Source organism: Triturus cristatus, chromosome 2_2 (genome assembly GCF_964204655.1).
Source record: "Triturus cristatus chromosome 2_2, aTriCri1.1, whole genome shotgun sequence".
NCBI lineage: Eukaryota > Metazoa > Chordata > Amphibia > Caudata > Salamandridae > Triturus > Triturus cristatus.
Window position 1 is genome coordinate 610,806,900 of NC_140582.1, and position 576,716 is coordinate 611,383,615.

Below are 576,716 nucleotides of genomic sequence, written 5' to 3' on the forward strand. Positions count from 1 at the left end.
ACCTCTCATGAGATTATCACAACAAAACGACAACTCTTCCCTCACAGTCCATCCTCGTCGCCAGTGAAATAATAGTCGAGATCCGCTTTTAAGATGAAATGAAGGTTTAATCAGTGACACAGCAGGATCCAAAAGACAGCACCAACCGCCTCTATCTTTCCTTCCAACCATGGAATCAGTGGTGCATCATACCATGCATCACACCATTCCATGACACAGGAAAGGTTCTACATTACATCACCAGCTCCAATAGAACTAATCACAACACACATCTACAAGGGACTGGCAGGGCACCCTCAGTATCCAATTAGGTTTGTACCTAGGGTACGCACATCGTTTAACAGAGGAAGCAGATAGGCTGGGGTCCTGGATAGCAGGATCCCAGCCAGACTAGTCAAAAACCACTCAAATACCAGGCAAAAAGTTGGGGGCAACCATTAGTCAGATTCCACTCTCCTACACATGCCATACAATCTAGTCAATTTATCAAATTCACATTCACATTCACACTCAATCAAACCAATCAAACTAGCAAACAACCCTGAAACACATACACATCCTGGTCAGAAGGGGACATAGATGTTGTGGGTCTCCAAGACCGTGTCGAGGGATGAGCACATACAACAAGGTCGACGCGCGTTTCCGTGGAAAAAGCCTGATGTAGACCACCTTTTGATAAGTTGACTAGAGTGTATGGCATGATTCTAGGTGTTCAGTGTAAGAGCATTAAATTGAACATGTACATACATTTATGAAAATGGTTGTTCATGTAGAATATGTATAAAAAAGAAAATATGTGAAAAAAAGATTTTTATGAATATGTATGTCTTTTTAGATTAAATTATTTTCCTCTCTTTTGATACTATTAAGGAAAATAATCACAAACATCAAGTTAAATGAATAAAAATAGCTTTTGAAAAATATGTTGGTGATGTATCCATGATGTCTCACAATATATATGTATAACCCATTATGGAAGATTTAGCTCACATGGTAAAGAAATAGAGGTCAAGTGGGAGGTGCATTATTTATTATGTTTATTTAGTTGTCCCCCTTTTCTCTCTGATCAAATTTACCCACAGTTTGAGTTCCCAAAGTCAGTGTTTCACCGGCACCTGCTGGGTAAAGTCTGGATAAATGGATACGTCCATGCCCTTGTACCTTAAGGTCTGCAATTCTCTGGCCTTCTGAAGTGCCGCATCCGTATCTCTATAGTTGAGTACTCTCGCGATGATGGGGTGCGGGGGAGCACCCGGTATTGGTCTGGGGTCCAGGAATCGGTGTGCCCTTTCTATGATGAAAATGTCTGAGACTGTATCTCTACCCAGCAGAGTGTCTAACAATTCCTTAATGAACAGTTCCATATTTTGGATAGTGGTGGATTCCGCAATGCCAACTATGCGCACATTATTCCTTCAAGAGCGCGCCTCCAAGTCCTCCACCTTAGCTTGCACATTGAGCAGAAGTTTATCCATTTTCGTGATTGTGAGCTGGTTGGAATTCAGAACATCTTCCGCGTCTGAGACCCTTTTCTCCGCAGTGTCCACTCTTTCCGTATGTTTGTCTAGGTGCTCGGACATCCGATCCATCTGAAATGTCAGTGGGTCTATCTTCCCATCTATCCTGGTTAGACTTCGCTGCATAGCTGAGAGTATTTGCTTTAGATCGGCATCAGCAGCTGAATCACCCACCTCAGAACCTGATTATGAAGCATTTTTCTCTGCATCTCTTTGTCTTGGGGTCTTTCATTGTTCAAATGGTAACTTTTATTGGGACTTTTCTGTTTTCCCCATATTGATGGTGATCAGTGGTACTAGATTCGCAGGGTGGGTGTGTCACTTCCACCTCAGCAAATCTTCATGTGGTATGGCACTGGGTTCCAAGCAGCAATGCCTCTGCACGCTAGTTCCCAGAGCTCCACCTAGCCATGCCCGCAGGGACCCCACATGCAGCACAAGGTGGAGGAATGCGTTGACCGGTCTATCCTCCCCCTCTTCAGTCAGCAGAGGGACAGCCAACTCTACTCGGTGCAGGTTACAAGCTGATCTCTCCACCTGGTATGCAGTCTCCCTCAGACAATCCACTGTTGCCCAGGAAGTAATAAAGGTTAATAGGCTATTTGGGCCCGGCAGTACTCCAGAGGGGCTCCCTTAGACCTTCTTACGTTAAAATGTGGGGGCCGTACGCTGTAGTTTAGGCTTCTGTTTTCTCCCCCAGCTGATATTTGTAGGTGAGAGCCCTCACTGCATCTGTCTGATATGGAGAAAGTCACGCAGTGCCATTTTAAATCTACAAATAGTTCCAACTCTGCCAGATTTTGCTTACATCAAGGGGGGGACTTCACTAGCAGTCGGGAGGGCAGTGGATGCCAGACTATGTGTCTTGTGGCTGGACAGGAGTCTTACCGCAATCACTCAATACGGCCCGATCCACCGGAAGGGACAGCCTCAGGTTTCGTTATCTGCACATCGAGTCCGCATCAGGGTGCGAGCGTGGCCCGTGCCTTTCCCAGGGAGTCTCAACCCTCCGGCCCAGTAATCCAGGGACCACTCGGCCAGGTTACCTCCGTTGTCTCACCGCAGCCTCCAGGAGCACCAGAAGCACTTTCTCCAAGGGCCTGCTCACATTCATGGCCTCCCGGGAGGGATGCACAGGAACAAGGCCATAAACCACTCCTGCAGGCCCGCTCCAGAGTGCGAGTGCGTCACGGGACTCTCTAAGCAAGCAGTATCCCACCAGGCCCCGAGTCAGGTTCACACTTTCTCCTCTCCCGGACGTTCTTTCGATCAAATTTTCTGCGGCGTTCGTCTCCTTCGGTGGTCTGCATGAATACGCGATTTTACAGCGCATGCGATACATCGCATGCCATTACAACACGGTTGTTACAAGGACCGTGTTGTTACATCTCATACCATTACAACGCAAGTCATTACAATGAGTCGCTGTAGGGGACCCTGGATGTTGGAATAGTATAATTTACTATTCCAACTCCAGTCTGTGCAACAGTAGGGAAGGTGTTGGATTTTAAATCCAACACCTTCTGCCCCCTACAGTAAGTTGTTGTAATGACGGCGTTGTAATGGCATGTGATGTATCGCATGTGATGTAAAGGATGTCTCCTGTCTGCACAGCCTGGCTGGGGGCAAACTTGAGGAATTAACGCTAGGGGAGGCAGGATTATTAAGGCTATAGTAGCGGGCTTACGTACCCTAGGGCATGGCAGTTTGGAGACCAGCAGCTCTTTTTGCACTTGCATGTGTGCACTGCTGAAGCCTGAGGTCAGTTTAAAAGCAGGACTGCTTTTAAAAGGTAAATTGTGCCTAAACTTGACTTTGGTGTTTGGGGCACTTAAAAATTGATAACCTACAATGTTTTGGCATATTAGCGACCTCCAGGGTCTCTCCTAGGTATCCCAGGGGTGGGGGGTCATATATTTATACAGTACACCCTTATAAAATGAGTTTTATATGCCTGGGTAAAGTGAAATTTCACATTTCACTCCCCACATTGTGGTAAAGTGCTGCTCAAATTCGACTTTGATGCTAGGAGCACTGTAGAGGGAGAATCTGCAATATTTGTACAGATTCATAACCCCTAAATTCTCCCCTAGTTGCTCATGCGTGGGGGATCCTGTAGATATAAGAGAAATACTTATAAAATATGTTTTTGTAAGTCCTGGTGCTGGAATAATTGCCCACGCCATTTTTCCCATTGCAAATCCCCTGTTACATAGGTTAACATGGTAGGAAGTTATTGATTAATAACTATGGATAGGAGAGGGATAGAAATGCCATTCAAAGACTTCCCAGAATGGTATTATTAAATCCACCAATATCATATTGTTGAATTTCTCCTAAAGTGTACATACAAGAAGTTATTAGACTTTCTTGTTTGTATGTCCAAATTCAGCCTTCCAGTGGTCTGCCCTGATTGGTCAGAGTTAAGTGGATTAGCCAGGCTGCCTTGAAGGGGTGATAAAGAGCCCCTGGGGTTAACCATGCTCTGCTGGCAGGGAAGTGTGCTGTTCCATAGGAATGCCAGGCAAGGGGGAGGAGTCGTAAACTATGCTCTTCAAAGGGGAGAGTAGAGACCATTGTCATTTACAGCTCTGAATTTACCACCTCAGGAAGATGGTAGGATTAAGGAACATATGAGCAGATGCAGGGAGGTGAGTTTAAGTATATTAGCCATCCTAGGGGTGTGTTTAGCCAGCTTTTACCTCCTTGCTGGAAAATCAGCCACTATGGATTTGGTAGATTTGATGCACTCTGGGACAACATAATGCCACACTCTATAGGATGTGGTCATAACTTTGAGGAATTACCCTGCTCCTATTGGTCAGAAGTGACCTCCTGCATGACCCAGAGAACTTGGAATAAGTATCTGAGAGGGGCCAAGCCCTCCAGATCTGCTGCTTGAAACTTACTGAAGCAAGAAGTGCCCTGCTGAGAAGTTTTGCTGTGCAAAGATTTCTAAGGCCTGACCTCTGAAAACTGCACCATCTGAAAACTACAGCCCTGTGGATTATTTTGCTGAAAAGGAACTAAAGAGTGGACTCCCTGAAAGCTACATGTTAAAAGAGCTCAACTGCAACATCACCAACTAAATCTACACCTTGGAGAACCATCAGTGGATCTGTAAGGGTTTTGTGTTACAGCAAACAAATGATGGACGGAATGCTGACAATGCAAACATTCTCCCCCAGTCAAAAGATCTGGGTTAAATCCATTGCTCTTTTGCCCAATACGCCACCCCAGTTTGGACCAAGCCATATGCAAATCAGTCTTGACCCTGTGCCTCATGGGAACAGTCCAGACCGAACTGCCAGGCCAGGCCCTTCCTGGACCGGAAACAAGCATCCTGGGAGCGGTTTCAGGGTATGTCACCCTTCTTCAGCCAGGCTAGCTTGAATCCAGTGGCACAGTGAGCATGGGACCCACGTCTGGGCATACCCATCCCACTTAGGGCAAAAAGTGTTACAGCAAACAAATGATGGGCATCATTCTTTAACTCACTCTGCCACCCCAGTTCAGACATGGCCATATGCAAATCAGTCTGACCCTGTGCCTCATGGGAACAGTCCACCCCGAACTACCGAAACCGGTCCTAGGATGCTTGGTTCCAGTCCAGGGAGGCCCTGGCTTGGCAGTTTGCGCTGGACTGTTCCCATGAGGCACAGGGTCAAGACTGATTTGCATATTTCTGGGTTCAAACTGGAACGGCATGGTGAACAAAAAAATGATGGATTAAGGCCCAGATCTCTGTACTGGGGTGAATGTATGACATTGTTCTGCATTCTGTCCATCAACTGGTGTTTTTGCATTTGTAAAGGTTTTGTACCAGTGGATTGTGGGAACTGACGTCCTCAACTTTCAAGGACCATCTTGGAGCTTCCAGACCCTTGGAGTAAGTTTAAGACACTTTGGGACCCCTTGAGTAACTTCAGGAAGAAGTTCAAGAAGTTTGGAGAACTTTAGAGCTACTTTGAAAAAAAAGCTCCATAGAGGGACCGACTCAACCTGGTTAGCCAGACCGCCTGCCTTCAACCGCGAGCCGGCCTAGCCATCCAGGTTCGTCCCGCTAAAAGCTCCATGGGTCCAATTTGCAGAGATTGACCGGGACTAGAAGAAAACTGAAGCTGGCAAACCCTCACCGGATCCGGCTACATGAGGAGCATCGAGAGACCCCGCAAGAGAAAGCTCCAGAAAAGTTTCTAAGTTCGCTCGTAGAAAAGGTGACCGGGAGCAACCGCGAGAGCCAAGCTGCCTGCCTTCCATCACGTGTCGGCCGGGATTCCTGGGTTGTCCCCCTGAAGCAATCTTGAAATATTTTCTATATCCGCTCCAGGGAAGTTGCGGGACCTCGTCACAAGTGAAGCCAGCAAACCCTCACCGGATCCGGACTGGCTGGGAGCTTTGAGGACCCTCGGGAAGAAAAGCTCCAGAAAAGTTTCTAAGTGTGAAGGTAGAAACTGAGACCGGGACCTGCCGAGAGCTGTAGCCGCTCAGGGCTCTATCGCGCCCGGCCTGAAACTTTGACTTTGGTCCGGTCTATCGCGAGCAGGTATCATAATATGGTGCTATAATCTTCTAAGTGCTATATTTTATTAAATCTTTGAAAAATCATATCTCCGGTTGCCTACAGCGGATTTTTGTCGTTGTGGTGGCATTTTAAAGATAAAAATATTTCCTATTATTATAAATCCGTGCTAGATTTTTATTATGTGTTGTGTCTCAATTATTTACTGAAATTGTGTTTTTAAATGCTTTACATACCTGTCTTTGAAGTTAAGCTTGTCTGCTCACAGCCACGTTACCAAGGGTTGAGTATAGGAATAATTTTCCAAGACCTATGCTGAGTCCTACCATGTGTTAGTGGCCTTATTGCCAGTGGCAGACCTGCATTTGCCCCTACCAATAATCCACTTTCAAACAGACAGGGTAAGAACCTGCCAACTAGAGACCCCCATTTCTAACAGACCATTGCACATTTGACCCGAAATGTATTGAACTGTTTTTTCAAGCTGGCTTTTGTGTGGGTCTAGCAGTTGCTACTCCGAAAGTACAACGGGCAATTAAAGCCATTTACTTTGAAGAGTTTCCTTTGAAAAAAGGTCACCTTTGAAGTCTTCAATTGCAGCGTGTTATTTACTTTTTTATTATAAAAGCTTTTCAATCTCCTCCTTTCAATCTGTTGGAGAAAGTAGATCTGAGATTTCTTTCACTCAAAACCTTTTTCTTAGTGGCTGTCAATTTGTCTAGAAGATTGTGTGAATTTGATGTTCTTTCAGCTAATGCTCCATATTTACTGATTTTATTGTTTGTTGGATCATCTTATGACTTGCTGCCAATTTGAAAAAAAATGTTAAATCTTCCTTTCAAATTGAGCAAGAGATTACTTTGCCTTCTTTTTTCCTAACCCTTCTTCTGAGTAACAGTTATTACACATATTTGCCAGGTGCTGTTTATTGATGTTTGATCCATAGAATGGCAGCTTCAGGTACTATATATTTTTTGTGTTGTTTCCTTTTTGAGGTTAAAGTTGTGATATAATGTGATGGTATATCCTGAATAATGTAAGGACTAGAAGAATGTGGTATTACGGTGGTGATGTCCTAATTACTTACCGGCAATATTCATCACTCCAAGTAACCTTCCTTGTCCCAACCATTACTTACATGCCCCCCCCCCCCCAATACTGTCAGAACTTTGATCCCTCGTGAAGATTATTGGTAAGTAACTAGAAATGTAAAGCCCATGGCTGTTACTTTTTGCATTCCAATAGTTTGGGATCTCAGATAGATTGATAGATTCCATAGTGAGATGCGTTATACTCAATCGCCTCTGAAGGTTAACTTTCTGTGGCCAGTTTGTGTGGTCCTCAATGTATCGTTTACACCCCCCCTCCCCGCCCCCCACCCCACCCTCTGATCTAACCCTCACTTCCTGATTATAAAAAAAATGCAAGGATCCTGTGTCTGTAATGTCTAAAGCTAATGCACGTCACTGATTTAGGACCCGACTATAAGTGTGGGCTCTTAATTCCGACCCCTGCATAAACCTCTTCTAGGTATTGGGTGCATTAAATAACGCAACCTTTAAGTCAAACCTCCCGAAATTTTTATAGCGGAAAACCATACGGTATTTACTGTATCATGCGGATTTTGGTGTGTTAACCACAAAAGATTTGCATGTTTTTCCACAACAACTCTCAATAAATAGGTGGTATTTATCCAACTCAATGTAGTATCATTATTCAAAGCTCTAAGGCAATATCAGATGCAAAGATTTAGAACCAGATTATTTAAGGTGGGTCTAGGAGTTTGCAAGAACTGCCTATGCTGGGGTTGCGATAGCCTTGACTCTGTGGGCTTCCATCCTACTTACGTGGCGCATATCTGTATGTGTAGCTGGAGACCGAGAAGAAAGGGGCGATAGACCCATGCAGATAGCAACAAAAACTGTAAAATGTTGTTGCAACTGGTGACACCCTGAGGGGATTGTGGCAAACAGGCCCGCCTCCTCTCCCGCCAGGCTGTACAATAGGAGGGCGGAAGGGGCTGGGAACGGACAGTCCCACCTTTACCTGGAGGCGCTGTGACTCGCACTGCAGCGGCAGACACACGCTCCCATCTGTGGAAAATGTTTTTTACGAGAGGCTTTAAGCTCCATTATTTATTTCAGCACATTTCACCTCAGGAGCCAGTGAAATTAAATGACGCCGTTATTCGAAGCTTCCAAATCCTCGCCTTTAAAGAAAACGTATTGTACTTCACGGGACATTTTTAGCAAGACTTTTCGGGAAGCAACGCACTCACGCCCCAGACCACCTCAGGGCATCCCTTTTCCCGTGGCTTCCCAACTGTTACTGCAGATCATTGGGGGACTAAAATGATGCCTCAGTCATTTGTCTGCCCTTCTAGGCCGATTTTGCTAAATTCCTCGGGTAAACCTGGAAAGTCAATGGCCTCCTTGTGCACCACGTACTTAAACAAACTCTGAAGGCGTGTGGAGCGCTCACACGCTGCTGACAGCGAGCAGCCGCAGCCGGCTCACAGACAGCCCGTTGAGCGAACGGCTTCGCGGCTTCAGAGGCAGCCGCGTGTGAGCGCCTTCTCAGTGTCACCTCGGGAGCCCTGGGCTCTGCCCCCGGGGAGGGTCCCGCTGCGTGTGCGCTCCGAACGCTATCAGGTGACCAGATCAGACAGGCCCGGCTCCTGACCCCGGCTGCATGCATAAGTAATCAGGGTGCTGACGCCTCCCGGGCGAGAGCTCCCATGTGAGTGTGTGTACTCGTGTGCGCTCCCCCGCTTTTTGTTTGTAAATTAGCAGCAGCGACTGGGCTCCTCTGCTGCTTCCTCCTGTGTCCTGATCTCCTGCTTATTTTTGGTTCCCGTGGAGGAGTTATTGATTTTTTTTGTCCCTTGCTGCTAAAGCTCTCTCTTCCCCGCGCTCCCTGTTTTGCACCGCAGATGCACTGGAGGATTTCACCAGGGCGCGTGGGGCTCACGCAGATGCCCACATAAACTGCATAGTATCCGCAAGCCTCTTCTTTTTTTCAAGTCACCATTCATAGGATTTCAGACTTTCCGTCAAGGCAGCTCTCGGGAAAAGGCTCTCCCTGGGGCAGGAAGGAAGGAAAACGCAGTGTGCATGAAGGAGCAGCGGCCCCGGCGGTGTCCTGGCAGCCCGGCCCGAGAGGAGGCGGCGGGGGAGGAGGAGGTCGGGCACGTTGGCCTCCTGCTCGCAGAGCACTAGCACCGGGAAGTTTTTACCCGGGCTGACACCCACCCATCATCCCTCGGGGCAGAGTCTGGATAATACCGAGGACTCGGTCAGCTTACAGGAAGTGCAGAAGACCCCGGGCAATCCAAGCCAAGACTTGACAGCCAAGAAGAAATAGCTGGCCAGGAGAGTACCTGCCCCGGGGGCAGTGGGAAACTCCTCGTCCAGCCTTAGACGAAGCTGCTGTCACGTCAGATCTTCCCGCACTAGACTCCGGCTCAGAGGGATACCGTCTCTCAACCCCCAGTACATCTCCACAGCACGACCGGCTAGGCATCAGAGGGTCTTCTGCTCCTAACCTCCCACGAGTCCCTGCCCCAGCCCCCTCATCAATCTAGACTCTGCCTCAGAGGGAGACCCGTCCTCGCCATACCTCACAGCACCACAGACTGAGAGAGGGAGACCCTGCCCCAGCCCTGCACATCTCCCAGTACGCCCCGCACGAATCACAGCTCCCCAGTTCAGCCTTAGAGGAAGCCACTGCCCCAGACCTGCCCACCTCACAGCAAGCATTCCCTGCCCTGCAGCGTTTACTCCACACACCTAATAGAACCCATCCTGCACCCCGCGCACACCACAGTATCCCTGCCTCAGCCCGGCCCTGTTCATAGTTCCCTCGCCTCATCTCCGGAGGTAGCCACTGCCTTGGACTCGCACTCACTCCTCAGTGTCCCGGCTCAGCCTCAGTCCCGCACGCCTCGCCGCAGCCCCTCTGCTAAGAATGCTTGCCTGGATCACCCTGTCCCTGGCAGGCTTGACTCTCTGTGGGAAGCTCTCCTCCTGCCATGGACTGGATTTCGACTACTCGTTCGATGCAGCCGACGAGGAGAAGGCAGAAACGATAGACTACAAAGACCCCTGCAAAGCCGGTAAGTGACTACGCACTCACGCACAGAGCCTGTGCGCGTGGCAGTACCGAACACCGACTCACCTGCCCCACGCACGTGCATAAAGTTGTTTAAGTATCTGGGATTGTGCCGAAGTCGATCTCTGTATGCCTGATAGAGTTTAATAATAAGGGAATAAATACACTTTTCGATTTATTTACATCAAAAGTGCAAAACATATTTTTCTCTTTCTTTGCATCATCATATGTCTTCTGCCTAACCCTCTCTAATCTCTAGCTGCCTTTGATTCTATCTCCAGTATCTCTGTTCTACCTCTCCCCTCTTGGTCCGTCTCTTTCTCTGTCTATCTCTGCCTGTCTTTCGCTCTCCGAGTGTCTCTCGCTTCATCCCTACCCCCACACGCACACACACCACCCCGTCTGTCTCGTTATCCGCGTGTCCTGCCTGTCTCCTTACCTCTGGCGCTATGGCTTGCTTTATGATTCTTTATCTGTCTCCCCCTGTCCTTGTCTCGATCTCATCTCCGGCTCCCCTCCCCTGGCTCAGCGTGCCTTTATTTCTGTATCTCATAGTCTCTGCGCATCTTCCAAGTATCTCTGTGTTGGTTTCCCTACCCCTCTGTCTTTCACTCAGTCTTTCGCGTGCATTAAGTATTTTAATCACTAAGAAGACCACACTGTGTGAATACACTCAGGTGCTCTTTACTAAAGCGCGGACAGTGGGGGTGGGTGAAGGTAAGCGTATGCAAAGCAGCTTAAATACTTACAGTTCCACATGCGGCGTGGCTTCTGATGCGCTACGTTACAATGAACGTCCAAAACAACCAACCGTGATGATGCGTCGACGCGAGGCTTCATCATACACGTATTTTCAAAGGCACATATTCAACTTAAAAAAAAATACATTTTGTATGGTTCTTTCCACAAGGCCAACGCTTCACATGGGCATAGAGGATTTTCCGTCGATGTCAATATGATGTAAACGGTGCTTGTAAATGTTAGTTAGAGATACACATTCAGTGCAATCTACCAAATGGACGGAGTTCTTGCTGTGGTTCTGCTCCAGGCATCCGGTGCAGCTGCACAGCAGCCCTCACGGCGCGGGTGCTGACGCGCCCGATCAGGGTCGCCCCTCTCGATTCATAATATGTTCTCAGGTGATGCAGATCTATCATTTCTTATCTACGCCTCAGCAAACGGCCTCCCACCGCTTCCTCAATAAAAACATCTACAGCAAAACTGCAGGCGAGCGGTAACGTAAGAGAAGGCGAGCGATGACGTAAGAGATTTCAACACTCATCAGATGCGCCCATTGCCCTGGATACCCTTTATCCCTAGAGCATAGAGGCGACGCCCGATTCCTAGATTTTGCAGTGACTTGCTCTTGTTGTACTTCTGGCTTACTGCTGCAGCCATGGAGTAAGCCAGGAGCACTCCCAGCTTACTCCTGGAATTCAGGAATACGGCAGCAGTAATTAGATCACATTTACAGCAGAATGTTTGTGAATGTGGCCAGTGATCTCCAAGGACCACTCTTACATCTTTACTTATTGCTCTTGCAGGCCTGTAGGCCTTTTAGATGCAACCTCCCCCACCCTTTCTGGTGAAAGGCTGCTCCATTCATCTACTACCCTGGCTGCCAATGGAGTTTTATTAACATTGCTTGTGGTTTTCACCCCTCCAGTATTAGGCACTTATTTAGAAGTGCCAACATTTCTCTCTTTTTTTCATTATTGGGCGCCTAATATGACACCCCGCTTGAACCATGCACCCCACTGACCACCCCTCTCTGAACTGTCTGCGATCTTTGCCCTCCGACATACCTTACCTCTGGAACTGGACCCGGTAATACGCCTCCTGAGGCCAGTAAGGGCGCACAGGAGTAGCGCAGCTTCCTTCCCTACAGGTGACCATCTCACCAGGTTAAACATTATAACCGCAACATCACTCTTAGTTTGGTGGCTTTGGAGACCTTACTTCAATTACTCCTCACTCCCTAATGTTTACTCCTCACGCACTCAGATTTCCAGTTCTCAAAGGTTTTGTAATCACTTACTCTTGGAGTACTTATGACTTACTCCTTACAAGAGTAGGACACACTTAATGCAAGTTTTTTTTAATCGGGCCCATACAGGGTAGGCAGCTTCCACCAGCCCATTTCTCCAGTTTTGCTCATTTTCTCTCCATACCTCAGTGCACACATTGTCGCTCCAGCGGGTGCAAGGGGCTGTCAAAATAATGTTCTCCCCTTCTTGAGACTCACAGTGAAATACACAGTTGAGAACATGCAAGCTAAACAGCATACAGAAAGTGTAAGCTGTCTATTTCTGGTAGTAGACACCAGGATGAGCAGTCTATGGACATTTCTAGGAGCAGCAGGGGCTCCACCCATGGGTGCGTTCTGTTCCTGATGCCACACTCACAGTGCGCCACTCTTCGTGCCCGCACCATGCACATTTGAGTGCTGAGATGAGAGTTTACTGTACCACGCTGGCCTCCATCCCCGCATCTGCAATAAGGCATTAAGTTGATTCTTGGCCCCCTCATATTCCTGAGCTGGACAGTCGGTGACCCCCTGCACACTGACGGATTAGTGCACACAGACTCTTTGAAAATCTGGCCCATGCTGTCCCTGGGACTTGGAGTCATCTGGTAATCCTACCGCCCGGATATCCATACTGTTCTGCTGGTGCCATTGACACATTCAGTTTTTCATCCAGTGCCAGCCCGTGTCTCGCCTCGCCAGGGGTAGGAAGCGCTGTATAAATACAATCACTTGTGTATCTGTTAAAGATCTCAAAGCCACAGCCTGGAACCAGCGGCATCCCAATGGAGGTTTTGACAGCAGGGTATCACCAAGTACTTAGGGTAGTGATTTGCTGGTTGCAAATCCTAAACTACTGGGCTTGCAGCAGCTAAATCACATTTTCTCATGGACTAACCTCATTTTGCAATTCGGAAAACTATTTCCAACTCGCAAAATTGATTTAGAAACACATACTAAATCGCAGTTGGGGGGGGGGGCATGTTAAGGGAGTACCTTTCAAATTGGCATTGTGGAGGGGACCCCTTTGGACCCTTTCCTCTTTGGGATTCAGTATAGCAGGTTTAGGGGAGTAGACAGTGGTCTAGGGGAACACCGTAGGACCACTGCTTGCTCTCACTGCATTTTTCCAAAATGGAAAACTGAACTTTTTTTTCTTTTTAAAGCAGCTTTGGGTTCCCTTAAGTCGCGTGGACAGTTTTAAAAATAAAATAAAAAAACATGTAACCGTTGTGGAAAACAATTACAGGGATAGTGAGTGGTCTGTTGTCACTTGCAGTCTATTATCCTAGTCATCTTGGCCAATCACAGGGTACACCAAATTGTGACATGCCTAGTTAATACAAGCTAGGCTGGCCAATCTGCAACCCATTGTGATTTGGTATTTTGTGATCTGACCTATTTGTACATTGGTTGGTTTGCAAAATCAGGATGCATTTGCAGAAAAGTCAGCGCAAAATTTATGATCAGTTTTCGCAAAATGGAATCTTTGTACATCAAGCACTTAGTCCTTTTCCTTTCAAGTGACTGTTATAGGACAGGAGGACAGAAATAGTCCTATTGCAAAAAAAACTAGTAGGAAGGGATCTGAAAGTCTACTGTTGTCTCCTAATCTCTGGAGATTGAGAAAAAAGCTCAAAATCTATGCAGCAGGTGCAGTGACAGCGTAGCCCGAGGTCTGAGAGGTCCACTGAACCCTGACTATTGCTGCATTTTATAAATGAAACAGAAGCCGGGTATTAGGGTGTGGGGGGTGGTATTTCCTTTGTGTCACTAGAGCCTGTGACACCCAGGCTACACCACGGCAGGAGCAGGGTGGGTATGTCATTAGTATGGTATCGTAGTATAACAATGCACTGAGGGTGCAATGTTACACGAACTTTGAGGGTGATGGGTAAATTGAAATTGGGCAGAAGGAGGATGCAGTGAGGTCCTATGTTATACTACATTAATAATTAAGCTTCGTTTTTGAAAATTTCATTTTATAATTGTACTGTACAAAATGAGTTATGATGATAAAAGGAAAAGTGCAAGAGAATATGTGAAAAGCGAAATCTGAATTCCTACTTCATGTAGAGATAAAAGAGTCTGTAAAACTCAGGTACATTATCCATGCGACGGAGTACGTTTGTGGCATATTTGTGGTGCATCTAGTGAGTGTCTGGCCGCTGTACCAACACAAAATGCCATACTTCAGCCATGGTGTGATGCACAATAAAGGGTAGAGCTTGGCATGATGTGACTGTGGAATGGCTAATGGAGTGCTGGAGATGTGACATTGACTGTGTGGGTGACCAGCAGAGAACGAATCAGTACCAGGTTGTAGGTCAGTATGAAAGCGACTTCTATGGGTTTGATTACTTGTCATGCCAACAGGAAAAAGACACCATGCAGACATTTAAACTCGTCATGGGTATAACCAATGCAATGGTCAAGCAGCTATCAGCAGAAGTAAGAATCTAGGACTTTGGCCCATGATTTGAGATCGAGGTGGAGTGATAGCTCAGTTTAAATAACTCACAGCCCTATTTTTTCTTCCGGCCAGTTTGAAAATGTGTATATTCGACTTGTACTGGTGTGTACATGGTTGGTTTGGTGATATTTGAAATAAAATGGAATACTGATATGCTCCAATCAGGTAGACAAAACCGCATACTAAATATCAGATTTCCATACTAAGCGCACAGTAGCAGATTTCCATACTAAGAGCACAGTAACGTTTATAGTTAAGACATCATGCTGTCACATTGTATTCTACAGCCATGGTTAGTTTATGTAATGCTGTGTGACGTGAAAGAACATATACAGCTCAATGGGTTCAATCACCCTTTTAGGTTGTGTAGTCTTCTTCCAATTCACAAAAAGTGCAACATTTCTAAAAAAGAAAGTGAAACTAGGCAGTGCTGACATCCTCATAGGAGACTTTCATGACCGTATCATGGTTGATACCAACAACTGGAGATGAAAGCGCTAAGTGTTTGCATTATCTACCAGGCAGAGATGAGCATCTCTGAAGGAGTCCAACATAGCTCTCTCTCTCTCTCTCTTGTTACACACACACACACACGCACGCACGCACACACACACACACACTTACTTCTTTGCGAAGCACACCACACATAAGCCTAGGAGAAGATTGCAATATAATTTGCCAATGTCTCATAAGTATCTTGCTTATTCAGTATTGGGAGTAGGTGCATTTAAGTGAAGTTCTCTATCTGTTTTATACTTGTTGAAAAATCTTACACTGTCATATATTTGGAACTTTTTTATTTGGGTGCCACATATATCTTTGTTAGGATATCACCCTCCTGAGAGAGTTAGGGAGGGGTATTGTTTTGCTGACCTAATCGGGTGCAGTCCTCAAGGTTCTGTTTCACTGTAAGCTGGCCCGTAACTAATGCTTCTGTAACTGGAAACAATCTTTATTTGTTCACACAAGATCAACCAGCTTCTTATTATGCCTTGTTCAAAAAAAGTGTGCCATTCAGATTTTAATAACCATACATAAAATGTGAGTTCTTTAAGTACCAAGTAGGAAGTAAGTGACATTCTGTGTCTCACCTATTTCGTACTACTTAAAGGGTCATCCAATGTAGAGGAAAGACACAGTTCTCTTTGTCCAGCCTTACCGCTCTAACAATCACCATCAACAAGCATTCTAGCTGGGTCTGGCGGCTTAGTGGCCTATTCGTCCACTATAGAAGCCTGTGTTTGACCTCATGGTCGCGGGTTCAAATCCTGGCGTGTGCTACCGGCCTTTCATCCTACTGTGGTCAATACAATTATTACCATTGAGTTGGGTAGCAGTAAAGATCTGTTATTTTAATTTTCATGGTCTTCCCAAGACATCTAACTGAAGACATCTTAGTAACATTCTTTCATTGGCTATTTCACCTGAAGATTCTCAGTTATGTGGCTCCAACCAATGCTTATATTGAAAAGAGTACATATTAGTAATACTTTGGGGTAATAGAGAAAGAAAATCATATTTTCATCAGAGATTCCTTCAAAATTTCAAGTGAGATCTTGGCTTTAAGGACGCGGACTATACAATACTTCAGAATTATCTTTACTTTTCTTCGACCAACTCATTTGAATAGATGTTAAATGTTATTGATATAATGCTGTATCCACACAACAGTATACAATATCTCACAAAGTTATTTAAATTACATTTTAACATTCTCTGAAAATCATGTTACATTTTTACAGACGATTTCAGTGTTAGTGTGCAGGATTTGCTGAAAATGCCACCCAATAAAAAGCAAAAATAGCAAGTCAGTAAGTTAGTTGCTTAGACTCAAATTAAAAAATCCATTTGTTGTATGTTATTTTAGTAATCACAACCAAGGCTGATGTAAATGCCAATTTTTCTTCAGTTATGGAGATATACTATAAATTAACCAAATATTTCAGCTAACAGACCAGGATAGGATGAGTTAGAGCGCGATCTTTTTAAAGATTAGAATTGCGATCCTCTGACCCTATCTGTACCATTCTGATGGAGTAGAGTGCGCGTTAATGGACAGAGGCGCAAGGGTTAGACTGATGAACATTGGAGAGAATGTGTATTTGATTGGTTCATTTGTGAGTCTTAAGATTTTCTGACAACACCACAATTGCATGCATAAATATTTTGGCACATAACTCTGAATATTTGGCCAACAACTTCAATAGACGTTTGGCCAGAACGTTCGATATTTGGAGGCATATGAGGGGAGCCGACCCTACTTCTGTGACCATCATAAATCTAAAAACCTGGCTGAAACATAAACCTATTTTGGGGTTAGGCAATCTAACCAAAAGAAAATGCGCCTTTCAAAATAGTTATTGATTACTTAACTTTCTTATCCCAGAATGAATTTGTAAAATATCAACTTAATAGCCAATTATTGTATCAGTTAGCCCTACAGACCAAATGCCATCTATGTATATGTTCTGCATAGGTGAGTGTAAAGCCATGCTCGTGGTAATTAATTATATCTATAGTTATGGTGCATTTATGGAATTATAAATAGACAAGTTAGGCCCTGATTATGAGTAAGTCAGAGAGGAGATAACCGTATAGAGCTCCACTCTGCTTGGATCTGAGTGGGCTGCTGTGCCCGCGCCCAGGTTTCCCTGGTCTTGGAACACCAGAGCGATCTCACTGGGTGGTAAGTCCGACAGCAAAACATTACTTGAAGCTTTGGCTGCAGCAGCGGCCAAGCCTCTTTCTCGGTTTTTTACCGTAGCTGGGGTAGACAACAATGTCCAAGACCCTGAAGTTAGCTTCCCCGTTCCCTCCCCATTCCACACTGAGTTATCTGCATTTATTATTGCCTGCTTAGAGCATGTACACATTTAGACATTAAACCCCACAAAATTGGGACTGCCGTGTGGTTTTAGGGCCATTAAATCAGGTCTAACACAGTGGCTTCTCTTTCCACAGTTTTTACCTCATAATTGTATTGTATTGTAATAGCATTTATATAGCGCTATAGTGGCACTATGCTGGAGCAGTGTTACCCATGGTAATGTAAACGTTGCATTCAGATTGACCTCCCCGCCAGCCAGCGCCAACTCATAATCAGTCCCTAAGAAGAATATCCACATAAAAGACTGTCAAAATTCGAAACCTATCACACACCTTGAACATTGCAAGGAGAATGCACCATATTCAAAGCTCTAAAACAAAGATTGCAGAATGTAGGTTTATTGCAAACATTGATAGGTAAATAAAGAAAGGACGCTTTCAGTAAAGGCATCACAAGTAGTGCTATCACAACCACATTTTCACTTATAAATATGAAGTACCTTCATTTCTATTGATCAGCGCTGAAAGGGTGATGCATTCTTTAAAGGCAAGCTAAACAGATGCCTGTTGAAACGTTTGGAGACAGCTGACTGACATTTTCGAGAAACACTTAATTGTAAAGGAAATAATTGTGGAGATCTCTAAGAAAAGAACGAGTTCCATGATCTTAACACCCCCCCCAAAAAACCGATGGAGTGCTTTCATACCACTACTTGCATTCAATAAACTATTACTTATGCGTAGTGCCACCATTTTCATATTACAGGTTCGTTGTGAATTCATAATCCTACTGTAATAAGAAAAATGATGGGAGATTATAAGGAAATCATTTCCTCCAGTCTATTATAGTAGAATCACGCAGCCATGGTAATGTCTTTGGACAGCAGCGGCTCACCAAGAGTTATTGACTATACACTTAACATATCAAACGTTATGCGGTAACATTTTCTCAATTCTCTATGGGAGCTTGTGTTACGGCCATAGCACAATCTCCCATAGAGAAATGGGAGATTGTGTTAATCCCTGCACCCCGTGGCAAGCACCTCAAGTGTTTGCCACAAGGGGCAGGGATTAACTGAGGGGCACCATAAGTGCCCCCTCGGCCCCTAACCAGAGACCGCAAGGGAAAAGGGACCCTGCTAGGGGCCCCCACACATACTTTCCGACAGGGTTTCCATGTCGGAAAGGCCTACATGGAAACCCTGCTGGAAACCGTGGATTGTAATCCGGACGGCGATAACTGGCGTCTATATGAATTACGGGGCGGAAGGAGCACATCGGAAGCCAGCCGGAATGACTGGCCGGTTTCAATTCCTACAGGCTGTATCGTGATCAGCCGGTCCGAATTGAAATCAACGATGTCGGTCGTAAAGCCTCCTACCTAAGGTTGGAGGTTTTATGACCGACCTACGGTCAGAGGCTTTATGACCAACATCATAATCGGCCCCTTAAATGTAAGAGGAGCTCAGTCAAAGAAAATACAAGCAGCTTTAGAAAAACAATAAAAATCCGAAAAGTCAATGTGTCGCACATTCATTCAGCTTTACTTGGTCACTGCTGCACATAAAGCAGATATCATTGTAACGAATGCATTCTAGATCCCTGGGCCTCAAACATGAGCACCCTTGGGGTTTGCTTGCTTTTGAAAGGGTCGGTATGTTCCCGCGTGACAAGTTCTGGGACCTTATGGGAAAAAGAATGAATAACGAAATAAGACCGGATCGAAATCCGATGGCCATGTTGTCTGGATGCACTTGAGAGTGCACTTTTTAATTTACAATGGCATGCTCACTATGAATTCTTATCACTGAAGGTTCAGTGTGACCCATTCTGTGATAACGTCTCTCTGTCAGCCCACATATGGACTTCATGACTAGGCCCCACTGCCTGCACAGCTGCCCCTTGCATCTATCCGTGGGGGTACTGGGCCGTCTAGAGTGGGCTTCGACTCCAGGCCACTGCAGATGGCCTTAGAGGCCCATATTGAAGCACGGTGATTAGCGCCTCTCTTGTAATGTGTGCCAGTCATGCTACACTGCACGAATGAGCACCAGCCCCGCTTATTAGGACACACAGATTTGTCTAACACATTCAGGCACCTGCCCACTCCAGTGGACCATACACTGACTTGTCTTACGTCTCGAGACACATGGCCCCTCTAGTTGGGCAGACACAGATTTTCCATACGCCTTGAGGCACCTTCTCTCTTTAGTTGGGCACACAGATTTGTTAAATGCGTTGATGCACCTGCCTTCTTCGGGGGGTGGGGGGGGGGGGGGGGGCACACAAGATTTGCTGTATGTTTTTAGGCACCTGCCGTTCCAGTGGGGCATGCATAAATGTCTTAGCCTTAAGGCACCTGCCGTCTCCAGGTGGAGACACAAAAGTTTTCCTTGCAGCTTAATCACTGCATATGGAAGCCTAAGACCATTGCACGACCACACCCCTGAAGCAGAGATGCTGTTGCTCAGTTGAAGCCGTTTAGCTACCTTCATACAGGCCCAAAGAACAGGCCTCATAAAGTGGCCACACATTCTGAGACAATATCCTTAATGAGCCGTCAATGGCAGAATGTGCGCCATATTAATATTTACAACATAACATAACCAAACCGGTGCTTACATGTAGATAGGGAGACCTTGGTTATTTACGAAGGATGTTCCACGCAAATCACTTGTATATCTCTACAGTCATTGGTTTTAACCATCTGTGGGTGATAGCAGCAGTGGGTGTGAATATCTTAAAACTAGTTGCAATTCTGCACATCTTTTGGTCGAATCCTGCAAAATTATTTAGCTAACTTCCGGTTGTGGAGAAAAGGTAATTGATGTGATTCGCCATTACATCAGGGCAATGGCATCCTCATGTCATCGTTGTGCGCCATAAGTCTGTATTCGCTCCAGTCCAGAGAGCGCATTTCTGACGCACACCAGACCGGCCATCAATGGTGCCTCTGTTAAAGGGGCCTTATTTGCTTGGGGATCGATACAATAAAGCAAAATCTTTTTTCATCTACCTCTTATTGAAAATCGAGTTTATAAACTGATGACGTAAGGAACCGGGAAACGCGTTAAAACCTATAGTCATCGGGAGTAGGATAGGTCTAATTGCTTAACCAGGTTACTAGCCCCAATAACCAATACATGAATAGACACTTGAATTTTATTGTTGCATGATGGTGCCACAAAATCACATTTTTGCATGTAATGCAAGACAGGATCTACTTAGATACTATTATCCTAGAGGTAGATGTGAGGGATTCCTCTGGGGTGAGCAAGAACATGACCTCTGCTCATCACTGTGAAGGCCGGGGCTGGATGGGATCTCCCCAGGGAGTGTGTGTCTAAACATGAAATATTGCGCCTGCTCTGTCGACAACAATTAAAGCAGTCTACTTACACTGCTCTGCAAGAAGCGTTCTTTGAAAGATGAATCCCGCACGAGAATCACTGTGTACAGATATATTTGGTCTGCTCTTGCACATGACCCTTTTTCAAAGAAAAGGATGTTTTTTTTAAATTCTACATTCTTAACTACATAATTATTGTTCTCCTTCTTTTTACTGCAGACAAGGAAGCAGTATAATTCAGTATTTCGCTATTTCCAATATATATGTAATATAAAACTGGTAATGTAATATGGATAATGGGTAACATATAACATTGTCCTAAATTGCCACCTAGGGGTATGGCGACAATCTGCCTTCAGCCCTGTGATCTATGAGGTCACCAGAACCCCTCAATGGTAATACTGGAAAAGATATATTACACGTTTGGGTGCTTTCATTGCATAACTTTTAGAGGTATGTAAACACACACTTCACAAGTCCCAGGTAAATATATGATTTTATAAGTAAGAACAGTTACTGTACATATTTCAATTTAATGGGCTGCTTTTAATGAGGGTCTCTGTTTTTTATGGTAAATCCCAGGAAGTCACTAGTGTACAGTGCTTACTATGAGCCCAGCTGTATTCATCTGTTAATCTAATCTCTGTGAGAGGACTACAAAATACAAATGGATACTCACAACCATAAACAGATGGCCTCTGTGCAGCAGCACAAACAAAGTACATTCACAATTGTTATTGTAATTGTAAATTGTATTTATATAATGCTAACTACCCCTGGCAAGGCATTAAAGCACTTTGCAGTGAGTACATAGCACTCTACTCCAGAGCCCAAGATTAGAATTTGATAGTAGATTAGTATTTTTTTTCGTTATGCATTTGTTGTGCTAAGGTTGTGCTCTTGATTTCTTGTGTGTTTAGTAGAGTGCAGAATACAGATAGAGGGATAGAAATGGATTTAAAAGCAGAAGGTGTAATTTGTTTTTGTAAGTAGAGGTTGAGTGTGCCTGTTAGTTGGGCGATATGGCTAAAAATGGAAGGCAAAGTTTGCAAAGGATGTTTGTGGGTTAATAGTAGTCAGAAAGGTTTGGGATGAGTCACAAAGAGGAGTGATGGGACAAAGATTTAAAGGAGGATTACATTTTTTATCGTAAATAAAACTGAAGTTATTGTATACATACATATATTCATGTGACACTTGGTAAGACTTTATTGGGTTGAAAAAAAAACCTCAGTATAAATATTCGTATGTGCATAGAAGCAGCAATATTTACGTGGTCTGATGTGCACATTTATCTTGTGAAATATGCAATTTTATTTCATGAAATTTCTTAACATTTTAGTAACAAGCATAAAGTCCTCTATATATGCACTTATATGTACATAGAAGCAGCATTAATGACATTGTCTGATATACGCATGTATCTTGTGGTGCAATAAACATTTTTTCCCTTATATAAATGTATTTGCTTTTAACATGAAGCATGGTTCAATATACATGTATAACAAAAACTTCATCTCTATACTGTGAGAAGTATAGTTTGTCATGTCAGAGTATATTGTTCTGGTACACTGTTGTGTTGTGAGTATATTTGTCACGTAGCATAGATCAAGCTCTTTACTAATCTTCTGAAGCTAAGATGGTTGTCAGTGGAGTTTATGTGTGTGGGCAGTGAGTTCCATAGTTTGGCTGCCGGAACAGAAAAAGAGATGTTCAACCCATGGTTTTTTCTTGAATGCAGGAATGTGGAGGCGGGGAGCATTCTTGAGCGTAATTTCCTTTGTTGTTTGAATTTAATGATTTTCTTCCTGATGAACAGTGGTGTTTGCTATGGATTGCTTTGTGTGTGATACAGAGCAGTTTGAAGGTGGCTCTTCTGGCAACTGGTAAAAAGTGTAGGGGATCTCAAGCCAGGGAGGATGTGTTCTTGTGGCTTTACATGTATGAGGAGTCTAGCAGCAGCTTTCTGAATTCTCTGTAATCTTCTCATAGTTGTTAAAGGTGAGCCGTGATTCAGACCATTTGCATGATGCAGTTCTGTTAGGACAAGAAAAATGGCAGCATGAACCTTGTGAGGGAATTCTAGGCGTGGAACATTGTGAGAAAGCTTGATTTGGCTACCTTAGCCACGTGTGCATTAATTGACAGCTTCACGTCCATGGTAATTCTGAGGTTTCTTGCCCCCCTTAGATATTTTAGGTGGTAGTCCTAGATTGTCAGCCCAGGTGCAGAGAAGGTAATTGGTTTTGCAGTCACCACAGGCAAGTATTTCTGTTTTTGGAGGCGTTCAATTTGAGGTGCTCCATGTCATCTGTTAGTCAATGGTCCAGAGGCAAATGAAGATTTTTGATGTTCCAATGTCCTTTGGTTTTTCCAATTTTAGAAGTATCTGTGTGTCATCTGCATCGGTATAGCAGGCGAGGGCAAAACCATTGCTCAAATCTGATAATGTTTTCATATAGATTTTGCAAAGCAATGATGAGGAGATTGAGCCTTGAGGGGCTCCTGTTTTATTGCTGTATGGTATAGAATAGAATGGAGAAGTATGCATAATAGTTTTCCTATTGTTTAGGTAGAATGTAATAGAAGTGAGAGCTGCACCCTCCATTCTGGCTTCCTCAAGTCTTTGGATTAGTGTGTCATGATCTCCTGTGTCAAAGGCTGCCGAAAGGTCAAGAGAAGATGGGCAGCAGGCCAGTTCTGGTCTACCATGTTTTTAAAGTCATTGTCCCAGATGGAGATTAGGGTCAGTTCAGTGCCTTTTCCTGGATGGACTCCTGTTTGGAAGTCGGAAAGGCTGGCATTGTCTTCAATGAATTGTGACATCTGGGCATGTGTAGTTGATGGGAATGAGAAGGAAAAGGTAGGCAACTGGCATCTTTTTACAAAATGTGTGATGGCACAGATAATCTATAAATGTCTATGTCTATGTATATTGCAGATGGGTGGCCATCTGCAATATGGTTCTGATAAAAACAACTTGACAATCCATGCTATACACTAATGTTGTTAGTTAGTTGTTAGTACATCACATTAACTGTGCCATTCTAACCACTACAATTTACCTCTCACTTCAAAAACTCAGGAAAGATTGTGGATTAAAAAGTAGGGAGGATGTGGCTGATTTTTGAACAAGGGCAAAAACCTCACATGATGAAGAGAGAGAGAGAAAGCTGGAGAGACACCCCTCTTATGGGTTTCATTTTCTCTTTGTCCTTTGTGGTTATTCATATCACCCTCATTTCTGGATCACTTTGTTTAACAGGCCATTTCCTTTTAAGAACTTTACTCTATCAAATTCTGGTATGGGAATTTCACATTACTTGTACTTTCCTGTCTCCTGGCGTTAAAGCAGTGGAAGGAGAATCACTCCTGAGTCATCAGCAGGCTTGGGAAATCATGAGTTTAAAATAGGATCAGAATCTAATTCATGTTGTCCAAATTGTGATTCACTGCATCCTCTGTGAGATTTATTTATCATTCCAAACATTTGAAAATTAACAATTTAACTGATCATGAAGACCTTTTGCTTGATTCTCCCCTCATCTGTTTAGATAAGATGTGAACTAATGTTTAAGAGTTTTTTCGCATGAGCCTCCTGAGTTCCTAGTATTCAGGATATACCATGGCCTTTTTAAGGAGACAGCGTCGGCGGACTTTTGGCTACGTTTTAGCTATAGAAATACTGTATACATAGAGATACACAGTCTTTTAGCCATTAATCGGTATTTAGCTCAGCTGATTTAGTTTACTTTTTTTTACTCATGCAAACATTTGTCCCTTTTTCTCGGGGATGCACTTGTTTGTTGTTTCTTCATTATTGCATAGTAGTCATTCTAAAATTTACAGTGGAGTGACTAATTTATTCCCAGGGATATATTGTAGTGGCTTATCCCTTTTGAAGGGATTCGTGCAGAAGAAATGCAACAACTCTTCAAACCTAGGGCCAGGGGTCAAAACAGGAAACTTTTTTTATAACTAACTAGTGTCCACTAAAAGGACAGGTGCCCTTTACAAAATGTTTCCTGTTTGGAGTCACTTTGAGGACAAAGAGCAGGCAGTGGTCTTTTGGACGACTACTTGCTTCTTATGCTATGTCTCCCTTAACCCGCTAACCTCTGAAGCTGCCGACATTATTCCCAAGATGAAGGTGCCCCATGGGACAGCCTCTTCTTTGCCATTCTGTTACAACCACACCTCGGCAATCGATAACTCTTCAATGGTTTGCGACTACGAGTGAAGTTGTTTATTTTTATATCAAAAGAGAAAAGTAATCAGTAAATGTGAATGGCGAATATGCCACCCCTTATCGTAAATGTATTTAAGTTCATTCATACAATGGGCTATATTGTCTCGGCATTAGTTTATGTTTTGGATAAAGGTTAATGTAAACTTAAACCTAAACTTTAGAATTTGCTATAGAATCTTAGCCTATGATTTTAATTTCTGAAAAAGGCAATATCAATGTGTGCTGGACTTATTTTAAATCTCTAATTTGGGTCACTAAATTTTTTCCTTTTGGTTTCACTGCTTCCATTTATTTCACGTTTTTCTTCGCACATGAGAACATTTTACAAAAGTTTAAATCTGGTTTAAACGTTTGTCTTATCTGGTACTTGAGTGGCCTTATAAAGAAGCATTTTCGCTGTGGCTATGTGTTCAGAATCTCTTGTGAGAAATCAAGTGCTGTGAAACTTTGATAATATTGTTCGAATCAGCATGCTCTCATGTATCCGTGGAAGAGCTGTGACTAATTGATTGGAATCATAATCCAAGAATTTAAGATCCCACCTCACCAGATACATACTGTGAATCTTGAGCCAATACTTCTTGTTTTCTTGAGTCTGAATCCCTCAACTTTAGTAGGAAATGTTTTGCACTGAAAATAAATGGCTCAACACAAATGCTTTAAACAAATGATATGTGTTCACTTATTAATTAATTTCTAACTATTGAAAGCCTTGCCTCACTCTAATTTTCTTCCAAATGGAATAAAAAAAAACAATCAGATCCCAAACAGTGTTTTTGTGATGCTGAACGAAATGGTCATTTTTAGGTTCCGACTGAACAGTGCATGCACCTCATTTGTGAAACCTCTTGTAAACAGAAAGAAGCATTTCCAATGTGATAGGTCTCGCATTGCTGATAGTTTGAGGTATTGACGTTGCAAATAATAATGCAGCACCAATACCTCATCGTTCAGTAATGCGAGACCCAGTGCATTGCAAATGCTTGCGTAGTGAGCCAGGAACCAGCATTGTATGTCTCAGGGCAGTACTGCAAGCTGCTCCTAGAGGTCCCTAGTGAGCAAGGCACCAACACTGCTTGTCTAGGTGCTGTACTGCAAGCTGCTCCTAGAGGGCCCTAAGCAAGGCACCAGCACTGCATTTCTAGGTGCATTACCGCAAGCTGCTCCTAGAGGTCCCTAGTGAGCAAAGCACCAGCAGTGCTTGTATTGGTGCAGTACTGTAAACTGCTCTTAGAAGTCCCTAGTGAGCATCATAAACTTTTCGTCACATATGATACTGCCCCTGCAGAAGATATGGTAAATCCACCCTACCCATAATGCATTGCATGCAAGACAGTACCACAAGTACATTCAAATAGCTATGTCAATATATACAATTAGAACATTGGAATGTTGGGAGCTCCATTGAAAACAATGGAGTGCTCCGGGCTTATAATGGGTGGTATAAGCCCGGAGCACCAACATTCCAATGTGTCTTTGTTCACAGCTCTGGCTGTGAACAAAGACTTCAGGGAGCCTGAGGGGATTTCAATCCCCTCGCGCTCCCTGAAGGCTTTGTTTTGTTAGAACATTCTGCCCTCTAGTGGCAGAATGTTCTAATAGCCTTATAGCCCTTCGTAGCAGGGCTATACCGGCTTTTAAAGTCCCTCTGCTTTGTTAAAGTCCCTCGCCTTCGGCTCGGGCCTTTAACGCTGCAGCGGGCCTTTAACAGCCGGGATAGCCCGCTACGGCGGGCTATAAGGCTATATTAGCAGCTTTGAAATGTGACAAAATAATTATTATATGAATTCCGGATTAGGTTGTACTCTATGTGGAGCTGATGAAGGGGAATTTATAGAAGGTCTCATATAAATGAGATGTGCTAGCGAGTAAAGTAACCACTGCCAACCTAGTTTAGGACAAAGTGAGTGTTCTTTCTGAAGGCCTTTAAGAAAATAGTGCCTTGAAGCTGGAAATAAAACCTAGGGGGTAACTACACATGTAGCAGGGGGTGTCCTCATGGGAGATTACAAGAAGAGACAAGGCGGTACTAAGGAGGGACTACTAAGCCTAATGATCAATAAAAAGTCACCAATTACAAAGGACAGAGACAGAAGCCAATTAAAAAGATGAGCGGAAAGTAGGCGGAGCTTCATACCCATATCCTGAATACAGCATTTCTCGAAGAGACAGCGCAAGCGCTCCCTAGGCGAGATCTATATATCTTAAAAGGGGCTTAGAGCCCGCCCGTCACTTACCATTACTTAACATTGATTGGCTTGCACGGCGCTCTCATTTCCTTACTTCTTATTGGTGATCAGCTTCCTGCTTCCTCCTAGGCTTCAAGTTTCCATCCCTGCTGTGGACCAACAACAGTTTCCTGACTGCTGTCAGTATTCTTCTACTGGCCTCAGGGCCCTGTAGGTCTTTTAAAAAAATTTTGGATATGCACTTTTGAAGGCTACATGTCTCTACAGTGTATGCCCGCTCTCCTGACACTACCTCTCGCTGAGCTATTTGGCTGCGTTAATGTTTTTTTAAAGATGCTGCACAGCAGTGTGGGCTGGTGTGCAAAATGTCTTAAAGTAAACAGAAAAAGCGCTATTATGCAGTCAGAGCTGGCTGTGTCAGAGCGCTTTGTTTTTATTTACTTTAAGCCATGTTGCACAGTAGCCCATATTGTTGTGCAACATGTCTATAAAACATTGACAACATCATAGGTCTTGCGTATGCTAAATTTATTGGCTTTGCCAATGCTTGGTCATTTTCCCATTGCTTTAGTATATGTGGACTAGGTGTCTCCATGAGAAGTTGAACATGCACAAATGCCTGGCCTCTTCCTCTGCAGCCGAAGAGATCTGTTCTCTTTGATCATCAGTTTCCTTTGAGTTTTCAAGTCACACCTTTTTGTAGATTCGTGCAATGTGCACTTAGCAACCCTGGATTATTTGAAGGCAAGGCATGCACCTCACCTTAGAGATGTGAGGGGGATGATTGAAGATTGATCCAAAGTCAACGCAACAAATATGTAAGAGCTGGTAAATCAGATCCGTACACCTCGCACCCAGCCCGCAGCCACCATCGCCGTCCTCACCGCACTCCACGCCATCACCTCCACTGACTATATCCTGCTCGGGGACCTGAACTTCCACCTCGAGAACAGCCAGAACCCCGATTCCACTGCTCTCCTCGAGAACCACGCCAACCTAGGACTGAAACAGCTCATCAGCACTCCCACCCACAGGGCAGGGCACATCCTCGACCCCATCTTCGCGGAAGGATCAAACATCCGTTTCAGCCACACCACCCAGCCCCCCTGGACAGACCACCACTGCGTCCATTTCACTTTCAACATCACCACCGCACCCAAGCCCGCCCCGTGCCCGCCTCAACGGAACTGGAGTAAGGTCACCGAGGAACACCTGAACTCCACCCTCCTCCAAGACCCCCCCAAGGCCACCACCGACACCAACTCCACAGCCAGAGAATTCCACCACTGGGTCTCCTGCTGCGCCGACAAGCTGGCACCTCTCCGACGCACCACCAAACAACGCCCGCCAAAGGCCGCCTGGTTCACCACCGAACTCCAAGAAGCCAGACGCACCTGCAGAAGTTTGGAGAAAACCTGGCATAACTAGAAGACCACGGAAACACGAAACAACCACAAGATCACCATGAAGGACTACCACCAGCGTATAAGGGACACCAAAAGAACCCTCATCAGTGACAAAGTTAGAGCTAGCGCATCAAACACGAAGTAACTGTTCAACGTCATTCATCAGTTCGCAAAACCCTCCTGCAAATCCACTGACATCGCACCCTCCCATGAACTCTGTGACAAACTCAGCTCCTACTTCCACCTGAAGATCAAGGCCCTCTACGACAATTTCAGCAAGCCTGCAGAAGACAGCACCACACCACCCACCACAGCCGAGAAGCGGACCATCACCTCCTGGGCCACCACGTCCGTCGAGCTCATCTCCTCAACCATAAAGAAGACACACTCAGGAACCCCAAAGGACCCCTTCCCCCCTCACATCTTCCACAGGGCCGCCACTGCCATTGTTCCCAAACTAGGACATACCATCAACTCCTCCCTCACATCCGGCATCTGCCCTGACGACTGGAAACGCGCAGAGGTGAAACCCCTCCTCAAGAAACTGACCCTACTGACCTGAAGAACTACCAGCCTATTTCTCTCCTCCCTTTCGCAGCCAAAGTCACCGAAAGACTCGTGAACGCCCAACTGACACCTTCATCGAAGAAAACTGCATTCTAGACAATTCCCAGTCCGGCTTACGCAGCAACCACAGCACCGAGACCGCCCTCCTCACTGCCACTGACGACATCCGCATGCTGCTCGACCAGGGACACACAGCAGCCCTCATCCTCCTAGACTCTCCGCAGCCTTCGACACCGTCTCACATCGCACACTAGCCGTCAGACTCCACAACGCAGGAATACAGGGATCCAACCTCAACTGGATCCGGTCCTTCCTCTCTGTTGCATCTGTGTTGCAATCAATTTATAAAGCATTGACACATATCAAGTGACTGTCTTTCTCCTGATGTTTCTTTAGTTTCAAGCCCAATGATGTGGCTGAATGTGCTATGTGCATGTGTAGAAATCTTGATATTGTCTTCTAGGTAGGGCAGTGCATTGGAGGAGACTGTCTTGAATATGGTGCTACAGGTCTTGAAGATGATTCATATTTGCAGTGGTAGCTAATGTAGAGTAATGCAAAGTCTTACAGATAAGCACAGAATGCTTTTTAGTGTCTTGAGGTGGATGTCTTGGATGTAAGTGAGCAGGGCATTAGTGCCATCTTTGCATGAGTGGAGACTATCGTTCGGACCCAAGCTCCCAAGTAAGTCACACACTTGGAGGCAGCTGCTAAGCTCGATGGGTTGGAATGCTTAATCAAGTGATTGCAGGTGGCTTGTCTTATTAAAAGCACCCTCCCTTCACCTTTTGTGTGCTTGATGTAGCGAACTAAGTTGCCAAGGGTATGCCAGATGTGGGTTCTTTGCACACTGTGCCACTGGAACCAAGCTACACCTGACTGAGGAGCTTCAATCAGGGCAAAACCTGTCTTGGTTGCTTGTGTTCTGGTTCCGAGAGGACCTGGCTTGGCAGTTTGGGCTAAACTGTTCCTAATGGAGCACGGACAAGACTGTTTTGCATATGGCTGAATCTAATCTGAGGTGGCATGGAGGGCAAAAGAACAATGGGTTGGAATACAACCCCGAATGATTGCCAATGGTTATACTTATTGCAAGCATCCTCCCATCACCTTTTGTATGTTTGATGTATGTTTGATGCTATGTTGTCTCAGCCTTTTAAGTTATGACATTATTAAAGCAGAGACTGCTGTTAATGCAAAATGTTAAAAAATTGATTTTCCTCCTAGTTTAAGGATGAAGCTAACAACGTTCATTGCAGTTAGCAATCCTCGCCTTTGAAGAACTTTTTTGTTTTGATAGATGATCAAGATGGCCTATGTTTTCAGTGGGTTCAACTTAAAGGTGTTCTTGGACATCCAGGACTGGGTGGTACATGCACAGGAATCTCTTTAGATGGTCAATGTCTCTGCCCCATGAGATCTTCAAGTATAGCTGCTTCTCATCTTTATAGTCCTGAACCTTACTGTTCATGAAAGCAAGGAGGACCAAATGTTTCAATTAGAGGTTGGTCATGACAGGCGATAGCCCCAAGAATTGGGAAATGCCACAGGCCATGAATATATTCTCTAACCTTGAGAATGTCTTTTCTTTTAGCTTGTATCTTTGGGGCTTGTAGGAAGACAACCATTTTAGGGCCTGACCTTTGAAGCCACTATGTGACCTTGAGGCAAGGCATCTGAAAGTTTTCAGAACGCACAGAAGACCCAAAGGGTGAAAAAACTAGGAACACTACTATTGATGGTGAAGGGAGTGTCATCTACCTCCTAGATGGTGTTGGTGCCACTGCTGTACTGTATGACTCCCGTTCAATGTTCCTGGAAGAAGACATTGGTCTTGATTTGCTAATGTAGCTTATTTGCGATTATCTTCTCGATGGCCTTCCAGTAAAGGGAAGTTGGTTAATTGGAAGGTAGTTGAAGTGTCATCTGGTTAAGGATGCCTTTCTGCATAGATGTTGGATCGTTTCAGCTTTGCATGTGTCTGGAAAAATGCTTTGCATTCGTAAGTTGATGATGATGCTTATCACTGATTTCAGTGTTGTATTTGATTAGTGAGGAATTGAATGGTTTAATCTTTGTTGAATTTGAACTTAATTGAGTTGAGCGTGGCATTCACATTGTCAAATTGTGCGGTTTGAAGTGTGTCCATTTGGGTGCATTGTAAGGGTGGATAATCAGGGAGATTGTTTTTTTTAACTCTTTTTTATTAAGTAGTTATCTAGCACCTGGCAGTCCATTGAACCCATGTAATACCACACTTCTACAATATTACCATCTCTACACCCCATCCCTTGTTGCGTACAGTATAAATCATATCATACCAAGCTGTCTTGGCACAATACATTTGAAACCAAATATTTCCACCTCATAGTAACATTGAAATCAGGGAAATTGTTGATCCTACAGTGTTCTAAATTACATTTAAATTTGATTTATTGTCCTCTTGAATAGTTTGATTGCGTTGCACTTGTCTGTAAAATGTTCTGTTGGGTTCTTCAGGTAGGATTGATGCAATGCTTGCTTGCCTTGAATTGCTCTCCACTAATATTGAAGATGTTAGTGCAATAGGTTGTTTTCGCTTCAGTCTTACATTTTCAGCATTCATGGGAGAGATGTTTAAGGCCTGTATATCTTCCTGGAATTGTGTTCTTCACTACATTTTTTCTGGCCATCAGGTAATGTGTTTGCTGTCTGTGATGTTTTGGTGTAAAGTGATGTTTATAGGATGTGCCAGGAACTAACTTAAGACAAAATCCTAAACTTACTACCATTTTCGTATTCACAGAAGGCACTTACTCATTTTGGTATTCACAAAAGTTAGGAGTCCTAACTTTAGGACTCCTAAATGCCTTCTGTGAATACCGAAAGTCTTAAAATTAGGATTTTTCTCAGTTTAGTAGTAGTAAAGTTAGGAGTCCTAACTTTAGGACTCCTAAATTGAGAAAAATCCTAATTTTAAGACTTTCGGTATTCACAGAAGGCATTTAGAAGTCCTAAAGTTAGGACTCCTAACTTCTGTGAATACCGAAGTGAGTAAGTGTCTTCTGTGAATACCAAAATGAGTAAGTGCCTTCTGTGAATACGAAAATGGTAGTAAGTTTAGGATTTTGTCTTAAGTTAGTTCTGTGAATCGGGCCCAAAGACTTTGTCGATTGCTTTTAATTATTTAAATAATTACGATCTTACTCCGGAGTCACTTCCTACGACCTGTCCTGCACTAGGTCCGAGTCCTCCTTTTCTGTTCACTGATTAACTTTTTATTGCACTAGAAGAAGCATGACCTACAAGAACTGGGGCCATAGGCACTTGTGATATCTATTTTTCATTTTATCTGCATGTTGCTCACTTTCTTTTATCCTTTGTAAAGTTTTTTATTAACCGTGTAATAAAATAAAATACAATACACTCCCCCCTCTATGATCTTCTCATCATCAATCACTTGACTGACCTCCCCCTGGTTCTGTGTTTTTATAATATCCGTATAGCAGTCTGCAATCCCCAACCCCTTCGAACTTAACTCAACGAAATTGAGGGAAAGTGGTGCAGACGGAAGACAAAAAGGTTTCGTAAAAAAAAAAAAGACGAGTTAATACCTGTGTTGATATCTACAATCTGTGAGCACTATTCCCAAGGAAAACAGTCGAGTCGCTTTTCCACGGAATTAAGCTCTCAATAAAACACGTTTGCACAAATGGAGGCAGGGTGGTGGGAATGAAGCCACGGTTGCAATCACAAGATAAAAAGACGTTTTTCGAAAACTGCTTTTCCTCACTGTGCTCTGAGTGGCGAGAACACACCATTCACCGGAATAGTCCAACAGTCTACCATTCATTAAAAAAAGCCTTTAATGAAAACTCAAATGTTTCTCGTTTGCCCAGAGCTTAAAGCTGAATAAAACTGTAACTACGAGCATGTACGAACAAAGTGCAACGTGTAGCTTCTGTATTTAGAATTAGCGTCCCCATCTGCGAGGAGCGTCCTACACCCTGATTAGAATGGAGTGGGCAAAGACTACAGCAGGATTTTAAGTGAAATGTGAAGCCACACAGCAAACAAAAATGTTGTGATGCAGCAAGAAATAGAAGGAGACAGAAATGTTGCTACCACAATGGACTAGACTGATATTTATTGAGCACAATCGTTTGCCCTAAATGCATCTTGACAGATCAATGAACACAACATCAGCTCGCTATTAGCAAAATAAAAACCTCCTCTTTAGCACCTTCCTAAAGGACATGTAAGAACTAACAGATTAACCCTCAGAGGAAGATTATTCGAAATGTTGGGTCCTAGTAAGGACAGGGCGCAACATCCAACCCTTATGTTGAAAAGAATAGCCCTTGTCTTCAGAATATGTGCATAGCACACACATTTCTTTTTTTTTTATGGATGCATGGAACTAATATGCCCAGAGTTAACATGGGCAAGAGTCCAGTTACTTCGTGTTACTCCCATTGTTGGGATATCAAGGTACCACTCCATGTAAAACCAAAAATAGTCAGTGATTTTCAGTAAGTCCTCGTTAGTTTATAAGTACACCACACAGGGCCCCATGACAAGTGGTCCGCTGTACAACTCAGTAACTCTACCCTCCAAATCATGATGTAAGTGGTACTGGTAACTCCTAGGGGCGCAGTTTGCATTCATTGCAAACGAAATCCTGAGGCTCCCATAAGAACCGAGTAACTACTGAGGGAATCAGTAATTTCGATTCGCCCAGTTAATCTTTATTTAATTCCCAGTCCTCCTGTTACTGGCCCCACTGAATTACAACAGCACACATAATGAAGGCCACTGATCACTCTATTATACGAAAAGCTCTGTTTTCTGTCACTGGTCAGCCAGGGATAGAGTGAATAAAGGACACACAGCGAAAATATATGGCCCAAAAGTCTTACATAGTCTTAAGTTACAAAATACAAAGATGATGTGAAGGTTGAAATATAAATGTTTGCAGTGTCTTTGGTGATCAAGGAAATCATCTGGTCATCTAATCCTTCCACAATAAAGTCATGATGCCAATATATTCCTGCAATAAATGTTAAGCAGAGTGTCCTATATCCCTCAATAACCTTTTTGTGATGACTGATCACTCCTTTCCTGAGGCCAAATTTGTGGACCTTGTGCTACTCCCATTATGAGCCTATTAAATAGGCCGGAGGCCCGGACCCATCAAGGGCGGTTCCCAAGCTGGGGAGCGGCGAAAAAGAGAGGCCGTCCTCTCAGCTCCCCAGCCTTCTTATACCCTAGTGTAGGGTAGAGCAATACCGGTCACGACCGGCATCACTGTAGTGCACGGCGCACCCTGCCTCCCACCAATGCGGGGGACCGGCGCAACCGCCATAATGGCAGCGTACCCGAGTCAGTGCCCTGCCTTCCAATTTGTGGGGCACTTTTGTAAAATAGATCACAGTGTGAGATTAACAATTCAATTTGAAAAAACTTTATTCGACAATTGAGTCATGAAAGTATCGTACATCAAGCAGAATCATATACATAATTTATAAAGAAAATATAACAAAATAAACTCAACACATGATTTCCCACATGAAACTCCCTAGACTGCGAGTTATTTCATGATTACAAATTGGTGATAATTCCTAGACATTCAATTTAAACAAAGTTGTTCATTTTTAAGCAGCTATATGACTATATTAGTTCATCCTCAGCAAAAATTGGTCAGAGCCACAAAAAGATTAAAACTAAAAAATTTTTGCATAAGAGGAAGAACAAGTAAAATTAACATAAAATAGTTAAAACATGACTACTTTAGGGTGCCTTATCGTTAGTCACATTCATATTAGAGTGTCTATATCGTATAATCCAGGCCCACTTGATATATTTAGCCATTGCTATTGCAATTGTCGGGTTTGGATCTGAGCGCAAGATTCTTAGCGCCTCCTCATACCTTCGTATGCCTATAAGACGACAGACGGGTAATACCCACTTTTTACGGGGATGCTCATAGAGGGGGCAGAAAAAGATAAAATGACTAAGAGACTCAATCGTGTCTCTGCATTTGGGACATTTGTCCTGGGACCCATTAGCCCACTTGGACGTAAATGTGCAAATAGGTAGGGTTCCTATCCTAAACTGAAAATACAGTTTGCGATCAATTGGTTCTTCGATCATGCCCCAAAATTGTTCCTGACCAGGATTGGCCTTAATCTCCAGGTACCTAGATGTTAACTGGGATGCACTCCCCCTGGAAGCAGACTCCATAGCTACGAATTCCCAATACTTAGTTTTAACAATATCTTTTGACGGGAAAACCGCATTAAGGGGATCATCCCATAGGTTGCTCCACCCCAGTCTGTAAAGTAATGTTTTGATGGACTTCAGCCATTCTATTTTATGAAAGTGGTCTTTCTCCATTATTTCTTTTAATCCCAAAGCATAATGCCTGAGCTCCTCAGTTGACCATACCCTACGCCAATAAAGCAATGGTCGCAAATTAGCAGTATCCTGTAGGGTTTTCAGGCCAAGGTCCCAAAATAGGGGTAACAGGGGAGTACTTTGTGGCACTCCAACAATTTTCCGTATGAACTCACTCTCCATTATATTCAAGCGTTTGGGATTGTTACCATAGCCCCATAGTTCTGAGCCATATAATGACGAGCTACGAATCTTCATTGAATACATTTCTAAGAGTGGGCTTATAGGTTGTGAGTGCGAAGCTTTGAATCTTTTCATAAGAAAGCCTGTCTGCTGTCGGAACTTCAGAATTGACATGTCTAGTTGGCTTTTCCAACACATATTTTTCTGTATCGTGACTCCCAAATATGTGAAAGCGTCAACTTGTTCCAGGGGCAAACCACCCATTACAATTTTGCCACCAAACGGTTTGTTAGATCTGCACGGGTTAGGGCCGTTAAGAACCATAAACTTGGTTTTGGAAACATTTATTTCCAAACCACGAAGCAAGCAGAACTCTTCAAAGCGGCGGAGGGTAAGCTGTAGGCCACTCGGAGTTTTGGAAATCAGCAATGTGTCGTCCGCGAACATGAGAACTGGGATACGGATGCCATTCATAGCCGGTGCATCCGTGGGGACCCGGGAGAGGAATTCGGCCACACCGTTCACGAAGAGCGAGAACAAGGTTGGTGCCATAACACAGCCCTGGCGAACTCCACGCTCCACGGGGAATGACTCAGTTACCTGTCCCGGCCGTCCCCATCGGACCCGTGCAAAGTTGTTCTCATGTAAACGGACCACCAAAGCCAACAACTCCGGCGCCATCCCCAACTCCTCCAGTACTTTCCACAGCTTGCCTCGTGGAACCAAGTCAAACGCCGCCCGCAGATCGACAAACACGGCGTATAAAACCCCTTTCCCTAGGACAACTGTCCGCCAGTATAGGACGACAAACCTGAAGACCTGGTCTATTGTACTTGTTTTTGGACGAAACCCAGCCTGCAAGGGACTTAGGATACTGTTATCTTCTATCCAGGTCTGAATTTTGCCCAAAACCAATCTGCCCAGGATTTTTTGCATGGCGTCTATTAGGCTTATGGGCCTATAGTTACAAGCCAGCGATTTGTCCCCTTTTTTATATATCGGGACAATTTCGGCACCCTTCCAAGAGTGGGGGATGCTCATTCCCTGGGCTATGGCATTAGCCATATGGGTAATGTATAGACACCATCTTTTTCTATTGTACAAAAATACATCGGCCGGGATACAATCCATACCTGGTGCACGTCCCTGGGTAACCATATCAAGCGCTAGGTCAACATCCTCCGAGGTAAACACAGGACTATTATAGAACGGCCACTCCCGTTGGGGTATTCTGGTATCCTCGATACCTTTAGAGTACTGTGACTTAAAAAAGTCTACCCAAGCATTCTGGGCAACATGATTATGAGGACTATCAGTGATTTCGCCCCTCTTCCACTTAAAAATGTCCCAGAATTTTTTCTGATTTTTGTCAGCACATGCTGCTTTTAAGTCTTGCCACTCGCCCTCGTCCCAGTCTTTTTTTGCTTTCCATAGGGTCTTTTTGTGTGCATTTCGAGCTATTTTGATCTCACTCATATTCTTAGTTTTAAGAGCGAGACTCAGTTTGCTGCACGCGTATTTACAGGAGGCGTTATACCAATCCTCCTGTTTGCGTTTAGGTGCTTGATTTGCTTTGGAAGGTCTACAAAAACATGGTTTCAAGTTGGCTACTAGTTTTTCATATATAATCTCTTGTTCGGTTAATGGTTGGCAGTTGTTATCTATTGCCATTACTGCTAACAACGCCTCTTCCAGATAGGACTCGATACTACCTAAAAGATCAGGGTGCTCAGCTACAATACGCCATTTGAGGTGGCGTTCGTCATTTGATAAAACAGCAGCTGGGCCATCCATTTTTTCCAAACCTTGTGCCTCTACGTCGGCCAATCCTAATTTGAAAGTTGCAACTAGCGGATTATGATCGCTTTCTATCCGTGCCTCGACCATCATATCCGCGAGGGTGTGCCACATCCTCAAATGGACCAAGAGATAATCTATGGTACTTGCCCTGATGCCATTATCATACGTTTTATTGCATGTCCTGTCTGATATGGTTCTGCCATTAGCTGCCCTCAGTTGGTTGCTCAGGCAAAACCCATTCAGGTAGAGGGCCGCCTCAGTCCATTTGCTCACTGCCTTTGTCTCAAGCAGAGGAACACCCCACTTCTGATCTTCTTCCTCTACTAAGAGCATATCTTGAGACCCTAGAGGCTCAAAATTTGTATTAAAGTCACCCGCAATAAGTGGAAGCACATCGATGGGATTGGATTCGACGAGACCACTTAGTGCAGGCATCACCTCAGAAATTTTCCCACCAGGTAAGCCCCTTACGTATACGTTGTATACGCCAATTTTGAGGTTTGGCATAAAGGTCAATCTGACTCCCAGTATGTCATTATTCTGTGTTGGGATGGGTTGAGTCTTACACCATAGACTTTGTTTAATCCAAATTACTAGGCCTCCTGATGGCCGTCCCTTAGACTTTTTAACTGCAGGGATGTAAAAATTCAGATAGCCCAGCATAAATACTGGTTCTGTTGACCAAGTCTCCTGAAAAAGACAGATGTCATGCTTGTTAATGAAATCTGCCCACATAGGAGAGAAAAGTTTAGAACCAATACCCGCAACATTCCAGGATAGAAACAGCACATGACCGACGGGGTTGATTCCGCCTTTGGCACACCCATTTTTTATTGTAAGTAAAGGTAAAGGGACTACGCCTTGTAAAAAGCTAGGGGTACCTTCAATGCTTAGATTTTCATTTGGGAATTCGCCTTGTGAATCTCCCTTACCGGCTCCCCCTGCGATAGTTTGGTCATGAAACCTACTATCGTTAGTTCCTTCGGCTAATCTAGGGAGATCCCAATGACATGTGCCCTCTACTTCCTCTGTGACTGCATTTAATTTTCCGTGACTGTCCAATGACGTCTGGGCCGCGTATGACAATTTATGTTTAGAATATACTCTTCCCATATGAAGTCAATCGCAGTCCGCTAGCCCGGAGAGCACATCGAATCTATTGGTGGATCTTATGTCCGCATATGCGTTACCCCTCCACAAAGAGCCCCCACTCATAATCCCACCTAAGGGCAAGGTCGTGGGTACATAGAAAAATGACAATGGCATTGTGCGTATTAGGGGTGAGGGGTCAGTTTGGGGCCAGGAACAAATATGTTGCACACACCGTCTGTCCCTAAAATTAATAACAACACAATCCCCCTTTAATGACTTAGGACTCCTGCCCACCCAGTTCACTCGCCTGGCATACAAAATTTCAGCTCGCATGTGGGTCGGCAATGGTCGCTTATCATTAAGCCAAAAAGTACATTTATTCTTTAAGTCCCCATATGATTCTCTTGCTCCATCGGTCAAAGGTGGGACCCCCGTTAAAATCACCACATAAGGGGCTGCTTCCGGTGGGAGATGTAAATCAATTAAGCCCGATGAAGCTTGCACAAGAGGTTGGGCAGGTGGGGGTGGCTTGTCCCTTTTGTCTCTACCTGTCCCGGGACTATTTGATACCACAGGTAGAAGAGGGTGATCAACTCTAGGTTGTTTACCAGCTGCTGGAATAGGTTGGGATCCATGAAGGTTAGTGGGGTTATTCTTTGCAACTATATTATTGTCAGTAAGATTGGCCCCAGTGCTATGACCTACTGCACTAGGACGTTCGTTTGTCAATCCCAAGCCGACCCTGCCACCTCGAGGTTGTGCCGATACGAGTGAAAGCTCCATGCATGTAAGTCTGCTTTCAATCGAACCAAGCCTTTCATAAATCGGGTCACACAAATTCTTTATGGTTCTTTCCAGTCTTTTCCAAAATAGCGTTGAGTCTAAGTTCACCCCGCACATGGACCCCTTAGATGGTGATGCAATTAACCGCGTTTTATTCGGTAGGGGTTTCGGGCATGGGGGTAAATCCCTCCTTGTGGCGGGGGGAGGAACATGATCAGTATTAGGCTTCTTCCCCGCAGCAGTTTTTTGATTTCCCTTTCGAGATTTTTTCAGCATAGGGGCTGGTTGTTGATGATCAGATACCGCTGTTTTATTACTAGTTGAGCGGGTCTTAATACTTGATAAAGATTTAGGGGTTGGACCCAAATTTTCATAGTTCGCAACATCGGCGTTATCCTCCACTATTTCGACCGGGGGGGTGGGACACAACAAGAGATCATCATTTTGCTCTTCCTCCAAAGGAGATATACAGGTCATAGAATCCGACCTAACGGGCTGTCGACAAGGTGGTGAACTTAAGTTAGCCATACTTCCTAGGGAGGACCTCTTGTCGCACAGGATATCTAAGGATAATCTTTTTTCAGTTAGTTCGATATCCTTAGCAAGAACTGGTTGCACCCGAACCAAAAAGTTGTCCAATGTTCCCATTAATGCTCCCCCAGCCGACTGTGTAGTAAAACCATCCCTTTTAGCAGACTTTTCCATCTTCCGATAATACTAACAGCCACTTGACAAAAAATCCCACAGCGTTACACACAGGGTGCTAGTGCTTACCCTTTCCGAATCTCCTTAGGCAATGCTTGTTAGAGGAAGGTCCCGTTCCGTTCTCGGTCGGTCTCGGACGGGCTCAGACGGGCCCGCCCTTGGCCCGGGCTTCGCCCGGCGTGCGCCCGCGCGCGTCCCGCGATGCGTGGGCCGTGAGAAGTTTTATGGCGTCAGGGCGGGAGGGCGGGAGTACGGGAAGAGGGCACAGCTGTGAAGAATTACGGGGCTGCTGGTCCTCGCAGTCCCGTATCAGTTGCTCTGCATCAGCAACCCGTCACCTTTGCCTGATCTTTGCAGCTCCCTCCTTGTGGCAGCACTCGCCAGGTCCTTAAAAGCAGTTCTGATAAAATTACACACAGAGACTCCAAACACGAACGGCCCCCGCGAAGCGGGGGCCGTGAGGAGTTTTATGGCGTCAGGGCGGGAGGGCGGGAGTACGGGAAGAGGGCACAGCTGTGAAGAATTACGGGGCTGCTGGTCCTCGCAGTCCCGTATCAGTTGCTCTGCATCAGCAACCCGTCACCTTTGCCTGATCTTTGCAGCTCCCTCCTTGTGGCAGCACTCGCCAGGTCCTTAAAAGCAGTTCTGATAAAATTACACACAGAGACTCCAAACACGAACGGCTCCCGCGAAGCGGGGGCCGTGAGGAGTTTTATGGCGTCAGGGCGGGAGGGCGGGAGTACGGGAAGAGGGCACAGCTGTGAAGAATTACGGGGCTGCTGGTCCTCGCAGTCCCGTATCAGTTGCTCTGCATCAGCAACCCGTCACCTTTGCCTGATCTTTGCAGCTCCCTCCTTGTGGCAGCACTCGCCAGGTCCTTAAAAGCAGTTCTGATAAAATTACACACAGAGACTCCAAACACGAACGGCATGTGTGAGATTAACATTATTCAAATGATTAACATCCAGCCAATCACTGGACATATAATCAAAACTGGTATTATAAGCTTTGTCAAATATACACAAATGAAACTTGTATAACTCTGCAGACTACTAAGAAAAGATATACGGTATGTGTTTGATTCACAAAGCTTTCTTCCTTGAGTATTTGCAACTTATTAAGTGGCGTCTTTTGGGGGACAGCACTGTTTTTGGGGTTGACGGAGGTGAGCAAGTTGACTCCCACCTTCCCCCAGTATGTGTGTCAGCTAACAGGGCCTGCATCTTTCTGTGTTGTACGGGATTGAGCTTTTAATGCTATTTATGTAGGTGTACTGAAAGGTGTTACAGTTACTTTACAAGTTCTGTGAGCAGTGAGACTCATCACAAATGTGGTGGCGCACGCCGACAGTTGTTTAATCTAGCTTTCCATAGTCTGTGTTTGGAAAAATGGCGGGAAAGAATTTAACCACAGAGTTATTATAGGCAGATGGAAACAGCCCTAAAGATTTAATAACTGATTAAATGAAGTACAACTCAAGGTCCCTGAAAGAGGAACCTTTTCAGGTACGTGTTTTGACAGTGCAGCTGTCAAACAAACCTATCGTCTACAGTATGGGTTTTGACAGCTCAGCGGTTAAACAGACATATTTCTTACAATATGTATCGAGAGGGCATTGGGTTCAGCCCTTTCACTCATTGTCTCTCTGTGACCAGCCTCTTTCAGCCAGTGGCTTGAGACTAAGGCAGTCATGTCTTCCTCGGCCCAGTACAGTATTCATCTCTCACCTTAAGCTATTGCATGTTTGGTCTTTCATTCCTCTGCCACTCGAGTGCTTGCACTATCTGCATGTGGGACTACTTTGCAACTATATTCCTTTCTGTCCTTTCCTGGTGGGCCCCTCCAGTGTCTCTTGTTCTGGTTTACTAATGGTGCTACTGGCATTCCCAATGCTTATTTGTCTTAAATATAGGAAATTGATGCATAATATCAAAGTCAGTAAAATTGAGTGCAACCTATCAACAACTGTTCAGATATCAATCTCCAACTGACACTGAATCTACCAACTCCATTTGGTAAAAAAATTATCCACAAATCAGTTTTAAACTTGAATTGAAATAATAGTCAAATATAGATTTTCTGTTTCCTAAAGTCTTTAATCTCAAACAATATTTAAATGCTAACACAGGCAACTAGGCCACTCATCTTTTTCGCATCAGTGTCCTGTGGGATTCATCTTGAGGTCTCAAACACTGAAATTGGTAAGAAGGGAATGCCCCTTACAGCACTCCACATGTTTCCTCCATTTTACAAATTAGCACATACCACTCTGATCAGAAGCACCCGGAGCAGTTTTTAACTATTTGGGTGCAGAAACAAACTATTCAGTTTTCTTATACTTATGGAACTTGCTGTTGAAATCCAGGTATAATCAGTAAGGAACAGGCGGAATCTCTGCAAGGCAGACACAGTCCTTCATTTTTCTTGGTGGGACAAACCACGTGGTAATATGTTAGGTGGTGATAACATCTGTTCTTCACATTGTTATAAAAGTGGCATCGCAAACACTGTGTGCAAAACACAAAAATAAAAGGTATTCACAGTCTAAAAAATTTCACAGTAATCCATAAGAGAGCAGGCACAAACCAAATGATAGCTGTCTACAGTTATCCTGAGCAAGACACATGTTCCATTGGTTAGTGCAGAAGAATTACCTCAAGAATCAAAAGCCAAGAGGAATATTATTGGCCTCAGTACCATAGAGTAGAGGTCATAGGTGGCAGCTAAGAAAGTAGATGTTCCTCCTTAGAGCCATCCGGAGGTTTTTCCCAGGAACAAGGATCTCTGTGCAAGTACAGTTTTGATAGTGCGAGACCAACGGATAAAGTGTCTGGGACCAGGTCATTAAAGGCTAATTGGTAACTATTGAGAATTAGTTACATTTAATTCACATAATGTGCAGCTTTTAATGAACCCATCTCAACATCTACACCCTTTAAAGTGTGCATTCTCCTTTATGTGTATACTGTTGTTCTTCTTTACATCTACTTGTCAATGTGTACTCAAAGCTTATCTGTAACCAGAGACACAGTTCCCTGATGGAAGATACATTTATGAATCTGGTACAATGGCTGCATTTACGGAATTGCATTCAGGAGCCCTGGGTTAAAATCCTGCCTTTGTCGCTTTCACAAAAAATGTAATCCCACTATCTTAATCAGTATCTTCTCGATATGTGTGATTTAAAAGCATGCTTTATAGTATGCTGTTTAATACATCTCGAAGTGCATGCTTTCATCTCTCCACATTAAATTATTGATCGTTTAATTTGTTCTTGCTTGTGTCCCAGGCTCCATATCTGTGCGAGATATGAGCAACAACCGAGATCTTCTATGTAGAGAACACTACCGATAATTGTGTGTATATCAAATACCTAAAAACAGTTCTCAACTACCAAGAAGTCCCTCAGAGCAGATGCTAGTTTAAAATCACTTTGCACATTTTTTTTAAGAGAAATACCTTTTCTATTAAAATGTAGATTGCTAATTCACTGACTCATTTCCAGCAGTTTTGATAGAGTACCGATGCTTCCTATACCTGCAAAGGTAGATAGCTGTTTTTTCCTATATCTACACTTCCTAGACGGGACCATTCTTTTTTTTTTTTATATATTTTGCATTCCTAATATTGTATATGCATTGGTAAACATATATCTCTCTAGAATGGTTGGGGCTTTGCTACGCCCCTACTTTGGAAGTAGTATACGAAAAACAGTGACATCTGTTAACACAATTATGTTTTATGGAAATAGCATTATCTCACGTTATCCCTTCGTCACTTAAAGGAGCCAAAAGGACCTGCTGCTTCCCTGATAACACCTTTGCCATTATCTCTTAAGCTCCTCTCCTGTTTTAAAAGCTTCACACAAAGTGCGGGCGCTTATTCTACTCCCGGGTAAACAGATGTCAGCCCTTCAAGAATGTGTCTGATTGAACACCTCCAGTCTTCATTTTATTGACTTTGCGCCAGGAACGGCCTTTTAGTAGAGGAGTGGTAACGTATTTACAACACGCTCGTTCCCTTGAAATCCACACCTCTACTGTAAATGTTTGTTTCCCTGAGACCGCGCTGCCCATTTGCAAAGGTTAAAACTCAGTTTACTTTCTTAGCTGCTAAGCCCTGTGTTAATGCTTCGGTCTCGCCCATCATGCTCCTAGGAAAGGTGCGTCATCCTGCACAAAGTACTGAGGTGTAATTTAACAAAAGAAAAGGTGAGCGCGCGGGACAGCACACGCCTTTGTTCCGCCGATGACGTCACAGAAAGTGCAATACGCAACCATTGACCTTTCAGCCAGGCAATGGAATTTTATTCTGAGAGCTGAAGAGTTCAACACGAACAATCCTTGATAACAAGAATACTCAAATCTATTCTATTTCAATGTGCTCGTAAAAAAAGCTAATGGGATAGAAAAATGGCACCTAGAGCCGAGTGCTGCCTAGATCAGAAAGGAGGAAGCAACACAACTACATTCATGTTCTCGGCCTAAATGTAGCCAAAGCTGTATGGATGCTTACTTCAAAAGAGGAGTAATCAGGCTGATTAAAATACAGGACTTGCAAAGAGTTATGGTAACACAATGGTTGCAGAAAACCACCTTGCAAGCTTTTGAACATTTGAGGGAAGAAGGGCAGGCTCGCGGCCCGGAGTCCCAAAGAAAGTCACAAGTGGCATTTTTCTTACCAACTCGTTGTCGGAATGTATCGATGAATGGATGATTTATACATCCTAATGACCCAGTATCTTTTTCTTTCCCCTATTTTTCCATATGAAGCATCTTTAGCATGAAATGTCTTCTTTTTATATACACACCTTATAAAATGTTGGTGTTATCTTACGATTTTTGTACAATGTGCACTATAGATCGATGGCCAAGTGGGTTTGAATATCCACAAAATGATGCTTTTGTGGCTGTTCAACACCTTAGTATTTCATTTCGCTGGGTTCTCCTGTGATGATCCCCTTGGAAAGACCACTTTTTAAATGTTAGGACTAACTGACAATCAATGATGGACCTGACGCTCACTTATTGTAACTTTCCCACACATACCCGACCCCATTACATGCATAAATGAGAGGTTTCCGAGTTAGGAAATCATGGTTAAAGTTACACTTAAAGGTATAACGTTTTCATTGATTGTTATTTCAGAAGGGAAAACACTTTGTAATTCGGGCCCCACAATCTCTCTAGTAGCAGTAAAGGGATTCCACTGTTGTCTGTTTTCTTGACTATCTGTTAGCTATGGAACACTCACAATTATTGTAGATTTTTGAATAATTGTATGTGTGCATCTGATGCAGTCATTGTCTTAGAGTATGATTCCCTACACAAGACAACACTTGAGGAGGAAGCATTTTTTTGATAACCTGATTTTAACCTTTACTGGCTTGTGTGTTTTTGTCTTCTGTGTAAATTTTTGTTAACAAGACGTCCGTGCTCCAATAATTAAACCCTATTCTGGGATCTGAAATTCATACGAAAGAATGACTGAATGAATGGCTGCATGAATGAATGAAGAGAGAACATTTCCCGCACAGTGAATTCGATCTAATGCTTCTAGCTTGAAGTGGTTGGCGGGTTCCAGCGTATAAAGGTGGTGTTTGATTCCTGTTGGAGTGAAAGCAGTTTGTTTCTCAGTGTATAGTCATAGAGAGGGCAGACAGTAAAGCATCTACTTCACTTCGAGTTGCAGCACCTTAAAAGGCATGCGCATTCTTTGGTTAAAAGACCGCATAGAGAATGCATGGGGAAAGCATTTTGTATTGGTGATGCATTTCTTTAGGCAGAGCAGGCCCAGCTCCAGGACTTTTTATTTGGGTGGGCCAAGGGTGCATTCGGGTGGGCCACTGCAGGCTCGATTTGTTGCTTATATATATAGCCAGGCCTGCTTCAGGGCCCTCCTTTATCTCTCCTTAGTCTTACAAGGCCCAGTAAAATGCAATCTTTTCCAAATCTCTTTCTAAATGTTATCACTCTCTATAAAGTGTTTTTTTCCATGTAATTGTGGGAAGAGGAGGTTTTTGAGGTGGGAGTATCAGGCAAGTTACACTACTCAGGCTACCTCTGTGCGATCCTTCAGGGAGAATCTCTAATTACTACCTCCACCTGACCCCAGATTTTACAGTGCACTCCCTTCCAGGCTTGATTATCCACTTCTCTACCACCCCTTTCCACTGCACCTTATCTCACAGCTGACCTTGGGCCCCAGCCCCATTTCAGCCACCAACCAGTTCCATTTTCATTATTCCCGGTAAAAAACATTAATAAAATCACCTTCAAACTTAATACATTGCATATAGCAGTAAATCTAATTAGCACGCACTTTAAAATATGTTTCACAGTTTCCCTAATGATCCGATTGCTAATTTAATAAAATAGAAAGGCCATGACAGGGCCGGCTTTAGCCCTGGTGTGAAAGTCTTTTTTCAGTGCCCCACCAATTACCTCTTTCTCCGTAGATACCTTTACTACCACCATCCAATAGTGCCCCTCATCTCTACATAACCTCTCCCCCTCATGACCTCCTCCTCAGACTCCCTCACTACCACCCTCCACAAGTGCCCCTCATCTCTCCGTAGCTTCCCCCATGACCTCCTCCTCGGATTTCCTCACTGCCACCCTCCACCAGGGGTACTCGTCTCTCCGTAGCGCCCTCTCATATGCATTTCATTTGTTGTATAGCGCTACTCATGTCAGTGTAGGGTGTTACAGTACTTTACATCACGCACACATTATACAGTGACAACGAATCAGTAAATCAGTCTCCAGGGAATGTCACATAAGCCAATGAGGATTACAAGGTGTAGGAATCGCATGTCATCCATGCTTGTGGGCAGTATATTTTAAGAGGGTTTGGTCTGGGGAAACACAAACTCGGGATTTAAAGAGTTCTCCATTGGTTGGGGGATAGCTTTACTGATAAAAATGTATATCTGCCCAAACAAACTCTTTTTATCAACATTAGAATAATGAAAGACTGGGGAAGTTCTAACTATAGCACAACAACACTCAAAAAGGCAAAGTTCTAACTATACCATTTAGGTTTGTATGCAGCTCTCTGATGACAGTTCATAGGTCACTGTCCTATGTTAGGATTGTAACTTCTGAACTGCAAGTAACACAAGGATCTCTGTGGCAAAGGCAGTAACCCACTGAGCTATCCACATAAAATACAGTGTATCTGCATTTCCAAACTACCAAAAGACAAATGATTGCTCTCCAACAAGATCATAAATCACCAGAGTTAATTGGACATTTTTATTGTTGTCTTGCATCCCTGGCAGAGTCCACCATGAGACAAACATTCTCTTACCTGCTCGCTTTCTCCTCACAGCCCGATCTGATAAGCAGCTGCTGGGGCTAGGAAAGGTGAATCAGGAGAAACAGGCGTCTTTTCTCCAGCACTGAGTAGAAAACGAAATATCCATGCAGCAGGACAGAAGGCAAAGGTTACCTGGTGCCAGACAAAGCCCACCTTCCTAAAAGGATAAGCGTGATTGGGGGTGCCTGTGAGAAAGAGCCCAGGCCCAATCACGCAACTCCTAAAACAGGAACAAAAACAACGTTCGGAGGAACGTTTCAAATTAAAGTGGCCATTTTCCATTGGCCTTCATGCAGTCACTACGAGGGCCAAAGCTCATGTTTGGGTGGGCCTATTTCACCCTCTAGAACCAGGCCTGATGCAGAGCAACAAAGGGCACTGCCTGTAACTGTAGTTTGTAACTCATTCCAACGTACAGTTTTCTTGCTTCCTGTCACGCAGAAAATCTTTTAGAAATGCACTCTCAATTTCCTGCAGAATATTGCGCTAACATACTGTAATACCTTAGAGAATGTGCATTCCATTGTGCAAAATGCAATATGATGGTTTTGGGTTTACTGATATACCCCATACACATTACACATATTCTCTACCTCCATCTGTGCTGTGATCCTTCCAGAACTGGATTACCAAGGGACTGGACGCCATTATACCAGCGAAGTGGACCAAAGGGCGTAGCACCCCTTCCAATCCCTGGTACAATGAGAACCTCAAAATAATGAGGAAAAGCTGTAAGAAAACGGAGCGACAATGGAGAAAGGAGTATAAGCAGGAAGATAAAGACGCATATTTGACTACTCTTAAAACATATCACAAGGCAATCCGGGTAGCCCGTGCTGCCTTCTACGCCACTGAGATAAAGGCCAGCCCTACCCCCACGAAAACGATCTTCCAAATCGTGCAAAAATTACAACTCGGAAACAAGCCGGCGTCCCACATCACCTCCACGCAACAATGTGAAGACCTAGCCACCTTCTTCACGGAGAAAGTGCAAAAAATTTACATCGCCTTCACCCAGGATAGCCCAGAAGACATCAACCTTCCCACTACCATCTATGGAGGCTCTAATCTCACATGCATACCCGCCATCTCCGGTGAAGAACTCTCTAAACTCTGTAGGAAGGTGAAATCGGGCGCTCCCACAGATCCGATGAGGCCTATTCATTTTCTGGAAGCCTTGGAACTCTTCCTCCCACCCTTGACCGCACTCCTTAATCTTTCTTTTGCCACGGCCACGGTCCCCACTTGTTGGAAACAGGCGTGGGTAACACCGATCATAAAAAAACCCTCCCTAGACCCAGCTAAACCGGAGAACTACCGGCCCGTTTCACTGCTCCCATGGGTCGCGAAACTGGCGGAAGCCCACGCTAACAAAATACTAAGTGAGCACATGGCAAAAAACAACATCCTGGACCCCTCCCAGCACGGGTTCAGGCCGGGCCACAGCACGGAATCCGCGCTCCTAACTTCCACTGAAAGTTTACGGGAAATTATGGATTCCGGCAAAAGTGCCGCGCTGATTCTACTTGATCTCAGCGCGGCCTTTGACACGGTCTCCCATGCCATCCTACTGAAACGCCTAGGAAACATAGGTATCACAGACGCGGCACTCCAATGGTTCAGATCATTCCTAACCAACAGATCGTTTAGGGTATCCGCCCCCCCGTTTATCTCCCAACCCCAAAACATAGGACAAGGAGTTCCACAGGGCTCTGCCCTCAGTCCCTCCCTGTTTAACCTATACATGCAACCCCTGGCGGAGGTTGCTAAGAAATGGGGCCTTACAATGGTGTCGTACGCCGACGACACACAGCTGGTCATCAGCATCAACCATGCCCCCTCCCCCGATGCCACTAGATTCAGAGATGGTCTGACCGCCGTTGCAAAATGGATGACGGCTAATTGTCTTCAACTCAACGGCGGCAAAACAGAGGTGCTGATAATGGGGAAAAATAGTAATAACTGGAATGACCTCTGGTGGCCCCAATCACTGGGCCCAGCACCCCCCCCTAAGACTCTAGCAAAAAACCTGGGAGTATGGCTAGACTCTGCGCTTAGCTTCCAGTCGCACACAAAAAAAATTGCCGCAACCTGCATTGGCCTACTGAGAAACCTCACCCCCATCTTAGGCTATTTTGACTCCAAAACTCGACAACTCATCGTTCAATCTACCATCCTGTCCAGACTGGACTACGCGAATGTCTTGTTGTTAGGAGCTAACAAAACTGAAGTTAAGAGACTCCAACGGATACAAAATTCGGCGGCAAGGGCCATTGTAGGTCTCCCTAAAAGATGCTCGGCGAGAGCAACCATTCACAGACTACATTGGTTACCCATGGAAGCCCGCATCCAGTTCAAAGCCCTCATATTCGCCTTTAAAATCATGAGGAACGAAGGCCCGGAGCTACTCCGCTCACTGCTGACCCCCTATTCTCCCAAACGGAACCTCAGGTCCATGGGGCAACACCTAGCGACGGTGCCCTACACGAAGTATTGCCGCATCGGAGGGCGCTCTTTCAAACTACTGGGGGCCAAATTATGGAACTCCCTTCCCCTCCATATTCGATGCATGGACAACATCCTAGCCTTCCGCAGAACTATTAAAACCTATCTCTTCCCCCCCTGTTAGGTCCCTCCCTTCCTCTTGTTTCAGTTGGTTGTGTTATGGTTCCAGCGCCGGGACGCCCCGTAGCGAGGGCAGCTGTTTGCGCTTTACAAACTGATAACATAACATAACATCATCGGCTGGTGACTGCATCCCTGAAGGTTTTTAGGTTTTGGTTCTAGACGGTGCGCATGCTCTGTCTCAGAACTAGATATACTGTATCTACATTGTGGGCTTACATCCCATCCATAGGCTTTCCATGTGCTGGCACCATCGTTGCTCCATTTCTCATCCTTCCCATCTATCAAGGGCATGTATATGTCATGCCTCTTCCGGAGTTTAGCCCTCCCCGAGCGCACAGCCCAACTACATTAAAACATATGCAGCGGAAATTGTTCCGGGGGTACTTTTTTTATTTTTGGGACAGTTATCTCACTACCAACCATGCCCTAAACAATGTAACATGCTACCCATGTACACAAGCACTTCAGCGACACACACATGGGTACTTAACACTATATAAATGTTGCTATGCAATAGACAACCCGGTCTGCAGGTTAGAGCTCTCTGGACCATTATGAAGACGCACAGCTTCATCTTTGTTCTCCATTCTCCAGTGTGGTGATGCACAGAGGCGTTGGAGCAAAATGACACTGCAGCATTACACTGTGCACCTCTTTTAACTAGCAGTTTGAGAACTTTAATGAGTCGTCACTGTTTTATTTTGGCATGTTTTTGGTCTAGGAAAAGAGCCTCCACCACTTATTACTTCAGTACAATAAATCACTTCACCATCTCCACTTTCTAGGGGATCCAGACCCCCATCCCCTGGTGATGACAAACTCCACCCCACTACTTTCGCGCACATGCCTCCCTTCCACGAATGATCCACACCAGGCGCCCTCATTACTCACAACCAGATAAACTCCACGATCCACTGTTCATACTCGTTCTCATCAGAGTCAGTGGCAGCCATCCCTGCTGCAGAATACCTGTCCAGTGATACATAGCCTAATGCTGGCCAAAATCTTCAACAATTAATATATATAAATTTGTTTTACCTATTTCATGGATAATGGTAATGCTTACGAGGAAATACAGTATGGGAAAAGTCTGGAACTGTGTAATGCACACAAAGGTACATATTCCATAGACTGGATTTCTGTGTCGATTTCTATTGAAAATGTTTTTGTATTTAATCCTATGCGACCTATACCATTGACAATGCCAATAGCTTGGAGCTCCTCCATTGCCGAGACCGATTGGCTTTGCCAATGCTTGTTTTATGCAGCTGTTGCACTTGGGTAGCTGGAGAACATGTGTAAACTATGCCTGTTGTGTTGGTGGGGCATTTCCATCTATTCTTCTCTCTGACTCTAGGGCCTTGTCGATTACTCCATGAGGTGACTAAATCTTTCCTCCTTTCTGGGATCTCTCTCATTTCGGCCCCACCATTTCGTGATGGTATTAATGGTACCTCCTTGCAAATTAGCCTGTACCTTCCCTCGGCCAGCACTGTAATCCTTCACTGGATCACTGAATACTAGAAGATGGTGTAGGAACATTTAAATATAACTATCCCCATGCAATTGTCTTTTGTGTAGGTTGGTATATGAATAACATGTCGGCCTCAACCAGGTATGAAGGGGAACAACCTGGTAAAAACACCTCCAGGTGCATAGCTAGAAGCCTATCCTGACTGACCTAGTTTCCTACTCCTAATCTTGGTATTAGCAATACCTCTGTGTGGGTCACCAGCAGTTCATTTTTAGGGCTTAGGTCTCTGTTTACAGTACCCACTTTGTATGTAGGTTCCCACTAAATGTAGGTTCGGTGACTGTGAGGGGTTTGTCCATAGTAGGGCATTAATTTTGTAACCGACGTTGAGTATCAAGAGGAATTTGGATTTCTCTGAACAGTTGGATACGTATTGAACACCGCGTGTAATGAGGGTTTCCCATATATCTGTGGTTGATTTTTTATGTGAGCTAGGCTACCCGTGCAGTGTATGGTATGGGGTCAATGTTGCACACAGCATATGGTTGCTACACCTAAGTGAGTTGTATCTGTGATGGCATTAATGATGCTTCATATTATTCTGAGCTATTTTGTCCTTACTTTCAGGCCTCTATCTAATACAATACTAGTTTAATGAGCAGGGTTCTCCAATGGTGGTCCTGGAGGGATGGATCCATGCCAGATTTTTAAGATAGTTACATTTATCTAAATGTGGATATGCTAAAACTCTGGCATGGATCCTGCCCTCCAGGATCGACATTGGAGAATCCTGTTAAAGAATAATGTGTAAAAAAGAAGCTTGGATGATGTCATCAGTGATGTCATTTGAGATGTCATCAGTGATGTCATAAATGATGTCATAGAACGTGTCATGAGTGATGTAGTGTGTGGGGTCTTAAGCAGTGCATGGTGCTGGCACAAGTTATAGTTAGTTCTGCTAACTATAAGTGGTGAATTCCTGTGGGTTTATTTTTTAAGTTCAAAAAGTTAATGTTGTCACTGGCATATTCACCTAACTACAAAATTACTTTTACCTTTTTTGAGTGAATTTCTAGTTTTAAAAAAACCAAAAACAGATATTTTTATCACACCTAACTATAACGCTACTTTAACCATTGCTAGGTTTCTTTTAATGTAAAGTAATATTATAATACTATACCCACCCAGGCAGCCAACCCTGCGCTGCACACGGCCTTCGACCGTGAGTTGACACCAGAGTCTGGCCTGTGGCCAACCAACACAGAGGCAGCCAATACCTCTGCAGGCAGTCAACCTCACACTGTGCACAGTCTTTCGTTTCATGGTGTGGGGTTGGCTGCAGGGGCTGGCTTGCAGCCAGGCCCTGCATCCAACACCCCACAGGAAGCCATCCAGAGGCAGCCAACTCCACGCCACACATGGTCTTTGCTTGTGCATGGCGTGAGGTTAGCCACAAGGGGCTGTGTTACAGTCAGGCCCTGCTTCCAACTCCCTGCAGGCAGCCAACCCCATGCTGCACACAGCCTTCAGCCGTTTGCACCGGGGGGGTTGATCACAGGGCTTAGCCTGCCCCCACTTCTTGAGCCCAAACTCCAGCAAGCTGCCAACCCCACACACTTGCAGGGTTGGCATTCGGCCCGGGTTGCCATTAACCGGTGCCAAAACATATATATTAAGGGGAGGGAGCATACCGCCCCTTCCCTGACCTTAAATTGGCCCGGGGACCCTATCTCTGGGTCCACATACAATTAAACAGGAGAGGAGTGTGTGCTGCCCATCCCTGGGCCTTAATAAACCCCGCTGACAACATCCCTAGGTTAAAATCCAATAAAAACCTTGAAGTGGAGGCCGTGTTGCCACCCTCCTCAAGCCTACTTGCCCCCGGGGACCCCATTGCCTGGGGCCAAAATCTATGGAGGGGTCATACAGCACCACTACCGAGTCTTATTAGCCCCAAGGACCCCATCCCCCTGGGCCAAAATCTAGGCATGCAGCCCCCATCCTCAAGCCTTATTAGGCCCCAGGAATACCATCCCCCAAAGCTAAACTAATAAGAAAAAGGAGCGGGGCTTGTGGTCCCCCTCCCTTAGCATTAGGCCCTTGGGACCCACCTCCCCTAGCCTTATGTATTTTAAAGGGGAGGGAGCCAGGTGGCCCCCTCCCTGAGCCTTAAAATGCCCTGAGGTCTTCATCTCCAAAGGACTGTTTTTAAAAGGGGAGGGAGCGGCATGGTCCCCTTCCCAGAACCCCGTTAGGCCCTGTGGACCCCATCCCCCAGGGCTCTATGCATTTGAAAGGGGAGGGGGTCACATGGCACTCCATCTCATGCCCTATTAGGCCCTGGGGACCCCATTCCCCAGGACTGTCTTTTTTTTTTAAAGAGAGGGGGCCACTTGGCCCCCCTCCATGAGCCTCATCAGGCCTGAGGACCCCATCCCCAGGGCTGTATCTCTTTTTAAAGTGGAGGAGTCCCCACAACCCCCCTTCTCAAGCTTATTATAGCCTTAGAAACCCCTTCCCCCAGGGCCTGCATTATTTCCAGGTGGGTGCCCTGATGCCCACCCTATGGCATTCACCATGCACAACGTTGGGGGCTGTGGAGAAGCCCCAGGGCCTCTGTGGCCCCAGCTACTCCCCGTATGCTGCGGGAGCCGGCATTGCTCCCAATCGGAGGGAGCAGCTTCTTACGCTGCTCCCTCCTGAGGGGAGCAATCCGTGGATGTGTTTCCTTACCAGCATCAGTGAGAGCAGGGAAACAGATCTCAAGTCTGCTCCCAATTGACAGGAGCATTTGTGAAGCTCATACCTGCTGGGAGCAGATTTTGTGTTTGCTCCCATTTGGTGGGAGCATCAAAATGCTACAACACGGTGGGAGCAAACACAAGTATCCCTGCCCATGCCAGTGCATGCAGGGAAACTACTGTGTGATGGGCTCCCAAGAACACAGCAAGTAAGCTGGTCCCTGGGGGGCGGCATACCCGGGGCCATACAAGGCTCAGGGAGGGAGAGCAATGCTGCCCATTCCCTTTTAATGTAAGTAGCGGCCCTGGTGGATGGGGTCCCCTTGACCTTTTAAATGCTTGGAGAAGCGGGCTGCACATCCAGCCTCCAATTTCATGGATGTTGCAGCCCTGGGAGTGGGCTCCCCGTGGCCTATATTGACTCGGATGGGGGCCTCCCTCCCCTTTAATTAAATACATCGGCACCAGAGGATAGTGTTTCCAGGGGCTTTGAAGGCTCAGGGAGGGGGCCAGGCCCTTTTGTTTACATTTCAGATGGGCTCCCAGGGGCCTATAATGGCTTATGGAGTGAGGCTACACGCCCTCTCCCCCTTATGGAATGCAGACCCGTTGGTGGGCTGCCCGGGGCCTACAATGCCTCGGGGATAGAGCTGCATACCCTCCTCCCCTTAATTAAACAGTGCAGCCCCGGACAGGAATGCGGCAACAATTTGAGGGTTTTTTTTCTCCAATTTTGGCCACAGCAGGGTCCCTCTGGGACCCCCACCCCCCATGGGTCCTAAGGGGGAGGGCAAGGTATCTCTACCCAGCCCCTATATATATATATATATATATATATATATATATATATATATATATATATATATATATACACACACACACACACACACACACGGGGGGTGCTCCCGCCAATATTATCGCTGCACGCCTCCTCTCACTCTCAGAAAAGACACAGCACTCGCGGGGGAGAGTCAATAGATTTATTCTGACTCACAACGCTTCAACCAGACGCGTTTCGGCAAACGCCTTCCTTTATGGTATAAGGGCGCGCCAGAAACTGCCATATTTTATATTTACATCTGACCACATTTCCTGTTTAGCAACATAAACAAAGGACCAATTCATTCATGTTACTCATCAGCGCCATATTGAAATGTCCTATACATCGTTTTGTCGATTACATATAAATGCCACAGGTAAATTCCCCGTAATGGCATAGTTTAACGACTGTTTGTACCTAAACAATTCATAATTACAAACATACGCTGCATCACGCCCTCGATGGGCCAATATACCCACATGTACATATATGGGATTATCTGAGCAATCTGTTATCGAACCAATCCTGCCCTGTATGGGCACAAGCGCTATAGTCACATGCAGTCCTCTTATAAACCCTATGATAGTCAACACCATCAATTAAATCATAATCTTTTTCTTGATGACAAAAATGAAACATCATAAACAATTAGAAAAACATTCTCCAGAAAAAACACATTATACAGAGAAATTATGCAAAGTAATCGACATCAGAGTCACATTTAGATATTCCTCATATTACTCAAATTTTCAGCAATTTCATATAGACCCAAATTCATTTATAAAGTATATCCATACTTATAAATATAGTAGAATAACATCCCAGATGTAACCGCTTCTATGGGGGAGAGCCCTCTACCCTAGATGCACTGTGAGTTCCTCATTACTATTGAGTGCACCAGGGGTCTTTGTACCAAGATCTATAATGTACCTTGACTCTAACCTTCTTAATTTTGCTACTCTATCCCCTCCTCTTATGTTTACAGGCACATGATCCAGCGCAAAGAAAGTTAATAGATCACTGTTACAGTTATGATGCGCTTGAAACTGTCTTGCAAAGGGATACGTTACATCCCGATTTTTTATTGCTCGTGTGTGTTCTAAGATGCGTATTTTTGTTTGATGGATAGTACTCCCAATGTATCTTAAACCACATGGACATACCAGACAGTAAACCGTGTATGGGGTACTGCAAGTTAAGAACTTTCTGATCCACCTTGGTTTTTCAGTTCCAGTTACTTCATATGACAGGACCTTCTTGCTGTTCCTACATGATTTGCATCTACCACATGGGTAGAAACCATGTGGTGCCTCACCAAATGGTCTAGGAACTGTTCGTACAAAATGACTTTTAGTTAAAGTGTCCCTCAATGCTCTTGCTCTTCTAAAAGTGAGCATGGGGCGCCTAGGTATATCCATCCCAATAATAGGATCCGTTCTCAACAAATTCCAATTTTTCTTTAATATTGTTCTCAATTCTTCTGCTCCACTTGAAAAGGTTGTTATCATTCTAAAATTATCTTTTTTCTCTGCAGTCTTTTTTTGTTTTAGAAGATCTTCTCTAGACTTGGACTGCACTCTTGAGAGGGATTCCAACAATGACTTTTCACCATATCCTCGTGCTTTAAACCTCCCTATGCTAGCTTCTGCACTGGAAATAAAGTCTGTCTCATTGGTACAGTTTCTCTTTATCCTGAGAAATTCCCCATAGGGAATACTCAGGACCAATCTAGGGGGATGACTGCTTGTCGAGTGCAAGGTAGAATTACCAGCAGTAGGCTTTCGAAACAATCGTGTATTGATCTTCCCCGCATCAATAAAAATCTCTAAATCAAGGAAATTCAAACTTACAGAGCTTATTTCAGCTGTAAAGCGCAAGTTATTCTCATTAGCATTCAAAATATCTGTAAACATCAGGGCTGATTCTTGTGACCCTCTCCAAACCAGAAAAAGATTGTCTATATATCTGTACCAGGCCACTATTTTCTGTGTCCATTCCCCATTGGTAGATGCCCAGGCCACCCGCTCCTCCCACCAGCCCATGAAAAGATTTGCGTAGCTAGGGGCCAAGCAGGTGCCCATGGCCGTACCCGTGAGTTGTTTGTAGAACTGGTCCTGGTACAGAAAAATATTGTTTTCAGGACAAAAGGTTAGAAATTCTAACAGCATAGAGCTATGTTCTGTGAATTTCACCGAGCGTGTGTCTAAAAAAAGATATGGCGCTGATGGGTAACATGAATGAATTGGTCCTTTGTTTATGTTGCTAAACAGGAAATGTGGTCAGATGTAAATATAAAATATGGCAGTTTCTGGCGCGCCATTATACCATCAAGGAAGGCGTTTGCCGAAACGCGTCTGGTTGAAGCGTTGTGAGTCAGAATAAATCTATTGACTCTCCCCCGCGAGTGCTGTGCCTTTTCTGAAGTGAGAGGAGGCGTGCACCAACACTAGCCTCCCACGGACCAAAGGACGAAAAGCAGGGTCTAATGCATGACAGGAAAATTTTTGGGCTGTTGCTGGCTGCCAGTTAGAGCACTTGCTCCCGCGGGAGTCTGACTACTGCGGGAGCGAATTGACCCAAGAGAAAGCAAGTTCCCTAGGCTAATCAGGACACTCTACTATAAATGGCGCTCGCACGAGAGTCTCGTGACACTCTTGTGGACTCAACCGTCCAGATATACAAATATATTTGAACCTTAATTTCAAGAAAACTATAGAACGGATTTACACCAAATCATAGAAAAAGCACAATCTGCAGACCAAGATCTAGCTTCCCGTCAAATCTGGTGCAATTCCATTCAGCATTTTTGCTGTAGCCCCTCTTAAAGAAGTCTATAGAAAATGCATTCTGTTTTGCCTCCCTCCTTTTTTCTTGATCCTTGTTTGACAGATCATCCAGAAACTTTCCATGCACAAACTAGGCAAAAAGAGAGCAGTATTTTGGGAACGTTGTGTAGTTATTTATCTAACGGTGCCAAAATTATCAGTAACACAAAAACCAAATTTCCTATGGAAAAGCTGACCTAACTATAACTACCTAGTGGCATTACATACACCAAGTGGGTCGGTGCTATCAGCAGGCGCAGGAACAACTATTAATCCAACAGAAACTGTGTCACGCAATCAATAACACAGAGGCTTGCACCCCGAGATGTGTCTGGCGGTCTTCGTCACAGCTGACAACAGTAATGAAAGTGCATAAACACCCTTAAAGACAAATCAATGCCATAGGCAAAGTAAACATACTATTCCGGTTTATTTTGTCCTACTACAATCACAATTATAATCATTGGGAAAAGGGAGGTTTTGTAAGAATGTGCAATATTAAATGTGTAACAACATAATTAATCATTAGTTCACAGAAAGCTCATAAACTTCAGTAGATGCATTATCCAATGGGTGTTATCTATGTAAATCAACATTGGGACAGGAAACATGTTCCTTCCTAGAGTCACAAAATAATATACCAAGTGAAATGTCAAAAGATCGGAAACTCATATCTTAGATAATCAGCCATAACACAAATTTCATCATAGTGGGTAAATGTGATTGACTTGTGCCAGTTGGTCGGTAACATGTACCTCCCCAAAGCAATATCATTGTTATATCTTTGCCAAGTGGCCCGTATACAAGTAGGACAAAAAAGAAAAAACTAAATAAATAATATCAATACATACAATGTTACCAGCAAGTGATATACAAGTGCTATCACTTTTCTGTAAAACACATCTCGGAGTACAATTCATTGCATGTTACAGTTTCTGTTGGATATATATGCATATATATATTTTTTTTATTGGGGTGAAACCCTAACTACCCTACTTTATTTTGTTAACTTTACAATCCTATCCACCTACAGACCAATAAACCTTAAATGCACCCTTACAGCCCAATACCCTACCACTCCTAAACCCAAAAGACACCCTTACCACCCTATACCCTTACTCCCCCATAACACTAACAACATCCTTCCCACCCAATGCCCTTACTCACCCCTAAACCCTAAAATCATTTGTAGATATGAGTAATGAAGATGTGTGTGCCTACAAAATGACACGACTCCAGCAGATACATCTTTGCATCTTTTTTTTTCTTTTTAGGGGGGGGCACGATGCACAGCATCTGGCAGATACTGTACAGCATCCCCAAAAGGAATTGACACATCCAATGTATTTCAAAGGCGAGACCTATCAGCTTTGCCAATGCTTGTTGCCACACAAGCCTTGTAGATGTATACTTTCTGTAATATCTCACCATTTGGCTGCATGTTTTGTGATGAGAACTGGGTGTGAGATTTACTCCCCAAATGGTTCTTTGGTGCACAGCACAGTCCAGCCAAAAGTCCTAACATTCAATAAACGTACGGAGATATACTTGGAATGAACACAGAATGTTTTTCCGATTACTACAATGGCTATAAATGAAACAGAGAGACTGATTGGGCCTCACAGGCTCGTCATCCATCACTTCGCTTTCTAGGTTTCTTTGATGAAATTGAAAAAATGTGGCCAAGTCCCCTTTGAAGAACAAAGCAACAACTTCAGCTATTCAGGCCGAGAGAATAGACACTTACATGATCCAGAAAACAAGACTGCGAGACTGATAATCATCTGTCTGAGAAAGAGCACTCCATAACCACGCATTATAATGCCAGACTAAAAGAAGGGGACACTCTCTTCGGAACTGCTTTCACTTCCAGTGTACCGTCATGGAAAAAACACCTGTACATTTTGTAAGGCGAGTCAATAGAAAACAATATTCTTACATTTCCAATTTCACATTATGTGAATAACTGAAATACGCAAATCTTCTCTACCAATGTATGAATTTGGCTTTCTTTGGAGTGTCTGCCAAGTGATGCCCCTGCTGGGCTAGCTTTTAGTACATAGTTGAATGAGTTAATTTGTCATTTGAGTTACGTCAAGCATTCTACGTCCTTGTCAGTTTTCGGTAGAATATGGGAGAAGGCTACAACTGATGCTGGTTGGCAGGAGAAAGGGGGGAGTCTACAGCTGTTGCATGCTTAAACTAGAAGAAGTAGATCTTTAATGTTGGGGGATCCTGTACCCCTGCCAACCGATCAAGAGTAGAATATTGAATTAAAGAGGTCATCCAGTGTAGCGAAGAATCAGTTCTCTTTCCCAGTCCTGCATCTCTAACAATCAACAAAAATAGACATTTTAGAATGTTTGTTTGTTCGTTTGATGATGTCAGCTAGGGTTTTTAGATCTAGTGTGACATCATTTTCAGGCTGGGCCATTTAAGCTTATGATAATATACGAAACAAGAGAGCTTCCCCTTGATTTCTATGTCGACAGGAAATCCACTAAGACAATACAATGTTATCCCCAAACAAACAACTCCTGCGCAGTGATATGGGTTGAAAAAATATACAATGCACAGTGTAGAAATTACTATACTTAATTTAAAATGTTGTTTGTAATGTATTATTAGAAGGTTTTTTTTATAATACCAAAAATAAATAATATGAAATCTTAGAATTGCCCCTCTGTATAACTAGGTAGACACGCTAGATGGTCATATGTCCATCCAAATACAGAATTATAGGCCCGCTTACACATTCATCAGTGTATGAACATCATATTCATGCAGGTGGAACTTTGGAACATGTAAAGAATAATCTTGAGAAAAGTTGTTGATGCAGTGGTTTGGTGGTGTTGATCTCTATCCGTAACCTTCCTCAGGAGAAGCAATTTAATAGATTATTCAGTTCAAAACTCTCAAGGAAAATTTACAGAAGCTGAAAGGGTTAACTGCACGCTGTTGGTATAATGTCTTGGTCCATCACCTCCTCAGAAAATATTTTACAGATGCCAGTATAAACCAGAGTATATTCTAAAACCATTGTAACGTACAGCAATTCCAGACATAGTGAAACTACCCAAATGCATAATTAATTCTTTATGCTGTATTTAAGTACTCCATATTCAAACACATTTGTCCAATTGGTTACCTCATATCCAGCCTTACAGTAACTTTGAATGAATCATGTGCTTAATCCCCACACAAATACAAGTCCAGATGTGGTGCATGTTGGTCCCTCAACGTTCCCCCTAGCAGTCTGTTGCATCCCCCAACCCTCCCTGTCCGTTTTTTATTAGCTTTTTTCATATGTTTTCCTCCCACCTCTCCTCTGCTTCGACTGGTGCCCCCCTGTCCTATTCTCCTAACTCACTGTTGCCTCCCTGCTTTGACTCCCCCCCCCCCCCCCCCCCATTAGATACTCTATTACTCTCTGGCCTCTTTATCATGGTCTTTACGTTCTGAAATAAAAATACATAATAATTAATTGGAGGGTGCAGCTACAAATTGTTGTCAGTCTGCTCCTTTTTCTAAATACAATTTCGCGAACATTGAAATTATTTTTTTCTATTTAGCGCTCTAGGGTTGATGGCTGCCATCTTATAACACTTAATAAAAAAATGGTGGCCATGTTGATCTGGCAACAGCAAAAAGTAGTGGCAAAGCCAACTGTTATGCATTGCCTGCCAAAAGGTGATACTTATTGGATTTGCCAATGCTTGCTAAATATTTTTTCCAAATGGCAGTATTTTAGTATATACCAGAAACATAATTTGTGTGATCTAGTTTGTAAACTTGGTACGCTGTACACTGGGCACCTGGATGAGTGCGTTACAAGGTGCACACAACATGCATATGTCGTTTAGTATTCTTCCTTTTTTTGTAAAATGTTTGAGATTAAGCTACCAAGTCTATATACAGATCTATTCGATCATTAAGGTCTCATGTACTAGTCTTTCACATATTCTTTATCTTTGTTGCAGAAAATGTATATTCAATAAAAATCATTTTTTTAAGATTGAAATGAAGGGATGGATGGATGGAATGCTGATAGATATGGTTGTAAATTTAGTTCAGTGGCTTAGCAGGTGGGTGTGTGAATTGATGGGTGAATGGGTAGATACATGAATTTTTCATTTTTTCGTGAACGGCAAATTACTTGAAGTCTAGCAGAAGAACAGTTTAGAGAATTTGAAGCTCTGGCTCTTAACCGTGCCATATTTTTTGGTCACTAAAGAGTATTGATCAGAAAATTTGAAGGCAGATGATCTTTGATCTTATCACTAATCTTTTTGAGTGCTGCATTAATGACTTTATAGAGTTATTTATCATTGTCCACCCACAGATGATAACCGTGACAAGAATAACGTTCTCACAGTGGCTCTGGTGGGTTTCAAATGTAACAACCATATCTGGTTGTTACATGTTTCAATTTCAACGGGTGCTGAATTCATTTTACTTAAATAAAAACATCATAGAATGATATAATTGTACAAATTAGAGTCTCCAATAGCATCCATTGCACAGGGATATGTGCAATTCCGGGCCAGGATGAGAACAAACTAATGCAATAGCACAATTGAAACAGGTGTCTGAGCACACCAAGCCTTTTTGTAGAATCCCTGGTTCTATACCTAATGGCATAGATTCATATTCTTTATGACACTGTATGGCATACCCTATCTCAAAATATATATATATCATTCAGCAACAAATGTTGCTAACCACACTTAGTTTTGATGTGCCATAAAGACCTATGTGAATCATCAGGTTTCATCATTACCAGTTCCAAATGTGGCGTCCTTACACAGTGAATAGGGTCAGTGAATTTGATGGATCTGGTTTCACAAAAGTCCAAGATCGGGGTGATGTTGTAGAGCTAGCCTAGCTTTTTCCCAATTTCAAATGATTTTATAAAAAGCAATAGTCACTGATGAGTTGAACTTCCACGTAAAGCTTTTTCCACCAAGGTACATAGAGCACGATTGTGAAAGCCAGCAATGGGAACGGATCTAGTAAGATTCCAGTCTTGAGAGGTGATGCAACGGATAATTCACTGGAAAATACACTTTTGTGAAAATGAACTAAAAGTCTTCAGTGTCCCAAGATCAGTCCGTTAAACTTGTATCTTGTCCCAGTATACTAACTTCTTCAAGTTAACACAACTAAACTTGTTGCTTGCTGTAATATTCCAGTCCCTTTTACTTTTGAGTGCAGGATTAGTAATCAACTGTTGAGCATGATCACGCAAACAACCAGGCAGAAAAGATGGAATAAAAGAAGTACTTTTTGGAACAGATCTCTGCTTGCTTTATTGACTTCACAACGAGTGCACCTTCCATCTTTCTTGAAAATCTTGGCTAATAGTGGCACCTTTGGACGGCGGGTGCGGGAAGTGATTGCACCACCTTTTTACTTTTAATGTACATATGGATTGAATGTGCTCCACCTTGGTCTGCCGTTTGTTCTTTTATTGCTAGAAACGAATTGCCATTTAGTCAAAAAAAATATATTCAGCACCGCTCCCCAAGCTCCATGATGTAGAAGTGAGCTGCACTAGGGAGAGCATTGCTTATATCCCCCTTCCTCTTTTCGCCATTGCACTTGGAAGGGGGGAGGGGAGAGGAGTGCCCCTGATTGGGGGATCCGAACCCTCACCTGGCTCCCCCATTGGTCCGGTGACCTTGCACCACTCATGCTCGTGTTTAGCCGCGCTGGAAGCGCTCCACCCTCTGCCTCAGGTGGCTTCACGGCGGTGCAAACCAGTTCCTTGTCGGGCTCTGGTGGCCAATAAGGCGCCGGTCCTCGAGGCACTCTTCGGGGGCGGCCTCTGCTAATTCAGGGCCATTTCAGGGAATTCAAAGGATCACGATTCAGAGATGTTCGCTTTTCTAAGTTAATTTCGAGTTTTGTTTTACATTTGGAATGAGTTTTCATACACAATAAAATGGTGGTTCTGTGTGGTAAACCGCATCTGAAATACTTCAGTTGAGATGCGATGTGGAAGCCCAGGGCTCAGGTGTGTGCATTTACCTGCCTGGCTGCTGAAACTCCTGTCTCTAATTAGAGGGGCGGGCAGGACTCGGGCCTTCTCTGAGCTTAGCATCTCTCAGCGCTCGCAAGTCACTTCCTTTATTAGCCGCTCCTAGTATTAGGTAGGTAGGCGCTTGTTTGCGACGCATTTCCACCGCTTTCATGTCAGCCTTTTACAATGTGCCTTCGCGTGGGAGGGGCAGGGGGGCCAGGGCAGTTTTTTTTACAGCACTGGGTAAGCAAACAGGGCATCTTTTATCTCCCTCGGGTGATGTTTAAACATGGCCTTATTATCCCCGAGGTACAAAATTACGTCCTAATGAAGTATGTGTTTATCTGTTGGAAGCCAGCAAATTTGAACTGCTTGTCTTTCAGGAAATTAGCGGAGTGGTACCCCATTGTTTCCAATAAAAGGATTAATGTAAAATGTAAGAGGATTTGGCCCTTCGACTCCTGTTTCTAATGCTTCCTTTGCGAGCTCTGGCCCGGATCCCTGCATACCTCGTATGTAAATGCATTTCCTGCAGCTCGAGGCAGTCGAGTGCAGAAGCTACAGCGTTTCTCACCTATGTGTTGGTGAACGTGTTTCTGCCACTTCCAGACAGACACTTGTTTCTCTCATTTATAGTTTATCTGCTCATTCCTGCGCCTCTGGAGCTAACTTTTAACAACTCTAATATAAAAGGTGTCAACGATAAAAAGAGAAGAAAGACGCTCAAGCTTATCGCTAAATCTTGACACCAGATAGCAGTGATTTGTCGCAGCACCGGGCAAATTAACAGTGCATGCATAAGCTGGGTAGATGCAATTTGCTGAAAGCCTATGCACGCAGCCGAGAACTAAAGGGGCTTGCCGAGAGATAGAATCTCGGCCATCTTTGCCTTCAGGCAGTGACACGTTTGAGAATCAACAAAAACCATCAACAATTAAGCGTCAGCCAATCACGTTGCTCTTGTGAGACATACTGTAATGCTGAATTTTCATGGACAGGCTTGCCAATATTTTATGAAAGAAAAAAAAGCTAACAGAACTGTAAATATTTAATTGAGGTTGGAACTTGGCTGCCTTCAGTTCACATCTCAGTTGAAAAATGCATAACGGCCGCACTGCGCCCATTCCAGGAACCGTACCATACTTGTGCATCTGCATTACTAAAAAACAGCCAACAATCGTTGTATGTGGTGGTAATTGTTGGCCGCAGTTTATTACTTATTACATAATCACACTTGTACAACTCCCCCCGACATCCCCTTGGAGGCCGGGGTCATAAATCGTTGTCAGACATTATTACAAATGTGATGTCACGCCTTGTCAGCTGGACATCATACATCATGGGCCATAAATCATTGTGCGTCATAAATCATTTTGCCACAATTGGCCCTTGCTTTGTTGCCATAAACCACTCTGCCTGATCGCCATAAATCAGCAGCCCTAAATCCTGAGTCATAAATCATTGGCACGTCATAAATCTTTCTGTCACGAGCCATCATAATTTCGTTGTCATGAATCATTTTTGCCTGAGCATCATAAATCATGGGTCATAAATCATGGGTCATCAATCATCGGTAGGCCATAAATCATTCTGTCACAATCTGCTGTCATAAATCATTCTGCATGAGCATGATAAATCATCAGCCATAAATCATCGGCTGGCCATAAATCACTGGTTTGTCTTTTTGCTCATTTGCAACTCCTAGGGTCGTAAATCACCCTGACAGCTCATAGATTGTTCTTTGTTGTTTACCACGCCCCTTTGCGTGTGGGGGGTAGCCTTTTCCCTGGAGTTAGGCCCCAACTCGCTACCTTGTTAGTCTCTTTTGTGCCCCACCCTCTGGCGGGGGCTGGGCTGCGAGCGCCGTCTCCGTTTGCTACCCCGATTTCGTCAGGCGCACTCACCCTGCCGTGCGGCATCCCAAAGTGAGTGGCCCTCCTTCTACACACCGCCCTGATGGTGTGCTCCCATACAATACCAATACACTTGTTGTTTCCGCCGTTTAGATTTGCAATCTCTGTGCGCTCTTGTTGCGCGGTGGCAGTTCCTACCCGGAGTTAGGCCTCAACTCGCTACCTTGTTCCGACTGTTTTGCGCCCCGCCGCCTGGCAGGGGCTGGGCTGCGAGCGCCGTCTCCGTTACCTGCCCCAGTTGTTGGCCAACTCACCCTGCCGTGCGGCATCCCAAAGTGAGTGGCCCTATTCACACACACCGTCCATCGGTGTGTCTCCATATCCAACCCTTGTACCCGTAGTTCCTTTGGTTTTCGTCAGCACTGCGACGCTGCTGCTCCCTAGGTGTGGGTGGGTGGGATTCGAAAGTTGTTGGCGCCGCTCCCCCAGCTCCCATGGTATGCAAGGCAAAGGGGGGAGCGTCGTCCTATATCTCTCCTTCCTATTGTTCTTGGTAGGGAGAGGGCGGGGGCCTCAGGGCATTCCGCCCTGCGGCGCTTCCCGCTGGTAAAAACCAGTTCCGTTCCTTGTCGGGCTCTGGCGGCCATTATGGCGCCGGCCCTCGAGCCCCCTGCGGGGGCGGCCTCTGCAATAACGGCCGCACTGCGCCCATTCCAGGAACCGTACCATACTTGTGCATCTGCATTACTAAAAAACAGCCAACAATCGTTGTATGTGGTGGTAATTGTTGGCCGCAGTTTATTACTTATTACATAATCACACTTGTACAACTCCCCCCGACATCCCCTTGGAGGCCGGGGTCATAAATCGTTGTCAGACATTATTACAAATGTGATGTCACGCCTTGTCAGCTGGACATCATACATCATGGGCCATAAATCATTGTGCGTCATAAATCATTTTGCCACAATTGGCCCTTGCTTTGTTGCCATAAACCACTCTGCCTGATCGCCATAAATCAGCAGCCCTAAATCCTGAGTCATAAATCATTGGCACGTCATAAATCTTTCTGTCACGAGCCATCATAATTTCGTTGTCATGAATCATTTTTGCCTGAGCATCATAAATCATGGGTCATAAATCATGGGTCATCAATCATCGGTAGGCCATAAATCATTCTGTCACAATCTGCTGTCATAAATCATTCTGCATGAGCATCATAAATCATCAGCCATAAATCATCGGCTGGCCATAAATCACTGGTTTGTCTTTTTGCTCATTTGCAACTCCTAGGGTCGTAAATCACCCTGACAGCTCATAGATTGTTCTTTGTTGTTTACCACGCCCCTTTGCGTGTGGGGGGTAGCCTTTTCCCTGGAGTTAGGCCCCAACTCGCTACCTTGTTAGTCTCTTTTGTGCCCCACCCTCTGGCGGGGGCTGGGCTGCGAGCGCCGTCTCCGTTTGCTACCCCGATTTCGTCAGGCGCACTCACCCTGCCGTGCGGCATCCCAAAGTGAGTGGCCCTCCTTCTACACACCGCCCTGATGGTGTGCTCCCATACAATACCAATACACTTGTTGTTTCCGCCACGCCGCCAGGGAGGCTTACGTCTTCCTGCGGCTCCCCCCACATCTGGACAGCTCCGACGGCGATCTTCCCACAAACGCAATGATGCACTCCCCTTAGTGCCCTGGCACACTTGCATCCTTCTTCGATGTCTTACAGTGCTGTCTCCGCCCGCCATGGGTCATACCTCTCGTGGCTGACGTCCGGTAGGCTCTGATGGCAATCTTCCATCCAAACGCCATGGTGCTTTGCTCCTTCCTCGCCATTTTTGAGGCGGGACGCTTGCGTCCTGTTCGGAGTCTTACCGTGCTGTCTCCTCTCACCATGGGCCATTTATGAAAAAAAAAAACCAAATTGGGAGACAGTCAGCTACAGTTTGCGGCGGCATGATACAGTATACTTTGCTCACATCCCCTTCTCTACTCCACCCCTGCTCCTGGCAGAGTATGCACGAAATCAAAACTGAGAGACAATCAGATGCCCCTTGTGGAGGCGTGATACAGCATACCTTCCTCACACAACATCCTCTATTGCGCTTTGTCAGACAGTGTTTAACTATCGCTCTGGTTTTTTTTTTTTTTTTTTTTTTTTTTTACCCTTCCTATATTCTTAATAGGTTCACCAGAAGCCCTCTCACTCTTATCCCAAAATTATTATTATTATTATTTTTTTTTTTTTTTTTTTTTTTTTTTTTTGCCTCTGAAAATTGTTTAGCTTAAGCTTCGCAAGCGTGCCCCAATTGATTGCCCTGGTTTACTAATATTTTCCATGTAACATTCCACTCTTGGATTGGTCCTTCCACCCACAGGAGTCATGTCGCTTTCCCTGGGCACCAACTGTATTACAGCGGGCAACTTCCTATTCCTGAGCTGGCGCTGCCGGTGGTGCAGAGGACATAACCTATGTGTTTGTAAAGTTCCCTTGCGCCCAAGGGCGCAGCTGTTTATTGCTGCCCAACTCCGAGGTACAGATGCTTTACATTGGTGTATTCCCTTACTACGTTTAACACCTGCCCCAGACCTCTGCCTTCTTGTCAGCTACAGGTATTGGAAGCTGGTCTAGATCGTTGTGGTACATTTTGTATTATCATGTTAGAAATTTTTCGTTTACATAGGCACCCCGCTAAACTGTACTGTTTCTTACTTTGGAAGGATGAGATCACGTATTGGCGCAACTGGGTTCGCAGGGAACCTGACCCCTCTATTTGTAAAGCGCATGTACACCCCATCTCGGCACTGGGTAACAGATGTTTATTGTGACCCAACTCAGTCTACTTTCCTCTCTTCAACACGGAGATAACCAGCCACAGCACGAATGCCCGGGGTCCCCAGCCTTGGAAACCTTTACTGACCTGGTAATATTATTGTCCCCATATATACTTAACTGTCAGCATGGCTGTCTTTGAGAACTTGCTCCTTTGATCTTCCTTGGTGTACCCGGACGTAGCCCAGCGGTACACGTGCGCGCGTATTATACCATCAGCCTTGTATTACAGGTAGCTGAGCTACCGGCGGACGTGGTTCCCCATTCAGATGTACTGTCCCAATTACACAGTCCCTTTCAATCCCGTTTATGCCACATGCCAGACTTGGATACCTATCCTTCTGCCTTCTATTCTACGAATTGCACCTGCTGGCACAGGCGCTATACACAAAGCCTAACGTAGGCTTCTACCAGTAACGCCGCACTACCCAGAATTACAAATAAGGGCTACTGAAGACATTCGATAGTAACCTAATTATCAACTGGACTTTTATTCTGGGGGATTTTAGTTCGTCTACCGCTTCACCGCAGGCTGAACCTGTATATGTCCATGTACCATGATAGCTTTAACCGCAAAGAGGGAGATGCGATTTGAAAAACATTTAACTCCTGTGCCCATCTAGTAGTTTGAGCGTTATGTTTTTCCTTTCAGTTACAGCAACGTTTCATTATACATCTATGCATCTTCCTCACAGCTTAGGCTGTGCAACACTGACCTAGAGTGGCAGGCCTCGGGGTACCGCTTTTCCACTTTGGTGTTCTTGCTACATTCAGTGCGCATTCTATTTCCAGGCAGGAGCATAACCACCGTATTAATCACCCCTTTTTAAAACGCAACCCATCTTGCATAAGTTCTCTGATTACCAGACGATCGTTTACCCGGTGTTGAAATGCTGGCATGTAGATGCAAGGTGGCCCCTAAATCTCGAGGGGCACCTCACCCAGCCCCTGGTCAACACCACTCTATACACTGGGTCTAGCCGACCCGCCCTTAAAAGGGGAAAAGAAAATCTGCCCTGTCAAGACTCCCAAGTGATTCTGGCTACGTCAGGCTTGACCGGGGGTGGCTGGCATGCCATGGGATTACCTTACAGTTAGCTGCCGCAACTTCGAATGCTATGGTTAGAGGTTCGACCTGGCGCCGCTCCCCCAGCTCCCATGGTATGCAAGGCAAAGGGGGGGGCGTCGTCCTATATCTCTCCTTCCTATTGTTCTTGGTAGGGAGAGGGCGGGGGCCTCAGGGCATTCCGCCCTGCGGCGCTTCCCGCTGGTAAAAACCAGTTCCGTTCCTTGTCGGGCTCTGGCGGCCATTATGGCGCCGGCCCTCGAGCCCCCTGCGGGGGCGGCCTCTGCAAAAATTGTCTGTATGTAGACTATCTCACATATTTGTCTCTGTCTCATCGGACGCAGTTACACAGTGTGGATGTAGATGGACGAAGACACAAAGTCCTTTGAGGTGCACATTCCTGCCATTGCCAGGGGCTGGCAACTTCATCTACTAGTTCAGAGGAAAGTCAAAAAATAGAAAAAAAGAAAAGAAAACTTTGGAAACTTAGCCTGTTTTATCCTGGAAATAAAACACAAATACATACAATCTTTTGAATTTTAGGTCTCCAAGCACCTTCAGAACAAGTGAAATATCAGACCTCACTAAAAGTTCTAGCTAAAATGTAGTGAGCACCACCAGTGAGGAACAACGGAAGGCTGCGACTGGAAATACTCCTTAGGGAGGACAGTCCTTAGCAGCTAGCTTTCTTCCTCTAAAAACCAGACCTGGTTTGAACCCTGTGACGTGAGCACACCCTTGTCCTTGTTTAGGTGATTCTCCGGGTGTTGCTGTTAAGCACTAACTTGCTGCATTTTGTGATATCAGAGTTGTGTATAAATGAACAGGACCCCATTCACTAGATAGTTCTACGGTCTTTTCATAACATCGTAAAAAGTATTTTTAAAACATACTCTTATTGACTGTGAATGTTTTATTTAGTTAACACTCTTAGAACCTGTTCAAACCTTCTTAGAAGCCTTTCACATATCTTTCACAATTGAACACACAGTATTGTAAATCCGTCTGACTAAAAAATGTGGTTAAATAACTTTCTGTGCTGGCAATCCCAGGCGCCTTGCATTTGTAAGTCATACCACCATGATGAGGGCTTGCGGCACTAATGCTATTTCTTTGCCACAATAATGTTCTTCTCTGTTTTGTTGTACATTGGTGCCAGAAGTTTCAGTTCTTTTCAGAGTGGCTTTGGTGACCTTTGTTACTGTGATTGGGATTTTCCCATAGCTCCTGCTGTGATATTGGCTTTAGACTGTAAGCCATATCTAATAGAGTGAGCAGCTGAGTTCCTGTAGATGTTGGATCTGTCTCCTGCCTGTTACGAGGCAGCTGCAAGGGAAGTGCAATAGAAGGACAGCGCCCTATTCTTTGTGCCACGGCTAATGTGGACCCGGGAGAGCAAACTTTGAATAGTTAACAAGAATGCTTGCAAACATTCTAGAATGTTCAACATTTATGCTAGGATGGACTTCAAGTCATATTTGTTTTTTAGCACGTACGTTGAGTAAAGTTATACTACTTTATAATGAAAAGCCTTTCATTTTCCCGTACTAAATATTTCAAATCTAAATCACAACCCTTATTTCAGTTAGCAGGAAGTCTGGCCAAACAGAATAAACAGTGCTTCCTGTATTCACCTGCTGATTTTATTCATAAACAGCTTCTTATTCTGAACACTTGTCGCATCAACTTGCGATATAAACTTAAAAAGGCAATCCACGGAAAGACAAACTATTCCAGGCTCAACTATGCATTAGCAACAGCAAACATATTAATGTTTAATTCCTTAATGTTGGCCTATGGCCTTCACCCTGCTTATGGCTCTGCAGGTCAGGGTGACGTACAAAGGTAAGGCCAGTAACTAGCTTTAAGTACTGGCTCCAAGGTCCCTTCTAGAATATTACTGTCTGTTGTGAGGGACAGCACATGGCATGTATAAGCATTCATAGCTGCATTCTAAAACTGAGGTTGCACCACTCTTAGCATTCCAATAAACATGGTAATGTTGTTGATTGTTGGCAAAGCTTAACTGGGCAAGGAGAACAGAATAGGTTTTTTATCTCCAATGGTACGCTCGAGTGTGGGACCAGAGATGGGGTTTGCTGCACAATGCGTGGACCTTTTTCTGTAATGGCACGCCTCTATATGTTTAGTCTCCAAACATGCTTCTGAGCAGTTGGACAGAGAAGCAGCAGATGTGCTCTGCTCTCTAAGCGTGTAATGATTGTATGCGAAATTATTGCACGTGTAACTGTACACTTGACCTGACACCTAGCCGCACAGCTGTATGACGAGGCTAAACAACATTACGCAGAAACCAAGGTGCGCGCAACAAATTCAATAAATGCTTTTCCTGCAGCATCCTTTCAGTGAATGTTCATCAGGCCTCTTTTGGTTGGTATTTTCTCGGTATTTCAGAGGCATGTGTGATCCCTGTCCAGGCCAGTGAGGTGGTCAGCCCTCCTGGCACGTGTGTCTGTCTTATGAGTTAGGCACAAAGTCATTCAAGAATATTCTCCACCACTCGTGGCTGAAAAATCTAAAGCAGTGAAATGTAGTGATACAACACACCTTCTACGTAGAACGTACAGCTGCGTGGTAGTCACAGTTCACTGCCACACGGCCAGGTTATTTGAAATACATCATGCAGGCCAATGGCGGCAGAATACCTGCCTTGGCCCCGGCTATTAACTGTCACAGGAAATGCGTGGGTGGGTTTTGCAGCACTTCAAAGGCCCCCTTCAAGAGGTGGCACCTGCACGAGGTGTTGAATGCTGGTCATATTAAGTGATTCGACCCATGCCTCTTTCCAGTTCCCTCCATTTCAATGGGCGTGTGGGAGACGCTTTGTTTCGTGTCCCGGCTCCTCCAGTCCCCCCTAATAACGGCAGACAATGGGCTGGCCCAGGGGTAACTCTAAACACTTAAGTGTGAGTTAGGCCCGAGGTGTCACAGACATTAGCGAAAAGCTGCACGCGTTCAAAGCTCTTGTAGGTGGTATTTTATCAGTAGTATTTCTGATCAATAGTAAAAACAAAACTATTCATATCTTATGTGAAAGCCTCTCTTTTAACAAACAGAAGAAAGCAATTAACAACACCGTGTCCCCTGCCTCATGAGCTAGACTTGAGGAGCCGGTGTGCACGTCATATGAACTGCCCTGCTGAATGAGAAGACGAAGAAGCTGGCCTTAATAAAAGCAGCAGAGATTAATAAATGTTTAATGGAAAACCGTTTAATGCACTAAAAAGTAAGCACTTTTATTACGGTCTTTCTTACTCTCAAACACCTGAGAATGAGAGCTGCTTGTTTTCTGAGTGTCCCTGAAAGTTTAAAAACTGACATAAAAGCCAATGTGAAACCGCAGCAGGGGCGTAACACAGGCCCCATCATTTTGTGTTGCGCCACAGAATCACAGCTCTATTGAATCACAGGTTCCACCTATATAGTGCTTGGTCATGGAATTTTACTCATCCAGTTTCTTCTAGGTAAAATACATGAAGAGTCTACAGGGCTAAAATAGTGCGCCAAGAGAACACCATGCTATGATTTTAGTCGCGAAGGCTGTTACCCACATTATTGGCCATTACCATAGGAAACTCGTAAATTTGAAAAAAACAACCTAACTCTGGTATTGGTAAGTCCTCCGGTTGTGTTTGTGCCTGGGTTTCTCTCCCGCAGTTGGTGGTTTATTTATAAGAGTTGTGCGTTACTTTTGCACCACGTAAAGTGGTACATGCATGACGCAGGGCACTCAATCCAATTTATGAAGCCATGCAGAGCCACCCTGGGTGGTTTTGAGTGGCCTCATAAATTTTGAGTAAGACAACGCAGCGAACTTCTCAGTGTCTCCTTACTCTGCGCTGGAAGGCGTTCCATGGGCGTTGCAGTGGGTTTTCCCACGCAACACCCAAGGATTTTGACGTGGCCCCAGATTGACAAAATCATGTAAACCTGGGGAAACACCAAATCCGTACTCCTCCTGAGGTGACGCATAACAAGGAGAAATATGTTTATTTCTCCTTATTTTTAGGTCTCTCTGAGTCAGCGTGCATGCGCTGCTCGGAGAGACTTTAGTAAGTGAGGGCTTCAAAAAATGCTACCGCCGGCTACAGCTTGCAGTGCATGTGCGCGGGCGCGCGCAAGCTGTGGTAGGCGGTAGCGTTTCCTCCCCCAGCTTTTTAGCCAGCTTGCTAGAACGCACAACAAGCACGCGCGCTTGCGCGCGCATCCCTTGCGTGTTATAGCGCGCCATCGCGATGACTTTCGCTTTCACAGCGATCGTGATCGCGATGACTTTCGTTGGTAATTAAATGAGTTACTGTGGCTGATGATAGATCACAGGAATCAATGTTCAATGGCAAAATAGTTTTAAAAGAAGTGATTTTGCACACGTCGATGGCATTTAAGTGCTGACAGTTTAGAAATGTTTGCAATGGAGATGGACATTGTACATCTGAAACCAGTACATTACTGTGGTGACAACAAATGGGTTACATATCATGTACACAACGCAAGGTGTATTTTTAAAACATGTTACAAGAACTCAATGCAAATGAACGCCGACCCGGCAAGTGGCCGTTCTTTTCTTTTACGTGGTTAAATATTGGGGCTCATCTATATATGCCAACTTTGGTTATTGTTTTTGTCACTATAAAAAATAGTCCGATTTAAGATTAACCATTCAATAACACACGATATAGATGAAATGGGAGCAATAAAAAAAACGATACTTAGAACATGTCTGCTAAACGCGTCCTGAGCATAACTTTAAAATTAACACACCACCCAAGTGAAAAGTTACATTGTTTATGAGTTTTTTCGAAGGCAAATAAATGTATAGCTTTCTTCAACAAGCATTGGCATAGCCAATAGGTCTCGCTTTTGGGACCTTATAAGTTTTTAGCCATGCAACAGTTGATGTTATTGCACCAAGGATATTGTGCTGCATAACTAAATACTTATAAGGTCCCAAAAGTGAGACCTATTGGCTATGCCAATGCTTGTTTACTCTTGGTATTGTTTTTGTGCAGGAAGTTGCCCCTTCCTGCACAAAACCATTCCTGCATGCCATGGAGGCACCCTTGCAACCTGGTGCAAGGGTTCTTAAATTGGCTCTAGGCCGCCAAAACTGCACCTGTGCAGGGAAAAAGGACAGGTATGCACCGTATTACATATATACGGTGCACTCCTGCCCTTTCACTTTGGCGGTGGCAGTGCAGCAAGGTGTCTTGCTGTGCTGCCCTATGCTAAATTCCAAAAATGAGGGCCTTGGAATCTGGGTCTTAGTGTTCTCAATGGAAAGCATGCGGAGATAGCATTCTTCATTTTTAGGTCTCGCCTAGCGTTGCTGCGCACATGCACGGATTGCTCAGCGAGATTTATTGTAAATGAGGAGTTTGAGAAAAGGGCTTGAAGCCCCTCCCCTTATTTCCATTGGCTGGCATCACCGTTTATGTTAAACGGTGGCTTGCCATTGGAAATTAGGTGTTTGGGTTGCCTCCCTTTCGCTTTTTGTGCCGGCCCACCCGGACTGGCTTGCCTGCTTTGTGTTTGTCGCAAAGCACTTTCTTATCTTTATGGGGCCTTGTGTTTCTAATTAGAAACGCATGGCCCCATAAAGACAAGAGATCCCCATGCTCCTGCTACAGCGCAGTCCTCTTTCACTTTCGGGACCCGGCTTGTTTTTTTAAGAAAATTGCAATGCAGAGGAAGCACATGTGGGTATTTGTGGTGGAGCCAGTACTCCTGTTTATTTTTTTCTACTCGTCACTTCTGTCGAGCTGAACGCTTCTCGTGCACGGGTTTCCTTTTGGAATAATGTTAGAAACGCATTTTTGGCCCCTTGTTTTAATATTATTCTTTGGGATTCCTCGGGCAAGAGCTGACCAGGGGTTCCAGCGCCTTGCAAGCTCAGCGAGGTGTTACTAATCAGAATCGTACGCGGACGGGATTTCTGTTTCTTTTCCCGTCTTCCTGCTTTTGTTTGGCGGTTCCATCTCTGTTCCACGTAAGGCGAAGCGCTATTTGCAGAGACGTGAGAACTATCCTTGTTTGTGGGTTCTTCCCTACCCGCTGCCGCGCGCTCACGCGTGCACGTGCATACCAGGGCTTTGATGCTGTGTTTGTACAGCTGGAACCAGGCGCCTGACACAAGGGAGCCTGCAGACGTAATCAGTGGCCCTGTACCACCTTCGTTGATTATCTCGTGGACACGTCTGCTTTGACATAATGAAATACGTGCCTGATTGAATCACTGCGGTTGCATCGTAGGATAATTGATTTAGAAACAATGCAAACATGAAAACAAAATCCACCAAAACACATTTTGTCTAACCTCATAACCAAGGCAATGTCTGGCGAAATCTGTTTACGGTGAATTTACAATATCGCATAACTGTTTAAAGCTTATGATATTTTCAGTGGGTTTCAACTCTTTCATTGTATCACTACCCTGTTTACGTGCAAAGACTAATTATGAATGTTTCTTGCCTTATCTCTGTTAATACCCGGGTTCCTAATCATGGACAGGAGACCAAGGTACATAACGAGGGAAAGGGTACTTAGGGGCGTTGCTTTTATTGGTGCAGCAGGTGCTGGGGCCCAGAGGCCTAGAGTGGCTGAATGAGCGCTGGTTATTGCTATATTTTATCATTCAGACAGCAGTCAGGGAGGCCTATTTCCTTCCGTGCACTAGGGCTCACTGGCCATTCTACTAACTGTACTCAGTAGAAGTAGGCGCTTAACATCATGTGAGCAATAAAACTGTTTACACCCATTTCCTTAATCTCCCCAAACCCAGGCAAACTAACTTGCCTACTCCCTTTCGACTCGGTATTCTCGTTTAAGAAACAAGCCGAACTAAAAATGCAGGTATTCACTAGCGAGTGTCAGCACTTTGAGTGGCTGAGCCAATCTTTGTTTAACATAGAGTGGGTTAATAACATCGAGGGCCCAGAGAAATTAGGAGCTAAGAGGGAAATGGTGAATCAGCACGCAATTTCCCCGCAATTCCTCATTTTGCTCGCTTCTCCGTCCCCCAATTTCACTTACTCGGATCATGTGAAATTTCTAAGAGGAAAACTTAGGTTCTGCGGAAAATACACAGATTTTGTAATTCCAGTTGGTCCAGCTAAAAGTGACCAACTTTCCTATTTGAATTAAAGGGGCACTTTTAATAAGGCCCACTTAATGTCAATATTACTAAGGAGACACCCACTTCACTGCTGGACAGCTCCATCGTTTTGTAAATCTTTTGGTGGTTTTTGAGGGGCTGCCTTAGTGTCTTCAATCTTATGATGTGTGGAAGCGCTGCTTCCTGAGTTGTAGTCCACGTTGCTGTAAGGTAATTATTTATAATAGTGTACAGAAACAATGCTTGGCACTGTTATACTGGATACATCGACAGTTCAGAAAGGTGTTGTTTTAATGAGCACAGTACTTGGTCTGGCACACACACTGCTCTCGTGCGAGCAGTTGCACTTTACTTAACCCCTTGGTTGCACCCAGCCATTGGGGTGTGTGCTAGGTCATCCGTTGTGTTGTGGGTGCAGAGTGGCTCACTACCAGATTGTCATCATAATGCTTACTTTAGATCGAAACTTGTTTATTGACTGGCTTTTTTTGATTAATGCTACTCCCAGGCATTGTGCTGAGTGGGGCAATTCATACAGTTGGGTCGATGCTAGATGTAGATTTCTAAATCATGTTTACGGACATATTTTTGTGTACTCCATCATCAAAGTTGAAAGACGTAGTTTGATGGCATGCTTGTGGTCCATAGCACTGAATTGCTGCTCCTGGGGGACTGTGTGCATGTTGGCGTATCTGCATTTGTCTGCACGAGTGGGTGTGTCAGTCAGTATGTTGTATGTGAGTGAGAGTGGTAATGCTAGTGTCTGTATTCTAGCACAGCATGGACAGTCCCCCTGTGACTGCCAGCGTGACCGGAGCAGTGGCATCTCTGGACACATATAAGATGTATTGCATTGCATGTTGATGCACACCTGAGGCAATACTTGGCCCAAAATACTGTACTGAGGGTGGTATGATTGACATGCAGTAGATACCCATTATATGATGAGTCTAACCTATGGCACAGTGCAGTCCCTGACATTATTGAGGTAAATCATTATATATTGTGGGCCTCCTTGGAATTCCAATGCTACCCGTGGCATAGTGCTGGCAATTAATTTTATATTCTAGTCATTCTTGGCAAAATGGTGCCTGGCTTTGGTGTAATGATGTCCACCTTTCTCACACTAAGAATCGTTGGCATACCCCTGGCAAAAATACACTTCATAATTGGCATTTTGTGGACATCCTTGATATTATGGTGCTCATCCATGGCATAATTCTGACCATCCTTGGCATACTGTGGACATTTTTGGCATTACGGAGCCCATCCATGGGTCATTGGGGTCTCTTATGCAGGAAATCGTTGGTATAATAAGATGCTAATGTTTGGAACCAATGGGGTCATTTACAGCATGGTTTATGCTGGTCATTCACTTAAAACCAGACCATGTCCCACATTTTACAATGCCATTTGTCATTTACAATGCCCATAGCTCTAACTCTCGCAAATGCGAGACCTATTGCATTGCAAATGATTGTTATTAAAGCCATGGGACCAGATTTCCAAGGCTCATGTGCCTTAAAGTCACATAAATCGATGCAAACCAGTACAAAGTCTTTATAATGTATTTATTTTCCAGCGCAAAATGTTTTCGTTTTTTTTTTCACTGGCAAGTTGCCCTAATAATAACGCATGTAGCGCTTCACTTTGCGTTACTTTGCATCAAGAGGGAGAGCGGTCCCATTGGGTGGCACATGGGCATCTTCACGATACCAGTCATGGTGTTTGACCAAAGCCCTATCTACTGAAACTGAAAGGCAAGGCTTTGCACTGAAACATTAATATCTAACTAGGAGGAGTTTTTAAATAAATCTGCCCCATAGTGTCTGTGCTTGAGGTCACACTGTTAAAAACTGGATTTAAAACGAGGCCAGACGTGCTCTGTGCTCTTATGAACATATGCTTTAGTTTAGCGTTTTGGGAAACCTTGTTGATTTTATCACCTTCCCTCCTCTGGTGCGTTAGAAGGCACGTGTGTGTTACTTCACTCCTTGCATTTTATCCTCCCGAGCAGGCGTGAGGCCCATTGGTTGGACAGTTTGGGAGGGGTGGGCTTGCTTTTCCCTGGAAGGATGCCTTCGGTTGCCTCAATCTTCCATGTTTCGTGAGATCTAAAGGCCAGGCGCCTAGAAGTTAAGGAGTTCACTGCGCACACTACATCAAAAGAATTCTATTAGCTATGTTATAGTCGGCCCGAGTAACCCAAGCAAAAGGAAATCTTAGGTGGGTGATTGTACGGCATTGTAACTTCATCTAAATTAGTAGAGCTTTTATTTGAGAAGGCGGGCAAGTTGAATGGTGAATATGTCTTTAGGACATTGTCTGGGCCAATTAGTACTAAAGTAAACCGCAGCTGAGCGAAAGCAGCTGGTGTGAGCATATCGTGGGCATTGGCTTCGATGGTGTTGTCTGTGTGCATCGGCTTTGTGCTGCGTGTAGTGAGCAGTGGATACAGTTGGGGTTGTCTACTTTAGCATCAATATTATTGTTGCTGCGGTTGTTCTTCGGAGAGGTAGGACCAGCTGCAGTATTTCTACCACTGTTGTCACAAAGCACTGTTGTGCTGTTGCAACACTCACTCTGTGGCGGCAGGGTGGCTTAGTGAGTAGTACACTTGATTTTGAAACAACATAGCCCACTCAACCTCCTTCGGTCGTAAACTATCATTCAATGAAATAATAGCAGCTTCTCCTGCGGAAACGGATGCAGTGTTCCAGGCGGCCTAGGTAAAAATGTGCTTTGCTCTTTGCTTCTCTTCTGGGCCAGAGAGCAGCTCGTACGTAAGCAGTATTCGGCCTCGCTGTGCTGCACTCGCTTCACCCCATGGCCAAGAAACTCATACTTCACTGGAGAGGAAGGCTTCGTAAACAACCCCCCACGCCATGACGTCACGTGTCGTAGAACGGGAACTGTCCACCGCAGACGATGCACGGAGCCCTGCTCCCATGAGTCTCTTCGTTCACTTCACCTGCTGCAGGGCCCCATAACTTCATTTTGCTCTCGATCCACTAAATTCCGAGGGATCCGCAGGACTGGAGAGGCTGCCTGGAATGCCGACAATCACTCTCGGTCTCTGCCCCCCTGCAGCGCCCCCTGGGACTTCTGCATAAACATTGGCCCTAAGTGGAGGCAAGCTGCATCCCTGCGGGGAGCCTGAACAAAGGCAGAGTGAGGGCCAATTACCCCTCATCATCCATCAGAAACTCATCCATCTAACACCCATCAGACCCCACCTCCCACTCCAGCCTCCCATATCAAGGTGCCGACATCAACGCGGGCCAATTGTTGTGCAAACTACTGGCGGGAGTTAAATCATCTGCAGACAGAGCTCTCCTTTGATGGCACCCAGACACAAGCACCCATGCCCATGCAGCCAGGCCTGCCTCGTTCAGTCTGAGCCCGGCTTCACTGAGGTGAGTGAATTGGAGGTGAGAGCTGCTTAGTCTGCCCTATCCCACAGTCAGTGTGTCCACCTCTGGAATTGGACCATTTAAATATTCTCACCACTTCTGAAAGGCTTCCCCATCTGTTTCTGGCTGCAGTTATCCCAACACCATTCTTGCTGGTGGAACAGACATACGTCAGTGTACCACGACTTCTTTGTTTCAAGGTGCAGCTTTGATGACCACGGATTAAATCACAAAGCATATTCACTGATAGACAACCGAAAAAGCAGACAGATTTGAGAGAATAAACACTCTCTCTCTCTTTATGAAGTGGCACCATTTCTCTTGTAATTCTGCAATTAAATGCTGGTGTAAAATGACACCTACACAGAACCGACTCAAATAATACATTGTGCCTACGTCAATGACAAATACACACCTTGGACATTCCACTGTGATTCACCGTCGATGCGCACCGTGGGAACTGAACTGTTTAACCTTTTTTTTAACCCTTTCTTTCCTACTACGAGAAGGCATTTATAAACAGTGCCATTTCACTACCAAGCAACTAAGGCACAGGGACATAATCTTATCTCATGGTTTGAAACTGTTATGCCAGTGCTGGAACAGGAGTGTTTTTTCACAAACCTTCAAATCATAATTTTAAACGGAAATTAAAAAGTAAGCAGCTCCTTTTTTCAACTCGTACGGTAGCTTAAAAAGAAAAAAACACCACTTGTTGCAAATTAACTTTGAAGTGTTTTTTTCCCCTTTGGCGCCCTCAATCGAAATACACAAGAAGGTATTGATAGTGCATTTTATCAAGCTATCAAGAGAAACATTGAGTTGTGTTTGCACAAACAGAAAGAGAGGAACACATCACAAATGACCTCTTGCTCTCATTTAGCCAGCGGAGGTCTGGCGGTTTTGGGCAACCAGATTTTATTGCTAAAAAGTACCTCTAACTTTATGTGTTGTGATTCATGTACAGATCGTATTTGGTTAATAGGGTTAGCTTACGTTAACAGTAAATTTCATCTGTCCATGTGGTGAACTTCTTAGGCAAATGTGGGAGACTGCAGAGAGTTCAGGGATTGGATAGTGGCTGGCTAGATCCTCTTATAGATCTGTATAGGACATCATGTGTATGGGTGTGTGTTCCAAATGGCTTTGCCATTGGTTCCTTTCTGCTGGGATGTACTGTCCATCACTTAGCTTTGGTAGCTGTTCATTTTGGAGACACCTTTTTTAAATGATCCTAATGTTGTGACACTTGGGTGTGGTATATTTAAGTAGACTTCTTCTGAATGAATGCCTTGTTAGATTTTTGAGAACATGTAGATGTGCTGCTGAGGTGGTAAACGCATAGCCAATAGTTTGGCTTTCGTTTTGTTGTATGTATGTGGGTGCCAGCAGTTGTGACCAGTGTGCGGTGTTGGTTGAAATGAGTCTAACTTGATACAGATGTGCTGTTGCGGACATTTTGTTTCTTTGTCTGGGTTAGAGCTGTGTTGTCTGAATCACAGTACCAGTGGTTGTGTCCATTGTGTGTTGCTGGAGTAATACAAAGTATGAAAGTAACTTGAGATGTTTATGCTCTTGAGATGGCAACTCTTAGCCAATTAAAGTCGTGGAGATGTGTTTTGTGCATGCCAGCACCATGAGTTCTATTTAATGTATGGTGTAGAGTGAAGAATGAATGGAACCTGCCAAGGTGGCAGCACTCATGTAAGTAAGTGGCCTACACCTGTGTTGTGCACATGATGGTGGCAGAGTTTGTGTCTACTGAGTACTGTTGGCGTGATCTAGGCATTGCGCCTCTTAAGATTTGTTGGATGTACAGTTGTCTTGTAGGAGCAAAGCCTAAGGAGAGGCAATGCAAACATCCCAGGTATAGATAGATATCTCATAGCTGTGATTCAATGAGCAAGTGTTGTGTATGTATATCTATATGGAGAAGTGTACGTATTCTGTTACTGAACCTTGTTGATGGTCAGGGCTGGTGCACATTGCAGAGGTGTCACCCAGTGGTCAGCCATGACTCAATCTGTAAATGTATGTTTGAGGGGCTATCAGGCCAGGTTAAATGTACATTGTTGAAAACTGTGCAAGGGATCCACTCCATTACTGCACATATGCCAAATGTAGAAAGAAAAGCAACCTATTGTCCTATATATTTCATTGGTTCTATCACTTGTCCTCTTTTTCCACTGCTGCATGTGTCAAAAGGCATACTGTCTTTATTCAGAGTTCTACAGTTCTGTGGGAGTAAATGTTGTGTAAAGATGTAGACCAGAGGCCTCCTTGACGTAGACTCTTATAGTCCATAGACATAAAATGTGGTACCAACCCTGAAAGGATACATACGGAAAAATAGGCAGTAGGGAGGTAACAGCGCATATGAGCCTCTTGATGACGTTGATTATTAAAGGAAGTCAGGATAAAGTATAAAACGTGATACATACACCCCATCAACACGTCCTGTGTTGAGTCAGCAGAAGAGGGGCGTGGTTATTGTGGGTGGAAGAAGGCAAGGCTTCCAGACGAACAAATTATGATCCTAGCTGGTGTCCTCATTGTATACAGACTTTTGGAATAATCTAGCATTTTACTTATTTCTACTCACATCTATACCACTCATCAATAACATTTCTCAATAAGCTGGCAATACACACAGCACCTACAATTGATTTGATTCTCAGTGAATGATAATAATTAAAGAAATAATAGTCATTGAAATTGTTTCTTTCTTGAAATTTGTATTTGTAACTTTGTCACACTTTCAGTGGCAACCACAATGAATTGTGTTGAATGCAGGGCTAATATCCGCCTTAAATCTTTATTTAGGTGGAGACATGACTCATCTTAAGCATAGTAAGGTAATTCTCTTCATGCAGGAAACTATTTAGGAAAGTTCTGCTAAAGGGACATTGCAATAGAAAAAAGCAACTTGGATGCAATGCCTTTTTTTGTTGTCTAATTTGAATATCTGTACGGATTCACAGGTCGTTTTCTAAAACGAAGACTATGTTGTGGGTTTACAGCCGTGGGAAAGCAGAATACATGTGTTTACCACGATGTGTAGTACTAATGCAATTTTGAAGCTTAGACTTTTCAACAATTAGGAATTCGGAAATGTAACCTCAAATGTTTCTTGATCGTATCCTCAGATGGCAGGGATTGCACCCATATGTACAGTGTTGTATTTTTGTCAGATGTGCTGTAATTGGAAACCTTAGCTGACATTGTTTGGGAAGTCTGCCTTTAATATTACGAGCATCTGATGTGAATGCACTACGTAGTAGTTATAGATTAAGACCTTAATCCCTGAAACACATGGCACAATGCCTCTGTTTATGTACATTGGAGAAAACATTCGAGGATTTAAATGATTCTCCCAGTCATTATTGCTTGTGATATTGTGAACAGTCCGACACAGTCCATGGTCTTCAGTGCATCAGAAGGATTGTTACATTTTGACCTCATTTTCTCCATAGGGCAAAGAGTTGCTTCATTTTGGTTGCTCAACATGTCACAGACGGGACCCCCGGCTATGATAGACTGACTTGAAAGAAGTGAGCAAAAAAATCGAAATTATGCATCTTTTCTTTAAGCTTGGCTAAATGGGAGGTGGAAGTGAAAAGATCCATGAAATGAATATGAGCACCTCCATCGGCTTCTGTACTGTTTCTAAAGGCCCCACCCACTTCATGCCACAAGTCCACATTCTGGATGGGATGTTTTTAATGTAAAATCTCATCTCAACCTACATAGGTCACATGGAGTCAGATACTGTGATACTCATAGAGTACTTCATAGAAGTGATTGGTCTTCTATCTTATGCCCCCATGACATGCTGTAAGTACAGTGAATAGGAATGCAGACAAAGGCACTAAACATGCTTATGGGAGTGAGCCTGCCCACTTCCCTCACCCATCCCAAAAAATAATACAGCATCAATAGGACTAAGTGAATGAAGGTCAAAGTTTAACTGACAAGTGATCTTAACTGAAATTTGTTTACCTTAAATTCAAGCATATTATCTAAAATAGGGCGAGCGACATTTAACTTCTAGCAACCTTTAAAGAAGCTCTGAATATTTAATGATTGGCTTCCATTTTCACCAACATTTCACTAAACCCATCCAGATGAACTTTCAGTGCTGGTTAACTCTTGTTACTGCCTTCCGGATGGGTTTCCACTGCTGGCCCTTTAAGCATTCATTCCGTGTGGGTGGGCATCCATTTCTGTCACTGCATGTTCCTTCCTTCCTGATGAGGATCGACTTCCGGCATTGTACGCATTCACTCCACTGAGTGGACATCTACTTCCGGTTCCTGTCATGGTTCATTTTATAGCTGCATGATGTGCATCTCGTTGGTACCTGCAACACCATCACATTCCAAGCCCTCCACAGTTCCTGCATGTCTGCATTTGGGATGTTGGACCAAATAATTGAGTATCTTTCTATAATTTTCCCTGGGATAAAAGCATCTACACAGATATATCATGCCACAGTTGACGGATGGTGCTGTACTCCTGCTCCGCTCCCTGGATGGGCAGGTTTCAGTTATGTGAGGAAGTGCTCAACGTGGTGCTCCCTGGGCTTCTCTCTTAAGAGTGCCTGCTAATAGTATTATACAGCAGGTTAATTGGCGAAGACAGCTTTGCAATCTCAAACTGAGCTCAGTGCTGCTCCCTAGCATAATTACTTCACTGCAGTACCTGCTTTAGGCAATACTCACTAGATTGTCAAAGTAAACAACAATGTAAGAAATAATATCACATGCATAGCTTTACAGCAAGCAGCATGTGGCCCACCATAACACCGTGCTTCCTTCTAAAATGGCATTTAATTTATGGTGATGTATGGAAATTATCGGAGCTACATTGTGGGGGTGCCTACTGAGGCAAGTCAGGCACAGAACTCCCATCAGATGTTGTACGAAGCCCAAGGGATGGAAGTCAAACAGGGTGGGCAGAAGACCGCCACCCGAGTGTTCCCAGCCATAGCCATGAGATGGGGGGCGAGAGGCACAGTAGGAGCATCGTAAGAGATACGAATTGAAATCCTCTATGTCACATCTCATATTTTTCTGTAAATGCTCAGTCTAAATTGTAAAGGTGTCACAGGACATGCCACTGTTGTGTGCTGGGGAACTTTGCATGCTTCTCAGGTGGTGATGCCTGGGGATTTAGTAAATCTTCTTAATCCAAAGTAAGTACTACTGCGGCAGTGTCAGTGCGCGTCTCACAGCATGGCGTTCTAGGAGTCAGCTGGAACTTTTCTCAGCAAGATGTGCAACATTGTGAGGCTTGTATGTATCTGGAATTTCTTCAGTTGTCTTAGCCACCCCCTCCATGGTGTTTCAGCAAAGCCTGCTTCAGGAACCTATACTACACCAGGGTAAGGTATGTTGCAGATGTCTGCCTCACCCAAGCAGCATTTACTTCCATACACTCAGAAGAAACAACTCTTTTCTCCAAATTAGAAGCCACAGATTGAATTGAACTGAATGGTACAGCTTCCAATAGTCAGTAACGTACATACTATTTAGCTTTAATAAACAACAGTGGTGCATTTTTAAAACAGAAGTTAAGAAAAATCTAATTTTCACTATAAACAAATGAACATGTATGCTCAGCTGCAGTCTTTCTCTTTACATTTGTATTAAGGGTGCAGGACCTTATGTGGCTAATAGAGGTCCCTTTACAACTCCATAGAGACACCTAGTGCCAGCCTGTGGTACTGCACCCTTTCCTTGATTCATGGAATTTGTTTGATTACTTATGCTACTGCTGGGATCTTATTTGTCAAAAAAATAAATATAACAAGCTTTTTTCATTTGCAACACCAATTATTCAAACTGCCACTAATGCGAGACCTATTTCGTTGCAAATGCTTGTTTTATATAGTGCTTCATACCACACTACGGCTGTTGAACGGCAGTAAGCAACTGATGTTATGATTCCCTTATTTAATGGTTCTCAGTTTCCCAACCTGGGTAGAATGGAAGACTGAGACAGCCTTATTGTGAATGGAATCTCAAACACATGTATTAGTTGTGAAAGTGAAGCCAAACGAGCCCTCTTGCCAGAATGGGAATGAGCCCAAACTAGTAACCTGCAAATTGCCTAATATTTAAATTGAAGGTGAATAAAGAACACTGCTAAACACTGTTGGCAACAAAGGCACTAGAATGCGATGCACTCGGATGTCATCAAAAGAAAAGAAAGACAAAGGTTATCGGAATGGCAAGAAACCCACTAGAACTAAATGAACCTCTAGATTCCTCTGTAAATAAAAAGACATTAGAAGGAACACATCCATTGAAACTGGGTAAATATTCTGCGTTTTTTTGTTTGCAAACTCAATATAAATTTTTAAGAATTCTTTAGTGCCTACTACCCTTTCCATTTTTTTTAAATTGCATTTAATATCGACAGCATGGGGCAAGTTTAAGCTGTCTAACAAAGAAAACACCTTCCACATTGGTCCGTGACTATAAAAATCCCCCACTTTTTGTCCACTTGTTAACATTAAAGTGGTGTTTATGTGGACGTAGTTACAGTGATTAAAGGCATATAAATGAGGAAGGGTCATTATTCCCAGAGGGAAGGCATCGAGTTGTTTTTACAACCTATACTTTTTTGGGTAAACATCCACAGCTCGAAGACGTTTTTCTTTTTTTTCTTTTTAAAGGAGGCTGTGGTTATCAGTCCCCAGGCATCTCCCACCATAATTAGCTAAAACAGTAATTTAAACTTTATTGCCACGGGATTTTGCCTTCTTTAACTGATTTTCTTGTGTGTTTTGTGGCCAAGTGAGCTTCCAATATTCTTCCTCTTGCATGACACTTGAAAAAGAAAACAGATTTTGTTTGGTATAGTTCATGCAAAGAGGAATTTGATAATGTGAAACATGAACTGAATAATGCACCTTCACTGCAGGCATATGATCCACTGAACTTCACCAAAGTGGTGTGTGATGCTAGTGCAAGGGGTTTAGGAGCTCTACTAATTCAAAACAGAGCTGGGAAGGAAGAACTGATTGCCTGCGTGTCACGCTGTCTTAGAGATGTGGAAAATAACTATTCTGTTATCGAAAAGGAATCTCTTGCCGTGCATTGGGCTAGTAACAGATTTAGACAATTTTGGGGGGGAATCAGGTTCACTGTTCAGACGGATCATAAGCCACTAGTAGAAGTTTTTTCAAAGAAAGGTCTAGTTTCAATTTCATCACTCATTAGGAGATGGTTTGTAAACTTATAAGAGTATTGTTTCGATGTACAATATGTTCCGGGTGTGAGCAATTTCTCGGCGGATTGTTTATCCAGAATGGTGAATGTTGATGAGTTGGATGTTAGTGGGATAGAGGAACAAGATGAGGAAGAAGTGGTGAGAAGAGTATGTGAAGTCACTGAAGGCATCATCAGCTAGAGTGAGTGGTTGGCCGAACTTCAACTTGATATAGAACTCAACTGCGTGATACAGGCTTTAAATTCAGGCAGACTTAACAAGTCAGGATTAGGCGAGTACAAGGACCATTGGTGCAAGATTTTATACAAATTAGCATTTGATAAAGGATTTCTTTTGAGAGGCACAAGGCTTATTCCTCCTAAAAAGTTAAGGCAGAGAGTTTTACAGATGGCCCACGAAGGTCACAAGGGCATAGTGAATAACAAGTGTAGGCTCAGGAGAGATTTTTGATGGCCTGGTCTTGATCATGATGTAGAGCATATGGTGAGGGAATGATTTGAGTGTATTAATTCTGACAAAGGTTTAAGAACTAATCATACTCCTATGGTATGTAGAGTTTTACCTAAATACCCTTGGGAGGAAGTTGCAATAGGTAGTCTGGGTCCCGTAAGAGGTAAACATGCAACGCCATATGTTCTAGTTTTGATGGACTTATACTCTAGATGGGTCGAAGTGTCATGTGTACAGGACATATCTTCTGATGCCATCATAACATTTTTGGAGAATGTTAGACCTGGCACCTTGGCGTGGGTCTCCCTTCCACTTTTTGCTGTTGCCTTTTGTGTTTTTTGCTGGTGTTAGATGCTTTGGGCACTGTGCCACTGCTGTCCAGTGCCACAGTGCAAGTGCTCCCTATTGTAATTTGATGTGTGGATTAGTGATTCCATGATTGGCTGGTTTGGTTTACCTGTCAGACCCTAGTACAGTGCACCAGGAGTGCCCAGGGCTGGTAATCCAAAATCTGCTGGTGGGCTTGCAGCACTGGTTGTGCCACCCACAGAAGCAGCCGGTAAAAGTGTTTTAAGGCTTGCCATTGCAGGGCCTGTGTGCAGTCTGGTACTGCCATGCTGACTGGGCAAGTGCACCCACTTGTCAGTCCCTAAACCTTCCCTTTTCTTCATATCAGACACCCCTATGGTAGGCCCAAGGGTAGGGTGCATTGTAAGTATAAGGTAGGACAAGCCCTGGTGTGTGTGGCATGTCCTAATAGTGAATTACAGCCATTTTCGTTTTTCACTATTGCAAGGCTAACTGTTCCCCATAGGCCAGAATGGGCAGTTTGATTATTACATCTTATAATCCTAACTGACTCAGGGAACATGGTAGAAATTCGAGTTTAGTATGCCTGAACTCAGAATGATAAAATACATCTTTTAGTGAAGTTGGTTTTAACATTCTGTGTTTGAAAATACCACTTTTAGAAAGTAGGTATTTTCTTGTCTAACCATCCAAGCCTGCCTTTGCTAGGCTGTGTATTCCTTGTCTGGAGTTTGAGTGACAGGGTCTGGGAGATTCCAGGAGACAAGGTGAGTCAGCACAAGGCTGAATAGAGAGATCTGCTTTTAGATGGGTGGGAGGAGCTGCACCTGGGACCTGAATAGGGCTGTGCCTTCCCTCCAAAATGCTGGCTCCACCTCCTGTGGTGCGTCTGATGTCTCTGTCCTGCACTCTGAAAGGAAAGAAGGAGTCTTGTTAACAAAGTGCTCCAGGACTGACCAGAATTGGTTTGGACTAGGCAAACGCCTCTCTGCGTTCAGAGAACAAAGAGAAACTGGGTATAAATATTGGGACGAAAACCCAAGAACTTTAGATCACTTTGGGAAACAAGAAGAAACCTTTGCTGAGGAGTGGAACCAGAGAGACTGAGGAGAGACGATCCCTAAGCTGAAGTGCTGCTTGGGGGATTGGCCTGCAGTGGTTGCCTGACTGCCAAAGAAAGGAGAAAGGAGCTTTGTATGTACTTTATTCAACTTGTGACGGATCTCCAAGGGCTTGAGAAAAGAGCTTGCCTCCTGCTGAAGTCTCAGGGACAACATACTTCAACCACCAGCTCCCCAGAGTTCTTTGAAAGTGCCGCAAGGAGCTGGAAGCACGACTCACGAAGAATAAGCGTGTCGCCGCCGCAGCCGCTGCCGTCGCATCACTGAACAAGGATGTCGCCACTGTAGCTGTTGCATCGCATCATAAAGAAACGTCTCGCAACATCGAAGAAGCGTGTCGCCGCCGCCGTCGCACCACTGAACAAGGGTGTCGCCGCTGTAGCTGTCGCATCGAGCCAAAGCCTGCCGTTGTCGTCGCATCACTGAACAAGGGTGTCGCCGCAGCAGCTGTCGCATCGAGCCGAAGCGCCTCGCACTACCAGAGAAGTGTGCCGCCGCAGCCGCTGTCGTCGCATCACTGAACAAGGGTGTCGCCGCTGCAGCTGTCGCATCGAGCCGAAGCATCTCGCATCATCAGAGAAGAGTGTGGCTGTCATAGCCGCTTTCATCGCATCACTGAACAAGGGTGTTGCCGCTGCAGCTGTCGCATCGAGTCGAGACTTCTCGCATCATCGGAGAAGCGTGTTGCAGGGCCTGTCGTGGCTCAGAAGAATTATTGAGTCACCGCACGGCCGTCGGGCGTGCACGCATCGTGTCGCAACAAGAAGAAGATGCCATCTTTGTTTCACTGCACCGGATCTTCATCGCATCACGGTGTTGCGGGATGCATCGCCACGGACGCGCAGTATGAAACCGACGCATCACCGTTCCTGCATGTCAGGAACCGACGCATCACCTTCCCTGCAACACTTTTGTTGTACAGCGTTACGCATCCGAAGGTACATTGACTCAAAGTGTCACATTTTAACATCTAAAGAGAACTAAGTTAATTCTACCATTTTAAGTACAGTATTGTGGGTTTTTGTCGTTTATGGTCTTGTGTTAAATCTATATAAAGAATACTTATTTTTGATATAAAACTTGTGTGGTGTCCATCTGTAGTGTTGTCACTTGGTTACTGTATGTGTTCACAAATGCTTTACACACTGCCTCTGAGATAAGCCTGTCTGCTCGTGCCAAGCTACCAAGGGGGTGAGCAGGGGATATTTTAGGAGTTACCCCCTTACCCTGACTAGACGCAAGGGTCCCTATTTGTCAAAGGTACCTACCTCTGCCAACTAGAGACCCCCAAGTCTAACAGAGAACATATTTGAACGTGAGAGTTTTCCACTATTTCTTCTCACAGATAATGGGGTGCAGTTTTGCTCAAAAGAGACAGATTTGTTTCTCAAGAGTTGTGGCATAACACACAAAAAATCAGCTTTGTACCATCCTGAGACAAATGGTGCAATTGAGAGAGTCATCAAAACTTTAAAAGAAGGCATACAGTTAGCAAGAGCGAATTGTACTGATTGGAAAGTTGAACTATCTAACAGGTTGTCTGGTTATCCTAGTCTTTCATCACATTCAAGTACTGGCAAATCCCCTTTTGAGTTGTTTAAAGGGAGAGTTCCTTCTACCATGATGTGTCCTGGCTGGATGCATTGGAACAAAGGTTGTGTGGACAATTCTTTAGGAAGGTGGAGAGAGAAAGAGGTTTCAGCGCAGGCCAAGAGGAAACAGTTATTTGATACAGATATGAAAGTATAGGATGTAAGAGTGGAAGTAGGCAATTTTGTAAAAATAAGAGCTCCCAAAGCGTGTGCATTTTGGTCAAAATTCACAAGGAGATTGGAAGTGATCAAGTGTTTTAAGAATGCTGTCAAAACACGGTTGAGTGTGGAACAAAAGCAGAATAGCTGTCATAGATCATGCGATCCACTACTCACAAGGAGCACGATTCCTGCATGTGCCAGTTGTAATATGCAGAGTTCAAGTTTGTATGAGCTTCATAACAGTGGGTTAGTCTCACAAAGGAGGAGTGCCAGAGAAAGTAGGAGACCTGCTTATCTCAAGGATTTTGTGGTGTAGAGTTTTAGATGTTATCAGTTCACGTGCATGTAATTACTGATTTTCTTTTCAATATTTTACCATATTTCTGTCTATTTACATTTACCTAGTGTGGTTCAGATTAATTGGTTCTATAGTGTTTATGGGAGGGAGAAGTGTGGCGTGGCGACTTAGTGTCACTCTTGCCCAGCTGTCTGTTTCTCTCTGGTCACCTAGAATGTTTCTAGGTCACGGAGAGAATGCAAGCGCGCGAATGTCCAGACGTTTATTTGACTGTTAACGAGAGCAGGACTCAACGTGCTTGGATGGCGTGTTAATAAAGAACTTTCCTACCTTGAGTTCTTGTGTACTTCATCGAAGCACAACACCACACAAACCCTAAGAATATAGACCTGAAAGTCACGATGTTTACCTGCTGTTGGGTGGTGTTACAAATCCAAGGGAGTCCAGGGCTGAGCAAAAATATTCTGTTACAACACAACATTACAGCATTCAAAACTCTCCTGTGCATTTGTGAGAGGAGGAGGCTGCGTAGTACAGTTAATCAGAGCTGCACCAGAAAAGGTCACAGTGAAACAACAGGCCGTTTTCATTAGTGCTCATCATCTCACCAACTCTCAGCCAACTATTCACACCCACTGTTCCTTCACAACATTGAAATACCATTAATAACACTTAACAGGCCCAGAGTGCCTCACAAGCTGGATATTATCTGGTCAACGGAGAGGTCAAGTGCCGCACCCTTGTGCACCAGAGGCCCCATATTTGGCTGGTGAAAATATGTCACATGCGCCTTCACTTGATGTCCAGTGCTCAGCGTCCCTAGGTCTGCAGCTTGCTACAATCAAGGGAGGTTTTTCAAGCCGGATCCAAAATGTGCTCAGACCTGAGGTACAGAATAAACAAGCAGTGTTGTGAGGGTGCAGTACCACAGGCTGTCACTAGGTGTCCCTCTGGACCTCTTTTTGCCACATAAGGTACTGCACCTGCAACATGGATAGGGAAAGGATGCGGCACAGCTGTGTGAGCTGCCTACAGGGCTGGACTGGCCATAGTGGGCACTGGGCGTTTTCCCGGTAGGCCGCTAGGGTGGGGACCATGGGGGGGCGTTTTTGTTACCGGGGGTCGGCAATATCGGCCCCTGGTAACAAAATCGGCCGAAACCGGCCCACGCAAACTGCTCGGCTGCACTCCCCCTCACCGCAGGGGGGGCGGCTGAGCAGTTTGCCAGCCGTTCCCAGTCCGGCCCTGGCTTCCTACTGGGTAGCTGGGGATCTGGGTTCGAGTCTGGTGTCACTCAACATCCTGTGATAATGGTCTGATCCTTTCATTGCCCCAGAGCGTTAAACATACGAACATATAATATTAATAAAATCATCCATTACATCTTGGCTAAAGCCAGAATTTTTAAAAAACTGCATGGTTTGGTAATGTTTGATTAAAAGTTAAGGGGTGCGCCAATGAGTTAACATTCTGGGGTCACACGTCAGCTACATGACATGTCACACAAAACCACTGATTGGAGAACACATTACATTTTACAGAGACACAACCTCATAAAATGATCAAGAGCAAAAGGTGGAATTATAAACACACCATGTGCACCCACTCAGCAATCAGTGGTAACGGCCATAAATGCTGGAAATATGAAAAAATACTACTACAACACAAAAACAGCTATGTATCTGATCTGTTCAGGCAAATGCAATAGAAAAGTGAAGTATAAGAAGCTGCATCCGAGGGAACCCGTTATTCCATGTACAGATTAAATATCATATGCCCGGCATTTGAAACTTAATCTTTTTACAAACTTAAGTTTAAAAATAAAATGCAGAGGTAAACGTCTGGTTTGGAAGATAGCCTGCTATTTTTACAAACATTGCAAAGGTGGTGCGAGGTGCCACTTCTCTGAGTAATTGTGTAAAAGGGAGTAAGGGGCATTATTCCCAGAGGGAAGGCATCGAGTTGTTTTTACAACCTACACATTTTATTTGGTAGAAAGCCACAGCTCGAAAACTTGTAAGTTCTTATTTTAAAGGAGGCTGTGGCCATCAGTCTCCAGGCATCTCCCACCATAATTAGCTAAAAAAGTAATTTAAACTTTAGTGCCAGGGGGTTTACACTTTTTGACTGATTTGCTTGTGTGTTAAGTGATTTTGTGGCAGAGTTAGCTTCCAATATTGTTCCTTTTGCATGCCACGGGCAAACCCTAAGAATATATAACCTGGAGGTCATGATGTTTACCTGCTGTTGGGTGGTGCTAACTGGATACAACGTGACTTACAAATCCAAGCGAGCCCTGGGCCGAACAAAAATATTCTGTCACAGCACAACATTACAGCATTCAAAACTCTCCAGTGCATCTGAGGAGTAGGCCGCGTAGTACAGTTAATCAGAGCTGCACCAGAAAAGGTCACAGTGAAACAACAGGCCGTTTTCATTAGTTCTCATTATCTCACCTACGCTCAGCCAACTATTCACACCCACTGTTCCTTTAAAACATTACAATAGCATTAATAACACCAAAAGGATTAGAGTACAGACCGGGCTGGATATTATCTAGTCAATGGCGAGGCCAACCGCCGTGCCCTTGTACAGCAGATGCCCCATTTTTGGCTGGTTAAAATATGTTGCATGCACCTTCACTGAGGTTCCAGTGCTCAGACGTCCCAGGTTTGCAGCTTGCTACAGTCAGGTGAGGTTTTTCAAGCCAGATCCAAAATGTGTTCAGGCCTGTGGTACAGAATAAACAAGCAGTGTTGTGAGGGTGCAGTACCAAAGGCTCTCACTAGGTGTCCCTTGGGACCTCTATTGGCCACATAAGGTACTGCACCCTGCAACATGGAAATGATATGACATAGTGGTGAGAGCTGCCGACTGGGGAGCCGGGGATCCGTGTTTGAGTCTGGTGCCGCTCAACATCCTGTGATAATGGGCTTAGCTTTAATTTACCCCAAGTGCCTGGATAGCTGCTAAACAAATGAAAGCTACTAATTTAAAATAAGATAAGAAATCAATGCAGCGATCCCGGAGGTGGGGGTGGGGAAGAAGGCAAAGGGAGATTAAACGAGGGCACTGCACCTGCAAATCATGCGTTAATTAACAAAACAAAAAAACGTAGCAAAACGAGGAGTGGCCTCAGAGTGTTGTGGGAGGGGTGAAGTAGCATTGTTGTGGGAGAGGTGGGGGGCACGGGGAGATTAAGGGACAGCAAGCAAATTAAGCGGCCGAAGTTTCATTTCACAAGTAAACAGAACACTTAACTGGTAAAGAGGTAGGACAACCAAAAAAAGAGTTCCCTCAAGGTATAAATAACCTTTGGGATATGACCATATAAAACTACTGGCCATATCCTCCATTTGCTTAAACCAATGGCTTTGAACTCCAAAAGTGATTGACCGAAAAAAATACAGCACCCTAGGCAAAAAGAGGATCTTGATTATATTACATTACCCCACTATTGAAATGCGTAAGCTACCAATGCATCGAATATCCCTCTTAGTATTTCGTAACGTGGGTGCCAGATTTAATTCTACTATCTGCTCTACTTTACTACTGATAATAATCCCCAGATACACAGCCTGCTCAGTTCTGCGATTATCCGCCAGCCTATCCACTCATTAGCCACAATCTAACTTTATTTTTTATCAAAAGATACCCAGATACTGAGCCAAACCTAACAGCTTCCTGTTCCACCTCCCTTAAAGCTAATTTAGGCTCAGGGGTGACCAACTCAATATCATCCGAGTAGGCTATTTCTTTTGTACTTGGGTCATACATGACCACTGGTACTATTAGGGCATTAACCACGAGTCTCCTGATTAATGGGTCTATATAAAAAGCAAAAAGTAGGGGTGAGCAAGGACACCCCTGACTGGTTCCTCTCATAATGGAAAAGGCTTCTGACTCTAGCCTCACTTTTTGTATTGTGGCTTTCAGTTTATTATATAGAGCCTGTATCAGTGTTATAAAGTCAGGGCCAAATTGATTCCGTCTAAATACAGCCCATAGATAATCTCATGTTACCTGATCAAAAGCCTTTTTGGCATCAAGTAATATCAGAAACATTGGATCAACTGTGACTCCAGCTTTATCAAATAGTGTAATTACACAATTAGTGTCATCAGTAGTCCCCCTCCAAAGGATAAATCCATGTTGTAATGGAGATACCAGTTTACTAAACACTTAGCTCAGTCGGGAGGCTAAGATCTCCGCATAAAGCGTTGCATCGCCATTTATTAATGAATTTGGCCTAGTGGACCCTGGCTCTGTTAAACCTCTCCCCTTTTTCATAAACACAATCATGTTATGCTATAAGTGTGGCAATTAAGGAGATAATTATATCAGAACATGATAAAACCCATGTTGAGAACCAAAGGAAAGACTAGTGCACCACAGATGGTGCTGTAATAGGCTCTGGCTTGGGCCTAACAAGAGCACTTGATGTTTCGGGTTTATTGGTTCAGAATGCTTTGGTGTCTTGCCAGGGGGAAGTGCATCGGTCAACCCCTGATGTTATTGAAGAAGGTAGTCATGTCAGCAGCACCATCACAAAGATACTGGACCAGGGCCCAGCTGAATCTGGGGAAAATGTGTTTCAGATCACTCGACCCACTCTAGTGATTCCAGTCTGTTAATGGAAGGAGACTCAGACAGTAGCCTAAGCACTTCTGCTGGGGGATCAAGTGAGTTGGCTGATACCAATGAAATAGGCCGAGAAAGACCGGGAAAGACTACAACAAAGAGTATTATTTGCCTGCAAAATCGGGGATTCACAGATTTAAAAGGGACTATTCTGTGAACCAGCAAATTTATGATAATCCAGAAGATCCATCACATAATCCTGCTGCGCCATTAGAAAAGTAATCTGAGCCACCGTCTCTACAGCTTATCTATCGTACTATGATGCCGCATCATGAGGAGATCCAGAGAGGTAGCAGGAAAGTGAGGATGGCCAACAGGAAGCTTCAGGGGCATGTTAGGAGGATTTCAAAAATCTGTATAGAAATTGGCAAACATATTGCATCAGTTGAAACTCAGGCTACAGTATTGAAGGCAGATGTGCAGGCCTGTTGAAACAATCTTCTATGCAGGAGTCCCAAATTAAAGATATTCAGTGGAAATTGGAAGATTTTGAAAACCGCGACCGTAATTTACAGGTTTTGGGCCTGCATGAACGTGTTGAGGGCAGCGATGAAAGAGATTTTATGGTTAAACTGTTTAAAGGGGCACCTTTTCCGAGTTGGAGAATTGGAATTGGGAGACAGAGATTCAAAGGGCACATAGATTTTCGTTCTCTGCAAAGAAAAACATAGCAGTGTACTGATGCTGATTTGTCAAAGCCAAGAGCAATTATTGTCTATTTTGGCAAATTCTTATTAAGGCAAGCTGTATTTGAGAAGGCTCATCCTGACTCAGACTGGAGCTTTGATGGATTTTCCTTCTTTACACGGCCAGGCTATTGTCATGCTACGGTGGAAAGGCACTGGAGGCTGTTTATAAGTTATTTTCAGGGGAAAGTAGCAGAGGCGTACCTGTTGAACACTGCACAATTTAAAATAGATTATAAAAACGGGTTTCGGGTGTTTCCTCTGAAATCAAGGCAAAAAAGTATCTGAATGGACTGGCTTAGGGGGATTAGAGAATGTATTAACTCTATTAAAATGAGAAGTGGGGTTATGGATGGTTGTGGTAGGGAGCTAGGAGGGTTTCATTGCTTGTTTATCTTTTCCGATTTTTTGTTGAATTTTGGCAAATTATGTTTGTTACAAGTTGGCTGGCATGACTCCTATAGAAATCTAGGTTGGCTTGGAATCACAGTTGGATTTAAGGTGTATTTTGGGTAGCTCACTTTGGTATGTGGGTTTAGTGATAGTTATCTCTCTTCATGTTTGTAGGGGGGTTGTATTGTATTGTATGCTGATGGTGAGGGGTGCACGCAGTCCATCTCACAGACCGATTGGTATGGTTGCTCTGAGTGGTTGGAGTGAGTGAAATTGGTGGGGGGGTTGAGGTGGAAGGGTTCCCTTGAGGGGGAAATAGTGGGCATGGGGAAGGGAGATTGAGATGGGGTGGAAGTGAGGGAGGTGCACAAGAGATGGAAAAGTCAAACTGGTATGAGGAATTGGATAAGCAGGAATGGCTGTCCTTTCGGCAAGGGCTTTTTTTTTGTAATGACGAGGCTCCTTGAAACGAAGTGTAAATGGTTCATATAGGAAGTTTACCGATTCCTACAATCAATATTTGTGGGCTGAATGATTATAATAGAAGGAGACATGTGGTGGAAGGGCCGACATTACCTATCTGCAGGAAACCCATATCGAAAGTTCTAAGAAACATTTGTTGGAAACTTTCGGGTATCAGCTCTTGGTGCATACCACACAGGGACCCACAGAAGGGGGGTGGGGTAATCATTCTGGCTCGTAGGAAAGTAGTAGAGGCACTCAGAAATTGTCAGATAAGGTTGGTCGATGGGCTCTAGTGGAGTGTTTGATTTGGGGCTGTACAGTCACGATCTGCTCAATTTATGGGTCAAATTTAGATGACCCGGCAGTGATTAATTTCATTGATATGGTGCTTGCATCTTGGGCTACCCCAGCTATAGACTGTGGAGCCTTAAATATACATATAAAGAGTGGCCCAAAAACTCAGGCTGTGTATGTCATCCAATGCCGTCCCTTTAAATGACTGTTTTATATTGCAGCCCCTATATAGCGCTTCATACCCCTTGAAAGCCAAAAAGCATAATGTACATGAGCCTGGTGTAGCAGCAATTGCTACACCATGCCCGTACAGAGGAAGGTACTCCCATGTTTACCAATATCCTCAGTGAAGAAAAATTGGCTTTGTTGCTTTTAGAGCGAGAAAAGTCCTGACCTAGCCATATACACTGACTGTGTCCTAGTTTTGGGTATGGGGTCTGAAATGCCTACAAGGGGGCTTACCTTTAAGAGGTTGGAAGAAGAAGAGGTACTGAGGAATAGTCCACAGGATGCAAGACGTGGTATTGAATTGAGTCCACTCTGGTCATGTGTGTTTTGTAGTACAATATTTATGTGCGTTCTCCTGTTAAACAGGAGTTCTCTACACCTGCAAGTCCTGTGTGTTTGTGTTCCTAAGTGGATGACAGCGCTGCTTTGCTCTTTTCCAGTCACGAGTTAAACAATTTCGTGGTCCAACAAACCAAGGTTACGTGTTATTGCTCGATTGTGAAGAGAAAAGCTATTTTAAGCGGACACTGTCTGGACCTCTTCCTCATGCATAATGTAATAATGAAGCAGAGAGTGATAAACACATTGGAAAGTGTGTCCGGTCCCAGCAGAGCAGTGCATGGTGGGACCGCATTACTGATCTGTTTTTTGATTACATAGTCTTAAATGTGGTGGTGACATTTGTGATTGGACCGTACTGTCATCAGCTTCACACAGTATGAACCATGCCATCATTATGCAGTGGCTGTCAAGCTCTGGCCTCCAGACCTTATCCTGGCATCATGACCTCAAGTTATTCATCTTTGAAGTGGCCTGATAGGGCCTGGTTAGGTAGAACCTCTTGCTTAGTTTCCATAGAGAGATACTGCATGATGTATGGTGTGGTTTGCGTGAACCGAATAATGTGTAATATGTTTCAGCTTTAGCACAGCAAATCTGCCACCACGCCACCACACTTTCTTTGCATGCTGCAGATAGTCGTGCTGATGCTATGGAATGTCTGATACTTAGGCACAGTGCCTGTGCTGTGGCAGGAGTAGTGAAATGCGAAAGGACAAATAGCAAAACAATCTGCAAATGGGCTATTCTCGAAGATACATTATTAAACCTGAGCAAATTCTAGCTCAGTTTCTGTCGAATGAATTTTCACATGACTGGGTAGTGGCAAATGTTGTACAAAATGTATTGCCTTGGAACTGAAGGTTAAGCAATGTTTTTTTACGGTAAAATATGACTGTAGTTTGCTTAGTTGCATGGATGTAAATTATGGGTCACGAGGTGTGGTATCAGCAGCTCTGAACTTGCCCTTTGTTATCCCTGGCTCTTCCCTTGATACCCATAGTTTCATGTGCGATGAAGGAAGCAGCTGGAAAAGGAAAGAATGCTTTATGGACCCTCTTTACCTTCTGTAGCTCGCAGACCTTGTTCTTCTCCTGGCACATGAGCATCAGAGATAGGAGGCTGTTCTAAGAAGGAGGCAAAATGTCACAACTGACTATACCTCCACCAATAGCCACTGTTATATTTGAAGTTGCGAATATCCATGACAAATGTCAATGCAAAATCTTAAGAACTTACAGAAAATGTTGTGAAAGCGATCAGTACCCTTTCCCTTTCCTCCCCGCCGCCCACCACAGGGTTCTGTCATCGGTCCACCGGTTGTATGTTCTCTGTGGAGAATGAAGCTGCATAATTAAGTGATTGGGGTTTGAAGGCCCAAAGCCAGTGGTGAAGACCTTATAAAGAACCAAAAAAGAATGGGGTGCCTGCCAGTATTCTTCTGTATCCTAATGACAGTATTACAGTTTGCAAAAATAGGATGCAAAATTAATAACCATATGCCGACCACAACAACGATGATGTACGACTCAAGATTATTTGCAAAAATATTGCCTTTCAGAATTATTTGTCCTAATTATCGTTTACAAAAATACAGTCCCATTGAGTGTAGATTTTTTATTCTTAACTCCAATGGGGTAATATTATAAGAAACAATATTTAGTATACACTATTTATTTTAAACGATATTCTTGTACTATGCTCATTTTACAGGACGAAATGGCAATATAACTCATTAGTTGATGCAGTGTCATAATGAATTGTGTTTGTCAAGCTACAGAGTAGCCACATATGATAGTACGTGATGACATATAGTCAGATACTATTTTCCAATTCATCCTGTACACATAAGCTGTACTTTCAGCTCATGCCTTGATGAAACAGTGGCCATTGTAGAATTGCATCTTGATATTCAACTAGCTTGTAAACCATTTTTGGTGAAATTACAGTTATTGGGAGGCACAGTGATATTGCTTTATCACATCAACTTCTACCTTCCCCTTCCTGTATAAGCTATACATTGCACCCTCTCGATGCAGGTTGTGTTAACCCCTTCGCCGCGGCGCGAATTCCGCCGCGGCGCTGGTTTTTTTTTCGGTGAGCGCGGCGCCGCTGTGCTCATGACGGAACCACGCCGAGTGGTTCCGTCACGGCGCCACCCACTTACGTTACACGCCCGCACAGGCGGGGAAAAGGCGCCGCGTGGGTGGAGCGGCCGCCAACGGCCGCAGCATGACGGAACCACTCCGTCATGAGCACAGCGCGACCGTGGCTCATGACGGAGTGGTTCCGTCATGAGCAGGGAAGGGGTTAAAGAAAATACCCGGCAGCCATATCCTTGCCGTTATTAACATGAGACTTTTGCCTCTGTGATAAACAGAGCTCCTTCCATCGTGTACGCTGGAGACCTCAGAAGGTCTCAACCTGCATCGAGAGGGTGCAATGCACCACGGATTTTATTTATTCATGCCTGATTAAACTTGCACTACCACTAAATGCTCGTTTAAGGAACTCCTCATTGGGAAACACATCCAGGATACATATACTGTGAATAGAAGGGATTATTTCTTGACACAAGATATGTGCAGTCTTAACTGTGTGTCTAACATTGGACCCTATTGAATCCCATTCGGTAAAGAAATACAACTGGATTTAAGGATCTTCACGTATTGAGTATAACCCGAAGAAGTCACTGCGCACAGCGCGACAAAACACGTGTTGGCTAAGACTGTTGTGAATAAACTGAAGCGCATGTTCTATCAAAGACTCAAGCTTTCACACTGTTAGTGATATAATTGATATACTGTTAGCGTGTGCAGGGGAATGTTGTCCCACTTACAAGAAGCGTCAGATATTACCTTTATGAGAACTTTGGATTCCAATATAAACCACACTTTTGCTGCTGTTGTGGCCTAAAAGAAACAAACAAAAATGAAGGATTTCTTGTGTAATGTAACTGATGCTAGTGTAAACCACTTCCAGTACCCTAGTATCGAGTTCATGTTATATAAAAAGAACTGTAAAAAAAGCAAATTTGCGGTTGCCCCGGGTGCATCAACACACTTTGCATGGCTTATTGAACTGTACGTGGGTTAGGTACCAGAACGTTCAGCCTTCAATTGTCTCACCATCCAGTGCCTTCTATCCTCATGTCAGGTTGTCCTGTCTAAGCTTCATTCTGAACCTGGTCCTGCAGAACGACGGAAGTGGAGGTATTTTATGGCCTTATTTAGCTAGCCAGCTCTGTTTTCAACTCCTCAACTGGAAATTTTACACATGATACCACTAATTTCACCAAGATTGATATGGGGTGTGTTTAAGATTAAGATAAAATACTTGATATAGACTAAAAATGTAAATAAGCACATGCCAACCACAATTGGTGAAATGTAATAATACAAGCAGAATACATATACACACTGAAGAACCTAATCAAGTTAAGCCAGTATTTGACATTGGCAGGAATGCACAGATCTCGCACACAATGAGCTATGATTTTGAGCTGGTGGTGGGAAGCTAGTGCCGTGATGCTAAAGCTACTTGGCATTTTATTTTTTAACTGCGTTTTACTCTTCATTGCTTTTTAAATTGTTATTCTTGCATTTACTGTGACTCACTTGCTTTTGGCACCATATTCTCGCTGTCCCCCGGTCCGTCACGGCTTGTTAGTGCCGGTTGAACGGAGGGGACGCGACTCCTCCCCTGTATTCTCTCACTTCCTGCCGGCTGAGACGTGTATTTAGGCAGATGGGGGATCGGCCGCGCAGCGGATGCGTGCAGCGGGTGTGCCGCTGGTGCACCAAAGGCGCGCCAAAGGCAAGCCCGTCTGTGCCCGTCCGCGGCCGTACGGGCCCAGGGGCCAGCCACTATGCCCCTTTTGTGAGGTACTCGGCCATGGAGTTGAAAGAGCTGTATAGAAACTATGAAATAACTGATAACATCCGTCTCATCTTAAATGAGTCGGGTATTTTTAAGCAGAGACTCACTCACCCTGAAATCCAGAACAACTCTGCTCCCTCTCCCCCAATAATATTGCATGCCCCCAATACTTCCCAGAGCAAGGAGATAAAGGGTCTTTTAGTCATTTATCTGAATACTCGGTCCATGGTGAAACATCATCTCGAAATGTTTCAACTTTTACAGTCTGAAAAGCCAGATATACTTCTTCTTACTGAAACATGGCTTACTGAAGAGTCTGCCCCTGACATCTTAGCGGCAGTACCAGATAACTACTACATCTTGCAAACTAACCGTCCCCCAGGGAAAGTGGGGGGCGGGGTTCCAGCTACCATCCATAAGGATCACCAGTTTAAGTCATTAGGGGTTACTGGTCTTCCCTTTGCTGACAGTTTAGTTCTCAAATTTGAATCCTCTCAGTCCTCTTTCACTTGCGATCTTTTTTACAGACCTCCTTATTATATGCCTACTTTTCCCCAGGCACTGGGCGAAATGATTTCTCATCTAGCCACCAACCACGCCCGACTTCTCATTATTGGTGACTTTAATTATTGGCCCAACGACGAACAGGAGAGTGCCAGCTCAATAGAACTGGCAGATCTTCTGTCTGGTATGAATTGCACCCAACATGTTCGCGAAGCTACCCACATAAAAGGGCACACGCTGGACCAAGTCTAGACAGCTAACCTAATGATATCGACCCCCCGATCTCTCCTTGTACTTGGTCGGATCATCATTTTATCACTTTTACTCTCTGATGTTCGCCCTACTAAAACCCAATTAACAAAGAACTGCACGTCCAGAAATTGGGGAAGTGCTAACATTGATCACCTCTGCTCACCTTTAACTGCTACGGCCCGTCTGTACCGGAACCGGTTCAAACACAGGCAGAGAACCTCAAGTTATGGCTTGAGTCCGCCTGCAACTGCATCGCCCCTCTTAAGTCAACTAAGATTCTGAGACCCCACGACGCACAGCAGTGGTTTTCCGATGATCTAAAGACTAAGAAGCTGTCGTTGAGACAAGCAGAACGCAGATGGAGACATCAATATCTTCTAGAAGATAAGACTACATATTGTAACTTGATGAAAGAATATAAAAATTCCATTCTTCAAACCAAGGCAGATTATTTCTCTAAGAAGGTTCTAAGCTCAGCAAATAAGTCTAAAGATATTTTCTCTATAGTAAATGAGCTTTCTAAACCAGATAGAATCACGTTGAAACCGACCCCCTCACAGTCCTTCTGTGATTCTCTCAACTCATATTTTATGGAGAAAATCATTGCCATAAAGGCCAGTATTCCGACCTTCGCTTCTTTCACAGATGTTCCCAACATTTGTAAGTCTTCGTCCCAGTTGATTTTGATTCCCCTCATTTCTCAGGAGACCTTTCTAGGTCTACTTAAAAAGGTTGGCTCTGGTTCCCCAACTGACTGCTGTGCTCCTCATGTCCTTCAGGAAATTTTTACTAAATGCCCGGATCCCCCACTTTCTCTCCTTAACAATTCACTTAAGTCTGGCATTGTCCCTGACCTTTTTAAAAGTGCGGAAATCATCCCTATTTTAAAGAAGCCAGGTGTTGGTCCATCTATCCTCAGTAACTACCAAGCTATTTCCTTACTACCTTACCTTGGTAAGGTCCTAGAGGCATATGTTTCGACTCAACTTAGTTCCTTTGTCGAACAGTCCCATGTTCTGGACTCTCATCAGGCTGGGTTTCGACCCACCTATTCTACAGAGTCAATCATCTTGACAGTTATGGATGATCTTAGAGGGGGGGCGGATAGGGGCCTTACCCAGGCCCTGGTTCTCCTGGATCTGTCAGCAGCTTTTGACATGGCCGATCATAACATTCTGATTGACCGTGTCAGCAATGCCGGGATCCAGGGTCTGGCTCTGAAGTGGCTCTCCTCCTTCCTCAGTAACCGGTTTTAATCGGTAAGCCTTGTTAACTTCTCCTCTAATAAAATGGAATTGACCTGTGGGGTTCCCCAGTGCTCCTCCCTATCTCCGCTCCTTTTCAATTTGTATCTTCTTTCTTTAATCTCCTCCTTGCGAGAAAGGAAAGTTGGTACATATAATTACGCTAATGATCTTCAATTGGTCTTCAACATCAATCTCTCTCCATCCTCTGTGTCTCACTTTCAAGATACTATGATCTTCATAAGTGAATGGATGAACGAAAATCAATTGAAGCTCAACCCTGATAAAACTGAGCTTATCCTCACTGGCGGGCTTGCTAATCCATGGAACTCCAACTTTTGGCCTTCTATCCTGGGCGACCCTTCCCTTCTGGTCAGTTCAGCCAAAAGCTTGGGCATAGTGATAAGCAACGATCTGTCCATGAAGGCTCAGATCAGCTCGGTGGTCTCTGCTGGGTTTTTTCAACTGCGTAAAATAAAGACGATCAGCAGATTTTTGTCTCGGGAAGCCCTGACCTTAGTTATCTTGGCTGTGGTCATCTCCCGACTGGACTATGCCAACTCACTTTATGTAGGCATCCCGGCTTACCAACTTAGACACCTTCAGCTAGTCCAGAATCAGGCTGCTAGACTGATTTTTCACCAACCTAAATGGCATCGCGTCAGGCCACTGATGAAAAGCCTCCATTGGCTTCCAGTGGCCAAGCGTTGTGTATTCAAGTTGGGATGTACTATTTTTAAAGCTCTTCACGGCAACAGTCCAGTCTTCATCTCTAAGATTCCATGTTATGCCCCCTCTCGTAACCTGCGATCCTCCCATCTGAATCTGTTAGTCACTCCCACTTTTAAACGCAAGAAACATGGTGGCTCCCGATTTACAGTTTTAGCCCCCCAGTTCTGGAATTCGCTCCCTGTGGAGTTGAGATGTGTTACCTCCTGTGCACTATTCAGGAAACAGCTGAAGACCTGGTTGTTACCCCAGGCATATGACAACTAGGCTTCTTCCCTCTGCTGCTACCTTACTTACCACTCCAGCACCAAGAAACCGTCCGGTGAACGTGCACTTAATAAATACTTTTAATATAACATAACATAATATAACATAACATTGAGCTGCTCCATGGTAGTTGGTCTTAGTGCCACAGATTGTGCTAACGGTTTCAGATAGCAGAGCTTTAATGGTACAAGCCATCTTGGAATACTCTTTGATAAAGGAGTAAGTGCCAGTTGTTGCTAGACCTTGTGGTGTTGCAGAGAATGAGAAGTGTCCTCTATAATAAATTAGGTTGGTGAACATTTCATTTCAGAAGTTTTTCAACAAAGATGCACGTTTTAGATGTTTTTCTCTTTACATAAAATGTCATTCCTTGGTTTTACTTTCGCTAAAGTGTTGCCCAGTCTGTCACCGGTTAGTGTCCTTACATTACTGTTTCGCATTACTTTGCTTTAATGGGTGTAATTTCTGATATTTATATTTCCCCCTCATTTTGATTTTACTCACGAGAAAGTGTCACTCACAGTTGTTGAAATGTCACTCATAATTACACATAAATTATGAAAATGTCACACATAGCAATCTTAAACCCTGGCAGCTATAGGTCTGATTAAGAAGATCTCCAATGACCCGCCCAAACCCCCCCCCCCCCCCCCCCCCTCCTCCTCCGAGCCATTCTACCCCGCCGCAGTACAGTTAACTCTGGTATCAGTAATTCCAAGGTTGGATAAAATCCGGTTCATTTACCGGGCCTCTTACAACGTGGGCCTTGGGAGTATGTTGATGGTATGGTGTTTATTGGCAGTGGCTTCAAACAACCCACAAAGCAATTTTCGTATGCAAGTATTCTTAAGTGGTTCCAAAGTAAATAGAAATAAAACGCCGAGCGCAGGTATTCATTCCTGCGCGTGTTATTGCTTAGAACGACACGATGTGCACAATGGGATGTCTGCCTATCTGATAGCATCTCTTTAATTAAAGAGCAGAGAGCACATTGCCAGAGAGCACATTGCCAACCTTTTGTTATCTGGTTTCCAGGCTGCAAGACGGGATTGAACTGTGCCAGACGTGCTTACGTTGTGCGCGCGCTCACCGTTGACTCAGTTATCTCTTCCGGGTAGTCTGCATCCGGCCGCTGAGTTGGAAATGTCACACAAGCTTGCTCATTCAAGCCTCCGTCGAGTCTTTTAATCGTATTGAGATTGGTACATCAGATTGTATTAAGGATTTAAAATGGCTTTCCCTATCTTTTGATCCTTAGTAAATTGTCCCAAGTGAATACATGATTCATTAAAAGGATGTTAGCTTGCCTGCAAGGGCGTAAGGACATGGCGCAAAACTTGCTTGGTCTAGAACTGATCAACTCGCCCGCACAATGAAATTATAAATGATTTTTTTGAAGAATGACAGCAGGCTTCTCTGAAAACAGTAAGTAATTCACAATTTTAAGATACCTAAAAAGCGACTGCATATGCTTTTAAATTTTTTTTGTAGCTTACATTTTAATGAGACACGTATCCACACATGCCCCTTACAAATGTTCCAAATTACAAATGTCACGACTATTGTGTTCCTCAGCTCAGTAATCGATTTGGAAAAAGGTCTGACATAAATAGACTCACTCTAAGTACATGGAAGCAGAAAAATGCAAGTGCTGTGGCCAAAGTATCATGTTGCTACTAGAGGGCCCTCCATCTACTTAACAAAAAGTAGTTTTGCAGGACCTTTTCCTGTAAATTGATGGCTTATTGATGTTCCCCTCAGGCCTAACCACTAGTTATAGAGGTGCCAGCCGTGTGTGGAGTAGAGTCTTAAATGCCTGCTTGAAGAGCATGGCCGGCTCTTAGAATATGGTCTACTGAGAAGAAATGTTCTGACCAGAAAAGTGGAATCTACGTGATAAAGGCTTATTACATGGTGGGCAATAATTTACATGTCATCCTCTTTTCACTGAGGGGCTGGGGAGGAAATACAAGTGGGAACTGGTTGCAATTCCCACAGATGTAGTGTACAGGACTCTGCAGAAAATCGATATATTCAAAAGTTCAGTCAAATATATATAAACAGATGCCACAGTCAAATGCAAAAGCTTCAGTTATGCAGTTGTCACTTATAAACTGCCTGTTAGTGCCCGAAAGATCCACTGTAAACCCTTCCCCTTCTCATGAAACATGGTTTGAGGCAAAAAAAAGCATACATTTGGCGCTGGTAAATTCCCTGCAGATATACTCATATTTGGGCTTCTGAATAGACTCAAACTCAGTACTCAGCCTTGGTAGACTTCATTTCATTTCATTAATTTAATACTCCTTGATGGTTTAATAGCTCCTTCTTTGGGTTGCTCATCAGCTGCCACTGGGTAGACTTTAATTACTCCTTGGTGGTTTAACAGTACCTCCAATGTTCCATTTCTCCTGGGTCTATTCCATTCAGTAAACCTGTTAGCATCAGTAGTTCTGTCCTTGTATGATACTGCCACCCACAATAAGGTAAGTAGCTTCATGCTTAGCTGTGCCTGCTTGCACTCATCTCTGCTGCACTCATGCTTATGCCCAGCAACATTAAATGCAAGATGTGTCCACCATACCATCAAACCATACACACTGCATTCAGCATATCCCATACATGTCAATTCATAAAAACAGCATCCTTTCAACTATGCAATCTGAAGGGTTCCCAGGAACCCAATTAAAATGAGAGTGCTTCACAACCTTAACAGAGGTTTGAAGCACATATAACTAGCAGAACTGAAACACCCACAAAAATGCTCATGCCCTTTAAAGGGGTATAGAAAGTGCTATATAAATACCAAATACACTACAACATGCTATTCATTTTAATGTGACGCTATAGTGTTCATGTAAGCAGTTTATTTCATACATTCATAATATTACAGTTTAGATATATCCAACTTCTTTCAGTGTAACTGTTGGGACAGGAACGTCCCGTGGATGGTAAAAGGCCTGTACCCGTGTCCTGAGTGCCCGATTGCATATGAAACTAGTATTCCTGCCTTCTCTTTTGGAATGATGTCACACTTATCTAGAGTATGCACTGAGGCCACAGCTTGGCCCTTTAAAATGTCAGGCCCAGAACATGTTCTGTGACCTGAAGGGTGTCCTCATTAGGGGTGGGTGGAATATTTTGTTTAGGCCATGGAATTGGGGAAATTTTGGTGACTCCACATTACACTTTTAACATGGAATTCCGACATAATTCCTGCAATTGCCGCATGCGAAATTGTTTCTGGCGTGGCTCCTTAAAGGTAAGTTGGCAAGTGAGAGTTGGCGTCCCCTAATGCATTTTCCCATTGCTAGGAATACATACGGCAAGATTTTTCTAACTCAGATATTCGCGACTGTTCATGGTCAGAAGTCTGCCCCTTGAGTAGAGAATCTACTTGAGTGTCAGCAAAATCAACTCGAGTTGCTGCGTCCTCTAGCGCTCTGGGTGGTGGAACGCACTACCTGCGCTAAGCGGAATTTCGCAGAGGTTTTATGTAACTCCACAGCAGTCCGCGAATCAAATTCTGCCCAACTCTAGGGCTCATAATGGGCCTTGGACTGTTGTCCATTCTTTTAGTGTATCAGTCTTGTTTTTATAGCATGGTGTATTTTATCTGTACTTTTATGGTATTTTTTCATACCAAATAAAGTATTATGATTGATTGATTGATAGTGTATCAGACAAAATGGTGATGGCAGCATACTGTGTTTTGTAACCAGGTACAATGGAATCAGTAGTATGACCAGGCTTTTTAATATGTGTTAAGGAAAAGGGAGCCTACTGGCCCCTCTTATGTAACAGACAGAACTCATCCTCCAGTGTGCCTTTGTTTTGGATACTACTGCTTGCAGCCAGTCTCATTAGTTCCCAGTATGAGAGCTATCAACCTGCACAAGGCTGTGTCTAAAGAACAGCCAGAAAGAGAACATCCCTAAAAAGTTTTTTAAGACTTACATAGTGAATTCACATTGAAATGTTTATGAAAGTGGCATACAAACCATCCCACTTTATTTCAGTTCCAATTTATTTATGACCAAGAAATGGATTCCTCCACAGAGTACTCAGACACTGTGTCACCAGGACCGGTGTTTGCAGTCTAGCCAGGTGAGTGGCATCACCTGAAGTCTGCACTTTCTGCTGGAGGAGCTGATAGTGTGCCTAGTGCTTTAGTGCTTAGAACTGGAGAGGTGTTCCGCAGCACCCAGAGCGGCTGACTCCAGAGCGCGGGGCTGACGGTTCGATCCCAGCGCCAGTAGCATCTCAGCTCAGACTCATGTGACGGTTCAATAGCTCACTTAATCTCCCCCAAAGGCACCCAGCGCCTTGATACCTCTAGGGGTGATATGTTTGCGCTTTACAAATTTACACTCATAACATAGAAGGCTGCCTGTCTGCTGAGAAAGGTAAATAGTGGGCCTGGCCCTGCTGGAAGAGAAACTGTCCATGAGGAAAATACCAGCATATTTCCAGCATTAGGATTGCCAAGAGAAAGCTGACAGCCTTAGAGAGCAAAGTCAGGAGTCACCATGCTGTGAGTTAGGTCTCCTGGTCTCTATGAACAGTGTGACCAATACTTTCTGAAGACGTTTGCAGCATGATTAAGGCTGACAAGCACTGCAGTAAGACTTTGCAATTACAAGTACCACTGAGTTACCTGGCAGCCTGTGGCTAGGAGAACTGGTGTTATTGCTGCTTATATCAGAAAAGTGGACCCATGTTGCCACTTATGTGGGACCCCGATTCAGCCTGGCAAGCTGCAACTGGCAAAGGCACATCGCCTCTGATGAATCTGCCCAGAAGCCACAACTGTCATGCCTGGGTATTCGATAGCACTCAGCTCATTGGGCCCTAACTGCTGAAGATGTCATGCCACTGCACAGGACCTGCCATGCTGTCTCCATCCAGCTATTCATTTTCAAAAGGAAGTTCGCCATTGAGACACCACAGTGAAAAGCTGCCACTTTAAAGACCTGGGACAAGAGGTGTGCCCTCTACCTTACTACATCTGCAACAAACATTAATTAGGCAAAGTAGGGCTTAGCCGTCGAAAAGAATAAGGGACATACTGGCACATGCATCAAGTTAGGATTTTGCGAGTCCTTAATTGCGAATATTAAGGATTCGCAATTAAGGACTCGCAAAATCCTATGCATGTAGGAATCGCTATAATAATATCGATTCCTACACATTCCTTATTTGCGACTCGCAAATTGCGAGTCGCAAATAAGGAATAGCTTCCCATTCATTCCTATGGGCCTACTGGCCCATAGGAATGTATGGGAAATTGCAAGCGCAATTTGCGAGTACCAATAGGTACTCGCAAATTGCACATGCAATTTCAGGGTGCAAGGGTGTCAAAAGGAACAGCCTGTTGCACCCCTGGAATTGACCTGTGCACATATGTTGCGCACACAGATGCCCTAAGGGCATCTGTGTGCGCAACATGAAACTTTGAAAAATGCACAAAAGTGCTTTTTTAAAAGGTTTTGCAAATTACCATGAAGTTCAACTTCATGGTAATTTGCGCAACCTATTAGTGAAATCGCTAATTTCTTTACTTTAATGGATTGCATTTAAGGAATCTCAATTTTGGATTCTTTAAATGCAATCTCAATTTAAGTAATCGCAATTTAGAGATTACTTAAATTGCGATTTTTGCATTTGGGATGATGCATCCCAAATGCAAAAATACCGGTCGCAAAGGGCAGATTCTGAGAATATGCCCGTTTGCGACCGATTTTTCATTTGATGCATTTGCCTGTAAATGCATGCTGAGGAATCTGGCAGGAGGGTTTAAGACTTTCTTATGAGGGAATACCTTGGGTGAGAAAGGATGAATTGATTTGAATATGTAACCAGTGGGTTAAACATAAGTAATATGCATCCGTGTCTAGTTAATGCCGGTGCATGCATCATCAAAGGCAACAGTAAACATTGGAGATCTCATAGAACACGGAAAGGGTACAGAGAGGGGCTATAGCATCTGACTGAAGATCATAACTGAGATTACAACCCTTTAATTGTGACTCCTATTGAATTGTGTAGTGAGATTAAAATACAAAAATAAGAATTGAACAAGTGCTATGCTTTTAGTGAAAGAAAATGGTGTGGAGTGAGTCACTCTGTAAAAGCCATCAGTTTCAAATTTTGATACTCATGTCCTAAATGGGAGTAGGTGTCAAAGTGGGGGCGGCGGTAGGGAAGAGAGGGTCCAAATAACTTCAGCCCCTTCCCATAATTTCTAATAAACGATCACATTGCATATGCTTTTACTCTTTTCGGGAGGCCTGGATACCAAACGAATTTTGGCTATCATGTATATGGTTGAAGTTTTAGAGCTGTAACTGAACATAACTGCAATGTTTGACTTGTTAAATATGTTTAGTCAAATATTTGCTAGAAAATATGTCTGTCATCCTTGGGAGGGACTGATGATTATATTTGACATGGGGGTTGGAGGGAACAGAGGCACAGCATAGAGAAGTTTGAAAAACATTGCCTTACAGACTGTTTTTTAGTATTTACAAAAAGTCTTGCTTTAATCAAAGTTCTTTAGGGGATTTCACTTATCTTTCAATATCAGCTTTGTCAATAGGTATTCTGCTATATCATAATATTAATACAATATTCTTCAGACCATTGATATAGAGAAAGACAAAAAACAGATTGCCTGATAATGGGTGTTGTTGTTTCTTCTTTGTTTGGAAGTCATTTGAGTGAATATATTGCAAACACATCATAACTCCTAAACTTGTTTTTAGCTATAGTAATATCACACAAGAAAGTTGTCATATCCAATGTATTTTCCATCCTCACGGAGTTCGGAGTAAAGAGGGTGTGTTTGGATCTCACTCATTGTTATATAATTATTGTGATTGGCCAAGTACATAATACAATAGAGAAATGGCAGTTTATTGCGAAATTCTATGTATATCCTAAGATTAGCACTCGACTTGTAGAGCTACCTATCATACTCTGTTTTTAATCTCTAACATCTGGCTTACAGCCCTGTGTTTATATTCGTTTTTGAATGGCCCCGTCTCAAAGAATGATCATGTTTTAAGATGATGGATTATGTTCTTCAGAAATATCCTCATTTTAATGTTGCTTTAGATATCTACAAGAAAGGGGCATTTTCTAAAACAAATTTAGATATCAATTATAAATGAGGCATTTTAATATTGTCTTTTCATTGGAACTTCCTTTGTACTATAGTTTGATTAATTTATGTTCTCTAATAATCTAAGAGTGATCGAGTAATTAGGATTCTAAACTATTTGGGGTAAGAAGACTAATCATAAAACGATTTTTGATTGTCTCCTTTGCAACATGTGTAATTGTAATATTGTCTTTTTGATTTAGTGAATCCCACCTGTTCTTAGAAATTACTGAATTAAATCTGTGATCAGATTAGTCAGTGACTTTAATCAATTGTCTAAGTGTAGAACAAGCATTCCATAGTGGAGATAAATTACAACATATGCCTGCCTCATAGGACAGCTACTCATTTGACAGAAGAAGGATGACACTCAACTTACCTTGAGAGTGCATTAAACAATGACCTTTTTAGAGTAAAAGTATTATTTCAAGACTTTAATTTATGGAGAATTGGTGAGTAATTCAAAACGGTATAATGTAAAATCATAATGTTTAGGCTTTTGAATTGAAACTAATGGTTGTGATTTACTAAACTTAAGGCGGTGTATTGAAAAACAGTGCTATTGAGTGTCTTTCTTAGAATGTTCCACACAGTGGGTTTTCCAAGTTTAATTAGAGCATCACTCTGGAGGTTGGACTTCAGCACAAAACATGTATGGCTTCAACATGACAATCAGAGTGCTGAAGCTTGCTTTTTATGTCAGATAGGAAAGGTTTAGCAGATATTTTCTCTGCTGAAACCATCAAAGTTGGTGATGCTAGAAGGCAGTGTAATGTTCCATTTCAAAGTCTTACACAAAGTCAAACGTTAAGCCTATTGCATTTAATTTCCCCCCAAAACTAGCTTTGTTGAATTAACATAGATGTGCATGACGCAGTAAAAATGTTCTGAAGTTATGTGGCTTACGGAGAAAACCGTCTCAACCATTTTTTAAAACCAAGCTTGCATCAAGCATGTTCAATTGAGTGTTGGTCATGTGTAAATATATAATTTTAGAAAATTTTACAATAGTGTCCTACAGATTGTCTGCAGTCAGATCAGATCAGATTATACTTTATTTTGCTGGCAAAAACAGCCCTAATAGCACAATACTGACATTCATACGTCATTAAAATATTTGACAGGGCATCATCTGTGCACATAATTAAAAACAGCAAATAGTTAATTACATGATAAAAACAGGCGATACTAAAACATTAAATAGATTAAAAAAAAGTCTATAGCCAAATAGTCAGGGTTAGAAAATCATTATGTAGGGGTCAGCACCCAGGGCCGACCCATCAGAAAATGCCATTGTATTAGCATTTGGACTGGTGTAAGTTGGGGCATCTGTGAGTTAAAATACCATTTGTGTTCTTTTGGCAATAGCGCACTTTATAAATGATCAAATGCTGCAACCGTATGTGGGGGAATTTAGTCATTGCAGGTACACAAGGCATCAGTACACCTTCTGATGGCACACTCTAATGTAACTATAAATCTTTTGGAGTATGCTAGTTAATACTTGCAAAAGAAAGTGAAATGGAGCAACATATGGGGTGATGACTCATCACAAGGGCAGAGTAGTACTTTGCTGGAAACAAATTGACCTGGGGAAAACCCAAATGCCACTTCACAAGGCTGAATCTAAATCTGGTTAAAAAGACTCTATCCGAGGTCGCTTCACCTATGACAGATACAGCTCCATATTAGGCGTGGTTTGTAGGTTCACGTACACCCTTACAGAGATCTTAGTGAGCTCGCCTTCCTCTCTAAGCCACCTGTTCCTAATTTGGACCGATTTCTGGCCCAGGTTAAGTCAGCATTGGACAAAGCAGTGGGGGCAAAAAAGAGTTCGGTCTCCCCAGGTTAGACATTTCATTCTTAATATATTGCAACCAGGATATGCCCAAACCTTTGTCACAAGCAAGACAGTCGATGATCACCTTCCTATTAAGACCTGCTTGCGGGTTCGCCCAGACAGCACATCATAGTGCCAAAGGGTTTGATGCAATCTTCTACATACTCAACCCTGAGCCCTGGTGAACAATATAGCTGGCACAAGCTGGAGTGACTCCTAAAAGGTGCTACAACACACTGTTCTCTTCTTTCTTCAAGGCGGTGGTATTGGAGTATTCCCAGATGCCAGCACCATAGTTGAGGATGAGGAAGCATTTTTTCCTAAAGACCTCCAACAGGGGGGCTATGGGCCTTCTACCAATGCGCGAAGCTCAGATGCAAAGGTAAACGGCTGCACTAGCAAACCTTTGGGAGACCTTATGCTTACAAGGTCCCCAGTTACCCCCATCATTGAAGACCACACCCAGGTACAAAAAATCCTGTGTAGAGGCGACAGGTTGACCTTGGAGGAATACGCTCTTCGTCTTCAAAGATTTGGGCCACAGGACATGGTGCAGTATTTGGAATGTTTCATGACAAGACCCAGAGACCGATTTAAGCTGTCAGACTCCTGAAATAAGATGTATAAACTTGTTTGTGTTCTCCCAAATAAGACGTTGTCGTCCGCTTAAAGTAACTCAGGGACTTTTTTCTTGCCCACTTGGGTGACATTTGCAGCGCAGTCCAAGATTGCAGCCTCAAGACCATTGATGTACAATAAGAATAGAATTGGGGCCAAAACACCGCCCAGGGGTACACCCTTCCCCAGCTGAATGCTGGAGCAGCTCCAGGAAGACCACCAAACTCGAAGACAGACTGCCCGTAGGATTACAAGCTTAATCCTGGTGGGTGTTGTGTGCTTTGGCAGTCCCACGACGGTGCCTTTTTAAGGCTCAAAGGAGAGCCGTAGAAAGGCATGGGGAGAAATGTACCATGTTGTGCATTTCTTCCCGTGCAGGAACTGGGGGGCACAATATGTGCCGCCCTGCATGCACCCCCATGCAGAGGCAACAGTGGGGAGTTGCCTCACCGCCACCCTTTCCATGGCAGTTTCACCACCGTGGATAGGGTCACGGTGAGGCAACTCATAATATTGTCGTTGGTGCCCCAGCTGCACTGCCAGCATATTGCAGCCTCTGACCGCTGTGCTACCGCCACGGGATCAGGATACCCGGTGGTTGCAGCGATCCTGGTGGGGGGGGGTTCCAATTGCCAAACTTGTAATATGGCAGGTGGCCCGCCAGTCTGTCGGTCCACGGACCACCACCTCGACTACGGTGGTCCAATGGACCGCTGTAATCGTAGTCAGGCCCTAAAACTTACTGTTTCATAGAAAACCTTTTCTTCACCTCACATTTCTCCCATTTGGAAAAAAACACTGTTTTTCAGTTATAAATATGGCACAGTGTCTACTGGCCACTGGGGGCAAAGTGCCTGCCGCTTGTAAATGGGACTTTGCAATGGGAAAAAGTAAAAGGAAGAGTTAATCATTAAGGTAACTTTTCATTTTAATTTTCTTCCATTTAAAAGCAATCAGAAACATCATTTTGTTCTTGTGCACCACTATTGAGTCGACAAGGGCATTTATTTAAGAGTTAAATACTTCAGTTCTTCACCTCTGTGCCCCAGCCTGGTCTATACATCGGACTGAGCACTGCTCATTATCAGGCTCTGCTATCTGTACCCTGGTGATAATAATGTAAGGTGAACACAGCTTTCCCTTAAATTTGAAAGAAAAATGTGCACCTATGCTTATTTAAAACGGAACTCAAGGCGGCGAGCTACTCTGACGGTGTCTAGGAGCTACCGATAGCTCACAATTGACTAGTTTGAGAAACCTACACTAGACAGATCCATGAAGGCTAGGCAAAAGGAGCCCTACCTCGCTATGCTATACTTGCTAATGTTTGCATTGCTTCAACGTGCCCAGTCCCTTCCAGAAGCCATATTGCACCTCTGACAGCCTGTACTCTCCCTGACACAAATCAGCAGGCACTCCAGCACAGCCCTCCATGCAAATCTAACTGCAGAGTCCAGCAGGGAAATTGGACGATAGCAACTTGGGGACTGCGGGTCGCCCTTTTTAGCAAGCATTTGCAATGGAATAGGTCTCGCATTTATGAGAGTTTGAGCTATTCGTTGCTTATGAGAACCAAGGCTGGCAGTAACTGCCCCTCTTTTACTGCCAGCTTTGCTTCTCATAAGCAACGACTATAAGTACAAAGTGCACGTTTAGGCACTGCTTGTAGGTTTTCAGAACACATAAATGAAAGACATTATCATTGGAAAAATGTAACCCCGATGTGTGAACTGCAAAGCAGGCTAGAGAGGAGCCAGCAGAAGAGGCACAGAGAGGAGTGACGCTGTAGAAGCTGACATCCTGGTTGGCAGGCGGTGGATATAAGGGAGGGGAAAGCACTGTCGGGGGATAAGGGGATTCCCCCCAGGAAGATGGGGGCACCCAAAACTGTGTTGAAAAAGGGTGAAAGGAAGGACCTCGGGAGACAGGGATGAGCCACAGCAGACATCAGTGCTCCTGTGAATTATTTTAGGGGAGCCCCGATAACAGGAGGGTTGGAAGACAGAGGCACCGCAGCTAACTCAATTAGACAGGACCTGATGGTGTGTGGGTCACAGAGTCAGCCTAGTGTGCTACAGAGGCACCCCAATTGTTTAAGATGGCAAAACAAAATGCTGAGCTGGGTGAGCTGCGCACAAGACGCGCGGCCACCATTATTTAAGATGTAAAAAAAAAACGAGTTGGGTGAGCTGCGCACAACAAGACACGCGGCTGCCATTATCAAAGATGTAAAAAAAACTGAGGTGGACGTGCCGCGCACACAAAACATGCAGCTGCCATTATTTAAGATGTACAAAAAAAACCAGAGTTGGGCGAGCTGCGCACAGCAATACGCATGGCTGCAATTATTTAAGATGTACAAAACAACAACGCAGCAACTCTTAAAGTCGCGTAATATGAAAGGGCACATGAACATTAAAAGTTGCACAAAGTTTACTACTGAGTGTGGTATCAGGTAATTGAATATGTAGTCATGTAATTCTGACAGCCAGAGATGTTTCCGGGAGAGAACAACGACAAAGGCGGAATAGAAGCAGACCCAAAACCCAGGAGACTTCAACCAAATCTCATTGAAGGGGCGCAGTGTCTGCTTCCGCCATCCACCCACAAGTGCACTATAATTCTGCCTGTAGTGCACTAAGCACATGGAAAGGGACCGTGTGCTTAATGGTGCTGTGAGAAAAGCTGTTTTTGGTGAGCCACGTAGAAGAAAACGAAAGCGTTGCCGCAATTTTAAATATTAAACGCGGTGCACACAAGGAAGACATGGCTGGTACTACAAAAGTGAAAGCGCGGCATGGTGCGCTGATAACAATTAATAAAAAAAATTGTCAAAGTTGCTTGCACAACAAAAGCGCCTAGTTGGCAGATAAATCAACACACACATATAAAGCACAGAAAATATTTCCATTCACATGAAGCGGAAAGAGTTTTTAAAAAAAAACATACATTTACCTCTGCAGCATGTTAATCCAATTTGAACACAAAGAAATCTGAACGAAAGAACGATTAAAAAAAAAAGCATTCTCCTTTGCAGCGTTACATATACTTAAAACAAGAAGGGGTTGCAGGAAAGAGACAGCATGCCATGCCTGCTACAGCAATATTGAAAAAGACAATAACTCACAAAATAGTGCCCCCTAACAGTAAATTAAACATAGTGAGTAACAACAAATGTAAAAGGGCCAGTCCTCATGGGAGGTAACAACAGAAGAGAGGGAGGTACTAAGGAGGGAATAATACGCCCATCAACAAATCAAAAGCCAACATATACAAAGGACAGTGACAGTTACCAATTAAAAAGATTGGGGGAGCATGGGCGGAGCTTAAAGTCCATAACTGAATACATGAAGAGACAGAGCAAGCGCTGCCTAGGCAAGACCTACAAATGGGTATTATAATTGCAGTATGCCGTGAGTCAAGGAGCCCGGAGCTGATGCAGGCATTACAAGAGTGGCATAATAATGGTGCCCAGAATTCCGGGACCGACTTTTACGAGTTATTGAGACCCCATTAGATCATTGAGCCTTATTTGGTGAGGATTTGCCTCCAAAATCTTTTTCAGGGTAAATTGCAGTGTTATTGGGAACACCACCACTGAATTCGAGTTTTCTGGGGACATGCCAGAGTTTTATAGGACACTAAAAGGGTTCAGCCATGCCTCTGGGCTAATAGTAGTACTGACTGAATTATCACTAGATCCCAGGGTGCCAATATCCTTAACCACCTTCCAGAAGGTCCTGGAGTCCTTTTGTCTGCAAGATTGAACCAACCTCCCTCAGTACTTCAATTGAATCTCCTTATACCTACTATGCAGAGCACCTTTATACTTGGCTCGAAGCTCCTGGCTCTTCAGGCTATCTCTGGGTTATTCCTTCAAAGCCCTGTGCAGGTTCGCAGATGCCTGTCTGTAAGAGGAATTTAGCCCCTGGGGTGACAGGTCTAGTTGGCTTCATGAGGAGGTTACAAATAGCTAGCCCCAATTGGGCAAAACAATTGGCCTCAGCCCACAGATCATCCAAGGAGGTCAAGCACTTGGTTGGCACACAAATATTTCATCAGGCCCCCAAGTCAGCATTCCTACACACCAAACGGAGACCCTGAGACTTAACTGTTAAGTCAAACATGGGGATACATGGCCCTACATTCCCCCTTGTGGATACTTAAACCCAACCACAAGGGGTTATGGTCACAGTTCTGTTACAAAGGTGCCACCCCATTGGACCCTCCCTATTAGTGCTCTATACACAAAAATATAGTCAATGATTGACCCATATTCCCTCGTAACGTAGGTGGCATTAGTAGAATAGGCGGAATCCACGGCATCACAGGCATTAATAAGATTGAACACATTAACCATGGTTAAAAGAGCCTTGACTTTCTGGTCCCGCTGCTGGGATACATCTCCTGTGCAAACTTTTATCCAGGATGGCTAACTCATTAACCTGTGGGGTATAAACAAGTTTAATGTTAAAATGACTGTCAACCACAATTTGAAACCCTGTCTGTATTGTAATAGAAAATTAGACAGTACGTTAATATTGGTGCACACATCTTTACCAAAGTGCTCAATATAAAACTTAATAAAAACAATATGTACGCCTTTGGACCAAATCAAGAAGAATGCTTGAACTACAGAACTCCGAGTGCATATCATGCAAATTCTGCACTTCAGGGTAACTTGGAAGTAGGTCATCAGTCCTCCCTTGGCTCTGCCAAAAGAGGAAGAAGTTGCCAGGACCATCTAAGCAACAACCCCATCCAAGCTTACAACTTCCGTAACCCAGGTCTCTTGTAGAAATATCAATTATTTCTATCTGGTAGGTAGTGTCCACATGGCTAACTGGGATAGCACTGCCATTTTCAAAAGGGGGGAAAGTGGGGTGGAATGGGCTTGCGCTGGGCCTTCTACCAGAACAGTACCACCATTTTCAGGAGCACTTCAGTGCTGAAGACTTTCAAGACCTTCTTCCATGCTATGTCCTTTGGGGTATCTGACCGGGCCATGGTCATCCTCTTGTAGAACACCCAGTCTTGCCCAGGCTCCCCAGAGGTCCAAATTGATTCTGAACCTGGCTGTTATAGGAATATGGTTCAGCTTGCTTTGCACCCTGTACACCCTTTGAGTGGACTGGATTGAGTGGGTGGGTTAATGACCAATGGCCTGTAGAAGTAGCCAAGGGGTTAGTTAGATCTTTACTTTGTTGACCTTGTGCTGACCTTGGGGAAAGGCCCCAATCAGATTCCCTGCTACTATCGGGGTTCGGAAAGAAACAATGACACAGTCACCCGAGAATTCCTAATGCAGCTTCCCCACCCAGCCACCCTTCTTGCCTTGAGCACTTCATTGAATAGATTGTCTCTGCACCAGATGTTGTCATGGATCCAGTGGATAGATTTATAAATTAGATCCTCAGTTGATGGGTTGTCACATCTACACGCACAATGACATAGGGGTAAGCAGTAAGTGGGAGGTTGCACCTACAAGTAGCGCTGGCAACCTAACCCGGATTGGTACTAGTTGTGAGAGTGTTATTGCAAGCAGGAAAGGGCCCCTCCTTCCTGCACACCTGAATCTGGTGAGCTGATGTTGCATGAGGTGTAGTTGCCTCACCTTTGCTTATGCTTTCGCCAGAGCCTAGCATCTTGGTTGAACTCCCAGCCTCAAGGGAGAGACTATCTTGCTCCTCGCTGGGCATAGAGTTACTAACATTCGTACGGGCCGGTCAGTTGCTCACAGGGTCCAGCTTTTGGGTGAGACTAGTTAATTCCCCCTCAATGGACTCCAGCCGGTCAAACAGTACCTTCAATATGACATCCAGAATCACTTCAACCATTTTACCCAGATAGTCCAACTTGCCCCCGGCACTGTTCATGAATGGACCACCACTGATTGCAGACTCTTTCCCCGTAGATCCCGAGTGGGATCTGGAATTGCTTGATTTCCAGATGTTGCCTCTTTTATGTTTAGTGCTCTTGGATTTGCTGGCTTAGGGGGAGCCTTGCTTGGGTAAAGGGCACTTAGGTGGGGACAATGCTTCAAGCACTTGGCCCTGTTCTTGTTACTGGGTCCTCTGAGTATTATTGGCCACAGGAGCAGCCTCTTCGGGCTGATTTACGGGGGCAAAATGAGGTTCGGGTATGGCATCAGCATCAACGATGGAGGCAGTGGGGGCAAGGGAGAGCCTTCTTTCTACATTTGAGATTTCTTTATTAACTACCCCCACTACCTATTTGAGGTAGCCATCAAAAGTGCTGTCCTTTATTTTAGCCGATGACCCCCCCCCCCATACTGAGATCTAGTTTCCGCTGGGACATCTTTCCAGGCCTCCTTCAGGGCACAAGATTGCACACTGTTAAGCGGATTAGTCAGCGGGTGTGCACACAATGCAGAGAGGGCTGGGAGATGAAAATAACTAAATTCCACTGTACCTTGATCCACTGGCCGAAAGAGGTGGCCCAGCCCATCCTTGCATAACCGCAGACAGGCACAGCCCTTCCTAAGCCCAGGCCAAAGGCGTGCAAAGCCCGCCTTTGGCCTGGGCTTAGCACGGGATGTGCCCGGGTGCATCCCGCGCTGCAGGAATGCAGAAGTGCCTAAGAGCGTGGTGTCAGGTGTTGTAGGCGGCGCCTCCTGGTGCAGTGCTTCCTGCAACCAAAAGTCCGTATCCCTGGTGGCCCACAACTCAAGAGCATCCCCGATTGTCTGCAGTCTACATTGATCATGCCTGTCTCAGAAAAGAACATTAGAGTTTCTGGCTTGTCGTAACAGTCTCTTATGTTTTGTAATGACTATGTAATATATATAGGTATCAAAATGGTGATATACAGAGAAGGTTGAGCCTATGTTGTTGATATCTGCTCTTTACCACTTTATATCCATGTGAGGGTGTACAGTAAAGGAATAATAGAAATCAGTTTCATCCCGAGCAAGACAGAAAATTCATAACCAGTAATACCATTAAGATTCTGGGTGGTATCTTTTTACATAGAATTCCGTCCCATTTGCCATGCCCTTTCCCTTATATCTTAGACCAGGTAAGACAATCTCAGATTGGGTCCCACATGGCCACTGTAGTGCATCTGTCACTATCCTAATAGCTGCCCTTTTCTATAACTATTCACAAAGTGTACAGAATGTTTTGACTCCAAACCCAATAGCTTGAGAGAACAGTCCATTGCACAAGCCTCAATGTCATATGGGCCCATTTGTTGATAAACCCCACTAAAAAAAGTTTATTTAACCTCAAGGCACGGGCACAAGGACTTTTCAATGCCATCAATGTACACCAAGCTCTCCAGGGTCCCCAAAATTTCACAAGCTTCCGAGGGCATCCACTGCTCACATACATTTTTCTCTCGTCCTCCATACAGACCGACAACAATATTGCATCCACAATATAGAGGCAGAGTGCTAGATGCCCGCTAGCAATGACCTGAATGCGCCCGACTTAGAGCCAGGGCCAGAAGAATCCATGGCCTGAACCACATCATACGTTCTTTCCAGGGGTTGACTGTCAAAATACTGACCTACAAAGATATCCAATCGAGAATATCGACCACTACTTTATCGTCAGGATAAATGTAAATATGGAAGTATATATTTACTATTGTAAACTAGTCAGTACTGTGGATGTGATGTTGCTGTAGGTCAATATGTCAACGGAAATATAGAGCTCTTTTCTCCCACCACAGTGCCAAACGTTCCTGACAATGCTACTGGTCAATAGAGCCAGAGGAAGGTGCCTTAGTTTCCCAGAACTATTAATAAACATGGAGTAGTAAAGATTTCCTCTGAGCTTAGGAACTAGCTGGGTGTTGGAACTACTATAGTGTTGTCACCATGTGCTACCCAGGAAGGTTTCTGAAAGCACCTCTTGTGATTCTTCTACAAATAACTTGTTTTTTGTAGTACTACATACCACACTTGTGCTGTTTCCAAGAGTATATGTAAACTATTACCCAGTTTTCCGTACTCAATTTACTGACTTCAGAAGGATGGAAGGCTCTGACTTCCTTCCCAGAATTTGAATCCATGACTTCCAGTTTGTTCCTCTGTCCTCATGGCTTCTTGTGACTTACTGCCTCTTAAGTTCAGCTTGGCTTCCAGCAGGATAGGACATCTCTTGTAGGACCTACCCCAATAGTTGACTTTGGTGAGGATAGTTGATGCGGCATTCCATACTTGTGCCGATCTTGTGGCCTGAGAACTGGACTCATATCTCCAAACACTACCATACCAACTCTTTTTGAAATCTAATCTTTTTTTGAGAAAAAAAGGCCAGAAGTGTTCAGTGGCATAACGCAAAGGGATGGGGCTGCCCTTCAGATTGCGATGAAGCGTCTCTGAGTTACCCATATCTCACAGATATTCATTGGCCTTGGCCTAAATGGGGGCTCCCTGATAGTGTGGGGGTACTCCCTTAAGGCATGGGGACACCCTGCGCCACAGGGACTACAGGAGCCTGTGTTACTCCCCTGGAAGTACTTAAATCTTATACTGTAATGATCCTTTTTGTGAAAACGGTGAAAGTTCGAAAATATGGACACACTTTGGTCGAATAATGTGTCCATGCAACCAGTCTCCATCTTGACAAAGGTAAATCTCTAGCATGAGTGATTCATCTGATACACTGCAGCTAGTGGCTGCTCCAAAGTGTGGCTGATTGCCTTTCACTGCCTTCTTTTGGCTGCCACCGTACTGCTTTCCATCTTGTCATCATGGGTATGCAGCTAATGGAGGTGGAACCTCACCAGGCGCGTGGCTGCCTTGCTCCCACTGTCATAGCCACTACCAGTGCCGGCACACCAGGAGTCTTGCAATGGGTGAAACATAAAAACTGAAGGTTAAATGCAAGCCTACTTTGTCTAAATAATGTTGCTTTTGTAAAATGTATTGTGAATTGTTTCACAAAGTAAAGGTGAAGAAACAAAGAATGATGCATTGTTCCGTTTTATTGGTATCCATGCAGCTTAGATATGTTTTTCTGCAAACATGACCAATAGTTAACGAGAACGCAAGTCAAATTAAAAATTCACTATGTAAAAGAAGTGACCATCATAAAATGAGGGGTCATTGACATCCACTTGACTCGTGTTTGCAATACAGTCACATACACCACACTATAATAAAAAAAACGAAAGTTAGAGTATGCAGCTGGCTTCCCAAGAGCTCTCAGTGTTTTAAACACTAGTCTTTAAAAACTCTTAGCTTTCACATTAACGCGGGCAGAAATGAGCTGCACCTCAAAGATCACAGTTTTGCGACATATGTCTGTAAAGGCTGGGTTTAATGACTCACTGTTTATGGGATGAGTCCAGCGTGGGAAGCCAGAACACGTTCTATGCTGTGGGTGGAATCGGAGTGTTCAATTTTAGCAGCAAGCTACTAACGCTGACAATCAACAGAATCACCTCAGTAATTATGATATTTTTTTAATAAGAGGTGAAAAAGATTGGCTTTTTAATGTATTGGTTGCCATAAACTTGAATTCATTTTGAAGGCTCAAGAGTGGTATACTAAACAGAATTAAGGGCCTGATTCCGATCACTGCAGGCAGGTGATCGTCCGACAATGTGTCGGCGGTCCATCAGCCTTGTGATAGGACTGCCGTGCAGGTGGTCGGAAAGTGCCTTTTTCTGCTGTAGCTGGTTCTGTGACCCAGGAAAAGGACCACAGCACAAGCCTCAGTAGTAAAAGGCACTTATTGCACACATCCATGCACTCTGTGCATGGTTGTGTGGGGCCACTACATGTGCCCCTGAGGCCACTTTTTAGTGGGCCACGGGTGGATGGGGCCATGCTTGGGGCCCCAAAAGTCCCTTTCTGACTGCCTTTCCATGATGGTAGGACCACCATGAAAACGCAGTTGGAAAGGGACATCCTAATCCCTATGGCAGTGCCTGTGCAGGCACTGCCCTAATGGTAGGGCTAGGAATCCGATCGCCGCTCCAACGGGTTCTTTGATCCTGTTGGAGGCAGCGGTCTGTCCCCCAGACTGCTGCGGACCGACCGTCAGCCTCGTAATGTGGCGATCAGACCGATGGCCTGGATGTTTATGGGGCCACTACTGACTGCCTTTCGGTAGCAGTCCCACTGACATCATAATGAGACCTTTAGTGCGGAAACTATACTGAAGAGAAATACAATGATAAATCATTGATGACAAAATCGTGTGATGCTGGGCAATTCACATCACCTCCCTGAAACTGTAAAAATGTGCATTCATACCTCTGCCCGAATGTGTCCTGGGTGTCTGTATAAATGATGACTCTCTCTTCAAGTCTTCCTTCTTTACTGGCTTCAACCAGAGATGTTCCCAGAAAGTTTCTAGGCCAAGACAAAGACTCAACTTTCACTTATCTGAGTGTTCTGCCCTATCTCTCCTGTGTAATGTGAGATGCAGGCCTCTTCTGGCATTAACCACTCCTCTATGTACAATCTAGCCCTGGAATCCAGAATGAGTTTCCTCACCTATTTGATCACAGTGCTCATTTCTATGGTCTTGCACATCCATCTACCTTTTGTTTAATCCCAACCTTAGTTTCTAATCTCGGGTTTGCCACAGCCCTCAGTGCACAAGGTTTTTCTCTCAACTCTCAAGTCAGGTATGCAAAGGTGTCCACCATCTCTTCAATGTGTTAATTTTGCTTTGGATCTTCAGGTGGCTACTGTTAGACCTTACGTCCATGACGTGGTTTCCCCAAACTTATTGCCTTCCATACTCCTGTTTTTGCTGACTTTGTTTTTGCTGGCTCTAGGTCTCTACACACTTTGCCACTGCTAAACAGTGCTAAAGTGCTTGTGGGTTCTCATTTAAACATGGTAACATTGGCTTACACCCAATTGGCACATTTCATTTACCCTGGTACCTAGTATGTGATGCTACATGTACACAGGGCCATACAGTAAATGCTACTAGTGAGCCTGCAGCACTCATTGTGCCACCCACTTAAATTTCCCTAAAAACATGTCTCAGGCCTTCCATTGCAATCTGTGTGTGCCGTTTTAAACTGTCATTTCGACCTGGCAAAATAAACCTTTTGCCAGGCCTAACTCTTCCCTTTTAATGCATATAAGTCACCCTGAGAGTAGACCCTCTACAGCCTGGAGGGCTGAGTGCAGTGCATTTAAAGATTTGGACATGTCCTTTTAACTTTTGCATGTACTAATACTAAAAGCTATATAAAAAGGTTTTCAGTACCGCAAGGTCTACCTCTCCCATAGGATAACACGGGGTTGGCTTATCACATTCAATAAGTGCTAACTTTCCTGTAGGAGCAAGTAGTAATATCAAGTTATGGGGTCTAAAGCATTGTAAATTAAAACCATCTTTAATGGTACAGTCAGATATTAAGTCACAATTCTGAAAATGAGTGTTTTAGAAAGTTGGCATTTTCTTGTCCCGACTTTTTGGTGCCTGCAGCCTGTAGCCTGGGTCACACGACTAGGTGTAGGTGTGACTTTGTCCCAGTCTGGTGCAACCAGATAACCACAGTTGGTGCTTTGTGCTTCCAGACACTATTTTTGCTTAACAAGTTTAAATTGCATATCTCTTGTTCTACTGATTCGATTTTTGTTGTTCTGATCTCAAATAGTTTATTAAATTTCAATCTTTTTTTCTGAATTGCGGTGGACTTTGTTTTGTTGTGTTTTCACTTTCTTACTGTTTGAAGTGCTGCATAAATAATTTACACTTTGCCTCTAAGTTAAGCCTGACTACTTTGTGTCTAGAGGATTAAGCACAGGTTAATTTGGGGTTTGTTTGTGTTTCACCCTGACAGATTGTGGTTGCTGCTTAAGTAGGGTTAGCCCCCCTCAACCAGTATACCAATTTTCTACATCACATTGATATTAATAGGTATTGGGAGAATGAGAGAAGGGTGACTTCATTAGGACCATTACATTTTGCAGTTTTTAGGTTCACAGTATGAGGTCCAAAGATATACGCACTTCCTGCTTGCTTTAGCATGGACTGCTCTGTCCACTCTCATTGTCTTTTTCAGTTCTGGCAGTTCTATATTTAACTGCTTATTAGTGGCTTTAGTGCATGTTTTGGTTTTCTCATTTTTCATGGGCCAATCCAGATGCAGTGTACAATGTGATGGTATAATTGTAAAAAATTGGGTTATTGGTTGAGAGGGGTGGATGCTCCGCAAAAGCACCAATCACAATCCTTGTCAGGGTAAACCAAAATGTCACTAAATTAATCTGTGTTTAACCCCCTGGTAGCGTGGTACAAAAGCAGTCAGGCTTAACATAGAGGCAATGTGTAAAATATTTGTGCAGCGCATAAATAGTAATACAGTGAAAACATAACACAAGAAAAACCCTAAACCAATTAAGAAAACATGACTAAATGTTAATAAATAAAAGGATACCAGAATAACAATACTCCAATCAGTAGAGCCGGAGATATATAATTTTTATGTTTTCAATAAAAATTGTGTCAAGAAGCAGAAATCCCCAGCTGCGACCAGTTATCTGGTCGTACTGGACTGAGACTAAGTCACAAGTTCAGGCCAATTGCGATGGAGCACGGGCCTTTTGACATGCGATAAGGGCAAAGCCCAGCTCCTCCTCAGCCATCCTGTCAGGAAGACCCACTCCCCTCACACCATGCCTTTCTTTGTTCCCATGTCTGGAAGCGATACACATCCCACAACAGCATAGCTAATCACAGTCATGTGACTTAGGACACTGACAGAGAGACGCAGTTTGTTTGGGCAAAAAATGGCAACTTTATAAATGTGCCACTGGACCCAAGCTACAACTGGCCGATGTGCCCCTACTAGAGTGAAACCAGACATTGGTTGCATGTGTTCCGATTCAGGAAGGACCTGGTCTGGCAGTTCGGAATGGACTGTTCCTATTGGAGTAGGGTCAAAACTGGTTTGCATATAGCTGGGTCCAAACTGAGGTGGCATGGTGTGCAAAGTAACAATGGATTGGGATGCCTTCCGAGTAATTACCAGTGTCTGAGTTTAATTCAAGCCTTCCATACATCACTTTTTTGAAAACTTTTTAAATGTAGCATTTTTTAAGATTGTGACTTCAAATCCAACTTCCCCATTAAAGAGAATTTTAAATTGTAATTCATTTGAGTTTAATAAGCACATCTGCTCCCATTCTGAAGTTAGCACTTATTAAGTGTAATAAGGCAACCCAGTTTTTAGGAATTTTTCACTGTCAGAACATACCTACTTTATAAATACTATGCACCCTGCCCTGTGAGCCTTTAGTGTATACGTTATGGGTGGATTGTAAATATTAACAAGCATTGGCATAGCTAATAGGTCTCGCCTTTGGGACCTTATAAGTGTTGTTGCACCAAGGATATTGTGCTGGTAAACTAAACACTTATAAGGTCCCAGAGGCGAGACCTATTGGCTATGCCAATGCTTGTTTTACCAGATGTGCCCGTTCATCTATCTGGCATTTCCAAATTATTTCTCCAAAGGCGTTAGGGGATCAAAGTAAAATACCCCAGCCACCACATCTTCACCACTGCGCTGTGAAAGGCAAGACAGTTCGCAGTCTAGCAGGAGTGGGGGTGACAAATGATCCTTTGGGCTCTTAAATTGATCCACACAAGATGCAGGGAGCTGAGGAACGTCTTAAAAAGACACAACCCTCCACATAGACGTGTCGTCCAGGCAGTTAAATACAGCGTTGTTATTGTGCTCATTCAAATAGTGGCCTCTCAGCTGATACTCCTATTCAGCGGGAGTCAAGCAGCACGGAATGGTCCTCGATGTGGGCATCTGCCAAACAGGGAGCGGTCTAAGACGAACAGCGTATTGTTGCCGGGTGCCCAGAGTAAAGGCCTCGACGTGCATGGCATACATCACCCCGCTGGAGATGGAACACCGTCTACAGCAGAGGAGCCAATATTCTGTTCGATCAGCCTGACTCACTCATTGCCCAGCGCGGGCAGACCCTGTCCCCACATTACACGCTGTCTGCTGTAAACACCAGTAATTCAGTGTCAGAGGAATGCTATTAATATACAACAGGCCCCAGCCCGTCTAAGTGTAACCTCCCTATGATCTCACCCGAGGCGCCCATGTTTATAAATAAAGCAGGGTTAAGGGGGTCTCCTGTCCACAGTGCACTGAGGGCGGCATTCCCTGCGTTGCGTGTGCTAAGGCCCCACTCACGTCCAACCTATGCCAAAAATACCACATGCCAAGAAGAAGCGGTCCTGAAACTGGAAAAAGAACAACATCCGGAAGGTTGGCATTGATGCAGCCACTCTCCTAAGCAGGGAGTAAGTAACCATCGAGAGACCCCTGGATGCATCCACTCTGCCCCCATGCCCGTGAGCATCAATCTGAATCTCCTGTAAAGCGCCTACTACACACTGATTGTTATCTAGGCACTTGTTGGAAGCTAGTATTCACAAGTAATGCCAGCTCCTCACACTTCCTGGTAGTGCCAGCTTCTAACACTTTAAATGAGTGTTATATTCTTCTATCGACCCTTGAGTGCCACCTTGTAAAACTGCCCACCTACGTCAGCTTCCCACAATACCCATCTGCACGCCCAGGCGCCCCCTTGCTTCACAGCTGGGACTGCCAAAAGGCTGCAACATCTGTGCTGCTAAGATAGTTTAGAGAGTCCCTGCAATGCTGGCTCCGCCTCCCGAGGAAACTAAAACGGTACCGAGCTCCGCCTTTCATCTTCCCGAGGAAACTAAAATGATACCGAGTATAACTGGGTTACAATCTGTATACATTTTCATAATTTTATATTTGTCGACTGTCGGACGTGCATTGCTATTTGCATGAACAACCCCTGGGCGAAAAGAGGTGCAAGGAGGGGTGTATTATGAACCCCAATAGGGGCGTAAGGGATAGGAAGTGAAAATTTCAAAATAAATAGAGCTGGAAAGAGAGGAGAGAAGAAAAACAAGCCCCCGAGTGGTGCACGTGCGCGCGCCACAGTGAGCGATCTGTTTTCAATTATCGCGCCCGTGTCTAGGCACGATGATTGAAAACAGATGTGGCCTGTGTGGGTAACCGCAAGCAATAGGTCGCGAGTGGAGCAAAGGCGGGACATGTGCCCGCCTTTGCCCAATTGTGTGCTGTCTTTCTTAGAAAGACGCACGCAAAGCCCTATAGCCTGCGACGAAAACAAAACCACATGCATGAGCGTGTGGTGAGATTTCAAAAAGCCCTTACATAAAGTCTTCGCCAGAACAGCGCATGCGCTGTTACAGGCTTGACCTAAAAATGAACTTTTGGCCTGGCAAATGGTCTATTTTGCCAGATTGAAATGGAAGTTTAAAACACTACATGCTGCAGTGGCAGTCTTGAGATTTGTTTTATAAGGATTCTTTAGTGGGTGGCACAAAGAGTACTGCAGCCCTCTAGCAGCATTTCATTCACAGACCCTGGGTACATCTATTGCCATATACTAGGGATGTAAACACATATTAAATTTACCAATCAGGTATAAGCCAATTTTACCATGATTTAGGGAGAGAGCAGAAACACTTTACCACTGGTTAGCAGGGAAAAAGTGCACGAGCCAACAAAACCAGGTCCAGTAAAGAAAGGCAGAGGAAACATCTGGGGTAACCCTGCAGAAAGGGCCTGGTCCAATAGAAATGTGTACGGTAAAAATATATCTAGAAATAGTGCTGCCCAATAATTGTACTTTGGAATATTGAGGCTAGAAGTATCATCATAAAGCAATATCATGGGCAGAATATTTAGGGACCAAACATTGAAAGGTAATTACATATAGAAGAAGAATACATTTATTATTCTTAACTCCAGATCTATGCACATCGAATAAATATATATTGTCAAGGTAAATATATTTGGAGTTAGGTATAGAAAGTGTATACTAGGCTACCTTGATATTTTGTCCTTCGAAATTGAGTCCATGATACTTGGTGCCACCAAGATATCTACCTCTTTATTCTGGGGGTGCACCCTGTTAATTACTGTGCAAATTACATGTTCCCACCTGCACCCTAGCTCATCCTGGGGCTGTATAGTATATAGAGTCCCAAGTGCACAGTTGGCATTTTCTCCTGCACCAGGGACTACTGATTTTACAGAGGGGACCACAGTTGCTTGGCTTATATGGAATATTATTATTTAATATTATTATTAATACAATTTGATATTGCGCTCAAATTACCTCGCAAGGGTATCTCGGCGTTCGGTCAAATTCAAGCCTGTGTATTAGATCTAAAACAGCACTATTTTTAAAGATTTCCTGAGTAGTTAGGAAAGATTCTAAGAGAAAAAGGCAAACTGTTCCATATGATGGGAGCCACACAAGAAAAGGCTCTACCACCACACCTGGCGCGTTGAATGCGTGGAATCACAAGCAGCTTTTATCATTGGAATGCTGATTCCTAGTGGGACGATAGCGCTTACTTTTCTGAGAGAGATATTGGGATCCTTTTCCCTGTAGTGCTTTGTAGGTTGAGCAGCAGATTTTAAATGTAACTCTTGTCTTTACTGGCAGCCAATGAAGGATTGTAGAAGAGGAGCCTGGGGCGTTCCTTGGGGTCTGATTGCAGATCAGATGTGCAGACGTGTTTTGCGCAACCTGTAAATTGGCTATTAAAGAATCATTGACAGAAGACAAGATCACGTTTCTATAATCCAACTGACTTACCACCAGAGCCTGCACTAAGCCTTTCTGACTGCCAGTGGGAGAAACAACAAATCTTTCTTTAGTAGGCGCAAAGTGGAAAAGCAGATGCCTGTAATGGCCATATCTTGCTCCCTCATGTTGAGTTCCTGGCCAACCTTGACTCTGAGGTTTTTTACTACCTTACTGGGAGAAGGGACCATGCCTAACTCTGGAGACCACCAGTCTGAAGACCAAAGGTCTTGGACTTTCCCAAACAGAATGATGTCAGTTTTTCCTTGAGTCAGCTGTAGGAAGTTATTTAACATCCAGCCAGCAATCGCCTTCATACCAGCCATGAAGCGGGCCTTCTCTTTGCCAATGTCTCCCTTAAGAGAAATGACCAACTGTGTGTCGTGCACGTATGACTTAGTTTCAAACCCATGAGCACAAATCACTTTGGCCAGGGGTGCCATATACATTTTAAACAATGTAGATCTTAAACAGGACCCCTGTGGTACCCCTTTATCAACTAGCCTGGGTTTAGATTTAAATGTTCCCAGTGAGATGCATTACCTTTTCTCTTTGAAAAAGTCCTGAAACCAGGCTAGAGCCGACCCCGTAATCCCAATCTTTTGTAGTCGGAGGAGCAGCCTGGCAAATGTCAAATGCGGCAAATAGAGCACAAGCATGGCTGGGACGTCTGAATCCAGTGAACATCTAATGATATCAGTTACGGCAACCAGGGCCGATTCTGTGCTATGCTCGGCTCTGAAACCTGATTGAGAGGGTCCAAGATCTTATTAGCTTCAAGATACTTAGTCAGATGTTGGTTGACTAAGACTTTGAGCAGCTTACCTAAGAAATTGGTATGTAATTTGAAAGGGTTAATGTCTCCACATTATTCTTTTTGTGGATTGGGATAATCTGTGTTGATTTCCATGCTGGAGGAATAGTACCTGATTCTATAAAAGTAGTGAATAGCAGGCTTTCAGCAGGGGCGAGCTGACTTGCCAATAGAGCTATAATCCTGGGTAGACACAAGTCAGTTGGAGATCCAGATTCGACTCTTACAGGCACTTGCTGAATTTGCTCCAAGGTAAAGGTTTGGATATATGAAAATGACAGCACAAAATGTGCACTGGTGTAATCTTGTGGCAGTGTCTTCGTTATTTGCCTAATGGTATGTTGCCTTGAAAAAGAGGGGAGACCTTTGCCTTCACACACAAGCTGTATAACGGATGATGACGCAGGGGCAAAGAAGAGGATAGGAGGTGCCCTGAATGTGCGACAGATATGAGGTGGGGCACAGTGCATGTTCCCCTTGAATGAACAGGGGTCCCAGGAACCTCCTAGGCATACCTCTCTGCAGGCAGGTGCAGTCACTCGCTGTGCCCATCTTGGGGGATCCCTGCCCCCACGCAAACTAAAGTCAGGTTGACCACTTGCAGTGAAAGGAAGACTGCTGGCTTCAAACACAGGGACACACCTGCACTAGGTACAGTACATTTTTTCCTTTCTACAAGCCCACTTACTCTTTTGTAGATTAGAATAGGCAAGGTGAGTTTTGGGGCAAAGATCTCCAAAGAGGTTGGGCTCCAGGTGCAGCGTGTCACTGGCAGTGGGCAGAGAGAGAACAATGGCACAAGATCCCAGCATGTACATAAGTGTGAGGATGGTGAAGCAATGACAGGCAAAGCAAGTACAAGTACTCATCAGGAGCCCCATCCAATGAAGGTGACACACGTTAAGGTTGATCATTTCTGAATGAAAATGTAATAGACACAGAGTTAGAGGCCAGCTTGCGTGGTAGGAGCTGCTGCCGTGTTTCCTCACTTGCTAATTATCTGCTGTACTGTGCTTTTCACTAGTTGCACTTTTGAGTGGCATGCAGCTCGTGCCTGAATTTTAATTTGTTTTTACTTGAATTTGACCCACCTCTGTTTTTAACTGTATTTCCGCCACCTGCCCCTCGGTCCACCGCAGTGCTGTTCTGATTGTGTGGAAGGGGTCTGGCCGGTCAGAGGGTACTTCTCTCGATCCTCCTCATTTCCTGTGGTCCACTTTAGGGCACCATCTTTGTTGGGTGACGCTCTAGTCTCCCGAGTTCTCTGGCGAGCCTGCCTACTTTAAGAACTAATGGCGCCGACGCGCAGCGAGCGCGTGCAGCGGGCGTGCCAAAGGCAAGCCGGTCTGTGCCCGTCCGCGCCTGGACGTCACCAGACGCCAGACACGCTGTCGGCGCCGAACGTTGTGCTCTGTCATATTCAAGTGAGGGTCTATGGGCCATTAATTAAACGGTAAACCCGTGCGGGCAGCCGGTAACTGGCTGTCTGGAAGGGCCATTTTGCTGCATCCGCTGTGGCTTCAATTCCCATACTAAGTTGCCTCCACCACTCCCCTTGCTTTCACTTAGGCCTTTCATTAAAATTTTGAGTCTCAACTGCCGTTCACTGGCTAAACACTATTTGGATGTATATGACTTAGTACAGGATGAAGCTCCTGATGTCTTTTTCTTAACGGAAACCTGGCTCTCTGATGATATGGTTGCGGAACCAGGGCTAGCGCTTCCGCCTGGCTACAGTATTTTGACCTTAAGTAGGATATTGAGAGGCGGCGGTATCGCTGTCATTTTTAAATCCTGCTATGGTTGCACGTTTGTTAAAGAGCCCGTGGCAAATTGCGAATGCGCACGCTTCGCGATCTCATTTAGTGCCAACCACACTATGTCAGGGCTGCTGGTCTACCGCCCTCCTGGACCAGCCAAGGAGTTTAAATCCGCACTCATTGAAGTCACCAGTGCCCTGGCAATGAGAACAGCTAACTTTACCATCTTTAGTGACCTGAACCTACACTTCGACTGCCATACAGATACAGAAATCAGTAGTTTTCTAGCAGACTCAGCATCCTGTCAACTAACTCAATTAGTTGCAGGTCCTACTCATGCGGCAGGTCACTTGCTAGACCCCGTCTTTTCCAACCTCCCTTCCCTTACTGTCAATACACCTAGCCCGGTTTGTTGGTCTGACCACTTTCTGATTTCGGTGTCCTTTCCGACCTCTGAACCCCTGCACAGAGCTGCTCAGAAGTCTTGTCGTAAGCGTCCATGGCGAATACTGAACCTTGAGCAATTTCATGCCCTGTTGGCCCTAGAAACTCCTAAGCTGCCTAGTGATCCAGACGTGGCATATAACATACTTTGCGACTGGATTACTCGAACATTGGACTCTCTCACTCCGGCCGTATGGTCAAAATGCCGCAACTCTAACTCCAACCCCTGGTTCTCTGATAGACTGGCCACCATGCGTAAAGCCTGAGATTGAAGGAAGGACTACGACCTGGCGGCTAAAAGACGCTATCAGGCCGCTATTAAGAGCTACCATCAGGCTATACAATCTGAGCGGGCTGCCTACTTTGCTAATTAAATTAAGTCTAGCAGCAATCCAGCCAAGTGTATTTTCAAAATACTTAATGATCTTAAACTACGGAAAACCCCTACGGCATCTGTGATCACGTCTAAGCAGCACTGTGAGGACCTGGATACCTTTTTTGTCATGAAAGTGGAAACTATATATAAATCCTTCCCTCGGGTCTCTCTCTGTACTAGCCCTACTCTTACACCCCCTACTACCCATATTCTCACGGTCTTTCCCTCGGTCTCACAGGATGAGATTTGTCTGCTATGCTGCAAAGTTAAATCTGGCTCTCCTGAAGACCCCCTTAAGCCAGACCAGTTCATGAACTCGCTGCCTGTGCTTTTGGCACCTCTGTGCCAGGTGATTAATACCTCTCTCTCCACTGCTGTGGTTCCTAGGCTGTGGAAGCAGGCAATGGTGGCCCCCCTACTTAAAAAACCTTCACTGGACCCAGCCAAATTGGAAAACTTCCGTCCGATTTCTCTCTTACCTTGGGCAGCTAAGATCGCAGAGGCACACATTAATTCCATTCTAATGCCATTCTTGGATAATCACGATGTCCTGGATTTTTCTCAGAATGGTTTCCGCCCAGGTCACAGCACGGAGACAGCCCTACTTGCTGTGACCGAACATCTGCGGTCCATTCTTGATGCTGGGAACACCGCAGCACTCATACTATTAGATCTTAGTGCCACGCTCGATACGGTCTCCCACCAAATTTTACTACATCGTCTGGAGGAGGCCGATGTCGTTGGCTCAGCACTAGAGTGGTTTAGATCGTTCCTCTCTGAGAGAACATTCCAGGTTACCGCCCCATCTTTTCTTTCTCGTGTTCAGTCTATCGGTCAGGGTGTACCACAGGGCTCTGCTTTGAGTCCTGTACTATTCAATCTGTATGTACAACCATTGGCTGTGGTGGCCAGGGACTGGGGTCTCTCCATAGTCTCTTACGCGGATGACACACAGTTTTTTTTTTGCAGAGTTTTATATAGCGCGAACTTGACCCGAATCCAATCAGGTATCGGAGCGCTTTACATAGCACCAGTTCCGTTACATTAGGACACCCATTCATTGTTTGTTAGGCACGGGGAGATTAAGTGATTTGCCCAGAATCACAGGATGTTCAGCGTTATTACCGAGATTCGAACCCAGTTCCCCAGGTCCGAGGTCGAGCGCCCTAGCACCTAAATCTGAGGTGCTGCTAGTGGGGAGATATACTGAGTTATGGAGTGAGCAATGGTGGCTGAATATCCTTGGGAGTGCACCTAAGTCGGTGGTGAAAAATCGAGGGGTGTGGTTGGATTTGGCCCTCAGCTTTCAGGACCATACAAAGAAAGTGGCAGGCACGTGCTTTGGCTTACTCCGGGCATTGAAACCCCTGCTGGGGTACTTTGACCCGTCCACCCGACAAATGATTGTCCAAGTGGCTATCCTGTCTAGGCTGGACTATGCCAGGTCACTCTACCTGGGGGTAAATAAGGCAGAGGTCATGCGTCTGCAAAGGGTCCAAAATGAGACAGCCAGAGCCCTGCTTGGGCTCCCTAGAAGCTGCCCGACAACCGGTGCCATTCGACTATTACATTGGTTGCCTATGGCCAAGTGCATCAAATTCAAGGCCCTTTGCCTGGCTTTTAAAGTTCTGAAGCACTCTTCTCCGGGTATTTTGGCCAATCTGTTAGTGCCTTATACACCCGCGAGACACCGCCGAGACACCCACGGGTATTTGCGCGCTCTATAAATTGCTTAAACATAAACATAAACACCCTTGCGTCATCTGCGCTCCTTGGGGCAATGCCTGGTTACCGTCCCTTGGGTGAAACGTACACGTGCTGGTGGACGGTCATTTCATAACCTAGCGGACAAACTCTGGAATTCCCTCCTCTCCCAGATCCGCTGTCTGGACAACTATCTGATGTTTCGGAAGAATATCAAAACCTATTAATTCCCCCCGGCTTAGGCCTTAGCTTCTATGTGTTGCTGCTGTCAGCACCGGGACGCCTCTTTGCTGAGGCAGCAGTTGCGCTAGACAAGTCGGGTTAACATAACATAACATAACAATAGTAATGGATTCAACTATAAACAATTTGTGATAAGGATCTTCATCGGGATCAATTACATCTATTCAAAATATCATATTATGTAAGTCAAAAGTAGAATTATTTTCACTTCCTTATTGGCCATAGTGTTGTATTTATTTATTGCTTGGCATTGTTTCATCTTTCCTCTCTCGGGATGGCGGCATGTAGAAGACAGCAATGAGCAATGGGATATTTTACAAAATTAGTATTGGTGTATTTTTATGAGACATGATTAAATCATCTGGTGGCAGAAACATACACGTTTATTGGAAGGGTATTCTGGATGGAGAATGTAATTTGTTCGGTTGAAGCACGACTAATGCATCATTGTTACCAAAGCCTTATTGCAGTTTATTTGAAGAAGATGGCTTGCTCCAGAGAATCTTTTAAATATTGTTGGTGTTATACAGAATCTGTGGACTAGGCCACACATACTGTTGCTTTTATAAATTAGATTCAATTGAAGACATTAGTTGAGAAACATATTTTAGCCTTTAAGCTGATATGTAATCTTAGTGGTGCATTTCAAAACGTGCTTCCGTCAGCACATATTATTAAGATAACGGTATGAGAAGGCAAAATGAATGTTTCATTAAATATGCTCATATAAAAATTATCTTTCTTGATGTTTTGGGCATCAGCAATAGCTATGGCATGTACTTTTATGAAAAACAGACTTACAGCCTGGAATTTATAAAGCGGGAGACTTCTTGTGGTTTCAGTTCTTATGTTTTTCTTCTAGACTAGCTCTTCAGTACGTTTTAAGGATAATTATTGTTAGCCAGTTGTGCCCCAATTTCATTTAAGTTTAGTCAAACCAGAAAGGGAGGGGATGGGCAGCCCCATATGTCAGCTCCATATGCATAGTGCTTCTTTGAGAGGGAGAACGGGGGTACCGAGGACCCTCAGGCATACCACTGGGCACGTTTGGGACATGGAGAGGATCACCCACCATGACAAATGTTAGTCATTTAAACATAGCTGCTGGGATTGCAATTGAATGCAGAGATATTGCTCGGGAAAACAGGCTCGTCTGAAGCCGTTCCGCTGGAGCTCATTTGTGCCTTTGCATTGTAGAACATGCTACAGTGTCAAGGCAGATACTGCGTTATGATTGCATGATACAGGAATAAAAAACACTTTAAATCTACAGTAAAATTACTGCATAATATTTGAAACGTGTACAATGTAAACACAAGGACCATTTTTTGAAAAGGGAAAACATTTTTGATATGACACGTGTTGCTAAATATTTATCTGGATTGTGGGAGTTGCATTTCTTTCTTCTCCTACATGTATTCGCTCTTTGCTACTGAGATTTATGTCAAAAATATAAAACTATGTCCTGGAAGTAGAGCAGCATTCAGATATCTGATAAAGGTGTGGTGCATATGATATTGCAAAGGTCACATGTGACTGTGGGCTTCATACTCGTGGCAGGCACAGAATTTTACAGCAAAGCAGACCGTGCTGCAGCCCTACTACTATTTGCTTTTTACCATCTTACCCGACTACCTTGGATCAGCAACCTTCTCAACTACTGCGCATGCGCGAAGGGTGTGATCAGCGTGCAAGGAAGTGACACACTTAAGCTCGTGATCAGCCTAATTCCTCCAATGGATTTTGCATTGACGAGGCAGCAACTCACAACTGAAAACCTGACTGGCAGTCGGGCACATTTACAGAATAGATTTATGGCAATCAGCCTTGCAGTAAGAGATTATGCGGGCTACATTCTAGATCTTGGAAGTATGACAGCCAGTCTCTAAAAGAGATTAAATAGGCATTATGTAAGCAATAAATCTCAAGTAGAACAGTGATTACGAGGGTTTATAGGAGCTGCAGACAGCACCAGGAGCTAGCCAGTGTCGGTAGTATTGACCCTGTCTTTGAGCCGTCAGTCACTTCAAGGATTTTAATTTAGCAATACATGTAGCCAGCCTTGAAAAATCAATTGTACATGAATACTAATCAGTCGAATGACATCTGGCAAGGTACCAGACCTGAGGCTTTCTAAGCTCGCGCAGCCCCTGCTCTTGGTTAAGATTCTTAAAGAGTACCAGTGCACATGGTTATTGTTAGCACTGCCACTACTGAACTGTTTGCCTGGTTCTCCCAAGGACTTGGATGTGACATTTGCATTTTGGGGCGATAGAAAATCAATGATTAAATAAACTATTAGGGATTTTCATTTGGTTTTTGTATTTGGTATTATGTTTTGCCATGTGTGCTCCATTCTATCAATACGCGTCTTTATTATTATTATTTTTGTGATTTATGACAGTACACTATGAGTCTACTTCTTGCGAGGCGACTGGAGATGGGCGAGCCACTGAAGCCTGGAACCAGACTCGAGCCTGAAGCCTGACTGCAGCTCAGCTCGAGGTCCAGTTGGAGCCTCGAGTCCATAATGAGCCGAGCTTTAATTTTGCTCCTGCCTGCCTGCTTGCCTACCTTCATCTACCTTGGATTTGGCCTTATAGCCAGAGCTGTCGACTTTGGTACGAGAGAACAAAGTTTGAGTTTCCTTGTCAGCTCCTGTGCTTCTGGGCAAATCACTTAGGGCCATATGTGGGTAAAACCCAAATTGCAAGTTCTTAATAGCGATTTTTACCGAATCGCTATTAAGAACTCGCAATTCCCGATTGTAGCTAAAAAATCGCTAAAAGATAGCGATTCGGTAATATCCTCTAAAATAAATACCGAATCCTTATTACCGTATCCTTATTACCGAATACACATTACCGAATCGGTATTTAGCGAATCCGGTATTTCAAAAAAATCTCAAATCTGTGATTCAGCCAATCCTGTTCTTCCTGATGACCTCACAACCAGGAAGTGGCCACACCTATGCAGTTACACTGATCCTGAAGCTGTGAGAGAGGCAGGGAACAGAAGCAAACCCCCAGGAGCTGCACAGCAACCACCTTGCAGACACACCCAAAATACAATGGACACACAGGAGAAGGGAAAGTATGATGGAGAGAGAAAGAGAAAACACAAGTTCAGTGAGAGGGAGTTGGAGGTACTAATTGAGGAGGTGGTGAAGGATCACGCCCAGCTGTTTGGATAAAAATCACTGCACGTTCCCGAATCGCAAAAAAGAAAAATATGGCTTGTGATCCAGCAGAAAATAAATGCCATCGGCGTCTCCCAGCGCTCGATAGTGGAACTTAAGAAGCGCTGGTACGACCTTCGCAAACGTGCCAAGCAGAGGGTGGCTGACAGGTTCAAACAAGCCAGACATCAACTGCGCCTGCACCGACTCCCTTGGAACAAATGGTGGAGTCCACCCACCAGCCGTAGAGCGTGAGTGGCATTGGAGACGTGGACAGCTCAGCCACAGGAGCCAACAGACAAGGTAAGATGCATGCACAGCATGCGGTGCCCCCCCCCAACCTCAATGCCCCTGGCATTGAAGACGTGGACAGCTCAGCCACAGGAGCCAACAGACAAGGTAAGATGCCCCTCCCTAACCCCAATCCCCAATTACCAGGCACGAAGCCCACTCCAGTCCATGCTTTGCCAATAACCAGCAATGCATCATGGGAAATGTAGTCCCAATCAACTAATAGCATAGCAGTCAGTCCACTGAACCCAAATGTATGTCACACATGCATGTCACACACATCAGTAAATAAGCAAGCGGGGGACAGACAGTTAGATTGGCAGCCATTACACTTATTGTAAGGCAAATGCTGCTAGACAAGTGAGTAAATGGACATTCTGTATCCACAGGCGAGCCATCGCGCCAGGCTGCAGAAGGGGAGACAGAAGAGGCGCCCAGGGAGCCCAACACACTGGATGAGGATGTCCTCTCACCTGCTGAGGTCACACTACCATGGCCACCACCACCATCACCACCGAAAGCCAGGAGGTATTCAGTGGGCAGCCTCCAGGAGATGGAGGGCTCAGAGGAGTAGAACATGGGAGCCCAACAGACCCTGCAGGAAGAGGATGGACACACAGCAGGAACACAGTCCCCCATGGAGCTTGGCAACACAGGTGCCCGAAGACGCCGACCAAGGGCACACAGTCCTGATGCACAGTTATAGGAGTCCAGTGTCTTTGCAGGTCTGGAGGGGAAGATGCTGAAGGTGCAGCGTCTGCAAGGCAAAACAATGAGGGCAATGCAACGCCAGATGGTGGCCAACAACAAAAACATGCGTGACATGAAGGAGGCCATATACTGCCTCAACAACACCGTGGATGAGGGCGTGTGGGACATGTCAGAGGCTGTTAGACTGTTATGCAGCAAGATGGAAAAGGAACGTGGGGCAAGGCGCAGGGACAGACAGAGAATGGATGGGTACACGAAGGCAGTGAACCGGCAATGCAATGCCACCCATGTCCTTAGCAGGCGCTTGGTGGCCATGCAGTTAGGGATTGCCAAGTGTAGCCGTGACGTCACAAGGGGATTGGTCACAGTCACCAGTGGCTTAGAGGTGCTGCAGACCACGCAAATCGCTGCCACAGGATCAGGGGATGGGGGGAAAGTGAGGAGGCAACAAGCCGCAGCAGTATCACTCCCCGTTACAAGAGTCCAGGAGGCACAGTGGAAGGCACGGACCAGCCGTAGGACAGACCTCTAGGGAGGACAGTGTGCCTAGTGAACGCTGCAGTGCTGCACGTGGGCGCAGAAAATAAAACCAGGCATCCCCTGACATTGGGAAATGGGTGAAGTAACCCATTTGACACAATGATGAGATTTGGAATATTGCATGGGAAGTATCTATGCCATGCTGGGTTTGTTGAGGCACTGTGAGGCCATCATGGTGTGGCGGTGTGCTGTCCTATTGCCTGACTTACGGTCAATAAAACACCGTTATGCTATTACAGTTACTCGCTTTGTCTCATTACTTACTCAGAAATAGTTGTGTGTGATCTCAGCCCGTCTGTCTCTCCCATCTGGTGCTGCTGTGACACCTGCAGCGCTGTGCTGTGGCTGTGGACGATCCTCTCCCTCATCCTCTGATTCAGTGAGTTCCACAGGTTTTCCTTTCTTTGTAGCCAGGTTATGCAGCATGGCACATGTTGCTATCATTTTGCAACAGGCCAGAGGCCGGTATGTCGTGCACCTCCACTTTTGTAGAGGCAGCGGAACCTGCTTTTCAGTAGTCTGAATGGACGCTCCACCACATTCCGCATAGATTTATGTGCAACATTAAATCTCATTTCACTTGGGGTAGATGGGTTGAGGTATGGAGTCAGGATAAATGCTTGCACCGCATATGCGCTATCACCTAGGTGTTAAATGAAGAAAGATTATTCATAGTCAGCAATATATACATCAAAGGTATACATCAGGGTGTGTCATATTGATTTACCTAGCAGATATCCTTCTCCAAATTCACCCCCAGCAAGACGAGTATAGATCCCACTGTTCCTGAAGATGTAGGAATCATGCGTGCTCCCTGGAAATTTCGCAATGATGTCGGTAATGATGTGAGACGCATCACATATGACCTGTACATTGATTGAATGTGTTGATTTGCAGTTACGGTAGATGTACTCAGTAGCAGAGGGGGGGCAGATTAGTATATTTGTCCTGTCAATGCACCCTATTACATGGGGGAACTGGGCATTCTGATAAAAGGCCATCTTTGTCTTGTGCAGATCCGCCTGTGTGCTGGGGAACCGGATATAGTGGTGCATCCTTTGCATCATGGCATCCAGGAATTTGTTGAAAAAGTGCGACAGGCAACTCTGTGAGACACCACCAGCCACAGCTATTACCCCCTGGTAACTGCCAGATGCTAGTAGGTGCAGGCAACAGAGTACCTGTACATGTGGAGGGATTGCGTGTGCCCTTGATGTCTGGTGCTCCAGGAGTTGGTGCAGGTCACGTATCAGGTCCAGGATTGTGGTTGGGTGAAGCCTGTACCTCTCATGGATTTCTGCCTCTGTGAGTTGGAATAGTGGGATGCGAAGTCTGTATACGCATTCCTGTCGTCTCCAGATCCTTTGAACTGCAGTTTGTATCCGTATCCGCCTTGCAATGACATAGAGGGACGCCATTGTGTTCACGCAGATGTATTCTGGGGCAGTTTATATGCTGTGCACCTGGTTATCACCCGCTTTGAGTCAGTGGTAATTTGCGACTCTTATTTAGCGATTTTTAATGAAATCGGTATTAGCGATTTTATGTACATTAGTCTGCGACTTTATTTAGCAATTCCTTATTTAGCGATTAGCTAAATAGTGAGTCGGTGTTGCATATTCGCTAAATAAGGAATTGCTAAGGCTTTTCCATTAGTTTTAGCAATTCTTTATTTTGCGATTCGGTGTTTCTGCCTCTGCATTTCATATGGGGTTTAAGCGATCGCAAACATGGAAATTCTGCGAATTTCGGCGTTTGCGGTCGCTAATTCACTACCTTCATGTGGCCCTTAATCTACTATTGTGTGTCATGAATGGTGATCTTATGTTTTGTACCTGGTGTTTCTGGTCGAGTTCACGCTTTATAAAATGCTACAGAAAAATGTACAAACCTATAAAACCTTAACACAAGCATTTGCAATGCAATCGGTCTTGCTTTGGTGAAAGTTGGTGCTATTGACGTAAATGATATTGTCTTTTTACTTATTTTTGTTTGTTTGCAGTCTAGTGGATGTATGTTGTTTGTAGTGAAATGAAATGAAAAGGGCATTTGTAGAGCGCATGGCTACCCGGAGGCCTCCCAGCGCTAGGCAAAACTACTAGGCGAGTGGACAGAAAGAACGAGGAGTTTAAGGGAATAGGAAGGTTTTAAGCTGTTTCCTGAAGGAACGGTGGCTAGGTTCATTTCGGAGATAGAGTGGCAGAGCGTTCCAAAGTCTGCCAGCATTCAGTGAAAAGAGTCTACCGCCACTTCTGGCTCGTTTGATTCTGGTGATAGCGATGAGATGGAGGTCATCCGAGCGTAGCTTTCTCCTGGCTTTGTAAGGATGAATTATGGCTGCGATCAGCGGGGGACCTGTCCCTTGGAGGGATTTATGAACAATGCAGAGTGATTTAAAACTGATTCGCTCCTTCACTGGCAGCCAGTGAAGGAGGCGATGGGAGCGTTTTGCGGAGACTGATCTGGGCGTTCCCGTCAACAGTCTGGCTGCATAGTTTTGGATGACCTGTAGTTTGTGAATTACCGAGGTGGGGGCTCCCAGATAGAGCGCATTGCCATAGTCCAGTCTAGAGAGCAAGATGGCCTGGACCATGGTTTTCTTAGCTTGGGGAGGGAGCAAGGGGAGCACTTTCCTTGCCGTTCTGATCAGGCCGAAGCAAGTTGCCACTGTCTTGCTGACTTGAAATTGGAAAGTCAGGTTGTTATCTAGCCAAATGCCTAGGCTTTTTATTTTGGGTTTAGGAGTTGGAACTGGCCCCATGCATGAAGGCCAGATAGTTCTAAGTGCCGCGTTGTCAAAGTTGCCCATGGTCATGACCTCGGTCTTTCCTCCATTTAGTTTCAAATGGGAGGACTCCATCCAGTTTACCACTTCCGTGAGACAGGCTTTCAAGGTCGTTGAGTAAGGTGTAGACTGGTTTAGAGCTACGACTATTTGGGTGTCGTCGGCGTAGGTGACCATATGAATCCCAAAGGGGGCCACAATTTATGCCAGGGGAACCATGTACGCGTTGAAAAGCGTCGGACTCAACGACGAGCCCTGAGGCACACCACACTGGAGAGGCCGGGGATTGGAGCTTGTGCCTTCTTCAAACACTTGGAATGTGCGACCTTCCCGGAAGGAGCGCAGCCATCTCAAGGCTGTTCCGGCTATTCCCAGCTTGCCAAGACGATGGCTCAGGACCTGGTGATTCACCGTGTCGAAGGCTGCGCTCAGGTCTAATAGGATGATGGCTGCCGCGCCTCCTGCATCTAGAAGTTTCCTGCTCTGTTCCACAACCGCCAGTAACGCAGTCTCCGTGCTTTGCCTAGGCCGAAAGCCGGTTTGGGAGGGGTGTAGCTGGTTGAAGGTTTCCAGGAACTCGGAGAGGGTGTGATTTACATACTTCTCCGTGATTTTTGAGATTCCATGTAGAAGGGAAATAGCGCGATAGTTGCCCAAATCTGTGGGATCGAGGTGCGGTTTTTTGAGAAGGGTCCTAACCACAGCTTCCTTCCAAAGTAGGGGGACTACTCCCGTGCAGAGAGAGGCATTGATAATTTGGGTGATTGTGGGACCGATGATAGAAGCAGCTTTGGTTAGGATATTCATGGGCGCCGGATCTCTAGGTGAGCCACTTTTTATAGTAGGCAGAAGCGTCAGGAGCGTTTCCAGAGAACGAGGGGGAAAGCTATCTAGGCGGTGAGTGGTAGAAGGGGGGTCTGTGGGGGAGCATGTCGCTGGGTCAATTGGAGGGAGGGTTTTTAGAATGATCTGGATTTTATTATCAAAGAACTTAGCCTGGTTTTCGCAACGAGATCCATGGGGGTCTATGGGGATAGGAGGGGCTGGACATTTAAGAAGTCTGTTTATAATGGCGAAGGTCTCTCTGGGGGAATTCGCCGCTTGCTGAATTTTTCCCTCGTAGTAGGCTGCCTAGACTTTCCTCGATTCCCTTCTGTAGTTGCATATGGCTTCCCTGTAGGTGAACTTGCTTTCAGCCGCAAAATCTTTCCTCCATTTTCTTTCTAAAGTTTTGCAACTCTGTTTCAAATTGCGCAAATCAGCCGAGTACCAGGGCGATCTAGTGGCGCCATGCTTTTTGGTGACCCGGACCTTCGGAAGGACGAGGTTAAGAGAGTCATCTATCCAGCTGCGAAAGTCATTATACATTGCCACCGGGCAGGACTGAGGTGTATTCTTTCTGAGTGCATGGAACAATTTCTCCTGGGGAAGCTTGGATCAGGGACGGATACGGATCCGGGTGGGGGGGACTGGAGGCGTGAGAGTTTGGGGGGACCAGGAAAAAGGTACCAGATGGTGGTCGGACCAGGGGATGGGGATTGGGTCTTTTCCCTCGAGGGTCTCCAAATTGGAGAACACTGGGTCAAGGCATTGTCCCTTAGAGTGTGTAGGAAGGGGAACTTTTTGCACCAACTGGATGGAAGCAAGGTCTTCTGCTAGTTCAACTGCTACTGTGGACCTACAATCGTCGAAATGAAGATTAAGATCGCCAAGGAGCAGGAAGTTTGCAGAGGAGCTAGCGAGATTGATGGTTTCCACCAGGGAGTTACAAAAAGCGCCTACTGTCCCCGGGGGACGGTAGATCAGAATGCCTGAGAGTGAGAGAAGGGGGGAGAACTGTAGGGAGAAGTGGACATTCTCACAGTCCTGGAGAGGGCTGCCAAGAAGGCGGCAAGTGAGATGGTCCTTGTAGACAATCGCGATTCCTCCACCTTTGCCTGTGGACCTATCTCTTCTCTGGATCACATATCCCTGGGGCAATGATTGAACGATATCTGGATCGGAGCTGGCGGTGAGCCATGTTTCGGTTAAAAAGAGCACCTCGGGGGAGGAGTCTTGTAGAAGGAGCGAGATTTCCATGGAGTGTTTGGGAAGGGATCTGCAATTTAGCAGAAGGAAATTAATAGCTGGACTGGAGGAGGAGGTGGGAGGGAGGAGGGGAGTGAATATGAAGGGACAGTGAGGGCATTTAGGATGGGGGCTATCTAGTCGTAATGAATGGAGGCAGTTGGCCCTAGGGGTTTTATTGAGTTGCAGCAATTGCAATCCAGATTATTTAATGTGTCCTGGGGTACAGAGAGCAGGGGATCTGGCCCCAGGCCCCGGTCGGACGCGGACGAGCGCAGACGGGCTTGCCTTAGGCGCGCCGCGCGCACCTTGCGCGCGTCCGCTGCGCGGTCGCGTCATGGGCTTGATTTATGCACCTCCTCCGACGCCGGGTGCAGCAACTAGACCGCTGCCCAGAGCGTCTGGAGGTGCTACTACCGGAAGTGGTGCACGAGGCCTTCCTGCCCGCCGAGCATTGAACACAGCTCGTGCCGGGGGTTGGATCCTACGTGTCACCGCAAAGTGCAGATCAACAAGAAATATTTTTGTGTGCAAATTAGCAATAGTAATTAAAAAATAGGGTCAGCAGAGATAATAAAATATTTTTTTGTGTGCAAATCGACAATAGTTTTTAAAAGCAAGTCGGTAATGAGGTAATTTCAACAGAGGGTTAATCACATGAACCAACAATTCCAACTGTTACGGATCACTCAAATCGTTCCCTTGTTCTGCCACTGAGGAAAATAGTCAGCCTGTAGTGGAATTATGTGATTTGAATTGTTAGTTATGGAATTGTGTGGGGTGGAATTGTGTGGTGTATAGTGTATTTGTGTGGTTGAATTATGAGGTGAGAGCTATATAAAATAGATAGAAAGTAAGATTGAGCTGGATAGATAGTTTGTGTGTGAAGTGGTGAATGAGTAGGTTGGCAACCACGCTGTCCCTCTCTGAGGTTCCCCCTAGAAATGAATAGCCTCCATCAATTGATCCAAAATAACTGTAGTATGCACTTCAGTGCATAATTTATTGATGCAAAATAAACCTTAGTACGAACCGTGACTAATATTGCTAAATCGTGGGAGGAGTCCATTCAACTGAATTGTATGTCTGGAATTTGCACGCTCCCTGCGTGACCCCATGACCACTATTTTTAAAACTAAAACCAATTAATAAGCATTAGCAATGCAAATAGGTCTCTGCAATGGCAGAGCTTTGAGATATTGGTGTTGTCGGATGTTATAGGTCACATAGAATCTACAACAAACATTACACGTTCCTGTGCATTTCACTGTAGAACTAGGAACCGTTATTAAACCAACAGCAATCATCCATAGTAATCTATAATTGGGATGTTAGTTTAAGGTTCAATAAGGTCCTTAAAAGGCCAGTCTTAAAGGTGCCATGGCAACGTGTCAGAGCAATAACCCCCAAGTTCCAAAGGTTATTTATGCATTACAACCAAAACTAGAAAGGAGTGATTCAACTTTGGAGTCTCACCAAGAACATGCGAGCGGTCACTGCAACCGTCAACCTCGCAACATTTTTTCCATATAGTGAACGCCTTATAATCAGGGCCACAGAAATTATGCCCCAGGAGAAGGCTAACATTTTGTGGCAGAGTTGAATAAATTATGCAGCAAGAAAAGGCAAATGATGCTGAGTAATACAACACATTTTTTAAATGACCCACAAGGACCTGGCACAGACTCCAACATCCTTTGCCAAAATTAATTTATTCCGCACAATGCACCATCATGACGTGCTTTGGCCTTGATCACACACACACACACACACACACACACACAAACACGCACACTCACACACACATATATATGTAAATATGTGTGTGTGTGTGTTTTTTCACTGAAAAAAACAAAGCTTAAACCAACGTTATAGTTAGATGAATTTGTCAATGACACCATTAATGTTTTGAACTAAAAAAAAAAGCGAAATTCACCAGTTATATTTATTAGCGCTAACTATAACTTGGTCCCTGCCATGCACTGCGTATGACCTCACATATGACATCACTCATGAAATGATCCATAACATCATTTATGACATCACTGGTGTCATCAAGTGTGGCAAATCAGGGCATTTCAGTAAAGGGTTTGGAAGGAGTAAGAAATGGATGTGCACTGTGTATTGTAAAGTGATTAGAACAAGAAATTGACTATTTGGTTCTCTTGGTAGATGTGGAAGGCACCACACTGGCAAAAGACGCAAAGATCAGAGGATTCCCATATACATTGATTTTCTATCAGGAGAAAATTATTAAAGAACGTAAAAGTATAAGGTGCAGATTCCCCTAGGTGTGACAACTGTAGCTTTCGAAGGGAGAAAAATAGCTATTGTTGGGTTTTTCGGGCCAAACTCGCATTCAAAGATTGTTCTATCAAGACAAAGTCTACGTAGCAAAAAAGGAGTGAATGTATTAGGTTGGTGGCACCAGGCTGATTTTAAAATTGTCTTAAGGCCAGGAGAGAAAGTACTGGCTTTATTGGTGGAGGATAATGTGATGTGATCATGCCATAACAAGTTATGAAAAGTTAAGAACAATCATCTTCCTATTAAATATATGTTATAAAATGTGCCTTGGAGCGTTCGACGTTACCATGAGAAACAAATTGATGACATGTTGGTTAAAGGGGACATTGCACATGTAGATGCTACTCTTTGGGCATCGCGATTAGTTTTAACCAGAAAGAAGTCTGGCAAATGCAGTGTTTGCAAGGGCCTTAGGAGTCTTAATGAAGCAATATGGCTCCGCGGGATGTCATCTCTGGATATGATGCCTACGGAGCCCTAAAAGTCCCTTCTGGTGTTCCGACATCAGTTTCTTCTTTTTCTGCGCTGCACGCGGATCCAAAGTAGCTTATCTGTAGCCGTTTTCAGCCTGCTGTGATGAGCTTTTTCGTCTTAGACAGTGTGTTAAATTCCTTATGCCCACTGGGTTTAAATCTTGTGGGTCCTGTGCTCGCCATATGTTGAGCACGGACCCACAACCTATATGTGGTGCTTGGGTCAGCATCACAACGCAGACAAGTGTGACACCTGCCTGTGGTTGAAACCAAAGGCACTGCAGGTGCGGTGCATGAAGCATTTGACGGCACAGTTGTCGCAGACCTCTACCTCCTCCCGGCGCTGATCAACCTCCCGATCCAGGGCTCGTTCCCTGGAGCTTTGCTCTTCTCCCAGTGGTCAATGATAGTGGTCCCAGTCTCCGACTACCTCTCATGGTAAGTGTTGTCTTAAGAAATTGAAGTCCCGGGCCTTTGTGACTTCTATGACTCGTGGGGGCTCTCCTACTTCTGCTCCGGCATTCCTCCTGCGCCTCCCGCTTTGTCCTAGTGAGATTAAATACTTAGGTCATGTTTTGTCATGTGATGGAGGTAATCCTACACCTGTGTTAGTTAATTTAATAATCAAAGCTCCTTTTCCCATTTATAAAGACCAGCTTCATTTTTTGACATGTGCACATTTTATTCAAAATTTGTGAGGGTTACTAAAAAAGTTATATTCCAGTAGATTGAAGATTATGAAACAGCTTTTATAGAAATGTAAAGGATATTTTCTCAAACTCCTACCTCACAGCCTTTTGTATAAAGTAGAGTGAGTCAAATTTCTTGAATGCAAGCGTATATAACTTGACTGCAGTTTTAACATAAATTGATGGTTGCAAAGATTTTAATATAGATTTAGCTTCATCCACATTAAGACCAAATGAGAGATGATATTTTCTGAAAGGAAATGTTGACTTGTGTGTTGCGTGTTGACCATATAGGACTACACCACATGTGTCTATGGGAAACACTCCCTTTGAATTAATGTGGGGAGGACATCCACATCTGGTCTATATCCAAATTGGTTACATGTGTATGTTCCAGAACCAAATTTTTCCCCTGATGATTGAAAGAAAGCTAAAGGAGTTAGTGACCAAGATAAAATAATGAATCCTGTCCCAATGTCTGTAATAATGTGTCCAGTTCAAAGGCATTGAAAAGCAAACTTCATGTAACGTAATTCACCACTGGAGATCTAGTCAGGACAAGGAGCCTACATCTGTACAAAAAGGAATGCCCAGATTTCTTGATCCTGTATACATGGTGAAAGTGTGTGATTATAATAATAATAAAGACACTTGTATAGCGCACAGCTACCTAGAATGAGGTGTACGGGGCTGAAGCAGATAACAACAGAGTAAAGCCGGCGAAGAGCTAATCCAAGCGCCTGAGCAGCCAGGTCTTCAAGGCCTTTCTGAACTCACGTTCAGAGTGCATCTCACGTAGATGAAGAGGCAAGTCATTCCAGCATTTGGAGGTTCCGACCTCGAACGTTCTACCTCCTACCCTCGCCTTAGCAAAACGGTGAACAATGAGGTAGCTTTTATGGTTGGACCTCAGAGATCTGCCCTGCTGGTAAGGGCAAAGTCCTTAAATAATTAGGGCCTCTGCCCTGATAGGCCCGTAAAGCGAATGTGAGGGCCTTGAATTCACTTCTCTTAGCCACAGGGAGACAATGAAGTTGTCTGAGGTGAGGGGAGATATGCTGGCACAGTTGAACCTTACAAACCAATCTGGCGGCCGCGTTTTGCACTATATGCAGTCTTCGCACCTAGGTAGAGTCCATTGGCGCAGTCAAGATGTGAGGGGACTAACGCATGCCCTACAGTTTTACGCGATTCCCCTGGCAGGAAGTCGATGAATTTTCTAATAGCTTTCATCTTACCAAAGCAGACTGCAGATACGTGCTGGACATGGGCAGAAAGAGATAGGTCTTTGTCCCACCGGACTCCAAGGTTCTTAACCGAGTCCTTGAGTACAGGAGCAGTCCCCAGTTCTGCTGGCCACCACAGAGTGGCAGGGGGTGGAACTGCTTGGTTGAAAAACAAAACCTCCCTCTTATTGCCATTGAGCTTTAAAATATTGTTGCTCATCCAGACGAAAATGCTTTTGAGACAGTCTCTGAAGGAGTCAAAGTCTGATAATAACACCTCCCTGAAGGAGAACATCAGTTGGGTGTCATCCGCATTGGATATCACCTTGACTCCCATGTTAGCGGGAATGATGTGCAGGTAGAAGAGGCAGTGGTTGCACTGTAGTCATCTGGCTAAGGCTCTCCTTTTACAAATTCGGAAATGTCTTCTGCATCAGGACAAGACTTTGAATCCCACACTGGTAATTACACTGCAATGCCTTCGGTACAGTCGTAGCCATTGGTGTGGTGCAGCACTTAGCTTCAGTGTGTGCCTCAAGGATTTTTAGATTAAGATTTTTAATGTACTTGATCTCTAGGGGGTTATAGAAGTGTATTTTCTCCTAGTGATTTCTCATTGTATAGTTCAAATATATGATAGTTATTAGTTGTCTAGTCATCAAAAATACTTTATTTCGGTTAAAAACCTTAAAAAGGTATGCATAAATAAACATTACAATATCACATAATTCATTATCATGGCATTAACAAATTGTATCGTAACATGGGGGGACATAAAATAAAAAGAAAAACGATACAAAGAATTTGTATCAAAGCATAGTCAAATAGCAAAGACATAAACATCAGTCTGCTAAACCATCCAGCAGTGTTTAAAGATCTCCTGATAGGACCTGTAGATCCTGTTTCATAGAGTGTATCCCCCTAATACCCAAGTGCAAACATATAATAATCAATCGATAATGATGTAACAAACTTCATAAATACCCTACAGTAAAAACATCAAATGGTGTACTCGTAATGACTACTATTATGTACATAGCAAACACTATTACAGATACTTGAATTAAAACATTAGTACAATAATACCAGAATAAGCTAAAAAGGTTTTTAAATCTTTACCTTTCATATTTCTAACTAAGCATACAATGTGCAAGAATCTGCTCAGGCCAAAAACAATAAAAGACAAAGCATTGGTTAAAAGTAATCTAAGCAGTGATTGAAAGGTGCAGAAGCCCAAGGTAAGACACAAAGGCCTAATCCATTTACATCTAGGTTTCCCATACATTACAATAAAAAACATGTTCAATATTTTCAGCAATACAGATCACATAAAGCCCTATTATCAGTGCTCTTTTTCCACACAGCTGTGTGCTTGTTGACTTTAAGCGCAAAAGAAACAATCGATGGACGGAATGCTGGACAATGCAAGCATTTGCCCCCAGTCATAAAGATCTGGGTTAAATCCATCATTCTTTTGCTCACCACACCACCCCAGTTTGGACCCAGCCATATGCAAATCAGTCTTGACCCTGTTCCTTGTGGGAACAGTCCAGCCCGAACTGCCAAGCCAGGTCCTCCTTGGACCGTAAACAAGCATACTGGGACCGGTTTCAGGGCATCACCCTTCTTCAGCCAAGCTAGCTTTAATCCAGTGGTGTAGTGAGCACGGGACCCACGTCTGGGCATACCCTTCCCACTTAGGGCGACAAATGCAAAAGAAACAATCGATGGACGGAATGCTGGGCAATGTTCCTAGGATGCTTGTTTCCAGTCCAGGGAGGACCTGGCTTGGCAGTTCGGGCTGGACTGTTCCCATGAGGCACATGGTCAAGACTGATATGCATATAGCTGGGTTCAAACTGGAACGGCATGGTGAGCAAAAAAACGATGGATTTAGGCCCAGATCTCTGTACTGGGGTGAATGTATGACAATGTTCTGCATTCTGTGTCCATCTACTGTTGTTTTTGCATGTTGACTTTAAGGGCATCAATCGAAACTTCATAAACCAGAACTAGGCCAACGGTGGTTGAATGCGGTCTGCGTATGCTTTGTACCTAAGAAATAGCTTGTGAAGGACAACCCTAATAGCGAAAGTGGCTAGGGAGGTGCATCTGTGCGGGACAAGTTGGATATATTACCAACATTTTGCTCTCACTATCGCTTTAGAGCTCTGGGTGATCCTGCGGAGCTTGTCCCATAGATCTTTTGGGCCCATTTTCTGATACCATTTACAAATATTTTGGAACTATGGAAGATTAGTGGCACTGGCCAAAGCCAATGTCTCTTTTAAAGCTTCCCTATACACCTGCAGTTCCTCAGTTGCTTATGACCTGACCCAAAACTCAATACATTTAAGGGGGGAATCCATAAATAGAGGAATTAAAGGTATTCTCTTGGGAAGGTTACTTAATGATCTTATGAAATAATTTTCTTGAGGAGCTTAATACGTTACAGATGAAATCCCTCAGATGTCAGCCCCGTATAGTGTTGCTGTTTGGCCTTGGGCCTGGTAAACCTCATCAGCTGGTGAAATGGCCCTAGAATGAGCCACCATGAAAAAAAAATCAATATAGCAGCTGACCTATGTGTGAGTGTGGCCTTACTCTTCTCAAGATGTGGTCGCCAACAAAGTTTATTGACAAGCTTAATTCCCAGATACTTGAAACTGGCAACTCTGTGTAACACCATATCTCCCAGTCTGATTTTCCCTTTGTGGCTCTTTTGTGGGTTAAAGATTATTAACTTTGACTTAGAAATGTTTGTTTTCAGACCCTTAATTCTACAGTACGATTTGTATCGAAGTGGGTTTTTGTTGCAGTACCCTCCCACGTTTAGCCAGTATTGTTGATGCAACTTTGACTACTAACCAGGTTCCCAGTACCAGTGTTTTTTCCCTAAAAACTGTATCACAATTGGTACAACTTCAGCAAGCCTGTTAGTCCCTAGTAAATGGTGCCCCTGGTACCTAGGGCATTGGGACTGGAGAGGGTCCACTAGGGCTGCAGCACAAATTATGCCATTCTAGGTACCCCTTACCAAGACCATGCAAACTGCCACTGCAGGCTGCATGTCTTGGTGCAGAGAAAGTTGAAGAGTCAACATGGCACACATACCTGTGTGCCATGCCCGCAGACACTGCATAAGATATAGGTAAACCACCCCTACTGCAGGCCTTACAGCCCTAAGGCAGGGTGCACTATAGCCTATGTGCAAACATATCTGCAAGAGAAGATATGGCTCTCCAACATCTAAGTCCATTCTTGGATATTGTAAGTGCACACGAATGCCATGGAGAGTACATGGGCTGGACACCCATCATTACAAATTCTCCAGCACTATGAGGGCTTTGCTGTACCCAGGGATGTTTGGTACCAAACATCTCGTCTTAATAAATCCACACTGATGCCAGTGTTGGATTTATTAATTAATGCATACAGGGGACACGTTACAGGGTCCCCTGAAAACCTACCAAACACTGGTGTGGTATCTGACTCGTCTTCGCCAGCCTGCCCCCACAAGGCATGTTTCTGACCTCATGGGGCGAAAGCCTGTGCTCTCGGAGGCCAGGAACAAAGCCTGCTTTGGTCAGAGGTGCTTCATACCTCTCCTGGTCGGAATAGCATTCCAAGGTGGGAAGCTTCAAAGGTGATGTCGCCTTTGAAAAGCAACCCAGGTATCTCCAGATAGTGGAGGCTGCCAATCCCCCTGTCATGCTCCACATTTGGTCTGAGGCTGGCAGGAACATTTGTTAAATAAGGAGGTGGCTCCGAATTCAGCCAACACCTCCCCTAAGGTGGAGTAGGTGAATGTGGAACCATCTTTTCATTTTCCTCCATCTTTGTTTGAGAGTGAATTAGCCAATTAGGGCAGGGTTGTGCCCTCTTCCCAAATGAAGTGGTCACATAGAGGGTGTAAACACCCTAAAAGTAGGTAGCCCATTGGCAAATACCTGTCTCCCTCGTAACACCTCTAAAGATAGTATTTAAGTGGCACCCCTGGACCGTGAACTTTAGATTCGATGGACCTAAGAAAAAAACAGACAAAGAGCTGCTGACCTAAGAACAGAGTACTTGCTGCAGAATTGGGGTGCAAACCCCTGCCTGCTGTCTCAAAGGACTCGACCATTGTGGTGTGCTGTCTCATCCTGCTGCTGTGCGGGCCCCAAAACCCCAGAGCACACTCAGCCCTTCACCAATTGCTAGATAACTCCCTTATAGTAGAGGAACTACTCCCCTGCTGTCCATAGACACTGAAACCGCAGAGTCCAGTTTACTGACTTGCTACTTCCCGGGGACTCTAATGCAGCACCCAAGCAAGAAGAGGTACACCAGCTCTGGAGGGTCAGATCTGCCCCCCTCCCCCACCAAGTAAGAGAACACCAGGACCTACCGGAGTCGTGCCGTAGCAATACCCGAGGTACCGGACCTCTTGCAACTGAGACGAAGACTCCAATCCTGACTCCAACTGCCCAGGAAGCAAGCAACCTTCGAGGGACATGGAGACCCCTGAGACCCACTTTGTGAGTGGCCCAGCTATCCGGAAATCATCCCTGCAACTTCCCTTCCCCTGACCGCGAAGACCATCTTGACTCACAGAGCCTGGCTGGCCTATCTGTTCTTCGCCCAGCCTGCCTGGCCTGGGTACGAACAAACCAGCTGAGCTCCTGTAGTGCTGAGGCACTTGTGACTGGATCCCTCTTTTGGAGTCCCCCAGATTTATCTGTAAATCCCCTTGTGCAGCCTGTTTTGGGGCGGCCCCCTTCTTCGTAGTGTAGTGGCTACCAATGACCTGCTCCCGACCGAATCCAGGACGCTTCCGACAATCCACTGGTGGAATATTGGACCTTAACCTGATGCTACCTTAAACTTTGAAGATGAAACTACAAAACCAACTGTATGGTTTTATATGCATTTTTATGTTTTTTTCCATAGACTTTCATTGTGCATAATTGCGCACAACAGTGAGCTATTTTCCGAACTTTAAAAATTCATATCTAAAAAAAGTATTTACTTGTGAATGAGTTCTTGGGCTTGAAAATTATATAAAAATCAGTGGCATTTTTGCAAATTGGTCTTAGATTTATTTTTGAGTATGTGTCTCATTTATTGTCTCTATGAGCACAACAAATGCTTAGCACTACCCTGTGATAAGCCTAACTGCTTGCCCACACTACCACAAATAGAGTGTTAGTATTATCTACTTTTACCTCTGTATACCAATAGGGGACCCACTGGACTCTGTGCACAGTGTACTTCGTTCTAGCGCACTATATAGAGAGCCAGCTTCTTAGAGGATTGAAAAGATGTCAATAAAGTTTCTAGGCCCTAGGGGTCCTGGAGCCAGAATAGTATTGTTGGTGAATAATAGCGATAGATGAGTTTTCCCTTGTAACTTAAGTGAATCGTTGACACAGCCTTAAAGATGCTCAATTACATAATTTATATATAATGAAATGAGCGTAGGGGTCAAAACACACCCTTGTCTCACCCCTTCAAACAGGGATGCATTCTGTGAGATCACCATTGCTGCCCTATTGGACCTGGGCATACTTTTTTCTATGAAACCTCACTATGATGTTGAGAAGGATAGGTGGAAGTCCCATGGATCTTGGATTTCACGCCAAGGAATCCTACTCCCTTGTGGATCCTGACGACCTGATCGAATGGGCTCAGAGGGCTATTTGCCAGTTAGGCAACGCTAATTGTGCGATTTCGAGCGAGCGTCGTCGCTCTATTTTGCTAAAAATCGACCCAAAGTTGGCGGAACTTTCTACTTCCGAATCTGGTCCAGTGGCTCAGGGTCTTCTTTTCGGCCAACCTTTTCTAAAAGAATTGACGAAGTTTGTTGCGACCTTCAGCGGTCTGGATAAGGCTCAGGCTTCCATCAAACAAGCTCTTCGTCCGGTTTTTGCCAGGGCCGGACGACATAGGGGACGCTCGTTCGGCCGTGGCTCTCACCATCCCTCCCAGAGGGGTTTTCAGTCCGAGAGAGGCGGAGGTCAAGAGTCTGGATACAACTCCCGCTCCAATTTCTATCCTTCCCGCAAAGGGAGAGGTCAATTTCGAAAGGGCCGTTCAGGTGGAAACCAGGGTGCCTACCACGACTCTTAACACCTCAGGTGAGTTTGATTCCTTTTTCCGAAGTGGTTCTGGGGGGCAGAATCCGATTTTTTCTCCACAACTGGCGTCTAATCTCCGACGATGCTTGGGTTCTGCAAACTGTTCAGGGTTTCAAAATAGAGTTTTATCAGTCCCAACATCAATACCTTCCTCCAAATCCCCTAACTTTTTCTCTTCAGGACCAAGGGTTTATCTCGGCGGAGATCGAATCCCTCCTCAAAAAAGGGGCAATCATTCCGTCTATCCCCCACCCGCAAGGGTTCCTCAGCACTATTTTCCTGGTTCAGAAAAAAGGGGGCGGCAATCGTCTTGTCCTCAATTTGAAGGAGTTCAACGGAAATGTTGTTTACAGACACTTCAAAATGGAGGGGATTCATCTATTGCGCGATCTTCTTCGGGAGGGGGATTGGATGGTTCGGCTTGACCTCAAGGATGCGTATTTCGATTCCTATTTTCAAGCCTCATCACCGATTTCTTCAATTCAGTTGGCAGGGGACAAGGTACGAATACACGGTTCTTCCATTCGGCCTCTCGTCAGCACCTTGGTGCTTCACGAAACTTCTGAGGCCCGTCGTGGAATGTCTGCGTGCTCGGGGTGTCCGCTTAATAATTTATCTCGACGACATTCTTATCATGGCGGACAGTCCCCTCACAGTCTTATCGCACCTGGAGTGGTCTATCGACCTTTTACAATCTCTGGGGTTTCTTGTCAATCCTCAGAAATCAATCTTGAACCCTACTCAGGTGATAGAGTTTCTGGGTTTCCAGGTGAATTCCCTTTCCTGTCAACTTCTACTGCCAAACCAAAAGATTCGGTACATCAAGAGGGAATTGAGGTCGGTTCTTTCCAAACAGACTGTGTCATTGAGATCGTTAGCACGTGTGGTCGGTCTTTTAGCATCTTCCATTCAGGCGATCTTTCCGGGCCCTCTTCACTACAGGGCACTTCAAAGGTTGAAGATTTGTCATCTCCAAAAAGGTCTTCGCTATTTCGATCTGATCCCTCTTTCACAGGATGCGAGAGGCGAGATGCAGTGGTGGCTAGACCACATGGAGGCCTGGAATGGGCGAGCCCTGTTCGGCTCCTCTCCGGATCTGGTGATAGAATCCGATGCCAGTCTATGGGGTTGGGGAGCCCGCTGCGGTCCCGTCTCGACAGGGGGTCGATGGTCCTCCCAGGAACTGTCTCTTCACATAAATTGCCTGGAACTCCTGGCGGGTTCCTTTGCGATCCAGTGTTTTTCTCCTCTTCAGTCCAATTGTTGCATTCTGCTCCGCATGGACAATGTTTCGGCGGTTCGGTATGTCAACAAGTTAGGAGGAACGAGATCCAAGATTTTGGCGGAGATCGCCAAGGATTTTTGGCACTTCTGTCTTCAACAAAAGATCACAGTTATTGCCGAATATCTTCCCGGCTGTCACAATCAGATTGCGGACTGGAACTCTCGCCATCTTCGCGACTTCAGCGATTGGCGCCTTCATCCGCGTATTTTTCACAATCTCCTTCGGACTTGGGGTCAATGTCACCTAGATCTGTTCGCTTCTCGCCTAAACACTCAGCTCCCTCTGTTTTTCAGCTGGAGACCGGATCCGAAAGCCCTAGCCACGGATGCTTTCCTTCAGACTTGGCCGTCGACTCTCTGTTACGCCTTTCCCCCGTTCATGATGATTCCCAGGGTTCTGGCTTACTCGAAACGCTTTCAAACAGAGTTAATCCTAATTGCTCCGCTGTGGAGAGCTCAAGCGTGGTTCCCGGTTCTTTTGGAAATGTGCTGTGCGGTCCCGTTCCTTCTTCCCCAGAAGTGGAATCTGTTGTTGGATCCCCTCGGCAATCCGCATCCCCTTGTTCTATCAGGCACTCTCCTTCTGTTGGCATGGCGAATTTCGGGGATCGCTGGTCGCTCCCAGGTCTTTCATGCAAGCATTGGGAACACCGGTTGAAGCAAATGTAAGATATCAATGCTGCTCATTGTACACACATACTATGTCCCTCGGAGGATGTTGATTGCTGCCATGACACGTATAGAAGAAAAGAAAAGTCGTCTTGAAAATATTAACCCACTTAAAACTTCTTTATTCAGTTATATCACAAGTTTGGGAATATATTGCTTGTTTATTTTCACTACATAATCCCTTTCAAATGATTTTGTTGAAAATTTATCTCTGAATGATGACTACCCAATAAGTATTTCCCAGCACTTTTTAAAATGTATTGCAGTGAACCCTAGTTAATTAGAACTACCTTTATATCAATATAATTTTAGAGAAAATGCTATCCAGATGTGACTATGGGACAGAAGTACGACCCTTCCAATTTGCGAGTCGCAAAATTGGGTCGTTTCGCAACTCTCAATTTGCGGGTCCCAAATTGGAATTTACAACAGTGTCTCAGACACTGTTTGCGATTCCTAATGGGGTCGGAAATTGCCTGCCTCATTAATATTCATGAGGCAGGTGCAAATTGCGACTCCATTGGAAATAACTAGCACAAAGCCATAATGTGAGGAAATAGGTTTCAGCAAATATTTATCATTTGCAAACCACCAAATAAAGTGTCTTGATTTGTTGGTGGCTGTCCCACTGGCATCCAGGGCAACATTCCGACTGCCGGATTACAATACCAGTGGTCAGAGCACAGTGGTCAGGGGGAAAGAACGCTGACTCTAACAGGATCAAGGATCTCGTTGGGGTGGCGGTTGGAATCCTATCCCTACAATGGAGCAGTGCCTGCGCAGGATTAGGATGTCCCTTTCCCTCAGCCTTTACATGGCTTTCTGACCACCATGTAAAGCCAGATGGAAATGGTATTTGGGGGCCCAAGCAAGGCTCCGTCCCCCGTAGGCCACTGCTAAGTGGCCTGGGGGGGGCACATGTAGTGCCCCCCACACATCCATGCACCTTTACATGGTTTCTGACCACCATGTAAAGCCAGATGGAAATGGTATTTGGGGGCCCAAGCAAGGCTCCGTCCCCCGTAGGCCACTGCTAAGTGGCCTGGGAGGGCACATGTAGTGCCCCCCACACATCCATGCACAGTGTGCCAGACACCACATGGTGCCTGGCACACGGTGCATGGAGGTGCACAGTGTGCCTTTTTCTACAGTGGCTTGTGCTGCAGCTTTTTTCGTGGGCTGCTGTAGAAAAGGCATTTTATGACCTCCTGCACGGCGGTCCTATCGTAATTGGGCATTTGGGGCCGCCAACACATTGTCGGACGGATACCTGCCTGCGGCGATTGCAGTCCGGTGCGTGTCCGACCGCCACTGTAACGAGGGACTTAGACTGCTAATAGCATAAATTGACTTCTAAACATTTCTACATATAGTTTAGTGACTTTCTCCCACAAAAGGTTTATGCAGGCTCCTTTACTGTAGCTTGTAATTCCTATATAGCACACTCGTGAAATGATAAATGAGACACTTTACTATTTATGGTTTGAGCTATACAGTATATGAGTTTGCAAGTGGTATTTTGTAATGGGGTGCCATTGTTTTTAAATAAAGATATTTCCTTCTGGATATTCCGTAGTGCAATTAACTTTTATATTTGTTTTTCAGCTGCCTTTTGGGGAGATATTGCCTTAGATGAAGAGGACTTGAGCGTGTTTCAAATTGACAGGACGATTGACCTCACACAGCACTCAAGTGAGAAACAGGGACACACCACAGGTAGGAAGCCACCTGCAAACTGTGCTTGGATTTCCATAAACAATGTGCTTAATGTGTAATGCACAACCTCCACACAGGACTTGGTGCCTTGTACATAATGTTTTGATTCAGTAGAGTCTCTTCCATTTGTGCCACTTTCACAATAAACAAACTAAAAAAGAAAACTATTTGCCTAATTGCAAGACAAGTCTACCGATTTCCTTCTACTACATAGCATGTAAATTATGTATAAGCAGGCAACATTATATAAGTGTGCCTGGAAACAAGACCCACTTATGCTGTCAGGTACACATGCGATTGAGAGAGGTTGATTTTTTTGCCAGAAGGCTCATATAATTTTCCAAAACAGTCCCTCTCTGTCATAAGCTAGATAAGAATAATTTGTCTTTGGTTGTTACTCATCAATTTTATTGCTAGAATTAATTTCTTGCTGTGTCTCTTGCCATGGAAAAACCAAACCACCGATCAAGCAAGATATATTGATTAAGTTTATGCACCAAGTTCTCTCAGCAGAAAAAGAACAGTGCACATGTAAAAGGAATGTCCTTCTAATGCTCAGTAGTGAATCTTTGGCTCAACCTAAGCTTTTTTCATTGTCTTTAGTTGAACATAGACCAAAAAAGCAAGTAAAATGGAATATAAAATTAACATTGAAATATTACATTTTTTGTGGGTTGGTGTTTTTATAGTTCATATTTTACCCAACAATATTAAAATTCCCTCATGTATTGGGTTATGTATTGAGTTGAAATTTGGGGGGCTAAATGAAAAATGCTAGAATCGCTATGTTATTTGTTTATGAACACCTAATGTATCTAGAGCCATGTCCTCTTATGATCAGTGTCTTAAAAAAAAGGGGATGATGTTAGGAAGTAAATGTGGCCTTTCCAACTATTAAGCGCTATATGGCTGACTATTTGCCAGAGAAACAGCATAGGCGATCATTGTGGATTTTAGGATGTTCTGAGATAAATCCATTTGTACTATCATCTGCCCGCTTATGCTGAATTTAAATAAAGCACATGTTGGTTGTAGTGCTAACCATCTGCATTTTAGGGCAATTTTGTATTCATGTTAAGGGTTAATTATGTATTTTTGTTTATCAGTGTTTTTGTTGACATCACTTACAGTTTGTATACAGTTTCAGAGCACCAAACAGAGAAAGGCTAGGAAAGTGAGGGATGGGGCACATTACAGTGGAGGAGAAAACGTCTTTTAAACAAGGTTCTGTGTGTGGTACACTCAAGTTCCTGTTTATGACTCCAAAGCCTGCAGGAAAAGCGGTCTTTAAAGTTCTCCAAGTGGGTTATTTAGTGGGCAATTGGTCCGTGAAGATATGAGCTCAAGAAAAAGAGAACGTTCGGCTGCCAAATCTCTGCACCTGGCGGACCAGTATAGCTTTCAACTTCTTTGTCATAGCAGGGCTACATTTATTCAAAATGTAATACCCATAAGGTTTTGCTCTATATTCCTGTCTTAGTTTTCTTAGCTTCTTTACCCTGGGCATTGCACTATGTTGTACGTTTGAAACTATCAAAAGCCACAGAAAATATTAAATACTCCAGGTTGATTCTTATTCAGTGCGCTAAGAAACCCTTCATAAATAGCCATCAAGGTAGATTCTGCTCTCGTCAGCAACCTGGATCCTCACTAAAGGTCATAAAAGAAGTTTCATATCTCAGTGTGCCATTTGAGATAGCTCGTTACACCCCTTGCCAAGAATGTAGATTCACAGTACTTATGTTGATGACCAAGCTGGGTGCTACGTAACGTTTTGCAGCGTGAATCCTTTTCTGGATTCTCATGTTGTGCATCACTCCGCCATCTAATGGTTGGGTCCGGAATTGTCCCCCTCCCCCCCCCCCCTGTTTTGGGCGTTGTCGACCACCATTAGGTGCCAGGTACGTCCCCTATGTGACATCATATGGTGCCCTGGAGGTTGTTGTGCATGGTAGCCATCTTCAGATTCTTTTTTCACTGTTGGGTCTGGAAGCAAGACGGGACGTTCCAAAGTTTTTCAGAAAATTACCAAAAGAAGAGTCGAGACCATTCACATCGCAACCGGAGAGCAAAGCTTAACTCCGACAGCGACACCCCCAATACCGAAGACATCAAGGGTCGACAAATGACGAGGTAGGGGCCATGGAAAATACCCCTTTAAAATTCTGCCCGAGTGCCATCACAAATTCAAACAACGCGATCCACACGACGTGTGCAACCTCTTTCTGCCCAAAGACCACAAGTACAAAAAAGACTGTGAGGCCTGCGCTGTGTTCCAGCCGAAAACTCTCAGGACACACTGAAAGCAGAGAGAGGCCCACTACCCAACGATGTCCCAGGCATCGAAAAAACCTTCCATGAAGGACCTAGGCTTTTCCAGTGATGAAGAGGACCAGGGAGTTCCTGCAGAATCGATGCACAAAGGATCGGAAGTCGAAATTCTAGAGGAAGACTCCGAAAAAACCCACGCCCACAAAAAGATGGCAAAGGATACAGAGAAGAAGACTGATAAGGTAAGACACCATACACATCCGTCGGAACCAAAGGGCCACGATAATAAGATAGCCTAAGGCAGCCCCGATGCCGAAGGAAAAGGTGACCGAAGGCCAGCCACGATCCAAAGAACCCCACGGAACCATACCAAGGTACGCAGATGAGGGAAAATTGCACAAGGCGCTGAAAACAAGGGTCGAACACGAACCCCCGAAGGAAACCGCGACACCGTCGAAACCAGAGGCAAGCATGAGCAAGAAAAGAAAATCTCCGGTCTCAGACGCCGAGAGAGCACTCAAAGTCGAGAAGAAAAGGAAACGGCTCAAAGTCGAAATTGCGACGCTGCTCCAGAAAAAGAAGGAGTTCGACGCCTCACTCATGGAATTCCAAATTCCTAAGATCCCCGTCGCCGGACAATGTCGACGCAGAAGGTGCGGAAGATGCCGAAGGGGAAGGAGAGGAGATTCTCGAGTCACCTCCAACCCCCGAACCTCGCGATGAAGATCTCGAAGAAGACATCGAGACTCCAGAAGAGGAGGAAGCCTCTGAAAATTTTGAGGACACTTGGAACGACCTCGACACTTAAAGCTCAGAGGTGGATATATGCCCTAGAAGGCATCCCCACCAGATGACATAGCCTTCTACAACGGCCTAGTAAAAAGGGCAACTGACGCTTTAGGAGTTCCCCTTGAAGAGGAAAAGGGAGACACATGCTTCCTTTTAGAAACTCTAGCTCCTGCCAACAAGGGGATACAATACCTACCAATGCTACCAAGCATCTTGGACCAAGGCAAATAAGCCTTTACAGAGCCAGCCTCAAGCAAGGGGGTAACACCAAGGGTCGAAAAGAAGTACAAACCTTCTTCCAAGGACCCTAAGTATATCCAGGGAAATACAGTGCCTAACTCCATCATTGTTACCGCGGCCAGGAGAAGAGCAAATGCCCTCTCTAACAGTGGACCACCCCCAGAGAAAGAAAGCAAACGTATGGATATGGTAGGCAGAAAAATAAAAAAGGAAGCAACGAAGCAGTGGGGCATCGCAAACTCTAATGCCCTGCTGAACAGATATGGACACCAGCAATGGGATGACATTGAAGAGCTCATCAACAAGGATGTATGTCGTTACAACGCACACTTTTACAACGCATGCACTTACAACGCATTTTTTACAACGCAAAATCCATTACAACGCATTGCATTACAACGCATGACACTACAACGTATTTTAAAAAACTACCTTTACAACGCATTCCATTACAACGCATACTACCTTTACAACGCATACCATTACAACGCATAATATTAAATTGCATTTAAGGTAAGTATTAGATAGTATAGGGGTAAAAATTACTTTTCTAACTCCAGGGGGTGCAACAGTAGGGTAAGTGTTGGATAGTATAGGGGTAAAAATTACTATTCTAACTCCAGGGGGTGCAACAGTAGGGTAAGTGTTGGATAGTATAGGGGTAAAAATTACTATTCTAACTCCAGGGGGTGCAACAGTAGGGTAAGTGTTGGATAGTATAGGGGTAAAAATTACTATTCTAACTCCAGGGGGTGCAACAGTAGGGTAAGTGTTGGATAGTATAGGGGTAACAATTACTATTCTAACTCCAGGGGGTGCAACAGTAGGGTAAGTGTTGGATAGTATAGGGGTAAAAATTACTATTCTAACTCCAGGGGGTGCAACAGTAGGGTAAGTGTTGGATAGTATAGGGGTAAAAAATGCTATTCTAACTCCAGGGGGTGCAACAGTAGGGTAAGTGTTGGATAGTATAGGGGTAAAAATTACTATTCTAACTCCAGGGGGTGCAACAGTAGGGTAAGTGTTGGATAGTATAGGGGTAAAAATTACTATTCTAACTCCAGGGGGTGCAACAGTAGGGTAAGTGTTGGATAGTATAGGGGTAAAAATTACTATTCTAACTCCAGGGGGTGCAACAGTAGGGTAAGTGTTGGATAGTATAGGGGTAAAAATTACTATTCTAACTCCAAGGGGTGCAACAGTAGGGTAAGTGTTGGATAGTATAGGGGTAAAAATTACTATTCTAACTCCAGGGGGTGCAACAGTAGGGTAAGTGTTGTATAGTGTAGTGTAATATTATGCGTTGTAATGGTATGCGTTGTAAAGGTAGTATGCGTTGTAATGGAATGCGTTGTAAAGGTAGTTTTAAAAAATGCGTTGTAGTGTCATGCGTTGTAATGGAATGCGTTGTAATGGATTTTGCGTTGTAAAAAATGCGTTGTAAGTGTAGTGCGTTGTAAAAGTTGCGTTGTAAAGGTTGTTCCCCCATCAACAAGCTCCCTGAAGAGGACAAGAACATGGAAAAATCTATTGTCCAAGAAGGCAAAAACATCACTAACGCGTGCCTTAAATCAGCACTCGATGCAGCAGACACTGCCAGCAGACAGATGTGCACAGGCAACACTCTAAGAAGGTATGCCTGGCTTAGAATATCTTGTTTTAAGCAGGTGGTTCAAACCTCCATCATTAACAGACCATTTACAGGGGAGGCACTTTTGGGAAAGAAGTGTATGAATCTCTCCAGCAGATTAAGAAAGATAACGAAACTGCTAGAGCCATGGGAGCCCTACAACAAAGAGGTACCTTCAAAAGAGGAGGGTTTAACGGAAGAAAACCAACAGGAAGAGGAGCCTTTGTTCAGGGACAGCAAATGTCACATCAACAACAGGGCCAAGGAAATAGTCAACAAAGAAGCCAGCAAGCAGGATACCTGGGTTGGCAACAACAACCAAAGCAGTCCTTTCGAGGAAGAGGCAGAGGCAGAGGCAGAGGCCAGCCCTCTAGAGGAAGAGAGAATGTCTCAAATTGACTTCTGCAAAGGAAAAGACCTACACACAACACCAGTGGGAGGCAGAATATCACAGTACCTACAACAGTGGCGAAAGATCACCACAGACAATTGGATATTAAATTTGGGAGAATGTGGGTATTGCATAGAACTGACAAATACACCACAAGCAAGCCCACCAAAAATAAGGAGGTACCTCAAATCAGAACTCTTACAGTTAAATTAAAAAATCGAAGACCTTCTAAAAACAAGCAATAGAATTGGTACCAAAACAGGACATTTTCAAAGGAAACTACTCTCCGTATTTCTTAGTCCCCAAACAGGACCTATCACTAAGACCAATCCTGGACCTAAGGTTTATTAACAAATTCATCTTGACACAGCATTTCAAAATGACTACACTCCAGGAAAGGAGATTACATGGCAACAATAGATCTCAAGGATGCCTATTTACACATCCCCATGAACAAAAATCACAGAAAATATCTCCGGTTCCTACTCAAGGAAACACACTACCAATTCAAAGTACTCACTTTCGGGATAAAATCAGCACCATGTGTCTTCACCAAGTGCCTAGCCGCCGTCGTGGCACACCTGCGATAGGATGGATTGCACATGTACCCTTACCTGGACGACTGGCTTATAAAGGCAATTGGTGCACAGCTAACAACCGAATGAACTCAATCATTACACAAGAAACAGTGATCATATATCTCACTCACCTTCTTGACAGTCACATCAACTACTCAAGCATTAAGGTACACCTCGCTGCCATCGTAGCTTACACCAGAGGAAAATCATGCAAAACGGTTCCTAGAGGGGTCTAAAAATTGCGCCCCCTAGACCAGCTCCAGTCCCTATGTGGAGTTGAAATACAGTGCTCACATGACTTAAGACATAACCATTTGAGCCCATGCATAAGGCAGACCTCAAACACATCTCTTTAAAGACAGCATTTCTTATTGCCATCACATCCTTGCGAAGAGTAAGTGAGTTACAAGCGCTAACCATACAAGAACCATACATGCAAATCCATAAGAACAAGGTTATTTTAAAAACTAACACACAATTCCTACCGATGATGGATAAGAAGCTGGACAGAAGTGGGGGGGCGTGGCTTGGCAGCCGACGGGCATGGACGCGTGAGCGACGAGCTCCGCATCCAGCCCAGCCATTAATCCTGAGACGAGTGTTCCCCGGGCGGTTTGACGCTCCCGGAGGGCTCCCCCTGCCACCTCGGGACCCCTGGAGCAGTCGGACGGAGCGGACCGCGGCGCAGTGGGCGGACGCAGCGACGGAAAGGTGACGGAGGCGGGCGGCCGCCGGCCATCTTGGGCGGCCTCTGAGGGGACGGGAAGCAGCGGCCCACAGTGCTGGCGGAGCGGGCCGGAAGTGAGGCTGCATCGGCCGCGAGCACCGGAAGTGCCGGCCTGGTCCTGCTGGAGAGTGGCGGCGGGGATCACCCTCGGTGCGAAGCTTGGAGCTGAGGAGCCAGCAGTAGAGAGTGACCTAGAGGCGGTGGCTGCATAACGGAGCAGTGGCGACACGGCGGAAGGCTCTGGGCTGGTGGCGGCGAAGGAGGACCTGGGCCTGGGGCGCCCGCAGCGAGACGCCACATGCTAGGTGGGCCAACACGGTGGGTGCAGTGACCCCTTGGTGGTAGCGGCTTGACTGCCCACCGGCAGCGAACGGGCGGTTCTGGCCCCTGGGTGGTGCAACGATCCCGACGCCGCTCGGAGGACGGTGGAGAGGGCCGGACGCGGCCCTGGACTCAGCGGCTCTAGCGGCGACTGGTGGCCTCCCCGCTGAGGAGCCTGGTGAGCAGAAGGAGGGCGCTGGTCTCCCGGTGGACTGCAGGCACGGTGGAGCGGGCCCCTGGGGCCGACGAGGGGGTGCGCTGCCCGCAGGTCTGGGGAGCGGCCCGGAGGCCGCCTGGGGAGAGCCTATCGGACGCACCGCCTGGTCGGGAGCATGGTCAAGCCACGACTCAAGCCGGGAGGGCAGTCGGTGGAGTCGGCGGGGGACCCTACCGGTGGCGGCAGGGGTGGCGCTGGCGCCGAATCTGCGGCGGGCCTACAGCAGCGACAGCTTGACCAGATCTTGCAGGCCATAGCGGACACAAAAACGGCGCTGCAGAATGATATCGCCCAGGTATCCTCGGACCTGGGGCTGCTCCGGGCGGATCACAGGAAGCTGGTGGACAGGGTCAAGACCACAGAGGACAGGATGGACCTGGTGGAGCCAGCGCAGAAGGTATTGGAGGGTCAGACAGCGGATCTCCTACGGCGAGTGGTGACTTTGGAAAAGAGGGCCGAGGATGCTGAAGGGCGCAACCGCCGCAATAACATTCGCGTAGTCGGGCTACCGGAAAAGATCGAAGGGGGAGATATGATAACCTACCTGGAGACCTGGCTGCAGGAGGTGGTGGCGCCCGAGGGACTCACGCGGTTCTTTACTCTGGAGAGGGCGCATAGGGTACCGGCCCGCCCCCCGGACCCGGGCAGGCCGCCCCGGCCGGTGGTGGCCCGACTGCTGCATTACAAGGACCGGGACATTATCCTTCAGAGGGCCAGAACTTCGGGACCCTATCAGGTAGAGAACGCTCGGGTCTCTATTTACCCGGATTACCCCATGGAGGTTCAGCGCAGACGTACCTCATTCCTGGCGGTGAAGAGAGCACTGCGGGAAGAGGGGCTGCAATATTGTTTGTTGTTCCCGGCCCGTCTCCGAGTGGTGATGGATGGGGAAGCTGTCTTCTTCACTGACCCTGCAGCAGCCTGGAGTTGGTTGGAGTCGGCCAGGCCCCGAGCGACGGCGCATGATGCCGGAGAGGGGCCACGGGGTACTCCGACGAAGGCCCGTCGCACCAGACGCAACAGGGCGAGGACAGCGGGGGCCCGATCTCCGGGTGCGTCCCAGACGGCACTGGAGAGGCGAGCCGCGCTGCGGGCGGTCTCTGTGATCTCCGGGGCCACGGCCTCCCAGCCCAGCGAGGATTCGGGCTCTGGGAAGGGCACGGAGGACTCCCATTCGGATGGCGCTGTCGACGAAGTGGAGGAGCTGCCAGATGTTACCCCGGGGACGGCAGATGGAATGTTGGACGCTTGAAGGTTGGGGGAGTGCTTGGGCCCTGAACTAAGGGACTTGGGTTGGGAGGACTGGGTACGTGTGGAGAGGGACACTGCTTTGGGCTCGCTGGGGCCTACGGAGGGCCGAATAGCGGGTGGCGCCCATAGCTGGACGGTCTGGAGATTCTGGGGGACCCCGGGGGTGGGGGTGGGGAGCCTGCGGGGGATGGACTGCTGGGGGGGGTGACATTGATGGAGTCTGGGCATGGATGCTTTGGGGAGGACCACTGTCAACCCGTCAGGCGTAGAGTCACCACCTCAACCTCACGGACATAGTGAGACTCTGGTGGCTACCAGAGTATTTGGTTTCTGTTTGGGGGAGTATTTGGATGGGTGACTGCGGTTTAGAGCCTGTTCTGGGGAGGGGTGGGGATTCGGGGAGTTGGGGTGTTTTAGGGTGTCAAGGGATTGTCAGTGTGCCTCGGAGGGGTAGGATGGGATGGTTGGTCCGACGATGGGATGGGGACCCCCCTTGAATTGAGAATTGTGACTTGGAATGTGAGAGGGCTCACCTCTATGGTGAAGAGACATAAAATCCATGCATACTTAGTACGGAGAGGGGTCCAGGTAGCCTTCCTTCAGGAGACCCACTTGGATAAAGAGGAGGGGAAGGCATTGCAGCGGCGCTGGCGGGGCCAACTATACTACACCACCTTCTCGAGGTTTGCTCGGGGGGCCCTGATCTGGGTGAGAGCGGGTGTCCCTTTCCAACCCCTGATGACATTGGTGGACCCGGAGGGCAGGTTTGTGGCAGTGCAGGGGCGGCTGGATGGGAGGGACTTGAGCATGTGTAGTGTATATGCCCCTAATGTAGACCAGGCGGCGTTTTTCTCCAGGCTGTCAGGGCAGTTGGCGGCGTATTTGACGGGGCCGGTTGTGCTGGGAGGGGACTTTAATTCTGTCACGGATGTGGAGTTGGATAGATCCCACCCCCCCCTGGCACAGTCGGCGGTGCGTCGGGTGGCCACTGCTCGGAGTAGCTGGCAGGGCACCTGGGGTCTAGTGGATACCTGGCGTGCTCATCACCCGCAGGACAGGGATTACTCATTTTATTCTGCCCCCCATGAGCTGTATGTCAGATTGGATGGTATATTGTGCTCCTCGGACGTCCAACCGCTGATGCGACATAGTGAGTATCTAGCGAAAACTCTCTCGGATCATAACCCCTGTCTGGGGGTGTTGCAGTGGTCCAGGCAGCGGCAAGCTATTCCCACGTGGCGTCTTAACCCTCTGCTCCTGGAGGACCCGGTCTTCCGGGCTGAGGTTAGCGACTGCTTAACACAATATTTCGAGCGAAACTCGGGTACGACGGCAAGCCGGGCGACGGAATGGGACGCGCTCAAGGCGGTGGTCAGGGGGGTCTGTATCTCGTCCACGGCTGGGGTGAGGAAGTCGCTGCTGAAGGAGGTGGAGGGGGCGGAGGCCCTGCTGCGGGCGGCGGAACTGGCGCATCAGTCGGGGACCGGAGAGCTGGCTGCGGTCGCTGAGGCGCGCGAGGCGGTGGCGGTGCAGGTGGAGAGGCTCCGCTGCTTTGACCATAAAGGCTACCTAATGAGAGCGCACGCGGAGCGTGATAAGGTGGGATCCCTTTTGGCTTGGTTGGCGAACCCGGCGGCCCGGGGGGAACCGATACTGGCCCTGGCTGACGCGGGGGGCGCCCCGGTGTATTCCCAGAAGGGGATAAATCAGCAGTTCGCTGGCTATTATGCTGGGTTATACGACAGCACCATGGCGGGGGAGCCAGAGGGCCTAGCGGACTTCTTGTTGGAGGCCCGCCTGCCTCGCCTAGACCCGGAGGTGGGGAAAGAACTTGGCGGTGCCATTTCGCTGGGTGAAATTCGGGCGGCGATTCGACATATGGCGCGCCGGAAAACCCCGGGGGCGGATGGGCTGCCTGTCGAGTTCTATGCGGCGTTTTCGGACCTGTTGGCCCCACAGCTGCAGGCCCTCTACGGCGAAGCTTGGCGACGTGGGCGTCTACCCGCCTCTGCTCGGGAGGCGATTGTGATCCCCTTATTAAAGCCCGGAGGGAAGGCCGACGCGCACATGGCTTATCGGCCGCTCTCCATGTTGACGGTGGACTATAAGATATTGAGCAAGGTACTGGCGTCGCGCCTCCTGGGTCATATGGCCGCCTTAGTCCACCCGGATCAGGCGGGCTTCATTCCTCGACGTAGCACTGCCACTTCTGTGTGAAGGTTGCTGCGAGTGATGGAACTGGACCGGGAGGTCTTCCCGGAGGCCTGCACGCTGTCGGTCGACATAGAAAAGGCCTTCGACAGTGTGGAATGGCCTTATTTGTACCGAGTGTTGCGGGAGTTCGGTTTGGGGGAGGACTTTGTGCGCTGGACCTCGTTACTTTATAGCGAGGCTACAGCCCGGGTGAAGACAGGGGTCACTATATCGGCCTCCTACCATGTCCGGAGGGGGACGAGACAGGGGTGTTCCCTCTCCCCCTTGCTGTTCGCGCTGGCCATTGAACCATTGGCGGCTCATGCCCGACGAGGGGGTGCGTATGTAGGGGTGGCCTTGCGGGAGGATACGCATTATATCTCCCTCTATGCGGACGATCTACTGATGTTCTTGGAGGACACGGCGGGTGCACTGGAGGGAGCGGTGGCCTTATTGGAGGTGTTTGGTCGGCTGTCCGGGCTTAAGGTCAATTGGCGTAAAACCTGTTTGTTCCCGCTGTCGCGAGGGGGACAGCCCCCGCAGGCGTTAGGCCAAATCCGCTGGGAAGGCAGCTGTCTCCGATATCTGGGGGTTAACATCTATCATACCCAGGCTGATTTGCTGGACGGTAATGTGGGTAGGGCGCTTCGTGGCCTAAGGGGTAGTATGGGATTTTGGAAAACGCTCCCGCTCTCGTGTGCTGGGAGGGTGGCGCTGCTGAAAATGGTGGCGCTGCCGCGGCTCCTTTACTATTTTCGCACCCTTCCAATATGGATCCCAGCGTCGTTTTTTGCGGCACTGCGGGTACTCACCACGAGCTTCATTTGGGGGTCGGGAAGGCGTCGAGTGGCGCTGACCACCTTGCGGCGACCGCGGGCGGAGGGAGGCTTGGCGGCTCCGGACTTCGAATGGTATTATCTGGCGGCCCAGCTCCAGTGGCTCACACAGGCGGTGGCCAGGGAGTACAGGGGCCCGGACGGTCCCCAGGGCAGGCTAATCCCGCGCCACGTGCTGGCCTTTATAGTCCTTCACCAGAGGCTGGACCTCGCCCAGCTCACCATGGAGGAACGTACCCTCCGGTTATGTTGGAATAGATGCCAGAGAAAGGCCGCCATAGTTCACCCCTATGCCCCTGAGATCCCTCTGGGGATGTGCACGGCGTTCCCGCATGGAGGAGACTGGTCGGGGTTGGCGGTCTGGGAGGAAATGGGGGTCCAGATGGTAGGGGATCTATTTCGAGAGGGAGTACTGCTGCCTTTCCAAGACTTGCAGGACTCTTATGGGCTTCCGCGGGGAGACTTCCTGCTCCATGCGGCCTTGGTGGCAAGCCTTCAGAGGCATTGGAATGTGGGGCTGTCGGAGCCCCCGACTGCCACGGGTTGCCAATATGTGGTGATGGCGGCGGGGACGACCAAGGCCATCACATGCCTTTATCGTAGGCTGTCAACGGAGAGCCTCCCCCCATTGGGCGCCTTGAGGGGAAAGTGGGAGGCGGACCTGGGGAAGGAGATCCCTGAATCCACATGGTCCACGCTGGTGCGGAGGGCATGGAAGGGGACGAGGAATGCCAGGTTCCAGCTTGTCCAGTTTTTTACACTACACAGAGCGTACCTGACGCCGGCAAAGGTTTTACAATATTTCGGGGGAGCGCACTCTCAGTGTCCGCGGTGCGGGGCGGACGGAGCAGACTTTCGACACATGTTTTGGGCCTGTAGGCAGTTGGGGGACTACTGGGAAGCGGTGGTGGAGTGCCTGAACCAGGTTACGGATCGCTCCATTGGTCCGGAGATGGGCACCTGCTTGCTGCTTTGGTTCCCCCACACCCGTCGCACGAAGGTCACGAGCAAATTCTATGATCTAGGGCTGATATTGGCCAAGAGGGAATTGACGCTGCACTGGAAATCCCGGGGGAGACCCAGTTTCCTGCGCTGGAGATCAGCCCTGGAGCGCTGGGCGGGGGCCGAGGGCACGCTCCGGGTGCAACTGGCCCTCCGGCGAGATGACGAAAAAGCGCTAGCGACAGCCCGGGCGTGGGAAGCGTTGGTGGTAGAACTCCAGGGGCTGATGTCCGAGCCGGGGGAGGAAGGGAGCGGGCCTGATGAGGAAGTGGTAGTGGGGAGTGGGGAGTAGTGGAGGCGACTGGCGGGCCCTGACCGACTGCACTCTGGATAGGGTTGGGGGGGAAGGTATTGTGGCTGTAGGGAGAGGTGGGGCTCCTGTATTGCATTGATTGAGGGGAGGGGAAGCATCGAGCGTGGGACCGGGGTAGCAGACGGGGGCACACTGACAGAGGGTGGGGGGCGGGGGGGGGAAGGGGCCGGGTGGGACAGCTGAGTGGAAATGCTGGTATATGTGGGGTATTTCCTGACTGGGCGGGGATTGAGAGCTGGTTGTTGTATTGCTGTGTATGAAAACAATAAAAAATGTTTCAACAAAAAAAAGAAGCTGGACAGAAGTGGCCACCTAGCAATAGAGGGGAATTGACAGACATCTTTGGCCGTGTTTGTTGATGTATACATAATGTGTAATACCTGGAGATGGTGTAACACCACAGGCTGGGCCTATTCTTACTTTTCTTGTCCACACAGAACCTTCTCATACCTAGACTACTTCTTCCAATGATCACTAAGTTCGACAGAGTAAGAAATGCTTGAATGGATGCAAGACAGCTGTTTCATGCACCCTATGATTTGACTATTGTCAGTGGAACTAGGAGACAACTGGGTATGTTGTGCTGAAATGCATAATGGCTCTCTGAAGATGACCTGCTGGGTTATTGGATTTGCTTTCTTTCGTTCCTTTCATTGATTTTGTTTCATTTATATTTTTTCTGAGAAGTAACCCCCTAATAAAAGACCGATCAAGGTTCGAAATGCACTGGGGATTGATATACTGCTCATCATGAAAGAAATAGTCCATAAGCCCATTACAAATACATTTTTGAGAAAATGAATAAATGTGCAATTTCATGAAAGACTATCTTGAAAAAATGTGTGGAATTTGTGCCGTCATGTCCATTAGATAACAAGAAGTTATACATTTGAGAATACATTCAAGCAAAACAGAACAAAAAGTAAAGAGAAACTCTTCTGGGACCATTAGTAGCGCAGGCGGGTGACACTGTTCAAGGAAAGGAACGTAGAGGACCCATTTGACCCGTTCTCATTTTGTATGCCAACTCATAACATTATAAAATTGATGAATCATTCTTTTGTGAATGCTTACTTCTGGGTAATAATTTAGATGTCTGAGACAATCTTAAAATTATAATCATGAATAAACATGGAAGAAAACAGCCCATAGGAGCAACAAAGACATCCTTAATGCAAGCCTTTGATGTAAGTTCAAATTTGATGATTATGTGTATGTCATAATAACTTTCATGAAGATAATGAGAATGTATTATCCCTCCCATTATGATTTATAGGAGACAGCTGTATTTCCCCCGATCATTCATGCCTTTTGGTACCAATGTGTCCAATTTTTTAATCCAATAGGTTTGTTTGCGTAGCAGTTCTTTTCTATTATCAATGTCATTCTGAATTTTCACCGTCTCCATTACTGTAAAGCGTAGCTGACTGGGTATTAAAATGTAACGCTACTGTGTATATTTCATTCCTTGTTCGAATACCACTCTTATGTTCAGTTATTCTTACTTTAATTTTCCACTCCATTTTGTGCACAGATGCAAACCCACATGGGCATTTCAACATGTAAATCACGTTTTTTGTTTTGCAGGTAGCATTGGTTCTTAGTTTGATCTTTGTACTTTTAGAGGGATGAGTTATTTCTGTGCCCTTAATTATACTGTTGCGATTACTCCAATTTAAATATGGGTTGGTGCCTTTGTATCTGATTTCCGTATCATTTTGATTGACATCAACCGTTTTGGAATACGATAATTCTTTCAAGTTCCTAGATCATTCATAAGCAAACAACGGTGGTTGCTATAAAAATCTCTTGAAATCTGGTTCCGTTTGCAAAACTGGGCAATGTTTTAGGACAATTCTCTTTATTTTGGAACTTCTAGTGGAATACTTTGATACAAATACCACTCTTGATGAGTCACTTACTAGTTAGTTGTTTTCTAATAAGTGTGATCTGCTTTTATTATTCTCCCTGTGACTGCTTCCTGAATAGTCTTTTCTGGATATTTTTTCACTTTGAATTTTCTACACATTTCGCTTTTCCTTTATTCATATTTATCTGCGTCTGAAACAATTCTCTTTATTCCTAGTAATTGTGAATATGGTAAGTGGTTTTTTAAGTCACGCTGGTGAAGGCTATTGATGTGTAACAAATTATTAGATTGGTGGGTTATACATAGATATTAGTACTCATTTAGTTCTCATTTAAGGTAATTTCCACATCCAGAAATGTTATTCGACTTTCCCTGATTTTATGTGTGAATCCTATCTGGTTGTTGATAGAATTCAAGCTGGCAATTGCTTCTATCAACTCTCTACTGGTTCCTTTCCATAAACGGAATATATCGTCGATATACCTCCAATAAGGTGTCAAATTTTTTGGCCAACTCTTTAAGGACAGAATATGATCTTGTTCAAATTTCTTTATGAACATATTAGCATAGCACAGAGCTGCCCATTTGCCCATGGAAGCTCGTGTGAGCTGAAGATATTTGTTGCCCACTGAAAATAACTATGGTATAATGTGAAATGCGTAAGTTCCATTAGAAACACTCCGAAGCAGAGGTTGCCAACCTTTTCATTAGTGAGAGCTACTTTTGATCATGGAAAACCATTGTGAACTACTGAAGGCGAAGCAACTCATGCATTGTTATCAGACACCCTGAAGCCCAGCTTCATTGATTAAGTGTAATATCCATGGAACCAGTTAGTATGGTTTGAACAAAATACTTGAGCTAGTGGAACCATGACAGGGCTGTTATGTGTGACAGTAAGATCGTGGTCATCAGGGATGTATGAACATGTGTACATAGGAAGGGAATATATTTGTATGGGTGACTGAGAACCTGTGTAATATGCACTTGTGGCACAGGGCATACCTTTCACCATATATAGCTATGTTACATGTATAACACAAAAATCCAACTATTTTTTTAAATGGGGAAAAAGTTCAAGTGCAGAAAATGTTCTGCACAAATATTCATGATTTAGAGCATTTTTCTGCATTAAAAAATTTCTCCCACTTAAAATAATGGCTGTATTTTTCAGTTATAAATATGACACTGTGACTACCAACCTCTGGAAGCAAGACACCTACTGTATGTAAAGGTGACACTTTGCATGGGAGAAAATGAAACTGAAGAGTTAACTTTATGTTTATGTGTATTCCATAAAACTCATCATTGAGACTTTCTTCCATTTTCAGGTGTCATATTTACAAACAGCAGGCAGCTTGCTTGCAGTGGTCTGTAGAAACAGTGCCAAATTTATAACAGAAACAAATACAACTATTTGTTTAAATGGGAGGAATTTGGAGAAATACATTGAGACTTGATGTTACATAAAACATTTTTTTCCATAAAAACAACAACAATATTTTTCAGTTATAAATATGGCACAGTGTCTACTGGCCACTGGGAGCAAGAGGCCTGCTGTTTATAAATGCTACACATTCTGAAACATCATTTTGTTCTGATTCTTCAATATTGAGTTGACTTTTATTTAAGAGTCAAATACCTCAGTGTATCAGTTTTTAGGTCGAGCCTAGTGCAGCGCCCATGCGCTGCTCTGCTCGACTTTATGTAAGGGCTTCTGAAAGCTCACCACACTCTTGTGCGTGTGTTTTTGTTTGTGTCATAGGGTATTAGGCTTTGCGTGCGTCTTTCTTAGAAAGACAGCACGTAATTAGGCAAAGGCGGGTGCATGTCCCGCCTTTGCTCCGCCCACGGCCTATTGCTTGCGGTTACCCGCACAGGCCACATCTGTTTTCTATTATATGTTTTCTATTATCGTGCCAAGACATGGGCGCGGTTGAGGGGGACAAAACAAACGATTGCCACAAGTTATGTGTTATATCATTCTATTGTGATGCATTTTAGGGCTATCATATGACTAAAAAAACAAGAGCCGTTCAGTTTGTTAGAAAAAACAAGTGTAAACACGGAGTCGAAGCCCCTCTGCAGCGTGTCAGGGATCTGTGCAACAGCGGTTTCTCGAGTTGAAAGGCGGTGGGTTTTAGTTGCAGGCGTCGATGCAAATGCTGCGGTAAACATAGGAAATCTGCCTAATTAAACAGTCTGCTCATCCAGGCACGAGCGGTGCGTCCCCTCTGAGCCTCTGAAACACCTCTAAAGAGCCCAGACTGCGCGATGAAAGGGAAACAGGCTTTATCTTCATCACAACGGGCGGTTTTGTTCCACATCCCAGATCTGAACCGACAGACGGATTTGGGGAGTGGCGAAAATTTCTCAATTTATGATAATAAGCACTTCACGGAAGAGGGGCGAGTGCCGTGAAAGCGCGGGCTGCCGCTGCGCAATCACCGCTTTCAGGGCTTAACACGAAGGCCCCACTGGAAGGTCCCTCATCAAACTCTTCCGAGCCCGACGCTTGACCCAACATTGTGCTGCCGGACAGCGGGTCTGGGGACATTGTTCTCACATAAAACCCACCAATAACATGGATGCTGCACTTCCGAGGACGACTGCCCCGGACGCGCGGCGGCTGTGACGCACCAGGGGCTGGAGGCCTCGCTGCCGGGAGCAGAGGCCCGGCCCGCCCCAGCCGGAGACACTTCTCTGCCACCCTGAGGGTGACACGTCCGGGAGGGACTCAGTATGTGACATCTGACAGGGAGCTCTAGACCCTGGCCGGAAACGCATGGTGGCGGTTTACAGCGCATTACAGTCTTAAGCTGCACTCAGTGCGCCAGTTGCGTTCATGTTATCTTTTCTAGGGGAGGAGGTTGTGGAGTTCTATAGAAACCGCCTTAAAGTATAATCCGGAGATTTACCGGTAGGTAACGGCTAGCTATGTATTAGAGGGTTCACACACTTTTAGGGTAACAACAGTATGATAAAGTGGCCTACTGCACCTGCTGCACACATATTTCTGTCAGCAACAGGTGGTCCGCCACAGGTAAGAATGCCACCAAGACCCAGCCAGAAGCAACATCTCCGTGTGTCGAGGACATGAACTCCGGAAATATAATCCATGCATTCTTTTTATTCAAGCCTCCCAAACATGAGGCAAACGCACTTCATCTGGAAAAGTATTCAGATGAAGATTTAGATAAGGAACGTCTACGACAGTGCAGTCTTACCTACATTTACTGAACACTACACAGGCTGCTGGGCTCGGCGGTGCTTTGAGAAAACAAGCAGAACATGCGAAAGTGGAAGAAATTGCTGGAGGCAAGATGTCTGGGGGGTTATGCCAATGTACTACTTTTCGCGTGTGGTCTTCAATACTCAATTATCGGACCGTTGTCTTGCTCATAGATTTGTTTCTATTTAAATTGCACAGCAGCAGTTTCCCCTTTAAATTGGAAGAATTTCTGCCCTACAGTTTCTCACCTCGTTTATTGGCCAGTGCATCACTGTCGCTGCAGTAATAGGTATATTGACAATGCACATAACCCAACTTATTTTCTTGTCAGGAATGCGATTAAGCACCTCAAACAGGTTAGTCTGCTTCTCCAAGGCACAGACCCCTCTCTAGTGTTTTAAAACTGAGGTGTGCTGCAGCCGCATCACGCGCCCTCGCAGATTGGCCCTGGCTTGTAACATCTGCTGGGACCACGGCCATTTCTTGTCGGCTTTCACTCCGGTTCGCCGCGCGCTTTATGGCAGTGGAGTGAAGTCACCATAACAATGAAAAGTGGATCTCAGAGTCACACCTCTGCACGGCTGGGAGGAGGAGCTTCTTTGCAACTTTGCGTGATAGCAGGCGTTTGGAAATTCCGCCTTCTACAAAGTATGCGCTCCTTCTCTTTACTCCCACCAAACAAACAAGCATTGGCATAGCCAATAGGTCTCGCCTTAGGGACCTTATAAGTGTTTAGCCATGCAACAGTTGATGTTGTTGCACCAAGGATATTGTGCTGGATAACTAAACACTTATAAGGTCCCAAAGGCAAGACCTATTGGCTATGCCAATGCTTGTTCACTACTGTGCCCCAGCCTCGGTCATAAATCTGACTCAGCACTGCACATTATCAAGCCCTTCTATCTGCAGCCTGAGTGATAAAAATTTAAAATAAACATAGACTTCCCTTAAATTTAAAAGAAAAATGTGACCCTGAGCTTACTAAAAAAATGAACTCAGGGCTGTGAGCTACTCTGAAGGTGTCAAATGAGCTACTGGTAGCTCACAATCGACTGGTCGGAGACTCCTGCTTTAAAGTCTTCTTCCATGTTGGTAGTTAATAATGATTCCCCAATGGCATCCTGAATAAGCAATTATTCTGTGCTAGGAGCCCGCACTCAGGAACGCAGTTCATGTATTTTAAGTAGCATCATTTACAGAGTGGCATGGGAGGACAGAGATAGAGATGTATTTTATTCTCTAGTTGTATGATGCATGTAACAACAAAAACACAAGCAGAACTGCTGGATCCCGCGTGCACCATGTGCATACAGTAGGAGCTCGCATACATACCTCTGAACTTGCAGGAACTACACTGCCAATGGCAGGCAGGGAACCACATCTGCAGCCAACATGCTGCCTCCCAGAGGTCCTGTGCTCTTTCATTCGCCTGCCCCAAGCACATCACACACATGCTCTGGTCCTACTTGCTCACTGCAAATGGAGCAGAAGACTCAACGCGGGCAGCCATGGTGACCCCAACATGATGGGATGATGGTGGTGGGGCCGCCTCATCCTGGAGGTAGCCCTGGGCAGCCACTGCTTTCTTCTGCCTGCCAGGTGGGCACTCATGCTCTGCATGCTGTTCCTAGAGCCAGACTCTTCCACTGTTGCACTCAGGGCAGTGTCAGGCTCATGCGCATCTCCCCGCACCCGGGTGTTGCGATCCTCGGCTCTCTGCTTAGCTTCCAGGTGTGTTCCCGGTCACACGAGTTGCTCTCACAAGACAAGTTGCTGCATGATTGGAGCCAGCGAGCCTCAGCTGCTGCAGAGATCTCTCTCTCTCTGCAATTCTCTGCCTGTGCTGCCCAATAATGTTAATAAAGCTCTCTGGGAAATAAAGGGTTTCAAACGTAGCAGGGATTCCCTCATGAGTGACCGCTAAGTGATAATACCTTTTCAGGATAAGTAGACATAATATTGCTAAATTACAATCTCTGCTTACATCCAGCACCTATATCAGTTGTTTGCCGGCCCACCGCATACCACTGCACCAGTAGCAGAGCGCTTCCTTCATCTGTTTCCACCCACCACTTCTCGCCGCCTGGCTCGATAGGTTGGATTACATTTCCCAATCCTGCCATTTTAAGTAAAGGCACCTCCTTCGGCGCAAAGCTTGCAGTAAGTTATAGTCTTATGCCCGATCTGAGTCTTTCAGTAGTGCAATGTTACCGGGGCCGTGACACTTCCTCCAGGGTGGGCAGTAAACTCTGCCACAAAGAGCTGGGTGAAGTTTTTGCCTAACTCTGCACTCCAAATGGAGCAAAGAGTGGCAAAACGTAGAGAACTCCACCAGCGGAGCAGAGTTTACCGCCCACTCTTAGTACTAAGTCATGAGGTATGGATGTGTTTAAAGACTACACGTCGATAGTTATAGAGAACTATCTTTTCATCTACATTTATCTTAACTTTAGACAGTTTGTTTAAGGGGTCAGTTGTGTCCTTGAAATAGGAACCCATGGACTGAACACTAGAACATTTGAAGATGCTGATCCAAGTATTTTCCCACTGGTTCATGGATGGAATTCTTGGTGAACACTATAGGTTTGAATGGTGAGTGGTTCAGATCTTTGTGAATTTTCAATAACATGTGTATCGTGGGTGTTTTGGCATATTGTTGCACTAGATACCTCTTATCTGTTTCTGTTATGGTACGACTGTCTGAAGCGTTTTTTTAAATGATCCCCAGACTGTTAGAAATTTCTTTAGTAATGTTTTTATTGATCATATATGTAGAATCATCAGACACGTGTTAATATTTTGTAAGTAGTAATCTTTATCCAGAACTGATATAGTGCCTTCTTTATCCACCATACAAAAAGTGATAGTGGGATCCTTTGCTATTTGTTTGATAATACCCATTTCTTTTTTGGTTAGGTTCATGTGATGTTGTTTTTGTTGCTTGAATACATTCTTTATCTCAGTTTTCCCTGCAGTCTCAAAGGAATCCAGTACTTTGTGGCTAGTGGGCTTCATAAATGTACTTTTTGGTTTCAAGTTCGTCAAAGTTCCCTTTTCCTTTGTTGTTTGTTTTTTAATTACATTATCAAAGAAATTTTGTAATGGAGAGTACGCATGAACTTAAACTCGCTGATTTCAGCTTCAGGTTCATTGGAATGATACGTAGGTAAAAACAATATTCCTTTTTGAGGAATATTTATTTGCATGGGGGTTAATCTCCTTTGTGAAATATTGATTACTAAGTTATCAATAGTTTTTTTTAAACTTATTTTTTAAACACTTTATTTTCAAATAAAGGAGATAATTCACAGTGCATTGCATAAAAAGTCGTCACATACAAGCCATAACGTTCCGGACAGTTGTAGCGCAATAGTGGACATCATACCAATCAATAAAAATTGTAACATCTCAGTCGATACTAACCACCAAAACACCCCTGTGACCCCCTCCCACACCCTCCAATCCGAGTTGGCAAACTTAAGGCTGTCCCTGTCTCGCAGTCGCATTGAACACTACCCCACCCCTCTGTCCCACACCGCCACATCCCATAGCTGAGTGTCTCCGAGCCTCCTCCTCAGCCCACCCCCTCAGGCACAATGCCACTACCTGCTTGTGAGTTTGAAATCTGCTTGGCTGCGTCCAGATGCGCCATCAGTGGACCCCAGATGTCCCTGGGGCGGGAGGACGATGGCAGGAGGCTGGCATATATTTCCGCCTGCGTGTTGCAGAAAGCCAGGCTAGTCATCCAATCCTGCAGTTTAGGTGACGTCTTTCTGCCCCAGTGAATTGCCACCTCCCTCTTTGCCAACAGCAGCCCAAGAGAGGCCAGCTTCCTAACTTTTTTGGGAATCTGGATTGTATACCCCAAGAGAGCAATTTCAGGGAGGGGGACAAGTGGGATATCAATAATCTTCCCCAGGGTCTCATGCACTGCTGGCCAATAGGTGTGTAGTCGAGGACAAGACCAGACCAAATGCAGAAAGTCAGCATGCGGGGAAGCACATTTTAAACAAGTGTGTGGCTTGGAGGTATCAATCTTATGGACCATGGCAGGTGTAAAACAGGCGCGACGCAGGAATTTAAAATGTAATAACTTGTGCCGACTGTTAAGTGAGATGTCCTTTGTGGCCTCACAGCACTTTGCCCATTGTTTATCCGAGATTGGCCCAAGTTATCAATAGTTAATTATTTTTCTGACTCCTGGTTTGTACTCCTGAGTCCTTTGAAACCATGCCTTCTTCTGGTCTTTCATTTGCAGATGAGCTGATGTGTAAAAAAGATGTGTCAGGCTTCTTTGTTGATGCTGTTGAAGCCCTCTGTCCATTGTTGTTAACTGAACGTATGGCGTATCCTTGATTCTCCAACTGTTATTATCTTCCTCTGAAGTTGATGTTTTTCCCTTCTGAAATATAGTTCCCATAATGACTGAGTTAAAAAAATATTACCTCCGCTGCATTCTTTCCCCTGGAATCCTGCCCGACTGTTAGTAATGGTGAGGATCGCCCTTATTAAAATGGTGGTACTTCCCAAAATCCTGTATATCTCTAAAACGTCCCACATAAAATCTCATTAACCTATTTTTAAACATTTGACTGCAATGTTTCGGTCTTTTTATCAGGGAAATGATGTGTGTATCATTTTGTAAGTATTAGAAGTCTACTTTTCTTGGAGGGCTTTATCAATGACTGAATATTTGGCCTCTAATGACCCAGCATATAGAACCAAGTTCAGGGCACCAGGCAATCATCCTCCTCAAGAATTCATTTACAGGGGGCTCCCTATTGTTAACATCCCGCAACCATGCAGGTAATGCAGCAGGTACGGCAAGAAGGTAATGCTCAGATGGACTAGACAGGGTAATTGATGGATCAAACTCCACTATGAGTTGCCACATTACTCTCACAGTCAGGAAATCCGAACGAATTTAAAGGATGGGAAATGCTGAGTACCTCAAGGGTTAGAGATGTAGTTACTTGTAACCACATTAAATCTTTTGAGGAACTTAAAAAAACAGATTGGTCTGCTCCAGAAGCAGTTTGTCCACTACCTATAATTGAGACACATATTTACTCCATACTTTAGGAATATCAGGAACCCCCAGAATTTAGCCCAGCAGAGGTTAAATGCATTGTTCATCATACTGAAATATCACTAGGGTCTACAGGTCCTTAATAATTAACAGTCCAGATGTGTTCCAAATCTTCAAACAGGCATGAGAGGGAGACCTAGAGAAGTGGATATGGGGGAATGCCAGGTAGCATTGATGCCCCCGAGAGAAGTAGCGATTTTCAAATGGTACAGGTTTATATAGTTTATTATTACATCACATGTACTGCATGAGGGCAGACTGTGATGTGTGAAGTGACACATTTTCCTCCACTGTAAGCCAGACAAACGAGGGATTTCTTTTTCATTTTGTATTGATTGCATAGTACAGGAACATTTCCAGGGAGCTGCGCAGCAAACACTGTCGAGAGTAATAGACAAACAGTTTACGCTCACCCCCCCACTCAATACCGCTGCTGACTATAGCAGAAGATCGGGCCGCAATAGATGAAATTGTATTGTAATGGCATTATATATAGCCCTTACTACCCCTAACGAGGCATCAAATCGCTTTTTCTGTGAGTAACACGCGACTCTGGAACCCATAACGGATTAGTGGTGAATTAGTATAGTGAAATATAAACGAAATTTGAGTGGTGGATATGTTAGTCAGTTATTTGGATTGAGAAGGATAGTGGAGGGATAGAAGAGGAGAATAGGTTTGCATTCATATAGTGCTTGCTCCCCTGATGAGGTGTTGAAGAGCTTTTTCGGGAAGTAGTGCGCTACTCCAGAACCCATAAAGGATTAGTGGTGAATTAGTATAGTAAAATATTAAATTAATTTGAGTGATGGACATGTTAGTCTGTTATTTGGATTGAAAAAGATAGTGGAGGGATAGAAGAGAGAATGTTTTTTTTTTGAGCGAGCACATAGCAGTAGGAGGAGGCTTAAGATGAGTAAAAGGGCGTAGGACTGGAAAGAGTCAGTGGGAATGGTTTAGAAAGGCTTGTTTGGGAGATCTGATAAGTAAAAGAGATATGAGATGATGCAAGGAGGGGTAGAGTAGGGAAAGTCTAGAAAGTGTTATTTTGGGGATCATAGTAGTGGTATGGCGTTTCGGATGAATGAGAGAGTGGAGGTAGAGGATATATTGATAGAGGTATAGGGTGAGAAATAGGGTAGTGCATTGGAAAGAGTAGTAGAATGAGGTTTGAGATGAGTCAGAGAGTTGAGGTAGAGGATATCTTGAGAGCGGTATAGGGTGAGAAATAGGGTTGTGCATTGGATATGCTGAATTAGATGAAAAGTAATACATATATGGATACATAGGTACATTTAAGGTATATATATATTTTGCAATTTTACAGTGAAGCAATTGTAGATAAGTAGTTATGATACAAAATTTACTTATATATGCAGTCACTTATAAACATGTTAAAAACATACAATGATTTAACTATCAGTAATATGTATATTTGTTTAGCAGGACTAATGAATATCATATTTTTAAAAACATAATTTTTATACATGTTTATTCAAAGCAATACACATATATAGGTACATAGTTATAGTCCAAATAAATGCTTATATACAGAGGGATATGCTGTATATTTCTGTTTGCGTATCGTGGTTATGTGGTGAAGAGCCAATTCTTGAGTAGTTTTCTGAAGATATGGGGGTTATCCATGATCTTATGTTGGGGGGTAAAGAGTTCCATAGTTTGGCTGCTTGAACAGAGAAAGATGTGCCACCCATGCTTTTTCTTGTACGTTGGGATTTTAAGGCGAGTTGCCGCTCTAGAGCGGAGGTTCCTTTGTTGAATGTGTTTGGTGATTTAATTCCTGACGAAGAGTGGTCCTGTTCCATGTATTGCTTTGTGGGTGATACAAAGCAGATTGAACATGGATCATCTGGCAACTAGTAGCCAATGCAGGGATTTCAAGGCAGGGGAGATATGGTCTTGCGGTTTTATATGTGAGTAGTCTGGCAGCCGAGTTCTGAATCCGTTGTATTCTTTTCATAGTCGTTAAAGGTGATCCATGGTAGAGGCTATTGGCGTAATCGAGTTTGGACAGAACAAGAGAGATGATAGTCTGGACCTTGTGTGGAAATCCCAAATGAAGGAAGAACAAAGCTTGATCTTGCTAGTTTGTCCACTTGGGCAGTCATTGATAGCTTGGAGTCCATGGTCATTCTGAGGTTTCTAACTTCCTTCAATACTTTAGGCGGTGTTCCCAAATCATCAGGCCACACGGCGTAGCGGGGCATAATTTTTCCAATCACCACACGTGAGCATTTCCGTTTTGGGAGCATTCAATTTCAGATGGCTGCATGTCATCCATTGGCCCACGGCTCTGAGACAACTGAAAATTGGCGAGTGTCCAATGTCTTTGGGGCATTCCAGTTGAAGGAGTTTTTGCGTGTCATATGCATAGTTATAGCATGTGAGGTGAAATTGATTGATCAGTGACGGTAATGACTTCATGTAGATGTTGAAAAGCATGGGCGAGATGATAGAGTCTTGAGGGGCACCTGCTTTTGTAAAGTACGGTTTTTATGAGAAAGGGGGGTATGGATGACATTAGTTCTGTTGCGAAGGTAGGATGGGATCCAGCCTAGAGCAATCCCTTCTATGCCAGCTTTGTAGAGTCTTTGTATCAGAGTTTCATGGTCAACCGTGTCAAAGGCAGCCGAGAGATCCAGGAGAAGTAACACAGCAACCCCGTGGTGGTCAACTGTGTTCTTCATGTCATCACAGATGGCAACGAGGATAGATTCTGTGCCGAGTCCTGGACGGAATCCGGTTTGAAAGTCTGAAAGTATTGCATTATCTTCAATGAATTGTGACATCTGGGCGAATGTTGCTCCTTTTATCAGTTTGCCCAGGAAAGATCCATTTGTAATTGATCTGTATTGTCAGGGTTCAGCGTGTTCAAGTTTGTTTTCTTCAGTAATGGCCGTACCTATGACTTTTTGAGTTCTTCTGGAAATATTCTGGTAGTTAAGGAATTGTTGATGATTCTTCTTACTGGTGTGGCAGCAGAGGTTGTTAGAAGAATTGTCATGAAGTTTTGTAGTGGACACTGGTCAGAAGGGCTGCCGGCAGGCCTTATTGCTTTGACTAGCCCCATAAATTCATCGTGTGAAATGTGTTGGAAGGAATGGAGAGGCTGGGTTAGAATATTCGTGGATTGTTGTTTTGGAAAAGGTTCACTGCTGGTGCTTTGACTTTGTTTTAAGCATGAGTCCAACATGTCTGCTTTGGCCGGGTAATGATTTGCCAGATTGTCTGTGAAATCTTGAGTAACGGGATGAGCTCCTTCTAGACAATTTGGTTTACGAAATTCATTGAGAATTTTATAGAATTCTTTATTTGCACACTTAGCATTTTGAATTCTGTCTGAATAGTATCTTTTCTTAGCTTTTTTGATAGCTGACTAGTATAATCTGTTAATTTTCTGTAGGCGAAGTTTGTCTTGATTGGTGTTTTCTTTGAGCCAGGCATGTTGCAGCTTTCTAATTTGTTGTTTTATCTCTTTTATCTCTGTATTTTCCAATGTGCTTGTTTTCTTTTGTTCTGTTGTGTGGTTTTTAGTGATATTAGGATATCAAAAGCTTCCTGTAGCCACTCATATAGTTTTTTAACAGAATTTATTGGGTCGAAATCTGTACTGGATGTTAGTTATGTTTCTAAGTGTTCCAAATTGGGTTTGTTCCATAGTCAATAGGTGAATGCACGTAAAGTGGTTTTAGGGGCATTGCTTAGTGTTGTTTTATGTTGGAATGCAAGCAAATGGTGGTCTGGCCATGTGACCGGAGTCATTGTGTGAAAGGTAACTAGTTCTGCATTTGCAAAAATGACATCTAGGATGTGTCCAGTGACGTGTGTGGGTTTGTGAACATCTGATGTAGGTTCAGTGCATCTAGGAAAGCGATGATTGTTTTTGGATGGGGCATATTGGGTTTGTCAAACCAAATGTTGAGGTCACCCAGAACGCATAGGTTGGAGTGTAGTGTAATCAGGTTTGAAACCGTGTCTAGCGGTGTGTCTGGGAATGTTGCAGTGCTAGGTGAAGGTCTGTAGGAGTAGGAAGTTACAGGAGGAAGATGGTATGTAATGTCTGTCTGAACACAACAGCTAAGCCACTTCCTCTTTCGCCTATATGATTTTGGGTGATCGTTTGATAGCCTAGCGGAACGGCTTCATGCATGACTGAAGCCATATCATCTCCCAACCATGATTCATTTATGAATAGTATGTCAGGTTTTGCGTAAGTGAGAAGTTCGTAGATGTGATGTTTGTTTTTATAGAGTGATCGAGCATTTTTTAATAGACAGTTTAAAGAACGTGCTTTGGCAATAGTGTGACTTTATTTTGTAAAAGATTGAGCAGTATTTTGTGAGCTTGCAGCAGGTGTGTCCTAAGTGTTGCTATTAGCTGTTTGAGGATAGCAATAGTGTAGCTGTTCTGTATCGTGTTCCTCGTCCAACAGGCAAAGAAGGTATTTTGATGGGTTTATGTGTGTAGGTGGTGGAGATGGTGGTTGAGAGTGAGTCGGTGTGCTGTGCTGTTTTTGTTGTGTAACCTTGTTGTGTAGTAGGTGTGGAGAGGCGAAGTTGTGAGGTGTGGCATTTTGCTTATTTTGTGTGTGTCTGTTTAGGGTGGAAGGTGTATGAGTTAGGGGTGGTGGTGCAGCATGTGGGTCATGTAGTAAGGTTTATAAATTGTCCAATGGATGAGAGGCAGTTAAAGAGAGTTGTTGTGTTGCTGTATATGTGTTAGGTATGGTGGAAGCGAGAAAGCTTGGCATTGGAGTTTGTTCATTTGTGTAGTCTGAAAGGTGTGTGTAGTGTAGTGTTTGTAGTTAGTGATGGAAAGTATTAAGAGGTGTTGCGCTTGAGAGATTTTGTTGTACTGGTGTGTGTGTTATGTTTTGTTTTTGAGGAGTAGTGAAATGAGGTGCTGATGTATCTGTTTTATGAGATGGATTTGTTTGTATAGTATTGTTTGTGAGTGGAATTGCAAGGTAAAGGGGGCGGTGATGTGTTTGTGAGTAGAGTGTATGTTGTGTGTAAGAGGGGATGAAGTAGAGTTAAGAGTGTTTGTCTTAGACTTGATTGCTGCAAGAGGTAATATGTGTGGTGCAGTGAAGTGTAAGTGTTGTGCGGTTGTGTTATTGTGGTAGAAAGATGAGGAGGGTGTTGGTCGGAGAAATGATGGAAGGTTGAGTATATGTTTGTTAGTTACTAAAAGCGGTATGTTAGGAGTATTCAGAGCAGGAAGTGTGTGTTTCTGGATGGGATATAGTTAAGTATTGTGTGGATTTGAGTTGTGTTAGTGATGAGTGGATTGATTAGCGGTATAGGATAGAGTTGTGTACTGTTTGTAGGTGATGTTTGAAATGTGTAGTAGCTGGGATAGAAGGGTGTATTGGTTTGATTTCTGGAGTTTTGTAGTGGGTGCTGAGACACTGAACTTTGTCTTGGGTTAATTTGAAGTAAATGAGTAGAGTACATGTGATGTGAGTGTGTTATTCTGGTTGTGGATGGAGTACGGTGGGTGCTGGTGTATATGAAATTGGGCAGTATTTCTAGCCCTAGTCCCGACCAATCTCGAACAGACTCAAACAGGCAATTGCCCTTATCCTCTTCACCCTTTACCTCGACACCCGGGCTGAGACGCCCTGAACCCTGGCTTTAAATATCCCTAGTAATCAGGTGACCCCTTAAGCCAGTGGGTATTAATAGATATTAAGGTTGCTTCCTCAGACTGGGTCTGGAAAGGGCTGTAGCGCAAAACTGGAGTTTAGCAGTGGCACTTACCATTTATAAATGAGTGCCAGTACTAGACCACTATTGTGATATAAAGAAACCAGTTCATGAAGCACACCGCTGCTCTAACAAACACTAGAAAATATGGACAAACTTGATGAGCTACAGGAGCTATTCGCTAAAGGACTCTGAGACACAGGTCACTGAAATAAGGGAATGCATTGTAATTACATCCTTACACATACACTTTAATAGTTCTGTATAAATGGTAGAGAGTAGGATGGAAGTCACAATGAAGGTTACTTATTGCATGTGCTAACGAAATGCCAATAAAATAGTTTAATATATATATATTTTAAAGTTTGCCTTTCTTTGTAGCATTGATGGTAATGTTATTTCCTTTCATAAACTTTAAAAAAAAGTTTAGCATCACATATACTAAAAAGATAATAAGCTGTTAATTAGTCATGAAAATGCTAGAATCTTGCGGTCCTGGGTAATGTTGTAGTCAGTTGTGGGCAATTATACCAGTGCACGTAAATATATGTTTGGTAATTTATACAGCACATTAACCCTTGAGTATCCAAGCTTTTGCTTGTCCAGATTGGTGTGTTGGCTTTATTATGTGGTGGGTAGGTGCAGCTGGTGGATTGCTTTCACGGCATAACCTCTTATTACGTGTAAAAGGATGCGTTTTCAATCCTATGGATTTGAGTGAGATATGATTTTGCCGAAATTGCTTATAAGACAGCACTCCAGATGTTTGATACTCTTCTTATATCACTGTAGGACTTAATGAGTTGTGAAGAATTCTACATTTGAGTGGTATATCTTACTCATATTTGTGGTATTATGGACATACGCAGAGCAGCATTGTATCACTCAGTGTAATGTTTGCTTTTTCTGTAAAACTGTAAAATCAGTGTATTGGAGGTTGGCAAAATCAATTGTCTAAACCTGTGCTCTCCATGTCCCCCCAAACTCGCCCATTGCTTCCGCCAACTCTCCTCCCCCATTTTGTTTGGTATTTGTGCCTTTTCTGTTATTTAACCTTCCCACATAGCTTTTCTTTTGCAACCACGTGCCCTCCATTGCTCTGGCTTCTTGGTGGCATTTACTTTTGCCCTACCATCTCCACATTTGTTGTCCCACCCCATCATATTGCATCCTTTTACTGTTTTGTTCTTTCATTTTGTAATCTTTTTTGGAGCCCTGGCAATAGCAATTTTCTGTAGCACCACTCCTTTGTCATACAAGACTTTAACACACATTTTATTATTGTTTTTAAATTCACTGCTCCATGATGGGCAGCCACCATCTTGAATTGGTAAATAAAAAAAATTGAAAGCGTTGTCTGCATCATCACGTATGTGTGCGCATGTGGGGTGATGCACGCGTTCGCATTCACAATTATTTTGGACACTAAACCAATATGATGCTGCTTGTGCATGTGTGATGATGCATACGTTTGTGCACATGATCAAACTTGTTACTTTTTTTTGTTGATGCTGGACATCATAGGCAGAATGCAAGCAATGTCAAAGCCAATAAGTCTACACTAATAAAGTCAAAGGGGAAGACCTATTGTCTCTGCTTGTTTTTTTATATAAGTTTCTTTGGGCAACTTGATTGATTTGTTCTTTTTAATACTAAGTGGTTTATTCTACTCCTATAATTTTAAACTAAGTTCCGAAAGCAACAAGGTTACTTTCTGGGTTTTCTAGAGTGAGTGTAGGCTTATTTTTGCAATGTTGCTGTTTGGGACACCCAGATGTATTTCCATTTTGTGGAAATTCTGGCGGCTCAGTCGATGGATTGTAAGTGATTTTGTTAAAAGAGAAACCCAATACTATTTGTGCACGCATAACTGTTACAAATGTGCTTGCCCCGGACATTGATGCAGGCATTGATTTTCAGGAGTACTCCTAGGATTGTTTGATATTCCCACAAAAGTTGATCCTAATGTAGGAGTAATCTTACTGGAGCAAATATCAAAATTCTTTCCCTATGCTTTGTTCATTGTTTTTAAATATGAATTGAAAGACATGCTTAGGGATATAGAAATGCTACTGTTGGGAGGATGTTGAAGTTCTATTTACATTATTACTTATGTCTCTGGAGCTCCAGAGCTGAGGATTAGGGTTAAAATCCAAACTTTCATTTCTAGCCTTTCCCATTTCAGAAGTACTTAGGTCTAAATCAACTAAATTACTTGCATGACCAAAAAACATTTTGAACATTTTCAAAATAAACGTTTCTCCCAAAACATAAAAAAATGTGTCTTGCCTGATAGCAATATTGTAGGTTTTGTTCAGATTTTCAAACATATTTTGTATCGCAAGACCTATTTTTAAGCACCATTAATATTATTCTGAAATGTCTTTTTCCTGAGAAATATGGTACACTTCTTCCTGGAGCGATTCAGCCTCTCCAACTGCATCGTTTCAGTGATATTGTAATGCAGTTTTAACAGATGGTATTAGAACAATATGTTGGTTTCAGTTTACGGTACATGTAGAACATAAAGTGCTTTTCATTATTGAATTCATATTCATGTACAGCGTGAAATCTGATATATATGTTTACAGTAGTCTGCTGGCAGTGCCAGCCTTTACTGAAACCGGATGGGCAGTTCATATCTTGTGAGAGAATTAATCTCGAGTAAATTTGTTCATCCTCAAATCAATCCTTGGCTCACCACCGCTGTCTGAATATTGCCAATGTTTACTTGTAAAACACCAATAGGATGAGGGTATCTCAATTACAGCAAACAGGACAGAAGCATATATTCTCAGCTGTAATATTCCTTGGATTACGATGGTCCCTGGGAAGGTGGGGCCTCAACATATGTTAGCACGCACGGTGATAAAAATGTCCCTTTCAATCTGCGGTTATACTGGAGGACCTGTTAATATGCAGTCTTTTCATTGCTCCTGCAGTCTCAGAGAGACAGTGTCAGAGGCAGGCAGGACTCTGCAATAGAAACAAAATAGGTGAGAACCAAGGTGACCTCTCTGTTCAATAAAGAGGATACTGAGGGTGTTGAAGCTGGTGAAATGGTGTATGCAAAGGAGAATGAGGTACTGGGTGAAGACGTATGTAACAGTTTTAGATTTCTAGTTGTCCATTGTTGGCCATGATTAGCCAGAAAAAGCCAACCTCTCCATAGAGCCTGAAATCTGTTTGGAAAACAGTCAATAGATGTTTTTAGGTCTCGCCTGACCCAGCGCATGCGCTGGTCTGGCGAGACTTATTGAGAGGGCTCCAAAAAGTGCTACCAGGGCAGCCTGGAGCTACAGTTCATGTGCGCGGGCACGCGCGCTGCGCTTTACCGTGATTACTATCACTTTAGCGGCCGCAAGGCCGCTTTATTGTTTGATCGTGATCGCGATCACTTTTACTTTCGCGGCCGCACGGCTGCTTTGCATAGCCAATAGGTCGCGCTTTTGGGACCTTATAAGTATTTAGTTATGCAACTGTTGCATGGCTAAACACTTATAAGGTCCCAAAGGCGAGACCTATTGGCTATGCCAATGCTTTTTAACCTTTGTTCCTAATCCTTTCTTGAAAACTGAAACATGTTTGGGATATTTGGAACCCTATTGCACAACTATGTTTACCTAGATGTAAAACAAATGTTTTAAATCAGGACTGAATTGCCTTTATCTGCCTATATTGTTCAAGACACAGACTGCCACGAAAGCACCCTAGAAGTAGTCTAAATACTATATAGGGCAATACAGGTTTTGACCCTTTCTTCCTACTCCTTTCTTGGAAATTGAAAAATGTTTGTCAAAGTAGAACCTTGTTGCACAACCATGTTACCTCAGATGTGAAACACGTGGTTTGAATCAGGACCGATTTGTCGTTATTGCCCTTTATTGGTGAAACATGGACTGCCACAAAATCACTCTAGAAAGCACCCTAAAAATAGTCTAAATATTATTTACGGCATGAAAATCACTGTATATAGATGTAGTTAAGGGTATCATGCTAGGTTTAGCTGAAATTTGCATTAACGTTTGTCAGAACGTAAACAAAGAAATTTGAAGCTGAGCGGCAGAGTCTGGTCTGTGACTCAAGCAGCTACAATGTAGAAGCAGCAGCTGAACAGCCAGACCACCACATCTTCATGAATGGTCGTGTGTTCTTCTGTTGTATAATCCAAATTTCTGCAATCCTTCAATTACCCAAAATTGAAGGCAGTGATGTTGTGGAATTTTAAATGTTTTATTTCCATGTATGTATTCTTATTTGTACTTTGGTAAACATGTATTTATTCATTTAGCAATTAATCAGGCAGTCATGTATGGATGTACAAATAAAACTAAGCTTTTGCAAGATCTCCCGCGTCGTTAAAAAAAAAAACATTTTGGACCTACTTCCGATGTCTGCGGGCCCACCGGCATCCACAGAAGTAGTTCGACCGCCGGATTATGATCTGGCAGTCAAAGGCATCGGTCAACTGCTGCTTTTCCGACGGGTTCGGGCAGTGGTAGGACCGTTATCCTTACAATAAGGGTGGTGCCTGCTCAGGCACCGCCATAGGGATTACGATGTCTGTTTCTCTCAGCCTGTACATTGTGGTCCAACGGCCATGTGCAGGCAGATGGAAAGGGACTTTCGGGGCCCCTAGCAGGTCCCCCCTCCTTCCTGGGCCTCCACTATTGGACTCCGGGGGGGCACCCATGGTGCACCCCAAAACATCCATGCACCCTGTGCCAGGCACCACGTGGTGCCTGGCACACGATGCAGCGATGTTTCTAAACATGCCTTTTTTCATTGAGGCTTATGCTGGGCCGCAGCACAAGCCTCAATGCAAAAAGGCATGATTGCGGCTGCCTACACGGAGGTTGGATCGTGAACTAAGAGGCACCTCAGTTACAACAGAAGGTTTTGTACTGTGTGTATCCTGAACTCATGTATATCAAGATGCTCGTATATGCCATAATAAAGAAAAAGGAGGCAAAGTGAAATTCGACAATTGCCTAGGATCACGCAGTTTGGTCACCTGGGGAAGCAGGGATTGATCTCACGGTTCCTGGTTTCACATTGTGCAACTCTATTTCATTTTAATTCAATAATCAAGTTGCTTCGTTTTTACACTTGACTTTCGCAAGGTATTGATAGTAACCAGAGAAGGCTTACTCATAGTGTGGTAGAGAAGGGCACAAGTTGAGGATACACGCAAGTAGACGGCACCTACCCACTTTTTTCACAGGCTGAACACCGTCTACCCTTCCAAGAGGCTGGGTCCCATAGAAATATGCTGAACTTGTCCCAATGTAATTTTCAGACTTCGGGGAACATTCAGCAGGGCCTGCAAGTTGCCTTGTTTTCATTTTGACCAGCAACATACAGATGAGCAAGGGGCTTATCAGATTCCAACTGGGCTTATAACAAAGGCCGCAGTTAAGGGGCCACCAGGCCTCCCCTTGTTGAAGTATCCTGGATGGGAGCTATTGGGAGCCTCACACCTAATGTAATGGAGGGGAAGCAAAGGCACTCAGCTTATCTCTTCACGTGTGCTTAAGAGAGGCATGCTTTTGACTTTGTTCTGTCCCTTAATGTAAGGGATATGCATTCACTGTAAGGATGTCAGATGTGTTGGTCTGTCCCAGAATTTACAAAAATATCAATTTAAATACCACTATTTTGATGTATTTCTTTTATAGCTTAACATATCACAACACAGTGTGTCGGAGAGCTTTACATCACACATACACATTATCAATGTAGCCCTCGGGCATGTAACAGACCATACTTTGTGGCCCCTGGGAAAATATTTGTGAGTACCCATGTCCTAGGGTGTTTCTTAACGGCTTCTTTGTTGGCCAGCATGGACCATGAACCTACCTTTAGAGGCCCGATTGTTTACCAATGCGCCTCTGATTAATTTGAAGCAAAAACACTGTGAGGGGTGAGGGTCTAGTGTTTCTGGGACACTAGTGAACAGGACCGGAACCTGGAAATGCCTAATTTTCTGATCCTCCCTTAAAGGAAGTGATTTAATATTACAAAGAGCAGAGCAGCATTTGAGTGACCTGTTTTACATCCAAAAAGGTACTACTGATGGGTGAAACTGTGCAAGATGGAGACACTAAGGTGGAGGATCGTTGCCCCACAGCATTTTGCATTCTAAAAAAAGGGGAAAAATAATAATAATTGATGTTATTATCATTGTATTTGTTCCTATTGCAGTGTCTTGTAGAGGTGGGGCGGATCTGCTCTGCTCTCAGAGCAGGGGGGGAGAGTGGTGGGCACTCTGTGAGTGCGCAATGAATAATTGGCCAGTCCTCTCGGGCTGTCCAAACATTCATGCATACTTGACATGTTCTCCACCCAGGCTGCATTACAGCCTGGGTGGAGAATATGCCCATGCTTCCATTCCCTGGCTGAGCGCTAACTACAGCACTCAGACCAATCACAACGCTGCATGGGGTATGGGCTATGGGGGGCCCGGGTGCTTCCTGCTTCCTGTTTGCACAGAAGTAACCAGGAAGAGGACGGAGGAGAGGCAGTGGCTGGCTGGCCAGCTGGCCAGCCGGCAGGTAAGTGAATTTGTTTTACCACCCACCTTCCCACCCCACTGCTGCTACCCGGGAGCAGTTGCCCCTGGTAGAGAGCCTTTACATCTCCATCAGGGAAACATAATAGCAAGCGGACTGGTAGATTAAGGAAATACTAGTTACTACAGGCCAATCTGGTGAATTTTCTCAAACCCTAAGGGCCCATTGTTCAGAAGTCATTCCAGCTCTCTGTAATTGGGACTGAAAGAAAAAGGAAGGCTTTCAGTACAAGATGGAACTTCTGAGGTTACAACCTTTACTAGCTTTAAATTCTAAAGACAACCTTACTTTAACCCCAGATTTGACACTCCATCTGACAAAATTGAGGTGGTTATGAACCTTGTGGTATAGCCTAAGCTTAGGTACTTGGGGAGTCACACTACATTGGTGCTCGTTGCATGTCAGGCTACCACTACGTCAGGTTCTCTACTCTGTCACTGCTGAAAATAAGTAAGAGAGGCAGCCATCATTCATAGCTGAGAAATGGAATAAAACTGTGATAAAACTGAGGACAGGTGATGAGAATATGTCGGCATTTCACATTAAGCACATGCAGCATTAATATGCTGCCACCTGTGCCACATTACAATACGATATCAATTTGGATATTCCATGTGAGAGTTATTGCAAATCGACAACGATAGTATGGACATTACAATCAATAAACAACTAACATGTAGTAGAAGTGTTATGTGAAAAAACAAACAGCTGAGTCCACAAAAAAGATGAAGCAACAAAGTTCAATGTAGCCAATGAAAATCAAGATGAATGTGTTGGGACGGTAGTGGCACGCTTCCTTATCTTCTCTGTGCTCTCCAGTGTGTGGAGGGTTGGAATACCCCTCCTAGCTGATACACAGCCATGCCACGGCAAACAATAATTGTATATTTCCATTTTGTTTTCTGTATTTGTAAGACCTGTTCACACTCTCATCCCCATCAAGCACTCTATTGATTAGCTCAACCCTAACTCCAACTCCCTGCCTGATAAGTTACTGAGCATTCCCAGGTGCCACAAAATGGAATTATGTGCCTTGGAAATCTTCGCCATCTTTGTTTGGTGCACCTTTATAATCGGCAGAAAATATTCTGTACATTCCACTTACATTTAGCAAGTTTACATAAGTAAACATTTCCCATATGTCACTGATGGTCTTATACCATTTTCATTTTTTTAAAGTTTGATTTTAAATGTGACTTTTGCAACTGTTTGTTAATGCCACTGTGAACATGCTGCCGTCAACCTGCAAGAAGCATGTCAACTCTTGTTGTGACGTGTTAATAGTTTAAGTGCCTTGCTTCACAGTCTCACTTGCATCCATTGCCCCAGGCATGCACCTGAGACACTTATAGGGGGATCTGGCTCTTCTAAACTCATCTTTGCCGTCTTAAAACCCTTTAAAAGAAGCACCACAGAAATGCACGGGAGATGGTTTTAAAATGGATGCCTAATATGGTGGCGTAGCTCCTTTTCTTGTTAGCCCTTTTGTAATGTCTATACAGAGCCATTTTATTCATCCAGTTGGTAAACGTTTAGTGATTTATTTGCTTTTATTTTGTTATTTCTTTGTTATATTAATCATAGATGGGAAAATTCCTTCTAAGAAGATGACAAAAAACTGTATTATCACTGTATGGCAGTGCGATATCTTATTGGCAATCGCTGTACGGTTTTATGGTTACGCTGGACATAAAAAATAACTTTCAATAATGGTGACATGATGTGTCATCATTTGTCTGAACGAGGCACGATTCCTTGATTGTTTCTGGAGCATGTTTAAAAAAAAATCACCCCATCACTGTGTCTGATCTGTCTTTAAAGTAAACTTGGCTAAAGCATCGCTGTGAGCCTCCGAGACATCAAGACTGTCTTTTTCCTTATGATAAGCAAGGTAATAACTGGACCTCTCTGTGCGTTGCAATATGTGACTTTCTAAAAGAAGGTCTTGGCGCCTTCCCTCTTCCCACCTCTCTCCCTTTCTTTTTCAAGGTGGCCTTGAAGACCGGGATCTGTTGAAGAAAAGAGCGGCGCTCTACCAGCTTATAGCTCGGATAAGAAGATTGGGCTCAGGTACGTGACCGGTGCGCGTGGCCTGACAGTCTGACACGGCGTACACTGAACACGGTCCCAGCGAGCGCGTGCAGCCCACTGTTGTGCATCAGTGCTCTTCACACACTACTGTGTCTGCGCTTCCCTACATGCCACGGCTGCAGTAGGTTTTCCGCTGCTCCGCAATGCAGCTTTGGAAGGCGGAACTTGCAGGCGATATCACTGCTTTTCATTAAGAATTAATGCGATGTCCATCCACTAGAGTTACACGCAGAATGAGCTGCGCTTTCCTTGGCGTACACAAATGAGGGTTCTTCCATCGATTTCAAGAATGGAATCGGAGGGGGGGGGGGGAGGGGGGGCTGGGCAGTGTTTCTATTTTCCACGTAAAGCAAGTGAGCTGCAATGCCTATAAATTCATGGCTATCAGGTGTCTTCTAACGTGGATATATTTCTTCTGAAACACACTTGTTGTGACACTTCTCAGGGAGAGGATGCGTTTGGTTCAGTGTCGGACTTGCCTTTAGGGCAATCAGGCAGTGCCCGACGGGCTGCTCTGACAGATCAGTTTGTGGGCTGTGTTTCTTTAGACGTGTGTGGGCTTGTTTTATGGCTAGGTGGGCTGGTGTTTTATTGTTGATTTTCCTGACACTACTACAAAACATAGCCTGCAACAAACACAGATGCATGCAGTCTCCCGACCCTTGCAAATTACCCATGCAGAGTGTCTTTACAAGTTCAAAACTGGCCTGATTCGCAGATGTGGGCCATTTTTTCTGGCTATCTGATTCGCTAATGGGGGCCACTTTTATTTTGGTGCCGGGCCTATTTTTTGTTCCAGTCCGACCCGGATTTAATTGACATTTGTACTACTTGACGAGAATGTTTTACTAAACCTACGTGAATGGCTGCACATTTGAAAACAAAAGGGCATAGCTATGATTTGCTTATTGACATGTGCTCGAATCTGTAAATACAATAGCTGCGCTGTAGGTGTCCTAAGGGATGTGCAGACCACAACAGCAAAGCTTGTTCATTATATGACATTGAACCTTTTAGTATGTTGACCAAGAAATAAATAGTCCTGCTAAGTCAGAATAAAATACTTTGGTTGCACTGTGAGCAGGGCTTGCAGTTGTTCTGTCCCTAAATGACATCATTTGTTTATGGTGTGCTTGGGAAATTGCGCTGCTTTGAGGACTAGTACACGTGATTAGGTGGTGAAAGACAGCAGCGCTCTTGAGTAATTCGACTATTCCTCCATGCCATGATCCGCACTGCCCGTGGTAATAGGTTTAAAGCAGTTACATTGTTATCAGGAGAATTCCAGATTGGACAGTGAATGTCCACAGGGCATTATGAGCTAATGATTGAAAGATATGTTCACCTCATTACTGCTTCCCCTGGGATCCGCGAATCTTAATTAACCAAGCACATCTGCACTCCGAAATGCTGTCATCTTGTTTTGTTTGCTGCAAGTTGCTTGGATGATCTCTATTTGCAATGACGTAAGGTTTTATTTTGGTATTTAACGTATATATGTAGAAGCTGAGCAGGTGAACGCAACAAGAGAAAAAGTGATCCAAAAGACCTCAGGAAAAATTGAGAAGAATCGTATTCCAAGAGCTGCAACTTCACGCACTGAGCGGATATGGCCCGGAGGCGTCATTCCATTCGTCATCGGAGGCAATTTCACTGGTAACCCACTCTGCTGTTGTCTACTCTGAATTCTTAGAGGCTGGATTGTTTCAGAGAAAACATGTACCACCGACTATATAATTTGTCTCAATATTAAGTCTATTAAAAAAAAATATATATTTTTTTTAAGCAGATATCAGAGACTGAAATGGGTGATATTTCCCAGAACATGCAGATTTTGATGCAGTAAACAGAAAAATATGCATGCTATTCCCCAAAAATCTATTATGGAAGATAATTATTGCATCTGATAAATACCAAACCTCTCGGTGTCGGGGTCCATCGGCTGTGATAATTATCGCATCCAATAATTACCAAGTCATTGTGAGCACCTAAGTGTTGAAAACAAATGCAATGCCAATGAGTACATATTGAGTCTGTTCTGCTCTATATGGTAATGCAGATAAATTCTGTTTACTAAAAAACAGCAGAAAGGGTTAAGTCAAGACACACAAGAACAATACTCACTTGATAAGATTTTACCAGGCCTGGACATAAAATATATCTTTTGGACAGAGTCATTTTTCATCTGCGCTAAGAAGTGCCTGGCAAGGTCCTAGGCAAGGTTCCACATGTGAAACCTAGTGAGCTTGCAGGGCCATATTCGAGTGAACTAAGCAGTGGCATCCAGTTGACAAGACCACCATTTCAATTAGGTGTACTTTATGTAGCATCACCAGCTGCATCCCTTCCACGAACCAATGCAGCTATCATTCATCACAAACACCATCCCTGTTTGCTTTAAGTAGTCTTGTTATGCAGGATAGGGCACACATGAAAAATGTAATGTATGTATCAAAAGCATTGCTTTGTAGAAAGGAAGCATCAAGTATGGCTGATACTGAAATCAGTGAAAATGAAATCTATGCTAACTGTGTTCCTGACTGAACTCTTGTTTACATGCAGGCCTCAGAAATAAGCCCTCAAATAAGGGATATATGTAGCTATGGCAGTTTGCTGACACACAAATCCCTGGTTCCTTAGAAGCCGATAAAAGCAAAATAAGAAATTGAAAATCAGGCACCTGTGAAACCACCAAAAACTTTAAAGAGACTATTCAATTTGCAAATATTGAATAACTGGTTATCATGCCTAATGCGATCACCTAAACAAACGACTAAGAATATTAAACATAGAGTAAAAAATAATTTGAAAACATTCCAAGGAATTCTGGTTGGGGCTAGTATTATTTATTTTTTAACTTTGCAAATATCACTCTCCATCCCACAGTTTAAAGCAACTAAGTCAATTTTACTCTTGTCTGTCTTTTTAAACCATATGCATGGTAACTATATGCAGTGTATTTCATTTTGCTTGGGAATCATGGGCGATTTTATTAGGTGTTCTTAAATCCTCGATGGCAGAATCAATAATTACTTATTTGGTATATCAATACATGTGACATATTGGTAAGTGAATAGACAAGATAAATCGAACATTATGCAAAGTTGACTTGAAAACAAATGCAATCCTATTTTGTTGCTATACCTTATTAAATATTGTTTGGGGTTGAATTCACAAAAGGAATTTGTGACTACCAATAACTCAATTTCCTAAGAAATCCTGCTATTTCTCTATTGAAGTGTATTCTTAGACATTCTTGAGTATGCTATTCATGTCTCACAAAGAAACAAATGTTAAGTGCTACCAAACCTCAATAAAACAAAAAATATATAAAAGACACCAAGATCCTGATAGATTGGACTGTTAAGCTGGAATCACCTGAGTTAGAATGTGTGTGTTGTAGAAGCAAAACATCTCTGTCGGGCAAAACATGCAATAAATAAGCAGATTGAAGTGGACTTTTTGTACGATAAACATAATACATACGTTAAACGTTTTTTTCTTTTCTTGGATTCTTATAAAGTATTTTACTGTACAAAATATGAAAATGAGTAAGCAGTCAGAACCAGCAATTCATTTGTAAATATCAACAGCATCCTATTTCAGCTTTACTCCCTGGATATGCTGAGATGATCTCTAACACTAGATAACTCCCCTAGCTTACACACACGCAATGATTCTAAAATAGACTGTTTACAACATTGTGTTTTAAAGATTGAACAAGTACCCAAAAAATACTTTAACCACATTGTGCTTTAAGTCAGTACACTTATTGCTTTAACACTTAAATGAATAGTTATTTATTTATTTAATACCTACACACAAATACAGAGTACTAACAATCCCTCTAGAGTTGTTTTACGTAGTATACCTAGATAAACAATCCTAGATCAGTACATTGAGACTACCTGGATATTTTAAAGATCTTAGATTTGAGTTGTTTGTTGACAGAAATCAAATTTAATTAAGCTGTTTGGTTCAGTGGAAGAGAGTTCATAGTTGTACACCACATGCACTCAGCTGTTTCCCTCCTCCTCTTCTTCATGTTGTAGCTTTGCCTGAGATAAATTGTAATGACCATGTTGATTGAAAGATATGCTTAGTTTGTAGCCTGTGAAACTTTTACATAAGATAGAGATATTTAAATTCAACTCTTTTGTTGAAGGAAGATAAGCAATTTTTTTTAAGGTCGAGATAGCTTTGCAGGGTAGACAAAAGGTAAGCTTGACTTTGTCGGTTTGTCAGTGTTTTTCATGGACAGAAATAGCAGTAGCAGTGACAGTGAGCCAACTGAATACCATATCATCTCAGCCATGCAAACACTGAAGGAGAACATTGCACTTTGACCATCTTCGTAGTTGAAATAACATCATGTAGAGATCTAGGCTAGTAAGGAGGTAGGTGTAAAAGGGAAACAAATTGTGAAAACAAATCTTAGCTTGGAGTTGAACTGACCAGCAATTTTCAGTTTTGTAAAGCACAAGTGATGGGGAGGTACGGGAAAGTATGAGTATGTAAAATGCAATGCTGAAATTTAATATATTGTAATTACAATGAAAGGTGAGAGTTAGTAATTTAGAACCTAGAAGAGGAGTTTGTGAGGTGATATTCAGAGAAGAGATTTATCAGCAGGTTGATTATTCTTTAAGTGGGTACGGCTCTGAAGCCACTTTCACAATTTGCACATTGCAAAAGAAGCGTAAGAACTGAATTTGAATGAGCAAGTACATATTAAGTATTTTGTCTTATTTTGTGCCGCGTATTTCTTCCAGGCAGCCAGCGCGCCATGTTCAAACAGGCTATGAGGCACTGGGAGAAACATACATGTGTTACATTCATTGAACGAACTGATGAAGAAAGCTATATTGTGTTTACTTACAGGCCTTGTGGGTGAGTATAAATAGAAACACATTGGTCAGAGCGGGCTACAGATTTGTAAAGTAATAGCAAGGTGAAACCTTAAGGTAAAATTGTGAAAAAGTACACACATGACACATCGTCAATAGTGTTCATATTCTGCTAGCTTGTTCTGGAACTCCCCTTTACACAAGTGTTGTAAAATAATGATGTTAAAACTAATATTCAAATCATGCCTCTGTTCTATTGCCTGTAGTTTATTACTGAGAAAATGCAATCTTTCTAAAATAAATGCCAATGATACAACGTACTACTCATTCTTAACTTTACTAAATGGCATTTGTTATGCCATTGACAATGGTATAGTAGACAACCTGCCATTTCCACACTAATTTCTTCTCATACCTGAGTGTGAGTTGTTCTTTTTGATTCGTGTCAGTTACTTTGTTCTGCTCTATCACTAGTTTGGGTCGGGGTGTCATACATGCTTTGTTAAAGGCCAAGTATCAATTGCTTTGTAGGTCATGCCGGTACACAGTAGTATATAATCTCATCTGCTTCTGTTTGGTATTGTTGAACTATTTGAGGTGAGGTTGTCCCTAAAAATATTATCCCTGCTTAATTAAGTTAATTCTCTTTCAAACAGAATCTGGTTATAATTGTTCAGTAAATTATGGTAAGATTTTCCCTTTTGCTAACTACATTCATATGGTTAGGTTGCTCATGAATGTCTAACTGGAGAAATATGGATAAGGTCTAGGGAAAATATGGAAGAGCAACTTGATGTTTCTGGAACCGGATCAACTCTTCAACTTTAAGCTAATGTAATTTTGTTATAGCCAGTTGATGTTATATTGGAATTTTATATTGTGCATTCGTTTTTATACTTTTGGATTAGTCTTAATTTAAAGACTGTATGGGGAGACAACTGTTAAAGGTGCTGGTTTACTACCATTGGATAGGGGATAGGGGATTATTGTGAGTCTAGTGTTAATGTAGAATTATGCACAGTTGATATCATTTTTATGTATATAATACCTAATTACCTAATTAGTGTTTGCTTTCAATATGAAGATTATAATATGGGTTGTGATCAGCGTTAGGGTAACATTGCTCTAACTTTATCTCAAACAATTGGTTTCAAAATAGCTAATTCTACAGAAGACTATAAGTCATATGATTTTTGTATTACAGCTATATTTTCATCTGGCTGTAGTACAATATTTGAAAATCACCCGTTAACTCAAATGGCGTTCTTGATGAACTAGCCTCAAAAGAACCTCAGAGAAGTCAATGCTCATTAACATCTCTAAAAGTGGCTAATAAAATTCTCTAGAACTAAAACTACTCTAGTCTCTTATATGTAATACATCATTTATTGTTTTGTGCATCTCTTTTGTGGTTCCTTTCAGACTAAAATTATGTATCACCAAAACTTCACTGTAATAGTTAGTATACCTTCTGAAATGTTCTTCTTTGTTGGGCTGTCAAATCATCCTTGATAGGCAGCCATCTTGAAACATCCAATGGTGACCTACCATAGGAATTCCTTTAAGGATTCACAACAAACTCTGTTTGCCCCTATTATTGGCAAAATGAGCATTCATTTGGATCAGTTGCTATCAGCAATTATCAAGTGCCGTACACAACAATTAATAATTATTCAATAACATATATAAATGACTTCATTGTTTCTCTTTTAATGAAGTTCTTTCAGAGCAATTCATTGGTTTTCCGAGCACAGACGACATTTGCCATGAATGGGGATTAAATGTTTTGCAACCTGATGAGTATTCTGGATTTACATGCTGTGCATCTATTCCGCCATCTAGTGTTTGGGTCCGGAATTGTGCTTTCTTCTCCTTCTTTATTTTTTTTCCGTGTGTGGGCATCGTCGACCAGCATTTGGTGGTAAGTCCATCTCTTGTGTAATGTCAGACAGTGCCCCAGAAGTTTCTCTCCATCTCCTCCATTTTCAGATTATTTTTGTCAATGTTGGGTCTGGAAGCAGAGCACACGAGTTCCATAGAAGCTATGAGGATCTGCAGAGAAAGTAAGAAAGAAAGGCACCAAAAATCACTGAGAATCACCGGAGACCATGAGGAACATGGTAACCCGAGAGGACAACTCCCCTCAGGAACGGGGATCCCGATACTGGAGGACACCTGACTGGAGAATGCAGAGGAGGGAGACAGGTACATGACATGGAGAACACCCCTTTTAAATTCTGTCTATACTGCCATCACAAATTCGCACCGAAGAACCCACACAAGGTCTGTAACCTGTGCCTTCCGACCGATCACGACTCCAAAGAAATCGAGGCCTGCGCCGAATTCCTACTGAAGACTCTCAAGGCCAGACTGAAGCAACGACTCACCCGCCATAGCCGGCGCTCAGAAATCACTGAAGGTCCTGGGTCTCTGCAGTGACGACAGTGAAAACATCAAAGAAGCCAAGCTGGTGCAGGGAAGAGAGTCGGACTCCGAAGGGAGCGTTGTTGACATCCAAAAAGCAGAAGCAGCCAGGAAAGCGTTGAGGGATGCCAAAAAAAGGAGTATAACAAAAGCCTCAAAGACCCCAAAGGCCACCTTGGCATCAAAAAATTCTACGGCCGAAGGTCAGCACAAACGCAAAGACCTGCACAGGTCTCGATCAAAAGACACTGATGGGGGGCAAGCCTTCAAAACAACCTCGACGCAAGCAAGCACAAAGAAGGTACCGAAGGGAAGGCAAAGGACACTGAGCCGATGGCATAGAAGAGAAAGCCCTCCTCGATCACCAATGCCAAATGCTCACTCTAGGTGTAAAGGTAAAGACACAGACTCAAGGCTGAAATGGCAGCGCTCCTGCAGCAGAATAAAGAGTTTGACGACTCCCTCAAGTCCTTTCCTATCCCGATGAAACCCTAGGAGTCGAGGGATCTGCGAGAAGATGTACCGGGCATCAAGGCCCTGTCGACGCCGCAACCACATGAGGAAGAACAGGAGTACCTCTTCGATTATGAGGATAAAGAGGCAAGCGGGGGAGAGAGACACAGAGACAGCTTGATGACGAGTGGCAGGGTATCTGTGCCGAATCCCTGAGGAAGAAGCTGACAGCTGCCTTTCCTGGCCTTCGCCCCCAGATGACCTGTCCATGTACAATGGACTAATAAAGAGGGCAGCAGCCACCTATTTTGTCCAGCTGGAGACGGAGGAAGAGGAATGTTGCTTCCTCTTAGAAACCCTGTTGCCATCCCAGAAGGTAAACCTATACCCGCCCCTGCTCCCCAGCATTATAGACCAGGGCAAAGAAGCATTTAAGGAACTTGCCACAGCTTGGACAAATATTTCTTGAGTGGAGAAAAAATATAAACATTCTACACAAACTTTCCAGTACATCAAGGGCAACGCACCTGCATACTCCATCATAGTGGCCACAGCCAGAAAGAGGAATAACCCACCCACATCTACAGGTCTACTGCCAGAGAAAGAAAGCAAGAGGATGGACCTGGTGGGTTGGAAGATGGAAAGGGAGGCAGTAACAGAATGGAGATTTGCTAACTCTAAAGCTCTGTTAACAGATATGCAAAAGACACCCAATTGATATATGGAATGCAGAATAAATCAAAACATTCACCCGCAGTCAAGAGATCTGGGTTAAACCAATTATTCTTTTGCTCACCATGCCACCACTATTTAGACCTGGCCATATGCAAATCAGCCTTGACCCTGTGCCTCATGGGAACAGTCCAGCCCGAACAGCCAAGCCAGGCCCTCCCTGGACCGGAAACAAGCATCCTGTTAACAGATATGGCCACCAGCAATTGGAGGAAGTGGAAGGACTGAAGCAACACCTCCAGAGGAGTTCCAGAAAGAGTAAAAGCAGTCATCCAGGTAAACAAGAATATCGCCAACTCCTGTCTCAAATCTGTGCTGGATTCAGTGGATACTGCAAGCAAACAGCTGTGAACGGGCACCACACTGAGGAGACACACAGTGCTCAGGATTTCTGGACTAAACGCCAAGGTGCAATGCTCGGTGATAAACATTCTATTTACAGGGGAGGCTCTACCGGACCACCGTAGACGAGTCACTCAACAAATCGAGAAAGACAACAAAATGCATGGATGCCTAACAGTTCTGTGGGTCCATCAGGCGGGGAGGTTTCCTCAACATAAGCCCAGCAGGAAGAGCAGGTTTCTATACAATTCAGCAGCAACTCCAACAACAGGGTTTCAACCAGCAGGCCACACAGCAACCTACTCAATAGCAGTGGGTACACCCGGCGAGGCAGCCCTTACGTAGAAAGCCCAGATGGGCAATACAACTTCTATGTTTTACCTCAACAAGCAGGGAAGAACAAAGTCATTCCCACTGTCAAAACTAGCGCATAAAATATGGAAGTGGGCGATTCAACAGAGCATGATCTGGTAACAATACACCTTACCGAGAAGCAGAGCACAGAAGTGGACAGGCTGAGAAGACTATAGAACATCTCCCATTATTAGGAGTGAAGCAGAAATTAGTGGACAGAGTGTTCAAACAGTGAGGAACAACAATAATAGACCTGTTTGCAACACCGAAAAAAAAGAAAAATGCCTAAACTTTGCATCCAGGTTTTCACACTACCAATCGAAGGGGAATGCCCTGTCGATCAACTGGTTAGGGAGATTTGGCTATGTCTTTCCGCCCATTCCCCTGATACCAACGTCACTCATAGTAGTTGCCCCACAGTTGCGCCACACAAATATGTTACTCAAATCTATTGGAGATGTCCAAGGGATAAGTCATGCCAATCAAGACAACTCAGGACCTGTTAACCATACAGAACAGAAAAATGTGTCACCCAGAGCCAGCCACACTCAACTTAGCGGCATGGCTCCTGAATACCTAGTTTGGACACCTTCAGCTGCTCCCCAGGACAACAGGAATTCTGAGTGAGGCAAGAAAACCGAGCACCAGAAAGTGCTACGCAGGCAGGTGGACCAGATACATCCACTGGTGCATAGATCAATGAAGAGTAGAAACAAGGACAGAACATGGAACGGTGCTAACATACCCTACCCACCTACTAGACTAGACACAAGAGGGACAGAGAGTACTACGACACCTGTTTGCCAGTTCATCCTCTTTGCAACCCATCCTTCCCAGAGAACCAAGCACTGCTACGTAATCAGATGCATAGCATGTGAATACTGAAAAGGATTCATGCTGCAAATGAAATGGTTACTCACCAGTAGGAGTAATTTTGCAGCATGAAGAGTTTTCTGGATTCAGATGCGACCCTACTGCCTCCCCAGAAAGATGGGACAGCAAACAGGCTGGAAGGATCAGCAAAAAGAGACAAGAGGAAGTTCAAGGAAAAAAAGAAGGGAGGAAAACATTCTGAAGATAACGGTGATGCACACGATCTTCCCAGGTGCTGTCTGACTTTACACAAGGAATGGACTTACCACCACATTGTGGGCACATACAGAAAACAAAAAGATGAAAAAAAGGAGGACAACACACGGTTTTGGATCTAACCAGTAGATGGTGAAATAGATGCACAGCATGTGAATCCAGAAAACTCTTCAGGCTGCAAAACTTCTCCTACTGATAAGTAACCCTTTTGTTTTTTCTGGAGAAATGTTTTAGTAATTTACTCTGACAATTCCCTCTGCTTCACTGTTTGTTCTTCTATACCTCCCACAATCCTGGCTGCTATGGGATGCTTTTTATATGCATCGTATTTTATGCTCACACAAATGGCGGTAGAAAGTAAATTGAAATAAAAATAGCATCACGCTCTCTATAATCCTTACAAAGACACAATCTTCCAAAGATAAAATACCCTTTTAGCACTTAGGTAGGTATACATACCCTCTTTTTAGTTTGCAACAAATGTACTGGTACTGTCAGATTGGGATGGAAGAGTGAAAGACAATTCCATCTACTTTTAACCCCTTGTGTGCCACGCCCTTTCCCCGCCCTGTGCCGGCCGTTACATTAGCGGGCGGGGTTCATGACGAGCTGGACTCGTCATGGGCACAGCGCAACCGCGGCCCATGACGAGTCCAGCTCGTCATGGGCACACAAGGGGTTAATTAGCCCTAACATAATATTGACATTAGAGAGCAAGATTAATAGTTATACATGGAAGCCTTATTATGTCTCCAAAATAAAGATTGTTTAAATAGAGACATAATATTTGAAATTGCAAATTTGTAAAGGAAAGGTAAGTTCCTCTCAGTCAGAAGTTTATGAAGATCTTACTATTCACATCTGACAAATGACACATGTTCTAGTGTGCTGATTGTCTTCAACTGTCATCAGCAGATACTGAGTCTACCTAAATACATGCTTTTTTGCGTTTTACTATGTTGAATCTTGTCCTCATTAATCTGTGGTTGAAGCTTGCTTTTATACCAGAGACCACTTTTAAATCATCTTTTGTATTTTCTTGAATTTCAGCACTTTGCCTCTGTCTAAATGGTTGAGGACTACATTACCCTCAACCCTCGCTAGCCCGATTGCTAGCTGGCTCGGGCCTTTTTAATTCATTGAATGGAGTCAGTGATTTTGCCTCCTTTCCCTATGTTTATGTTTCATGAGCCTTACAGTAATAAAGGGCTGGAGAGAGACTTTTACAGGAGAGTGTTGCCTGTGCCTGCTGAATCTCACCTACTTTGTCATCTATTGCCTAAAATCTTTATTATCATGATGTTTCCCTCAAGTCCATGTTCAGTACAAAACATTTCCCCTTGCATTGTGATTACAATAGCAGAGATTTCTTCATTGTGCTCTTTGGACAGTCTGCACCTAGATATATAGACATCTCTCCCTCATCACCATACTATTTTACTCATACAGAGTAATTTTGCCAAGCAAACTGCTGCATCGTCAATACCAGATCTACAGTAAATCTTTGCCATGAGTTATCAGGTTGTTTACATAGAGAAAAGCCTTACTTTGTTTGTGTAGTAGAAACATGGTGAACACCAGTTAGTAAGGTCAGTATTGCTAATATATCCGATCGCTATAAACCACTGCATCAGAATAGAGGGTTGGACTATCTCATTTTACTAAATGAAGGTCAAATAAACTAAAGGAATATGAAAGCATCTATAAATAAAATTTCAATGTTTCAAAAATGGTAGACGTCATATTTTTGTTACTTTTGTGAGTTTACAGATATTTATGAATATTGCTATTTCACTTGAAAGATGTTTTTGCACAAGGCTACATCATGTTTGTTCAATCACTTTTTGATGTAACTTGTAATGGCTTTGGGTAATTTGTAGTAAAGTAAAAAGTGATGGGTGGAATTTTTGAATGAATCCCAGGCCATTGTTTATGATGTGACCAGAATAATAACCAAGGACTGAGATTACTTTAAGGATTCCATCAATCACTGTTTTGTCTACCTCAGTGCGATGCCCTAAGTGTGATTGACATGCCCGAACGTGGTTATCCTGCTCACTGTGTCACTAGAACTAATCTATACCCGACTGAAGATCCCATGCGATGCAGCGCGCGCTACGAAATTCGTTTTATTTATTTAATTGTTTACTTACCTGCAATTATCCATATTCCGGTTTTTAGAACCCCCCACCCTGCCCCTCCCCCGCCCCGCCTTACCGCCCCACGGAACTCCCTCCACGGGCCGCGGCTGGTGTTACATACTCACTGTGCTACTGTAAACAAGCTACATCAACTGAATTTAAGAATTCCACCCATCACTGTTTTGGATACTTTGGGGTAATATTGAGGCATGAATGAGTTATCTGATTAATGACGTAAAGAAGGTGGGGATGCAGTGTGCTCAAGAAGCACAAGGAGAGGAAGTATATAAGAGATGTGAAATGAGAAAATAATTAGAAAACTTTAGAAGTGTGAATGTAGCTGATGAAAGCTGCTGCTGCCAACAGTATTGAATGAAAACAAGTGGAGATCATAAGAGAAGTTAGAAGACAAGCGTAGAATGGGTGATGGGTTGAAGAGTAAATTGTTAGAAGTTTAGAGGATATCTGAGAAGCAGTAAGGTAGAAGATATAAGTAAGAGACTGAAGACAAATGATGACAGAACCTACACAATAAGAGAAGGGGGAAGGAGTTAAGCCAGAAGTTAGAATGGTCAAGTATGAAAGATGAATCAGAGGTAAGACTAATGACATATAACTAAGGAGAAGATGAAAGGGGAAAGCCAAAAGAGAAGGAAAGACAAAATATAAGCAAATAAGGGGAAAATGGATAGACGGGAAAGACCTAAAATACAGGAATTGGACAATAAGTGATAGTAATAGATTTACTAAAACAGAAGTACGTTTTCCCGAATGGATACAATTGACATTCTGAGACAATTAGCAGAATTGATATATTGACTGTATTCAAATATTTGAATTCTGTTGCACATCTCATAAGATATATTATTTAATTTAGTTCCTTAAACCTATAATGTATGCATCACAGATTCTTACAATTTATCGCCTTGATGGATTGGCTTAGAACATATAGTTCCTCCATGGAAAGGTAAAACGAACCAATGTTGTTGCTAATAACACCACCAATCAAACTGTTACACCTTGGTGAGAATTAGCCGAATTACAAGTAAAGATAATTCACTGAATTTACAGGGCATGTAGTGCTTAGACACCATGACAGCTTTATACAGAAAGCATAAGTTACAGGTTTACAGAGAACTAGGTGTGTGATAAAAGGAAATTCAAAACAATATGATGATATCTGAAAACCAGAAACCATAGAAAAAAATCCATCTATTAATATTTAGAGCTGAAATATTACAGAAAAATCTGGTTTTACACAAATTGCTTAGAAGAGACAATTTGAAATGTGGTGTAAATGTAGAAATGTGCCATTATATTAAGGAAGGTTATGAATTTGCATTACATTCCTACTTCCTCAATTCCGTTGGTGAACAGATCACTAACTGTGGCTTTACTTACTGCTTTCACTTTTCACTAATTCACCAATGATGATAGGAACTTTCATAACTTAGGGGGTGATTACGATGACGGACGGACTTAAGTCCGTCCACCATCTTCCCGGGAATTGGGACCGACCGCCTATATGACGATAGTCCCACACGTGTAATTACAATGCGACCGCCACTGTGGCGGTCGCATTGTGCATGTTTACCATTGCGGCGGGTGCTGCTGGCTGCAGCACCCTCCGCAATGACCAGCAGCACCCGCCGCAATGATAAAAATGCATGTTGTGCATTTCCCTGCAGTACGTGGCAGGCACCACGCGGTGCCTACCACCTGGTGTAGGGAAATGTAGGGGCCACCATAGGTGCCCCCCAAGTACAAAATGAAAGTGCCTCAGCACAAGGGGGACCCGCAAAGGGCCCCCAAAGTCAATCTATGCCAGCCTTTGAATGGCGGTTGAACCGCCATACACAGGCTGGCGGTGATGTAGCATACTAATGTGGCGGCCGGTGCCACCACCATTCTAGGTATGCTGGCCGGGTCTGACAGGCAATCATAACGATTGCCTGTGTCGGACCCGTGGCGGTCAGGCTTTCCGTCCGCCAGCACACCGCCCGCCACTTTTATCTGGCGGGCGGAGAATGATCTTACGATGGCGGTAAACCCGCCACTGGCAGGCTGCCGGTGGCAGGGTCACAGCCATCGTAATCAGGCCCTTAGTTGACTCCAGTTCTGTCTCAACCGACATGCTGCTATTACATTTTCATGCAACCTTTGTTTCGTTAGCTGTCCCTATCTATTAATGGCTCTACATGTTTACCCAATATTGCTTTAATTTTCCAGGTTTAATACTTAAATGTCATCACCCACTTGGCCATTCTTTCAATATCTCATTCCAAACGCCCTGCTTATAAATCTAAGGTCTGACACACTTTACTTTCTCTCTTGCTGGAATTTCTTCTCCTTGTGCCCATTCCGGTTTTTGTTCTGTTTTCTTGCGACCATAGCTATGAACAGGTCTCTTGAACCCCGTCTTTGGATTACCTTTACATATTGAGGCAGAATCTTAAAACTAACTTCTTTATCTGGTTTTTCCATCCACTTCTTGGTTACATCTTACATGTCTCTCTTCTTCATCATACCTTAACATTGATTTTGTGCTGGTGCGTTCAGCTTACCAAATTGTGTAACACAGAGCATTTTGAAAACTGCCCGATACTTAAATGCTACTTCAGAATGATCTTTGTGTGCTTCACGGCATAACATTTACAACTTGCATAGAGCGTTTACATAAAATATACACAAGTTATCCACATGCATCTCCGTTAGGGTGCGGTTTTGGAAAACACTTAATCATATTGCATATTGACTTGCTGGAAGCCAAGCACATTTATGAAATAATTAAAGACATATTGATTATTCACATTCCGTTTCAGCTGTCCCCTGAAGTGATTTGGGATGGCGCTCTTGACAAGTCTGCACTAATGCTCTCCCTTTTATGTATTAGAAAGTAGCTCCTGTAACTAGAGTAAGTGTTAAAAGATTTTTCCCAAAGGCACAGGAAGAGAGATCCCTTGATACTGGGCCAAAAGAGGCCAACATCTGAAGAAAAATAATTAAAATGAATTATTTTCTCATACTATATTTACCTCAAATAAATCATTTTTAAAGTGTGACTGCGTGCTTCAGAAATATATATTTTTTATAGTTTCTATAATACGTTCATCCACAATTCTTTTGCATATATTTGCAGATGCTGTACCCATGTAAACTTTTTGCCTTGGTTCTCTTGATTCGTGCTCTATGTATATTTATAAATTTATAAAGTACTCTGGGTCACATTCTGGTCACTTCCGAGTGCTGAAAATATCAAAAGCAGTTGTGAGCAACTAGTTAATTAATGGGTACATAAAGCCCAAACCAGGCTTAGTGATGACTCCAATCAAGTATTTGACTGTACATTGCGGGTCCGGAGTTCAAGGCCAATTTGAAAGAACAGTTTGTTTTCTGCAGAACACTTGGGGAACGCAGCTAATGAGCTCAACTTCAGGGAATTCCAGATTCTGGGACCCTGGACTCTCAGGTGCCTTACTCCATATTTCTAGTGCTTAAAAGCTCATTGGCTCATATGGTTAGTTGACTGAATACTTCTATTTAGTGTCTGCATTATTTGAAATTCAAATGCAGACAACTTGGCTGTGGTGGCTGAAGGTGTACAGTAACTTTATAATCGAGTATGTTTTTTCATTATATAGAACAACTGACTATTTCCATAACCCTAAAGTTCTTTTTAATACAGTATAATGTAGACTTTCTAGAAAGTAACAACATGAAAGTAAACCGAATATGATGCTTGTTTAACACAAGTGAAGTGGTGTCATCTATGCCTATGAACATTCCTATGCTAGCTCATGGGCACCCCTGTACATACCCTGAACTATTTGTCATGGTGCTAAGTACAGCTATATTTAAATATGTATCTTTTCATCAATTATACATTTGGGAGGTCCTTTCGCTTGCATTTACTTACAACCTAGATGGGTTTTCTCTTAAGGAGACACACTCCATCATTTGAAATTGCTTGGCACTTGTAATCAGGCGTCCACAAAAATGCTAAAAAACATTATTGATGTCATTGCGTTGGGACAATGGAAATATATCTTCAGGTTACCAAGAAGAGCATCCTTTTCATTTGATTATGTTGATTGTTAGTCGTATCTTGTTACCATGGTGTGGCGAGAATGGGTTTTTTATTTTGGTTATTTTTCTAAATAGGCTCTTTCTTAAATCAAAGCTATGAGATCTCTGTTCTTAACGTTTAAAATGAATAGTCAACAAAAAATTTCCTAGAGTGTACGTTGTTCTTCTGAAGTCATGAGACTCCTGTGCAAAGGGAACTTCATAAGCCTGATAGACAAGATATTCAATAGCTTTTTGCCCAGATGGAGCTTGAAGAAGGCCTCAGTTGGCTTCCTTTCTATTTTTCTCATGTGCTTATAGATTGCATTTTGAATGATGTTCTGCTAGGTTAACATTTCCCTGTTTATGTCAGACTTCATTCTGTGATGCAAAAAGCCATGCTTATTGTGACAGTTCTGAAAAATGAACCTATTGTAATACTCAAAACTTCTACATGGTCTTTTCTTTAAACACTTATAATAAATGTGATTAAATCTAGGGTGGAAGTATGTCCAGAATTTCACTGTCAGAAGCAATTCGTTGTCCAGCGAATTATGACGAGCTCCTTGGTTTCCAATTCTGTTTTGTTTGGCAGTGTTTTCAAATACTGACAGTGCTCAACTGGAGAGAAAAGCAAGTATTGTATCTTCTAGAAATAATGTTATCAAATGAGTAATAGATCCCATAGAAACACACAGTCCACCAATTGCCAATTTGCTTTTGGAGTAAAAGTAGGACAAAGCTAGGGAGTGTGGGACTACATGTGACAACACTGTATTTGTTGCTACATTTGATCATTGGGCTCCAGGATTCTGCCTGTAGGGACGGTAGTTTAGAGGGCAATAATACATAAAAAGTTCCACTTATGTGCAGAAGTGAATAACTGTCTTCTGTTAGTGCCTCTTCTATCACCTGTATGCTCGAAATCAGAGCAATGTGAGACAACTAGCAAGACGTATTTAAACAATAACTTTTGTTTTTACCCAGTGATACTGTTACATTGTACTTTGCAAACAAATATTTCACAAAATTAAATATGAAATATCTTGCCCCAGAATATCTTGGTTTCAGTTTTAATTGAGTATATCAGACAATTCCCTTTACGGAAATATTTATTTCTGAGAATGGTTTCTAATCATTTACATTCCATGTTACTAAAATCACAGGTGCTGTTCCTATGTGGGACGAAGAGGAAATGGTCCCCAGGCTATATCTATTGGTAAAAACTGTGACAAATTTGGAATCGTTGTACATGAGTTGGGCCATGTCATAGGCTTCTGGCATGAACACACAAGACCAGACAGAGATGACCATGTGACCATAATTAGAGAAAACATCCAGCCAGGTGAGACTCTGTGATAAGTTACCTCAACATTTCCCTTTATTTTTCAGAGAAGTAGTTATATTTGTAATATCATGATTCCTAGAGATACTTTTAGATAAACGTTTAGTGAATTTATGATTTAAAATTCGAAATTACTGTAAATCTGAATTCAGTTCGTCTTGGAACACAGCATTTAACAAATGCTGCCATTATTTCTTGCTTCTAAATTTCTCTCAATTAGCCCACTCATCAGAAGTAACCTAAAAAACGATGGGCAATATTTACATTGCTAAAATTCACATGAATGAAGCTCGCTTCACTATGCATTCTTGAATGCAAGCCGCCACATCGTGCTACAGGTGTTTATTTAGCTTCTTTACCACTTACTTTCAAATCAAATTTTAACGCTGAGTCAGGTTTTCCATTAGCTAATAATTAACTATTGGCCCCTTTGTTGGTTTTAGATGTCTTTCTGTCTTTTACAGTCGTATCATTTTCCAATTCTTCCAGCGAGTGACTTTCCTTAAAATCGAAACAGTGCACATTTTGAAGACACACAGATAAGCACAGATGCTTATGGAGGACAAGCACAGACCTTTTAAAATAGATGGAGGATCAGTAGAACTGAGGCAACTGAGAGACCAGGGACCTGATTTAGAGTTTGGCAGAGAGTTTACTTCGTCACAAACAGGATGGATATCTCATCCACCAAATTCCAAGTCCATTATATCCTATGGCATGTCTAATACAGCAGATGGGTTATCTGTCACTCTTGTGATGGAGTTGCCTGTCTGCCAAACTCTAAATCAGGCCACTGGTTTCCTGTTCTGAGGCTCTCCACCTAATCAGTCATGCTGCACTTTTTATACGTATCAATGATAAAACACACGGAACAGCACAAAAGTCCAACCCCTATGTTTATCTGGAGAAATGAAATTGAATGTCTCTGCTTATGTTAATATATTTTATAGCCTTATAGCCAGCTGCCAAGGGCTATACTGGTTGTGAAAAGACCTTGAACCCGCGGGGAAATATAATGAGGAAGAGGGCCTTTAACAACCGGTATAACTATAGGTAGTAGGGCTACTAGAACATTTAACTCACTGAGTGTAGAATGTTCTAACTTAAGAAGGGAAAGAAAGAGACACATTGAAATGTTGGAGCAGAAGGCTTCTGCCAGCCATTATTAGCCATGAGCCACTTCATTGTCTTCAATAGAGCTCCCATCATTCTGATGTTCTAATATAGCTTACGCCATGTGCCATACACTTCACGGTTGTCTCATGATTTCTCATTAGTATTTAGAAAGCTATTCATATCTAAATTATGTCATATAAATGTGATTGCTACCTACACCTATGTCATCAGTCATATCTATTTGCATTTATTTACTTTCTGTCATTAGACTATGCCGTATGTTGTAAACTCTCTCACAGACCTTTGGTTAATGCACACTACACAGCTATTGAGAAAGGTTTGCAAGACTCGATCTCTGAGTCACAGGGAAACATGCTCCTTTTAAGGGTAAGAGGAAGCATAGTTCCAATTGGGAAGGGGACTCTTCCAAGGTGAACTATATTTTTTTGTATAGAATACAAAAATACAATCTGCAATTGCATTTTTTGCATTTAATTTCTGCATTTGAAATTTAAAAACTAATAAAATTGCGTATGCAGAACTACTTGCAAATTTGGGCACTAAAAGTGTGTCTGTCCAAGTTTTTCTTTCATACTGCTGCACTTCTTTGACAATTCTAACAGTCTGTTATTTTATTGAATCCCAGGAGTAGGAAACAGGATACAGTTTCTGACATTTCAATCTAACTTGTAATTCTGGCCCTTCAGATCAAGAGTGATACACCTTACCTCTAAGAACAGGTTTTGCAGCGTGAATCTTTCTGGATTCACTACGCTGTGCATTATTCCGCCATGTTGGGTCCGTAATCGTAGTATCTTCTCTCTTCCTTCTTCTTTTTTTTTTTTCGTGGCCCAGGTGGGTGTCGACACCCCACCATTTGGTGTCCTTCGTGACGTCGACGCGCTTCCTACGGAAGCTCCCACCTTTGGTCGCCATCTTCAGATTCTTTTTTCCGCCGTTGGTTCTGGATAGTTACCGAAGAGTTCCAGAGTTTTGGAAGAGGAATCAACAAAAAGAGAAGAAAATCGACGAAAATCAAAGTTTTCAACACACCAGACTACAGGTCAGGTAACCCGGACGACGAGGGAGAAGGTTTTCAATGGAGAATGTGCTCACAGGGGCCTCCCTGAGCGCTGGGATGGACAAAACACCTTTCAAGTTTTGCACCAATTGCCACCACAAATACGCACAGAAGAACCAGCATCCAATCTGCAACCTCTGCCTGCCGCTCGACCACAATAGCGAGGACTGCAACCCGTGCTCGGTGTTCACACCCAGGACATTCAGAGTAAGAGAGAGGCAGAGAAGGGCGAACCACACCATGCAGGGGCAGGGGCCACCCCCTTCGCTCCGAGACTTGGGCCTCTCCAGTGGCAAGGAAGACAACATCGCCGAGGGACCGGAAGACTGCACGGTCGTCGAGGTCCAGAAGAAGACGTCGAAGGAAGTAAGGGAGTCATCGACCCCCAGACACTCGAGCCACACTCGAAAGGATGAAGCTAAAGCCCGAGCGACACTCGTAGGAGTGAAGCAAAGTCCTTGAAGGGAGCATTGCTGCCAAAACACTCGGCGAAAGCAACAGCACCCACGGACAAACAGCCCAGCGGATCCTTCGAAAAGGACTCCCAGACGGCGAAAATCCGCAGAAGATCTAGGTCGTCGAAGGATGACCTTGAAAAGGACACCTTTTCGTTGATTCCTCTTCCAAAACTCTGGAACTCTTCGATAACGATCCAGACCCAACGCAGGAAGCGCGAGACATTACGAAGGACACCAAATGGTGAGATGTCGACGCCCACCTGGGCCACCGAAAAAAAAAAAAGAAGAAAGAGAGAAGATACTACGATTCCGGACCCAACATGGTGGAATAATGCACAGCATAGTGAATCCAGAAAGTCTTCAAGCTGCAAAACTACACCGACAGGTAAGAAACTATATGTTACTTAAGGTAGAATTCCAAAAAAACACTGTTGTGCATGCTAGATAACATCTTCATCACTTGCAAGAAGTAAATTAATCAAAGCGTTGTTTCTAATATTTGCAGGTCAAGAGTATAACTTCTTGAAGATGGAGCCTGGAGAAGTAAACTCCCTTGGGGAATCATATGATTTTGACAGCATTATGCACTATGCCAGGAACACCTTCTCAAGGTTGGAGTCTCAGGTTATACCTTTTGACTTATAATTCATTTTTTCTGACTGAATATAAAGAACAGTTACTTTCAATGGAATGCTGCACAGTCTTTGCCATTTTATCCCAGTGCTTTGCATTTTAAAGGGCTAATTAAAAATTCATATCTAAGGAATGATTTCATGTCACGTTACTGAATGTGCATAGGGACAGATAGATATTTGCACGCAGGCAAGCATTGAATAAAGAGTCCTAAATAGTGTGGGAAATTAAAAGATATGATAGATTCCAACTGTAACCCTGATTTTGGAAGTGAAAAAGGAACACCGTTAACCATACTATTGGTGTATGCTGTTACAACAAAGAATGATGGATGCATAGTCCCTTCTCAGGTATTTCTGTGCACCCAATATGAACCCACGTCTCTAAAAAGTTTTTATCTGTGCCTGCAAATGACAGATCCTGAATAGCAGATAAATCATACATTGCAGAAATTCTACTAATTGGATGGCTTTTCACAGTTGTAGATTTAGTAAAGCAGTCCTAAAATAGGTGTCAGCTGTGGAGGGGAGAAAATTGGATATTGGAATTTTGGGAATACCCTCATAATCATAAACTTTGTTGGTATTTACAACAGGGAAATCACCATCATTAGTGCAGCAGGCGCAGCAGCACTGGGGCCCATGGTTCTGAGAGGTCCTCTTAGTCACAGGTAGAGGTATCATTTACCAAGCCAGGTTTAAAGGGCCCAGGTTTCTTGTCTGCATGACGACCCACAGAACTCTTGCGGTGCCAGTGCTCGACTCTCATTTCCTATGGTGTTTTGCAACCTTAGTCGGCACCTAAAGTTACTGTATAAAAATTCCTAATGTTGGGGTAAATGTGCATTTTTAGATAGAGAAGTTCCCCAAACACTCGCAATTTTATTTATTTATTTATTTAAGAGAATTATATAGCTTTGGCAATTCAGGAGGTACCCAGAAAATTATTCCTTCACATTCAAATATGTATTTTTTGTGGAGAAATACGAACATGTCACATGTCCAATTTTCCCTAATCCTAAACTTGCAGATTGTCTGGCAATGGTCAATCCTTCATGAGAACATCCAGGGGCTACAGCTGCACACATGAAAATGTACGCTTTTGCTAGATTTCTGAACATAAGCTTCGAAATTATGTGAACGCTAAAAAATGTACAAATCTATCAAAGGTTTAGACATAAGATTATGATGCGTATATTTATGCACTTCTTTTAGAATTGCACCCCTAGAATTTTAATACAGATAAATGGCATTTCGGAAGTCAGTTCTGTTGCCAGATACATGTGAACAGTTAGCTTATTACATTTTTTAATGGATATTAAAATGAAAAATGCCACCGTCTGTGCTCATGTGTTGAGCCAAACAGTTTTTTTCTATCCATCACTGTGACATTTCATTGGATAGCAAAATAGAACAAATCAACAGATGGAAATATAAATAACATCATGATTCCTGAGTGTTGCTAGAGTGGTGATGAGAGCCTGAAATTGCTTAGCTTTTCTCGATCAGTGAAAGGTTTTGGCTGTTGCTGCCTCCGTTCAAGAATAGGAAGGACTTGCACACACTGCACGTGCATTGTAAGCTTACAAAGGGTTTCATTAAATGGTAATCAATGCTTTTTTGTTTGGAATAAGTACATACGCATGTCCATTATCTTTCAACCTTTTAAAGAGACGGAAATATAGTGCATAGCCAGGAGAAAAGGATATAGGTGAATGTTTACTCTACTCATTGCATGTTCACTTAGATGCAAAACATAATTTAAGGAAGATTACAAAGTCACTTCATCCAACCGCAAATTACCTTTTCAGTGAACCTGGATTTTATGTGATGTTTTTGCTGTACCTATTTCACATGAGTATCATCAGTCAGTCAAGCCAAGATGTGGTTTTACTATTTCTTCTTGGTTAATCTATAACTTGGGAGACTTTATCTCTCTACAAAAGGAACGTACTTGAGGTGCATTCTGACATCTACACCTGCGTGCAACGAGAACATAACATGACTGCTCATTTTTAATTACGTATTAAAAGTAAGCAGTGTAGCCTCTCGTAGCCACCTGCTCTTTTTACCATTGTGGCTGAAGGCTTCCTCTTTTCCAACTCCGTGACTTGACATGTTAGAGGGGCAAACCTTTTTATGGTCATGGAACTTACTGGTGAATTGCAGTATTCTTATAATGTGCAGTAAAGGCACATTATCAGATGTATAACTGGTTCCCTTTAAGTTTTCTAAAATTGTATTGTATTGTGTGATTGATTTGTATAGCACTCATTACCACTATGTGTGGTGCTGAAATGCTTGTCTTCTTGGGTAGCATGTGTCACCATGTGGGTGTGTGGTTGATATGGTGTTGTCTTTGCTTTGAGCCTATGTGGGGACTCTTTCCATGTCATGCTTGATGCCCACAGTGGTGCGGTTATGTTATGGGAGGCAGAGCTTAGCGATGTGATGAATGAAGAAGTGTAAGAGATTGGCCTGTGTTAATGTAATAGGGTAGTGCTGGCAGATCTTATTAGCCCTGCAAAATGATGCATATTTACCAGTAGGATAGAGGTTACAGCATAATACAGTATTTATGTTCATCTTGATTAATAGTAAATATACCTACATAACCAGAATATATGTTCTATATGAACAACGATTTTCCAGCTGTTTAAGAAGTAAAAAGGGGCACATTATTCTATTCTTAAACCATGTCTATAGGAGGGTACTGCTGTTGTGTTGTGTTATATTGTATCGTAATTGCATTTATTTATCGCTTACTACCACTACCAAGGTTTTTGGCAGGCAGAATGCTACTCCACAATACAAAGCTAGTGGATATTGTTGTAATTGTGTTGGCCATTTGCTTAGTTTTGAGCTCTGAGAATTTCCAGCTGCTAGTGGTGGATCGAGTTAATAGGATTTAACTGTGATAATTCCAGTGAGTTCATGTCAAGTGGAAAAATGTGTTAAATGGTCTGGTAAATAAAAGACGTAGAGATGCAGTACTTCACTACCCTGGTGTTTAAGTTCATCACATTTGACAATAGAAATATTAATATATATTTTAAGTTGTTTGTAAGGTATGGCATAACACCTTTGTGATTTAAAATCGGGTTTACAGTCAGATGTATCACTACTTTAGCTGATGTAGCCCTCCTGTTATCGATCTCTTGTGGATGCCAGGACATTCAGTGAAATTTTAAATTTAAAGAAAATGTAGCCAGGCAAACAGATAGACGTCGAAAGATTGTCTGAGGAAAGCCTGAGATCTAAAGATTCATAGCAGTGTTTCAAAAAACGGAATAGGAAGAAACTAAATGAAAACCTGCAGCTATTGTCTAATCACCATATTTTAGGTTCAGTTAACAAACAGAACACATCTCAAACTGGGGCTCCTAGTCCTGATATTATTTACTGTGTTACGCAGAATCCCTCAAGGTCAGAACTTTCATTTATATGATGGAAGAATATTGAGTTTAAAAACAAAAATGCATCCGCAATTTACTTCTGTTTACAGACAGTGACAGCCAATCGCATGTTTTCATGAAGTAATTCCACCAAGTGATTAAGAATAAGTCATTTGAGTGCAAAGGTTTGATGCCGCGTTGCTGTAAATGACTGGACACTGATCTCAGTTTGTTTTTCAGATATCTTGTCTTATCCCTTTGAAGGTCGGCTGCCATAAAACCTGCTTGACCTGAAACGAGCACAGTAGTACATTAGTGCTGTAAACATATTGCCAATGTGCACACTTAGTTTATCAGACTATAGCCACGTTCCTTGTTCTGATAGTGCTACTTGCATTAACTCTTTAACTACTCATGGCTTTCATGTGAAAATGCTAAAACAGCCTGAAATTAAATGTTGTCTGCGGATGTTACACAAAGATAGATACCAGTGTTTCTTCCAATAGAAGGAATATTATGTATACGTTAGCTATCATGGACTCTCTCGAGAACCACCCAGTCTTGGAAATTCAGTATCAAGTGAAATGCAAGCATATGCCTCGTGTAACAGAAGCATACCATTTTCTACCTGTATTCTCCAAGGGACTGAAAATGATTTGTAAGCACAGATTGTATCATGTTTCCTTTGAAAGTTTAGCACAAAATAATTACAATCCACTGATCCACAGTCCAGCCCGGGCTTCCAAGCCAGGTCCTCACTGAAACGTAAGGCCTGATTGGGTCTTTTCAGTCAGGTATATTTTGGTTCCAGCGGCACAGTGAGCAAGGGATCCATTTCTGGGCATACCCTTGGCCACTTGGTACATCAAACCCACAAAATGTGATGGGAGAAATGCAGAGTTGCTTGCATGTCTTCTGGCAGTTTGGGCTGGACTGTTCTCATTGGAGCAGGACCAATGCTGAGGTGCATATTGTTCGGTTTATGTGAGGTGGCATTGTGGGTAATCAAACAATGGGTGGTAAACCTACCCGAGCAATTGTCAGTGGTTAGACTATTTGGAAGCATTCATACCATCACCGTTTGTGTGTTTGATGTGACACCCTAATTGGCCAAGGTTATACCCAACTTTGGGTCCCTTGCTCACTGTTCCACTGGAACCAAGCTGCACTCAGCTGAAGAGGCCCAGTGATGGAGAAACTGGTCTTGGATTGCTTGGGTTCTAGTTCAGAGAGGACCTGGCTAGGCAGTTTGGGCTGGACTGTTTTCATTGGAGCAGGACCAAGGCTGATTTGTATATGACTGGATTTAATCTGAGGTGGCATAGTGGGTAAAAAAGCGATGGGTCAGTATGCTACCTTGCGCACTTGCCAGTGGGTAGATTATTTGCAAGCATACCTCCCATCACTTCTTGTGTGTTTAACAAAAAAATATTGTCAACATATCCACAGCCTAAATAAAAACGTTATATAACAATAAAGTAAACTACAAAAATATTGCCAAGCAAAAAACTCTGGTCCAAAATATCGACATCATACTAGTAAATAGTTGTATATAATTGTAACTAAACTTATCATAGATTACCATAAATGTTAAATTTTTTATTTTGTTATTAACTGTGATAATCTAAAAATGCATATATACTTGAAAAATGTATATAAAAATAGAAGTATACGTTTCAATACATTTATTAGCCAAATAAAATGATTGTTTAATTAACAATTGGATATTACAAACATTAAGACAAAATGCATACATTTTAGGGGTCAAGTTTAATATTCAACTGCAATCTAACAAACATTATGGAAAGTGCATATATTGGGGGGAGTAGGTCAGAATTGCTATTGTAACTCCAGTCTAACACACGATGGCGAAGTGCATAGATGGAATTTACTATTTTAACTCTTATCTAGTCTAAGAAACATTGGGTGGGGGTGAGATTTATTATGCAAACTCCGATCTAACAAACCTGGGGACTACATTTACACGGGGCAGATTTGCTATTCTAACTTCAAACTACCAAACATTGAGGATACTGTATAGATTGCATTGGGATCAGATTTACTATTCTAACTAAAGTCTAACAAGCACTGGGAAAAGAGCATACATTTGGGCGGGGAGGAGACTAACTACTCTAACTCAATCCATCAAACATTGCAGAATGGACATACATTGTGGGGGCAGATTTACCATTCTAACTCCAGTGTAACAAACATTGAGGAAAGTGTTTATGTTGAGGGAAGTAGATTTGCTATTTTTACTCAACAAATTTTTAGGTAAAAGCATACATTAAAGGGGTCCGATTTAATACAGTTACATTATCTATGTACACATTTGAAGGTAATTAAATATATAATTAATATGTGAGCCTAAATTTCCTATTAAAATAATTAAACTTTTTAAACGTATTAAAGTAAATTAAAAAATATATCAGAATTGTTAAACAACTATTCAAGCTCTGAAATGTGTTTTTAAATAAACAATATCCTTCAAGTTACTATTTAAAAACATAAAACAATAAACATAAAACTCTAGTTTACATTGTAAATGTTGCAAGTCCATTATTATTTAATAACTTTAATTAGAAAATAGAATCTCCCCATTCCCCAATATACTCCACATCTCATATTAACAATTCAATAAATCACTTTTAATGAAAATCGTTTTAAAATCGCATTCTTCAGTAATTTTCCCAAAAAGTTATAAAAAGTATGAAAGATGAACATATTTTACGGGTAAATCAATTAATGTCAATTATTTTATAGTTTAATCAAAAACTCCCAAAAGTAAACCAAACGTAAGCCTCACATACCAATAAACAATAGTAAAAAAACGATAACAAATGCAAACAAAAAGTAATAATTTCAATCATTACAAATTTAATGTATAAATAATGAAGGTAAACGTTAAAAACCCCAAAACACCTCGCAACACATAATTTATTGACGAATATATATAACGTTTTCGATATTTAAATTCATCGATAAGATTTCCTTCAAATATTTTTTTTTGTAATCACTATATTAGTCAGTTATTTTCAGTTTATAAATATTTGATCTAGAACACTACCCACCAATGCCCTAATAAACCCCACAATCCAGGATTTGAAGTTATTACATAATTAAAAAATATATTAAACATATACACAAATAAAAAACAATTACCAATAAAAAAGAATTACTTATCAATCTTGTTAAATATGTGGATATATAATTCAGAAAAACACTTCATACCCATACCCCAATAAACATAACAACCACAAAATAAATTCTTAACAAAACACAACAAAATAACATAATAAACTAATAATATGTTAAAATACAGGTTAAATTACAATGTTATTGTAAAACAGTAAACATCAATATTTGTATGCACTATATATTTCTAGTCATGATATTAAGACCACAGTATTATGGCCAGACAACATTCTTACGTCAATATTTGGGTGAAGTATGAAAAAATTGATCCAGTTTCAAAAATTGAATTGCTCTAAATATCACATTTTTCAGCTGGGAGAACTCTTCCACCAGTGTATCAGAAACATCTAGGTTTCTATGCCTCACAATAATCTCCCAATATTTCCTTGCCGATAATGCATCCGTTTTTTACTGGTACTATGCACAAGTAGTTATACCTCTATTGCTCTATATGTATATATTTAGAAGACGCAAACATTCTGAATGATTCAAAGAGAAGTCACACACTCTCCTCCACCCTTCTCCTTATTGCTATCTTCATCCAGAAACCTCCTAACATAGTATTGAATTTTTTGTTGCTCGAGCAAGACATTCCTATGGTTGGCAATGACTATATTTCTAGTACACAATAACCATATTTATGTAAACTAGCATTGTCTTACCATGCCTATCTCTTGTATATCCTCTTATATGTTATGATGGTGTCTACAAGAGTGTAAAACGATGTAATCAGACTGATGTTTTGTTAACTTGCCTCTTTTTCTTTAGGGGTATGTTTCTGGACACCATTTTCCCTTCCCGTGATGAAAATGGTTCACGGCCGCCCATTGGTCAGCGCACACGCCTGAGTAAAGGCGACATTGCACAGGCAAGAAAGCTGTATAGATGTCCAGGTATTGCATTGTAAACAAAACATGTATGTAAGAGTACACATGTGCAGGATACATACCCTAGTCAAATAGAAGAGTCACGTTAAAGCAGCCCTGCACACAGTTGTTAGTTTGATTAACCCATCGGCTAGCTGGCAATGAAGTAGAATAACACAGGCCACGGTTTAAAAGTCAGGTGCCGTAAACGTGCTACAATTGGAGAATGGAATAGAGCCGACTAAGGGGAAGGTGAAATCTATAGTCCTATTCAAACTTATCACCTGGCCATTTGTAGGCATGATTTACATCTAGGAATGTTATGCTTAGTAAATACAGCCTAGGAAATGTGTCATTAACTGACATGTAACATTCTGAATTACCTACAAAATAAACAACCTGAATGTACATACTTGACAAAACAGAAGTGTAAGATTGTTAATGAATTCTAGAGACGCAGAAACAGGAAAGGTGTTTAAAACATAAACTCTACAGTACCAGGACTATGCAGTACTAGGACTATGTGTAGATTTACAGTGTGCCCTCTATTGAATTATAGTGGTAATGACATGCCAGGGAGGATGCATTATTTGTTTATATATCACAGATGTGCAAAATTCTGCGATCAAGTAATGTATACTAGAATATGCCTACTTAATTTGCTGTTTTCCTTTCACCCCTCCATGTTAGAAGTGTTACTATTTTTATTTTATTTTTGAGGATGTATTTGGAAATGTGTCTTGTGGTATATATGAGTTTACAATGTAAATATCGTAGAATGATATACTCCCAGAATGTATTGCTTCAATGGGTTCCTCAAGCATCCACAATCTTTCCAGTACTAATTTGTTATGAATTGTCCATCTTGTTCTTGGACTATTGCAAGACTGACTAGCAAGATAAAAGTGCGGACTGCATTTTCCTGTGAATAAGGATGCTAGGTACTTGGTCTGTGATGGTAAGTATGTCTCCTTTGGAAAAGTATAAAACATAAGAAACAACTTAGGGGTCCATTACAATGGCGGGCGCACAAAGTCTGCCAGCCACCGTCACGGACAACGAGACCGACCGCCAGAGATGCAGCGGTCCTGACATGCCCATTAGGATGCGTCCCCCACCCCGGCGGTCGCATCCTGCACAATTAACATTGTGGCGGGCGGTGCTGCAAGCAGCACCAGCCACAATGTCAAATGTGCATGTTGTGCATTGGCATGCACAACGTGACAGGCACCGCGCGTGCTTGCCACCTTGCTCATGCCAATGTAGGGGGTACCATAGGTACCCCCCAAGTGCAGCCCCCCACCCCCTTTCCTCCCCGGGGGCCCGCAATGGGCCCCCACAGTGAATTTCCGCATGTCTTTCCATGGCGGAGTCTCCGCCATGAAAAGGCCTTTCCGCATGCCCATCATAATATGGATGGCGGTGCCTGCAAGGCACTGCCGCAATGTTATGTCCTTTTTCCGCCCGGCTGGCAATCCGACCAGCGGAAAAGCGGCGGACGGTCTTTCCGTCCGCCGCGGATCCTCTCACCATACTAATATGGCAGGGGGTGGACCAGGGCCATTTGGCGGGCGGATCGCCACCGCCGGGGCGACGGTGGCGATCCTCCCGTTATGCTAATGACCCCCTAAATGTGTATTGGAAGCTTAGTAATTGCAGACCTGACAACTCACAGGGTGTCACTATGTGCCATATGATATTGACAATCATCATTTATTCAACCAGTAAAGATCCAATATCACATGGTGAACACAAGGTGAGCAGAAGAGCTCTGCTCTCAGTAGGTTTCCAGATTGTTTGTGGAGGCTTGTTGCAGAGAATCTGCGGAGTCATAGAACTATGCTTGGGATCATGGAACCTTAGTAGACAGGGACTGAGTCATCCTACCACCTTAGTACCCATGAGCCAGGGGACCGACTAGCTGTAGTGTCTCACTTGCCCTCCTACTCTCCCACAGAGGAAGTGATTAGACATCCCAGAACACAACACTCCTCACCCTCTCAGGAATCACAGTTGCAGGACAAACCCTTTTGCTCTCCCTCTCGTACCAGTCCACAATAGGATTTGACAGAGACACGAGAAATGTTGAAAACGTTTATTTTAACTATTGTGCTCTACTATGCATGCAACAACAAGTAGAAAAATGCCTAACACAAATACGGTTAGCATAGCAACTAGTCCGTAAATCATAACATGTGCTGTCATTATATACGACAGTGTGGTCTAACCTCCCTCCCCTTCTATAGAAGCAAAATGATTATCTATAAGAAGATCTCTGGGTGTTAGCAGCAGACCCCTTACCTCAGTCTATAGATGGAAGATCTACATCACAGGTGCTGTCACGCTCCCTTCTCTGGAAAGATCCCTCTCTATATGACCAAAGTACATGTCCTCAAACAACAGCTGCATCTGCATGTTTTGTCTAGGCACTAGGGCCTGACCAGAATTACAGGGGGCATTGTTGTTTGACCTTGCCTTCAGTGTTCAGACTAAATCCTAGAAAAGAACAGAACGCAAAAACAACAGCACCTTCATGTTGTAACGTGCGCAAAGCAGAAGACAGTCTGCCACAGCCTCATGCCAACATAGGAAAAACGACAATGGCCACATGAACCATGTGACAGGCTCTACAAAGTTGAAATCCATTATTTTTGCAGCGTGAATCTTTCTGGATTCACTATGCTGTGCATTATTCCGCGATCTTGTGGTTGGGTCCGGATTCGTAGTCTTTTCTTTTTTTTTTTTTTTTTTTTTTTTGTAGCCCAGGTGGGCGTCGACGTACACCATTTGGTGCACCTCCCGTGACGTCGTCGTGCTTCCTGCGGAAGTCCCACCTTTGGGGCGCCATCTTCAGATTCTTTTTTCCGCCGTTGGGTCTGGATCGTCATCGGGAAGCTCCAGAATTACACTCGAAGGAAGAAGGAAGAAAAGCGAGTTTCGTCGATAGAAACACTAGAAGATATCAGGAAAGGAAAAGATTTCATCAGGAGCGCGAAGAAAGGAGGACCAGCGCCCTTTTTCTTCGACGGCCTTGGAGAATGCACGCTCAGAGACCCTGAGCGCAATGGACAAGACGCCATTCAAGTTCTGCCCAAACTGCCACCACAAGTTCGCGCAGAGAGACCAGCATCCGGTCTGCAACCTCTGCCTACCGGTCGATCACCAGAGTATCGACTGCAACGCCTGCTCAGCCTTCGCGCCGAAGACACTCAGGGTGAGAGAGCGACAGAGAAGGGCCAACGCCAGCATGGATGGCAAGGGGAAGCCCCCGACGCTCTACGCTCTGGGCCTCTCCTCGGACGACGAGGACAACGTCGCCGAGACAGCCGAAAACTTCACGGTCGTATAGACCGACTAGAAAAAAGAAGACGAGGTAAGAGAATCGTCGAGCGCAAAACAGAAAGTACCTCGACAACACAAGGGTGACTCGAGAAAATCTGAGTCAAAGTCCACGAAGGGAACCCCGGCGCCGAAAACTTCGACGTCCAAAGGGGGAACCACGGACAAGAGGCCGAGCGGATCCTTAGATAAGGACTCCCTGGTGCCGAAAGACGCCGAAAGGCAAGGGTCGTCGAAAGCATCCCATGAAACGGGCCGATCGACGCAGAAAGAACGTTCGACGTCGACGCAAGTTTCATCGAAAAGACCAGCGGTCGACGCCGAAAGCATCTCCGAGATGGAGAAAAAGAAGAGGCGGCTCGAGGCCGAAATGGAGAACATCCTTCAAAGAAAGAAGGAGTTCGACGCCAGAATGAAGGAATTCAAGATTCCAAAGGTTCCATCAGCGGACGTCGAGGAGGTCGAAGACGAGTTCGACGCCGAAGGGCTGACAAGGGAACTCGAAGAGGAAGAAGAGCCCTATTATGAGGGAGAAGCCGAGGAAGAAGACCAACGGTCGTTCTACGAATCGGCGGCATCTACCAGCAACGACGTCGAATGGCACGATCTCGACACCGAAAACCCGGAGGAGCCCGTGGACACGTACCCTTCGAGGCCTTCGCCACCCGACGACATCGGGGTCTACAATATGGTGGTCAGGAGCGCAGCAATGGCCTTCGGCGTCAAACTCGACGAGGAGAAACCGAAAGCCGATTTTCTCGTCGAGACACTGCTCCCCATCCAGACAAGGAGCCAGTTCCTCCCCATGCTACAAAGCGTGATGAATCAGGGGAGAGAAGCCTTCAAGGAACCTGCGACCTGCCGGTCGATCACGCCCAGGACAGAGAAGAAATATAAGCACTCCTCCCTGGACCCCCCTTACATCAAGGGTAGCGTGACCGCGGACTCCATCATAGCCTCCACGGCCAGGAGAAGGGCCAACGTACCAGCAACTTCGGGCCCACCCCCGGATAAGGAGAGCAGGAGGATTGACCTCACAGGAAGAAAGGTCGAGAGGAACGCCGCAATGCACTGGCGCATGGCGAACTCAAATGCACTCCTCAATAGACACCAATACCAGCACTGGGATGAGATGGGGGAGTTAGTAAAGCACCTCCCCGAAGAATACCGGCAGAGAGCCTCTCACCTGATAGATGAAGGCAAAAACATCGCCAACTCCTGTATAAAGACGGCGTTGGATGGGGCAGAAACTTCAGCAAGACTCATGGCCATAGGGGTCACAGAGAGGAGGCATGCATGGCTAAGAATCTCGGGATTCAAACCGGAAGTGCAGAACAACATCCTTGGCACCCCCTTCAATGGAGAGACACTGTTCGGAGCAACAGTGGACGACAAGCTCACCCAGCTGAAAAAAGAAAACGAGACGGCGAGGTCCATGGGGGCCCTACAGCTGAGGGGAATGAGGCGAGGAAATCCCTCGAGAAGACCCTACGGTAGGGGAGGAAGCCAGCAGGGGACGTCGCACCAGGCGTTCCAACAAAGTCAGCAGGGTGAAGGTCACGGACAAGGTCAGCAGAAGCAAAACTGGCAATATCAACCTCTGGGCCAGTCCTTTCGCGGGAGAGGGAACGGACGTGGCCAAAGGAGGAGAGGGGGCGAACAGCCCTCGACGAAGTGACTCAGCACGCAAGAGGACGCCTACCCTCGTCAGGACCCCAAGGGTGAGGCGCAGAAAAGTGTCATCAGGGGGAAGAGAAAATTCAAGAGCCTACGAGCATACGACACCAGTAGGCGGAAGACTGAGGTTCTACCTTCAGGAGTGGCGGCGTATAACCACAGACAAGTGGATAAGGAACGTTGTGCAGTACGGGTACTGCGTAGATTTGGAGAAAAGACCTCCAAACAGGAAACCAAGGGGAAGACTGAGATCGGCCCAAGAACTGGCAATACTCAGAGAAGAAACGCGGAAACTCCTGCAAAAGGGAGCCATAGAGACAGTGCCGTTCAGAGAACGCAACAAAGGGGTCTACTCAAACTACTTCGTGGTTCCGAAGGTAGACGGAGACCTCAGACCCATACTAGACCTCCGTTACCTAAACAAGTTCATCAGAACGCAAAGGTTCAAAATGACTTCACTGCAGGAGGTTCTGCCACAGATAAGAGAAGGGGACTTCATGGTCACCGTGGACCTCAAGGATGCCTATCTTCACATCCCAATAAACAGAAGGCACAAGGGCCTTCTAAGATTCAACATCGAACAAGAACACTACCAGTTCACAACCCTGGCCTTCGGATTAAAATCAGCACCAAGGGTCTTTACAAAATGCCTGTCGGCGGTAGCGGCGCACCTACGAAGGCAGGGAATACATGTCTACCCCTACTTGGACGACTGGCTGGTCAAGGCAAACTCACGCGGAAAGTGCGAGAGGCACGCAAAACGCGTAACAGACACCCTCACAAATCTGGGATTCTCGATCCACTGGGGAAAATCATCAATGGAACCGGAGCAGGTGAAGATTTTCCTGGGGGCAAAGATCAACTCCCGCAACAGTACAGTAGTGCCCAGCGAGAGGAGGACAGAGGCTCTACTGAAGGAGGCGAAGCTCTACCAGAAGGGGCGAGCTCTGACAGTGAGGGCTGTGAGCAAGATGATGGGGATGATGGCGTCCTGTATCCAGCTGGTGCCGAATGTACGCCTGCACATGAGACCATTCCAGGAATGGCTACAACAACAATGGTCACAAGCAAACGGAAGTTGGGAGGATCTAGTGGTTGTTACGCACGCAGTGCAGGAGGAGATAACTTGGTGGAACAGAGACAACATAACAGCAGGGAGAAGCCTGACACCACCAATCCCAACAGTGACCATTACCACGGACGCATCGCAGAAGGGATGGGGAGCGCACATGGACAACCTCAGAGTGAGGGGTCTATGGGCCCCAGCAGATGCGGTCCGCCATATCAACTACCTCGAGTTGAAAACAATCCTGCTAGCCCTGAAGGCATTCCAGAGGCACCTGTTCAACAAGAGGGTGTTGGTCCAAACAGACAACACCACGGCGATGTTCTACATCAACAAACAAGGGGGGACACAGTCGTTCCCGCTCTCATCCCTAGCTCAAGAGATTTGGAGATGGGCCATACCTCTCAGGATAGATCTACTGGCAATTCACCTTCCGGGGAAGGACAATGTGGAGGCAGACTGGCTAAGCAGGCAGACCTCAGCATCACACGAGTGGGAGCTCAATGGCCAGGAAACGGAAAAACTCTTCCGGAGATGGGGGACTCCCACAATAGACCTTTTTGCAACACGCCACAATGCAAAATGCCAAAGCTTCGCGTCCAGGCAACCAGATCAGCAATCCAAGGGAAATGCCCTATGGATAAGCTGGTCGAGGACATTTGCCTACGCCTTTCCACCGATACCCCTGTTGCACAGAGTGCTCGACAAGTGCAGAACCAGCAACATGACCCTGATCCTGGTGGCTCCGCAGTGGGCGAGGCAGACATGGTTCTCACAAATTCAGGAAATGGCACAAGGCGACCCATACAGGTTCGAGAGGAGGAAGGACCTGCTCTCAATGCAAAACGGAGAGGTCCTGCACCCAGAGCCAGAGACCCTCAACCTGGCGGCATGGCTCCTGAAGACCTAGAGTTCGCACACTTAAGATTGCCGCCGAGCACGATGCGAGTGCTACGGGAGGCGAGGAAACCAACTACACGAAAATGCTACAGCGCAAAATGGAAGAGGTTCACTGTGTGGTGCCGGAAAAAGGGCCTGCAAAACAGAATGACAAGAGACTCAACAGTACTGAGGTACCTCACACACCTTCTAAAGAGTAACCTCTGCTCGAGCTCACTAAGGGTACACCTAGCGGCCATCGTGGCCTACACCAGAGGTGAAAAAGGTGGAAGTTTCTTCAGCTCGCAGGTGGTGAGGAGATTCATGGAAGGAGCCAAAAGGATGGCCCCCCCGAAAAGGTTGCCGCCGCCGGCATGGAATCTGAACGTGGTCCTGACGGAGCTCATGAAGGCACCGTTTGAACCCATTCACAAGGCCACACTGCAGATGTTGACTATGAAAACAGCCTTTCTGGTGGCCATAACCTCACTACGCAGGGTGAGCGAGCTTCAAGCACTAACGCTGCAGGAACCCTACATTCAGATCCACAAAGATAGAATAGTCCTGAGAACGGACCCACACTTCATGCCCAAGGTAGTGTCGGCGTTCCACATAAATCAGACTATCCAGATACCAAGTTTCTTCCAAAACCCGACTACAAACGCAGAAAAGGCACTGCACACCCTCGATGCCAGAAGAGCGGTGATGCACTACATTGAGAGAACCAAAGAACTCAGGAAGTCGAAACAGCTGTTTGTGTCCTTTGCTACTAGCTTCATGGGTAGACCAGTGACTAAGGGCACCATCGCAAGGTGGATTGCCCTCACTATTCAATTCTGCCAAAAACAGGCTGGACAGGAGCTAGCGGAGGGGCCGCAGGCTCACTCCACAAGGAAGAAAGGGGCCACCGTGGCCTTCCTGGCGAACACGCCCATCCAGGACATATGCCTCGCGGCAACTTGGGCATCTGTGCACACGTTCACGAAACACTACTGCGTGGACATTCAGATGAACAAGGAAGCACAGGTTGGACAGAAGGTGCTTCAGCACATTTTCAACGACCAACGCTCATCTACCACCCAGCCGCCACAGAACTAGGAAAACCGCTACAAAATCGATGCACAGCATAGTGAATCCAGAAAGATTCACGCTGCAAAACGAATAGTTTCTTACCTGTCGGTGTAGTTTTGCAGCTTGAAGATCTTTCTGGATTCACTAGCGAACCCACCCACCTCCGCCAGGAAGATGAGGCTGGAGGAAGAGGGGGTAAAATGGAAAAGATCAAAGAAATACAAACATACAGATAAAGGGACAAGAAGGATTAATCAATCGCCTAGGGTTAAAAAAAAAAAAGAAAGAGGAAGGGAAAAAAGAACCCGAAGATGGCGCCCCAAAGGTGGGACTTCCGCAGGAAGCACTACGACGTCACGGGAGGTGCACCAAATGGTGTACGTCGACGCCCACCTGGGCTACAAAAAAAAAAAAAAAAAACAAAGAAAAGACTACGAATCCGGACCCAACCACAAGATCGCGGAATAATGCACAGCATAGTGAATCCAGAAAGATCTTCAAGCTGCAAAACTACACCGACAGGTAAGAAACTATTCGCTATTTTGCAGACTTCCCCAGTACTTAGGAGGCTTTGTCCAAATCTATGTTTGTGGTTTTGGAAGTGTAAGAGTGGCTGCTCAATCAATTATGGGCTGAAACCCTCTTACTATCCAATGCCACTCCTTGGCTGCTCAGGCATTGACTGGCTCAAAGTTTTCTGAAACAAGGCACTTACCTTTCTGATTTCTGGGGTTACTACTTTTGCATTTTTGCTCAGTTAATTGAACACTCACTGCCCACTTCCAGTAACTCGTGTACATAAAATCTCAAGGTGATAAATGTTTCCTTGACCCAACGTAGGGGTTTTATTAGCATGGCGGTTGGAAAATCACTCCAACCTCCATGGTAGCGGGAAAACACCGCCCGCCAGGACCGCGGGAAAAGCGTCAGTCCAATTATTATGCTCCGCAGTGGAAATCCGACCGCAGCGGTCGGATAGTGGCGGTTAACATTGTGGCGGGCGGTGCTGCCAGCAGCACCGCCACGATGTCCAAACAAGCATGTCCTGCATGTCCCTGCACTGTGTTGCAGGCACTGCACAGTGCCTGCCACCTGGTACAGGGACATCCCAGTGCACCCACACCCCCCCAACACATTGGGGGTCTGCAGTGGACCCCCAAAGACATTCTCTGCATGCCTTTCCATGGCGGTTCCTCCGCTGCGGAAAGCTGGCTACCGCCGGCATCATAATTGTGCCGGCGGTGCTTGGCCCTGATCCTCCACAATTGTAGCGGTCCAGCTCCGCACGCCAGGCAAGCGGGTGGACTGCAACCGGCGGAAAAGTGGCGGGTGGAAAATCACACCGCTGCGGTCACGACCGCAATGCTAATCGGACCGGCGGTGTTCAGGGCTTCGATGGCAGGCGGATGTCCACCGCCGTTCCGGCGGTTGCTACCGCCCGCCCGGCGGAGGACATCCGCCCTCCAACCTAATGGACCCCGTAGTTATCTGATATTTATTTACTGACTAATACCCCTTCACTCTGCGCCCCCCCCTAGATATTGATTTCTTGGTGGCGTCTTTGACGATTTTATGGTTACAACAGGGAACTGTGCCATAATAGTCTCTTATATTGTTCTAAACACCTTGAAGTTGAATACGTGCTTTACAATGGACTCATATGAGGGTCTATTAAAACAAAACTGTCGTAATTTTCCACCTTAAACTCAAGAACCACTCCCAACCAACTTTAAAAAAGCCTTCAATTACTTCTTATCACTTGTATATAATTGTAGAGTCTCTGTATATTTCAGAAGGCAGTTGGGATCAAGAATCATGCCTTTCTCAGCTTGCTCTTTACTTGCTAGAGAACAATCTTTGCTCCTAACGAGAGAACTGATCACAAGTATCATTATCAACATACGTGCCCATATGTGTGATACAGCATTGAAATACTTCAATTATTATTTGCTACCACGATTTTCATATTTTTTCTTTGCACTGTATGTTACAAATGTTAAGATAATTGCAGCTTAGAGGCACCCAAATATGTTGACTGTGGCATTTTAAAGGTGAGCTGGCCCTCCCTGGATTGGAAGTGATATGGCAGCTGTAATTAATAAAATCAACGTCTCTTTTTTTCTGTATTTCCATATGGCCTTTTTATCTATAAAAGATGTTAGTACTTGCTTAGTAGGTCTTTCCTATTGACATGTGCCATTTTAATTACTATTTCTAATATTACTGCCATGATTTGCTGGAATAAACATTCAGAAATGTAGGATCGTCTTCTTATAAGTGTTATGTAGTAGAAGCGATATTTTTCCATTTATGGACCTGCAGAGGATGTGTCTGGATCTGTTTGCCATGGAAATTCATTGCCTAGATTCTCCTGCCATAGGGGCTATGTAGGATTGCGGAGACTTGCTGAGTGGAAAGGGATTCTCATATGTGAACATATTACACATATACTTTGTGACAATGTGGATGCCAGGTTCTTCCTCTCAAGAAACTATTGCAGCAACAATGTACGCGGCTGGAGCCTTGTGACTCTGGAGTGCAATTTCCTTCTTTGAGAGATGTGCGGGTCCTGCCAAAATCTAGAAAGGACATTGTGTTGTGATTAAAATCTCCTTCTCAGGGAGAGACGGCGTGGACATCTTCTAGGCTCTGCCCCTTAAGAACCCCAAGTCTGGAATAAAGCTGCCTTTGAAGAATTGTGGCAGCTTTTTATGTATTCAGACGCTTGTAACAATGAAGTTTACAACTTCGTTTGGAACTGCATTTCGTTTGACCATTAAAATTCCCTATACTTTTTAATTTCTTTCAGCATGTGGAGAAACACTTCAAGAATCTACAGGAAACCTTTCATCGCCAGGCTTTCCAAATGGGTACCCCTCCTATACACACTGCATATGGAGAGTTTCTGTGACTCCAGGAGAGAAGGTAGTATGAAATCTTATGTCGATTCGCTCTTGTGCTCTGCTTGTCACTTATTTTATTGCAGAAACACACATACTTCTTATTTTGTAAACACAACAGAAATAGTATTCATTTCATTAGCAATTATGAAAATAATCCACAGCTAAATATATAGTAAATTATAGCTCTGTATTTTTTTTTTTTTAAATCTTCTATTTTGTTTTTAGCAATATAATCCGATATCAAATACGTATACTAATTACAATTATGTGTAGTACAATATTGTTAGTCAGTTGTCTTAAGTTAAGTTCATTGGTTTCTTGGTTATGTTACTGTAGGGAGTGTTGTCTGTGGATAACCGTGGCACCCTGATCGTGTGGCTCTGCAATACCACATGGATTCAGCATACAGCTCGATGTTCTTATATTGCTGGAATATCCACAATATAAAGATGAACATCATGGGAAAGTTTCAAAAGTCATTTTTCCCCTTTTCTAGAATTCAGGTGATTAGACGATGTGTGCTCTAGATATCTGAGCAAATATTTACATTCCCACAAACTTCGTGTAGTTCCATCTAAAAGAAGGATTCCTATACTCATCTTCTTATGATTAGATGTGGAAATCAATCCCAGTTTTGGGAGTTAAAACATTTATTTCCCTTCTAGCAGTATGAAATCATAGAATCATTGTGGAACACTTTCAACATTGAGGCAAAAGGTTTATCTACAATGATGCCCTTGAACTGTTGTGTTTCATAATTTTTAGGTCTGGCGTAACCACACAGCTTCATCGGACCTTATGTGTTTACTAGAAAAAGAACTTTAAGAACCAGCACTGACAGAAGGGCTGAAGTTCCGCCCACATGTTAATCATCTTCTCTTAAAAATTTTGAATAGGCAGAAGGGCTGAAAAATAGTTCCAGTTTTGTCTTCTGGAAAACCTTATTCTCCATACAGTTGCCTAATGTGGTTACGGTGACAATCCAGGGATCATGGCTTTGGGCTTGAATGGTTTATTAGGAAATGATATGTCAGGTGTCATCGATCTGATCTATTATCCATGAAAAGTTATGAAAATGGCAGTAGGCCTAACTTATTCATAGTGCAAAACATAGGTTTATACCATGAGGCCTTGATGAGTGGATTGTTATTACTCTGTGTTAAAGCCTCTAAACCAATATTTTGTTTGCGTAGATTAAAAGGATAGCCAAGATCTTTTCTGTGGGTTACTCCCTCTGACAGACTCTGGCCGTAGAAGATATGCACTGTGATAATACTTGTTTGGCACTCCTTAGAGGCATTGCCCACTGTAATTTTGCCGCGTGGATCTTTTCTGGATTCACATTTTGTGCATTATTCCTCCATCTACTGGTTGAGTACTTAACTGTACTCTTGCAGTCTTTTCTCTCTTTTCTTTTGTTGGGGATCATCTGTTGCCACCATTTGGTGCCTTGTCGATCCGTCTCCCGATGTGAGATAAGTATGGAAGCTACTGCTGAAGACTCCCTGAACTTTGAAAGAAGAAACAGGAAAAAGAGATGGATTGTCAAAGAAAAACATCAGCCTGCACTTATTATCATAGTGCAAAGAAGAGGAGGATAGCTGATATCCACTGAGAAACACTGAACAAATAGGTGGGGTACGTTGGAGACCTACGGGGAGGAGGTCAGGCAATGCATAGCCAAGAGGAACCCTACACAGGAGATATGGGGAACATGCCCTTTAGGTTATGCCCATAGTGCCTCCACAAGTTTGCTCAAAGGGACAATTACCAGGTGTGTAACCTCTGCCTACCACAGCACAATATTGAGGGCTGCGAGGCATGCGCTAACATCAAAGCAAAAATGTTTTGAGCCAGAGATAAAACAAAGACAGACACACCACGCCATGCAAGTGCAGAAGGACAGCTCATTATTAAAAGACCTTGGTCTGATGAGCAAGGAAGAGGATAACATCACCAAGGGGGCTGAAGTAGAGTTCTCAGACTCCAATAAAGAGGTCATCGATGTCAACTGAGAACACAAGAAACACACAGAAAAGCGTGGATAGGTAAGGCAGAAAAAACAATGGCAAAGCAAGCCGAGACCCCTGGACTCAAAAACCCAAAGCACTGCCTGGGTGCTGAAACACCCATCAAACGAAGGCAAGGGAAGGTTGAAAGAGCCTCTCATGTCCCACACCAAGGACACTGCAGGTGGCTGGTTCTCCGAAAAGACATTGGTGTTGAAGTATGACCGAGGATGAGAGAGGCCAAAGAAACAGTAAACCCTTAAATGCGTACGCCGAAAAAGTGGGCACTGAGCGGACTCGATGTGAAGAGTGAGTACCATGATTGAGCAGAAAAAGGGATTGCTCGAGGCTGTGAGGGGAGCAATCCTCTAAAAGAAGAAGGATATTGATGCTTCTCTCGGGAATTCCATATTCCATCGAAATCTTTGATAGCCAAGAACCAGAAGGAGAGGAAGACAGTGGACTTTGAGCCACCACTAATGCAGAGAGCCCCAGAAAAGGAATGAAAGTTGTTCATAAGGTAGGGTGACCCAGAATCTCAGAGCCTATTTCATGAAGTGGAAGACATGGAGGATCAATGGCAAGATCTCAACGCCGACTCACCAGAGGAGGGAGTAGACACAAATCCATCAAGGCATCGCCACCAAATGACATTGCCCTGTACAACATGATAGTAAAGAGAGCAGCAGACCGAAATGGAATCCAGCTGGAAAAAGAAAAATCTCAAACATGCTTTGTACTTAAAACTCTTCTCCCCTCACAAAGCAAATGCCAGTATCTACCAGTGCATCCCAACGTTTCGGACCAGAGGAGAGGGGCTTTCAAGGAACCGGCAACCTGCAAGTCAGTAGCAGCTGAGTGGAAAAGAAATGCAAGCACCTTTCAAAGGACCATGCTTATATTTGAGGCAATGCGACAGCAGTCTCCATTATTGTGGCCACTGCAAGGAAAAGAGCCAATGTGACAGAATCAACAGGTCCACCCCCTGATAAAGAGAGCAAAGGAATGGAGATGCTGGGGCAACATTTTACAAGGGGCTTCAACACAACAGCGCATCACAAACTACATTGCTCTACTCAATAGGTGCACTCACCAACACTGAGAAAAGTGGGAGAACTGCTAATACACCTGCAATAGCAGAACAAGAATAGAATAAGTTCCCTTGTGGAAGTGGGCAAAAACATAGCCAACACATACTCAAAATAAGCACTAGACCCCATGAACACAGCAAGCAGGCAGTTGGTTTGGGGAACAACATTGAGGAGGCACGCCAGGCTTTAAAAATGAAGTCCAGGCAAACATCATCGATACATCGTTCAATGGGGAGCAACTCTTTGGCTGTGCAAAAGATGACACACTACAGCAGTTGAAAAAGGATAAAGAGACAGCAAAGTCCATTTGGGCGTTACACTTTAAAGGCCACCAGAGATGGGGAACTGTCTCCTCAAGAACACCGACAGGAAGGAGGAATTTTCATTCCACCACTCCGCATCAATTCTTCCGACCGGCAAGCCAGCCACAGGAGCCCCTTGACATAACACCTGTAGGGGGAAGGATAGGGGCCTTTCTCTAGAAGTGGATACATTGGGCAAATGGATCCTCAACATCATCCAACATGGATATTGTATAACACTACTAAAACACCCTCTAAGACGGACTTCAAAATAAAGACCATATACATAAGAAGAAAGATTATATCTTTGACAGAACGAGAAAGAGCTTCTACAGAAACAGGAAATAGGAAGAGTACCTCCTAAGGAGATCAATCAAAGAAACTACTCAACATATTTCCTGGTTTCAAAACCGGACAAATCACTATGACCAATACTAGATCTAAGCATCTTAAACAAGTTCATAAAGACACCAAAATGTAACATGACAATGTTGCAAAATGCATCGTGCAACTCCAGGAAGTGGATTACATGTCTGTAGACTTAACAGATTTCTACTTACACAGCCCAATGAACTCCAAATATAAATAGTTCCTTAGCTTAATAATAGACAAGACACACTACCAATTTCCCTTTGGAATAAAACCAGCACCCAGAGCGTTAAAAAAAATGCTTAGCAACTGTAGCGGTGCACTTGAGAAGAAAGGGAATGCACGTGTACCCATGACTAGTAAATGCAAGTTCATTTTCAAGTGTGTAAACAACATCAAAATGGCGATGGATACATTCAGCATGCAAGGTTTCCTATATACACAGAAAAATCATTGCCTACACCAGAGAAGGAAAAGATAATTCCAGGAGCAAGAATCAAAATAACACAACTAAAAGTTTTCCACTGCGAAAAGACAGTCCAAGCGATAACACAGTTCGCTGTTACCGCAAGGGTCAGTCTCTGACAGTGAAGACAGTGGAAAAGATGCTAGGCATGATTGCTTTCGGCATCCCATTAATTCCATATGCGAGGCTACACATGAGACTGATCCAAGAATGGATCCAGAACCTATGGTCACTGGCAACTGGCATTTGGGAGGATCTAGTGCTTTTCAAGCCAAAAGTGCAAGAGGACATAGAATAGTAGAATGGAGAGAACATAACAGTGGGGAGATCCTTTATATTACCAACTCCGACTGTGAACATCACCACAGACTCCTTTCACATGGAATGGGGAGCAAATATGGGGAGGCTCAACAACAGAGTAGTCTGGAAATCGGAGGAGGCGACACAACACATAAACACAAGGGAACTAAAGACAGTGGGCCAGATGTAAGACCCTTATTTGCAACCGCAAACGGGAGATCCTCCCGTTTGCGGCCGCAATAAAGGGTAATAGCGTGAGTCACTGACTCGCAAAATAGCATTTGCGACTCTCGCTATTAGGAAGGGGCATCCCTTCCTAAGAGCGAGTCCACATGCTATGTACTAATGTTTCCCGGCCGCAAAACACTTGCAGTTTACCTCCTACTTCAAGTAGGTGGTAAACCACTCGCAAAGGGGAAGGGGTCCCCACGGGACCCCTTCCCCTTTGTGAGTATGTGGGAAAATATTTTTCAAGACCAGGCTGTGGTCCAATAGACCACTGCCTGCCCTTAAAAAAACGAAACTGAAAAGTTTAATTTTTCTTTTTTAAATGCATTCTGTTTTCCTTTAAGGAAAACGGGTTGCATTTAAAAAAAAATGCTTTCTTAAAAAAGCAGTCACAGACATGGTGGTCTGCTGACCCCAGCAGGCCACCATCCCTGTCAATGCTAGCCATTCCTAAAGGGGTCACAAATTGCGCCTGCCTCATTAATGTTAATGAGGCAAGCAATTTGCGACCCCATTAGGAATCGTAAACAGTGTCTGAGACACTGTTGTGCATTCCAATTGGCGAGTCGCATATTGGGAGTCGCAAATGCGACACAATTTGCGACTTGCTAATTGACGAGTCGTACATCTGGCCCAGTGTTCCTAGTCCTAAAGGCATTCCAGACACAATTATGTGAACAATCTATACAAATTCAGATGGACAATGCAACAATGATGTTCTACCTCAACAAGCGGGCGAGGATGAGGTCCTTTGCCCTATCAAAACTGGCACAGGAGCTATGGACGTGGATAACAGTAGTACACCAACCAGGGGTGGACAACGTGGAAGCGGACACAGTCAGCAGACAAGCAACTGTCCAATACAAGTTGAAAATAAATCAGACAGTGATCGGAGAAAGTAGTGGAAGTCCTAAGGGAAGCAGGAAAGCCAGCTCTGAAGGAATGTTACATGGCTAAAAGCACTTTTGTAACATTGGCCCTCGAGCTCCAGGAGGCCCCCTCCAGCACTGTATAGAGGTGGCAGGCCCTTGGCCTGAAAGTTGCAGGGGAGCCCCTCAAGTATCATTACGCCACTGGCTAAATGAGAATGGTATGCAAGGTGGTGCCAAAAATTAGGCCTGTTCCAATACAAGACACAAGACACCACAGTCATCGGATACCTTACTCACCTTCTGGACAAAAAACTGACCTACGCCTCACTTAACCCCTTCCATGCTCATGACGGAACGGTTCCGTCATGAGCCACGGTTGAGCTGTGCTCATGACGGAACCGTTCCGTCATGAGCCCGCCCGCGCTCGAACCCTTCAGCACCGCGGCGGAATTCGCCCAGCGCTGAAGGGGTTAAGGTGCATTTGGCAGCACTAGTGGCCTACACAAGGGGCCACATTGGCAGAAGCTTCTTCACTACATTGGCGGTCAAATGGTTCCTAGAACAGGCCTAGAGAATAGCCCCACCAAGTTGCACACCAACACACATGTGCAACCTAACTGTGCTTTTAACGCAACTTATGAAAACTATGTGAATCACTCATCAGGACAACACTAAAAACAGCATTCCTAGTAACAGCCACCTGGTCATCAGTCCACGCATTCACAAAGCACTACTGGGTAGAGATCTTAATGAATAGAGAATCACAAGTGGGGCACAGAGCATTAAAGCATTTTGTTTGCAATTCATACCTCATTTCAGACACAACCCCCACAGTAAACAAAGATACAGCTTCAAAGTAAATGCACCTCACGTGAATCCAGAAAAGATTCACTCGGCAAAGCAATATGGTTACTTAACGCTAGGACTAGTTTTGCAGCTTGAACAATTTTCTGGATTCACATGCACCCACTCACCTCCCCAGGAAATGTGGTGAAACAAAAACGACAAGTATAAAGTAAGTCAAAGCCAAAAGACAAAGGGAAGCCCAGGTGAAGTAAAGTGAGTAACAAAATCGCCAGGAAAAATAATCTGACGAGGGCAACCACGAAGAGAGGCACCCGGGGCAGACGTCTGGCATCAGGAGAGGGGTGGACAAGGCACAAATGGAGGCAATAGAATATGACCAACAAAAAAAAGGGAGAGAGAAAAGACTTCAAAATGAGAGTTCCGGACCCAACCACTAGCTGGCAGAATGATGCACAGCATGTGAATCCTGAAAATTCCTCAAGTGCAAAACTACTCCTACCAGCAGGAGTAGTTTTACAACTTGAATTTCGGTTTGTATGTTTTCAAATTTATGACTGTATGCTTGATAGCTACCTTGTGGAAAGGTTTATCTTAATATAGTAGGGTTGTGATTGTTATGGTTACAAGACAACAATAAAGTGTTTAGACTTAATTGATTAATAGAGAAAAGGTATGTCAGATGCCATTGATGTGATGTGTTTATTATTAAACGTTGTGACAAAGGCAATAAGTCTGACTCACCATGTATTGAGAAAAGAACATGTTGAAGTCAATAGATCATTAAGGGTGAATTATGAATGCTCTTCGTAAAAGCCTGATGACTGGTATTTTGTTTTATGGAATCTCATGGATCAGTGCAGTAGGTAAGCATTTTCGTGTTGATCACAGGCTGTGATAGACTCTTGATTATTTGCAGTGTGAAAATCTATTATGACCTCTCGAGAGAGTTTGAATATTGTTTAAGTAAATGTAGTTATGTACATATCTGAAATTTTATGACGCTATGCCTGTTTGCTGCTTTGTGGAAAGCTTAGACTCAATACTGTAGTTTGAGTTAGTTATGGTGACAAGTCAATGATAAAGGCTATAGGCATGGATGGGAAAAGGTATGTCAGATGCAATAGATGTTATCTGTTTGGTATTAAAAGCTATGGCAAAAACACTAGGCTTGACCTATTTATATTGAAAAGCAAACATTGCAGCCAATAGGCCTTTAAAGGGGATTGTTATCACACAATGTTGAAGCCTAATGACAAAGCTTTGTTACATGGGATTTCACAAGTTACCACAGGAGTAAAAGGAAGGGTTAGTGGGCCAGCCCTTTAGTTTTTCATTTAGTCCTTTTGTAGATCCATTTTCATTTATTGCCGCCTTCTTTTTTTCGAACTCATATCAGCTCACTAGAAAGTGCAACAGGGCCCCTCCTTTCATCTACAGTCTGCCGCACCCCACGCAGCCACTGCTTTTAAACCAAGTGGCCATCCTAAAAATGGTAGTGTCCATAGTATAGCATTGTTTTACTATTCCAAGAAGGCCGCATTGTGTTGGCAACATGGTGGCCATCTTGGATTAGTATAACAATGATACTAGGTACAATATTTATTTATTTATATGGGTCATTTATAAAGCGCTCTATCACCTCACTGGTATCCTGGCGCTGTATTACGTATCTACAGACACATAGTGCCGGAAAGGGTGTGTGTTAGTGATCTTCTGCAGCATGGCCAGTGAAGTGTTTTAGGCATGTTCTACTCTTCTGGGAAGAGCCATGTTTTAAGTCTCTTCCTGAAGTGTAATCGTTCCCCGGACTGCCTCAGGGTTAATGGGAGTTTGTTCCATAATCAAGCTGCCTAGGTCATGAATGCTCTTCCTCCAAATCTGGTTTTGTTAAACCTGGGCATGCTTGCCAAATTGGCTGATGAGGAATGTAGATGACTTTTGGGGGCTTGCCAGTTAAATCTATTTTGTAGGGAAGCTGGCCCAAGTCCTTGGAGTGCCTTAAATACAGTACAGAGTGAATTAAACCTTATTATCTGTACCAGAGGGAGCCAATGGAGATCCTTCAGAGATTGAGATGCAGAGGACCTTTGTGATCTATCTAGGGCCAACTTGGCTGCCACCGTTTGTACTCTCTGTAAACTCTTGACTAGGAAGTTCGGAGCTCCCAATAGCAGGGCGTTGCAATAGTCCAACGGGCTCAGGATTACACTTCTAACCACTAACACTCTAGACGAGATGGGAAGCATTGGGAATATCTTATGCAATGCTCTAACGAGGGAGAAACATATTCCAGCCTTTTTATTCACTTGAGTTTCTAGGCTGAGCTTGTTACTAAAGATTACGCCCAGATTTTGAACTGTCTCTGAGGGTACCGGGGGCTTATACGAAGGAATGGGCTAGAAGTTAGATGGAAGGTAGATTTTAGCAATACCATGCCAAGGTTACTGTCCAGTGCGTTTAATTCCTGGCAGTCAATGATGTTGTTCATAGTGTATGATTGTGTTGTGATTCTAGTATGACCAAAATGCTGCTTCTAGATCTGATTGGCATGTTGGAATATTAAAAAAGTGATGCTTTGCGTACAAAACCATTCCAAGGTGGCCAGCCAGTGGCGTCTTTATTTTGTTTACTTTTTTAGTTGCAGGCATATGCTTACCACTTTTAGGTGCAAAATAAACAATTGACGGATGAAATGCTGAACAGTGTCAAACATTCACCACCAGTACAGAGCTCTGAGCCTAAATCCATTGTTTTTTGCTCACCATGCTATTCCAGTTTGGACCCAGCCATATGCAAATCAGTCTGAACCATGCTCCCTAGGAGAACAGTCCAGTCCGAACTGCCTGGCCAGGTCCTTTCTTGACCAGAAACAAGCATCCTGGGACCTGTTGCGGGGTATCATCCCTCATCAGCCAGGCAAGTTTGAATCCAGTGTCATGGTGAACCCTGGACCTACGTCTGGGCATAGCCATCCTACTCAAGGTGACGAATGCTAAAAGAACAATTGATGGAATGATGAACAATGTCAAACATTCACCCCCAGTACAGCGATCTCGGCCTAAATCCATCATTTCTTTTTACTCGCCATGCCATTCCAGTTTGGACCCAGCCATATGCAAATCAGTCTTGACCCTGCTCCCCATGGGAGGTTTCCACCTTGAACTACCAGTCCAGGACCTCCCTGGACCAGAAACAAGCCTCCTGGGACCTGTTCTGAGGTATAACCCCTCATCAGCCAGGCTAGCTTGATTCCAGTGGCATTGTGCGCACGGGACCCACGTCTTGGCATACCCATCACACTCAGGGTGACAAATGCAAACAAGCATTGGCATAGCCAATAGGTCTCGCCTTTGGGACCTTATAAGTTTGTAGCCATGCAACAGTTGCGTAACTAAATACTTATAAGGTCCCAAAAGCGAGACCTATTGGCTATGCCAAGCGGCCTTGCGGCCGCGAAAGTGAAAATGATCGCGATTGCGATCGTGATCAACATCAAAGCGGCCTTGCGACCGCGAAAGTGAAAGTAATTGTGGTAAAACGCGGCCCGCGCGCCCGCGCACTGGCACTGTAGCTCTATGCTGGCCTGGTAGCACTTTTTGGAGCCCTCTCAATAAGTCTCACCAGACCAGCGTATGCGCTGGGTCAGGCGAGACCTAAAAAATTTTTAAAAATGATGGACGGTTGACTGCTGAACAATGTCAAAAAAATCACCTCCATTACAGAGATCTGGGCCTAAATCCATTTTTTTTTGCTCACCATGCCATTCCAGTTTGGACCCAGCCATATGCAAATCAGTCGTGACCCTGCTCCCCATGGGAACAGTTCAGTCCATACTGCCAAGCCAGGTCCTCCCTGGACCATAAACAAGCATCCTGGGACCTGTTTAGGGGTTTCACCCCTCATCAGCCAGGATAGCTTGACTTCAGTGACATTGAGAGCACGGGATCCACGTCTGGATATACCCATCCCACTCGGGGTGACAAATGCAAAAAGAGCAATTGATGGATGGGATGCTGAACAATGTCCAAAATTCCACCCTAGTCACAAGGATCTGGGTTAATCCACCGAATTTTAAAAATATAAAGACAAGCTGTGTAGGTGTTTTTAAAGGTATGGAAGACGGCATGCATTTGTGCTTGCTGCAGGCAATGTTTGTGGTATTATCAGAGAAATCAACATTAAAAAACGACCCATCAGACCATAAACCCTGCTCACAAAGCGTGGGAATATTGGCCCACACACAGATCTGTCAGAGCAGCCCTTTGCTTTATAGGCCAATCCGACCCAGTAAGAGGACCTCTTCCATGAATTTGTTCCTCATGCAAGACAACATAAAACACAGTTATCCTTCCAAAAAATGAGGCTGCATGATAGTTGCCAAGTAGATTACCACTCTCTGCGACAAACCTGATGTCATTCATTCATTTCATTGACATTCCTATCCACTTTTCTGTCAATGACACAACACATTTTACATTTGCATCACCCTATTTGTTTCTTTTACAAGGATTTGGGAGTTAGATAAGATTGATGGAAATTAAATCTATCGAGAGAACACAGACTTGATTGTTCCCCTTATGATCCCTTCCACAAACAAAACTTCTTCCTATCTCACTGTCCTCCACCCCCGGTCCCGTATGCCATACTTGTATTTTAGTATGTGTCCACTGATGGTGCCAGATGATTTAATTTGCTTCTTTACACTGGTATAATGTTTATTTTATTTTTTGCGGGTGTGGGATCCAGATGTAGTGAACAGTGTATGCATTAAATTGGCAGAGAACCTTCATTTACTCCAGTATTGGAGCTTTCATAGATTCACTCATGCCTGAATCATTCCCCGAAGTCTCCGGTACATAAAAAAGCATTGCTTAGTAGTATAGCAAACTGAAAAAAGGCCTAGGCCCATTTTCCTTTTGCAACCCGTAGCCTTCGTTATGTAAAAAAGGACTAAACTTGTCTCTGAACCAATCAGAGCCTCTCACCCTCTAGAACACTCCTGAGAGAACCTTCTGCCCCTCAGATCTGCTAAAATTCTACAGTTTGGTTCTACTTCATTACTAGATTGAAGAGTTTATTCAACTGCTTTTTTCTTCACCAACTCCTGAGGATGGCTGACAAGGAAAAGAAAGGTTTATTTAGAGCCTGCACCACCTGTTTAAAGAAAAGGCTATATACAGACGACCCTCATAAGGATTGCATATACTGTCTTTACCCACACCATCAGGCTAAAGAATGTAAGGTATGTCGTACCTTTTCTAATAAAAACGCTGAGGGATCGTGAAGGGAGGCTTTTACTGTGGCTTCAGAAACTTAAGACCAGGAAAGACGTTGTGTCTAGTGACAGTGAGGAGGCGTCAACAACTTCTAGGAGATCTCAGAAAAGAAACAGATCTCCTCAGGCTAATACCTCAGGGGAAAGACCTGAGAAGGCTCTTAAAAAGACCACCATGGGGTCTTCAGAGCGCAGTCCCTCAAAATCTCCTCCACGCGTGGAAAAGGAGAGCAAGGGTCATGCTTCAGGGGTAAAACATACTAAGAGGACAAGCTCTGAGCCCTCAAAACCACCCCCTAAAGTTAAACATTCTCTCAAGAAGCCAGCCTCCACACCTCCTGAAGAGAAATTAGAGAAATCTGCATCGTCGACGTGAGCGTCGACGAAGAAAGTAGCGTCGTCGACGAAGAAAAGTGAGGTTAAACTTTCTGTTAAAGTTATATCTCCATCGACGATGGCGTCGTCGACGGCGAGACCTTCGACGACGACGGCATTGACGATGACAACGATTGTATCGTCGACGGGATCGTCAACGGCAACAACAACAGGAACGTCGACGGCAACAACGACGACGGTAACGGCAGCGTCGACGGCAGCATCGACGACCATAGTTGACGAAACTATCGTCGACGATCTCGACGGCGATCTCGTTGACGGGCTCGTCGACGAGAGAAAATACCCCAGAAAAAAGGGACTTTGCAAGGAAGAGGAGAATTACTCCATATCTTACTTCTCCAAGCAGGGTGACACCTCTATTACCATCCCACCTGTTAGAGGAGGAAGAGTCACAGGAGGAAGATGATGGACCTTTTGGCTATGCCAGTAGCCTCTCGCAATTGCATGTAAAGTGCCAAGAGGATGACTGGGAAGACGAATATGGTGGGTTTCAGGATCTTCCCCAACAACACTAGCATAGGGAATGCCAGGAAGAAATGGTGAGCGTTCCATCTTCACTGCTAACGGATCTGCAGTTTATGTTGGATGATTATAAAAGAAGGCATCCTATACCCCAGACTTCTCAAAGAATTCCGGTGACTACATCCAAGCCACGCTCTATTCCATGTACGCCAGCACGACGGCAGGAGGTTTTACCGGAGTCCTTGCCTATATCACCACTACCACAACAGGATCCAGTGACCTCTGATGATGAACTGGAAGAGGGAGAGATAACAGACCCTAGTAAAGAATGGGACGATTATCTCATTCCGTCCCCTTCATCTCCTTCACCTAGACCTGTCGACTCTCCTCCGGAAGACATCGGGGGGTTCCATAATCTAATGGAGAGAGCGGCACAGAGATTTGTGCTCACCATGTCGCCTGTAAAGACGGAATGCTTCTTGTATGATTTCTAGGAGCCATATCGCAAGACAGTTCGATCTTTCCCGATCATCAGTCATTTATGGGAAGAAGGTCTCAAGATCATGGAGACACCGGCAACGGTTACTCCAGTACTCGCCAGACTGGACAAGAAATATAAAGCGCACACGGATGCTCCAGCTTGTCTACTAGGCCACCCCAAGCCGGACTCATTTATAACCCAGGCGGCTCAGCAAAAGTCAAGGAATCCATCAGCTCCAATTACGTCACCTCCCGACAGAGAGGGCAGGCGCTTGGACAATGCGGGGAAGAGGTTTTCTTCCATGCCTGCCCTTCTAGTTAAGGCGGCTAATGCCCTGGCCATCCTGGGCAGGTATGATAGGCAAATGCGGTGCGACCTCTCGCCTTACATAAACAGCATTCCTGAGGCTGATAGACAGGAAGCCAGAAAGATCCTCCAAGAAGGAGAAAGGACTTCTGCTGCAGTCATAGATTGTGCAATGGACATTGCGACCACGGCCTTCAGATCTTAGGGGGGAGCGGCAGTCTTACGCCAACAAGGGTGGCTGAGAGCAATAGCGTTTAGGCCTGAAGTCCAGAATAAAATCTTGGACCTTGCAGAGTATCAAAAAGGATACGGACACTGCGAAATCACTAGGAACGCTACAACATAGGACGGTTCCTTTTCGAGGCTCAAGAGGTAGGGGCCAATACTCCAATAGAGGAGGTTACCAACAAGGCAGATACACATCTTACTCCACCTCATCTCAGTCATACCATCAACAGTACACACGACAAGCAGGAGGGTACACAAAATCTACTCCTAGAGGTCTAGGAGGTCGTCAGTGGAAGGACAATGCTCGTCGACAATGACGATGTTCTGAATCCGGCTACACCTATTCCTCTATTGTCGCATGTTCCCCTGGGTGGAAGAATTTCTTATCATCTTCAAAATTGGCAGCAAATAACTACGGACCAATGGGTCCTCAACAAAATACAATTCGGACACACTCTAGAGCTTCTACAAACCCCCCTTGTACACCGCCAAAGCATCAAGAGGTCAAATACTTACATCAGATACGGCGAGAAATTCGGACAATGCTCCGAAAGGGAGCAATAGAACCGGTACCGAATTCCCAGAGAGGAAGGGGATTTTATTCCCCGTTTTTCCTAGTCAAGTAAAACGTTCTCCAATGGCGTCCTATTTTGGACCTCAGGTCCCTAAACACTTACCTCAAGAAGCAATCCTTCAGAATGATTTCCCTCCAAGATATTCTGCTGCTATTAATCCCAGGGGATCATTTGACCAAATTGGACCTACAGGATGCGTACTTTCACATTCCCATCTATCCTTCCCACAGGCAGTACCTTTGTTTCATGGTGGCCGGAGAACACTACCAATTCAAGGTACTGCCTTTTGGCCAGAAGTCAGCCCTGAGAATTTTTACGAAATGCCTGGCTCCAGTGGCAGTGGTTCTAAGGAAGCAGAAACACCACGTATTTCCTTACCTCAACGACTGGTTAGTCAAAGCACCATCAACAGGGTCGGCCAGGTCGTCAACAACGGTTTGCGTGGAACTGTTTGCCAGATTAGGTCTGACTTTAAACGAAGAAAAATCATCTCTTCAGCCGACAAGAAACATCACCTTCTTGGGAGCAATTCTAGATAGAGAGGTAAACAAAGCGTTCCTCTCCAAGGTAAGACAGCTGGGAATAATATCTCTATCCCAGGCTTTTATAAAAAAGAAAGTCTCTTTCAGTACGCAAGTACAAATCATTGCTGGGAACGATGTCATCTTGCATTCCCCTCATACCTTTCTGCAGGCTAAGGATGCGTCCGTTGCAAGAACAACTGGATCTTCAATGGCATCAGGCGAAAGGATCCTTCGACGATATACTCAGGGTAACACCGACCATGGTCCACGCGGCAACATGGTGGACCCGAAAGCGGAACATCTCGCAAGGTATTTCATTCCATACTCAACCAGCCCCACTAGTGATTACGACGGATGCGTCCTTGGAAGGTTGGGGAGCGTTCCTTCAGGACCTCCAAGTCAGCAGTCGCTGGAAGTTGCACAAACAGCAAATACACATCAACCTCTTGGAACTCAGAGCCGTCCGCTTAGCATTGTTAGCGTTCCTACCAAGGATTCAAGGATCAGCCGTGTTGATAAAGACCGACAACACAACTGCAATGCACTATTTGAACAAACAGGGAGTAACAAAATCACTCTCCCTGTCGCAAGAAGCCCAATGAATATGGGAATGGGCACTGCAACACAGAATATCCATAACAGCGGAACGTCTTCCAGGAGATCAGAACATCAAGGCGGATACTCTCAGCAGCTCAAATCCACCTGCCACAAATGGGAGATCGACCAAGGGAGTCTAGACAGCATCTTCCAAAGATGGGCAAAACCAACAGTAGACCTCTTCGCAACAGTGGAGATCAGAAAATTGCCAGTTCTTCGCAAGCTGGCTTCTCCAACGGGGATCTTGGGGGAATGCGTTTTTGATGGCATGGTCAGGCATCTTTGCCTACGCCTTTCCCGCAAATTCCCCTCCTGCCGCGGGTTCTTATGAAGATCAAAAAAGAACCTTGCAGGAAAATCCTGATAACTCCATGGTGGCCCAGCCAACCAGTGATGTTCGCGGAGCTTCTACTACTGTCAGAGGAACGCCCGATTCGTCTCCAGCCAATACCATCACTCCCGACGATGTTCCAGGGGGAAGTACTTCATCCGGATCCGAAATCACTGCACTTAGTGGCCTGGCTCCTGAATACTGCAAATTTCAGCATCTAAACATCCCAACGGAATGCAGAGAGATCTTATCTAGAGCCAGAGCGGATAGTACGAACAAAACGTACAGGATGAAGTGGAAGAGATTCTGTTTATGGTGCAAAAGATGTAACATTCATCCTCTGAACTCGGCAGCACATGAGATTATTCCATACATTTTACTGTTGGCAAAGTCTGGTTTGGCACATGCATCTATAAAGGTGCACCTAGCCGCAATATTACGCTACAGAAGGACTTCCTCTTGACCGTCTCTGTGGTCCGCAAGAGTCATCAAACAATTCATGAAGAGATTGGTCCGGTTTTTCCTCCAGTAAAGCCTCCACCACCTCTCTTGCAATTGAACATTGTTCTTTCCCAGTTAATGAAGCTGCCCTTCGAGCCAATACACAGGACAGATCTTAAATTCCTGTCGTGGAAAGTAGCACTTCTCATCGCGCTCACTTCAGCCAGGAGAGTGGGGGAAATACAGGCTCTCGCGGTCCAGGACCCTTTCTTACAATTCAAGGAGGATAGAATGATACTCAGGACAAATCCAAAATTCATTCCAAAAGTACCAACTGATTTTCATTTAAATGAACCACTAATTCTGAAACGATTTTTTCCTCAACCATCAACGGCGGCGGAGAGAGCTCTCCACTCGCTGGATGTCCAACGCTGTCTAAAGTTCTATTTGCAAAAAACTAAACCTTTCCGCAAGTCTTCACAACTTTTTGTCGCCTTCAGTGCACCCAGGAAGGGTTTCCCTTTGTCCAAAACTGGAATTGCCAGATGGATTTCCAGTGCAATAGAGTATTGTCATCAGGCAGCGGGGCGTCCTCTGAATGCACGAGTCCGTGCCCATTCGACAAGAGCACTGTCCACCTCTACTGCTTTGTTTGCGGGAGTACCGATCCAGGATATCTGCGGGGCAGCGACATGGACGAGTACGCACACCTTCACCAGGCATTACTGCTTGGATGCAGCTACAGGAAGAGATGTGGCGGTGGGAGAAGCGGTGCTGAGGAACCTTATCCAGTAACAGTGAGCCCTCTTTACCATCCCTCCTTCCTTTATTAGCTACATTTGCACATTTTATTGTTGTTTATTGTATTGGATGTAATTTTGCAAAGTATTTTTGGATATGTGTGTTTTGGTATAGAGATACCGCTTTTATCACACTACTTATGTTCCCTTGTTCCAGGTCTTGGGTAACAAAAAGTGTGCATTTATTTACTGCTCGCTATTCTGATTCAGGCATGTGAATCTATGAAAGCTCCAATACTGGAGTAAGAAAACAAGTTACTTACCTGTAACTGTAGTTCTCCAGTATTGGAGCTTTCATAGATTCACATGCAACCCACCCTCCTCCCCTGAGAGGCTCACCTCGGATTTAGCACTAGGATTGTTATTGCACAAGCGCATGAAAATCTGAGGGGCAGAAGTTTCTCTCAGGAGTGTTCTAGAGGGTGAGATGCTCTGATTGGTTCAGAGACAAGTTTAGTCCTTTTTTACATAACAAAGGTTATGGGTTGCAAAAGAAAAATGGGCCTAGGCCTTTTTTCAGTTTGCTATACTACTAAGCAATACTTTGTACTCAGTACCGGAGTACCGGAGACTCCCGTCTCGACGACGGGGAATGATTCAGGCATGTGAATCTATAAAAGCTCCAATACTGGAGAACTACAGTTACAGGTAAGTAACTTGTTTTCTTTTCAAGGGCTCCCGGTTTTATGGTATTTATTTTTGGGCCATTTCTGTCTGTATTTATCCATATTTATTTTTGGCCCATTTTATCTCTATTTATCCATATTTATTTTGTGTTTTGCGTTTAATTGAAGTTTTAAAACTGTACATTTCCATATCTATTTACCTGATAAACGTGCACTAATACTTTGAGGTCTGTCATGTTTTAGCGATTTAAGCTGCCAAATATTACATAACAATACATCCATTGGTAAATGCTAGCATTATTCCATAAATTGTCTATTTACAAAAATGTCATGTTGTTTTTAAATTAACCATGCTGTTCAACTGCTCTGCTGCTGGCCTATAATTCATAAAAGACAGCACAGAGAGTCACTTAAAGGAAGCACAATTTTCTGTATTTATCCACTTTTAAATATAAATACAGACAGAAAACACATCGTTTTCATTTATCTGTAAAAATCCGTAAAAAACGGAAAACATGGAGGTAAAAATCTCTCACATGAACTTTCGATTTGCAAAGAAAGAAAAAGCTGGAATTATTTCTGCACTGACACCCTATAGTAGTATAGTGAACAGTATTTCCCAGGTAATGTGAGGGAAGGTATGCTATTCTAATTAAGTCTGCAGTGGCACTGCTGGATTTGCTTAGGTAGCCAATACTTTTTTAATTGTGCTGACAAATGCTCATTAATTGTTTTTCTCCGGAGACCTGCGGCCATCCTGTCCCCTTGAACTGTTGATCTGCCTTGTCTCCAGCAGTCCTCATTTCTGCAGAGTTGCAAAAGATACAACTTAAGTATTCAGACTCATTCCTCGCTGCTCTGGTGCCTGTTTTTTAACTCGGTGTCTCCAACCCGAGATCCTGCTTGGTTGAGATGGAAAAAGAGCGTCAAGTGCCATGAGTACAATACGGAGCGGGAGTAGTGCGTTTCTGTTCCAGGGCTTCATTTCCTATCCTTTGCTGCTTCTTTGCCCTTTACTGTGGTTAATGCCAGCTTATCTCTCCAGGAAACAGGAGCTATGAACACAATCCCCTGCAAGCCTCTCTAGCCACCAAATAAACATATATTATGTTTTCTTCGTTGATGTTTATAGCAACATTATGAGTAGCACTGCATCGAAAAGGAAGCAATAGTTACATCTCAGTCTCAGTGATATTAGACAAGAGGAAAGTGTCCAATCGAATAAGAGTATTATTGACTGTAGCAGAACTGCAGCTGACCTCCAGCCTCTCAGAAAGGGCATCTTGCTGTACAGGATGCATACAAGGAGCTGATTTAGCAACAATGTTGGCAGTGCAAAGTCACAAAACGCAACTTGGAACTGTTGATAAACCATTTACTTTCCAGCGGAAAACTGTTTTTGTGCTGGAAACACAATTAGCTCTTAACATTGCTTTGCGTTTCTTGTATCAAGGGGACGTCCCATGAGTGGCAACTGGGCAATGGCGATCCCTGTTTGCCATTATTAGAGGGGATTGGTGATTGTTTTGCCAATTGTCACTTTTTATGTATCCACATTTTTATGATTGCATGCTTGCTGGCTGCCTCGTGGAAACTCTTACATTGGTACAGTAGGGTTGTGTTTGTTATGGTGACAAGCCAACAATAAAGGCTGCCAGACCTCTCGCCCACGGTTTTGATGCAAAGCCCTACCTACTAAGAATATTAGATAGGGCGTTGCGCCAAAACATGTAGCACCTTGGGGCAGCCGCTAACAAGGAAACATATTTAAATTTTTCCAAACGTTTCTAAAAGTAGATGTGTGCTATACTGTCCAGCTCACCTCTATTGTGGCAAACGTTTTAGAGTAGCTCTGTGCAAAATACTTTTTACAGGAAGTACCCTTCCAGTAGAAACCCCAATGCGAGCTACCAAACACAAATTTTAACTATGGTGCAAGTGTGTGCATCACACTGGGCATCCTGTTTGAGCTCCAGTGTATAGGATGATGGTAGCAGCGCCATATGTTTGTACATATGACTCTGTGGTGTGTTTTCCCCTTTATTCAATGCATTGGAATTGTGCAGGGTTCCACTCCTTTTTGATAAGCATGCTACAAAATCTTATTGAAATTAAGTAACACTATACTAAAGAGATATATTTATAATTTACTGCATTTCTGCTTTGCAACCATTCCTGTACCTTACACTCATGATATACTAGCAAGATCCGGATAAAGATTGTTAGAAACCTAACAGCTGCAGATGGAAAGCTATGAGTTTGTGCATAGGAGATTTATATTAATGCAAGGTCTGTTGCTTGGAGCGGACTGCAAACATCACTCGTGCATAACCTGACTCCGTACTGAAGTTCATTTCCTTACTTAAAAAAACGTGCAAAAATATAAATGTAACATATAAACAGGAGTTCAGTGAAAATCCCCAAATTTTCAAATGCATATTATAGATGAAAGGTGGTTTTAATAGACTTTATTAAGTAGTGTAGATAATTATGATGTCCTTCATGCACTTAGGGCCAGGCCACTGTATAATATACATTTATAGGAATCATTTCATGGCTTTATGAGACCTATCAGTCACACATGTCAGATATTCCCCATTCTAACAAATATATGGGTAATGGACTACAACAAATGACACTTACACTCCAACATTGAGAATGGCCTGCTCTACCAGGCTCTGGATCCTGGATCTGTGATAAAAAAAAGGAGGCAATGCCTAAATCAAGGACAAAGGTGTAGGGGAATATAGATACAGTACAATAAAATTATCACCATTGCAACAAAGCTGTGGCACTTAAATAGATCCAAATAATTGGCCTCAGTGAACATTGACACTTCAAGATGGATTCACATCTGAGATGTAATCAGCTATCCACTGTGGTTCCTAAGAAGGCAAGATTGTACATATGATAGCTGATCAACGAGATGAGAACATGCAATTCGAGGTTCTTCAGACAAGTCAGATAGGTACTTTTTTGGAGTAACTTTCAGACCACACTTTTCCTAAAGTCACCTTTCAGAATACCTGCTTTAAGTTACAGGTAATTTAAGAAATCTCTTCCATGAGCTGAAAAATTTAAACTAGTGTTAAAATCCTGCAGTACATAATAGTCCTTTAGTGACTCATGGCATAGCAAACTTCAGCGGTGACAAGTTGAATATCTGCCAATACCACACATGCCTTTGCCATGAATTCTTTTACCCTGTGGGCACAGCACCACATTGGGGCCTATACAACATGTTGTAGTTCCATGCAGAGCTTGACCACGCTATTGCAGTGGCATTGAATGATTATATATATCTATAATCTATATATATATATATATATATATATATATATATATATATTACCTACTTGCGGTCACCAGTAGGTAGTTATAGTTAGGTCCTAGTTACCATAGGGAAATCGCAACATTCTATTCCCAATAACTTTGGCGCCGATTGACGAATCTTCGCGAAATTTTCAAAACTCTTGGGGCGCTCCGGTCCGCTCCTATCTTGAAAGTTTCGGGGTGATTCGGCAAGCGGGGGTCGAGAAAATAGGGGGGTCCCAAAACGTGTTTTAACCGTGCAATTTTCCATAGGAAATTTTAGACACAGCTACAGCCGAACAGCTTAACGGAATTACACCAAATTTGGCAAAAAGGTAGCCCTTGGTTCAGAAAGCGACCTTTTTGTTAAATAGTGTAAATCCGTCCAGTAGTTGCTGAGAAAATCAAAGTTAAAAAAGTTTCGATATCTATGGCCGCGGAAGATCCGCACACCCTGCAGATTAGGATCCGCGCACCCTGCCGATCACGAGCTGCATTCTAATTGGCTGTGAACACTCCAAACCAGGAACTGTTGGCAGCCATCTTGTGCCTCGGTAGAAGCGAGGCACAAGATGGCAGTAAAATGAAGGCAGAAAACAAGAAGAGGGGGCAGGGTTGAAACACCCTGACCCCCTTGTCCTGCCGAGATGCGCGCTGGGTGCGTGGATCCAGCCAGGAAACTGAAAAAAACGAAGTGCAGCCTCCCGCGCTTCGTTTAAATAAAGCCCCCAGGTGGGCTAGGTCCCGGGGGCAGAAAAGCAAAAGTGTGGGGGGGGTCCTCAATCCCCCCACACTGCCCCAGGGACCGCAACCCCCTGGGGTTTAAAAAAACAAATTCCTGTTTGTGAGGGCTGAAGCCCCCCCACACGCCCCGGGGACCGCCACCTTCCTGGGGCTCTAATTATTACAAATGGGGGGTCCGTTACGGACCTCCAAGCCCCGGGGACCACCATCTTCCCGGGGCTTTGCTAATGTTGGGAGGGGGGCCGCGTGGCCCCACTCCGGGAGCCCTTGATGGCCCTGGGGACCGCCACCCCTCAGGGACGGCTCCTGAAGTGTCCCAGGGTGCCCACCCCGGGATACTGCAGTTTGCTATGACAGGGCGGGAGCCTCGCGACTCCCGCCCTGTCATAGAAAACTCTGGTTTGGATTTTGGAAGAGAGAGCAGGAAACCTGCTCTCTCTTCCAAAATTCAAACCACATTGCTTTTCCACACGGGGAGGTGCATGTCAGCAGCTCCCATTGTGGAAAAGCAATGCCGGCTCCCGAAGGACGTGGGGAGACGGCGGTACCGTGGAGGCATTGGGGCTCCCCCCACGGTCCCCATCATTGTGTATAGGCCCCGGGGGATGGGGTCCCCGGGGAGATCAGAAATTAGTGGTAGGAGCCAATTTTATTTTACGGAAAAATTAGGAGCCGCGACTCCAGCGCGGCACCCTAGTGTGAACGCGCTGGGTGCGCTACTCCCCCAAAAAATTGGAACAAAAAAAATATAGATATATATGTATATATATAAATATATTAAAATAAAATAAACAAATATTTAACTTTGAATAACATCTTTCCCCATTTTTTATTAAAAATATATAATTTTATTTAATAAAAAATATTTAAAAATAAACAGTTGAAAAACTGTAGAAAATCAGCATCAAAGAATACATATAACTATTATTACATATAAAAATTATCATTTAAAAAATCCTTTGAAAGTCACTGAAAAAAACATAGGTTTCAGACACGTTATAGTTAGGAATTAGCATTTAAAAAACCTTAGAAATTCACTGAAAAAACCATAGGTGTCAGGGGCGTTATAGTTAGCTGGACATTTCACTCGTACAAATCCTTAGAAATTCCCCCGTTATAGTTAGTTCAGCTAACTATAACTCGCGCGCCCGCAATGCACTGCTGATGATGTCACATATTACATCACTCATGACATGGTCAGTGACATCACTCATGACATCACTGATGACAGCTGCTGTATTAAGACAGCAACTGGATTGAGCATCAAACTAGTTTTGAAAATTTCGCGAGGATTTGTCAAACAACGCTAAAGTTATTGGCAAATAAAAAATGCTCTTTCTATGGAAACTAGGTCCTAACATTAAATACCTGCTGGTAACTACTTCTATATCTATATATATGTATTATATATATGTATTATATGTGTGTGTGTGTATATGTACATTTATATAGATATAAAATATAAATATATGTTTTCTCTCTCTGCTGCCCTTTGCATATACCCTTTATTATCTTTACCTACCTCTGAATCCTAGAAATGCTATGCTACTCCATAACATTACCCATCTCTAAACCCTAAAACCCCCTTTCTACCTCTTACCCTTACCCATCCCTCAACCCTAAAAATGCCTTTACATCCCTTACCCCCTGTACCCTTAGCCATCCTATAAACCTAAAATGCCCCTTTTTTATATGACAAAATAAATATGTCATTTTCAAAAAACACTTAAATGCATTTCAAAGTACTGTATGATACAATACCCCAAAAAATGCCTGCAGGTGTGGTAACATCCTGCAAAGTAAAGACTATGATGTAAACACTTTAAAATTGTTCATTTAAGCCAACTTCCCCAGAAAATGTCTGCATGTTGCACTAGATGTAACAAGATTAGTAGCAAGATAGTGTGCCTCAGCCATTCATCATGATTTGATATGTTGGTAGATGGACGGATAGGGATATGCTGCAGAGGTGCAACTGTTACTCACACAATAAATGTTGCTGCTTTGATTTGTACCGGATTGTGATAGAGGTCTATCTAATATGTTCTGTTGATGTAGGGGAGAAGATACTTTTGCAGCTGTTTGTGGTTTAATTTTTTGTGCATATGGCATTTAGGATCTGTGATGAATGTTTGTGAGAAGAGCTATAATTGTTTCTGCTGGGTGACTCTCTTAATAGAAATCTGTGGAGTTTTTGATGTTTGGCCACTGGACTTATGCAATGTTGCGGCTGTGGCGTTTTTCCGCATAATTAATGATTTGCTGCATTTTCCACATAATCTATCATCTGCTGCATAATCAGCAGATTTAAAAAGAAAAAATGTTTCCAGCTCGAATGATTCAAAAGTTACTAAAAACACAGCGACACGTGTTGTGCGGTGGCAGGACCTTGGCAAAGGTTGACTGGTCAACTTTCTGTTGCTTGTTGCTATATTTGGGTGTTTAACTGGTAGTAATGAGATTCCACCTTTGCCCAGAAGGTATTAACAAGTGTAAAACTGACAAAATAATGAAGTAATACTATCACAAAATTTGCTGCGTTAAGCCACATAATGTGTGTTTTCTTGCCTCAAAATTTTGTCAATCCTGCCGCATAATTAGGCTATCCCCTACCACATAATTCCAGCCGCCCGGGATTTTGTAGTGTCTTTAGGAGGAAGGCACATGCTGAAAACAGTACAAGCCTTATAGGCATGTATGCATAAATCCACATAGCAGTTATTTAGTTAGAATAGAACTGGTTAGGATGCCATCTTATCAGCATTTCACATCGGGTACGGACTGATGTTAATGTGCCTTTATGTTAGTGTCCTTGATCATATTGACCCAGTTCTGCTGTGCATCAGCATTTGTATCATCCTTCTGCAAGCCTATTATGTTTGTGATAGGAGATGCAGTTGTATATTAATGTGGAGCAAGCTGGGGACCATGACGTTACCTCTCATGTGGAGGTGGGCCAAGGCGTTGTGAAGATGCAAAGGTGCTGGATTGTACAGAGTGATTTGTTTTGCAGTCTTTAAGATAGGTGAATACATATTTGAGAATGGAGTTAACTGCTGGAGTACAACAAGTGAGGCAACAAAGGCATAGCAGTGTATAAACTGCACAATCCTGAAGAAAAAGAAACCATAAATGACAGATAATTGTAGAACAAATTAAAAGTGGGGTGATCCATATTTGAAGCCAGTTAAATATAGATCAGTACAATGATGCATGTGCTATAGCTTTTCATGTAGCTTCAGTTACATTTCTTAGCATAAAATGCTGTTGGAGAAAACCATCCCCAATGCAGTTTACAAACAAGCATTTGCAATGCAATAGGTCTCGCATTTACGCGAGTTTAAGCTATTGGCATTGTAAATGACACTGCCTTTTATTTTAATTTTAAAAAAGAAAACAAAAATAAAAGGCATTGTTATTTGTAATGTGAATAGCTCAAACTTGCGTAAATGCGAGACCTATTGCATTGCAAGTGCTTGTTCTGCAAATGTAGAGGGGAGTAGAATTACGTGGTGTCAAGTAGAGTGGAAATATGCAGAGTGAAATTATGATGTGTGGGGTGAAATTATGTGGTATGAAAGTATGTTGAGTGGCTTGGAACTGTGTGGCATGGAGCTGAATTGTGAGATGTGGAATTGATTGGCGTGGTGTGGCATAGACTGCAATTGTATGGAAATGAATTATGTTACCTGGAGTTAAATTATGTGGCATGGTGTGGAATTAAGGGATGTGGTGTGCAATTAGATGGCATGGCGTGGAGTAGGGTTATATGGTGTGGTGTGGAATTGTGTGGAGTGGAGTTGTGTGGCATGGAATTGTGTGGCATGGAATTGTGTTGAGAGGAATGGAAGTATGTGTCATGGAATGGAGTGGAAATATGTGGCATGGAATGAAATTATGTGGTGGAGTAGAATTATGTGCCGCTTAGTGGAAATGTGTTATTGAGTGGATTCATTAATAGTGGAGTGCAATTATGTGGCATGGAATTACGTGCCATGGAGTGGAATTATGTGGTATGGCATGGAATTAATTGGTGTGGATTTGTGTGGTGTGGCCTAGAATTGTGGGGTGTTGAGGGAAATTGTGAGACATGGAATTGTGTGGCGTGGTATGCAATTGTGTGACATGGAGTGCAATTCTGCGGAGAGGAAGTATGGGGATGGAGTGGAATTATGTGATGTGGTGTGGAATTATGGGGTGTGGTATGGAATTATGTGGCATGGAATTGTGTGCCATAGAATGGAATTATGTGGTGTGGATTTATGAGAAGTGGAGAGCACTTTATGTGGCATGGAATTATGTGGAGTGGAATTATTTAGCATTCACTGAGATAGACATGTTACTGTGTGGCGTGAACTACAATTATGTGACGTGGTGTGCAATTGTGTGGAGAGGAATTCAGTGGCGTGAAGTGGAATTATGTGACATGGTTTGAATTCAAGTGGTGTGGCATAGAATTAGGTGGCAAGGAGTGGAATTATGCTCCGTGGAGTAGAATTATGAGATGTGACATGGAATGGTCTGGCATGGAATTGTGTGGTGTGGAATTGTGTGGTGTGAAATTATGTTGGTTTGGGGAGATTAAATTTAGGTGGTACAGTGTGGTACAATGTGGAATTATGTGGTATGGAGTGGAATTATGTCTCATGGAGTGGAGTTATGTAGCATGATGTTGAGTCATGTGATGTTGCATGGAGTAAATTTATGTGGCATGGAGTTGAATTGTGTGGCATGGAATTGTGGGGTGTTGACTAGTGGAATTATGTGGTGTAGAGTAGAATTAGGTGGCGTGAAATTATGTGGAGAAGAATTGTGTTGCATGGAATTGTTTTGCATGGTATTGTGCGGCATTGAGAGGATTGGAATTATGCGACATGGAGTGGAATTATGTGGCTTGGATTGGAAATATGAGGGTGGAGTGCAATTAGGTGGCATGGAGTTGAATTGTGTGGTGCAGAATTGTGTTGCACGGAGTGTAATTGTGTTGACTGGAGTGGAATTGTGCAACGTGGAATTGTGTGGCGTGAAATGCAATTGTGTGATGTGGAGTGTAATTGGGTGACATGGAGTGTCACTGAGTGGAGTGGAAATCATATAGCATGGAGTGGAATTATGTGACATGGTAATGAATTGTGTGGTGTTGAGTGGAATTACGTGCCGTTGAATTATGTGGCATGGAGCCGAATTATGTTGAGTTGAATTGTGTGGCATGGCATTACATGCCATGGATTGGATTTAAGTGGCGCAGAATTATTTGGCATGGAATTGTGTGGCATGGAATTGTGTGGTGTGAAATTGTATGGCGTGCAATTGTGTGCCATGGAGTGAAATTTTGAGACATGGAATTGTGAGGAGTGCCACTGTGTGACATGGAGTGCAATTGTGTGGAGTGGGATTAAGTGATGTGGAGTGGAATTATGTGACGTGGTGTGGAATTATGTGATGTGGAGTGAAAGTGTGTGGCATATTGTAGAATTATGTGGCATGGATTTATGTGATGTGCAATTGTGTCGCATGGCAAGGAATTGTGTTGAGTTGAGTGGAAATATGTTGAGCTGAATTATGTGGCGCGAAAGGGAAGAGGCATTATGTGACACAGAGTGGAATTATGTTGTAGGGAGTGAAATTATGTGGCATAGTATGTGGCATGATGTGGAATTATATGTTGTGCACTGAAGTGGAAATATGCTCATGTTTAAAGTATAGACTGGGAGGGGTGGGATGAAGGTATAGGGCCAGTGAATCGAACAAGCCCAACTACGAAGACTAAGAGATCGCACACGTTGGCAGACCAGACAAGCTGTGCAAGACCCATTTAATGCCACAGGGACCTACTTTATACAACTCACACGAAGAAAACACATCGGTGAAATATCAATATCTTGTTTTCTGTGTAAACCAGCAGCTCCTGTATTCGGTTTTGTAGCGCTGCGGTAATAGGCGCTACCAACGGACACAAATCGCTCCCTTTGAAAAATGATTATAAAGTACGGCATAGCGAAGGAACGTAAAATACACATTCGCTCTTCGTTGTATTAGGAGAGGGGTTGCTGGAATCCCGGCGGGATTATAAAGTCACTCTGACGGTTTCTGGTAGTTGAGTCCTAAGACTCCAATCTGCATCAAAACAAGCCTAAAAAATGCATCTAGGGTGCCACACTGCATATTCTCTAAAAGTACAGTATTCATAGTTAGGTGAAACTTCAGGAATGGCCATTGCCTTCACCACTCATTACTCTCAGGGAAGGTGGTCATTGTGTACTCCACCACATCATGGCCAAGCACGAGGCATACACTCACACTTTGTCTCTTCAGGCTTGTGGAGATTTGTAGTTGGACCCTAAGAGGCATTATTTCTTGTTGCCATCCGTCTTGTTAGAGAAAAAGTGAAAGCAGAAATACTACCAATTTTGAAGTGACACAGAAATGGAAGCTAAACAATAGGTCTGTTCCCAGAATTTCTGTACACAGTCATTTAGCCGATCACAGTGCCAGCTGCCTCATGGTAAGAGTTTCAAGAAGTGCATTCTAGATAAAGATTTGTTAGGGCCGTCCTAGTAATTCCTATATGCATTTGCAAACTACAAGTAAGCCGCAAAGTCAAGTTAAATTTTGAGAGAGAGTATGGAGGCTCGGGGATTGGTATTTGCTGGGCTTGAGAAACTTGGTTTTCTATGGATTTCTGTGCAGCAATCTCATCTGAGATCGAGGGGTTCTGACAGGACAGGAGATGGCATGCGCCCGGACAGGCGATGTGCACGTGCACGGCTGTCTCAGGGCTTGTAAGCAGCGCCCCTCCTATCGCAACTTGGCTGTCGCAGTCGTGAGGAGAGACTGCCTGTTGTTGGCTCGAGCCGTGCAGCTGACGTGACGTGCTGTCTCATCACTGCAGAGCAACACGTGTATTGTGGGCAAAACTCCTCAATTTGGCAAACCGACGTTGGCTCCAAACTTTTAAACCCCATAATGGTAGGCTCAGATTGACTATTCTTTTAGGAGTACTCTAGCACGACACAAAGCAGAACAAACACCAATTGTCAAACAAAAGAGAGGTTTTGCGCTGATAATTTGAAGCAAAATGTCTGGCTCTGTATTGCATAGCAGCAAGCCCCCTCTTAATGTAATGCAGTGGGGGCATATCAGGGCGGGAACAGCGTTTACATGCAGAGGCAGATCTACTAACCTAGCACAACGTGGGTTTGCGTGAAATCCTAGCAATAATAAAAAGCAGTTGCACAAAATGGCAAAAGAAAAATCCTAGAGGTTTTAAAAGCGCTTGACTGCTAAAGTAGCACAGAACGGGGGTGATACCTTTGGTGTAGACAGCTTAGTTTAACAACAACAAACCAGCAACAGAGGAGCCCGCGAAAGTGAAAGTGATCGTGATTACGATCGCTACGGAGGAAAGACACATGGCGCTGCGCCCGTGCACGTTCACGTGCACTGTAGCTTTAGGCCACGGCAGCACTTTGAAAAGCCCAGTTATAAAATGTCTCTTCGAGCCTTTGGCTCGCGAGACCTAAAAAGTAGGGCTGTGCTCTGGTACAATAATATATACCTGGGATGCCCACTCAGAGACAAAATACTAGTAAAATAGACTTACTCAGTAGGAAAAATAATTGCAAGGTCCAGCCAGAATCAATGTCAGTAAGCATGGAGAGGAACTCTGTTCCTTAGTGAGATATATGTGGTATCCACCCAAATTGTAAATTGTGTAATTCATTTATTTTTTTAAGTTATGTTTTAGGTGCCGGATTTGGGGTTTGTGGGGGTACAAGGTGGGAAGTAAATTAATTGTAATGAATTAGTAAATAATTATCAGTTATTTAATTGATAATTAATTAATAATTTAAATTGCTAAATATTTAATTGATAATTATGTAAATTGTGTAATTAAGATTTTTTTAAATTCTATTTTAGGTGCAGGTTGTGTTTTCAGGTTTACTGGATGGGCATTTAATTAAGAAATGATTTGATAATGAGTTATTACTTTATTGTTACTTTATTCTTAATTATTTAATTGATAATTATTTTATTTGTGAACTTATCATATATGTTAAGTTATATTTTAGGTGTGTGTTGTTTTGTTTGTAGAGGAACGGGAGAAGTTATTCAAGTAATAATAAATTAATTATTTGATATGTTAATTGTGTTATACTTTGTTTCTATTATATTTTAATTTTTGGCTGTTATGTTTGTGGGAATATAGTGTTTTTGTAAATGATATTAATAATATTTGTGTTACTTGATAATAGTTATTACAAAGTATAATATTTATGGTATTTTTAAAAAATGTGTTAAAATTAAGACTTTATATTTTTATATTTAGAATTTTATAGTTTGGGGTATTTAATAGAGTTGTTAAAATATGTTATTTGTTTGAAGTGAAGTGCTCTCTCTGTACTGTACCAGTGAATGGAGTGGTAGAAGTAAATTTTACCCCTTCTGAGTCAAACGCTTTCCCTACTGTTGAACCAACTGGAGGGGGAATATTAAACTTTACCCTACCTGAGTCCAATGCTTTCCCTACTGTTGTGTAAACTGGAGTGGGAATAGTAAATGTAACCGCTCCTGAGTTCAACGCTTTCTGTACTGTTACACACACTGGAATGGGAATAGTACACTTGCCCCCTCCTGAGTCCAACACTTTCTTTATTGTTGCACATAATGGAGTAGGAATAGTACATGTTACCCCTCCTGAGTCCAACCCTTACCCTACTGTTGCATCTACTGGTGAGAAAAAGTAAAAGTAACCCCTCCTGAGTCCAATACTTTCCCTACTGTTGCTCAAACTGGAGTAGGAATAGTAAATGTAACCCTTTCTGAGTCCAACGCTTTCCCTACTGTTGCACAAGCTAGAGTGGGAATAGTATATGTAACCCTTCCAAAGTCTACAGCTTCCCCTATTGTTGCACACACAGAAGTGGGAATAGTAAATTGTACCCCTCCTGAATCCAATGCTTTCCCTACTGTTGCACCTACTGAAGTGGGAACATTAAATTTTACCCCTCCTGAGTCCAACGCTTTCCCTACTGTTGATCATGTTGCAGTGGGATTAGTAAATGTTACCCCTCCTGAGTCTAACGCTTCGCTTTCTCTACTGTTGCACACAGTGGATTGGGAATAGTAAATATTACTCCTCCTGAGTCCTACTGAGTCCCTACTGTTGCACACACTGGAGTAAGAATAGCAAATTCTCTCCTTCCTGACTCCTACGCTTTCTCTTCTGTCGCACACAATAGAGTGAGAATAGTAAATTTACCCCTTTTGTGTGCAATACTTTTCCTACCTTTGCACATACTGAAGTGGAACATTTTATTTTTATTATTCTCGGAGTTTAATAGTTTTTTTGTATTGTTTGCATATTTACTATTATTATGTTCTTATGTATCTAATTTTATATTGGTGTGTATATATATATCATGTGATCAAGGGCGGGATCGCCCGAAACGCGTAATGGCGGAGAATGGCTAAATAAATAATACTGCACGCAAAAGATTGGGTCTGCGCTCGTTTGTTTTCGATTGAAGGAAAAGAGAAGTAGCAGTGGGATATATATATATATATATATATATATATATATATATATATATATATATATATATACACATTTGTGTAATTTGTAACATTTATAGTAAAACTATTGCTTACTGTTTAGTGTATGATTACATTAGGAATATTTACTTTTTTGCAGTTTGTTTATTACACTTCTAAATTATTTGTATATGTGTATGTAACAAAAATATATATACACAGTTGTTATAATGGTATATTTAAAAATATTAAAACATTTAAATATAGATTATAATGATTTTTAAAAAAAATTATACTATGTATGTGTATATAAATACACACACATTCATATATATGTGTGTGTATTTGTTTATATGCGTTTGTATTTATACAGTTCTTAACTATCTATCTAGATAGATAAATAGATAGATAGATAGATAGATAGATAGATAGATAGATAGATAGATAGATAGATAGATAAAAATAGTAAATATTTGAACATAGAACATTAACCTAATGTAAATTAAATGTTTAAATACTATTAAATATATATATATATATATATATATATATATATATATATATATATATATATATATATATATATATATACATTAAAAATTATATTATTGCATATATATATTTTTGATATTGGTGTAAAACGAGATATTTTTCAATATTTTGTACTTACCATTATATAGAAAAACGATATTTCTGTATCATGATATGTTTAGTTTCAATATTATGTTAGAGATAATAGGCAGAGCAACAGATTTTTGCTAATGCATTTGCACCAATGGAGTTATATTTTAAACAATATGGGCCCGATTACAATAGCGGGCGGACTTCAGTCCGTCCGTCTGCCATCGTTTCCTATATGGGCCTGCACACAGTAGGAATTATGATGCAACTGCCACTGAGGCGATTGCATTGCCTATTTTTTGTATTGCAGCACACGCCGCAAGACAAAAGGGGTCACCACACATATCCCTGTACTATGTGGCAGGTACCATGCCATGTAAATAAATGGGTGGTGAAATGCACACCTGCTTACTCCTTGCTTTTCATGCTTAACCACTTCAGACCTATAGAGGTGCCTGCCGCATGGTGCCCACAGCCTCGAGTCAGGTGGGGAGGGGGGCCCACTACGGGCCCCCAATATCCATTTCTGCCAGCTTTTCCATGCCAGGTGAACGGCCATGGAAAGGCTGGCAGGGAAGGACATCGTAATCCTACGGCGGTGCCTGGCAGTGGGTGTTTCAGACCGCCATTACACCGCCTGCCATCCTAATGTGGCGGGCGGTGAAGGTGGTCCCTATGGCGGTAAGACAGGCTGTCAGTGGCGGTCTCGCCACCATTGTAATGACCCCCTATGTTTTGTTTAAAAAAAATAAAAAGTAAATGAATACATTTTGGTGGGATTACAGTAGATTAAAAACCCTTTTATACGAGGAGGTTTGCAGACATGAGGTGTTTCATGCAGGCTTTGAAATCATTAGTTCTTATGGGCGTCATTCAGGGAGTGGTTGATGGGGAACAGTAACAGCAGCATTTCAGTGCCAAAGCTCTTCCAGTCCCTAAAATGCCCAAAGAGAGGAGGTTATAATATGGTATTGCTTTTTACTTAGGAATCTCATAACTAGTGGAAACCGCAGAAAGTGAGTCACCTTGAGGGATGTTTTTATGTCAGAGATTAGGTGAAAAGTATTATTTGCATTAAAGTATAGGTGGATATTTGCCAAACCAATTTTTCTACACATCTGATCCCGGCATATTCTCTATTGTACTAAGATCCATGTGTATTCATAAACATATGCAGATCCTAAATCCTTGATTGCTTGAATCAGAATTTCTGAATTTACATCTTATTTTTTTTTATATTCTACCTTTAATTTGCTTCTACTACAAAGTTTTGATTGTATGCCCTGTTCAGCAAGCAAAAGATATGTAAGAATTATAAAGGTTAAAACCCATCTCTTATGACTTCTCAAACCTTTCAAACACCTTTTCTCTTCAAGCTATCAAGCTGTCTATTTTGTTACTAATTTTTTTAAAGTGCATGGATGCCTATATAGGTTGAAATAATATAGAAATATTTTCAAATATACCATCATCACCAAACTAACTTTATTCGTTTTTACATTAAAATCAGAAAAGTACATTATCAGACAAAATGTTTATCATTCAAAATAAAAGTAAAAATCGCCTTCAATACATAATTCCAATTTTTCCCCTCCACAATTACATTTTTAGATCGGACACCATTCATATGTCACCTAGAACTCTTCTCTTTCTCACTGCCCCGCAAGAAAACAGGCAACTGGATGACAGACCTTTACATCCGGTAAAAGCTGTAAATAGTAGAGCACCTTTCAAGCCTGTTTGACATTAAGCATCTTCAAAATAGGATGTATAAAACGGTTCCTTAGTGCAACCAGATATTGAACAAAACATAATAAAGTGCAAAGGATTCTGTGTGGAATTATTGTCGCACCGACAAGGGCGAAAGTCTGAGTCTTTTGACCATTCCCATGCAATAATCAATAAACACTGAAAGAGATTGATCCTAAATCTAGTAAGAAGATATCCATGAAAGCAAGATAGCCCATCACATAGATTTGGCTCGATTGACAAAGTAGCTTAGATCATAAAAGTGTCTTACAGACTGTTTCAGCATAGTCCCCGCGTCTCTCGCCATCTGTTTCCACTGAATAAAAGCTTTTGTAGTGAAGATCACTTCAGCCTTAGTAATTTTGAATGGCCGGTTAAATAACTTGGGGCGACCGAAAGCCCTAAAATTCATCTCTATCAATTTCAGTCATGGTATTGAAAGTGCATTAGTGAGCTCGAGACAGTTCCTCAAAATACGAACATTTAACACTGTATGAGGTTTGGACCAGGCTTTTAGCCAGAGCAGCGAAGGTCATAGCTGATTAATGTCAGATATATGACAAATGCCCAATTCTTTGTGAATTGCCTCTGAAGCTACCCTATTTGATAGGGATAACAGCCTTCTCATAAACGTATTCTCCTCTCTCTGGAGCGATTGCACAGAGACATATGCCCAAATGTCACATCCATAGGTGCCAATCTAAATGTACCTAGCATTATATATTTTAATCTAGGCCTCTATGGGTATACGACCCAAGTGCTTAGCAAAGTATAAACCACCATGTACTGCCCTAGGAAGTGATAAGTGGTTATGTTTAAAAAGCAAGGAACAACGCAAAGAGGTGTCAAACATGTACTTTATTTAAATAGGAACCCTTAATATTAAAAGTCCTGGACCCAGTATGTTTGGGCCTCAACCTCCGATTGTTTTAACATTAGTACATAAATTCAGGTTATCCATAAATTCCCTCTTTTCCCAAGTGGTGGCATGTTGGTCAATACCAATACAAAGGGGTTGCTGTTGGAGGTAAGTCCAACAGGGGTTGCTATTGGAGGTAAGTCCAAAGTTATGGCATCAATAGGAGACCTTTCTGTACCCCCGCAGCTCCCTCCTTTGGATGACTCAAAGGGCTATCTATCTCTCTAGCTTCACGGCACATCTGGCCTGATTTCTTTATGCCAATATTCTTCATAAAACGAATTTTGTAGCGCGCTCTGCATCGCAAATTGCGATGCAGCGCACGCTACGAAATTCGTTTTATTTATTTAATTGTTTACTTACCTCCAATTATCCATATTCCGGTTTTTAGTACCCCCCACCCTGCCCCTCTCCCGCCCCGCCGTTCCGCCCCACGGAACACCCTCCACGGGCCGCGGGTGGAAATCAAAGCCACAGTCTTAGTTAGCTTCTGATTACGGGAGGCAAAAGAGTCTGGGGATTCTAATCTAGAAGACCCTCCTCTACCACTGCACGAGAATGATGTGCAGTGGCTAACTTTCCTAATGAAGGCTTCTTCACAGTGTCTTCTTTATTCCTGGTCCTCATATCTCCAGGCGCAACCCGTACGGTGGGGTCGGAGGGGCTATTTGACAGACGCAAGGGAAATTTAAATAAAAAAATATGAAAACCACTTACCTTGTGCTCGCCTCGTCAAGGTAAGTGGTTTAAATTTTGTTGTATTTAAGTTTCACTCGTCATCGTATGTCGAATGGTAGTATTAGTACAAAGGTGTTTATGACGTGAGTCAAGATTGCTCTCCGCTTACCCATAATGAAGGAATGATAGCAAATGAAGGTTATAAAGGTGGCCCAGTCTTGTCCAGGCACAGACGGGTACAGACAGACTCAGACCTGCTCCTGGGCATGTCCGGCGTTGCAGAAAACAGTGAAAAATTTGAAGGTGCCCGCTTCACTCTTCCTCCCACTAGCAAATAGGTCTGGGCCTTGTGGTCCGTCCCATCATGGCAGTCAGCACAGCAATCAACAGAGATGCATCCTGCGTTGCAGGAAAACTGTGGCAGATTTGAAGGTGCCTGCTCCTCTGCTCCTCCCACTAACAAGGAGGTCTGGGGCTTGTGGCCCATCCCCACGGCAGGCAGCACAGTAGGCAACAGAGATGCATCCTGCGTTGCAGGAAACTGTGGCAGATTTGAAGGTGCCTGCTCCTCCCACTAACAAGGAGGTCTGGGGCTTGTGGCCCATCCCCACGGCAGGCAGCACAGTAGGCAACAGAGATGCATCCTGCGTTGCAGGAAACTGTGGCAGATTTGAAGGTGCCTGCTACTCGGCTCCTCCCACTAGCAAGGAGGTCTGGGGCTTGTGGTCTGTCCCTCTGCAGCAGGCAGCACAGTAGGCAACAGAGATGCATCCTGCGTTGCAGGAAACTGTGGCAAGTTTGAAGGTGCCTGCTACTCGGCTCCTCCCACTAGCAAGGAGGTCTGGGGCTTGTGGTCTGTCCCTCTGCAGCAGGCAGCACAGTAGGCAACAGAGATGCATCCTGCGTTGCAGGAAACTGTGGCAAGTTTGAAGGTGCCTGCTCCTCCCACTAGCAAGGAGGTCTGGGGCTTGTGGCCCATCCCCACGGCAGGCAGCACAGTAGGCAACAGAGATGCATCCTGCGTTGCAGGAAACTGTGGCAAGTTTGAAGGTGCCTGCTCCTCTGCTCCTCCCACTAGCAAGGAGGTCTGGGGCTTGTGGTCTGTCCGTCTGCAGCAGGCAGCACAGTAGGCAACAGAGATGCATCCTGCGTTGCAGGAAACTGTGGCAAGTTTGAAGGTGCCTGCTACTCGGCTCCTCCCACTAGCAAGGAGGTCTGGGGCTTGTGGTCTGTCCCTCTGCAGCAGGCAGCACAGCAGGCAACAAAGATGCATCCTGCACCATGGGAAACTGCACCGAATTTGAAGGCGCCCGCTCTGCTCCTCCTCCCACTAGCGAGGAGGTCTGGCGCCTGTAGGCCGTCTCCACACGGCAGGCAGCACAGCAGGGAACAGAGATGCATCTACACATATATATTTGGAAAGGCACATAAAACAGAAAATGTTTGAACTTCACTCTGTTCTTAGTCAAATCAACAGCATCAGTTCTTCTGGAAAACACCTCAAATTGCCTCCAAGTATGGGTTAGATATGCATAAATACTTCACAATCAGGCCAATTACACACACTTCAGACCACACATTCTTATTTACATTTCACGAGTAAGCATCTGTCTTAGGGCGCAAAATTAAATCACAATCTAAAAAAATACAGAACGCACGACTTTTTGCTTTTTTAATATAGTAGTCAGTGTTCCATAACCGATTACTTGTCTGTTGCCAAACGCACTCATTTGTGACTGATTGCATTTGAAATGCAATATTAACTCCGGTTTTAGGTCAGTAATTACCTCATGCTGTCACCGGATTGCTTTATAAATAGACCCTTTAAGAAACCTTGCTGAACTATGTTCTCGGGAGCTATGAGAATGAACCGTAGTACACATTAGTGGTTTGGGAATAACTTCAAAATTGCAGTTCATTGCTTTCCTTCTTACTAGAAGGGGCAAGGTCTGGTGCCCAATGCAGCTAATCGACAAGCACAGCTGATACCCGAGTCACCCCTGGGAGGATACAGTTCCAGTGTGAAATTTTAATTACTGTACAATAGCAAATGTTTCCTCTAGAGTTGCAGATTTATAGATTTACTTATAACCCTGCACTGAGTCAGACGGAAGTATGCAGCTCAGTCATTGGAGAAATACAGGGCCGGCTTTAGCGCTGGTGGCGCCTGGTGGGACAATGTTTGTTGGCACACCCCAATGACCACCGCCATGGATTCCCTTGCTACCACCCTTTAATAGTGCCCCTCAAGTCTACATAACCACTCTCTTCCAGATGCATTTAATTCATTTTATAGCACCACTCATACCAGTGTAGGGTGTCAGAGCACTTTACATCACACACACATTACACAGAGACAATCAATCTAACATGCGCAAATCAGTGTACAGGAACCGTTAGATAAGACAGAGGACTACAAGGTGTGGCAGTCATATGTCAGCTATACTGGTAGGCAGTATAGTTTAGGAATGCTTGGTTTGGAGAAGCACAAACTCGGAATTTAAAACATAACGCCATGGTTGGGGGTTATCTTTACCAATAAGAATTAATTTCTACCCAAATGAACCCTTTTTTCAACATTAGGATAAAGGAAGACTGGGGAAAAAATCATAATCTATACCTTGCAGTTTGCATGCAGCTCTTTGATCACAGTTTATAGCTCACTGTTCTTTATTAGGATTTTAACTTATACACTGCAAGTAACAAAAGGATCTCTCTGACAAAAGCAGTAACCGCCTGACCTATATACATTATATGCACTTTGTGATCTGCATGGTGCACGTTCTTTGCAGCAAGTATATTAACTCTCTGTGCTACCTTACCATGAGTCAAAACGTTCACTAGACTTAAACTCCGGTCTCTATTCAGCAGAAACATTAATCACCAGAGTTATCTTTACATTTTTATTGTTGGTGGGAAATTGCTGGAGGCAAAGAATGTAGCAGCAAGTGTTTTTAAAACCATGATATACCTGCAAACGGTGCCCCTCCACCCGAAGTCAGCACCCGGTGCGGAGGCACCGGTCGCAGTCAGGGCCGGATTGGGAAACAAAACCGGTCCTGGCAAAGTGTTCGGCCGAGCTGTTGGGGGTGTGGCTGTTTAGTTTGCCAGGGCCGGTTTCGGACGATTTCGGTCCAGCGGACGATATTGCAGCAATGCTGCAAAAACGTCCCTGTAACAAAATCGGCCACCAGGGGTCCAAAACCAGCCCCAGCCCTGGCAGCCCAACGGGGAAATGCCCGGTGTCCGCTGCGGCCAGGCTGGCCCTGGGCCAGTCCGGCTCTGGTCGCAGTGCCCTAGAGCACGCCCTGGATAAATGTGATTTACAGCATGCTACAGTGCTTAATTTGTAAAAGAATACGTGCCCGGGCCCAAAATTTCGCTCAGAAGCCTGCAGTCCACTCTATTGAATATCGAATGCCTGGGTGTACTAAGGCTGTGTAGTCTTGATTCCACATCATGCATCTTTAATCCACCACCAGATGCTCCCTACCCCTTTATCTTTTAATCAGGCTTTCATCCTTTCAATGTCAAAAAAGTGACCATCGCACTGAGCAGGGTAATTATAAATATTAGCAGGGCCACTGGAATTAAAAAGCAGGTGAGGGACAAATTATATGTAGTATTGAGAAAAATATGTGGAAAGAGAGGCAAATTATGCAGCACATGTTGTAATAATATTGCTTTATTATTTTGTCATTTTTAAGTCTCGCCTAGCAACGCAGCGCATGAGGTGCTCGCCTTGGCGAGATCTATTGTCGTCGACTTGGTTGCCGAAGGGGGACAGGAGATGTGCACTTGCCCAGACTGCCGATGTGCACGCTCACGCTGTCTCTTCTCTGACGATGTCAGCTTGCGGCCGGACAGCAGATGTGCACGCTCACGGCATCTCGCGCACTTTCACTTTCGCGCGCTCAAGCAATGCCCCCGCTGCACTAGTTACGGCTCCATGGGCTGAATATTTTATTGTACCGGGAATAGCATGTGCTTTCTTGACAGATATACAGGTGAGTTCCTGTAGGAGCAACCCTTTCTCGCCTCAGGCTCGCGGCGTGAAAGCAGGAAGCGAGGCGCAGGAACATGGCCTGTAAACAGAGCAGCGCTCCCGCCTCAGATGGGCTCACCAGGGCGTACTCAGGCTCAGACATCCCCTCCAGCAGCAACGGGGCCTGTCGGCAGCACGTGGGCCCCGGGGCCCTATACGGCGGCGGTCCGGCCGGTGTATGCAAGCAGGACCCCTCAGGGTCTTCTTCCGCCAAGTCCTTCGCCGCCTCCCAGCATGCCCTCCAGGGACCCAGAACTAGGAGCACGGGGGTGTGCGCCGGAGGCGGCGCAGGTGGGACCTCGTTGGGCTTCCGGGCCCAGTCTTCCTTTAACATCCCCAACAGCAGCAGTGGGGGTGGTGGCAGCGGCTCTCAGGACTAGAGCAGCAGCACCCCCGAGGAGGGGGGCAGGGAACCACACCGCTGCTGGCCACGAAGGGCCCCAGCTGCTCATTGGATCGCTGCCTTCGCACCTTTCGCCTCACCTGTTTGGAGGTACATGTGTCTTTGTATTGTGTTGTGTGGATAGCGCCTAGACCCTGCCCTGTACAGTCAAGCATGTTATCTCTAGGGGCTACTTCCCTCGTTTCTGGCCTGCATTGGATAGCTAGAGGGAGTATGTTAAGGCTGTACAATGTGCCAGCACTTGGGGTCTTACACCTCCTAAAGATGTTCATTTTGAAGGAGTTATCGTTAATTAAGCCTTGACTGGCTACAGTGTATTATATTCTGTTGGTCGAAAAAGAGGTTCCTGGCCTTGGAGTGCCTGTATTTCAGACTCGCTATCATAGAAACAAACCTTGTTTTATGCACTGATTCCTTCTAAATTCGGCGTTGCATGTATAGTTTATTTTTGTTTATATATAACTTAAAACCTACCCGTCCCACGTTAACTGTTTGACGAGTCACATAGTTTCTGCTGTACCCATTTCCGGCAAATACTTGTTTAGGGCATTGACCTTTGTGAGGGGGCGGCTAAAAGGAAAGACCCGTTTTGTTGGTTTACTGAAGAAAAGTGAAACCCTTTAGCACCAAAAATGGTTTAAATATGCAACTTGGCTCAAAAATATGTGCATCCATAGCTTTTAAGCAGGTGTGGAAAGTGCACGTAATATGCGAACAGGATTTATTAAAACTATTTGTAACTGGACACTGTACCGAGGGTTTCTTGGAGAAACAGAGCTGGCATACAGCTGGCATACATGGGACGCAGGAATCTTCCTGCTTCCCCTTTCCAAGTGGCTTAGTTCAAGAGAGACAGGGGCAAGCGATTTGTCCAAGATGAGATCCGAAATAGGAATAACGCTGAACAATTCTTTATTGCACCCCACAAAAGGCATTTTCGCCCTGCTGTGAAGTAACATGCTGCTGCGAGGCTCACCCTTCCTTAGTTTATCGGCCTGGGAAGGATGATAAATATGGTAGGCAGTTCCAGGTTACACACAAAACAGTGGGAGTGAACTCATTTAACTGTTGTCATTATGCCCACAGGCGGGGCTAGACTTTTAATTCCACGTTACCGGACTTGGAACACACCCTCTGGCCCACATTGATCTTGTCTGCCATAATGACTAATGATCATCCCCAGACAGCACATGCTAGCCTGGACTCTTGGACCCACGTGCCGGATCCAACAGCACTGTCACGAGCCTCCCCAAGGCACGTCATGCAATCACGGAAATGAAACTATCACAACACAAAGTGCTTCTGAAACTAAGCCCTGAACAAACTCTCCCATTCCCAACCTTATGTGACCAACAAGCATACGTGAATGGCGGCAGTTAAAAACAGCACAAAGAGCTCCCCAGATCGAGAATGCACGACAGGGTTATTATAATAGTAGTAATACAAATGACCAGGGTATAACACTAACTGTCTGGATATCAGTAAGAGCAACTGAGTTTTTTTTTTATCGCCGTATTCAATTTCAAAATTGTAAGGGCCTTTCACACCGTAGATGCATATTCCTGCAACATATGGCTGACGTTTCAGGGCACGCACTCTCACTCCCAACTGACGTTTGTGGACCCACACTCAAACTGCGCTCCTTTCTGAGTACACTCAAACGAAGCCGGTACAGAGGACACCCTTTCTTACTGGACCCCTTCTGAGGACGGGGCATACACGCAGGGGTCCCTTCTGAGGAGGGACGGGACTTCCCTGGGGTCTTTGAGGTTCGCCTCCACCTGCAGCAAGGCGCAAGCACCAGAACTGTGCCCTTTTGGGGAATATATTTGTGGATATCGCCTTTCATCTAAAAGAGCAAACAAGAATTTGCAATTCAATAGGTCTCGCATTTACGCAAGTTTGAGCTATTAACCCCTTCAGTGCCCGCCCCTTTCCCCGCCCTGTGCCGGCCGTTGCATTAGCGGGCGGGGTTTATGACTAGCTGGTCTCGTCATGGGCACAGCGCAACCGCGGCCCATGACGAGACCAGCTCGTCATGGGCATTGAAGAGGTTAACATTGAAAATAACAATGCCTTTTATTTTTGGTTTCGGTTTTAAAACATAAATAAAAGGCATTGTCATTTACAATGCCAATAGCTTAAACTTGTGTAAATGCGAGACCTATTGCATTGCAAATGCTTGTTACACTTGTTAACACTGTCTGGTCATTGGTTACACTTAATTAGTGCCAGTTAAGCACCCAAATATAGCAATAAGTAATAGAAAGGTGACCAATCAACCCATGTAAACGGTCTTCCATTGCACTGCAACACATCTTGTTGTGTTTTTAATAACTTTTGAACCATTTGAGCTTTTTGTTTTTTTGTTAAACTCAGCAGATTATTCAGAAGATTATGGATTATGAGGCAAATGTGACAAATGTATAATTATGTAAAAACCCCATGGCCGCACAATTGCATAATTTCAGTTGCCCAGATTGTTAGGCCCACACTTACTTGGCACGAATGTGATGTGTAAGACCTCAGCATAACCGCTTATTGCAAAGTTATTGCCTTTCACCAATGTCATTGTCATTTGCTAGCCAATCAACTGGCTGAGCACTACTCAGAGACCACAGAGTCGAGTACAGACATGTTCCTGATGTCAGGATAGGTTTTTTTGTCTGAAGAGAGAGAGAATAGAGTGCAGGGGCATGTTGTGTCATTAGATAAGAACGGAAGTGCAATACCCAAAGGTATTTGTTACCTTATGTCTTTACAAGAGAACGGCTGACAGAAAAAAGGCTAAATGCTTCTCCTGGAAAAGCGTCAATCTGTAACATTTTGCTTGCACCAGAGTAGTCAATTTCATCCTAGGATAAAAACACCTTTAACTCTATGAACGTGCACTTCTTAGGTCGGTAGTAACAGAGACCATATTTAAAGGGGCAATATGCATTCTTAATATATTAATGGCCGGATTGTGAGAGACTTGAGGGTGTAATCACCCATTTGATCTAGTGTTCGCCACACCAAATTGTTTATACTTTGCATAGTGTAAGAGTGTACTGGCACTAAAGAAAATACATTTGTTAAGGTGAGGTTCTGCATAAAGGGGGCTCTAGAAGAGGATCAGTGGTTAGTTTGAGAGAATTAAATATGGACAATAATAATAAACATATTTATGAAATAATTAGGGAGGGTGCTTTCATACTTTACAGTGCAATCAGTACAATGGGGAATCTTCCTGCCGGATATAGAAGCCTACTACTGGGCGGAGCACTTAACCCCTATTAATGACTGGATACATACACCAGGGACACACCCTACATATAGGCTAGAAAGGGCAACCCTGAGCAGTCGCACGTTCCTGCATTATCTATACGGTGGTAGAGGTGTGGGAAAGCTTCTCCTGGCCACTCAGGTCACAGTTGAAACCTGGGTGAGGGCTACGAAGGCTATTGGATGGGGCAATAAACCAGCTAAAGAGACACCCTTGTTGCAATGCACCTGGCTGAAGGACCTGCATAAATTGAAGGGATTTGGAGGTTGGGACAATATCGGTATTTCCAAATTAGGGGATATCCTTTGCAAGGGATCGCTGAAAAGTTTTATGTCCGTAAGACCGAATATTCACTACACCCATCCCAATTCCTGAAATACGCACAGATTAGGCACGCCTGGTTTGCTGTTTCCGGACTACGCACCACTAGAGGGGAGACTGCTCCAAGAATGCATCATAACTAAAGCTGTATCGCTAATGTATAAAACCCTGAATAACAACGCTCCAGATAGACTGGGAAAGTTGAGGTCAACCTGGGAGGGTAACCTAGGTGCGCTTGAAAATATAGACTGGGAAGCTGCTTTGATGTTCCTTAGGGAGGTGGCTATCAAATCCAGACTGCACCTCATGCAGTATAAAATACTGCATAGAATATACTTCAATAGAGTCCGACTACACAGGATGGGGCGAGCAGAGGATCCCAGATGTCGGAGGTGTGGGTATAGCGAGGGCGACTTCTATCATACCATCTGGGACTGCGCACAGACACAAGTCTACTGGGAAAAGATAACGAGGCAAATAGGCAAAATATTGAACACTACGATACCCCTAGACCCCAAACTTATACTGTTGGGTATATCCAACGATGTAGACCTAGGCAGACCTCAGTTAATTTTCTTGGCACTAGCATTGGTAGTAGCCTAAAGAGAGGTGGCAAAGAAGTGGGAGTCGCAGACGCGCCACGGCTGCGAGAATGGAAGGGGGGATGGATGTGTATTTGGCCGCTGAAAGGGTCACCTACAAAGCGAGGGGTTGCCCCAGGACAGGTGTGGGGCAATGGGAGACGATATTATGGTTTCAATCTACTTGGGGATGATACCCAACTGGACCCTCCTGGGCAAGCCCACCCAGACACTTACCAGCTCACGAAACCCCAGAGGCCTTTGGAGGGGAAAGGTTCCAAGGCATTGTTTCCCATCAATGATTGTTATGTACTTACGCTGCAGGAGGAGATGTAACGCAGATGAAAACCTACTGTATTGCATGATGACTAATTGCACTAAAGGCTGGACGACTGTAACCAACGTTACTTATGTTATGCTTGTTTTAGAAAATGACAATAAAAATATTTTTAAAATAATAATAAATTAAGGAGGGTGCTTTGTTTTGAGCCTCTGTAGTTGGCGAATAGAATGAATGATCCATTATAGTACTTAGAGGACATTGCAGAAAGAGTAGGAAGAAAATATTTGGCTTTTATGCAAAGTCTAGTAGAAAAGAAGGTATTTGAGATCACATGTCAAGATGGAGGTAGAACAGAGACAGCCAAATCCAACATGCTGCCGTTTCAGATATGTTAGGAACATAAGTTGTAACAAGCACTAACAAAGCCATAGTTTTGAACTTGACAATTGTACATTGTATGAATTCTTTTTTTGTAAACAATCAATATTAAAAATGGCATTTTTACTGAAAATGGTGCACTGGGGGGGTAGATTGCAGTGAGGAAAACAGAATGTACTGCAAAAGTGGGAAGGTTTGCCCTTGGGAACCTTGTGACCATTTTTCAGGGAGTGGGCAGGAGTCTCCCCTACCCACTAGCTAGTGAATTGATCAAAAGTAGCACCACAACCCCAGCTCCTCAGAACTCTTTCAGGAACTGCGGTGCAGTAGAAGAGGACTGGACCTGCTGTCTGCCACCTGTGAGCAGATCGGACGGGCTGGACCTGTTTCCCAGGACAAAGATATGGACTCCACGGATCAGTTGGCTGTCCTCCTTTGTGGCTACAGGAACATAACATGCCACAAGGTATCTTTTTGAAGTGTGAATCTTTTCTGGATTCACATGCTGTGCATTATTCTGCCATCCTCTCCTTTATAGTAGTAGTCCTTTGTCTCTGTTTGCTTTTTTTTGTTAGGCGTTGATTGTCCCACCATTTGGTGTCTGATTCAACCCCTCTTGAAGTCATACGCCCTCCCAGAAGCTTCCACGCATGGTCAACATCTTAAGTTTCTTTTTTCCACCGGTGGGTCTAGAAGCATTACTAAAGCCACTCCAAGCATCGAAAAGAAGGAAGATTTAACTGAGAAATCATCAGCATAAGAACACAAGATGCCGGAGAAAACATCGGATTAAAGTCAACAAGAGTCCGCACATCAAAGGAATACTGGAGAATGTCTGGGCAGGTTGCTCTCTGTTCCACATGACATGAAAAACACACCATTTCATTTCTGCCTGAGGTGCCACCACACGTTTTCACAGAAAGATAATCACGAGGTGTGCAACCTGTGCCTCCTGATAGATCATCGAGGCGATGACTGCAACAGCTGTCCAGACTTTAAACCAAAGACTTTAAAAGGGAGAGAGAAATAGAGGCCATAAGGAGACTCAGTTGCTGAAAGACTTGTGGTTGTCGAGTGAGGAGGAGGATAATATTTCAGAGGTGACCAAAGGTTAGGGCATGAATGTCGAAATCAGGGTTATCGATGTCAAAAAGAAACATTACAAATCGAAGGAGAAACAATTACAGGTCACACTGAAAAAATATACGGGGGTGAGTATTGTTCATCAGTCTCAAGAACACCAAAAGCTGCATCAGCGTTGAAAATGACGCCGACCTAAGGCAAGCAGAATCTAAGAGAACCCTCAGGTCCCATTCGAAGGACACCGCAGGCAGCGGAGCTTCGGAGAAGGCTACAGCATCAAAGGACGACTGAGGTGTAGAGAGAGAGAGAGAGAAAGCGAAGAAACAAAAGGCTTGACGTCAAAAAGCAAGTCAACACCTCCGCTCCAAGCTGAAGATCGTTCGACCGAAATTGAACGCAAGAAGCAGTGTCTCAAAGTCAAAATGCCCACGATTCTTCAAACGAAGAAAACTTTTTATGCCTCTCTTAAAGAGTTCAGGATTCCACCGAAAGCTTCGGTGGAAGTCACGGAAAAGGCCAAGGACGTTGGAGAACTAGAGCCCCCAATATCACTAGAACCTCTGGAGGAAGAGGAACAAGAGTTTCTCTTCAAAAAAGAGGAAGGCCCGGGGTCACAGGGCATGTTCCGGAGCACAGGGGGTCTGAATACCTAGAGACCCAGTGGCAAGACCTTGAAACAGACTCCCCATAGGAGGGGGTAGATAATTATCGATCGAGACCGTCACCAGCAAATGACATCACTATGTATAATCAGTTGATCAAGAGGGCAGCTGATGAGTACAGCGTTCAGCTGGAGTAAGAGAAAGTACAGTCTTGCTTTTTGTTGGTGACTTTATTACCATCATAAAATAAAAGTCAATACCTTCCTGTGAGAAGCTGGGTTTCTGTTGCAGTAACCCCCCCCAATTTTTGACAGACTACTGATGCACTTTTGACTTAATGTGCCCTGGGTCCCTGCCAATCAGGTTCCCAGGGCCTGTGTTCTTTCCCCAAAACTGAACACAAACCCACTTGGCAACTCTGGCCACAGGTCAGCCTCTGGTAAATGGTACCACAGGTACCCAGGGCAATGTGACCTACGAAGACCTCTAAGGGCTACAGCACTTATTGTGCCACCCTTAGAGGCCCTGCACCTTTACCGTCATACACTGCCTTTGCAGGCTGCGTGTCTTGGTGCAGAATAAAGTGAAGAGTCGACATGGCACACATCCCTGTGTGCCGTGCCTACAACCCACTACCCTGGCATAGATCAGTCACCCCTCTAGCTGGGTGCACTATAACAGTGGTGAGAATACAGGTGCATGAGCCCTGTACTCCTATAGCGTCTTCGACCGTTCTTTTACATTGTAAGTGCAGTGCTGCCATTAACAGTATATGGTGCTGGGAGTTTGTCATTACAAACTCCACAGCATCATAATGGCTACACTGAAAGGTAAGAAGTTTGATATCAAACTTCTCAATGCATTAAACCCACACTGATGCCAGTGTGGGATTTAATGAAAAATGCATACAAAGGGTATCTCAGAGATGCCCCCTGAAAAACGACCTACCACTAGTGTCCAGGCTAAGTGGCTGCTTTCAGCTGCCACCACCAGACATGTTTCTGGACCCCTGGGTCGAGAGCCTGCTGCTCTCTGGGACCTGAAACAATGCACATCCTGGGACGAGTTGCCAAGCCTCCTCCCCCAGGATGGGCGAAGTCCACGAAGGGGAAGCTTCAAAGGCTTGCCGCCTTTGTGAGCTTCCCCAGGCCAGTTGCTGCTTTCAGCAACTGGTCCCCACTGGTTCTGACCCCCACTTTGGGCAGGAGAACTGGCGGGAAAAACAAGTGAGGAAGAGAGGTGTGCCCACCTCTGCCAATTCCACCCCTAAGGTAGGGGAGGCAAGGTGAAGCACAACTCTCAGTCCCCGCCATCTTGCAGATGGGGTACCCAACCAACCAGGGTGAGGTTTATGCCCCCTCCCACTGGAGGGGGGCATAATAAGGGATGTACCCACCCCAGGGAAGGGACCCAATGGTCCCAACCTTTTTATCTACCTGTAACACCCCTAAATCTAGTATTTAGGGGCACCCCTGAACCATAGACATAAAACCAGAAGAAGAAAAGAAGAAGGACTGAACAGCTGTGCCAAAGCTAACAAGAGGAGGACACCCACTGACTTGGCCCCAGCCCTACTGGCCTGTCCCCACCTCGAAACTGCTCCAGCAAAATCCTGATGTGTCCTGCAGCCAGCAACCTTCAGAAACCCAGAGGACCTGCCTGCCTTCCATCCCAAAGACTCTGTCTCCCGTGAACACCGGATTTGTTCATCAAGAGACTCCAGCTCTGCAAGGATACGCGGGTCTGCACCACTCTGCACCCAACGCCCACGACCTGAGTACGTGTGGCCCAACACCAAGAGGAGGTCTTCCCGGCATTCTTGACCCGAGATCCGGTGCCCCCTGACCTGCCTCAAGTCTTCAGCCGACGTCTGCAGCCTCAAACCAGAAGGAGCTGGTAAGAAGATCCGACCTTAAAAGGCACCCCTGCACCCGATGCCCCACGGCCTTGGGTGGCCCATCCGAGGGTGCCTAACCAACCTCCAGCATCCCAACTTACCTCTCCAAGTGGTGGTCGCACCCAGAAGACCTTTGTCCCGAGCCTGCAGGTGTGTTTGCAAACCCCGAGACTCCCCATTGAAAGCTACAGGGCTCCCGATGCCAAAACAGCACTCTGAACCCGGCCTCCCCAGTGCAGCTGTGGGTGCACATTTTGTGCTGGCTCAAACCCCCATCTGCCCTGAGCTTAAGTCCAGGAGCTTTGCTCCCACAACCCAGTTGCCTGCTCGTCAGCAGCCACCAACAGGAGGTCCTCTATCCCCCATTGGATAACATTGGGCCTCTGCACTCTGCACCTGGCCGCCCTAGTGCCGCTGAGGGTGTAACAAGATTGTATCCTTGATGCTGGGGGACCCCTGAGTCTAACCCCAGAATACCAACTCCCACAACAGAGTACTTACCTGTTAACCGATAACACTGTTTTCCTCCATAGGATAACATTGACGGTTTTTCTATAAAAAGTTTCTAAGTGTGGAGTTCGAAAACCTAAGAAATCCTTTTAAAATTGTACTAAATAAAAAAAAGCTTCTACTCACCTGTTCACAGGAAATGTCCCAGTGCAGCATCCAGGTAAAATGTACTGTGAAAGAAAAGTAATCTGCAAAGTAATCTACTGGTCATTTTACTAAAAAGCCTATACGAAGTATATGTACTGTATTTCCAAAGCATTGCATTTTCAGTAACAATACTGTAATCAAAACAAAGTGCATATACAATTGCAATCCAAACTGTGTTACAACTGCATTACTGCTGTAAAGTATTTATTGCTTACCTGTGCCAGGCTTGCTTGGTTCTAGAAAATAAAATAACAAAAAAATATTTTTATAGAAAAACAATTGTCCTGAAGTTTAGTCTTTGGGTGTGTAAATTCATTTGCTGACTGAGTGTCAACAACAAATGCTTAACACTGTCCTCTGATAAAGCCTTACTGCTCAACCACACTACCACAAATAGAGAGTGAGGTGCTAACTACTTTACCTCTACCTACCTTTTGTGTTCCACTGGACTCTGTGCACACTATACCTCACTTTGGTATAGTATGTACAGAGCCAGCTTCCTATACTTCCCATGCTCCCAAGTATACTGGACCAAGGAAGAGAAGACTCTAAGGAACCCTCAACCTGCAGGTCTGTAACATGAAGGGGCGAAAATAAATATAATCATTTCTCTGAAGACCTTCCTTACATTAGAGGGATAGTCCCAGGCGGCTCTATCATTGCATCAGCAACAACAATGAGAGTAAATTCCCACAACATCCGGACTGCCTCCGGACAAAAAGGGCAAGAAGATGGACTTGGTGGTGCAAACTCTAATGCCCTGCTCAACAGTTATGCTTATCAGCACTGAGAGGAGATGGTTGAACTTATAAAATATCTGCCTGCACAGTACCAGAGGGGAGCGACATCCCTTGCAGAGGAAGACAAGAATATTGCCAACACTTGCCTAAAATCAGGGCAAGATGCTGCAGATATAGCAAGTAGACTGATGATGGCGGGGACAACCCTAAGAAGACATGCCTGGCTAAGAGAGTTTGGATTCAAGAATGAAGTACATTGTAACATCATTAATACATCATTCAATGGGCAACAACTCTTTGGCAGTACAGTTGATGAAACACAACAACAGCTAAAGAAAGACAATAAAGCAGCAAAGTAAATGTGAGCATTGCACTTCAGGGAAAACCTAAGAATAGGATCCACCCCTACGAGGAAACCTGAAGGGATAGGAAGTTTCCAGAGCACAGCTTCACATCAAGGGTCTCAGGCAACAAGCCAATTGCAAACACCAGTGCAACAATGATAGTACCAACCAACTTCACAACAATTGTTTAGGTGTGAGCAAGGGGAAGACCGCAGCCACAATGGGGAGCAGCGGTTCCATTCAATAAGTGACTCAACAGATCAGGGTCCCCTCACATACAAAAAACCTGTGGGAGGGAGAATAAAAGACTTATTCCAAGAATGGGAGAAGATAACATTAGACAGATGGTTAATCAACATCATATGATTTGGCTATTTCGTAGAACTGATCAAGAAACCACAATAAAAGACCTAAAGAAAGTGGTCTACAGAATGGAGAAAAGTATCCGATTACTACAAGAAGTACAAGAATTGCTTCAAAAGAAAGCAATACAAATGGTGCCCAAAAACGAGATCAACGAGGGAAACTACTCAACATATTTCCTAATACCAGAGCAAGGAGGAACTCTTCGTCCAATACTAGACCTCCGTTTCATAAACAGATTCATAAAAACACAAAAGTTCAAGAACAAAGAGATTATATGGCAACAATCGATCTAAAAGATGCATATCTCCACATCCAAATGACCCACAGGAACAAGAAATACTTTTGTTTTGTGGTAAACGCGAACACTATCAGTTCAAAGAGCTAGCATTCAGAATAAAATCAACACCAATAGTGTTTACAAAGTGCCTGGCAGCAGTGTTGGTGCATCTAAGAAGGCAAGGAATATATGTATATCCTTACTTAGACGACTGGCTGGTGAAAGCAAATTCTCAACATAAGTGCGAAGAGCATTTATAAACACTACGCAATTTGGAATTTTTGCTAAACATAGAAAAATCATCGCCAACTCCAGAAGAAGAAAGCAGTTCCTGAGAGTAAGAATCAACTCAATACAAACCATAGCATACCCTTGTGAGAAGAAGATAGTCTATTTATTGCAAGAAACTCAACAGTACCAGAATAGTCAGTTTCTGACAGTAAGAACTGGGGGGCATATGTTGGGGAAGATGACCTGCTGCATACCTCTCATACCACACGCAAGGCTATATATGAGACCAATCTAAGAATGAGTTCAAACTCAATGGCCAAAAGCAACAGGGAGTTGGGAGGATCTAGTTGTTGTTGAGCACAAATTACAGGAAGAGATAGTGTAGTGGAACAGAACAAATATAACAACAGGATCATTCTCATAGCCACCTTCCACATTACCCATTACCATAGACGCTTCACATATGGGTCGGGATATTCCTATGGGAAAATTCAAAATCAGAGGGATTTGGAGATAACAGGACTTCAACTTAACATTTAAAAAAACTTCAAGTCCCATGAGCCCTGCAGTTCAGGGGTTATGCACAGTCCACCAATCAGTACGTCCTATGGGTGAGGAGTGCGTACTGCTGCCAACACCTTTCCTCTTTCTTGACTGTGATCTTAAAAACATTGAGGTTTGTTATTCTGTCTTCGAACCCTCAGAGCCTAGGAGAAACAAAGTGTGGTAACTAATTAATCTATTCTCCGAAACCGTGAATCAAGTAGAGGGTACTGTTAACACACTTTACTATATCAACAAGTCAAGCACAATAATCAGGTGTGAAAACACTGTACAGTAGCAAACCAACGTAAAGACAAATACTTATCCCAAACACTGGGGAATCCTCTTGGTGAATCTCAAATAGCTCTAAAACTTGGGGTGGGTATAGGTCTCCTGGAGCCTCGGGTGGGAATAATCCTCGCCCGCTATATAAATGCAAACCTTTTTCCGTCTTTTACCCCTCCACTATCCTTCTCAATCCAATTAACTGACTAACATATCCACCGCTCAGATTACTTTCATATTACTGTTTTTATTATCCCTTTAAGGGCCAGACAAATTTGGAAAAGGTGTTAAGGGGAATAATTGCTGCTATTCTTCAGCTAAAAGCAAAGTATACCTGTCCCCCTTTGTAATGCATAAGCAGCTTAGCTATCCCAAAGGTCATGAGTGACAACGTCGTTATGGTGGCTTGTCCAGATCCAAGTTTTTGGGTGAACAATTCAGTCCCCAGAAACTTTTTTCAAATTTTATATAAGGTGCCATGCATTCTTTCAAAGGTTCAGATTTTCCAGTTTCTGTGGCCATCCTGCATGGCTCACATAAATTCCTGGATGATGAGGGGCATCTTAGTCCTTCACATTGTAGAACACATAGTTAAATGCTAGATATGAGTGCAGATGTCATCCCTAGCAGATGACGCTTGTCTTCTCAAGACCTACATAAGCACGAAATGCTTAGACCAGCTGTGCTGCCTGGCTCATGATTGTTGCTATCGGTTAAGCTACAGGGCTTTTAATCTGAAGCAGGAGGGTCGAAAATGTTTGTGTGGCTTAACAACGCATGACTGTAAAATGTATGCCTTTACCATGCATCCATTACCATGCATTGCCTTTTCATGCATTGCCTCTACAATGCAAGCCTTTATCACGCATATTCCTTTAACACGCATGCCTTTCCAATGCATGTTTTAAAAAATTGGGAGGGAACCACACTCCTACTAACTACTAAACTCTAAAAACACCCTTACCACCCAATACACTCACCCACCGCACACCACAAAGGTAAACTTACCACCCATTACCCCTACCCACCACTAAACCCTAAAAACATCCAAACCACTCTATACCATTCTCCACCCCTAAACCAACTGCTCATGCACCCACACACTTACCCATACAGCCACTCACACAACCACTCACAATACTCATTCGGAGACTCACACAATCACTCACACACCCATGCAGCCACTCACACAGCCACTAACTCATCCATACAGCTACTCACTCAGCCACTCACTCACCCACACAACCACTTACATATGCATTCACACATCCATACAAGCACTCACGTGCCCACCCACTCACCTATACATCTACTCACACAGACACTGACTGTGCAATACAGCCACTCACGCACCCATTCACTTACTCATACACTCACTCAGAGACATTCCCTCACTCATACACCCACTACACATGCACTCACTCACCCATAAAGCCACTCACTCAGCCACCCACTCACCAAAATACCCACTCACCCACCCTTACAGCCACTCACACAGCTGCTCAGTTACCCATACAGCAACTCATACAGTCACTCACTCACCCATACAGCTCTCACACACCCACTTACCTGTGTCTTCTGCTTGTTTTTTATAAAGTATATTGAAGTTTACTTTCCTGGATGATGTCATCAGTGATGGCGTTTGAGATGTTATCAGTGATGTCACTGACCATGTCATGAGTGATGTAATATGTGAGGTCAAAAGCAGTGCATTGAGGGGGTGTAAACTATAGTTGTACCATGTAACTATGGGCCAAATGTATCAACATTGTATTTTGCGAGTCCTTAATAGCGAATTTTACCGATTCACTATTAAGGACTCGCAAAATGCAATGTATGTAGGTTTCGCAATTAAAATTGCGATTCCTACGCATTCCTTATTTACGACGCGCAAATTGCGAGTCGCAAATAAGGAATGGCTTCCCATTCATTTCTATGGGCTAAAAGGCCCCCCCTCCCCCCCCCCCCCCCCCCCCCGGCACGCAGGGATGCTGTGGCACAAAGTTTTCGATTCCAATCTCACGCCTGGTGATAATTCTACATGAAGGAATCTGCGGCTAGAATCGTCTCTACCGGATACATCGTTACCGAAGGTAAGTAACTCGTACATTTTCGATAGAGGCTGGTGTTGTAAAGGCATTGCAAGGTAAAGACATTGTGTGGTTATGGGTGTGTGATAAAGGCATTATATTGTAGTGCCCTCATTGTAAAGGCTGTTTCCCATTTAAAACTAGTATGCTGGTTTAGGAGAATGCATTATATATGCCATTTCTCATCTTCTTTAGATTTCTTGCCAGTCAATCATGTTGTAAACCAAATTAATGCACTAATGATGGTATCAAGGTTGCTGGAAGGCGATTTATACCACTTTTTTAACATTCCGGAAAGAGTAAGCTGCCATGACAGTAAATAATTGAGAAGCTTGATTGAATATTGCGTGGGACTATCATCTGATAGGATGTTTGCTGTTGTCTGGTGCTGACAATCTGAAGTTGTTTGAGCCTACATTTGTCATCTTTTAGTGTTAATGGGATATTGGTTTTAATCTGGTAAAGTTCATAACTCTGAGTCGTGATTAGTTGTTACGTTTTAGATTTTCCATGCCAGTCATTTATTGGCCCTAGCATCCCTTATTGTATGCCTTCATGGTAGCAGGGCATTAGCCCCTTTACAGGAAGTGCTGTTGTAGCAGGAATTGAAATACAAATATTATTAACCTAATTAAAGTTCGCTTTTCATAAATGTTTTTTCTGTTTTTGCTTGCAGATTGTCCTAAATTTCACAACAATGGATCTGTACAAAAGCAGCCTTTGCTGGTATGACTACATTGAAGTGAGAGATGGCTATTGGAGAAAATCCCCTCTACTTGGTAAGTAAAGACCTCCGGGCTTGAACGTGGTTTAATTAAAATGTAGCTGGGGTTGGCAGACACGCCGTGTGTAATTAATCCCTGCTTTGTTAATCCTAGTACTGTAAATGAATAACCTAATGTAACTGGGAGGCTGCCCGTACATGCTTTGTATTAACAGATTCAGAGCACCACGTCCGCATTTAGCACAGTACAAGGTCATGGTCAGGGAAATGTTGATCTGAAAAAGAATTCTGGTGGATCCGTTATTTTGAGTGATTTTTTTCTGGGTGCTTATAGTTTATTTTGCCAACACCGGAAAATATCCTCATTACAAACTAAAACAACACGCACAAATCCACCATTTAAAATCATTCATGGCTAACCTCTATAAATTGTAAGAAATGTCATACTCGCCAAGGTACAGCGACGCAGCATTTTGAGGAGTCAGCTTGTTTAAAGTGACCATGTGATGCCATATAATAAATTGTTTTTTAAATAAAAACCTGACATTATCCATTCAGCTATAGTTTTTCAGTGAAACAAACTCACCTTCGATGAATAGTTTTTGGTGAGTAATCTGTAATGTACTAAAGCTCATATAACACAATACCGGGATGTACAGCAAGCATTAGTCAACATTTACACGTCAGTGTTTTGCTTTATAGAGGTGATGCCTCTAGGGTCATGTTAGGTAAAGAGCTAATCTCTGTTCTACCTGTTTTATTCAGTGTGTAATATTGAATTAAGCCACCAAATTTAGCTCAGCTTCAATTACATTAATGTTTGCACCAGCTAAATATGAACTAAGCAAATTGTGACCCAACGAAAATAAATATGATGCACATATTGCTTAGTAATTATTCATGTTACCTGTGTAATTGAGTTATAAAAAGGATTTCCACATCCATAAATGCCACAAAAGGAAACTAAGCATTTTGCACTGCGTGTTTCTCCTCACATACTAAGGGCCTGATTACGAGTTTGTCAGTCCATCGGACCACCGAACCCCTGGTTTAGGTGTGGTGGCGGTTGAGGACTGCCTCACCAGCAGTCATACCACCATATTACGAGTACGGCAGTCAGAATGTTTTGGGACTGCCGCCAGGGATCTGCGATCCTTGTCGGTGGCGCAGCGGTCTGGGAAAGAAATATGCATGAAGGTGCCACTGTGGCACCGCCATGCATATTACAGGTTTCCCCACTGCCAGCCTTTTCATGGAGGTGAGCCCGTCATGAAAAGGCTGGCTGTGGGGAAACAAAGGGGCCCCCTGTTACCCCTCTGCATGGGGGGCACATGTTGTGCCCCCCTGTGTGAATGCACCCCTCTTCCAGCACTGCATGGACTGCTCAATCCATGCCATGCAGTTACGTCCTTTGGCAGTCCTGCAGCAGTGCCATTATAAGGCTTACTATGAGCCCTTAAACTGCACCTCCGAGGGACCGCCACGCTGCCCACCAGACAACAAAATTACTTGTAATCTGGCCGGTGGGTGGTGGTGGCCAGGTTTGGCGGTCCTGGAGCAGGGTGTTGGCATGCGACCTGCTCAAGGACTGTCAAACTCGTAAACAGACCTTAAGTACGCAATTAACTAATTTGCCTCACCTTTAGTACCATCTCGCACATGTGAAAAGTGGAAAAAATGGTATTGATGCAAAGACAATAACGGTTGTTGTATCAATTGGATCTGTTTTTCATTGTTGTAGAAATGTTTTTGTAATGTGGAGTAAGAATAAATCAAATTGTAACATTTCCCCTAGGCTGGTGGCAAAAATGATGCTTAAGGGAATGGACCTGTTTATGCACCACTGCAAAGTTAACATGTAAGGCAGGTTGAGTTGGCTATGGTTGAGTGTCCTGAAGCCCTCTGTCTTTGGATTAGTGGTCATGTTGGGAGCCCCAACCAGAGCTTGGCCTCGAAGTGGAGCATGGCTGGCAGGTTCAGAATGACCATTTCCTCATTTTTCTGATCACTAGATGGACCACACATTATTTGGCTGTGGAGGCCTGTCTCCAGCTGGGCTATTGACTTCTCTCCTATTAAAGTTTACCGTTCAAACACATATGCTCACATTTCTCAGTCTGGCTTCTCTGCATGCAGCCCATCTGTTAATGCTGCTGTGTGCTAACCTCCATTTATGCCATAGCTCCTCCTTCCTAGTTGTCATGTAGACAAGCTATGCCCTACTACAGCTACTGCTGTACATCTTCTATTTGCTATGTGAAGAGTCAAACATCCTGTTGGACTGATGAATGTCCACCAGACTGCCATTGATTCCAGAGTTCATCACCTGCTGGTGGTGGTACTTAAGGGATTCTTTTTGTTTGGTTGGCCCATGTGTCTCCAGAGGTTGATGCACACGATACTCCTCTTGAGGGGCCTTTTGCATAATTGACTCAGTGCCTGTTCCTCATGGTTGACCTCCTACATCTCCAGCCAGTGGAATAAGAAGTTGGGAAGACCTGTCCTCAGGTGAGTATGCCCCGAATCTGTGGTGCTTGCTGGCTGGTCCATTACAGGCTGGGTATTCATCAGTACTCTTGGGTTATTGCTCCTCTTTTTGAGTGTGTATCCTTCTGTCTGGGTTCTATGTTCTGGTCCTTAGCTCACAACAAGTCATGGTGCAGTGGCCATGGCACCTGGATCTGATTGCTTATTGCCTGACGGACTTGTCTCCATATGTTCTTTACACCTCTCTATTCTTTTAGCAGTCGTTTCCAATAAGCCAGTGTCCCAGCCAGAGTTGATTCCCAGATGTCCCTTGAAGCTAATGTGTGTTCCTTGATCACCACACCTTGAGTTGAGCTTGTTGTACTTGTTTGGGCTCTTAGATGAAGTAGGTCTGTGTCCAGTTTGTGTCACCTCTCTACCTGGCATGGGTAGGCCAGCCCACAGTTCACCATCTTTACCCTTTCCTCTGTGCTCATGGTCATCATTGATTGGGGACCTGTTGTTGCTGTGGGAACCTTGGGTATCATTCCTCCCAAACCCAGTTCCAGCCATGCACCCTACTGCTTGTTCTGCTCCCTGTCAGCTAGTGGTTGGAATTTTGCATTTACGGTCCATCTCCAGGCAACATATTAGCTTAGTTTGTGGTCTGGGATAGGCTGTAGGTGTAGGAAAGGGCCCCTTTTTGACATGGTAACACCCACTTTTTGCCTGATAATTGATGGAATTTTGACAGAAGTGCACTGGGTTCCTGTTATTCAGGTCCCCAGTGCCAGATCTCTGTTCCTAAAACTGCACAATTGTTCCCCCAATTAGAAATATTTTTAGCATCCCCTGTAAGTCCTTATTAAATGGTACCCCTGGTACCTAGGAAAATGAGGCTAAAGAGGGTCCCTAAGGGCTGCAGAATGTATTGTGCCACCCTCACAAACCCCTCAGCACACTCATGCAAACTGCTGTTGCAAGCTGCATGACATGGTGCAGAGAAAAGTGAAGACACAACATGGAACAACTCCTGTGTGCCATGCCTGCAGACATTGCGTTCAGTATTGGTAAGTCACCCCTACAGCAGGCCTTACAGCCCTAAGTTAGGGTGTACTATACTACATGTATAGACATATCTGCATGAGCAGATATGCCCCTGTGAAGTCTTAGTCGATTCTTAGATATTACAAGTGAACAGGGAAGCCATTTTAGGTACATGTGCTGGACACTGGTAATTACCAGTTACCCGGCTACATGATACCTTCACTGACACTAGGGATGTTTGGTATCAAACATCTCGTATTAATAAGCCCACGTTGAATCCAGTGATGGATTTCTTAAAACAAGCACCAAGAGGGCACGTTAGAGAAGCCCCCTGAAAACCTACCTACTACCAGTGTGCTGAGTGACTGGTGTAGACCAGCCTGCCACCATAGACAGGTTACTGACCCCCTTCAGGTATGAGCCCACACTCTCTGAGGGAAGAAACCATGCCTGCTTCAACCTGGGGTGTTGTCACCTCCTACAAGCAGGATGGCTAAGTAATCAGCGTATCAAGGCGGGAGGCTTCAAAGGCCTCTGCCACCTTTGATATGCATCCCAGGCTTCCCCTCAGACAGGGCCCATTTCACACCAGGACTGGCAGGAAAATTAGCTAGTCAGGAGTTCTGTTCCCCATCAGGTTAGTTCCACCACAAAGTGGGCTACCGTATGTGAACACGAAAACTAGAATTCTGCCATCTTAGTTGTTGGTGGAATTAGGCTCACTGAGTCAGGGTTATGCCCACTTCCCACAAGAAGTGGTCATATAGGGGTGGATAGCCGCCCTAAGGATAAATATCCCATTGGCTACTACCTGTCACTCCCCTTAACGTCCCTAAATTGAGTATTCAGGAAGCACCCCTGATGCCAGGAAATTAGGTTCAACAGATGCAGATGAAAAGGATAAAGAAGCCAATGAGAACTGAAGACTGCTGTGGACTTTTGGTGCCAAACCCTACCTGCCTGCACCAGTCTTCACAATTGTGACTGAGTGACTCATCCTGCAGTTGAGCAACTACAAAGAACTCCGGTAGACTGCCAACCCTTTCCAAATTGCCAGCAATCTACCTTGGAGGAGTAGAAGAGCTAATCCCCTACAGTCCGCAGGCACAGACGAAGCAGAGTCGGGTTTACCATGTTGCGGTTCCCCAGCCAGCCCGACACAGCAGCCCCCCAGGAAGAGGTAACTATACTCCTGAAGGTCAGATCTGTCTCCCCACTGAGCGAGAGGACACCAGAACTGACAGGAGGTGCGCTACACCAATACTCAGGAAACCGGATGCCTTGTAGCAACCAAGCCTTTTAAGTCCAGTTGGGACTCTAACAGCACCAAGACTGAGCAGCTATTGAGAAAAGTCAGCATCGCAGAGGCACACTTCCAGAGTGTCCCAGCTGTCCTGATTTCTAAACCCTCAACCATCGAGACAATCAACCGCAAAGACCTAAGACACACAGATCCCAGCCGACATATCCACTCTGCAACCGAGTGCCCCAGCCTTGGTACCAATGAACCGACTGTGCCCCCTTATCCCCAGAAGACTTTTGACCCAAGCCACCGCGTTGGCAGCTCTGGGACTTGTCCTTCCCTCCAGCCTGCTTCTAGGTTGCCCCCTTCTTTTCACCAGTGTAGCGCGCAGAGTTACCAACCCGACCACCACCTCTGCACCCGTATGCCCCAGGGCAGGTAACGAGTAACTGCTGGTGGTACTTTGGACCTTGACCCCCTACGACACTAAGTCCTGTAGGAGACCCCCAAAAACTGACCATAAATAACTGCATGCATCATACGCCTTTTCTTCCCATAGGAAAGCATTGCTGTGATAAGACATATTTTAAGTGAACTGTTTACTTGCTTGTGAAATGCAATATTTAAAAAAGTACTTATTTGACAACATAATTATTGGTATCGAAATGTATATAAAAATATGACTTATTTTTCTAAATTGGTCTCAGATTTATTCTTGAGTGTGTCTAATTTATTGCCTCAGGGAGTACAACAAATGCTTAACATTACCCTCTGATAACTGCTCCCACACACTACCGCAAAAGAGACCATTTTATGCAATCATTTTTGCCTCTAAAAACCGGTAAGGACTGCCTGTACTCTTTACACAGTGTACCACGTTTTGGTCCACTGTATACAGAGACAGCTTCCTATAGAAGACCCTTGCTTTATTCAAGTGGATGAAATAGGTATGTTCATTCCTTTCCATTCCTTTATACTCCTCTGTTGATGCGGCTCTTGCATGCTTGTTAGTTCCTCACTCCTGTGTCCTGGTACATGGGTGCTTGGTTCTTGTTTCTTCCTCCCACCTCTTGTTTTCTTGTGTGGCTTGAGGTTTTGACTCGGGGATGCATCCTATCCTGGTTCTCCTTTATGGACATGGACGCAGGGGTTTTGCTGCACAGTTGTTCCCTGGCTTTGGTATTCTTGATCTTGCCCCCCTGTCTGGATGGGACAATGGTAGATCATTTGCCTCTTTCACATGTCTGTAATTTCGTCCAGACCCTCTCCATTGTGGTGGTTGAGTCTCATTGGGGGGCATCGTTTTGTTTTTTATATATGCAGCTGCAGCAATGCAGCAATGGAAAGTCACTTTTGATCCGTCGGGATGGGCTCTTTCTTCCTGCCTGCTTAATTCTGGGTGTGATTATACTTTTGCACCTTTGGTGCTTCTCAAGTCCAAGCTGGGTCTTGGCTGGCAGTGTGGTCTCTTCGCCTGCCTAGTGTCTACGAATGGGGGCTCCTGCTCTCACTGTCTCGCCTGCAGTGCCTGCACAAAGTACCTGCTTTGCATTTATAATCTTAGTGTTTGTGGCTGTGGGTGGTTTTTGGACTGTCTGAAGGTATTGTTGGCACGTTAGTATTTCTCATAAATTCGGACTGAGGCATGGAAGACGGACGTAGATGTGATGCCCCAATTACCTATCTGTAATCTTTAATACTTTTAGTCCTACCATTCACATGACATTCCTTGCAACACACCCACCCAACCTCTGCTATCTAGATGTTGAATTTCCCTGGGATTTTTCAGGTAAATGCTGGTGTTGCTGGTGTCTTTTATAGCGCCCAGCCAAGGTGGGTGAGTTTAGCAGTCTCAGCACTTTAAACTGGACTTTACTTGTCTCTTGAGGTGGAACACCCTCATTAGATAAGCACTTGGATGAGGAGGAGTAGGGCTGAGTGTAACGAACACCACAAGTACTCGGGCATTTTCTTCATTATTCACCTTATATGAACTAAAAACAATAAAAAATATGTAAAAAAAAAACCCTAGCCTAATCCTGTATTTTAAATTTCAAAAGAGTTAGAAGAAAATGATTGTATTCGTTTATTTGTTTATTGCATCATTTCAAGTGGATTACAATTAATTTGCTTACTTGATAGATGTTGACTTATAGATAAATGTATTTTATATTTAGATTAGTCCACACTGTATCAACTAATTCACTTTCTACTTGAAATGGAGGCTATGATTATTATTATTTTGTTTGCTATTGCAGTTATTTTCCTTGTTTCATCTGTTTAAGCTAAACTGATCGTGGTTTACTTAATAAACGTATTGATTTGTGTGTTGTATCACTTTGTGAATGTACAATAGCATATTCGCACCCGAGGCTACATTAACTGTTAGCCCAGTCTGTGTACTCATTATATCAATGTGTTTACTCAAGAGATCGGCTTTTGTACTAGCTGAATAACTTGTAAAGGCGTTTGGATATTTGGTGTGGCCTTTAGACCAGTTGGGTTGCTTGTTAAAATCGTTTGCTTGTGAGATGACTTCGTTTTCTCACTGAACCAGCTGATTTGTTGTTAGATCGGTTATTGCCCATTAGAATGGCCATTCGGTTACCGGGTGGTTGGTTGCTTGCTTGATCAGGTTGCCCTGTGCCCGACAAAATGGAAATGCTCAGGCAGTATCCGAGATGCTCGATCTCGGTTGAGAAATTGGTTGTTAATGCAAAGCGGGAGACAGCGCTTGACAAATGGTGACGTTTGCTGAATGTATGCACTGGTAATAAATGCCACGCACGGTGTTTTGGAGAGAAGAAACAGCAATCTCTTCGCTTTCGGGAAAGCCCTTGAGAATCAATGTTGTGGCTCAGCCAGTGAAGTGTGAGCAGCCATGACCAATGCGCTTTTGCAGGGAAGTTAACTAACACATTGAGCGTTGCTTGGGAATCCATAGTATTAATAGATTTAACACGAGAAAGCACGTCATGGTTTTTCCTTTCGTGAAATGCGGCTTTAACACATTTTAGAGGCGCGCTCGTTCGAGATTCTGTTCCAGGAGAGCCTGTTCAGCAACTGTGGCGTTTCCAATCGAGCGAGCATTCACTCATGGCCCTTTGCTTTGCAGTAGCAGCCCTGCCAGCTGTTTCATAGTGGTATGCTTCTATTATTTTTTAGATTTATTTAATATCGGTAATTTGCGATAGGAACACAAGTACTGTTTGGAATCACGCACTGAAATCCAAAGTTAATAACTTTGCAGAAGACATATCTGCAGCCATGCATTTTATGCATAACCACCTTTTGGTACAGTGTTAAATCAGAGACGTCTCAAAAATAGCTCTTCATTGCAGCCTTATTTATTAGTTAAGCAGTCTGCTAGAGTGCTGTTTTTTACAGGTTGGCTACTTCGGGCGCTGTAAGGGAACATAGACGGTGGAGGTGACTGGAAAGAGTTAGAATCCAATCCGTGACGGTTGTACAGTCTCATATTCTTCATGACACATTTAAAGACGAGCTCCTTACTCAGGACGTTTCAGGAAGGCCCTCGGCCTTGGTTCATTACATTCCACAGTCTGGAGCCCTCAACTCCCAGCGTCGTATCAACTTGGTTTATGCATTAGGGCGCTGCTTTAGTAATGTTCTTTGCAGGAGCGGTTGAGTCCTTTGAATGATAAAACGCTACAATACTACTGCTGAGGATCAAAGCTCTTACCTGCATGTTGTACATAGTTCTCTACAACTGGCACATGAACCCCTGAGCTGTCTCCCTTGGAAAATTGATAGTTCAATGGGTCATGTGGGAAATTCATACATATTGCATTTATATACAGAATTGTGTGTCTAGGCAACAGCTCTAGGGTCCTCTTAATTTAAGAAATGATGTACACATGAGCATTACATTTTAAAAAAGTAACATCAAATCACTATTATTCAGAGACAATAAAAACGAGGCTTTTTGCATCATGGTAACCTGTCACTAAAACACGCCTTCAAAAATGAGAACAGAGATCCCCAGAAAGTAATGCTTATAATTTTCTGAAAAGAAACATGATCTCTCAGGAGAAAGAGGCATGCACATATTAGCCCTGGCTGAAATATGGTGCTCACGAACCAGTGGCCTTGCTGGCACTGCAGTTATTTCTCCAGACATGCATATTTTCGTGAGCTGCAGGGTGTGATCACTAGTTCTAGGTTTGTGACATCTTCAAATGTATTTCAGGCTCTTCTGGTTGTTATAATATGGTCTAATGTAGAACCTAGTTTGTAGCATGGAAACTATTCATGCACCCTGAATTAACCCCTTGTCTCAGTGGCCCATGAGCCAAACATTTGTTCCCTGTTTGCCATTACTCTTATTTGTTTGGCTCATGGCTTCACAACATCCATACACTGACTTTGTGGCCGGCTATAGCACAGCCGCATTTCAGTCCTCCTTCATTCGCACTGACCTTTGCATGCTTACTCAGTATATCGACATGTACACAATTAACATTGTTTGATGAATGTTTTTCCAGGTAGATTTTGTGGTGATAAACTGCCGGAATCCCTCATAACAACCGACAGCAGACTGTGGATTGAGTTTCGTAGCAGCAGTAACTGGGTGGGGAAAGGTTTCGCAGCAGTTTATGAAGGTATGTGGTTTAAAATTGAGGGGCGTGTTATCAACGAGGATATGAAGTCCTACAATTAACAGAAACAAGTCCACTGTTGATTAGCATTACCTGTGCTCACTGCATATCACATTATTCTTATATCATGTTAACTAGCAAAACTGGAAGATATGTCTAAGGAGCATGAACTTCGCTACAGACCAGGGGGCTTATTTATAAGAGTCCTGATTCACTTTTGCACCACGTAAGGGGGTACATGAATGACTCAGGGCTCTCAATTAAGATTTAAGAAGCCATGCAAAGCCACCCTGCGTAGTTTTGAGTGACCTCATAAATCAGGAATAAGCCGACACAGGGCAAATCACTGCTTCGCCTTACTCTGCACCCGGGAGTCATTCCATGGGCATTGCAGGAGGTTTTCCCTTTCAACACTCATGGAATTTGTTGCTGCCCCAGATTTACAAACTCATGTAAACCTGAGGCGTAAAGAGGAGAAATATGCTTATATCTCCTTGTTTTTTCCTCTTTTATGTGTGCTGCATTCTGCAGCCCACATGGAAAGAGGAAAACACCTCTTAGGATTGTGCACCTTCCTGCACAAATACAATCCTTCATGCAACGGAGGCATCCTTGCGCCTTGGTGCAAGGGTGCCTCCTTTGGTGCTAGGCTGTGGAAACGGCACCATCACAGGGAGAAAGGACAGGAATACACCGTATTGCTTTTAATACTGTTAATTCCTGCCCTTTTACTTTGTCATAGGGCAGGAGCGGCCCGTGCAGGTAAGGGCGGTGGGGTGGGGGTGGAGGGGATTCGACAGACGCCAACGAGGAAAATGAATCATTTATTTAATTTTCCCTCGTTTTCGTCTGTCGAATCCTCCTCCTCACCGCTCTTACTGCCACAGGCCGCTCCTGGCATAGGGCAGCGCAGCAAGGTGCCTTGTTGCACTGCCCTATGCCAAAATCCCATAAATGAGGCCCTAGGCTTCTAAACTTCGAAAGTGAAGACACCAAATAGCCTCTCAAGCCTTCTATTTCACAGGCTTTTTACCAGAAGCACATTATTCGAATAGCAAAGAGGTGCCATCCGTCTATGCGGTCAAGCAACACTGGAGAATGTTTGGGTGTATATTTTAATTAATAAGTCCTTCTTTTCCTTGTCAGTTCTTTAGGGCATACCAATGCTATGAAGTGCTAAACAAATTCTACAATATAATAAAATAAATTGTGATTGACTAGTAATTTATATTGGAGACGACCTTATTGTTATCTGTGTTATTTCTATCTTAAATTTTGTCAAACTCATCTCCCACTTTGCACTTTTATGTTAACGTAAGAGCACTCACTCACAAGCTATGTGCATTAGGGTTCATTTTTGTTTAATAAAACAGCAGTTTTACAAAAACCGGTAAATAATTAGTTATTTTCTGTGACATCCCTACTGGCCCCACTTTCAGTCATATCCGAGGAACATGGTGTGCTTTACTTCTTTCTTTTGTCAACGTTTCTAGTTCTTAAAAGAAGCTAATAAATATCCTCAGTTGATGTCCTGCCCGCTAAGATCTGCTTTACACTATGCACCTCTGACAACAAAAGGAAATTAGTCTTTCCCGTGGGTGAGCTTTTGTTGAGTCTGTTGGCTGATTGCACGAGTGAAGCACAACATCATTTTCTGCCTTCCTGCTAATTTCTCCCGGTTGTTTCATTTAGAGAGATAGCGTTCAAGAAGCTTCATTGAAATACTTTGTTCTACAGTTTCAATAGCAACACATTCTCTTTCCTGGCTTTGTGAGAATGTTTCAAGTCTCTTGCCAAGTGGAGAACAAAACACTATTCACAACAACATCAAGCACGGACGGAATATGTGTAAAAAAAACCTGTCAATCTGTGGTGGTGGTCAGAAGCAACGGTGCACAGTTTATTAAGGATTCTTGTGAACAACACAAGAGCGGAAATACCTTCTGATAAAGTACTGCAAGTTAATGGCAGAGCTTTGTACTTTCCCTACAGCCACCGAGTGCAACTCTCAAACTTAACAGTTTGTAAATTTGTGACAGAACAATGAAAAAAAATAAAGGTAGAGTTTGAAAAACATTAAAATGCTAGAATAATAGATTATATATTCATATCTCCCTCACACATTCACAAGATTGAGATGGCTGAGATCTTACCCAGAGGTCTGTCCGATCACTCTCCAATCACACTAGCTGTGCATCCGGGCCCGGCTCGCTCTCCGCCCCGCTGGCGCCTTTCCTCATGGTTACTACAGGACGATTCATACCACCAACAGATGTACATGGCCCTTACTGAATATTTCTCTCTTAATAATGCCACTGTAGATTCCTCGGGGACGCTGTGGGAGGCCATGAAACCAACTCTGCGGAGGGTGGACATTACCTTCTGTAGCGTGCGGCGTCAGCAGCGCCGCGAAAAGCTGGCCCAATCAGAAGCACAAATCTTGGACTTGAAACGCAGGAGTAGGGAAGCTGATGGTGCGGCAGCTCATCGCCAGCTTCCCATCACCCAACAGCTATATGCCAGTGACCTACTGGACAAGGCCAAGCTGTACTGGCAGGCCACGCGTAGCCACATTTATCAATGGGAGGGATAAATCCAGTGCCCTCCTGCACCACCTGTGCCAGCAGACACTTCATGCTGTGACCCCTCCCGGGATCCTGGGACCCGCGGGCCAGGTCCTTACTGATTCCGCTAGCATCGCCGCTAGCTTTGCCGATTACTATGCGCACTTATACGCCTGGCAGGAGACTGTTTCTCCAGACACCATTGACCGATTTCTGGCCGACCTGCACCCGCGGTCTCTATCCGATGACGTGCGGGATGACCTAGATGTCCCGAGTACTGTGGAAGAGGTCCAAACTGCCCTTACAGATATGCGCTCTGGTAAATCACGGGGACCAAACAGGTTTCCGTGTGAGTTCTTCAAGAAATACTCATCCCAAATATCACCACACTACTTGGCGGCTCTCCAGGTTGAGGTTGACGACGGCCGTCTCCCGGTGGACTGGCGTCACTTCGAGAAGCCCGGCCGACCTCCTGAGCTGCATGCCTCCTACAGACCAATCTCCCTCCTGTACGTTGAGGCTAAATTCCTTGCCAAAATTATTGCTATTCACATCCTCCCGCATATCTCTACGCTCGTCCATCCCGACCAGGCGGGCTTTATGCCCAATCATGCGACTCGACACAATATTCGTGGGCAAGCAACGCGATTGCCTCCATAGACGGGTTAAATGAACCAGCCGCGCTCCTTCTTGCCAATATGGATAAGGCCTTTGATTCCCTCAGTTGGACCTATCTGTTCGCACTCCTTAACCGCTTAAACATAGGCCCCAGACTTCTTCAGTGCATTTGTCTCCTGTACACTGACCTCAGTGCCTCGGTGCGAATCATTGATTCCACCTTGCGGCCTCTACATATTGGGCGAGGTACCAGACAGGGTTGCCCTCTGTCTCCCTACTTGTTTGCACTTGTCATCAAGCCGCTTGTGGCTTGGGTGCGAATCGATGCCCAGGTGCACAGCTTTAAGTGGTCACGCGAGGTGTCCGATCATATAGCGCTATATGCTGACGACGTCCTATTCTTCTTCACACGCCCGAATAGGTCTGGCCCCTGGCTACTCCGAATAATGGAAATCTTTGATCAAACATCCGGCCTCTATATGAACGTTCACAAGTTCTATTTATGACCTCTGCGTGGGAGCGAACAGCTTGGGACATGGACACAACAAGTCACAGTTGCACCTGATGGCTTTAAATACCTTGGGGGTGTTCCTGTCGTCGTCTCAACTGGACTCCTGGTCTAAAAATCTGGCCCCCCTACTGCCTCAAATTAGACAACAGGTGAGCTCCTGGTCGTGTATGCCCCTGATGTTATTCGGCAGATCGGCCATCTTCAAAATGGTCTCGCTGCCTTGCCTACTCTACAAACTCCAAAACTACCCATACCCCACACATGGTTCCGACAACTGAACTCAGATCTTAGCCATTTCCTCAGGGGGTGGGGGGAAGGGGCTCCACGCGAGTTGCCTTGTGAACATGTTTCCCAATCCACGTACTGTGGGGTCCTCACAATCCCTGATGTCCAGCTCTACCATGCAGCTTCCCACCTCCTTGTCCTAAATGACTGGTGGTACGGCAACTGGCGTGACCCTGCCTATGCGCTTGAACGTTGGCTGATGGACCCTAAATCTCTACACACAATACTATACTCTAAAGCAGCGCTTGGCACGCTGCCGCCCGCGGCTCGGACTGTTTTTGCGATTTGGCGGCAGGCTCTGCGTAGAATTGGTTGGTGGGGTAGACTACTAAGGAGACTCCCCTCTGGCATAATGGCCTCCTGCCGCAGTTGCTTGAGCTTTCCGGGTTTGCGGGCTGGGATGCTATCGGAATCTCAACGGTCGGCGATGTCCTTCAGGGCCAGACTCTCAAGTCATTTCAACAGCTACAGGCCGACTTCCAAATGCCCCGCCCCCAATTCTACAAATATCTTTAATTCCGACATGCCTTCTCCCCTTATCTTTCGTGACAAGATACTATTCCTGATTTTAGCCCTATTGAGGCCAAGGTGTTAATGGGCGAGATGGGCGTGTAGGAGAGTAGGGTCTGCTTTCTATGTTCACCCCCACTTTTTCCTTTTGCTTCACTATTTTTGGACTTAGATGTGGCTGTGGGCCTGCTAATCAGACCCACAGCCCAGCTGTTCTCTCTCTAAATTCACACTGTGCACTTTAGGTACATAACCCAATTGGTAAGGATCACCCTCTAGGGCCCTGTACAGTGTACCTTAGGTACCCAGGGCATGGGTGTACCCTAGGTCTACCAGGGGATGCAGCATGTATTATGCCACCCCTGGCTGGCCTTCCATTATGACACAACTGGCTGATCACTCAGCTGGGGCAAGGTCGTGTAAGCACCCCTTGCTTAGGTGTAGTATTCCTATACCTACCTTATATATAGACACATGGGTAACCTATCAGTCACTCCTATGGCAGGCCTTAACAATCCTGAAGGCAGAGTGCTTGGTAACATGTGAGATGGTGCTTTAGCATGAGCTGAGCCTGTCTGCAGCTTTCGGAACCATGTCCTTATAGCTGTTCTATGATATCGCCTACCATATACTCTTAAAGTGCCTTATAATCCTCGCGGTTATGGTAACTATGGTTTGGCTTTATCAAAACATGTCGTGTAAGGTGTCTAACACTTTGGAATACTACCCCCACACCATTTCTGGCGATAACAATAGTATTCCTCCCTTCTAGAGGGAGAAGACATGTTGAAGACCTACTACCCGGTTAAAGTTAACCAGAGCCCCAGCGTCACAAAATGGATGCTGCTGCCACAGACACAAGTCTGACCTCCTGCTGCTGGGGGTCCTTCCAGCGAGGGAGGCTTGGACAATAGGTTTCCTGCCTTGGGAGGTGCTAGCACCACCCTTGACAGGCCTTAGTGTATTGGGGCAGGGAGGGATGAATGAAACAAGACACTGCCTGGGGCACACAAGGTGTCCTATGCATAGTCCAGTTCAAACCGGTGCTGGGGCACTCCAGCCCCAGTCCTGGCGTGAAATTGGACAAAGGTAATGGGGTGTAACCACCCCCCTCCCTGGTCCCACCCATAGGAGGGACCTAGCAGGTAACCCAGCCCCCCAGATTAGTATAAGAGTGGGAGCTGAGTCCCTAGGACTTTGGATTATCCTGATAACTGAAACTTGAACAGAAACTCTGGACCTTCGACATTCGACTACGGAAGAAAACTGAAGAATCTCCCTTGTGGCCAAGGAGTGGCCACCCTGTGCAAACAGGCACCATCAAGCGACCTGCCGTTTGCTTTGCCCGAAGTCCTACGAGGAACTGACTGCAGAGCCCGACCAGCGCCTTGACTTCCAGACTTCTCCGACCCTGATCCACATCCACAGCAAAGCTGAGATCCGTGGAGGCGACGAGAGACGTGGGACCGGCTACCTGGGAAAATTGGCTACTTGCTTCCAGCGCAGCTTCTGAGGCATCCTCGAAGTTGTGCTCTGGGGATTGAGAAGCCCCAACCCCGAGCACCATCTGCACCGAAGATCAGCCCTCCACACTCCACGAGTTCTGAGTGGGGCCCTTCTGCATTTTCCTGCTCGACGCGTCTGTCCGGTTGCTTGCCCGTTGGCTAGTGACCTCTGCGACGAAGAACCTTTGACTTTCCACCGCTGGTTTGGCTCCTCCAGACTGGCCATTGCTTCCCTGTGAGAGAGAAGCACCTCAGACCTTCCTGGTCTGCAACAGAAGCAAATCCTTCATTCTGCGTGGGTTGCGTTTGCCAAGGCTTGTTGTGTCCCAACTCGACATCGACGCCGCCGGCAGCAAGAGCCCTCGTGGGACAGCTCGCCTCCTGGTTCTGGTCGTCCTCGACGCCTCCTGGTACCCGTGGCTGCTGCGACAAGCTTCACCTCTTCACCTGCATCTTCACGACATCGCCTGGTTTCTTCCTGGTTCCTTCCCGGCTCCTGGCTGGTGACCTAGACTCTGTCCCCTCTGCTTGCAGGTATCCTCCTTCTTGATTCCACCCTTGGAATCCACCGGACACTCTTCACTGACTGCCTGTCAGCATCTTTTCTTCAGGCATCCATAGGAGTCGACGACAAAACCCGACGCAAGTTCACACCTATGCACCTGCAGCCCGTGGGCTAGGTAACTTGAGTACTCCGGTGCTCACAAGGGTATTGACTATCCTAGTGTCTAGTTTCCAAGTCTCTAACTCCTAGTTCCTTCCGAAGTGTCCTAACACTCTTAATTTCTAAATACTACTATTTCTATCGACTTTAACGCATTACGCATGAGTGTTTCCACTCTGCACCTGAATCCCGTGGGCCTCCCACTGCCTAGCAACTGATAGGATAGTGTAGCCCCAGCGATTCCCTAGGCCTAGGCCTAACCTGTGTTTGTGACAGTGGTTCTTATACCACTTACTTAGTATATGGTTTGCGTGGCCCCTAGGGCCTAACTGTATTACTTACCTGTGTGACTTATGTATGCTTAAATAAGACTGTGTTGTACTTACCTCGAATCTCATAAAGAGTGCTGAGGGTATTTTGACTAGAATAAATACATTCTATTTTTATAATATATCTGTTGTGGTGTCCTTTCATTTGGTATTCAAGGGGTTGCAAATGGTATAACAGCTGGCTTCACATGCCATACAGAGTTTAGCCTAAGACTGCTCTTGTCCATGCTACCACTAGGATAGCTGGTCTATAAGGTTGACTTTACAACCAATCACCATAAGGGTTGTTTGGACTGATACAAGGTGTACACTAGAACTAGTGACATCGTATATCAGGCCAACTTCTCACAGGGCGTACATAAAATCACAGCTCTAATCCGCACCCTAGTCATCAACAGTCATGATAGACTTCACAAGACTAGGGAGGCTTGGCAGGACAACTTGGGTCCACTTGACGAGGACGACTGGGTGGAGGCTCTTGAATCACCACGAGGCGCTGCCATAGCAGCACGTCTTCGGCTCATACAATTTAAATACCTCCATAGGGCATACTTTACACGCCATCGGCTCTGGCGCGCTGGGATGATTGCTTCTCCTTCTTGCCTCCGTTGCGAGTTGGCCGAGGGCACCTTCCTCCACACGGTTTGGGAATGTACCGTCCTGTCGCGCTTCTGGCGCGGGGTGCTTACGTGCCTTTCCGAGGTCCTGGGATGGGACATCCACGGTCTCCGCGCCTAACCATGCTCCACATCACTGACGAAATCGGAGGTAATAGGTACAAAGGCACCTGCTATCCTTGCCTAACCCTTGCTAAGTGAGACATTGCCAGGGCGTGGAAGGTGGCCTCCTCACCCTCGGTCGGGGCCTGGAAGCGCGGCCATGATATCTTCATGGGGCTAGAAATTCCAATTTTTAAGGCACGCGGATGCCCCCAGAAACACCCGAGAATATGGAAGCAATGGGCCGAACATCGCAGTCTTTACCTTGAACCAGTCCCCCCAGCACGAAGTATTGATGATTTGCCTTGATGATTTCATGTTGGGTGTACACCCTAGGACCTATTGTACATATACTGTTCTATTGCGACTAAGGCTATTTTCAAATGTTAGTTGTGTAGATCAGGTGACACTTTTGTTTTTTGTTTATAATGCATATTTTCCACAGACTTTGCTTTATGTATCCTCATGTTCTAAACGGACTTATTGAAAAAAGTTGACATCTTCACCAATGCCATGTTATATATGTGATGTACTGCCCCGGACCTTCCTGGGCTTTCTTCTGTCTGTCAACAGTAAAATCTGTTGTGAAAAAAAAAATGCTAGAATAATTGATGACAAATAAGTAAACGATTGGTGGGACACAAATAAGTGTTCAACACTAGTGAATCAATATTCAAAATCGCATTCTGAAACGATATTGTGAAGCAAGTGGGCTAATAATGGGAGCATGGCATTTATCAAATAGAGTGTACATTGTATTGTATTCTATTGGTAAACACAAAAATCAGGTTTGTGTTGCATTTCTGTGTGCTTAAATTTATAATGAAAATCATTAGAAGAAAAGTGAGGAAATATTATTCTTTTAGTCATTAACATGCCGAACCTACCAGAACTTGGCTACAAAGAGAACAATTACCCAGAGGTATGCAGGCAATAGTTTGAAATGTCTTGACTGCTTTGAGAAGTGTTTTTGTTTTATAATAGACAGATGCCAACCAAAATATACCCCGTCTGTGAATGTTCCTATCCAGGACTGTCGAGTCTGGTGCATAAATGTATGAGAATATAAAAACTGTGTTTCTACATTGGAAATAATCTCCAATATCTTTTCCCAAGTGGGAGTTACAAAAATATAATTTTGCTAGCCTATTCACACCATTTAGTCTCCCGGTGCAACAAGCACTGTCCAATTAATTCACTTCTTCCAGATTAGCCAGACATATCTCCAAGTTTACTTTGCGGTTTATTGTTCAAAAAAATGATTTGTTCCAAACACCAAGAAAACACCAAACGTTTCCAACAAGCCAGTTTTCTCAAGGGTTTTGTTCTGTTATTAAACCCTCTCAAGAAGAGCTTGCCATGGATATTTTAGGTACAACTCTATGTGCATAAATAAGTGTGCCTCATGTGAAAAAGGCGTCAGCCATGATGCTGTACCTTTCAGGCAATTAACAGTGGCTGAAATGTTAATGTTACACTGCAGAGATGTCTCCCATATGTGCAGTACATAGGCATATAGAACATAGGTAAGTTTTTTACCTATATCTGTAGAAGATGGTGTTGTCAGGGGAAAACACAGGACCGTTCAGGGAAATAACAATGCAAATTTACGAAACTCCCACACATTCATAAGTGTCTCAAGATAATCGAAAACATGTGATATGCATATGCCACACCGATCTACATTTCTGAAAATGCACATGAAAAAAATGGCTATATATCTTTCGGAAAGAATAGAAAACAGCAATGTTCCCGAATTCACTGGGAGCTGTGGGGGCAGAGGTAGTAGAGTTGTAAGAAGGAAAACACATGTAATTAAAAATATTTGTTACAAAGAGTAAATTGGAATCAAATGATCTTTGCATTTTAACTGAGTTTCTAATCCTAACACAAGGATTTATGTTCTGGAGACACTCTGCCCATGTAAGTTCCTCTTACCCGCCTCACGAATATTATTGAGTTAGGCATGTGCCTGGCAATCAATCAATCAATAAATCTTTATTCGGATAAAAAAATATCCATAAAAGAGTCACACAGATAAAATATGTGCCTGTCTCTACACACACTATTTTGACCACTATTGGAAAAGTGTAATCAGGGCATATCAAGGGAAAGGCCTCATAGTAGTTGAACGCTGCTATAGGACAGAGCTGTCTGCTGTTAAATACACGTGTCCCCCTCCTTACTATTTAAAGTTTGCTTGTAGCTGTGGTGTGCCCAAAGCCGGTGACGAATGTTCTGTGAGTTCATCCTCTCTTCATGAAGTTGATCAGGCATTGTTACTTACAGACCTATTTATTTTCACTACTGTGAATCAAGGCACCAGTGACTTATTTTCGGCCTTTAAAAGATAAAGCTTCCTGAAAAGTTCAATAGGAAGCAGTATTTAGTGCAGTTTTACCATTTGCTCTATTCCTTGATTGTGGTCACTGGGGTAGGGAGTCATTTTGCTTTTGCTGGTCTAAAGCTGTAAGACGTAATGGAATTTTTGTGTTGAAATAAAACGACTATAATTTTTTAAGACATTTTCCCATTTCACAGCAATCTGTGGAGGTGAGATTCATAAAGAATCTGGTCAGATCCAGTCTCCAAACTATCCCGATGACTACAGACCACTGAAGGAATGTGTGTGGAAGATCATGGTGCAAGAGAGCTATAACGTTGGACTAACCTTTCAGGCATTTGAGGTAAGTTACCTAACCCATCTCAGCAAAACAACAATGGGGGAAAACTAAAGAAACATTATTTGTCTAAAGAAACCTCAAGTAACATATTTAGAGTTTACAGGGGCACTTGCCATTGCATTTCTCTGTGGATAATTAGTGGGTTTTATGTTACCAATTGCTATTATAAATGGAATGTTTTAAACACTGACAATAATTTCTTTTTACTTGTTTCTAATCCTTCTCTAGACGGCTACTTTATTATTACCTTGCATAAAAAAGCTTTTGTTTGTTTCCCACATCAAAGCTTGCATATAATAGTTCTGTAGAGTATTTCCTAATGTTCGCTAAGCCCCTTAAAAAAGGGCAGGATTAGAAATATCACCACAAACTGCTGATCTACAATGTACAAACATTCTTGTTTAGTAAACTGCTGCAGATACACGCAGCTATCATGGCTGATCTTGGAAATTATATCCTTTGTCGGGCACCTGTTATCCAGAAATACCTAGGCTGCTCTGTCTGTCCTTTGCATTGGTTGACACTTATTCTCTCTATGTTGCTGTTCCTGTCCACTGTTTTTCTTTTGTTTGATTTCTCTGTTGATCAGCCCCCAGTCTAAACCTGTTTTCTGTCTGTCCATTGGTTGATCGTTTGACTGACTTCCTCTCTGCCTGCCTCTTTGAGTGCCTTGCTGTCTACTATGCCTGTGTAACGAGGAGTGAGAGGCAACTCTGGAAAAACATTTTTTTTATTAATATTGTACTAAACAACATTAATAAACTGACATAAACAAAATTACTAGTTTTAAGTGAATTAAGAGTAGGAGTATGAACCCATAGGAAAAACACAACTGTCAGAGTAATAATTAAAAGAGTTAATAATTTAAGCGCATTCGTACTGTTCTTGAAAGTACAAAAACACATCATTTTCAAAAACGATCAGACTTGACCTGTGGTATACATTTTTTTTTCATTAGAAAAACACATGACAACATTTGTTTATATTAAATTCAGAGTATGACGGAGACTTTCATTCCTATCCTTCACGTGTACTACGACATAGATGTAGACAAGGAGTGCCATAGCACACCACCAACTCGGTCTCAGGCATTTTATCCCTGCTCCTAACACTTTCTGACAAACATATGGTATGGTTTACCAGAAAGGAGGATCTCAGTGTCTGTGAGAGAACCAAAAATCCAGAATCTTAAGATTTCTCAAATATTTGGAAGGCTAAATGTGTGTCTACAGTTGAACATGATACACATATCTGGTTGTTATCTACTAAAAGAATAAGTAATATTTTTGAAGACATTTCCTATGTAAGTAGAAAGACAGTTCTGTTCCACGTGACTATTTTGAACATTGTTCTTAAGGCACTGCCCACTGTCACTCTGGGTGTAATACATACAAGTGATATTCCCCGTTCCTTTTCACTGCTGTGCAGCCTACTTAATATTATGAAGGTGCTATTTGACATCCATACTGCATACATGCAGGGATCAACAAGCTATAGACCTTAATACCAAATAGTAGCACAATACTTAAAATGCCCCTGCTCTTGGGTTAATGCCTGTCAACATATATATTTAATTGCGAGCCCTGATGCAGACAGCAGCTATGCACCGTAGTGGTGCACACCTTCAATCTGTGTCACATGGAGTAAACTGACAGAGGGACTTTCACCAACTCCCCGTCAGTATGTGTCAATGTAGCTATGTGGCTGGTGATCCCCTCCATACAGGGTACAGTCACAAACTATATCCATGCTTGGTGGTTTCTTTAATTGCTTCACTTTCTCTACTACAAAGGATGGGTCAGATCCAGCAAGAACAGTCCTCTCCTTTGGCTCTGGAAAACATAAGGAATGCAGCCTTTTCACATGCCACACCCCATCCTCCTGTGTGGATGCCCTCAAACCCAATAGCTATATGTGGTCTATTACCAAAGGTCTCACTTTTTGGGCCACAAATTATACATCACATCTAGAGAGGGAGATGGAAATCTTCTACCAGCTATTTATGAATACCCCTTCCGCCAGTACTTTCACAGTCTAGTAGCGTTGTCCATTGCTGCTAATGCAGTCAATGTCTCAGACAACTATACATTTCCGTCCAGATCAAAACTTTACACAAGTTTGAGTCAGTTGCTACAGTAAAGCTAGGAGAAGCTAGAAGACAGGAAGGACTGTTTATAACAAGCCATTCAAAGTAACACAATTAAAAGGAAGGCAGTTATACTGATCGGAACCGTCTTTTTGAAGTGTGCATCCCTAATGAATGGCATATGGCCATGTCAAATAGCTTTCGTTATGCTTCAGATTTTTCCCCTAGCTGAGATGTTTGGTAATACTCTCATCGCTTTGGACTCACAACTAATTGAAGTAATTATATATTTTCTGAATTATGTGGTAACCCACTTTATCCTTGTAACTCAGTCAGTGTACTCTAGGGAGAGTACACATTTTGACAGAGAACTATAACACAGACAATGAAGGGCTGTATCATTTGATATATGTACTTAATATATTTAGGTCAAGCTGTGCACCGCTTTATCGATTTGAAAGACCACATTATCAGTGCTTCAATTAAAAGGAAGTAAACACAGAGAGAGTAGGGTTTGTGTCAGTCCCCCTCCGACATTGGCTTTTATTTGTTTGCATTATTTGTCATTGCTTGCAAGGGCTGTCCATTAAAGTCACAAACGTTTGTGGAAGTTGCATAGTCCCATTTGTGTTCCAATTAGGATTTGGTGCAGGAACAATCAAATAATTATTTTGTTAAATTGTAGATGCAACATAGAGCTTTACCCCCATTGTGTGTTCTTTGATATACTTTGCTGACACAATACTGCATTTTTGTGTAGGAAGTGCTTAGAGTTTGTATGCCTTAGCCTTTCATTTAGGCGCAGTTCTATTTGTTAATTTCTCTTTGGATTTTATTTCTTTAATTCTGCTGTCATGATAACATGCTGTATTTACAGTTCTTTTGTTAGCAAAGTAGACATTATGCAATATTTTGCTGGAGATACTTTGTGCATTCACCACTTACAACACGAATATCATCTGACGACCCCTTATAATATCATCAAACGCACAAAAGATTATGGGAGAAATGCTTGCAATTTGTTTTTTACTTTAATAATATTCTTCTGTGAGATACAGCGTAACCCTGCTAAGCTAATCTGTCTAGCAAAGGTTTCCAAATCTCAGTTTCCATAATGTTCTGGCCAAATATTTGGCTTCATTATGGAATCTTATTTATATATGACAGACTCTCAACTATTTCCTCACACTTCCCCTACCAAGAATCAACCTCTATTTGTTTTGACACTGCTTTTTATTTAAATTTACAGGTTGAGCTTCATGTCTGCTGTAAGTGATACATACTCATTTAAGAAGTCTTTCTTGAAACAGCTTCTTGAGAACATAAGTTAGACCCCTTTCTCGCTGAAGTTATAACATGGAATCTTTTCCATTCACACAGCTAGACTGTTCAAATATGTGACCTGGGTATAAGTACCATGTTTCAGAAGAGAAAGTGGCAAACTACGCAGGCATAAGCTGGATGACCATACTGACATTGAAACAAGACATTAGTGCTGGCAGTTTTAGAACTGATACCTGACATGCATATATGATGTCTAACCTGCATCCTGTTGAGAGAAGATATATAAACAAAAGTCAAAAAATAACTGTGCATATAACTATCCTCATTTAAAGACTTTAGATAGGAGTCAAACTCTTTTCTCACTGTACAGTGTGTTTAAGAAAATAATTGTTGGTATATCTTTGAAAATAATGCACTTATTATGTTATGTTGAATGTTTTTATAAAGCGCGACAATTACCCAGAGGCATCTAGGCGCTGCAATGATATGGAGAAAAAGCAAGCCCATCTCATTGTTGAAAAGCTAGGTTTTAAGGGTCTTTTGAAAAGACAATAGATCAGGCCATGTCCTGATATACAGGGAAGAGACTTCCAGAGTTTAGAGGTCCCTACCACAAAACCTCTTCCACCCCAGGAAGAAAGCTTAAATTTAGGGACAACAATGTGCCTGGTAGTGCTAGAGCGGAGCAGCCTCTCTGGCTGGTATCATCTGAGCCTGTCATCAGAGGAACGTCAGGCCCGAATCATGTAAGGCCCTGAAGGTGACACAGAGGGCTATGAAACTCACTCTTTGTTTAACTGGGAGCCAATCAAGCTTCTGTCAAGCGGGTTTAGCTAATTGAAATTTAGGGTTTCCCAATAACAGCCTAGCTGCTGCATTTTGAATAGCCTGGAGCTTATTAACATACTGAAAATGCATATTCAGATATAAGCCGTTGCAGTGATCAAGTTTTGCTAAGATTAGAGCAGTTACCACTGTTGTTTGAAGAGTTGAGGGATATAAGGCAGAATCTTCTTGACTATCTTAAGTGCATAGAAAGACATAGATATAGTTGCGTTCACTCGGTCTCCGAAATCAAGCTTATTATCCATTAAGGTGCCTAAATTCTTTACCTTGCTAGCTGGTGATGGTAGGGAACCTAGCTCCAGAGGCCAACAGGAATGCATCCAGAAGGAAGTATCCTTCCCTAAGAGAACAACCTCCGCCTTGCTGGAACTACATTTTAGACAGCTGCTGTGCATCGAATCTCTAATTGCTAGCATACAGCTGTGGAAGTTCTGACAGGTGTTGTTAAGTGAGTCAGAGAAGGGCACATTGGTTTGAGTATCATCGGCATAGGATGTTAAGTCTTTAATATGTTTGTTGATGGTTGGAGTGCTAGGTTGGAGTGACTAATCTGCAGTGCATGAAAATGGCCAATGAAAATAGCAGTATGTTTTAATATTTCCCATCCTTTTGTAGTAGATTGTATACCACTGTTAGTAAGTAGTCACACATGCACAAATGCAAGCATTTTTTCCCAACAAAAGAAAGGGTTCAAATATATATGGACACATATTTCGACATAATTGGAAATAATGTTGTTAGAATTTTCCCTGGATTAATTATTGAAAAATTATTGTCTTTAAAAATAAACAGTATAGACATTAGAGGTTTTAATAGTCCTTAGTTTCTCCTCGTACCGAAAGTACCACTTTTGTCCAATCATACTCTTCCCTGCTCCTTCACCTCCACCGCATCTTGTCCTTGATGGGATATCTGGTGCAACAGGTATCCTTCTAATCAATAAACTCGCACTAGTCAGTAACAAAGTAAAGCCATCTACACATTTTGGGTTTAAAAAGAGTTAATGCAAATGCTAGGAAGAAAGGTTAAATCGCGTTTAATGGACTCAAGCTTGCATTAGTCTTGTTGAAAAATTATGGATGCAGTACATCACCTTCAGCCATGGGAGTTGGTTTATCTCACATCTGGATTGCAGCACTGGAAAGAATTAACCTGATTATAGCATTTTTATGAATCAGGATTCTTGTAAATTAGTAATGCACCACCAGCTGTGCAATGCTCGTGCTTATGCAGTAGCAAAGAAAGAAATGCAGGTCAACCCGCTGTGTCAAAGACTGGATTTGTGATATGACTGCTCTTGAGCAAGAAAAGATCAATTTCAGCAAAAGACTCAAGACAGGAATGATGATAAGCCTTTACTTATGTAATGACTACAAGAGGCCATGTTTTAATAGGTATTTTCCTTCACCTTTAAATTTGTAAGTTTTTTTGGGCAAATAGATGGAGTGGTAGACGTTTCTTATGTTTAGGATAGAATGCTTGACGTTCTGTAAGGTTATAGAATCTTGAAAATAGTATTGGCATAACCTCTTTAGGTTTACAAGGGAAGTCTCTGTGTACCTACACAAATCTCTGCTGGATGCTATACTTGACGGCAGATTGTATGACCTGAGGTAGAACATGCTATAATATTGTGATGATGAAAGCTTTCATTTTGTTGGCATGCTTCTATGTTTATGAAATTGTTAGCTTTTGTGATGTTTAGCTTAATCCCTGAATGATAATGTAACAAGTGGATATAATGAGCATGGCCTTTGAGAAATCATTTTCTGCACTAACCTTCAACCACTAAGATTGCTTTTGGAAAGTGACTTTGTGAGTCAGTAAATGAATACATCGCAAAATGGGTGAGACTGTAAATCAGCACCTTATTTATATAGTTCTTCCAGTAAGAATCTGTTTAGCAGTGTTTAAGATACATTATCAAGGCAATTAGCGGTGAATAAAACCGAGGTATAGTGATGATCTTACGAGTAAATCCACTTCTACGTGTGCTTTATAGTGCAAGAGGATTGCAGTTAGTCGTGAATGATTGAGTATGGCACTCCAGAGATTTAACAACATAGGGCCTGATTTAGAGTGTGGTCGGCGGGTACTCCATAACAAACTTGACGAACATCCTGTCCACCTTAATACAGGTGCCATAGCATATAATGCACTTTCAATAAAGCAGACACAATATCCATGATGTTTGTGATGGAGAAGCCTGTCTGCCAAACTCTAAACCGGGCCCATTGTTACAAATAACATCTGCTAAAATGACACACTCTAGACATATTCAGGTAAACCTTCATTAGACTCATTAAAGTTTTAAACATCAGATTTGTCCTCTGGTAACAGTGGAAGTGATTTCATATATAAACATTCAGGCGAAGGAAGGGCTGTTCATTACACTGGCGAACCTTCCTGTCCATACCGAGATTAAAGGCTGGTAACCTTCTCTCTGATTCGAGTGCAACTCATGGGGCTACCATGTTTTTGAAATGTTAAGGCGGACGCCCATCTGCCGAGTTTGCACCACCCCATGATTCCCAGGGGGCCACGGGAGAGGATACACCTCTCTCAATGTGGAACAGAGAGCCTGGATTAAGGACTGGCAGGCAAGCTGGGGCTCACGTTTGGGCTTAATTTTTTCAGGAATCAGCGCACCGTTATTAAGGTTGGAAATAATCATGGCACTACGATTCCCAGAAGACATTCGTCGTGACATCATAAAAGGAAGTAGCTGCCTACCAAGCGCGTACCTTTCCTAAACGCCTCTGAAGAGATGGTGAAAGTCCATCGAAACGCGTCAGGCGAAGGAAGGGCTGTTCATTACACTGGCGAACCTTCCTGTCCATACCGAGATTAAAGGCTGGTAACCTTCTCTCTGATTCGAGTGCAACTCATGGGGCTACCATGTTTTTGAAATGTTAAGGCGGACGCCCATCTGCCGAGTTTGCACCACCACATGATTCCCAGGGGGCCACGGGAGAGGATACACCTCTCTCAATGTGGAACAGAGAGCCTGGATTAAGGACTGGCAGGCAAGCTGGGGCTCACGTTTGGGCTTAATTTTTTCAGGAATCAGCGCACCGTTATTAAGGTTGGAAATAATCATGGCACTACGATTCCCAGAAGACATTCGTCGTGACATCATAAAAGGAAGTAGCTGCCTACCAAGCGCGTACCTTTCCTAAACGCCTCTGAAGAGATGGTGAAAGTCCATCGAAACGCGTCAGGCGAAGGAAGGGCTGTTCATTACACTGGCGAACCTTCCTGTCCATACCGAGATTAAAGGCTGGTAACCTTCTCTCTGATTCGAGTGCAACTCATGGGGCTACCATGTTTTTGAATATATATATATATATATATATATATATATATATATATATATATATATATATATATATATATATTCAAACCTTGTTCCGCGATATCCTCTGCCTCAAAAGGGTGGCGGGCTGCCGGCAAGGACGCGACCCTTAGTATTCCATCAAACAATCCTTTGTTCATAAAGATTGCGCCGAGCCCCAATTTGTTTGTAACAGCGTGCTTTATTCCATCAAGTTTGTGGCAAACAACTCCCGACGCGTTTCGAAACCCTCCGGTTTCTTGGTCACGGGTCGATACGATGTTGACACTCGTCACATGATATAGTACACAGTGTGTAAAGGATATAAACAAAGGACTACATTGCTGCCTGCTTCACATAGCTAGCATGGGCGCCATCTTTAAATGATATTATGATACTGAATTTAAGCAGTTAATTAACAGCGTTTTGCTTAATTTGCAGCGTATTCAATTGGACTTTCAATAAATTATATAATGAAAATTCCATAATAGTAATTACAAGTGTAATGTTTTAAATTGTCCATTGATTACATAACATATATTATTTCCAATTACCTCATCGTAATTGAAATAGTCATAACCATTTAACCCAAGTGGGTATACATGTAATGTGGTTTCTAATTTGTATATCAGCCCCAGTGGGCAAATCATTATCAGTTGTAAATCAATTATTCAGTTCATTTTTTACAAAACTTCAACAAATGGCTAACGCTGCATCTTTCTCAACCTCTGGCAAAAGCTCCGTCTCCTATAGAAAAATAAATCATATATGTACATCAATAAAATGGTATATACCAAAATTTTTAAAAGACATCATAAACATCATATCACAGGAGGCAACGTGACATCATAATTCTATTTACATAGCAGTTCAGAGATGGCCAGAAAAGAGTTTCAACCAAGGTGGACTGACAGTTCCTCATCTTTATTGATGCCCACCGGATGCACAGTTTAGTATTTTATAATCAGTCTGGATTCTAGTCTGCGCAAATCTTGAGTTCTATTCCCTTCCCATTCGGAGATAGGAATTCTATCGAGGGCACAATATCTTAATAGACTAGTGTCACTCTGAACTGCTAATGGTTATGACTATTTCAATTACAATGAGGTAATTGGAAATAATATATGTTATGTAATCAATGGACAATTTGAAACATTACACTTGTAATTACTATTATGGAATTTTCATTATATAATTTATTGAAAGTCCAATTGAATACGCTGCAAATTAAGCAAAACGCTGTTAATTAACTGCTTAAATTCAGTATCATTATATCATTTAAAGATGGCGCCCATGCTAGCTCTGTGAACCAGGCAGCAATGTAGTCCTTTGTTTATATCCTTTACACACTGTGTACTATATCATGTGACGAGTGTCAACATCGTATCGACCCGTGACCAAGAAACCGGAGGGTTTCGAAGCGCGTCGGGAGTTGTTTGCCACAAACTTGATGGAATAAAGCACGCTGTTACAAACAAATTGGGGCTCGGCGCAATCTTTATGAACAAAGGATTGTTTGATGGAATATATATATATCTATATATATATATATATATATATATATATATATATATATATATATATATATATATATATATATATATATATATATATATATATATATATATATATATACTTTTTTTATGATGTGCACTTCCAGGGACAACAAATCCCATAATGTTTGCAAACAAAGACTGCACTAAGCCAAGCCCACTGAGCTATAACTCGCGCGCCCGCAATCCACTGCACATGACGTCACATATTACATCATTCATGACATGGTCAGTGGCATCACTCATGACATCATCCTTGTGATAGAGTGGCGGTCGCGCGAGTTATAGTTATCTGAACTAACTATAACGGGGGAATTTCATTGTTTTTTTACGAGTGAAATGTCCCGCTAACTATAACATGTGTGAAACCTATGGTTTTTTAAGTGAATTTGCAAGGTTTTTTAAATGCTATTTCTTTCTATAACGTGTGTGAAACCTAAGGTTTTTTTAAGTGAATTTGTACGGTTTTTTAAATGCTGTTATGTATGTATTATTATATTTTTTATATATTTATTTTACAATAAACTACCTATGTATATAGTTATAGATTGACTGTATCCTGTAATACGGAATGGCTCGTTTAAAAAGTTTAAAAAAAAAAAAATGTTTTCCACCGCGCGATTTTTAAAAAAAAAATGTAATTTTTTTTTAGCCTTCGGGGTCCTTCAGGGACCCCCTGACAAAGGCTAGGGGGTCAGAAACTCTCTAACCTGCCCCCTTTTCACGTTCGCCACCTTCCTTTTTCCCTGTCGCACACAAAACAAACAAAATGGCGGCCGACACTTCCTGATTTCGACCGATTCGAACGTTGACTGACATGTAACCACCAATCAGAATTATGCTCGCGCACGTTAGGGTGCGCACACCGTGCGCGCTTATAGATATATATGTACTTTTAACTGCAATTTTCTCAGGAACTACTGAACAGATTGACTCCATATATGCAAAAGGCACATGCCTGACCTGAGGACTACCTCTCTGCCAAATTTCAAGTAATTCTGTTCAGCCGTTCGGGCTGTACCTTCGACTAAAGGTCCTATGGGAAAATGCATGGGGAAAACGTGTTTTGGGACCCCCCTTTTTTCTCGGTCCCCGCTTGACGAATCACCCCGAGACTTTCAGGGTAGGAGCTGAGCGGAGCACCCCATTAGTTTTGAAAATTTCGCGAGGATTCATCAACCGGCGCCAAAGTTATTCAAAATAGAATTTTCAGATTTCCTATGGAAACACGGTCCTAACTATAACTATATACTGGCGACCGCCAGTAGATAATATATATATATATATGAAACATTTAAACTTTACAGAAACACACAGTCACTGGATGATGTCATCAGTGATGTCATTTGGGGGTGTCATCAGTGATGTCATCAGTGATGTCACTGACCATGTCATGAATGATGTAATATGTGACGTTATCAGCAGTGCATTGTGGGGGCGCGAGTTATAGTTAGCTCAACTAACCATAACGGCAGCATTTCTCTGGTTTTGTACGAATGAAATGTTAAACTAACTATAACGTCCATGAAACCTATGTTTTTTTCAGTGAATTTCTATGGTTTTTTAAATGCTAATTTGTAACTATAACATCCCTATATATGTGTATATATATATATATATATATATATATATAGTAGCAGTGGACGCCTCTTAACTTTCATGTGATTTACCTTTGGTTATTGTACTTGAAAGTAAGGTTTTGACTGCCCAAGTCCTTAAGAACAAGGGGAAATATAAATGTCAGGAACTTTTATTATGCAAATAAAAATTCCTGACAGGAGTATATTTCATGATTGTTAATTATCTGCTTAGAGAGCTAAGAACCTATAACTGATATGCTATTAATGAAAAAAATAACTGCTTCATCCTGTGCAAAAGTTCTGCTATAATTCCAAACTCAGTTGGTAAACAAAGAACAGCAATTACCCAGCAGTTATTGCCCCCAGTATCCTGGACACATAAGGACATCTGATCTATCAAACTACGTGGTTCATAACTCTCTGACGTTAAAAAAAATCCTTCTTAAGTTGTGACGCTACTTGAAGGAGAAAATAAACTGTTTTACATCTTTAGTCATGTCTCATCAGAAGCTAATAAAATCATGCCTTCATTAGCTCAGTTTTCATTATGGCTCACCTACCTCGCTCCCTCCATTGTTGCTTGTGTTGTTGCTTACCCACACCAACCCCCCCTACTTCGATTGCTGTCTGTGTTGTTGTTTAAAACCTCCTGTTCTCCACCTTCAGTTGTTGCTTGTGTTGTGGCTTAAGTTGTTGCTTGTCCCTACCCACCCTCCGCTCTTGCCTTTGTTGTAACGTGCCCCACCAACCATCCCTCCTTTGTTGACTGTGTTTTTGCTTGCCCCCACCCCTTTGCTGTCCATGTTGTTGATTGCTTGCCCCACCCACCCTTCCTGCACCATCATTGTCTGTGTTGCTGCTTGTCCTCACCCCCTCCCTCCAATATTGTGTGTTTTTGCTTGTACCATGCTCCCGTCCCTCTGTCCGTGTTTTTGCTTGGCCCCACCCACCTGCTGTTTCTGTCTGTGTTGTTGATTGCTTGCCCACACCCACCTTTCCTTTACCTGTTGTTGTCTGTGTTGTTGCTTGCCCCCATTCACTCTCCCTCTCTCAAATCTTGTTTGTGTTTTTTGTTGCCCCATTCCCACCTCCCTCTATTGTTGACTGTGTTGTTGCTTGCCGTCACCCACCCTCCTTCCCTCTGTTGTCCTTGTTGTTGCTTGCCCCAAATCAACCTCTCCCACTCTGTTGTTGTCCATGTAGTCCCTTTACCCTACTCCCTCCCTCCCACCCTCAATTGGCCGTGTGATCACTCCTAGCCCATTTCTCCCTGCCTTCCTTGTCCATGTTGCCCCGAGTCATCCACCCTCCCTCCTGTGCTACCCCTCTGCTGTACACCATGACTAAAAACTATTGACGAAGCCAATAGCTGACTTGTATGTGTGACCTATTGGCTTTGCCAATGCTTGCAGCTCTGGTGCTCTCAAAAGCTGGTTGATGCAAAATAAAACTCCTAAATAAAATAAATAAATACCTAATGATATGTAAGCTCCCAAGAGTGGAAATAGATGTATTTTACATTTTCACCTCAATGGAAGACGATGTCAGCTAGTAATCTTTAGTCATTTTCATGATCTTTCTAGCAGACCAAACATATGCTGTATGTAATATTTATTTAGAATTTCGTCCACTTCCCCAGAGGCACTGAAAAGTAGCTATGTGGGTCAGTCAGATGTGAACACATATTGCATTTGTATATTTCTACAGATTGAGCGGCATGACAACTGCGCCTACGACTACCTAGAGGTCCGGGACGGGAACAGCGAACATAGCCCTTTGATTGGCCACTTCTGTGGCTATGATAAGCCAGAAGACATCCGATCTACCTCTAATACTCTCTGGATGAAGTTTGTTTCTGATGGAACAGTTAACAAAGCAGGATTTGCTGCTAACTTTTTGAAAGGTAAATGCCACTTTATTATTTTCAGATTATTTTGCTAAGTGCAGGCTGGTCCCTTTATATAAGACCCACTGAGATACAGTTTATCTTTAAGCCAGCTCAACTAACTGAGAAATTGATCCTTATTATCATTTTGTTGTATGAATCCTCAAGACTGCCGATATACGCACTAATCTGAATATTTATTACACATACATTTGCCTCAACTGCATGGTGTTTGCTACGAATAGTAAGGAGATCAAGAAAATATCACACATTATTGTAAGCATAGGAGTTATGGTTTACATCATTGAATAGTTGTTGCATTTATTCGAGCATGCACTACTGGTAAGAATTCATATATTTACTGTGATCATTTAGCTTTCAAACAATGAGCGCACAATAGATATGCTGCAATCCTTCTAAAATCATGGGATGGCAAAGCACAGCATCTCAATTGATGAAAACTTTGCCAGGGTTTCCTGATTGCATATGCTTTACCTGATTACAGGCCTGATATGGAGATGTAATGTTAACAGACCATGACTACACATGGTCTATGACTGGGCTACTTTTAAAAGTCTAGCCCTCTCTATTTGTGTGTCATTACCTTATCCCCCTTCAGGAAGTGGGCCACTATTGTGATCTAAAAGGTTGTGTATAACAAGAGTTGGTAAACCATCTCCTCTACGCCCTCATTATGAAGCTCCTCAATCCGGAGGACTTAATTGCACACACCTGGAATTAATGATAATGGGTCACTTGTTAACTTTGAGTTGCTGAATTAATAGGGACTCTAGAATCTTGAGAATCCATTGTATAATGAGTAATTACTGGGGGAATCTGTACCTCTGCATCCAGATTTCCAGAGGCTTTCTCATGACTCCTTCTGTCCCCCCCTGAAAATGTGACTGCTTTTAGCAGCTGAACTCTCCAAGGCAAACTTGAGAGGTCAATAGTATACCCCATGGACCTCATAATTACCAATGGGACAGGTGACCGGGTTACCAGCCCCATTCAAAATTAGTATTCTTCGGCAATGAGGGCAGTAGTGTTTTATTTTATTTGCAGAACCTCTATACTTTCTCCTAGGTAATATTAGTATTTACAAATTTTCTTTAATTTAGCTTAGGGAGTTCTAAAGACAGTTTAGCCCATGATTTGCACCACTCAAGACTTGCCACGTGGCAAATTCAAAATGTGTATTCGTGTGTAGCAAATTTGTGGTCTAGAAAATGACATTCTGCATTCATCTGTAATCTTTTGCTCGCTCACTATCTGTAGATTGAAAATGCAGGATTTAAGGATTCTATTAATCTGGTTTGAAGTAAATATTCAGGATAATAGACAAATCCATTTTGTGCCCTTGTGGTGACCTTTTTGGAGATTTTCATTTAGTCACTTCACTTAGCAGATCCTTCAGATTGCTGCCGTCCAAAGAGTTCCCCTGCTTACTATGATAGGATGTTTATGTATTAGAGCTGCAGCTATTGCCGGCCTCTGTTGTCAGGAGGTGAGACTTCTTAGTGTCAGATCAGTGACATTCTCAAATGTCTAGGCTAGCTGAAAACAATCATCTCTCCCAGTAGGCAAAACCATTCCTCCTTTCAAAGTTAATATCAATATATTCAGAAATGAGGAAACTAAAGCCTTCTAATTGCATCCTTTTTTCTTAGAGGAAGATGAATGTGCCAGACCTGACAATGGTGGTTGTGAGCAGCGCTGCGTCAACACTCTGGGCAGCTTCAAGTGCTCCTGCGATCCTGGATATGAACTCGGACCTGATAAGAAAAGCTGTGAAGGTAGGTTCGAAATTTGCCATAGAAACATGACTACTTTTCTCTCCGTCGAGCAAGTGCACCCTAGGTACACGAAAAGGCCTTGACAGAGCTGAATAGTTTGTATGTACATTGTCTTTCATCAGTTCTCCCAAAATATAGTGTCACCTATTTTATATGCTGTGAAGCAGACAGTGTAGTGCTCTGCATGAGACTGATTCAGTGGTGTGTGAACCATCATGGCTGGAGCAAATGTAAAAAAATATTTTGTTATATGTGAGGTAAAGGCGAAGCAGCTAAGCAGCACAAGTTCACTGCTTTGTCCTTTAGGACTTGGAAAGATTAGGAGAAGTTCTCCTGGCAGTTTTTTTTTAGATGTGAGGCAAGCAGTGTGCTGGACTTGGCCCTCTCTGCAGGTTAATCCAAAAATGTTTTCCCTTCACCTACCTGTTTTCTGTTAGCTTTTAAGACTCTGCAAACTTTACCACTGCTGATCAGTGCTAAAGTGCTTGTGCTGTTTCCCTAATACATGGTAAAATCACCTTACTCCCAATTGGCACATTTAATTTACCAGGCCCTGGTAAAGTGGTACTACATGTACCAAGGGCCTGTAAATTAACTGCTACTACTGGGCCTGCGGGGCTGATTGTGAAATCCACTTAAGTCGTTTTTTATACAGTTCTCAGCCCTGCCACTGCAGCCTGTGTGTGCAGCTTTAAACTGATATTTTGCCCTAGCAAAATAAACCTTTGCCAGGCCTAGTCCTTCCTTTTCAATACATGTAAGTCACCCCTAGTGTAAGACCTAAATAGCACATAGGGCAGGGTGCTGTATATTTTTAAAAGTTGCAAATGTACTTTTTACTTTTACACATCCTGGTAGTGAAAAACTTACATTTGTTTTTCACTACTGCAAGGCCTACCTCTCCCATACAATAACATTGGATTAACTTATTGAATTTCATTAGTGATAGCTTTCAATTGGGAGCAGGTAGGAATATGGAGTATGCTGTCTTAAGAATTGTAGTTTAAAACCTTTAATGGTATAGTTGGATTTTAAGTCACAATTCTGATAAATACACTCTTAGAAAGTTGTCATTTTCTTATCCCAGCCATTAGGTGCCTGCTGCCTGTATCAGGGGTCACTGGACTAGGTGTAGCTGTCAGTTGGTCTCTGTGTATTGCTCCCATACAGAAAAACTAAAAATAGATAAGAGCAAGATGGGCCCAGTACATTCACAAAGGGTCTCAACACTAGTCTTATGTGACCCCAGGTGACCTAGGGCCAGGGCAGGGAGACAGGGGATTCCAAACACCTCTGAGGGTGGAAACGTCCAGACTCTTCTCCTACTTCAAAGTGGGTTCCAAGTATCAGTAATGGACCCTCCGACCCAACTCTTCAGTACACCTGTGGAAGACTCGGGAAGTCTGTTCTGTGTGCAGTGCTGTGCTGCTCTGTAGCAAGGACTGCAACTCTGTTGCCCTGCGGCCTTGCTGCCACAATGAAAAGGACTGGACCTCCATATTGACCTCAGGACTACCATAGTGACTCCAAGGCTCGATGGTTGGCCTCTTGATCAGAGCCTCAGGGACAGAACAGGATCCAACCAACTCAATCCTAGCATCTAGATCCTGTTTGCTGTGAGTCTTACCTCCTAAGTTGTGCCACCCCGGTCCTAGACACTTGGAAGTGGGCCTGAAGGTTTTCTGCCTGTCCAGCTGTGGTCCCAGCAGAACTGACACAGCACAGTGCATTGCCTCTCAGCCTTGCATCAGAAACGCTGTGCGATGCATTCCTGACGAAGGACCTCCGCAGCTACTCGGAACCACCACTGTGCAAGACATCTCAATGCAAGTCTTTGCATCGCAACTCCACAGTTCCTCGGAACCCCAGCTGTGTGACACATCTTGACGCAATTCTTCACATTGCAGCCCCTTACCTCCACAGAACCACTGCTATGCAAGACATCTTGGTGCAAGTATTCACATTGCAGCCCAGCAGCTCCTCGGTACAGCTGCTGCGCGACACATCTTCAACATGGGATCTCACATTGCTTCACAAACTAGGATTTAAGGTACTTTATTCCATGGCCCAACTTGAACCTTGTATCCATCCTATGATCAATTGTGGTTGGCCTGAACTTGTGACTTTGTCCTGGTCCAGCACGACCAGATATCCACAGTTGGTGCATTGTGCTTTTAGGTACTATTTCCACTTGAATCTTCAAAATTGCATATCTCCGATTCTAATAATTGATTTTTTGTCGTTTTGGTCTCAAATAATGTATACAATTTTACTCTATTTTTCTAAATTGGTGTGGGAGTTTTCTTGTGCTGTGTTTTCACTTTATTACTGTTTTAAGTGCTACATAAATACTTTACACATTGCCTCATAAGTAAGCCTGACTGCTTTGTGCCAAGCTACCAGAGTAGGGTTTAAACCCCCCGCCCCCAACAAGTAACCCAGTTTCCAACACAGTATTTTTATTCTGAATTAGAAACCTGTAGAATTCTGCGAAGAAGTGAATGTTCCCCAAACATTTTCTGATGCCTTTTATTTCAAAAACGTGTAGAATGATTTTGTTAAACTGAGGACATCTGCTTCAGATTTAAAGGGGAAGGAACAGCTCTGCCTCTGGACAAACAAGGACAGTTGCTGCAAAGAGCACTGAAAGATAAGGAGCACTGGAGAGCAGACATGGATATCAATTCACAAACATGCCTGGGGTAGCAGAAGTGACATCACACACCCTTTAACCTTCACTTTCACTTACGCATACGTCCACATCCAGACATACACATTCTCTTACATAAACCCACTCTCACCCGCAAGCACGTATACAACATATATTTAGAATAATTTTTTTTTTACTTACATCAGCTGCAAGGGAAGGTCATATTCCAGCTAACTGTATTCCATTTTTTACTCTAATAGCGAATAATGTAATAATATTCATTTGTAGTGTAGTAAAAGAATGGCAGAAAAAAGAAGAGTGGAGCCCCAAACGACCGCTGCCATGTTTCAGGCACTGATTTTACCACCTCTGAGCCCAGGGGTCGCAAAGGCTGTATCAGGGGTCGCAAGTGCCAAGCCTGAGGTCTCAGCTGCGACCCCTGGCGCCCTCTAAATGGCGTTCATGGGAGCAGATTGATCATACTTCACCTTGCCTTTAATTGTCACTATAAACTGAGCAGGGTGATCAGGAGATGCAGGGGAGCAATTGGGTACAGTTATCACAAACTGATTAATATCTCCTCCAGGACTCTTCGTAGGCTTAGGCTGTTCATAAAGTAATGACAATTATATTTTCAGAAGTTGAATTTGTATTACACAACAATGCTGAGATCATAGATTACCTCATCTTAAATACAGGGTCTAGACATTTTAAAGGTTTTCACTCTCTAATCAGTTAAGTGGGTGATCCACTGTCTTAATTTAATGTCTTGATGCAATGCAGAAAGGATGATTATATTACCCTTAATGTGGTTTCATTAACAAAACAATGTTTTGCATTTCAGTACTACATGCGTGTCACTTAGCAATGAAAGAATAAAATAAAACCAGACACTTCCAAGGCGATCTATTATGTGAAAGGCAAATTCAAACGTTGGTGAGACGGTCAAATAATGTATTTCGTTGCACTGCTATTAGTGAATACTTGTTCCAATTTGTAATTCTCATGGAAAAAAAGTGTGATATTTTTTAAGTTTAAATATGTCTTTTTGTCTTTTTTCCTTTATCCTCAGCTGCTTGTGGAGGACTTCTGTCGAAACTTAATGGGACGATAACCACACCTGGCTGGCCCAAAGAGTACCCCCCAAACAAAAACTGCATCTGGCAGGTTGTGGCTCCAACTCAATACCGAATTTCTATGAAATTCGAGTACTTTGAGTTGGAAGGGAATGAAGTAAGTACATATTGAGAAAGAGCTACAAATTTTATTAATCCTAGTAGCAACATCAAACAAAATAATGGTTCATATACTAGATTTTTATCAGTGAGACTGCACTAGGCTATGCCAAGTCTTTCTTGCTTCAGTATGTTTTTGTAAAGTTATTGGTACTCACACTTTGTGGGTGTTATGAAATCTTGCCGTTTGGCTTCATCTTTGCCTGTGTAAAGATGTTTCCGCATTTCAAAATGTTCACTCTTTCAAATCCAGCCAAGCTGAAACATATGTGCAGAATATTTCTCAATATGTTTACCCTTTGCACAGCTTTTTGTTGAACAAGGAAGCACCTTTGCTTTTGTTTGGTGTAAATACATTCAGTAGTTCTTCTGAAATATGCAGATAACATATGGTTCACAGTGGGCTTGAGAGGGTAAGAAATTAGAGATACATTGATCAAACCTAAAGAATACACCAATCTGATTCTATGAGGGGGCAGTGGCATCATTCTGTTACCCACTGGTCAGGTAATGGGCCCGAAAGGGAACTCCTCTTTAATTAAAATTTTAAAAAGTACAATTTGTCACTGGTTTCACAGACTCCATCAAGGGTCCATGGTCCCTGAACCCTTTCTCGGTTTCCTGAACACCGGCATGGACTAATATACCCCTGTTAGACATCCTCTGTTGATTACAAACCTTAGCTCAGAGTTTGCAAACCTGAGAATTCATATAGACTCATGGGCCTTTTGTTGGACCTCTGCAAGAGCTGTGGACTAAGTACTCGATTACTAGTGTGTGAACTGTAGGAAATCCAACAAGTCTGTGTAAGTCTGCACACCCAAACACGGGTCAGCAAATTAAAAAAATTAAGCCAGTCTCCACTTGCCCAAACAGCATGCACAGTGGGGGTTGGATGGTGGGTTGAGCACAAGACCAGTAAAGAGACCGCCAAAGGGCAAACCTATTTATCTAGTCCAGTTCAAACATTGTCATAAATGTACGCAGGTATTTTAACTCTTATATTTAAATATGCAGCATAATTTGACAAGGAATGAGGGCAGCGTCTATGATGCCGCGTAGTAGACATGCATTCTTTAGAAAAGTGATCTATTGTAACAAATCTATTGATTAAGTAATTTGGTTCTTCTGCCTGGAAAAAGTCTGGGATTTTATTATTCTCCACTGGCAAATGATTAAAATAAATATTGGCAACTTACAATAAAAAATTCTCGAAGCTTCCGAAACAAGCAAATGATTTACTTCAGCAGGTAAACATTGATGTGTTTTATATTTTTTACAATTTAAAACTATACATGTAGTGGATTTTGGATTCACCCAAGAGAATTTTCTCTGTCACCTCATGCTGACCACTATTTGGTGTAACAATCCATCTCCCATGGAGTGCTTGCATTCCACCTCCTACGGAGTGCTTGTATTACTCTGGGTGAGGGACTATTTTACATCTCAAAAGTACACTGAATCGTCACACATTAAATAGCTTTTTCTTGTATGGGCATTGTATAAAGAAAACAAAATATATTTTTTTCATTGCTGCACACTTGTTTAGTGTTTAAGAACTTAACATGCAGGCCAGACCTGTTGGTGTTTCTAATGCTTGTGCTTAGTGGGAAGGATAGTGAGAAAGTACCTTAAAATAAGAATGACTTTTTAAACACTGTCCATGCTTACTATTTTGAGTTTTAGTGACACTATTAACAGAAGTATCAAACTTCAACAATATATGTGGCACTTAGGCACAGCGGCAAACCGATTTTGTATTTCAAATAAATGCACAATAATGACCTCTACTTTGGTAGTTTTGCAGCGTGAATCTTTCTGGATTCACTATGCTGTGCATTATTCCGCGGTCTAGTGGTTGGGTCCGGAATCGTAGTTTTTTTTCGTGGCCCAGGTGAGCGTCAACGTCCCACCATTTGGTGTCCTCCCGTGACGTCGGCGTGCTTCCTCCGAAAGCTCCCTCCTTTGGGCGCCATCTTCAGATTCTTTTTTTCGCCATTGGGTCTGGATCGTCTCCGAGGAGATCCAGAGTTTTGGGGGAAAAGGAGAAGAAATCAAGCAGAAAAACACAGAGAAGTTGGAGCTTTCATCTCACAACCAGGAACACAGAGCCGGGACGAGGAAGAAGGAGAGGAAGATAAAGAACTTCGACGTTCAACGGAGAATGCGCACACAGGGGGCTCCCTGAACGCAGTAATGGACAAAACCCCATTCAAATTTTGCCGTAACTGCCACCACAAATACGCGCAAAAGGACCAGCACCCGGTCTGCAACCTCTGCCTGCCAATCGACCACGAAAGCAAGGATTGCAAAGCCTGCTCTGCATTCACCCCCAAGACCCTGAGAGTAAGGGAAAGACAGAGGAGAGCGAACTATGCCATGCAAGGCCAAGGAGAACCTCCATCGCTCCGGGACTTGGGCCTCTCCAGCGGGGAAGAGGACAACATCGCCGAGGGACAAGAGGACTACACGGTCGTAGAGACCGATAAGAAGTCAACAAAGGAGGTAAGAGACACGTCGACCTCTAAAACTCCTACAGACTCTCGAAAACCAGAGCCAAAGTCCTCGAAAGGAGCACTGGTGTCGAAGCAGTCGACAGCCACAGCTGCGTCTGTGGACAAACATTCCAGCAGATCTTTCGAAAAGGACTCCCAGACGGTGAAAGCTCAAGAGAAACCTAGGTCGTCGAAGCACGCCCCCGAAAAGGCGCGCTCGACGCCGTAGGAAAAAGAGCCGGAGGCGACTTCGACGTCAACATCGACGACATCGAAGTGAAGCGCCAAAACTCTCGACTCCGAACAGGCGGCCGAAATGGAGAGGAAGAAAAGAAGGCTCAAGGCCAAAATGGAGAGTATCCTCCAGAGGAAGAAGGTTTTCGAAGAACGGATGAGCAGATACACCATCCCTTTGAAGCCCTCGACGGTTGTAGAGGTAGAAGTCGAAGAAGAGTTCGACGACGACGACCCGCCGAAAACTCCAGAACCAGCAGAGCAGCAGGACGAAGAGGGCCTGTATTATTACGAGGGAGAAGGCGAAGAAGATCGACAAACAAACTTGGAATCGACCCCCTCGATGGCGCAGGACCTGGATTGGCAGGACCTCGACGCCAAAAGCTCAGAAGAAGCCGTAGAGTGTTTTCCGTCGAGGCCTTCGCCGCCAGACGGCATTGGCATCTACAACATGGTCATCAAGAATGCTGCAGCAATGTATGGGGTTAAACTAGAGGAAGAAAAACCAAAGGCCTGCTTCCTCTTAGAAACACTGCTACCCACTCAAACTAGGAGCCAATTCCTTCCCATGCTTCCAAGTGTACTGGACCAGGGCAGGGAAGCTTTCAAGGAGCCAGCTACCTGCAGGTCGGTCACCCCTGGAACAGAGAAAAAATATAAACATTCCTCGAAGGATTCAGCATATATCCAGGGATCCGTACCGGCCGACTCCATTATAACGGCGACAGCCAGAAAAAGGACCCACATTCCCACAAACTCTGGGCCACCTCCAGACAAGGAGAGTAAGAGGATAGACCTCACAGGGAGGAAAATAGAGAGGAATGCAGCAATTCACTGGTGCATTGCGAACTCCAATGCCCTAATAAACAGACATGCGTACCAACACTGGGAAGAGGTCGGACAGCTACTCAAACATCTCCCAGAACAATACCAGCAGAGGGCAACACACCTGGTGGAGGAAGGCAAGACCATGGCCAACACCTGCCTAAAATCGGCCCTGGATGCGGTGGACACCCACGAGACAAACGAGAAGAGGGGGACAGCAGCAATCCACCTCAAAGTGACTCCGCTGTACCGAACGTGCCCACCCACACAACATCTTTACGGGGGCGGCACAACAAAAGGCTCAGAAAACAGTTACAAACACACAAAGGAGAAAACAGCGAACACGTAACACCGGTAGGAGGCAGACTAAGACACTTCTTCCAGTAGTGGAAGAAGATAACAACAGACAAATGGATACTAAACATCATACAGTTCGGATACTGTATAGAACTAGAAAAAAAGCCACCAAACAGGAGGCCAACCAACAAAACGCGCACAGAAAAAAAGCTTGCGCTCCTCCTGCAGGATGCACAAGAACTCCTCCAAAAGGAGGCAATAGAAACAGTGCCGTTCAAAGAAAGAAACAAGGGAGTGTACTCCAACTACTTCCTCGTGCCAAAAGACCCATCCTGGACCTACGATTCCTAAACCAATACATAAAAACTCAAAAATTCAAAATGACGTCCCTACAAGAAGTTATACCACAAATAAGGGACGGGGATTTTATGTCCACTATAGACCTCAAGGATGCCTACCTACACATTCCCATGAACCGAAAACACAATCATTTACTGAGATTTGCCATCAACAAAGCGCACTACCAGTTCACGGCCCTAGTCTTTGGACTAAAATCCGAACCAAGGGTCTTCACAAAATGCCTAGCTGCGGTAGCTGCGCACTTGCGGAGACAGGGAATTCATCTATATCCCTACCTAGACGATTGGTTGGTAAAGGCGAATTCTTACAACCAATGCAAACTGCATGCTTAGCGGGTCACGCACACGCTGACAGAACTAGGATTTTCGATACACGGGGGGAAGTCCTCGATAGAACCAGAACAGGTGAAGATCTTCCTGGGCGCACAGATCAACACCATTCAGGGCAGGGTGTACCCCAGAAGGAAGAGAACCTTCGCACTACTGAAGGAAACACGTCAATACCGGAAGGTTCAACCTCTGACTGTGAGAACAGTGAGCAAACTCATGGGGATGATGGCGTCCTGCATTCACCTAGTCCCCAATATCCGACTCCACATGAGACCATTCCAGGAATGGATACAGCAGCAATGGTCACAGGCAACAGGGAGTTGGGAGGATCTAGTGGTTGTAACGCACGCAGTGCAAGAGGAGATCACATGGTGGAACAAAGAGAACATAACAAAGGGGAAACCATTTACACCACCAACTCCAACAGTGACCATCACAACAGACGCATCCCAAATAGGATGGGGAGCGCACATGAACCACCTCCAACTGAGGGGTTTGTGGACACAAACGGATGCGATAAGACACATCAACTACCTGGAACTAAAGACCGTGTTCCTTGCCCTAAAAGCCTTCCAGAGACAATTGTACGGCCAGAGAGTGTTGATACAAACTGACAACACCACAACAATGTTCTACATCAACAAGCCGGGAGGCACACAATCTGTGGCGCTATCAAGCCTAGCACAGGAGATTTGGATTTGGGCCATCCCACTACAAATAGACCTCCTGGCGATACATCTACCAGGGAAGGAAAATGTGGAAGCAGACTCAGCAGACAGACATCGGCATCCCACAAGTGGGAGCTCAATACACAGGAAACGCAAAAGCTATTCAAGAAGTGGGGGACCTCACAAATAGACCTGTTTGCAACACACCTGAATGAAAAATGCCAAAACTTCGCATCCAGACAGCCAGGGCAGCAATCCCAAGGAAATGCCCTATGGACAAGCTGGTCGAAGGCATTTGCCTACGCTTTTCCCCCGATACCGCTGATACACAGGGTGCTCAGCAAATGCAGAACAAGCAACATGACACTGATACTGGTAGCACCACAGTGGGCCAGGCAGTCCTGGTTCTCACAGATAATGGAGATGGCGTAGGGGCTACCACACAAGTTCCCAATAAGAAGAGACCTGCTCTCAATGCAAAACGGGGAAGTGCTACACCCAGAACCGGAGAGCCTCAGCCTAGCAGTTTGGCTCCTGAAGACTTAGAGTTCGCACACCTAAAACTCCCAGAGAGCACGCTGGCGGTGCTGCAGGAAGCAAGAAGACCTACCACACGGAAGTGTTATGTAGCAAAATGGAAAAGGTTCACCCAATGGTGCCTCAAGGAAAAGCTACAAAAGAGAATCACCAGGGAATCAACAGTGCTAGGATATTTAACACACTTGATAAAGAGCAACCTAAGCTACACCTCGCTAAGGGTTCACCTAGCAGCAATAGAGCCTACACAAGAGGAGAAACGGGGAAAAGTTTCTTTACATCCCAGGTGGTAAAAAGATTCCTGAAAGGGGCAAAACGACTCGCCCCCCCAAAAAGGGAACTACCACCGGCTTGGAACCTCAATGTAGTTCTCACGCAACTTATGAAGGCGCCCTTCGAACCCATTCACAAGGCCTCTCTACATATGCTCACCATAAAGACAGCTTTTATGGTAGCAATCACCTTGCTACGCTGGGTAAGCGAACTGCAAGCGCTAACACTACAAGAACCCTACATTCAAATTCACAATGACAGGGTGGTAATGAGAACAGACCCACATTTTATGCCAAAGGTGGTGTCAAGGTTCCACTTAAGCCAGACAATACAGATACCAAGTTTCTTTCAGAAACCATCCACGAGCGCAGAAAGGGCACTGCACACTCTGGACGCTAGAACGGCAGTGATGCATTACATTGAGCGAACTAAAGATTGTAGGAAAACAAAGCAATTCTTTGTGTCTTTCGCAAGCAGTTTCTTGGGAAGACCAGTAACAAAAGGCACCATCGCAAGATGGATTGCAGAGACAATACAATTCTGCCACAAGCAGGCAGGACAAGAACTACAAGGAGCGGCACATGCCCACTCTACAAGAAAAAAGGGAGCAACAATAGCCTTCCTGGCAAACACACCCATCCAAGACATTTGCCTGGCTGCAACATGGGCCTCAGTGCACACGTTCACTAAGCACTACTGCGTGGATATACAGATGAACAAGGAAGCACAAGTAGGACAAAAAGTGCTTTAACATACATTCAACAACCAACGCTGATCTTCCACCCAGCCGCCACAAACTTAGCAAACCGCTACAAAGTCTATGCACAGCATAGTGAATCCAGAAAGATTCACGCTGCAAAACAAATAGTTTCTTACCTGTCGGTGTAGTTTTGCAGCTTGAAGACTTTCTGGATTAACTAGCGAACCCACCCACCTCCAACAGAAAGATGAGACAGGAGGATGGGGATCAAAAAAAAAAAAATGGAAAAAGACTGATAAAGAAGAGGATGAACAAAAAAAAAAACACAAGACAAGAAAAAAAGAATCCGAACATGGCGCCCAAAGGTGGGAGCTTCCGGAGGAAGCACGCCGACGTCACGGGAGGACACCAAATGGTGGGACGTCGACGACCACCTGGGCCACGAAAAAAAGAGAAAAAACACTACGATTCCGGACCCAACCACTAGACTGCAGAATAATGCACAGCATATTGAATCCAGAAAGTCTTCAAGCTGCAAAACTACACCGAAAGGAAGAAACTATTTGTTTTCTTTTATGGACATCATGTAGGAGACGTTTTACTGTTTGGTCATTTAAAGTCCCGAAAAGGAAATCTTGTTTTTATGCTTGGCTCCTGCTCATTTGTCTCTCATTGACGTTTAGTGATATGGATTTAACTCTAGATCTTAGTCTTGACACCCACAGAATCCCTATAAGCGACTCTCCCTTTAGCCAACTGGTTGTGGGTAGAGAGGGTCTGATCCCACTTCACCCCACACTGCGGACTCACAGGTGAGATCTCTTTATTACTTTAATGCTATAGTCTGGGCAGGGCTGGTAAGAAAAGTGAGCACAAACGCAAGCTTTTAGGCTTACAGGGCACAGGTTTATAGATTTTGATTTCAGATGATTTCAATATACATAATGTGTGCACCATTAAACACGTAATAGCCTGTTTCTCTGCAGGCTCTAGGTGTTTATTTGTTTATTAAGGCTTTTATGAAGTGCTAAAGGTCTCATTTTGGTTAGTTCATGAAATGGAACCACAGAATGACAGTGTGGAGAGGTCAGAGATACATTAAGAAGAAAATACTTTATCTGTGTGTACACTCTGTCATTTGGCTTTTGAATGGCCATTTTTACAATCTTGAGGCACATAGCGGTGACCCAGCGGTATGGGCTGGTTTAACAAAATACCCTAAAATGACTGCAAAGAGAAGTTCTTTTAGAGTGGAGTAGGGAACACGGTGATACAAGGTTTTGGCCAATGATGGATTAGCTGTGTTTCACATCATAGAAGTACAAATGTGGTTCCAATGATCATGTGCCCTTTTATCATCCGATTAACTTTTTGTTCACACAGTTTTCTCATATTAAAAATCGGCCAAAATGTTACAAATCATTTTTATTGAAGCTGCAGGGAAGCAGTAGCTTAAGCCAAGAAAATCTTTGTAGTGGAGAGTGTTTTTGTTTCTGACTATTGCTCCTCGCCTATTAAAAAATGTGATTTATGAAACTAAAACTTGCGTTTATGCGCCAATCTAAGCTATAACTGCAAACCTTTTCCAGTGCTCCCTCTTTAGATAGCATTGATAGCTGGGACATTTTGTTTAAGTGATTTATCGTTCAGCCTGAAATGCTTAGATGTATGGGGTGAACGGTTTTATGTAGACATGGGATTATGCAATGAAAGCATTGTCCGGATTTCGAAACCATTAGCAGGCCATTAATGAAGGGGCATGTTTTTCTTTCTACTCATTTATAACTAACACATATGTAATTACTTTAATTCAGAAGATTTCTACCTTACTTAATTCCTGGGGGAGAAACTCAATGGACATTTATTTTTATTTTGCTTTGTTGTGGTTCACTCCTACTAAAGTGAATATGGAACAAAAAGAAATTACATGTTGATGTTTCCTGAGCAGCCTCTTCGTAAAAGCAAGCCAGTACTGGCAACTTATGTATACTTGCTTTGATGATGCCCTTAATTGCCACCCCAACATTTTGTTGTAAATAGAGATACACTCTTCTAGATAAGAAGTCAGGTAGCCAGTCACGTAGGTTATAAGATGAATATTTATTGAAGAAGATATCTCCTGAGTTACAGGCAAATAGGAAAATGCCCCACCAGGAGCATCATCATCACTGCTGAGCCCAGTCTCTCCAACTGACACTCTTACAGGCACTCATCAACATTCCATTACAACACACACACACTGCTCAGCCAGCCAGTGGGTATATAGCAAGCTATATACCCGCATAACTATTCAACTGTGTTAAAGAGACATTCTAATGTAAAACATACAGTTATAGGAGTAGTTTGTAATAAAGAATTTTCTTTAGCTTAATACCATTTGATTCTATGTTGCAAAGAGCTGCACTGTAGGGCGTAATGCATCTGCCTTGGCGAAATAAAGCAGATCTGATCATGGGGGTGGTAGTATATGTGTTGTAAAGTTTCCTGACGCTGCTCTCAAAACCCCACCTAATTAATTTTCACTTGGGACAGTGACACCATTAAATGGAAATCATTTAACTTGTTCCCATCACCATTTTCAATCTACAAATTGGGGTGGGGGGAGGGGGGAACAGTCATAAAACCCTGATATTGGTCTACTTCATGGGCAGCACTGTTTTTGGGGTGTACATTTAGAATATTAAGTATAGATTATCAGGTGTTGTATACATACAACAGGTAAGTATGTATAGATTTTCCTCAACTAACTCGACATGTAAGTACTGTGGCAACATATTTATCTTCAAGGCACATAGATGTTGTAAGAAAGTGCCCTCTTTCTGCATGGTTGCCCCCACTTTTCGCTGAACTGCTGATGTACTTTGACTGAGTGTGCCCTGGGCTCTTGCCATTCAGGTACCCGGGGCCTATGTTCTTTCTCTAAAACTTCATTGAAGACAAAACCCAATTGGCACTCTCTGGCCACAGGTCAGCCCTGGTAAATGGTACCACAGGTACCCTGGGCACTGTGACCAGGGAAAGCCTCTAAGGGCTGCAGCACTTTTTGTGCCGCCCTTAAAGGCCCTGTACCTTACACTCACACACTGCCTTTGCAGGCTTCGTGTTTTGGTGCAGAACAAAGTGAAGAGTCAACATGGCTCACATCCCTGTGTGCCATGCCTACAACCCACAGCCCTGGCATAGATCAGCCACCCATTTAGCTGGGTGCACTATACCAGTGGTGAGGGTACAGGTGCATGAGCCCTGTATCCTTACAGTGTCTAAGCCAATTCTTAGACATTGTAAGTGCAGTAATGCCATTAAGAGTATATGGTGCTGGGAGTTTGTCATTGCGAACTCCACAGTACCATAATGGCTTTACTGAAAACTGAGAAGTTTGGTATCAAACTTCTCAGCACATTAAACCCACACTGATGCCAGTGTGAGATTTAATGAAAAATGCACACAGAGGGCTTATTAGGGATGCCCCCTGAAAAATTACCTAACACTAGTGTTCAGGCTTAGTGGCTGCTCCACAGCTGCCTCCACCAGACATGTTTCTGGACCCCTGGGTTGAGAGCCTGCTGCTTTCGGGGGTCTGAAACAATGCACATCCTGGGACAAGGTGCCAAGCCTCCTCCCCCAGGATGGGCAGGGTCCACGAAGGGGAAGCTGTAAAGGCTTGCCACCTTTGTGAGCTTCCCCAGGCCTTTTGCTGCTCCCAGCAACTGGTCTCCACTGGTTCTGTCTCCCACTTTGGGCGGTAGAACCGGCAGAAAAACCAAGTGAGGAAGGGAGGTGTGCCCACCCTCGCAAACCCCACCCCTCAGGTGGGAGAGGCGAGGTGAAGCACAACTCTCAGCTCCTGCCATCTTGCAGATGGCGGGACCCAGCCAACCAGAGTGAGGCATATGCCCCCCTCCGACTGGAGGGTGGTATAATAGGGGGTGTACTCACCCCAAGGAAGGGACCCATTGGTCCCAACCTTTTACTTACCTGTAACGCTCCTAAATCTAGTATTTAGGGGCATCCCTGAACCTTGCCTCCTCAAACAAGCAACGACCAAGAAGAAAAGAAGACGACGGACCGGACAGCTGTGCCGAAGCTAAGAAGTGGAGGACGCACACTGACTTGGCCCCAGCCCTATCGGCCTGTCCCCACCTCGAACCTGCAAAAGCAAAACTCCGGTGTGTCCTGCAGCCAGCAACCTCAAGAACCCCGAGGACTTGCCCTGCCTTCCAAAGAAAAGACTTCGTCTCCTGTGAACACTGCATTTGTCCACCCACAGACTCGAGCTCCGGCTAAATCCGCGAGTCTGCACCACTCTACACCCGACGCCCCCGGCCCGAGTTCGAGTGGCCCAACACCACAAGGAGGTCTCCCCGGCGATTCTGATCAGGTGATCTCTGACCTGCCTCGTATCTCCCAGTGAAGCCTGCAGCCTCTTTCTGGAGGACCCCCACCCCACCAGAGCTGGTAAGAGAAACCCAACGCCTAAAGACACCTCTGCACCCGAAGCCCCACGACCATGGGTGACCCAACCGACTCTGTCGCAGCATCCCCAGGAATCCCAGCTTACCTTTCCAACTGGTGGTCACCTCCAGATGATCTTCGTCCCCGAGCCTGCAGTCTTTGTTTAAACCGGAGAATCCCCATTGCAATCAACAGGGCACTTGACGCCAAAACAGCACCCTGCACCCAGCCGTCCCCGCGCAGCTGCGGGTGTACTTTGGGTGCTAACTCGGATCCCCCTTTGCCCTGGGCCTAACTAAAGGGGCTTCGCTCCCACAACCCAGTGGCCTGCTCGTAAGCAGCCACCAACCGGAGGCCCCCTGTCCCCCATTGAATAACATTGGGCCTCAGCACTCCGCGCCCTGCCACCCTAGTGCTGCTGAGGGTGTAACAAGAGTGCATCCTTGACCCTGGGGGAACCTTTGTTCTAACCTCAGAAACTCAACCCCAAAGACCGATTACTTACCTGGTAACTGTTAACTTCATTTCTTTCCATAGGAACCTACTGACTGTTTTTCTCTGAAAATTTGTCCAAGTGTGGAGTTGATTTGTATGGAAACCGGAAGAATTACAATTGTGCAAAACTGATTTTACTTACCTTTTCTCTAGGAAATGTCCCAGTGTGATATCTAGGCATATTACACTGAGTAGAAAAAGTAACTTGAAAAGTAATCTAAATAGTAACGAAAAAGTAATCTGTACTGTAGTTTCAATACCTTGACTTACCTGTATCTCAGACAACTGCATTTGAACTTGGATTCACTTGTAAACACTGCATAATCTTTTGCAAAGCATTTATTTCCTGTGCCAGGCTTGGCTTGGTTCTAGAAATAAAATTGGTCTGAGTTCAGTCTTTGAGTGTTTGACATCATTTGCTGATTGAGTGTGTACAACAAATGCTTAACACTACCCTCTGATTCAGCCTTACTGCTTGCCCACACTACCACAAATAGAGAGTAAGGTGCTATCTACTTTTACCTCTGCCTACCTTTGGGGTTCCACTGGACTCTGTGCACACTATACCTCATTTTGGTATAGTATATACAGAGCCAGCTTCCCACAGATGTGAGTTAAGAATAGTAAATGTAAACTTACCTATATGGACACTGTCAACAGCATTGCCTGCTTAGACCTGTAAAGTGCCAGGAAAAGCCTTTACCTCATCCAGCAGCCATACGACCAATTGCCACAATCACACCTAAATATAGATGATCCAGAAACTCACATAGAAATCTCACAACGTATAGAACCATCCTTACAGACATCCCATGAACTATCGCACACCCTCAAACTATAGACCACACACTCCAATTCATGCTCATCAACACTGGCTCTGCAGTACTTCAGACAACAGACATCGCAGACCTCATCACCTATCACAAGCTTGAAGCCCTCTTCATCACAGAAATATGGTTCACTGCCATGTCTTTCTTTCATCAGGCTACAGCATCCATTGTGCACACTGCACACTTAAGAAGGGAGGAAGCATCACTGTCATCCATTAGTCTTCCTTGTCCTGCACCCTAGGCAAGCAAGTAACACTCAACTCCATGGAGCTTCTTGCATGCCTTTTCCATCTCGCTGTATCTCAGACTGGCACATTCCATCTCATCTATAGACCTCCTGGGCAGAAGAATGACTTCATTAATGAATTCTCGTATCTCATTACCAACATGTCTATCCAACAACTTGAAAACTAGCTACATCATTTATACAGCTATCACTAAAAGCACACCCCTTATCCTGCAGGCAAGCTCACTATCTGATGGATATCAACACAGCACAACTTTTAAAAAAAGAGACACCCTTTTCAAAGTCACTGATACGCTCAAAATGGCATAGCATGTCACACAACCAACACGCTGAAAAACCCACATCCCGTACCTTATTTTCTGAACATCACCAACATTTCAATGCAAACCACCCATGCCCTTGGAATGAACCCTCTCTCCATGCTTGTCCTAGCAATATACCAAGGTCAACACAACATAAAAGACCAAACCTTCAGATCCTCCAAAGACCTCTCTATAGACAGCATAATACTTGCACTCATCTCTCACCCTATCAACCCCACATCTGATGGCAACAACCTTCGAAACAACATTTTTTGGGAAAGCTTTGTGAACAATCTGGCCCAGTTACAACCCAAAAATGCAAACCAAAGCCTTCAGTACCCTGGTGCTCTAAAGACCTTGTTGGCAATAAATGATCCATTTGCATACAGGAAAAAAATTGGAAGAAAAACAGAACTCCAGATAACCTCTTGATACTGAATTCCCTCAGCTTAACACGTAGATAGCTCACCACATCAGGCAAAGCAAAGTTCTATACCAACACCATCAAAGATGCATTCAACAGAAGCAGAACATGTTCAAGACAAGCAGTCAGTGTATCAGCCCCCTGCTGGACCCACCTATTCCTCATTCCACAGAAAAGTGAAACCCCATCAACCCCTTCTTCCATGAAAAAGAAAGCAGAACAAATGAACATTGCATGCTATTTTTGTATGTTTCAGACAGTTACTAGAATTGTGACAGTGACTCTAAAATTCCCTTAGAACTTATTTTCACAACATTATGTTGTTACATTTTCCATAAAATCATGAAGATGAACATGGTCTTTTGACAGATTCTCAAAATATTTCTTGTTGGAAATGGCCCTTTCTAGGGTGTTTTTCCTTGACTTTTTGCATTTGTTCCTCCTGGTTTCCTGCTGATCTATGTGCTAGCTTAAGGATTTTGAAAGCTTTGAAACTGCCATTCAGTGCCAAAGTACTGTGCTTGTCCTATACATACTAGTGATAGGTGTAAACCCGATTGGCTGATTTGAGTTAGCTGTAAGTCCATTGTCCAGTGGTAAGACATTTAACTAGGTCATGCAACTCAAATACTACCCCTTGGACCCAGAGCACCGGTTGTGTCAACCACAGGGGTAGCTATTCAAACATACCACAGGTTTGCCATGACGGGGCCTATGTGTGTAGGTTACTGTTACTCAGCTTGGCATTAAAAGCTACTTGCCAAGGTTCTGCATGTCTCTCGCTACATCTGAGTTTACCCTCGGGGCAGGGTGCGTTGTAGAGAAGACAAAGGACGTGCATGTTACATGTCCTTGTAGTGAATACCACTGGATGGTGTGTTCAGTACTCTGAGGCCTGCTTCTCGCATTGATTAACATGGTTGATCTATGGAAAGGCTATTGGACTGTATTTCCTACATGCAGAAAATTAGCAGTAATGTGTTTGGTATCGCTGGATTAGTAATGGCAAATCCTCTCCAGCAGTGAGAGTTGATTTGACATTACTAATACGCAAATGACATTTTGGGAAAGTGGGCATTTCAATGCTCGTGGCTCTCTGTGTGCGTGTCAGCCTGTCTCCAACCAACATCTGGGTGCTGGGTGGGACAGCTCCATATGTGTGTTCCTGATATAGGGCCATAAACTAGGGGCACTCAAGGGAAACTGCAGACCTCTGACTCTGAGGGGCCATCCAGGGACGGATAAGAGAGAATGGAATTGGCACCTGCATTCCAAGGGGAAGGATCCTTGCCCCACTAAAGATATTAATCACGCCTCCCAGGGTAGGATAGCAGACACATTTAAATTTAGAGGGGGCCTGTGAATTTCAAAGGTGGCCTTTTGAACTGATCTCATCTTCAAAGGCCGTTGTGGGTATAACTACTGGGCCTTCGTCCTCAGGTTTTTAGAGACGCTTTTGGGATTGGAACCATACTACGCTGGTTCGACACCTAGACATTGACAAGAGGATCCATTGGGGCAGGATGGACTGCAACTGGATTATCCACAGACTTGTGTAGGCCTGGAGCTTGTTGTGCTCCATGAAGGGGACTATCTCTTGGTGGAATTTGGCTGGATGTTGCTGGCCTGTAGTTAATTGCCAACTGTCATGGCTGGCCTCTTGCCATGAGCTCCCAGGGACAGAAAGGATCTCCCCATTTCCACAAGATCATAAGGACTGAGCAGGGTGCAGCCGAAATGGGTGGAAATTATCGTCGGTTGAGACAAGGACCGTCCTGACATATGCAGTAATCACACTGTCCAGAGGAGTGTGCTCATAAAGATCAGCAGCCCACCTGTGGTGCCGCAATGTTAGGAATTCGAGGAATACTGGGGAAGTTTGCCGAGTCCTTAGGGACCCGAGTGTGTGACGGGAAACCTGTGCTAGCTCGCACTTCGTAGAGTGTGGTGTCCAAGTGAGAGGTGTTGGGGGATGTGTGCCGAGTCTGCGGGACCAGAGCCGGATGTCTGGACTGTCTCTGACCACCATATCAGGAGGACGACAGTGCCTGATGTCTTGCCCCTGTCCAAGGTCACCGGCTCCCTTCCCCCATACCCACACCATAAGGTACTCTGTTGTTGGTAACATCGTGGCTGGACCCAAGGGGTCTCTTTGTGCCTTGTGTGCACCCACAGCTGGCTGCCTGGAGCAACTGCGGCTCGCACCTCCACTTGGGGGGCAACATTTCTCCAAATTGGAAGCGCGCCAGCTTCTGTTGTCACAGTCATTTGCCTACGGGGGGAAAGTGATTCCACACTCATGAAGGTGCCACTGGGTGCCTTGACAGCCTATTCTGGATGGACGAAACCAAGTAACAGTTTCCTCCCACTTTAGGTGGTCCCGACAATCTAATCAAAGTGTCGCCATTGGGTGCAACGTGTATCGTTGGCTGGTGTAGTTTGAGTGGCTGAGGGGCTGGGTCAAGAGACATAGCCAAAACCTGTGATTGCTTGACCATTACAACTGTTCGGGGAATGCAATATGTGGGAATGTCGTGATTTATGCTAATGTGATAGTGAGAAAGTGGAATACTTCTGAACAGTCTACATATATGTTTCTGTTGTTGATGTAGGAAGGATCGCTTGGATAGTGAATACCTCAGAGAAGTATGCACATGGTTTATGTTGCTTACGAGGCTAGGGAGATAACAAGGCAAGTGAAGGCCCATGACTGGTACATATGTGTTGATGCCTTTCTGCTGCTAATGGGAAAATTCGACAATTGCATATAACTGTAAAGCATATATCCAATGTGTATTCTGTTTTGATTTCAATATGTGTGTAATGCAAAGACCAGTGTTTTATACATACGGTGTGGAGTCTTTTTGTAGTGTACTCAGTGTGTTGCCAGGGTGGTGCTGGGCCAATACTTTATACTTTGATCCTGAGGATAAGCCTGACTGCTCTGTACCAAGCTTTCAGAGGGTGAACACAGGTTGTCTGACAAGGGTATCTTACTAATCCCATTTAGAACGGTGGATCCTGTCTGGCTTCGGTGCGTCCCAGCCAGCCAGAATCCACTGGGTCTAACAATAATTATTTCCAGTTATTAGAAGATGCTAATATACATGTTGTGTGTTTTATTTTGGCCTTTATGCCATGGGACTCTGTCTGTTTTATATGGACGGGGGTAGGAATTTTATATTATTACAACAGCTGCACTTTCACCAGATTTATTTATTTTAGATATTTGTACTATCGTCTGATAGTCCAGCACTGAGGCTGACACAGACAATCAGTGAAATCCCTCTGATGTTAGCTAGATGTTGGGAGTACATACTATCATCTTGGCTAGTTCCAACACTGGAATAAAAAATAGGGTGGAAGGATATTCGTACGTGATACAAATGACCTTAAATTCGATTTGTTCTGAATCCGGTTCCAATTGAGTCATTTTCCTGGCAATGGAAGTGTATTCCCACTTACCACACGGAGCACCTCAGAAAGCTGCAAGATCTAACATCATTATTTCTTTTGACAAGCCAGAATTACACATGCATCGATATATTCATACACATGTTGCCAAAAATGTTTCAATAAAAAAAAAAGTTCTCTAATGTAAAGATAATTAACTACGCAATCCCAAGCTTTACAGTAAAGCTAAACAAATCTTTCTGGAATGAGTAAGCTGTGCTGCTTGTTCATCCCCTTACCTGTTCTCAGTAGGCCATCAAGAGAATGTTATGGCTTCCTGCCAGATGTTTCAACACATAGGGGAAAGGTTTATTAGTTGTCTTTTTGAATTGCTTTATTGTGCTATTTAAAAGCAATTCAGGTCACATGTTGTGAATATTCAACGTTGCAGTGGTATTTTCATTTTTGGACCTTTCATGGCCATATCACTAATAAGTAAAACCGATAAGCTAAAAGAATTAGTTAAAGCCGAACCTGCCTTCAAGAATGTGGACCAGAAGTCACGTGGGATGCTTTGGGCTGATTTTGTCATTGTGATCTCATTGGTCTCTGTCAGTGAGGCATTGTCGGTGAGTGAGGTTACCTGGAGCCAGCGTATAATCACAATGTCTACTTCTGTTTAGGTCAGCAGCTCTCATTATAAATTTGTGGTTGGTGCCGCAGTTGACTAAACGATGACCTTGAAACCTGGATGTCTGGGCTCTAGTCCCGACTTTGATACTTGTGCAAACACTGCACAAGATAACGAACGTTAACGCGTTGATCATGCTCGTGTGTTTTGTTAAATACCTAAATCTTGAAGTATTTCACTGATGTTTTATTATATGTTTTACCTTCTTTTTGTTCGAGTCCTCGATAGCTCCTCTAACTGCATTAACTGTTGATTTTGCTCATTTCTTTTTTGTTATAATTCCTTAATTCACAACGCGCCTCTTGGTTCTCTCTATTGTATGATGTTTTACATTGCGTGCTCTCTGGCTCCTCTGATACCCCCTACTCTTTATTCTTTGAATGCTTTTTCTCATAGGATGTAACTTCACTTACCTTCATTATGTTTTGTATACTTGCTGGCGCCAACTCTGTACAGCGCTCTGATACCCCTTTGGGTCTTGTTGGCGCTTCATAAAACTTTTCAAATAAAGTAAATAAACTGCAGGATTCTGTGTAAGTCAGTGGGCTCGAAATTATAAATATGTGCAGTGTGAGGATGTGTTTGCATTGTGTGTATGTGTGTGCGCACACACACTGTCACAACACAGTCCCCTTCATTAACACTCACCTACACTGCTAATCTTTGTAAGCATTCTACCAACTACTATCACATTGCTGCCCTGATCTTAAGTAAAGGATTTTCTGATAGAAATATTTTTGGTTAAAACTCGTTCACTTCCCAAGCGTGCACACTCTATGTTGCAGACTTGTGATCTCCATTCAGCATTGTGTAGCTATTATATTCATCTAGTGTTGTGAAAAGACTGGGCATTGAGACCGTCTGCTTCCGTTGTATTGGTTCGCATTTTTTTTGCCTGGGTGAGACCAGACTTAGGCGAGGGCCAGCTCCAGACTAGCGCACTTGTAAGTGCATCCTTCTGTGAGCCATGGTGGACACACTCAAGACAGCTGCTGAAATCTGCTCGGAGAGAACCATACCTGTTTAATTTGTCTTCGGTTTCCAACCAAGCCGCATCAGTGAAGCACTGCATTGTGTGCCAGGTGCATGTCTGTGTTTATTGTTCCACTAAGTGTGCATGCACCCTTTCTCTCAACCAATATTTTCTCTGTTTTAGGTGTGCAAGTATGATTATGTGGAGATCCGCAGTGGTCTTTCTTCAGACTCCAAACTGCATGGAAAATTTTGTGGTACAGAAGTACCGGAAGTGATCACCTCGCAGTACAACAACATGAGAATTGAGTTCAAGTCTGACAACACGGTCTCCAAGAAAGGCTTCCGGGCACACTTCTTTTCAGGTACAAACACACGGTTCCCAAATTTAGCATTGCTCAGTTTGTTTTCCTGGGTAGTCTTCATGTTTAATATTAGGTCATGTGTGCTTCATTCAGATTTCACTGAGGCAGTTTTAAATTACTCTTCATGGCAGCAAAGGTAATGTCATTGTGCAAGTGGACTCTTTTTAACTGAATTGTGGATTACATATACGTCATGAGTGTTTCGCTTTGCTTTATTAGTTTAATATTTGAAAAATAACCACTCTTTTAAAAACAATATAGATAATTGTCGACCATGTACTTATTGGTGAACACCTCCCATTCTATACTTTGATTGACAGCCCAGACTGCCACTCTCTGTTGATGAAGGAGATAATTGCACCGCCTATACTTTTGATTTAGCGTGTTCATTTACATGCATTCTTGCAGCACGCAGGGAATACGACACGCGCTCCAAAGTCAAGTGAATGGAAATCAGTCACTTTCTCTTCGCTGCTTTCAGTGCAGCGCATTATGCCGCGCTACTCAGAAATACTTGCTGACCACTACATTTCCACTGGCAGAACCACACAGATTAGCTGCTACATTGTGGAAAGGGCATCTGTAAGGTCACTTACGTTTGAGTTCCTTGTACAATTCATTTTCAAGCAATTGTGCTAAGGAGATTTTGAAAGTTAACCCTTTCTTAGGTCAATGGAAAGACATTTCTATGGTCTGTAGATGAATGACTATAATGTCAGATTATAATCTCTAAATACAAATATTTAATTGCAGATATTTGGCACCATATTGTAGTTTATGTTCTTAACTGGCATGCCATTAAAGGCAGGATGCGTGTTAAAACAGTCTCTTGATGAAAATGTTGTCGCCAACATTCCCCCGTCACACCCGAGGCCGCCAGGGCGGCACATAGAGTCTCACCGAGGAGGACCCTGTTGCTTGTATCTCAGGTTTTTGGAAGTGAGTAATATGACGATTTCACTGCAAGACTGTCGAACTCTGCCCACGATTTAGGATTCTTAGGACCCAGACTTGGTTTAGCATGTAGCATTATTTTCAATCCAGAAACACGTTTTGATATGTAAACAAGAAAAGAAAATATAAAGTAATGATTTCATGAAAAAAGCCAAGGTGTCGTAATTGCTTGGCTTGAAAGGCACACTACGTTTAATTAACTTAGAGCCAGGGCCGGCTTTAGTGATAGTGGCGCCCATTACTGTCATCTTTGTTCGCGCCCCCCCAAAAACCTTCTCCACAAATTCCCTCACTATCACGCTCCACCAGTGCCCTTCATCTATCAATAGCCCTTCTCTTACATGCATTTTATTTGTTTTATAATGATACTCGTACCTGTGTACGGTGTAAGGGCACTTTACGTAACATGCACATTATACAGAGCCAATGAATCATACCTATGTAAACCAAAGGCCATTGGAAATGAGGCAGAAAACAATGATGATTACAAGGTCTAGGGTCACCGATACTATTAGGCAGTATATTTTGAGAGTGTTTAGTCTGGAGAAGCACAAACTCAGGATTTAAAACGTACCACAGTGGTTGCCTTTACTAATAAGAATGTATTTCTACCCACAGGAACCCTTGTCAGCAATATTAGGATAACGAAACATGTTGAAAAACATAACACTCTGAACTATACCATGCAGTTTGCATGCAACTTTTTGATGATAAATCATTGTTCACTATCCTTTATTAGGGTTGCAATTTATAACTGCAAGTAACAAAAGGATCTTAAGGACAAAAGCAGTAACCTCCTGATCTACCACAAAAATACAATTCTGTGATTTGCGTGATACATGTTGTTTGAGGCAGGCATATCAACCCTCTGTGCTACTTTTTGGTGAGTGAAAAACTTCCACTAGACAAAACTCTGATCTCTTTGCATCACAATCATTAATCACCAGAGTTATCTTTACTTTTTTATCGTTGCCTGAAAACTGTTGGACACACAAGGAACTCAGCAGCAGGAGCTGTTTAAACCCATGTTATTTCTAAGCACGCGCCATCCCCCAACTGTCAGCGCCAGGAGCGGCTGCATCGGTTGCACTGTCCTGGAGCTGGCCTTCTTAAAGCTCCTAGGCCCATCTGTTCTATTACTGTAGCTGAAAAGCGAGCATGAAAAAAACGAAGGCACAATTTAGAAGTGTTTTTCACTTTTTGTTTGCGACTTCCCTTTCTTGCAAGCTTATATCCTCATAAAAAGTGTAGATGTTTTGTTTTTCGATCGTGATATGGATGTTTTCTTGGCAGACTGACATCTAAAGAGACCTCCCATTAAATCGAAACAATGCCTGGGTTTGGGTGGAGCAGCTGAAAAGATGCCTTGTGTGCCTGCGCTGGGTGGACATGAAATATGTGTACTTACTAAATTGCTAAGTCAGTGGGTTTTAGCATAGGATGTGAAGTGATTGTTTACTTTCATACTGAAATTGGTAAGGAAATAACAATGGCACCAAATAATTATGCAGGAAGAACGTGTACTTGATACATAGGCATATGCAATAAGTGATTTAAATAAGATTTATTCCCACTGCTTCACAATGCGTACAGTGAATGATATGCAAGTCACTATTATGTGGAGGCTGCAAAGAAAAATATTTCTAAGAGAGGATGGAGTCAGTCCAAAAAAAAGTAGTAAGTGTACTTATACCTAATTATGAGATGAAAATCTTAAATCAAGAAAATTCCTACGAAACTGTGCAGTTCTGCACGTAAAGAAAAGTGCTGCGGACAAATGAGTACTGTACTGATTTTGTTATGCACCTTTAACATGTAGCTGTTTAAAAAAAAATGTTTTAATGCAATTTATTTTAAAATAAATATTCTCCTTTCAGTAACACGATTTTATCACAGATTAAAGCTCCTGAATTTAGAAAAGGGATCAGCCGCGGTCGGTAGTAGGAGTTCCTGCAGGGCGGTGACGTCGGGAGGGGGAGGGGCAGGGTGGGGGGTAGTAAACTATGGATTACGGAGGTTTACAGGTAAGTAAACATATAAATTAATAAAACGAATTTCGTTGCGTGCACTGCATCCCCAAATGCGACACAGTGCACGCAATGAAATTCGTTTTATTAATTTATATGTTTACTTACCTGTAAACCTCCGTAATCCATAGTTTACTACCCCCCACCCTGCCCCTCCCCCTCCCGACGTCACCGCCCTGCAGGAACTCCTACTACCGACCGCGGCTGAAAGGGATGTTATCAGTAGTATAGTTGTAGAAGCAAGATTCCTATCAGTCTCACTGGTGCTGGGACACCCTCTTGTCTACGGGTTCAGTAAATGAGGATCGACACTGGAGTGGAACAAAAACACAAGTTTATTATATCTCTTGAGATGGCTCTGTCATACAGACACTACAAGTGCCTGAGAGGGAACGAACTAGAACGGTTTAGAGTCTGTCATTATAGTTTTTGGGTACCATAGCAGTTCACCAGAAAACCCCTTAGTCATGGTTACATCACACTTTACATAAGCCTCTTATGGCATTTTTTTACATAATGCTTACACAACCCCTTACACAACGCCTACATGCTGTACTGTAGAATCCTGATAAACCCCTACCCACGTCATCGTTGTAGATTGGCAAGGGAGGTTACAGGCGTTGGCGAGCTAACAGACGAGATCCGCACCCTCCTGGACCAAGGCCACTCCACAGCCCTCATCCTACTCGACCTATCAGCTGCCTTCGACACCGTCTTCCACTGCACACTAGTCACCAGACTACACGACGCAGGCATACAAAGAACAGCCCTGGACTGGATCCGATCATTCCTCACTGGAAGAAGCCAAAGGATCAGACTGCCACCCTTCCTCTCCTACCCCACGAAAATCATCTGCGGAGTCCCACAGGAGTCATCACTGAGCCCGACCCTCTTAAACATCTACATGGCCCCCCTCACAGCCATCGTCCGACAACACAGCCTCAACATCGTATCATACGCTGACGACACCCAACTCATCCTCTCCCTCACCAAAGACCCAACCACTGCCAAACTCACCTTTCGGAAAGGAATGCACGACGTCGCAGTCTGGATGACCAACAGCTGCCTAAAGCTCAACGCTCAGTACCACCCCTTCAGCATGAGACAGCACCTAGTGGCCGACTGCCCTCGGAAGCCCACCTACCCCTTCAGACCACGCCAAGAACCTTGGCATTGTACTCGACTCATCACTCACCATGAACCGACAGGTCAACGCCGTCACCTCCAGCTGCTTCAACACCCTCCGCATCCTCTGCAAGACCTTCAAGTGGAGCCCCCCTGAGTCAAGGAAGACAGTCACCCACGCACTCAACACCAGCAGACTGGACTATGGCAACGCACTCTACGCCGATATCAGAAAGTCCCTACTCTGCAAACTCCAGACAATACAGAACACCGCTGCCAAACTCGTCCTCGGCACCCCCGACACAAACACATCAGCCAGCACCTACGTAGACTCCACTGGCTCCCCGTGGAGAAAAGAGTCACCTTCAAAGTCCTCACCCACACCTACAAATGCCTACACAACAACTGACCCAAATACCTCAATGGCAGAATCAACCACTACGTACCCAAAAAAAACCTCCGATCTTCCAACTTCGCACTGGCAAAACCCGTGCATCCACAGAGCCAGAGCAGGTGGAAGATCCTTCTGTCACGTTGCAGCTAAGACCTGGAACGAGCTACCGGCAGACATCAGATGCGCCCCCTCCCTGAACACCTTCAGGAGGACCCTCAAGACCTGGCTCTTCAGCTAAACAGATCTACGGACCCCCCTTCAAACCCCCCCTGAACCCGTCCCCAGTACCGTGAGACCCTCACGGGTAAGTAGCGTGCTTACAATTCCCTGATTGATTGATTGAAAGCACTGAGAACCACCAGAGACAACGAGGACATTGTGTCCCGGGAGGTGAACTACCTTCGCGAGTAGATCCCCGGTACTAAAGGACACGTGACCAGAGAGTAAAGAGGATAGAGACAGATATGTGATATAGAGAACACCCCTATTAAATTCTGTCCAAACTGCCACCACATATTTACACAGAAGGATCCACACGAGGTCTGCAAGCGGTGCCTTCCAATGGATCACAACACCAAAGACTACAAGGCCTATGCTGAATTCCTAACAAAAATTCTAAACGCCAGACTGAAGCAAAGACTCCCACATTACGCCAAGGCCGGCACTCAGAAATCCCTGAAAGAACTTAGCCACTCCAGCGATGATGAAGAAAACATTGACTAAGCCGAGCTGGCAGAGGGAGCAATGTCGATATTGAAAAAACAGAAGCAGCGAGGAAAGCGTCGAGAGACGATGAAAGGAGGAAGGTAACAAAAGCCCAAACACCCCAAAGGCCACCTCTGTGTCGACGTTGAAACATTTGATGACAGAAGGTCGGCACAAACAAAAAGAACTGCATGGGTTCTGACCACATGACACCGAAGTGGGCAAGCCTTCTAAACAAGCCATGACACCAGCAGGATCAAAGGAAGCACCGAAGGAAAGGGTCAGAGAGGCAAAGGACACGAAGCCAATGGCCTCAAAGAGAAAGCCCTCCTTAACGACTGATGCCGAACGCATGCTCAAGGTAAAAAGAAAAGACACTAACTCAAGTCTGAAATGGCAGCGCTCCTGCAGTGGAAGGAGTTCGATGACTCCCTCAAGACCTTTCAGATCCCAACAATTTCCTCGTAACCAAGGTATCTGGGAGAAGATGTGCGGGACATTGACACCCCATCAACACCGGAACCACACGAGGACGAACAGCAGGACCTCTTCGATTACGAAGAGAAAGAGGCAAGCACGGAAAGAGGGACAGAGCCCGTTTGACGACGAGTGGCCGAATCCCCCGAAGAAGGAATCAACAGCTACCCTTCAACGCCTTCACCCCCGGATAACCTGTCCATGTACAGCAGACTCATAAAGAAGATGGCAGACACATATAGGGTCTAGTTGGGTGAGAAGAGAATAATCTTGCTTCCTTCACAAAACCTTGATGCCATCCCAGAAGGCAAACCTGTAGTAATTGGTGTTGCCAAATTTATTAGTTGGGCATGGATCCTTAGGGCTAGGAAACTTAAGTCGTGATTTGTGTTGTTAGTTGCTATTAATTAGCATCATATTATGGACTTTGGGTTAACTGGCGTGTCCCTAATTGCATTTTATTGTATTTTTTATCACGTGGCGATCATTTTAAATCTACTGTTTTATGTAATATTTTAAAGGTTTATGAGTCTTATTTTGTATTGTAAAATGAATTACATTGTATATGAATTGTTTTAATATGTGTAGAATGTCTTTTATGATGTGAATCGAATAAAGACTTATTGACTGATTGATTGATTGGCAAACCTAGACCTGCCCATGCTCTCCAGCATTATATACCAGGGCAAAGAAGCCTCTAAGGAACCTGCCACAGCTCAGGCAATTACTCCTCGAGTGGGGAAGAAATGCTAACATTCTATACAAGTTCCCCAGTACATCAAGGGAAACATACCAGTAGACTCAATCATTGTGGGCACAGTCAGGAAGAGGAACAATGCACCCACATCTACAGGATCACTACCCAGAGAAAGAAAGCAACAGGATGGACCTGGTGGGTAGGAAGATTGTGAGGGAGGCAGGGACGCAATGGAGCATTGCTAACTTCAACAGTGTCCTTAACAAAAATAATCACTAGCAATGGGAGAAAATGGAAGGACTGATTAAACAACCTCCCAGAGGAGTTCCAGAAAAGAGCAAAAGCAGTCCTCTAGGAGGGCACAAACATTCTCAACTCCTGCCTCAAATCTGCAGTGGATATCACAAGCAGACAGCTGGGCATGGGCACCACACTGAGGAGGCGCACATGGTTCAGTATTTCCAGATTCAAGGCCACGTTACTATCCACGGTGATAAACATGGCATTTATAGGGGAGGCTCTGTTTGGGAACACCGTGGGTGAGGCACTTCCAACAAATCAGGAAAGACAATGAAATGGCCAAGACGATAGGGGCCTTAAATTTCTGCTGGTTCTTCATGAGAACAGGGGACCTCAACTGAAGACCAGCAGGAAGAGCGGGGTTCTCAACAACTCAGCAACAACACCAACAGGGTCTCAACCAGCAGGCCACACAGTAACCGAATCAACAGTAGTGGCAGCACCCGGTGAAACAGCCCTTTTGTGGGGGGTAGAATAGGAGGATTATTCCAGGAATGGAGGTCAATAAACTCAGAGAATAGGATCTTAAACATCATAAAGTATGGCTACTACATAAAACTTACCATCACACAGTTGCAAGAAGAGGTCAAGGAACTCATCAAAAAACAGGCCATAGAAAAATTTCCAGAAAGGGAAGCAGGCAGTGGTATCTACTCAGCATACTTCCTAATACCAAAACAAGACTTAACACTGAGACGCATCCTAGACCTAAGGTACCTAATCAAGTTCATACGAATGCAACATTTCAAAATGACAATGTTGCAAGAAGTGATCTCACTCCTAAAAAGGGGAGACTATATAGCCACACTACACCGAAAAGACGCCTACCTTCACATACCAATGATCCACAGGCACAAGAAATAGCTCAGACTTCTCGTGGACAGAGTACACAACCAATTCAGAGTGTTACCCTTCTGGAAAAAAATCCACACTAAGGGTGTTCACAAAATGCCTATCTGCATTGGCCTCACACCTGAGGAGAAAAGGTTCACATGTCTACCTATACCTGGACAACTGGCTGGTAAAGGCAAATTTGAAATAAAAAAATCCCCAGGGACATGTAAACAGTCATCAGAACGCTCCAGAATCTAGGGTTTACCATTAACCATGAAAATTCATCACCCCTCCCAGAGAGAGTGACGGCATTCCTGGGGGCAACATTGGACTCAAAGACAGCTCGAGCATACCCAGTCCTGAAGAGAGCGTCAGCAATAGTGGACCAAACTCTCCTCTACCAGAAGGGTCAGTCTCTGACAGTATGGACTGCCATGAAGCTGATGGGTATGATGGCTTCATGCATCCCCCTCTTACCATATGCAAGAATACACATGCAACAGGAATGGATCTGCAATGGATGGTGTAGGAAGCTGGCTGTGTATATGGTATACCACTGGGTGATTATTTTGTGCACAAAGTCCAGAGATTCTCCCAGAAGTGTTCAGGGCTCAATGTAAACCCAAAGTGCTCTATTTGTGTTAGTGTTGGCGAGCAGCCTTAAGCCTAATACAGAGGAGTGTAAGACATTTGTTATGCACACAGTGACTAATAAATGACACACGTCTCAAAAAGGAGATCCACACCAATTTTAGGAAAAGAAGCTTCTTTCAAGATTTATGTTAAGATCAAGATGTTCGCAAAAAGGTAGGTATGGTTTTCAGGAAAAAGACTTTATACTTTAAAAGGTGGACACAATTGTCAAACTTTGCAATTTTACTCTATGGAGGAAAACAAGAATGCGGTTTTTCAGGAAAGTGCATTACTTATAGTTCCAATCTTTGAGGTTTCGGGTCAACATCAGGCAAGGTTCTGATTGCCACCAAAACTGCACCACCAGCAGCACTGGGGCGACGGGTGCAGAGGTCGGATTCGAGATCAATGCCCAATGTTAACCAATGGAGACTGGGGGTTCTCGAAGATGCGCTGCTCACAGGTGAGTGAAGCAGTGTCAGGAGTTAAATTAAGTACAAGGGGGGGTCCACAAGGCAGCACCAAACTTACACCCTCAGCAGCACTGGGGAGGCTGAGTGCAGAGTGCAAACACAGTGTTGGGCACCCAATGCAATTCAATGGGGGAAATCGAGGTTGAAGAAAGGCTGCAGGCTCAGGCCAGGAGGTAGACAAAAAAGCACCAGAGCTGCCCAGGTAAGTAGAGCTGCTAGGGTATGTAGGGACACCATTGGACAGGATCCCCAAGCCCCAGGGGCTTCGGGTGCAGGGGTGTTCTTAGGTGTCAGAAAAAAGGTTACTGGGCAGGGCGCAGTCAGGGGGGAGGCATCAAGGTGGAGTCCAGCAGGGGTCAACCCACAGTGGAATGGTGTTCAGAAGCGTTGAGGAACCTTCACAGGACTGGTGGGCCATTTGGACTCGGGCTGTGGGCGTCAGGTGCATAGGTGGATCTGGAGGTAAGTTTGCAGTTCCTCAGGGCAGAGTTCTTTTCTTTATAGATGGTTTCATCTAGACAAGTCCACTCTCCCTGGGAGATTTAGAGTCATTATCGAAGGAAGGCAGTCCTCCCAGGTCTTTGGAGGTCACTGGGTCTGCAGGACAAGTTGTCTTTTTGTAGCAGAGGTGTAAGCGTTTACATGAAGCCAGTCACTGGTCCTTCTCTCGTGCTGGTGCGGCTCTTCTGTGTCCGGACTTATTAGGTCGCTGTACATCTGGTTTCAGGGTCTGGAGGAGCCACCTAAATACTAGATTTAGGGGCGTTACAGGAGACTAACAGGTAGGGACCAATGGGTTCCTTACCTGGGGTGCCCACACCCACTATTATGCCTCCCTCCTGTGGAGGGGGCATGGCCCTAGCCTTGACTGGATAAGCCCCACCATCTTCAAGATGGTCAGTACTGAAAAGTGTGCTTTACTTCCACATCCAGCTGCTGAGAGGTGGAGTTGGTGAAGGGGGACACACCTCGAATTCTTCTTAAGTTTTCCCATCTGTTCTTCCACCAAAAGTGGGGGTTTGAAACGGGGCCGGCCATATGCTGCTAGCAGCAGAGGCTGAGGTTGCATTACAAAAGCAGCAGGCCTTTGAAGCATCCCTGTCGAGCACTGTGCCCAACCTGTGACACCTCCCCCAGGATGTTCTTTGTTTTTGGTCTCAAAAGAGCAGACACTCTTGACCCAGGCGCCTAGAAACATGTCTGGTGGTGGCAGGCTGCCTGAAGCCAGTCAAAGGCCACACCAGGGTTGGTAGGTTTTCAGGGGGCACCTCTGAGGTGCCCTCTGAGTACATGTTGTAATAAGTCCAACACTGGCATCAATGTGGGTTTATTTAGAGGAGTGGTTTGGTACTAAACACTCCTGGGTTCAGGGAAGCCAACATGGTGCGGGGGGAACTTAAGTTGTCGAATTTCCAGCCCATGTGCTCTTTATGGCTTCCCTGGTACTTACAATATTAAAGAATATACTTGAATATTCTAGAGGTATATCTGCTCATGCAGAGATGCCCACACCTGAGATATAGTGCACCCTGCCTTAGTGCTTGTAAGGCCTGTTAGAGGTGTATACCTTGGGCAGTGCTGCTGGACATGGAACGCAGTGTGCCATGCCGACTTTATCATTTTTCACTGCATCAAAGCATGCAAGCTGCTGTGGCAGTGTCCCTAGGGGACCCTCTTCAGTCCCAATGTTCTAGGTACCATTTACTAGGGACTTACAGGGGCGTCTGAAGTACCAATCATGGTACAGTTTTAGGGAAGGAGCACTGGCACAGGGGACCTGGTTGACAGGGACTCTGTGGACTTAGAATTGAATCCACATCATTTTCCAGGCAAACAGTGGGGGGTGACAATGTCAAAAGAGACACTTTCTCACACTAAGGAAGTAACAAACCTAGGAATTACTATGGACTCCATGCTATCAATGAATGTCCAAGTGAACAAACTAGCAAGATCAAGCTTCTTTACTTTAAAAACTCTGCGACGCATCATCCCTCAGTTGGGTTTCCCACACATGGTACAGGCTACTATCTCTCTTGTACTGTCTAAACATGATTACGCCAATAGCCTCTACCATGGATCATCTTTAACGACTATGAAAAGACTACAACGGATTCAGAACTCTGTTGCCAGACTACTCCTACATGTAAGGCCAGAAGCCCACATCTCCCCTTCCTTGAAGACCCCACATTGGTTATCGGTTACCAGAAGATCCCCATTCAAGCTGCTTTCTATCACTCACAAAGCGATGCATGGAACAGGGCCACTCTTCATCAGGAATAAAATCACCAAATACATTGGACAAAGGAACCTCTCCTCTAGATTGGCAACTCGCTTCAAAATCCCTCCATTCAAGAAAAAAAACATAGGTGGCACATCCTTCTCTGTTGAAGCACCCAAACTATGGAACTCTTTACCCCCAAACGTAAGATCTATGGATAACTATCTTATCTTCAGAAGACTACTCAAAAGTTGTCTTTTCCCCACATAACCGCCATACTCAAACATACATGTACAGCATATCCCTGTGTATATAAGCGTTTATTTGGATGAGAGGATAAACGTTTTAGGTTGCAGTGGGACATGTATTTCCTATAAATAATTTTCAGGTTCACCAGCATTAAAGGTGTTATCTCAATATAAACACTATCTAGTGCACAATACTCAACACAAGACACTTTGTCATTTAATAATAGTAAGTACAAGTCATGGGAGTATATACCTAGTTAACCCTAGCAGGACATAGTAGATTTTATTTAACATATGTAAACCTTGCCTTAATCCCAAAATACGTGTTTCTGCTTATCTTATTTTAGGCATACATAGCAATACCAGCTTCTAGCAACACCTATAAAGTAATGCTAAGTGTACAAAATGAAACAGCATAAGATAACAAATCATGTAATGAGTGCGACAGAGCGTTTTTTCAAAGAGGTATGCAATTCCATATGTGTATGCATTGAAGTGCAGATCGTACTCCTAAAATAAAATTGCAGCGGTTCTAATAGGAAAATAAAATGTGTTGTAACAAGCACAAGATCATACCGAAGCAGTCAGATGTATACAATTGCGTATGACCCAGTTGCTTTGCAAGACCCATAAAAGGTATTGGAATACATCTGTATCTTGCACACCAGATCAGAATCAAATGGCCTCAAAACACGACCTTGTTTGGGGAATGGGATCATCTGAATTAAATGAACCTATTTATTTTTCCGAACATCGAACATACAATCGTACTGTGTCTGTGTGTGAGGAATATTCTTTGGAAATCAAAACCGATCTCATTTGTTTATGTGCATCAAAGTCAGAGCTTTATAGTAGTGATGTCCTGCACTGCAGTTTTGCAAGTCGGTTAAATTAGCTCATTTATGATTAGCTTTTCTCCGGTAACAGAACGTGTGTAGATCAAAAAATTCGATAGCAGAGCAAATATGTCTTTTACACCAAACTACATACAGGATACATGATCTTGAAAGTTCTCTACATTATATGTACTGTGATGGACTGCTCTTTTGAAATTATTTATTTACGTACATTTACATAATTTAAGTAGATCTGTTGATGATGAATATAAGCCATACAAAGCCGTACATTGGAGGTCCGTGCAGTGGCGTAGGAAGGTGGGTGCGGCCGCCCTGGGTGTCAAAACTGAGGGGGGTGAAAAAATGGCAAAAATATGTGTTTTAAACACATATTTTTGCCATTTTGTCAAGCCGGGGGTGACCAGAATTTTTCTGCGCCGGGTACCACCTGACCTTGCTACTCCACTGAGTCCTTTTATGCCTGTGGTGCCACCATCATTTTCTAAAACTTCCTCCTGAAGTTCACTACTGTTAGTTTGCGCTGTGTTCACATTGCGTGTGGCGAACTTTTATAGGCACATAGGTCTGTGCTCAGAAGAAGCACCACAGGAGCCCTGTCTCTCATTTGGGGCTGTCTCTTGGGTGGTGTCTATGTGAGGCAAACTTCTGGAAGTAGACTGCCCTAATTTCTTCTCTGAAGAAATAAGGAATCTAAAGCAAAAGCACATGTGTTTTTCTGTGCTCATTATTACAAGGATGTATTTGTTGTTGGTCCCATTTTGCTTTGCAGTCCAGAGTAAAAGCAAGGTCCCTATTTTAGAATAAATCTACATTCTTCAATTCACCCAGAAGTGCTGTTCGACAGCTGTATTTTTATTTTGTATTTATTATTTTTTGCTATTACTCTGGGTGACTGAGTTTTATTCTACACATATTATTCTGTCTCACTAATGTTGAACTTTTGTGCTGAAATAAAAAGCTACCAGGAAAAATGCAGCCTCAGTGCATTGTGGTATGTAAAAAGTGGTAATTTATCTAATAGTTTAATGCCTAGCTGTGCTCCTGTGAGAGGTAGTGTTGGTTTTGTTTTGGCCAAACATTACTCTCCCACGTGTGTTCTTGATGACTGAGCGTACTGATTAGAAGGCCACCTTCAGCCAGTAGCACACTACAGTACGAAAAAATGTTCTTGTTAATCCTCTTTATTTTTTAGTTTAATTCAGCTATGCTGTGTGTGTGTGTGAGATGGCTGGAAAGCGACGTCCAATATATTATGTTCCTGTGAATTGCTCTTTATTGGTAATGAAGTGTTTAAAGCTGATTTGTACCCTTCCACATTCTTGCCCAAGCGCACACTCATCTCTGGTGCCATCCTGGTGCCTTTTCTTCCACAGACAAGAAGGCGGCCTGCAAAGAGAAAATTTTTGTTTTTGAATCTTGCAAGGACTTGAGGCAGGGTGGCTTCCCTGGTCGAGTACGTATTAATGACAGACTGGTGCCCTCTGAGGGTCTCAGAGGTATGACCACGTGTCTTCCCTTTGGCTAAAGTTCTAACCCCCTGGGTTTGGCAATGGATCTTTCCTTACTCTGCTCTCTTGAAAAAGTATCCATTCAAAACTGGGAGACTGGGTTCTGTCTGGTCACAAAACAAATGGTTTTGTCCGTGCTCCACAAAGCATTTGTTTCCTTAACTAATACAACAATTAATTGTTGCTTTTCTGTGTGTAACAATATTTTTTGCAATTCTTTTCCTTTTCTGCTTTCTCGGTGACTGTAAAGTGAGAAATACTACCTTTTCTTATAGAATCAAAAAGAACGTGGATCAGGAGGCAAAGTAGTGTGATTACTGTACTACATTCAGCTTAGGGTTTGTGGCAAAAGTCCAACATTTGAAAAACCTTTCTTTCTTGAAGGACCATTAAATACATTGCCCTGAAGTTCTTTGTTACCTTTATGAACTGGATGCAGAGTGCAGAGTGACACAGTGAATTTTTTTAAAGTTCAACATTGCACCAAAGCGAATATATATATATATACATACATATATATATATATATATATGTGTGTGTGTGTGTGTATAAGGACACATCATACGAACAACTGACTAACTTCACATGTGGGAAATCAAAGTTATTGTTTGCATACATCAACCTATCTTACACAGATTTACACTTAATCCCATATTCAACTTACCCCAACCTGTCACAGTATAAAGAATTTGGATTCATAAAGTAACTGGAACCCTAGCAACCTCAGAAAAATCAAGCAGAAAAACCTTTTAAAGAAAAGATTAATTACACAAATTGTGTACATCCTAAGGAAGCCTTGGCCACTTACATTTTCCTAAAACTTCTTTGTCATCTTTTGAATTTTTAAAAGTTAGACCCCCATTTTCCATTATCCCAAGCATACTCCCCTTATAAATACACTGTGCTGCCACTGACTCGATTGCCTAATATGTTTCTCGTTCCCACTTACACATTCCGCCCACACCTCACTTATGGGCTTGTCTTTTTTTTTTATTTAAACAAAAGATTCCTCACTTATTTACCACTGATTTGCTACAAAAAGCCATACGTCCCTGTTTTTTCTGGCATTGCATTCCTCAGTGGTACTGTTTACCAGGGCTCGAGTCGGGGTACCACGCGGGTGGACGGCGTCCCCCCACTTATTTTACCAGGTTTTTCCGGGTGGACGCCGTCCCCCCTGCCCAAAAGCTGGACAGCATCGTGTGAGCAGAGAGCCCGGGTGGGAGGTAAGTTTCCCGTAAATTACCAAAGATATGCTAATATTTGTAATTGGAGACTTTAAGAGACACCGGTGGTGTGTGCAGGCTGGAGTGATTGGGAGACGGAGCGAGCACTTCGTTGTGCAACTGGGGCACCCCCTCGGGGGAGGGGGGGTTGCAAAGGACATCGAGGAACAGACATGGGGTAGCAGTGCTGTGAAATGCCCCGTCATCTAAAGGCATATGAATACTCATGAGATTCCTGTTGTGACGTCACTTCCGGTGACAGCGTCCCCCCACTTCTTTTCATGAGAATCATGTTGTGATGTCACTTCCGGTGACAGCGTCCCCCCACTTCTTTTTTTAGGACTTGTGCCCTGCTGTTTACCCAACTGTACCCCATGTCCTGTTCCTCCTTACTCTTTCCGTATTTAAAATAGTAAAACGACTGATTGATAATTTAGAAGAGATGTTTTTACAGTGCATTGTTGCTATGGCTATTTTTGTAGATTTTTTGTGCACTGATTTTTAAATTTAACTTAAATGTTGCTCCATTGTAGGCGCTGTGGCGAGTTTTTAGGGCTTTTAAAAATCCATTTATACCTATGCTGCTGGGATTCAATACCTAGTTCATGTGCGTTTTTGTCAGTTCATCAGAGATCACACCATAGCAACATGGGATTTCTTCAGGATTGATTTTTATGAATTTAGATTCCTCCCATATGTAATAGACAAGATGAGGTTTCGTTCATAAGACAGACAGAACACAGACTCAAACTTACAATGACATTCCTGTATTAAACTGGAAATCTCTTGTGTCAATGACTAAACACCGGAGTTCCAATAATTGAAGTACATAATTGACAATCCTTCTTTTTTGAATCATAGATTCAGAAGGTAAACAAGAAGATAATAACGCTACAGAGAAGCACTGTTATGCGTTTCTAAAGGTGGTAAATCCATTCAGCCTCTCTAATAGAAGAATCAACAGTAAACACCGCAGATGCTCTGGTGTTCAAGAATTCCCCCATCATCTTTCTAGGTAGAGTTATACAGCCTGCTACAGCATCATTAAGGGTTGTCTGAAATACATCTAAATCCGTTTTTCTTTTAATGAATTGTATATTTTGACTCATCATGGCTGATGTCGTTACCTACAGGAAGCAGTCCAATTAACTTGATCATAAATAACAGCTTTGAATTAATGTTTACTCCTTTTAAAAAAAAAAAACTAATTTCCCCTCACAAGATCAAGATAGTCTTTTAACCCACCCCTTTTTATTACTTACCCTATTTTATATAAAAATAAATAGCATTATTTATCTCTGATAATATACACCCAACTTTACATTATAAGGTTTTCACGACCCCAAGACATTCTATCACAAAAATAAGGCATGATGCCACAGGCTGGGCACCTCTATAACTTCACGGACGTCCTCTGTGAATTCAGCCATCCCTTTTAATGTACTGTTATGGTTACATGACCATGTGGTAAATGTGTCTTCTCACTGTCCAAAGTGTGCATCAAGTCAAGCATGAGAAACTCATCCAGTCCTGATTTTTACTTTATATTCTGGTACTCGTAGTTTTGTTTTTCTCTTTTTAAAAGCAAGTCTATAAGACCTATGATGCAAAGAACAATACAGAATGTATGTACAGCTGATTTCTTAGCTGAGATAAATTGAGAAAACTGTATGAAACCCAAATGACAATTCGGCAGACCTGTCCAGGTTGGCTAGACACCAGCAATCCCATCCCGCCTGTCCCATGGACCTACTTGTGAACTACAATATTTTTGTGGCGCTGTCAGATAGGCAAGCAAAAGTGGTTGCCGACTCTCCCTGCTTCTCGGAAATGAATGGAAATGTTTACCATGTTCTTCAGACGTGGACACAGTCTTTACACTGGGTGCAGCTACTCTGTTGGTCTTTATGCATTTACCGTTCATGGAAAGCAGTGGTCGGGTATCCAGGAAGTGGCCAACAAGAATGCCTGCCTGCTCTCACTGCACTGGATCATTCATCACTGCCAGCTGGCAGGGCTATCCCCTGGTATGAGGGAATTTACAAATCAGTAAGTGCTAAACACACTGAGTCATTTGCCCTCTTATGTAGTAGTAATATGAAACGTAATGCCCTTTGGGTAATTAGCCGTATTACAGGATACCGTGCCACTTTTGCCAAAATCTAAACAACCAAGTATTATGAATAATTCCCGTGAGTCATCTGGATAAGATACACAGGCCCGACAGTTATGTTACCAATATTTTGTCATGTATCTCCACACTTCCCCATCCAGTCAAAGCTAATTTAATCATATTGTTTTCCAATTATAGAATGCATTTTACAAGATATTATTCTTTCTTTTAAGATTACTTTTACAAGTATGTAGCTGATTTCCATCCCTATTCTGTTTAGGCTCGCATTAAACTCCCTACATACATATGTTCTCTGTTGCATGTGTATTTATGCAGCTTTGAGAAGAAAACATGCTCTGAAAATCAGATGTGCCAAAAGTATTGTAACAGCCGTCCCTGCTTGTGAAACAGCTCCACATGGTCATGGTGCAGCACATGTTCCAGCCATTGTTGGAAATAGTCTGTTTTCGTGCATAACATCCTCAAAATGAACGTTATACACAACTCTGCTTTTCTGATATATTTACTGAGAAAAGCCACAGCCCAACCTCAAAATGAGGCATTCAACATTCTAACTGTTTCCTTCAAGCCTTCATTGGGTGGCTTATGTGGCTGGTGTGTCGGTAAACTAAACAGAATGCCTGACAAAGGTAGTGCTACCTACACTTTTCTACCACAGACTATCCTAATAAAACCCGGATAGCTTTCTTGCGTACACATCGTGGCTGAAGTCCTAGGCTGGCTTGTGTCTTAGGTATTTATCACTGTCTTTTCTTTCACTTTTTCTCCTACGTTTTACAGCTCCCCAAATTACTCAAAAGAATCTTCAAAGAAAATATATAAAATAAATCTTCCCACCACCCTCTAAACAGTTGGCCTGCAAATGGGTAAATATTAGTCATAGGTTATACATTTTCAGTGTAGACCCTTTTATGGCCATTTCAACTTCATGGTGCGCTGTGAGTCTGTGTGGAGGGGAGGCGGGCATCTGTGTGCGGGTATGTGTATATGCCTGCTGCAAATGGAGGCACTAAAAGACCCATTTAAAACCAGGAAACACAAGCAGTATATTTTTTTATCAGCATTTTTAAGATGCAAAGACATTTATTTCCATTCACACTCAGTGCACATTGCTGGTTATCTCTTAATTAACATAGGTGTACTTATTACTGCTTAGCTTAACTATGTTCCATTATTCTTTGGTCGAGGCGATCTTGACTGTAATTCCAAAAGTACTTCTACAAAACCATTTCTGTTATCATCCCACTCTATTAAAAGATAATTGTGCCGAATAATAACACCCTCGTTTCAAACAAAAGTTTATTATTTCAGGCACTCTTGCAAACGGAACACAAGATTGCTTTTATAATTCGTTTTTTGTTAAGGGTTAAATGTTAAGTCAGCTTTTCAGACCGTTACATTTCACCTTCCTTTTTGCTCAAATTGCTTGTTTGCTTGCCTGGTGCTTGTTTAAGAGAAATGTCAATAAAGAACTGTGCTAATTTCCTGTTTCAATCAGTTTCCACATTGTCTGCAGTATTGCCCACAGAGCAGGAAGTGATACCTTACCGTTGAGCACTGGAACGTAAAAGGATGCGTGCCATTGATTTTTTGCTATTTAAGTTCATGTAATCCAACAATTAAGCAGTTCTCCGAGTCTTGAGAAAAAGCTACTTTTATGGCTTTACTGTGATTTCTCTTAAAATGAAGAGAACGCTATTTACATACTACTTTCAGTTGTGACACAATACTTATTCAGGTTAGAAGGAACCCACTTAAACGGAGATTATACAACACAAGGTCAATACAGCTAGAAACATGTGTGCATTAGGTTTTTCATCCCAATGCACACTGGGTGCCTACCAGTTTGTAAAGGTTTCTTATGGGAGACTTACATATTACAGTTTACAGAAAAGGAGGAGGTAGAAATATGAACTAAATATAGGAATTCATCCGTCCATCCATCTAAATAGGTTCTTATAAATCACCAGTTATCACACAGCATTTTTTCTTGGTTCTATTCAAAACAGGTATGCAGTGCGACAGAAAAAGCAGCTAAGTTTCAAAAAGCACAGTTTTTGCTTTTTTCCACTGCTTTATGTAGTTAGGGGCCTCGTGCGAAGGGTTTTAGCATTAACAGCCCCTCAGATTCAGTAAGTCAGAGGCATGGCAAACACTAAAACCTTATTTCAAATGTACTAAACTCGCTTAGTGATTCAGAAAAGGGGTTTGAATAGCAAAATAGGTTCAGAAGTAGTTTCAGAATAGCTATTTGTAAAGAGGGGGTTTTGTGATTCCCTTCCAAATAGTGATTCTGACCCTGATGTATCACTGTACTGCAACCGCAATCTGGTTGCAAAACATTTAAAAGTTACTTATTCGCAAATTGGGTTGGTAGCTTATTCGCAAATCGGAGGGCATCCGCTTTGGGCCCTTTTCCCTTTTAGAATCTTGTAAAATGTTTCAGGGAGAGTAGGCAGTGGTCCACTGGACCGCAGACAACTCTCAGTGAAACTATTTGCAAAAAAGAAAATGTTTAGTTTTAAATGCAGTCCAGTTACCTTTAAGACAAATAGGCTGCATTGACAAAATGTGTTTATTGTGGGCAATCGAAGGGTGTCGCAAATTGGGACCTGCCTAGTGAATATTAATTAGGTAGGTCGTTCAGTGACCCCCTACGATTTAATATTTTGTGAACTGACCTGTTTATACATGAATCAGGTAACAAAATACTATTCCGTTTGCAAAAGTCCGTGCGCAATTTGCGACCACTTTTTGGAAATGGAAAAATAATACATGAGGCTACAGGTTCTGCTCTCAAGAACACACAAAGAGAGTTCCAGAACTTGGTATACTGGAATTTTGAGACTGATACAGGTTTTAAGAATAATACAATAGTTGACCAGAAGAGTATTTGGTGACTTTGAAGTGCAAAAATGTCTTTGCTGTGGAACTATACAAATACTTTTTTATAGATGTACTTTCACACAAACGGAAACCAGAACAGTTGTTTTATTCTGGTTGTTGAGCCTTAGATGATCCTTGCTGCAGTGAACTGAACAGACTGAAGTCTGTTTAATGTAATCTCTGGGAGATAAAGTGATCTACTGTAATGAAGACGAGAGCATACAAAAGCATTTACAACCATGATCCTGATGATTGCTTCTGTGTATACATCAATCTTCCATTCAGATTAAAAATGCATACATATTCAAATGTATGACAATTCATAACAGACATGCCCGTGTGTGTGTGTGGTCGCACAGTCCCTCACACATGCACACGACGTATGACAGTTTTTACCCTTAAATGTACTACGTTGAGTTCACTGGTACGGGACATAAATTAGTTTCCCAGTTCAGCTAAATTAACAAAGCCTTTTGTCTGGTTTCCACCTCCAACCGTTCACTCATTATTCCCTGGTCAAGATCTAAATGAGGACTTCTGATTACAACAATGTGGGGGCAGGATTATTTGCTGAGTGCACGTTTGTGCTTGTAATTGTTTCTCAATTACTGGTGACCCAAATTCGAAATTAAATATTTAGTGCTTCAAAAACTGTCTAGACCTTGTACTTTTAAATTTAAGTATGACTGTTTGGGAACAGTCGCTTTTAAACCTGCAATAAGTAATTTGCAGGACGAAGTGCTACTATTTTTGCTGAATATATACCAATAATTGGTAGTCTGAAATTTTTAATTTTTCAATATTAAATTTGTAAAACGATCTCTTAAACATAAAAATTATAATCAGTAGAGCAAAATGCAACCATTTTCTGATTTGTGCATGTAAACAATCAGATTTTAGCTTAAAGTTACATTTTTAAGAAGATTTTAGTTTGTGAAATATGCCAGTGTTTCTTACAACAAGCATGTTTTCAGCGCCATCTAATAAAGTAATAAATAACGGGGAGTGAGCATCAAATAAATTATAGCATACAATCACGAACTTTATACTGGTTGAATTTAGCCCACTAATAGACTCTATGTATACACTTATTACATTTCCCAAATTCAAATGCATTTTCCAAATATCAATCTAAACAAAAAAACACCATCACCCAGACAGGTTTTCAGTGAAATATATAAACTATTTGATAGTCCACATAATACATTTCCATTAAAGGTAATGTTATCTGGTTGGATCCAGCAGACCTTCAAGAGATCAGTCAATAAAGGTTTACAAGACAAAGCACATTAGCCCACTCGACCTATATATCTTTTACAAAACCTCTAAGTGCACAGTGGACTGACCGAAAACAATTTCAAACCAATTATATTTGGTACCTTATCATATTTTTTATTTTGTGATTGTTTGTAACATAGATACTTACATACTACCATGATTTACAGCTTACATATCCACAGTATTTTAACCATGTAATCATTGATTACTTATATATCAAAACAAATTTTAGCGGAATATTGGCATATGTGACAGTTTTCACCATCATATCACAATCCACTCACTCTTTCATACAAAGAAAAAACATCCTCTCATATATACCACTCATTCCAATCCCAGCCACCCTTACATACACTACAAATTATAGCAAGAAAAAGTCTTAAATTTCTGCCATTGTTATGTTGCAGGCTCGAATCTCCCATATAGATGCATGTTTCAGTGGGTAAAAATTTTTATTGAGTTATCATCTTCATGACCACATGAAAAAGGCTAGTAGGGGATGTCTGTGACAGTGATCAAGATGAATTGTTTATCCAAATACTTAAATGTATTGTATCAATTTGCTATAGTATAGACTTAGCTCAAAAGGACAGCAGTGCGCTTTTCAGTGACCATCTTCAATGTAGAAGTCTTTCAAATATGAGGGTCTGTACTTATTTCTGTATGGTCTCATTTAAACTAGAGAAACCGAAAAGTGTTGGTGGGTGTCAGTAAAAAGATGTAACTCAGAAAGTACTAGACAGCATACAGTACTTATTGCTTTAGATATTTCGATATAGTATGCCTATTTACAGGTTGAGGCACAGAAAAATGCAGTAATTTTTTGACAGTTATCTAATGACTTGGGATAGCTTGAGGTATATAGTTTTCCTAGTTATGAACATCAGCAGCTTATCCAATATTCCAGATAACCTAGCAGGATACCATTAGCTGCTGTTTAGCTTTGATGTTCAATGGTTAGTGAATTGCCTGTGGTGGACTCAGTAGGTTGAAAGTGGTGATGGCAGCTTGACGTGAGGGTTTTCATGGAAGAAAGAGGATGCTGGCTACTGTTTGATAATGATGATGATATCAGATTTGTAAAGCGCACAGGTATTCTGAGGAGTGTCTTGGCGCTGGATTAGAGGCTACCTACAAAGCACAGATAGTCCAGTTAGGCCTGTTGAAAAAGCCATATATTTAATGTTTCTCTTAAAGATGGATTGCTTAGTTGTGGTATGTAGCTCAAGAGGAATGTTGTTATAGGTGACTGGTCCAAGAGAGGAAAAGGACATACCACCGGTGTTGGAACTCTAGCTAGTCTATCGAAGGAGGTCTGTAGATTCCTCTCTCTCAGATACTCTGCTCCTGTCTCGTGCAGGACTTAGAGAACAAGAAACAAGGATTTGAAAATGATCCTTTTTTTGATTGGAAGCCAGTGATATATAGGTTCTCGGGGGAAGATTGAGGAGGACTCGGGCCGCCGAATTCTGCACAACTTGAAGAATGTTAAGAAGATAATATGGGAGACCCAAGTATAAAGCATTTCCATAATCCAGTCTGAAAGTTATCAAAGCCTGAATCACCGTTTTCTTAGCCTCAATAGACAAAAAGGGAAGCAGAGTGCATAGCAGCCGGAAGAAAGAACCAACCAGTGCCTGGATTTGTGGTTGGAATGAAAGGGCCCTATCAAATTTAATTCCTAAATTCTTTACATTGTCTTGATGTGGGCCAGAGCAATCTCTAATTTTGGGTGATGAGGTCCTTGTAATGCTTAACACCAGTGCTTTGTCCCTTGGGGATTCTGAGTGTGTTCTTTTTTTACAATCGTGATAAAATCTTTTGCTGGGTTTATTGCTCACAGTTATCTGCTGAATAATATATCTGCTTGGAAAAGTTTTAAAAGGCAGTGGTTCTGTTTTAGTTGTGTCCTGCACTACATTCATTTTGCATTGACCATTGTCGTCTGTTAGTGTGCATTACAGCTTGCAGCGGACTTGTGCACCAATGACTTATTTAGTATTTAACTATTGTAGTGTTTTGGATGTGGCTTTTGTGCACCTATGGCAAGTGTCACAGTTGAGCAGAGAGGCAATGAGAGGAAGCATACAGGTCGGGAACTCACAAGTTATACATTTTTTAACATTGGCTATATCACTCTCTTTAATTCTCTAGCAAGAAATATGGTTGTGTTTTTCTCAGTGCATAGGTCAGTATCAAGAATAGGCTTCACCAAGATATGTTTTTCTTTTTAAGTATCGCTTCTAGATTAAATAGTTCCTTAAGGAAGATGGCATTGTAGCCAGGGATTCTGTATGGGACAGTTATGGTAATTGAGTCTTTTGGACTAATGGTGCAACATAACATATGTTGCTCAAAGAAGGCATTTGGCTGATCTTGGTGTAGACTAGCCTTAACACCTCACAGTAAAACATTGTTTAGTACTGCTTATCTATTTTATGCATCCATATTTTGATCACCCCTTTCTTATAAGAAAAAAGAAACATTTTAAATGTGTAATTCTTTATGAAAACAGTTAGTGGTTACTGTCTCTTTACAGAATGAGCATTGCCAGATAGTTTAACCAAGAGTTGAGTGTGCAAAATTTAGCAGAAATGGCATTCTAGATTTTGAATCACCCCTTCTAGGAAGTAAATATTCAAAAATGTATTGAAAACTGGGTTTTACATACTTTTACCTAGAATTTAGAAAAAACCTTTATAGAGCATGTCCTTATTTTTTTTAATCACCTTCAATATGTTCTAGTATCTAGACGAGCAATAGCCTTATTATTAGAATAATAGGTGGTATGTTAAGCTCTAGATGCCTAGATGCTTGAGTGACCAGGTTTGTGTGCCTGTCTGATGGTTTAAACTGTATGTGTGTCAATTCCTCCTTCTAAGAACTACCAAGTAAATGTCCTTAGATGTCTTGGTTGTAATGTTATAAGTGGAGCATAGCAAGAGAATGTGTGCAAATCCATCATCCTGTTTCCTACACACTTTACTGAGCACAAGTGAAGTGAAGTCCCATTACTGGCTCCCAATCAAGGAATGATCCTAATCGCAATTCAAAACTGTCTGTGTCATCTACAAATCATTGAACAGGCACAACCTTACGAAGACATTGGACCTCTACTGGTCGACCAAACACTACCAACATTTTAGCCATTAATTGAACTATGTGCAAAAGATCTGTGCAAGGTCCTCCTAAATTGAAGGCTATACCCACTTGAATTCGTATATCTTCACTAAAACTCAAGCCAAACTTCCTGAAGTTTGAAGTTCTGAAGGTAATTTAAAACAGCTACAAAATATGGGGACTTAGGACTCTCAGTTAAATTTCAGTAATATTGTGAAGCATTTACAAATTAGTCCAAGAACTACACAAAACCCAAGATTGAAAATAAAGATTAATAAAAATATGAAAAAATAAACAATTCTGACCATTTTTCTGTATGACAGAGAAAAGTCTGAGACACCACTTTACAACCGAAACATGCAAGCAAAAAAAGTGCAATAAAAGGCAAATGTTGTATGAGGAAATATATATATATGAGTTTGAATTATAAGTTTCATGTAGTGTTCTTTACAGCCTCTCACAAAATATAGAATAAAATACACACCAGCGCATGCCCTCCTTGCTTTTGCTGTTCAAAATTGCTGCCTTACCACACTGATAGTGATAGAAGACCATCTCAATTATTGGCCCACAGCAAAATACTCTGGTGTATAGTAAAATACATTCGAAAACACTATTCTTCAGAAATTGATACAAACATGCTAGTTGATTCCAACAGTTTTATTGATTTTTTGTAACATTGTTTTACTTTATTGGTAAACAAAAATAAGTCTCTTTATGTAAGGATCCACCTCGTATGATTTAATGGACGCCGCCCCTGTTTGAAATCCAGCTTTCATAAAATAGTGAAATTGCCAATTATTCTTACATGGTTTCAGTTAATGCTGAACCTTTTCGCTGCTTATTATCTCTCATGTCAGAGCAGTTAACATTTGCTTTACCACTAACATGCTAAATGTGTCTGTTTGTGGTCACTACGTAACATTCCTAAATGGCAGTTATAAGCTATGCTCTGAACAATAGACCTGCCTAATTGCTTTTTAACATTTTTTTACTGTGGGTGTTGTATACAGATGTTGGTATTTCTTGCCAGCAATGCATGTTTATCAGTTTACTGAACACATAAAATATGTAAGTATGTTTTTAACAAATGTGCTCCGGTTGTTAAAAGATTGTTTGGCTTGAATGTCACACCTTGTATGTCACTGGAAAGCGTTTAATGTATACACAGTTGCTGCATATCCCATGAATCTTCAACATATGATATTTTTAGTTCTCAGGCTTTAGGAGATATTGTCCAGATAAACTGGTCATATGAATACACTAGCTCAGTGAATGGCAATGATTAGCCCTTAAATAAAGTGCACGTGTATTTGTTCCTCTAACATCTTGTACATGGAAGAAGATGTATCTGTTTTAGGATAAGGAACTGCCCAACACTTGGTGTAATTTGCTGAAACTTTTGGCTCGAATCCAGGCTTCAGCAGCTGGCCCAAGAAAATGTATGATTCTGGAGGAATTACTTTTTTCTCTATGTCTAAATTTGTAGCTATGTATAATTTACATATGTAAAAAATAAAACAAATTTGAAGTGTTCACGCTAATTCTGTCCCACTAACGTCTACCGACCCTCCTCCTTACACCCTGCTTCCTGTAACAATTTGTCAGCTGAATCCTACGCTCTTCTACAGATAGCGACTGTGGTTTAACCTACTCGCTTTACAATAAAAGGAGAACTCTTTGCTTGTGCATGCTAGTAGGTCCAAGCTATATGAAAATGTCCAGGACATACACTTTCTCGGCATCCTTTAAATGCCTTTAAATATCTGGGGTGTCTGAAGAGGCCTGAAGCCAGGAGTAGGGAACAAATAATTTTACCATGTTTAACATGAACTTTGAGGTAAAAGCAATAATGGTTCCATGAGGTTTTGAAGAGCTGACCTTTCTTGCAGTTGTCCTTTGCTCCTAGGTGTGGGGAACTAATCGCAGAGGGGCCAGGTGGTGCTCTAAAAGAACAACAATTCAAATGAAAAGTGAACCATCCTCGTAGTAGATACATATAAAAACCCTGTGACAGAAGAACCAGTCATTAGAAAAGCATTTCTCATAAGGATTACAATTATACCCGAGGCTCTGACCCTAACCAATGCAGTATTTGCAACTCATGCTATTTCTATCTGTAATGACTCTATCGTAGTATAACATTACTACCATTGTAATCAGTAGTTCGTTAAACAATTGCATTTATTTTGTTAAAGTAACAGAAATGAAGACTCTTCAAATCATGTTTACTACTTAAAGTTGCCCAGATAGTTTGCTTTCCCTAACAGATAAAGTACTCTGTAAGCATGAGAGGTTCTCTTTGAATTGCCAAGGACATGCCCCTTTAGTTTATAAAGCATGTGTCAAGGACATGCCCCTTTAGTTTAGAATGGATGTGTCTAATACGTATATTATAGGCAGCCACGTCATAGTAAGATTTCAGGCCAAACAATTAATTGGCGGAACTGAGCCACAATAGAGCTGAGAGTAACAAGGTCTTCCTTTGCGCTTTTCATGCTATCTTCTACAATTGGCTAATGTGTAAGATGTTGTTTTTCACGTGAAAATTAATTATTAATAATTCTTTTGGCTGTCCACAGACAAAGATGAGTGCTCAAAGGACAATGGCGGTTGTCAGCACGAATGCATAAACACTATTGGGAGCTACGTGTGCCAGTGCCGAAATGGGTTTGTCCTACATGAAAACAAGCATGACTGCAAAGAAGGTACAATCACTCAAATATTCTAGCAACAATTGATCCAGAGTGGTTTCTTCAAAAGTAGATATGGTATAATCTTGTCTGCCTCCTTTCCTACTATATGCTTATGAATTCACAGTACAATCACAAAACAATATCACAGTGTTCCCTTTACCAAATGACACAGTTCCATTGTACCTTTTTTGTTCGCTTTGAAATGGCACGTTGCTGTTTGGGAACGCAATAAAATGGCCCATTTGTAGGATTTTGATTCCAGAAAGTGCTCATCCCCACTGCGTGCGGCTGATTAACGTACGTAGTCAGTTCTCTGGACGCAGGCAATTGAATGGGTTAATAAGGAAACTGGAACAGCTGCACTCAGATGGAGGCTGTGTAGCTGCCCCAGATATATGACATCTCAAAGTGGCTGCGCAGGTTCAGAAGGAATGGTTGATGGTGGGAATAAGGTGTGGATTACCGTCACAACGTTGTATTTCTTGCCCTCAACTGCGCCCTCAGAGCAGAAGTGGGTGAGGCTGACATTGGGAGAACAAATTTTCTACTCTAACTCCAGTACTAAAATATTTGGGGAAAGATCAACTTTCCCTCTAATATTCCAGGAGGCTTATTTACTGTTCTAACTCAAGCCCTGGAATATTATGGGGACAGTTGTAAATTCCCCAAGTATTTTAGGAAGGGTTGAAAAGTAGTAATTTTAATTTGCAGAAACTGCTGCCTAGGAATACGGGTCACATATAGCACACAAGCCATACTGTGCATGGACAAAAGCTGTGTACAGCAGGCTCGGTTGACTGGCTGATTTTGGGTGTGTCATAACTGTAGTTTCACCCTTCCCTCTCAGCATGAACTAAACATAATATGTGTCATTTTAGGTTGCTTGGAAGTAAAGAGTGTGGTCTTCAGCCATTTCTTGTTCTTGCCTATCTTTCACTGACCACTCACCAGACACTAACCATGTTGAAACAAGGTTGTCATTGGTGATATCATTGGCGATAACAGCAGTAATGTCAAGTGGAAGGTCATGAGGTGTAGATTGGGGGGGGGTGGGGATTGAGATGCCCCGCCCCACACAGTTTGTCACAAGTTATGCAGGTTTTGTATTGTGACTATAACTTCACTTTGGCAGTAGCTTTTTGGGAATTTATCATATTTTTTTACAGGCAAATATTAATTTATAATGAGTAAAAGTAAACATAACTACCTTTCAAAAAGGTTTTTTTCAGTGACTGTCCACACACAAACACATTAATATATGTATTGAATACAAATGTGTTTTTTTGTAAACTACTAGATTATTATAGCATGACAGAAGCTTATCATGGAAAAAATATATCAAATTCAGAGTGAATTCTGTAGGCTACCACGTGAATGGAGTAAACTGCAAACGCAAGGACCATTTTTGTGTTCATATGCAATCAGACAAGGAAAAATAATAAAAAAAGATCCCCAGAGTTGTTCATATCTCTTAAGGTTTTGTGGCCACCATTATACCTGTAATTCAGTTGTACTACTTTTAAAATGCCGTCCACTATTAGAGATAGTTACAAATATTTTCTGTACAGCTGATTTGGGATTGGTGTTAATGCTTGATATAGGCACCAAAGGAGCACGGCATCAAATATGGTTGCACATCACAGGATAATGTGAAGGCACAAGATAGTGTATTCTGGCAAGAATGATGGTTGTTTTTAAGGCATTTGTATAGTGCTCTGAGTTGGAAGCCCCCCTTGCATCTGATATTCACAGAGAGGTTTACTGAGGAGATAGCAGTGTTTCAAGCCAGTGTGACGGTCCTTATGACTCTGCAGGGAACAAGTTCATTGAGTAAAAAACCTACTAAGGGTGGACAAATGCTGAGAGGCAGAACAACCATTACATCTTTTTTCTTGAACTACTAGACAGACAGAATGTTGTTCCATGTCTGAGCGACTTAAGGGAAGATATTGGCTCAATGTATTAGCCCAAAAAAAGAGTGCCTGCTCATTGAAGTGGGGTACTGAGGAGATCTGTTTGCTTTTGAGAATGCTGACAAAACGCTCTGCTATAGTATTTTCTCTGTCAACAGACCAGTAAAACAAATAGGTCAACTTCGCCAGAGAGTTGGCTATGTTCCCTAGGTATTGGAATATTTCGAGTATCTAATATAGACTTCTAGCTGCAAATTCCTTACCTTAAACAGAAAAACAGGTGTCAGACTGGATCCAGACATTTGTCGTGAGTAATACCCCTGCTTGTTCAGCTCCACGTGGTGTCATCGGCATCGTTTGTGCAGTACGTGCCACACCAGCACGCTGACGTCAATTCTTTTCTTTCTGTGCCAGTCAGCATAGATCTGTAGTCAGTGCAGATTCAGAGAGAGCTAACCCCTAGGCACTTCATGACTGTTCTTTTACAACTTTTTGTCAAAGTTTTTTGAGACTTGTCTACTGGTGTGACAGGGATATCTGTGAGGAAGGCTGGATTCAGACCCTGTGGCGCCTGTCACTGGCAAATGTCGGTGATGGACCCGCACCTCGTCTGTCTCTGGTGTCATGAGAATTACCACGACGCCAAAACCTGTGTTGATTGTCATGCCATGCACCCCAAGGCTTCGAGGGAGCTATCTCTCAATCTCCTTGCCACTCGATGTACAACACCACTACAGTCTTGAACTCGGTTGAGAGGATGGTCCCGCGATCGGTCACGGAGCCATCAATCTTCTTTGAAGTCGGCCCACTCCAGTAAGTCCCACAAAAAGAAGAAGAGTAAGAAGTCGAAGAGGTCTTAAACTTCATCCCATCCGTCAAAGCCCTCTGATGAGACGAGGGAGCGTCGTCACTTGAGGCCTGGCTCAGTGGCTGAGCCCGCACCTGGGGCATCTCCACACCACACTAGGTTTCCAGGAGCCAGAGCGTCCCCCGCCCAACTCCAAAACATTTATGAGGCAATGCACTACGCATTTGAGCGGTCTGTTCCCGCTGGAGTGCTTTTGGACTCCTGCAGGTTTGAGATTGGCTTCTACTGGTTCACAGCCAGCGCGTCCGCCACTCTGCACCAGTCAGCCCCTTCAATCCACAGATTAATCCGGACTGATGGTGGTTGAGCCACCTTGACCTTCACTGGCACCGATCTCACTGCCGACACTAACGCACTGCAGGCGCCCTCTGGCAAGCTGCTCCCATCTTACCCCCGACTCGGACATAGAGCCGCAGGGGCATCGCCCAACACCGATTCCTGTGCAGACTGGAGCCATTCCCCCCAGGCATGATCCTCAGCCCTTTTCCTATGGACTAGGACTTGGGGTAGATTGAGAGGGGCCACTGGACCCTGAAGAATATCAGCTCCTAGAATCCAACATGGACTGATGTGAAGAACTGGTGAATGCCAGTAGACTGGACACCTTCCCAGGTACTGACTTGATCTCACCTCCTACCATGGCTAAAGAGGTGGGTGCTTAATTTGCTATGGTGATGAGGAGTAGGGCCGAGCTCCTTGACCTTTAGCTGCCCTCCGTGACAGTCAAGTCTAATGTCTTGAGAGAGGTGCTTCAGCAGGAAGTCACCCCTTTCGAATGGCTTCTCCCATTTAATGAGACTCGGGCCATAATGTCCTAACCCGTGGCTGAGGGGAGAGAGGCAGCTAAGTTCACAATTCGATGTGGGCTGGACACGACCGCCTCACTAAGCAGAACGATTTCTTCATCAGTGGCCTTACAGCACCACACACGGCTGAGGACAATTGGCTTTTCAGGCGATGCCCAAGCTTCGCTTATGGACATGCACTTTGATGGCTCCTGTCTCTTTGGAGACAAAGGCAGACTCAGTGCTGGAGTACTTCAAGGACAGCAGAGCTGCGGGTAAGTCCTTGGCCCTTTCCATGGGGTACGGCTCAATAAAGATTTCTGGATCCAGTCTGACACCTGGGGATAATTCTAAGGTAGGGAATCTGCAGCTAGGTAGGGTCTCTACCGGGTAAGGCATTACTGAAGGTCAGTACGTTTTTCGTCCATTGCTGTCCTTTTGCATTTCTTTTTTAAAAATTGTTGATAACAATGGACAAAGTATACGTTGCATCTCTAGTCACATTGTTGTAGTAGCGCCACAGGCTATACCAGCTTACCACAGCATCGTGTAGTACATCTCCAGATCATTTAAGGAACTGTCCAGAACTTAACAAGCTCAATATTCAGTACCAGCTCGTTAACACTTTATGAAGGCCATCTGGCTAGCAATTGCCCACAATCCAAAAGGAGGGTCCCAGGGTGTTGTATGAATGTGCTTGCAATGTTCAACACTCCGTCCATCATTTCCTTTGGTTTTTGCTTTGTTCGCCATAAGTTGGCAGGGTATGCTCAGACGTGAGTCCCTTGCTCACTTTGCCACTGGATTCAAGCAAGCCTGGCTGAAGACGGCTGAAATGCCAGAAACCGGTCCTAGGAAGCTTGTTTCCGGTCCAGGGAAGACATGGCTTGGCAGTTCGGGCTGGACTGTTCCCATGAGGCACAGGATCAGACTGATTTGCATATGGCCATGTCTGAACTGGGGTGGCAGAGTGGGCTAAAGAACGGTGATGGATTAAACCCAGATCAGTTGACTGGGGGTGAGTGCTTGCAATGTTCAACACTCCGTCCATCATTTCCTTTGGTTTTTGCTTTGTTCGCCATAAGTTGGCAGGGTATGCTCAGACGTGAGTCCCTTGCTCACTTTGCCACTGGATTCAAGCAAGCCTGGCTGAAGACGGCTGAAATGCCAGAAACCGGTCCTAGGAAGCTTGTTTCCGGTCCAGGGAAGACATGGCTTGGCAGTTCGGGCCGGACTGTTCCCATGAGGCACAGGATCAGACTGATTTGCATATGGCCATGTCTGAACTGGGGTGGCAGAGTGGGCTAAAGAACGGTGATGGATTAAACCCAGATCAGTTGACTGGGGGTGAGTGCTTGCAATGTTCAACACTCCGTCCATCATTTCCTTTGGTTTTTGCTTTGTTCGCCATAAGTTGGCAGGGTATGCTCAGACGTGAGTCCCTTGCTCACTTTGCCACTGGATTCAAGCAAGCCTGGCTGAAGACGGCTGAAATGCCAGAAACCGGTCCTAGGAAGCTTGTTTCCGGTCCAGGGAAGACATGGCTTGGCAGTTCGGGCTGGACTGTTCCCATGAGGCACAGGATCAGACTGATTTGCATATGGCCATGTCTGAACTGGGGTGGCAGAGTGGGCTAAAGAACGGTGATGGATTAAACCCAGATCAGTTGACTGGGGGTGAGTGCTTTCAATGTTCAACACTCCGTCCATCATTTCCTTTGGTTTTTGCTTTGTTCGCCATAAGTTGGCAGGGTATGCTCAGACGTGAGTCCCTTGCTCACTTTGCCACTGGATTCAAGCAAGCCTGGCTGAAGACGGCTGAAATGCCAGAAACCGGTCCTAGGAAGCTTGTTTCCGGTCCAGGGAAGACATGGCTTGGCAGTTCGGGCTGGACTGTTCCCATGAGGCACAGGATCAGACTGATTTGCATATGGCCATGTCTGAACTGGGGTGGCAGAGTGGGCTAAAGAACGGTGATGGATTAAACCCAGATCAGTTGACTGGGGGTGAGTGCTTGCAATGTTCAACACTCCGTCCATCATTTCCTTTGGTTTTTGCTTTGTTCGCCATAAGTTGGCAGGGTATGCTCAGACGTGAGTCCCTTGCTCACTTTGCCACTGGATTCAAGCAAGCCTGGCTGAAGACGGCTGAAATGCCAGAAACCGGTCCTAGGAAGCTTGTTTCCGGTCCAGGGAAGACATGGCTTGGCAGTTCGGGCTGGACTGTTCCCATGAGGCACAGGATCAGACTGATTTGCATATGGCCATGTCTGAACTGGGGTGGCAGAGTGGGCTAAAGAACGGTGATGGATTAAACCCAGATCAGTTGACTGGGGGTGAGTGCTTGCAATGTTCAACACTCCGTCCATCATTTCCTTTGGTTTTTGCTTTGTTCGCCATAAGTTGGCAGGGTATGCTCAGACGTGAGTCCCTTGCTCACTTTGCCACTGGATTCAAGCAAGCCTGGCTGAAGACGGCTGAAATGCCAGAAACCGGTCCTAGGAAGCTTGTTTCCGGTCCAGGGAAGACATGGCTTGGCAGTTCGGGCTGGACTGTTCCCATGAGGCACAGGATCAGACTGATTTGCATATGGCCATGTCTGAACTGGGGTGGCAGAGTGGGCTAAAGAACGGTGATGGATTAAACCCAGATCAGTTGACTGGGGGTGAGTGCTTGCAATGTTCAACACTCCGTCCATCATTTCCTTTGGTTTTTGCGCTGTTGTATGAATGAGTCACACTTTACGCTCCCACACACACTGTTCTGTTCTATACTGAATTATGCAATAGAGCTTTGTACACCCTTTGTTTCCCCTTCCTTAGTAGCTAAATAGGTTTGGTATAGGCCCCAGAAGTTCTTAGGCTGGTTGCGGGGGGGGGGGTCAACAAGTCACTATAATACTCTGTTTGTGTGCTACAGTATATCATGTCTGTATTTTGCATTTATATAGAAAGGCAAGCACTTTATGTTTGAATCTCCAGCTGAAAGAACAGGGGCATGATTCTTTCTCACATTAATGCTTAAAAGAAAGTCTGGCATTCCTTTTAGAGATGAGTAAGTGCTGTTTCAGGTTGTTGTTAGCTTCTGTCTATGATTAAAATGAACCTCAATGTACTTACTTCCTTTTGGTGCCCATGATTTACAGATATTTACGTGGAGCACTGCATGCCCCTGGGAAAGAAGTATGTGTTCAGGACAACAATGCAGGGAATCACATTACGATGCAATGTGGAACTTGTAAATTAGGAGGGAAAATTAACCTATGTTAAACCTTGTTATTCCAGCTTGATGAGGTACATTTGTTACATAAATACCCTTTCCAGCACCTGTCCACAAAGGAGTAAACCAGAGATTAACCAGGATGTATTTACTTTGCTAAACCTTGTTTATCTAAGTGGATCAACACATCTCATAATTAATTGGTGCATGTGCGCGATATACAGAACATGTAACATAAAAACATACCAAGGATGATAAATGATAAAACAGAACGAGGAATGTGTGAGGAGGCTGTCGAACACATGTATGTAATATGTTCATGAACTTATCCTTAGTAGCAAAAAGATTAAGGGACTCATTAAATATGATTTAGTTTTGGTCACATTGCACCAAACATTATGAAAATGCACATGATGTATGATTAATGTCCTCATTTAATACTGGGGCATTGAGTATTATGATATATCAATTTTAAAGTAAAAGACACACATTCACATCCATCTTTTTCAAGCATGCTGTATGTTTTATTGACTCTGAATATAGGTGTGTATTTTCTTTCACACTCTCTATGGCTTTCTTACACAAAACCTGTGGTTGCAAATTTCATAGCAGTCATTAAAAGGGGATTGCTAGATTACTAATGCATTGTCTAAATATGATAAATGGCGACAGCATGCTAGGTCGAGCTACACAAAGGCAGTTGCATGCGTTATGTACAGCTCGCCGGCCAGGATACTCATGTCTCTTCATCTGGGCATCGACATTAAAGGCTGGATAAAAAACATCTGCTGCACCTCATCTGTAAAGGAAGCGCAACACAGAAACACTATTTGTGGTGAGTATTTGGTGCTGCATGATAGGGGACAGGAATTGAAGCAGCGTTAAATCCCTCTCCCCCGCTGCTGAAGTACCATGTAGGAAATTATTTTTGATCATGTAAAAACATTATTCCAAAAGTCATCATTTGAAGGATGAACTTGTTGAACCGCGGGCTGAGTACACTGGCGCCATGCCAAGAGGACCTGACCTTTGCTTGGCTCTTTATCATAATGATGCAAGGATGTGCAACATACTGGAAACATATGGGCCTTGGTGTAGAATTCTTTAGTGATGGAAAACTCCTCTGAATTTCTGTGGCAGAGAAGAACCCCATGGTGGAAGTTTCTCTATCTATACTATTCCGATCTTAAGGAAATTCCACAAGTGTCTTGTCCTCTCTGGATTGAGCATTTTCCTTCAGAAATCTGAGGATTTCCCATTACTGCTCTCCTCTGAATTAGAAGCTTAGATCCAAATGTCTCCATGTTTTAACAGAGAGACGACCTAGAAAGCTGAAGGGACATTTGTAGACAGGTTGATGCATATTCCTCGGACTGAGGCAATATGTAAACCTTTGTGTTGTGTCCTGTCTTGCTTTCCGTCTCCCTTGTTCTATTATAGAATGTGAAGTTTGGGCTTGCGGTGTTGTTCAATCGGGGAATGAGTGGAAAAGAGAAAGAAGGAGATGATGTTTTCTTTTCCGGTGGCGGGAGTAATGCTATGGCTGTCTCTTGTGATGATGATACGTACTTAATAAATCGAAGTTACCTGACAAGTGCTCCGATTGTTATTCTCCTTGAGAGACTTCTGCTTCTCGATGTATTCAATGATGTCAAACGCTCGGTGCCCAATCACTAAAGTTTATTGTCACATTGACTGCAGTTTATATATTGTGTTATTGTCATCTACTGTTTCTTTTATTATATTTTTCAAACATTGAAAACCTTTTTTAAGAAACTAAATGTATGTGCTATCATAGCTCCTGTTTAGAAAATCTATCTCATCTGAAACAATCCTTCCAAACCACTGATGATATTTTTCTCCCTCCAGCTGAGTGCGAGCAGAGGATACACAGTCCGAACGGGATCATCTCAAGTCCAAACTGGCCAGACAAGTACCCAAGCCGCAAGGAATGCACGTGGGAAATCACCGCCACACCCGGACACAGGGTCAAGCTGGTAAGTACTCTGGAACTTTTCTTGCACCACCAACTATCTCAATCATGTTCACATTAAGACGGGTATGGCCTGAATTTAATCTGCGTTGACAATATACTCTGTCAGTTGTGTTACTGACTGCTTTGCTGCCCTTGGCAAAGAGCTGGCTTTAGGTGTGCCTTGAAACACATGATAGCTAGTGTCTTATTACATTGCCGCTAACTTCAAACTGCGCCACTGGTGATGAAGCTGGATTCTTATCTTATCGTATCTTACCATTCCTAAGAATCCTCAGGTCGACTGAACCTTTTTTTCCTGCTGAATAGTGTGAACGGAAGAAATTCAAATTTCTCAACATAGCCAATTAACTTCAACCTTAAACTCCAAAAATCACTGACTCAGAATTCCAAATTTAAAGGTTTATTACAAAGCCAAAAATAGTTGCACATACAAGCACCTCATCACGAGGTTAAGAAAATAAATGGACACTAATACAAAGAATATCCTACGCAGGAGTCTCATCCGACTCAGAATGAGAATAGTTAACTCCAAAAGCATCAGGCAACCAATAACTGCTCCAATCTCTATGTTAGACTTCTTTAACCTAAAAGAAGAACAATTGGTCTATCCCTACACTACTTCTACAGTGACATCCCTACTTAGCAAGTTTCCCAGACAAGAGAGAAAAGGTGTCAGTAGTGAAGACTTTCTTGGAAGTACACTCACTTTGCTTAATTCAGTAGCCAAAGCTATTGAGCTCGTTCTGAGATGCTTCTTCTAGCTTCCCATCTAATCCTCAACTGCTCCACCCTCCGGGCACTGTCCCTAATACAAAAACACAAAACAGTAGAACACAACCTCGTCACACCTCTTCGGACAGGTCTTCCTTCTGTACTTTTCCATTGAAACTCTTACTTCCTCCAAAGACCGTTGGAATGGCCTTCGGTCCCAGGCACCTTCTCCACTGGAAGTATCATTTCTGCATTCCAGTGTACTCCATGTCTGCTTTTCCTACCTTCCTAACTACTGAAACAAAGGGTTAGTCTTCCTAACAAGCTATGTGTCTTTGCACCTGCAACAGAAACGTATAATCGAAAAACTTTCCACTTGCAGAATTTGCTGACTGCTTCTAAATGACAGCCTTCCCAAGGGAACACTTTTCGGTCTACAATTTTCAGCTAACATAAGAAACAAATAGGCCTTTCTCTAAACGTATATGCGATCTGGCCTTTACATTTAAACATACATTTCTAAAGTTACATTATAAATATTGATTTCAGTACACCTCATACATGAATAAGCAAAACTATACATGTAGACTTTAATATGGTGCACGTTTAAACCTAATGCATCACTTTATTCGTGAACTAATTCATTATGCACCATCTAAAATACATTTTCGATTAAACACTACATTGATCTTCATAAATGACATGATTACATTTCTATTTGCGCTAATGTATGCTGTTTTAATACTACATTTGTAATGACCACACGTTAATACATTCCTTTAGATATGCAGGTGCGGACTACCTGTGATTATGATGCACCCCTACAATTTTTTAGAAAATTTAGATGCTCTATCAGTGGCATTGGACTTTATTTATTAAGGCCAGCACAGTGTACATAAATGAAGACACCTGCTCTTTGTACAGTCAGGCAATTTTTTTAAAAAAACAACACATTTTATTAGATTTCCATGGCACATGATGGACTGGAGCCCACCGTATACATTGTAAAAACATAGCGGATCAAGAGTAGCAATTATATCGTACAACCACTTAGCCTGCGAACCTGCAGGCCGAACAACTAGAACGTAACACAGGCTACCACATAATTTTCGCAATGCAGAATGTCTAAATGTATATGTGCTGATGACAGGGCTACACATTTTGGGCATCATAGTAATCAGGTAGATATATCGGCCGAATTTTATGGAGGGTCTGTTTGCGGCGGGGGAGGGGGTAGATCTATGCCCTGATATGCCGCCCAGCTGGACCAGATTTTCCTGTGTTTCTGCAGGCAGCCTCATGCCTGAAAAACTGCAATCTCTGCTCCCATGCATCTGTCCATGGCCGTCTTCCACCCTCCTATTGCTGGTGGAGATGTCCCTTTCCAAGTTTGGGCAACGTCCCGTTTGGCAAGTGTGAGGCCCAGTAAAAGTAAGTGTTGTTTATAGTGGTTCCCCCCCAATCCCCTCTGTACTATCGAGCAGGAAGAGCTTAGGGTCCATTGGGAGATCCCATGATAAGATCTGGCCCAGGCAGGACAAAATTTTACGCCAAATTGGCTGCAGCGCCCGGCAGCTCAAGACCGTGTAAAAAGAAGGTTCCCTCTGCATCCCCACATCTGTGGCATGTAGGGGACTGGATGACACCCATCATTCACAAGCGGGTGCGTGTGCAGTATAAACAGTGGAGGTATTTGAATTGGGTGAGACAGTAGCGCGTGGAAAATGCAGCGCCGCAGGGACTGGCGAGGGCCTCTGTCCAGTCATCGTCCGTCGTGTCTGGCAGGTCCTCCTCCCATGCCCCTCTTGTCTTACGTAATGTTGTGCCAGTCAGGCGAGTTTTGAAATACTAAAACGTCCCCCTCTTTGCCTAGGAGTTAATGCACCTCTTTTTATAAAAAAGTATCTCAGGGAAATGGTAAGGTTTGAAAACATGAACAAATAAGAGAGAGAATGCCTGACTTAAATGGAATACACTACGAACAGAAAAGCAAGTGGCATCAGACTTTTGAACTATAGTTTACAAACTTTGCCATTTTAAAAGTGTGGCTAAATTACCAAAATGTGCCATGGACAACCTCAATGCAATTCAAAATTAGCACACTCAGAAAAGAGGCAAACTAGCTCATTAAGATAAAATGATACTATTGAAAATGCTAATCCAGAAAAAACATATTAGGTTGTTGCTTACGGTCTGATTACGAGTCGCCTAGTAAATTGTAATCCCTACACAAACATCTGTTTTCTCAGGGATCACGGTCATTACAGAGAGTGATAAAGTCAGTATCCCTTGTTACATTTTCGAGTTTAAATCTGCTGGAATTTAAAGAGTGAAAAGGACCCAGAAAGTACTGGGACAAGCATATTTCTACACGTTGTGCCTTATTTTTTTAGCAAAGCTCTGGATAGGGGATATTATTACACCCTAAGATTCCAAACACCTCAGTGTCGGATTTTGTCAGATGCGATAATTATCACATACTCATTAATTTATTTATTTATATTATTTATTCATAAATTAGGCGCACAATTACCTTGAGTTGTCCTTGTTCCATAACGGAAAATCTAAACAACCTGTGAAAGACAGAACATTTTGTGAGAGAATAACCACCAAGTTTTAAGCATCTTCTGGGAAGCAGGCAGGTTAATTTGAAAAAAGTTAGCAAGTGCTAATGCATTTATGCATAATATATACCCATTCAGAACTAAGCACTTGCCACATTTCCACATACATGTTTGTTCATGAGCGTAATCATTGGAAGCTGCAGATGGAGAACTTCTGGAATTCTTTATGTATAGGCAAATGTATATGTAACTTCAAAATGTTTCTGAATCTACTGGGAAAATTATTTTCTACATAGAGAAGCCCCTTCCACTACCTGCCAGTTGTTGGAGTGTTTCCTACCCATTCCCACCTGGGATAGTAAATTCCTTCTGTCCTTGACAGAAGAAATTGCCAATGTACTAACAGTCAGGTCACAAATACTGGGCGCAAATTGCACACCACCGTTTTGAAACCTGGCTGTCCTAGGTACACTAGGTGCAACAGGTAATCCCAGAGTTGTGTGCCATAGGACTCATGATGCAGTACCAGGTTGGCAGGAACCAATGTGGAGCTGCTTGTGTTTCCATTCAAAGGGGACCTTGCTGGGTAGTTAAGGTTTAACTGTTCTTTTTAGAGCAGGACCAGGTTGATTTTAATGTGGCTGGTTCCTCTCTGATGTGACACGATGGGTTTTAAAATGATGTACTAGATTAAAGCTCAGAGTAATTGAAAGAAGCTGAGATTAATTGAAGCAATCCACCCATCACTTTTTTTGTTTTTACTTAGTGCAACACCCTAAGTGCAATGGGTATACCCATACTTGGGTCCCTTGCTCACTGTACCGCAGGACTCAAGATGTGTCCTTCTGGCAAGGCCCAAGTAGTTTGAAACCAGTCTGGGTTATATTTGTGTTCAAGTTCAGAAGGACCCAGCCTGGCAATTGTAATACATCACATCACAAAATGTGCTGTCTCAGGGGATCGCAGAACAACTTGCCTAATTAATATTAATTAGGGAGATCGCTATTTGGGATGCCTTGTTATTGGCTATGCCCAAGTGAATGCTGCCATGCGAGGGACTGAGAACCTCCTTCCTTCTCTCCAGCCATGCATTAATTAAAAGAATTGGAGCTCCTAAAATAAAATGTTTTCATTGGAGAAGACATCGGTAGTAGCAGGCAATGGTCCCATGAAGTGGTGACCAACAGAGACAAAGACCAGTAGGGTGGGTGGAGGGGACGGTGGGGGTGAGAGTACCGGCAGTAAGCACGTGAAAAAGAGCACGGCGGGGGGTGGTAATAATTTAAAAAACACAAGTCTTACCTGGTGCTGGTGTCCGCCTCACGCTGCTTTGTTCCTGTTCCCCAGCAGTTCCTGGGACAGCATCAGACTCCCCATCCAATCATGCATTGAGCAGCATGGGGATTGGCCTCAGCAGTTTGGAACAACGCTCGCTCAGGCACAGGTTGTAGAAACCTAAGTGCGCATGTCTGTTCGGTGGGCCTGAGATGACTGACCAAACTGACATGCTAAAACTGCTCATTTACCACTCCTCCACCCCCCTCCCATTGTCCTGCCATGCCCCTCCCTGCAAACACTGGCTCAGAGCCAGCAGCTGAAAAATAATACGATAGTAACATATCTTTTAATTTTTTAGCTGCTGGCTCTGAGCCTATGTGGCAACGTTCCTCCGCCATTGCGGAGGAGCCGCCGCTGGCCCCATGGACCATTGACTACTCCTACCAAGCCTACCTGATAAAATTCTCTGAGGGAAAGCAGTCTGAGGGGGATAGCTTCACCTTTGCAAATAAGTCTTTGAGGAGTTGGTAACTTTTCAATGCTTTGCAAACGCAAGTGTAGTTACAGACCATTGAGACATCTCATTCCACATAGCAATTTCATGCCCCCTCCTATTTGCAATTTGGAGTTAGTCACAAACGCTGGTATGTGATTATGAAAGGTTTTTCTGAATTGCAAATGAGGATTAGTACTATTAAAAATACCCTTTTGCAGTTACAAACCCTGCAGTTTTGCAGATCACAGGATTTGCAACTGCAAAATTCCTTAGTACATCTGACCCTTATCACTAGCTGTATAAAATGCGGGAATATGGCAGACGAAGGTTTGTGAATATTTACAGGTTTGTCAACATTACCTATGTAGACAGGCATTTCCACCTTGAATACACATAACTAGCCCCTGCGAGAAGATCTGCTCACTCATCGTTGTCACCTTAGCAGTGTCAAACTGATGTTCCACTATGTTGTATTGCAACATTTATGTAGTGCTTACTACCCCTATGGGAGGTGCTGGAGTACTTGTCTACATAGTTAGCATGCTGCACCATGTAGGGTGTGTGGCTGAAAGTGTGTCGTCTTTGTTTTGGTCCTGTGCCAGAAGTGTTCACATGTTGTGCATGATGACCGAGGTTATCTTACTATAGGACTCCGCACTTAGCTATGTGATGGTTGAAAAAGTGGGAGGGAGAGACGCTCTGTAGGAAGCTGCTCTCTATATAGTGCACCAAAATGAGGTACACTGTGCAGAGCCCAGGCAAACCCCAAAGGAATTACAGAGGTACAAATGACACCCCAAATGCTATCTTTTGTGGTAATGTGGGCGAGCAGTTAAGCATATCAAAGGGTAGTGCTAACCATTTATTACACACACAAAGGCAGTAAATGAGACAAACACCCAATAAAGAAATCCAAAGCCAATGTATAAAATAATGCATACTTTTATGTAAATTTAGATACCAAGATCATAGGAATCGGATAAGTACTATTCAAGTTATGAATTTTTACAGTTTTCAGAAATGAACACAATGCATTTTCTGGACGGACATTGTTATCGTATGGAGGAAACACATGTATTACTTTCGAGCACTTGTCAGCGACTTACAGGACTGTTCTTATGGACTTGAGGTGAGTATGGGACAAGGCCCAATGCCACACCAACAGGTCACCTCAGAAGGCGCTGAGGCATCCGGGTGGAGAGGTGTGCCCCATTCACTTCAACAGGAGAACTGTCCTGTTACAAAGAGGCTGAAAGCAGGGATAGGGGCACCAGTCTGGGGGAACCCACAGGGGGTCTCAACCCTTGAGGTCCTCGGGCACTCAGGGATACTTGTGGGTCACTTCTCATCGGGCTGTGGGGCTTGGATGCAGTGGTGTCTTTTGGGGCCGGATTCTGGTGCAGGAGTCTCTCGCAGTTGGAGGGGGCCTGCAGGGAGAGGCTGCAGGCGGTGACTGGAAGTCCAGTCTGGGCAAACCCAAGTATAAATTTAGCTCTTGTGGGTCTGGGGATGCCGTTGACACCGTCACCTCCCTTGGACTTGGGCTTGGGAGCGCAGTGCATAGGTGCTTTGAGGTGTCTGGTGGCGGCAGTCACAGACTCACTTCTTTGTCTTTCTTTTCCTGCAGGAGCGGCAAACAGGACAGCTGGGCCAGTCACAATGTGGGTCTCACTGTCTCTGAAGTCCCTCGACTTGCAGGTCAGTCTTCCTTAGCGTTGGTGTCCAGACTGTACACAGCAAGCCTTGGCTGCTGCAAGAGATCCGGTACCCGGGTATTGGTCCTGTGCAGCTCTGGTTGGTCCTGGTATCCTCCCACTCTGTGGAGAGACTGATCTGACCTTCAGGAGCACAGTGTCTCTTCCTGGGGAGTGACTGCGTCGGGCTGGCTGGGGAGCGTGGGAGTGACAACTCAGTGGACCGCACCTTGCATCTTTGGTGCCTGCGGCTGCAGGGGAATAGCTCCTCTACGCCAAAGTGAGTTTCTTCAGGCAATTAGCAAAGCAATGGCAGCCCTCTGGGTTTTTCGGTGACTGCACAATGGCAGGACGAGTCTGCTTCTTCCACGATTGTTGGGGGCAGCAGTCCGGCTAGCAGGGTTGGCGCCAAGTCAGTCGTTGCTCCTCTGTTCTCGTGACAGGACTCTTCTTTCTCCAATCCTTCTCTTGATCCATCGGAATCTGTAGATCTGACATCAAGGGGTCCTCCTAAATACTCAATTTAGGGGTGCTAAGGGGAGTGAGGTGTAGTAGCCAATGGGGTACTTACCCCTGGAGGTACTACGCCCCCTGTATGACCACTTCCTGTGGGAAGTGGGGATAACTCTGTCCCAGAATTCCTAAATTTGCCAACACATACATAGCTAACTCTGAAGAGTTGAGGCCACCTCAGAGTAGGCCACCTTAAGTATGGTACTGGCCTGGGGGCGGGCACGCCTCCCTGACCAGCTAATTTTCCCACCTGTCCAGGTGCTAAAGGGCTCTGGACAAAGGGGGTCAGCTTTCTCGCCTATGAGAGAAGCCAGATTTGCAGATTAGAAGGCAGTGAGCTCATCGAAACCCCTGCCTTAGAATGCTAAATTACCAGCCTTTCCTGGGGGGAGGAGGTGATAACAACTCTCCTCAGAGCAGGCATTGTTCCTTACCTCCTGAGAGCAAGACTCTCACCCCTGGGGGGTCAGAAACTCGACAGTGGTGGCAGGCTGGGCAGCACCATCCGCAAACACACTAGAGCTTGGTAGGTTTTCAGGGAGTACCTCTAAAGCACCCTCTGGGTGCATGTATTGATAAATTCATTACTGGAATCAGTGTGGGTTTATTAGTACAAGGTGTTTGATACCAAACACCATAGGTTTCAGTGAAGCCATTATGTAGCTGGGAAACTTGTTTTGACCAGTGCCCCATGCTTTGTTTTGGGTCTCGCAGACCTAGCGCTGGAGCGCGCTGCTCTCCTCGCTCTGTGAGGCTTCTTGTGATTGATTTACTTTCACAAGTGGAGTGTAGGCTCCGCCCCTTTTTTCATAGGCTTCCGTCATTGCCCATGCTAAACGCCGGCCTCCGATTGCAACTGAGGCTTTTCAGTCCCTCCTTGTTGCCGCCCTGTCTCCTTTTGGCCCCGCCCACCTGCACTGGATTGTTTACTGGTGACGTTATACCATCTGCTTCATTAGTCGGTAGGCACTCTTTTTTCTTCATTCTGCTTTGGCAATGGCGGCCGCGAAGTAAGTGTAAACCATCGGCTGCCTTGCGCAATGGCGATAGCTTTTATGGCTTCCCTCCAGCGTAGCAGAATTTTTCTTCTTCACATGCTCGGTCTTCATGTAGTCTTTGATGTTGTTTATTCTCTTTTAGAAACTGCTGCAAAATATCATTTTTCGTGGTACTTTCACTTTCAGTGTGCGTTGTTACCCACTCTGTGGAAACGCTTTGGTTTTGTTTATTCTCTTTAAGAAACAGCTGCAGCAGTCTTCACTTCCTCATGAAGTACATTTTATTCAGAGTTCTGGTCAGTTTTGGATACTTAAATTTGCCTGCGTCATCAGACGACCGCCCTCAGTGGAGTTCCCAGGCGGTGACAGGGTTTATAATGTTCAACTTGTTTGGATTCCGACGCATACCAAGACAGCTCAGTGGGTTGACAGCCGGCTGCACAGATGTGTGTGGAAGCTGCGGGACACAAGTATACATCCAACGTGGCCAGCTCAGCATACATCCTTCCGGCCGACATGATGAGGAACACGACTGTCACTCAAGAGGCAGTGCAGTTTCGTTTTTGGTGTCCGACATATTGGTTGTTAGTAGTTTAATGTTTTGTTGTAATTAAAGGAGCCCGTCCTTTTTTTATCTTATAGTATCTGACCAGAAGGTGAGCTGTTTCCTACTGTGACCCTATAAAACATGCACAGACCGATCCTTTTTAAGGACACTGCAGACTACTCGCTACCTTCATTCTAAAGCTGAAGTTAGCTCATGCTGTCGCAATCAGTCTGTCCTCGGAAACCACAGCTCTGCAGATATATCCCCTTCCAGCACCACAAGAGTAAGTGCTCTGATTATTCTCAAGTGTCCGACACCAGATGTTAAAGCTTTGGTTTTGGTGGCGCAGGGTCACCAAGGTGATTATACTCTTTGTGTGCCAGAAATACCGTGCAGGTGCCTCATCAAGGCCTGCAGACAAAACTGGTATCTGCACCGGAATTATGTGGATATTGAGGTTGCTGTGCTTTACGCAGAATTACGTTGTTGCCACATAATTCACCACCTGCTGCATAATTTGCAACTTTCACTAAAATAATTTTTGTAATTAGCTTGAACAGATCAAATGTTACTAAAAAAAATAGCGAAATGCTCCGCACAATGGCAGAACCCCAGCTTGTTTACTTAGTCGCACCTGGACTCCCAAAGTATGACATAAGACACTATTGCCTTGTAGGATGTGAGGCGTCACATCCCCCACTGTGGGGTCTGAAGCAGTAGAATTCCCCAGTTCTGAGGTCTGTGGTGCTGCATCACCCCTCTCTTGGTTTGTAGGGTCCATGGTTCCTTTCCTTACAGAGTACATGCACTTCTATTTTCCCAATTCAAGCACTGCTTCAGACCCCATTACCCTTAGTGGTGTTTCACTCTCCGCTCGTTTGGTATAATGGACCAAGCACCCATGTTGGGATGGTTGTGCTTGACCCCCCTCCACCTTGTGAGATTAGAGATGCTGGATTTCCCCTTGTGTGGTATAAAACACTAGCCAACACCTCCTCGTGAGGTATAAGGCGCATGTTCTCCATCGTGCCCTTTGTGCACTGAGCGCCCTTTCTGTAGTATGAGGGACCCCTGCACCCTGTATTAGGTTTTAGCTATGGTGCCTTGTTTGGTGCCACACTTGCTGGCTTAAAGGTACCAGGTGCCCTGTTAGGTTAATTACACCCCAAACTCTTCTCTTGGTGGTACTCGGGGGCTGGCCCCTTGTCACTGATGCGAATTGAGAAACATCAGTGCGAGAAAATGGAGCAGTGAGCAGCACTTACAGTCGAGCGAGTCTCAGACCCGGGAATTATTAAAACCGGTCTCTGTGTTCATATCCTTATCTTTACCGCGAAAGCATTGATCAATTCCTCAACATTAACTATAAAATCACTTCTGGTAGTTCACGTCCGTGATGCAATACCAATTTACATTTAACATATTTTACTTCACCTTTCGTTCCCTTTAATTAGTTTTTCCCGATACTGTGTTTTTGCAGCTGTTCTGCATGCAACGCATGACTGACTCTTCGATAGCGCATACTGTGAACTGTTCGCCTCCAGGTGTTTGTGCGAGTGCAAGGTCTGAGTGGGTGGGTGTTCGTAACGGGGCACAATTGAGCGCTGGAGATAAGGTTTTAAGACAGTACGAATTTCTCACAGTGCCTGTCACTTGGTCAAAGAGGTGTTCAGACTCTTTTAGCATCCAATCCTTGGCCGCTCTGCAAAAAGCACAGAAAGATAGTCAGAGGTTTGCCAACTGTGATTATCAATATACGTGAAGGAGGCGCACAGCTGTTACAACATTGACAGCACCAAAGGAAAAGAAATAGCTACATTTACAGGTGAGGAGAAAGAGGGGGAGAGAGAGGAGAGAGATGGTGAAGTGGAGGTTACAGAAGCAATGACACGCAGAAGCCACAGAAGGGAAGAGCAAGAAGTCACTTATGAAAGGGAAGGATGTGCCGTGTGAGATATGTAGAAAGGATTTCAGAAGCAGGGACCAACTGAGTAGGAGACTGCAAAGCAAAGTAATGTGAACGAGAGAACTGGAAGTAATGTGAAGGCGAAAACGCAAGTGCCTAAGACACTGAAGAACACTACACCCACAGACTTTAGTCAGGTTTCATTTATGGTCTCTCACTTTCAGAAATGAAATAGTTGCAATTCAAATTATTCACAACCAAAATCACGGCTGCCACTCATTTATCTCAAACTGTTAAGAAACACTGTCAAAGCCAATAGATTCGGCTTGGTTAAGCCATATCGTCATTGTTGGAGCGATGGGAACCATTTTTATAGATGCAACACAAAGAATTAAGTTTTTTTAAATTTAATGTATAAATAATATGTTTTATAGTCTGTTCCTTTTACAAAATGGAGATATCGCACCAGTGTTGGGGAGTTACCACCCAGCAGTTATTTGCAGCTCAAAACTGGAAGTAGGAGTGCTTTCAAGACTTTTTGGGGGGGGGGGGGCAGACTTATATAGCGCGAACTCGACCCACATATATATATATATATATATATATATATATATATATATATATATATATATATATATATATATATATATATATATATATATATATATATATATATATATATATATATATATTACCCACTGGCGGTCGCCAGTAGGGAGTTATAGTTAGGACCCCTTTTCCATAGGAAAACCGCAACATTCTATTTGGAATAACTTTGGCGCCAGTCGACGAATTCTCGCAAATTTCTCAAAATAGGTGGGGCGCTACGCTCCGCTCCTACCCTGAAAGTCTCGGGGGGATTCGTCAAGCGGGGGCTGAGATAAAAGGGGGGTCCCAAAACGCGTTTTTCCCATGCATTTTTCCATAGGACCTTTAGACAGGGCTACAGCCCGAACGGCTGAACAGAATTACTAGAAATTTGGCAGAGAGGTAGTCCTCAGGTCAAGGAAGTGCCTTTTGTAGGTTTGGTGTAAATCTGTTCAGTAGATTTTGAGAAAATAGCCTTTAAATCAATATATATATCTGAGCCAGCTTACGGTACGCTTACCGTAAGCTTACCGTACGCGTACGGTGGCGTGCGCGAGCGCGATTCTGATTGGCTCTTAGATCTTAGTAAACATTCGAATCGGCCGAAACCAGGATGCGGCGGCCGCCATTTTCTCTCTCGCACTGAGAGTTAGGTTGTTAAATAAAACCAATAAACATGTAAAGGGGCTGTTTCGACAGCTCCCACACACATAGCCATGTTGAGGGAGTCCCCAAAGACCCCCCAAGGCCAAAAATTGAATTTTTATTTTTTCGCTAATTTCGCCGATTGCGCTTACCGTACGCGTACGGTAAAAAATGTAATAAAAAAAACACTATCCACACTGTCCCCATCCCCTGTGCTTTTGGTGGCCGCAGGCCACCAAATGTGCAGGGCTTATTAAAGTTGTGAAAAACCACAATATTTTAAACAAAAATAATAAAAGAAAAAATTATCCACACTCTCTCCACCCCGTGTGCAAATGGTGCCCGAAGGGCACCATTTGTGCATGGCTTATAAAAATTACGAAAAATTAAAATATTACCTTTCAAAACGAAGTGCATCATATGTCCTCCATGTGCGCACGGTGCGCGAAGCGCATCGTGCGTACATGGCCCATCTAGCGCACCGCGTGCCCACCGTGCGTGCACGGCACTAACTGCGTAAAGTGGGCGCGCGGTGCGCGAAGCGCACCGCGTACTTACTGTGCGCGCACGGTGCGCGAAGCGCACCGTGCGCGCACGGAACGAACTGCGTTAAGTGGGCGCGCACGCCACGAATGGCGTAAAGTAACTTAGCATTTAAAAAACCGTACAAATTCACTGAAAAAACCATAGGTTTTACACACGTTATAGTTAGGAATTAGCATTTAAAAAACCTTGCAAATTCACTGAAAAAACCATAGGTTTCACACATGTTATAGTTAGCGGAAATTTTACTGATAAAAAACCAGTGAAATTCCCCCATTATAGTTAGTGCAGGCAACTATAACTCACGCGACCGCAATCTTCTGCTGATGACATATGTGTCTTTATGAAAAAAAAATATTTGTAATATATGTATAGCTAAAAATGTATGGAAGAAGACATGGGCAAATAAGTGTCTAAATACAGTATTAGCATCAGCAGAGGATTGCGGTCGCGTGAGTTATAGTTGCCTGCACTAACTATAATGGGGGAATTTCACTGGTTTTTTATCAGTAAAATTTCCGCTAACTATAACATGTGTGAAACCTATGGTTTTTTCAGTGAATATATATATATATATATATATATATATATATATATATATATGAAATCCCCAACATTCTATTTGGAATAACTTTGGTGCCGGTTGACGAATCTTCGCGAAATTTTCAAAACTCGTAGCCCGCTCCGGTCCGCTCCTATCCTGAAAGTCTCGGGGTGATTCGTAAAACGGGGGCCGAGAAAAAAGGGGGTCCCAAAACGTGTTTTCCCCATGCAATTTTCCATAGGGACCGTTAGTCGCAGCTACAGCCCGAACTGCTGAACGGAATTACACCAAATTTGGCAAAAAGGTAGCCCTTGGTTCACACTCGTGCCTTTTGCTTAAATGGTGTAAATCCGTTCAGTAGTTCCTGAGAAAATCAAAAGTAAAATCATAGATATATCTATGGGCGCAGTGGATCAGCGCACCCTGCCGAGCACGAGCTGTATGCTAATTGGCTGTCAACACTCCAAACCAGGAAGTGTTGGCAGCCATCTTGTGCCTCGGTACAACCGAGGCACAAGAAAAGAGAAGAAACAACACGCAGAATGCAAAAACGTCGCAGGGTAGAAACACCCTGACCCCCTAGGCCTGCTTAGGGGGTCCCACAAGGACACTCAGGGCCCCCAATTTTTTTTTTTTTTAAATCCCTGGGGCTATGCAAGTATTGGGTTGGGTGGCCCAAAGGGGCCCCCCAGCCCCAGGGACCGCCACCCCCGGGGCTTTATGGAAATATGTGGGGGGCTCATAGCCCCCCCAGCCCCAGGGGCCGCTACCCCTCAGGGCTTCAAAAATGAATGGCTGGGGGGGGGCTCAAAGGCCACCCCAAGCCCCGGGACTGCCACCCTCCGGGGCTATGTGAAAATATTTGCGGGGGGCTCACGGCCCCCCCGCAGCCCCGGGGACCGCCACCCCCCGGGGCTTGTGTATTTAAAAAAAAGAAATACCCTGTGTGGGAGGGCTCAAGTCCCCCCACACGCCCCGGGGACCGCCACCTCCCCGGGACTCTAAATATGTAAATTGGGGGGTCCGTGACGGACCCCCCAGCCCCGGGGACCACCACCCCCCAGGGTGCCCCCCCCCGGGACACTGCTGTTTGCTATGGCAGGGCAGGAGCCTCGCAGCTCCCGCCCTGCTATAGCTAACTTGGTTTGAATTTTGAAAGAGAGAGCAGAGAAACCTGCTCTCTCTTTCAAAATTCAAACCAAATTGCTTTTCCACATGGGGAGCTGCAGGAGGTACCTAGTGGGGTAGTTTGACCCTAGGGACCCTTAGGATTCAAGGGGACTTAATCTCTCAACTTAGAACGGCCACAGGGCGGGTTTACACAGTGGTGATGGGAGGGGACAGGGCCTTCGGTGACGTGTGCAAACACGCCCTGTGGCGCGTTTTAAGTTGGGGAAATAATTCCCCTTCAATCCTAAGGGACCCTGGAGGCCAACTAGCCCACCAGGTGCTTCCAGTAAGTGCCACTGCGCTGCGTTGCAGAGAGGTGGTGCAGGCTGTGCCCCTTTTTACACCTCTCTGCAATGGTGCTTACTGGAGGTACCTAGTGGGCTAATTTGCCCCTAGGGTGCCTCAGGATTCAAGGGGAGTTAATCTCCCAACTTAAAACGGCCACAGGGCGTGTTTACACAGTGGGAAAGGGAGGGGACGGGGCCTGAGGTGACGTGTGCAAACACGCCCTATGGCGCGTTTTAAGTTGGGGAAATAATTCCCCTTCAATCCTGAGGGCCCATGGGGGCCAACTAGTCCACCAGGTGCTTCCAGTAAGCACCACTGTGCTGCGTTGCAGAGAGGTGGTCCAGGCCGTGCCCATTTTCTCTGCAAGGCATCTCTGTGGTGCTAACTAGAGATACCTGATGGGCTAGTTGTACCCAAGGGACACTCAGGATTCAAGGGGACTTTATCCCCCAAATTAAAACGGCCACAGGGCACACGTCAGCTCAGCCCCCCCCCCTTCACCAGTGTGCAAACACGCCCCGTGGTGCGTTTTAAGAGGTAGTTTTAATCCCCCTGCCATATTATGCACTAGGGACTTACAGAGGAGGTCATGCTAATCACAGGGGTACCCCAACGCATAGTGTTCCCTAGTGTATGTAGGTGGCTCTAGGCCTGGTTAGTCAGTCAGTTACCACCAGTACCCATCTGAAAAAGTTGTGGGCACAGGATGATTTTGCAACAAGGCTTCTTTCTGCTCCTCTGTTGGTTCTTTCTGTACATGTCTTGCTTCTTCCTGCATTTTTCTTCGTCTTTGTGGACTTCTGTTGTTTCTTTCTACATTTCTTTTGCTTCTTTCTGTGCGTTTTTTCTTCTTTCTTCACATGTCATACTTCTGTAGGCATTGTTAGAAACTAGCATTTAAAAAAACTTAGAAATTCACTGAAAAGACCATAGGTTTCAGGCACGTTATAGTTAGAAATGAGCATTTAAAAAACCCTTGAAATTCTCTGAAAAAACAATGTTTCAGGCACGTTATAGTTAGAAATTAGCATGTAAAAAACCTTAGAAATTCACTGAAAAAACCATAGGTTTCAGGGGCGTTTCTGTGACAGTCCTGTACTGAGTGACCGTAAGTATGAGTGACTGTACGGATGAGTGAGTGGATGTGTGTGTAGACCTAAGAATCAGTGAGCGGGTATGTAGTTATTGATGTTGAAGTGTCTATGGTTTTGAGAATGGCAGTCTGTAATTTAGAGTGGGTGTATCAAAAGTTATATTAGGGTGTGATAAGATGCATGAAATTATCACTTGGATGATGTCATCAGTGATGTCATCAGTGATCTCATTTGAGATGTCATCAGTGATGTCACTGACCATGAGTGATGTAAAATGTGACGTCATCAGCAGTGCATTGCGGGGGCGCGAGTTATAGTTAGCTGAACTAACTATAACGGGGGAATTTCACGGGTTTTGTACGAGTGACATGTCCAACTAACTATAACGCCCCTGAAACCTATGTATTTTTCAGTGAATATATATATATATGCTATATATATCCATATATATTTGTTTGAGTAGGCGCGGGGATATTACGTGATTTGCGCAGACTCACAGTATGTAGAGTCGACCCCGAGGCTCGTACCTTGGTTTCCCAGCTCCAAAGTCGGCATATCTAGCCGTGAGCCACATCATGTAGCATACAGTATGAGAAACATTTTTTGAAGCAATACAATTACAGGATTCATAAACACAAGTAAATAATAAAATAAGCAAAGCATTGCATAAGTGAGTTTACAGTAACACACTTTTGTTGCAAAAACCAATAAAGAACTCTGCAAAAAAAAACTATTATTTCAAACAATGCACAGCTCTACAAGTAAATCTGAAACCGGGAACTTCACTACACACCACATACACTGCAGAACACATGGATAAAAGACATTATCATTTACAATACTTAAAGCAAATGCGAGACCTATTGAATTTTCAATGCTTGTTTTTTTAAATTGTTGTTATTAACATTTCTTAATTACAGCATACAGAGTACACACAAAAGCTCAGTTCTCAATTCTGTCAATGATAGTGACATGTGAAGGAAAAATACAGCAACCATGACGTTTCCTCCTGCTGCTCTTGTTAAGTGACCAGGACATTGTGGATTCGTATCTCAGGAGCGATAAAGCATATTAATCATGCAGCAGATCAGAACATTGCCATTTCCATACCCATATTTGCCCCGAAGCCCATCTACAAGCCTTGTAGTGATGTTCCATGCTCAGGGGGAGGTTGTGCAGTTTTGTGGACCAAGTCCGGTCCACGGGCTTAGCCAGTTCAGCTCGCCTGGTCTGTGTTGGGGGGGGGGGGGGGGCGGTAGTGTCGTCAGCAGTCCCCGGGTGTGTGAGTAGGTATGTTCGTAATGGCTCACAAATGTCCTTCGGCCTGGAGGTGGTGGGTAGTAGGTCTGCATATATTAATGCTGTTCCTGCCACGTAAGTAGGTCTTTAAACCAATCTTTAAATTTAGGGGCACGTCCTCTGCCCCACCGGCACGCCACCCGTCTTTTGGCTAGTAGGAGCCCCGATGCGATGAGTCTACGGCAGGTCAGGGGTATATCTGCTGTGTAACCTAGAAGAGCCACTAGTGGTGATTGTACGACTGCTGTGGCAGCCATTCGCTCCAGTGTCCCCACTACCTCTCCCCAGAACATTCATATCACCCCGCACTCCCAAGCTAGGTGTAGGAATCCCACCTGTTCCTGCCCATACCTCTCACAAGCATCGCGGTCTTGCAGTTGAAATTTAAAAAGTTTTTCTGGGGTGTAGTAGAGCCGCTGGAGATGCTTATAATGAATAATTTATAGCCGGCTGTTTGCTGATATCGTGCCTGTTTGCTCACATTACCATTTTTTTGTCATCCAGAGGTTCTCCGAGCTCTTGCTCCCACTGCCCCTTGGCTGTCCCTAAGTGCTCATGCACCTCTGCCTGTATGCTATGGTACACCAGTGATACAACATGTACAACATGTGTAGGGCTATCAGTCTGGAGTAAGCTGTGGAGCGGTTTCAGTGTGGGAGGTTCGGCAGGATAGTTAGGGGCCGCGGCTCGGACACTCTGCCGCAAACAAATGTTCAAGAATAATTCCATCGGGCCAGGTTCATTGTTGTGGAAAAATTAGTCTTTGGTGCGAAATGCGCCGTTTAGGTACAGGTCTCCCCAGGTCACTATGTTCAGCCTAGTAAGGAGTGGGCGAAACCGTAGCTCCAGAGTGACCGCCAGGGCCGGGTGTCCAGTTACTGGGAGCAAGAGGGAGGAGATCATGCCCGATTTTCATTGGTGCACGATTTTCTCCCATGCTTCCACCGTGCACTTCACAGTAGTGGAGTACACTTCGCTCTTCCGTGGTTGTGTGGCGATGAAGCCGGACAGCGGAGTGGGTTGTGTGTCGTATTGTTCCACCGCTACGTGTGGCATGAAGGGGGGCGGGTGGAACCAGTACGTGGCGTAGTGTGCTTGTGCACTCAAATAATATAGTTCAAAATCAGGGACCTCAAAGCCCCCCTGCATATAAGGCAATGTCAGTTTGTCCCATTTCAATCTAGGTTGCTTTGCACCCCAAGCAAGTCGTATCATTTGAGTTCTGAGGGTCTTAAAAAAGGACGGTCCCGGCGCAAAGGGGAGATTGATGAAAAGATACAGCAATTTCAGTAGGACGACCATCTTCATCAAAGAGATCCTGACCGCCATCGACAGTGGCAGTGCTATCCATCTCCCCACCGATTCGGTAATGTGGTCAATCACCCTACCGTAGTTGGCTCGCAGGAGCTCTGATCTATCTCTGCCAACGGTTATACCCAGATATTTAACTTCACTGGGGCACCATTCAATGGGATAGTCTAGGGGGTAAGGGCGTACCGCGTCCGGTAACGGAAACAGTTGGGACTTCCCCCAGGTTATTTTTATGCACGACAATTCTCCAAACATGATAAACTCACATGATAAACTCCCTCAGAATGGGTTTGAGGCTGATCTGGGGATTCCGAGCTCACAGGGTAATATCATCCGCGTAAAGCGAAATTATCAGCTGACGTGTAGGATAATCTATTGCCCATTCCCTGTGTAACTGTCCAAGCCGGGCCGCCAGGGGCTCTACCGCCAAAGCAAATAAGAAGGGTGACAACGGGCACCCCTGGCGGGTGCCTCTGGTAATGTCAAACCAAGGTGAGCAGGCCCCATTAGCAATGACCCTTGCTCTCGGGCAAGTGTCAAGCAACCTTATCCAGGCTAAGAACCCGTTAGGCATTCCCATCCGTTGCAAAATGCCAAACAAATAGTCCCATTCCACCGAGTCAAATGCCTTGGTGGCGTCTAAAAACACAGCAAATACCTCGAGGTCTGGGTCCATGTCCGACATTGCTGGAAACAGAGTGCGCAAGTTGTGGGAGGTTGCACCTCCTGGGACGAATCTCGCCTGATCTGACAGCACCAGTGCCGTCATGACTTCTCACCGGTTCGCTATGACTTTGGCCAGTATTTTCGCATCGCAGTTGATCATAGAGAGAGGCCTATAGGAGTCACACCTGTCAGCTGGCTTGCCAAGCTTAAGTAGGGAAATGATGGTAGCTTCTCTCATTGTGGGTGGTAGTTCTCCTGTTTCTAAGGCCTCTTCGTATACTTTCTTAATAATGGGGGCCAGGTGCTCTATGTAGCCTTGTAGAAATCGGGGTAGACCATCAGGTCCAGGGGCCTTCCCGGAGCGGAGTTGCATTATAGCGGCCCTAATTTTGTCTAGTTTGAATTCTGCTGCCAGGAATTCCCTCTGTGAGTCCCCCAGCCACCCCAGGGCACCTGGGTCTAAATAGTGTAATAGGGACATTTCCTGCTGTCGCTTCGAGGTGTACAAGGTGGCATAAAAAGATTGAAATGTGCTTAGTATCTCCGTAGTGTTCCTAACTGTCTTGCCGTCCGGAGTCTGGAGCTCCAGAACGTATTTCGAAAATCTCGGGCCCGGATTTGCTCAGCCAATCCCTTACCCGGTCCCTTTCGCCGTATCGGCAAGCTGTGAAGTATTTCCCTCGGAACAGGCATTCTCTGACTACCTCTTCCGGTATTCGGATATTTTGTCCCTGAGTTTGATTTGTGCCTGAGGGGAGGGAGAGCAGGCTATGTCTGCCTCCAGATACTTACGTTCTTTTTCTAAGCGAGTGAGCGTTTGTCGTAAGTCTTTGAGCACTCCTCCCCTTTAGCAATGCAGAGTCCCCTGACGGTGACCTAAAGGCCTCCCATACCATCCCTACTGTGTCTACCGAGCCCAGGTTGAGCTGAAAAAATCTTGTATGTCCTGGTCTAATTCAGCTCGGAACGCCATGTCTAACAGCATAGTAGTCCAAATGCGACCACGACCCGTGGGCTGCAGTGTAGTATGTGCCCTCTCTGCGTCTCAGATGCAGGTGCCTCCAGACATCCAAAAGGCCAGAGTGGTCAATAATGTCACTCATTTGACCCTGGGATCGAGTGTAGTGATGTGGCTGTGGGTTTGACCTATTTAGTGTCGGGTTCAAGGCAATGTTGAGGTCTCCTCCCCACAACACGTGTATAGAGCCAATTTCTACGACTTCACCCCATAGTGTGGCAAAAAATACAGAATCGTCCACATTTGGGCCATAGCAACCAACTAAGGTCACTGAGTGTGATACGAGTGATCCCCACAGCAGGCAGTAACGGCCCTGTGGGTCTATAAGACTCCCAGCTGGGACATATGGGGCTGTTTTGTGAATTAAAATGCCCGCTCCCCGTGAGTAAGTAGAGTAGGATGCAAAGCAACTGTGTCCTGCTCACCTAGTCGCGAATCTCTGCGGGCGTCGGGGGTCAAGGTGGGTCTCCTGGAGCATTACGTCCTGGATCTTATGCCTGTCGAAATATGCCACAATTTGTCTGCGCTTGCTCGGGTCTCGTAGCCCATGCACATTCCAGGTCAGGAGAAGTATTGTGGATGCAGCGTCAGGGTCAGTCATCTGTCCGGGGCTCTGGTCTGTGGTAGCTGAGTGCGGTGTCGTCAATAGTACAGGATGCGGTCAGTGAGGGACCTATCCCATTCCCGTCCAATGAGGTTGTCATGTTACTCATTCTCTGTCCGGAAAGAGGGCCATCGCCCATGCCAGCAGCATGGCAATCAGGTGTGTGTCCTACATTATGTCGGTGGATGCATCTTGTGAACCTCGCCTAAGTGCGATCGTAGCTGTGTGTCGTGCTGTCAATAAACCAAACGTGCCCCGTCCCCCCTCCCTCCCACACCGACATCTCTAACCGTCGTGAACAAGTATTCCCTCACACCTCTCCCTGCAAAACCTTTGTGACATTAATGTCCATTAACAGGTACAACTTAAGTTCGGGGCTCTCCCGGTGGGGGTGATGCCAGAGGGCGCGACCCCCTGTTATCCCTCCTCCGTGGCGTATAATCCACTAGGGGGCGGGGCACCCGGGATGTAGCATAGTGTGCTCTCTCCTTGTTCCCAGCTATGTGATATTATCCGATTCAGCCAGGTATAGCGTTCCATGTGGTATAGATCATCTGGAGTACTTGGTCAAATTAGTGAAAGATTGCAGCACCAGTGCTTGTCTCTGTGGGTCGCTGCCTATAAAGCACTTCTGACCCGAAGCAGTCAGTCATTGTCCGCCATCTGGGAAGTCTGGCTAGTCCCCTGTTTGCCAGCATCGGGGGTGGATTGTTGTTTCTTTAGTTTCTGCAGATAATCCTTGACTTGCTGCGGGTTGGTATAGAAGTACTGCTTCCCTTGGTGGGTGATCCTCAAACGCGCTGGATATAACATGGCATAGTCTATCTGTGCTTGCACAAGTTTCTGCTTTACCAGTGCAAATTTCTTTCTGGCCTCCTGGACGGCGATGGTAAAGTATGGGTATATAGTGACCGAGTTCCCATCATAGGTCAGGGGTGACTTCGCTCTCGCCAGCCTCAGAGCAGTATCCCGGTCTCTGTAATTCAAGATTTTTGCAATAATGGGTCTAGCGGGTGCTCCGGGGGGAGGTCTGGGACCCAGAGAGCGATAAGCCCTCTCAGCAGATTTGTGAAGGCGTCTGGGCCGAAGAGGGTTCGCGGCATTTTCTCCACAAACTCTTCCATTCTGCCTGTGTTGGGGCTCTCTGGAACTCTCAAGACGCAGATGTTATTGTGTCGGGAGCGTGCCTCAAGGTCCTCATTCTTCGCTGCTATAATCTTGAGGAGTTTGTCCATTTGCGTTATCTGCTTCCCAGAAGTGGCCGTGGCATCCTTTAGATCTGAGGTTCTGTGCTCCTTTTCTTCTATCCGCGCATCATGTTTTTCAAGCTTTTGCACCATCATGTCTAGCCTGTTGCACATAGTGTCCATTCTGGCTTCCATGGAGGCCAGGCTATGCTTCGCGGCGACGAGTAGTGACTTCATATCGTCGTCCGCTGAAGTCATTCCTTCATTAGGTTGCCCCGGGAGTGGCTGTTCAGAGTCACCCTGGTGCCTAGGCGTTCAGCGGGCCCCGAAGGTCAGTTTCTGCTGCTTTAGGTGTTTTTCCCATCTCACACGGTCACTGCCTCCTTGCGGTACGTTTCGGGAGTCTCGGGATATATTAAAGGGACCCAGGCAGCTTTGTTGCAGGGTTATTCTGGGCTCAACATGCGCAGGGGGAGTCCAAGAAAGAATTGCGTCGCTCCCCCCCCCCCCCCCGACACGGGTATAAGTGTGGTGGATGTGAGTATGCTGCTGTCTTTCTGCCAGGAGATAGTGGGCTCCCCAGCACGGCAGACCTCTCTACCAAAGCCCTGGCATGAGATTTTCAAAACCAGTCTGTGCGCCAGACTCAGGGGACGCTGCAGTCCTCCGCAGGGCCCACCGAGGCCTGAAATGTGCAGCTGCGCTCTCAGGTAGTCACAGGAGTGAACCTTGTGTAAGTTGTCTGTGCGCTTTTAATATAGTCAGTTTGCTGGAGCCACATGCTCCAGGCCGCCGCGCCTTGGAGGTTCTCTTTGTCTCTGCAATTAGACCTCTACCAAGCCCATCTTTTCCTGGTTAGGGCACATCCCTGTGTAGCATGGGGCCCCTGTTGCACCCGCGGCATCGAGGGGGGGGCAGCACTCACCTCCCCCGCGGCCGTGTTCAGCACAGCCCTCTGAGGCTCAGGATGGTGCGGTTATCCTCACCGTTATTTCCAGGGTTCAGTGGCAGCAAGGCGGGCTGGATCTTCTGCAACCCGCTAGGGCCGCACCTCCCACACACAGGGCTCACGGCGCCCAGGCGGGAACGCAGCCGTCCACCGCACTCCGGCCATGACCTCCGCTCCTCCTGCTGTAACTCAAGGGGGTAGGAAGCGGCACCCCCCCCCCCCCCCCCCCCCCCCACAGGCTCTCTTTGGGATCCCCGCAGGCCGCAAACGCTCAGGGGCCGCCCTGCTATGTCATCTCGGTCGCCACACAGGAAACCTCAGGTCTCTATGACCAGTGGAGCTCCGCTGGTTTTGGCTACCGCGAGCTATTCCTGGCGCATTCCGGCGTGATTTGCTGGGGATTCAGCCGATCTTCAATTGTTGAGAGCAGGATAATGGCGGATAAAGAGACCCAGGCTATCAGAGCCTCACTTGGGTGCAGCCATCTTGGTTGCGCGCCCTCTAGCGCCCCCCAGTGCCCCATAGTTACCTTAAGATGGCTTCTCTATTCACTTGTACTGTCAGTAATTGAACTGGCAAGCACAGTGGCATATCTGCTCATGCAGATATGTCTTCACATATAATATAATGCACCCTGCCTTAGGGCTGTAAGGCCTACTGTAGGGGTACCTTAGAAATATTACATACAGTGTTAGGGGACATGGCACACAGTTTGTGTGCCATGTTGTATTTTCACTTTTAAGAGCACCTTGTCACGCAGCCTGCAGTGGCAGTCTGCATGAGTTTGATCCCGCTTCCCTTAGAGTGTCACAATATATGCTTCAGCTCTTAGGGACCCTCTTTTGTACCTAAGCCCTAGGTACCCGGTGTACAACTTACTAGAAACTTACAGAGGTGCTAAAGGCCTGGTCAAATGGGGATCAATTGACTAGTGAACGGTGGTGTAACAAAGGGGCCCCCCAACAAAGTGCCTTGTGTGGCCCCCTTCTGGATTTACTTGGACACTTACATGCCAGGCTACTGCTCTGAGGGGGGCCCCCTGGTGCTCGCCCCCCCCCCCCGCACTGTGGGGAATGAGGGGGCCTTTGTTACGCCACTGCTAGTGAACTTGTTTTGGGGAAAGAACACTGGCACTGGGTACCGGGTTAGCAGGAGCCCTGTGCACTTCAATCAAAGTTGCATCAAATACCAGGTAAAAAATGGGGGTACTACTGTAACAAAAAACCCAACTTCTCACATAAACAGATAAGAAAGAGTAAAAATAGTAAAAAGCTATAAGAGAGGAGAGCATATCTTTCTTTCCTACGCATGCCACTAAATTACTTTAAACACTCCTGGTGGTCTAGCAGAAAGTAGTAAGACACGGGAGCAGAGGAAATGTTGTGGCCCATAATAACTGGCTCAACGAACTAACATGTTGAAGAGAACAATTGGAGGCCCATGCGCTCATTCCTCCTTAACACCAGTGTGGATTCAGAAAACTGATATATATGTTTTGAGTTGTGTGTAAAAAATTTGTACCTATTGATTTGCCATGTACTGCTAATTGTTATTGCCTTGAATGTTCATAATGCGCATCTACTGTCTGAAACAATGTCACAGGCACTTGATTGATTTTTGTGTTGGATACAAAATGTAAGGTGTCTGTATGCCGACATTCTGAACAACTATACCCGCTGTATACGTCCTTTCAGTGCCATTTCCTAATGTATTGTGGAAAAATCAATTACAAAAGAAAACTCCTTGTTGTGGGAGACATTCGTTTTTTGTTTTTATTTCTGAAAAAGAAAAGGATTTGGCGCACTGCCACTGGCTGCTGTAGAGGCCCTGAGATCAAAGGAAGGCCGGTGGTGACCTCTTGATTTGGCAGGTCGCTCTCTAGCTGGGGTGGTGAAGCAGACCACCTCTGCCACCCTGACATAAATCAAGGTATTTGTTAACCTAAGTTCACCTTGAATTAAGAAATACTTTGGGACTTTGGTCATTTAAAAAGCCACAAATATATTCAAAACGTATTCTGCTTTAACAAACTTTCCACTTTATTTCAAACGATGTCAAACTTTCCACTTTATTTCAAACGATGCCTGTTAGGATTTGTACTCCAAAGATTATTTGAAACTTGAACACTGTTAACACGTTTGCAAGACAAAGCTCTTTGTCCATACCTTCCATGGTTCAGCGCCTTCTTTTAATCTCATGTTTTGTCCCAAGATTGGAGAAGTTTGGAGCAGCTCGCAAAACTACTTTGTATCGGTTATATAGAGGATAGTTTGAGACTATGAGCTCATTTGTTTTGCAGCCAACTGCAACTCGACTGAAGCATGATAAAGTGGATGCCTGGATATGCATCCTTGCAGTGGGGGCTTCTAAACGCACAACTCCTTCCATTGCATCGCAAGTCTGTTGCACTAGAATAAAGACAGGGATGTTAAAGTGCATGAGCCCACCACTTACTGACTGAAACCTTTAGATCTGTGGAAGCCTGCAGGAAAACCTTGATGTTGCACCTGAGATACAGTGCTCGTCACAGAGAGGCATCTGTTCATATGTCTGTCAGTCTTGGCCAGTTTTCTGACAGGCTACAAGATACCATCTGTTTCTAGGACTTGCACACAATAATCCATGATGCATGAAGTCAAGTTCTCGCAACCCTAATGAGCGCATTAATTGGGTGCTTCAGGACTGAATCATGCTAGTAATTATCTCTTCTGATTGATTGATTCAGAAGCAGTCAGTCAAAGCGCAGTTGATTAAGGCAGTGAGCTTGATTACTTCTGCTCTCTAGCGTTTCTATTTTTAGTCCTAATTAGCAATAACAAATTAACAGCTTTAATTTGGTATACCCTGTGTGACGTTGCCACCTAAACCCTGCCACATTGTCAGCAGAAGAGGCCATGAATGGATGAATTATTTCGGAGTGCCGTCACGCCATTTCTCACCACCTTCCTAACCCTCACATGCCAGAATTCATATTTGTATACGTTTGGCCCAGCTCGAGCTTTCATTCCCATGAACTCCGTCTGACATTATCGTGAGCTGTTTAGTTTATTTCACGTTCTGGGCTTCGAGGATGTCAGCATTTTTCTCACCCTTTCCTTTCTGCCTGTATTAACTTTTGTCTCTATGCGCTGCCCAGAAGTATCCACCAAAATCTGTGATCTTCTACCGTTTTATAAAGAGTGGACCCGTCCTTTGTCAAAGCATCCACTGAAGTACTAGTGTGTGTTACTTCTGAATTTGTATTTGCCGAAGAAGTGACATTATGGCATTTAAACGTTAAAATCAAACAACTGTTAATATACAAGCCTGTAGGAAGCTGGCTCTTTATTTGATACATCAATAATCTGATATACCGTGTAAAGAGTCCAGGGGTTCCCTTATAAGTGGACAGGGGCTTGCTTTAGCAATCTCAAGGAGCTCTATTAGGGGTAGTGTGGCCGAGCAGCCTTATGCTTAACCGAGAGGAGTTCAAGACATCTGCAAATACACACAGTGATCAATAAATTACATACACATTACACAAGTCAAGAAGGATATCCACACCAACTTATAAAAATAGCAAGTATCTTTATATATGTTTAGGCATCAGAGAAAAATTGCTCAGGTAAGTATGGTTTTAAATATGAATTATTTTCAGTTAAAAAATTGGACACTGCAATTTTTTAGTTTTCAATGTTATCCTTTAAAAGAAAGAACGAGGTCTGCAAATAGGTATAGTACAGCGACTTAAAGGACCAATCTCCAGGAGTTAAGGTGAGTGATGGGCAATTTCCAAGGCAGCACCAACATTCAACCACCAGCGTCATGAGGGCGGCCGGGTGCAGGGTGCAAAACAGTGGCAGGAGCCCAATGTTATTCAATAGAGAAAGGTGTCTGCGAAAAGTGGCTGCAGGCTCTGGCTAGGAGGTCAGTAGGTCTGAACCAACAGGGGAGGGGGGGTGCAGCCTCATGATACTATGGGACGTAGGAACATCTTTGGTCCTCTTCTCCATGGCTCAGGGACGACGGGTGCAGAGGTATCCTTAGGTGTCTGTTTTTTTCTTGCCGGAGCAGTCGCGGTAGAGGGGGGCCTGCGTGCAGAGGTTGCAGACAATGTCGAAAGGTCCACAAGTGTTGAAACCACTGTGGATTTGGACTCTAGAGGGCTGGGGGACCTTGATGACACTGTTGGCCCACTTCGACTCGGGCTTGGAGCAACGGGTGCAGTGGTGGCTTCAGGTGTCGGGTGTTGGCGGTTCCGGAGGCCTCAGAGTCCTTTCTTTTTATAGTTGCTGCGAGATACAGGGAACAGTTCCCCTGTCCCATGGAAGGTCTTCATTCTTTATCGAAGGCAGGCAGTCCTCCCAAGTTTCTGGAGTCAACAGCTGCAGGATGAGTTGACTTTGGTGCAATTTTCAATGAGGGATGCAGACAGGCTGGCGTGGCTAGTATCAGGTCAGCTGCTTCTTTTCTCCTCTCTGCTTTTGTGACTCTCAGTGTCCTCCCTTGTAGTCACTACGCCTCCTATATGACCACTTCCTGTGGGAAGTGGGCATAACCCTGTCCCAGAATTCCTAAGTATGCCATCCCAAAGATGGCTACTTTTGAAAAATCATGTCCAACTCAGTGTAGCCCACCTTAGGGGTGGTACTAGCCTGGAGGTGGCACACCTACCTGACTAGCTAATTTTCCCACTTGTCCAGGTTCCAAGGGAGTCTTGGACAAAGGGGGACGGCTTCCTCTCCTGTGAGGGGAGCCAGACTCTCATTCCAAAGGCAGCAGCTCTTTGAAACTTTCTAGCCTGGGAAGCTAATCAGCAGGTCATCCTGTGGGAGGAGGTATTACACCTTCTTCCCGGACAGTCTTTTGTTCTGGGCCTCTTGAGAGCACCAGCTCTCACCCTAGGAGGTCAGAACAGTATCTTGGGTGGCAGACTGGCAGAATCCAATCAGGGAGTACACCTGAGGCTGGTAGGTTTTCAGGGGACACCTCTAAGGTGCTCTCTGGGAGCATGTATTGATAAATCCATCACTGCAATCAGTGTGGTTTTATCAATACTAGATGCTTGATACCAAACATTCCTATTTTCAGTGAAACCATCTTGTAGCTGGGGAACTCGTTTTAACCAGTGTCCAGCACAAGTTTTAAGAATAGCTTCCCTGTCCATTTGCACTGGTAGTATTATGACTGACATGCACAGGGGCATATCTGATCATGCAGATATGCCCTAACATGTAATATTCATTGCCCTTGCTGTCAGGCCTGCTGTAGGGATGACTTACAAATATCGCATGCCGTGTTAGGGGACATCAATTAACAAAAGAAGCACCAATGCTGCACTTTTATTCCAAGCTTATTCACAGTGCATTGAATAAAACAATGACACAACCAACCACTTTTTCAGTTGGATTTAATCCAAAAAGCTTTTCACAAACTACATTAATTCTTTATCCAAAAATACTTTATCCGAAAATGCAAACCGACATCTTTAAACAAAAATGAGCAACCTTTTATTTCTCTCACACACACACCAAAACAAATGTTGATTAGACACTGTTACTATCTATATACATTCTCCATATCCCATTCATTCTATCAGTGCCCCCATTCACATCTTTCAAACATCCCACGTTTCTCGCTACACACTCCACTCACTAACCAAACACGCTATATACACAGCATTTACATCATATTGACATATCAAATATTGAATTCAAAACTGAACAAAAATAATAAGGCCATCAGAAGCATCAATTTATCCCAAATGAGAAAAATACACCATTCATTTGTTGTTATTTTATATAGATTAGCCTAAGTCAACACGGTCTACGCATTTCGAATCCATCCTCTTGCGGGGATTCTCATCATGACCAGAGTAGCTGAAAGACATAAACATGACTTTGTCTTACTAAGTGACCACAAAACACCTTAACTGCAGCCGCAACTCATGCGCTTAAATCCTTACCTGCATCAAATGCTTACAGAGGCACTACTGTTGATTCACAAGAACAATTGACCTAAAAACATAATTATAATATCGTCAACAAAACTTCTCTCACAGGAGTTAACTATGTCATAGTCATGTCAGATGGAATTTTGGGAATCTTACTTGGAACCACTAAGGGTGGTGCAGGAACAATTCTTTGTATTAAATGATTATTTCTGAAACGATGGAAAGGCTTGTTTTAGCATAAGCTCATAAAATTATTTGGAAGGATTCATAACAGCTTAGAGACATGAAACGATGAAATACCTTTTGTTATTATCTATCCTCCTCGATAGAACTTGATTTAGGACCACAAAGCAGGCTTGCCTCAGAAGTCTAGGGAGAGAAACGCCGATATTTATATTTAATAGCGAGTTATTTTGCCCTACTTTTTAATTGCTAAACGACAGCTGAAATGAAAATGTCTTACCTTCACAGTGAATAAATCACTCCCGGCACCAGGGTATCGCAAATGTTGCCTGGCGGTTTGATTTGGAGCATACATGGCCGACATTCTTTTTACGTGAGACGCGTCATGAACGCGACTCTCTAAGATTCTGGCAAATGTAGTATGAAGCACCTCTCTCAGTGCATGTAACTCGAACACGGGTCTTTTTCTTACTTATTGAAGTGAATGTTGCTAATACTATGACACTTTATTCACAATTGAATCGCAAGGCATTTCTGTATCACAATTGCCCCTCTTTTTTGAATGCGCACGTTGTCATTTTGTGAGAGATATTTTTCTCTTGGATTCACGACAGATAAAATAGAAAAGGAAGCAGAGTCGCTCCACTGAATTTTACAATATGTATAATACTCGAAGCTTACAAATAGCCTAAAGCAATATAAAGCAAGATTTATAAATTTCTGAATATCCGTTCCACTTCATTAAAATGCATTTATTGTAAAGTGATCATGATTAGATCACAAAGGATTTCCATATTAAAATTACTCCTCTTTGTTCTTGTTCTACTTTTGAAATGATGGTCCATCTTAGCTCCTTTTCTGTGAGGGTCTTCGAATGCCAATGATTCACTAGTGGTGCAGTTTGCAAATTTTTTCTAATTCTTGATTTATGTAGCTGAATTCTGTAACGTACTTCCTGATTAGTTTTTCCAATGTATAATTTCTTACACGGACAAAAAATCCCGTAAACAACGTACTTAGATTTACAATTTGAGAATGTTTCATGTTTCCAATGATTTGCATTATGTGTGAAAAGATCGCCTTCTATCGTTGACTCGCAACAGACACAAGTGCCACATTTGTGATGCCCTTTTATTGGAGTCAAGCCTAAAAAATACCTGATGGTCAATCCTTTTGGTTTGGGCAAAGCAGCTCGCACAATTTGATTTGCAATGCTTTTATCTTTCTTAAATGCAAATAATGAGGCTTCTTTCGATGTTTTATCCAAATTTTTCCCCAAATGCCAATTTTGGTTAATTACCTTTTTCAACCAATTTGATGTAGGACACAATGTTGACACGCAAACGATCCTATCCGTCTTGGATTTGACATTTCTCTCAAGTAAACTTTCTCGTGGAGTCCACCACGCTCTCTTCATTGCTTTTTTTAGAAGCTTTTTCGGATATCCTCGAATGAGGAGTCTATCCTTTAAATTGTTCGCATGAAAAAATACTCATCCTTGGATGAACAATTGCGTCTAATTCGCAGAAATTGCCCATAGGACAAATTCTCCATTAGACTGCATGGGTGGTTGCTTGAAAAATGCAGGGCTTTATTTCTATCCGTTTTTTTCTTGAATAATGTTGTTGCTAATCGCCCATCTGTGGCGTAGACTTCAACATCAAGAAATGGCATTTTAGATTTTGAATACTTCATACTGAATTTAATGTCAAGTGTTCTATTTTTTAACCAAACAAAAAAGGCCTGTAGTTTTTCTTCCTCACCTGTCCAAATCATAAAAACATCGTCAATATAGCGGACCCAGCTTCCGATCCACTGTGCAAAAGGATTGTTATTGTGCACAAACTTGTCCTCATATTTTGACATGTAAAGTACTGCTAACTCTGGTGCGAAGGGACACCCCATCGCAACTCCTTTTATTTGATAAAAGAATTCATCTTTAAAACTAAAATAGTTCTTTTTCAGAGCAAAGCTAGCTAGCTCCATGATAAATTCTGTGGGAATTTTTGCTGGTTTTGGTCTACTGTCTAGGAATGTTTCTAGTACAGCCAAGCCTTCGTCTTGCGGTATTTGGGTATATAATGATACCACATCTAAAGTGATTAGAAAATGTGTATTTTCTTCAAACTCCATTGTCTCCAGTTTGTTGATGAAATCTGTGGTATCTTGTAAAAATGATTTAACATCTTCCATAAAGGGTTTGAGAAAATAGTCCACAAATTTTGAAATTGGTTCTGTAAGTGATTCGCAACCAGAAACTATTGGTCTTCCTGGCGGGCAGGTTTCATCTTTATGTACTTTAGGAAGTACATAAAATATTGGTGTTCGTGGATGTTTATTCTGAAGAAACTCGTATTCTTTTTTGCCTAGAAAACCTTGGTCGAAGTCTGCCTGTAAAATGTTGAAGAGTTGACCTTGTAATTCCCATGTAGGGTCTTTTGGTATATTTTTGTAACATTGTTTATCTCCAAGCTGTTTATTTACTTCTGCTGTATATCGTTCTTTCCCCAGACAACAATTGATCCACCTTTATCAGCTTGTTTGATTATTATAGATGGATCATTTTTCAAATCACTCAAAGCCTCGTTTTGTATTTTCGTAATATTTGGTTTTATGATTCTTTTTTTTTTTTCAATTTCAGAAAGAGCTGATATTATCACTTTCTCAAACATGATCACCTCTTTTGGAATTTTGCCTGAGATGGACAAAATGTAGACTTTTTTCTAAAACCAGTTGTTTCAAAATTATCTTTTAGTGGATTCTCTAAAAAGAAGGTTTTTAGACGTATTTTTCTGCAGAATTCAATAAATTCTGCCTTCCTTTGGACAAAATTTGTGTCTCTTGTTGGAACAAAAGACAAACCTTTTTCCAAAATACTCAATTCCACACTAGTCAAGATTTTATCTGATAAATTGTAAATAGATGATTTATTTAATTCTTGTAGTTGTGTCGTCTTGTTGACATTTCCCACGGCTGGTTGTTGTATCTGGTTCTGCCTCGCGGTTTTTGTTGACCTCTCCCTAAAAAAGACGGCTGCTGTTGTTGTTGAAAATTTTGTTGAAAATTGCCTGTCGAAATCTGGGCGGCTGTTACTATTTTCTGTTTCACTTCCGCTAGATGAGAACGATGTTTCGGAGAAAGTGAAGTAATTGTTCCTGGATCTCCATTGATATTCAGAGAGAAACCTCTGTGCTTCTGGTCTAGAATAGAAGTCTGTTTGAAGATAAGGATACACTTTGTCTAATGAAAAATTATTTTTATCCTTTTCAAATTTTGTCCCTTTTTGGTTAATTGTGTAATCTTTGAATTCAAGAATTTCTTTTTCTACTTTTTCAAAGAGTGCTTTTTAATCTGTAATTAATTGATTTGTTTTAATTTCAGCTTCTAGAGTGGCAATGTCTTCCAATTGTTGTTTTGAAAGTCTTTGAGCTGTCTCAACGGTGAGGACCATAAGGTCTCTGCTGCACTTGGTTTCAATGAAGCTGTATCTTTTTTTGTAGAGGGGATCATCCGTAAATATCACTGGTACGTTACGTATCTGTAGTCCACCCGGGATAGTTCCTGCTCTCAAATGTTCGACTAGAAAATGGCCATGTAGGTCTGTCCTAATCTGTTTTTCTTTTAGTCTTATGAGTCTGTCGGATTCATTAGTAATTTTTGTCGTTGCGCTCAGCGCAGCTGAAGCAAATAGTGGAGGGTCACTTATTAGTTTTAGAATATGTTCTTCACTATAAGCGAAAGTGTCACGTTCTGTCATACTTTTAAGAAAATACACACTACACTTTGTGTCTAAACTCAACAAACACCCGGCGACTACCACAATCAAACTCTACTTTCAAAAAACAATTTTCAAAAAACACAATACGATATTAGGGTTGTGTCATACACTTTTGGACCACTCCCCAAACAAGACCACACCACGTAGAGAAGCAATTTCTACTTCCACAAACCTCGCGGGCCAGTGCCCGCTAGATAACCAGAAAACAATCTAGGGTTTTGGCTTAAAGGCAGCAAGGCCTAGCCTAAAAACATCAATTAACAAAAGAAGCGCCAATGCTGCACTTTTATTCCAAGCTTATTCACAGTGCATTGAATAAATCAATGACACAACCAACCACTTTTTCAGTTGGATTTAATCCAAAAAGCTTGTGTTAGGGGACATGGCATGCAGGGATGTGTGACATATTGTGTTTTCACATTTGTCTGCACCAAGACACACATCCTGCAATGGCAGCCTTGAATGTGCTTGTTGGGGGGCCCCTGAACGTGGCACAGTTTGTGCTGCTGCCCTCGGGGGACCCTCTTTAGTGCCTCAGGCCCTAGGTACCAGGGGTACTATTTACTAGGGACTTACAGAGGGTGCTAGAGTTTTTGCCAATTGTGGAAATCAATTGAACATTTTTAGGGAAAGAACACTTGTACTGGGACCTTGTTAGCAGGAACCCAAAACACTTCAGTCAAAGTTGCATCAAATACCAGGCAAAAAGAGAGAGGCGAGAGATACTGCAACAAGAACCAAGCTCCCTACAAGACCATTTTCAAGCTAAACACATGTAGATATCATGCTTCTTGCACTTTAGGGGCCGTATTATACTAAGTGCCCCCGGGTGTTTGCTCCCGCTTTGCGCTTCCCCGGGGCACTTTGGTATTACAGAAGGGGCCACAAACGCCTCTGCAGCCCCTTTTGTAATGCCGATAGCGCTGGCACACATAAAGCACCAGCGCTATCTTCAGGGGGCATTCCCTCATGTGCATGGGGCCGTGCCCCATGCAAATGAGGGAATCCCTGAGCCTATGTGTCCGCGCGGTATTACAGATGTGGGCGGAGAGGCAAAGAAGCTCTCAGGAGGCGTACTGACAATGCACCTCCTAAAAGGTGGCTCACTGTCAGTGCGCCCGCTGAGATCAGCCTTCTGGAGGGGGATAAGGGGTCCTATGCACCCCCCCGATATCTCCTTGCAGAGTGGTGCAGTCACTGACTGCACCCGCCTACAAGGTGATCTCTAATCCCCTTTAAAAGGGCAGGCGGGTTGCCACCTGCACTGTGAAAACACGGAGCGACTTCAAAGCAGCCGCTCTGTTGTTCTCCTGACTGCGCTGCCCCCAGTGCAGTGCAGTGCAGCGCACGTTCGCGCCTGCCCTAAGGGCTGCGCATTCATTATATTACGGCGCATTATCCTTCATTGCTCTGGGTGCATCTTTTAAAAGGTGCACCCAGCGCAATGAAAGAAAATGCGTTGCATGTCTAATGAGGCCCCTGATTGCTTTACGCTTTTATAAAAACGTTAGTAAAAGTTATCCATTTGTAGATACAATCCCCGGGCGCAGAGATACGTGTTTGTGTCATTTCACGTTTGTTGTCTTTGATTGTAAATGGTCTCCAGATGTAATCATATGAAACGGGCACGACCGCAGTCTCCTCTTTTGTACATTGTTGCCTAGTTTTGGTGTAAGATAAGACGTGCCCTGCTCATTTCATATATAAATGCTTTTAAATCAGAAATAGTAGCTGCCGATGCCTGGTGTGGTACGCAGATGCTCTGCACTGACCTGGTAGCACCTGCTCATGTATGTCTTTGTCCCGCTTTAGGTCTTTAATGAGTTCGAGATTGAGCAGCACCAGGAATGTGCTTACGACCACCTGGAGGTGTTTGACGGGGAGACCGAGAAGTCGCCGATCCTTGGGCGTCTGTGCGGCAACAAGATCCCGGACCCGCTCGTGACGAGCGCCAACAAAATGTTCATGCGCTTTATTTCTGACGCCTCAGTGCAAAGGAAGGGCTTTCAAGCCACCCACTCTACAGGTCAGCCTCCTCCCCTCCGGCCCCCCATTCACACCGGCTGATAAGTTGTTGGAGCGGGGCTTTCCTTCTCTTCCAACACGCGGGCCTGGCAGATAAAGCACCTTTCACTGTAAACACCGCAAAACAATGCAAGAAAATTGAACTCGTGGCTGCAGGAAAGTCTCAGACATGTTTTCCTTTCCATTTATTTTCTTTAGATTACGTTTTTTTTGTTCTGTTTTCTTAAATCAGATTTAGCTGACACATTTTGTTTTGGGGATGTTTTGTTAAGAAGACCCTAATGTCAAGTATTCGCCTCAGCCTGCCGAGCAGCAGTGCGTGGCCCGCGTCCACGGGATTTCAGTGGATGGTAGAGTCACGTTAGCGTTATAAAGACGGAGGGGATTCGGGGGCTTAGGGCGCTGAATAACTCATTGCAGTTTCCGATTTATGATTATTGGATTGAAAAGTTTCTGTAAATGAACAGATTTGTTGATATGTGAGGACAGATAGAAAGACAGCTGCAGGCTTGATAAATGTGTGGAAATGCACAGAACAAAATGATAAAGTTACAAACCTTCATACTATAGATGTAATGACGTGTCCCACAGGGTGAGGGGTGGAGGGTACTATGAGGAGGCATTCATCAGTAGGTGGATTTCTCAACCCCTCTTGAAGGATGGGAGAACGCTTATAGCCTGCAGGTGAGCATGGGGGGAGCTTTCAGTGAATGTTCCCTTATGGGCTCATGTGATGCAAGTTTGTCTGAGGGGAAAAGGTTTACGACTAGCAGAGTTGCCGACTGTAGCCTGGAAAGTATCCAGCTGGAGTCTAACTGAGCGATGTCAGGTGTGTAGCACAGCTCTCCTGAAAGATTCTGCCAAGGATTTGCCATCATGTCACGCAACGCGACGCTGCACGCCAACTTGCTGCGCTGCCATGAGTGGCGGGGAGAGCACGATGTGGCGCATTCCTATCCTTTCCTTGCGCTCTGTACTCAGCAAGGGTGCCTGCATTACAGGCAGGATTGTGTTTGTGCAGGAAGGGGGCGCTTCCTGCACTGAAACAATCTTAGAGGCAAAAGTGTGCTGCACAATTCACATTCTAACCTTCACCCATCAACACTCGAAACGTCTCTCCTTTACACTCTAACCAGCATATGCTCACGCTCTAAAAGACACTCAAACAACACTTCTCTGTGCATCATTTGTGCCCCCCACTCAGTGCCACCCAGTGCATCTGAAGCCTACCCACATGTATTCCAGTTTCATGTCATATATATGCACTCTGCTATTGTGAAACAATATTACACAGTTGTACTTATAATTCAGTGCTGTGGAAAGCAAGGAATGGTAGAAATTTCACGTGCATATATAATTTCGCTCATCCCTTGCGCTTTCCTAGGGCTGTATCATTAACAGATGCTCATGCTCAGAGCCAAACTGAGCACCTGCTCGGTGCTTTTGCACTGTCTAAAGCATATGTAACTTGTCTCAGAATTTCTCTGAGTTTAAGCACGAACTGTAAAAAGCATAGCTCGGACACGGTGTGCAGCGATTGCCTCTCTCTGGTTCAGAGATTTGCTGTCTGAAAGTCAAGCACTAACTCAGAGAATTTGCAAGTAAAATGTATGCACTTTCAAATAGAGGTGGGCGAGCCAACAAAGTAACAGGAAGAGCCGAGCCAAGGGCTGGCTTGGTGCTACGAGTCCATGCACGAGCCCAGCCACGAAAATGTTTGGCATGTAGATCATGTAGCACACACCATGTAAAAATATGAAACGTCTCTTCAAAATTAAGAAAAGTGTACCTCTTTAACATGCGTGTTTGACCTTAATAAATCAGAATATATAATTGCATCGAGAGGTATTTATTAAAAGCTTTTAAACTTGAACTTAAAAACATGTTGCCCCCGCATTGACAGCAATGCCATTTGTGGATTTAGAGGCGTCAATTTTCATGTGCACCCTATATGTGGCCCAGATTTTTATTCCAGATGGAGCAAAATTAGTCTGTTAACTCAAACACAAGGTTTTTGCACAACGCACTCCCTCATCTCACATAGTTGAAGGTGCTCTCATATGTGATAATGAAGAAAAAGATTCACTTAGAATCACACAAATTGGCAAGCATGGAAGCTGGGATTGAGGCCAGGTTTTTTGGTTTCACATTGTGCAGTTCAGCCACTTGACAAGTATCTTTCCCTCTCACCTTTTTTACATAAAATATTAATACTTTGTCCAGTGGCGGCCGGCATTATTCCCGGGTGGTGAGGCTGGTGCCAGCGCACAGGGGGGGTTGCGAAGGGATACGGTAAACAATTTAAATGACATTAAAAGCAACACGACTTGCTGCGCCGGCCCCGTGTCTCTTCTCGTTCTCTCCTCACCAGTCCTAGGAACAGGAAGCACATCAAAGGCTCCCCATACCAATCACAACACTGCAATGCAGCGTTGTGATTGATTTTGAGCGTCCTGGTTGGACGCTCAACCAGGGAATGGGAGCCTGGGCTTGTTCCCCATACAGGCTGTAATGCAGCATGCATGGCAAACAGGGATAGTGCGCATGACTGGTTTGGCGACCCGAGAGGGCCGACCAGTCTTTGCGCACGTAGGATTGGGCAAACCACTACTCCCCTGCCCTGCTCGGAGAGCAGAGCAGCCCCGCCCGCCGCATGATAATAGTTAAAAGTTATTATCATTTTATATTTCTTTTACTTCTCTTCTCAAAAGCAGTAGGCCGACGCTCCTCTGCCATAGTGGAGAAGCCGCCACTGACTGTGTCTTAAATTCTTAGAGTAAGAGTCTGGAGCATGGGTGGCCGGCAGAAACCACATGAAGGTTCAGCTCATTGTGGTCTTGAGGGTCCAGGAAGGGCTCGAGCTTTCAGTTGCTCACCCACCTGTAGTCCAAACGCATATAGGCACTCACCTGAGACAAGGCACCTTTTATGATATGGCCCCTTGATGCTGGGGTTGTTGATGCAGTATATTAAACATCGAGTCTAAACAATGCTTCTGTTTCTGTAAACTCGCCCTACATTATGTTAAAGACATAACGCAAACAGCATCTTGTGTGTTCATCTATGTGAATGTATACATTGAGTGCATTGTGTTCTTCATTGCAGAATGTGGTGGGAGACTGAAAGCTGAGGCAAAGGCCAAAGACCTGTATTCCCATGCCCAATTTGGAGATAACAACTACCCCGTCCAGGCTGACTGCGAATGGTTGCTTGTGACTGATCGGGGCTACCGAATAGAACTACGTTTCCAAACTTTCGAGGTGGAAGAAGAAGCGGACTGTGGCTATGATTATGTCGAACTTTTTGATGGTCACGATACATCAGCTACAAGATTCGGTCGATTCTGTGGATCAGGGGTAAGTGGTTTGGAAGGTTCAACTAGAGAAAATGTGCCGCAAAACATAAAATCTAACTCAACAGACGAAAGTGTAGTAATATTAATATTAGCAATTTAAAAGTTGGTTTCTTAAACCACTGTCAATAGGGCCCTACCTGGGTCCCATAAACCTGACAGCAGGTTAGAAAGTGCAGTAAAACCAGCACCAAAGCAGCACAGCATTTTAATAACTAGATAAGATGTTGCTGTCGTTTATGATCAGAGAACATTTACGTAACCTTACCTCTCCTTCACTTGTGCCATTTTTAAGCAAACAAATTTCTTTTTACATTTCTTGGTCAATATAATGATTGCAGGATGCTTTTTCCTGATTATATTTTTTGTAAATTCCTACTGGCCTGTAGGTCAGACATTTTGCTGACTTTTTCATAAGGAACTCATGGGCGGGATCTCATGTCTTTTTACTACCGCTTTGTGAGCTGCACCGTTCATGGTTTGACTCACAGTTTCAAAAACCGTCAGGGGCGAAGTCATAGAAACAGTGCTTATGGTTTTTCGTCCTTTCTCTTCCTGCTCCTTTCCCCCCTTTGTGTTTTTGTCTTTCTTCCTCTGTTTCCAAGTATGCTGAGGAAAAATAAGCACCGGTTCCCACAAACAAGTGCAGGTGACTCCCACTTGCAGTCCGCTACCGCATAGAGAGCTTGTTAATTTACTAATTTAAGATTTAGAATTTTGAAATTCATACCGGAGACATCATATTTATTAGTTGTTGTGATTGAATTCACAGAGTACGAAATATATGACTGACTAACTGTGAGTTAGGGAAAGTAATTCTGATTCACAAGCTATTATCTTTAAGGAACGTAAGAAATTGTCTTGTTTTATGAATTGTGTTGTTTTATTGTAATGATTTTGATTAATTGGACAATAAAGAATTGTAAGCACAAGCTATTATGAAATAAGCAACAAGCATGACCACAGTAGCTGGTGTTGTTTTATTGTAATGATTTTGATTAATTGGACAATAAAGAATTGTAAGCACAAGCTATTATGAAATAAGCAACAAGCATGACCACAGTAGCTGTTCGCAAAAAACTCAAGTATAACTTTTTTTTCAGACTTTCAAAAAAAGAAATGTTTTCTTGCCGTTAACAGTGTTGTTTGTTTTATTTTAGCCACCAGGGGAAATCTCATCAGCAGGCGATGTGGTTTTACTTCATTTTCACACCGACGACACCATCAGCAAGAAAGGATTCCATATACGATACAAAACTCTGAAGTTGCAGGACACCCACCACACCAAATAATACTACTTTCAACCTCTCCGCCACACAAGCGAGGGAAGGAGGAAGTATATTTTTACTGAAGTTCTTAGTAACAAAAGAGGTTTTATGATAGTAAGTTCAAATGAATGGATCCAAGTGGACCAAGGCCATCTCAGCTCAGCACAGAAAGGTGACTCTCCCCGGTGAAAGAGGCAAGGGAAAGATGAGCATGCTACCTTACCTGACTGTTTTGCAAAAAGCTGGTGAAGGAACATTGCATACTCGCGGGGGGAGACAATACAAGATTTCATTCACAGCTTCACATTTGTGGCGGAAGCCTGCAGATCTGTTCAATTTATTCAGGGGTATGTCCCTTTGCCCATTATTCCCTTTGACGATGTGTGATGTTCAAGGCAGAGAAAATTCTTCTTCATCAAGTTGTAATCTCGAAATTCTGTTCTGACCACATACACAGACTAGTTTCTGCTATATATCTTGGACATAAGGTGTGCACGGACCTATCCACCTACCTACTTAAGGATGTAAACAGGGCTACCTAAGGTGAAAACAAGCAGATTTGTGATCTGTTTGTGCTCACCTGGTGTTTGCCTCTTCAGATAATTTGTGATAACTGGAATATTGTGACTTCAGGATAGCCCTTTATACTCTCCTCCTACACCCCAGCCACCAACTGAGTTTGAAAGCATTTCACTTAACTCCAAATATGAATAAACACTGTAAAATGTAAGTCCTTTTTATGAGAATTTGAATGCTTTAAGAAAATTGGAAAGGTCAATTTACTGGTCAGATATGCCACTTGTGCGTGACATGCTGCTTTATTCGCCCCCCAAAAAACTTTCAGGGACTTTCTAATGCTTTACAGACCTGCTTCTCTAAATCTCACTCGTGGCTGATCAGGAAACCGCTTTGGTAATTCTTCGTAAGATGGACATGCGCATTGCCAGAAACCCAATTGCTGACTGTGTTTTCAGTGTTATAGCCGTCATCGCTGCTACCCTTAATTTCTTTGGGACATTTCGTGTAAGATGTGTTTTTGCTGTGTTCCTACGTTAATAATGGCATGCTACACCACTGAAGAAAGGTCTTTACAGTACTTGGACATTCTGCAGAAGGGAAAACTTCTGAATGAGTATGGACCAGAGGAAAATGACAATAAAAGAAAAAAGTGTTGAGCTAAAGGAGAATTCTCATGGTGCTACCCTGTAAAAAAGTAACAAACAATTCCATTAAAAAATTTGAGCCAACAAATAGCAGATAATGAATGTCCTGCTAAACCTGGATGCATTGGAAGGCTAATGACTACCAGAAGTATTAAGAGTCTGCCTCAACGGTAGCGCAGAGTCCTCTTGAACAACGACTATTGCCTTAGAGTTCTTGCACAGGATCTACACGATCTTTCTGCAGATACACTTCTAATTTGATAAAGAATTTAACATTGTGTACAGTTCAATGTGCTAGGAAAGCTCTTTGAGCAAAAGCCATCTGTGTGGCTGGAGCATCTGTTGTATATATAGGTAGCGGCTTGTAACGTGGAGAAACTGTATGTTGCTTTCTTTGAATGACCTATTTTACGTGCTATAGACTGTCGTCATGATGTATAGTCAATATGTATGTATGAATGAATGTTCCTCTAAAATGACATGTGCTGTATGGTTGACCAACTAAGCTGTTACTACATGTGCCAAATTCTAGCAAGAACCTAACTGACTGAAGCAACTTTTCATGGAAAATTCGGAGTTAGACTTTCATAGTCACACAGAGAAACTAGTTAAGAAGTGACATTTTTAGGTTTCACGTGCAAGACATTCTTGTATTCATGTGGTTAGATGTAGGTTGCTACTGAAATTGGCATTAGTGTATCTGTTATGTTACCATGGACCTTCACTGGCACTATTATATATATTTTTTTTACAAAAATAAAAGATAGACAGATTTATAGCCCCAGTTGGCTGCATTAACAACCTACTGGCTGCGTTTTTGTGTTTCATGAGCACATAATCAAAATGTATGTATTCTTATTTATTTTGAGATGAGTCACAGGTGTACAACTTTATTTCTTTGCACAACCACATTATGGAAAGTATTGCCTTCATAGGAGATGGCTCGATTTTCATGTTATAGTCAAAAGTCTCATGCCTAATAATGGTGGAATGTTAGTAATGAAATAAGATATTTGTATAGTGTGCAAATCAGATGGGCTTTCAGTCAAATAAAGTAATAAAATACAAAAGTGCAAGGAAAAGCAGAACATTTAAATGAAACATTTTTGGATTTTCATTTTTCATATTCTTATTATTATTAGTAGTAGTATTGTTAGTAGTAGTGGTATAAGAATTTGTGTTAGTGGGAGTATTTGGTAGTTTATTATAGTTTTATCATTGACAACTGTAAATAGTAACAGCAATATCTGATAAAGATACCGTGCTGCATTTCTTTACCTTAGAATATCCCAGGTGTCAGGCTGGATCTGAAGACTTTTGCTCGAGCAATACCCTTGCGCGGTGGTCCGTGTGACGTCGTCGACGTCATCCGCACCAGAGGTGACGTTCGCGTCACCTATTTAGGCACCACCTCGGTACTCTGACATCAGCTCTTTTCTTTCCGCACTAGCTAGCGCAAATCCGTGAAGAAAGCTACCCTTTGTCACTTTATGACAGGCTTTTTTTCGATGCTTTGTCGATGAAATTTGACGTGTAGGTGTTTTCCAATATGTCGAAGAAGACTTTTGGATTCAAACCATGCAGTGCCTGCCATCCCGCTATGTTGGTGACGTATCACACCTGATTTTTTTCTGGTGCCTGGAGCGCAATCCTGACTCAAAGTCGTGCTCCGACTGCTGGGCCATGGCTCCAAAGACTTTGAGGGAGTGGTCCCTTAAGCTGCTTGGACCCCGACGTTTGACGCCATGCCATTCGCCCTGGAAGTCTCGTTCCCGGTCCCGAGTCCTAAGTCTTGATCCTCCCACTAAAGAAGTCAGGTAAGTCAGGTAAGAAGCATAAGAAACACAAGAAGTCAAAGCACACTTCAACTTCTCCCCGTCTGTTGGGCAACATGACAGACGAGTCTCAATGCTCTAGACCTTGTTCTGTGGAACCTGCACCTGTGTCGGCTCCACGTTTCCCTGCTTTTCCAGGAGCCATAGTGACCCCCGGCGAGCTTAAAGATTTCTGTGATGCCATGTTCCTCATATTTGGGCGACCTGACACTCCCAGCGCGCCTTCAGGCTCAGAAAAGGCTCCATTAGGTTCGACGCCGGCAGCACGGGCCACGGGGCTGATGCCCCCAAATGGATCCTGTGGTGGATCCGCACTGGCGCCAGTCGTGCCCCTAAGACCTTCCCTGGCACCGGCCCGTGCTCAGACTCCCAACACCGCCGGCTCCTCCAAGCGGTGCCAGCCCCATTCTTATCCCCGATGACCCGGAGCCGGTTCAGCGCTGGTTCCTGTGCCGATGGCATCCATGGGTACTAGGTTTTGCAGCATAGACGTCTTCTAGATTTACATACTGTGCATATCCCACCATCTAGTGGTTGAAGTTGGAAAGTGTGTTTTTTTCTCTCTTTTCCCTGATGGTTGAATGTGAAACCCAGTCATATTTATCAGACTACAACCCCCTTTGTGTGTGTGCAAGCCCTCAGATAATATTTTCCGCCATGGAGATCGGAGGTGCCGTGAAGACTTCTGAGAAAATACAGCAGCAGACGCATGCAAGAAAGGAAGCCCACCAGAAACTCCAAAGAGAGAGGTGGTACTAAGGAAGGGTGCATGAGGGGGAAATCTTTAGCAAAGCAGCTTGTTTGGCTGACATTATTCCTCTGCAGAAAGGAAAGTATACTTTCGCTGCCCTTTTTTTCAGTACTGTCTCCAGACTGTTGGGGGATGTTCTGCAGGGAGCGGATGCGTCTTCTGGTAACGTGGTAAGAATTTGCTCTTTAGTATATTATAGGAGAAAGTACACGGGTGAACTGTTCCACGCACAAGGAAGATTGTGAAGGGTCGCTGGACCCTTTACAAGAACAACCTCAGCATGAAATGGACTGGTATGAGGAATTGGGTGAGGCCAATGGGCTGGATACCTCCCCACTGTGGCTATGGAGGAGGGAGCTTCATATGAGATGGCGGTGAGAAGGGCATCTGAGGTCCTGGACCTTCAGCTCCCATTCTGTGGAAGTCAAGTTGAACATTTTGACAGAGGTCCTGCAGCTGGGTGTCTCCTCCTCGGAACCCCTCCTGCCTTTCAACGAGGCCTTGACTGATGCCCTTCTGGGTACCTGGTCTAAGCCCAGCACAGGGGCTCCTGTGAATAGGATAGTCGCCATTGCCCTGCACCAGGCAACCCAAAATTCCTCACCAACCACTCTACCCCCAAGAGCTTGTTGGTCCAGGCCTCTAACTAATAAGGCGTGCTCCCTTCTGCACCCCGGAAAGGGAATCCTAGAGACTGGATAGTTAGGGCAAGAAAATGTTCTCTAACGCCAGCCTTGCATTGCAGTCAGTGAACGCCAGCCTTGCATTGTGGTCAGTGAACACTGCATGCTTATTGGGCCATTACGCCCACTCGATTTGGGTAACGGTTGCACAAGTGTTGCCACAGGTCCTGAAAGAAACCCAAGCCATTCTCTCCCAAGTGGTATCCAACAGGAGAGATGTGGCAAGGTTCACCATTCATTGTGGGCTTGACACCACTTACTGGGCAGATCAACATCATCAACGGTGGCTGTTAGATGCCACACATGGCTGAGAACTTATGGCTTTTCTGGGGCTGCCCAGGCTTCCCTTATGGACATGCCCTTTGATGGCACCCCTCTCTCCGAGACTAGACAGACATGGCCCTGGAGCGCTTTAAGGACTCGCAGGCTATGGCCAAGTCCTTGGGTCTTTAGGTAACCACCTGTCCACCATCTGCTTTTCACCATTTTGGTGGCCACGAAAGGGGCTTTCAGCCATATCGCAGCCACTAGACCGTGCAAATTCAGCAACCTCTACGCGGCCATGGGCGTGGCTCTTTTCGACCCCGTGGGGCAGGGGTCCAGAGGTCTAGTCAGTCCACTCCTCTTCCTGTAGCCTCTAAACCTCCTAGCCCTGCCCTTCAAGATCAGGGGCGACTGGTTGAGGGCAGGGTCAGCCATCACCTCCACCACTGGCAAAATATCACATCGGACAAATGGGTTCTTTAGATAGTCTGGAAGGGCTACTCCCTTCCCTTTGAGACCTCTCCTCCCTCCATGCCTCCGACTTATGACCGGCTGACGGTGGACCACCTGAACTTGCTTCAGGAGAAAGTCAGGACTCTCTTGGCCAAGGAAACCATAGTGAGGGTTCCGGTACAAGAAGTAGGCTGTGGTTGCTATTCCCACTACTTTCTGGTCCCAAAAAGGACAAGAGCCTTCATCCTATTTTAGATCTGTGAGCCCTCAACTACTTCCTCAAAAGGAAAAGTTCAAAATGCTCCCTCTGGCTCAGGACTTGTCTGCCATGGACCCCAGGGACTGAATGGTAGCGTTGAACTTGCAGGACTCTTATTTACACATTCCTTTCCTGTCTTCCCATCGGCGCTACCTGTGGTTCACGGTAGACCATAAGCACTTTCAGTTCACACTGCTTCCCTTTAGCCTTACCAGCGGCCCTCGGGTGTTCACCAAGGTGAGGGCGGTAGTTGCAACTCTTCTACGCAGATTAGGGGTACCAGTCTTCTCCAATCTGGACGACTGACTGTTGAAGGCGAGCTTGCCCAGACTGTTCTCTCCCACCTCCAGACAACGGCGAATCTCCTGCTTTCACTAGGGTTCACTATCAACGTGCCAAAATCACATGACTCCCTCTCAGATGCTTCCTTTCATTGGAGCTGTTCTGGAGTCGGTGCAGTTTCAGGCCTATCCTCCAAAGCGGTGAGTCCAGGATATTCAGGCTATGATACAGATGTTCCTGCCTCTATTCTGAATTTCTGTGAGACTGACTCTGAGGCTGCTGGGCCTCCTGCATCCTGCTAGTGACACATGCCAGATGGCATATGCAGGCTCTGCAGTGGGATCTGAAGTTCCAGTGGGTGCAGCATCAGGGATACCTCTCAACATGGTCCAGATCTCGAAGGGAACTGCAGTGGTCACTCACCAACCGCGATTGGGTCAGAGGCAGACCCCTCTCCCTTCCCCAACCAGATTGCACAGCAGTGACTGATGCGTCGCCCCTGGGATGGGGTGGCCATATGGGAGAGGTGGGGATAAGAGGACTCTGGTCTTTACGGAATCCGGACTCCAAATCAACTTGTTGGATCTCTGATCGATTCACTTGGCATTGAAAGCTTGTCTCCCTTCCATCAAGGGAAAGCTGATTCAGGTGTTCACAGACAACACCACCGCCATATGGTATTGCAACGAACAGGGCAGGGTGGGGTCCTGGACCCTTTGTCAAGAGGCCCTGTATCTCTGGACATGGCTGGAACAGCAGTGCATATCCCTGGTGGTTCAACACCTGACAGGTTCCCTGAACGCCAGGGCAGACAAACTCAGCCATCAATGCCTAGTGGGTCACGAATGGTGTCTCCATCCGGAGGTGGCACACGGTCTCTTTCAGAAGTGGGGAGAGAATTGGTTAGATCTGTTCGCCTCTGGCAATAATGAGCAATGTCAGCAGTTTTGCACACTGGAGTTTTCACGGCGGCACTCGCTTCTCGCTTTTCGTCTCGAGTGGAGCTCAGGTCTCCTGTATGCCTTTCCGCCAATACCACTCCTATCGGAGTGCTCAAGAAGATCAGGAGCGACTGGGCCCAAGTCATTCTTGTGAATTTGGACTGGAGAGTCTGATATTAGAGCTTCTCCAACTGAAACTCAATCCTCCGATCAGACTACTCTTTCGGGAGGGTCTTCTGTCATAGCAGCAGGGGAGGGTCCTTCACCTGAATCTGTCAACTCTGCGCCTTTTTGGTGGAGATTGAGCGGCGGCAGCTGATATCATTCGACCTCCCTCCTGAAGTCTATGATGTGATTCTGGCAGCCAGGCATCGCTCAACCAAGACCGTGTATGCCGGCCGAAATTAGTAAAATATTGTACAGAAAGTTCTATTGATCCTCTTTCTACTTCCCTCTCTCAAGTACTTCTCTTTATTTTGACCCTTACCCAGCAGGGCTCTGCTCTGGGCACTCTTGTCTGCCTACTTGAGGCTGCCAGACAAACCCTCTTTATTTAAATTCCCTACTGTAAAACATTTCTTAAGGGTCTTGCACATATTTCCTTACCTGCCCCATTCATTATGCCTCAGTCGGACCTTAATTTGGTTCTCACCTTCCTGATGTGTGCTCCGTTCAAACCTCTGTACAACTGCCCCCTCCACTGATTTCCATCAAAAGTGCCTTTTTAGTGGCAATAACGTCTGCCAGGAGTGTCAGCAAATTGCAGGCTCTATCATCCAAGCCTCTTTGCCAGACCATCTTCCCTGAGAAGTTGGGGCTTCGCACTAGGGCCTCTTTCTTACCGAAAATTGTAACACCATTACACGTGGGACCTTACCCACTTTCTATGCTCCTCCGCACCCCAATAAAGAGGAGGAGTGACCACCGTCTGGACCCAAAAAGAGTGTTGTCATTCTACTTTGACCGCACTATGAGTTCCAGACAGACGCCCAACTCTTCGTGGGGTATGATGGATCAGAGAAAGGTTGTGCAGTGCAGAAGAGGAAAAGAGGACTATCTCACAATGGTTTGCCCCCTGCATCAAAATGTGCTACACTCTGGCCAAGAAACAGCCTCCTGAAGGTTTAAGATCTTATTCCACCAGAGCTAAGGCTGCCACCACAGTGTTGCAATGTGGTGTTCCAGACCTTGATGTTTGTCAGGTAGAAACATGGGCATCACTACACACATTCACTAAGCACTGCTGCCTGGACAGTCAAGTCCTCAGGGACAGCTTTTTTGGCTGCTCTGTCCTGCAGAACTTCCTGGTCTAAATGTGTCCGCAATAACTCCTCCGGGGATGGTATTGCTTGGGTATCTATTCTAAGGTAAGGAATCTGCAGCTAGATGTCCCTATCAAATGGACAAGTTATTTACCTTCGGTAGCGCCTTATCTGGTAGAGACATAATCCAGCGGCAGATTCCTTACTGACCCACCCCTTCTCCCTGCACTGCAGACGGGTTTTACGGTCAGGGCTGATCTCTTTTAGGGCCCTAGTTCTTCTAAACACACCACTGTCAGTGCACTTTATGGCTCTGCACTCCTGGCGTGGCAAGCCGTGAAAAGTAATTGACGTCAGCGCACCGAGGTGGCGTCTATATAGGTGACAAAGATGCCACTTCCGGCACGAATTATGATTCCGACGTCACACAGAGCAGACCGACACCTCCTACGGATGTGCAAAGTATTGCTCAAGCAAAAGTCTTTCGGATCCAGCTTCACACCTGTGATAATCTAAGGTAAGAAATCTGCTGCTAGATTATGCCTACCAGATAAGGCATTACCGAAGGTAAGTACCGTGTCCAATTATAATATCCTAATGCCTCTCCTTCTCCTCCTCTTTATTCTTCTTCTTAGATTGTACTTATTCTTCTATTCCTGTTCTTCTTCTTTTTGTTTTTTGGATGTTTGTTGTTCTTCATTTTATTATTTGTATTATTATTATTTTATTATTATCATCATCTGTTTTGATGTGATTTATAATTACCAGGTTAGATATGTTATATCTGTGTGACCCAAATGTAAAGGAGTTGCATAGCAACGCTAACATTTTATATGCTCTTCTTTACTGTATTCCGTTTTATAGATAGCAGAAACAGGAAGGTAGTTGTCTGGTTTTTAATATGATGCCCTTGTATGTGTTGTTCTGTTACTGTAAGAAATTGGGTTATTGGTTGAGGAGGTGGAAGCCCTACTCAGGCACCAACGACAATCCTTGTCAGGATGAACCACAAAAGTCACTAATTTGAACTATGCTTAACCTTCTGGTACCTTGGCATAAAAGCAGTCAGTGCTAACTTAGAGACAGTGTGTTAAGTATTATGCAACACACGACAGTAATAAGGTGAAAATCAAAAACAAGAAAAATCCCAAACCAATTTAGATAAAATTAGACTACTTATTAATAAATAAAGTGATACCAGAACAACAAAAATCCAATTGGTATAACTTTTTTTGCACCTAAAAACAGAGCACCATTCATGGGTATCTGATTGCACTAGACTGGGGGAACGTCACAAGTTCCGTCCGACCATTATGGAGTGTGGGTCAGATACAGCTTACTACTGCTGAAATGTTATCTTCCAAGCCTGGCGTGAAGCATTCTGTTTGTGCTGAACGTGGTCGTGAGGAACAGGCTGAGCGTCACGGACAATTGTCTCTATTGCGCGAAGAGCAGGCCAGGCGTCTCCATCAGTCGACACTAGTGCGAAGAGCCGGTTGAGTGTCGCAGACGGTCGTTGCAGTAGCTTCACGTTAGCAGTCGTCTCCGACTGTTGTTTCTGTAGTGCGAAGTGTAGCTCTTGCACTGCTAGTAGTCTCTGGCAGCTGCTGTTGGTACGAAGAGCAGATCTCATCGGAACTTTGCGTTGGTTGTCTTCATGGGCGGCAGATTTCTCCTGAGAACGGACCTGTTCAAGTTCATGAAGAGTCCCAACTTCTTTGGGAGGAATATACTGTGATACCAGCCGAGGGTCCAGGACCCTGCGAGGCACCCCTTGGGGATCAGGAAATTTATTCCGGTAGGCGCTAGTAGCAGGGCTCAGGTAGGTCCAGTTACACGTCCAGGTAGGTCCAGTTGCAGCATGTTTGGTAGGCAGTTGCAGGGAGGCCTCTGAAGCTTGTTGTGTCCCTGTAGCTCACACAGAAGGTTAGCCAACTGACCCTTGGAGTTACTCTGAGTAGCCTGGGATGAAGGTAAGCAGGGCTAATCTTCATTCTCAGACACCAAGGCAGTCCTTCAAGCAGCAGAGCAGCCCTCTTGCAGCAGCACAGTCCTACTTCTGTAACTTCCATAGGTCCACAAGTGTTCTGATCAGTGGCTCTGAAGGTTCAGAATTATATTAGGATTCAGGCTTTGTGTGGGGAAACTCCTTGTGCTACCCCATATTTGGTTCTGGAAGGATTTTCTACTTTCCCTGTCAAGTCTCCTTAACTGCGAGTAACAAAAGGCAGGGCAGGCCTGATAACAGGTTCCATTGGGTGTGCAGGAGGCAACGCCATTTGAAGTTTAAGTGGGAAGGGGTACAGACCCTCCCCACTCATCCTGTCCACACCTAAGCCCCCTTTGTACTACTATCTGGAAGCAATACACAAATCCCAAGAGCAGAGCCATTCACTGGCATGTGATCCAGGACAAAGGCAGAAAGCACAACTGGGTAGAACAAGAAAATGCTAAATGCCACCTTTCTGTTAGGTCAAAAGAACAAACAAACATCAATGCTGACTCCTACCTGGCATTTTTAATTAACTTTTAAGCCCTGTATATTGTGTTTTTTAAAGTAGTGTATATCAATTCACTGTTGGGATAATGTATTGATGCTTATTTAATGTGGGACACATAATGAATGCAAATTGTATTTGTTTCAAGATGTTGTTCGTCTTTTGATGACAGTTGTATGCAAAATGGAAAGCTTTTAATGACTAATGTTGAAATTAAAGGGTGATTGCAGTAATTACGTTGTGTGACCACAAACTGAAATCATTGTGTTGATGAAATAGACTCAGCATTGGCGTTTGTTAATTTGATTTTGTAGTGCCCCAACTTCTTGTAGCTATTGAACCTTTCTAAACATTTTCAGAATTGTGATTTTAAATCCGAATTTACAATTAAAGAGGATTTAAATTTACAATTTGAGTGTAAACAGCATATTTTTATCTGCTCCTAATCAAAAGACAGCAATTGGTCAATGTAATAAGGTAACCCAGTGGTGGTCAATTTGAGAGATATGCCTTACAACAGTGAAAAACGACTTTGGGAGTTTTTCACTGTCAGGTCATGTAAAGCTTAAGTACACGTGTCCTACTCTTCAAATACAAAGCACACTGCCCTTTGAGCCTGTAGGGCCTAACCTAGGGGTGACTTATAAGTATTAACATGGAAGGTTTAGGCCGGGCTATAGGTTTATTTTGCCAGGTCAAAATGGCAGTTTTAAACTGCGATACAGGTTGCAGTGGCAGTCCTGAGATATGTTTAATAAGCTACTTTAGTGGGTGGCACAATGAGTGCTGCAGATCCACTAATAGTATTTAGTTTACAGGCCCTGGGTACTGGTAGTACAGTTTACTGGGGAATTCAAAGTAAATTAAAAGTGCTATTTAGGTGTAGGCCAATGTTACCATGGTTGAAGGAAAAGCCAAAAGCACTTTGTCACTGATTAGCAGTGATAACATGCATTTAATCCTAAAGCCAACTAAAACTAATACAGCAAAACAGGAGGGGAGAAGGCAAAAGGTTTGGGGTAATATCACACCAAGGATGTCAGGTATAATAGTTATAATAGTTTTGTAATGTCCAAGTGCATCTTCAATGTCCCCCTCTATGGCAAGTCAGATAATACAAAATGTCTATTTTAATCTATGGGTGTAAATTAAATGAGCTTCCATTCTCAATTTGTAGTAGATGATTCACATGTTTTTCTCTGCCCACCTCAGACAAAGAAAGAGATATGGGGCATATTATCAACAAACGCGTTGAAATTATCGCCACTTTAGAGGCAGAAAACTGCTGCGAAAGCGGCGATAATGGGCTTGATAATATGCCCTTGAGAATTCCCATAGAAGTCCATGTTCTGGTGTCAACATGGGCTTCTATGGGAATTCTCTCCGGCATATTATCAAGCCCATTATCGCTGTTTTAGTGGCAGTTTTCTGCAGCTAAAGCAGCGATAATTGTAACGCAGTGCTTGATAATATGCCCCATTATGTCTTCTTAATCTGATGGTTACAGGGTCAGGCCCAACGGCCAGAGATTTCCTCAAAAGCAAACCACTGCTCTGTCTACGACATCCCTATCTGCTTGAGCAATGTTATGATTAACCTTTCAGGCTATGTTCTCTTGTTTTGTGCTGTGTTCTCCTGTTACAAAAGCAATGTGATTGCACGGCCTTTAGAAGCATACAAGCCATACATCTTTTTATTTGTCCAAGTGAAGAATGCTCTAGCATAGTAGCTCAATTCAAGCCAAGTGGGTCATCTATTCGTATCACTTCTCTTCTCAAAAGCCTCATTTGAGTTGTTTATTGACTCATGGCCATAGGGAAGCAATTTACCATGAGATGTTTTCACCATAAATCTTTTAGAAATTAAACTCGATTTATTGTGTTTTGTTGACTGCTGGAAAGAGAGGCTAGCACAGAAAGCAGGTGCATTTATAATGAACATTTACCCCCCTCTGTGCTACATTTATATCACAATGCAATGTGAAGTCACCACTTTGTTTTTTCATCAATTTATTTGCTACATCATCAAATGTAAATTATATTTAAAATATATTCCATCACCAATTTTATAGCTTTGCACAAGCCAACACATTTGTTGCAGTGTGAATCTTTTCTGGATTCACATACTGTGCATGATTCTGCCTCTTATTGGTTGGGTCTGGTATTGGTTCTGTTAGTCCCTTTTCTCTTTTTTGTTGTTATAGGAATTGTTGAGTCATGGGTCATTTGGCCCCTTGTCCCTCCTGGAACGATGTGAGATCTATGCCCCTGAATCACCTTAACATGGTCACAACTTTTAGATCCGGGTTTTCCACCATTGGATCCGGAAGCACAGCCGAGGACTGAAAAACTGTTGTTGAAAGATCCAAGAAGGCACTGAGGGTCAGACTTTTAATAACCAATTGAGAGATGAAAATCGAATGAAAAGCATGAATACCAAATATTCAGCCCAGCCCTGACTCACCCTGGAAAGGCAGGACACATCTCACCCCCCCCCCCCACACACACATAAGTGGCTGTCTGAACAGAATGCACATCCCCAGCCTCTGTCACTCCAAAGCCAGACAGTCAATAAACAAACCTAGCAGAGGCACACAGGATGGCTTAGGAGGAAAATACCTACTTTCTAAACGTGGTATTTTCAAACACAGAATGTAAAAATCGTCCTCACTGAAAGGTGCATTTTCATATCTCGTTCAGACATACTAAACTTTACCTTCCCATCTTGTCCCAATGGGAAGTTATATTTATAAGATGTTATAAATGAACTCCCATTCTATCCTATGGGACAGCTAGCCTTTCAATAGTGAAAAACGAAATTGGCAGTATTTCACTATCATGACATGCCACACACATCGAGGCATGTCCTACCTTTCACAAGCACTGCACCCTGCCCACAGGGGTACCTTACCGGTGACCCACATGTAAGGAAAGGGAAGGTTAGGGTCTGGCAATTGGGTGCACTTGCCAGGTCGACATGGCAGTACCAACTGCGCACAGACACTGGGGTGGCAGGTCTGGGTTACATGTACAGGCTGCTTATGTAGGTGGCACAATCAGTGCTGCAGTCCTAATAGCAGCATTTGATTGACAAGCCCTGGGCACACAATGCACTGTACTAGGGACTGGCTAGTAAATCAAATATGCCAATCATTGAATCACCAATCCCTAAGCACAATTTACAGGGAACACTTGCACTTTGGCACTGAATAGCAGTGGCAAAGTGCCCAAAACATCTGGACCGGCAAAAACAAAGTCCAACACACAGCAAAATAACAGGAGGCAAAGGCAAGAATACAGGGGAAACCCAGCCAACGATATCAGGTCTAACATATGTCCCCCCAAGCTGAAATGTGGGGAGAAATACCCACTTTCTTGGGAGTTCTCTTCACTAAGGCGGAAAAATCTGGACAGACCATCAGCATTGGCGTGTTCTGTACCAGGGCGGTGTTCCACCGTGAAGTCCATCCCCTGTAGGGAAATGGACCACCTCAGCAACTTTGGGTTCTCACCCCTTATCTGCATTATCCATCTGAGGGGCCTGTGGTCAGTCTGAACCCAGAAGTGAGTCCCACACAGGTAGGGCCTCAATGTCTTCAGCACCCAGACCACAGCAAAAGGCTCATGCTCAATCGCACTCCACCTCTGTTCCCGTGGAAGTAACCTCCTACTAATGAAGGTTGCAGGTTGGTCTAGGCCCTCCTCGTTTAGTTGTGAGAGCACAACCCCCACACCAGGCTCTGAAGCATCTGTCTGTACCACACATTCCTTTGAGAAGTTGAGCGCCTTGAGCATGTGCGCCGTGCACATGGCAGATTTCAGGGCATCAAAAGCTTTCTGACAGGTGTCTTTGTATTTTGTTGATCTTATTTTGTTCAAAAGTATGAAATGTGGCGATGGTGTTATTTATTTTATCTAATAATGCTTTTGCATCAGCGATGGAGGTATCTGATAGAATAAGTTTCTCCAATTCCGCAATTTCTTCAAGTTCCTTTTTGCTGTGCTCAATAGCTGTTTCGATACCTAGAACCATCCAATGTCGGGAACAGGTTGTGGCAAGATGGCTGAAGCCGTTACGGAATTTAGGATCTTGTGTAAAGATGGCAGGGATATTACGTATTTGGAGGCCCACTGGTATAGTGTCTGATTTGAGGTACTCAGTTAACATTCGTGCATGCAAATCTGTGCGTATCTGTTTCTTTTTGAGGTTCTCAAGTTTCTCTAACAGGACTCTCGAAGTGTTAGGTGCTGTTGTAAGGGGAGTGGAAGTATGTGAAAGAAGGGAAGGGCCACTAAGGATACGTTGGATATAGTCATCCGTGTATGTAGGGGTCTCCCTAAATGACATAATAGTGTAGATTAGTTACACATATATGAACCACATAAATCTGTGTGAGTATGAGTATAATACTCTCGCAACCCAGCGGTTGCTCAATTACAAAGAAACAAACAACAGGAGTGTACCCGTTATCCCAGCAGAGCTGGGTCTTGGGGGGGTTCCCAAGCCAGAATGGTGTCAACCTTAGGTTCTACGGGCACCACCTGGCCGCTTCCTACCTGGTGTCCTAAGTACACCACTGAGCCCTGCTCCATCTGGCACTTGCTGGCCTTGATCGTGAGGTCTGTCCTCTGCAGGGCCTTCAACACTTCCCAGAGGTGGTGCAGATGTTCCTCCCAGGTGGCACTGAATATTGCGATGTCATCCAGGTAGGCGGCACTGAAATCCTCCAGCCCAGACAACACCTGGCGGACCAACCTCTGAAAGGTTGCAAGGGCATGCTTCAACCCAAAGGGCATCACCCAAAATTGGTGGTGCCCACCTGGGGTTGAAAATGCTGATCTCTCCTTGGCTCCATCGTTAAGGCAATCTGCCAGAACCCAGACGTTAAGTCAAATGTACTAAGGTACTGGGCAGCTCCCAACCGATCTATAAGCTCATGAGCTCTGGGTATGGGGTGTGCGTCAGTCCTGGTGACGGAATTGAGCCCTCGGCAGTCCACACAGAACTGGAGTTCTGGCGTGGCACCGGGTGCAGCAGCCTCCGGGAACAAGACCACTGGGCTGGCCCAAGGGCTGTTGGAGGGCTCAATCACCCCTGGCGCTAAAATCGTGGAGACCTCCTCCATGATGCAAGCTTTGAGCCTGTCAGTCACCCTGTAAATTTTGTGCTTTTCAGGAGAAATGAATGAATACATTTATAAAGCACGAGCTAATGCCCAGAGGTGTCTAGGCGCTGTAAAGATCATTATATTTTCCTAGTTAGAAGCAAAGAGCCAAGATTTTAAAGATTTTCTAAAAGCTTGCATACAGGTGTACGACTTAAGCCTTCCCACCACGTCGCTTTTCTAAAAGCAGCAACTACAAGATTTTTAGCGGAGCTCGAGCGAAGAGTCCTGCTCGGAGTGTGCCATCTAAAGTGTTCCCTAAAATACCCCAGACCATTTCCAAGGAGGGCCCTAAACGCAGTACAAAGCACCTTAAACTTTACCTGCTACTTCACTGGAAGCCAGTGGAGTGCCCTAATGGCTTCCTTTGCAGATTCAAACCTAGACACCTTTAGAAGGTGCGGATGCATTCTGCAGGGTTTGTAGTCTTTTTTGAAGTATTTCTGAGATATTCAGATAAAGACTATTACAATATTCTATCCTTGTAAAAACTAATAAAAGTACAACTGTTTTTAGGAGTTCAAAGAGTAGATATTTCTCTTTTTTTTTAATAAGTCTCAGCAAGTAGTAGGAGGCTGAGGTGACTTTAGCAATTTGCTTCTGCAACTTCACTCTTTGTCAGTTAGGATCCCCAGGTTCTTAGCCTTTGGGACCGGTATAGGGAGTGCTCCTAGTTCAGATGGCCACAAAGAGTGTGACCAAAAAGAGGGGTTATTTCCACACAAAATAACCTCAGGTTTAGCTTCAGAGAATTACTGCTCATCCATTTGTTAACTTCCTGCATACATTCCCTAAAAGTGTCCCCATGGTGTATGGCCTTTTTAGCAAGAGACACTATAATCTGCGTGTCATCTGCATAAGATGCCATGGAGAGCGAGAAGGACTTGATAAGCTTAGCCAATGGGGTGACATACAAATTAAGCAACGTCGGGCTCAGGGATGAGCCCTGCAGCACCCCACAGGGCAGATTATAGGATTGGGACATAATATTCCCCACCAAGACTTTTGCTGCCTATTTGTCAAAAATGACTCTAGAAGGCTCAGTGATGTACCCCCTCTTCCCATAATCCGCAGACGATCAACTAGCATCCGGTGATTGACAGTGTCAAACGCTGCGGAGAAGTCCAATAATAGCAGAGCGGCATTGCCTCCATGATCAAGAGTAACTCTTATTTCTTCAGTGGCCATTAACAGTGCAGATTCTATACTATGTTGTTTCCGGAACCAAACTGGGTATCATCTAATAAATGATTGCTATCAATGTAGACCGTTAATTGTTGATTAAGTACTCTTTTCGCCAGTTTAGCCGTATAGGGTAACCTAGAAAGTGGTCTATAATTACTCAACTCATTAGTGTCAAGATTGCTTTTTTTTAAGAGCGGGAGAACTGATGCAGATTTCCAATCATTGGGGAAAATTCCCTGCTTGCACATTGCTGCCATAATATCAGCTAGTCAAAGTGAGAAAGGTTCTGGAGCCATCTGAAATATCTTAGGTGGGCACGGATCATTGGGGGAGCCTGATTTAATAATGGGAATCAATTTTCTTATCTGTTCTGCTGCTGGAGGATTAAAATTGTTCAAATTCACGCTCTCCAGCTCCCGATAGGGGCACTGCTTTGTATCTATGGGGACATTAGTAAAGGTAGCTAACTGATTGTGAAATTAATACCCTTCTCTTGGAAAAAATAATCAACTGAGTTACAAAATTCCTTGTTATTTACCACTACATTAGAAGTAGTGGGTACTGTTAAGTTTTTTTATGACCTGAAAAAGTGATTTATTTGCATCACAGGCTTCTCTAATTTGTTCCCAACAGTATCCTGATTTGGTAGTTGGAATACGCTGTTTGTGTTTCACTAGTTTAATTTTATACTGCTTCCTTGCTATTTCATCATAATTTTTCTGCCATGTTCGCTCCAATTTACGACATTCTTGTCTCGATTAAAAAATAAAAACTCCCCATGCCAAGGCTGGGAGTACTTCGCTGAGCTAGATTTATGTTTTATAGGAACTAAGGGGCATATTATCAAGCACAACGTTAAAATTATCGCCGCTTTAGCGGCAGAAAACTGCTGCTAAAGCTGCGATAATGGGCTTGATAATATGCCGCAGAGAATTCCCATAGAAGCCCATGTTTACACCAGAACATGGGCTTCTATGGGAATTCTCAAGGGCATATTATCAAGCCCATTATCGCCGCTTTAGTGTCAGTTTTCTGCCGCTAAAGCGGCGATAATTTTAACGCAGTTTCTTGATAATATGGCCCTAAGTTAGTCATTATCTTGTCTGTCCAAGACGAGAAACTTTCCACCATCTGATCGACAACTTAAGAGAATTTGGCGGCCGAGTTTGTAAGCTGGTATACCAATTAATTTGTTTGTATTTAATGCCATGCCCTTCCAGAGGATGGAGATTTTCTGGGTGCTCGTCATATCGAGGATAATGTCGAAAGCTGCCATTTTATGGCCGAGTGATCTATCCAGGTTAATGGAAGGTTTATTGGATCATTAATGGAGGGATTGTTGGAGAACATCACATTCACCATATGGCCAGCCTGATGGGTAGGGCCCTTAGTTTTGAGCCCCAGTCCCATCATAGTTTCTAGTAGTCTGATAGAGTCCCTATCTGCGCATGATTCCATGTGGAAATTCATATCCCCCAGCACTGTGAAGTCTGTGTTGGACATCGATGGTTCTAATAGGGCACATAACACATCTCCAAAATTGGTTCTCGGTCCAGGAGGCCAATAGACCAAAAGACCATTGAAACACTGCGATTTCTACATTTCAATGGAACAAAATAGTGCTTCAAGCACCCCGGCCTGTGTAGGTCTAAAGACTGCCTTCAAATGGTTGCGGTATAGTATTGCCAAACCCCCTCCCTTTTTACCCATATGTCTGTCTAGGCGAGCCTAGAGGGGTAGCAGCCGCTATTTACAGGCCAGAGTTCTCATCTGCCCAACTTTCTGTTATAAAAAGGAGGTCTGCCTGATGTTATATCGCAAACTCCTGAAATTCAATATTGTGCTTAACTAAGGACCTGATGAGAAGCATATTATGTTACTACTGGTCTTGGGCTCTATTTTATATTTAGTTCTTGCAGTCTTACTACTATAATAACGCTATATTGGCTCAGAAGGTAATGTCATGGAGTTACATCCCTGACAGATCGTTTTATTATACTCTGGTAGCGATGCTGAACAGAATCTTGAGCAATGTGGAGCTTACCTCCGGGACGAAGACTGAGTTGAGTATAGCATGTGCTCTGTATTTGATCTAGGCACATTGGACAGGGGTACGGGCCTGGGCCCGGTCCAGTCATGGATGGGTGCAGATGGGCTTGCCTTGGGCGCACCTTTGGCACGGACATGCTGCCGGAAGACTTTACAAGCCTGTCCTAAGAGGGGCATGGTCAGAGGTGTGGCAGGCACTGATTGCGGTGCACTTCATGGAATGGAAAACAGGTGAGGAAAACTAAAATCAACCCAAGGTCCAGCAACCTCTGGCCCCTGTTACAGGCTTCCCTACACCAGAGGACTACTGGTAAAGCAATGTTTAAAAACTAATTTTAAGGGGAGTAAAATAAAGCATAAACCAAATATAACTGCTAAAACGGGCCAGCGCCCTGTTAAAGGGTGGCGCAGCCTATGGAGCCAGGCAACTCCGAAAACAGGCACTTCAGTGGCTTTTACAAGGAAAACAAAGATTGCATGGACCTTGTTGCAATCTGCACGGACGCGATGCCGGAAGACTTTTGAAGCCAGTCCTTAGAGGGGCCTGGCCAGAGGTGTGGCCGGCACCGATCGCGGTGCACTTCATGGAATGGAAAATAGGTGAGGGAAAACTAAAATCAACCCAAGGTCAAGCAACCTCTGACCTCCGGTACAGGCTTCCCTGCACCAGAGGACTACTGGTAAAGAAACACCTACACATTTTTTATAAGGGGAGTAAAATAAAGCATTAACCAAATATAACAGCTAAAACGGTCCAGAGCCCTGTTCAAGAGTGGCGCAGCCTACAGAGCCAGGCAACTCCGAAAACGGGCACTTCAGTGTCTTTTACAAGGAAAACAAAGATTGCACCTACCATGTCACAATCTGCACGGAGATGCTGCCGGAAGACTTTTGAAGCCCATCCTAAGAGGGGCGTGGCCATAGGTGTGGCAGGCACTGATCGCGGTGCACTTCATGGAATGGAAAACAGGTGAGGGAAATCCAAAATAAACCAGAGGTCCAGCAACCTCTGACCCCTGGGACAGGCTTTCCTGCACCAGAGGACTACTGGTAAAGCAGCTTTTAAAAACAAATGATAAGGGGCGCAAACTAAAGCATAAACCAAATATTACTAGTAAAATGGGCCAGAGCCCTGGTCACGGGTGGCGCAGCCTACGGAGTCAGGCAACTCCGAAAATGGACACTTCAGTGCCTTTTACAAGGAAAACAAAGATTGCACCAACCTTGTCACAATCTGTGCGGATGTGCTACCGGAAGACTTTTGAAGCCTGTCCAAAGAGTGGCGTGGCCAGCGGTGTGGCAGGCACCGATCGCGGTGCACTTCATGGAATGGAGAACAGGTGAAGGAAACCTAAAATCAACCCAAGGTCCAGCAACCTCTGACCCCTGGTACAGGCTTCCCTGCACCAGAGGACTACTGGTAAAGCAACGTTTAAAAACAAATTATAAGGGGAGTAAAATAAAGCATATATAACTGTTAAATCGGGCCAGAGCTCTGTTCAAGGGTGGTGCAGCCTACGGAGCCAGGCTACTCCGAAAACGGGCACTTCGGTGCCTTTTATAAGGAGAACAAAGATTGCACCAACCTTGTCACAAGGACTGTCCCCAGTGTCCACATCATAGGCACACCACTGAGTAACACCAGAGGTCAGGGAGAACAGAGCAACAAACTGTCCCAACATTCGGCGGCAGTCAGTCTGCTGTTCCGGAGTCAGGGCGGGGGAGAGGGTCGCACCGTCCACTGACCCATCATGTTCCTTAGTGAGTCCCAAACAAGTAGGGCCTCAATGTCTTCAGCACCCAGACCACAGCAAAAGGCTCATGCTCAATCGCACTCCACCTCTGTTCCCGTGGAAGTAACCTCCTACTAATGAAGGTTGCAGGTTGGTCTAGGCCCTCCTCGTTTAGTTGTGAGAGCACAACCCCCACACCAGGCTCTGAAGCATCTGTCTGTACCACACATTCCTTTGAGAAGTTGAGCGCCTTGAGCATGTGCGCCGTGCACATGGCAGATTTCAGGGCATCAAAAGCTTTCTGACAGGTGTCAGTCCAGTTCACCTTCCTGGGCTGGTTCCTTGAAGTCAACTCAGTCAAGAGTTCAACAATGGCGACATACCCCCTACAAATCTCCGGTAATATCAGGTGAGCCTAAAAAGGCTCTCACCTCTGGCTGGGTCTTGGGGGGGTTCCCAAGCCAGAACGGTGTCAACCTTAGGTTCTACGGCACCACCTGGCCGCTTCCTACCTGGTGTCCTAAGTACATCACTGAGCCCTGCTCCATCTGGCACTTGCTGGCCTTGATCGTGAGGTCTGTCCTCTGCAGGGCCTTCAACACTTCCCAGAGGTGGTGCAGATGTTCCTCCCAGGTGGCACTGAATATTGCGATGTCATCCAGGTAGGCGGCATTGAAATCCTCCAGCCCAGACAACACCTGGCGGACCAACCTCTGAAAGGTTGCAAGGGCATGCTTCAACCCAAAGGACATCACCCAAAATTGGTAGTGCCCACCTGGGGTTGAAAATGCTGATCTCTCCTTGGCTCCATCGTTAAGGCAATCTGCCAGAACCCAGATGTTAAGTCAAATGTACTAAGGTACTGGGCAGCTCCCAACCGATCTATAAGCTCATGAGCTCTGGGTATGGGGTGTGCGTCAGTCCTGGTGATGGAATTGAGCCCTCGGCAGTCCACACAGAACTGGAGTTCTGGCGTGGCACCGGGTGCAGCAGCCTCCGGGAACAAGACCACTGGGCTGGCCCAAGGGCTGTTGGAGGGCTCAATCACCCCTGGCGCTAACATCGTGGAGACCTCCTCCTTGATGCAAGCTTTGAGCCTGTCAGTCACCCTGTAAATTTTGTGCTTTTCAGGAGAAATGAATGAATACATTTATAAAGCACGAGCTAATGCCCAGAGGTGTCTAGGCGCTGTAAAGATCATTATATTTTCCTAGTTAGAAGCAAAGAGCCAAGATTTTAAAGATTTTCTAAAAGCTTGCATACAGGTGTACGACTTAAGCCTTCCCACCACGTCGCTTTTCTAAAAGCAGCAACTACAAGATTTTTAGCGGAGCTCGAGCGAAGAGTCCTGCTCGGAGTGTACCATCTAAAGTGTTCCCTAAAATACCCCAGACCATTTCCAAGGAGGGCCCTAAACGCAGTACAAAGCACCTTAAACTTTACCTGCTGCTTCACTGGAAGCCAGTGGAGTGCCCTAATGGCTTCCTTTGCAGATTCAAACCTAGACACCTTTAGAAGGTGCGGATGCATTCTGCAGGGTTTGTAGTCTTTTTTGAAGTATTTCTGAGATATTCAGATAAAGACTATTACAATATTCTATCCTTGTAAAAACTAATAAAAGTACAACTGTTTTTAGGAGTTCAAAGAGTAGATATTTCTCTTTTTTTTTTATAAGTCTCAGCAAGTAGTAGGAGGCTGAGGTGACTTTAGCAATTTGCTTCTGCAACTTCAGTCTTTGTCAGTTAGGATCCCCAGGTTCTTAGCCTTTGGGACCGGTATAGGGAGTGCTCCTAGTTCAGATGGCCACAAAGAGTGTGACCAAAAAGAGGGGTTATTTCCAAACAAAATAACCTCAGGTTTATCTTCAGAGAATTACTGCTCATCCATTTGTTAACTTCCTGCATACATTCCCTAAAAGTGTCCCCATGGTGTATGGCCTTTTTAGCAAGAGACACTATAATCTGCGTGTCATCCGCATAAGATGCCATGGAGAGCGAGAAGGACTTGATAAGCTTAGCCAATGGGGTGACATACAAATTAAACAACGTCGGGCTCAGGGATGAGCCCTGCAGCACCCCACAGGGCAGATTATAGGATTGGGACATAATATTCCCCACCAAGACTTTTGCTGCCTATTTGTCAAAAATGACTCTAGAAGGCTCAGTGATGTACCCCCTCTTCCCATACTCCGCAGACGATCAACTAGCATCCGGTGATTGACAGTGTCAAACGCTGCGGAGAAGTCCAATAATAGCAGAGCGGCATTGCCTCCATGATCAAGAGTAACTCTTATTTCTTCAGTGGCCATTAACAGTGCAGATTCTATACTATGTTGTTTCCGGAACCAAACTGGGTATCATCTAATAAATGATTGCTATCAATGTAGACCGTTAATTGTTGATTAAGTACTCTTTTCGCCAGTTTAGCCGGATAGGGTAACCTAGAAAGTGGTCTATAATTACTCAACTCATTAGTGTCAAGATTGCTTTTTTTTTAAGAGTGGGAGAACTAATGCAGATTTCCAATCATTGGGGAAAATTCCCTGCTTGCACATTGCTGCCATAATATCAGCTAGTCAAAGTGAGAAAGGTTCTGGTGCCATCTGAAATATCTTAGGTGGGTACGGATCATTGGGTGAGCCTGATTTAATAATGGGAATCAATTTTCTTATCTGTTCTGCTGCTGGAGGATTAAAATTGTTCAAATTCGCGCTCTCCAGCTCCCGATAGGGGCACTGCTTTGTATCTATGGGGACATTAGTAAAGGTAGCTAACTGATTGTGAAATTAATACCCTTCTCTTGGAAAAAATAATCAACTGAGTTACAAAAATCCTTGGCCTTTACCACTACATTAGAGGTAGTGGGTACTGTTAAGTTTTTTTATGACCTGAAAAAGTGTTTTATTTGCATCACAGGCTTCTCTAATTTGTTCGCAACAGTATCCTGATTTGGTAGTTAGAATACGCTGTTTGTGTTTCACTAGTTTAATTTTATACTGCTTCCTTGCTATTTCATCATAATTTTTCTGCCATTTTCGCTCCAATTTACGACATTCTTGTCTCGATTAAAAAATAAAAACTCCCCATGCCAAGGCTGGGAGTACTTCTCTGAGCTAGATTTATGTTTTATAGGAACTAAGAGGCATATTATCAAGCACAACGTTAAAATTATCGCCGCTTTAGCGGCAGAAAACTGCTGCTAAAGCGGCGATAATGGGCTTGATAATATGCCGCAGAGAATTCCCATAGAAGCCCATGTTTACACCAGAACATGGGCTTCTATGGGAATTCTCAAGGGCATATTATCAAGCCCATTATCGCCGCTTTAGCGTCAGTTTTCTGCCGCTAAAGCGGCGATAATTTTAACGCAGTTTCTTGATAATATGGCCCTAAGTTAGTCATTATACCATCTGATCGACAACTTAAGAGAATTTGGCGGCCGAGTTTGTAAGCTGGTATACCAATTAATTTGTTTGTATTTAATGCCATGCCCTTCCAGAGGATGGAGATTTTCTGGGTGCTCGTCATATCGAGGATAATGTCGAAAGCTGCCATTTTATGGCCGAGTGATCTAACCAGGTTAATGGAAGGTTTATTGGATCATTAATGGAGGGATTGTTGGAGAACATCACATTCACCATATGGCCAGCCTGATGGGTAGGGCCCTTAGTTTTGAGCCCCAGTCCCATCATAGTTTCTAGTAGTCTGATAGAGTCCCTATCTGCGCATGATTCCATGTGGAAATTCATATCCCCCAGCACTGTGAAGTCTGTGTTGGACATCGATGGTTCTAATAGGGCACATAACACATCTCCAAAATTGGTTCTCGGTCCAGGAGGCCAATAGACCAAAAGACCATTGAAACACTGCAATTTCTACATTTCAATGGAACAAAATAGTGCTTCAAGCCCCCCGGCCTGTGTAGGTCTAAAGACTGCCTTCAAATGGTTGCGGTATAGTATTGCCAAACCCCCTCCCTTTTTACCCATATGTCTGTCTAGGCGAGCCTAGAGGAGTAGCAGCCGCTATTTACAGGCCAGAGTTCTCATCTGCCCAACTTTCTGTTATAAAAAGGAGGTCTGCCTGATGTTATATCGCAAACTCCTGAAATTCAATATTGTGCTTAACTAAGGACCTGATGAGAAGCATATTATGCTACTACTGGTCTTGGGCTCTATTTTATATTTAGTTCTTGCAGTCTTACTACTATAATAACGCTATATTGGCTCAGAAGGTAATGTCATGGAGTTACATCCCTGACAGATCGTTTTATTATACTCTGGTAGCGATGCTGAACAGAATCTTGAGCAATGTGGAGCTTACCTCCGGGACGAAGACTGAGTTGAGTATAGCATGTGCTCTGTATTTGATCTAGGCACATTGGACAGGGGTACCGGCCTGGGCCCGGTCCAGGCATGGATGGGTGCAGATGGGCTTGCCTTGGGCGCACCTTTGGCACGGACATGCTGCCGGAAGTCTTTACAAGCCTGTCCTAAGAGGGGCGTGGTCAGAGGTGTGGCAGGCACTGATTGCGGTGCACTTCATGGAATGGAAAACAGGTGAGAAAAACTAAAATCAACCCAAGGTCCAGCAACCTCTGGCCCCTGTTACAGGCTTCCCTACACCAGAGGACTACTGGTAAAGCAATGTTTAAAAACTAATTTTAAGGGGAGTAAAATAAAGCATAAACCAAATATAACTGCTAAAACGGGCCAGAGCCCTGTTAAAGGGTGGCGCAGCCTATGGAGCCAGGCAACTCCGAAAACTGGCACTTCAGTGGCTTTTACAAGGAAAACAAAGATTGCATGGACCTTGTTGCAATCTGCACGGACGCGATGCCGGAAGACTTTTGAAGCCAGTCCTTAGAGGGGCCTGGCCAGAGGTGTGGCCGGCACCGATCGCGGTGCACTTCATGGAATGGAAAATAGGTGAGGGAAAACTAAAATCAACCCAAGGTCAAGCAACCTCTGACCCCTGGTACAGGCTTCCCTGCACCAGAGGACTACTGGAAAAGAAACACCTACACATTTTTATAAGGGGAGTAAAATAAAGCATTAACCAAATATAACAGCTAAAACGGTCCAGAGCCCTGTTCAAGAGTGGCGAGCCTACAGTGCCAGGCAACTCCGAAAACGGGCACTTCAGTGTTTTTTACAAGGAAAACAAAGATTGCACCTACCATGTCACAATCTGCACGGACACGCTGCCGGAAGACTTTTGAAGCCCATCCTAAGAGGGGCGTGGCCATAGGTGTGGCAGGCACTGATCGCGGTGCACTTCATGGAATGGAAAACAGGTGAGGGAAATCCAAAATAAACCAGAGGTCCAGCAACCTCTGACCCCTGGGACAGGCTTTCCTGCACCAGAGGACTACTGGTAAAGCAGCGTTTAAAAACAAATGATAAGGGGCGCAAACTAAAGCATAAACCAAATATTACTAGTAAAATGGGCCAGAGCCCTGGTCACGGGTGGCGCAGCCTACGGAGTCAGGCAACTCCGAAAATGGACACTTCAGTGCCTTTTACAAGGAAAACAAAGATTGCACCAACCTTGTCACAATCTGTGCGGATGTGCTACCGGAAGACTTTTGAAGCCTGTCCAAAGAGTGGCGTGGCCAGCGGTGTGGCAGGCACTGATCTCGGTGCACTTCATGGAATGGAAAACAGGTGAAGGAAAACTAAAATCAACTCGAGGTCCAGCAACCTCTGACCCCTGGTACAGGCTTCCCTGCACCAGAGGACTACTGGTAAAGCAACGTTTAAAAACAAATTATAAGGGGAGTAAAATAAAGCATATATAACTGTTAAATCGGGCCAGAGCTCTGTTCAAGGGTGGTGCAGCCTTTGGAGCCAGGCTACTCCGAAAACGGGCACTTCGGTGCCTTTTATAAGGAGAACAAAGATTGCACCAACCTTGTCACAAGGACTGTCCCCAGTATCCACATCATGGGCACACCACTGAGTAACACCAGAGGTCAGGGAGAACAGAGCAACAAACTGTCCCAACATTCGGCGGCAGTCAGTCTGCTGTTCCGGAGTCAGGGCGGGGGAGAGGGTTGCACCGTCCACTGACCCATCATGTTCCTTAGCAGACAAGAGGTCAGGAAAAGGCTCAGTCTCCTCCTCCATTCCAGCATCTGTCGCTAGGAGCATGCCCACTTCAGACCTTTCCAAGTGGGGCTTAAGGTGGTTCACATGTAGGACCCCAAAGGGTTCCTGGGAGACTGCAAATTCACCAGATAGGTGACTTTACTCTTGCGCTCCACCACCTCGAATGGCACAGTCCACTTGTCCTGGAGCGCACAAGGCTCCACTCAGGCCATGACCCACACTTTCTGGCCAGGTTGAAACTCGATCAAAGTGGCATTCTGACCATACCACCGTTTCATCTCTTCCTGGCTTGCTTCCAGATTCACCTGAGCGTGTTCTCTGAAGTGTTTCGTCTGGTTCCTGAAGGCCAGCATGTAGTTATATAAATCCTGGGGAGGTTAACTGGGAGCTTTCTCCCAGACTTCTTTGACCAGGCTCAAAGATCCTCTTACAGGATGCCTGTACAGGAGTTTAAAGGGACTGAACCCTAAGCACTTATGCCGTTCCTCTCTGTAAGCAAACAACAGGCATGGTAAGAGGACGTCCCACTTACGCTCATGGGCTCACCAAGACCCATAATCATGCCCTTCGGGGTCCGGTTGAATCTCTCAACCAGTCCATTCCCTTGGGGGTGATAAGGAGTGGTGAACCTATACGTAACACCACACTCCAATCACAGGGACTTCATATATTTCGATATGAAGTTGGTACCCCGGTCAGACACTACCTCTGTTTGGAATCCCACACAGGAGAATATCTCCATCAATGCCCAACTCAGCACGGGGGCCGTCACAGTCTGGAGAGGAATGGCATCGGGGTGAGTATCTGAAAAGTTTCATCGCTCCGTCCATCATCTCCTTGTGTTTGTTTTGCTCGCCCTATGTTGGGAGGGTATGCCCACACATTGGTCCCTTGCTCACATTGCCACTGGATTCAAGCTATCCTGGCTGATGAAGGGTGTTACCCAGAAACCGGTCCTCAGATGCTTGTTTCCGGTTCAGGGAAGACCTGGCTTCACCAAGACCAGGATGAACATGTTCCCCATGGCTGTCTTGGGATCCAGAGGCCCCACAATGTCAATACCCACCCTCTCAAAGGGGAGGCTGACGACAGGGAAAGGGTGGAGAGGAGCCTTCCACTTTCTCCCACTCCTACCTCTTGCCTGGCAAGTCTGGCATAGTGTGTCAGAGTTCTTGTGCATTTGGGGCCAGTAAAAGTGGGTGACAAGCTTTTCAAAGGTCTTGTCTTCCCCAAAGGCACATCATGAACCAGACCCAGTAGGAAGGCTCTGAAGTGCTGGGTTACTACCAGCACACGGGCTGACCCAGGCTCAGCAACCTTAGGCTCACTGTACAGGAGACCATTCTCCCAGTAAATCCAATGTGATCCGGATTGATCACCTGCTGCCTCGATTGCTGCCTTCTGCCACAAAACAACAAGAGAAGGGCATTCCTGCTGCTCCTTGCAGAAATCCTTCCTGGAGCAGCCCCCTTCCTGCTGCCAATGAGTCCGCTCAGGCACGTCCCCCAGTTCGGCCACTTGCTCCTCTGTAGGCCCCAGGGCATCCCCCTCAAGGTTGGCCCCTCCTGGAATGTGGAAACTCCGGGGGATGTTTTACCGCGCCCCCTGCATCTTCTCTTTCTGGCTGGCACCTGGGCCACTCTTTCAGGCTCCAGGTCCTCTTGATTGCCCTTACCGGCTACCACAGACCGAGTGGTCACACACGCCCACTCAGGCAGACCCGACATCTCCAAATGAGACTTACGCTACACCTTCTCCCAAAGGGAACTCTCCAGATCGTTGCCTAGCAGACAGTCATCAGGCATGGCTGGCCTCACAACTACTTTCAAGGGACCTGAGACCCCCCACCCCTCAAAGGGAACTTGTGCCACTTTGCAGAAGCACTCTGAGTTGTCATCTGCAGCAACTGGGTAAAGTACATTGGGTACCACCTGCTCTTCAGACACTAGCTGACACCAGCTGTCACTTTGGCTCCAGTGTCTCTCAGAGCCTGCACCCTATGGCTATTTATGGTAACCCACTGCCCATATTTCTTAGTGTTAGCAGGCAGGTGGGTTCTTGGAACCATCTCACTATCTCCTAGTGAGGCCAGGGTCAACTCTGCTGGCTCCCACCCTTCCTGGGAACCCAACTCCTCCCCCAAGGCTGCACTAGTCAACTCACAAGGCGGTGAACCTCTGGGTGCAGTGGTGGTCTTTTTGGGACACCTAGGATCCCCTATGAAGTGGCCCACCTGACCACAACCATAACATGTCTGTGGGCCCTTCTGGGCAGGCTTACCTTCAGGGACCAATGGCTTCTTCTCACTGGGGGGCTGGGAACCCTTCCCTTGGTTCCCTTGGGAATCACTTTTGGGCCCTTTTTGGAACTCCTTCTGTTTACCCTTGTCCTCCCCACTCTTCTGCTGGGGACCTTGCCAACCTTTGGCAGAGTCTCCCACATGACCTTTGTGGACCCTGGTACTGACCCAGCGGTCCACCTCCACAGCATGCTTACTGGGGTCAGTCAGCTTACTGTCAATCAAATGATGGCATAGCTCTGGAAAACAACTACTAGACAAGTGCTCCCATGCAATCAAATCATAGAGCCCCTGAAAATCATTTACCTGACTATCCTTCACCCAACCATCCAGTGCTCTGCAAAAATAGGACACATACTCCACCCAAGTGCTTGACTACAGCTTCTTACAGGCCCTCAACTTCTTTCTGTAGAGTTCTGGGGTCAACCCATACCTTCTGATCAAGGCTTCTTTCATGTGGGCATAAGATATTTGCTCCTCGCTTGGTAAGGCTAACATAGTTTCCCTCCCCTCTGTCACGAAGTGGCTCTACAGCCCTGCTCTCCAGTCTCTCTCAAGGGTTTCTGGGGGACCTCATTACTCCTCATATGCCTTAAACCACTGACCAATATCCTCACTCTTTACAACATCCTTAATCACTTCCTTGGGGATGTATACCTTCCCTTCTCCAGGTCATAGCAATAAGCTGCCACCATTCGAACTGGGTGCCACACTCTTGGGGCCCGATTCACAGAACAAACTTAAGACTAAATCCTAAACTTAGTACCATTCTGGTATTCACAGAATGCACTTAGTACTTCTGGTATTCACAGAATGAACTTACTACTTTTGCTATTCACAGAATGAACTTAGTACTTTTGCTATTCACAGAATGGATTTACGACTCCTAAACTTACGTCCGCACTCGGGCCGGAAATTCCGTCCCGGAGGCGGAGCTTCCGTCCCGGAGGCGGAGCTTCCGGCCCGGAGGCGGAGCTTCCGGCCCGGAGGCGGAGCTTCCGGCCTGGAGGTGGGGATTCCGGCCGATTTAGCTATGGCTGAAATCTCCACCTCCGGGCCGGAAGCTCCGCCTCCGGGCCGGAAGCTCCGCCTCCGGGCCGGAATTTCCGGCCCGAGTGCGGACGTAAGTTTAGGAGTCGTAAATCCATTCTGTGAATAGCAAAAGTACTAAGTTCATTCTGTGAATAGCAAAAGTAGTAAGTTCATTCTGTGAATACCAGAAGTACTAAGTGCATTCTGTGAGTACCAGAATGGTACTAAGTTTAGGATTTAGTCTTAAGTTTGTTCTGTGAATCGGGCCCTTGGCCTTTATGTCCAGTTCCTTCAAAGCTCTCTCATGCTCTAAGAGCATCCTCTTTTCTTCCGGGACCAATTTCTGCTTCTCTAACTGCAATTCCCTATCCTTCTTCCCCAGCCTGAGCTTTGTAAGCACTGTGCTTCTCTCCCTGTCCTCCAACTCCTCTGGAGACATCCCCTTTGAAGACATCCTGCGGCCCATCTAAATTCTCAGCCTCCACCATAGGCTCCTCGGTATGCTCACTAGCATTCCTTGATTCCAACCAGGCCCTCAGCCCCTTTTGGTATTCCTCCTTTCTCGTGAGGCCTCTTACTGGGATTTAAAATGTCTTGCAGACAGCTTTCAAGTGTGGCACAGTGTAGGCTTCAACCCTATCCCCTTCAAATTCAACATCCACAGATGCAATTGATACTGGTTTTGTTATTGTGAAAATTAGCAGTTCTCAAGTTGCAAACAATTCCAAGAAAAAGTTCCACCAATTGTATGTGGTCGTGTAATGGCCTGCACTATACTAGTAGTGTACACCATTCACTGTATGTAAGGCACAAATGCAAGTCCAGATCCCACCGCTGACCACCAATGTTAGAAATGGGGATCTCTAGTTGGCAATGGTTTGCACGTTTGTCCAAATAGGTACCCTTCTTCCTAGTCAGGGTAAGGGGGATACACTTCTAAAATAAACCCTGCTCACTCCCTTGGTAGCTTGGCACGAGCAGACAGGCTTATCTCAGAGGCAGTGTGTAAAGCATTGTTGCACACATAAAGTAATACACAAGTTTAGAAAAGTAAGTAATCTTTATCTAAACCAAACAAGACCAAAACGAATAAAATCCACAATACAGTAATCAAAATATGACTTTTAAAAGGCAGAAACAGTTCTGTCCATAGAAAATGGTGGATGTGACACTTTCAACACAAAGTACCTTGGATGCGTCAAAAGCTCAAGCAAAAAAAGGTTCCTCAGGGAAGGTGATGCGTCGGTTCCTTACACACAGGGAAAGTGATGCCTTGGTTGCTTGCTCCAGGGAGGTGGTGTGTCAGTTCCTTACTGCTGCGCAGTGAGGTGAGGTGTCGGTTCCTTACCGGAGAGGAGGGGAATCGTCGGTTTCTTACTGCGTGGGGAGGTGATGCGTTGGTTTCTTACTGCGTCCCCCAGCGATGCGACAGATCTGGCGCCTCGATGCAATGCGTGACGATCTGGGACGATTCAATGCGTGAAGATCCGGGATGCGCTGAAGCGATTCCAGCTGCGTCCCCTTGATGCATCAGTTCTTACACAGCAGGGCCTGTGTCAGAGTCAGTACGGTGATCTCGGACGTCGGAGATTGGTACACAGGACTCGTTCCACGCAGACACTACAGCCGCGGGCAGACGCCGCATTGATTCTTCGGCTGTGGCGATGCGTCAGAAATTCTTCTCGCACCGCGGCATCAGAACCAGGTGATGCATCGATTTTCCCAGTACTTTAGCCTTTTGCAGTTTTACAGAAACAACTTCCAGCGGCCCAGAACAGTGGCAGGTCAGAACTCCCAGTAAAGGGGTTCAGGGGGAAATTGGGGTGAAGTCATTGTGTCCCTGAGACTTCAAAACAGGAGGCAAGCTCTAGTTCAAGCCCTTGGAGATCTTCCTCAAGCAGGAGACACAGCACACAGCAAAGTCCTTGTCCTTTCCTTGACAGAAACAGCCACTGCAGGCCAACCCCAGACAGCAAACAGCAAAGGGACAGTATTTCTCCTCAGTTTATCTCTTCTCCTTGTCAAAGGTTCCTCTTGAATCCCAGAAGTAATCTAAAAGTAGTCTAGGGTCTGGGCCACACTTTTTACAGCACAAAATCCTTTGTTCTCTAGTGGCAGAGAAGCTCTTTACCCAGCCAAAACAAGTTCTGTCCTCTCTGGTGCAGCTTCCTGGCAGGAGGTGGAGACAGCAGTGTCAAAGGCACATAAGACCCATTCAGGTTTGAAATAAAGTGGTATTTTCAAACAGAGAATGTAAAAACCATCCTCACTAAAATATGCATTTCTATATTCTGAGTTCAGGCATACTACATTTTATCTTCCCATCTTGTCCCAATGGGAAGTTATATTTATAAGATGTTATATTTCACTATCAAGACGTGCCACACACATCAGGGCATGTCCTACCTTTCACATACACTGCATCCTGCCCACAGGGGTACCTTGGGCCTACCTTAGGAGCGACCCACATGTAAGGAAAGGGAAGGTTAGGGTCTGGCAAGCACTTGCCAGGTCGACATGCCAGTACCAATTGCGCACAGACACTGCGGTGCCAGGTATTGGTTACATTTACAGGCTGCTTATGTGGATGGCACAATCAGTGCTGCAGTCCCACTAGCAGCATTTGGTTTACAGGCCCTGGGCACACACAGTGCACCGTTCTAGAGACTGACTAGAAAATCAAATATGCCAATCATGGAATCACCAATCCATAAACACAATTTACAGGGAGTACTTGCACTTTGGCACTGAACAGCAGTGGCAAAGTGCCCAAAGCATATAGACCAGCAAAAACGAAGTCCAACACACAGCAAAATAACAGGAGGCAAAGGCAAAAATACAGGGGAAACACATGCCAACGATGCCAGGTCTAACAGTGTACCATTAGATGATATTAGTCTGCTAAGATAATTCCACTTGACTTTTCAACAAGAAATAGTTTGTAATCCACATGGATAAATCCTTCTGGAATAACAAATACAGCAGAGTTTGAAATCCTAATGGGTGCCTCCTTGCAAAATAAAGAAGAGCAAAAGAGTTTGTGAAACCCACAGACAAATACTTTTAGAAACAAACAATTACATGTAATTATCCTAAGTATCCAAGTTAGTACCCTGGTTCCAAGATGTGTCTTTTGTTGAGTTCATGGAAGAACATATGTCAAAGATTTCAATATGTTCTGGCTGCAGCAACTATGTATCACGTTGGCCTATCAAGGACACTATAGCACACAAGGAACTTATATTCAAAGCATTCAAGATGGGCTTATCGACCAGCAAGCCTTGTCAAAGTCTGTGAGCTTATAGGACATGTAGTCCATGTTTCCTTTATTCAGCTGTATTATAGTCCTCTTCCTTCCAAGGCACAAGCAGAAAGAATGGAAAGAGATGGGGAAGAGGTGTCATTAAAAGACAAAAACCTAATAAAAAACAATGTTTACATCAAAAATATATGTCATGAAACAGAATACATTTGACAATGTCTTAGGAAGGGTTAGCAAATTCATCATTTACAATTGCACAAGAATTAGAAGACAAAGATGTTTTTAAGTAGTCTGTCAAAGGTAACCATGGTTTCTTTTTTTCCAATAAATGGGACAAAGAAAAATTTGTTTAACCAACTTTATGCTCATAACACATACAATTCTAGACACATTATGGTAAACCTTTGCATTATCTTTCCAGTTTATTGAAATTCGCTATACTGGTATTGCAATAAATATATTTAATAGTTCACCTTTTGAATGTGATGGAAAATCATAAAAGGTTAGCCCCCCACTTTCCGCCTGGAAAATTATGTGGTTTCGATTGAAAGTACAGAGGGTCCCTGCCAACCAGGTCCCCTATGCCAGAGCTTTTTCCCTAAAACTGTACTACGATTGACACAACTTCAGACCTCCTGTAAGTCCCTAGTAAATGGTACCCTGATACCTATGGCATCAGGACTGAAGAGGATCCCCTAAGGACCCCTCACCATGGCCATACAAACTGTGCTCAAGAGGGAAGCTTCAAAGGCCTTTCCGCCTTTGTAATGCAACCCCAGCCTCTGCTGCTAGCAGCAGATGGCAGCCCCTGGTTCAAACCCCCACTTTTGGCTGGAGAACCGGCGGAAAAACTAAGTGAGTATATGAGGTGTGCCCCCCTTCGCCAACTCCTCCCCTCATGTGCTCGAGGCGAATTGAAGCTCATTTTTCATTGCCCACGATCTTGAAGATGGTGAGACTTATCCAATCAGGGCTCGGACTTTGCCCCTCCCACAGGAGGGTGGCATAATAGAGAGTGAAGGGACCCTTGGTCCCTGCCAGTCACTCCCCTGTAACGCCCCTAAATCTAGTATTCAGGTGACATTCCCAGACCCTGAAAGTTAGATTCCTGAGGAACTACAAAGCCCAGACAAAGAAGAGCCGCAACAGCAAGAATGAAGAAGGACCAGTGACTGACTCGGTGCCAGCCCTGCTGGCCTACCTGTTGCCTTTCGCCCCTGCTACAAAAGTTGACTCATCCTGCAAGCCCAGTGAACTCCAAAACCCTGGGAGGACTCCTGCCTTCAATAAAGATCAAGAAAAACCGTGGACAGTGGACCTGCCCAGAATAAGCCCTATTTAAAGCCCAAAAGCTCTGCCCTGAGTAACCGCGAAACTCCCACCAAATCCACCTCTGCAGCCTACTCCCAGAGTCCGAGCCCAAGTTGCCCACTGGTCCTGCGGAGGTTCCCCAGCGATTCTGAGCAAGAGTCCATCATGGGTTGACCCCTGCTGGACTCCACCTCAATGCCTGCAGCTTCTACACGAAGACCGTCACAACCACAAGCCGCAACGGTAAGCCGTTCCAGATGCATAAGGACACCCCTGCACTTGAAGCCCCTAGGCCCTGGGGAGCTCAACAGATGGTGTTCCTACATCTCCAAACATCAGTACTTACCTGGGCAGCTGTAGGTTTTCTCAGTCCAGCCTTCTGGCCAGATCTTGCCACCCTTTTTTAAAACTGCCCCCCCCCCATTGATTTGAATCGGGCGCCCGATGCTGTGTTGGCACTCTGCACCCGGCCCCCCTCGTGCCTCTGAGGGCGTAAGTTTGGTGCTACCTTGTGGCCTCTCTGTGCTTACCTTAACCCCCAGGGGCTGGGTTACTATACCGTGTTACTTCCCTGTAAGCACCATCTTTTTGATGACCCCCTTTCTCCTTTGGATAACATTGGCACCAGATTCTGAATTTGAACCCTGCACCCAGCCGTCCCTATGTCGCTGAAGGTGCAGAGTTGTTACCTTCCTCAACCTTGGCTGGTGTTGATTCGTTATCCTGAAAACCAAGACTGGGCTTTGCCTTATTTACATGGCAGTGTTAAGCTACTTAATGTGACATAGCGCTTCCTTGTGAATAAGCCCCTTTCACGTTATGCTTAGCGTGAAAGGGGTGGGCAGTGGGTGGTTCGGTGGGCGTTCCACCACAACACCCATTGATTTTGACATGTGTCCTATTAACAAGGGCAGGGTAAATAGGAGGCAGCGCCAAAACTAAGGCCAGGGAAAACCTGGTGTTAACTTGGTGAAATGAAGAGAAATGCTTTATTTCTCCTCGGTTTTGCTTTTTCCACATGTGCTGCCTTGTGCAGCACACATGGAAAAAGCAAAATGCCTTGGATTGTCTATATCTAGGAATGTGACCCTTCCTACACATAACCAATCTTCCCCTGCAACCAGACAAGTGTAGTGCCAGCGCAGGGGGAAACGCAAGGCTGCACCATATGCGTGTAAATATGGTGCAGCCTTGCGTTTCTGAAGTGGCGGAGTGCGGCATTAAGCCATGACGGCTAACGACTCATTCCACCACTTCTTTGTAACTATCCCCCTAAGTCGTATACTTACCTGAAAAACTGCATTCTTGTTTTACTTATATAGGTTAAAATTGTAGAACTAAAAAGTTGTCCACTTTTTAAAGTGAAATGTATTTTTATTGAAAAATGTACTCACCTTTTAACGTAAATCTTGGTCTTGAAATAAATCTAGAAAGTAAGGGGCATATTATCAACGGGCAGAGATAATTATCGCTGGCCGTTCATAGCGATAGCAAAATTATCGCCAGCTATCGCTGAATATTATCGCCATGATAACGCTATATTTACAACGCATAGCGCTATGGCGATAATATTTCAGCGATGGCAGTGTTTTCAATGGAACATCGCTGGTTATCCAGCGATGTTCCATTGAAAACAGTGATAACATTGCTGATAGGACCCTGTGGTCCTATCAGCATAATCCATATCCCATTAAAAGTATGCCTTAGTCAGGAATTTAACAGGTGTTAAATTCCTGAGTTAAGGCTGAGGTAGCGCAATTTTTTTTATCGCTGCACCTCCTTGTTAACATCGCGAAGCTGCCTTCACGATATTAACATGTGTTGTTTTCACAGCCACGCCTCTTTTGCATCTCATTCGCGATGCGATGCGAGGCGAGGCTGTGAAAAAATGGGCTCTACATCAAGGAAACACGCGCTAGCGTGTCCTTGATGATATTGCGATATAATTATCGCCGCTTTTCGCCAAAAAACGGATGCTAAAGTGGCGATAATTATATCGCCAGCCCTTGCTAATATGCCCCTTAGTTTTTAGAAAATTAGTGTGGATCTCCTTTTTGAGTCGTGTGTCATTTATTAATCACTGTGTGTATAACAAATGTCTTACACTCCTCTGTGTTATGCCTAAGGCTGCTCAACCACACTACCACACATACTTTGGGTTTTCATTAAAGCCCTGTACACTTCTGAAGGAATTTCGGTATTGGTATATCACATAAAGAGCGAGCTTGCTACAATAGGGCACCATTGCTTTGGAATATAAAACTAATCTGTTCTCAACAAAGGTTACCAAAAGGGTGTACTAAACCACACTCAGACATTGCAGGTGTGCAAGTGCTGGGGGAAGCTAAACATGACCAATTAGAGGTGGGCATTGGAGAATAATTTTTTAATGGAAACTGGCGTGAAAAATATTTGATTTTCAAGAAAATATATGGGGGCATATTTACAAGAGCATTATCACCACTTTAGCGGCACTTTTTGCCACTAAAGCGGCGATAATTTCATCGCCCTATTAACAAGGCGGCGCTAACATGCATTAGCGCATGTTGGCTGCCGTTTTTGTAACGCATCTTATCGATATACATCGCTAATGAGATGCACAGTAGGCGTACCTTACCGTAACACCATGAAAAAAGGTCCCGAACAGGACAGCACGTTATTTACAACGTGGCCCCGGAACCACGAAGCGATGATGGAAGCCGCGCTAACCGCGGTTTACTCCGGATCCTTACGCCTGGTCAAAACTTGTCTTAGGCATGTTTTGAATGGGAGGTAGATTCTTTGGTTACATCCACACTCCCCTATTATCAAGCCTTTCATTAGCGTGTGAAATCATCGCTTGATTTCACACGCTAATGATGAATATCGCCGTCTATCGCAGGTTTGTACATCGCCTGTGAGCAAGGCATTGTAAATATGCCGCTAACATGGCGATGTAAACCAGCGATAGGTGGCGATATTCCAAATCGCGCTAAGCGGGAATTGCGATGCGTAACGCGATTTGTTGTTAATATACCCCATAGTTTGGGTAATATTCTGTGTCCATAATTTACTCCACATTTAAGGCGAAAAAGATATTTAAATGTTTTCTCACATTCCACATCTATTTTGCATTTAACTTCAACATCCTTAGCAACATTTAATATTGAAAGTTTTGCCAGTGCTTTCGGGGGTAAATTAACATTACGTAAGTTAATAACACTCTTCAAAGAGCTAGCTGATGCTGACATTGGAGTACTGGGTAAATAATTGTAAATATCTTATTCTCTTTTATTATGTTGTTTTGAACAAGACATTGGTACATTTTATTTATCTTCTAGTTGAGCCAAAGGAAGCCAATTCTCATTATCAAAGAGTTGTCATAACCAAAAGCTACGTATCTCAGCCCAACATTTCCAAAATATAGTTTCACTCTTGATTTTAATATATTTATTTACTGAACAGGTGAATCATTAAGTTTAATATTATGCCCAATTTGATCATTAGAATCAAGAGTTTTATAATTCGACACATATTTTTAAAAATACACAGAGCATAACAAAAAGCTTTTTGTGAAATACAAATAAAATCAAAGAAAGAAAAAGGGGCAATGAAGGGTCTCTCTAGTTCTAGCCAAAACGGAGATTCAAAAAAAGGTGATTTCTGCTACCCACATTATGACAGATTAAGGAACTTGAACCCTGCTCTTTCCTTGGGTAATTTTAATTTATAAAAGGGTACTGTAGGTTTTTCAATTGTCCATAAAATTTTAGAAAGTAAACTATCTATTTTTGTAATGAAGGCTTTTGGTATATTAACTGGTAACATTCAAATGGAATATAGAGCTATTGATGATATAACCTTTATAGAATATTATCTACCACACCCAAAATTATGTAATGGAGGCCGCGTGTTGAATAAAGAATCAATTTTTTCCACAACGCATTGTACGCAATGCTTTAAGGTATGATTCACTGACTTAGAAAGCCAAACACCAAAATAATTAGAGCCATATTTATCAAAGGGTTGCGTTGCTTTTTCATCAGGCAACGGGGTGCAAGTGCGATGCAACCCTTAAGTGTGATTCACTAAGTCACGCAATGCCACTTCGGGTGGCACTGGGTGGCTTGATAAATCTGGAGTAACGCAACGAAGTGCAAATCACTGCATTGCATTACTCTCCCCCAGGGAGGCATTCCATGGGTGGGCGTGGGTGCAAAAACCATGGAGTTTGACACATGCCCAGATTTACCATTAATGGTAGACCTGATTGTAGAAAGCTGGCTCTGTGTATACTATACGAAAGTTTGGTATAGTGTGAGGCATAGTGTGGATCCATAGAGGCTCAAGTAGATAATAATAATGCTCTCTTTTGTGGTAGTGTAGGCGAGCAGTTAGGCTAATCAGAGGCAGTGCTAATCATTTGTTGTACACACACGGGCATGAAATGATTACACACACTCAATGACTAAATGAGAGACCAATGATTTGTGAAAATAATACTTTCACTATATTTATTTTACAGATCCAAAAATACTTTGTTCCATGTAAAGACATTTTATCAATATCAATGCTTTTTAATGTAAAATGTGGATACAGGGCATTTTTCAACAATACAGTGTTATACTATGAGAGGAAACACAATCAGCAATATGCAGGTAAGTAAACGATTTGTGTTGTTGAGCTTCTGGATAAAGAATCAGTACCAGGCAAGGTTCAGTTAAGTGACAAAACTGCACCACTGGCCGCAGTGGGGTGGCCAGGTGCAGAGGTCAAATGCGGTATCTGGTGCCAATTTTATCCAATGGAGAAAGAGGGCAATAGAAGTGGTACTACTAATAGGTAAATAGCACAGTTTGGTAATCCAGTCTCCAGGGATTAAGGTAAGCACAGGGGGGGCCACAAGGCTGCTCCAAACGTGCACCCTCAGCAGCACAGGGGCGGCCGGCTGCAGAGTGCCAACACAGCATCAGGTGCCCAATGCAAACCAATGGGGAATACATGCTGCAGCCCTTAGAGACCTTCTTTGGTCACAAAGCCCTTGGTACCACAATTACCTTTTACAAGGGGCTTATATGTGAGCCAGAGGTGTGCCAATTTGGGAAACAAAGGTACCGTTTTTGGGAACAACACAGGCACTGGGAATCTAGTTAGCAGGAACCCAGTGCACACTCAGTCAAAGATGCACCAGTCAGGCAAAAAGTGGGGATAACCATGCCAAAAGAGGCACTTTCCTAAACAACCGCCCCCCCCCCAATGAAAGAGGGGAAGCCCGTGGTTTGTGCTGCTTTGCTCTGTGTGGGGGCAAGGAGCCCAGGACTGCATCATCCAGCCTTCTTTGCGGCCAGCTCGCTGCCGACGTCACATGTAGTGCCAGGAGGCGCATTAAAAAACCCTGAGGGCTCCCACAGCGCTCCCCGCTCGACAATTGACAACTATCTAACTCTTCTGTGGACATGGTTTCAAATGAGATACAGCTGGTAAAGCATCGCCTTTCACTCACTACTGAAGAGATCACTCATACACCCATTGTCCAAAGCTGTGAACTGCAACCATCACATAGTGTATCAGTGGTAACAAGTCCACCGGTAGCATCAAGGGGCTGGGTTTGTTCTGTGGCGCTGGTCCATAAGGTGAGTGACAACATAGATTGCGTGGGGGTTACACCAGGAGAGGGGGGTCTGTGCCCGGTTTATCCAGCATAGAAGGTGGCGACCAGCTTCCCAAATTTCAAGGGGGTACTTGATCCAAGAACCAAGCGCAGGAGGAAAACTGCTAAATCTACTAAACCTAGAAATTCTGCCATAACCAACAAAATTTCATTGAGTAATAAGGTTGCAGACGCACGATCTGTCGGAGGGTTCGGATGAGGTTGATGAGAACGGGGAACATCCTTAACATCGCGGGTAGTACACCGCGATGCAGTTACATCGCAATCGTTACAACGACTGCGATGTTACCACGCCATGCCATTACAACACAAGTCTTTACATCGACTTGCGCTAGATGGCGTGCTAACATTACAAATAGTGTAGTTTACTATCCCAACACCTTCCCTACTGTTAAGTGGACTGGAGTTGGAATAGTAAATTACGCTTTTCTAATGTTAGCACGCCATCTAGTGCAAGTCGATGTAAAGACTTGCGTTGTAAAGGCATGGCGTGGTAACATCGCAGTCGTTGTAACGACCGCGATGTAACGGTACGCGTTGTAAAAACTCGCGTTGTAACATCGTACATCCATGAGAACACCTGGTGTAGTTTGAGCAAGTGTATAGGTGATCTCTTCGATTCCAAGTTACGCCCTATCTTTGAACATTTAGCATCAATTGAATCCAAACTGGTGAAGCCGCTGGATCCCAGGACTTCTACTTGTACTCAGTATTTGGTCTCTGACTTTACCCCCATTATTCCTACTATACCTGTTCAGAGCAAGGTTGTACTACACCCACATGACAATTTGTCAGTAACCCAACCTGCTACACAACGACCCCCAAATCAAGCCTTTTTACCTGTGATAGACCTTCCCCCAGCACCTGCCCCATACGTCGTCGTACTGACAAACGTTCCAAGGCTTACAGAAGGCAATATGGAAACCACCAGGGGCCTAATGAACAAATCCATCCATTGGCTGAATAACAACGTCACTGGCAACTGGGACATATCTAAAGAGATCTTGATGGCAAGACAGGTAGAGGGTGTTGGGGGCAGGGGCCATGGAAACAGTGGAGATGTCATCGTGGTCAAGTTCCGTAACCCAACGGTAGTCCAAGGAATACTGTATAAAGCAAGTATGGGAATTGTTAAAACTTGTTCCATCAAGATAGTTCCACTTAGTATTTTTTATCAGCATTTTGCAAATCAATCCCGTACTTCTGTCAGTTTTGTTCCCGGTGCTTCTGTATTGCCCAGACCACCCCCCTTTAATATCACTCCATTTGTCCAATAGATTTGCTCCTTTCGTTGGGCTGGAAGATAGTGATTGACAGTTCTGGGAGGAGTCTGCCTGTTCTGGTTCCCAGGAGGTGGACAGGTCATTTGATAATTTAGTTTCTGTTGCTCAAATGCCATCCTCCTCCAGAAAGATTCCTCAGCCCACGACCCAGGATTAATAAAGATGGTCAGGTCCTCTGTAATTCCAGTTTTGCTGCACAAACAAATAATACCTTCTCACATGATCATTTGTGTGTAGGACTCTGTAATTTGAACATTGAGAAGGTTCTTGTTAGTTTAACCTTTGTTGTTCAATTGCCCATTGGTCCTTCACAGAACCCTTCCCCTTTAGGGGCCAGTGTGAGCACATGATATGATGAAGGCTCAATTGATAATGCATGCCTAACATTTTTAAGCTGGAACATGCAGGGTCTAGCTTCAAAGATTATATTAGAGGGATGGCGATCCTTCATCACGACTTACGATGTAGTCTTTATGCAAGAAACTTGGGAAACCAAAGACATTGTATTTGACAGGTTTACGTGTTTTAGCTTGCCCACTACTCCATCAACATTGGGCAGAGCTAAAGGGGGTCTGTCAGTTTTTATCTTACTTGGAAAGACACTTATAAGTTATATTTGATACATTTCTATAATATCTTTTCGTCTAAAGGTCACTTTCAAAACCTATTTGAGTTAATTGCCATGCTTGTGGAGAGAGAGGCTCGAGTGGATTCCCCCTTAAGCTGTTGGTGGCGGGGGACTTTAATGCAAAACTGGGGCATCCTCCGTTCCTTTCCCCAAGTACCTTCTATCCTATTTCCTATGAGCTGGGCCATATTGTGATGGGTACTAGGGGTCGGGTTATATTCTCTTATTAGATAGAGTGGGGTATGGTTAACAAGGTTCCCAAATTTACTGTTCAACATACCCCTACCTTTATAGGACGAGGTGCAGGAAGTCCCGTTGATTATATATTTGTCACCTGGAGCATGTTTTCCCTTATCAAGGACTGTGAGGTCCTCATTCAGCCCTATAGTGATCATAATTCAATCTCTGCAAAGATAGTGCTACCATATATGGGACAAAAGTCCAAGCCTCCACCAACTCAGGTATTAACCACTAAGGACGCAGGGCATAGGGTGGTATGACATATAGTGAATATGAACAGCATAATGTCCCAGGTGATACCTATTAGTACTATCCTGGTGCATAGCTGCAATTGCATACCACGTGTTCCGACTTGTATCTTATCTAGTTTTACATTTCTTTTAGATAAGATCAAAATTCTTCTTTCTAGACCCATTACTCAGTCACGTCAACAAGTACATTCATGGTTTGACAATGCCTGCAGAGAACCTAATAACACCATACACAGGGCCTTAAAGCAAAATCCTAGAGACCAGACTACAATTCAAGAAAGCAGGAAACTGTATAAGCATGCCATCAAAATAAGAAAGTCAGCCCTGAAGGAGGAGAAGTGGGAATCAATAGTGGATGCTTATCGTTCTAAAGACCCCCAAGCCTTGTGGAAAGCAGTACGGTCTGTCGTATCTACCACTCTACCTGTTGATAAAGTAACTGTCCATATTCCAGCTGACACTTGGGTGATGCATTATGCTGGCCCATACTCTACCGACACTAGTGCTGCTGATGCTCCAGCACAGTTGAATTAAGTATGCCCAAATTTTGTTTTAATGAAGGGGAAGTCTGAAAAGCAATTGACAATGGTAAAGGTAAGAAGGCTCCGAGCCCAGATGGTATCCCATTAGATTTATTCAAGAAAGATCCAGTATTCTCGACCCCGGTGCTTACTGCAGTCTTTAATTCCGTTTGCAGTGAGGCAGCGCCAAAGTTGTGGATTTCATCTGGGATAGTGCCTGTTTTCAAAAAGGGAAACGTCCACGATCCTAAATGCTATCGCCCGATATCCTTTCTGGATTCCAACGTCAAAGTAACTGAGAGAGTTGTGCTAGATTGCCTATTGGACTGGATTAATGCCAACAACATTCTGGCACCCAGTTAGTAGGCACAATCGAACAGTGCCTCAATCTTCATCTTATTTTGGTCAAATACAAGTACGCGAAGGGCGTTTCCACTCATCTGGCATTTATGGATCTGACCAGTGCATTTGATTATGTCTCATGCACTAAGTTGTTGGACATCCTAGTAAATATGGGAGTCAACGCGGGTCTGGTCTCCTTTTTGAGGCTTCTCCATCATGACCTTTCCACTTCAGTGAGGTATGGTAATGCTGGAGAATGTTCAGAGTTATTCAGCATTAAGCGCGGGGTGCGCCAAGGCTGCGTTCTTGTCCCAATCCTATTTCTCCTCTATACCACGATTTGGAGAACACCTTAGTTTCGGTTGGGGCTGATGCCCCGCAAGTGGAGAAAAAGGCTGTGCCAGCGCTACTATTTGCAAACGATGCAATCCTTTTGGCAAGGACTGTGAATGTTCTTAAAAAAACTCATTGTCAGTTATGTTAGTTTGATGAAGGATCTGGGTCTGGAGCCAAACTATAAGAAAACTTTAACCATGATATGTCGCCCCAAAAATACTAAATCCCGCAGTCTGAACCTAGAGGGCAAAACTTTGGAGAGGGTAAGTTCCTTTCCTTACGTAGGTTTGGAATTTGATGAAGGTTGCATGTTGCACACTTGCATAAAAAATAGAATAACACGATACACGTGAGCTGTATGGACCACTTTTTCTCTTGCAATGTCCATAGGTAAAAAGCCGCTTGCCCCAATTTTAGAGATTTATAATCGTAAATGTGTAACGCTTTTAACATGGGTATTTGGGGTTGCTGGAATGTACTTGCTATGCAGATTAAGGAAAATAGATTTTGTCATAGAGTTTTAGGAGTTCCCTGTCAACGCCACACTTTGCCCTCCATCTAGAGTTAGGTCTTGGCTATGTGCAAGATACTATAAATGCAGCCCCTTTAGCCACCTGTTGTTCTATTCGGGCAAACGAAGAAGCTGGATTTAACCAGGCAGTTATTAGAGACTGCCTAAGTTGTACCTGGGGTCCTTCTATTCCTTGGCTTCAATACATTAAAACCTGCTTCATGGAACTTGGTTGTGCTTCACTGTTTGAGCACCCAGAATTAATTGGCAAAGGGGACTGACAGAGGGTTATGGATTGCTTCCGAAAGCACAAGGAATCCTCTAGGGAACTATTTGAAGTGTCCGAAACCTCTGTCAGAGATTATTGCCTTATTTCAGTACCTTCCTCAATTGCTCCGTATCTTTTATATGTAACAAATGCATCCGAAAGGAATTTGCTGACTAGATTTAGGTTGGGATCATTTCGCTGGTTGATATGTTTGGGCCCGTAGTCTTCTGAAACTATTATTACTTGCCCATGGGATGAACATTCGAGCCAAATTATTCTACATTTTGGTTTTTTCTGTCAATTCTATCTTCCATTTACAAGGAAATTTTTATTACCGCTATTGCGTAGATATACATTTTCTAAGTGCAAAGCGGCCTAGTTTTATCTTTTGCTACTTAATGATTGTGAGGTTTGCTTTGCTGCCACAAGCTTCCTTTTTTTTTTTAATTATATTTTTTATTTTGTATAATACATAAACAGAAGAAGAAAAAAGCAAAAGCAGCATAAGTCTGTATATAAATAAATACATCAGGTAGCGCCCATAATTCCATAAATATAACTAATGAAATTCAAAAAGCAATGCCGGCTAACAAAGAGCAATGTCATTTAAAAAAAAAAAAATCAAATGAACAGATTGAATAATTATTATATTTTGATCCAAAAAGAAATAATATCAGACCAGGCCTCATATATTATCTAAAATTCAGCGGCCAAAGGCATTATTAATAACAATGTGCGGGTTAGTCATCCTGAGCTAGTGTGTTAACCCAAACTGTTAAGGGACCCCAGATCTTCTTCCCTTTGATTCTCCCTTTTATGCCTCTCCGATCATAAAGTGCTTTTTCTAAATGAAGTATGTATTGTAGACGGCCTTTCCGGTGCTGAAAAGTTGGGGGGAGGGATCTAACCAGGCTGAGGCAACATATAATCTGAGAACTGACATTGCTATAAATGTAAGCTCTCCACCAGAACCCCCATCTTATTCGGTTACCCATAATAACATGAGCTGAGGTGAAAGCAAAACATCTTCTTTCAAAACATGCCGCAGAAAGCCAGATATTTCTCGACTCATTAATTCTAAACTAGGGCATGTAGAGAAGATATGAACCAAATCCGCCCCGTATGCCTTACACCTAAAACACTGAGTCCCTTCCGCTCCACCCCACTTAACAATTTTAGTGGGCGTAATATACAATTCAAACAGAGTTTTGAAATGTTGTGCCCGCAAATTGGCAGAGCATAATACAGAGTTACCCATCTCCATTGATTTCACAAAACAAGAATCGGAGACATCTAGCCTGTCATGCCATTTCAGCCCATGCTTTTCTAGATCATCAGTGACTCCTTCCAACAAAGAGCTGTACAATTGCGAGATCGAAGAGCCAGATGTACTAATTAATACTTCCATCAGAGGCACCGGTGGAAAGCCTGCAGCAACCCCCGGCTTTACAAGAAGGAAATCCCTTATTTGTAAAATGTTTAAAAAGTCCCGATGCCCAATATTGAACCTAGCCCTAACTACCTCAAAGTAAGCAATATGTTCCCCCATCAAAAGATCACCTACCCAGTAAACGCCTGCTTTCTCCCACCTTGCCAGACACTCGTCTAGCAGAGCCTTATGTAACTGATCATTGCCAATCAACGGAGTATATCAACTATACCTGCTGATCCCAGGTTTTTTCCTAATACCCACCCAATTTCGAAATGCTGCTATTAAAGTCTTGAACTGAGTCTTTTTGAAGTAGTTTGATTCATATATTTTTAGCATGCAGCCATTGGCCCGTGAGCCAATCAGATTCTCAAATATTGACGGGACGTAATTAGGATCGCTAGCTTCCCTTGTCCTAATACCAAACAGAGGCCAATAATATTGTAAAGCTGCTGCTAGATAGTATCATTTAAAGTTAGGTAGCCCAAGACCGCCCCTGTCCGTTGGAAGAGATTAAAATGCATTAGATCTTCGAGTCCGCTTATAAGACCAAATAAATCTGGATTTGCCTAAACCAATCAGTATGTATGTCGAGAGGGATCGTGCAAAATATATATATTAGTTTGGACAGAATCGTCATTTTAATCAGATTACATCTACCTATTATAGACAATTTTAAATTGTCCCCTCTCCGCATATCATCCTTAATTTTACTAAGGGTGGGCGGAATTTGTGAAAGTACCTTTCGCAAAATATCACGAAACGGCAAAAAATCTCCACGATCACGCGAAATTTCGCCTGATCGCATAGATTTTTGTGTGCTGATTAATGCGTTAATGAATTTTCCCTACATCTCAGGCACCTGCTTTATTTATATCTGTAAGACGTACAGATATAAATAAAGCAGGTGCCCGAGTTGAAGGGCAAATACTATAAGTGCTTCCTGTTGGGGTTTAATTTTTGTGACAGGAGCATCGTGCCAGAATGAATCCTGCCCTGAAGATGCCACTGTTTTGTGCAATACCTCTACTCAACTCAGTCAGGACCCCATTTTCAGGCCCCAGATCAGCAGAAGGGGAGCGCCGCTGCGCCCACCAATAGCAGTAGCCTTGCCCCCTTTCTCGTGTCCAGGGAGCACAGCAACCAACACAAAACAAACACCCTGCATCGAGCAGGCAGGGGAGAAGCATGCTGCTGGCTCCCAGGGCAGCAACAAGGAGTGCTGGCTGGGTAGGGAGCTGGCCAGGTGTGGGCTCCCTGAGCTGTCCCAACAAAGGAGGACATGCAAGTTGCCCGGGTGGAACCGAGTACCGCCAACAAAAAACATTACAAAATTAAAAGGAGGCGCACAGCGCGAGACCGCACACCAAAAATGAAACGCGGTTCTCCCCGGCTCATTGCATGTTCACGGTTTCCTGGCAGGGGTGCACCGTAATGCCCTGTGGGGCCCCGATGATGGCCAAAAAATGATAAGGGCACCACCAACAATGCAGCATCCCCTCCCAAAGTGAATTTCCAAATATACTGATGTTCTGTTTAAAGGTTCCAAGAATCCACAAACTCCCTGTGTTGATATACCCGGGAATCGGTAGATAGCGCCAGCCGTTGATGACAAGCTCACAGGCTGAAAAAAATAAGCTGGACCTTTCGCCTTTTAACAGGCTTTTATTAGGTGTCAGAAGTGTATATGCCGAAACTGGATTTACCCGGGCATTTTAATGATCGTTGAACAGTAAGGCACTCATAAACTTAACAGAGAGAGGATACATTGCTTTGTTGTGAAATAAAGTAAAAAATAAAAAATTAGCATCACTTGATTTCCCCGGCATTTATTTCTAACTACAGACGCGACAAAAGAATAAATGAACGAAGCCAAAGTAACAGTGTTTATTTAGACCTGCAAGTATGAACTTTTTTTTTTTGATTGCTCAAAATTCTTTAACTGTTTAAACGAATATATTATTCAACGAAACGTAAGAATGTATATATACGGCTAATGCATCGACTTGATAATGTTTGGCCGGGGTCAATATGAAATTATGGTGGCGTGTTCCGCTTCCGCGGTGCGGACACTCGCTCCTATTTCCCATTTCAGTAAGATGGATGGATGGACGGGTGAAGGGTTGGATGGTGGGTGGGTTTCAAGGGTTTTATGGACGCATGTGTGGGTGGAGGGATGAACGGACAAAACGGCGAGTGAATGAACCAGGAAACGAATGAGTACTATCGCTCATAGACCACCAGTTTGCAAAACGGCAGCAACGCATATGATTTGCACGCTGTGATTTGTAAGGGTGGGCGACAATTTCCGTTCCCTCGCGGATCGCGGAAGTTTTGACATTTTCGCGTTCCGCGCGGAATGCGGAAATGTCGAATTTTCACAATTTTCGCGAGTGGAACGGAAATTGTCACCCACCCTTAAATTTTACCCATTAGAGGAGTAAGGTTTATATCTACGATATCTTTCACCTTTACGTATACCCAAATATGTTGCTTCCTCCACAATCCTGCTATCAGAAGCTAAGGTATATCTATTTATTAAGATTTGAGTTTTTGCTCTATTCGGCAAATAGCCCGATTTTATATCAAAGTTTTAGGCCACTGTTTCCACTTCGGCCATTGCTCTGTCAGGATCAGAGGTAATGATTGCAACGTCATCAGCCAATAGCTTCGATTCCCACCCCTGTAGTCTTATTGGAGGAAAATCCGGGGAAGCCTCCAGGCGTCTAAGAAAAGGGTCTATATATAACACAAACAACAGGGGAGAGGAAGGACATCCCTGCCTAGTTACCCTTCCTTTTGAAAATGCCCCAGACTCTCCTCCCATGATTTGCAAACAGGCTATAGGTTTAATATATAGAACCTGCATAGCTTTAATAAACCCAGCTCCTAAACTGTTAGCTTCCAAACACCTCCACAAATAGCTCCAAGACACCCTATCAAAAGCCTTCTCAGGATCTAAAAAGGCAGCCCCCATAGGTTTCATAAGGGCATCCGAAGCATCAATTAGTGAGATTAGCCATCTGACGGGATCTTCCGTCCCCCTCCCCTGAATAAAACTATGTTGCCAGAATATTACTAACTGCTGCATTACCTTATTAAGACGAGAGGCAAATATCTTTGAATACAACTTGGTGTCACTATTTAATAGCGTTATTGGTCTATAGAAACCCAAGTTGATAGGATCCCTTGCCTTTTAAAAAAAAGATAATAATATTAGCAGTGTCCCATGAACCGGTGGTGCGGCCCCATTTCTAACCTCCTTAAACAATCCCATAATTTCCTAACAGGTCTCATTCGCAAACGTTTTATAAAATTCTAATGGTATACAATCAGTACCTGTGGCTTTACCTGAGGGAAGAGCTTGAAGAGCCATAAAAAACTCCTCCTGAGAAATATCAACCCATAATAAGAAAGCCTCCTCCTGTGACACCCCCACATTTGTAACAAATTCAGGCGATTCATCACATACCTCATAATACTCCCTAAAAGCCTCACTAATCTCTGCTGCATCAGACACTACTTCTCCCTGCATATTCTTTACCTGCCTTATATGTCCTGCCACTACCTGTTGCCTCGCCCTAACTGCTTATTAGCAGTATAATATGCCAACGTTCTCAGTTGTATTCATAGCATTGTTGCTTCTTTTAAAAAAAAAATCTTTTTATTAAACATACATCGGCAAGTAATACAATACAGAGGACCGGGCAAATTATACATCACAGTACGTATGGGTGGAAGGATATATAGACATTACAAAAGAGAGGAACATTACGGGGAAATGGGGTCATCTTGTTCGATGCTACGAGGTGGTGTACAGATCTCTCCTCTATAATTATTCCACAAGTTCCACATATGGGACCACTTCTTAGGGCACCCCCTTACAAGATATACTGTTTTTTCTCTAAACATACACCAATCAAGGTTTCTTTCCCAGGCTTCTAAGGTAGGCGGATGTACAACCCCCCACAGTTGGGCGATATTTCTTTTTGCCAACATGAACCCCAGAATGGCCCACTGCGTCTGTGAGGTGTTTAAATACGTGGGCTCCCAAATATTTAGAAGGCATCACCTTGCCTCCGAATGGGGGGAGACACGTAACACCTTCTTGATTGTGTCATGCACTTGGAGCCAGTAAGAGCTGAAGAGCATTGTTGCTTCTTAGCAAGATACTTGCCAGCTATTTTTTCACATTAAAATCATTCAGAGTGGCTTTGGTACCCATAATTAAATCCATGATTGTGGAGGGGTCCCCACCATTATTTACAGCACTAATTAATTCTGTCTCAAGAAGGGCTTATTTTTGATAATAACTTTTAATTTGCCCTGCACCTTTTTTTGTTTAATCAAGCTCTATTGCAGGGTCTTACCTCTCGCCGATGCCTTAAAAGCATCCCAGATAATTCCTGGGGAGGCACTATCCTTATTAGAGCTAATAAATTCCCTAATTCACCCCCTCATATGATTAACATACTCCTGGTTGGAGAGAAGTGCTCTTTCAAAAGTCCATCTTTTATATTCCCTCCTTAATCCATACAGAGAAAAATCAAATACTAGGGGATTATGATTCGACATTACTCTAGGAAATAACTTCACCCGAGCTTCCTTCAGGAGAGATGGTGAAATAAAAAAATAATCAAGCCTTGCAAATTTGCGATGAGGGGCAGAGTAATAAGTATTTCCTGGCTCCTTACCTATCAGGCTAGGCCATACATCCAACAAACCAACATCCCTAAGCAGATTTTTCATTGCCCTAGATGATTGAGGTTTACACCCCTTGTTTGGTACCTCATATCTCTCCAAAGCTCCTCTAGATCCATTAATATTTAATTCCCCACATATTAGATATGGTGCAGGCCAAGAAGGGAGCTCAGTTGCCAAAAAGTTCAATACCGCAGGGTCATCTTAAACAGGGGCGTATACTGAGCATAAAGAAAATGTGCCTGCTCCTTCTCCAACTTCCAAAATGATCCATCTACCGTGTTTGTCCACAGCCTTTCTCTCACACATGATGACTCTGCTTTTCATTAAGTTGGCCACCCCCTTAGTCCTTACATCTTAAGTAGTATATGCAAGTAGCTTAAAGCCTGAAGTATCAAGTAAGTTATGATCGTTGCAGGCTATATGAGTCTCCTGAAGACACAGCAGATCTGCTTGTAAAACTTTAAGGTCCTCTTGGACCCTTCTTCTTTTAGCCCCATCGTTAAGGCCACAAATATTTATAGTGGCAATGCGTAACTTAGCAATGATGCGTTAAGTCAACTTTCCCATCCATATTTCCTCTCTTTATATTAACGTAGAGCGTATCATGTCTATAGAAACTCTCTGTCTGAATCTTATGCGAACATTGTTTTTCAATTTTTAATGATACCCAGAAAACCAATGAGAAACAAAACATAGCTGCACTTTGCTTTCAAATTTATCACCACAAAACCCCGCAACCCAAAACCCCCCGCGGACCCCTCCATCCACCCACCCTCTTCCCTCCCCCACCCTTTGATAGCAGCCAGATCCACCTGGTCTGTATGATAGAGAAAGCACGCAGCACTGTGACACCTCCACCCCAAACCCCCCAACACACCCAATTAAACCACAGTTCAATCTAAATTGTCCATACCAAAGCCAATTGGCAAAAAGGGAGGGGCCCCCCAAAAAGAAAACCCATATCGCCACTTTGTTAGATTCTAAAGCAATCGAACAAATATCAATAACAGAAGCCAGAACCCAAAAACCTCCTGCAGGGAGACCCCTGATATAGAGACTGTTACATCTACATAACAAATGTAATTTTTGCCCGTAGTGTTTTCAGCCAACCCTAAAAAAAGAGGCACCCTTATACTGCCTTCTAGCCTCCGGGCGGGCTTTCTCGAAAATGGCTTGCCCAAGCGCAAAATTGCCAAAAAACACCAAAATAACCCTCTTCTGATCTAAATCTCTGTTAGGCACTTTATGGCAGGCAAAAGGAAACCTGTGAACCCTCTGAATTTCCCATTCTCAATCCCACCCAGTGAGCTCCGGAAAGGACTCTTTGAGAAGGTCTAACATAAAACCACAAATGTCATCCCCTTCCAAGCCTTCTTTAATCCCAAGAAATCGGAGATTATTCCTTCCCTGGCGATTTTCCAAATCTTCCAATTTCCACATCACGTCTGTCAGTTGAGCTTCATGTGTTTTTGTTTGCTCTTTCTCAGCAACCAAATCCTTTTCCACCATGGCCGTTCTCACCACCATTGTATCCAATCTTTCACTGATTTTAGCACAGGTTCGCCCAACTTTCCACACTGCACCTTCCAGTTTCTTTGTGGTCTGTCTTGCCTTTTTTCCATCAGCCCTGGTCTCTACCCGATGTTCTTTAATAGACTCCAAGACAGCTGGATTTAAATTAGTTGCTGACTCCCCCTGATGTTCAGAAATGGAGTTGCCCGCCGGGGCAGACGTTAGCTCCGAGGGACTGATAATCCTTGTATGAAAATAGTCCCAATTTAATCCGGAACCAGAGGTACCACTTCCCTTCTTTTTCCATAACTCCTTATGGCTCTTAGAACTTTTAGAGGTTCTACAAGATTTTTGATGCTTAAGGGCAGTTTCCGGAGCTTCCAAAGTGCTAGAGCCTGAAGTGGTAACATTGTAGTCTGATTCACTGTATGCTAAATCAGAGTCGGAGGCCCCTGAATGAGAATCTTCTGCAAGAGAGAAAAATGTATCCGGCCCGTCAGATTTAACGTCGGCTGGTAATAGCCTGTCCACGGCCATATTGAGAGATGCTCCTCCAGGTGGACCTTCAGGTGGACCTTCATCAAAGAGTTGGATGTCGAGTACTTTGCCATGTGCCTTCATGATGTCTTCATGAGCCTTCTTGCTTATATCATATTTAGTACTTGCTGACATCGCCTGTTCACCCGTAGTTAGTATTGGCATCATAGTTGATGCATATGTATTGAAATAGCATCCTCCGCCACTTGGTCCTGTGGTGTTTAATTATCCTCCTGTACCGCCTGGTCCTCCTTATTGTCTTGGGAATTGCCCTCTGTACCTCCACTAGGAATTATCTCGGCAGCCTCAACCCCTGCTTCAACTGGCAGAATGACATAATCCTGTTCCCCAAGACCACCCCTAGCTTTAAAAAAATCTGTTATAGCCGGTTGAGGTAACGTTTATGTTAACCCCGTCAGAAACTGCCCCTGCTTCTTCTAAAACCTTTGGTGCAATACCTTTCTTGCCCCTAGCATGTCCCCTTTCCTGGAGGTTCCTCCGCTTCACTCCCCTTATATTGTCCTGCTGTTAGTGATACGCTCCTCATTGGGCTTACCAGCATTAATCTCCGCATTCGCTGGAGAGAGTTCCTGTCTCAGCCCCTGCGACTGAGTCTAATTCCGCCCGATGTCTCCTTCGGCTGCCTCGTGGATTTAGGAGGCATTCTCCTATTAACAGCAGCTACAGTCCAACTGGAGATCACACCGTGCACTCTCCGGACGAATTCCCCACTGGCAGCCGTAGCCAGGCCTGCCCAGACACGCAGAGAGCAACGCAGTAATCTGGGAAGCCACTGGGGTGAGACACTACTCACAGCCATGTTACGCTGCCTTGCGCCCGCCTCCAGTACTGTACGTCATGTCCCTGATGCCTCCTGCACAAATGGACCGGTGTGCGTCTCTGCCCAGGAACAGGATATACCCGCTAAGGAAGCACCAGCAACCAAAAGGGGCCCGATGCGCCCCAGAAAGCACCACTCGTCCTCATCAACAAGTAGGTAAGCCAGCCGGCTATAGATGCCTTTTTGGGTTTCTTTCGGGGGATCAGGGATAGAGGCTCTGCCGTGGTGCTCTACGCCGCCGCCATCTTGCTTTCCCCGGAAAGTCCTTTCCCCGATGATGCATCGCTGTCACGTGTTCCTTTTATGATCTGTCTTCGGAAGATCGAATAAAGAAAGAAATTGAATTGAATTGAATTGAATTGAAAGAGGATGTGATTAACCTTTACCAAGAGAGTCTTCAGAGTCAGAGTCTAAGTGGAAGTTCCTCTGTATTGGCATAGTCAGTCCCAGGTATGTGTTCCACTGTAATGTCAATTTCCTGTAGTGAGATGGACCACCTCAAGGGTTTTGGTTTCTTACCTTTCATCTGGAAAAGCTATCTGAGAGGTTTGTGGTTGGTTTGAACCAGGAAGTAAATACCCCAAAAGGTATTGTCTCAGATCTTCTGGGACCATACCACACCAAAAGGTCTCCCTCTGTACAACCAGAGCGAAACAGTAAGCCTAGAAAGCAAATGCACCTCCCCAATAATCCCCCACAGTTAGTCCAAAATTCGTAATTTACTGGCACATGCATCAAAGCTTTTTGCGATCGCAAACTGTGCGATTCGCAAAAATCGTCCGTTTGCGATCGCAAAATTAGCTTTTGCGATGCAACAAGGGTCAAGGCCCTCGCAATTTGAGAATGTGCAATAAATTGCGAGTTCTCAAATTGCGATTGCATTTAAGGAATCGCATTTTGCGATTCCTTAAATGCAATGCAAGAACCACTTTGAAGTAGCGATTTCGCTACTAGGGGGCGCAAATTACCATGAAGTTGAACTTCATGGTAATTTGCAAAAACTTTGAAAAATGCACTAAAGTGCATTATTCAAAGTTGTTGGTTACACACACACATGTCCTTGGGACATGTGTGTGTGTAACATTTGTGCACAAATCAATTTCAGGGGTGCAACAGGGTGTCCTTTTGACACCCTTGCACCCTTGAAATTGCATGAGCAATTTGCGAGTACCAATTGGTACTCGCAAATTGCGCTTGCAATTTCCCATTCATTCCTATGAGCCTACAGGCCCATAGGAATGAATGGGAAGCTATTCCTTATTTGCGACTCGCTATTTGCGAGTCGCAAATAAGGAATGTGTAGGAATCGCTATTATTATAGCGATTCCTACATGCATAGGATTTTGCCAGTCCATAATTGCGAATCCTTAATATTCGCAATTAAGGACTCGCAAAATCCTAGCATGATGCATGTGCCAGTTGGTGCTGTATGGCGTGCACATCCAATACTCCTGCTGTTTCCAGAGAGTGATCCAGAGGACCAAAATTGATGCAATCACAACTTTGAAGTGCACCACAGCGAGTAAGTTCCAAAATAATTTAGTCCATCCAATCAGTATGAATCCAAAATGCTCTTTAATCTTCACATGAATATTGTAAAAATAGCTAACGCGTTTCGTCCAACTTCAGTGGACTTCCTCAGGGCTGCGAAACATACAAAACATATAGTGTATAATACAACATATATAAAAGATTGACAGTACAACATTTATAAATACAAAAACACCACAATAATAAAAAAAAACCCTCACAGGATGATTTAGATTTCCACACATATATACCTGCACTGACAATATATACAATCAAAGACCAATGTGTTAACAAGAAGAGAAGCAAAGGGGACACTGAGTTGTAAACTTGGAGTATCAATAATCCTTATTAGTTTAAAGCCTGGTCATACTATTTAAAACCTTTATATGGGAGCATATGACTGTTTACTTGTTTATTCAGTCCAACCATTGGTGTTGGTCACATGCACATATTTACACGTATTGGGTTATTACACAAACTGTATCGAAAGGGGGACGGTTTAAAGGGACAGTGGGACAACTGCAAGTTGAGCTATTTACGATTTAAGTGTATCTTGCTTCAAGAATGTAACTCAAATGTAGCCCATGAAACATAGCGTATTGATTAGTCGTATCCTTCTGTGACTAGTGTCATGAATATATCAGCACTGTAATATTCACAGATGTTGGTTCCTCCTTTTTGTATACCTAATCCTGCTTGAATCCAGGGTTGACACCTCTGTATTTGGTAATTCCACAACGATGCCTGGAGATAATAATAATAATCCTAAGGTTAGGACTCCCTGTTAAGCGTCCATCACCCCAATACAGTTAAGCCTTAACATCTCTGTATTTAAGCAGATATATGCATTTCTGCTAAATGCTGCTAGGAATGTAGCGAGGAAAATTTCCCATCCATTGGGTGGTGTTCCTAATTTCAATCGCAATCTTAGTGTGCGTAGATCAAGGGTGTTTAGCACCCTTCTTTTGCGTATAGCCATTATGTGAGTAAAAGGAACTTGTACACAGGTCACCATAATCCTAACAAGTTCTCCCCCTTTTCCCGGATATGAGATTGAAGCCCATAGGTCAAGGATGTTTTGACCTACTATTCGGTAAAAAGCCTACATGTCAATAAAGACTTCCGTTGGTGATAAGTTCCCTTTTAAAAAGTTAATTTGAACCCAGTAAAGATTGAAGTGCCAAGTCAGTAGTAATGACGATGTAACGGAACCACTGTCACAAAAATTCCCTGGTGCCCAAAACGGGCCTCCAAACTGTTCTCCGTCTAGGGATTACAATACTGTTGGAGTTGCCATAAGAGTACGGCAAGAGCCACTAACCATGTGGAGCCCGGAGCCCGAGACGAGCCTCCAAATCATTTCCCATCTTACGTTATCAAATTTCCACACATTTGTGGTTAGAAACAAGTGAATATAATCAAAGAAGATAGAGTGGAGAATATGAGAGTAACAAGGTTTCATGTACTGAACCTCCCTTGTTAAGCTCCTATTACTGTTGTAGTGGTGTCTCTCCGTATGAGATTCGCGCCCTCGCTGGCAGTTTCCTATAAGCGTACGTCATGTGACCACTCGGAACTCCCATAGCGGCCCTTAAAGGCACATTACCAAACAAACTATGTCTGGATAGTTTTTCTCGTACATAAGTGGCGTATCGATTGGGCAGTCACGTAATTGCCCTTAAAGACATACTACTGCAAGTCTCTCATTTACTGAAAAGAAATTATATTGATGGAAAGGTTAATCCCTCATTAGATATCGTGTTCTAGTCCAATACTACAGCAATTACGTTAAAACCACAATTTATTCTAGTCTCATATGATTGATAGCAATATTGTCAGTGGAATGAATATTCCCACGCCGAGTATTGTGTTACAGTCCAATGTTGCAGTGATTGTGCTATCACCAGAGTCTATCCTAGTTCATGTCAAGTGGTGGATTGTCCCTCCAGGGGATTGACAGTATTCAGGTGATAGCCCTAAGAAAGGAAAATTAACTAAGTGTCCCTGAGTAAGACAAGGGAGAAAGCATTCATCAGAAAATCTACAGATGAGTGCGAGTTGGTGGACCTGTCATATAAGGGACATATTACCCCAAGTGAGGAGCATTCCAACAGCAGGAAAGATTTGAATGGCAAATGTTTTCTGTCAAAATAAATCTTAGAAGAGATGAAATAAAAAACCTAATGTCAAAAGTTGTTCTGCCATCTAGTGGATAGTTGCCCCTACAGGAAGTAATGGAGCTCATCATCCGTGTTGTGTCTCATGGTGACACAATGTAAGCGGCAAATCCATCCTGCCTCATTGCGTCGGAGTGCCAACTCTCTATCTCCACCCCTCGCCCTAGGTGGGATATGATCAATCCCATAAAACCAGATATCGGGTTTCCCAGCATGCTGTTCCGTCACGTGTATGGTCATTGGATACCTGGTGTCCTGTTGTTTAATTACCCTAACATGCTCCTGTATTCTAGTTTTTAAGGCCCTGACCATGCTTCCCACATAAATAATGTCACAACTACATCCAATGACATATGTCACAAAGAGTGTTTTGTAGTTGATGGCATGACGAATGGTGAATGTCTGCTCTATGTTGTATTGAAACTGTTTTGTTTTTACCATATTTTCAGATATTACAGTCCGTACATGTAAAAAAAACCTGTGTTTGTTTTGGTAACTAGTTTTTATCACCCACAAGGTCGCCAAAGTATACAACAGTTCCCTGCCCTATCTGGCATTTGGATGCCTTGATAGTGAGGCCTGAAGATTGCAGCGCCTGCAAAACCTTCACACGGTGGACCAGGCGATTCTGCCAGGAGGAGCTAAAGACAGCAATATAATTTAGATATGCTGCGCTAAAGGTATCCAGTCCATTAATGACTTGATTCACCAACCTGTGGAAGGTGGCAAGGACATTCTTTAAGCCAAAGGGCATAACAGTGAACTGATAATGTCCATCTGGTGTAGACATTGCTGTCTTTTCTTTTGCTCCTGGGGTCATGCCAATCTGCCAGTACCCTGCAGTTAAGTCAAAAGTACTGAGAAATTTGGCTGAACCCACTTTGTTTATCAGCTCATCAGCCCTGGGTATAGGGTGAGCAGCTGTCTTGTTGACAGTATTGAGACCTCTATAGTCCACACAAGACCGCAATTATATATTTTCAACCTGTGGATGAGGCTTAGGGACTACAACCACTGGGCTGGCTCAGGGCCTCTCAAAGGACTCAATAGCCCCTAACTCCAGCATCTGGCTTGCTTCAGCTTTAATGCTCTCCTTAACTTGGTCAGACTACCGATAGATTTTTGCCAGTGTCTACATCATGGGTACACCAGTGTGTCTGTCCAGGGGTTAAGGAGAAGAGCTTTGCATACTGCTGTTAGACTTTCCTGCAGTCAGCCTGCTGTTGGGCAGAGAGGGTGTCTCCCCATCAACTGACCCATCTTTTGGACTGTGAGAGAGGAGATCAGGGAGAGGTTCATTCTCTGCTTCCTGATCCTCATCAGTAACCATCAGCATGGTTACATCAGCCCTGTCACAGAAAAGCTTTATGCGGTTCACATGGATCACCCTCTTTGAGCTCCTACTAGTGTCCAGGTCTACCAATTAGGTGACATCACTTTTCTTTTCCAGGATAAGGACCACTCCATTTTTGGAGAACCTTTGGTGCCCCAGGCTCCAAAACCCACACATTCTGCCCTGGTTGGAACTCCCAACAGTGCAGCCTTTTAGTCAGACCGGAGCTTCTGGAGCTCTTGGCTGGCCTCAACATTTTTGAATGTTTTTTCCATGTACCATCCTTGAATGTATGCCTAGTACATAGTCCACAATATCTTGCTTAGGTTAATGGAAAGGCTTCTCCCAACCCTCCTTCACCAGACAAACTGGTCCCCCAACAGGATGGCCAAACAGAAGTTCGAAGGGGAAAACCCCTACTCCCTTCTAAGGCACCTCTCTGTAGGTGAAAAGCAGGCATGGCAAAATGACATCCCAACTCCTTTTGAGTTTTTCAGGGAGTCCAATGATCATGTTTTTCAATGTCTTGTTGAATCTCCCAACAAGGTCATTGGTTTGTGGGTGATAAGGTTGAGTAAACTTATAGGTCACTCCACACTTATTCCATATTTGTTTTTGGTAACTAGACGTGAAGTTTGCATCTCTGTCTGAAACCACCTTCTTAGGAAACCCAACTCTGGTAAAGATACAAACGAGGGCTTTGGCTACTGCAGGGGCTGTAATAGTCCTAAGGAGAATTGCCTCAGTATACCTGGTAGCATGATCTACTACTACCTGTATGCATTTGTTTCCTGATGCTGTGGGAGGTTCCAGTGGACCAACTATATCCACCACTACCATTTCAAAGGGGACTCTAACCACTGATAGTGGAATTAAGGGGTGGTCTCCTGTCTTGCCACTGACTTGACAGGTGATGCAGGAGCTGCAAAACTCGTTCACCCTCTGGGACATGTTTTGCCAATAGAAGTGACTGACTAGCCTATTCAAAGTTTTGGTCTGGCCATGATGCTAGGGGGATGTCATGGACTAATGTGAGGAGAGGCACTACCAATCTCCTAGTGGTACCAGTTTGGGGTCTCTGGCCTCCGCGTGTGAAGGAGGCCCTCCCCCCAGTAGGTCCTGTGGGAGCCACTGACATCTCCCTGTTCCTGTACAGCAGCATGCTATCACAGGCTTTCAAGAGTAGGACAGGTCCTCTGCCCTTGGCACAGTTGTTCCATAGAGGGTCCCCCTGGGCTAATGAGCTCAACCCGATACGGTTCGAGTTCCATAGGCTCAGTTCCCTCTGGGGATGACAGATCTTCTCCCTGAGTAGAGGGGTCTTGAGCCTTTTGCTTTACAGAAGCTGGTTCCACAGTCTTCTTACCTTTCCTCTTGGAAGGTTGGGCCATTATTCCAGGCTCCAATGATTCTTTTTCACCCTTTGCTCAGCTCTGTGCTCAGGTTTTTGCACACACCAACTTAGTGATTCCCCGCATGGCTCCATCGGTTTTCAGTCCTTCCTCAGCCCATGCTGAAGTCTCCGGTTCATTCTTTAGCAGACATTCAACTGGGTATGCAAAAGAGACCACTACCTGTTTCAGGCCAGTAACCCCTCTCCATTCTAAGGATACCATAGTCATGGGATGAACATTAGTTACATTACTAGCGTTAATGACTGGGTATGTCTCTCCACTCAAATACTGTCCGGGGGAAACCAGTTTCTCTGTCCCCATGGTGACAATGGCACCTGCATCCCTCAAGGTGTCCACTTTAGCACCATTAATTAAGGGTTGCTGCCTGTATTTTTTCATATTAGTGGGTGTTAGATTTGGGGGTCTCTAGTTGGCAGAGGTAGGTACCTTTGAACAAATAGGGACCCTTGCATCTAGTCAGGGTAAGTGGCTATACTCCTAAAATAACCCTTGCTCACCCCCTTGGTAGCTTGGCACGAGCAGGCAGGCTTATTTCAGAGGCAGTGTGTAAAGCATTTGTGAACACATACAGTAATACAGTGACAACACTACAGATAGACACCACACAGGTTGTATTATAAAAATAAGTATTTTATATAGACTTAACACAAGACCAAATGACAAAAATCCACAATACTGTACTCAAAAATAGACTTTACAAATTTATAAAATAGCTCAGTTCTCTCAAGTTGTAAATGCGATACTCTACTCTCAATGTACCTTCAATGCGTAACGCAAAGAAAACAAAAGGGGTCACAGGGAAGGTGATGCGTCGGTTCCTGACACGCAGGGGAGTGGATGCGTCAGTTCCTTATTGCTGCGCAGGGGAGTTGATGCTCGCTTCCTTACTCTGTGGGGAGGTGATGCGTCGGTTTCTTACTGCTCTCTGGTACGATGCGAGAAGATGGCACCTCGATGCGATACTCTTCTCCGGTGCGATGCGACAAAATGGCGTCTTGGTTACAATGCGACAATGTTGATGCGATGCGTGCACGCCCGACGGCCGTGCGGCGACTTGATGATCTTTGGAGCCGCAACAGGCCCTGCGACGCGCTTCTCCGGGGATGCGACTGCGACCTATGTGGCGGCGTCCTGCTTCTCCGGTGATGCGCCGCGCTTCGGCGATGCGATTATGGCAACGGCGGCTCGTTTCTTCGGCGATGCGACGACAGCTGCTGCGGCGGCGACACGCTTCTCGTCGTTGCATCGTGCTTCCAGCTCCCACCGACAGGCAGTCTCTCAGAAGGCTCAGCCCAACAGCAGGCACTTCAATTCCCAGCAAGGGAATTCAGTGGGGAGCTGGTTGGTGAAGTCTTGTATCCCTGAGACTTCCGGCAGGAGGCAAGCTCTAATTCAAGCCCTTGGAGATTCTTCCTCAAGTTGATAAAAAGCACACTCAGTCCTTTTATCCTTTATTTGGTAATGAAGCAACCACAGCAGGCCAACCCCTAAACATACAGCACAGGAGTAGTCTCCTCCTTCAGGTTCCTGGTTCTTCTCCTCAGCAAAGGTTTGTCTTGATTCCCAGAAGTGATCTAAAGTTCTTGGGTCTGGGTCCCAATATTTATACTTGTTTTCCCTTTGTTCTCTGAAGGCAGAGAGGCCTTTGCCTAGTCCAAACCAGTTCTGGTCAGTCCTGGAGCACTTTGTTGACAAGACTTTCCTTTCACAGTGTAGGCCAGGGACATCAGACGCACCACAGGAGGTGGAGCCAGCATTGTGGAGGGAAGGCACATCCCTAATTCAGGTCCCAGGTGTAACTCCTCCCTCCCATCTGCATGCAGATCTCTCTATTCAGCCCTGTGCTGACTCACCCTGTCTCCTGGGATCACCCAGCCCCTGCCACTCAAACTCCAGACAAGGAATACACAAGCTAGCAGAGGCAGGCTTGGATAGTTGGGCAAGAATCAATCAATCAATCAAACACTGCATTTGTTAAGCGCGCTACATACCCGAGAGGGTCTTAAGGCGCTGGGGAGGGGGGGTGCTACTTGTCGAAGAGCCAGGTCTTGAGGAGTCTTCTGAAGGCCATCAGGTCCCGGGTCTGTCGTAGGATGGTGGGGAGAGTGTTCCATGTCTTGGCGGTGGTTTTTCGGATGCGGGGGACTGTGGCGAGGGCGAGGTTGGCTGAGCGGAGGCTTCGGGTGGGGGTGTGGAAGCTGAGTCGGTTGTTGAGGTAGGTGGGTCCGGTGTTGTGCAGTGCTTTGTTTGCGTGGATCAGGAGCTTGAAGGTGATCCTTTTGTTGACGGGGAGCCAGTGCAGGCCTCTCAGGTGGAGTGTGATGTGGCTGCGGCGGGGGACGTCGAGGATGAGTCGGGCCGAGGCGTTCTGGATGCATTGGAGTCATCTCAGGAGCTTGTTTGTAGTTCCTGAGTAGAGGGCGTTCCCATAGTCGAGTCTGTTGGTGATGAGGGCCTGGGTAACGGTTTTTCTCGTGTCGAGGGGGATCCATTTGAAGATCCTGCGGAGCATACGGAGGGTGTTGAAACAGGACGCGGAGACGGCATTGACTTGCCTGGTCATGGAGAGAGTGGAGTCGAGGATGACCCCCAGGTTGCGTGCGTGGTCCGTGGGTTCCGGGGCTGTGCCAAGTGACGTGGGCCACCAAGAGTTGTCCCAGGCTGATGGGGTGGGTCCGAGAATGAGGACCTCCGTCTTGTCTGAGTTCAGCTTCAGTCTGCTGTCCTTCATCCAGTCGGCTACTGCCTTCATTCCTCTGTGGAGGTTAGCTTTGACGGTGTGGGGATCTTTGGTGAGGGATATGAGCAGCTGGGTGTCGTCGGCGTAGGAGATGTTGTTGAGGTTGTGTTGTCGTGCGATGTGGGCGAGGGGGGCCATGTAGATATTGAACAACGTCGGGCTGAGGGAGGATCCCTGTGGGAAGCCGCAGATGATCTCGGTGGTTTTGGAGCGGAAGGGTGGGAGGCGGAGGCTCTGGGTTCTGCCGGAGAGGAAGGATGTGGTCCATTCCAGGGCCTTCTCTTGGATACCGGCGTCATGGAGGCGTGCTGATAGGGTGCGGTGGCAGACCGTGTCAAAGGCTGCTGATAGGTCCAGGAGGATGAGGGCGGCTGTTTCTCCTTTGTCCATCAGGGTCCGGATGTCGTCAGTGGCGGCGATGAGGGCGGTCTCGGCGGTCAAGAAAATACCTACTTTCTAAAAGTGGTATTTTCAAACCCAGAATGTTAAAACCAACTTCACTAAAAGATGTATTTTATCTTTCTGAGTTCAGTCATACTAAACTCGAATTTCTACCTAGTTCCCTGAGTCAGTTAGGATTATAAGATGTTATAATCAAACTGCCCATTCTGGCCTATGGGGAACAGGAAGCCTTGCAATAGTGAAAAATCGAAAATGGCTGTAATTCACTATTAGGACATGCCACACACATCAGGGCATGTCCTACCTTTAACCTACAATGCACCATGCCCTTGGGCCTACCCCAGGGGTGACTAATATGTATAAAAGGGAAGGTTTAGGGACTGATAAGTGGGTGAACTTGCCCAGTCAACATGGCAGTACCAGACTGCACACAGGCTCTGCAATGGCAGAACGGGGATACACTTTAATAGCTGCTCCGGTGGGTGGCTCAATCAGTGCTGCTAGCCCACCAGCAGCATTTAATTTACAAGCCCTGGGCACACGCTGTGCACTGTACAAGGGTCTGACAAATAAACCAAACAAGCCAATCATGGAGCCACTAATCCATACATCAATTTACCATAGGGAGCACTTGCACTGTGGCACTGAACAGCCGTGGCACAGTGCCCAAAAGCATCTAAAACCAGCAAAAACATAAGAGGCAACAGCAAAAAATGGAAGGGAGACCCACGCCAATGGTGCCAGGTCTAGCACGTGTCCCCGCCAGCTGAAATGTGGGGAGAACTACCCTACCTCCTGGGATTTCTCATCACTAAGGCGGAAAACTCTGGACAGACCATCAGCATTGGCGTGTTCTGTACCAGGGCGGTGTTCCACCGTGATGTCCATCCCTTGTAGGGATATGGACCACCTCAACAGCTTTGGATTCTCACCCCTCATCTGCATCAACCATCTGAGGGGCCTGTGGTCTCAACTTCTTCAGTGCCCAGACCACAGCAAATGCCTCACGCTCAATTGCACTCCACCTCTGTTCCTGTGGAAGCAACCTCCTACTGATGAAGGCTACAGGTTGATCGAGGCCCTCCTCATTTATCTGTGGCAAAACAGCCCCCACACCATGCTCTGAAACGTCTGTTTGAACGATTAACTCTTTTGAGAAGCTGGGTGCCAGGAGCACGGGCGCCGTGCACATGGCAGTTTTCAGGGCATCAAAAGCTCTCTGACAGGTGTCAGTCCAAATCACTCTCTTGGGCTGCTTCCTGGAAGTCAGCTCTGTCAAGGGTGCAACAATGCTGCCATACCCCTTGACAAACCTCCTGTAATACCCGGTGAGTCCTAAAAAGGCTCTCACCTCTGTCTGGGTCTTAGGGGGCTCCCAAGCCAGGATGGTCTCAATTTTGGGCTGTAGGGGCGCCACCTGGCTGCTCCCAACCTGGTGCCCCAAGTACACCACGGAACCCTGCCTGATCTGGCACTTACCTGCTTTGATCGTGAGGCCTGCTCTCCACAGTGCCATCAATACTTCCCAGAGGTGGCGCAGATGTTCTTGCCAACTAGCGCTGAACACTGCAATGTCATCCAGGTAGGTGGCACTGAACTCTCCCAGTTCAGCCAACACCTGGTTGACCATCCTCTGAAAGGTGGCGGGGCATTCTTCCTCCCAAAGGGCATAACCCAGAATTGGTAGTGCCCATCTGGTGTGGAGAATGCTGACCTCTCATTTGTCCCATCAGTGAAGGCGATCTGCCAGTACCCAGAAGTTAAGTCAAACGGGCTGAAGTACCGGGCAGCCCCTAACCGATCAATGAGCTCATCAGCTCTGGGGAGGGGGTGCGCATCAGTCCTGGTGACTGAATTGAGCCCTCAGTAGTCCCCACAGAACAGCAGTTCTGGCGTGACACCCGGTGCGGCAGCCTTTGGGACCAAGACCACTGGGCTGGCCCAAGGACTGTTAGAGGACTCAATCAAGTCCAATGCAAGCATCTTGGAGACCTCCTCCTTGATGCAAGCTCTCACCCTGTCAGTCACTCTGTAAGTTTTGTGCTTAACAGGAGGACTGTCCCCAGTGCCCACTTCATGGACGCACCAACAGTGACACTGGGAATTAGGGAGAACAGGTCAGAAAACTGTCCCAGCAACTGGTGACAGTCATTCTGTTGCTCAGGGGTCAAGGTGGAAGAGAGGTTCACTCCATCCACTCACCCATCTTGCTCTGTTGCAGACAGGAGGTCAGGAAGAGGCCCAGTCTCCTCCTCCATTCCAGCATCTGTTGCTAGGAGTATGATCACTTCGGACCTCTCTAAGTGGGGCTTCAGGCAGTTAACATGCAGAACGCGCAAGGGGTTCCGGGGAGACCGCAAGTGCACCAAGTAGGTAACCGGACTGTTGCGCTCCACCACCTAAAATGGTCTGGTCCACTTATCCTGAAGTGCACAGGGCTCCACTGGGGCCATGACCCACACTTTCTGACCAGGCTGAAGCTCAACCAGAGTGGCATTCTGGTCGTACCACCACTTCATCTCCTCCTGGCTGGCTTCCAGATTCGCCTCAGCAAGTTTTCTGAATCGCCTAGTTTGGTTCCTGAAGGCCAGCATGTAGCTATATACATCGTGGGGAGGTTTCCTGGGAGACTGCTCCCAGCCTTCCTTGACCAAACTCAAAGGTCCTCTCACTGGGTGACCATCGAGAAGTTCAAAGGGGCTGAACCCTAGGGACTTCTGTGGCACCTCACGGTATGCAAAGAGAAGGCATGGTATTGGAACATCCCACTTACACCTCATGGGTTCCTCAAGACCCATAATCATGCCTTTAAGGGTTCGGTAGAATCTCTCAACCAGCCCACTACCTTGGGGGTGGTAAGGAGTGGTGAACTTGTATGTTACACCACACTCCTGCCACAGGGACTTCATATACTTAGAAATGAAGTTAATACCTCAGTCTGACACCACCTCTCTGGGAAACCCCACGTGGGAGAAAATCCCCATCAGTGCACGTCCCACCACGGGGGCCGACACTGTACTGAGAGGGATGGCTTCTGGGTACCGGGTGGCATGGTCCACAAAGACCAGGATGAACCTGTTGCCCATGGCTGTCTTTGGATCCAGAGGCCCCACAATGTCACAATGTCAATGCCCACCCTTTCGAAGGGGGTGCTGACCACAGGGAATGGCTGGAGAGGAGCCTTGCGCTTCTTCCCACTCTTTCCACTTGCCTGGCAAGTGTGACAGGTCCTGCAATGAGTGTCTGAACTCTTGCGCATTTGGGGCCAATAAAAGTGGGTGACAAGCCTTTCAAAGGTCTTGTCCTGCCCCAAATGTCCTGCTAAAGGCACATCTTGAGCCAGCCACAGTAGGAAGGCTCTGAAGCGCTGGGGTACCACCAGCACACTGTCTGACCCAGGCTCAGCAACCTTAGGCTCACTATACAGGAGACCATTCTCCCATTAGATCCAATGTGTTCCAGACTGATCACCTGCTGCCTGGTTTGCAGCCTGCTGCCGCAAACCCACAAGAGAAGGGCACTTGTTCTGCTCCTCACAGAACTCTTCCCTGGAGGGACCTCCTTCTTGCTGCCAATGGGTCAGCTCAGGCAGGTCTCCCAGTTCAGCAATCTCTTCCCCGGTAGGCTCCAGGGCATCATCATTAGGGTCTGCCTCCTCCTGGGCCGTGAGAATCTCTGGGGCTGGTTTCCGATGCCCCCTACCTCTTCTCTTTAAGGCAGGCACCTGGGCCATTTTCTCAGGCTCCAGGTCCTCTTGAACACCCTTACTGGCTGCCATAGACCGAGTGGCCACGCAGGCCCACTCAGGCAAACCCAACATCTCCAAATGAGCTCTTTGCTCCACCTTAGCCCAAGAGGAGCTCGCCAAATCATTACCTAACAGACAATCAACAGGCATGGCTGGCCTCACAGCTACTTGAAGAGTCCCTGAGACCCCCCTCCCCCCCACTCAAAGGTAACCTGTGCCACCTTGCAGTGACTCTCTGTGTTGTCAGCAGCAACAACTGGGTAAAATGCATATCCGAGTTGGTCGCACACTGCTCCACCCACTAGCGTGTTACCCCGAAGAATTGTGGTCCCTGTAGTTAGCGTCGGCGGGTACGCCTATGCTCAGTGGTGCGTGCAGGTCAGAGTAGCGTTAGCCATCCCTGGACACGTGTTTCGCGGTAGTTGCCGCTCGTCAGCAGGGAGTAGGAAGAGTGTAGGGTTGCTTGTGTAGGCTGCTAAAATCATATCAGGTCTGGTACCTCTCATAGCGAACGCAGGTGCGGAACCAATGAGCCCGTCGTATCCGCCGACGCTGACTACAGTGACCACAGTTCTTTGGGGTAACACGCAGGTAGGTCAGCAGTGTGCGACCATTTTGATGTAACTGGGTAAAATGCATTGGGGATTACCTGCTCTTCAGACATCAGCCGACAACTGACAGCTGTCACACTGGCTCCGGTGTCTCTAAGAGCTTCCACTCTCTTGCCATTGATGGTCACCCACTGCCTGTACTTTTTGGTGTTATCATGCAGCTAGGTCCTGGAGACCACCTCACAGTCTCCTAAAGAGACAAGGGACATCTCTGAGGAACCCCACCCACCTTGGGCACCCATCTCCTCCCCCAGGGCTACACTAGCCAACTGCCTGGGTGGTGCACCAGTGGGTGCTGTCTTCCCATACAAGGGACATCTAGCATCATAAGAACAGTGGCCTACTAGACCACACTTAAAACAGGTCTAGGGTACCTTGTAAACAGGCTTATCTGTTGGGGCCACTGCCTTCTTCTCAGGGGAAGGCTGAGAACCTTTCCCTTGGTTCCCTTGGGAATTACTTTGGGGCCCTTTCTGGAACTCCCTCTGTTTACCCTTGTCCCCCCACTCTTCTGCTGGGGACCTTGCCCTCCTTTGGCAAAGTCTCCCACATGACCCTTCAGGACCCGGGTGCTCACCCAGCGGTCCGCCTCCTGAGCAAGCTTCCTAGGGTTAGTTAGCTTGCTATCAATAAGGTGCTGGTGTAGCTCTGGAAAACAATTATTTGACAAGTGCTCCCATGCAAATAAATCATAGAGCGCCTCAAAATTATCTACTTTGCTACCCTTCACCCAACCATCCAATGCTCTGCAAAAAAAAGACACATATTCCACCCAAGTGGTAGACTCCAGTTTTCTACAATTCCTAAACCTTTGTCTGTATAACTCTAGGGTCAAACCAAATCTGGACATTAGAGCTCCCTTCATGTGGGTATAGGACATCTGCTCCTCTGTAGGTAAATCCAACAAAGTGTCCCTCCCATCACTAACAAAGCGGCCCCACAACCCCTCTCCCCAATGCTTCTCAGGCAGCCGGTGGGCCAACATTGCAGCTTCATAAGCCCTAAACCATTGACCAATATCCTCATTCTTGCGGAAATCTTTAACTACATCTTTGGGGATGTAGGCTCTTGCTTTTACAGGCGCTGGCGGTGTGCTACCACCAGAGGGAGGAACCTCTAAACTTTTGGCCTTGAGTTCCAATTCCCTCAATCCTCTCTCATGCTCAAAATGCATTCTCTTTTCCTCTAAGGCTAACTTCTTCATCTCTAATTCCATCCCAAGCTCTATTTTCTTGCTCTCTATGGGGCATATCTACAAGGCAACGATATAAAATTATCGCCGCTATTGCGGCTGTTTTTGGCTGAAAAGCGGCAATAGTTTTATCGCTATATCAGCAAGGTCACGCTATCGTGTGAAACCTTGCCTTAGCGCCTGAATTCCTAACGCCCATCTTTGCATCTCTAATGAGATGCAAAGTGGGCGTTGCTCCCCAGGATAACGTGAGCAACGTCGCTAAGCGTCATTTCTCCTATTATCAAGCCTCACGCAAAGCAGCATAGCGACAAGAAAAGTAGCGATAACCTCTGTTATCGCTACTTTCCTTACGCTTGCTTTGAAACTGACTTAGCCATGATATCCTATGTAAGGTGGATATCATGGCTACGTATGTGAGGCCCTATCAGCAAGCTATCGCCAAACTTCATGGGATTATCGCTGGGTTTCCAGCGATAATCTCACGTTTGGCAGTTAGTGCTAGGATTTTTTATCACTTTTGAGAAAAGCGTTGCTAATAGCACGCTATCTCAGCGATAAAAATCCGCGCTAGCCGGCGATAATTATCCTAGCGCTAAGTGCGCCTAGCGATAATTATCGCCGGTTGTTGCTGATATGCCCCATAGTCTTTCTGACCATCCATTTTGAGCCTAGCTAGCTCCAACGTATGCATCCTCTCCTTCACTCTGTCCTCCAGCTCTCCTGGGGACAATCCCTTGGAAGAAACACTGCTGCCCGCCCATGAAGGTGCTTTCCCCCCGGTTGGGCCCGCTGGCCCCTCAAGCTCCCCATTTAAATCCTCTGCCTCCATCACTGGCTCCTCAGGATGCTCACTGGCAATCCTAGATTCTTCCCAGGCCCTCAGCACATTTTGGTATTCTTCTTTCCTGGTGAGGCCTTTCACAGAGATTTTAAATTTCTTGCACAAAGCTTTGAGATGAGGCACAGTGTAAGTATCGATTCTCTCTTCTTCCAGTTCGATGTCTACAGATACTATGGATGCTGACTTGCTCATGGTAGAAAAGACTGGCAGTTCTCAAGAATCAAAAATAGAAAAGAAGTTCCAAGGAAAAACTCTCAAAAAGTATGTGATTGCGTTATGGTCTGCACTCACTAGTAGTGTGCACCAAAAACTGTATATGAATCACAAATGCAAGTCCAAATCCCACCGCTGCCACCAATGTTAGATTTGCGGGTCTCTAGTTGGCAGAGGTAGGTACCTTTGACCAAATAGGGGCCCTTGCGTCTAGTCAGGGTAAGGGGCTACACTCCTAAAATAAACCCTGCTCACCCCCTTGGTAGCTTGACAAGAGCAGGCAGGCTTATCTCAGAGGCAGTGTGTAAAGCATTTGTGAACACATACAGTAATACAGTGACAACACTACAGATAGACCCCACACAGTTTTTATTATAAAAATAAGTATTTTTATATAGACTTAACACAAGACCAAATGACTAAAATCCACAATACTGTACTCAAAAATAGACATTAAAATGTTATAAAATAGCTCATTTCTCTCAAGTTGTAAATGCAACACTTTACTTTCAATGTACCTTGAATGTGTAATGCAAAGAAAACAAAAGGGGTCGAAGGGAAGGTGATGCGTCGGTTCCTTACACGTAGGGGAGTGGATGCGTCGGTTCCTTACTGCTGCGCAGGGGAGTTGATGCTCTCTTCCTTACTGTGTGGTTAGGTGATGCGTCGGTTTCTTACTGCTCTCCGGTACGATGTGACAAGATGGCACCTCGATGTGATACTCTTCTCCGGTGTGATGTGACAAAATGGCGTCTTGGTTACGATGCGACAACGTTGATGCAATGCGTGCACGCCCGACGGCCATGCGGCTACTCGATGATGTTTGGAGCCGTGACAGGCACTGCGACACGCTTCTCCGGGGATGCGACGGCGACCTCTGTGGCAGCGGCCCGCTTCTCCGGTGATGCGCCGTGCTTCGGCGATGCGATAATGACAGCGGCAGTGGCGGCTCGCTTCTTCGGCGATGCGACGACAGCTGCTGGGCAGCAACATGCTTCTCGTCGTTGCATCGCGCTTCCATCTCCCAGCAACACGCAGTCTCTCAGAAGGCCCAGCCCAACAGCAGGCACTTCAATTCCCAGCAAGGGAATTCAGGGGGGAGCTGGTTGGTGAAGTCTTGTATCCCTGAGACTTCAGGCAGGAGGCAAGCTCTAATTCAAGTCCTTGGAGATTCTTCCTCAAGTTGATAAAAGCACACTTAGTCCTTTTCTCCTTTCTTTGGTAATGAAGCAACCACTGCAGGCCAACCCCCAAACACACAGCACAGGGGTAGTCTCCTCCTTCAACTTCCTGGTTCTTCTCCTCAGCAAAGGTTAGTCTTGATTCCTGTGGAAATTTAGCGTGCAAACTGAACATTATCTGCGCCATCTTGCCTCTCCCCAGCGCCACACACAGCGAATGCACGGCCGCCATTTTAGGCACCCCACTCTCTCCCCGCTCACTCTCGATCACCAGCGCTTCCCCCTGGCGCTGCGAACATCCCCCCGCGCGCCGGCCACCCCCGCTCTCTCATACACGGGCCATAAACCCTCTCCTTCATCGCGACCCTGCTACGGAACCACATCCGACCGACATCCCATACATGGTCATGCCGCACCTTTGATAACCCCCTTCCTCTGCGCCCCATTGTCCGAACTGGTCCCAGGCCATCACCTAGCCCTGCGGATGCAGTTTATTGCCCCTACTGTAAGGGAAACACCCCACATCAAAGGGATTACAGTGGATCAAAGCCCCTACCCCCTGAGACCCGGCCGGTCGCACACACCCCCGGGAATTGGCGGAATTCCCTGCTGCGCGATAGCCATCTCCCACTGCGGGTAGGGTGGGAACCTCTACTGTAACTATGTGTGGGATCGGATCTGAGCCGGGGCTTCAGGGGATGTTCTTTCATGCATCAAGAGAATCTCAAGAATGTACTATGTGTAATAAAGCAATAAACCGGTGTATAAGAGACCAGGTCTCAGAGATGCGGTTAGAGCACCTCGTGACGATACCTTGCTGTCTGATCTGATGTGTTCTGCTCCGACGGAATAAAACTTTGTTTCCTGCCTTCCAGTCTCCGGCGCCTGCCTCTTTCATTGGTAAATTATCGAGTGGTATGAGAGGCGATTACCGCCGGGCAAATACTTGAAAGGTTATCGACTGAAACTGCCGCTACCATTTAACAATTGGCGTCCCAAACGTGGGGCCCATCAGCGACACGTGGATCCAGTGGGAGAGGTCCCGACGACAGAGTGAACGACTGCAACGATCGGGAGAGCTCCTGCCCAATAGACCCTCATCTGCTAGCCGATCATCCGAACTTCACTGGTTCCGAGCAGACCTCTCTCGAGTGATCTACGGTCCTGACTGGGAACCATCAGGAGTGCCGCGGCAAATACGGAGAGTAGAGGACGATCGGGCGCTGGAGGCGGAAGACGAGAAACTGTCCACGCGGTCCGGGTAAGGTCGTGACACACGACAAATTGCGAAATAATTGATTGATTGTCCGAAAATTTTTGAATACTAGTATTGCTCATTGATTGTGCTCATTGATTGTTCTCTTTGAGATATTCGCTGTCTACAAACGGGGAGGAGTAGAAATACTTTCTCTCTCTCCCTTTGCAGATAGTGAAGGGTAGGTAACGCATACTTTTGTCCCCGTTGAAACCCGTCGTGCCTATCTTTATCTCCCCACTGATTGATTGTCCGAACATTGATTGTTTTGAAGAATAGTGCTCTTTGAGATATTCTCTGTTTGCAAATAACGTAGAATAGAAATATTCTGTCTAGTCTTTGCAAATAGTGAAGGGTAGGTAATGCTGACTTTTGTCCCCGTTGAAACCCGTTATGCCTATCTTTATCTCCCATTGATTGATTGATTGATTGATTGTCCGAACAGTAGTTGTTCGATATTGGTTCTTTGGAGGTATTCTCTGCTTACAAATACCGAAGAATAGAGATATTCTGTCTAGTCTTTGCAAGCAGTGAAAAGATAGGTAGTGCTGACTTTTGTCCCCGTTGAAACCCGTCATGCCTATCTTCTCCCCACTGATTGGTAGTTGGTTCTGCCCGGACCGCTTATTAGAGGTGAACCATCCGGCTCCACTGGAGGGCACCCCTAATAAGGACATGTTCACTAAATATGGACTAGTCGCCGTAGCTTATACCAAGCTATGGCATAAATATACAAAGAAGGACCCCGAGAGTCAGTGGCCACTGATGGGATCCTTCGACGACCATAAGATAGAAGTGCTAGAAATAGCTCTGCGTAGCAATAAGACAACGCCTACTATGCTTGACAGTATTGGCATGTGGCGCAAAGAAGCAACGCAACGGAAAAAGAGGGAAGAAGTAAAAGCAGAAAAGGAATTACGAAAGGCAGCTCACCTTGCCGCTAGAAAGTTAGAAGAAGAAATAAAGGAGAGAAGGGAAACTAAACTAAGACAGGAGCCCGAAACATCAGGCCAGTACGCTGTTAGGACCCCTTCTTTGCTCTACCCTGAGTTGTCCTCCAAGCAGCGAACGAATGACGAATTACTGTTAGGTCCCCCGATCATTTACATGCCCCCTCCATATGCACCCTCCCAGTCAGTAGTGCAACACCCACAACCCCCGAACACGAGCGAAAGCAGTACAGGGGCCTCGGTCCTCACTGCCTCCGAGCCGGCCGAGCCTCCTGTGCTGAACACAACGTCGGCAATAACGCTAGATGACCATGAGATGGGAAAGAAAGATTCCACCAGAATGAATCGATTAACGAAGGATGAACGAACAGGAATCGACAAAATAGTAAAGGCACTGGTAGGATCCTTTTTGACCTTACAAAAACTAAAGTAACGCTAGGAGTTAGCCCTTTGTGGGACATATGAAACCAAGGGAAGGAGCCAAGCTCACGGTCGAGACGGCCACGAGGTAGCCCGACTCCATTACTCTCGCCTACCTAAACATGTCTGCCCTACTGCCCACCCCGCCCAATAAGTATGACAAAATCCTGCACAAACGGAAGCCTGCTGGCACCCACCATCGACGTCACCAAACTAGGGCTAGATCGCGCGCAATTGGTCTATGTTATTTTTCCGATTGCACAGTAACCTCCTTGTGCTCGTCATCAGATTGCAAATAGGTACAAACACTCCAACGAAGTAGTATAGTTATAACATTTTAATAACTTATAAGATATAACGAACACACCAACAGGGTAAACAGGTTAAAACACGTCTTAAAACAACTATTTACATGACAGTCTGCTGCAACCTCCATCCCAAAGCCTTAACGTCCACGTGACACCGTCCTCGCCTCTCCTTCCTCGAAATTGCAACATTGGCCTGTTTTGGGCGGTTCTTTTAGTCGGCTTTGGGCTATAAAAGCCATACAAAAATCCATTGACATCAGTGGCGGACGACTGTGCGAATAGGCCGGAGGCTATACGAAGCGCCGAAGTTCTGGCAACCCCAAGGCGGAGCCCGCCACGCTGTGCGGGCCTTTCCGTTTTCTCTTCTTCTTTCTTTAATAAGGGCTGATGCCCTGACGGGGGGAGGCGACGCAGACGGGCCTCCCCCACCTCCCCAGGTGGAGGCTCACCAGCAGATGAGGACGCCCCAACCGTCTTTTTCATCGGTCTGCTGGATCGCACCCTGCCACGTCGTGTGGATCCTCCCATTCTTTTCTTCTTCCTTCAATAACGGAGGGGTGCCCTGGCCGGGGGAAGCGACGCGGACGGGCCTCCCCCACCTCCCCAGGTGGAGGCTCGCCAGCAGATGAGGGCACCCCAACCGTCTTTGACTCGCCAGCCAGCTAAGCTGCACCCAACCGTCTTTGACTCGCCAGCCAGCTAAGCTGCACCCAACCGTCTTTGACTCGCCGGCCAGCTAAGCTGCACCCAACAGTCTTTGACTCACCGGCCAGCTGAGCTGCACCCTGCCGCTGCACGCGACCACCGGACAACAGCCCAAGCACGGGTTCACCAGGATCGCCACTAGCTCCCGATGCGGGGAGTGGGCCCCCGCAGCCAAGTAATCGGGGACCCACCCCGGTGGTGATACCATCCAAACTGCTGTCGTCACTGCTACTGGAATCACCCCGGTGGTAGTACCATCCGAACTGCCGCTGTTACTGCTGCTGGCTCCTCTCCGGTGGCTGTACCGAAGAGCTGCTGCTACTGCTGCCCTTGAACTCCGGCGGTCGACTCCTCCGGATCCAGGCCTAAAGCCCACCGTGAGACAATTCTGGACTCGAAAGCTTGTCTGCTTGGGCGTGGGCCCCACCCTTGACAAAATGCTCCCCTCAGCCTTGCAGAATCGGCTGGAGTCATTTGACACTCGACTCCCGCGGACTTCCGGTAGGGACAAAACCGCCGCCATTGCTCTTTGCCCCGGACGGCAGCCACCTTGCCTCCGCTTGGTGCAGTGAGAAAGACTGGTTCGAAGCGTCGGCAGAAGAACCCGCCTGCTGCCCCGCCCCAAGAACGAACCATGGCATTTCTACGGGGTCGCAGTGACGCCATGTTGACGCAAAGTTGACGCTAACGAAAGTTCTCGAACTACTGAAAGGGATTCTGGTCCAACAGCTAATTCATGGAAAGACTTAGACTGTACTCTGGCCCGACCTCGCCCCAAGATGGCGCCGATGTAGGAGAGGCCTACAAACCCTTGTGGCGTCCCAGTCACGTGACATTTGTGTTAAAAAGATATATATATATATATATATATATATGCGATGCTTCCACACATGATGGTCGGGGAGGGGCGGGAAGGGAACCGATTTTATGCCGTAGTAGCGTTGCTCATGACACTCGACGCCTCCCACCACGTGGCCGGCCTGAACGGTTGTAGGCCCGTATCTTGTATGCTGACATTGTTTTAAATAAAGGGTCTCTTGAAAGAATTACGGAATCAGTGCCATGGCTAATCACATAGGTTGATAAAGATCTCTTCATTTGAATAAATGATTGTTACTCCCAAGCAATAGAAAACAGGTAATGCAGTCCCCATTTGCCTGAATCTTTTTGATTAACGGAATTTGTACCCATCACATCTTTCTTTTCCAAGAGTTGTTAAACAATGGTCAATCATAGCTCAGGGTATATGCCGAACGCAAGGTATGGTATCTTGCACCTTAATACACGACCGATTGAGAAATGCATGTATGACAAGGGAACGCGAATTTAGGAAATGAAATAAATTAGAGCATCTTTGTCTCGAAAAAGAAAAAAAAAAAAAATAATAGGTCTGTGGTATCACCCATTCCTGCGACTAGCCTGGTACGTGGTAAGTAGAACTTTTTCGTGTCTGCGCGCGCTGGGGTACTTTGAATGCTGCACATCCCCTCCCCTCTTTTTCCCCTCTATAGGTCACGGCGAAGCTCCGACTGAGGAATGAAGTGGACATGGACCGTACCGAGTTCAATATCAGGGAAAATTTAGACAAACGATGTGAGATAGTGCGTGAAGTGCAGACCACCATTGAGAACATGAGAAACTGTATGGCATGATTGTGCGTGTGTGCTATGATTACACGGTATGAATGTGTGTGCATCTCTTGCTTAGGTCACTTGAAGAAGGCGTCACTGTATGATTGAAGTACTCGCCCGTCGATCAAAGGGAGGAGAATAAAAGGGTCCGACACCCCCTAGGACAAACTACAAAATACTGAAAGTACGCAGCATGCATAGGAAAGGAGGACAGGAAAGGAGAGGTCCCGATGCTCAACGTAGCCCTGAGTCTCCATCTTAAGTTTCTGCGCTTGATGCATGTACTGTCACACCCTATCTGGCATTTGTGTGTACGTGATCACCAAATTTATGTCTTTTCCCCGCTTGTGTTTTCTTACATGGAACAGACCCATGCTACTCCATGTTGTGTGTGCACCAAGTGGCCTATTATCTAACCCATGTCTCTCTCTCTCGTTTTGTGTCATATGTATACCAAATAGCCTACTTGATGCACATCTCTCTCTCTCTCTCTCTCTCTCTCTCTCTCTCTCTCTCTCTCTCTCTCTCTCTCACTCCCTCCCTCACTAAAAAGCCTTCTTACCCTCTTTTCTGTTTGAATAAATTAACGACACATACCTCCTCGGTAAGTGTATAATTGGCCTGGAGCACGGTGGTGTTCGAACAAATTGACTGAAACAAAACGACCGTACTTTGCCACGTTACTACCTCTCCTTTCTACAAATATTGAGCTTAATTGGCTGAGAAAAGAAGGGACAGGTAAGACGACTGATGTCTCCCAATTTGGCCCTCATCACGGGGACTATATGTCAGTGGTTTCCGTTTTTTCAGAGCCTTAACAACATCATCTCCACCGCCCAGAATTACCCCCGCCCAATTACCCCGAAATAGAATGTCTAAAAGCACCCCGTTCTCCCACGATAACCCCAGCCCTATACTAGCCGCCTCAGAGTATTTCGAACGACACAGCTGAGGACCTTATTCACTAACAAAACATCGCCTAAACTGATAAAGGGTTATCTATTGTCGCCAGCAAAAATAATGCTTAGCTTATGTTCCTCCCCGAAATGGATACTCGTGAACCCGTGACAGTAGCACCTCGCACTTTCTTTTTATAAACTTAGCAGTCATCGGAAAGAAATATGTAGTAACAAAACTTGTGTTGGGACGAACGAGCCTCTGCCGGAGAAGCCGGTTCGAATTTCTTTTTTTATAGACTAGAAGGTTGACAGATGTCAGGCTTCCTGCAACCAGTATCGGGCACAGGAATCGGCACCTAGAGGGCCAGACGATGGACAGGGACACCCACAGAAACTTGCACCACAACAATAATTAATAGATTAGTAACGCACACACTAACATCAGAGTTAAAAGACACCAATCATGCAGCAACCGATAAAAACATGTCCGCAACTGCTCGGTGGTTGGGAGAGAGGATGAAGTATGTAAATGTCTTCCCTGCCAACTCTCTAAGACTTTTGTTTCTTGTACCCATTTAAAGATAACGTGCTGCCATCGGAAGGGAGGGGTCGGACGTGACGCACAGCCTGGCTGCAGACCTTGGAACATCTATGACATCGACCAAGGGGGAGGCTACGAAGCAAAAAGGGCATGGGACGAGACACCATTTTCAGGATGATAAGCGCGAGGGGCTACATCGAGGCCCCCTGCTCACCGACCAGTGTGCCTGAAGTCTCAACCCGTCGGGCCCGATTGATGGGCCCAGTGCTGGAAGATTCTGCTCCCCTTGGTCCACATTTTTGATCTGATCCCACTCCACCCCCCTCTTCCCTCGGCGTCCCGAAGCACGTCACACCCTTCTCTCTCTCACCATCTTTTATATGGATTATGAATCTGACCTACCCACAGAAGAGCAAAAGGCAGGTACCCTGTCTCAAAGTACCTATGGTGAACTGTGTTAAGGAACAGGGCTGTGATCGGAGAACAATGAATGATCACACCCTGCAACGTGAGAAATAGGATTTGAGCTGGACCTTAGCTCCACCGCCGGTGCTCAACAGTGCCAACGAAAGAAGAACAACAATGAGAGCTTACCAGTGATAGCTCTTTATAAAAAGGACACTGGAAAGAAGAACCCATGTCAAAGTCGAAAATCCTCTCCCAACCACCTTGTGGTAAATAATTTAATTACCGGAACTTAATTTGATGCGGAAAATCTATAACAATAGCTCAGTAAAATAAGAGGCAGAATCCGTGGTATTAGAGGTTCGGAACGGGCTTTATTCCATAATCAATTTAAATCGATGAGCTCCAGATTCCATCACCACGAAGGTTCAGGAAGTGAAGACCCTACTTTATTGATAGGTAATCATTTTTATACAATAGGCATTTACAGTGAAACAAATGGAGGAGGCGTAACAATTGATAGTAAAGATAAAACATACATGCGTAGCAAAAGTGGGTGTAACTGGGCGTAACTAGAGGACGTCATCAGGTATGATGTCATAATAGGGTGGTTCCATGAAAGAATTTCGCAATGTCAGCAGAAATACTTGGCAGAAATGCGCGCGCAGCAGCATGACGTGTGATTGACGTACAACTAGGGGGTGAAGGGGACTTGACATTTAGCTCTACATGTGGCGACAGAAGTCTGGAGAGTCAAGTCAACCTAATCCCAAATCATATCTAACATCCTATGTTTAAAGAACTGTGTTATCCAAAAGAGAGGCCTTCTTGGAGTAGAATCTTATTCTATACTGACTATACTGACTGTTAGTGCGTGTACAAGCGTCTAAGTGTCTACACTAGATGCGAGGGCAGGAATCTTCCATAGTAACAGGGCTATGAATTACTTGCATAAAGACAGAGAAGCCGGGCCCTTTGCTCGGTAGCTGGAAGAATGTTTACTTAAACTACTAGACAGGAATGCATTGGGTAGGGAGCGGAGCAGATAATTTCGAAGGTGAAATACAGTTTTTGGCAGGCAACAGGCTGATGTCAGGCACCGTTAGCTGCGCAGAGAATGAGGACAAAGTTCATGGATACAGATGCGAGCTCAGACTGGAGCTTTCATAGGCAGAAGGCAGGAAAAGCTTGATGGCAGAATCAGGGCCTACTTGCCTGGACTGTAAAATGGCATAAGTGAACCATATAAAGCCGGTGGCCTTTCATACTTAGGAATGAAATATCCGGCCCATTTATGGCGGATCTGAAAGAGGACATGTTGGCGGTGGACGCACATGTGTTTGCGTCTTCATAACTGGAACTGGAGGGAACATACATGTACTTGTGATTTATACATGAAACCGTTGGGGTCCAAGATAGGGGACATAACTGACCATAAAAATTCATATTTCCACATTCCCTCCTTGTCCCCTACTTGCCCGTCAAGAGATATCAATCTTCATCAATCCATTGATCTGTTCATATAGCATCATTTGTTCTTCTTTCTTCTTCCGTGATGAATGAAATCTTGGTGGTGGAATACACGATGTGGCACACAGACCACAGATCGCTGGTCCACATTGTAGACATAGACAGCAACTGAATAATATGAGGAAGCCAATACCTAGGAAGGATAGGACCTTCCATCCAAAGGTAGATAATACACTCCAAAACCAACCGGACCAAGTCCAGGTGCCTGGGTTCTGGTGTATCTGGCTTACAATCTTATGAAGGCGAGTTATGGCTTTATATACAGATGGCGAATTTTCTGGTATGAAAATGCAACAACTTGATCCGATGACCCTACAAGCTCCGCCCCTATCGGCCAGGATGACGTCAAGGACAAGACGATTTTGAAGCACAACAATCCGCATAGCAGACTGCTCTTCTGTTAAATTGCCTAAGGCGGAAATAGTTTCGTTCACTACTGCTTCAAGGGTTCTTGTTAATCTACGTGTCAGCTTACTATTGGTAACTGTACCTATATAGGGAAAGAGACCTTTATTGAAATCTGTGTATTTTTCCCATGCGGTCTCAGTATAATCGACTATTGGGAGATCTCTCCTTTCTCTATTGTGTACTAAATGAGTATTTCTGTGATAATCAGGAGGAGCTAGGAAAACAGGTGGCAAAAGGAATCCGATGTAGCAGGTACCATCCCAATCTAGTGGCAAACGTATGTATGCCGTCTGACCACATATGAAGTATGAATGGCGGGAAGCTCTAAATGTAGACTTGCCTTGATCACTAAATTCTATTACAGTGGTGCATCTACTATGGCCCATATGTATGGAACCATTCTTTCTTACACATAATTCACCTTTTACTGGAAATACTGACATGGCGGGCAAAATTGGAGTAGCTTCGGATTCGACATTCAAGATCATGAGATTGAGCGTAAAATTACCTAATCCATATACTTCATTTTCTAGATCAGTTCCTGTTCTTTTGGGAAGTCCCTCCTTGTTAGGGTGGCAGACTTTGAATAAAACTAAGTTCAGATTTCCCCATACCCAGTTATCCTGGTAAACTGCAGAATTCGAATCTAGGGAATTAATTAAACTAAACCATGCTCCACAGGAGCCGTTGTGTGTGAACGGGTATGGAAAAAGAGGTAGAATTCCTTTATAGTTCTGATAGGGAGGGAGTCGACCACATATCCAACAATTTGTAGCATTGCTAACCTGATGGGAATGATGTAACATACTAATAAAAGTGTTATTGCGCAGCGCAAATCTATAAGACAACTCATGCGGAGGTAATTCACTAAAAGAATGTTCAGCAGTAACATTATAAACATGTCTAGAAATAGGATAATATATATGCAACAATATACTTGCAGTAATTATTAAAAGACTTAAGAAAAACAGAATTAATAACGTCACTGTGCAATGACTACGCAGTGATTTACAGTACGCATGTCGTTTCAACTTTATCCTTTTGTTTCTTTCTCTATACAGGTCTAAGGGATACATGTCAGAGACAAATTCGACCGCTTCACCTTGGAGAGGACTTAAACAATCAAATTGCCTGACTGGTTAGACCTAAGTTTTAGTTTGTATTGTTCATGGCTATTCAGTTCAACCAAAGGAAGTTTTGAGTCAATCGGGGAAGACACGCAAGGTGTGTCGTTTACGTCTGACGGGAGTCCATGAAATTTCTTGATATGACTTGAATGTATCCAGCCTTTTCGTCCTTCGATCTTTACGGCTGTCCTCGTCGTTAGCAGTACGAGCTGAGGTGACTTCCACCTAGGATCCAGCTGAGACTTCCGATCAAAGTTCCTCACTAGAACTAAGTCCCCTGGAAGTACGTCATGGGGTTTCACCTCGGTGTTGTCGGGAAAGGCTGCAGCTACCTGTGAACGACAAGATTGTAGTGCAGACATCAAGGAAGCCAAGTAATCTGTCAGCATATTACAGTCAATATCAGTTATTTTGCGTGGTATAGGCGTCCCCCACATATTTGGTGGTCTACCGAAGATCACCTCATACGGGGATAGCCCTGTTCGAGAGTGCGCTACCATTCTCATGTAAAAGAGTGCAACGGGTAAGGCTACTACCCAGTCGACACCTTTCTCTCTACAAATTTTGGACAATCTAATTTTCAGGGTCTGGTTATGTCTTTCCACGAGACCTGCTGCCTCGGGGTGTCGGACACAGTGAAATTTCCACTGATAACCTAACAAAAGTGAAACGTGTTTCATTAGTTCGGATGAGAACGGCTGGCCGTTATCTGAGTAGACAACACGTGGTAAACCGTATCGTGGGAAGAATTCTCGAACTAACTGTTTGGCAGTAGTCGGGGCAGTGTAATCTGAAACCGGGTATGCCTCTGTCCAACGGGAAAGAGCACAGACAACTACGAGAACATATTTGAATCCTCGACATCGTTCCATCTGGATATAATCCATCTGGAGGACTTCAAAAGGGTGATCAGGAGGCTGAAATCCACCCTGTTCTACGGGAATGCTTTTACCTGGGTTAAACTGACAACAGATCATACAGGTACGGACTTTTTGTTTAGCTGCTGCTCGTAAATGTTTGTTGAACCAAATGTGTTGAATGCTGTCTAGCATAGCTTTTTCTCCTAGATGTGCTGGACTATGTACAGTGTTAATAACGACTTGGACCATTGAATCAGGAAGGAACCACACAGATTTTTCCTTCGTCATCCATCCTTGATCCGTTTGGATCCCTCCTAATTCAGTCCATTTCTTTATTTCGTCTGGTGTAGCATGTGTCTGTATGTCGATTACGTCAAGAGCGGGATCCTTAACCATCATGCAATGTGTTGGTGTCGGGACTATTGTCTTTGTCATGTCGGATGTTTGAGTTTGAGCAGTCTGTTTGGCTGTTCTGTCAGCTAGATCATTGCCTTGAGAAATGATATCAGTAACTTTCGTATGAGCTTTACATTTCATAATTGATATTGCAGTGGGTAGATGTATTGCATCTAATAAGGCATGAATAAGGGGTCCGTGCTGAATGTGGGCACCGTGAGAAGTTAAATAACCTCTCTCTCGCCACAGCACGCCGAAGTCATGTACAACTCCGAATGCATAACGTGAATCAGTGTATATGTTGACTTTTTTATTTGTGGCTTGAATACAGGCTTGTGTCAGAGCGATGAGCTCTGCTGCTTGAGCGGACAAGGTATTTATGCAATTTGTTTCAATGATTTCAGTGTCTGTTGTGACTGCGTAAGCGGCCACTAGCTCTCCTGTACTTGTTCTCATACATGAACCATCTACATACAACGTCAGGTCTGGGTCTGACAATGGGACGTCTGTCAAATCTTGTCTGGGTTTCGTCGTGATAGTGATAACTTCAATACAATCATGTGCAAGTGGGTCTGTTCCATTTACAGGTAACAGTGTGGCAGAATTCAATGTACTACAACGTCTGATTTCTATATGTGGCTGAAACAATGTTAATTCGTAACCAGTAAGTCGTGCTATAGTCAAGTGTTGTGTTTGTGTGCGGTTCAAGAGAACCTCTACTGCATGTGGTACTTGTACTGTCAATGGATGTCCTAATACTATGGCATCGCTTTGTCTGATTGCTAAAGCTGTTGCGGCCACTGATTTCAGGCACGCAGGCAAAGCCTGAGCTACGGGATCTAATGTACTAGAAAAATAAGCACATGGTTTGTGTGATCCTGCTTGTTCCTGTGTGAGTACTGACAAGGCAGTACCTTCGCGTTCTGTAACGAAGAGTGTAAACTGTTTATTGTAACATGGTGTTGCTAAAACAGGTGCTTGGCATAAGGCTTTCTTTAGGCTTTCAAAAGCTTGTGTATGTTCCTGAGTCCAAGGGAGAACAGTCGATGTGGCTGCCTCCTGTGTTGTCAATTGAATGAGTGGTTTTGCTAGAAATGCATACTGAGGGATCCACTGCCTACAATATGAAGTGAGGCCTATGAAAGCCCGCACCTCCTTTTGTGTCTTGGGTATCGGCATGTTTGCAATTAGCTGGATGCGATCTGATGTAAGCTGCCTTCCCTCCTTGGACAGCGAGTGACCAAGGTAAACAACTCGCTGGACACAGAATTGCAGCTTAGAAGGGGACACCTTGTGCCCCTTTTCGGCCAAAAATTGTAATACCGTCAGTGAGGCTTTCTCACATTCAGGTTCGCTTCTAGCGGTGATCAGCAGATCATCGACATATTGAAGCAGGGCAGTGTTGACTGGCATGTGGATACTGTCTAGTTCTCGTTTCAGTGCTTGGCTATAAATGCTGGGGCTTTCTGTAAATCCTTGAGGTGCGCGTGTGAATTTAAAGCTTCGTCCATTTAAACTAAATCCGAACAAGTATTGGCTTTCCGGATCTATTGGGACGCTGAAAAAGGCATTCTTGAGATCAATTACAGTAAAGAATGTTGCTTCGGAATCAATGGCTGTCAGTAATGAAGAAATGTCTGGGACTACGGGGTATTGTGGTACTATGCATTTATTTAATTCGCGCAGATCAATAACCAATCGATATACTGGCGGGGCTGTTGGATCGGTTCGTTTAAGAATCGGAATTATCGGTGAATTACATACATTGGAGTCAGTTTCCACAACCACTCCTTGGGTAATAAGCTCGTCAATGATTTGTAGTAAAGCCACTACAGCATCTGGGGGTAACTTGTATTGTCGCATTCGTGGAAGTACCACTCCTGCCTTTAGTGTGACTCGATATGGTGTAATGTTCATGCAACCAACATCTGTAGGGCCTTGTGCCCATAAATGTGTCGGTAAAGTCTGTAGTCGGTGATCCATGTCTCGGGACACGTAGTGCCCTTTGAAATCACGTAAAAATAATCTTACTCCTTCTGGAGAACAACATATAATAGCTCCTAGAGCTTTCAAAGTTTTTATGCCTAACAAGTTTTCTGGACATGATTTAGTAAGTAATAAATCTGTAGTTCGTGTCAAGGGACCGATCGTAAGTGGAAGAGGCTGTGTTACTTCGTTAATGATAGGTTTTCCTGAAAAACCAAGGGAAATATTCTGTGTGCCTGAGAGGGGTGCCCCTGGAACTTCACTACGTTTTATTGTTGTTCGGCTTGCCCCTGTATCAAGTAAGAATTTTCTATCTTGACCTAATAGTTCACTGTGTACATAAGGTCCTTCTTGATCTACAGGGACCTCGATAAGGGGTAAGCCAACTTCCCTCTCTAGGCTGTTTCATGAGTATCGTTGATAATCAGGATAGTCATACTGTGCGGTCTGATACATCTGTCGTGTCGTTGTTTGTGTGGCAGCAATAGGCTGCGGTGGTGGAGCTGGCATAGACTGTTGCGGAGCTGGCATGGACTGTGCATGCTGCGGGGCTCCTAGTTGGTTCTGATCCTGTCTAATTGGTCGTGGTCTTTCTTTTGCGTTACCTATGGCAATATTATGTTTTAAAACGGGACAATCGTGTACATAATGACCTGGCTGTTTACAATAGTTGCACGTCCCTTTAACAGGACCTGTTGAAACACTGGACTGTGTTATACCCTTCTTATGACCGTCAACTGGCACTGTCTGGGAAACTAGCATTTTCATTTTCGTGTCTTTCATGCGTCTATGTTCATGTTCTTGTTCTTCTCTAATTCTATTGTGATGGTACTGTAGCATTTGTAACATTTGTGACGGAGTGTTACCTTGCCAGGTACTCTCGAACTTCAATACTCTATTCTTAACTTGGGGCAAGGCATTTTCAACTAACTTTGTCACAAACAGATGTGGATACGACTCGCTACTTGCTTTTATTCCACTATTTATACCAAAACATTTCTCAAATCGGGAATAGAAATCACTAGTGTCTTCATCTGATTTTTGTTTACAGGCTGAGATTGCACCCCAGTCTTCCTTTTTCGTAGTTAATAAACGTGGCAGTACCTGTACTAGTAAACCTGGTAGCGCTTTGATCTTGTCCCCGAGCCCTGAACCTGGACCTCGAGCTTTTTCTTCGTTTTCTAATGCTGTCCAATCTATCTTCTGGTCTCCCACCTCCCAATCCTTTTCCTTGAGTTTTTCGTAAATGCCCGCAGGCATTAATACCTTCAATATTGTCATAATGTCGGGGTAGGTATATTCTCCCATGAGTAACATATCTTTAATTTCACGATGGAAACCTGCTGGGTCTTTATCATGACTGGGTACCACTTTCTTCATTTCTAATAGTTCTATTTTAGATATGGGTGTGTATACAAACACACGTTTAAACTCATTGTCATCACCCTTTATCGGATGCACTTCGCGTAAGGGATTCTGTCTATCCATGTAATACGTCGTTCTTTCCTTGATGGGCAGTGAGACATGTTCAGGACATACAAAAAGAATGTACTGCCTTCTATATTCTAGTATTTCTCTAATTAACTTAGTACCGGACCCTCTCCATTTATTCGTGAGTAATTCAGTCAATATATCAGGTAAGGGACCAGGATCGGAGTGTTGGCTTTTATATAATATAAGGAGTTGTTGAATCATGTAGATACCAGCTAAACGCTGTTCATCTGGGGCGAGGTTCAAAAACGTATGTGCTAGTGTATCATCACCATATTTTCCAGGACTATCAACCCAGTGAACGGCTGACCTGGCTAATTCTTGTTCATCCATAGAATCGAGTATATGATAACCCCTTCGTTCTCGGAGTAATTTGTCAGCGGCTTGGAATGAATGTTCGGGGGACCTTATATTTATTATAGGAGTTTGGAATTTTCTGTTATTATCTGGACGTATCGGACATATCGGATCAGTAAAGCATCTAGTATTATTGCAAGATCTTCCTCTACCTACATAGGCCATAGTTTCTAACTGTCCTGTGGGCAGTTCTAATTCTTCCTCGTCCTCGATTTGTTCTGGTTCGTCTACTGCTAATCTTTCCTCGTGTATTCGTTCTATTTCTTTGCGGATCTTTCGGCTCATAGCTACTATACATGATCGTTTATCGTGTCTCCCCTCTGATATATTCTTACCCCATGTGGTAAGAATTTGCATTTCTTCCGTATTTACCCCTGGTTGATCTTGATTTCTGATCACACAGTTTATAGGAAACGTAACAGTTCCCCCTGTATTTCCACCTTTTGATACTCCATGGCTCTGTTAATACTCTCAGGGTCTCGCCCTGATTGAACAAAATGATATATATTTTCTAAATGTGCAGTCATTCCTGGTAGCTTCCCTAAATATATTGCAGCTCGTCGGATACGTAATGATGCCAGCATCATTTTGTCCCCTTTTCCGGGCACAGGGTCATATCTACAATCTATTAGAAGTTCCTTGAGCGTGCTGGGAGTTACTAGTTTGGGCGTACGTTGGTGGGCTAATTCTTGAAAGGAAAGTTTATTTGTTCTGGGTGGCGTAGAAAAAATGCTTGATGCACCTCCGGTAGCACCACCTGGGGTGCTGGATGTGAAAGGATTCGTTGAACGTGATATAGCAACCATAGGTGTGGATGCGGATGTAGGAACAGATGTGCTTGCCGGAACTTGTGTCGGAGTTTGCTGTTGCAGAGGTACAGACGAAGGAGGGTCTCGGCGTTGAACCCCCTCGGCAGACGGTCTATGTGGCGCAGCATTAGCATACTCGGGAGCTGCGTCGTCTAAATAAGAGGAAAGGAAAACATCTTCTGCGGTTCTGGGATGCCCTTTGGGATGTGCTTTTATCGGAAACAATGGGGGTGGCAAGTCTCTTGGTATCTCCGGGGTAGCCTTAGGTAGTCCTTCGGCCAGAAGAGGATACATACCATTCACAAGGGCATTTCTTTGTCTGTCTGTTTGTTCTGACTTTACTCGAGTACCTTCTTCAATTAATACACTTTCTCGAACTTTATTTGAATTCTCCTTACTCTTCTCTTCCTGTCTACGTGCTTTTTCTGTACGTCTATACGATTCTTTACGCCATAATTCAATGGCGTCTTTCTGTGACTGTCTAGCTTTCCTTTTCCATAATTCTTCCTCTACTTTCACGATGCAATCTGCATCCCAGGTCCCACCTGCGGGCCACCTCTGACTTTCTGGTAATTCCTTGGTGTAGTCTACCCATAGATCAAGAAATAATATGGCGTCTAGGCCATGTTTATGATACATGAAGTACCCTGGAGTGTCCCTAGGAGGAATGGGAACAGCTTCTTCGAGTACCCCTTTTCTAGTTGTGATCTGTCTTAATTTCGAAAAGAGCGGCATATTTGAGAACTGATCTGATACCTAAGTTTGAACACGTTTAATACCATAAAACACAATAATGAACAGTCATTCACACCACAATATACAGAACGTATTTAGAACATTTTAACATTTAACATTTAAACAAAATAGACAATGATGGCCAATTAGGGAACTAGTCCCTAAGCATAATACTCGATACTAACTAGGTAATTTTGAATTATATACTAGACATACTTGATATACTGCTAAACAGTACAGATACACTGCTGAAACAGTGCAGACCGGATTTGTGTACCCAAACCCGTCTTGACCGGCACAACCTATGTGCACGTCAGAACGCCTCCCCGATAATGGTACTCACCGGGTAGCTCGGAACGGAAGGCCTCGGAACAGAACTGAACTTGAACCGGACTGGACTCGACTCGAAACTTCGGAAACTTCGGAAACTGGTGGGCCTCTGTATACCTCGGATCTTGCTCTCTCAGCTAGGCTCTGGTCGGGATACTTCGCACTTCTCACCGCCTCGTCTGGGTGTTGATCGCAGCCTCAGTTACCCCCGCTCGGCAGGAGGGAGATACAGGAAATCCTGTGGGTACGCGTTGTTGTCCGTCCAGCTGTGACAGGAGACCGGGCCTGCAACGCACCGCCGGCGCGTGAGATGAGAAAGTGTCCCTGTTCGGGCGCCATTCATGTGGTAAATAATTTAATTACCGGAACTTAATTTGATGCGGAAAATCTATAACAATAGCTCAGTAAAATAAGAGGCAGAATCCGTGGTATTAGAGGTTCGGAACGGGCTTTATTCCATAATCAATTTAAATCGATGAGCTCCAGATTCCATCACCATGAAGGTTCAGGAAGTGAAGACCCTACTTTATTGATAGGTAATCATTTTTATACAATAGGCATTTACAGTGAAACAAATGGAGGAGGCGTAACAATTGATAGTAAAGATAAAACATACATGCGTAGCAAAAGTGGGTGTAACTGGGCGTAACTAGAGGACGTCATCAGGTATGATGTCATAATAGGGTGGTTCCATGAAAGAATTTCGCAATGTCAGCAGAAATACTTGGCAGAAATGCGCGCGCAGCAGCATGACGTGTGATTGACGTACAACTAGGGGGTGAAGGGGACTTGACATTTAGCTCTACATGTGGCGACAGAAGTCTGGAGAGTCAAGTCAACCTAATCCCAAATCATATCTAACATCCTATGTTTAAAGAACTGTGTTATCCAAAAGAGAGGCCTTCTTGGAGTAGAATCTTATTCTATACTGACTATACTGACTGTTAGTGCGTGTACAAGCGTCTAAGTGTCTACACTAGATGCGAGGGCAGGAATCTTCCATAGTAACAGGGCTATGAATTACTTGCATAAAGACAGAGAAGCCGGGCCCTTTGCTCGGTAGCTGGAAGAATGTTTACTTAAACTACTAGACAGGAATGCATTGGGTAGGGAGCGGAGCAGATAATTTCGAAGGTGAAATACAGTTTTTGGCAGGCAACAGGCTGATGTCAGGCACCGTTAGCTGCGCAGAGAATGAGGACAAAGTTCATGGATACAGATGCGAGCTCAGACTGGAGCTTTCATAGGCAGAAGGCAGGAAAAGCTTGATGGCAGAATCAGGGCCTACTTGCCTGGACTGTAAAATGGCATAAGTGAACCATATAAAGCCGGTGGCCTTTCATACTTAGGAATGAAATATCCGGCCCATTTATGGCGGATCTGAAAGAGGACATGTTGGCGGTGGACGCACATGTGTTTGCGTCTTCATAACTGGAACTGGAGGGAACATACATGTACTTGTGATTTATACATGAAACCGTTGGGGTCCAAGATAGGGGACATAACTGACCATAAAAATTCATATTTCCACACTAACTATCTTCTTATCAAGTTTTCATGGTGTTGCATCAATCACTTCCGACTGTACACTGAGAAGTTAAGAAAATGTAACTTTGTATAGTAACATCCATACAACACCAGCCATGTACACGACTATACTGTAACTCTGTATGTACTACCTCCTCGCCTACTTTATCACCTGTAAGTAACTATAAGCAAATGTGTCAGATTACTCCTGCATGCCCTAAAAACTCTGTATCTTTAAGGAATGTACGAAAGACATTAACGATATTATAGCTGAGGGTTAACGAAGATAAATGACGGCCAGGCAAGCTGGCGAGATATGTTAAAAGGGAGGACTGTGGAAATTTAGCGTGCAAACTGAACATTATCTGCGCCATCTTGCCTCTCCCCAGCGCCACACACAGCGAATGCACGGCCGCCATTTTAGGCACCCCACTCTCTCCCCGCTCACTCTCGATCACCAGCGCTTCCCCCTGGCGCTGCGAACATCCCCCCGCGCGCCGGCCACCCCCGCTCTCTCATACACGGGCCATAAACCCTCTCCTTCAGCGCGACCCTGCTACGGAACCACATCCGACCGACATCCCATACATGGTCATGCCGCACCTTTGATAACCCCCTTCCTCTGCGCCCCATTGTCCGAACTGGTCCCAGGCCATCACCTAGCCCTGCGGATGCAGTTTATTGCCCCTACTGTAAGGGAAACACCCCACATCAAAGGGATTACAGTGGATCAAAGCCCCTACCCCCTGAGACCCGGCCGGTCGCACACACCCCCGGGAATTGGCGGAATTCCCTGCTGCGCGATAGCCATCTCCCACTGCGGGTAGGGTGGGAACCTCTACTGTAACTATGTGTGGGATCGGATCTGAGCCGGGGCTTCAGGGGATGTTCTTTCATGCATCAAGAGAATCTCAAGAATGTACTATGTGTAATAAAGCAATAAACCGGTGTATAAGAGACCAGGTCTCAGAGATGCGGTTAGAGCACCTCGTGACGATACCTTGCTGTCTGATCTGATGTGTTCTGCTCCGACGGAATAAAACTTTGTTTCCTGCCTTCCAGTCTCCGGCGCCTGCCTCTTTCATTGGTAAATTATCAAGTGGTATGAGTGGCGATTACCGCCGGGCAAATACTTGAAAGGTTATCGACTGAAACTGCCGCTACCATTTAACAATCCCAGAAGTGATCTAAAGTTCTTGGGTCTGGGTCCCAATATTTATACTAATTTCCCTTTGTTCTCTGAAGGCAGAGAGGCATTTGCCTAGTCCAAACCAGTTCTGGTCAGTCCTGGAGCACTTTGTTGACAAGACTCCTTCTTTCCTTTCACAGTGTAGGCCAGGGACATCAGATGCACCACAGGAGGTGGAGCCACCATTGTGGAGGGAAGGCACAGCCCTATTCAGGTCTCAGGTGCAACTCCTCCCTCCCATCTGCATGCAGATCTCTCAATTCAGCCCTGTGCTGACTCACACTGTCTCCTGGAATCCCCCAGCCCGTGTCACTCAAACTCCAGACAAAGAATACACAACCTAGCAGAGGCAGGCTTGGATAGTTGGGCAAGAAAATACCTACTTTCGAAAAGTGGTATTTTCAAACCCAGAATGCTTAAAACCAACTTCACTAAAAGATGTATTTAATCATTCTGAGTTCAGGCATACTAAACTCGAATTGCTACCTAGTTCTCTGAGTCAGTTAGGATTATAAGATGTTATAATCAAACTGCCCATTCTGGCCTATGGGGAACAGGAAGCCTTGCAATAGTGAACAACGAAAATGGCTGTAATTCACTATTAGGACATGCCACACACATCAGGGCATGTCCTACCTTTTACCTACAATGCACCCTGCCCTTGGGCCTACCTTAGGGGTGACTAATATATATAAAAGGAAAGGTTTAGGGACTGGCAAGTGGGTGCACTTGCCCAGTCAACATGGCAGTACCAGACTGCACACAGGCAATGGCAGACCGGGGATACACTTTACAAGCTGCTCCGGTGGGTGGCACAATCAGTGCTGCAAGCCCACCAGCAGCATTTGATTTACAAACCCTGGGCACACGCAGTGCACTGTACTAGGGTCTAACAAGTAAACCAAACAAGCCAATCATGGAGCCACTAATCCATACATCAATTTACCATAGGGAGCACTTGCACTGTGGCACTGAACAGCCGTGGCACAGTGCTCAAAAGCATCTAAAACCAGCAAAAACATAAGAGGCAACAGCAAAAATGAAAGGGAGACCCACACCAATGGTTCCAGGTCTAACAGTGGGCCAGACAGCAAGAGTGGCAAATCTTCCCCACCCTCAGAGACTAAAATAGGTTCAGTGTGAACCCTGGTTTGATCCTGATACCCTGTTGATCCCACCTGGAGGCTTGCCATACAAGTGCTAGCCGGAGGAGTACTAGTGTGATTCTTTTTAGGCCATGCCAGGTCTCTAGTTTTGTGTCCTAACTTTTTACAGTTGCAACAACAGGTCTTTTTGGGATCAAGTTTTTTACCCTTGTACCCATTGTTGGATTGTGAAGTGTTCTGGGACCCGCACTCCTGTGCAGGTTTTTGTGGTCCTATCTTTTGGTCACCGCAGTGATAGTCTTGGTCACCCTCCTCTTCACTCAGTGGTCTGCCTTCTTTCCCAATTTGTGGGGAGAAATTCAACCTATGTCTTCAAGATACTGATGCAACCTTTCATTAATGCAATTACTTAAAATGTGTTCTTTCATAAAAAGATTATAAAGCCCTTCATAGTCATGCACTTCACTTCCAGTTAAACAGCCATCCAGTGTTTTTACTGAGTAGTCTACAAAGTCAACCCATGACTAATTTAAGGTTTTTTGAGCCCCCTGAACTTGAGCCTATACTCTTCAATGGTGAGTGCAAAGCCCTCAATCAGGGTACCCTTCATGAGCTGATAGGACTTAGCATCTGTCCCTGATACCCACTGTTTTTTAAGGTATTGAAATCACCTGAAAACACTGAAAAAAATTCACCAGAATTTACCCAAAATAGAAACTGACAACAGGAAAGCCTAAGTATATATCCCTGCACTTACCAGTGAACAGTTCCCAAAGCAAGGCTCCCCAGTGTAACTTCTTCACATTTCTCCATGCACAGGCCCTCTCAAAGGCTCTGAACCATTTTGTGATGTCACCACTTTCTTCATATTTGGGGACAATCCCTTTGGGGATTTTAGGGTCATAAGAGTTCTCTCTGTCCCTGGAAATTATGTTGATGCCACCACTTATGGGTGCTAGGCCCATATGTGCTCTTTCCCTTTCTAGAGCCAGGAGTCTATCCTCGAGGGCTATTCTACGAGCCATCATTGAAGCTGTCCTCAATGCTACTTGGGGTGCCCGACCCACCTGTGTATGAACAAAGTACCCTTTTGCACTACTCTTGGAAAAATGTGTGCAGGGACCAAATCTTCTCTGTCTAGGTGAGGAGGTTGGGAATTGACCCCTCTATCACTACTTTCTCCTTTTGCAAGAAGGCCCTCCTCTTAAGTGTTCCTTAGCATATTCTGTCAAAAGCTCCTGGATCTTGGTCTTAGTAGGATTAGAACAAGTTTAAATGTTCTTCAGCCTACAGAGGATCCTTGCCTCCTTCATGCCAAGATAGAGGTAAAGGGTCAGGTTGAGTTCCGCAGCCACATTCTATTTATCTCCCATTATTTCACTAAAGTTGGGGCCTTTTTAAAAGGACTAAAAAGAATCTTCAAGGCACTTTTACACCCAACTATAGTAGGCTTTTAAACTTTTAAAACTGCTAAAGGGACTTAAACAAGGCCTTAATAAGAATTAAAAAATTTGGAAAGATTTTCAATTAAAAAATACAGTTGAATCTAAAGTGAAATTGGGATTGTAGTCCTGTGGTCACTGTGGCTCTGTACATATAGCAAAGTGAGGTATAGTGTGCACAGAGTCCAGTGAATCCCCAGAGGCTCAAGTAGATAATACTAATTCTCTCTTTAATGGTAGTGTGGATGAGCAGTTAGGTTTAACAGAGGCAGTGCTAAGCATTTGTTGTAAACACACAGACAACTAATGATCACACATACTCAGTGACTTAATCTGGGACCAGAGGTTCGTAAAAATAATACTTTCAGTATATTTATTTGTTCTATGTAAAGGCGTTTTATCAATATTAATGCTTTTCAATGTGAAAAATGGATACCATGCATTTTTCAACAATACAATGCTAACCTGTTAGAGGAAACACAATCAGCAACATGCAGGTAAGTAAACGATTTATGATATTGAGCTCTGCCATAAAGGAACAGTGCAATGCAAGGTTCAGGTAAGTGACAAAACAGCACCACCAACGGCACTGGGGCTGCCGGGTGCAGAGGTCAAACTCTGTATCTGGTGGCAATGTTATCCAATGGACAAAGAGGGCAATCAAAGTGATACTACTTACAAGTAAATAGCTCGGTTTAGAAACCCAGTCTCGGGGGGTTAAGTTAACCACAGGGGGAGTCACAGGGCAGCACCAAACTCACACCCTCAGAGGTACAGGGGCGGCTGGGTGCAGAATGTCAACACAGCATCGGGCGCCCAATGCAAACCAATGGGGAATCTCGAAGTCAGACAAGGGCTGCAGGCTCTGGCCAGGAGGCAAATCTAAGGAAACCTACAGCTGCACAGGAAAGTTGGGATGTTCTGGAGTATCGTGACTAAGGGTGGGCGGACAACTCCGTTCCGCCCACGGAATTTGCAGAGATTTGCCCTTCGGCGACAATAGGCAGAGAAACAAGGCAAATCTCCGCACATCCTGCCTTCCGCCTGCCTCCCGCCCGCCTCCCGCCCGCAGTATTAAATACATTAAAAAGCAATTTTTAAATAACCTTACCTTATCGGCGGCGTCCCCGGGCTTCCATCCTTCTCCAGCGCGTCTTCTTCTGGGAACTGCGCATGCACGAGAGCCCGCGCATGCACATTCCTCGGCATGCACTCAGTATGGCTTCACTGTGCACTTATAATGTCAAAGAATGGACTTAGACACTACAGGGGCATATCTGGTCATGCAGTAATGCCCTTGCATTAGGTATAGTGTACCCTGCCCTAGGGCTGTAAGGCCTCACTTAAGGGTGACCTACATATTCCTCTTGCAGTGCTAGTATACCTGCCACACAGGGATGTGTGCCAGGTCGACTCTTCACTTTTATCTGCACCAAGACACACAAGCTGCAGTTGCAGTATGCGTGTGTTTGGTGAGGGGTCTCTTAGGGTGGCACAATACGTGCTACGCCACCCCAACCCGCTCTTCTGCGTGACATTTACGCTTTATTGAAGCCTTATCTGGTAAAAGAGACTACAGCTGATCAGTGCCCCTGATTCCCTTGCTGCCCCAGATACCTGCACAGTGTGACCGGTTGCCAGGCAACCAGCCAGCCAGCCACCGTTCTTCTCAGCCTATGATGCTAGAGGATCGCAGGCATCACCCCCCAGACCCACCCACCACCCAGCCCACCCCCCAGGCTACTTAAAGCCGGCCGCTGTGAGGCATTAGTGAGCCTGTGTCGCCCGATCCCACTCTCCTGCGTGACATTTGAGCCACAGTGAAGCCTCATCTGGAACAAGAGACTCCATCTGATCAGTGCCCCAGATTTCCTCGCCGACCCCGCTACCTGCCCACCACGACTGGTTGCTAGGCAACCAGCCGGCCGCCATTCCTCTCAGCCTACAATGCTAGCGTGTCACAGGCTTCACCCCCAGACCTGCCCACCAGCTCGTCAACCCCTCTCAGGCTACTTAATGCCTGCTGCTGGGCGGCCCCACCGGTAGCGTGCCAAGGGCAAGCCCCTCTGTGCCAGATCGCACCCAGCGCCAAAACCCTTGGCCCACCGACCATCCACCGCTACTCCAGCTCTGCTCTCTGAGGAATGAAGGCAAGATGTTGCAGCACCCGCTAAGGCACCCGCTCATCCAAAGACACAGCAGGAGATTTTGACTACCTCCACTGTAACTTCACCTGTGACTTCACAGAACTAAAGGCCCCTACAAAGACCACTGACCACCAGACCAAACTACAATGCATGCTACTCAATGTCTGCTCCCTGACCAAGTATGCCATCAAACTCTGGGACACCATCACCACCACCAGCTCCGACTTAGTGTTTCTTACAGAGACGTGGCTTAAATACTCCTCACCCCCTGAAATTGCTTCTGCCACTCCAATGGGCTACAAAATGACCCCCACGGACCAGCCAGAAGGAATTGCCATCATCCGCATCTGATGACCCCCTCACCTGACATGGAACACCTTAACTTCCACCTCCACACCAACGCCAACTCAACCGTCAGAGGTACCCTCACTTACAGACCACCAGGACCCGACCCCCTTTCTACAACACCGTTTCCTAAATCATTGGCCCCCCCTCGCCTTAGAATCCAGACATTATCCCTTACTCAACAACCTTGGCTTCCACCTCGAAGACACCTCAGACACCAATTCGACCATCCTGCTAGACTCCATGGACAACCTGGGCCTCAAACAGATGGTCACCAACCCCATGCACATCGCTGACCACACCCTCGACCCCATCTTCACATCCAGTGACAAGATCCGGTTCAGCCACACAACTGAGCTCACCTGGATGGATCACACTATCTTCCATTTCACCATCGGTGTAACCCAACAGGCCACCGTCACCCCACACCACCTGCCGAAGCTAGAACACCATTACTGAATCCCAGTGGATGAACATCTTCAACACCACCACCCTCCACACATCCGCCGATGTCAATCAAGCTGCCCACTCACCTATCTGAATGGATCACCACTAGCACCGACTCCATCACACCATCCAAACCCTCAGCAACAAAAGAACCAACAAACACTCCAATTGGTTCACCCTCGTACTCAAAGCAGAAAAACACAAATGCAAACATTTGGAGAGACACTTGTGCACCAGCGGAAAACCCAGGTGACCACATAGCCTTCAAGACAACCCTCAAATCCTACCACCATGCCATCAGAAAAGCAGAGGAAGCCACATTCTCTACCTGCCTCTAGTCCATCAACCTCACCAAGGAACTATTTCACATTGTCGAAGATTTCTCATCCCCAGATGCTGTTGAAAACACAATCCAGCCCTCCCAGTCCCTCTGCAACTCCAGCATCTACAAATACTCTGAACTCCAACCTTCACAGCCAGACCTCCCAGCTCCTCCCACCAACCTCCCGCCCTCCATACTGACCGACTGGCCATCTCGCTGCACTGAAACCACACCATCCATCATGTCCTCCATCCAATCCGGAGCTCCGACTGCCCCCTGCCCCCACTGTGCCTTCAACTTTGGACAGAAAGAAATTGGATCACCGCTCACCAGCACCATCAACTCGGCATTCAGCTCCGCCACCTTCCTCGGAGCCTGGAAGCACGCCGAAGTCAAACCCCTTCTGAAGAAAGCAGACCCATCTGACCTCAAGAACTACAGCCTCATATTGCTCCTCACCTTCCCAGCCAAGGTACTGGAGAAAGCCATTAACCGCCAACTCACAGCAACCTGGAATCTAACCACCTGCTCGACCACTCCCAATCTAGCTTCTGCTCAAACCACAACACAGAAACCACCCTTATAACCACCATGGACGATCTTAGAGTCATCCTTGCCTGCGGTGAGTCAGCAGCCCTGATCCACCTCGACCAGCCAGTGGTCTTCAACACCGCCTCCCACCACCTTCTCATCCAAAGACTTCACCACATCTGCATCTATGGCACCGCCCTCAAGTTGGTATCCTCTTTTCTCACCGGACTCACTCAGAGAATGTGTCTCCTAACGTACACCTCTGACTCCAAGAGCATCATCTGCTACATATCCCATGGTTCCTCACTCAGCCCCACTTTTTTCAAGGTCTACATGACTCTGCTGGCACCCATCGATCGCAGCCATGGTTCCAATATCATCTCATACGCCGATGACACCCAGCTTATACTCTACCTCACCAAAATAAATAAATAAATACCAGTATTTGTAAAGCGCAAACACTTACCAGAGGGTGTCAAGGCACTGGGGGCCGTCAGGAGGATTAAGCGAGTTATTGCCCAGAGTCACATGGTGCCGGGCTAACCTGCCGCCGGCGCCGGGGATCAAACCATGAGCCCCCGTGCCCTGGAGTGAGCTGCCCTGGCTGCTGTGCCACACCTCTTCAGAAAAGTAGCACGAGCACGCGGAAGTTGACACGACTCCTGATGTGGGGCTAGCGTGGGCACTCAGCGGCGCAGCTCCTCAGCTGCAGCGGCCCACGATAGCAATAGCGATGATTCTTGTGGCAAAGTAAGGAGGGGCACTCAGCGGCACAGCTTCTCGATGGCGGCAGCCCAAAACAATGATAGCAAGGACTCTTGTAGCAAAGCCAATGCGGGCCTGCAGCGACACAGCTCCTCGGCTGCAGTGCCCCACAGTGGCGGTGGTTCTGATTCTCGTAGTAGGGCAAATGCGGGCACCCAGCAACACACCTTCTCAGCGGCAGCAGCCCACAATAGCGACAACAAGGTTTTTGGTAGCAAGGCCAAGGTAGGCACTCAGCGGCACAGCTCCTCGGCTGCAGCGGCCCACAATGGCGTCAACAATAGATCTCGTAGCAAGGCCTATGCGGGCACTCAGCGGCACAGCTTTTCAGCTGCAGCGGCCCACAATGGCGATAGCAATAGTTTCCGTAGACAAGGCAAATGCAGGCACTCAGCGGCACAGCTCCTCAGCTGCAGCGGCCCACAATGGCGATAGCAATAGTTCCCGTAGGCAAGGCAAATGCGGGCACTCAGCAGCACAGCTTCTCAGCTGCAGCGGCCACAATGGCGATAGCAATAGTTTAGCAATAGTTTCCGTAGACAAGGCAAATGCGGGCACTCAGCGGCACAGCTTCTCAACTGCAGCGGCCCACAATGGCGATAGCAATAATTTCCATAGGCAAGGCAAATGCGGGCACTCAGCGGCACAGCTCCTCAGCTGCAGTGGCCCACAATGGCGATAGCAATAATTTCCGTAGGCAAGGCAAATGCGGGCACTCAGCGGCACAGCTTCTCGGCTGCCGCGGCCCACAATGGCGATAGCAATAATTTCCATAGGCAAGGCAAATGCGGGCACTCAGCGGCACAGCTTCTCAGCTGCAGCGGCCCACAATGGCGATAGCAATAGTTTCCGTAGACAAGTAAAAGCGGCGTTCCCCACAGTAGATCCAGAGGCCTTGGATTTCTCGACAGAGGCCTCACCTGTGAGTAGGATTTCTCTCGATAGGAATCCGGGCTGCAGAGGAATGAAGTCTAATGTCCCTTAGACTTCGGCAGGGGGCAAGCTCAATTCAGGCCCTTGGGTAGTTGCTTCAGTGGATGGATGAAAGTTTCAAAGTCCTTTTCCTCTCGTTTACACTGCCAGAGGTTCGTCTTGGCATCCCGAAGTTACACACCACAAACACACCACAAAGGGGTTTCAGCTCAGATCTTTATACCCCAAAAGCCTTTGTTCTTGAGAAAGTCACAAATCACTCGACCAGAACCAGTTTGGTCACTTTATTTACGAGGCTGCATCCTCCCTTCCAGGGAGAGGGGCCCACCATCAGACACCCAGCGGGTGGTGGAGCCATCATTCACCTTGCCAGGCACAGCCCTGCTCAGATCAAAGGGGTCACCCCTCCTCATACTTCAACGGCAGATTGCTCCATTCGACCCAGGTCGGCCCCAGCCTGCCCTGGCCCTCTAAACCAGACAACCAATACACATACCAGTGAAACACACAGAAAGACTTAGACAAAAAGATACCTACTTTCCAAAAGCGGCAGTTGCACACGCAGAACATAAAGACAATCACTACTACCAGATGCACGTTAATATTTGGAGCGGGAGCATAACAAATTAGACCTCCCTAGTATGCTCCTTGGTACTACTAGGACTACACCGGTTCATCAGTTATTTTATAATAAGGAGCATTCGTGCTGTGTTACTGAATGGCAGTGGCACAGCGCCCAGAACATCTAACGCCAGCAACCATGAAGGAGACAAAAATGACAAAAATGGAAGGGAGACCTACGCCAATGGTGCCAGGTCTAACACATGTCCCCTCCAGCTGAAATGTGGGGAGAACTACCCACCCCCTGGGAGTTCTCATCACTGAGGCGGAAAAATCTGGACAGACCGTCAGCATTGGCGTGTTCTGTACCAGGGCGATGTTCCACCGTAAAGTCCATACCCTGTAGAGAAATGGACTACCTCAACAACTTTGGATTCTCCCCCCTCATCTGCACCAACCACCTGAGGGGTCTGTGGTCTGTCTGAACCCGGAAGTGAGTCCCAAACAGGTATGGTCTCAGCTTCTTCAATGCCCAGACCACAGCAAATGCCTCACGTTCAATTGCACTCCACCTCTGTTCCCGGGGGAGCAACCTTCTACTAATGAAAGCCACAGGTTGGTCTAGGCCCTCTTCATTGATCTGTGACAGAACGGCCCCCACACCATGCTCGGAAGCATATGTCTGGACAACAAATTCCTGGATTACTGGTGCGGAGCACATGGCAGTCTTCAGGGCATCGAAAGCTTTCTGACAGGTGTCAGTCCAGTTCACAATGTTTGGCTGCTTTTTAGAAGTCAGCTCAGTCAAGGGTGCAACAATGTTACCATACCCTATGACAAACCTCCTGTAATAACCTGTGAGCCCTAAAAAGGCCCTCACCTGTGTCTGGGTCCTTTGGGGCTCCCAAGCCACGATTGTTTCAATTTTAGGTTGTAGGGGCGCCACCTGGCCGCTCCCCACCTGATGTCCTAAGTACACCACAGAACCCCGCCCAATTTGGCACTTGCTTGCCTTGATTGTGAGGCCTGCCTTTCGCAGTGCCATCAACACTTCCCAGAGGTGGCGCTGGTGGTCCTCCCATGAGGAACTAAACACCGCAATGTCATCCAGGTAGGCGGCGCTGAAATCTTCCAGCCCAACCAACACTCTGTTGACTAACCTCTGAAAGGTGGCAGGGGCATTCTTCATCCCAAAGGGCATCACCCGGAACTGGTAGTGCCCGTCAGGTGTGGAGAACGCTGACCTCTCCTTTGCCCCATCGGTCAAGGCGATCTGCCAGAACCCAGACGTCAAATCAAATGTGCTGAGGTACCGTGCAGCCCCTAGCTGATCTATGAGCTCATCACCTCTGGGGATGGGGTGTGCGTCAGTCTTGGTGACTGAATTGAGACCTTGGTAGTCCACGCAGAACCGAACTTCTGGGGTGGCACCAGGCACCGCAGCCTTGGGTACCAGGACCACTGGGCTGGACCAAGGGCTGCTAGAGGACTCAATCACCCCTAAAGAAAACATTTTGGAGACCTCCTATTTAATGTACGCTCTAACCCGGTCAGTCACTCGGTAAGCCTTATGCTTCACAGGACGACTATCCCCAGTGTCCACGTCATAGACACACCAATCAGTGACACTAGGCACCAGGGAGAACAGATTGCTGAAGTGCCCCAACAGTTGGCGACAATCACTCTGCTGCTCAGGGGTCAATGTGGTGGAGAGGACCACACCCTCCACTGACCCATCTTTCTCCTCTGCCCACAGGAGGTCAGGAAGAGGCTCACTCTCCTCTTCCGTTCCAGCATCTGTAGCGAGAAGCATGCCCACTTCCGACCTCTCAAAGTGGGGCTTCAGGCGGTTGACATGCAGGACCCGCGGAGGGTTCCTGGGAGACTGCAAGTCCACCAAGTAGGTAACAGGACTCTTGCGCTCCACCACCTCAAAGGGGCCGGCCCACTTATCCTGGAGCGCACAGGGCTCCACTGGGGCCTCGACCCAAACCTTTTGACCAGGCTAAAACTCGATCAGAGTAGCATTCTGATCGTGCCAGCGTTTCATCTCTTCCTGGCTGGCTTCCAGATTTGCTTCAGCAAGTTTTCTGAAACGCTGAGTTTGGTTCCTGAAGGCCAGCATGTAGCTAAACACATCCTGGGGAGGCTTCCTGGGAGATTGCTCCCAGCCTTCCTTGACCAAACTCAGAGGCCCTCTTACCGGGTGACCATAGAGCAGTTCAAAGGGACTGAACCCTAGAGACTTCTGTGGCACCTCACGGTAAGCAAACAACAGGCATGGCAAGAGAACGTCCCACTTACGCCTCATGGGCTCCTCTAGACCCATAATCATGCCCTTAAGGGTCCGGTTGAATCTCCCAACCAGCCCATTACCTTGGGGGTGGTAAGGAGTCGTGAACTTGTAAGTTACTCCGCATTCCTCCCACAGAGACTTTATATATTTGGAAATGAAGTTAGTACCACTATCGGACACCACCTCTCTGGGGAATCCCACATGGGAGAAAATCCCCATCAGTGCACGTCCCACCACGGGGGCCGTCACTGGCCTGAGGGGGGTGGCTTCAGGGTACCGGGTGGCATGGTCCACGAAGACCAGGATGAACCTGTTGCCTATGGCTGTTTTGGGGTCCAGAGGCCCCACAATGTCAATGCCCACTCGCTCGAATGGAGTACTGACAACCCGGAAGGGCTGGAGCAGGGCCTTGATCTTCCCCCACTCTTTCCACTTGCCTGGCAAGTCTCACATGTCCTGCAGTGAGCATCTGAACTCTTGCGCATCTGGGGCCAGTAAAAGTGGGTGACCAGCCTCTCAAAGGTCTTGGTCTGCCCCAGATGTCCGGCCAATGGCACATCGTGAGCCAACCCCAGTAGGAATGCTCTGAAGCGCTGGGGTACCACCAGCACACGGGCTGACCCAGGCTCAGCAGCCTCAGGCTCGATGTAAAGGAGGTCATTCTCCCAATAGATCAGATGTGATCCTGACTGATCACCTGCTGCCTGGGCTGTGGCCTGCCGCCACAGTCCCTCAAGAGAAGGGCATGTTCTCTGCTGTTCACAAAATTCCTCCCTGGTGGGACCTCCTTCCTGCTGCCAATGGGTCAACTCTGGTAGGTCCCCAAGTTTGGCTACTTGTTCCCCTGTAGGTTCCAGGGCATCCCCCTCAAGGTCTGCTCCTTCCTGGACCGTGGGAACCATGGGGGCTGGTTTCCCACGCCCCCTGCCCCTTCTCTTTAAGGCAGGGGCCTGGGCCATACTTCCAGGCTCCAGGTCCTTCTGAACATCCTTACTGGCTGCCATGGTCCGAGTGGTCACACACGCCCATTCAGGCAGACTCAACATTTCCAAATGGGACTTCCTCTCCACCGTAGCCCACGGGGAGTTCTCTAAATCGTTGCCCAACAGACAGTCTACCGGCATGGCTGGCCTCACAGCTATTTGGAGAGTTCCTGAGACCCCCCCCCCCCTCAAAGGGAACTTGAGCCACTTCACACTGGCTCTCAGAGTTGTCTGCTGTTACTACTCGGCAGAATGCATGGGGGACAATCTACTCTTTGGACACCAACCGGGAGCTGACAGCAGTCACACTAGCCCCTGTGTCCCTCAGAGCTTTCACCCCATGACCATTGATTGTTACCCACTGCCTGTACTTCTTAGTTTTGGCAGGCAGTACGGAGTTAGGGACCTTCTCAAAGTCTCCTAGCGAGACAAGGGTCAATTCTACAGGATCCCACCCACTTTGGACACCCATCTCTTCCCCTCCCAGGGCTACACTGGCAATCTGGCGGGGGGGTGCACGGGGTGGTGCATTGGTGTCCTTCAGGGGACACTGAGGATCATAATACCTGTGGCCCACTTAACCACACTTAAAGCAAGTAAGGGGCCCCCTCTGAACAGGCCTACCTGTCAGGGGCACTGGCTTCTTTTCAGGGTGGAGCTGGGACACCACTCCTTGGTTCCCTGGGGAATTATTTTGGGGCCTTCTCTGGAACTATCTCTGTTTACCCCTGTCCCCCCCACTTCTCTACTGGGGACCCTGCCCACCTTTGACAAGACCCTAGTGAACCCGGGAGCCCACCCAGTGGTCCGCCTCCTCCGCAAGCTTCCTAGGGTTAGTGAGCTTGCTACCAACAAGATGCTGGCGTAGCTCTGTAAAACAGTTACTAGATAAATGCTCACATGCGAACAAATCATACAATTTCTCAAAGGTTTCCACTTTGCTACCTTTTACCCAGTGATCCATTGCTCTGCAAAAGAAAGACACATATTCAACCCAAGTGGTACCTTCCAGCTTCTTGCAAGTCCTAAATCTCTGCCTGTACATGTCTGGGGTCAAACCATAACGCGTCATTAAGGTCTCTCATATGGGAATACAACATCCTGCTCTGCTCAGGCAGGTCTAACAGGGTATCCCTCCCATCACTCACAAAGCGTCCCCACAACCCCGCTCCCCAATCCTTCTCAGGGACTCGGTGGGACACCATGGTTATCTCGTATGTGGCAAAACATTGCCCAATATCCTCACTCTTATGGAAATCCTTGATGACATCCTTGGGTATGTACACTCTATTCTCGGTAGGTATGCTGCCACCAGAGGGGGAGTTCTCCAAACTCTTAGCTTTGATCTCCAACTCCTTCAATACTCTCTGATGCTCAAGTTTCATTTTCTCCAGTTCAAATGCCAACCTATTATTCTCTATATCCAATTTTTTGCTCTCTAGGTCTTTCTGGCCTCCCAACTTGGCCATCTCCAAACTATGCCTCCTATCTCTCTCTCTCTGTCCTCCATCTCTTCTGGAGACAGACTCTTTGAGGACACACTAGTACCTGGGTTGGAAAGTGCCTTACCTCCCGCTAAACCCACTTCCTCATCTTGCTGCCCTCCAGCGTTCTCTTCCTCATTCCTGGCGGACTCTCTCGCCTCCATCCAGGCCATAAGGGCCTTCTGATATTCCTCCTTCCTAGAGAGGCCTGCAACAGGGACGGTGAATCGCTTGCAAAAAGACTTTAGCTGTTTGGCAGTGTATGTTTCTAACCTATCTTCCTCAAAGAGGAGATCCTCCGAAGCATTGGAGGTTGGCCTACCCCGTGTAGACATGACTGGTAACTACAGTCAACAATAGGACAGAACCAAAAAAAAAAAAAATTTTACCTGGCTGACAATCACAGTCCGCACAGAACAACAAAAAATACTTGGCTGGCAATCACAGTCAGAAATAGAACCAAAATCGCCTGGCTGGCAATCACAGTCAGCGCAGAACAACAAAAATACTTGGCTGGCAATCACAGTCAGCAATAGAACCAAAATCACCTGGCTGGCAATCACAGTCAGTGCAGAACAACGAAAATACTTGGCTGGCAATCACAGTCTGCAATAGAACCAAAATCACCTGGCTGGCAATCACAGTCAGCGCAGAACGACAAAAAATACTTGGCTGGCAATCACAGTCAGCAATAGAACCAAAATCACCTGGCTGGCAATCACAGTCAGTGCAGAACAACAAAAAATACTTGTCTGTCAATCACAGTCAGCAATAGAACCAAAATCACCTGGCTGGCAATCACAGTCAGCACAGAACGACAAAAAATACTTGGCTGGCAACCATAGTCAGCAATAGAACCAACATCACCTGGCTGGCAATCACTGTCAGCACAGAACAACAAAAAATACTTGGCTGGCAACCATAGTCAGCAACAGAACGAAAATCAAGCCGTACGTGGTTTACCCTCACTAGTAGCATACACTGGTTATTGTATGTGGATCATAAATGCAAGTCCTGATCCTCACCGCTGACTCCCAATGTTAGAAATGGGGGCCTCTAGTCGACAGTGGCTGGCGCCGATGTCGAATAGTGACCGTTCTTCCTAAGTCAGAGTAAGGGGGCTACAGCCTTTGATAACCCCTGCTCAACCCTGTGGTAACGTAGCACGAGCAGACAGGCCTATCTCAGAGGCAGTGTGTGAAGAATTTAGGACCATACACAATAACGCAGGAAAGACGATACAAAAATAGACACCACAATCAGTCATAAAAAATAGTTATCTTTATATCGATTAAGCACGAAACAGAGGAATGCTCGAAGAACCACAATGCACGTAAATACAGTTTCGTCTCAAGAGCGATGGAAGCACTTGAGAGTGCGGGTGGAACGAACTTAGTTCGGGGCCGGGGTCTATGTGACCTGGTGATGCACAATGTACAAGGTACTTAGGATATAAAGGGGTACGGTGCACAGCTCCTCGGGGAAGGTGCGGGATGGCAGGCGGACTCACAGCAGCCACAGTTCTTGGGCGGTGGCAATCCGCAGCGTGCTCTCACGATAATCCTGGGACGGTCGTGGAAGGAGCACCCAGCGGCGCATGCGGAAGTTGACACGACTCCCGATGTGGGACTAGCGTGGGCACTCAGCGGCGCAGCTCCTCAGCTGCAGAGGCCCACGATAGCAATAGCGATAATTCTTGTGGCAAAGTAAGGATGGGCACTCAGCGCCACAGCTTCTCGATGGCGGCGGCCAAAAACAATGATAGCAAGGACTCTTGTAGCAAAGCCAATGCGGGCCTTCAGCGACACGGCTCCTCGGCTGCAGCGGCCCACAGTGGCGGTGGTTCTGATTCTCGCAGTAGGGCAAATGCGGGCACCCAGTGACACAGTTTCTCAGTGGCAGCGGCCCACAATAGCGACAACAAGGTTTTTCATAGCAAGGCCAAGGTAGGCACTCAGCGACACAGCTCCTTGGCTGCAGCGGCCCACAATGGTGTCAACAATAGATCTCGTAGCAAGGCCTATGCGGGCACTCAGCGGCACAGCTTTTCGGCTGCAGCGGACCACAATGGCGATAGCAATAGTTCCCGTAGGCAAGGCAAATGTGGGCACTCAGCGGCATAGCTTCTCAGCTGCAGCGTCCCACAATGGCGATAGCAATAGTTTAGCAATAGTTTCCGTAGACAAGGCAAATGCGGGCACTCAGCGGCACAGCTTCTCAACTGCAGCGGCCCACAATGACGATAGCAATAATTTCCGTAGGCAAGGCAAATGCGGGCACTCAGCGGCACAGCTTCTCGGCTGCAGCGGCCCACAACAACGATAGCAATAATTTCCGTAGGCAAGGCAAATGCGGGCACTCTGCAGCACAGCTTCTCAGCTGCAGCGGCCCACAATGGCGACAGCAATAGTTTCCATAGACAAGCAAAAGCGGCGTTCCCCACAGTAGATCCAGAGGCCTTGGATTTCTCGACAGAGGCCTCACCTGTGAGTAGGATTTTTCTCAATAGGAACCCGGGCTGCTGAGGAATGAAGTCTAATGTCCCTGAGACTTCAGCAGGAGGCAAGCTCAATTCTGGCCCTTGGGTAGTTGCTTCAGTGGATGGATGAAAGTTTCAAAGTCCTTTCCCTCTCATTTACACGCCCAGAGGTTCGTCTTGGCATCCCGAAGTTGCACACCACGAAGGGGTTTCAGCTCAGATCTTTATACCCCAAAAGTCTTTGTTCTTGAGAAAGTCACAAATCACTCGACCTGGCCAGAACCAGTTTGGTGTCGACTTGGGTCACTTTATTTACGAGGCTAGGCTGCATCCTCCCTTCCAGGGAGAGGGACCCACCATCAGACACCCAGCGGAAGGTGGAGCCATCATTCACCTTGCCTGGCACAGCCCTTCTCAGATCAAAGGGGTCACCCCTCCCCATACTTCAACGGCAGATGCTCCATTCGACCCAGGTAGGCCCCGGCCTGCCCTGGCCCTCTAAACCAGACAACCAATACACAGACCAGTGAAACACACAGAAAGACTTAGACAAAAAGATACCTACTTTCCAAAAGCGGCAGTTGCACACGCAGAACATAAAGACAATCACTACTACCAGATGCACGTTAATATTTGGAGCGGAAGCATACCAAATTCGACTTCCCTAGCATGTTCCTTGGTACTACTAGGACTACACCGGTTCATCAGTTATTTTACAATAAGGAGCATTCGCGCTGTGTCACTGAATGGCAGTGGCACAGCGCCCAGAACATCTAACGCCAGCAACCATGAAGGAGACATAAAAAAAAAAATGGAAGGGAGATCTACGCCAATAGTGCGAGGTCTAACAACTACATAAATAAGTTAAAGGGTCGTTCTCTAAGGGAACAAACGAGTAAACCATTTTGAAAGACTGTGAAAACAAGACGTATTCAATGTATTATCTAGTATCAAAGTTAGAAGGCAAACTCAGACCTGTTTTGGAAGGCTGACCATTTAACAGAAGCACTGGAACAGAGATTCTATATGACAGAATTAGCAAGTGTGGCGAGAGTCCCTTTGAATGAAAAAGAAAACAACATGTATTAAATTGATTTTCAAGTAACAAATATATCTGGAACACTGAACACTGTACTAATGGTCTGCTGTTCAAAAGACGTGTCAGAATACTAGAGCAAAATGTTTTGTCATCCCTCATCCTAAGGAAGGTGACAATATAGCGGAAAATGACCTGAATGTTGCACATTTGCTTATTTCAATGCATCACCGGCACAAGAAACACTTGCAGCTAACTGCAGTTGCACAACATAACTGGGTCGTATATGTTGCTGTTATGCTCGTGTCAGAAGAAAAATCATTGATACCTACTATTACCTAAACAAATGGCTGATTAAGGTGTATCCTCCATCTAAATGACTGGTAAGTTATTAAACATGTAGACATTATATCCTGACTCCCAGTCAACAGACACTGGACCATCTTTCTGAGAACATAAAGAGATTGTGACTTCTTGAACCAGGAAAGAATTGTGCTATTTTGAAAGAAAATGTCACCTTGCATATTTTTCACTGTGTGAGTGAGCCGATGAAGTTGCTCAGCATAAGAGCATCATATAGGCACATGGTGGCACATGCCAGTCTTAGCATAATACCATTTCAGGAGTGGTTAGACAGCCAATAGTCATTGACATTGGAGGCTCTGTAGGATCAAGGAATTATAACACAGATAGTATGATACTCAAGCAATAATTATGGTAGAAGCTTCTTGAGAGGATGGGGCACACCAACGCAGCTTGACAACACAAGGCAAGTGCACCTAGGCATTGCAGAACTGCACAACAGTGTCCTGGTAAGGATGATTTTAGACCAAAGGAGTTGTAAAGTAAGATACCGACGGCCGAATTTAGAGGTTGGTGGAAAAAAGTTACTCTGTTGGGATGGTGGTGGACAATACCTCTGCAATTCCGAGGGACTTTCTCCTGCCAAATTTACAGGTGTCCACCGGGCCTCCAGACAACTCTCTACATTGACAGGAACTGCCTTGATTGGTGGAGTCTGTCAAGTTAGGAAACATATGACAAAATGCACTGTCAACCGTTATGGCCAACCATAAAACTTTTGAAATGTTTTTTGTTTTAATAAAGCAAATTCCCAAAGTGGAAGCTTGTTTTTCTAATATACAAAGCTAATTGCCACCACATCCTGGGAGCGAGCCCCAGATTGTTTGGGTCATTTTGACTTTTTTCCTGTCCCAAACTACCAGGTTTTTCCTGGCAGTTAAGCACAGGAAGAAAAGGTATTACACCACCCACCCTAAATAGGGTGGATGATGTAATATCTTTTCACCAATGGCCATTTACTCCGATGGGCCGTCGGAGTAAGTATTCCATTGACTGAGGCAACAACAGCTCCGATGATGGAATATTTATGGATATAAGAGGAATGGCAGAGCAGGGTACCCTGTCACCAGACCCTAAATCATGCTTTTATTATCTTACCTTCTTTACTTTACTTACAAGAGATTGCCCTATACATCAGTAAGTCTGTCTTTAAAGACGTAAAATGTCAGAGCACAGTTTTTTGTTCAGAGTTCTGACTGGCAAGGCTTGTTGCCTATCTTGTCATGATTTAGATATACTGATCCTAAATGGGAACAGAATTTAGATCTGCTATGTTCATTGTAAGAAATCTGTTTTTTGTTTGAGGACATTGGAAGTACCATTCAGGCAAAAACAACAATCCTTGTCACGGCGAAAAAACCCACAAAAGTCATAAATTTAACCTGTCCTTAACACTCAGGTAGCTTGGCACAAAAGCTTTCAGGCTTTACTTAGAAGCAATGCATAAAGTATTTATGCAGCAATGAAGTAAAAACACAACACAAGAAAAATTCTAAACCACTTTAGAAAAATAGAGTACATTTTAATAAATTAAATTATACCAGAACACCAAAATCCAATCAGTAGAAAAGAAGATATGCAATTTAAAGGTTTTTATTGAAAAAGTGCCTAAAAGCACAAAGCATCACTTGCGGTCATCTGGTCGCTCTAGACTGGGGGAAACTTACAAGTTCAGGCCGACAGTGATGGAGTGTGGGTCAGATACGGATACCAGGTTAGTCCCGGTAAAGAATTACCTTTCAAGTCAGGTGTGAAGAGTTCCGTTCATGCTAGAAGAGGCCGTGTGGAGGAGGCTGATCGTCGTGGACAGTCATTGCTATAGTGTGAAGAGCAGGTCAGGGGTCTCAGATCGTCATTGCTGTTGCACAGAGAGATGGCCAAGCATTGTGGGCAGTTGTTGCTGTAGCTTTCCATTGGTGGTCATCAACGGCTTTCGTCGCTTTAGCACTGAGTGCAGGTCTTGCGTTGCGGGACAGTTGCTGTCAGTGAGAAAAGCAGGTCTTACCTGAACTGCACATTTGTAGTCATTGTAGGCAGCAGAGTCTTGGCTTTCGTGTCCACGAGGATTTTCATGTAGTCTTCAGGAGGAGTACACTCTAATGCCAGCCAAAGGTACAGGACCTGGGAAGGCACCTCTCGGGGATCAGGGAATCATTCCAGCAGAGGCCAGTAGGGCTCAGGCAGGTACAGTTGCTGGTCCAAGCAGGTCCAGCTACAGCAGGTCAGCCGGACAGTTGCAGGGAGGCCTCTGAAGCCTATTGTGCCCCTGTAGTTCTCACAGGAAGTCAGCCAACTGACCTTTGGAGTCACTCTACTTAGCCTGGGATGAAGGCAAGCAGGTCCAATGTTCTTTCTCAGACATCAAGACAGTTCAAGCAGCAGGGTTGACATCTGGCAGGAGAGCTGTGCTTTTTCTGTAACTTTCACGGGTCCAGAAGTGTTCTGATGAGTGGCTCTAGCAGTCCAATGTTATACCTGGTGCAAACCTTTGGGTCGGGGACCTCTGGTCCTACTCCCGCATCTGGTTTTGGAAAGTTCTTCCCTTTCTCCTGTTAAGGCTCCAAACTGCCTGGGGGTGAAAAATGGTAGGGCAGACCTGGTGTTAGCTTCCTTTGGGTGTGCAGGAGGCAAATCCCATTGAAGTGTAAGTGGTTTAGGGCAGACCCTGGATGGCCTTTCCTGTCCACACCTCAGTCTCCTTTGTGTTACTGTCTGGAAGCAATACACACACCCCAACAGCAGAGCCATTCACAGTCATGAGACCCAGGACACTGGCAGAAGGCACAAATAGTATTGACTAGAAAATGCCTACTTTCATCAAGCATTTTTAGAATTCTAACTAAAAATCTGACTTTACAATTAAAGAGGATTTTAAATTACAATGCATTTGAGCATTAATAGCATATTTCTACCTGCTCCCAATCTAAAATTAACACTTATTAAAAGTAATGAGGTAACCCAGTGTTGGTCAATGGGAAAGATAGGCCTTACAACAATGAAAAATGCATTACAGAGGTTTTTACTGCCAGGACACGTAAAACTTGAACACACATGTCCTATTTTTAAATAGAATGCACCTTGCTCTATGAGCCTTTAGGGCCTACCCTAGGGGTAACCTAAAAGTATTTAAAAGGAAGTTTTAGGCCTGACAAAATGCTTATTTTTCCAGGTCGAAATGGCAGTTTAACTGGACTATAGACTGAAATGTCAGGACATAGACATATTTCAAAGGTTACTTTAGTAGGTGGCTCAGTGAGTGCTGCAAGCCCACTAGTAGCATTTAATATACAGGCCCTGTGTACATGTAGTGCCACCTATTAGAGACTGACAAGTACATTAAATGTGCCAATTAGGTGTAATCCAATTTAGCCACTTATGAAGGAGCAAAAACAAGTACTTTACCACTGGTTAGCAGTGGTAAATTGCATAGAGTCCTAAAGCCAATAAAAACAAATTCTGCAAAGCTGGAGGGGTTTATGCAAAAGTACCACACCAAGAATGTCAGGTCTAACACTCATTATCTCCCCAATTGAACATGTACTCTTAAGCAGCAGAGTTTTAAGTGCGGCCGTATCCTGAGGCCTGACCTCTGAGCTCTGTGCGGTCACTGAGGTACTGTGCGGCGACTGCTGTGCAGGGGTCCCAGGGGAAGAATCAAAGCTGGTCCCTTGTTACAAGAGCGGAGGTGTGGGTCACGCGGGACGCCCGCGCCCAAACTGCTTTTCCCCCGGTGGTGCCGGCCGGCTCCCTGGATTGGAGACACACAGAGGTCAGCTGAGGCCTTGCGCGCTGAGGGAGGACCCCAAGCACCATCAAGAGCATTGGGAGGCTTCCACCAGGCTGGTGGTGGCCTTAAAGATCCTGTTGAAACCATGTGTACCTGTGGGTGGTTCCTGCCAGCCGGCCAGGGGCTGGAAAACGCATGTGGAGGCGCACACCCCAAGCAGAACATGCACTGAATAATTAACTGGCACGCAGGTACGGAGGGCTGATCAAGGGATATTGGCCTACACTAATGAACTGCTCAGAACACGGGCTTTATTTTCTGACTGTATCTGCGCTCCATTCGCCCTTCACAGCGATCGCTCCCAAGACACTGCATGTACCTGCCTGACTTTAAAATGGCGGCCGCAATCTCCCTCGACCCTCGTCTACACTCATCTCGTCGCAATATTTGTTTCCTGTGTAATGCTGAACCCAAAGTTTGCCAGCACTCTCTTCACTCTGTGGCCCTTTGACCCGTTATAACTGCTCACTCACTCACTTGAGTCCTTAAGTTTAGCAGCAACTGAAGGAGCTATAAACAAAATGGTCCCCAGCCTATGAAAATGCTGTACTTTACCTGCAATATCATTACCACCAACATTTGCTGTATTGGGGCAGCAGATTCCCAGGCAACTGAACCAGCAACCCAACTATCAATTCCCCCTACAGCAGTGAGTGTCTTTCTTACCAGCCTGACTGTCCCTAAGATGGCCCCCACGAGTGGGCCTTTCACAAAAGCACTCTTTCTCTCCTTGTTGGTGAGGGATTCAGCATTTGCTCTCCGGGGATTTAGAGACCTCTCTGAGAGTGACCACAGCGGCAAGGAAGACACACTCAGTAGAGGATTGGAAGCGGTCCCACTATCACTGGGATCGTAGCACCATACACCGTGACCGGTGCTCTCGATGGAACTTTTGACGATGCCCCCCAGGTGGAATCCATAACTGTCTGTACGTACCGCGGTGCCCGAGCAACCTTGTCCGATACCCGGTGGAGCTGTCCTATGCAGCTATAGTGGAGTTTGGCTCTGGTTCACCCCTCGGCTGTCACCTACCCAGCCGGACATCGGAAATTGTTTTTCTTGTCTCCCCGTTGTGTCTCTTTTCGCTCTCCTGCCTCCTCCCTCCATGATTCATTGTCTGCCCCCTAGGCGGAAACCTTAACTGTCTGTACATACCACGGTGCCCTAGCAGCCTTAGCTGATGCCCGGTGGAGCTGTCCTATGCAGCTATAGAGGAGTATGGCTCTGGTTCACCCCTCGGCCGTCACCTACCCAGCCTGGCATCGGACACATTGTTTTCCTTGTCTCCCCCGTTGGGTTTCTTTTCCCTCCCCCGCCTCCTCCCTCCGTGATTCATTGTCTGCCTCCCCTTTTCCAGTCTGACCTTTTCTGCATCCCCTAAAGTACTTTCCCCCTTGCTGGTTTTTTCTATGTTATGCTATGCTTTAGTAACTCATGTAACTATGTTATTCTGTCTCCCTTTCTATGTTATGCAAATCTCCAGAAACTGATGTAACTATGTAACAATGTTCTGAAACAATGTCCTACCTCATGTAAAGCGCTCTGATACCTACAGGTCTAGCCAGCGCTATATAAAACTTTTCAAATAAACAAAAATAAAAAGTGGAATTAGACCATTGTCCATGAAGTTCTGTTTCTTATGACAATGGACAAATCTTTCATACAGTTTATAAAGAGACTCTGGTGTGTAACAGGCTCCCCCATATTTGTACTTAAGATAAGACTATCATTTCACATTAATCAACCGATTAAGTGACAATTTTCTTTAAGAAGCAATATACTTCTTCAGGGAAACTTTTACAAAAGTTATTAGGAGAGCATCAATGTTCAAAGACTTTAGGGAAACAAGACCACTATTTATCATCTTTGGCCACACTAATAAAATTAGTGATATCTTTATGGCTTGTTCAGGCAGATTGATAGTACTGTATATATTGTTCATCTTCAGACAAGCATGCAATGGCTTGAAAAGCCAAGAGCACATGCAATAAGGCAAAAGATACCACAGCTGCTATCTTGGTTGACACTCCATTACAGGAGGTATGCTAACTAATGCACAAAAAGGCATTGGTGGCTGTGCTATGTAAGCATTCATTTAATAATTATTTGAGCATTTCACCTTCACCACAGCCACTTTCATAGAGGGGGAAAGATTCCAGGCACATCACGTGCTTGTATCAAATGGGCCCATTTATTTAGTTCCGCTGATTTTTTCACTTTTGACTACCCGTGTTTGGACCTTTTTTGTGAATGGGTCTCATCACCTCAGTCTCACTCACAGTAAATTTGATGGAAATTTACCCTGAGTGATAACCACCAGTGTCCGCCTTTTCAGAAATGGCTGCTGTGGTGTAGTTCCAGGATGTTGTATGTGAGCTGCTCTTGTGATAATGTTGTCTTGTGTATCTGCGCACAGTTAACCTGTTTGAGAAGGAACCCTCAAAGATTGGTGGTGACCTGTGGTAGGCCTTATAATGTGCGTACGTATTCAATGTATAGGTCTGTAGTGCTTACTGAAAGTCTGTGTTGCTTAAGTGAATTACACATTATAGGTGAAATCTGCACTAAGGTACAGTTTTGCCCCACATAGGCCTGTAGGATCCAGCAAGGTATAAATATCAGGGAAAAATGCATACTCCATGTAGATCCAAAGTCTCTTTCACCATATCTACATTCCCTTTTTAAAATGTCCTGGCTCAGCCATTAATCGGATGCCAGACATTTGTCCCCAATACTTGTCCAAGTTCATTACTCTGCTGGCAAGCAGGAGGATCCAATGCCTCCCACACTCAATAGGGCCAATAACATTGATTGACCCAGTTGCTTAGGAAAGAGAGAGGTGGGGAGGAAATCTGCATCTCTTAATCAACTGTTCACACTGAACGTGGGCTGGTAAACCACAAGCATACAGAAACAAATGAGGTAGGCCAGGCCTCTGGGGCCACACACATGGGGGCTCCCCTTTGAGGTTTTGATGGTAAGGGATTAGGCAGCTGTGTCTGTCATTTGGGACTTAGTGGAGGCTCCCTTGGAAGGTCTTTTCATAGATCACTTGAAGTCACCATCTTTAAATGTTGCAGTATACTGTGCAGAAAGGTTGGGGCAGAGGTAGAGGGACGAAGTGGCAACCAAGGAATGGCCTTGGCTGCCTGGCTTTCAGAACCTCCAAACCCCACTTACAAATTCCAGCATGAGGGAGAGACACTTGAGAAGATACTGGGCCTCCGAGCTACGATGGCAAAACAATGCCCAGTTGGAAGGAGACGCATCCTGATGCAATTGCAAGGATGCACTGAAGGATTTTAATAACTTCAGCTGTCACCAAAGCCTAAGACTGGTCTTTACATGGCAAGTGTCACTGGCACCTTTATGGCCCCTCTGGAACAGTTGGGTGAATTGACCTGCTGGGGGACCCTGGATGGTTCCGCTGAGACTTATGTGGAATGGCCCTTTACTCCAGTGACAGGTAGGTACTCTTTAAGGAGCCACTAGATTGTGCGTGCAGGCAAATGTGGCAGGTAGAGTGTTCCGCTTGCTGGCTGTGAAGGGACTGTGGAAGATGCCCCCCAAAAAGTGAAGAGCACCCAGAGCCCAGGCAGAGGACAGGTCTGGTGCAGGGAGCCTCAATATTAAGCTTCCAGCAACAAGTAACCTTTACAGACAAAAAGGTCTGATGAAAATGCTCCTGGTGACTACAGATCACCACCAGGAGTAAAATAAGACCATGATCAGCACGATTGGCCTTACAGGCTGGAGAAATTTACCAGAATACCTTGGTAATTGGAGGGTGCTACGCTGAGAACAAAGTGTGAAGTGCTCCACTGTGAAATTGAAAACTACCCTCGGGGTGAGCTAGGGGCCTGTTGTAGGTGCATTCTCACCTTTTTAACTTTATTGGGTTGAGGGTATGTGTGGGACTTCCTCCCTGAGATCTGTGGTTGCTCTGGGGACACATCCCTGGAGCCCAATGCAAGGAAGAACTGTCCCGGGGATTCCATAGCCCCAGGACAGGAGAAGAAAAAGCTGAGATCCACTGTGTTTCAAAATCTCAGCTGCACCACCTCCCTCTCCCTTTGCCTATGACTGCAAAGATGTGGTGGGCGAAGGAGTATGCTGGCTCTAGCGCCGGCATTAGATTATGACACCGGGGCAGGGAGCTGTCTCCCCATGCTTCCCATGCACTCAACAAAATTGCAACACCAGGTGCCCAAATGTATGAAAAAAAGGAAACGTGGTGCAATGCTGCTTGGAAAAATATTTCAAAAGGTGAAAGGAGTATTGGAATGCGAAACAAGACCTCTTACCAAATATTCACCCCTGAGGGCGAAGGAACACCCCTGAAGCCCTTGCGAAGGCAAGCATTACCATAATGGCTTCTTTGTGGTGCCCTGTGAAGGGCAGGTGTCACAACTAATATTTTCCAACTCATTTTGGGGGCAGCAGTAGGACAGCAGCACAAACCAAAAGATTTATGTTTGGAAAGTTGTTCTCAGTCTCCCATGGGATGGAATTCCTGACCCAAGGGAGGCTTTCCAGGTTTACATCACTACTGTAGCAGGAGCATTTGCCCATAGGACCTGGAGTTCAGGTATCTCTGTTGGTTGGTCCTAAAGCTGTAGCAGCTTAGTAAAAGTAGAGATAAGACTCTAGGACAAATGTTTGATGTTGGTGATTGACAATGCAATGTTTGACATTATAATGAGCATGTACATAATATTAGTACTGCCTCCATTGTTTGCAATGGTGAAGTATAACATTTTGTTGCTTTTACTAATGTGGGGACACTCTGAAAAAGCCAGTAAGCTTGCCTTATTGATAATGGCATCCCTTATTTTGTGATATGTCTTTTAATATAGGTGGAGGTATTATGGACAAGAGGTCCAGGACCCACTAGGGCTGTACATGTTGTACATGCTATAAGGGTGTCAACCAAGGTATTTTCATCTACCTAATAGTATATATTTGTAATTAATACCTAGTATTTAGTAGTGTGTACATTTCCTTTTTATAAGAACCAGCAAAGACTGGACAATGATTTATGGAGTGGTATGTACCAGGGAGCTGGGGCTACAAGCCCACACCACCTCCCCTGAGTGGGTCTTGGACTGCTCTGCTTCACTACTCTAAGGGAGTCAAGTGCTAGAGTGGTGTACTTAGCCCCGAGTAAAGACATCATTGTGGTGTTATTACTTGTGAAGGACTTTGCAGCTAGTAACCCAAATGTTGCAGAGTCCCTGACCTGTAACAACAGTATTGCAGCATGAAATGACTTACAGATTCATTTGCATCCCTCCATCCTCCATGAAGGGAATACATGTAAAACAAATTCTGAAGAAACTTGAGATGATTGGAACATTTTAAAGAACCATTGGTCAAAGCCTCCAATATTTGCACTTTATGTAAAACAAAGTAAACATTCCTGGCCAACCCACCATAACTCATTGCTTCTTTGACACCTAGAAGATTAGATGGAGGAATCTGTTTCTACTGTGGCTAAAGATTTGGTATCTCTGGACTCACAATTTAAAATCACATTTCATGGTGAAGTAGGATTTTAAATTGTAAGCCTGAAATGGCACTTTTAGAAACTTGGCCTTTTTTACTTTAACCATTCTGTGCCTTTGCCTGTCTCTGAATGCATGTCTGAGTTGGGTGACAGCTGGACTTTGTGCATTTCCTCTGGACAGTCACACACAAAGGGAGCTGATGTGTGCCATGCATATCCTGATGACCCGTGACCAGGCTGATGGGTCTCACTGAACTAGAGTGAGAGGGAGGAGCTGACAATTGCGCCTGAATAGGGCTGTGCCTGTCTCCACACATACGCTGCGTACTACCCTTTAGAGTGTCTGGACCCGTGAGTCCAGCAGCTTCTAAAGGCAGTGACTCCTACCTGGGCTACCAACGGAGCTTGGCACTCTGTGCACCAAGACCAGCGCTTGCCCAGATCTGCAGTTGAGCGCTGTGCTCGGGACTCTGTGGATCCCAGAAGCTGTGCTTTATTATGAGGGGCAGCGGAGCCCGGACGAAGAAATGGAGTGTTGCTCAGGTTCACCACATTCCTTTCCCTAAGCGTTGCCAGGCAACACCTATGCCAGCGGATTCTGGACCAAGAGCAGCAAATTGTACCTTCTTTTCCCTCACGTTGCCAGGGCAATGACACCGCCAAGCGGAAACTAGCACGGTTCCCTGAACCCGATGCCGACAACCTTACCAGTGAAAGGTTCTGTGTGCACCCGAGACCTATGAGGTTCCTGTAGCCGACCTACACACTATCACAGGCGGCTGAAATCCCTTAAAGGCACCGGTCTCAAGAGACCTACCGAGTTCTTCTCGGTGGGTGCCTGCTGAATCCTGTGGCACACATGATCTTTGTGGCACACTGGATATTTGAGGAGACATATCTATCGATTCCCCCTGGGATCTATGCCAGTGTAACCTACTAATTACGATTGATTTAAACACTGTGATTTTCGTTATACTTTTGCAAAGTGCATATCTTGAGATTCCTAAATGGGATTTTTGCCATCTTGGTCTTGTATTAAAGACTAAAGGAAATGTTATTTCTCTAACTCTGTGTGGCCTCTTTTTGTGGTCTTTTCACATTGCCTCTTTAGTTTAGTCTGACTGCTCTGTTCCAAGCTATCAGAGAGTGAGCACAGGTAAACTTTAAGTGTGTACTTCACCTACCCTGACTAGTGTGGTGGTCCTACTTGGCCTGGGTGTATACCTCAGCTAACCAGGAACCTCATTTATAACAATAGCAATAATACATTTTGGATGAAATATCCTATAATGTGAAAGCAGAAACAATATGGTACAAGAAGGTTGTTGTTATAATATCATTGGACCAAATAATTGTGTCCTAAATATTTTCTGCAAAAATATCACCCTACTGGCATTTATTACAGAACAGCTGCACCCACTGGGATAATACTTTTATAAACAATATATAAGATCAAACATTTTTGACACATGATAATTCTGTATTCAGTATCCTGACATTCAATACAAAAGGTCAAACTGGCAAGACTAAAAAACGCAGAGGTGCAGCAGAACAGATGTGTAAAACTATTATTCTGACACACCACCATAGAAAAGTACTTTTCCAAAAGAGGCCTATTGGTAGACTGCTGTGCTAATACACCCAATTGCTACAATTAATTCTTGACATATTCATGATACAGTTGTGGCACCCCAGAAAAATAACTTTTAGAGTAAGTAAGGTCACATATGGTCAGAGGAAAAGAAGGATCAGAGGAATTGTTTCAAAAATTAGACACAGTACCTGATCAAATTATGATTCAAACTACTCCCACAAAAATGAGATGCAGTTACAAAACACACATGGGTACTGGGTAAAGTAACAGATCATTACACTACTGATTTAGATTGCAGTGAAGATGACACAACAGGTGAATAGCAATAAACACATTTGTTGTAAAATGCTTGTACCTCAGATATACCTTCTAATGCAAAGCATGTCGGTGCATAACACAAGAATTCTACAATAGTGAATTATATTTATATGCAGCACCCTTTTTGCAGCTTGGTGTCTTGATTGAAATGTAAAATACATAATCTTATCACAAGTTGAGCAGGTGCCTGCCACACGATGCATGGATGTGCAGTGCCCCCCAGACCTCCTAGTGGAGGTTGCAAGGGTATGGGGGCACTGCTAAGGGCCCTCAAAGTCACTTTCCGACTGCCTTTCAATGTCGGAAAGGCAGATATGGAAAGGCTGATGGAAACACATCATAATCCCGATAGCGGTGCCTGAGCAGGCACTGCCGTCAGTTAGGGGTTATCTGTCCAACCAATACCTGACGAGATCTCAGATCCTTTCAGAGGTGTTAGTCTTTCCCCCAAGCTGCAGCGGTCTGACCAACCTCATCGTAATGCGGAGGTTGGGCCGCTGAGTCTGATTGTTGGGCAGGCCACCAACGACAGGCTGTCCGAGGTGATCCGCCTGACATCGTAATAGGCCCCAAAGTGTCAACTATGGATATCTAATTGTGTTGGGTGGGAACAAGTCACAGGTTTTGGACATCAGCTATGGAGTGGGGACTGGCTACAGGGATCCAGTTAGGCTCGCTGAACAAAGTACCTTAAATATTTGTTTCAGGAGAGTTACAAGGATCTGCATGAAGGATGCAACGAATAGCCAAAACAATGCATTAGTTCCTGAAGAGCTGCAACACTGCGATGTGGAGTCCAGCATCGTCATTTAGGCTGCTGACAATGAGGGATGCAAGGGATTTCAGTGAGGAAGCATTGCGCAATGGCGGTTTTGATGGAGCTGCTAAGGCGATGCGGGTCATTGCGACGGGTACAATCCACAAAGCAGCATCAATGTGTCAGTTCTGTTCTGGATTGTGCTGAGAAACAGAGGAGATGTGTCGGTCCTATTGGATCCACATACTTACAGAGCACCTTAAGCCCACCTCCAAGGATCCAGGACTGAGTTGACACATCTTGACAGGATAGACTCACACATGGCAGAGTTCAGGTGCAAATGCAAAGTTGCTGGAAGTCTGTTGTGTCCCTGAGGATTCAGACCAGGATGCCACCAACTAGCCATTGGAGTCAATCTTGGTTCTGGGGTCAAGAGGTACTGGTCCAGTCCTTGCTACCCAGGCAAGAGGGCAGCAGGCAGCAGGTCAGCACAGCAGGCCGGCAGTCCTTTAGAGCAGATGTCCAGCAGAGTGGCAGTCATTTCAGCAGGACAGCACTTCTTCTTCCAGGCAGAGTATCCACAGGTACAGATGTGTATTAAAGAAATGGTGTCTGAGGTCCAGTTTTTTCATTAAAAGAAACAAAAAGGGGGAGTGAAGAGGTTCTGCTCACATGATCAGTGGAGGTGGATACGTCCTCCTCAAGTCAGTAGATACAAAACATAAAGATCCACCCTCAGGTAAATGTAAAAGCAGTGTCCTCCCAGACTACTTGTGTTTCCTACAATGGTGGAGAAACACAAAGTTTGTTTAAATACCCCTCACACACCAAAAGGGCCCTTGGTGTCATGCTTCATCATAGGGGTCTTTCCGCCCCACTGCAGGACGGGGCGTGCTGCAACCGACGACTACGTGGGAGCACTGTTATTGTAGAAAGACTATGTGTCGTGTAGGAGTGTGAGTGGAAGGGTCAGGAGTGAATGAGAGAGTAAAATTAAAAAGTACCTGGCTCGTTGGACTAAAAGACTTTAATATTCCTTTGAGCTGGTATGCTAAAAGTGGGGAAGTAGGTGTGTTGCCTCAATGAGCAGTGCTTCCTATGTCTGTCAACATGTTTCGAAGCCCTCCCCTGGCTTCTTCTTCAGGACCGAAAGGATCCCTTCTACACTCACTTTCTAATGAGGAGTGATATTTCTAAGGTATCTAAGATTAGTGTATGTACATGTAGTAACTATGTGAAGGGCATGCCAAATAACCATGCACAGTATACGGAGCTGCGGGGAGGCTGGATACGGCGGGGCAGTGTCCTTGGAGTAAGTGCGACTATAGGCACCCCTCCCACCCGTTATACGGCTCATGGGGCATTATCTCCTTAAAAATCAAATCAGAAAGTTGAATACCTATTTAGATCACAAAGTAGTATACCTATTTAGGTATTGTATACTGTGCCAAAGGTAAGTCGGTGTCAAACCAGATGCAGAGATTCTTAACTTTCTGCTTTGGAATTAGGTATGGTCCTAGCACATCTGGCCACCATGCTGTGGACCATCTCAGGTGGCTATGGGCCGTGTGGTCAGGCACACCTGCTCATAACATCTCCAAGTGTGACCTGAGCTCCACCTCCTTGAAGATTCTATGCTCCAGGTCACTGTCAAGTAGACAATTCACAGGTATGGATGGATTCACAGCTATCCTCAAGGAACCTGAGCTCCTCTTCCCACTCAAAGGAAACCAGAGCCACTGGGTAGTGACTCTCATGGTTTTCGACTGCAAAAACATGGTGGAATACATCAGGGACTATATTCTGTGAGGTCGCCAGATGACATGTGATGATTGTCATGCTGGCTCCAGTGTCTCTCAGAGACTCCACCCCATGGCCATTGATGATGACTCACTGCCTGTATTTCCTAGTATTACTAGGCATGTGAGTTCTCTGCACCATCTCTCTGTCACTCTAGGACACTAGGGGCCCGATTCACAGAACTAACTTAAGACAAAATCCTAAACTTACTACCATTTTAGTATTCACAGAAGGCACTTACTCATTTTGGTATTCACAGAAGACACTTACTCACTTCGGTATTCACAGAAGTTAGGAGTCCTAACTTTAGGACTCCTAAATGCCTTCTGTGAATACCGAAAGTCTTAAAATTAGGAGTTTTCTCAGTTTAGGAGTCCTAAAGTTAGGACTCCTAACTTTATTACTATTAAACTAAGAAAAATCCTAATTTTTAGGCTTTCAGTATTCACAGAAGGCATTTAGGAGTCCTAAAGTCAGGAGTCCTAACTTTACTACTACTAAATTGAGAAAAATCCTAATTTTAAGACTTTCGGTATTCACAGAAGACATTTAGGAGTCCTAAAGTTAGGAGTCCTAACTATACTACTACTAAACTGAGAAAAATCCTAATTTTAAGGCTTTCGGTATTCACAGAAGGCATTTAGGAGTCCTAAACTTAGGAGTCCTAACTTTACTACTACTAAATTGACAAAAATCCTAATTTTAAGACTTTCGGTATTCACAGAAGGCATTTAGGAGTCCTAAAGTTAGGAGTCCTAACTATACTACTACTACACTGAGAAAAATCCTAATTTTAAGACTTTCGGAATTTACAGAAGGCATTTAGGAATCCTAAAGTTAGGACTCCTAACTTCTGTGAATACCGAAATGAGTAAGTGCCTTCTGTGAATACCAAAATGGTAGTAAGTTTAGTATTTTGTCTTAAGTTAGTTCTGTGAATCGGGCCCTACGACACTAGGGTAACCTCCACTTTGTCCCCCCACCAGCTGGGACAATCTTCTCTCCAAGCACAACGCTAGCCAGCCCCAGTGATGTCCCACCCGGGGGAGCAGGCAGTGCCCATTTGTGACACTTGGCATCCTCCTTGAAGTTCCCTCCCTGTTGGCACTCGTAGCACCTTCCCTGAGGATTTTTAACATTGAATCACTTCTTCTTCTTCTCAGTTGGGGATTGGAGTCACGACCTGTGAAGCTTTTCTTAGGGCTTCTATAGAACTCCTTAGTGCCTCTTTTGTATCCCACCATTGTGGTGATCCCCCCCATGTACCTTCTTGTGGACTCTGGTGCTGACCTAGCATCCCGCTTCCTGGGGTTAGTCAGCTTATTATCAATCAAGTGTTGGCACAGATCTGCAAAACCAAGGGCCTGATTTTGATATCGGCAGACGGGTTGCTCGGTCACAACGGTGACAGATATCCTGTTGGCTAAATATAAATCCCGTAGGATATAATAGGATTTATGTTTCAGTGAACGGGATATTGGTCACCATTGTAATGGAGTAATCCGTCCGCCAAGATCTCAATCAAGCCCAAAGATTGGACATATGCTCCTTTGCAATCAAGTTTTGCAGCCCCTGATAATTCATTACTTTACTGCACTTCACTCAACCATCCAATGCCTTCCATTCTATTCTATTAGTACTTATAAAGCACATAGCTTTCCGAAGGAATCCCAGCACTGCTAATGCAGAGGCATCTCTATCAGAAATCAGGGAACGAAGTTCTGAATTAACCATGTTTTGGGTGACTTAGGGAAGCATAGTTCATTTGTGATCGATCTCAGGGTAATGGGAAGGATATTCCACAATTTAACTAAATTGTGGCAAAAAAAATCGACCTCCCCATCTGGATCTTTAAATCAAAAGGATCTTGGCCAGAAAGGCTTTAGAGGAACACATCGTACATCATGGAAGATATGGGGAGATCAGAGATCGAGAGATCAGTGGTCCTGTTTCCAAGAGGGCCCTTAGGGTGATGCAGAGAGATTTATATTTGATCCGCTCTGCCTCTGGGAGCCAATGAAGTGCCTTGAGACTTGGATGGGCAGAATTGTGTCTGGGGACATTATGCAAAATTCGAGCAGCTGAGTTCTGCACCATCTGTAAAAGTCTTTTTAGGGTCATCCAGGTAGAAGTTTCTGTAGTCCAGACGAGCAAGTATAAGAGCCTGGATTACAAGTCTCTTGGAGAGAGGAGGGAGCAGATGAAGAATTCTCCTAAGCATCATGATAGTGCGGAAACATGTTGCCACAAGCTTTCTTTCTTGTGAGACCCTATTAAGGGAGTCATCCAACCAAACTTCCTGGCTCTTTATGGCCGTGTTTGGCAGGGTGGGGGCGAGGCAGTGCAGCCAGCCTAAATCCATTGGAGGATTGAGGTGCTTAGCAAGGATCAAGAGTTCGGTTTTATTGCCATTTATTTTCAGACACAAACTGTTCATCTAGGTAGCGACTTTTCTAGGCAAGGGCACAGGGAAGACAAAAGGGATGTGACTCTGAGTGAGGGAGAGGACCAATTGCATATTGTCCCCGAAGGAAACTATTTATATCCCAAATGAATGGACGATGTCAGCTAATGGCCTCATATATAAATTAACTGATGTGGGGCTAAGGGAGGAGCCCTATGGTACGCCGCAGTGAAGTGGGAGAATATCTAAGGTGCAGCCACCGTCAAAGATTTGAAACAATCTATCCTCGATAAATGATTTGAGCCAAGCTAAAGCAGATCCAATAATACTAGCATTGAGTATTTGTTTGATAAGGATGTCATGGTTAACCGTATCAAACACTTCACTAAGATCGAAGAGAATAACAGCTGCCATACCACTACGATCAAGCAGCTATTTAGCTTCTTCCACCACTGCTAGGAGGGTGGTTTCTGTGCCATGGAGAGGTCAGAATCTAATTTGGGTGGGATGAAGTCTTCCATACCTTTCTAGGAATTTGATAAGAGAAGTATAGACATGTTTTTCTAAGAACTTGCTCGTACCCGACGGAATGGGCCCATAGTTTCCTAGATCATGGGGATCAAGATTGATTTTTTTAGCAGGGCTTTGACCATTGTGTGTTTCCATTATGGATGGACAGTTCCAGTGTTCAACGAAAGGCAGGCCCATAGCCAGATCTATATTTTTAGGGGGGCATGGCCCTCAGCTGTGAGTAAACATTAGAGCTGTGCTCTATAGAGGCATTCTTTCCCAAATACTGGTTATACTTCTAAATATCATCCCCTAGAATATCGTGGTACAAGAATATCTAGGACAGAATACTGAAAGGTAAGTGCATGTATGGAAGTATAGATTAACTATTCCTAATCCACATCTACATACCTTAAAGATGTATACATTGCGTAGGTGCATATATGTGGAGCAAGGTATAGAAAAACTATACTTACCTGTCAACATTTTGGATTCAATATTCTGTCCTTGATATTCTGTGCCATCGATATTGTGGTTTTGATATTCAGGATTCAAACAGTGTGATTCTATGTGAAGGAATGTGTGGATTTTTAAAGGTACATATTAAAGCACACTCAAACGACTTTCCATAATCTAAATTTAAACCCTATCAATTAGATGGGATTTACAGTAGAAGGATTTAAAATTGTAAAGTAGGCTGACTCACATCTTTTTGTATTTTCTAAACTGTTCAAGCGTTGTGCAATGCAGCTCAGAGTCATCCCTCCCAAACCTCTTACCTGAGGTGGTGGATGTACAGTCGCCACACTCAAAATTGTTTTGCTGGGTAATGTCGTAACTCAGACATTCTGCATCAGGCAATCATCACATCTGGAAGGCTCGAAAGGATAAACTTCATCTCAAGCAAAGTTAGGAAACTTTTTCTGCTTCATAAAGTAGGAAGTTTCCTAAATCCGACCAACTTTATCAGAAGTTTTAATTTAGCTCACCACTGATTTAAAATAGTTTCACAGAGAGCTTAGAACATACTCATCAAGAACATTTTGGTAAATTACTGTCGAAGAGTGTGTTTTAAACATTTTAGGGATCCCACAATGGTGAAAACTAAAGAGAATTTAAATGGCATTTAACAGGGGAAGTCACACAGGTTCCACAATGAAGTTCACTGTAAGGTTGTGACAATGGATAGTTCAATTATATTTCATAAAAAGCACTAATCAAAACTTCACAGACTTGAAGCGGGCTCCGACATTGGCATACAGATCCCATAGTTACACGCAGGTTGTGCAAAAGGTGTTGTACATAAAGAGACCTTCATTAGACATCGACCAGAGCAGGTAGGCACGGTAAAGTATAGGTAATTGTGTGCACATGAGATGGATCCATTTGAGGCCTGTGTCCTGGCTGAGGACACTAGCAGCAGAACTACCTCCAATGCGCTGAGTTGCTGCTCTGTGATAACCTCTCTCTTTGATGGTGCTTTCATGGCCCTTCCCATTTGGATGCCACACAGACTCCCACATCCAGATTTATGGGCTTTCTCTACTCTTTTAAAGCAGTAAACCCCTTGCATCAGACCCTCAATGAGGCACCGTACATGTGGCTAAAGTTGCTTGGGTAAGCATGCACTGGAAGTAGAGAAGTCCTCCATGATAACGTAACAAAGAGGTTAATGCAATGTGGCCATCATATCATTACAGCTTATTGTCAATTCCTATTGGTCAGGACTTCATGTCTCATGATTTTGGTGGGTTTTAACTGCTTTAGGGCAGACAACAATCCTTTGACGTCCACCACACTACTTTCACAGTACTGTGGACTTCAATGGGTCATCCAAAGTACTGCAAAATAAAATGTTTCTGGTAAAAGCACCAGAAAATCTTTTTTTACCAAAATCAAATTTGGCATGCCGGGGAAATGCTTCCCACAAGTCTCAAGTTTGATTTTTTGTTTTGATGTATTGCACATCATGCTGTGTGCAGTGATGTTACACAGCTAAACAAAAGTGAAAGCAAATTGCACTGATGGATTGTCCGGAGATCCACCAGGGTCCTACCGCGCAGCATTCCTACACTTATCCCTATAACAGTAGTAACCCACTTGTGTGACTGAGCTATAGCCCATGAAAGAAAGGCTCCCTAAGACACAAGGAAAGATTACAAATTTGACCAGTTTTAGCGGTGAGTAGCTGTGGTATTTAGGCCAGGGCTCGGTCAGCGCCCAGGGAAACCTTCCAGGCCCATAAAATTCAGAAAACAAGGTACCTAGGGAAGTCTGGGGTGGTGTAGTTTATGTGGATCTCAATAATTGTTCTTATCCAGAATGCCCCGCAAACACCAAACCTTGGCTAAATCACAGATTTTTCTCATTTCTGTGAAGGACGTTTCCGGAATATGTGAGGATCCATACAATTCCTGCCACCCAGAGTTTACACACTTCGCCCAATAAAGCCCTACCCCAAATGTTCGCCAAATATGCCTTTAGTTCATTAATTACATAGGACATCAGAACAGCAATGTATGTGTTATTACCATAAATTAGATAAAGCAGACTTTAAAAGTAGTCCGTACATTTCAAAAAGCAGATTCATACTACAGAGATGTTAAGTTACAATATAAAGAATTTCAGTAAATGTTATTTGATGTTGTGCAAAGAAGTCTAGAGAGGTCAATTATATACAAATGCTTTCAACCTCAGATATCCTGAGTATGGTTTTGACACTATTTGGTTCAAGGATTAAAATTCTTGGTGTATTGACCCTGGCAGAGTTATCTAGATAATAAACCATTTTTGAAAGCTTGTTTGTTAAAGCAGCCGTTTGTGACATGACTGACTATATTAGGTCATTTCTGATTTGCTCCCCTTTGCAGCAGGCACATTAGCCCAACATACTATATGGCTCCATAAACAAAATAAGAATTTGTATAACAGATATATTATCTCACCAGCCTATACTTCACAACAGGCCAGTGTAGGCTGGAGCAATGTCAGTAAAATATAATTAATTTCTGACTTGTGATAACTCTGCCCCAGCACAATAGGCTAATCAAAGCAGCGTGCCATACTGGAATCTGGAGTTTCCTGATTGGACATTGCTTTTGAATGACTGGTAGGTTTGGGTAGTGGAAACCTCATATATGCAAGAAATAGAAAATGTATTAAAAGTTGCTGGCTTAAGAAAAACGTGAGTCAATGTCCTATACTGATGTGCAATCTCTTCACACAGCAAATTCTTGTTTGACATATCATATGTGAAAGGTGAGAAGGGAGTTAAGCTAATGCCCATTGAATTCTTGGCTTCTTAGCTGTGACAGCGAACTAGTATTGATAACACCTTTCATATCAGCTTCTCACACACAACACTGTGGCGTCCCACAGGGGTCCATCCTATCCCCTCTCCTATTCAATATCTACATAACCGCCTTACCTAACCAGTTTAAATCATTCAACTTCACCTGTTAGAACTATGTAGATCACACTCAAATGATTTTTAAAAATGGATGATTTGAAAGACTTCTACAATTTAAAACTTAATGATTGCCTTTGGGCCATAAACACATGGATGCTAAATTCCCAAAAGAAAGAGCATATAACCTGAGGACAGTGACAAAGAAAAAGTCTGCCACCATATGGCCTAAGTAATATGATGCCCCCTAACAATATCAAGAAAGGTCAGAAACCTATGGGTAACCATTGATTCAGAGCTATATTTGATACCGCTTGTTAACAACTAAAACAGAGTGCCTTCTACAAAATGAAAACCCTATGTTACGTCCTCCCATACCTTACATACCAACAGAAACTAAAAACCATTGTCACAGTTGTAACCTCCAATCTTGACTGTACCAACAGCCTATACCTTAGTGCAGCATTCATAATACACAAAATACAACTCATCAAAAATACTGTTGTGAGATTCTCTCTCTGCCTTCACCCAAGAGAACACATGAGTCCAATCACTCCACTGGCTACCTATAGCAAGAAGGTTATTGTTCAAGGGACTTTGCACTGTTCACCGAGCCTCCAAGGAAAAGTACCTATACACCTATAAGTTAAATTAAAGCAAAACAAACAAATCAGGACACTGCACTCTAGGCTTGCACCACTAATCATACCACCTTACCATAGGAAATCTGCAGGAGGCTTTCTCAGTAGAAGCCGCTAAGCTCTGGAGCTCACTACCAGTCGGCATTCAAAGCATCTAGGAGCTTATACACTTCCAAAGACATATGAAAACATAGCTATTTCCAGACAACTGCACCACCACACATCCCAGCAAGAAAACCTGGAAAAATAGTTGCTCCCTTAAACCCAATCTTTACCTTACAATCCACAGATTGGAACCAACCCAACCTAGCAAACTACTTTTGATAAGCAGGTATGTTAAGGGGGTCTGTGCTTTGCAAGGTATTATATAGTAATGTAATCTCATACATAATAATAAATCTAACCCACACTAATACTATAACACTCAGCGGTCGGCTGCACCTTCAACGTACACCTCTTGCATTTAATTAAAGCATATGTGTTACAAGGGATGTCCATCGCCAGTACTGTTCAGCCTATAAACCGGCCACCACTACATGAACAGGCATGGAATAACAGAAGAGATCTGTCTCACACTGAAGATCAATTGGAGGACTTTAGACTATGGCTGCAGGTCCCAAATTTCTATACAATGACCACTTCTTTACATCTCATAATGGCTTTCAGATATGAGATGACAGTAACAATGCACTTCCCAGCAGATTTCTCCACTTCTCTCCCCCTCCAACAATGCCAGTTCTGGCCCAGTACTATACACTCAGGGATGGATTTACTAAGGTTTTGCAACAAGGTTGAGCCACTTTTGTAGTGCATCCGCAACGTAAATTATTTTTGGAATTTACTAAGCCATGCAAAGTCACTTTGGGACATATTTACAAGCCAGGCGATAAAATTATCGCCGCTTTAGCAGCAGAAAACTGCTGCTAAAACGGCAATAATGGGCTTGATAATATGCTCTATGGAATTCCAATTGAATCCCATGTTAGATGTGAAGGACATCTAACATGGGTTTCAATTGGAATTCCATAGAGCATATTATCAAGCCCATTATCGCCGTTTTAGCGGCAGTTTTCTGCCGTAAAAGCGGCGATAATTTTATGGCCTATCTTGTAAATATGCCCCTTTGTTTGGCCTTGTGTAGTTGAATAAATTCAAAGTGCATATCACTTGTACATCACCAACATTTTTTTGATCCCATTAAAATCTTTGTTTCCATCACACTTCAAAATTAAAAAATGAAAATGTGCTTCATGAGTGCTTTCACAACAGTTAGTATCTGTTGAAATATTTGCACCGTTCATTTACATGTATGTAATTTGCTGTGAATTAGAAACAAATTCAGATCCTACAGTATTTCTTATCTCACTATCTGTACACAAGATCACTGGAATTATCCAATACGGCTGCCGCTGTGTTTTCTGCATGATTATGAATTAATCATATTTGCCACAAAATTAATTATCTGCTGCATAATATGTAGATTTTCACCCCCAAAAATGTGCTTCTAGCTCAAACAGAATAAAGGTTACTAAAAATGCTGCAACATATGCTGCTGTGCAGTGGAAGGTCATTTGTGAAGGTTGGATGGTCACCATTCAGTAACCTACAGCTGTATTTGGATGTGGAACTGGTACTAATGAAGTGAAACCTTTGACCAGATAGTGCTAATGTGTAATAATGACAAAATAATGAAGAGAAGTATTAAAAAACATGTCACATTAAGATGCAAAAAATTGTGCTCTTGAATCAACTTTGCCACATAATGTAGGCTGCACCTACAGCCTAATTTCAGTGGCCCTGTTTGTACCACGGAGAGAGTGTCATATAGTTCACTTTTCAAAATCCACTTACTTGCAGTCAAAGGAAGAAAAGTAAATAACATCTCCATAAGCAGCAATTTGTCGAAAGACATAGCCTGACATTTAACCTGCCTTGGAACACGCAGCAAATGTAACAAGAGAGAAACATAATTTAAAGGAATTTGTATTGCTTATTCACCTTCAGATCTCCTGCAACTCCATGCTGTGCGAGATGCCTCAGTCTTTGGGGGAGGGCAAAGGTTATTATGGGCTGGCACGGCCCTCAAATGCCCCCTGCGGCTACGGCCCTGATGACCGGTTGAGTACTAGAATTGAAAGAATCTGATCAGCAGCTTACACTGGAATCTGAGGAGGGGCCGGGTCAGCAGGAGAGCCCCTTTTAAATTTGGATAAAATGTCCAGAAGATTCTCTCGGCTTAAAGTGGGGTATTCACTATGAGTACAGGGGGTGATAGGTGTCTGTTCCTCATTAGTTGGGATAACCGGAGGAAGTTGAAGAGACATATATATCCTGAATTTTCTTCTGAAAGAATAAAGTGAAATTATTGCAGTGGGTCAGTGTAGGTTTATTGGGAAGACTCTTTGAACGGAACACAAGAAGAGGTTTTACTACTTGAAACATTCACCAGTAGGAATTGGAGACCAGGGGAGAAGAGTTTGCCTAACCATTAGGGCGCTCGACTTCGGACCTGCGGGAACTGGGTTCGAGTCTCGGTAACAACGCTAAACATTCTGGGCAAATCACTTAATCTCCCTGTGCCTAACCAAACAAACAAAAATTGAATGTGTGTCCTCATGTAACGTAACTTGTGCTATGTAAAACGCTCTGATACCTTGGTTGGATTCGGGTCAAGTTCGCGCTATATAAAACTCTGCAAAAAATAAAAAGGTAATTTTTTTCCTCATAATTTCGGATTGATATAACCTGATCTTATCATGGTATATCTGTCTGCTGTTCACGCTATAGTTTTTCCTCCAGTGCCCTTTCTGTTTTCTTGCATTATTGTTTTAGTTTATACAGTTGTGGAGTGTACCAGGGTGTAAACTTGTCTTTGGCCTTTTTGGTACAGATTTTGCTGCTAATTACCTGGTCGAGATAGGATATGATCCATTGGTTGACCTCTTCATTAGCTGTGAGAGGGTCCGTGTTGAGGCTAGGCATGGTGTCACTAAGTGTCTGTCTCCAATCTTCTAGGGCTAGTTTGGACCAGGGGCGATCTTTATAGGCGGTTGCTCCAGGACGTGAGGATGAATGAGTTTGTCTCAACGTAAAAGGGATCATAAAATGGTATGACCAAATTATAGGAATAGGGTCACCAACTTTGAGCAGGTTATCGTTTCAGAAAATGGAATTTAACAGATGCTCTTTCACGGGTATGGCCGGTTACCTTTTGAATACATTGTAAAGCTAGAAGGTCTTGGAGTAGGTCGGATGCATGTGCCCCAACCCGCTCCTCCAGATGAATGGTAAAATCTCCGAGAACAGAGAAGTTCGTTTTAATGCTGGCCAAAGATGCCATTATTTCAGGATGACTTTGAAGGAAATTAATGCTCGGTCCAGGAGTTTGGTATACTAGATAGAATCTCAGAGAAGGTGGTAGTAGGGGAGAAAGATATCAAGAAGGATGCACTTTCCCAGTCGGTTATAGCCAGCGATTGCATGAGGCAGCTAAATCTTTTTTAAGAATGATGGAGATCCCTCCACCCTCCTTCTTCTACCGGTGTTTATGGTAGATGAAATACCCTGGTGCGAACGGCCATATCATATCTGGACCTGATTCAGGATGAAGCATGGTCTCCGTTAGGAAAATGGCATCTAGATTTTCTTTCTCTATAATGGAGCGAATTTCTAGCTTGTGGCATGGCATTGATCTGGGAGAGGTGCTGGCGTAATAGCTAGGGAGGTCGACTTCAAATCTGGGGAACCGGGTTCGAATCTCAGCAATGACGCACAATATCCTGTGATTCTGGGCAAATCAGTGAATCTCCCTGTGCCTAACAAAAATGAAAGTTTCCTCATGTAATGCAACTGGTGCTCGTGTAAAGCGCTCTGATACCCGATACCTTCGGGGCACGTTCCCGCTATATAAAGCTCCGTAAAATAAAAATAAAATCTACAGTTTATCATACTTACTCTTGTCTTAATGCCTATGTTTGGTTCTTGGTTATTGGGCCAGGGGAGGGGGGTCTGACAAGAACTACCAGTGGTACCAGCATTCATGGGGTTAATAGAGTTGAGACAATTCTCTCTAAGAGTTCCCTCTATGGCTAGGCGCTGTGAGCGGAAGTAAACCATGCCTACATATTTGGGGCCAGAGTCCCTGGCCCCTGGTCGCATTCGGGCATGAATGAGCACGGATGGGCATGCGCGTGCCCATGCCCGGGGCCCAGTAAACCTAGAAAGCTGACCAAGATGGAGAAGGTCGATGTCCAGAGACCTGTGAAAAAATATTACCAAAAAGTTAAAAAGGTAAATTAAAAATGCTTTGCAAAAGAATTCCACGCAATCCACCCCGGTCTGCTGAGGCAGCTACTGGCTGTCCCTAAATGTCTGCCTCTACTTTTCTGGAGTAAGGCTTTACTTCCTGACAAGGGCTTCCTTCATTGGGGTGGGACACATCATCCTGTCCCACTTCTCTAGGTCTAGTAGGTTTGCCCCCCTTCACAAGGGATATGTTTCCACAGACTAGCCCCCCAACCCATCTCAGGGACCTTGTGCGTCTGTAAAGAAATCTCATAAGCCTCAAACCACTCGTCAATATCTTCCTGCACAGCAAAGTCAGGTATTAGACCTTTGGGAATATAGACCCTCTTGACTCCAGAGGGCACTGTAGAAATGCTGGCAAAATCCCAGCTGGACTCATAATGTCTGACCTTAATCTTGTCCAGCTCCTTAAGACTCAGTTAATGCGCAATAAAAATGTTTTTTCTTCTAAAAATCTCTTTGCCTCAGATTTATTCTCCTCCATGGCCGGTTTACATTCCTTAATTCTTTTCTACGCCATCTGCAGCTTGAATTCTCTTTCCTCCTTCCTCTCCGCCAACTCCTCTGGGGACAGGCTGCAGGAAGACACACTGCTTCCCTCCCTGGCAGCGGGCTCCACTTCAGGGGGTCAAGTCCACCCCCTCAAGAGTAGGAGTAGCCACAGGAAGGTTTTCTCCAGGCCTTTCTGTCCCATCATCTTCTCCTGTGGCCACAACTACTGATTGGTGGGTTTCTGCCCAGGCCCTCAGCAGCTTTTGGAGCCCCACCTTCCTGGTGATGCTCTTAGCTGAAAGACCCCTCTCCTTACAGAACTCCTTGAACTTGACCACAGTGTAGGACTCCATGTTAGCCAGCTCAAACTCCATACTTGCAAAGGTGGATTGAGGCACAACAGTCAGAGAGACAATTTAGAAAAAGGCCAATCAGGGATAATTTAATCTCCAATAGGTCTCAGACATGGTATGGGGGTGTACCCCAAATCACTGTATGGCACTGCACAAACACAAGTCCTGATCTTCACCGCTGATCATCAATGTGAGAAATTAGGTTGGTGATTGACTGGAGTGTGAGCCCTCGTCAAGCAGCAGCCACAATCTTTGTCAGGTTGAGGCACAAGCCCACCCTAAATTAAGCTGTGTTCAAACCTCTGTTAGCTTGTAACAGAACTGTCAGGCTTAACTTAAAGGGAATATGTAAAGTATTTGTGAAACACTTCAAACAGTAATAAAGAGAAAACACCGCTCAAAAAAGGTCCCACACCAAGTTAGAAAAATAGAACTTTCTTTAATAAATAAAACAGGACCAAAATTACAAAGATCCAATCAGTAGCACCGTAGTTATGCAGTTTTAAAGTTTTTGGTGAAAATAGCACCAAAAAACCCAAAGCAACAACTGTGGATAGCTGCTTGTGCTGGACCAGGACCAAATCACAAGTTCAGGCCGACCGCGATGGAGCACGGCTCGGCTACAGGGACCCAGTTAGCTCCACTGAACAATATACCTTAAATCCTTGTTTGCAGAATGTTGCGAGGATCCGTGTCAAAGATGCGTTGCATAGCCGAAGCAATGTGTCTGTTACGCGATGCATCGAGGCTGCGATACGGAGTTTAGTGGTGTCATTGAGGCTGCAGATAAGGTGGTATGTGAGGTTGTGTCATGCAGTGGCAGTTCCAATAGGACTGCGAAGGCAAAACAGGTCCTTGTGATGGGTCCAATCAGCAGTGGCTATGTGTCAGGTCTGCTCGAGTTTGCGCCATGGGGCAGAGGAGATCTATTGGTTCCGTTGGATCCAGAGACTAGCAGAGTACCTTAAGCCTACTTCCAAGGGTCCCAGACAGGGGTGTCCCCACCTGGCAGGGTAGACTCACAGATGGCAGAGTCCCAGTGCAAATTCTAGGTTGTTGGGAGCCTGCTATGTCTCTGAGGCTTCAGATCAGGAGTCCAGCCAACTAGCCCCTTGGAGTCAATCTAGGTCCTGCGGTCAAGAGATGCAGGTCCAGAACTTCTCCCCCTGGAAAGAGGGCACCGGACCGCATGTCAGCACAGCTGGGCAGCAGCCATTCAGAGCAGCAGTCCAGCAGAGTGGCAGTCTTTATACCCATTTGTGCCTTTGAAGTGGGGAGAAGCTTCCAGAGGCATGCCTTTGAAGTGCACAGGTGCCCTGCCTTCCTGACCATGGTCCAAACTAACTACAGGGGGTATGCAGCCCTTTGTGTGTAGACAGGACACAGCCTATTCAAGTGTAAGTGTAAGCTCCTCCCTCCAATCCTACCAGTGATGGCCTATCCAGTCACACCTAAGCTCCCCATTGCGTGTGGCTGTTTAGGAGAAATACATAAAGCCCAGCGGTCAACTACATCCAGTAATGTGTCCCAGAAACAGACTGCAGGCACCAAATAGCTAAGGCAAGAAAATTACAACTTTCAAAAAGTAACTGAAGTGGAGGCGACCGAATGCACCCCTTGCCTTTCTCTGGGGCACGATGGAATACATAATTCATCCAAATGGGATTTTTGGGGGGGATTAAATGGAATAAAAATTGTTAGGCATGGACAAGTGCATGGTATTTTTGTGAACAGTCACGTATTCATCAGTGCGCCTAGCAGTGGAGCGCAATCAAGCTCCAGTTTGGATGTATCTATAGGTGCGTGTTGTAAGAGCAGAGCACGCAGTTCTAGGCTGCACGCAAGAGCCAATAAAACATTTTCATCCAAAGCAAAGAAGAATTAAAGTATTAGAAAGGTGTGCATTATGTCGCCTCCACTTCAGTTACAATGTTTATGACTGCCCTGTTGACAGTTTGCACCCAGGATTTCAGTTTAAATAAGACAAACGGACATGAAGTCATATGTGAGATGTTAAAACAGCAACACCATATCCCTAAAGTAGAAATTCAGGCCATGAATCATGATCTGACAGATTGTCACGGCAGACCTTTCATTTTGTATTTTGCACAATGAATACAAAGGGGCAGATTTACAAGCCCCTTGCGCCACTTTTGCGTCACTTTTAACATGGGAAAAGTAACGCAGAAGTGGCGCAAGGGGCTTGTGAATCTGCCCCCAAGTGCACAAACATTGAAACTGTTGAAATTGTAAACATTTTCATATACAACTGTCATGTTTGAAAATCGGACAATCAGTGTTTGGAGAACAACGGTTGAAAGGGTGGGTTGTAGGTTTGAGGAGTTTCTTTGATTGCAATGGTTGTGTTAGTGGAGTCACAGGTTAGTGGTTTGATTGGAGGTCTGGGCGGGTGAACATGGGACTTGTAGTTTGGAGGGTTGAGATTTGAAGCGGTGGGTTTAAGTGATTGGCTAATTATCAGGGTGGGGTCACGTTGCACGAGATACAAAAGGTAGGTTCACGTGGCAGGTGTGACTGCAAGATTTCTACATGGAAGGAGCGGAAAGTGGTTGGATTCAATTGCACTGAAATATAGGATGCAGGTAGATGAGAAAGTTGTGGGCACGGGTGAATTTGAGGCAGTCTGGAGTATAAGCTGATAGGGAACTGTATGGGTGTTACTTAGCTTGGGTACACTGGGAACACATTTAAGGGAGGCACACTTCGGGAGAATGCTTTTTGGGCATATTTTGGTGGTGTTTAAACACGTTTTTCAGAGGGATAACGCTGTGAATTGAAAGACTGTAAAACAGGCAGAAGTTTTTACATTTTGTTAAACAATGGTATAATTAATTCTGATGTATTGGGGTCTCAATAGAAATCTAATGGCAATGTTATAGTGAACCCCTGAAGAAGGACTAGGGAAGCCCGAAATGCATTGGGTAAAACAAGATACACTGCTTGTATTATGTATTCCCTCGTGCCCCAGAGAAAGGCCGGATAGGCATATCTGTCGCTTCAGAAAAAGTGGGATAACATAACCATCTTACATATGTATAGAGCAAGAAAATGAGAAAACAAATTTTGGAATAAATGGAATAAAAATTGTTAAGCAAGGAGAAGTGCATGGTATTTTTGTGAATCGTCACATATTCAGCAGTGCGCCTAGCAGTGGAGCGCAATCACGCTCCAGTTTGGATGTAACTTTCAAAAAGTGGCATTTTCAGAATTGCAATTTAGAATTCGACTTCACCATAAGTTAAGGTTTTAAATTCAAATTCCAGAGACACCAAACATGAACTGGTTACCTGTTCCTATTTGGAAATTACACTGTTAATTGTCTATACTGTGTTTGGAAAGGGATTGTAACATTCGTTTCTGGGCTAAGAGAGTGAGTTGTTTAAGTGTTGGCAAAGCAGTATTGGTAGAGGGCAATGTTTACACCCTTACCTGCATAACTCCAGAGTGTGGATTGAGCCTGTCTGTCTCCGAGGTAATTCGGAATTGAGAAGCAGCCTCCAACCCCCTGCCCATAAGCCTGTCATAGGCACCTTATATCAGCTGTTCTCACCGGTTGCTAATTCAAGGGTTTCTGATTGGTTCCTGGATCTAGGGTTTCTATTGGATGTAGGGCTTAGGATTTCTTGTCTTATTGGCTGCTGAGACTAGGGCTAGGACTAGGGTTTCTATTGGATGTAGGACTAGGGTTTCATGTATGATTGGTTGCTGAGATTAGAGCTGAGAATAGGGCTGGGGTTAGGGATTTTATTGGAGCTAGGGCTTAGGTTTTGGTTTGTGATGGGTGCTAGGACTAGGGCTGTGATTGGCTGTAAAAGGCTAATCTCCTATTGGTCCTAGGGCTTATGGCTAGTGTTGTGATTGGTTAGTGTGACAGCTAGGGTTCCCATTGGCAGAAGGAGTCACTTGATTACTAGGACTATTTAAGGTTAGGGTTCAGGTCATCACAGTCCGGAAGTCGAGGCTTAGGGAGGAGAGGACAAGGGCAGTAGCCTGTTTGAGCCGCTTTGAGACTGGTTGGGACTAGGGCTAGGAATGCAGCCCAAATGTAAATACACCAACACCCACTCTACCCTATCCACAACCATATTAACACACTCACAGCACATGTACTCTATCCATTTACTACAAAATAACACTAGACAAAGTCCAATGTCTCAGCACCCACTCCACAACCCCAGAAACCACACCTATATACCCTTCTATCCCAGCTACCACACATTTCCACCATCACTTATAAACTGTACACAACTCTATCCTACACCACTAACCAATCCACTCATCACTAACACATACCGATTTCAAACTTTACTTAACTATATCCCATCCAGACACACAATCCCAACTCTAATTACTCCTAACAGACACCTTTTTATCACTAACAAACCTATACTCAGTCTTCTATATTTTCAGCCACCAATACCCTCCTCTTTGTTCTACCACAATAACACAACCACACAACACTTACACTCCACTGCACCACACATATGACCTCTTTCAGCAACCAAACTAACATAAACACTCTTAACTCTAGTTCATCCCCTTTTACACACAACATACACTCTACTCACAAACACATCACCACCCCCTTTATCTTACACCTTCCACTTACCGACAATACTCTACATACAAATCCTTCTCAGAAAACAAATATATCAGCACCTCCTTTCATTACTCCTCAAAAACAAAACATAACACACACACCAGCACAACAAAATCTCTCATGCACAACACCTTATAATACTTTCTATCACAAACTTCAAACATGCACCTAATCCCACTGTCAGGGCTCCTAGGGGCGCTTGGACAATGGCGGGCACAGTGTTGGGCAGAAGTTATGGGTCAGGAAGAAGAATGCGGGCCAGAGGCAATGGCTGGACCAGGCTGAATCAGAAATGGAACCGAAGAAAGGCCGCCACTTTCTAATCATCGCAGCGGTCTAGTTTATTTATTCCCCACAGGTGTTCAGAGGCAGCTTGAGGCGCGCGCGCTGGAACCAACGCGCACTTCACTGAGGAAGTTTCAGAGCACGCAGGTTAATTCTTAGGCTCCTCAGATTTAGTCAGAGAGCAACCTCGTCAGGTTTCGCCCGGTTTCTCGTCCGCTACCTCCGTCGGAAGTAGTCAGAAGCAGTCTAAGTTCGCAGCAAGGTTGAGAAGGAGAAGTTTGCTGAGGTAACAGTTTTGTGGCGCCTCTTCCCAATTTTTCGGCTTCAGCTGGTGAAAGCAACTCGTCGATGGATACCTAGCGCTACCAGAACCTGAAGGGAGAAAGAAGTCATAAGCTAAGTCACAAAGAAAATAATAGAATTACTCTGAATAAAATGTAAAATAAAATGTTGTATATAGTTAGAGACTAGACAGTACTTACCAGAAAAAAATAGATTAACAGCAATATCCTGCTAAGAAGGAAAAGGTCGTCAAAAAGGAATTCCAGAACAGTTAAGAAAAGTCGTTAGAAAATAGATACTATTAAGAAGAGTCCCTACAGAGATAAAGGCATACACACTCAAGTAAGTGAATTAGATTACCTAAAGAGCAAGAGAGTTCAAGGGGTAAATAGGAAATAAATACATTAAGTGATATCTTGTTGACAGGTAAATTCCAGAGGGGCCTTTTCAAGAAAAAGAAAGAACAGAAAGAGAGATAGTAACAAGAATAATAGAAGAGAGGCACAGTGCTTGGAGCTAAGGGTAGGTAAAGAACAAGGGAGCGGAATAGAATATAGAATTCAGTTAAGTGTAAGAGATTATAACTTAATGCTTGGTTTTTAGATTCTCTCAGTTGACACGCAGTCTGCAGATAGAACGAAGAAGTAGACGAAAGAGAGAAGACAAGCTTCAGGACCAGTCTCTTCTTGTTTATTATTTTATCCACTCCCCCTTCCCCCTTGGGGGTAGATTTGTGGGTCTAGAAATTAAACTGGACCGCAGAAATATCCTTGAAGGGGAGTTGGGAATCAGCGTCTCTGTTCCGGTGCAAGATTACTGATAGAATACTCTTGAACCCTTGACAGAATGAAGTGCCCACGTTTAAAAACTTGCACCTGAGCAGAGATGGCTGAAGGAATAAATTTGCAAACCTTAGGAACAGTTTTAGAGACAATACAGAAGGAGTTGGTGGCAGTAAGGGAGGAAAATCAGAGTCTTAGACAGGAGGTGGTCAACTCTAGGAAGGAGACAGCAGAATTAGCTCAGAGGTTAAGACAGCCATTTAGTACAGGACGAGAAACCGGAGACACTCCTATTGAAGGTCCAAGTAGAATAGCAACACAAGTAATTCATTCTCTGTCCCCAGTCATACCGTTAGCTTCCCCAGAGCGATTTAGTGGAGACCCACAAAAAGCGCAGATATTCATCACTCAGTGCTCACTACATTTCATGTGCCGCCCTTCGATTTTCCCAGATGCACAGTCAAGAGTAGCCTTTGTGTTGTCATACTTAAGCGGAGATGCGGCGTCCTGGTCAATGCCCTTGGTTTCCCGTGATGACCCCCTACTGCATAATTACGAAGCATTCAAACAAGAATTTCTTCGGATCTTTGACAGACGGAGAATCTCTCAAGCGGTAGATAGCGAATTACTTGACTTAAGACAAGGAAACCGAGATCTCGTGGCATACTTGGCACAATTTAACAAACTAGTGGTGGAGACTGACTGGCCTGAGAGTAAAAGAGCAGCAGTCTTCTATAGAGGGCTAAAAGACGAACTCAAAGATGTGTTGGCGCAAATTCCAAATCGACCCACCAAAATTTCAGAGCTGGTAGATCTGGTCTTAGAAATAGACTTCCGCCAAGGAGAGAGAAAAGGAGAAAAGAGAAGAGATTTTAAACCAATAGTTCCAAGATTTGACAGGGCTCGGTCAGAAGGAGTCAAGTTTGCGGACGGACAAGTGGTGTCAGAACCGATGCAAATAGGAACTATAAGGGGTCCTTTGACCAAGGAGGAAAAAGAAAAGAGAAGGACAGGCAATTTATGCATGTACTGCGGCTCCAGTGGACATTTCGTTAGGGGGTGTCCAAAGAAACCAAAGACTTCTTTCAAGCCGTAGGAAAACTTGCAGCACCACCAGTAGCGGGAGTTGGACCGGTGGATGCTAATCAAAAATCAACTCCAACTGAACATCAAGTAGCAAATACCCTGCAGTCATCGGCCCCACACTTGATTTTGTCAATGGTAATTAAGTTTCGGCAAGTAACATTGACCGAGGTTTCAGTAATGATAGATTCCGGAGCTACTGGAAACTTTTGCGACTTAAAATTTGCAACCAAGGTAGGGTTACGAGCAATATTGAAATCTAGGAGCGAACCCGTCCGGGCGGTGGACGGAACGAATCTTTCCTCCGGACCCATAGTGAGCCATACAGAGCAAGTACAGCTAATTTCCAGTGACGGACACCAAGAAGTGATCCAATTCAATTTAATTGACGCACCCCAGTTTCAACTCATTTTAGGCCTACCCTGGCTTACAGAACACAACCCAACAATCAATTGGAGCTCCAGGACAATAGTAATGGATTCGGAGTATTGTAAGAAGAATTGTTTTGAAACAAAAGAAAAAACCAATGGGTGTAATCCAGCTCATTCTTTGTGTATGACTGCAGTATCTGTTTGCGTCATCAATTCTCAAGAAATTCCACAAGAGTATCGAGATTTTGAGGATGTGTTCAATGAAACGGAAGCAGAACAATTGCCACCACATCGGATGTATGATTGTAAGATAGACCTGGAACCGGGCTCAAATCTGCCTTGCAATCGAGTTTATGCCTTAACAGAAAAAGAACATCGTCATTTAAAAGAATACTTAGACAAATATCTAGCAAATGGTTTCATCAGGCCATCGCAATCTCCAGTGTCTTCGCCTCTATTCTTCGTGCCGAAGAAGGAAGGTGATTTGAGAACTTGTATCGATTATCTCGCAATTAACAGAATCACCAAGAAAAATCGGTACCCGCTTCCACTTATTTCCGTCCTTTTGGATCAGGTGAAAGGAGCACAGATATATACAAAACTCGACCTTAGAGGGGCTTACCATCTTGTCCGAATGCGAGAAGGAGATGAATGGAAGACAGCTTTCAGAACAAGATTTGGGCTATTTGAATACCAAGTTATGCCATATGGTCTCTGCAACGCTCCGGCTGCTTTCCAACATTTTATTAATGACATCCTCCATGAATACATTGATCAGTGTGCAATAGTCTACATTGACGATATTCTGATTTATTCATCCGACAAGAATAAGCATCGAGGAGAAGTGAGAGGAGTTTTACAGAAGCTCCGAGAAAATAAGCTGTTTGTGAAACTAGAAAAATGTGTGTTTAACGTTTCCCAGGTGGAGTTTTTGGGCTTTGTCCTTTCACCAACCGGAATAAACATGGACGAACGGAAAATCAAGGCAGTGGTCGACTGGAAGTCCCCCGAAAGTGTTAAGGAGGTTCAGAGCTTTATAGGGTTCGCAAATTTCTACAGAAGGTTCATAAGTGAATTCTCACGGAAAATACTTCCTCTAACAAAACTACTCAGGAAGGGAGTTCGCTTTGATTGGACAGAAGAAACCGAAGAAGCTTTTAAATCTCTGAAGAAAGACTTTACCACTGCTCCAATACTTTTACATGCAGATCCCTCAGAACCATTTTATGTTGAGACTGATGCCTCCGATTTAGCAGTTGGGGGAGTGCTATCTCAACGACACAAGGAAACAGGTCAGCTGCATCCAGTAGCTTACAGATCGAGAAAACTAACGCCAGCTGAAGTAAATTACACTATAACGGAAAAAGAGTTATTGGCCATTAAAGACGCCTTTAAAGAGTGGCGACACTACCTCATGGGAGCTCAGCATATCGTGACAGTTTTCACAGATCATCGAAATTTAAAATTTCCAAAATCAGCTAAGACACTAACACCAAGACAACTTAGATGGTCATTGTACTTTGCCGATTATGACTTTGTAATCACCTACAGACCTGGGGCACAGAATGGGAAGGCAGATGCCTTGTCCAGACTAGGAACCAATAACCAAAAAAGTAACACGGAAAATCAAGCCATAATTCCAAGTACCAGAATCATTGGCGCCACCACCTCAACTGACCTGAAGAAACAAATAATCGAAATCATGAGTCCAGAAGAAATGCAAGGTTGGGCCGAAGAGGGCGCTGGAAGAGAAATCCAACATCAGTTGCCATATTTTAAAGGAGCCTTGTATTTGCCTACCAAAGAGTTACAAGATCAAGCGCTGTACGAGTGCCATGATGCTCTTTTAGCTGGGCACAAAGGAGAAGCTAAAACCGAAGAATTAATTAAAAGACTTTATTGGTGGCCTCAAATGACCAGGGACGTGGAGCTACTGCGAAATCTGTGCTCAGGGAAAATCAGAACGGCAGGCTCCTAAGGGGTTGTTACAACCTTTGCCTACACCACCCTTTCCATGGCATACAGTTACGTTAGACCTCATTGTAGATTTACCCCTTAGTCAAGGTTACAACACCATCCTAGTGGTGGTGGACACATTTTCTAAAATGGCACATTTTAGGGCTCTAAAAGGGGTTCCCACAGCTAAGCAACTTGCCAGACACTTCAGTACACAAATTGTGAAGATTCACGGAATTCCGAAGATTGTCATTTCAGATAGGGGTACACAGTTCGTATCCCATTTTTGGAAGGCTTTTCTGGAAGGTCTGGGAATCGAAGCCAGGTATTCAACCAGTTATCACCCAGAGACAGATGGGCAAACAGAGAGGGTGAACCAAGAATTAGAGCAGTACCTAAGGTTGTATCTTTTGAAACAAGATGGAGAGTGGGCAGATTATTTATGGGCAGCTGAGTTTGCACACAACAATGCCAGGAATGTTTCTACAGGCTATTCCCCATTTTACTTGAACTATGGCCGACACCCAAATTTCACCATAGGGCAGACTGATGTTCTAGTCCCAGCGGTGAAAGACCTAGTATCTCATTTGAAACAAGTCCATCAGACGGTCATACAAAACTTAGAACAGGCTCAGAAAAAATACAAGACCTGTCGATAAAAAAAGACGAGAGGGTCCTCCCTTAGAGGCAGGAGATTGTGTTTGGTTAAGTACATGGGGGCAGATTTATGTTGCACTTGCGGCACTTTTGCGCCGCCGTTGCGTCACTTTTGTGACGCAGCAGCGGCGCAAATCCTGCGCCATGGTGCGGGGCATTTACAAACGTGACGCATCTCCCAGATGCGTCACGTTGTAAAGCCCTGTGCCACATGTAGGCGTTCCAGGGCAGGTGGGGGCGTTCCGGCGCAGGAACGCCTCCTAAAAGTGGCTGAGTGAAATCTACAAGATTTCACTCAGTCACTTTTAGGCCCATGCTGCGTCAAAACCCTGCGCCTGCTTGAAGCAGGCGTAAGGATTGACGCAGCATTGTACAGATAGGGCCCCCCAGATCATTGCTGGAGCTGCGTCGCGCTTGCGACGCAACTCCAGCAATGCGCCACTTTTCGACACAGATGCGTCACGCATCTGTGCCGTTTTTGCCCCATGGTGCGCCGCATTATAAATGCGGCGCATCCATGGTGGCGCAGCTGTGGCGCATAATAACTGGCGCATCCCTGCTGATATGCAGGGATGCGCCAGTCGTCATAAATCTGCCCCAAAGAACCTAAGGTTAAAAGGTAACAGGAAATTTCAACCAAGATTTATAGGGCCCTATCGTATAGAAGAAAAGATGTCTCCGGTTACCTATCGGTTAAAACTACCCACCAAATTGAAGGTTCATCCAGTGTTTCACGTATCATTGTTGAAAAAGGCACCACTAGAACTGCGAAAAAACTTGCCTCCGAAACCCATTCCATTAGAATCTGGAACAGAATTTGAAGTCAAGGAGATTTTAGACTCGAAGGAGGTAAAGGGCAAATTGTACTACTTAGTGGACTGGAAGGGCTATGGGCCAGAGGAGCGATCTTGGGAATTGGAGTCAGATGTGCATGCTCCGAGATTAGTAAAATCTTTTCATCAAAGATTTCCTACAAAGCCACGATTGAGAGGACCTCCTTTGTTGGGGGGTACTGTCAGGGCTCCTAGGGGTGCTTGGACAATAGCGGGCACAGTGTTGGGCAGAGGTTATGGGTCAGGAAGAAGAATGCGGGCCAGAGGCAATGGCTGGACCAGGCTGAATCAGAAATGGAACCGAAGAAAGGCCGCCGCTTTCTAATCATCGCAGCGGTCTAGTTTATTTATTCCCCACAGGTGTTCAGAGGCAGCTTGAGGCGCGCGCGCTGGAACCAACGCGCACTTCACTGAGGAAGTTTCAGAGCACGCAGGTTAATTCTTAGGCTCCTCAGATTTAGTCAGAGAGCAACCTCGTCGGGTTTCGCCCGGTTTCTCGTCCGCTACCTCCGTCGGAAGTAGTCAGAAGCAGTCTAAGTTCGCAGCAAGGTTGAGAAGGAGAAGTTTGCTGAGGTAACAGTTTTGTGGCGCCTCTTCCCAATTTTTCGGCTTCAGCTGGTGAAAGCAACTCGTCGATGGATACCTAGCGCTACCAGAACCTGAAGGGAGAAAGAAGTCATAAGCTAAGTCACAAAGAAAATAATAGAATTACTCTGAATAAAATGTAAAATAAAATGTTCTATATAGTTAGAGACTAGACAGTACTTACCAGAAAAAAATAGATTAACGGCAATATCCTGCTAAGAAGGAAAAGGTCGTCAAAAAGGAATTCCAGAACAGTTAAGAAAAGTCGTTAGAAAATAGATACTATTAAGAAGAGTCCCTACAGAGATAAAGGCATACACACTCAAGTAAGTGAATTAGATTACCTAAAGAGCAAGAGAGTTCAAGGGGTAAATAGGAAATAAATACATTAAGTGATATCTTGTTGACAGGTAAATTCCAGAGGTGCCTTTTCAAGAAAAAGAAAGAACAGAAAGAGAGATAGTAACAAGAATAATAGAAGAGAGGCACAGTGCTTGGAGCTAAGGGTAGGTAAAGAACAAGGGAGCGGAATAGAATATAGAATTCAGTTAAGTGTAAGAGATTATAACTTAATGCTTGGTTTTTAGATTCTCTCAGTTGACACGCAGTCTGCAGATAGAACGAAGAAGTAGACGAAAGAGAGAAGACAAGCTTCAGGACCAGTCTCTTCTTGTTTATTATTTTATCCACTCCCCTTCCCCCTTGGGGGTAGATTTGTGGGTCTAGAAATTAAACTGGACCGCAGAAATATCCTTGAAGGGGAGTTGGGAATCAGCGTCTCTGTTCCTGTGCAAGATTACTGAAAGAATACTCTTGAACCCTTGACACCCACATTCCAGACCACACAAATGATACACACCTTGAACAACCTCCAATGCCAGGTTTTCACTCTTCCCCCACACCTAACATGTACAGCAACACGGTAACTCTCTTTTAACTGGCTCTCATCCATTGGACAATTTAGAACCTTACTACTTAACCCACATGCTGCACCACCACCCTAACTCAAGCACCTTCCCCGTCAACAGACACAAACAAAATAAGCAACATGCCACTCCTCACAACTTTGCTTTTCCATGTCTACTGCACAACAAGGCTACACTACAAAAAAACACAGCTCACCAACTCACTCTCAAACAGCATCTCAACCCCCAACACACGCAGATCCATCAAAATGCCTTCTTAGACTGCTGGATGAGGAACATGATACAGAACAGCTACTCGATTGCTATTCTCATACAACTAATACCAACACTAAGGACACACAAGCTACAGGCCCACAAAATACTGCTCAGTCTTCTATAAAACAAAGTCACACTGTAACCAATGCACATTCTCTAAACTGTCTACTAAGAAATGCTCAATCATTCTCTAAAATCAAACATCACATCTATGTCCTTCTCACTGGCACAAAACCTTACTATCTCTTCATAACTGAATCATGGTTGGGAGATGATATGCCTCCACTCCTGCATGAAGCCATTCCTCTAGGCTATTAAACTAACACGCAAGTTCATATAGGCAAAAAGAGGAGGTGGCCTAGCTGTTGTGTTCAGGTAAACATTACATATCACTAAAGCTGACGACGTCTCCATCCAAGGTTGTGAGGCCCTTTTCACCAGATACAATCCTACACCATTTCCTCCTGCAACTTCCTGCTCCTTTACAGACCTCCACCTAGCCATGCAACATTTCCAGACACACTTCTAGACACAGTTTCAAACTTGATAACACTACACTCCAACCTATGCATTCTGGGTGACCTCAAATTTGATTTGACAAACCGAATATGCACCATCCAAAACCAATCATCACTGGCCTAGACGCACTGAACCTGTATCAGATTGTCAACAAACCCAGACACATTACCGGACACATCCTAGATGTCATTTTTGCAAATACAGAGCTAGTTACCTTTCAAACAATGACTCCAGCCACATGGTCAGACAACCATTTTCTTGCTTTCCAACCTAAAATAGCACAAAGCAACACGCCTTACGTGCATCCACCTATTGATCGTAGAACACACTCAATTTGGAACTCTTAGAAACACAACTAACATCCAGTACAGATTTAGACATAATAAATTCTGTTCAAAAACTATATAAGTGGCTACAGGAAGCTTTTGATATACCACTAAAAATGACACAACAGAACAAAAGAAAATAGGCACATTGGAGAACTACGGAGATAAAAGAGGTAAACAACAAATTAGAAAGCTGCAATGTGCCTGGCTCAAAACAAACACCAATCAGACAAACTTCACCTACAGAAACCTACCAGATTATATAAGTCAGCTATCAAAAAAGCTAAGAAAACGTATTATTCAGACAGAATTCAAAATGTTAAATGTACAAATAAGGAATCCTATAAAATTCTCACTGAATTTCATAAACCAAATTGCCTAGAAGAAGCTTACTCTGTTACTCAAGATTTCACAGAGAAACTGGCAAATCCATAAACAGCCAAAACAGACACATTGGAATCATCATTAAAACAAAGAAAAAGCACCAGCACCAACCCTTTTCAAAACAACAATCCAAGAATACTCTAACCAAGCCTCTCCATTCCTTCCATCAAATTTCACACAATGAATTTATGGACCTCGTCAAAGCAAGCAGGCCGGCCAGCAGCACTTCTTACCAGTGTACACCACAAACCTTCAAGACAATCATTCTAACAAACTCTGCTGCCACACCAGTAAGAAGAATCATCAACAATTGATCTAAAAAAGTCATACATATGCCCATTACTGAAGAAAACAAACCTGGACCCGCTAGGCCCCAACAACAACAGACCGATTACAAATGGACGTTTCCTGGGCAAATTGATAGAAAGAGCAGCATTCACCCAGATGTCACAATATAATGCCATATTTTCAGACATCCAAACGGGATTCCATCCAGGAAGAGGCACAGAATCTGCCCACATTGCCATCTGGGATGACCTTAAGAACACAGTTGACTGGAACAGGGTTGCTGCACTACTTCTCTGAGGCCTCTCCGCTGTCTTTGACACAGCTGACCATGACACTCTGATACGAAGACGCTATGAAGCCAGTATAGAGGGGACTGCTCTAGGCTGGATCTACTTCACCAAAGCAGGGGTCCCTCAAGGCTCTATCATCTCACCCATGCTTTTCAACATCCACAAATCATTACCGGCACTGATCAATCAATTTCACCTCAAGTGCCATGACTATGCAGATGACACACAAATACTCCTTCAACTGAAATGCCCCAAAGACATTGGAAATTCACCAATCTTCAGTTGTCTCTGAGCCGTGGATCAATGGATGACATGGAGCCATCTCAAATTGAAAGCTTCCAAAATGAAATACTCATGTGTCCCGAAGGAAGTAAGAAACCTCAGATTGACCATGGACTCCAAGCTATCAATGAATGCCCAAGTGGACAAACTACCAAGATCAAGCTTTGCTACTATAAAAACTCTGCAACGCATCTTCCCCCATATGGTATTTGCACACAAGGTCCAGGCTACCATCTCTCTTGTTCTGTCCAAACTCGATTACACCAATAGCCTCTACCACGGATTACCTTTAACAACTATGAAAAGACTAAAACAGATTCAGAACTCGGCAGCCAGACTACTCTTACATATAAAGCCACACGCCCACATCTCCCTTGCCTTGAAAGCCTTACGTTGGTTACCATTTGCCCGAAGATCCACACTCAAGCTGCTTTGTATCACCAACATAGCGATACATGGAACAGGACCGCCCTTCATCAGGATCAAAACCACCATATACAGTCAACAAAGGTACCTCTGCTCTAGAGTGGCACCTCGCCTCAAAATCCACCCGTACAAGAAAAAAAACATGGGTGGCACAACCTCTGTTCAAGCAGCCAAACTATGGAACTCTTTACCCTCGAACATAAGATCCACGGTAAACCACCTTATCTTCTAAAGACTACTCAACAATTGGCTCTTCCCCACATAACCACCATGCTCAAACATAAATATGTAGCATATCTTCTGTATATAAGCAGTTATTTAGACTATAGTTATGTACCTACAAATGTGCATTGCTTTGTATAAATGTGTATAATAATTATGTTTTTAAAATATAGGTATTCGTTAGTTCTACTTAAACAATGTACATATTACTTATAGTTATATTATTCTATGTTTAACATGTATATATGTGACTGCATAATAAGTAAATCTTTTTTATAACTATTTATCTACAATTGCTTCACTACTGAATTACAACAACAAAAAGTTCCATATGCATATCTATACCTTCCATGTACGTATGTATCTATATATTTATTACTTTGCTTCTAATTCAGCATAACCAATGCATTACCCTATAGCTCACCCTATATCTCTAGCAATATATCCTCTACCTCCACTCTGACTCACCTCAAACCTCATTCTACTACTCTTTCCAATGCACTGCCCTATTTCTGACCATATACCTCTATCAATACATCCTCTACCTCCACTGTCTCATTCATCCCAAAACCCATACCACTACTGTGATCCCCAAAATAACCCTTTCTAGACTCTTTGCTCCTCTATGCCTCCTTGCATCATATCATACCTCTTTTACTATTCAAAACTCCCAAACAAGCTTTTCTATACCGTTACCCTCTGACTCTTCCCACTCCACCTTTCCCTTACTCATCCCAAACTCCCTCTTACTGCTATGAACTCAAAAAACCAAGAAAAGTAAATATATACAATTCTAGACCCTTCCCTCTTCTATCCCTCCACTATTCCTTTACAATCCAAATAATAGGCTAACATATCTACCGCTCAAATTACTTCCATATTTCATATACTAATTCATCACTAATCATTTATGGGTTCCGAAGTAGTGTTCTGCTAGCAGAAAAAGCACTTTGATGCCTCATCAGAGGTAGTAACCCCTATATAAATGCAATTACAATACAATACAATAAGGTAACTCCAATGCTATCCTATGGGAGAGGTAGGTTTTGCAGTAGTGAAAAACGTTTGAGAGTTGTTCACTGCCAAGACATATAAAACTTAAACAGCACCTCTGGGCTATCCAGGGCCTAGCCTAGGGGTGACTTAAATGTATTTAAAAGGAAGGTTTGGGGCTGGCAATCGGTTTATTTTGCCAGTTTGAAATGGCGGCAATGGCAGGCCTGAGACATGTTTAACGTGCTACTTAAGTAGGTGGCACTATCAGTGCTGCAGGGCCATTAGTATCATTTAATTTGCATGCCCTGGGTACATGTGGTACCACTTCACTAGGGACTTAGAAGTAAATTAAATATCCCAATTAGGTATAACCCAATCGAACTTTTTTAAAGGAGAGAGCACAAGTACTTTAGCACTGAGTAGCAGTGGTAAACTATGCAGAGTCCTAAGGCCAGGGAAAAACAAAGTCAGCGAAAAAAGGAAATCTGAAGGCAAAATGGTAGGGGGAACACCACACCAAGGATGCCAGGTCTAACAGCAAGGTTTTGAGTTTTTATAAAAATAGCCTATGGTTACGAATTACTCAAAGGGGCAGGTGTAGTTCCTTCAAAGGTTTTACAAAAGGATCAACGATTCAGCTAACTCATCTTAGGATCATGGAAAAAGCCAAGCTCACAACGTTAAAAATGGAGAGCCCCATTGAACCAGCATTAGCATAGTTAAACTACAACATATTTTATGACATCTGTGAGGCAAAAGAGAAAATTCAGTTTTGGAACAGAGATACAGTGATCTCAACATAGGAAAATCAGAAGGACAGAATAAGCAATATGTGGGTGCAATTTAAACATTAATGAGGAACGACTCAAAGAAGAGTAAAGAACATGAGAGAAATCCCCCACTCAGAATTCATGTAAGTATGTAATAACTCCAAATATATATATATATATCACCCACAGAAAAAAATCATTTTTCAATGATTTACTCTTCACAATATAGAAATGTATTTCTTTTTTTATATATGTATGTATATTTTAGTACATTAATTTAGACAAGCAATAAATTACAAAGGACACACTTATACATATAATAATCACAAAATAGTATGCACAATTGAGCAAAAAAGAGAGAGAGCCCTGGGTAAGTGTTGAACAAAAAATAACTATATAACTATACAAATGTCCACCTTATTAAACATGTGCAATAAGACAATATAAAAATACACAAACATCAACACATTCTAGGAAGAAAAAATACAAGTGACAATAGTTCATTAAAGAAGGAAATACATTAAATATACACCACATACAACAAACAGAAGGAGAAAGTGAAAGCGCCGACGCGCGTTTTGGCAGTGCCAATATGTGTAAATTCCTTCATCAGGGCGCAGAGTTCATCAATCTAAATAGTGGTCACACAGGGCCATCAATATTCAGGATGCATGTTCAATAATGAAGGAACAGGGCTCTAATAAAAGAAGAGTCCGTGGACAATCATACAATGAATCAAAATGGGTAATAAAATACAAATGAACAGCCAATAGGAGCAAAAATCTGAGATCCAATAGTGGTGTTAAAAAAGCTCATAAATAACCAAAGCCACCAGATGTTTAGAGTACACCCGAAAAATAGTGTGTATAGTAAAGATATAAAGATCTTACATAACGTAGCAACAGAACACTAATAGAGCCAGAAGAAATAAAACCAGGAAATGAATGCCGGTATTTAAAAGATAATCAGACTGGTACTGCATCAAGGCAAGACTAGATGTCGGTGGTGAACAGGAAACGTAGGACGAACAAGGAGAATAAGTTCATAAAAAATGTAGGTGTGCCTACGCAGGACAAGATAGGTTTCTAAAAGATATAGAAAAGCAATGGACGTCTATAATAACAGAAAACCTGTTCTACAGAAATATATAACTGAAAGATGCGTTAAGGTGATACATTCGTCTGGACCAAGATTATCCAGGTGCCTGATTACAGGACCCCATGTAAAACAGGGAAATAAGGCAGAATGTTGATCCAGGCAAACACACGTGACTATAAACGAAAACTGAAAACTAAATATATGAATACTGTTGAGAGCGAAGAAGTATGATGAAATACAGAGTAAAATACATAATGCACAAGAAAACCACTTGCAATGGAGTTAAGATAGAAATCTCTGAAAAGTCCTATCCATACTGAATTTAATGGATACGGAGTAGTGGCCCATCTGAACATGTAGACAGGGGATCTGAAAGCAATGAAATGGAAAAGATGGAGTATAACTACAGTGCGGACAGCCTCGGGAAAGGGGAAAATATAGGACCAACTTGTATAGATATACCTACTGCAATTATGGTGGTGGGGTCCTTCAGAACATCCTACTTCGGAAGTGTGTCGGGTGAAGATAAAAATGAGGTCCCGTAGGCTAAAGGGGAAAGAATGGGTAAAGGGGATAGTAATTAAAAGAGATAAGGGGGTTTCTAAAAACCTGTTACCTAGACGGATTATAAAGCAAGGTACTTACATCCGGTGCCCTGCGTGCGGTCCGTATGGCTGCTCCTCCATGAATCCTGCCTGATACACTGAATGGTCGGACATATTGGAGTGGCTCCGAAGGCAATGAAACCCGCCCTGTTCAATACTGAACACAAACCAAAATGTGGTAATAGAAATGACATCACCTATCTTTATTCCAGAACAGATTAAATATATAAAATGAGGTTTACTAACCTAAATATGCGCACGGATACAAAGTAAACCTGAACGCAGGTAGAAAAAACAAGTGCAGTAAAA

At 44.5% G+C, this 576,716-nt stretch overlaps 1 protein-coding gene across 2 annotated transcripts; it reads left to right on the forward strand.

Moving 5' to 3' along the window:
• Positions 1-9,670: 9,670 nt before the first annotated feature.
• On the forward strand, positions 9,671-425,883 carry TLL1 (tolloid like 1). 2 transcript variants are annotated; one of them, XM_085641791.1, is made up of 21 exons: positions 9,671-10,153; positions 160,917-161,027; positions 198,268-198,348; positions 199,873-200,025; positions 203,142-203,259; positions 215,983-216,161; positions 219,322-219,427; positions 226,807-226,931; positions 237,746-237,861; positions 291,950-292,052; positions 301,259-301,375; positions 311,619-311,764; positions 324,152-324,347; positions 326,000-326,125; positions 329,848-330,008; positions 348,719-348,899; positions 375,576-375,701; positions 384,342-384,469; positions 418,787-419,000; positions 422,105-422,355; positions 423,512-425,883. In XM_085641791.1, the coding sequence occupies exons 1-21, from the start codon at positions 10,006-10,008 to the stop codon at positions 423,641-423,643; spliced, it is 3,018 nt and encodes a 1,005-aa protein (XP_085497917.1). In that variant the 5' UTR covers positions 9,671-10,005; the 3' UTR covers positions 423,644-425,883. The 2 variants fall into 2 exon arrangements, with proteins under 2 accessions (XP_085497917.1, XP_085497918.1); XM_085641792.1 differs by lacking the exon at positions 9,671-10,153 and adding an exon at positions 106,675-106,809.
• The last annotated feature ends 150,833 nt before the right edge of the window (positions 425,884-576,716 follow it).

Bases quoted from the DNA above. Each gene is read 5' to 3' on its own strand.
- TLL1 (XM_085641791.1), top strand. From the start codon at position 10,006: ATGCTTGCCTGGATCACCCTGTCCCTGGCAGGCTTGACTCTCTGTGGG. The intron at 348,900-375,575 runs GTACAAACACAC...GGCTGTCCACAG, and splicing joins CCGGGCACACTTCTTTTCAG to ACAAAGATGAGTGCTCAAAG. The intron at 375,702-384,341 runs GTACAATCACTC...TTCTCCCTCCAG, and splicing joins CAAGCATGACTGCAAAGAAG to CTGAGTGCGAGCAGAGGATA.